The sequence below is a fragment of the Trachurus trachurus genome, assembly GCF_905171665.1.
Source record: "Trachurus trachurus genome assembly, chromosome: 12".
In the NCBI taxonomy this organism is placed as follows: domain Eukaryota; kingdom Metazoa; phylum Chordata; class Actinopteri; order Carangiformes; family Carangidae; genus Trachurus; species Trachurus trachurus.
The window spans coordinates 3,957,943-4,534,658 of record NC_139908.1 but is presented as its reverse complement, the minus strand read 5'-3'; the positions used below and the strand labels follow the sequence as shown (position 1 = coordinate 4,534,658).

Genomic DNA, 576,716 nt, shown 5'->3' with positions numbered 1-576,716 from the left:
TTACCAAGAATATTTGTCTATTTCTAGTCAAAACAAATCTCATTCTAGTTCTACTAACACTCATCACATTAAAAGCAGCTTGTTTTTAGACACTTTTTTACTAATTTCAAGCAGATTTTCACTTGAAATAAGTAGAAAAATCTGATAGTGGAGCAAGTTTTTCTTTCTTATTACAAGCACAAAAGACTGTCTTTCACTGGCAGATTTTTCTACTTATTTCAAGTGAGAATTTGTGGAAACGATCTAAGACAAGAATTAAGACGAATATTCTTGGAAAGATTTTGAGTTTTTGCAGTGTAACTTCCTCTGAGACACAGAAGAAGGTGTTCAGAGCTTCTTCTTTTTTTTCAACAATCTGTTTATTGAATTTTACATAACAAAAAAAACAAAAAACAATAGTGCTCCATACAATAATAATTACAAAAGTAAATTCAACATAGCCTACCACAGAACAGATACCAACCCCCCACCCCATCCCTCTGGCACCTACAGCCCCAACAGATGGACACATATAGTTAAAAAGCAAAGAAAAACAACCCAAAAATAACCACACAAAAAAAGATGGGTGATAGAGGAAGAGAGAAAAAGAATAAATTAATAAATGAAAAAGTGAAGAAATTAATGAATGAATAGATAGAATAAATAATAAAAAATAATGATAGTAATAGTAATAGTAATACAAAAAGAATCATTAGATAAATAAGATTTTAAACAAAGACAAATATCTACATTGGCAGATAATGAAAAAAATCAATTAAACATAAATAAATTAGTAAGAAAAAAAGAAAAATTATTAAAGGAAAGAAAATAAAGAGCCCTATTTACCCAGAATGCATCCTACTGCTCTGCCATCACTCTTCCTTACCGCCCCTCAATTAGTCCTGATTATGGTCATTGAGGGGAGGGGTCAGTGTGTATGTGTGTGTGTTTTTGTGTGTGGGTCATTGTGTCATTGTGTCAGTGTTTCTCTGTTATCACTGTTTCACACTGACTCTGATTTAAAGCAGCCAATTAGCAGGAAAATAAACGACGTTGTTACGATAGAACAAAAAACATCTGCAGCTCCTGATACAACTGTTCTACTGCCATTAAAAGGGGGCAGGGGGGGGCAGATAGAGGGGCAGATTTACTGGTGGACAACTCCCCCCTCACACACACACACACACACACACACACACACACACACACACACGCCGACCCCACAAGTCTCAAACAACAATGACTGATAGAAAAGCTGCTAATTACTGAAGTGAAAAAACACAAACATTTCGTGTCAGTTAATGAAGGTGACGAGAATCTACAGGTGAACGAATCAAACTGTTTGTTTTAATTATGATAAACAGGTGTTCGTTTACTTGGTTTTAATTAATTTAACATCTTTGAACAGTTTAAATATTTAATCACACTGCACTTCAGATTAAAGCTGAAGGATTCAAATCATTTACTCTGAACTTTAAGCAATGAAACATCAGCTCCTCTATGACTTGACGTCGGCTCAATGCTGCCTCATCGTCGGCTGAATGCTGGCTCAATGTCGGCTGAATGCTGGCTTAATGTCGGCTGAATGCTGGCTTAATGTCGGCTGAATTCTGGCTCAATGTTGACTGAATGCTGGCTCATTGTCGGCTGAATGCTGGCTCATTGTTGGCTGAATTCTGGCTTAATGTCGGCTGAATTCTGGCTCAATGTTGACTGAATGCTGACTCATTGTCGGCTGAATGCTGGCTCATCATCGGCTGAACGCTGGCTTAATGTCGGCTGAACGCTGGCTTATTGTCGGCTGAATGCTGACTCATTGTCGGCTGAATGCTGGCTCATCATCGGCTGAACGCTGGCTTAATGTCGGCTGAACGCTGGCTTATTGTCGGCTGAATGCTGACTCATTGTCGGCTGAATTCTGGCTCATCATCAGCTGAACGCTGGCTTAATGTCGGCTGAATGCTGGCTCATTGTCGGCTGAACGCTGGCTCATTGTCGGTTGAATTCTGGCTCATCATCGGCTGAACGCTGGCTCAATGTAAGCTTAATGCTGGCTCAATGTCGGCTGAAAGCTGGCTCAGTGTCAGCTGAATTCTGGCTTAATGTCGGCTGAATTCTGGCTCAATGTCGGCTGAACGCTTGCTCATTGTCAGCTGAATTCTGGCTCAATGTTGACTGAATGCTGGCTCATTGTCGGCTGAATGCTGGCTCATTGTTGGCTGAATGCTGGCTCAGTGTCGGATGAACGCTGGCTCAATGTCGGCTCAACGCTAGCTCATTGTTGGCTGAACGCTGGCTCATCGTTGGCTGAACGCTGGCTCAATGTTGACTGAATGCTGGCTCATTGTCGGCTGAATGCTGACTCATTGTCGGCTCCACACTGGCTAATCGTTGACTGAATGCTGGCTCATTGTCGGCTGAATTCTGGCTTAATGTCGGCTGAATTCTGGCTCAATGTCGGCTGAACGCTGGCTCATTGTCGGCTGAATTCTGGCTTAATGTCGGCTGAATTCTGGCTCAATGTCGGCTGAACGCTGGCTCATTGTCGGCTGAATTCTGGCTCAATGTTGACTGAATGCTGGCTCATTGTCGGCTGAATGCTGGCTCAATGTAAGCTTAATGCTGGCTCAATGTCGGGTGAATGCTGGCTCAATGTAGGGTGAATGCTGGCTCATTGTCGACTGAATGCTGGTTTAATGTCGGGTGAATGCTGGCTCAATGTAGGGTGAATGCTGGCTCATTGTCGGCTGAATTCTGGCTTAATGTCGGCTGAATTCTGGCTCAATGTCGGCTGAACGCTGGCTCATTGTCGGCTGAATTCTGGCTCAATGTTGACTCAACGCTAGCTCATTGTCGGCTGAATGCTGGCTCATCATCGGCTGAACGCTGGCTTAATGTCGGCTGAACGCTGGCTTATTGTCGGCTGAATGCTGGCTTAATGTCGGCTGAATGCTGGCTCAATGTAAGCTTAATGCTTGCTTAATGTCGGCTCCACACTGGCTCATTGTCGGCTCTACGCTGGCACAAAGTGTAGCTGCAGTGAAGCTCAACCTGTTGTTGTGAACTCTCACTGACACTCCAAAGGTGATCTCAGGTGTTGAACCTGCAGCAGCTGTTGTTTGATCTGCAGCTGATTGGTGGTTAAATGTTTGTATTTCTGTGGACAAAGGAGGAAACTCCAGCTGCACATCTGCAGCCGCATTATGAGCCTTTGCTTCCCCTCACCCCTCACCCACCCCCCAGTAATACTAATGAGAGGAAACATCTGAGCGTGTGGCTGGATGTGTGAGCAGGGAGACAGTATGAACTGTAGCTGTTGGCAGCTCCTCCTCCTCCTCCTCCTCCTCCTCCTCCTCCTCCTCCTCGTTGGCTCTGCTGCAGCAGCAGTTTATGGATCTGAGTGACGGAGCGAACCATCTGCCCCCGAGCAGCGGCTCCACGCGCCGCAGATTGCTAATGTGGCATTAAACGATAAATGGACGAAACGCCGCTCCTTCACTCGCGTCTCGGAGCCGTCGGAGCCGAGCAGCTGCACCGTCCTGGTTCTGCTCGTTTTCACGTCCATAAACCACAAACTGCTCCGAGGCTCCAGAGTGGAGGCCGTTACTCCAGAACCCATGTTTATCACTGCAGGTTTAGTCTGAGTCTGCTGCTGCTGTGGAGGCAGTTAGCTTAGCACACGCTTCTTAAAGTCTGAATGAATCATCTAAAACAAACTCCAACCTTCATTATTTTTTCTTTAATGTACAGATGTGGCAACTGTTCAGTGGGTGCACTGCAAAAACTCTAAATCTTACCTGGAAGAATTTGTCTTATTTCTAGTCAAAATGTCATTTCTAGTCAAAACAAATCTAATTCTAACTTAAAATAAGTCTTCTCACGTTAAAAAAGTAGCTTGTTTTTAGACACTTTTTACTTCTTTCAAGCATTTTCACTTAAAATAAGTAGAAAAATCTGGTAGTGGAGCAAGTTTTTCTTTCTTATTACAAGCACAAAAAACTTTTCCCACTTATTTCAATTGAAGATTTGTTTGAAACAAGTGAAAATTATCTAAAAACAAGTAAATTTTTAGTTGATGAGTCTTATTTTAAGTGGAAAGAGATAATTTTTGTCTAGAAATGAGACATTTTGACAAGAAATGACAAATATTCTTGGAAAAATGTTGAGTTTTTGCAGTGTGGAGCTTAACCCGCTGTGATCAGACAACACTGAGGGAAACTTGTGAGTGAAGTTCTGCAGCTGCTGCTTCTGGAGCTTTATTGTGAAGGGCTGAATCACATGACTCACCTGTGTATGTGTGTGTATGTGTTACCTATACAGTGAAGCTCCTGAAGCTGCAGTGCAGTGATGTGATGTGAAGCAGCTGAAGCCGAGTTTCGCTCCGTGATGTGATGACACATGATGAAGGAATGATGTTGTGCCCGCGGCCTCGGCTCCGCTGTCATCAGAGCTCTGCAAACCAAACATGAGTCAGAGTCTGGATGCTCCGAGGGAAAAAGAAACAAGAGGTGGTGGTTGATGTGCAGGCGTCCTGCAGAGGAGCCTGTTTTCTCTCCACACACTGAGGCCGAGCTCCATCGCCGCTGATCCTCGCTCTGACGTCAGCTCGCCGCCACACGTTTATTTTTGCTGCGTCGTGTGCGGCGGCGACCGGAGACTCGCTTTCATCCAGAGGGGTGAGCCGAGCTGAGCAGAGCAGCGATCGTGTCCGAGGCCCTGGACTCAGATCTGCTGCTGTCAGAGAGGGAGGAGATAAAAACATGGACGCCACATCAGAGAGACAGGAAGACACGCAGCATTTAGCAGAGAGTCAGCAACACCCACAGAGCCGCAAGGAATTCACCATTAACTCCTTTATATAGGCTACAGTTACAGTAAAACTCCATACAGTATAAAGGTAGATGTTTGTGTTAAAGCTCCTTTAAAATAAAGGTAGATGTTTGTGTTAAAGCTCCATACAGTATAAAGGTAGATGTTTGTGTTAAAGCTCCATACAGTATAAAGGTAGATGTCCATGTGTAGTGTGATTATAAAGCAGCTCTAGGTTCTATATTAATACTGTGGAAGTATCAAAGCCTCAGTCCACAGAGAAATGCACACAGCCTGTATTCAGAAACTGAGCCTTTAAAAACCAGCCATCAGGACTTCCTGTCACTTTGTGATGTCACAACTAAGCCCCGCCCCCTCACTACCACCTGGACCCACCACCATCCACTTGCAGTATTTTATTCTGAAATCTGCTCTGTTTCTTTATTGGATCACTCAAAAAAAACTGTCAGCCAATCAGAAGAGAAGCTCAGAGCCTCCTCTCTTCTGATTGGCTTTAAGGCTCATTAGTAAATAGAAGTAAATCCAGTTGGAAGTCAGCCATTTTGTATTTTATGTGACCTTTGGTGAATCTTTTCATCATTTCTAGACCTCAAATTTTAATAAACTCCTCTTAAAAAACAACTTCAGAAACACAAAACCTCCCAACACAACAGGAAGTGTTTCTGGGGACACAATTAAGTGAGGGACCAGTCTGGGGCCTTTAGTTGTTCTTCCTCTTGACTTTAGAAGTTGTGCAGACAGCTTCCTGTTAGTGGGTTTGACAATGAGCTGAGATTGTTTGGTTTTGGTTTTGTCACATGTTATTGATCACATTGACTGTTAGCTTAGCATTAGCCTTTAGCCTGGTGGTCCGTCACTTTATTGTGTCCTCCAGAAACACTTACTTTCTGTGAAATGTTGTAGGCTACAAGTTTATAGCACATCTGTGGCTTTGTTTGTGGCTCTTTTTCCGCCAGTTGCAGTTGATTTGACCCTTCAGAGCCACCGTAAGGTTTAAATAAAGTTTTAGATAAAAGAAGGTGATCGATAGATAGAGATAAAGACGGGCGGTTGGACGGTGCTGACCTGTTGAAACGTGTCTTTGAGTTCCCCTTGTTTCAGCAGCAGTGTAGTGGTAGTGGTAGTGTAGTGGTGGCGGTGAGGAGAGGAGAGGAGAGGAGGGGGGTCAGAGGTCAGAGGTCATCGGGGTCCATCATCATCCTCTACTTTACCTAATTACAGAAGAGATGAGTGTGTGTCTTTAATATTTAATTAATGGCTGGACGTTAACGAGCAGCAGAAACAGTTTGGGCCGTTCCATTATTCTCTGATCTCTCTCTCTCGGAGCAGTGATGGCCGCCGTAATGAAAGGTGGATCTCTATTTCAACCTTGAAGGGGGTGGGCAGAGTGCCAGTAATGAAGACGTATTAAAGCTTAATGTAGCTTAATGTAGCAGGTGTCATATATATAATGTACAGAAGCTCTTTGTAAAGCATTATATTCATCGCTACTACCTTAAAAGCCACTAAATCTCTGCAGCTAAGTTAGTCTGCCTATGATTCTCTTCCAATTAATCAATAGAAAAATTGTTAACACACCTTAACTGGGATCCATTAGAGTGTCCCCGGGTAATAAATGTTCCCATGGTGCACTGAGGGAGGTGCACCGAGTGTGGGGAGAGCGGGGGGGCAAACTGCCTCCTGCACTCAGGTTAATGGGCAAAGTTGAGAGAAGTGACCACTAAATCTGCAAGGACACCACATTCACACCGGCTGAACCTCCATCACTGGCAAACGACCAGGACTAAGAGCTCAGCGCTAATCAATGCTGCTCCTCATACAGGGAGGGGGTGGGGGGTGGGGGGTGGGGGGTCCACTGAGACCTGAGGAACATCATCATCATCATCATCATCATCAAGTGACTCATCGTACATCAGAGTCCAGGTCCGATCAGACTGAGACGACCTGATGGGACGTTGTCAACATGTGTCACCTGTCAATCAATCAATCAATCGATCAGTCATCATTATGGGGGGGGGGGGGTCCAGTTTATATATATATATGTAACGGAGGTCACGAGGTACCAGTAAGGAGTGAAAGAAGTGACAGGTTGTGGCGGTAGCGGTACTGGAAGTAAACTCACTCACCCATAAAAGACATGCTAACCCACCTGCCAAGCGGTTGTTAACCTCTTGGCGAAACGGTTAGCATCGTTGCTTTCGGTGCGGGAGACCGCGGGTTCGATCCTCGCCTAGGGCAAGTCCAAACCAACAACATCGGTCTCATATATATATATATATATACGTATATACAATATATATAGACAAGTACTGTTTAGTAAGGTAGATCCAAATGACCAATTTGTGTGGTTGGACCATGCTGAGAAGCTAAAACATCTTTTTCAGTTGAAAATATTTGCATTTTGCAATGAGACGAAGAACGATATACAGATGAGTGCTGAAAGTAATCTTAAAGCAGAAGTAAGCGATCCGGTGGTTTTGTCTAACTTCCTGTCAGCAGATGGAGTTAGCAGTCCCCGCCCTCGTCCCTACGTCACCACATTCACGCGCATCCCTTGGCTGCACACACAGAGAGGACCGCCCCTTTATGCTGTTCTCTCTCCTCATTGGATAAAGGTTGTAGGATACAAGGAAAGTTTTCTCCTCGGCTCAGAGCAGAGCAGAGTGACTGACAGACCCGTGTTTCAGACCAAACACTCTATAGAAGTGATTGCTGTTGGGAGATATAACTATTTAAGACTTATATTAACACAAACATTCCGCTTACTTCTGCTTTAAGTTGTTTATTTATGTGTCGCACTTGTGTGACGGGTAACACCAACAGGAAGGACTGTCTAGTTTTTGATTTTTCAGTAAATGTGTCTTGTAATCCCATATGGGATGGGCCACAATGGTGGCATGACACGAAAATAAATATTCATTCATTCATTCATTCATATACTGTATATGTCCAGCCCATAATACTCTGCCCGTCCCAAAAAAAAGTCACCACTTGGATTTAACTAAGCTAATAGGTCAGAGCCTCCCATTGGATAATTACTGCATGGATGATTATGTTTCAGCTGACAATAACTTATTTAAGACTAACTGATGCAGTCTCATTTCTGTGATGTCAATCTGTTACAAAAGGGTTAAATTATTGGCATCAAGCAAATAAAACACCTAAGGAGATTGCTGAAATCTGCTGAATCTACTAAAATTGGGTTAAGAACTGTCCAACACATTATTAAAAACTGGAAGGAGAGTGGGTTGGCCACCACAGAGTCCAGACCAGAACCCCATGAGAGTCTTTGGGACGAGCTGGAGAATCATTAATACAAGATCTTGGTGGAAAAATTGATGCAACTCTGGTCGGAAAAGAATGTTGTGACATTGCAGAAGCTTATTGAAACGATGCCACAGCAAATGCGTGTTGTAATCAAAACTAAAGGAGGTCCAATGAAATATTAGAGTGTGTGGATGGGCAGTGTATAACATACATGTAAATATAAACGATATATATTTCAATTTAGAAACATTAATAAGCTTTTATACAACTTTTGAATTCATAAACTTTTGTATAATAAAAGAAAAATACTATATATACAGTAGGTTACATCATATAAATATGTATCTTTAAGGCAATTTATGAAATTCTAGAAAAGTACTTAATACATGTAATAAACTTAGTATATATAGAGGATTTAGCCAATGTAGTGCAAATAAACATATCATTTTATAAAACTTTTTGTATTGATACATTTATACATTAAATATAAACATGTCATACCATAAAGAAATTAATCATGTGTACATGCGTATAATTTTACGTATGTTACAAATTAATATGAGAAGATTTATATGAGAAGGAAAATCAATAAAGTATAATTAAAACATCTGATTATTGATAATTAACGTATTTACATGACACTATAATGTCGCTTCCCATGGCCCCGCCCCCCTGGCAGCAGCAGCAGCCAATAGGATGAGTCGGTGGGTCGATCCTCTCTGAGAGCTGAGGCAGAATTAGATCAGGAGGAAAGTGAAAGTGACAGCAGCTAATTAAGTCACATGACAGTTCGACCTGGTGGGAGGGGCAGTGGGGGGGTAGATAGGGAGGAGGGGAGGGAGTGTGGGGGGGGGGGGGGGGGCAAGGGGGCTAATTGCGTTTACTTCATCTTGTAATGTGGCATCATAGCTGCTAATTCAATCGTCCAGTCATCCTGCCAACTCCCCACCATTACGCTCTCATTTAATTACCTCCATAAAGCTTTTAATATGCAGCACACACTGGGGAGGGAGGGGGGGGAGCGGGGGCAAGGGGGGGGGGGGGGCAACACACCACACACCACCACCACCGGGCACAACATGCAGATGTCCTCCCGTCACCACGGAGACGCAGCGTTATTGGACAGTCCTGTTTCCAATACATCATTATTAGATGAGTGTTTAGGGCCCATTTCTGTGGCTGAGCTGGATGGACAGATACCACACACACACACACACACACACATAGAGACACACACACACACACACACACACACACACACACACACACACACACACACAGATAGATACACACACACACAGATACCACACACACACACACACGCTGTCTGTCTTATCTGGTAACACACGGTGAGTTTATCTGTGCAGCAGCTTTTAACAAGCAGCAGATTCAGAGTGTTTCACATGAGACGTGGAGATAAGACGGAGACAAAGACACAGAAGAGGAAGAAAGACGTCATGACACCGAGACACCGAGGACACGGAGAATAATTAAAGTATAATAATAAAAACAAATGGTAACACTTTATTTGCCACCCGTCTCTTTAACGCATTATAACCATACTTATAATGAGCTATAATGCCGTTATAGCACTGTATAACTATAGTTATAAACACGCATAAATGATCATAATGCTTTGTAACAATAATCATAACACACTATAAAGCATTTTATCTTGACTTATTATAATACGTTATAACTGTTAGTAACTCGCTGACAATGCCCACATCAATAATGCATTATAAATATAGTTATAATGTGTTATAATTGGCTTATAAACGTGTATAACTATCATTATAAACACTCATAAATTATCAGAAAACTTTATAACAATAAGCATAACACATTATAGAGCATTACAACTCTATTATAATACTTGACCTTATAGCTATTATAAACTGCTCTGTGTTATGCTTATTGAATGCGTTATAGAGATAGGCGTCAAATAAAGTGTTACCAAACAAACATAAAATAACAATAAAAACAAACATATTAGAATGGAATAATATTAAAAAACAAACATTAAAATAGAATAATTATAAACACAACAAACATGTTAACATATTAAAAACGTTTCCACTCACAATCAATCAGTGAATCATGAGGCGTTCAGGTTCCCTCAGGATAAAACTGTGTTTGGTTCACTCCGACGCTCCAGTTCCCATGAGCCTCAGCTGCAGCTGCGGATGTTAGCATGCTAATGATGACATCAATATTAAAGCAGCTTAACATCAACATGTTAACACGCTAAATACGTTTACATCCACGTTTACATTAACGCTAAGAAAAATATTAAATGTTTCTTTAATAAACTAATGGATATAAATATTTCATCATCATCATCAACATGTTAGGAAAATGATATCGCTGATCATTTCTACCTGTTTCCTGTGAAGCTCTACTCGCCAAAATAAAAGCAAACATGAAAAATCTATTTTAAAAATAAATAAATCAATATTCACTAACAATAAATAATCATTTAATTTAACTGTCTTGTTATAGACGTGTGTTCATGTGTCCACAGGAAGTGTTTTTATATATGTGACAGTAATAAATCCTCTGATACGCGACACGTGTATCACATGTTACACGTCTGTGTGTGTGTGTGTGTGTGTGTGTGTGTGGCTGCTGTGATAAGCAGATACGTCCTCTGAGGTGTGTGTGTGTGTTTGTGTGTGTGTGTGTGTGTGTGTGTGATGTGAACAAAGCAGCATTGATTCGTGTCATGTTTCACTGTCGTTACAAAACCCCCCTTCAAATTAAAAGCCCTGCTCTCTAATTCAGGCGTCATATTTTACGGCCGAGGACCAGGGCCCTGAACGCCTCCTCCTCCTCCTCCTCCTCCTCCTCCTCCTGACAGCAGCTGTCCGTCACCGTCGGCCCCGAGGCCCCGGGGCCCGACCGCAGATAAACACAACGACATGACGTTATCTCTCAGCTCCTCATCCAGCTGCAGCTGTGGAGAACATCTGGACACGTGTTGTGCTCCTGAACGCACCACAACACAACACAATGCAACACAACACACTGCAACACAACACTCTGCTCCTCCACCAGCACACCTGTTCACACGCTGCGTTCAAGTACCGCAGGAGACCAGGAAACCACAGAGGCTCAGGGTGGAGGTCCAGTTCCAGGTGTTGAATATAAAGTAGGAAAGCAACAAGTTTGAACTAATGAAATCAACTTGTTTCTGTGTTTTTTACCATATTAATTGGTGAATTTCATCAAATCTTTGCTGTAAATTCAAATAAAAAAGCAGATTTTAGTGTATTATTTTTATTCTCTCATTGGAAATCTTACGGCGTGTTCACACCGAGCGCGAGGCGAAATTTTCGCACGATAAGATTACATACAAAGTCAATGTACAGATGCGAATGGACGCAAATTTGTGCCGGCGGCGCGAATGGCGCAATGTGAATGAAGCGAACACGCGAAATTCACCTGTTGGCGTGAATGCCGCAAGTAAAAACAAATATTCCAGCGGGCAAACTCGAGCGAGTAGAGCGATGCAAATATTTTACTCGCGCCCGGTGTGAACGCACTGTAACAGATCATCACTCATGCAGCAGCTTTGAGCTGTGGCATTGTGGGTAAACTGCTGTTTTCCAGAATTTAAAAATCAAAAATCTAAATAAAGATGTCACACATAATATAATATAGAACAATAATAAATCTTTACCATAAACTTTAGCTGACCTGGATCACAGAGACCAGAACCTGAGTCAGTGATGAAGTTTATTCATTTACACGTTAAATATGATTCGACTGTGAATCACAAAGGATTATGGGAAATTATTTCTAGATTGTTCTTCAGTCTATAAAAACGGAAACTTTAGCTTGTTAGCTCCGAGTGTAGCATCTTATTTTTATTTTACTCCTATTATTGATTAAATATGTTTGATTGGTCTCATTATTTTACTTTATTATTATGCTGTTGTATTGTTGTTGTTGTATTTTGGCCTTTTTACCTTTATTTGATACAGTAGCACAGTCGAGAGAGACAGGAAATGACATGCAGTAAAGGGCCGCCTGATGCAGGATTTGAACCAGGGCTGACTTCAGCCACTGCGCCACACAACGCCCCATTAAAGGGACATTGTGTAGGAATTCCTCCCATCTAGCGTTGCGGTTGTATATCGCAAGCAACTCAATTGTATTTTTCATGCTGCATTCACCTGAAATTGGGCAGATGGCAGACGGATGACAGCCGCTGCACGTAACGGCATAAACAAGCCTCTATGTAAACAAGTCGTCCGTCAGCACGAGGCAAAACATCAAAAACATCAAAACAATATGTTGTCATGGCGATGTGGTATTGTTTTACCGTCTTTCTCTGGACTTCTGTGACTAAAATGACATCTGGTTTGTTAGCGACGGCCGTCTGCCTGACTGCAGGTGAATGCAGCATCAGTGTAACGCTCCATTCCTCCTCACTGCGTTACCGCGGTGACTTTTCACAGACGCCACCTCCACCTGAGCCGACAGCTCCGGTGTCTCCGCTGAGTTTCCGTGGTTTCCTACCGTCACGCTGCCACTGAACGTACTTTTGAACCAAATAATCGATTTTCGTTAATAGATAACAGGAGAAGTTACACAATGTCCCTTTAAAAAAAATGTTCTTGTGGTCGTTGAATCTCAAATGTACGGAGGCCCAGAGGGGTCAACATGGACACAAAAACTACATTTTTATGTTCCTGTTTGTGATGTTTTTGTGTTTGTGTTGCAGCCCCAGGATCCAGGATCTTCTAAGTCCGACTCACCTGAACCTGAACCTGAACCTGCGTCGGTGTCGTTCACCAGGTGAGTACGAACATGTATGAACATTATCATGTGTTCGTTTGCACAACATGACATTTCCTGTGTGTGTGTTTGTGTGTGTGCATGTTCCCTCTCTCCTCCCAGAATCCCTTGCTGCCCCCCCCCCCCCTCCCTTGTGATTAGAGGACAGTAATAGCAGCAGCGTCGTGTCGTTCGTTCTTCTGCAGTTTTAATCTTTATAAAAACCTTCACCCTGCTCCTTACCCCCCCTTTACTCCCCCTTCCACCCCCCCAGGAGGGAGATTAAATGCTTCTTCACATTAGTAATGTCAGCACAAAATGATTATCTTTTCTGAATAATTTATTCCTCCGCCCGCCCTAATTTTCTTATCTCTCCCTTTTTGCCTCTTTCACTGTGCAGGAAGACGGTAAATGGCTGTTAGTCTCCAGAAAACCTATGGATCGCTGTTTCCATCAATCAATTAAAAAACACTTACCTCACACTCAACATGATTTATATCTTGTTAATAGAATTGTCTCACTATATCCCTATATTATTATAGCCTTAATTCCATTAGCTGTTTGCTTAATGCTTTTTTTAAGGCTGACCTCGAGCAGCAGGGAGATCGAGGGGGGGATTAGTCCACGAGTCTGAGCCCGTTTCTGGGAAACATTGGAGGTCAGAGCGGCCGGACGGGCTGCGGACGCCGGCTGCTGATTGGCCGCCGCTCTAATCCCAAAGACCTCATGGTGTCATTAGTCGGTTCGATCAGAGGACGCAGCCTTTTTAGCCGTGACCCCTGAAAAATGAAGCAACGTCTCTCCCGGCGACGCTTCATCACGGCGGCGAGCAGCTGATCCTGGATCAGAGCTGCAGGACGCGTTCGTTCATCTGGCTTTTAACGTTTAAACCTCATCATTTATTCTGATTCTTAACACATTTTGAAAAGAAAGAAAAGAAACATCAAAGTGTTGATAATGTAAATGTGCTGCAGTCACTTTAATCTCAACACTGATCAGTTTGTTACTGGATTAAACCTGAATTTACATTTAAATCAAAGCCAAATAGAAACAAAATGAAAAGTAAAAGGAAATAAACAAGTTCAAACTAATGAAATCAACTTGTTTCTGTGTTTTTTACAATATTAATTAGTGAATTTCACCAAATCTTTGCTGTAAATTCAAATAAAAAAGCAGATTTTAGTGTATTATTTTTATTCTCTCATTGTAAATCTTACAGATCATCACTCATGCAGCAGCTTTGGCCTGTTGCATTATGGGTAAACTGCTGTTTTCCAGAATTTAAACATCAAAAAAATCAATATAAAGATGTCACACGTAATATAATATAGAACAATAAATCTTTACCATTAACTTTAGCCTCCTGTTCACTCCAATCACTGATTATTATCCTTTTATCCAATGAGACGTGTGTTCAAAGGCCAACAACAGTTCATAGTGACAGTTCATAGGGAACTACTGTGAGTGAGCGGCGGAGGGATACGGTCACCATGCAGACATGTTTGTCTGGAGAGAGAGAAAATAAAAAATAAAATATAATAATAATAATAATATAATAATGATGTTGTTGGTATTTACTGAAGGTTTCGATGATGAACTGAGACGTTCAGGCTTTCTGTCCTTCACCGCAGCAAACTCACATCTTTTAAGTATTCATCACATACGGCCTCATGAACCCATTACTGTCACACACACACACACACACACACACACACACACACACACACACAGAAACACACACACACACACACACACACAGAGAGAGAGAGGGGGGGGGGAAGGATGAGTTAAAAAGTAGCAGAAAGTGTCATCAAATAATCAATCATGTTCTCTGCTCTGATTGCTCTCATCTATTACTTAAACATGTTGCATAGTATTTCAATATATTAGGGAGGAGGAGGGAGGAAGAGGAGGAGGAGGAGGAGGAGTAGGGGGGAGGGAGAAAGGGGGGAGGGAGGGAGGGGGAGGGTCAGGTGTAACAGGAAGCAGATGAATTCAGATGTGTGAGGTAATGAGGATCATATGAGGTCACCGGCGCTGATACTGAAGCTGCTCCGGGTCCACGACGACAAGAGACGACATCACAAGGTCACAGCTTCATCATCTTCATCAGCTTCATCATCAGTAGCTGAATGAAGAGTTCAGTTTGTGTTGTAGCTGATTTAGAGACTTAATGATGTAATTTAATTATATTTCCCTGAACGTTGTCACAGTGGAAAGTATAAAGTCAAGTAGAATAAAATAGAAACAGATTTTAAACAAAGTCGCTGATTAAAAACGTGAAATCATGGAGCAAAATCACTAGAGACTAAATTAAATCTTGTTTTTTGGGGGGGATGGATTTAAAAAAAGAAACTGAATTAGATTTAAATGTAAAACAGTTGTTTAAAACAGTGTAATTCTTGGTCTAAAAAGCTGCAGAGTCAGATTCAGGACGTGACTATTTCCTGGAGGTTGGATTGGACCACAGTAGAGAACATTAGCCCCCCCCTCTCTGCCCCGTTTGCCCCCCCCCAGCAGCCTGTGTGTGTGTGTGTGTGTGTGTGTGTGTGTGTGGTGTCCTGCTGTGGGACACAGAGGACGTCCATACGTCTCCATAACGAGCCTCTTTAAGTCTCTAATGAATAACACTGTGCAGCAGGAATAAACACATTGATATTGATCATGACATAAAGCTTTAAAGTAATTTAATAAGCAGCTGCTGCAGCCTCAGGCCACGCCCCCCTTTCCCCCCCTCCTCCTCCTCCCCCTCCTCCCTCCTCCTCCCCCAAGCTGCAAGTCCCTGCTACTGTTGCACAAACCTGCAGGACACGAATACAGGCTTGAGACAGACAGGTGCATTATTGATCATATGGACTGCTAGCTTAGCATTAGCCTTCATCCTGGTCCATCACTTTATTGTTTCCCTCCAGAAAACAACCTCCTGTTGTGAGTTGGATAAAGTTGTTTTCCGGATTTGCCTGATTTGACCCTCCAGAGCCTCCGTACACGTTGAACTGGTTGTTTTGTTTACGTTAGCGGATGTGGCTAATGTTAGCGTTTCGTAGGCTAACATTAAAGCAGAAGTAAGCGGAATATTTGTGTTAATATAAGTCTTAAATAGTTATATCTTCCGACAGCAATCACTTAGAGTGTTTGGTCTGAAACACGGGTCTGTCAGTCACTCTGCTCTGAGCCGAGGAGAAAACTTTCCTTGTATCCTACAACCTTTATCCAATGAGGAGAGAGAACGGCATAAAGGGGCAGTCCTCTCTGTGTGTGCAGCCAAGGGATGCGCGTGAATGTGGTGACGTAGGGACGAGGGCGGGGACTGCTAACTCCATCGGCTGACAAGAAGTTAGCCAAAACCACCGGATCGCTTACTTCTGCTTTAAAGGTCAGTCAAGTCAGTTTTCAGTTTGTTAGGAAAAATAAAATGGTGCAGGTGTAGTGAGACAGGTAAAAGTTTGTTATAAAATCAATACATTATTATTATTGATCATTTGGACTGTTAGCTTAGCATTAGCCTCCAGCCTGGTCCGTCAATTTATTGTTTCCCTCCAGAAACAACTTCCTGTTCTGAGTTGCTGTCAAACTGTTTTCTGGATTTGCCTGTTTTGACCCTCCAGAGCCTCCGTACACGTTTAGCCGGTTGTTTTGTTTACGTTAGCAGACGTGGCTAATGTTAGCGTTACGTAACGTTAAAGGTCAGTCCGTAAAAGTCTGTTTTCAGTTTGTTAGGAAAAATAAAACTAAGCATAGTTACAGTGGAATATAAACCTGAAGAGTGTGTGTGTGTATGTGTGTGTAGGCCTATGTGTGTGTAGTTTGTGCGTGTGTGTGCGCGCGCGGGGCCTCGGCTCCATTATCAGATAATTCAGACTAATTGAATGAAGCTGAACTGATGGAACATTAATTGACGTTTGCTGAAGCCAAACAAAGACGTCGCCGGTTTTAAACGTATCAATCAGCAGCAGGAAGCGTCGTCCCCGTCGATCTGCTATCGATCGGGAAAACGAGCTCGATCGATACGGAGAAAAATAAAATAAAATGAAATACAATACAATAAAGCAGGATTGAGGTTAATGGAGGAGGAGGAGGAGGAGTTGGCTATGTATTTAAAGTGGCAGCGTTTGATTAGGAGAGTCCCTCATGCCAAAACTCTACACACACACACACACACACACACACACTCTCCTCCCTCTCTTGCGGGACTGGAGAGGCTCTTATTGTGGCGGGGCCTCCTCTCTTACCCCCCTTTCTCCTCTTCAAGTCTCCATCACGAGGCGATAGATAATAAGAAATCCCTGCTCTCTGCTTTAAAGACAGGAGGAGGAGGAGGAGGGGGGGTGAGGGTGAGGTGGGGGGGAGCAGGAGATGGTGGGGGGGAGGGGAGGGTAGGGGAGAGGGGGGGTGTTCTGGATGAGGGGTTAAACTGGTGAGAGCATGTTTGCTAAGCTGTTTGAGGAGCATTCTCATATGGCTGCTGGCAGTGATGGGTAAGAGGAGGAGGAGGGAGGAAGGGGGGAGGAGGGAGGTGTCGGGGGGAGGGGGGTGAGATGGGGGGGTGAGGAGGGGAGGGGGGGTGCTGTCTTTCCATCTGAGCGCCGGCGGAGCAGTGATGGGTTGACCTGGACTTGATCTTTGAGGGCAACACGGCTGATGGCTGCTGCAGATTGATAAATTGATTCTAAACTATTACCATGGTAAAAAAGCAATAAGGTCATAAAAATTGCATCGGTCCGGCCGGCTAAGTAAATCCCAGGCATTTTGGGGGAGTGGGGGGGTGAGGAAGAGGAGTGGGTGAGGAGGAGGTGGGGGTGGGGGGGGGCACGGTCCGGGCATGAGGTGGAATGAGAGAGCAAGAAATGACTTTGAAGAGCTCATCATCTTCAATCTATTTTTCCTGGCGGCTCCATGCCGCTGCATAGAGCCACTTCATTACAGGGGAATAACTGTACACAGCCCGGGGCCCCTGACGGCCCCCCCTCTGCCCCCCCGGCCTCCCCCGGCCTCCCTCGGGCCCCCCGGGGGGCTCCAGCTGGTTAATACCTCATCACTGGCTTCATTGAACGCTTTAATCTGCACTCGTGTGATCAATAGCAGCGCGCTGTAAATTAAAAGGAGCATCTCATGTAATCAAGCCTGTTAATGCTGCTGCTGTTTGTGGAAGGTATTTACCCCCCTCCCCGCGCTATAATCCCCCCCCCCACACACACACACACACACACACACACACATACACACTCACACTCAGACACTATTACCCCCCCACCGACACCTCTATAACCACCATAACCGCAGCCACACACACCGTCCCCGGGGTCTGGACACGTCTCTGTGGTCGGGGGTCGGGGGGGGTCGGGGGGTGAAGAGGGGGATTGAGAGTTTGACAGTGACTGGTTCTAACTGGTTCTGACTGGTCTGTCACTGGTTCTTTGATAAACAACCTGAAAAATCAAGTTGAGGATCAGAAAATAAACTGAAGGTAAAAACATGTTTATTATGTTACATTACATTATGTTTCCACCTGTGGCTCTTGAACATATCATTTAAATGAACCTGATGTTGATTTTACATTATAAAATATATAATATTTATTATATGTTATTTATGTTCTTCTTTTATTTATATTTTATATATATTTATAATAAGAAATTAAAGCAGGAACCAGGAAACAAGTTATTATGACGCCGTCCAATCCAATTAGATTACAGCTATTATTATCATTATTATTATTATTATTAGCAAGTTAATGTTTGATCAGTTTAAATTGGCAGTTTGGCCTTTTAATAATATTGATAATAATAAACATTTTATTAACAGAGAGCTTTTCAATACTCAAATATATAAATAGTGATGAAATAGAAACAGACACATAAAATAGGTGATAAATAAATAATGTGTGTGTGTGCACTTGACAATAAATAAATAAAAGAGCAAAACCACTTGACAATAAATAACATTTGTACATTTGTCGTGACAATATTATTTTCATTTTCACATGATTGATGATTGATTGATTGATTGGTGATCAGCTGGTCACTGTTAATCACAGTTGAAGCAGCGTCACTGAACTGAGCGATGCTGCAGGACTCAGCAGAGGTTTTGTCTCTTGGGGGGGTCGACCTGAGACTGAGAGGATGGGGAGGGGGGGTGGGGGGGTGGGGTAGGGTAGATGAAGAGGGGCAGTTGAGTCCAAAATGGAGTGGGAGGGAGGACGAAGGGGGGGGAATGGAGGAGAAAAAAGACGAGTGAAGAAGGAGGAGATGTGCTGCTGCTGCTGCTGCTGCTGCGAGTGCATCCAACACACACACACACACACACACACAGACACACACACACACACACACATCCTCCGGGAGCGAAAATGAAATTTTCCAGGCCGCTATTTCTGCAGCAAATTCAATTACTGGAGCCACTTGTACAAAGAGCTGTGACTTCCCTGATGCTGAGATTGGAAAAGGCTGATGGCTGCAGACAGTGAATAACAGGACATGGCTGCAGGGGGTGAAGGGGAGGAGGGGGGAGGAGGGGGTGAGGGGATGAGGGGGGGCAGGTAGGAGCACAAAAACAATAAGAGTGATTTGGACAGGTGAGAGAGCGAGGGGGGGGAGGAGGAGAGGAGGAGAGGAGGAAGGGAGGGAGGTGAAGAGTTGAGAAAAGTTCTATCACATGATGTTCCTGTTGGATAAAGTGAAGAACAGATGAAGCTGTGACCTCGGACACACACACACACACACACACACACACACACACACACACACACGCTGTCCCACCCAAACACACCTGAGATGATAAATAGGAGCTGAGACAGGGCAGGATATTAACCTCACACCCCTGAGCACACACACATATACACACACACACACTGGACGGACACACACACACTCAGTTTACCTGAATCTACTGAGCGACTCAGACGTGATGTCAAACACACTCAGGAAAATGAAATGATCTGTAGCCTAATAAATAAATAAATAAATTTGATTTAATTAAATGAATATGTGGTCGGAGGTCATCAACCCGACCTTTGACCTTAATCTGACACTTGAAATGATCAGTTCAACTGAAAGAAAACATGTGTTTGTCAGAGATTTGTTGAGTTTATAACAATACATCCGTTAATTGTCAGTGTAATTACATTAATCAGTGTTTAGTGGTTGTTTTTATGAAGTGAATCATGTTAAAAATTCATTTTTATGATCATTTAAATCACACTCAGCTTCTTTCAGTCCCTGTTAGCTCCTACTAGCACGTGTTAGCTCCAGGCTATTTAGTTTAAGTGCTAATTAACTCAGTTAGCTTCTTTTAGACTCTAAAAGAAGCTAACTGAGTTACTGTAGCTTTAAAAACAGCCACAGGTGCTCACAGGAGCTAAGGCTCTAAAATAAAAGTTTCTGATTGATCCATTTAACTTATTTTAATTACTAGTTTCTTTTCTTTTTGGCTTCTTAGCTCCTAGCACACCTGTTAGCTTCATTTTAGCTGAGATTGGCTCTTAGTTAGCTGTTAACAGATAACAGAGTCAAAGGGATTTTGATCAACCAGGAAAGAAAACGAAAGTTATAAGCTATAGGCCTAGTTAGTTACTTGGCTAGCTAATCTTCTAATATCTTTCTAATTCAAGAGCTTTACTGTAGTCTGGACAACAATAGCTAGGCTATTCTTTTAAAGCAACTGCATAAGGTGCACTCAAAATGAATTAAATAAAAGAAAAACAGCAGAATAAAGCCTATACAAACACAATAAATACAAAATCCCTGTATTTAAGTGTAGGAATAAAGAAGACAACATCTAGACACAATTAAACGATAAATATGAAATTGCACATCATGAGGTAGAGATGTTGAAGATATTATTGTTTAGAGTCCTGAAGAAACTGTTCCTGAGTCTATTTGATAGACCTGTAGGCCTATACCTGCTCCCAGAGGGCAGCATGCTGAACAGGTTTAATCTTAATTAGTTAGTTAGTTAATTGGTTAGATCGCTAGTTAGCTAGCTGGATTGCTATCTTCTGAGTTAACTTGCAGAAATAAAACAATATTTTAATATTTGTTTTATTTTATAGAGTAAAAACTGGATTTGTTGGTTTAATTTATATTCTCATCATAAATAACCAGTTCAGATCAGATTGACAGGTGTCAAACAGTCATAAAGTGTCCAAACTAAACAAATAGAAAGAGTGAGTTTCTCTCTATCCTGCTGATTTATGTCATTACATCCGTAGTATAATACCCCCCCCCCCCCCCCCCCCCCCCCTCCCTCCTGTCAGGGGCGGCGGCGGCGGCTGAAAGCTGCTTCCTGCCGCCGCCTCTCTCTCCCGGGCTTTGTCTAGCTTGGCTGGCCACTGGAAAATGAGTGTCCTGTGTGTGGTAATCCCGGCCGCCTGCTCCTCATTCTCATTGTGTGCTTTTCCTTTAATTTCTCCTTTCTGTGGCACAAAGCCGGCGGCATTACCTACGAGGAAGAGGGGGGATCTAAAGTATTTGATTCCAATTCCAGGCAAACCCTGAGGGGGACTTCATCAGCACGGCGGCCTCTCGTGTTTCACAGCAGACAGACACACACAGGCCACAGAAAACCTATTAAAGTTGTATCTTAAAAGGTCAATAACATTCGCTGTAATGACTCTGACTGTTTAATCCAAATATATGTGTGTGAGCTGAGCCGGCTGCTGACATTGATAGACTTGAGTGGCAACTGAAGGATCCTCGCTGTCAAAACATGGCGGCCGAGGCGTAATGAGAAACGCCAGCTGAGTGTAAACTGTCGCACACACACACACACACTCTCTGATTCCTCCTCTAATCACAGGGATTGTCTGACTGTGAACAAGTGGCCGTGCAGTGTGTGTGTGTGTGTATAAAGTGTGTGTGTGTGTGTGTGAAGGCCGATCGATGCTGGACCGTCCTACTAAACCTCATAATGTCGCCAGTTTTCTTTGGATTCTAAAATGTGCTCAGGATCAGTGTTTGATCTTCAGCTCTGCACATGAAGATGAACAAAAGCCACGTTTCACATAACACAAACACAATCTTCTCTTCACGCACCATCTGAACAGAAAATATAAGGGGGAATTAAATATGAATAAAAGAGAAAAGAAAAGAATCGGGAACACTGTGTGTGGAGGATTTAGATTTGTGCAGAAAAGATTCAGATCAGATCAGATCGTCTGCAAATAAAATAATAACATGCAACAACATAATAAGTGATGATGAGAGGTGCAGGTTAGAGATGAAGCTGTGACAATAACTCTTAATATATATTTAGTCTATAAAGAGACTGGTTTACAGCTCCAATGGAGTTGTACCCTTTTTCTTGGAGTGGATACATCTGTATGGGTAGTTGAAGAGCATGGCTGCAGTCACTTCAGACAGTTAATGCTTATTAATGTGATTTTTAATTCATTTTATTTACTTTGTGTGTGTATTATACTAGATTATTTAAGGTATTGAAGTATAGAATGAAAATGGTGATGTCTGTGGTGTCTGTCAGATTTTTTCTGTGGTTTGTTAATTATTAGGGAGCTGTTCTTGTTGTGTCATGTATAAATGTATGTTTCTTACCCCAGGAACAATACAATAGCCGTGGGTGCTAATGGGGATCCTAGAAAGAAAGAAAGAAAGAAAGAAAGAAAGAAAGAAAGAAAGAAAGAAAGAAAGAAAGAAAGAAAAAAAGAAAGCAGGATGTTTCATGCAAACAGGAGGAAAACATGAAATCACAACATTTTACTGTAATTTGAACAGAAAATAATCTGATTTTTAATGCAAATAACCTAATATTAAAAACACACACTGTGTTTGAAACAAGAAACTGAACCTGTGTTTATAAAACTGAAGATAATGATGTGTTCAAAGACAATCAGTCGAGGCCACAGACAGGATTTAAACTCATGCAGAAAAGATTCAAATCGTCTGCAAATAAAATACTGTAATAACATGCAAACAACATAATGACTGATGATGAGCGGTGCAGGTTAGAGATGAGGCTGTTACTATAACAACTGTCAGTCAAAAGCAGGATGTTTCATGCAAACAGGAGGAAAACATGAAGTCACGACATTTTAATTTGAACAGAAAAGAATCAGATTTTCTGCAGATAAAGTAATATTAAAACAGAGTCTTAATGTGTGTAAATAAGACACACACACACTCACTGAAACTGTGATGTGTTCAAAGACAATCAGTCGATGACACAGGATTTAAACTCGTGCAGAAAAGATTCAGATCATCTCGTAACGAGGCTGCAGGTCAGACAACATGAAGCTACATGTGATTATTAAAACAATAAGAGTTCATTACTGTAAATCAACACGTGAATCTGCACAAAAAAATCATGTTGGCTATCATGGCGATCATGTTCATCGAGAGGAAAAGGAGTTTGTGTCTCTGGAGCAGAAAATATAAATGAAAATATAAACATAGGCTAGGGCTATATAAAATAAAAATGTGAATATGAAAAGAAAATAATAATAAAAAAGATGATTTAAAGTAGCCGTGACAACAACACAGAGAGATAATCTGTGCAAACAACACAACAAGTTGTTGAAACGACATCATCACTTGAGTAGAGAGACACAAATCTTCAACATGAAGCACATTTAATAAGTGGTCTGTGTCTCTTTCTCTGTGTGTGTGTGTGTAGCAGCGGTGTGTGTGTGTGATGGGCTGATATGTGTGTGTGTGTGTGTGTGTCTGGAACACAGTGATATGATCTGTGTGAGCAGCTAATGTGATATTTGCCTCTAGATCCGGTGTCAAGCGTCCGATCTCATCTGTGATGTTGGACAATTTCCTCTCATGTGAAGCCGAGGCGACGAGGCGTCCTCCAGTCCCCCGCTGCTATAAATCTGCAGCACAGCAGCGCCGCAGCGTCTTAACTAAAGGTGAGGGGGCCGATAGGGGGGAGAGGAGGGGGGGGGGGGGGGGGGGCTGCAGGGTGACCCCTCCTTTTTTAATAATTTGTATGTTTAGTTGTTTGCTGCTGTGTGTGAGGTCTCATCAGAGCAGACATCAATCACTTTCCTCCGCCGCCGTCGCTGCTGCTCTGATATTACAGGTTATTAAAAGGCCCATCAGTGTCGGCTCAGGCCGCGCTCCCCGGCCCCCCCGCTGCATTATCTACTCATACACCCCCTCCTCCTCCTCCTCCTCCTCCTCCTCCTCCTCCATCACACCTCCTCCTCCTCCTCTCCCCCCGTCTGTCAACAAGTGCCACCGCCGCCACCGCCGTCGTCGTCGTGTCCTCTCTGATGAAACACTGTTTACTGCAGAGAACCTCCATAAACAGACACAGGTATCAGCTCCTCTTCCTCTTCCTCCTCCTCCTCCTCCTCCTCCTCCTCCTCCTCCTCCTCCTCCTCCTCATAGAGTAAAAAACATGATGCACAAGAGGAAAAAGGAGGTGGATGCATTGAAAACAACAACCCTCATCAATACCTGAGTTTTAAAAACCACCCTGATTGCCATCAAAGACTGACTGGATCACCACTGTCAACTGTACGTAGTGTATTATCCACCTGAGCTTTTTTGCTTTAAAGCAGAAGTAAGCGATATTTTTATGTTAATATAAGTCTTAAATAGTTATACTGTATCTTCCGACAGCAATCACTTACATAGAGTGTTTGGACCGAAACACGGGTCTCTCAGTCCCTCTGCTCTGCTCTGAGCCCAGGAGAAACTTTTCTCGTATCCTACAATTTTTATCCAATGAGGAGAGAGAACGGCATAAAGGGCTGTGTGTGCAGCCAAGGGATGCGCGTGAATGTGGCGACGTAGGGACAAGAAGTTATGGTGCATTCAAGGCAACTCGTAACTCGTGTTTTTCCGACCTGTGAAGTGGTACCAGTTCGATCTGGTACGACTTCACGGGTCAGAAGTTACGAGTGGCCGTTATAGTGACTTTCACCGGTAAAACAGGTCGGAAAAACACGAGTGGGTTGCCTGGAACGCTACAAAGTCGTAAGTTGTGACTTGAAGCTGTAATTCACGGTTTCAAAAGCCTGCCTGGAACGCAGCATTAGCCAAAACGACCGGATCGCTTACTTCTGCTTTAATATCTTGAATTATCTTGTGTTCTTCATGGTGTTTTCTTAGCCTAAAAGTTAAGGGATATGTCAGAGGTCAGTCACCATTTGGATAGGAACTTCATTTGTGATAAGTAACAGTTTATAGTTAAATGGAATGAATATAAATAAATTCAGATGTTACAAGAGAAAAGGCACATGCATACATTTACAGCAAGATGTTTAGATTAGGTGTCTAGTAGTAGTGTAGAATGTATCCTGAGAAATGTGTTTCTTGTCATCTACCCATCTCTGTGGGTCATAGTTTTTGGGGGATACTTGACACTGTATCTATGTTTAAGTTAGCTCGGTCAAGAGGTTAAATGTCAGAAGGCATAGGTTAGGTTTTGTTTTTAGATCCTGTCTTTGTCTGACCATCTTGGTCAAACATAGCCTTATATTGGAAAAAAGGTGGAGTTTTAGAAAACGTATATAAGGTTAGAGCTTTAGGCCAAGAGAGAGAGAGATCTCATATTGGCACCAGAGATGCTCCACGATTCGCCATTTTTGACACTGTTCTTTTTCTTGTAATAAACTCCTTTTTGAATGCAAGAAAAGACGTGTCGGCGGTGATCCCTTCTCTTCATCAACACATCAATATACCACACAATGAAATACAGTGCGTGGAAAAACTGACCTTTTTCCTCAGACTACGAGCTGAACAGTTTACTAAGTCACTGGGAAAAGTGGACTTCTTATTCTCTAACGTGTAACTCATTGTCACTCTGTGTGAATGATAACCCCATTTGCTCTAATGTATGTCAACCTTGTCAACCTGTCTGTTCTATATGATTTTGTTCTTTTTCAGTTTTCTGTTTCCTTGTCTGTCCTTTATTGTTGAAAAAAAGAACTGAAAACTTAATAAAAAGAAAAAGAAAGTTTCAAAAAAATAAAAACCAACCTGTCAATTAAGAGGCCACGCCCCCAATTACAAACATCCTACCATACACATCATCTTCCCTAAACTTTAAAGAATCAATGAAAACAGAGTTTGATTTGTTGTTGTTACACCGTGACTGTAAATCAGTTGATAGTTTTTAGAATAATATATTTAATGAGACAAAAAAAAGTGAAGTTTGGAGCATTTTTAATATGATGAATCTGAATTCATCTATTTAAACAAACACAGTTACTTATCTATACTGAAAATTATTGATTTACTCTGATTAATATTAATAGCTACAGTTTACATACGTAATTTAAACGCAACAACACAGATCAGGTGTAAATCTAAATGATTACCTGACAACAAGTGTCAAACAAGACACAGAAACAGAGAAATGTGGAACAATTATCAATAAATATGTATTGATCAATTAAACATCCGTATCAGTGATCAATAACAATAGCAAAGGAACAGTTTAGGTGTTATTTTCATTTTCATTCTTCCACATGTGGAACGACGTCGTACTTCAGGTGTTTCCCAGGTGTGAAGGAGATTTAACCACAAACATCTGTTCACCTGTCACATGACGTCATGTTTAAATACGGCAGCTCATTAATATTCATATTAACATTATCATTAACAGACAGATGTTAACAGAAGTTTTCTTTCTGACAGTTTCTACAGTGTCGACAAACGACCTGCAGATAATCCCAGAACATTGTGATGTCACAGTGACGTTGACCTTTTTGACCTGTTTCATGTAAAAATGTCGTCACTTTATCATTTTTTTTAGTGTTTGTGTGTTAAACTGTGTCATAATTAGCATCTGAATTCTTGAGTTATGGCCACAAATAAATCATTGTGAGGTCACATGACTTTGACCTTTGACCTTTAACCAGCAGAGTCTCATTAGTTCAGCGTCGAGTTCAAAGCTTCCTCCGGTTTGTTCCAGAGAATCATGAACAATAAAACTCAGATTTCATCTTTATTATTCTTCTGTTTAATGTGTTTATGAGAAAACAACTTAGACAAGTGTCAGAGAGAAAAACAAGAGTTTAGTTTTTAGTGTTGCAGTTTGAAATATGAAAAATGTTTATAAACAAACAGTGAATTAATGTCAGACAATGAAAATTAATAAATAAATAAAGTAAAGATAATATATAAAGTGATAGAACATGTATATGGAATATAAAATAGATGAATAATAAATCAAAAAGACGACATCATCAGAGGAGGAGCTTCAACACCTGTTCATTATGTTGTATATTTGTTTTTAATCAAGAGCAAATGTTAAAACTGTAGATTCATGCAAATTAGATTAAATATATATATATAAACAACTTGCGAGCTCAATTAAATAGGCTAATGATTAAGAATCTTATATTTATAATAATCACTCAGTTTTATGGAGCCTCATTTATTATGTCTTTATGTATTCTACATTGTCGGTCTTCGTGTAAATATGTTGATATATATATATACAGTACAGTTTGATGTTGAAACCTTTGATCTGCAATAAACTTAACAAAATAATTCTTTAACAGTAAGAACAACTCGTTCAGTTAAGTTCATTTTATTCCTTTAAAGCTAAATAGCCAACATAGAATATTAACAATATTAATAATACTGCTCATATTGATCATCTCGGTCCTGCTGAGACAGTTTTTATTGATCTTTGACAGATTTTCTTTCATTTCTCTGCAGATAAATAAAAGAATAATTAAGTGTGTTAAAGCCTCACTAATTGCAGTGTGTGTGTGTGTGTGTGTGTGTGTGTGTGTGTGTGTGTGTGTGTGTGTGTGTGTGTGTGTGTGTGTGTGTGTGTGTGTGTGTGTGTGCGTGTGCGTGCAGGCTGATAACGTGACTGTAATCATGGCCGATCCAAAGATTTATGACGGTTCTAACAAGATTTTCAGTCCAACTGAAAATCTTGCTTTGATTACTCAGCATTAAAGAAATTAATGTCTTTATTTAAATTAAAATAAAACCTTATCACGCTGCGATTTAAATAAGACAAACGACGACAGGACTTAAATAATGACCCTGTCTTTATGTTGGCCTTACATTAATATTACTTTTTATCTCCATCCAGGATATTAATAATGGAAACTGTGGGAATTAATACTTTTGATCATTAAGAGTTCAGAGCTGGACGAGTGGGAGAAGTGAGCGCTCGGGTCGTCATTAATAACCATCATGGAGCTCCGCGGATCTTTGCTGCTGATTGATCAGGATTATTAATCACAGCAGCGTTTACATCCTCCATATAGGGACCGTAGGGGGAGGGGGAGGGGTTTACTTTAAACTTTATTTGTCTTTTGTCCATGAACAGGGAGTGGAGTCACTGCTGGAGTCAGGTGAGATGGTTCAGGTCTTTGACTGTGAGTCTGGTCTGTGGGTTTGAAGGTCTGGAGGTCTATGAGGTCTGGAGGTCAAAAGGTATGGAGGTCTAGAGATCTAATGGTCTGGAGATCTGGAAGTCTTGAATCCTGAAGGTCTGAAGGTCTGGAAGTCTAAAGGTCAAAGTCAAAGTTATCTTTATTGTCCCAGTTGGGAAATTGATTTGCAGCCAGGATGTCCAAAATACATAAAAACATACAATACCAACAAATACACATTAAACACACACACACACACACACAGCAATCAACCTCTGTTGGGAAAAACAGCACATAGAGCAACACATAACAACACATATTGGGCAGAGTAATTAATTTCCAAGTGCATACAGAGACAAAGTGCATTCAAGTGCATTCAAACAAGGTAGGATAAAACAGACTGTGTGGTCAAGACAGCTGTCCATTATCTCACTGTTTAACACTGTTCAGCATCATGATAGCAGAAGGTACAAATGAAGACCTATATCTATTTGTCCTGATAGAGGGCACCCTTAAAGCAGAAGTGAGTGATATATTTGTGTTAATATAAGTCTTAAATAGTTCTATCTTCCGACAGCAATCACTTACATAGAGTGTTTGGACTGAAACACGGGTCTGTCAGTCACTCTGCTCTGCTCTGAGCCGAAGAGAAAACATTTATCGTATCCTACAGTTTTTATCCAATGAGGAGAGAGAACGGCATGCAGGGCTGTGTGTGCAGCCAAGGAACGCCGTGAATGTGGTGACTTAGCGAAGAGGACTGTTATGGTGCGTTCAAGGAAACTCGTATTTTTCCGACCTGTGAAGTGGTACCAGTTCGATCTGGTACGAGTTCACGGGTCAGAAGTTACGAGTGGCCGTTATAGTGACTTTCACCGGTAAAACAGGTCGGAAAAACACGAGTGGGTTGCCTGGAACGCTACAAAGTCGTAAGTTGTGACTTGAAGCTGTAATTTACGATTTCAAAAGCCTGCCTGGAACGCAGCATTAGCGAAAACGACCGGATCACTCACTTCTGCTTTAACCTCCTGGAGGTCTAATGGTCTGGAGGTCTAATGGTCTGGAGGTCTAATGGTCTGGAGGTCTAATGGTCTGGAGGTCTTGAGGTCTGGAGGTCTAATGGTCTGGAGGTCTAATGGTCTGGAGGTCTAATGGTCTGGAGGTCTTGAGGTCTGGAGGTCTAATGGTCTGGAGGTCTAATGGTCTGGAGGTCTAATGGTCTGAAGGTCTTTGGGGGTCCAGGGGTCTAGAAGTCTTCCTCAGAACCGTCTGGAGAGATGAGTGTCTGGAGTTTGATCCAGGAGGAGCTGGAGAACGAAGCTGAGGAGAAAACGTCTAGAAAACCAAACCAAGTTCAGCCTGATTAGAGGATGATGTCATCTCCTCTCCGTCACCTAGGAGACAAATCCACCACTCTGAAAATATGTTGATAAATTTAACACAACAAATCAAACACAAAGAGATGGCAAGGCAAGGCAATTTTATTTGTATAGCCCCGTTTTTACAAAGAGTTTGTCTCAAAGGGCTTTACATGGCATCATAACAACATGCAAATGCAATGCAATCCCTGCAAAGGATTAATAAAGTATCTTTAACTTTAACTTAACATCCTCTGTCCTTAGACCCTCACATCCACTGAGGAAAAACTCCATGGAAAACCCTTTTAACCCTGTAAAACCCAAATATAGAAAAACGCAAAAAAAAAAATTTTCAACCATTCAGATGTTGTTGTAGGAGGCCTTTGGGGCTGAAAATGGAGTGTTTTCAAAAAATGTATGTTTTAGTAAGGTTTTATGGAAATGTTGTAATATTGCAACGTTGGGCTTAATGGGGAGCAGAATCTCCTGTATTTCCACTCATTGTCTGAACAGCAATACAGAACTAAGGATTCATTTGCAGGGTTTTGCTTTTCCCAAGCCAGCATATAACATGAATAATAATCTCAGTCATGTTGTTATGAAGAGTCATTTATTCCAACAAGAAGAACTTTGACATTTATTTATATTATTTACAGTGATAGTCCCAGAAGCAGTTCTTGTCCTCTGAAAAACAGAGGCAGACATCCAACCCAGTCTCACAGCATCACACTTGCTTTGGGTATTAGTATACCTTTTTGAATGCTGTACTCATTCGTATTTGTTGCCAGAGCTTCAACCATGTCTTCTGACACAAACTTTTGGAAGTATTGCAGTGGTGTGAGGAGGGAGTTGACATCATCTGTGAGAGCTGGACCAGAAAAATCAGTATTGGGACTGATAAAATCCTTTTTTTTTGCCAGCGATATCTGTCACGTGGCATGATGTGTTTGTTTGATTGGGGCTCAATGTCCACATTGGCTGGGCAATCAGTAGGTTCTTGGTTTTCTTTGTCCACACAGGCATCGCTATTGGATTCTTCGTCACTTGCATCAGTGTCGTCGAAATCCATGTCCACATGTCCCATGTCCTCTCTCCGTTTTGGACGATGGCAATTACATCCTGCACGCTGTACCGAGGATCTCGCCTTGCTGGTGGCATTCTGAAATGGAAAAAATAAAAATGAAACAAATGTATATACAAATAGCACACATGCTTACTAGATTCTAGATGGCCAACAGGAAAGATGGGGTGGTGGGGAGACTGATTTCATTATGAAGTGTTTACAAATTGCACTGAAGTAGCCTGTTCACACATTTCACTGGTCACACAATACTGACCTATTGACCTATTGGAGACTGTGATTATCATCGTAATAGGAAATGCATGTAGCCTCCAGCTTACAACCACACCTTACATCCATGAACATTAACACCTGTTCCAGGACAATGCCACAAATGCACCAGGAGCATCCCTGCTTTGACTATGAATTGCTAGGAACATTTTCTTATCAATAGAGACTAAGACAAAGGGCAGACATGCACAAACTGAATTTCTTTGTAAGAAAGTCCTGCATTCTGTGATAAGGAGAAAATACTGAGTGTTGAAGGTGGTTAGAAATTAAGTAAATTAAAATGTTTAAATATGGCAATATATCTTTGCTCTTTAGTTTCTAATACAATAAAAATATGTAAACATGTAATCAAATATAAGGCTGAAGGCTAGAATGTGTAAATCATGTGTAGTTTAAAGTTATATTGTGAAAATTTCAATTGAAGTTCCTCTCAAAAACAGGGCTGTTTTGGCTACCACTCTGACCCAGCGTTGTAATATTGCAACAATTATAAAACAAGCTCTAAATAAAATGTAGGGCATATTTTCCACAAAAACTATATATGTTCATGTTCTAGACATTGTAATAAACACAAAAAAAAATATTCAAAGCATTTTACTTACTTGAATTAGATGAATCCAGTCCAGTGAATCGAAGGGATGTTGCTCGATCAAAAAATTGGAGGTTGTGTGACTTCTTGACCTCAGGGCGGGCCTTATATACAAATGTTGGATCCAATCGCAATGTGAGAACAAACTATAGGACCCAATGATCATGTAAATATGGTTGAACCAAAAAAAAAAAAAAAAATTAGACGTTTTTTGGGGATAACCAAAATTGTTGTAATTCTGCAACACTGGGTCTAAATCGGAGAAACCTCAGGGTGAGCAACAGAGGAGGGATCATCACCCAGGACGGACAGACGTGCAATAGATGTTGTTACAGACAAGAAAACAGTTTACAGTTTATGTCACAGAATGTGCGAAATATGGAAATGTTAGCAGGACTTGTAACTTGTTAGCAGAGATGTAACTTAACAGGTAAACATGTGTGTGTTGTGAAGAGCTCCCTGTCTGTCTTCACCTCCAGCTGCTGAGGAAACATCTGGACTCAGTTTTTTTTTTTATTCGTTTTCAGCTCCTGTGACCCAGAACAACAGCAGGACTCTGACCTTCATATTAACCTGAATCTATTGTCACAGCAGCGTCTGAATGATAAACAAGCTGAGCAGGAGCTGGTGTGGAGGGACGGGGGGGTGTGGAGGGGTGGGGGGGGGGGGAGGGGGGGTCTCCTCTGGGACGTCGCTGCTCCACATAAACTGTAGTGAAGCTCGGCTCGGCTCTGCAGCTTCACCTAGATTTATTTCCAGCGAGCAGCTCGGGGGCGGGGCCACGGCGCCGCGATGACCCCATACATCACAACTGGTGTGAGCACATATTAAGTGTCTCTTTGTAGCCCCCCCCACCCACCACCCCCACTCCCACCCCCACTTCCACCCCCTCCATTAAAAGTAAATAATCCTCAGAGAATGGGGCATTTGTTAAAGAGGAGCAGCCCTATTCCTCATAGGTGACAGGTATCTGTTTGTACACAGGAGAGGAGGAGGAGGAGGACGATGGAGTGAGATTAAAGCTGCAGATGGAGAGAGGAACTGCTCGGGAGGTCTAAAGCTCTGAAGGTCTTGAGGTCTGAAGGTCTGGAAGTCTTAAAGGGACAACGAGGAGTTTCTATTCGGTTATAAAAAAGTCTCACGTTAATGTGGATGAATCTCCGCTACCCACACTTGTTAATGGGCCCATTTTCGATAAATATATCGTTCTGTCTCTATCGTTATTTTGTTATTATTAGTGGTGGCGGAGATGTTTTTTACTTTCGGTTTCGCAACGAGTCATGAGAATAACGCAGCTGAATCGCCGTTTATGGTCGGAACTACGACGGTATGTGAACCTCTTTGAACCTCTGACTTTAATTATTGATGAATGAAAACATAAGTCCGTCTTGCGAAGGTCAAAAGAATTTTACGGTGCGCGCGGAGGCTCATAAATGTAGTGTGAAAACGCTTCGCTTTTCCAAAACTCCTCGTTGTCCCTTTAAGGTCTAAAGGTCTGGACATCTGGAAGTCTGAAGGTCTGAAGCTGCTCCACATTAACCACTGACCTCTGACCTTTACATCATCAAACTCTGATCCAGTTCGATCCAGTGAACGTTTGGACCGGACGTGAAGACGTTCAGTCGACGTGTGGAACTGTAAACTGGGCCCGTCGCCGTGCCGACGAATAAAAACAGAACAAAACGAACAAACAGTTCATTAACGAACGCGTCTTAATGAGCACGGAGCTGAGAGAGAAACCAATTAGTGATTAAGTCCCTGTGTGTGTGTGTGTGTGTGTGTGTGTGTGTGTGTGTGTGTGTGTGTGTGTGTGTGTGTGTGTGTGTGTGTGTGTGTGTGTGTGTGTGTGTGTGTGTGTGTGTGTGTGTGTGCGATCATAAATCATGTAAATTCATGAAGTGAAGGTTTTTGTTTTATTACATCGAATGATGTCGTGTTCGATGTGTGAGGTGAAGAACGGCCCGACGACGGCTGCTCCCCATTATTTATGGCCACTTCCTGTCAGTGTGTGTGTGTGGATATTAATGAATGTGTGTGTGTGTGGATATTGATGTCTCTATGTGTGTGTGTGTGTGTGTGTGTGTGTGATCCTCTGATGTGAACCGAACTCCACAGTTTTTCAGTGTTTGTGCTGAAACAGCTGAAACTTCCTGTTTGAACAAACTCTCTTCATGTTTCTGTTTTTTTGCTTCAGTGAAACTGAAACAAACGGACTTTGATTTTTTGGCTCTTTCAGGTTTTTTTTTCTCTTTTTTCTTTTTTCCTTTGATCACAAACTGTTTCTCATCTTTTTATTTTTCCGAGCGCAGGAGGAAAAATTCCTGTTTAATGATCCACATGATGTTTGTGTGTGATGATGATGTCACAGCGAGAAGAAGCTTCAGTTTAAAACCTGTGAAAAACCGACTGGTTCAGATTAACACAGCAATTAACCAACGTGTTAAACATGTGGGCGGAGCCTCTAGCTGCACATCTGTAAAAATACAATGATCCTGAACTGACTGTAAATAAAGAATAAATGTTTAAAATGTTTTACAAATATGTATTTAAAATTATAAAAACTTCTGATTGTTTTTTTTTTATTTTATTAAGGCCAAAGACTTTTATTATCTCATCCACACACACATATATATACAGTATAGCCTATATATGTATGTATAAAAAAAAATAACAAATCAAAGCAGAGTCCTGATAAACATCAAGAGTCAGATCATTAAAATAAAAATCTGTATCGTTTTCAGGTTGGAACATTTTTCAGATTGTGACGCGTTCATGAGCTGGAAAATTTAAACAATTAATCATCAGACAGATGTTACATTTACATCTGGAAACATTTCATCTGTTTCTCAGTGCAAATACTATTTTCTCATTAAATCAGATCCTTTTAAACAATGATCTGTGCTTCCCTTACCATTATTAGTATAATAATAAGCATTATTATTATTATTGAATAACCAATAATAACCAACCATATTATTGATATAATAATGATCATTATTATTATGATAAATCCATAAATATGAAGAAAATACCCAGAATCAATAAGTAGGCTATCATAAATTGTGTTAATCAATGTGTTTTTTAATTCAAACATGTTGAACATCAAGGTGTTAGCCTCAGTGCTGCTAATTGATGCTAACAGGTTAAAGTGATATGATGTCATTTTTGTCATTTCATGTGTTTCAAATGATCAATAATCGATCGGTTTGGACCCACAGAAGCTGCAGCTTTGATCATCTGAGGAGTGGGGGGGTGGAGCCACGGTGTGTGTGTGTGTGTATGTGTGTGTGTGTGTGTGTGTGTGTGTGGGGCCTTTTAATCACTGTGCACTTCCTCTAAAACTCACCTCCACCCGGGGGCCTCCCGGCGGCGCGGCCCCTGCCCCGGCCCCGCGGCCCCGACATGATTGCCTTTGTTCTGTGGAGAATATTTAAATGTGTCTCTATTCGACGCTGAGTGTGGGTCGTAACACGCTGATTCTTCCACAGTGGTGCAGCGGCTTTGCGTGCGAGCGAGGGGGTCAGAGCCCGGCGCGTAACAAAGACCCCGCATGGTGAAAATGATCCAGACTTCCACATTCACTGCAATTTAGCTTGAGTAATAGATGAGGGTCACGCTGGGTCACTTCCAATTTCCACTTCCAGGGGAGAAAAATGAAAACAACTCATTTGCACAAATCTGAATAATTCAGTCAGTCAAAAAACGGCGAGATGAAAATACGGGCCCGAGCGAGAGGATAAAGGAGGAGGCGGAGACAGTGTTGCGCGGCGTGCGGTAATGACGGCCGGCCCCTCAGTCGTCGTGCATAAAGGCTAATGATGAATCTGACAGAGGATATGAATCCAGATGTGAGAATAAAGCGTCTCTTTCTGGGGAGGCTCTGCTGCCTCTAGTGAGCTTTTAAACTTATCATAAATGTATTAAGATTGCAGCGGGCCATGAAACAGCTGTAGACAATTAATCTTCTGCAAATCTTATCCAAGGAATTGGTTTCTGCAGAGTAACATCTGCTGCGAGGGGGCGATTATTCATGGGCGACGTGCAGCCGCCGCCGCCGCCGCCACCGCCGCCTCCTCCGCTTTTATGCATAGGGCACAATCATTGCCAATGAAGTAAAAATTTATAGTTTTCCCTGTTCAGTAAAAATAACATTCAGCAGCATTAAAACATCATCCATCAACATTGTCCTGGGGCCCGGGGCCATCCCAGCCTCACAAATTAAAAAGTATTCATTCTGCAGAGAAGTTGCAGATCGCGCTGCTCCACTGAACTGACGGCGCCGTTTTCTGCACAGACGCTCAGCAGCATCCAATCACAGAGGTGTGCTCGCTCTCCCGCTCGCTCCCTCGCTCACTCGCTTTCTCTCTCCGTATACCGGTTGGTGGAGGGTGGGGGGGTGAACCTGGGCCCCCCCACCCTCCCTCCTCCTCCTGGGAGACGGTGATCAGACAGTGCAGCCATGATGGATGACAGTCAACGTGTAGTCGCCAAATATGAACTTGGAATAAAATCAAGCAGTGTAATTTTCTTTGAAAGTGGTTTTTGTGCGATGTCGAGGAAACACAAGCTGATAACACCTCACCCCTCCGCCCCACCCGCCCTCACCCCTCCACCTCACCCCCACCCTGAGCCCTGACCACACAGCCACACAGTCCACACCGCAGGCAGCAGGACAAATAAAGATGTTTCTACTGTGATTTCAGAAATATATGAAAGGTTTTAGATGTTTCCTTTATTTTCTAACCAGATTTACTTTCCTCCTCTTATTATGTGCAGGTTTTTGCTTTAGCTATATTGCCAATGTTAGCATCAGCAGCTGTTTAAATGTTGTAGGCTATATAGCCTCTACATAAGTTAGAATGCTAACTAAAAATTAGCATTAGCAGCTGTTCACTCATCAGAGCATAACTTTGGGTTAAACATAGATCTGTCCATATAGGGTTTTTTTTTTGTTAGGCAAAAAGAAGTCAGCATGAACTTTGATAAAAGGACATGGCTAATTTAGGCTCTTAATTTTGGCATTTCCATATTCACAGTAGAAAAACGTAGGCTATTTCAGTCGTTTACCACAACATCCTCCCCTAGCTTTAGCTACAAGTAAACTAACTTGAGACAACACTTGCTATAGGCTATTCGGCTACCTCCTTTGGACTGTTTTTCTACTTATATGACCAACTATTTAAAAGTGTCTCTTCATTGTGTTTCTTAACAGAATATGGGCTTAACCAATGATACGTTATTGGCTGAATTTGATTCTTTTTTGGGTGGGGTTATCCACAAGTTTCCGAACGTCAAAACCGGAAGCTGGTTTTAACGTTAGCTGCTAATGCTAATGTTAGCTAACAAACAGCTGCTTTAAATACATAGTTTTTTTTGTTTTTTCAGTTTTCGTAATTGTTCAAACTTTTACTTATAGGCTGCATGTTAGCCACTGCTAGCATGACACAGCTAAAACTCTTGTTGTTGTGCTAATTAGCAGTTAGCTACCACAGTGTTTGCTAACATGGACCTACAGGGCGGCCATCTTGGATTCTGAGGTTCTGACGCAGCTTTAATGACACAAAACACTTAAATCTCCTCATGTCTGTGTGAAGATATTGATTAGAAGAGATGAGTATGGAGATTAAAACAGTTATAAATCATTAATAAACAGAAGATTATGAATGTTCAACAGTCACAGGATGAATATGAGCTGATTGATCTGTTCTCTGACGTTGTTGTTTGTTCACTGTTGGGTCCTCGGTGTCGGTGCTGCAGGCCCGACGCTGTGTCTGTGTCTGTGTCTGTGCGCTGCAGACTGATGGAGACGCTCGTCTTCATCCAGCTGCTCTAATCTCACAGATGGAAACATGATTTAGCTGCGAGGCTGCGAGCTGGAGCCGAGCCAGACGCCACCGTCTAATACGAGTTTGATCATCTGTAACTTTTGGCTGCGTGTTTGAAGCAGACAGAGAGAGAGAGAGAAAGAGAGATAGAGAGAGAGAAAAAACAAAACATGGACGTTATTTAGAGGAATAATGAAGGTGATGTGTCAGCGCAGGAGACAGAGACACCATGAAGACGGATCATCGACTACAGGAGCCCAGAAGGACAAAATAAGACCGGCTGAGAGCGGAGGACCATCAGTCATAGCAGTGGGGTTTTTATTTTCAGCAGCTCACAAAGTCACAGCTGATAATCACCGATCAATATCATCATTATTCATTAAGTCAAAAATAAATTCAACTGTGTTTTTACATCCACATGAAATCAGCCTCCAAGTCACCTGTCAATCATATGATGCTGATTATTATGGTATTGCCGTGTGGCCTCTGTGTTATTATTATGATTGTAGATTATCTATTCTTTCCTATTTACCCTGAAGGCAACAGACAATGGAGGAATAAATGAAGTTGATTCACTTTATTATTGTTTAATCTGACATGTCATTGTTCTTATTTTGTCTTTGTGTAGCCTATTTTTATATTTATGCATTTCATATATAGATTTATTTTCATGTAGCCTATAATAATGATAACAAATTTAACAAATGAAAAACAGCAAAAAAATTTGTCTCAAACTTATTCAGTAAAGAAATTCAACCATTTATAGTAGCCTAAAAAAATACTGTTCATATTTCATCATATTTAATAAGATGAACAGATGTTTTGTTTAAATGAAATACAGATGTTAATGTAGCTGCATATAAACAGGTAATAAATGGTTTATTAATATATTTGTTACCTGCATCTGTGGACATATGGTCACAATATAAAATCCACTGTGATGATGATAATGATTTCAACAGCATCACAGTTAAATTGACATATTAATTTACACTTTGTTATAAATAAAGTTAAAGACTTAAAGTGTTAAAGGGCCTGTGTGTGTGTGATAATGAAGTGCGTGGCGTTTAGAAACAGGAAGTGGAGACTCTGCTGTGTAATTAGTGATGGACACAGATCAGGCTACCTGACGACCCACAATCCCTCTGTGCAGCGGAGGCCATGTTCAGAGCGCCGCGCGTATTGTTGGACGTGACACGCTCAATTTATCATTAGTTGTGAGCGAAGAACGGATGAGTACACTTTCAATTTAGTTCCGCTGCTTTCTTCATTCATCACGCCGCCCCCACCATCCATCATCCTCACACACACACACACACACACACACACACACACATACACACACACACAAGCGCGCGCTCCCTCGGCCTTAATGCAATTAACTGCACACTAAGATAATTTCATATTAATGAACCAAGACATTTATGTGATTATTCATTTGATGAAGTTTCAATGAAGGAGTTGGGAGGAGGAGGGGGGAGGGGGGGTGAGACAAACTATGATAAACTATAACTGATCGACACACACACACACACACACACACACACACACACACACAGGTCAGTGATGATGACATCATCACGTAAACAGTAAATAACTTTGTGTTGAAGTCAAAGCTGAAACAATCTGTGGATCAATTAACAGAAAACTCACTCATACATAAAGCGTAAAGTGATAATTGATGAATTTATGAATGATTGATCTGAGTCGTGTTTCTGTTTTATGTGACGACTGAACTTTGACCTTTTGCTCAGACAGAATAAATCAGTCACATGACGTCTATATAACCAAACAGCTCCATCTGTGTGTGTGTGTGTGTGTGTGTGTTGTGAACTCTTACAGTTTAACGGCTAACACAATAGCTGTGAACTGTATAATAACATAACATAGCACAACATAATATAATATAATATAATTCAAATTCAAATGTATTCATATAGCACCATATCAATTAATATGTTGTCCTATATGTAAAGCACTAAAGTATAAACAGCAATAGATACTAAGATACACAGAAGTTCATACACACACAAAGACATTTAAGGAAATGCACAGCTAAACAGAAAAGTCTTAAGTTTGGCTTTGAAGGAGCACAACGTCCGAGCATTTCTGAGATCATGTGGTAGACTATTCCACTCTTTAGGTGCATAGTATATAACATAACATAACATAACATAACATAACATAACACAACATAACATAACATAACATAACATAACATAATATAATATAATATAATATAATATAATATAAGATAATATAATCAATCAATCAAGAAATTTATTTGCAATTAAAAGCAGCAAGCTTAAGTTAAAAGCAATATGATGTGATACAATATAATATAATAGACGGAGGAGTTAAAGAACATACAGTATCAGTGATGTCGCAGAAATTCAGGAAGTAAAAAAAAAAACTTTATTACCTCAAAATGAATTTCCCTTTACACCAGTGTGTGTGTGTGTGTGTGTGTGTGTGTGTGTGTGTGTGTGTGTGTGTGTGATTCATGGCTCGTTGACCCGTGGCATGAACCGTCGCCGACTCGCCGCTGCTCCTCTCTCCCCCTACATTTCCCAGAATGCCGTGCGCCTCCCTCTCTCTGACAGATTGAGCAGCAGCAGGTGGATCAGAGGTGACCTGCAAACAAAAGCAATCAGAGGGGGGGGCTACTGCTGCTGGTGGGGGGGGGGGGGGGGGGGGGGGGTTAGATCTAGACGCTCTGTCAATAAAAGAAGAAATACCTCCTGAGGCACGAAGAGAAGAGGGAGGGTAGAGGGGCAGGAGGGGTAGGAGGGGGGGGGCAAAGAGGAGTCTGCAATTTCACACCTTCATGTACCTGGATACAGGACATTTGTCATGTGGCTCCGCCCCCCCTCCCCCTCCCCCTCTGTCTGTTTGTTATGACAGGTTTTATTATTTCGTCTGTCTGTTGTCACCGGCGACCATCCACCTCTTTTCTCTGACCAATCACAGCGCAGCAGCACGATTTATTCTCTAACTCTAAACTAAATAAAGTGGAATTTAACCACAGATCAATCAGACACTCACACTCAATCAAGAGCCGAGAGGAAAAAAAAATCAATTACAACCAATTAAAGCCGCTCTCATTAGAGTATATATGCAAATGAGGTGGAGGCCTGAGCCCCCCCCCCCCCCCCCCCCCCCCCCCCACTCTGTCACACACCTGAACGAACCTCACCTGTGTTTGTTTTTATCTTCACACAATAACAAACTGTTTACATACAACTGTGAACATTAAAGTGACAACGAGGAGGAGGAAAATTCTGCGACAATAAAAAGTCTCATATTAAAGCAGAAGTAAGTGATATATTTGTGTTAATATAAGTCTTAAATAGTTATATCTTCCGACAGCAATCACTTACATAGAGTGTTTGGACCGAAACACGGGTCTGTCAGTCCCTCTGCTCTGCTCTGAGCCCAGGAGAAAACATTTATCGTATCCTACAGTTTTTATCCAATGAGGAGAGAGAACGGCATCCAGGGCTGTGTGTGCAGCCAAGGGACGCCGTGAATGTGGTGACGTAGCGACGAGGACTGTTATGGTGCGTTCAAGGAAACTCGTATTTTTCCGACCGTGAAGTGGTACCAGTTCGATCTGGTACGAGTTCACGGGTCAGAAGTTACGAGTGGCCGTTATAGTGACTTTCACCGGTAAAACAGGTCGGAAAAACACGAGTGGGTTGCCTGGAACGCTACAAAGTCGTAAGTTGTGACTTGAAGCTGTAATTTACGATTTCAAAAGCCTGCCTGGAACGCAGCATTAGCGAAAACGACCGGATCACTCACTTCTGCTTTAATGTGGATGAATCTACGTTACCACTTGTTAATGGGCCCATTTTCAATAAATATATGGTTTTGTCTCTATCGTTATTTTGTTATTATTAGTGGTGGCGGAAATGCTGGTCGAGCCGACCAGTAGTATGAAAACGCTTCGCTTTTCCAAAACTCCTCATAGTCCCTTTAATATGAATACACAGGCGACATCATAAACAACAATTGTCTTTATTCTAATGACACATTTTTATATTGTTAATTAACATTAATTCATAATTAAACTGAACAACAGAAACAAAAACAAACTCAGATTTGTTTCCGTCTGATGAGTCTGATTGATTATTTGTAATATTTAACAATAACAAACCAAATCATTATGATTCAGATTATTGATAATAAATACGACTTGTTTTAGAAGTAAAACTAAACAAACACAGTGAGTTTTATAAAGAAGAATCAATCAGCAGTGAATTAATTTACAGCCTAATCAATAAATCTGTTGATCAGTGATGTTGTTCTTCTTTAATGATGATCAATATGCTGTTTTCATCAATAATAATCCTAAAGAGTTTAATCTGAAACACAGGTGAATGTGTCAGAGGTCAGAGGTTAATTGATTCCACATGTGATTAATTTACAGTTTTAATGAATGAATTGATAGTTTTAATTCTGAGACAGAGGTTGAGCAGCTGTTGGTCACATGGTCGTCGTCTTTACACCGTTCAGGACTTCTACGTCTACGTTTCATTTCATGTTTGAGCAAAAGATTAAAGTAAAGTTTGTCAAAGCAACAGATTAATTCATAAATCGACAATCGTTAATCGTCAATAAATCCTCCAGACTTAAAGACGGATTAAAGGAACGGCACAAAACTCATTAAATAAAACATTTACACATGTTTGATTCATGAATAATTAATAATAATAAAACTTTGCAGCTTAGAAAAATGAATAAATGACTGGATTTACTTTTCAATCCCTGTTTCACTTTTTCAGCCACTCCACCTGTTCATCCCTCGACCAATCACAGAGCTCGTTACATCTCGTGGCCGACTGGGAAGTTGCAGCACCTGGAAACTATTGCAAACTTGTTCATTTCCTTTTAAAATCAATTTCTCTTATGTATTCATGTGTGGATATCCTAAATGCATTTGTAAATGTTAGATTAGTCCTTTTTAATGTTAGTTAATGAGAGTTTTATTCTGTTTTTGTGAATGTATTTTTAAATCTTTAGATGATCTACAGCTGGTTTATTCATTTCTTTTTACACTTCCTGTTTTAATGTGTTAAAATATTTATTAAATGTAAACCAAATGAAATGTTTCCTGATGTTTCTGCTCCTCTGTTCTTCAGGTTTAATGTCGACTCACTCAGATCTCAGTCTTTACATATTAACATATATGTTGTTCTGTTTTTATATTTTATTCTGTAACACTATTAAGCATTAGTTAAGCATTAAATACTATATTCATCATTTATAACACAGTTTAAAATGTTTTACTCATCATTGAAAAGCACTAACTGTGTTTATAAACTACATACTAATGAGTATTCATGCGTTATAAATGAAGAATTCAGTATTTATTAATGCTTAACTAATGCTTAATAGTGTGTAAAGTGTTACCTTTTATTATCTTTTGTATTTGTTGAACTCACAGTCTTTATGAACTCAGAAGAGTTTTTGGTTTGGGATCAATCTGATTCATGTGACACACAACACAGTAAATAAAGTGAAATATGTTTTATTATTGTCTTTATTCTAAGTCTCTATAGAGTCATGATGAAGTGAGGTTTTTTTTTAGCCTTTAATGCCTCTGATGTTTGATTTTTTTCCAGCTGTTGAGATGAAACACACACACACATACATTATTATTCATGTAGATATGTGTGTGTATGTGCTTGTTTCTATCAGTGTGTGCGACATCTACAGTTATTTACTGTGTATATATTCTGTTGAACTCTCTCCTCTCTGAGCAGGAACTTCATTATCCTCCGAGCTAAATAAAGTGGAATTTAACCACCGATCAATCACAACTTCACTCCGTTGGAGCCCCGATCGATTTTATTTTATTTCATTTATTTATTTATTTATCTATCTTTCTGTTTATGGGCCTATACTACACTACTACTATATTTAACACATTTGTTTCCTCAGTCAGCTGTCTCGGTGTTAATAATAATAATAAAACACTAAACTGGAGAGACAGTGTGAAAAAAGCAGCTCTTATTCTGAAGGAACCAATGACTGTCAGTCACAGTGAGGAGGGTCTGGGGGGGGTCGATTCACACGGTCCAGAGTACCCCCCCCCCCCCCTCTTCCTCCTCTTCCTCCTCCTCCTCCTCTCTCCTGTATCGATCGTCCCTCCTCAGCATCACATACATTAGAGCAGCAGCACAGAATAGATGGCAGAACAATGTATTTAAAGGCATTACACACACACAGCCATTAGCCAGGCCTCTCTATATGAGTGTGTATATATATATGTATGTGTGTGTGTGTGTGTGTGTGTGAGGTCAGAGCAGCAGTTCCCAGCATCACGAGGGGGGGGCCGGGGTGGGGGGCTCGGAGGAAGATGCTCCACCAGAAGGAGTTCCACATTCACCGGGATTCAATTTGGAAATGTATTGGTTCATATTTAGAGAGTGTGGAGGAAGCTGCAGCAGCACAAGCAGCAAATCCAATCAGCATGCTGGGACATGACGGTGGGGGGGTATAAGAGGGGGTTGGGGGGGTCTGTATGGAGTCCAAGGCCCCCACCGGTCAGTCCAATGCCTTTTATGATGTCCCTCTGAAATCTATCTGAATCGCATTAGACGGGATGTAAAGATGTGCAGACACATACATCACAGTAAATGGAGCGGAGCGGCTTCTCCGCCAACAATCCCACCTCAACAATCGGGTTAAAGCAGCGGCTTTAGATCCGATTAATAATTCACTATCTTGTTAGCGCAGAACAAACATTTCTGTTCAAGCAATTTGAGCCGCGGCTGCTGCTGCTGCTGCGGCGGCGGCTGCTCGGATTGTTATTGGGAAGAGGAGGAGGAGGCAACGTGTGTGTGTGTGTATGTGTATGTGTGTGTGTGTGTGTGTGTGTGTGTGTGCAACAATAACTCCATGCTATTTCACACTCTTCTGCTTTCTGTATTAAAGCGCAGTCACAGTAAACACGACTCAGCTGTGCACACTGCAAAAAACTCAACATCTTTCCAAGGATGTTTGTCTTATTTCTTGTCAAAATGTCTCATTTCTAGTCAAAAATAAACTAATTTCACTTAAAATAAGACTCATCACCTAAAAATTAACTTGTTTTTAGATAATTTTCTTGTAATAAGAAAGAAAAACTTACTCCACTATAAGATCCTTCTACTTATTTCAAGTGACAATATGCTTGAAAGATGTAATAAGTGTCTTAAAACAAGCTACTTTTTATGTGATGATTTTTATTTTAAGTATGATGAGATTTGTTTTGGCTAGAAATGACATTTTGACTAAAAAAATAAGACAAATATTCTTGGTAAGATTTTGAGTTTTTGCAGTGCAGGTCTGAGAAACCAGAGTTACACAACAAAAACTCAAAATCTTTCTGAGGATATTTGTCTTATTTCTTGTCAAAATGTCTAATTTCTAGTCAAAACTAATCTCTTTCCATTGAAAATGAGACTCATCATCTAAAATTTTACTTGTTTTTAGATCATTTTCACTTGTTTCAAACAAATCACTTGAAATAAGTAGAAAAATCTGCCAGTGAAAGCAAGTTTTATAATAAGAAAGAAAAACTTGCCCCACTATGAGTTTATTTTAAGTGAAAATCTTCTTGAAAGACGTAAAAAGTGTCTGAAAACAAGCTGCTTTTTATGTGATGAGTCTTAGATTTGTTTTTGACTAGAAATAAGACAAATATTCTTGGTAACATTTTGAGTTTTTGCAGTGCAGCCGCAGGATGAAGGTGGATAGGAGTGTGTGTGTATGTGTTTTTAGGGAGGACACTGCACCATTTATCAATTATCAATCATTTCTCCAGCTGATCCAGAGGTTTTCACTGTGACATCTCACATCTGCATCCTTCACATCAGGCCACAGAGTGAGGATGATGATGGTGATGATGTCGGCTCTTCTTCTTGTTTAATACCTGTTTTAAAAACCTCACACACAGATGTTTGCTTTAGTTTTTTTGTTGGTTTGCAGATGAGGAGAGAAATAAACCAGATGTTCACAGCTGGAGATAAAAAAAAACGATGTCGACCAGAAACATGATTCAGCAAAATGTGAAGAAAATAAAACGTCAGGGGAAAAACAAAAAAACTAACAAACATAAAACAGAAACAAGAGAGTTTTGTGTTTTTATGAATGAGCTGGAAATCTGTCTATTTTTAACAGAGACTTATTGATTAATCGGTGATTTATCAGTGAATTTGTTGATTAATCCTCAGGTTTTCACTGTGAATTTGTTGAAATCACTGTTTTAATGAATCAGTTCCTGTTGTTTCAGGTTCAGATCTGTATAAATGTACAGTTTGTATTTGTGTTGGTTTTATGTCTGTGACTGAATGCTCATGAAAATATCAAATGGTGAAACAACAGAGTGGAGGATCGATATTCAATATGATCCAGCTACAGTGGATTTAAATGAACTTATATAGGCTATATATACTGTTTATAAAAAGAGACTTTCTTCTGAAAACATTAAATTGAAATTGTTGTTTCTATATTTAAATGTTAATATATTGTGTCGACACTGAGGACTGACCCTAAAAACACTAAATAATGTGACAAATGACTGAATTAAAATGTTGAATTTGTTCATTAACAGTTTTGCTTTGGAAAAGTGAATTATATTTATCCCACATTTGAGTCCAGATTGAAGTCAAATTTTTATTTGACATTGACCTGTTTAAATCTGATTATTCATTAAATGTGTAAAACTATAAACGTATAAAATCTGCTTTTTGTTCACTGGGGGAAAATGGAAAATAATAAAAGTAAAAGAAATAAATGTCATTTCATGTTTTTTGTCCTGTTTATATTTGATTTCCTTTTTCTTTTTCTTGTTAATTTTATATTTCCTCTGTTTGTTGTTTCCTCTTCTGTCTGTTATTGATCAGTTTGTTGAAACGTGTGAAGCTTCTTATTCACATCTCTTAAATGATTCATTCAGTTTTATTATTTAGTTTTATTCTTATAATTTCCCTCCTGATCGATCAGCTCCATGTTTCATCAATCATCAATCGTCAATAACAACCAGTCGATTATTATTATTAACTATTATCAACTGATCAATTAACAGAAGATTCATCCATCGTCAGTCGTGATAATTAAATTGATGATTGATTGATCGATTGATTGTTGTGACGGTGAAGTGTGAAGTGTTTTATACGACGACTGAACTTTAGAGAAATAAATTGATCAGCTGAATAACGTTTAATCTAAATAAATAGACGAAGGTGAAGTGTGTGTGTGTGTGTGTGTGTGTGTGTGTGTGTGTGTGTGTGTGTGTGTGTGTGTGTGTGTGTGTGTGTGTGTGTGTGTGTGTGTGTGTAAAGGACACACCTTCAGTCCGAGTCCGTCAGCTTTATAAAACACACGTCAAACACAGATAATCACAGATTATTGATCACAGCTGAAGACGCAGCGACAGCTCTTCTGCTTCTTCTCGTTGTGTTACACTGCCTCCTGCTGGTCAACACACACACACACACACACACACACACACACACACACACACACACACACACACACACACACACACACACACACACACTCTTTCTCACACACACACAGATAAAATGACATCGAACAGTAAAATAAGACTTTGAGAGTTGATACAGTCACTTATTGATCTCTTGATTGGTGAGTTTGATTGATCAGACGCAAACAGCTGCTGTTTATGAGGAAGTCCAGCTGCTGCCGAGTTCACAGTGAGGAGGAGGAGGAGGAGGAGGAGGAGGAGGATGATGTCACTCCTCCTCCTCTGTGTTGTTGTGTCCCACGATGATGCTGCTGTACATCTTCTGCTGCTCCTCCTTATACCACTCCTTCACCTTCCCTCGCTTCAGTCCTCCGTCCCTGAGAGGAGGAGGAGGAGGAGGAGGAGGAGGAGGAGGAAGGAGGAGGAGGAGGAAGGAGGAGGAGGAGGAGGAGGAGGAGAGTAAGATAAAGTTACTCCGTTACTCTGAAGCTCTGTGGTGTCATACAGTACTCTGAGCAGGGCATGAAATTGGCACCTGCCAACACGCCAAATGCGGGTAACTTTTGTGATTGGCGGGTAAAACTGTCAATCAACCTGCCACATTGCTGGGTAGCGAATAAGCAAAGCTGTATTTTTTCAGTATTCACGGTACCGAAAAAAAAGGCAGGTACACATAGGCTACCTGATTGGTCGTGTTGTTGACCAATCAGCTCATGTAAACATGACGTGCCACATGTCTTTCTCCTGTCAGTTGTCATGGAAACGTGACACTCTGACAGTGGTGCGGCGTACAGACCATAATACAGTACATCCATGATGGTTTGGACTAGAAAAAAAAAAAAAAACGTGAAACATATGAGCTGGAAAATGAAACAAATGTGTCACCTTGGCACCAGCATGTGGAGCATGGAAACAGCCTGAAAGTGAATTAATGAGAACAACAGTTCTCTTGTTGAACTACTTGAAGGATAAAAGCAAAGACGGTTTATAAATATATGTGTATTCTTATGCATTTTCTGAGTCGTTCACCTTTATTTTAGGCATCAAAAATTTTGGCTGGTAAAAAACCACTGTGGCAGGTGGAATTCAAAAATCCACCTGCCACTTCAGGCCCTGACTCTGAGTATTTCCGTGTGTGTGTGTGTTTACCAGGCCAGGTCCAACAGTCCTCCCTGATCAGCGATGGCTGATTTCACTCTGTTGGCGAACTGAGCTGCATCTTCACCGTCCTGAACACAAAACCACACACAACACACTGTTAACACACACTCAGACTTGAATCTAAAGCTTCATAAACTGTTTCAGATCAAACTTCAGATTTAGTTTAAAAGTTGTTTTTCACTGTTTCTTCATCTGTTGTTTCAGATTCTCAGAGGAAAGAACTTCTTCTTGTTTTATTAAAATTCATATAAATTCATGTTTGACTGTTTCTTGATGTTTTAAAGTGAGAAACTACAGGTGAATAGGGTAAAAAAAAAATTTACCAACAGATATCACCATGAAACTTCCCAAGTTTATCACTTACAATAAGACAAATATATTTTGTATTACAAGTTTTGTCAAATGTTATGTTTAAATATGTAAATGAGGCAATATATAATTAAATATGCGCTAATTTTCATACATTTCCAGAACAGAAATCTGAACAATGAATGAAGCCACTTTCAAAATTCTAGTTTTATTTTGTTGACACATTAGAGTCAGAAGTTTTTACAGAGGAGGATTTTCTATATCTCTTTATATCACTCTGTAAATGAGAAAATACTGTCACCAGCCCTAAAAAAAATCAAATTTCTCCCTGTTTTTAGTAATAAAATGTTGTATAAATCAGGCTGTGAATGATATATCAACAATCCCCTCTGTAAAAACCTTCAGAATATAGAAAGGGATCAAACTGGAAGGTTTGGTGTCTGTAAGTGCTGCTGAAGTGGAGATTTCTGGCTCAGAGTCTGAGTCTGAAAAACTCTTTACATACTTTTATGATTTGTTTATGATACAGAGGAAATTAAATTTTTTTGAATCCTGGAGAGAGCTTCACAGTGACACCTGTCATGACGTGGGTCAGACTAACTTTTGGTGAATTTAGGAGAAATTTACCAACGAAAGAGACAAAATTAAGTAAAATAAAAACTTTAACCCAAATGTTCTGTTCCGGACGAATTTGACCATTTTAAAAGTTTTATCTCTGAAAAATGTAGTTATAATGTGATCAGACTGACCTAAGATTCCATGACTTTGTCTACAAAGAGGATTTCAACAGACAAAATGAATTATATTCATTTGCATACAACTTTGTGCTTTTTATTCAACTTTTGTACATTCTTGTTGTGCTGGTCAAAAATGACCGGCCATTAGAAATGAATGGGGGAACTACAATTAGTGTAAAAAAAAACTGAGCTCAAGTACATCCTCATTTCTCAGATGCCATTAGCTCAGATGAATGAGGCATACACGCCATAAATAATAATAATAAAAACCTATAATGTTCACAAGAACTTAAGTTGATTAAGAAAACTAAGGAAACAAATGATGATAATATATGTATTATTACAGTTTTATGATGAGTCTTAATAGAGCGGTCATTTTTGACTGGGAACACAAAATTGTTTAACATGAAATGAACACAACATGAGGGTTAATGTGGGTTTTCTACCATTTCTTTCCACTGGTCTGGAAGACGACATGTTAAAGAAGCTAAGTGGCCGTAGCAGCGTACAGTACCTGTAAGGTCATGGGGGGCAGATACCACACGTTGACCACGATGGCCCAGCTGGTCATCATCCTCAGCAGGTAACTGACCATGTTGAATTTCCCACTGTTCCAGAAGGCGTCGCCGAACCGAGGGTCGTACTGAGAGACAGACAGAGGGAGAGAGCAGACTCTAACATAACTAACATTAACACTATTATTTTTATTATTTTTATCAAAAGGTGTTTCTTGATTTTACTTAACAGGGTTTAATGAGTCTTTGTTTATAATTATTGTTCTTAGTTCAGCTTTATTGTCCCACAAAGGGAAACTTGTAGCAAAAATCACACAGACAGTAACAACAATACATACAAGATAATAGAAGATAACATAAAAACCATAAAAACCATAAACTCAGGTTAAGAACCAATAAAAAATAAAGAATAGAGTTGTTTTTTTTTAATTCTCAATAGCAAAGCACGGTGTTATATGTAGAAAACTGCTGTATACTTTAAATAAAGTTGATCAGTTCAGTAGATACACTACATATTAATTGTAAATATGAATTTGTTCTTAATGACTCATCTGGTTAAATAACAGTTAAATAAAAAAAGAAATTAATATTTACCTTACTTTTTATTTTATATTTATTGTTTTACTTCTCAATAGCAAAGCTCTGTGTTAAAACTGATAAATATGTAGAAAACTTTTAAATAAAGTTTATCAGTCCAGTTGTTATTAATTGTAAATAATGACTCACCTGGTTTAATAAAGGTTAAATAGCAATAAATTAATATTTACCATATTTACCTTACTTTAGCATTTTAGAAAAGGAAAAGAAAAAAAGTCAGAGTTCATATGAACGAGCCCACAGCTGCAGGAAGTCAAGTTTTATTTTGAAAATCCTGCATCAGTAACATCTGTGAACTGTACCTTTATTGCGACGGGGTAAATGGTTCCTCCGATCTCGAAGCTTCCCTTCTTAAACATCATCACCGACGTGTTGTTGATGCAGGTCCCTGATTGGACCACACACACACACACACTGGTTACCACGGTTACCTGAGCATCATCATCATCATTTCATTCACTTTCTTTTTTTTAATTTCTTCCAGCCCAATTAACAAACCAAAACACAACACCTTCTTATTCCCTGGTTGGAATAATAGATAATTACTCTATAATTATCTATTAAAGAATCTATAAAAAGAGTTTGTGAATCATTAATTACTTTTGTCATAAGTTCTGATTGTTATTTCTTTTTAGCATTTTCTTGAATTGGAATAATGTTTCTACAGGTCATGAGATCATCTTTGAGTTTCAGTTTTATTGATTCAATAAACAATAAAATCTGTTGGTGTGTTCTCTGTATCGTACGTTATCAGTCATTCTAACTGCTTTTTTCTGTAAAATAATCAACGGTCTTAAAGGACAATTCTGGTCAAATTCAACTTGGGGCTGTATGTTCCTAACATTTTAGGTCTAAAAGAAGGAATCTGAAGATTTTCAGTTTAATTGCTCCTGTTTTGCGGTAGTTGTGTCTGTCCCCGCATCGCCACGGCAGCGATGAATGGGAGCGGATTGAAGTTCTGCTGTTTAGGCTGTTTCCATCCCTCAAAGCCACAGACAGCGTCAGATGGCGACTCAAACATGCACCCAGAAGTTTATTTACTTCAAGCAAGCCGACATGTTTGTAAAACTAGATCTAATTCAAAGTCTTGCGGAGTCGAGACCCAAGTTGCCGCTCGGTGTGTTCAGGTGCAGTGGGAAGCTCCCGTTTGTGTCATAAACACAGGAATATCAACTCTGGACTTGCTTGAAGTAAATAAAACTTCTTGGTGCATGTTTGAGTCGCCATCTGACGCTGTCTGTGGCTTTTAAAAGCAAACTGAAGACCTACCTTTTTAGCCTTGCTTTTAACTGACTCGTACTATTTCTATTATTCTGAAACATGCATTTACTTTAATTTATCTTATTTTCTAATTTATTTGTTTACTATTATTATCTTTTTTATTCTATTTTAATTCATCCATTCTTTTCTCTATTTTATCCCACTACACCTGCCTATTTTACTTCATTTTACCTAGTGTCTTTCTCCTCTTATCAATTTTATTTATTTTACTTCATTTTATCTAGTGTTTTCCTCACTGCAAATGAGTGAGTATTAGATAGCGTTTCCCCGATAAAATCCATTGTTCTAAAATTACTGTGTGAATGTGTATGTGTTTGCGAATTTATGTATGTCTCCCTAACATGTGTTCCCTATGTCTCCCAATATGTGTTCCCTGTATTGCTTGTTTTTAACATGTGAAGCACTTTGAGCTGCCATTGGCATGAAAAGTGCTATACAAATAAAGCCTGATTGATTGATTGATTGATAAACAGCCTAAGCAGCAGAACTTCAATCCGCTCCCATTCATCGCTGCCGTGGCGATGCGGGGACAGACACAACTACCGCAAAACAGGAGCAATTAAACTGAAAATCTTCAGATTCCTTCTTTTAGACCTAAAATGTTAGGAAAATACAGCCCCGAGTTGAATTTGCCCGGAATTGTCCTTTAAGTTTATGAAGTAGTATATGTGGCATCATCGTCATCATTATCGTCATCATCGTCATATGACCACACTGACCTTCAGGAAATATGAGGATGGGAAGTTTGGTCTTTGCAGCAACGTGCGCTCTGAGTCTGTGGAGAGAGAGAGAGAGAGAGACTGTTAACACACACACACACACACACACATACACACACACACACACACACACACACACACACACACACACACACACACACACACACACACACACACACACACACACACACACACACACACACACACACACACACACACAAACACAGAGGCTCCTCTCACTCTCACGTTCACGAGTCTCCCTCCGTCATGTGACTCTCTCTCTCTCTCTCCCTCTCGGCTGCGTCTCAATCTCGTCTTTCAACCTGATTTTTTGTGGCTGTTAGCTTCGGTCTAGATAGAAGACGCAATGCATTCTGGGTCGTCGTCGGCTGAGCCCTGTTGTTGACCTTTGACCTCTGTGTCTCTGACTTCCTGTCTCACCTGCCGGTCACGGCGTTTCGGTCCTTCATCTCCGACCTCTCGAACCAGACGTGAGGACACGACTTCACCATCGACCTCTGGATGACGCCCATCAGCCCGCCGTGGATCTGACCCACCTGAGGAGGAGGGGGGGGGGGGGGGGAGGGGGAGGGAGGGGCAGGGGTAGAGTTATGATGACATCACTGCCCAACACACACATACACATAGAAGACAAAATATAAATTGGAACTCAGTATGGACTTCAAGTAACAAATACTGTGTCACAAACAAAATTAAGGAAGTTTCTTTTAAAATTATACACTCAATTTACCCTGTTAATCAGGCCATCTCTAAATTTAAAAATATTAATATCCACTGTACTTTTTGTGAACAGGAGGAGGAAAATATTTGTCATCTTTTTTTTGAATGTCGCTATACTCATTTGTTTTGGATAGAACTAGAAAACATGTTTGAATGTTTGACAGGCATCAAGATTAAACTAAAAGAAAAAGATATAATTCTTATTTATGATGAAAAAAACCTTAAGGGAAAGGAATTGTTTTTGTTGAATCTTTTTATTTTACAAGGAAAATATTATATCCATAAATGTAAATGGTCATCCAAAAAAAACATATTTTTATGAGTTTAAAATAGAAATAAGATATTACATGCAGTTATTACAAAATATGAAAGACAGAAAAGCTATAAAAACCTTAGAATATTATAAATTATTGCAAACAACTATTTAATAATACCTATGATATATGTATTCTATTATATATATTACGTTATGTAGTAATGTGGTATGTGTGATATATGATATATATATATATAGTATATATGTATGATATAGTATATATATTTTTTAATATATAATGATATAGTGTTGGTACCCCTTTCAGTGTATATATGTATATATTTTTTGTTTGTCTATTCATTGTATGTTTAATGTCTCAATATTTGTATGTTTGTATATATAAATGTTTAATAAAAAAAAATAAAAAAAAGAAGACAGTAACCCTACGTCACGTAAAAGGCCACGCCCCCTCGCCGGTGAAAACAAAGGAGAAGTCCTCAGTGTGTTCCATAGGCGCTAATACAAAAAACCACAATGCCAAAGAGTTGTTGTGTGGTATATTGTTGGTTGAACAACTTAAAAAAAACCTAACGTCAGATTTTCCCTACTCCCCTTCAGAGAGTGGGACAGGAAAAGAAGAGATTTATGGCTTCAGGCCTTATGAAGAATGGACAAAAATGGCCAGAAGCCGTGGGACCCGGCTAGTCCACATGTGTTTCTGTGGTAAACCATTCGGAGGGGGGGTGACCGCCATTCCGAAGGTCCGCTAACGTTATTCAGAAATTTTCCGAGGCCCGTTCTAAAATTGTACATAATGTGTGGGCTAATATACAAGAAAAAAAATTCAAACGTTACGAGCTTCGATCCCTGGCCGCCCGCACCCAAGGTAACTGTTCTAACCGCTGCACTACGGCAGCAGTTGTTTGACATGTATCACTCAGCGTTATATACCGCACCTCTTGCCGCTGAGTGGGCTCATTCTCTGGTAGGATTTATGGACATATCTTAATTTTTTTCGGTAAGACGACATGATATAGCTGTCTGCCTGACAAACGTTAGCTATTGCAGGAGGTTTCCAGGCCGGTTAATGTTAGATAGGCCAAATCAAGACGGACTACAGCGGGATTTGTATTTACCGCCAGTCAGAGCCAGCAGTTTGTTTTCACCGGAATGGGGGCGTGGCCTCACTTGCTACTCTCATCTATCCACAAGTTTCTGAACGTCATCTATGGGCAAACCCGGAAGCCAGTTTTGCCGGTTTGGTGGAATTGTACGGTTACGTTTCCATGGTTTTCAGTCGTTGTCATAGTTGCGGTAAATGCATGGATCTATTAACGCTGGCTTTTAACACGGATGTCAATTTGTGTGATATCCATTGTTGTTAAAAGCTGGTGTGATGATCCGTGCGCTTTACAGATTTTCATTGAAAAAAAAAAAAAAAAAATCCATGCATTTACCGCGACTACTGAAACCATGGAAACGTAAACATAACATTCCACCGGAAGAGCAAAACCGGCAAAACAGGCTACGTTTTTGACGTTCGGAAAAAGGTGGATACATACATTGAGCTGTTGCCGTGACGACACTCACCATGGCGTAGCAGCCGTCATTGGCCAGGATCACCACGTCGATGGGAGTCGTGTGATTGGCGACGCAGATTCCTCCTTTCTGAGGTCGGTTCTCTCTGAGGTACAAGTACATAATACTAACTTAAGTACTGCAATACTCTAAGTACAAGTTCTGCACTGAAGTAAAAGTACAGAAGTATCATTTGCTAAATGTAGCTTGAGTCTGAAAGTAAAACTACTTCCTGTAGTTACAGTATCACAATAAAAGCACTTTGTTCTTCTTTATATTTCACAGTGAAACACTTCATTTAGTGTAAATATCAGAGTAAAAGTACTTCCTATACTTACAATATCAAGAAAAAGTACTTTCATAGTAAAAGTACTTCCTGTACTGAAACTTTCAAGTGTCACAACAAAAGTAATTCATGTAGATAAATTACAACATAAAAGTACTTCTTGTTAAAGTGTCAAAGTACCTCTTTTAGTATGATTATCATAGTAAAAGTCCTCCCTGTAGTAAGAGTGTCAAAGTAAAAGTATTTCTCCTAGTTAGAGTGTCACAGAATAAGTCCTGTAGTCAGAGTTTCAAAGTAAGAGTCGTTTCTGTAGATAGAGTGTCAAAATAAAAGTCCTTTCTGTAGTTAGAGAGTGTCAAAATAAAAGTCCTTCCTGTAGTTAGAGAGTGTCAAAATAAAAGTCCTTCCTGTAGTTAGAGAGTGTCAAAGTAAAAGTCCTTCCTGTAGTTAGAGTATGTCAAAATAAAAGTCCTTCCTGTAGTTAGAGAGTGTCAAAGTAAAAGTCCTTCCTGTAGTTAGAGAGTGTCAAAATAAAAGTCCTTCCTGTAGTTAGAGAGTGTCAAAGTAAAAGTCCTTCCTGTTCTTAGAGTGTCACAGTAAAATTCCTTCCTGTCGTCAGAGTTTCAAAGTAAGAGTCGTTTCTGCAGTTAGAGAGTGTCAAAGTAAAAGTCCTTCCTGTAGTTAGAGAGTGTCAAAGTAAAAGTCCTTCCTGTGTCAAAGTAAGAGTCCTTCCTGTGGTGACAGGAAGTGGCGACTGACTTGTTGTGGTAGATGACGGTGGCCGACAGCCCTCGGGCACAGATCCTGTAGCAGGTCAGATGGACCAGTTCACTCAGCCAGTTCTTCGCACTGACACACACACACACACACACACACACACACACACACACACACACACACACACACACACACACACACACACACACACACACACACACACACACACACAGAGGAGAGAGCTGAGCATCATGGGAAACACACGCCACCTTCAGACCACAGCTGTGTGTCCGGCGCTGCTGTACCTGCTCTCAGGTAGAAACCCGACCAGCGTCGTCCCGATGACGAGCCACGACAGGCCGATGATCGCCAAGGTGATCCTGAAGGACACACACACACACACACACACACACACACACACACACAGATGTTTTATCACACACTCTCCTCACACTGTGTTGGACGAGCGAGACGCCATCTCTCCCTCTGATGACCCCTGGACATTTTTCTCCACTTCTCACACTTTCCCAACTCCCCACGGTCAAGTGAAAGGTCACTGGGGCCTGATTTTTGGCGAGGAGGTTTATCTTTGGGTAAACTCTGGATGTCGCGAGTTTCAGAATGAAAGTCCAGTTTTTGGACTCGTAATGAATTTTTACAACATCCATGAGCCTTCAAGAGGACAAAAATGTCCACCTCCGCCTATGGTTTTTTTTTATGTATTTTAAAGTAAAATTTAACTAACAGATATCACCATTTATCACTCACATTAAGACAAATATTTTTTGTATTACAAGTTTTGTCAAATTTTATGTTTAAATGTGTAAATGGGGCAATATCTAATGAAATATGCACTGATTTTGCATACATTTCCAGAACTGAAATCTGAACAATGGATAAAGCTACTTTCAAAATTCTTGTTTTATTTTGTTGACACATTAGAGTCTGAAGTTTTCACAGAGGAGGATTTTGGATATCTCTTTTTATCACTCTGTAAATGATAAAATAGTGTCACCAGCCCTAAAAAAAATCTAATTTTGCTTTTTCTGTTTTTGTTTTTTGGAATAAAATGTTGCTGCAAAAACTCAAAATCTTTCCAAGGATATTTGTCTTATTTGTTGTCAAAATGTCTAATTTCTAGTCAAAACTAATCTCTTTCCACTTACATAAGACTCATCACCTAAACATGGACTTGTTTTTAGATAATTTTCACTTGTTTCAAACAAATTTTCACTTGAAATAAGTAGAAAAATCTGCCAGTGAAAGCAAGTTTTTTTGTGTGCTTGAAATAAGAAAGAAAAACTTGCCCCACTATCAGATTATTTTAAGTGAAAATATGCATGAAAGACATAAAAAGGGTCTAAAAACAAGCTCTGTAAAAATCTTCAGAATATAGGCAGGAATAAAAAATAATAAAATAAAAACACAGTATGAGAAACCATGTGTTTTTGCAGCAAAAACAACTGGCCAGGAAGGGGTTAAAAAAATTTGAAACCCATGTCAAAAGTGATTTTCGTGTTCAGTCAAGACCCAGCCTTATTATGTATCACAAATATTTTGGGAGTAACTGATGTTAAATGTCTCTCACTTTAGGTGGACATTTTTGTCCTGGTGGTAAAAAGGTGAGACACCGACCTGAGGGGGAAGAGGACGCAGTAGCGCACGAAGACGCCGAGGCCCCAGATGACGGTGAGGCGGAGGCTGATGTAGCGGAAGTTCTGATTGGTCCGTGTGAGCAGGTTCCAGGAGGCGAGCTCCTCGGAGGAGAAGCGCTGCGTCACCTGGTCGTCCACGATGCTCTCCACGCCGCGCTTGTAGAAGTAGAACACGTCGCTCAGGGCGAACTCACCGCCCGCCAGCGAGTGGGAGCGCCGCAGCTGCTCCAGCTCCTCCGCCATGGAGCCGCCGCCGCGCTCGATGATCCCTGCACACACACAAAGACACACACGGTGAGTTTATTAAAGGGGAATTAAAGGGATACTTCACCCAAAATCGATAATTCACCAATCATCTCCTCACCGTTATGCCAAGAAAGGGTTTGGAGAACTTAGATTAGATTATACTTTATTTCATCCCCGAGGGGAAATTCGTTCGTGACAGCAGCATTTAACAAGGAAATAAAAACAAGACAAATAATAAAATACACAATTCATAAAAATACTTTAAGAAGAAGAAGACAAAAGGAGAAAGTGCTACGGTGCTCTCTACCTGCTGGGCAAAGTAACAGATTAAAAAAAGTGCTTGCTGGTAGACAACTATGGATAAAAAACAATTTAAAGTGCAATTTAAAGTGCACGGGAGATTTCAAAAAAGAAGTGCGACAGACATTACAAATTAAATAGAACTGTTAAAAAGTCTAACTGACATGGGGATAAAAGACCTGCGAAAACGCTCTGTTTTGCACTGAGGGTGTCTCAGCCTGTTGCTACGGGAGCTTTTCAGGCCGCTCACCGTCCCATTTCATATAATGGCGGCGGATAGAGTTCACTTTTGAATGGTCCAAAACACACACTATGAAACATCCAGATACCTCCATACTGCTCGTCCTACTGACCCAAGTGTTTTTATCCTTGCTGTAGCAGAAGCTCCCAGTGGCTCTGTTGATGTTTGTGCGAGATTTGCTGCGAGATGTTCGTTTGTCGTCGTAAACCATTGGATGTTTGATGTAAACACAGAAGAACATCTTGCAGCAAATCTCCTGCAGCCACTGGGAGCTGCTGCTACAACAAGGATAAAAACAGAGATCAAATTCATTTTTTCGATTTCTTTTTTTAAAAAATTAAACATGTCTCTCCACCTTCACATCAGAGTCCTGCACTGGGTCGGGTACTCGTGTGGAGTACTAAGGTAAACTACAGATAACTATCTTGCTCAGTATCTACTCTTTGCACCTCGATGACGGACCACAGCATCATTTAACTCAGGTGACAGAATAACAACAGTCTCAGTACAGATCAGTGGTCGCTGTTGCCAGTGTGTTTTTAAAACTAGCGGGTTTGATTCTCGTGTCGGACGTTGCGCTCGAGTGCTGGTGGAAAAGCCGCCACTCCTTAAAAAGATCCTAGCGGAAACACTGTTTGGACGATTCAAAAATGAACTCTATCCGCCGCCATTATATGAAAATCCGTCACCAGCCAGACCCCCCCTGGAACTCCTAAAGTGTTTTGGGTGAAGTATTCCTTTAAGTATCCCTTGTTAACATTTCAATGTTTTTCCATATTCTCTGTTATAAACTGTGTTCTTGTCTGTAACAACATCTATGTCATGTCTGTCCATCCTGGGTGATGATCCCTCCTCTGTTGCTCACCCTGAGGTTTCTCCAATGTTTCCCTGTTAAAAGTGTTTTTTCCCAGGAGTTTTCCCTCAGTCGATGTGAGTTATGATGATATGATGGGATGTAAAGCCCTTTGAGACAAACTGTTTGTAAACATGGGCTATAGCCTACAAATAAAACAGCCTTGTCTTGCCTTAATTAAAAATTAAATATATGATAATAACGTGTTGAATCTATGACACAACATCTGGGTGTGTCATCTCTTATTGACAGAGTGTACACACCTGTGTGTGCACAGGTAGGCCGGGCGTTACTATGACAACAGTGTGACAGAGTGAGCTGTGTAACTTCACACACTCATTAACCAACACACACATACACACACAGACGAGACAGCCACACAGTCACAGTCACCACTTCTCTGTCACAACCATGACTCATGACAAAAATAATAATAATTATGATTAATAATAATAATCACTAACAGATAATCAATAATATATAATAAGGATCAGTTGAGCTGGTTTATAAGTGTAGAATACCTACATGCTGTTTGTGTCTCAGTCTAAAGCCTGAAATGAGATTAGCAGCGGCTGCAGCAGGAGAACAGAGTGCGTTATGTTAAAGCAGAATCAGTGTGAGATCACGAGGACGTGACCTCGCTCCGACACTTAACCCCTTAACGTCCACAACGCTCCACCTCACACAACCCCCCCAGCCCCCCACACACACACTCACTCATATTATAACAATAACAAGTGTGTTTCCATCAGGTCCATACAAATCAATGTCCACTGAAAAAAAGCACAGAGAAACACTGTAAAACACAGAAATGTCAAAGTTTTACAGTCTTACCTCAATGTTTTACAACGTTTATGTGTTTTACAGTGTTTCTGATTCTGAGAACTTAGTATTTTAATGTTTTTTGTGGTTTAACGGTACTTTACAGTGTCTCTCTGTGTTTTCCAATATTTCTGTATTTTATAGAGTTTTACAGTGTTGCAGTTTTTGTTCCTTTGTGCTTTTACAGCGTCAGCAGGGTTTACTGCGCTTCTCAGTTTTTACAGCGTGTCTACGTGTTTTAACGTTTTTAACTATTTCACAGTGTTTCTCAGTATTTTCAATATTCTACCATTTTAACAGTGTTTCTCAGTTTTTACAGTGTTTCGGTTTTTGTTTCTTTGAGTTTTAGAGTGTGTCTACCCCGTACTGTTTTGTTTTTTCCTTCTCTGTCTTTTTGTATTTGTTCTTAACTGGACATAGAGTCTGTAATAAAATCTATCTATCTATCTATCTATCTATCTATCTATCTATCTATCTATCTATCTATCTATCTATCTATCTATCTATCTATCTATCTATCTATCTATCTATCTATCTATCTATCTATGTGTATCCAGTATTTTGCAGTGTTTATCAGTATTTTCAATATTCTTCAAAGTTTTACAGTATTTCTTGGCATTTCAGTAGTTTTTTTGTGAGTGTTTCATTCATTTTTTTTTTTTTTTTACAGTGTATTCCAGTGTGAACTCCACGTGGCCGCCTCTCGTCTCGTCTGTTTGGTTAAACTTATGCAACCTGCTGTTGCGTCGTCGTCCTGACAAGAGTCATCGTGTGTTTTCCACGCTGCTCGAAACCCCGACATCTGACCAATGAGGAACCCCCCCACACTGACACACACACACACACACACACACACATGCACACACACACAGCGTCACATGATCTTATCCTGACTCAGGGACAGGGGAAGTGCATCTGCTGTTTCCACACACAGACATATCACTGATCTGAGGTCAGCCACAGTCTCCAGCTCACATCACCTCCTCATGCAGCAGAATAAACTATGGCAGCCCATCAGGGACACATCATGAGAGAGAAAAAAAACAACAACTTTAACTTTTAAAGGATGAAGTTTAAACTCTCAGAATGTGTAAATAATTAAAGCAGAAGTGAGTGATCCGGTCGTTTTGGCTAATGCTGCGTTCCAGGCAGGCTTTTGAAATCATAAATTACAGCTTCACGTCACAACTTACGACTTTGTAGCGTTCCAGGCAACCCACTCGTGTTTTTCCGACCTGTTTTACCGGTGAAAGTCACTATAACGGCCACTCGTAACTTCCGACCCGTGAACTCGTACCAGTACGTCTTTTTGTACAGTCTATGTACCAGATCGAACTGGTACGACTTCACAGGTCGGAAAAAAACGAGTTTCCTTGAACGCACCTTAACAGTCCTCGTCCCTACGTCACCACATTCACGGCGTTCCTTGGCTGCACACACAGCCCTGCATGCCGTTCTCTCTCCTCATTGGATAAAAACTGTAGGATACGATAAATGTTTTCTCTTCGGCTCAGAGCAGAGCAGAGGGACTGACAGACCCGTGTTTCGGTCCAAACACTCTATGTAAGTGATTGCTGTCGGAAGATATAACAATTTAAGACTTATATTAACACAAATATATCACTCACTTCTGCTTTAAAGTTTCTAACTCTGGTAAATAAGCAACGGAACTAATGAGAAACTGAAAATTACTGATTAATCTGATGATCTAATGTGAACTTACATTCTGTTAACTGACACCCGAACACTGTGTTCCCTGACCTGACTGGGTTTACAGATGTTTACAGATGTTGAGGGGGGAGGGGGGGTTCTCTGTGCTGCAGCTGTGTGACATCACATAAACATCCCAAGGTGATGTCACCTGAGAAACAACCCCCCCTCCTCCTCCTCCTCCTCTATTTCTGCTCCAGGCGTCAGGACAGGTAAACATCGACCGGACCAACAGCTCAGTCGACTTCCACCTAACGAACCGGTGGCCCAGGTGCATCATGGGAAACGTATGCACCAGGTTTTTGCACCTGGTCTACACGCACTGTTCTTAAACCTCAGGCCTGATGATGGGATGTGTGTTGATCAGTGTTAGTTAAAGGTCCAGTGTGTAATATTTGGCAACATTTATTGGCAAAATCTGAATATACTATGGCTGTCAATCGTTTAAAGGGACAACGAGGAGTTTGTATTTGGTTATAAAAAAGTCTCACATTAATGTGGATGAATCTACGCTACCCACACTTGTTAATGACTCAATTTTTGATCAATATATCGTTTTGTCTCTATCGTTATTTTGTTATTTTAATTAATGGTGGAAATGCTGGGCGAGCCGACCAGTGTTTCCTTACTTTCAGTTTCGCGGACGCTGCCTGGCGAGTCATGAGAATAACGCCGCCGAATCGTCGTTTATGGTCGGAACTACGACGGTATCTATCTGATCGTCTTCGAACCTCTGACTTTAATTCTTGATGAATGAAAACATTTTTGGCAAGACGTCTGTCTTGTGCCGGTCCAAGAATTTCACCGTGCGCGGCGCGCGGAGGCTCATGGTAAATGTAGTATGAGAACACTTTGCTTTCCAAAACTCCTCATTGTCCCTTTAAAGGGATACGCCAACATTTTTTTTTACATGTCTTGCCTCACTCCCGAGTCCATGACAAGCAGATAGACACCATCCTTTCGATGGTGGTTCGCCATCGAAAGTGGTTCGCGGCTCAAGCTGCAGCTGCAGCTCTACGTCGCACAACAACAACAAAATTGTTTGTTTTATCAACATGTTTAAGACCCAGAACGTTGTGACACACAACGTTCATTTGCGTCGTTGCAGAAGGCACACGTTCGAACGTCAGTTTCCACCTTCGAATGTTCTCATTTTTAAAATAATTTCTGTTCGAATAGCGAAGTTCTGAGTAGAGCGAGCGAGTGAGCGCTGCAATCTAGAATCTGAACACTAGATGTCACAGTTTTCCCCCCATTTTACACACTGGACCTTTAAAGATCACTGCTGACAGGTAATATATATTGACCTCTGATTGATAAATAAAGGGGGATAGATGGGTAATAATTGACTGGACTCACCGTTGGGCAGAGGGACGGGCACGCTGGGCTGCTTCTGCCGTCCTCTCTGGATTCGCAGCGTGGCCCACTACGGTACAAACAGAGTTATTTTTGAGATGACCTCTGACCTGTTGCTGCTGCTGCCGCTGCTGCTGCACATTTCATAACTGAACACACATGTTGAGCAAAACACGGAGTGAAGGGGACAGAGAGGAGTTCCCCTGAGGACAGTACACACACACACACACACACACACATAGCTACAGTCTGTCCACTGACCTCTAGGATTCGGACCAGGACCTGGATGTAGACCCCCGTGACCCCCAGAGAGAGGCCGAACATGGCCGGCAGCATGATGAAGAACAGCACCACGAACACCCACGCGTGGAAAACACCCACGGCCACAGACCACGCGTCCTCCATCACTGACAGCTGAGGCAAAGGTCACGTCATCATCTGCAACACACACACACACACACACACACACACACACACACACACACACACACACACACACACACACACACACACACACACACACACACACACACCAGACTTCATGGAGATTTGTTGTGAAACAACCCTGTCTGTTCACACACTCACTACACAACTCGTTTACTGGAAATCTGGGAAATTATATAAATATTTCATAATTCATTGATTTGCAATGAATATTTTTTGTTAATGGTCATTTTGATGCATTATCACATATAAAAACTAAACTAAAAACATCAGAATAAACATTGAAATAAGATCAAATCAAACAGTCTCTTGATGTTAATACATTGTTTTTTACATTTTATCTTCATTAACTGATGATCAGTTGATTGTTTTGTTCTGTGAAATAAGTCAGATGCAGCTTATATATTCAGTTTTCTATTAAATATGTTAAAGAAAAAGCATCAAATCCTCTGATCTGATCTTCTCAAATCAATAACTTACTAATGATCAACTGATTGGTTTATTAACACAGTAAAAATACAAACACATTCAACAATGCATTGAATGTTATAATCTCATTATATATTAATTAACATTAAAAGCTTGTGAAGTGAAATAGACAGCTTCAGGGTAATTGTAGTTTACTTGGTTTATTATTACCATTATTTATTCAGCTGATTGGGTCACAACATGTGATTAACTCATTAATTATTGAGTCTTTTTTTGTAATAAAAAGAGTATTTAAGTAAATAAAAGCAGCTTTGTCTTTGAAAATGCTTCTTTGTTAATATATCAATAATAATGACATTGACACATTAATAATTAAATAAATAACTGTAACATTATGTAATAGGAGTAAAGAGAACTACATTTTGCTCATGAAGCCACTGCAGCACTTTAACTTGTATTTTAACATGTTGTATTTGTACTGTAAGTAACTAAATAAAGACAGTAACTTGTTCCTCCTGTAAAGTAGTTGAGTAAATGTACAAAGAACAGGCAGCTGTGAGTGTTGTTACCGTTAGTCCAAGTCAGAAAGACTTCACTTTTATCTAAACGCAGCTGAAATAACAAACAGAGAAACACAGAAACGACGTTCAACGTGTAAAAAATGTGGATAAATGTGTTTGTATGTTTTACCTGTTGGTCGAGCAGACGGTTCACAGCTCAGTGAAAAACGTCCTGAAGTCTCACAGATGGTTCGTCCACTTCCACAGAGCAGTGCAGCCTGAGAGGCGCCATTAGCCCCGCCCCTCTCCCTCCTCCTCCTCCTCCTTTCCGCCTCTGCTTCGTCATGTCGCACTGCGCGGGAAAAACGCAGAACGTCACTCACTGCGTTTCTGTTGCGCAGGCGGTGACGTGACGAGACGTGACGCCTAATAAAATTGCTTTTGTGTCTGTTTTGGTCAAGTTAAAAAACAGATGATTTTTCCCTTTGTTTTGAAAATGTACTGTTTGGCTTCACTGTCTTTCCATTTACCAAAGTTAGACAGTACTACATCATTAATCTTATTATCCTTTTATCAAAATGGCACATTCATAAATGTAGGCTAGATACACAAATCAAAATCCTTTTTTTCTTACATTTAAAAACGAAGTCAAGCAGTATATTAAAACCATTGAAAAATTTGATAACACAAAAGCTATCAAGACCTTGAACCTATGTGCTCTCTACAACATATTTTTATAATGCAATCTGTAAAAAATGCCTTAATGCATGTAACCCCCTGGCGATAATATTTGTTGTCATGTGAATTGAATTGTATTGTGAATTGTTGAATTGTATTGTTTTGTACAATTCTTAATAAAGTTCTGAAAAAAAAAAAAAAGTTAAAAAACAGATGGGAGTCTTGGGAGCTCCCAAAAAAAAAAAAAAAACAGATTTCAGCTGTCGGTGAAAAGAGGAAACAACGCCACACTGGTGTCCGGTGAACACACCGTCACGTGGCCGTAACGCAAAGACGCGATTAGGCGCGAGACGCGGTAAACGCGACTTTTTTTTTTTTTGCGACGCTACACCCGATTCTTTTATGGCGACGGGACCTTCGCGTCTTCGTCCTTTTCATCGTGTTTGGCGGGAAGACCCGCAAGGGGCTTCCCGCCAAACACGAGGAACGCTTTTTTTTCGCTCGAGCTTTGACGCGCGACCAAACGCGAGATACGCGAGATTTGCGATTTATCGCTCGTTTTGACTGGTCTCAAAAAAATTCCCTTTTTTTTTTTTTTTTTTTTTAAGTCAAAAAATTCACGAGCCCGCCCATTTTCACTACAACAACAACATTTCTGCTCTCATCAACCATGGTTGAGGTCACAACGCTGCTGTAGCTGCTCTGGAAGTCCGAGACGCCGCCGTCGCTTCTGGTCCACGACGGCGAGTTCCAGCTGATGAGCTACAGAGACTTTAGAGTCAAAGAGGAGCAGAGCGTCGCTGTGTCGGACTGTTTGGATTTAATGAAGAAGCTGCACAGAGTCAGGTGAGCAGACGCTGCCCACCACCACCACCGACCCATAAAACACCACCGACCCCCAGAATAAAACACCACTAAGCCTGGGTTTTACCTGGGTAAACCGGAGCTTGATATGGAATTTTTTTTTTTTTTTTTTTGGACACCTCTGCCTCTGTTTCACTTTATGTTGCTGGTAAATAATGTGGTTGTAAAAGTAGTAGGCTAAAGTTAAATTATTTTTGTATGCACTAATTCAAGGGGCAGAGCATAAGAGACATTTTTGCTTTTTATATTTTATAAGATATAATTTTTGTAAGAACCACAATTAATAAATATAGGGTTTATGCTTTAGGGTTCCGAGAGGAGGGGACAGAGAGAAGAAACTTCTACAGAGAGAAGCTTACTGGATACATCACTTACAGACCGAATTTCCCAGAGGCTTAAATGAAGAGCTGTCTTTGTCCTGTTTCTTATGAATGTTGTTTAGATTTTTCTAGGTATTTATGAATTTTGTGAATATTGTAACTAATTATGTGGATGTTCTATGACCAGCGAACAGGTCTGCGTACACGCATTGAGCATTGTTTATGTGGTTTTGTTTGCCTGCATGCAGGCGTTGAACAATGTGAGTATGCAGCTTCATCTGCCTGATTTTGAGTGTTAGATAGTTTTTCATGGGTCACCACTAAGGATCCCTGTTTAGAGGACTCTGGTGGATTTACATATATTTCCGATTTTTTTCGTTTCTTTTAAATATTTGTATACCGTTTTTAATCTATTATTCTTATCTAAGTATTATTCCAAGATGTTTAGTGTTTACTATGCGATGTATTAGAACTGACATATTTGATCTTGTATTGTTCACCACGTGATATTGAATATGTGACTTTATGTAGTGTGGCCATCTTATTAAGTAGCCTATGGTGTGGGTTTTCAATTGGCCACTTGTAGCATAATCTTCTGTGTCATGTGATGATTATTATTTGTTGACTAAGTGTTTGATTGATTGAGTATCAGATGGTGTTTTCGAGGGAGGTCCGGGAGGTTATACAGTATATGGGTCACACCCATTCAGCAATCATACGCTGAAGAAAGCCAAGGGCTGAAACGCGTCCGTCAGGCACTGCTGTGCGTTAAATAAATATTTCAAGTTTATTTTGTGAGTGCTGCTATTTCAGTTTTTTCAGTGTTTCGATTTTTGAGCCGGCACCCAGTTTTATTGTTACACTATAAGAGTCGAGCACGCCATTCCCTTTGTTCTCCATATTGATAGATAAAATCTCTACTGTTTTTGTTTTGTTTTTCAATTTTTTGCATATATTTATTTTCTGGCTCTTTATTGTTCATAATCATCCTTCTGGATATGCATCTGGATACATTGTATTTTTTTTTTTTTATTCATTTTATTTATTTATTATTTCATTTTCTTATTTTTGTCAAGCTCTGCTATATGTATTATGCACTCTCTGTACTTTAGCGTTGTTTCATGTTTCAAATTTTAAACATACAAACATGACATTATACTATAATGTAAAATTTGATAATAAAGTTTGTTAAAAAAAAAAAAAAAAAGACGTGACGTGACGTGACGTGACGCCGCGACGCGTTCGGTTCGTTGCCGGAGAGACGAGCGAGCGAGCAGCGAGCTTTGTTGTGAAGAAGGAGAAGGAAGAAGCATCATGGCGGAACCAACGGTCCGAATGTCGGGGATCGTTTTAGCTTCTCTGATGTTCCAGCACATGAACAACGACTCGGACGTGGTGAGTGACAGAGAACTCAGATAAGAGACTCATGTATGATTCACACCTGGTTCAAACTAACTCACCTGCTCTCAGCGGACATGTCTGAGCTGTTAGCTGCAGTGTTGGTGTTGAGTTGAAGCTAGCAAACACAACACAACACAACGCAACACAGAGTCCTGACATCACTGAACTTTGTTGATTAGTTGATGAGCAGTGATTTAACTTCGTAGCAGTGAAGCTAAAACTGTCAACGTGGTGTTGTAGCAACGTTTTAACCCAAGCTAACCTCCAGTAACATCATATTTAAACATCTGTACACCTGTAGATACCTGTCAAACATGGCTGAATATGTTTTTAGAGTAGGTACGGAAAGTTTTCAGACCCCCCTTCAATTTTTCACCATTTGTTATGCTGCAGCTTTGTGTTAAAATCGATCAATCTGAACTCGTCACCACCCCATCATGACAGCACAAACCAAGAATTTTAGACTTGTTTGTAATGTAGCTAAAAAAGAAAAACTGTAATATCACCTGAATAGGTCAGCTTTCAGGAACAGGGCTCCAGTTTGCCCCTGAATGGAGGCATTTTGCCCCCAAATTTTGATACAGTGCAAGTAAATGTTTCCTCCACTTGCCCATTTGCTACAAGTAAATTTGCTGGGGTTTTTTTTTGGTGAAATGTGGAAGAGGCAACTCAAAGAATCCTGTATCTGTCATGTGTCAGGACAGTGTTGTGGAAGATCTACTGTTAATCACCATATCATTTTAAATATTATATGACATTGTTTTTCTTTTTCAATTTATCTTTATCCAACTTTGATAATCTGTCTTTAATAACTCTGACAACTTTGCAGATAAACAAACATAATAACACATTCATTACGTTACATTATAGATCATTACTTTGTTCTCCAGGCAGTAGCCTCATTAGCAAGAAATTAAAATGAACTCCACTTTTACCAGCTGCAGGATTTTAAGTGATGAACTCGTTAAATGCATCAAAAATGTACACAACTATAAAACACTTCATCATGAAATAGACAACTCTTTTTTATGAGCATGATTATATTTACGGTAGATATTTAGATTATTAATCACAGCTCTACAGAAATGGAGGTGACACCTGAATGTTTTTTGTTAAAAATCAAAAAATATTCAGTTTATAGTGATGATATGTGTCAAAACAGGCTGAAAGTAAAGCTTATTTATCAATGTTCGACTGTTTTTAGTTGGAAAATGATCAATGTGGGTGAACAAAATAGTTACCAGTTATTTTTCTGTCTCTTCACTCTCGTTATTTTATATCTATACTCTTCAGTTTTATCTTATTATATGTCTTCATTTGCTTTTTAATCCTCCTGTGCTTCTGTTTTTGTTTTTATGTTGTTTCATTCCTGTTAATAATCACTTTGTTTCCGTCTCTTTAGGAAGGGTTCATCCTGGGGGAGAGTAAGTTTGAGGAGCAGGTGACCATCAACGACTCTCAGGCCGATCACATCCACATCGAGGAAACGTACAGTGAGTTCACCTCAACATTTTACTGCACAACTTTTATTTTGATACTTAAAGGGATAATTCAACATTATAGCAAATTGGCCCATTGCCATAATCCCTATAGTCATAATAGCAGTAGGTTCGTTACCTTTAATTGTCGGTGCAAGCTATTTTTAGAACGGCGGAGCAGAGCCGTGAGCTGCTCAGAGCTATGCTACAGAGGCTCATGGGATTTCTTGGTTTCCCTCATCAAACTCATCAAATACACAATCCAACAACTCCACAACGCTCTGGTTTGACAAGTTGTGAGCTGCACATTCACCACGCTATGAGATAATAACACAACGTTACCAGACAGAGTTGTTTTAGAGGGAAATACAGAAACTGCTTGATGAAAAACTGTCCCTGAAGGCAACGTGCATCAACGGTTTTGCATGAATTTCCCTCTAAAACAACTCTGTGTGGTAACGTTGTGTTATTATCTCATAGTGTGGTGAATGTGCAGCTCACAACTTGTCCACCAGAGCGTTGTGGAGTTGTTGGATTGTGTATTTGATGAGTTTGATGAGGGAAACCAAGAAATCCCATAATGAGCCTCCGTAGCGTAGCTCTGAGCAGCTCACGGCTCTGCTCCGCCGTTCTAAAAATAGCTTGCACCGACAATTAAACTCAACTCAACTCAAAAGTACTTTATTATTCCGTTAGGAACTTCGTTGCGGAAGGACATCAAAAGTGCAGTTGCAAAACAACAATCCACACATACATACCACAGCCATACCCAACACAATAATAATACACATTCCTACAACCACACATAGTACAAGTACTCGCAGCAAAGGTTAAAAAGGTAACGAACCTACTGCTATGACTATAGGGATTTATTATGGCAATGGGCCAATTTGCCCCAAAATGTTCAACTATCCCTTTAAACTTCATGAAGCTGAAGGTTTTACTTTTATTTTGAAATAGAGGGATTGTTTTTTAATTATTATTTTTTTTGTCTCTTGGACAGATATCCAGAAGCACGTCGCCTGTCAGCAGCTGAACAGGTGAGTCTGCGTGTGTGTGTCTGTGTATGTGTGTGTTTGTGTGTGTCAGCAGTGTGTTAACGTCACACTGTGTTTTTAATTGTGTGTTTGTGTGTGTGTGTGTGAAGTTTTTACAACAGTGTTGGAGCCGTGGACGTGGAGGCGATGAAGAGGCTCCTGGCCGACAACAAGCAGGTAAGTGAACCACACACACACACACACACACACACACACACACACACAGACACACACCTGACTGAAGAGGTCATGTGACCGTGGTTGTGTTAGGAGCGTGTGATTGGCTGGTACCGGCAGCGCAGGGGCTCGGAGCAGGTGATGTCGCTGAGGGAGAAGGTCGTCCATGACAACCTGAAGGCGGCGCTGTCCAACCCGCACGTCGTCTTCCTGCTGCTGACGCCCAGCAAGATGACATCACCAGGCTCCACCCACCGGACCGAGTACGCCGCCTTCATCTCCCGCAGCAGGTACAGACACACACACGAAAACAAAACAGTTTGTTATTAACTCTTCCACGACCATTGACAAGTTAAAGCAGAAGTGAGTGATATTTTTGTGTTAATATAAGTCTTAAATAGTTATATCTTCCGACAGCAATCACTTACATAGAGTGTTTGGTCTGAAACACGGGTCTGTCAGTCCCTCTGCTCTGCTCTGAGCCGAAGAGAAAACATTTATCGTATCCTACAGTTTTTATCCAATGAGGAGAGAGAACAGCATGCAGGGCTGTGTGTGCAGCCAAGGAACGCCGTGAATGTGGTGAAGTAGGGACGAGGACTGTTATGGTGCGTTCAAGGCAGCCCGTAACTCGTGTTTTTCCGACCTGTGAAGTGGTACCAGTTCGATCTGGTACGAGTTCACCGGTCAGAAGTTACGAGTGGCCGTTATAGTGACTTTCACAGGTAAAACAGGTCGGAAAAACACGAGTGGGTTGCCTGGAACGCTACAAAGTCGTAAGTTGTGACTTGAAGCTGTAATTTACGGTTTCAAAAGCCTGCCTGGAACGCAGCATTAGCGAAAACGACCGGACCACTTACTTCTGCTTTAACTTGTCAAAACCGTTTTTTTTTTTTTTTTTACAGATTATGATAATAGACACCCTGAGGTACCCTGTGTGTGAATTAGGGGTTGCACGACTTCAGATTTTTAAAAGTCGACTCTAATGTTATGAAAGTCGAGTCGACGTCGACTAGTCGCTGATGACGTCATTCATATTTTCCCATCATAAATTACAGGAGGAGGGAAATGCTTGGCAACAATCTGTAGATTATTCACTGACAGACACTCATGCACAGAAATGAGTCCACAGAACAGCAGCTTTATAAACAACAAGCTGTAAATCAGTTTGTTTTTCTGTAACATACACTCCTATACAAGTGCAAAAGATAATACTGCAGCTACTGTTCATTAAACAATTAGGGAGGAAAACGACACACAGGCCTCGTCACCGTCACAGTCCTGCTCACTCACAGTTTTTTTCTGGTTGGTTGTTGCTGTTGTTGGTTGTTGTTGTTGTGCGCGACGTAAAGCTGTCGATATGAGCGGAGTTTTTTTTTTTTTTTTTTTAATTGCCGACAGCCCGACACACTGCCCGCGGAAGCGGAGCGCCTCACAGGCGCTTGGCTGGTGTCAGGCAGCAGCTTCTCCTGCTCTCTCTCTCCGCTCCGGTCAAACATCGACCCGTCTGTAGGCTACAGGTCTGTCTCTAGCGCTGTATGGATGTGTGTCTTGTGTGCAGACGCAACTGACATATATCTAGGCGGACAAACATACTTAATCATCATTTATTTTATTTTGAAAATCGACCGGATTCTCTCGCCTTTTCTGTGCCCGACTTCCTGTCTGGTACGCGCTCGTTCCATCCAGCTTGACGGCGCTCGTATTTTTTTCATTCAGCCACTCAGCTGTTGTTTCAAGCTGCTACTCTTGTAGCCTACTGTTACATGATCAGCGACTAGTCGACGTCAAGCTCAAAACGTCATTGTGGAGCAGTAAAGTCGACTAGTCGATTAGTCGACTAGTCTGTGCAACCCCTAGTGTGAATATGGTAGTCCTCTGATATGTAAAACTGTTTTAAACTACAATCAAAACACAATGGGTTTTTTTTTGGATTTTGGTTTTGTTTGAGTAATCGTTCTCCTTGAATGCTGCTCTGGGGACAGCGTGCAGCGCTGTGCGGCTGTCGGCTACACAGCAACTTTCTTGCTAAATCTGGCGACTTTCCAAACCCTCTTGGCAACTTTTTTTGTCAAAAGCGACTGGCGACAAATCTAGCAACTTTTTCCGGTGCTGTTAGTTACAAACGTTTCTGGTTTGGAGACTCGGACCTGAAAGCCGGTTATCACTGCTGTTTTCACCGTGCAGCGCAGCGGGCGCTGTGACCGGCCGCCCCCGGTACGGAGCTGCTGCGCTGCGGCCAGAGACCCACACCGCTGCACCGCTGCTCTCCACGCTGCCACACCCCCCAGATTTGCCTACAAAAATACTTATTTAGCCGTAGAAATGATTTGGGAGACGCCACACTGCAGAGTACCGGTAAAATGAGCGGATTGCCACAAGTGCGTTTTTCTCTGCAACTAGAGCGGGAGCTCCGTTTTTGGAGAAACCGAGCTCTCTTCTTCTCCTTCCTACTAATGAACGAAACGGTGGAAAAACTCGCCGTTTTTTCGAGGAGCACGTTGGAAAGTCACTCTTCAACCACGTGAAGACCGTTTGTTTCTAGGCGATGTACAGAGTTCGGTTCGACGTGAGATAAAAGGTAAACAAATAGCCAAAAACATGCGGTCCGGAGCGGATGTGCTGAGGAATTAGTGTGGTCGCGAAAGAGTTAAGAAACTGAAAATATTTTGTAAATTTTCAAACTATTAAACAATATCAAAAATAATTGATTGACCTTCAAGCTGAATAAAAACTAATTAAACTTGATTCACTGCCTTGATGATATAAACAATTAGATGATACTTTATATTAGCCTTATAAAAAGTGAGAGTGAAGAGTGCGAGCTTCACAGCCACATCACCCTTGCATGACCCGGAAGATTGATCGATGATCAGAGGAGCTGCTGGTTGATTGATTAGCTAATTGGTGAAGCTTCAGTGCTAACAGCTGAACCGACCTCATCCTGTAACATCCTGACTCTCTTCTCCTCCTTTTCCTCCTTCTTTTTCTTTTCCTTCTTCCCCTCCTCCTCCTCCTCCTCCTTCTTCTTTCTCCTCCTCTTCCTCCTCCTCCTCCTCCTCCTCCTCCTCCTCCTCCTCCTCCTCCTCCTTCAGGACGTTCCTCAACGTTCCCGTCCTGGTCACTAATCTGGGTTTACTGGAGCAGCTGTCGTACTGGAAGGTGTCGGCGCCGTGCTCGTCGGCCGGTTACGACCTCACCATGAAGAAACACGGGTACGAGACACACACACACACGCGCACACACACACACACACACACACACACACACACACACACACACACACACGACAGAGGTGTGACTTGTAACTGACTTCCTGCTGCTTCAGGCCCAGGTTCTTCTCGTCCAACGGGCTCCTGAGGGAAGTGAACGAAGTGAATAAGATGAACGAGTCTCTGCAGGTGGAGCTACAGGTGAGGGGGAGGGGGAGGGGGAGGGGCTGGAGCCGTGTGTGTGTGTGTGTGTGTGAACTTCCTGCAGCTTCACACACACACACTCACACTCACTCTGTCTGTGTTTGTGTGGATAGAAGTCGTGCAGAGACGTGGAGGAGAGTGAGCGAGAGGTGGAGGCGCTGCAGGTGGAGGTGGCCGCTCTGAGGAGACGAGTCAGAGAGAAGAGGCGGAGCCAGAAAGGTGTGTGTGTGTGTGTGTGTCACTTGTTCATCTCCTCCTGTTGTTTTCTACATTTAACTAAAGCAGCGACTTCAGGTTCGTTGCACTGAATGTTTTATACGTTTTAAATCTCTTTGCAGCAGTTTGAGACATTTTACAGCAGTGAAACAGCAGTGTAGCGGAGAGCTGAGAAGTTGTGCTTTCTGTTCATATTTTATGTATGTATAAACAGTATATAACTGTAATGCTCAAGATTTCATTCTGAAAGGAGGGAAAACAGACTGAGCTAGAGTGGAGAAGTGAAAGATATAGAGCAGAAGAGACATAGTGTGATACTGTGGTGGTTTTTTTTTAAATAGTGTGAGGGAGAGTGCATCTTTTCACCTATTGTATATAGTTTGGTTTGTGAATAGAGTTTCACTTTTGCACTGCCCTAGAGTCAAAAAATTACTAAGATTAATTCTCAACATGTAGGTTCCCATTTCAAATGTCAAATCAAAACTTTTTCCTCCACTAAATCCCTATAAAGATCAAGTTTTTTTTTTAAGTTAAAAAAAAAAGTTTTTCTGTATTTAAACTGCTAATACTTCCATATAATGTGCAATAATGGTCTACCAGACGTTACAAATTCAAGTTGAAGTACTCCTGGAAAAAGGGGTCAAAGCATAAAGCATTCAGACATAGGGGCGTTTTCTGACCATTTTATAGCCATAATAACTAAATATTTCCAAATGGCCATTTTTTGCCTCTATTTCTCATTTTATTTATTTGTTTATTTGTAATGGGACTCTGCATATTCATGAACATACAAAAAATAATTTGTTGTAAATATGCCAGATTTAGCTCAGGAGCTAATTTCCATTCGTCGTCCCACTAATAAAATTACAGAAAGACAAAGATAAAATACAATACAATACATCACACAATGGTTGCGTCAGTTCAAGTCCATTTATCAAATCCGTAGGTAAAGGGTTAAGTTTTGGTCTCTAAGTTTCTGAGCTGACCTAAAGTGATTCTTTAAGTAGAAGACTGAGATAAGGAGAGAACCTTAAAGACTTAAAGGTGTTTGTAGTTGAAGGAAACCTTGTGTTGGACTTGAACCTGACGCTCCAGATGTGTGTGTTGATGCGTGTGTGTCTCTTCTCAGGTGTTCAGCAGGAGGAGGATGATGACGACGGTCTGAAGAGGAAGAACCAGCTGCTGCAACAGGCCGTCAGAGCTCTGTTCTCCTGCTCCTCGCTCTTCCACTCGCAGACTTTAACCCTCGACGCCTTCCCCGTCCCCGCGGTCTGCTGCCGCGCCGAGACACACGACGACGAAGACAAAGAAGGCGAAGAAGAAAACAAGGACGATAATGATGATGAAGACGTGTCGGTGTTGGACACGGTGAAACCTCAGGAGAAACTCAGCAGGATGAACTTCAGGAAGAGACTGTTGGAGGCGACGGAGCAGAGGGAGAAGAAACGCAGGAGGAACCAGCCATGCTGATCAGTTATTGATCCTGTAAATGTTTATTTGTTCTGAGGAACTGATCAAAAATCTGTTTATCGATAAAAACGTTTGTTCGGTTACAAAAGAAGAACGTGTTGCAGAATAATTCACCTTCAACGGTTCAGGTTCAGATTTCACTGTAAAAATGTTCAGGTAAAAACTTTTACAACAGAATCCACTGGTTTGTTTTTTTAACCGTGGAGGTTTGTTTTTTTTGTTTTTTTTACTTTCCAGTTCTTATGAGAAATGAATAGTTCTGTCACAGACGTGTTTTTTTGAAGAAAACAAGTCAGAAACAGAACCAGCTGCGTCTGTCCGGTTTCTTTACGTTATTTTTGAATACAAATTGTGGAAATGTAAAAAATATTCAGATGCTTCTTTTTGTAAAATAAAAACTGAATTTCTGAGTTTTTAACTGTTGGTTTTACACGTCCAGATATTTGTGTTACAGTTTCTTGTCTTGGTTGAAAAGAAGGTCGAAATCGAACCCTCGGATTTTAAAGGAATAGTTCAACATTTTGACAAATTGGCCCAATGCCATAATCCCTATAGTCATAGCAGTAGTAGGTTCGTTACCTTTAATAGTCGGTGCAAGCTACCTCTAAAAACAACTCTGTGTGGTAACGTTGTGTTATTATCTCATAGCGTGGTGAATGTGCAGGTCACAACTTGTCCACCAGAGCGTTTTGGAGTTGTTGGATTGTGTATTTGATGAGTTTGAGTCTGAGCAGCTCACGGCTCTGCTCCGCCGTTCTAAAAACAGCTTGCACCAACAATTAAAGGTAACGAACCTACTGCTAAAACTATAGGGATTACGGCTATGGGCCAATTTGACAAAATGTTCAACTATCCCTTTAACACATCAGAGATTTTACCTGTGAGACTCTGGTTTTAAACGTCTGTTAAAGCATCAGAGACGAGTTTGAACGGCTTGTTTCATCTTTAACAAACACACGAGGAGATGAACTTCATAAACTGACAGATTTAATTTACACACAATCACAGATTAAACAACAACAGCGACACTGAGCCTCTAATCCAGATGTTTGACTCCACACACGTTGGGGTCCCTCATGAACTGTGGGTGTTTGTGCGTCACAGACATGAAACCTGCAGTAGGAGAGAGTTCAGCAGAGTCACAAACACTGAAACAATCAATAACATGATCAATAACATCTTCACTGTGATTATTATTAGTTTTTTATTCATATTTAGTTTTATTGTGTCTCGTTTTTACCCATGGCGTGAGATTTCTTTATGGCTTTGGACACTTCCTTCTGTTTCCTCCCACACAGACCTGAAACACACACACACATACACAACGTGAGTCAACACACACACACACACACCTGCTGCTGCTGTGACATCACACTGAGATCGGCTGCTCACCTGTGATGTGTCGGCCATAGATTCTACCTGTGTGAGGGGAGATGAACTGGGACAGCAGCTGGAACACACACACACACAGAGGTAAACACACTTAGTGGTGACACACTTCAATGTTGTGATGAGGATTCACCTGAAACCAGCTGTGACCAAAACGCACACCTGGATGGGCTCAAATCTGATCAAATCAAATCTGTGTTTCTATTTGACCTCTGCTTTTTTCTTTTTCTTTCTTTTACATTCTACATTCAAACACTACATGGTATGAAATACAGAAAAGCTCTAAAAACACTAGACTTTTATAAATCACTAAAAACCTATGTATGATTAACTGAAAAGATAACCACTATTTTCAATTCCATTGTATGAGGAGGACTAAACAAAACAACTCCGCCCACACCAGTACGTCGAATAAATTAGCTCCATAAAATGCTTCTTTATAAAAGAAAAATAGATATTTATATAACCGTACACCTTATCTATACAGCATGAAGACAGGGAGCACGGTAAGAAGGGAAATTATGTCCAGTAATAAGACATATCTGGCTCTAGCACCCTTATGCCTCCAACACTTGCGTAGCTTGACTCCTTTATTCACAAGAGATGTATGTATATCGTATTTTATTTGGTTTTGGTTATATTTTGTTTCTTTGGGTATAAACTCACCTGGATGTTTTTGTAGTCCACCTGGACGTTGCAGAGCATGCAGCCTTTCTGTGGCTCTTTGTAGGGGTTCTCCATCTTTATGAGCTTTAGATGAAACAACGACATGTTATTAAATTGACACAGTTATCACTGATGTATTACTGTGACACCATATTATTATTAATATAAATAATTACCCACCACGTCATCTCTCTTTTGGACCATATGTGACGTTACACTTCTTACACCTGTAGATAGATAGATAGATAGATAGATAGATAGATAGATAGATAGATAGATAGATAGATAGATAGATAGATAGATAGATAGATATTGTCATTGCATAAAAACACAACGAAATTTCGTTTGCACATCAAAAAGCAGCACAAAAAGGCAATAAATACTGTTTAATATAACAATACAGTGTATTGCGCAGTAATAAATAAATAATGCACAGGTATATTGCATTTATTCTGTCCATCAGGTGAGTGTATGTGTGTTTAATGAGAATGGAGAATCCACAGCTGTTGAAAAGAAGCTGTTTTAGAGAAATAAATGTTTTTATCAGAGTAGCTCGTTCACATTAGCATTAGCATCATTAGCTGACATTGGGTCAGAATTACATTGAAAACAAACAGCGACAGTTTCTTTTATGGCTTAATAAACTCTGTTACAGATTCACACAGAGTGTAAAGTGTGTGTTTAATCTTACCTGTGTTTCCATGTGGAGGTAAAACAGGTTTTATCCGCAGCAGCAGCCTCAGAGACAGAAGCAGCATTTTGACCTGACACAGGACCGGAAACTGTCCGTCACCTGAAAGTGTCCGCCGGTGCCTCGTCACTTTTCTAATAGTAAGTTCCCACTACTTCTAATGTTTGTTATCGGCTTTTTGTGGTGGATTACCAAAGAGCAGTAAATCAATTGAATAATTAAAAACATATGATTTACACTTTTTAAAAGCAGTTTTATGTTTATAATCACTGTTTTATTATTTATTATTACAGTTCCGAGTTGACTTTTTTCCCTTCGGTGAAGTTTAACCGTCACCACCAAAGATATAACGGAACAAGAGAGTAATCCTCCCGGCACGAGCCACGTAGTTGCACATCTCACCAACGAATTCATTACAAACAAATATCAGTGATATAATTTGCGATTACAGCGTCGTAATGATATTAATTAATATCGTATATGACTGATCACCAGGATTTCTGTGATTGACACCGTCTGTAGCTCACTGTTAGCACGTAAGTGACACAAAACGAGCAAGAAACGCATAAACCGAGCCCCAAAATGGCGCAATTTTAGCCAAATGTGTTTTCTATTTATATTCCTCGTTGTTCTGCACCGCGTATTGTTAGTTTTACTGCAGCAAAAGGGAATAAACTAAGTAACTGAAAGCGTTAGCGTTGTTAGCGAGCTAGCCGGCAAACCGGAACCGGAAGTACCGTTGGGATTTCTCTCTCGCTCTAACGGCTGTTCAGAGATTTAAATGTGATGCTCGCTGATGCTGAAGTGTTGATGCTGCTTTCAGTTGAAGAAGTTAACCAGCGGATTTTTGTTTAATTAATTCAGCGACAGTTTTTTTTATTTTTACTTTTACATCTAAACGGACATTTATGACGAAGCTGATGAGTTTCTACTGAATAATTACGACGCTTGGGACGCGAACTGTGGAGTTTAACTGTCAACAGCAGCAGTGGGCTAGCTGCCACAGTAACTTAGGTAACTTAACTTAACGTTAACGTTGTCAAGGCTTTTTTCTTTTCTTTTATCTGAGCGTTATGACGTTAAACTGTGTTGTTAATGAGCGTTGACGACATTGATACAGAGGTGTAGTTGTTCTCAGCTCCTCTCCCTCCCGTGTGGACAGTTCAACGGTTCAAACATGTAGCACCTGGCTGCACCTGGACAGTACTGATGAATGCCGCTGGGAAGCAGGAAATCCAAATAAGGAGAGTGTCGTCATCAAGGAAGAGGTCGCGAGGCAGCAGCAGCCTGCACACTCACCTGACACCTGCCCGGAAGAAGAGAGGAGGAGGAGGAGGATGTCCCACAGACTGGATGATCAGCATCATGGCCCAGACACAACAACCTGCTGAGGTGTGTTTGGTACCATCATCATCATCCACTTATTGATCCTGAGCTGATCGATTGATTAGTCAGTGTGCAGAAGCATGATTGATTACAGAGAGTTTCAGACATTTTCAAGCAGAAACACATCTAACACACATCTAAACCTCTTTAATGTGAGGAGTTGTTTGATTTTTCTTTGTCTTATTTTGCGTCAAAGTGATTAAACTACAACCAAAAGGTCATTTTTAAGGCTCCACTATCTCCAGTTTCAATATTTGCTGATTTTCTTAATCCTCTGTGATCTTAAACTGAGTAGGATAGTATAGCCTTTATTGTCATTGTAAAACAACAAAATGCAACAAAATGTGCAGTGTTACGTCTATTTTAGTGTTAAAAAGGACATCATCAATGAACACACAAAAGAAAAAAGACAGTCATACAATTAATAGTAATAAATATCTTAAATAGAAACCTATAAAAATAAATATTTATAAATAAATATAAATTTGACATCATAAAGATGGATAGAAGATAAAAATGATCGCAAACTGCCCAAAACCCAAATATATTCAGTTTATTATCAAACTACGACAGAGTATTAGGGCCACATTGACAAATAAAAAAAATCACAAACTTCGAGAATAAAGTCCTAAATTTACGACTTTATTCCCGTAAATTTACGACTTTATTCTCGTAATGTTATGACTTTTTTCTCGTAGGAAATGTACGACTTTATTCTCGTAAATTTACGACTTTATTCTCGTAATGTTATGACTTTTTTCTTGTAATGTTATGACTTTTTTCTCGTATGAATTGTAACGACTTTATTCTCGTAATGTTATGACTTTATTCTTGTAATGTTATGACTTTATTCTCGCAATGTTATGAATTTTTTCTTGTAGGAAATGTACGACTTTATTCTCATAAATTTACGACTTTATTCTCGTAATGTTATTAATTTTTTCTCATAGGAAATTTATGACTTTATTCTTGTAAATTTACGACTTTATTCTCGTAATGTTATGACTTTTTTCTCGTAGGAAATGTACGACTATTCTCGTAAATTTATGACATTGTTCTCGTAATGTTATGACTTTATTCTCGAAGTCTGTGTTTTTTTGTTTTTTTTCTCAATGTGGCCCTAATACTCTGTTGTACAAACAGATATTCAGATTTTTGTCATGTATATTCAGTTTTTCATTGTTTTATCACATTAGACCAAAAGAAGCAGCATTTTTATTTTATTTTGGAGAATAATATTTTAGATGTGTGACTCGGGTCCCTGTGTTGTGTCGACAGTACTGCAGTGACGCTGAGGACCTGTTCGGGGACTATGACAGTCTCCTGGGGGACAGCTCCCTGCTGGCCAGGCTGGACGATGCAGAGCAGACGGAGAGACAGAGAGGCGTCCAAGCGGCGGCGGCGGCGGCTGTGGACGACCTCACTGACTCCATCTTGGTCGCCCTGGGAGACGACGAGCCCTTCGACAACCTGCCGTCCAGCCAGGTCCAGTTCCAGGAGCAGGTGGACGACCACGCGAAGAGGAGTCGGCTGCAGGACGGCGGTCAGACCTCGACGCCGTTTAAAGGTGTATACAGAAATGGCCGTTTGTCCTGTTTGTCGCGCCGAGTTGTCACGAGCTGCAACACGAGTTTACCCGAGTGAGGAAAACGAATTTGATTGGTCGTTATCGAGCGGGCAGGATATTCAAAGCTTGGGGCGAGACCGAGCTCCGTGTGTGCGTGTCTCAGACGTTTGAATGACGGATTACGGATCCAATATCAGTGGCTGATGAATCGTGTACAGGCTGACGTATAATCCGTGCGCCTGCATTATCCAGGGTTCTTACGGATCCTTAAAAAGTCTTAAAAGGCATTGAATTCATTAATCTAAAAACAAGGCCTTAATTGGCATTAAAATGTCTTAAATCAATTTTTCAAACGTCTTAAAAATGTTAACACTTGGTAAGTGGGATTTTTTGGTTGTAATTAGTCTCAAATCTCAAAATAATTGGTAACATTCCGACATAGAGAAGTTAGTGGCTGCTAAATGTCTCACCGCCACCAGCTCCCGAGTCAGTTTTTTTTTTTCTGACTTTTTATGCATTTATTTTGAAAGAACAGCTGCAGAAAACTCGTGCGAGTTTGTAGTTTTCACCAAAGTCCGTACTTTTAATGGAAACACACAGAACTCAAATTTCCCAGTTATTTTAATCACTTTGAATGGAAACATACAAACGAGCAAACGTGTCCTTTTTAGTTTATCATCTCCTCTCCACAACTATACAGCTGTTAAATGATGTTACTCTCCCCCAATTATTCATGTAGCAGTCGCTTTACCTTGGACCACATAGGAAAGTGGGTAAAATTGTCCCTAACCCTATGTATGTGGTGACATTTTTTCTTTTTTTTTTTGCATTTGTGTTTATTGTGAAGTCGGTCTTAAATTTCATTTCAAGTGGCTTTAAAAAAGTCTTAAAAAGTCTTAAATTGAACTTGACTTAAGCTGTAGGAACCCTGATTATCCAATGCGAAAAAAAAAAAACACACTTTCATCCCGGATTTACTCAAATATAGAATTTGGCACAAAGTTTGGCCTACATCGTCTGAAATATGAGTTATTACATTAATTTTATGACCCAGAGTGGGTTTAAATTCAACTTTCTTTTCTGAACACCTTTAAAGACGGTGACGGGACGGCGGAGGAGGGAGGAGAGAGGAGGAAGGAGGAGAAGACGAGACGAAGCAGAGCGAGGAGGAGCGTGACGGATCAGATGAAGAGGACGATGCTCGGGAACGCCGCCTCTCCCACCGCCACCGCCAACCTCTCCAGGATGGCGGTGCTGAAGGAGGCGGTGGTCTCCGAGGAGATCAGCGTCGCCGTGCAGGCCATGGAGACGGTGTCCGCGGAGACGCCCGACCTGGGGCCCTTCTACGGTCTCCCCTCCAAAGTAAAAGACCTGATGCACAAACTGAGAGGGATCAGCAGTTTATATGGTGATGCACTGTTTCAATCAATCAATCAATCAATAATCAGAACTTCCAGAGACACAACGTGATGACTTTAAATGTTTAAAACTCAAACTTACTCAGGTTATTGATCGATTATCAAAAGTATTCCCATTTTTTTCCCTCTTTTTTAAAGGGATAGTTCAACATTTTGTAAAATTTGCCAATAATTGTCGGTGCAAGCTATTTTTAGAACGGCGGAGCAGAGCCGTGAGCTGCTCAGAGCTACACTACGGAGGCTAATGGGATTTATTGGTTTCCCTCATCAAACACATCAAATACACAATCCAACAACTCCACAACGCTCTGGTGGACAAGTTGTGACCTGCACATTCACCACGCTATGAGATAATAACACAACGTTACCACACAGAGTTGTTTTAGAGGTAAATTCATGCAAAACCACTGATGTATGTTCCCGTCGGGGCAGTTTTTCAGAAAGCAGTCTCTGTATTTCCCTCTAAAACAACTCTGTGTGGTAACGTTGTGTTATTATCACATAGTGTGGTGAATGTGCAGGTCACAACTTGTCCACCAGAGCGTTGTGGAGTTGTTGGATTGTGTATTTGATGAGTTTGATGAGGGAAACCAAGAAATCCCATAATGAGCCTCCATAGCGTAGCTCTGAGCAGCTCACGGCTCTGCTCCGCCGTTCTAAAAATAGCTTGTACCAACAATTAAAGGCAACGAAACTATTCCTAAAACTATAGGGATTATGGCAATGGGCCAATTTGCCAAAATGTTGAGCTATCCCTTTAAGTTTATTGATCAGTTTTTAAAAAAAAAAGATATTTGAAGACGTAACTTTGAGTTGAAATGAAAGTTTTTCACTATTTTCCGCTGTATAAAACTGAGATGAATCATTTTAACTCTTCAGTTTTAATTTGGATGAAACAAACAGGACGTAAAACATCAATGAGTGTTAAATTTGATTTTGATGGAGAGCCTGTGTGTGTGTGTTTTTCCGTCCGTGTGTGTGTGTGTGTGTGTGTGTGTGTGTGTGTGTGTGTGTGTGTGTGTGTCAGATTGGCAGGAGAAGTGTCTGAACCTGGACTGTGTTCGACAGAGGAGGAACCTGATCTACTCTCTTCCCACCAGCGGAGGAAAAACTCTGGTGGCTGAAATCCTGATCCTCAGAGAGCTGCTGTGCAGGAAGAAGGACTGTCTGTTCATCCTGCCGTACATCTCACTGGTGCAGGAGAAGGTAAATAGATGACACACTGTGATGTCGCTCTCTGTAACATTTTAATTTGTTTTCCAAAGTGTTTTCCAACCTGGAGATAAAGATGCTTAATGAACATTTAAAACTCTTCTCTGCTCATTAAAGAGAATTAACAGTGATTAGTTGAGTTCACAGTGACAGATGGAGTCAGGAGGATTTTAGGTGGATGAAGAAAAACTGAACAAAGGTCCAATTAGCAGAGGATAATTCCTAGTTTTTATTTGCTACTGATCTCAGCGCTGTGTTTACTTCAAGGAAAGCAAGCACTCAGCACAGGATACAAACATACCAGATTCTTTTTTGCTTCATGTTTGTTTCATGTTTAACACTTTAAAAAACCAGTAGTTTCCCTCTGTCACTAATGAACTCCACCTGGGTCTTAATGTGAGATTCAGATAAAATTAAATACCTGTGTGGAGCTATGACGTTTGTCTTTAATAATAATAATAATAATACATTTTATTTGTAAAGCACTTTTCATAAAGTAATCTCAAAGTGCTACAGAAACCAAAAACAAAATAAACAAAAGACTAAGAGAAAAATCAGACACGATTAAAATCAGACACGGTTAAAATCAGCAGTAGATAGAACAGCTAAAGGAGGAGATGAAAGTGCAGAAAGAGAATAAAAACATCTAGGAACGACCTAGGAAAGCCTGTCTGAATAGAAAAGTTTTAAGCCCATTTTTTAAAGGCATCGACAGACTGGGGTTGTCGTAGGTGTTCAGGGAGGGAGTTCCAGATGTGGGGGGCAGTGGAGCAGAAGGCTCGGTCTCCCATGGTGCGGAGTCGTGTGCGGGGCTGATGGAGGATGACGCCACTTTCTATATGAGAAATGATGTTATCGATATAAACATTCAAGATCCAAGAGAGTTTATTTGTCACATACAATAATACAAGATCATTGTAGTGAAATGATGTGCTGCATACACTCCAATGACTGTGCAGGTTAAAAAACATGACGGGACAACAACATTTACCTGACTGAAACATAAGGCTAAAAACTAATAAATGCTAAAGACACACTGATATATTCTCAACTAAGCAACACACACTTAAAACTCCCTTTCGTTACCTTAGGGATGAAAACAGCCACTAAAAACAACGACTGTAAAAATGTATCGGATAAATATTTTTTTCAACTTTTTTTGCACAGATCTTTCAATCTACTTCTGTTTTTTTCAAAAAATACCAAATATTATATTTTTTCTTAGGATTTTAATATTTTTATTGGCAATTGCGCTGGATTTTTTAGCGCAATATCATTTTTTATATTTTCAATATAAAAAATTATTGGAGGTGAGAGATTTTTTACATGGTGTCAGACCCTTGGATATGTCAAAGATTAGTAACAAAACTGATTTTGATGCATTATTACTTTTTTTGTAGGTTCAGTTTTTCCAGAATTGCACCCCCTAGAGGCCATAGACTTCCATTGAAACCAAATTTTTTGATTGCAGGGCTGTAAAAGTAAGAGAAAAAAAAAAGAAAAAAACTGCAATCTCAGTGGCTTCTCCCCTTCAGAAGAGGTCAAATTTGAAAATTTTACTTTATCACCAGATGGCGCCATGTACCTAGTAACCAGGCCTATGGAAACAGAGTATTTCTAGGCTTTTTCAATTAGATTTTACATAGAGGATATGGATTTGTTCAGTACTGTGTGTGTGTCTGTGATTGGTTGATGATGTTGTTTTTATTTTCCAGGTGCGGGGGCTGGCGAGCTTCGGCCTGGAGCTGGACTTCATGGTGGAGGAGTACGCCGGCAGTAAGGGCAAGTTCCCGCCGGTGAAGAGGAAGAACAAGAGCTCGCTGTACGTGGCGACCATCGAGAAAGGCCACAGCCTGGTGAACTCGCTGATCGAGGCCGGGCGACTGGAGAACCTGGGGCTGCTGGTGGTCGACGAGGTACGGCGACCTCAGTCAGACGTTAACGATTAAAAGGGATAGTTCATCCAAAATTGAAATTTCACTCATTATCTACTCCCCCTCATGTGGACTAAGGGCTGGGAGAAGTTTCAGAGTCCTCCGTGGCTTCTCTGAGTTACGGGGGTCTCGGCGTAGCAGTGCATGTCCATATGACGGTTGCAAATGGATACCACTTTTCTTCGTAACAAAAAGACACACCAAAAAACATCCAAATACCTCCATGCTGCTCGTATGTAATGTCCCTCTTGTAGTGAAGCCCCGAAATGCGGAATTGTCCCCAAAAAAAATTAAATAAGTCTATATTTCAAGCTTGTTTTGTAGCGGAAGCTCCTCTTCCCAGTTCGTCAAATTTGGACGAACCGGGAAGAGGAGCTTCGAGAAGCTTCGAGAAGCTTCCACTACAAAACAAACTTGAAATATAGACTTATTTAATTTTTTTCGGGACAATTTCGCATTTCGGGGCTTCAATACAAGACAGACATTACATACGAGCAGCATGGAGGTATTTGGATGTTTTTTGGTGTGTCTTTTTGTTACAAAGACAGTTGGTATCCATTTGCAACCGTTATATGGACATGCACTGCTACGTCGAGACCCCCTGTAACTCAGAGAAGCCACGGAGGACTCTGAAACTTCTCCCAGCCCTTAGTCCACATGAGGGGGAGGAGATAATGAGTGAAATTTCAATTTTGGGTGAACTATCCCTTTAACGGTTTAAAGGTTTGATGGCGGCGTGATGATGAGTTCTTCCTCTTCTTCTTCTTCTTCTTCTGCTGCAGCTTCACATGCTGGGCGACGGCAGCAGAGGAGCTGTGATCGAGATGGCGTTGGCTAAAGTCCTGTTCATGAGCAGTGAGTCGCTCTGATCTTCTGCCGATCAGGACGATCAATTAATCTGATCAGTGAACGACTCTGACTGATGATGATGTTTTTGTTTCCAGAAAAGACTCAGATCATCGGGATGAGCGCCACGCTGGGGAACATCAGAGACCTGCAGACGTTCCTGCAGGCGGAGAACTTCACCAACGACTTCAGACCCGTAAGTCCTGGCTCAGACCAGTTCAGACCAGTTTAGACCAGTTCAGATCAGCTTCAAGCTAGTTTATAGTAGTTAAAGTCCAGTGCAGACAATTTAAATCAGGTTCAGACCAGGTTTATACCAGTTCATAACAGTGTCAGACCAGGTTCGGACAAGTTTAAGACCAGTTCAGACCATCTTAAGTCCAGTTCAGACCAGGTTCAGACCAGGTTTAGACCAGTTCAAGCCGGTTTACAGTAGTTAAAGACTAGTTCAGACAATTGAAATCAGGTTCTGACCAGTTCAGACCAGTTTAAGACCGGTTCAGATCAGTTTAAACCAGTTCACACCAGTTTAATCCAGTGTAAGACCAGTTCAGACCATTTGAAATAAGGTTCTGACCAGTTCAGATCCAGTTTTAGACCAGTTTACACCAGTTCAGACCGGCTTCAGACAAGGTTCAGGCCAGTTGAGATCAGTGCAGATCAGGTTTAGACCAGTTCAGACTAGTTTTATACCAGTTCAGACCAGTTCAGACCGACTTCAGACCAGTTTTTAGACTAGTTCAGACTAGTTAAGACCAGTTTTAGACCAGTTCAGACCGGTTTCAGACCAGTTAATACCGACTCAGACCAGTTTTAGACCAGTTCAGACTAGTTCAGACTGGCTTCAGACCAGTTAATACCGACTTCAGACCAGTTTTAGACCAGTTCAGACCAGTTAATACCAACTTAAGACCAGTTTTAGACCAGTTCCGACCGGTTTCAGACCAGTTAATACCGACTCAGACCAGTTTCAGACCAGTTCAGACTAGTTCAGACCGGCTTCAGACCGGTTTTAGACCAGTTCAGACCGGTTTCAGACCAGTTAATACCGACTCAGACCAGTTTCAGACCAGTTCAGACTAGTTCAGACCGACTTCAGACCAGGTTTAGACTAGTTCAGACCGGTTTCAGACCAGCTTCACACCGGCTTCAGACCAGGCTTAGACCATTTCAAGCCAGTTCAGACCACTTAAGATCAGTTGAAGCAGTTTAGTTACCAGTTCAGACCAGGTCCAACTAGTTAGACCATTTAGAATCAGGTTCAGACCAGTTTAAAGCAGCCATGTCTCCTCTCTCCTCCGTCCTCAGGTGGAGCTGAAGGAATTCGTCAAACTGAGCGACACCATCTACGAGGTCGACCCAAAGGAGGAGAACGGCTTCAGGTTCTCACGGCTCCTCAACTACAAGGTGACGATGCGTTCACTGACACGTCAGAGATACGGGATAAATGATGTAGATGTGGTAGAGCTGTGGTTCTGACTGGTCCGGTCTCTCTGGTCTCTCCGGTCTCTGTGGGTCCGTCAGTACTCGAGCGCGATGCAGAAGTTGGACCCGGACCACATCATCGCCCTGGTTACCGAGGTGATTCCCGCCCACTCCTGTCTGGTCTTCTGTCCCACCAAGAAGAACTGTGAGAACGTGGCAGCGATGATCTGCAAGTACCTCAAAGAGTGAGTCTGACTGACGGTTCTGGTTCTGGTTCTGGACCCACTCTGGTTCTTGAACTGTCGGGCTGTCAATGAATGGCAGAAATGAGGTTTGAATATTGCCTTCGAATTCGAATAAAAATCGAATTTCTATTTTTTCATATTTTCTCCAAAAATCAATACAAAGAGATGGACTTTATAGCGGTAGCCTGTATTTATTGTCAGCGCATGTCAAACACGTTTTGAACAGCTTACATTACACAAAACAAATGGCTACACAATGCAAATCAGCAACGACATTATATGCATATTAATACGTGAAAAAAGTTTTACTTTATCAATGCATGTCAAACAAGTTTTGTGATGACGCGAGCAAACAGCTTATTCCCACATGTAGGGCTGACCCGATTATCATATTTTGATAATCGAAGCTTTGCGGACATAAAATCGATTTTAATCAAAGCTTCGACGGCCGGGGGGGTGCAACGACCGTAACGTCTGACCGGGGGTGGGGGGGGGGTTGCGCGATCGTAGCGGAAATATAGCGAAAATAATGAAAGTAATGGCAAACAAACACTGCATATCTCCAAAATCAGGCAGGTTTCCAGGATGCCAAGTAGCCTACTCATTGTAATGTAACAAGTGCCGATGAGAACCGGTGTCAAAAAGGAAGGGAAAAAAACAATCGATCACGGACTTCATGATCGATTCTCCATGGCAACGAACGAAGCTTTGAAGCTTCGATTTTTTGGGTCAGCCCTACCCACATCCAAGTAATGATCCTTATAACGCGGATCAAGTACAGTCGTGATGAAGTGCAGAGGATCATCAAAGCTCTCAGTGAACGGCACTATTTTTTTTCACGGTAGTTTGGGAAACTCATGGACTGACGTGTCGTACAACTGCGGTTTGCACGTCACACCGACGATCGTGCATTTGTAACTGTGCGCGTGAAGATAATTTAAAATAAATTATTAATATTCAAATATCATATTTTAATATTCAGATTTTATTTTTATCACTGTAATTCGAATATACATTTGAATTTCAAATATTCATTGACAGTCCTATTGAACTGGTTCTGGTCCTGGTCCCGGTCCACAGCAGTGACGCTCTGTGTTTCTGGTGCAGGGACTTCCTGCGGCACCGCGAGGCGGAGAAGGCGGTGCTGCTGGCGGAGCTGCGTGCCGGCGGCGGCGGCTCTCTGTGTCCGGTGCTGAGGCGCACGGTGCCGTTCGGTCTGGCCTATCACCACAGCGGCCTGACCACGGAGGAGCGGCGGCTGGTGGAGGAGGCGTACGCCGCCGGGGTTCTGTGTCTGCTCACCTGCACCTCCACGCTGGCCGCAGGCATCAACCTACCGGCCCGCAGGTGAGGCTCCGCCCACTACACGGCTCAACACGTTACCATAGCTACAAGGTAGCGGAAAGAGGCACAGTGGTTGCCAGATTACCGTCACAGCGCCATCTTTGACTTTGACAGCTACGTACGGCAACTCCACTTGGATAAACTTCATTAGAGTTGAGTTAGGGACATAGAAAACAATATGAACGACATTAGTCTGTCTGATGTAAACTTCTTTAAAGGGATAGTTCAACATTTGGGCAAATTGGCCCATTGCCATAATCCCTATAGTCATAGCAGTAGGTTCGTTACCTTTAATTGTCGGTGCAAGCTGTTTTTAGAACGGCGGAGCAGAGCCGTGAGCTGCTCAGAGCTATGCTACGGAGGCTAAGGGGATTTCTTGGTTTCCCTCATCAAACTCATCAAATACACAATCCAACAACTCCACAACGCTCTGGTGGACAAGTTGTGACCTGCACATTCACCACGCTATGAGATAATAACAGAACGTTACCAGACAGAGTTGTTTTAGAGGGAAATACAGAGACTGCTTGATGAAAAACTGTCCCTGAAGGCAACGCGCATCAGCGGTTTTGCATGAATTTACCTCTAAAACAACTCTGTCTGGTAACGTTGTGTTATTATCTCATAGCGTGGTGAATGTGCAGGTCACAACTTGTCCACCAGAGCGTTGTGGAGTTGTTGGATTGTGTATTTGATGAGTTTGATGAGGGAAACCAAGAAATCCCATGAGCCTCCGTAGCGTAGCTCTGAGCAGCTCACGGCTCTGCTCCGCTGTTCTAAAAATAGCTTGCACCGACAATTAAAGGTAACAAACCTACTGCTATGACTATAGGGATTATGGCAATCGGCCAATTTGCCAAAATGTTGAACTATCCCTTTAACATTTTCACTGAAATTTCTTTGTATTTTGATAATAATAATAAAAAAAAAAACGTTTTAACTGTTAAAATGTTTGATTTGACCCAGTGGATGAATAAAACGTTGCTTTATCAGGTATGGCGGCCTTTTTTTAATGACTTTTCAAAATAAAAGCCCCAGTCTCGTATCCACATATTAAACATAATTCCAGTTACCTGCTGCATCAAAGCCTGATACCGTGTGTCCCGTCGTCTCCACAGAGTCATCCTCCGGTCTCCGTACGTGGCGACCGACTTCCTGAAGAGGAGTCAGTACAAACAGATGGTGGGACGAGCGGGACGGGCCGGGATCGACTCTGTGGGAGAGAGCGTCCTCATCCTGCAGAGCAAGGACAGAGTCATGGTGAGTGTGGACATGGACGACAATCCAACAACACCTCCAGTTACCAGTCCACCTTAAGGGTTCCTTAACATAAACCACCTTAAAGTTTCAGCTTTCTCTTTATCTCAGTCTTTGACTTAAGGAATCACTTAAAGTCGGTTCAGACCTTAGAGAACAAACTGATGGAGGCTTGATCAGAGGAACTGATCTTGTTCTATAGATATTGACATACAAAAATTCCCTTTACCTTTTAAACATTTTTTTTTCTTATTTTCAAACAGACACAAAATGAAAGGGTCCCTCAGCAAAGGTCTGGGCCCCCTGCATAGTTAGTAGCTAGTACCCCCCCCTTTGGAAACTATCACAGTGTGTAAATAGTAAATTATTTGCATGAAAAATACGTCCCCGGTGTGAAAGGGCCTTAAAAGTGTAAAAAAAACAAAAAAACAACTGTAAATCTGATTCATTCAGCTGATCAATCCAACGCTGTAATATCTCTTTCACTGCCGCAAAAACAGTTTTAAAGGAGAACAGAAAACAAAGGTTCTGTGTTATGATGCTGCAGCTCTGACCTCTGACCTCTGACCTCTGACCTGTGTGCAGGCGAAGACTCTGGTCTGCGCCCCGATGGAGAACTGTTACAGTAACCTGCTGCAGGACGGAGGGAAGGGTCTCCTCAGCCTCATCCTGTCTCTCATCGGCCTCAACGTGAGTCCCTGTGTCCCCTCTCTCTCTGCCTCCCTATATCCTGTCTCTCTCAACTAGACTGTCAAATAAAGGCAAAAAAAAATCCCAAAATACTTTTAAAAAAAAACCCAAAAAAACCAAAAAGAACAATGTAAAACTAACTGAAACTAAAGTTTAAAGTTCAGTCAGATAACATCAGCTTAGTTGTAGTTTTCTTAGAGATGTCTAAAGCTCAATATGGGACGACTTGGAGTACGACCCACAGGTAGATGAGGACCGATGGGAACATTATTGGATGCAACTAAAAGGGAAAAACTGCAACAATTCCTCGATTAATCAAACAATAATTGATTATTTAACTACACTAGACAACTATTTTGATAGAAAAAAGTCAGAATTCTCTGATTTCAGCTTCTTCAATGTGAATATTTCTGGTTTCTTTGTTCCTTTATGACAATAAACTGAGTCTATCTTTGGTTTGTGGACAAAACAAGACATTTGAGGACGTCGCCTGGTGGTTTGAGAAACACTGATTGATGTTTTTCAACATTTTTTAACATTTTATTGACCAAGCAACTAATCGATTAATCGTTTAAATAATCGACAGGTTAGTTGATGATGAAAATAATCGTTAGTTGCAGCTCTAGACAAATCCCACAAATGTGGAAGTTCATCTGACAGAGGCTTTCTCCTAAAACCTGAAATAAAAACTAAATAAAAACTGCTTCATCACTTGTTGAACTAAATAAAACTAAACTGAAATCAAAAAGCAAACTGAGACACTAAATGAAAATAATAACAATTTTTAATTTTAATTTTAAAACTATACTAACTGTGTGTGTGTTGCAGATGTGCACGTCGGTGGAGCAGCTGTGGGAGTTCCTGAAGGGGACGCTGCTGTGGGTGCAGCAGGCCGAGCTGTGTGCGGACCGTTGCCTGAGCGACGCGGTGGCGCAGTGTGTCGACCGGCTGAAGGAGAAGGAGCTGGTTACCGTGACGACGGAGGGCCATCAGACCCTGGAGGTCACCAAGCTCGGACGGGCCACGTACAAAGGTGACGGTGATGATGTCACTGTGACATCACTGTAGCTTCTACTGACAGTTTAAAGGGATAGTTCAACATTTTGGCAAATTGGCCCATTGCCATAATCCCTATAGTCATAGCAGTAGGTTTGTTACCTTTAATTGTCGGTGCAAGCTATTTTTAGAATGGCGGAGCAGAGCCGTGAGCTGCTCAGAGCTATACTGAGTTGTTTTAGAGGGAAATACAGAGACTGCTTGATGAAAAACTGTCCCTGAAGGCAACGCGCATCAGCGGTTTTGCATGAATTTCCCTCTAAAACAACTCTGTCTGGTAACGTTGTGTTATTATCTCATAGCGTGGTGAATGTGCAGGTCACAACTTGTCCACCAGAGCGTTGTGGAGTTGTTGGATTGTGTATTTGATGAGTTTGAGGAGGGAAACCAAGAAATCCCATGAGCCTCCGTAGCGTAGCTCTGAGCAGCTCGCGGCTCTGCTCCGCCGTTCTAAAAATAGCTTGCACCGACAATTAAAGGTAACAAACCTACTGCTATGACTATAGGGATTATGGCAATGGGCCAATTTGACAAAATGTTGAACTATCCTATCCTAAACTATTTAACCTGTGAGGCGTTCAGGGAACCTCTGTAAAATGAACCAACCAGTCGTCCTGTGTCCCCCTCAGGCTCGGTGGACTTGTCCTACAGCGACGTCCTCTACAGAGACCTGTCCCGCGGCCTGGAGGCTCTGATGCTCAACAGCTACCTGCACCTGGTTTACCTGGTGACGCCCTACGACCTGGTGGCTCAGGTCAAACCGGACTGGATGGTTTACTTCAGACAGGTACAGGACTCTCTGCAGGACGCCGTCCCTCTCTCTCTGTCTTTTATTTTTTTTTTTACAGTTTGAGTGAGGGGAGTAGAGTGATACTAGGAGATCAAACAGGCGATCTAGTATCATAATATGCAGGAGAAGAAAACAAATATATTAAAACTAAGTATCAAAACACAAAGTCATTTCAAAAGCATTGAAAGAAACAACGTAACTCCAGAGTCTTTACGTCTTTCTTGTTTTCAGATCTCCAGACTGATTGTGTTGATGTGTTGTGTGATTTCCTTTTCAAAGCGCCAAAAACATGAAGTTTGATGAGTGAATTTATGGTTATGAATATGAGCTTATTCATAATCATTAAGTTCATTATAATAATATGAATAGTATGTAACAGATTTCATACAATTATTGTAGCTCAAAGTCCTTCACAATAAAGGAAGGAACATTTAAAAAGAAACATGACAAGAAAAGAAAAGAGATAAAGCAACAATAAAAGAACAAAAATATTATCTTGCCCTAACGTTAGTGCAGAGCATTTATGAAGGTTGCTGACCTGTTGTCTAGTGACTCTCTAAGAGATATCTCATATGTACTGTAATTGGGAGGATGGGACTGAAAAGAAACAGAATGATACATTTTATTATCCAGAACAAAGTTTCTTTCAATGTGTTGAAGGAGAAAAGTACAAGTCTGCAGGTGAGGACGAAGCTGCTCTGGAGTCTGCAGCAGCAGAGGTCGCTGATGTCTGTTTTTTTTTTTTTAAACCTTTGCATGAAGACATTGGAGAGACATATTTGTCTCTCTGTCTCTGTGTGACACTGTGTCCTGTGGGTCTCTGTGTCTCTGTGTCTCCAGTTCACTCTGCTGTCGGTGGCTGAACAGAAGATGTCTGCGGCCGTCGGCGTGGCTGAAAGCTTCGTGGCCAGAAAAGCTGCAGGACAGGCGGTGAAAAATGTGAGAGGACACAACAATGATGATGATGATGATGATGATGATGATGAGGATGAGCTCTTTAACTTTAGGTTAAATATTTGGCGGAGGGGTTGAGGTCTCTGTGCCCATATAAGGATTTTTTAAAACCAAAAAAAGTTGGTGTGTATGTGTCCTAATGTGAGGAAGAGTGTAAAATTAGAAGTCTAATTCACCACTTTATTTAGTCATTCCCATATTCGTTACAGTAGTAAAAGCTGTTTTAATCATTTACCAACATTATTCTTATGGTTTCTATTTTGATGTTAATCAGTTGTGGTGATTAACATGTTTATTCTGACAGAATTAATGCTAATTATTAATTTATCATCCAACAACTTGTCACTGTGTAGGTATTTCTTACCAAGAACCAAATTTGATTTAGAGAGAAAATCCTAGCAGCAGATTTACTCTGACGTCCTCCATAGCTTCACCTCCAGCTACTAACAAACTGTCAACCAGGAAACTGGAACCAAACCAAGGAAGAGCTTCCTGGACTCATTTCTAAACTAGAGATGCTATTTGGAGAGAGAGATGTAGGAGTAAAAACAGAGAGAAACTGTCTTTAGACCAACACTACATACGGTACTGAAACAAAGTTAAACATTTCTTATTGTCAACATCGTCACATTGTTTAGCCACAGTTAGATATTATCTCATCTCTCAAACAGCCGCTGGAAACAGAAACGTAGTTTGGACCCGTCTTCTGTTAATTTCTAATCCAACTGCACGCGACCGTGAGATCAGGACGTTTACGTCGCTACACGCTGGTGCTCATGGGAAATGGAGTCTTCCTTCAGGCAAAATACGACCTTCAACCAAAAATAAAAGTTCTTTAGTATTACTTTAAATCAATAAAATGCCTTTATTTATCTGGCATCGTCACAATGACGTTAAAAATAACTCATCAAGACTTCAACAGGGAGTCAAAAAGAAAAAAGACTCTTTACGTTAGAGTTATTTTTAATAATTGTGACGATGCCAGATAAATAAAGTTATTTTATTGATTTAAAGAGACAGTGCCTTGGAGTTTTTCTCTGTTTTCAACTAACAGATATCACTGTGACACTTTTTATGTTTAAATGATGCAATATCTAATTAAATATGTGCTAATTTGCATATATTTCCAGAACAGAAATCTGAACAATGGATGAAGCTACTTTCAAAATTCTTGTTTTATTTTGTTGACATATTAAGAGTCAGAAGTTTTTACAGAGGAGGGTTTTGGATATCTCTTTTTATCACTCTGTAAATGTTGTATAAATCAGGCTGTGAATGATCTATCAACAAGCTCCTCTGTAAAAACCTTCAGAATATAGAAAGTGATCAAACTTTGGTCGTTGGTGTTATTGTCAGTCGTGCTTTTATGATTTGTTGCTGATACAGAGAAAATGACAATTTTAGAGAACTTTACAAAGACACCTGACAGGACATGAGTCAAGCGCTGGCCGACACAACTTATTTGTGCCCAAAATGTTGACTTTTTTTAGTTTCCACAACACTCCAGAGTCATGTGACTCCACCCACGGCTCATTCTAGGAGTTTCTCTCTGTTTTTATATTTAAATAGTGTAGTAGCCATTTGGTTTGTTTTGACAAACTTTAAATCATAAAAATCAAAGGGCCACTGCCACTGCTGCACTATGGGTTGTGGTGTAGACGGAGAGGAAGAAAAACATAAATGTCCAATCAAATGTCCAGTTTCAACAAAAAAAACCCTGTTTCATTTAACCAGAAAAGCAGCGAACAAAGAACAAAGGAAAACCCTGTGGTAAAACCCATTAGCCCACCCAGGTGCATGCTGGTCCCTTACCGACAGCCTACCTATATAATCTCAGGTGAATTAACCAAAACACAAATAATAAATAAGAGAACACCTAAACTAAACAAATACGGTAATAAGAAATCTAATTATAATGGGTAACACTTTACAATAAGGGCCCCTTAATTAACATAACATAGTTAGTACATTACATTATAAAGCATTAATTAACTGTTTACAGATATATTAACAATCATTATTATATTACTTAGGATTAGGAAACACATTAATTAATGTAGCCTATTAGTAAGCAGTTAATTAATGTTTACTACTCAAAGTTAGTTAATAAATTATTAAGTGATAATAAAAGTTGAATAATACAATTATTATTACTACACATTACTTTATATATTAATGCTTAATAATGTACTATTTAGTTAGTTAGTTAGTTACAGTTTATTTTGGACATGTTAAAAGAAATAAAACATAATACAGTAACGTGAGAAGCAGAAGTGAGTGATCCGGTCGTTTTCGCTAATGCTGCGTTCCAGGCCGGCTTTTGAAATCGTAAATTACAGCTTCAAGTCACAACTTACGACTTTGTAGCGTTCCAGGCAACCCACTCGTGTTTTTCCGACCTGTTTTACCGGTGAAAGTCACTATAACGGCCACTCGTAACTTCCGACCGGTGAACTCGTACCAGATCGAACTGGTACGAGTTCACAGGTCGGAAAAATACGAGTTTCCTTGAACGCACCATAACAGTCCTCGTCCCTACGTCACCACATTCACGGCGTTCCTTGGCTGCACACACAGCCCTGCATGCCGTCCTCTCTCCTCATTGGATAAAAACTGTAGGATACGATAAATGTTTTCTCCTCGGCTCAGAGCAGAGCAGAGGGACTGACAGACCCGTGTTTCAGACCAAACACTCTATGTAAGTGATTGCTGTCGGAAGATATAACTATTTAAGACTTATATTAACACAAATATATCACTTACTTCTGCTTTAATTAACATTAGTTAGTACATTACATTATAAAGCATTAATTAACTGTTTACAGATATATTAACAATCATTATTATATTACTTAGGATTAGGAAACACATTAATTAATGTAGCCTATTAGTAAGCAGTTAATTCATGTTTACTACTCAAAGTTAGTTAATAAATTATTAAAGCAGATATCAGCTTCGCGGCCGTTTCGGCTAATGCTGCGTTCAAGGCAGGCTTTTGAAACCGTAAGTTACAGCTTCAAGTCACAACTACGACTTGGTAGCGTTCCAGGTAACCCGTAGCTCGTGTTTTTACCATCCTGTTGTCTGTGAAAGTTCCCTATAACGGCCACTCGTAACTTCCGACCCGTGAACTCGTACCAGATCGAACTGGTATGACTTCACAGGAAGGAAAAACACAAAGTACGAGTTTCTTTGAACGCACCATGAGTTAGCAGCCCCCGCCCTTGTCAGGCATCAATTGGTCCTCGTGCTACGTCACCACATTCACGCGCATCCCTTGGCTGCACACACAGCCCTTCATGCCGTTCTCTCTCCTCATTGGATAACACTTGTATCCCACAAGGAAAATTTTCTCCTCGGGTTACAGCAGAGCAGAGTGACGGAGAGACTCGTGTTTAGGCTGAAATACTTCATGTAAGTGATTGCTGACGGAAAATAGGACTATTTAGGACTTATATTAACAAAAACATTCCACTGATATCTGCTTTAAGTAATAATAAAAGTTGAATAATGTAATTAGTTATCATTATGTATGCATTACTCAGCATTAATTAACACATTAGTTTATATATTAATGCTTATAATGTACTAGTTAGTTAGTTAGTTACAGTTTATTTCGGACATGTTAAAAGAAATAAAACATAATACAGTAACGTTGATTAAGGGACCCTTATTGTAAAGTGTTACCTTTATAATGAAATCAAATAAATGGATTCAGAAATACTCACTACATGAAATACTAAACTAAACAGCACTTAATACTAACATTAAATAAATAAATAGCTCCAACAGATTTCATTCTGTTCCAGTTGTGACCAGTTCTATTGGCTGGATTAGATGTGTTAGGTTGGTATTAACCCTCTCTGTGTCTCTGTGTCTCCGTGGCGATGGCGGCGGTCAGAGCGCGGACGCGGCGGTGGTGGGCAGGATGTACCTGGCGCTGGTCCTGTTCTCTCTGCTGAAGGAAACCGACCTGTGGTTGGTGTCGAGTCGCTTCCAGCTGAGCCGAGGCTTCGTCCAGACGCTGCTCAGCTCCTCCTCCGCATTCTGCTCCTGTGTGCTGCACTTCACCCAGGTAACAGGCCACGCCCCCTTCCCCACACAGGCCACGCCCCCTCACAGACAGTAGACCACGCCCCCTCCCACACAGGCCCCGCCCACTCACAGACAGTAGACCACGCCCACTCCCCCACACAGGCCATGCTGAAGGAAGGATGGAGGGACAGAAAGAAGGGAGGGAGGAAGGATGGAGGAAGAAAGGGAGGAAAGGAGAGAGGGAGAGAGGAAGGAAGGGAGGAGAGGGGAAGGAGGGAGGGAGGGAGGAAAGAAGAAGGGGTGGAGGAATAGAAGGAAGGGAGAGAGAGAGGAAGGAAGGGAGGAAAGGAGAGGGAGAGAGGAAGGAAGGGCAGAAGGAAGGGAGGAAAGGAGAGAGAGAGGGGAAGGAGGGAGGAAGGATGGAGGGACAGAAGGAAGGGAGGAAAGGAGCGAGAGAGAGGGGAAGGAGGAAGGAAGGAAGGGTGGAGGAACAGGAGGAAGGGAGAGAGAGAGAGGAGGGAGAGAGGAAGGAAGGGAGGAGAGGGGAGAGAGGAAGGAAGGGAGGAAAGGAGAGAGAGAGAGGAAGGAAGGAAGGAGGGACAGAAGGAAGGGAGGAAAAGAGAGAGAGAGGGGAAGAAGGGATGGAGGGACAGAAGGAAGGGAGGAAAAGAGAGAGAGGGGAAGGAGGGAGGGAGGAAGGATGGAGGGACCGAAGGAAGGGAGAGAGAGGAGGGAAGAAGGAAGAAGGGCTGGAGGAACAGAAGGAAGAGAGGAAGGAAGGACAGAAGGAAGGGAGGAAAGGAGAGAAAGAGGGGAAGGAGGAAAGAAGGAAGGAAGGGAGGAAAGAAGGAGCAGTAAAACAGACGGAAGGAAGGAAAACAAAAAGGTTAAAGTTAGAAAAACAGACAAGGCCCCGCCCACTCTGCGTCTGTCACTGACAGGTGTGTGTGTGTGTGTGTGTGTGTGTGTGTGTGTGTGTGTGTGTGTGTGTGTGTGTGTGTGTGTGTGTGTGTGTGTGTGTGTGTGTGTGTGTGTGTGTGTGTGTGTGTGTGTGTGTGTGTGTGTGTGTGTGTGTGTGTGTGTGTGTGTACCAGGAGCTGGAGGAGCTGTGGCCGTTCCGAGCGCTGCTGACCGAGCTGACCCGCCGGCTGAGCTACTGTGTGAAGGCCGAGCTCGTCCCCCTGATGGAGGTCACCGGGGTCATGGAGGTCAGTCACACGCCCCGGGGTCAAAGGTCAAAGGTCACGGAGAGACGCAGGTTTGAGTCCAGTGTTGGAGCGAGGAGAGAATCTAGTGATTGATAATCGATTGGTTATTTACTGATCAGTTTCAGCTCTGATTTGATGTTGATCGTTCAGACATGAGAGAGAAGAAACAAACCTGGTTCTGATTAAACAGAAAAGTTTCACGATCAATGAATCTGATTCTGAAACCTCTTAAACTGGAATTCTTCTGAAATTCTTCTCCAGTTTTTTCTTAGATTTTTATTGAGCTGATAGACGTTCAGACTGAGACATCAATTGATTGATCAATCAATCACCAATATTTAGATCTAGTTATTGATATTAGAAACTAGAACAAACATTTCACTTTATTTTGACTCAATAATCGATCAATACTAATCAGTTTCAGCTCTGATTTGATGTCGATCAATCAGACATGAGAGTGATGGAAACACACCTAGTTCTAATTAAACAGAAAAGTCTCATAATCAATTAATCTGATTGAAATCTGACAGATTAGATATAAACTCAATCCGCAGGTGTTCCAATAATAAATCCATCAATCAATTTTATTTATCATTTATTTATTTTTTAACAAATAAGACAAATCACTAGATCCAAATATACACGAATATTTGGATCTAGTGATTGATAATCGATCGATCATTTGAAGTCATCTGCTGCTGCTCATTTTACATCAGAGTGAATGAGAAACTAGAACAAACATCTGACTCAATATAATCAATAAATACTGATCAGTTTCAGCTCTGAGAGAGAGATGGAAACAAACCTGCTTCTAATTAAACAGAAAAGTCTTACAATCAATGAATCTGATTGAAATCTGACAGATTAGATATTAGTTGTTAACCCGCAGCTGTTCCAATAATCAATCAATCAATTTTATTTATTTATTTCTTAACAAATAAGACCAAACATCTTAAACTGGAGTCTGTGAATTCTTCTCCAGTTTTTATTTTTTACTTTTTTATAGAGCTGAAAAACGTTTGGAGACATAAATTGATCAATCAATCAATCAATCAATCACCAATATGTTCATCATTTAATTGATTATCTGTGTTCCAGTGTCGGGCGAAGCAGCTGTACGACGCCGGCTACAAGACTCTGACTCACCTGGCCAACGCCGACCCGGCCCTCCTGTCCCGCTCCATAGAAAACCTCTACAAGAAACAGGCCAATCAGATCGTAGCGTCGGCGAAGGTGAGGCTCCTCCCCCTCCATCATCATCATCATCATCATGGTGGCGGCTGTGATGTCATTAAAGGATAATAAACGTTTTTTTACAATCTGGACCTTATTTCCAGCATAAAATCTGATCATTTCCTCATCCAGATAACTTTGGTGTCATTACAAGTGGTTGTGATGAAATGAGCTCCAGCCGAGAGGCGCGTATATCCGTATAATGGAGTCTACAGGGCAGCAGAATGCAGCCTCTAAATAACACATTATCTGCAGAGAAACTCCTTCATTTCACCAATATTTAGTTCTGATAGGCTAGTGCTATTCCCCTCTGAGTCCGGGGTTAGCTGTTATCAACATCCGGGGTCTGTAGGTTGACCTACTGACCTCTGACCTGGATGATGTCATCTCTGAGCGCCGCCCGGCTCATTCTGATAATAATCATTCTGCTTCGGCATTCGGGTCCATTTTTATCTCAACTAGCCGGAGCTTTAGTGAGTCCAGGTTGAGGAGAGGAAGCCTGTGGAAGCTGAACTTCATCCAGCTGCTCATTTTGTTCTGACAAGTCGGAAACACACAGAAACGAACCGTAGCATTAGCGGTAGCAACAAGCTCAGAGATGACATCATCCAGGTCAGAGGTCAGTAGGTCAACCTACAGACCCCGGATGTTGATAACAGCTAACCCCGGACTCAGAGGGGAATAGCACTAGCCTATCAGAACTAAATATTGGTGAAATGAAGGAGTTTCTCTCCATTGAAAAGTTCAGCCTAACTGGCTTGACAAACTAATAAAAAGTTGTCTATTAACAGGCTATTTACAGACAACACTGAGCCAAAACCTCCCCGGTGATTCCACCAAATACGTGTAGATGTCTGGGTCAGACATTTCTGGCCACTGTGTGGAGTCATTGATCACTGTGGGAGGCTAAAGGAGCATACCGCTAGATTAATTAATTGTAATTCTTCAAGATAGCGTGAACGGTGGGTTTCAAAGAGGGTGTCAAAATAATTATGAGACATAGTGCTACAAAAGAAACAAAGAATAAATCATTCACATTGTTAGTTAGTTAGTCTACGCTCCATCAAAACACAAAAAGCCACTGAGTGCAATTTAAAAATGCCGGGTGCTGCCCCTAAATTACCCAGAATGCATCAGTCATTCTCATTTGCATAAAAATGCCGCTCTGGTCTATAGCACTAGCACATCATAACAAAATATTGGTGAAATGAAGGAGTTTCTCTGCAGATAATGTGTTATTTAGAGGCTGCATTCTGCTGCCCTGTAGACTCCATTATACAGATATACGCGCCTCTCGGCTGGAGCTCATTTCATCACAACCACTTGTAATGACACCAAAGTTATCTGGGGGAGGAAATGATCGGATTTTATGATAGAAATAAGGTCCAGATTGTAAAAAAAAAAAACGGTAATGATCCTTTAACTGGTGAACAGATGACGTGTGTTTGTGCTGCAGATGCTGCTCAGTGAGAAGGCGTCGGCGCTGCAGGAGGAAGTGGACGAGCTGCTGGCTCCGCCCACCGACCTGCCCACCGCCGAGGGGGCGGGGCCACACGGCTGACATCATCTTCATCATCATCATCATCATCGTCAGTCAGCTGGTTCCTGGTTTTATGGTTTCATTTCCTGCTATAATGGAGACTCCCGTGACCAGACTCTTGACGATCATGGAGAACGAGGTCAAAGGTCACAGAGGTCAATTATTTATTCTGTTCATCAACCACCTGTAAATAAATAAAAACATCTGGATGAGTCGCTGTCGTTCAGTTCACACATCTGGAGCTCTGTCAGCTGCGGTTTTTTAAATAAAGACACAAAAACCATTCAGGTCGGATGGAGAAACAAATAATTTAAACATTTCTACATGAAAGTTGGTAAAATAAAAGAAAATAATATCGAAAATCAGACACATGAGGAATCTTTATGTGGAATTTTTTTTACTCCGTTCTCAAATAACTTATATTAGTAAAATATTGATGATTGATTTTCTATTTAAAAGGACAAATGAAATCCTAAAAGACAGACTCAGATGTATGTAAAATATTAATATAATTTGAATTATGTTGAGTTTTATAACGATACAAACAAAAGGGCATCATGGGTCAATCATCAATCATCATTATCACTTACATTATACGATATGATACGATAAACTTTATTGTCCCGTTCAGGGAAATTTGTCTTGGACTCTGTAGCTGAGCCATAAATGCCTTGAGTGACAAAACACAATACACCTCCGCCGTACCAACCCAGCAAACACAAGACATAACAGCATTGCACATATCCCATAACATAACACATATACACCTCATAAATTCACCATAGTAAGAGCACTATAAGAATTATTGCACATTAAGACAATTGTTTTTTGTATTACAAGTTTTGTCAAATTTTATGTTTAAATATGTAAATGAGGCAATATCTAATGAAATATGACCTAATTTCCATTTCCAGAACAGAAATCTGAACAATGGATAAAGCCACTTTCAAAATTCTTGTTTTATTTTGATGATATTTTAGAGTCAGAAGTTTTTACAGAGGAGGATTCTGGATATCTCTTTTTATTGATTCCATCAATTGTGTTTACAGATGAATGAAGTAAAATAAAAATGTCCTTCCTTATGTGGATTTTCTACCATTTATTTCCATTAGTCTGAGAGAAAACTTGTTAAGGAAACAAAATAGCGTAAAATCTCAAAACTGATCAGTGCATGAAGAAACAAATAAACAATGTTGTGTCTTACTTTAACCCTCCTCTGTGTTGTCCTCCTTGGTCAAGGAAGGATGGAGGGAAAGACGGGAGGGAGGAGGAAGGGAACAGATTGGGTCAAGGAAGGAAGAATAAAGGAGGAAGGGAGAAAGGAAGGAGTGGGGAAAGGTGAGAAGAGAGGAAGGAAAGGAGAGAGGGAGGAAGGAAGGAAGGATGGGGGAAGAAAGGAGCGAGAGAGAGGAGGGAAAGAGGAAGGAAGGAGGGACAGAAGGAAAGGAGGGAGGAAGGAACAGAAGGAAGGCAGGGAAGGAGAGAGAGAGGGGAAGGATGGAGGAACAGAAGGAAGGGAGAGAGGAGGGAGGAAGGAAGGAAGGAATAAGGGGTGGAGGAACAGAAGGAAGGGAGAGAGAAGGAAGAAGGGGTGGAGGAACAGAAGGAAAGAAGAGAGACAGGGGAAGGAGGAAGGATGGAGGGACAGAAAGAAGGGAGAAAGGAAGGATGGAGGAGGAAAGGAGATAGAGATGAAGGAAGGAGAGGAGAGAGAGAGGGGGGAAGGAGGGACAGAATGAAAGGAGGAAAGAAGGAGCAGTAAAACAGATCGGGTCAGTCTGACAACAAGAGGGTTAAAGTTACAAAAACAGAAACATTCCGCTCCATTGTGTGTGTGTGTGTCTCTTTGTGTGTGTGTGTGTGTGTGTGTGTGTGTGTCTCTTTGTGTGTGTGTGTGTGCGTGTGCATGTGATGCCGCTCCTGTGTGATCCCAAAAGGAGAAGCGCGTGCCCGACGGTAAACAGACCTAGTAACGTTACAGGAAGTTGCTCACGTGCAGCTGGAGCAGCAGCAGCAGTCAGACATGGTTCACCTCGCGCCGCTGCAGCTGCTTCTCCTGGTCTGGCTCGTGTCGGTCCGGACCCACGGGATTCGGACCCGGACCGGGACCGGAGGAGGAACAGGACCACCAGAACCAGTGGACTCTAACGGCACCGTGACCGTGGCCGTGACCGTGGACCTGTCCTCCGTGACGCACCGGGTGGATCCGCGCTTTCTGTCCGTCACCATCGATGCGAGTCTGGCCACGGAGGAGAAGTTCATGTACCTGCTGGGGTCGGTGTGTGTGTGTGTGTGTGTGTGTGTGTGTGTGTGTGTGTGTGTGTGTGTGTGTGTGTGTGTGTGTGTGTGTTAATGAAGCAGCTTTCCCTTCTTTTTGACTCTAAATCCTGTAACCGGAGCTCCGTTGATCCTCCGGTTAAAGCGGCTTAAATCCAGCTACTCTGTCCGCAGATCAACGCTCAGGGCGCGGCCACAGGTCCGACTCATCCCCGGGGCTGCGCTGCGGGAACCGGGATGATGATGATGATGATACACAGACACAAAAGAGACAGTTGAGACACAGTTAAGATGTAGCTAATAGAGACAGTAGAGACACAGTAGAGGGGGTAGAGACGCAATAGAAACAGTAGAGACAGAAGCAACACTAGAGTAGAGACATAAAAGACAGTTTAGACACAGTTAAGATGTAATGGAGACAGTAGAGACACGATTGAGACATAAATAGACACAAAAGAGACACAATTGAGACAGTAGAAACACAGTTGAGATAAAGTAGAGAAACAACAGAGGGAGTAGAGACACAACAGAAACAGTAGACACTAGTAGAGACATAATTGAGACAACCGGGATGATGATGATGATGATGACTATGACAGACAGACAGAGGCAGAGTGGAGACATAAAAGAGACACAGTAGAGACACAGTTAAAATGTAGGCTAATAGAGACAGTAGAGACATAATAGAAACAGTAGAGACAGAAGCAACACTAGAGTAGAGAGAGCGCAGAGTAGAGACATAAAAGAGACAGTAGAGACACAATAAAGATGTAGCTAATAGAGACAGTAGAGACACGATTGAGACAGTAGAAACACAGTTGAGATACAGTAGAGAAACAACAGAGAGAGTAGAGACACAATAGAAACAGTAGACAGGAGTAGAGACATAATGGGGACAGCCGGGATGATGATGATGACACCGATCGATCAATCAACCAACCAGTGGAGCTCTGTTTACTCATGTATCGATCAGTCTGTTGTTTGTTTTCATGATCACTGATCAGCTGGATCAGTGCGTTCAAATGACATCACCATCAGTTTAGAATAAAAAACTAAACTGTTTTAGCTCCTTTTTTTATAACTGAACTCATAGATTATTGATTTTCTGTCATAGTTTCATGTTTAATGAGTCAGATGTGAATTGAAACAAAGGTTAGAAAGAAAAAAACAACAACTTTAAACCAAAGAGACTTGATGTTTTTCCACTTTATTGAGTTTTAAAAATCTAAATTTAACGTCACAGTGATTTGATTCTCCCTTAATGTGGAAATGAAGTCACATTTAAAGTCACATGTCCAGTCAGAATGAAAACATTCAGAGTGAAAGTCAAAAACAAAGGTTGTCATCTCATATTTATAATAATAATAATGAGGATAAATCCCACTTTATTAGTTTGTTCTTTAACTCATCATCGTGTCTCCAGGTCTCCTAGGTTGAGGACGATGGCTCGAGCTCTGGCTCCAGGTTTCGTCCGGTTTGGAGGAACCAGACAGGACTTCATGGTGTTCAGCCCCCAGAGACGCAGCTCAGGTCTTCACTCAGGTAACCAGCAGCCCATCGATTGGCACGATCAATTTAACAAGTTATTGTTATTGTGTGATCAGATTTTTTTTTAAAAGCTCCTCCAAACACAACTTTTATGTGATCAAAAAATGTTTAAAAAAAAGAAGCGCTTCGTGGACTTGTTGTTTAAAATAGAGGTGCTCTTTGGAAAGGGATCAAGGATGGAGGAAGACAACAGAAAAATTCCAAGGCACTCTCTTAAAGCAGAAGTAAGCGATCCGGTGGTTTTGTCTAACTTCCTGTCAGCAGATGTAGTTAGCAGTCCCCGCCCTCGTCCCTACGTCACCACATTCACGCGCATCCCTTGGCTGCACACACAGAGAGGACCGCCCCTTTATGCCGTTCTCTCTCCTCATTGGATAAAGGTTGTAGGATACAAGGAAAGTTTTCTCCTCGGCTCAGAGCAGAGCAGAGGGACTGACAGACCCGTGTTTCTCTATAGAAGTGATTGCTGTCGGAAGATAGAACTATTTAAGACTTATATTAACACAAACATTCAGCTTACTTCTGCTTTAACTCTAAAATGCCTTTATTGAATTATGGCATGGTCGAAATGACAATTAAAAACAATAAAAAATTTTGACCATGCCATAATTCAATAAAGGCATTTTAGAGTTAAGAGAGTGCCTTGGAATTTTTCTTTTGTCTTCCTACAACTTTTATGTGTTTGACTCGTGTTTATGGATAAAGACTCTGAGCTCAGGTGTTGATAGTGACTTAAAAGCCCCGCCCCCTTTCCTTCCCTCTTCCACCAGCCCCTTTGGCTCCGCCCACCTGCGACCAGCTGCTGCTTCCCCATTGGCTGGAGCGGCGTCTGACGGAGGCGTGGACTCAGCAGCAGGAGGCGCTGCTGAAGGAGGAGCTGCAGAGGAAATACAGGAGGGTCAAGTTCACAGGTACGAGTCCACCAACACACACCTGTCACCTATCTCCTCCTCCTCCTCTGTTGCCGCGGTAACAGCAGCCTCTCCGTTTCCCCCCCAGAGACCACGGTGGACCTGCTGCACGACTTCGCCAACTGCTCGGGGCTGCAGCTGATCTTCGGCCTCAACGCGCTGCTGCGGACGCCGGCCAACGTGTGGAACGGCTCCAACGCCCGGACGCTGCTGCAGTACGCCGAGTCCAGAGGATACAGGATGCACTGGGAGCTAGGCAACGGTACGGAGGCAAAACACACACACACACACACACACACACACACACACACACACACACACACTGCTCTGACGTCACTGATCAGAAGAGTCAAAGTTGATACAGAGTCTGAGAACAACTTCCTCATGTTTTATGAACAAATAGTCAGTTTATTGATACGTTTTTAATGAAACAGACATTTACATACAAATCTAATCACATACAATGTGACGCCACCGACAAAAACAAACAAGAAAAGGGTTCAAAACAAAACAAGGATGTAAACGTACAAACATTAAATTGACAGTTAGGATACTACTACATCAAACTTACATTTCTTACATTTATTGTTTTGTTTTTCTACCTTGTCTCAATTTGTTGTGATTCTTTCTTTCTATAAAGAAATGTGTAGAGAAACAGAAGAGACATAATAGAGACTGTAGAGACACAGAGGAGACAGAGTAGAGACAGAAGGGACAGAGTGGAGACATAGTAGAGACAATAGAGACATAGAAGAGACAGAGTAGAGAGAGTAATGACACAGTAGAGACAGAAGAGACATAATAGAGACAGTGTAAGAGCCATTTTGCCCTTTTATTTGGTGTTTATTTTTGGTGTTTTATTTTGGTAGATTTTTGGTTGTTACTTCCGCTCATCAGGGGTCACGAGGGGTTATTTGATTGAGACGAACAAGCCACAGGTGTGGTTGATGGAGCACACGTTTTCTTTACCGTGACATGGCGTGACAGTACTGTAGTTAAAGGGATAGTTCACCCTAGAATGATATTTCGCTCATTATCTACTCACCCTCATGTTGACTAAGGGCTGGAAGAATTATCAGAGTCCACCGTCCCTTCTCTGAGTTACAGGGGGTCTCGGCGTAGCAGTGAATTTCAATGCAACGGTTGCAAAGGGACACCGGAGCTCTTCGTAAAAAAACACACACAAAAAAACATCCAAATACCTCCATGATGCTCGTATGTAATGTCCGTCTTGTGCTGAAGCCCCAAATTGCGTAATTGTCCCGAAAAAAATTAAATAAGTCTATATTTTAAGCTTGTTTGTAGCGGAAGCTTCTCGTCTTCTTCTTCTTCTCCTCTTCCTGGTCCGTCCAAATATCGCGTGATTCGCAGTAACCGCACTGACGCCGGCGCAAATCACGCGATATTTGGACGGACTCTGATAATTCTTCCAGCCCTTAGTCAACATGAGGGTGAGTAGATAATGAGCGAAATATCATTCTAGGGTGAACTATCCCTTTAAGTTATTTTGTGGAAATAAATCAGCTTTTGAGTTAACATTGAAACCTTGGTTTGGAATGGTTTTAATTGCACCCATATGCACGCGTCAACATCGTGTTATCAGCCACCGTGTAAGTGACTTTCTTTTTATGGTTGGAGGAAGAGAAAGGACACTACAGACAGTATAGATAGTTGAAAGAGACAGAAGAGCCAGTAGAGACAGTTTAGACACAATAGACAGTGTAGAGACACAAAAGAGTAAGTAGAGACACAGAGGAGACAGAGTAGAGACAGAAGAGACAGAGTGGTGACATAGTAGAGACAGTAGAAACATAGAAGAGACAGAGTAGAGACAGTAGAGACACAGAAGAAACATAGTAGAGACATAGAAGAGACAGAGTAGAGACAGTAAAGACAGAAGAGACAGAGTACAGAGAGCAGTGTTGGGAACGTTACTTTTAAAAAGTAATTAGTTATAGTTACTAATTACTTCTCCCAAAAAGTAACTGAGTTAGTAACTCCACTACTTCACTATAATAGTAACTAGTTACCAGGGAAAGTAACTATTGCGTTACTTTTTCTTTCTTTTTTTTAAGTTTAAATATGTCGAAGAATTTGGATTTTTTTTCTCTCATTTTTAAATTGTATTTTATTGTTTTCATATATTTCACTGATCGCAATTATGGAACGCGAGTGTGTGTTTTATTGAAAGCGAGGCTGGTGTGCCTATGAAAATAGGTTACAGTGGGTTTTTTAAGTGCTGTGGCTGCCTATAAGCAAATCTCATATTGTCTCTGTAATAAACAAAGACCTTTTTAAATGTGAAAACAGCGGCGACCTATTCAAGATTTGCGTTTAATAACAGGCGAAACATCGAAATTAATTTATTCATGGCCACATTAAGTGAAATTATTAACTTTACCGATTATCCATCTGATTATCTGTCCTGCTGCGAGCGCACAACTTCTCAGGGTATCCGCGGATCCTTAAAAAGTCTTAAATTCATGTATCTAAAATTAAGGCCTTAAAAAGTATTACATTTATTAGAAAATTCTAAGATGGTCCTAAATATATAATATATAATACACAGTATCATAAAATATGTATGCACTTAAACTTTTATATGAAATAACAGGGTATCCGCGGGGTCTTAAAAAGTCTAAAATGTGAAAATCTAAATGTTAGGTCTTAAAATGTCTTAAATTTGTTGAATTATTGTTTTCAAGTCTTAAATAATTTTAGACAGGTCTTACATTTTCTTATGCCCACCATGGGCGAACATTTCACTCGCATTTGCCCCTAAAAAAAAATACATGTGTGAACCGGGAGAATCACAAAAAAGAAAGAGCACAACCTGCGATTGGTCAAAAACTACAAATCCCACAATTCTCTGCCTCAACAATAACAGTAGTTAGTGTAAGTGAGGGAGAGTGGAGCTGTCGGTGAAAAGAGGAAACAACGCCACGTCTGGTCCTGTTCTTTGTTGTTCGTTCACACCGTCACCGTTTATTCGTTACGTCCGCGGTGTAAAAGGCCGTGACGCAAAGACGCGATTAGGCGCGAGACGCGATTAGGCGCGAGACGCGGTAAACGCGACTTTTTTTTTTTTTGCTACAATACACCCGATTCTTTTATGGCGACGGGACCTTCGCGTCTTCGTCCTTTTCATCGTGTTTGGCGGGAAGCCCCTTGCGGGTCTTCCCGCCAAACACGAGGAACGCTTTTTTTTCGCTCGAGCTTTGACGCGCGACCAAACGCGAGATACGCGAGATTTGCGATTTATCGCTCGTTTGGACTGGTCTCAAAAAAATTCACTTTTTTTTTTTTTTTTTTTTTTTAATGTCAAAAAATTCACGAGCCCGCCCATTTTCACTACAACAACATTTTTTTTCTTTTTTTGGGGCATTTATGCCTTTATGGATAGTAGGCTACAGTAGACAGGAAACGGGAAGGCAGAGAGAGGGGGAATGACACGCAGTACCTAAATGGCTCTAACCACTACGCCACGCGACGCACCACTACAACAACAACATTTCTGCTCTCACCAACCATGGTTGAGGTCACAACGCTGCTGTAGCTGCTCTGGAAGTCCGAGACGCCGCCGTCGCTTCTGGTCCGAGACACGAGTTCCAGCTGATGAGCTACAGAGACTTTGGAGTCAAAGAGGAGCAGAGCGTCGCTGTGTCGGACTGTTTGGATTTAATGAAGAAGCAGCACAGAGTCAGGTGAGCAGAAGCTGCACAGAGTCAGGTGAGCAGAAGCTGCACAGAGTCAGGTGAGCAGAAGCTGCACAGCGTCCTGCTGTGCTACCGGAGCTTGATATGGAAAAAAAATAAACAAACCGCCAGGCGCACGTCGCGGTGGAGAGAACAGCTGAGTTTTCCTCCTCCAGCTGATCTGTGATCTCTGGTGAAGACGGACAGAGACCTGCCACAGTGTCACGGTGCATTAATATAAACTCTGTCCTCTGTCTGACTGTCCTGACTGTCCCTGAACACCACACAGAGACGACATGGAGCTGTGTGACAGGTTGAGTTTTATTTATCATGATAATTAATACATACTTAGTAACAAGCCTGTAAGTTCAACACATCAGTATATGCTACTGTGATTTAACTAGCCTAGTTAAATAAAAAGATGTAGTTTAATACCATAATATCTAGGGCTGACCAAAGGCCAATGTGTTTACTTCATGTGTCAAATATTGTCTGCAGGCGGAGACGCTCAGAGAGAAAGTGTGTGTGTGTTCTTGTCTTTTACCTCAAGGAGATTAAAGTAGTGTCTGTACTTCCACTTTCCCTCCGAACTGGGCAGCTTCCCTCTGCTAGTTTGTGTGTGTGACAGAGAGTAATGACACAGTAGAGACAGTAGAGACACAATAGACAGTGTAGAGACACAGAAGAGACAGAGTAGAGACAGTATAGATAGTTGAAAGAGCCAGTAGAGAACAACTTCCTCATATTTTATGAAGCAAACAATCAGTTACAATTGATAAGTTGTTTTTTTTATTTTATTGTATGAAACAGACATGAACATATAAATGTAATAACAATGTGACGCCACAGACAAGAACAAACTAAACAAAGAAACAAAACAGAAAAAGGTTTAAAACAAAACAAGAAGGATGTAAACATACAAACATTAAATTCACAGTTACTACTTCATCAAACTCACATTTTTCCCATTTATTGTTTTGTTTTTCTAACCTTGCCTCGATTTGCTGTGATTCTTTTTTCCAAAAAAAAATCAGCTTCGCACTTTATTAAAAAAAAAAAAAATCTAATTCAAGTTCCTGTTTGATTTGGCCTTAAATATAAATATTGACTTTACTCAGTCCCCTCTCGGGAAATTCACCTCCACAAGTTTGTCCACAGATACAGAACGCCCCAACACATAACATATACATATATTATATAAGATGATCAATGATCAATACCTGCAGCTCTGGTTTTATTGGTTAGTTCAGTTCAGCGTCTCAGAAACAGAAGTCGACGTCTCTTCAGTTCATCAGATTGAAAATGAAACCACGCGATTGTTCTCAGAACAACAATAATGAATCTGTCAGCACTAATTGAGTCATTGATTAACTGATAAATGTTAATCAGTGGCTCACATGACAAACAAGAACCAAACTGGGTCAAAGTGACAGAATCAGTTTAAATCTCCTGTTAATAATAATATAATAATAAACCCGTTTCTTCTTTCTTCTGCTTCCTCTTCTTCATAAACTCTTGTAACGTGACAGATTCTGTGTGTTGTTGTTTCACTTCCGTCCTGAGGCGTCCGTCGTCTCATAAAAATGCCACACAGGAAGTTGTTTGATGTTTCTGTTGCTAGGTGACGGGCGGCTGACTCATATGTGTGTGTGTGTGTGTGTGTGTGTGTGTGTGTGTGTGTGTGTGTGTGTGTCAGAGCCCAACAGCTTTGAGAAGAAGGCCGGCGTGCGCGTGGACGGCGTCCAGCTCGGTCGGGACTTCGCTCGTCTCAGAGAGATGATGTCACAGTCGCAGCTGTACCGCGGCGCCGGGCTGTTTGGACCGGACGTGGGACAACCCAGAGACCACCGCGTGGACATCCTGGAGGGGTGAGAGGACAGGGGGGTCAGGGGTCAGAGGTCAGAGGTCACACACACTGAAACCTGTGGAGCTGCTTGGATCAGAAGAGTCAAGTAGAAACTGAAGTAGAATCACTGAGACAAGTGACACACAACTTCCAGGGTTCCTACACAAGTATGGAAAGTATGGAATAATATGGAATTTGATTTTATACATTTCCAGGTCTTGAAAAGTATGGAAAATGGAAACTATTGTATGGATTAAAAATATATTTATCTTAATACTTATTTAGTCTTATTCACATTTTGTATGCGCTATTGTACAGTAGGCTACCTAGCTACAATCTCCTGGAAATTATTTGGTGACATAATGGCATACAAATTCAGAATAATGAAAACAAATGATTAATTGCATGATTTATTAACATGATGCAAATCTAATTACTCAAATGTCACAAATTATTTTAATTTTTTTACTGAGACACTGCAAAAACTCAAAATCTTTCCAAGAATATTTGCCTTATTTCTTGTCAAAATGTCTCATTTCTATTCAAAACTAATCTCTTTCCACTTAAAATAAGACTCATCACCTAAAAATCAACTTGTTTTTAGATCATTTGCACTTGTTTCAAACAAATTTTCACTCGAAATAAGTAGAAAAATCTGCCAGTGAAAGCAAGTTTTTTGTTCTTGTAATAAGAAAGAAAAAACTTGCTCCACTATCAGATGTTTCTACTTATTTCAAGCGAAAAATATGCTTGAAAGAAGTAAAACGTGTTTAATTCTCTTATTTTAGGTATAATTAGATTTGTTTTGACTAGAAACGACATTTTGACTAGAAATAAGACAAATATTCTTGGTAAGATTTTGAGTTTTTTGCAGTGGAAGTCCGGAAATTAGGGTCTGGAAAAAGTATGGAATTTGGAAATTTAAAATGTGTAGGAACCCTGAACTTCATTAACTCCAAGTTGTTCAACCTGAGAGAGAGGCACAGTAGAGACACAGTAGAGACACAGTTGAGACACAGAAAAGATGTAATAGAGACAGTTGAGACACAGTAGAGACTAGACTTGTAGTCAAGACTGCCTAATCCGAGACCAAGACAAGACCAAGACTAGTTCAGCTCAAGACCAAGACCGAGACCGAGACAAAAAAACAACAACTAGTTTTGCTATTTTGCTTGAGTTGTAGATAGGGATGTCACGATTACTTGTTTTCTCAATTAATCGCGGTATTAAACGCCACAATTAATTAATCGTAACGATTGCTAAATACCGTTACTCTCTAGAAAAGATGATGTCAGAACCATATCGGCAGATGTGGCGCCAAAATAAAGGTAAATGCTCAGATACTGGTCCATTTAACTAACGTAACATTGAATTGGTAGGAATTTAAATGTTAGCGTGTCATTTGTATTAAAAAACAAAACAAAATAAAACAAAAAACGACTAAAATAAACGTAAACATTTGGTACAGATGACAATTAATGACCTGAATATTGCAAACATTTAATAATTGGCCATACATTAATAGATACTTGAAATATTGTGTGTAAACAATGAGTAATGTAATTATATTTTGACTATATTTGATTTTACACATTCATATTGTTGTGAAATTAATTAATGCAGAATAATCGTAATACCGTGATTATTTCTTTGACAATAATCGTACAAAGAAAATTTGTAATTGTGACATCCCTAGTTGTAGAACATAAGCACCATACTGGGTTCAGCTGCTTAGTGTATGAGATTGTATTATTTCAACTACAGGCACAACAATACAGAGACGGTGCATTACATGTCTTGTGTGTGAACTCACTATAAATGTTTTCATCAACTGGCTGAGATCAAATATGTTGCAACTGCATGACCAGTATTTCTACACTATTAGAGGATTGACTCTTGAGTGCTGTTAGGAACTGACATGACTATTCAATTAACTAGTCCCAAAGTCATCTAACAAAATAACAAGCCTCCAACACCAGCCTGCACCTCAAACAAAGTCTAATGAATGGGAAATATGTTACTGATTTAAATTGTACTTCATTTGTAGATGACTAACTCATTCACTGCCAGAGGTTTTTTTTCCCTCAGTGTACAGCCAGTGAGGATTTATACTAGGCTACCTCTATTTTATTGGTGGGGTGGCGCCGTGGCGGGTCTCTGACTGTGCTCGTTGAAGACAGCGGTGATACGTGTGAGTCTCCAAACCAGAAACGTTTGTAACAACACCAGCAAAAAGTTGCTAGATTTGTCGCTAGTCGCTTTTGACAAATTAAAGTCGCCAAGAGGGGTTGGGAAGTCATCACACGGTTGTTCAGTCCGGTCATGTCCGGTGTGCGGAGCATAAGCCGCAGTTGGCTGCTGCAGTCTGCTCCGGTCTGCTCCGGGCTGGAGAGGTTGGAGGAGTTTGTTGTGGTCACTGATCACGTGATGCGTGATCACATGGTGACGCATCTGTGTCACAAAATGCATGTGATTGATACAGGGTTCCTACGCAAGTATGGAAAGTATGGAAAAGTATGGAATTTGATTTTATACATTTCCAGGTCTGGAAAAGTATGGAAAATGGAAACTATTGTATGGAAATATACATCTATTTAAAAAAAAATCTTATCTTGGTTTGGTCTCATCTGAAGTTATTTGGGTTATTTATGATTTTGGTTGCATAATGGCATACACATTCAGAATAATGAAAACAAGATAAATTGCATGCTTTTTAAAAAAAATACATTATGCACATCTATTTACTTAAATATCACAAATTATGTGAATTTGGACATTTCAAATGTGTAGGAACTCTGTTGATAGCACTTGAAGTCGGCGTATAAATATTGACAGCATGCCTGCCTGAATATTAAATCCCTTCGAGACCGCTCCGCCAGTCCGAGACATTGCGAGACCGAGAGACCCAAGACCGAAACAAGACCGAGACCAAAGACTGTCAAGGCCGTGACAAGACCAAGACCACGAAAAAAGTGGTCTAGAGAGCTACAAGTCTAGTAGAGACACAGTAGAAACAGTAGAGACATAATGGAGACACAGTAGAGAAAGAGTAGAGACAGTAGAGACACAAGACACGTAGTAGAAACACAGTAAAGATGTAAGTATGTATGTAAGTAGACACAATAGAAACAGTAGATTCTCTGTCTCCTGCAGGTTCCTTCAGACCGGAGCTGAGGCCGTCGACGCCGTCACCTGGCACCAGTGAGTTCACCTGAGTGTGTGTGTGTGTGTGTGTGTGTGTGTGTGTGTGTGTGTGTGTGTGTGTGTGTGTGTGTTGACCTGAGGTCGTGAGTGACCCCTAAGCCCCGCCCCCTCTCCCCCTCTCCTCCGTCTCGTCTCCATAGTTACTATGTGAACGGCAGGGACACGTCTCTGGAGGACTTCCTGGACCCGGAGGTTCTGGACACGCTGATCCTGAAGACCAACGAAGTCCTGGAGGTAACCACACACACACACACACACACGCACGCACACACACACACACACACACACACAAATACTTATAACTTATAACTTTTATAACTTTTTTATATCAAGGACCCAAAATTGACACAAATTAGACCACGGACCCCCATTGAAGCAAACACCAGAAATACACAAACAATCAATGTACGTTTGAATTAGACGAACATTTCTGAAAGTTACTGAGAAATTTCTGGGGAAAAAAAGTGGTACAATTTCTCCAAAAAAGTTGAAACATTTCTAGAAAAAAGTGGTAAAAATTCTCACAAAAAAATAAACAAAAAAGTTTCAATTTCTTTTCTTTTTTTTGAAAAAAGTGGTAAAATTTTGCAATATTTTCTTTTTAGAAATATCTGGTAAAATTTCTCAGAAAAAGTGGTAAAATTTCTAAAAATTTTAGAAGAAACTAGTAAAATTTCACAAAGAAATTCTAGGAAAAGTGGTCAATTTTCAAAAAATAAAACAATAATAGCCTAAAAAAGTAAAAAAAAAAAAATTCTAGGAAAAAGTGGTAAAATTTCAAGATAAAGTTGTGGACCCCCTTGAACCCTGTCAACCTCCCACTTTGAGAAACACTGACATTTACTTTAGTTAGATAGTTTTGTTGTACTGGGTAAACTGAAATATTTATGCATTTAAAGTGGGTATACTGAGTGTACCTGAGTATCACATAGACTACACCACTGTGTCCAGATGTTGAGGTGTGTGTGTGTGTGTGTGTGTGTGTGTGTGACCAGATGTTGAGGTGTGTGTGTGTGTCCAGATGTTGAGGAGTGTATCTCTCTCTGTGTGTCTGTCCCGGTCCAGAAGGTGGACCAGGTCTCTCCGGGGAAGGCGGTCTGGCTCGGTGAGACCAGCTCCGCGTACGGAGGAGGAGCTCCAGGTCTGTCGGACACGTTCGCCGCCGGGTTCATGTGAGTCCACCAGAGTCCACAACCAAGACCAGACCAGACCAGTTCAGACCGGACCACAAGACTGGATTCAGACCATACCAGGGGCCTCATTTAGAAAACTGTGCGTAGGAAAGATGACTATAGGTGGCGTACGGAGGAAACACAGGAAATGCGTGCGCATAAAAACTTTCATATTTATAAAAGCGTGCGCACGCATGTCCTATGCCTGCTTCCATTTATAAATCACAATCAATACTAAAGTTGGCGCACGAGAAAAAGCACTTCACCCCACCCATACGGTGCCTATATAAGGTCAGGGAACACCCTTGATGAATATTCATTTATACCAAATGAACCAATAGACGGCGGAAAAGGGGGGACAAGAGCCTAGGAAAAACATTTCACACACGTGGAAATACCGGGCGGTTGGAAGCGCTGGTTCGGGTGAACAAAAGACTCGGTTCGAGTCGGACCTCAGGCTTCCTTTTTTCTTTCTTTCTTTTTGTGAAATGCACTGAATCAGCGCTGATGTGGGCTTCTCATAATAAACCAGTAGGTCTGCTCGCCCTGGAGTCACCCGTCCCCCTCACGCCACATAAGCCGCTGTGCGTCTTTCACAGTCACTGCCCCCCCCCCCCCCCCCCGTAGCTGTTCAGAAAATTAAGTGATGGTTGGATATTAATAACTCTCCCTCACTCACACTCATGCGTATGTGGCATGAGGGGGACGGGAGACTCCAGGGTGACCGGACCTACTGGTTTATTATGAGCAGCCCACGAGCCGGTTCCGACTTCCATGTGCTGTGGCCGGACTCACCAGCATCAATTCTCCCGAACCCAGCAAAAAAAAAAAAGCCATGGAGCTCCACACATTCTCCCGCCAAGTTTGTTTTTTATAAATCCCAAAAGTTGCTTACAAGGTGGCGTACACCTTCTTTTGTGCGTACGCAGCGTTTATAAATGAGGCCCCAGATCAGACTAGTTGAGACCAGACGAGACCAGACTAGACTCTGAGGTGGTTTAGAGTCCAGTCATGTGGGGTCAAAGGTCGGAGGGTTTTATTGATGATGATCAAACACGTTCACACTTCCTGTTTTTAAATTCACACGACGCTGGAAACAGGAAGTGGTGACGGACCGACTCATCTGACTGATTCATTCACTCATTCATTTTAGTTTAGTTTTTATTTTAGTTCTAGTTTTTATTTTCATGATGAGTGGTCGTATCACCAGGGAGACCGGAGGAGGTTTTTAGTTTCACTGTGAGAACGAGGTGAAGATCTAATTAACATGATCTGGTTAAACCATTACCCATCAGCCCCTGGTCCCATGACAGAAAATACAGAGACTGTTGATGAAAAACTGTCCCTGAAGGCAACGAGCATCAGCAGTTTTGCATGAATTTCCCTCTAAAACAACTCTGTGTGGTAACGTTGTGTTATTATCTCATAGCGTGGTGAATGTGCAGGTCACAACTTGTCCACCACAGCGTTGTGGAGTTGTTGGATTGTGTATTTGATGAGTTTGATGAGGGAAACCAAGAAATCCCATGAGCCTCCGTAGCGTAGCTCTGAGCAGCTCACGGCTCTGTTCCGCCGTTCTAAAAATAGCTTGCACCGACAATTAAAGGTAACGAACCTACTGCTATGATTATCCTATCCCTTTAACATGTGAGGCGTTCAGGGAACCTCTGTAAAACAAACCAACCTGTCGTCCTGTGTCCTTCAGGCTCGGTGGACTTGTCCTACAGCGACGTCCTCTACAGAGACCTGTCCCGCGGCCTGGAGGCTCTGATGCTCAACAGCTACCTGCACCTGGTCTACCTGGTGACGCCCTACGACCTGGTGGCTCAGGTCAAACCGGATTGGATGGTTTACTTCAGACAGGTACAGGACTCTCTCTCTCTGTCTTTGCCATTTACAGTTTGAGTGAGGGGAGTAGAGTGATGCCAGGAGATCAAACAGGCGATCTAGTATCATAATATGGAGGAGAAGAAAGTAAATGTATTAAAAGTATCAAAACACAAACAAAGTCATTTCAAAAACATTGAAACAAAGAACGTAACTCCAGAGTCTTTACGTCTTTCTTGTTTTCAGATTGACTGATTGTGTTGATTTCCTTTTCGAAGCGGCAAAAATATGAAGTTGGATTTAGTGAAATTATGGTTATGAATATGAGCTTATTCATAACCATTAAGTTAATTATATAATATTAATAGTATATAACACATTTCATACAATTATTGTAGCTCAAGTGCTTCACAATAAAAGAAGGAACATTAAAATAATTAACAAAAACATTTAAAAAGAAACATGACAAGAAAAGAAAAGATATAAAGCAACAAAAATATTATCTTGCCCTAATGTTAGTACAGAGCATTAATGAAGGTTGCTGACCTGTTGTCTAGTGACTCTATAAGAGAGATATTAATGTTATTGGGAGGATGAGACTGAAAAGAAACAGAACGATACATTTTATTATCCAGAACAAAGTTTCTTTCGATGTGTTAACAGAGAAAAGTAAAAGTCTGCAGGTGAGGACGAAGCTGCTCTGGAGTCTGTTTACAGAAGCAGCAGAGGTCGCTAATGTGTTCTTTTAAACCTTTGCATGAAGACATTGGAGGGATAGATTCATCTCTGTCTCTGTGTCTCTGTGTGTCTCTTTGTGTCTCTGTGTCTCCAGTTCACTCTGCTGTCGGTGGCTGAACAGAAGATGTCTGCGGCCGTCGGTGTGGCTGAAAGCTTCGTGGCCAGAAAAGCTGCAGGACAGGCGGTGAAAAATGTGAGAGGACACAATGACGATGATGATGATGATGATGATGATGATGATGATGATGATGATGATGATGATGATGATGATGATGATGATGACTTTAGGACCTAAAGTTTAGGTTAAACATTTGGCGGGGGGGTTGAGGTCTCTGTGCCCATATAAGGATTTTTTTAAACCAAAAAAGTCAGTGTGTGTATGTGTCCTGTAAAATTAGGAGTCTAATTCTCCTCTTTATTTAGTCATACCCGTATTCGTTACAGTGGTAAAAGGTGTTTTAATAATTTACATCATTATTATAACAACATTATTCTTACGGCTTTTATTTTGATGTTAATCAGTTGTAGTGATTAACATGTTTATTCTGACAGGATTAATGCTAATTATTAATTTATCATCCAACAACTTGTCACTGTGTAGATATTTCTTACCAAGAACCAAATTTGATTTAGAGAGAAAATCCTAGCAGCAGATTTACTCTGACGTCCTCCATAGCTTCACCTCCAGCTACTAACAAACTGTCAACCAGGAAACTCAATAATGTGACTGTTTCCTCCTTTGGACGGTTGGTTTTCTCACTTTTATATGTCGAACCAACTATTTAAATAGTTTAAAAAACTGATCAAACAAGAAAGAGCTTCCTGCATTCGTCTCTCAATTAGAGGAGAGAGATGTAGGAGATGTAAAAACAGAGAGAAACTGTCTTTAAACCAACACTACGTACGGTACTGAAACAAAGTTAAACATTTCTTATTGTCAACATCGTCATATGATATTGTGTTTAGCCAGAGTTAGATATTATCTCATCGCTCAAACAGCCGCTGGAAACAGAAACGTAGTTTGGACTCTGTTAATTTCTAATCCAGCTGCACGCGACCGGGAGAGATCAGGTTGTTTACGTCGCTACGCGCTGGTGCTCATGGGAAATTGAGTTTTCCTTCAGGCAAAACACGACCGCTCTGGTCCACAGGCACCGCCCAAACTCAACCACAAATAAAAGTTCTTTAGTGTTGCTTTAAATCAATAAAATGCCTTTATTTATCTGGCATCGTCACAATGACATTAAAAATAACTCATCAAGACTTCAACAGGGAGTCAAAAAGAAAAAAGACCCTTTACGTTAGAGTTATTTTTAATAATTGTGACGATGCCAGATAAATAAAGTTATTTTATTGATTTAAAGAGAAGAAAGTGCCTTGGAGTTTTTCTCTGTTTTCAACTAACATATATCACTGTGACACTTTTTATGTTTAAATGATGCAATATCTAATTAAATGTGCGCTAATTTGCATATATTTCCAGAACAGAAATCTGAACAATGGATGAAGCTACTTTCAAAATTCTTGTTTTATTTTGTCGACATATTAGAGTCAGAAGTTTTTACAGAGGAGGATTGTGGATATCTCTTTTTATCACTCTGTAAATGTTGTATAAATGAGGCTGTGAATGATGTGTCGTGGGAATATTGGTCCTGCCGGTGGCAAGTCAAAGAACAAGACAGGAGAGGTAGCATGCACCCAAGTTTATTCTCCATTCTCCACAGAGAAGGGGAGAAGGGAACAGAACACAGAACTACATGGCAGATAGCAGTTCAGAGTAGTGCCCCAAGAACAGAGATTGCAGTCCCTTCTTATACCCCACTTTATGACTCTGGTTAGACATTACTACAAGCACTTCTAGCCTTCCCAGACAATAAAACAATCAAACAGATGTGTTACTCAACAAATGGTTACCCCAGTTGTTGGTTTCCTTATAGGAATTTACAACCTAGATCAGTTAGTAAACAAGGTTGTCCATGGCTCATCCTAGTGTCCTTCCTCTGCTCCCAGGTTTATTATGGTCAATACACAAATGTCTCCACTAATGGAGTGAACAGGATTGCTACATGGTCTTACTACAACTACTTCAAAGACTATGTTACCACTTATTACAAGGAGAATACCCATCATAGCAATTTTCCACCACAACTCCCCCCTTTTTATCATTAATGATCAACTAATCAGACATCATTGTAGAAAATGCATAAGCTTCAATCCAACACATCATTGAATACACTTTGTTCAACCTTTACACATCATAGACATCATTGGTAGCACTACAGTATCTTAATAGGTTGTTAAACACTTGTCACAAAGCTCTGTGTTCCATCGTTGTCCCTCGTTGGACACTACACAGTGTCTTGTGTGTTGCATTTACCCTGGAAACATGCGTGTGCAACATGTGTACTTCATCGTTGCAGCTGTGGCAGCGCTTGGCTTACACCTTTCAGCTGTGCTGGTCATCACTGCCTCGCTGTAAGTGTGTGTGTGAGCGAGTGAGTGTTTTCCCTCCTTTTGGTTGTGTGGGGTTGTCCTCTTGGCTCTGGTACCTCCCTGCAGTGACTGGCATGTATCCACGTTGCTCTCTCAGAAGTTTTCACTGCTGTATATCAGGAGCACTTGGAATGGTCCTAGCCACTTCTTTTGGTTCCACCTCTTCACCCTCAGGTCCTCTACTATCACCCAATCTCCTCGCTGGAATGGGTGGAGTGTACTGCTGGCTGGACCCTTCAGTGCTGCTTTCACCTGGTAATTGAAAGTCCACTAACAAGGAAGACAAACAATAAACCAATATTTTGCCAATGCGGCATACATCCCCCCTTTTGACACGCGGCCTAACCCATGTGTCTATTTGGCGAAATGCAGAAACCACGCTTTAGGTTCTGTCGTTCTTTCTAGACCCACATCATATTTCCCTTTAGATCACAATTTGACAGGTACTTGACTTAAGGGATGAACATGCACTTTTTTTTTTTTTTTTTTTCTACATTCATACATGGAAACATATAGGTTAGATCATTCACATTCTCAGACATTAGTGTTACGCTGCGCATGCTGTGTATATCAGCAGAAAAATGCTTATTTACATGAGCTCAATCTCGCACAGTATCGGACACCTTCAATGGAAGTGTCTATCCAGTCAGTCGCTTCTGTGCAGTCCTTAACAAATGACCCTATGTCTTCCCACTCACAGTTGTTTGTATTAGCCAAGGCTACATGTGGGACTGCATTGGGAACTTCAAACAGTTGTCACAGGTCGTTAGGTAGGTTTATGGCTGCTGCACTTTTGTCTGTGTCCCAGTAAATGTCACCAATAGTCAGTATGTCCAAGTCGTCAGGTTGTCTGTCCTGGTACCAGTTAGTCTCATATGTCTATACACAGTAAATCTTGCATGAATACAATGTTAGGAGCAGTCATGATTGTCTCTGCCTCTTCAATTAATGTTCTGCTTTTCTTCTGTGTTGGCCAACTGCCATTGATACGTGTACCACAGTGGAGTGTAGTTAATATACACCATTTGGTTAACCAAGGCATTTGCTTTTATGACTTTCAGTCCCTCTATAGTTGACAAAATAGATATCCCCAAAGTTATCATTACTTCTCTTCCCAAGAGATTAATAGGACAGTGATCAGACTGCTGTGTCTGATGCTTCCATAAAATACACATATCTACCACTCATCTTTGGAGAGGGAGAGAGATCACACGCTCTGATTACAGAGTTTGTTGCTCCTGAATCAACAAGAAATTTGAGTTTGTTTTGACCTACAGTTAGCATATGCTGGCAATTGCTGATAGGCCTCAGTCTGCAATTGTACATACGTGCCTCTGTTTACGTCGATTTTTCCAGTAACACTCTTATGTGTTTGTGTGTTTTGTGTGTAGTGTTAGTGTGTGCAGTACCTCTATCTTCTGACACAGTGGCATTCGGCTGAGACCTTTTCCTCTCCTCCGTCCACTCTCCCCATCAGTCTGATTTTTCTTTGGGCAATCTCGCCCCCAGTGTCCTTTTTGCCCGCTTGTGAACACACATCGTCTTTAATGTAGGCCCTGCTTGGCCCTCCAATCTTCTGCCCACTTGTCCTCTTTCACGCCATCTTCCTCGGGTGTTGAACTCTCTGTCCCTCTGAGAATTGCTGTGAACCTCTTCTTTTCCATGTTACACACATGTCCTTGTGTGTGGAGGTGTCAAAGAAGTCAGTGTCTTTGGCTTCACATCAGGTGACATCACATCAGCAGACTGATGTACAGCTCCCCGCTCTCCATACTGTTGCTCCTGCTTCAGGACCAGTCTCTGTGCTTGCCTGAGGCGGCTGTACTGCTGCTGGTTGTGCCCGCATCTGCTTGTGGCTGGTGTGCTGGCTGCGGCTGTTGCTGCTGCTGCTGCACATCCGACATCGGCTGCATCTGCGGCTGCGGCTGTGGTGGGGGAGGAGCGGTACAGGAGTCGAGGTCCAGGTCAACCTTTACCAACTGTGAAAGAGAAGCATACAGAGAAGAGCACTGAGAAGAATTGTCTGTTCTTGTCATGTCTGACTGCTCTACAAGCACCTTCGCATCAACTTACAAGTTTGCTTTCTATCCCTACGCTTTGCTTCCTTTTCCCACGCATTAAATGCCGCTCTTTGCTATTCCACTTCCTCAAATCCATCATTACTTCCTTCTTACCCTTTCTTATTTCTTTTTCTTCTTTACTTAGTTTTCCTTCTAACAACGCCAAGTGTTGCAAACTAAAAGAACCCCCTTAGGGGAACCCATTTTGCTACACCACAGCGGCATAAACTTAATTGTTTCATCACCATGTTTATCTTTCATGCATTGCTCGTTTGGCGACACAGGCTCAAATTCCTGACTGCTGTTAGATCCCATGCTCAGTGAGCGTCCTCACGGCCTCTACGCGTCTATTAGGTGTAAACCCCGGCTATTTACACGTGCCTCCCAGAGACAACTTTTAGGCAGTATTCCCAGAATACCCCGACCCCGTAGTTGGATCTTTACTAGTACGGCCTCTCGCCTTAGAAGCACTAGAGGTCCCAGACCCCCCAAATGGGTACTTTACCGAATACCCTCAGCAGTTCTGCAGGCGGAAAATGGCTGTGCCCTTTTGAGATCACTCTCTTCTCCAGGTGAACAGCACAGGAAAGATAAACACAGCCTACCTTTTTTTTTTTTTCTTCTTCTTTTTAACCCCCCGTTACCGTAACAAGTGTTGTTCCTTGACTCGCCCTTTTGCTCTTTTATCTCGTCGGTGATGGTCCCTCTGCCTTGAGTCAGTCAGCTCTCTCTCTCTCTGAATGAGTCGAGGTTTGAGACCGAACTCTTTTCCTGTTCGGGGTGATCAGCCTCTGTCTGCCCTCAGCTGATGGACGAATCACTCACGAGATCCCACCGCTGCCACCATCTTGTCGTGGGAATATTGGTCCTGCCGGTGGCAAGTCAAAGAACAAGACAGGAGAGGTAGCATGCACCCAAGTTTATTCTCCATTCTCCACAGAGAAGGGGAGAAGGGAACAGAACACAGAACTACATGGCAGATAGCAGTTCAGAGTAGTGCCCCAAGAACAGAGATTGCAGTCCCTTCTTATACCCCACTTTATGACTCTGGTTAGACATTACTACAAGCACTTCTAGCCTTCCCAGACAATAAAACAATCAAACAGATGTGTTACTCAACAAATGGTTACCCCAGTTGTTGGTTTCCTTATAGGAATTTACAACCTAGATCAGTTAGTAAACAAGGTTGTCCATGGCTCATCCTAGTGTCCTTCCTCTGCTCCCAGGTTTATTATGGTCAATACACAAATGTCTCCACTAATGGAGTGAACAGGATTGCTACATGGTCTTACTACAACTACTTCAAAGACTATGTTACCACTTATTACAAGGAGAATACCCATCATAGCAATTTTCCACCACAGATGTATCAACTAACACCTCTGTAAAAACCTTCAGAATATAGAAAGGGATCAAACTTTGGTCGTTTGGTGTTATTGTCAGTCGTACTTTTATGATTTGTTGCTGATACAGAGAAAATTACAATTTTAGAGAACTTTACAGTGACACCTGACAGGACATGAGTCAAGCGCTGGCCGACGCAACTTATTTGTGCCCAAAGCGTTGACTTTATTTAGTTTCCACAACAGGATGTACACGACAACACTGTGACTTCTCCACTGACTCCAGAGTCATGTGACTCCACCCACGGCTCATTCTAGGAGTTTTTATATTTAGATAGTGTAGTAGCCGTTTGTCAAAACAAATAAAAGTTTCAAATCAAACTTTAAATCATAAAAATCAAAGGGCCACTGCTGCACTATGGCCTGTGATGTACACGGACGTGAAGAAAAACATAATATCCAATCAAATGTCCAGTTTCAACAAAGAAATGTGTTTCATTTAACCAGAAAAGCAGCGAACAAAGAACAAAGAAAAATCCTGTGGTAAAAAGCCATTAGCCCACCCAGGTGCATGCTGGTCCCTTGCCGACAGCCTACGGTGTACAGTATACTGTATAATCTCAGGTGAATGAACCAAAACACAAATAATAAACAAGAAAACACCTAAACTAAACAAATAATAAACTAACAAATCTAATTATAATGAAATCAAATAAATTGATTCAGAATAATCTAAACTAAATACTAACTACATGAAATACTGAACTAAACAGCACTAAATACTAACAGTCAATAAACAGCTCCAACAGATCGTTTATTGGCAGGGTTCCCAGTCCTGGAAAACCTGGAAAATGGTTGACCAATTTTCCAGTCATGGAAAACACATGGAAATTGAAAAAAAATAGTCAAATGTCCTGGAAAATTATTTATCACATCATGATACCAGCTGCCAGATCTCAGTTTGACTTTTTCAGACCCCACCAAGGATTTCTTTCCCAAAGACGTTCCTAGTGAGAAAACTATCGACATTGAGTTGATGAGTGTTTCCAGTGTTGGACCTGTTGTCTTCTCTGATGAAGGACAGATGGATAGTGACAGAGAGCTGTTGTAGGTGTGGTTTAAAAACAAAAACAACATGTTTTTGCATTGTTCTATGATAAAAATTGTCTTAATTTCTAAGCATGTAAGATATTATGTCATAGATAAGTTAAAGTGCACATCTTTAAATCAGTCTTCTGGGAGAGAGAATGAGAGAGAGGAATAAACATAGAAACAAACTGGTTAAATGTACAAAATAAGCTACAACTGTCGAAAAGACTTCTTCAAAGCATGAATGGGAGCGGAGGATGTGTTAGTGTGTGGCGGGATAAACTTTTCTGTCAGACTGTAGCAGCTGAAAATGTCCTGGAAAAGTGCTGGGAAATGGTTTCAAGAAAGAGTGGGAACCCTGATTGGCCTTGTGGCTCCTTCCATTCTGTTCCAGTTGTGACCAGTTTTATTGGCTGGATTAGATGTATTAACCCTCTCTGTGTCTCCGTGGCGACGGCGGCGGTCAGAGCGCGGACGCGGCGGTGGTGGGCAGGATGTACCTGGCTCTGGTCCTGTTCTCTCTGCTGAAGGAAACAGACCTGTGGTTGGTGTCGAGTCGCTTCCAGCTGAGCCGAGGCTTCGTCCAGACGCTGCTCAGCTCCTCCTCCGCATTCTGCTCCTGCGTGCTGCACTTCACCCAGGTAACAGGCCACGCCCACTCACACACAGGCCACGCCCCCTTCCTCGGACAGGCCCCGCCCCCTCACAGACAGGCCACGCCCACTCACAGACATTAGGCCCCGCCCACTCCCACACACAGGCCCCGCTGAAGGAAGGAAGGAAGGAGGGACAGAAAGAAGGGAGGGAGGAAGGATGGAGGAAGAAAGGGAGGAAAGGAGAGAGAGAGAGAGGAGGGAGAGAGGAGAGGGGAAGGAGGGAGGGAGGGAGGAAAGAAGAAGGGGTGGAGGAATAGAAGGAAGGGAGAGAGAGAGGAAGGAAGGGAGGAAAGGAGAGGGAGAGAGGAAGGAAGGGAGGAAAAGAGAGAGAGAGAGGGGAAGGATGGAGGGACAGAAGGAAGGGAGGAAAAGAGAGAGAGAGAGGGGAAGGATGGAGGGACAGAAGGAAGGGAGGAAAGGAGGGGGGGGGTGGAGGGACCGAAGGAAGGGAGAGAGAGGAGGGAAGAAGGAAGAAGGGCTGGAGGAACAGAAGGAAGAGAGGAAGGAAGGACAGAAGGAAGGGAGGAAAGGAGAAAGAGGGGAAGGAGGAAAGAAGGAGCAGTAAAACAGACGGAAGGAAGGAAAACAAGAGGGTTAAAGTTAGAAAAACAGACAGGCCCCGCCCACTCTGCGTCTGTCACTGACAGGTGTGTGTGTGTGTGTGTGTGTGTGTGTGTGTGTGTGTGTGTGTGTGTGTGTGTGTGTGTGTGTGTGTGTGTGTGTGTGTGTGTGTGTGTGTGTGTGTGTGTGTGTGTGTGTGTGTGTTAGGAGCTGGAGGAGCTGTGGCCGTTCCGAGCGCTGCTGACCGAGCTGACCCGCCGGCTGAGCTACTGCGTGAAGGCCGAGCTCGTCCCCCTGATGGAGGTCACCGGGGTCATGGAGGTCAGTCACACGCCCCGGGGTCAAAGGTCAGAGGTCACGGACAGACGCAGGTTTGAGTCCAGACAGTGTTGGAGCAAAAAGAGAATCTACTAGTGATTGATAATCGATCGATTATTTACTGCTCATGTTACATCAGAGTGAATGAGAAACTAAAACAAACATTTCACTTTTATTTCTGACTCAATAATCGATCAATACTGATCAGTTTCAGCTCTGATTTGATGTCGATCAATCAGACATGAGAGCGATGGAAACAAACCTGGTTCTAATTCAACAGAAAAGTTTCACGATCAATGAATCTGATCTGAATCTGACAGATTAGATATAGTAGTTATTCATCTGCAGCTGTTCCAATAATCAATCAATTATATATATTATTTTTTTAACAAATAAGACAAAACTTCTTAAACTGGCATCTGTGAATTCTCCAGTTTTTTCTTTGATCTTTATTGAGCTAATAGACGTTCTGAGACATCAATTGATCAATCAATCAATAACCAGTATTTGGATCTAGCGATTGATAATCGATCGATCATTTGAAGTCATCTGCTGCTGCTCATTTTACATCAGAGTGAATGAGAAACTAGAACAAACATCTGACTCAATAACCAACAAATACTGATCAGTTTCAGCTCTGAGAGAGAGATGGAAACAAACCTGCTTCTAATTAAACAAAAAACAGTCTCATGATCAATGAATCTGATTGAAATCTGTTAGTTAGTTGTAGTAATTAGTTGTTAATCTGCAGCTGTTCCAATAATCAATCAATCAATTGTATTTATTTATTTCTTAACAAATGAGACCAAACATCTTAAACTGGAATTTGTGAATTCCTCTCCAGTTTTTATTTTTTATTTTTAATAGAGCTGAAAGACGTTCTGAGACATCAATTGATCAATCAATCAATCACCAATATTTTGATGATTTAATTGATTATCTTTATTATAATTTTTTTTATTTTAAGAAAAAATAAATGATAAATGACGTCCAGAGCCCTATGTTCTACAATCCGGTGGGGATATGGGGGAAGAGAAGGAGGAAGAGAGGGCTGTGGTAGAAGAAAAGGCTGTACCAGGGGATCCTGAGGGAAGAGAGATTATGTTAAATCAACCAAGATAGAACAGAACAATGCACAACAATACACACTAAAAGACTGCTATCCAGTGATGCTAAAATACTAAACAGTAAAACATTTACACACTCCATGATTTGCCATTAAAAAGCAGTTAAGTCTGGTTTTACAATCAGAAATGGTGATAAATGCCTGTAGTTTTAGTGTTTTTTTGGAGATTGTTCCAGCCAGAGGGAGCAGAGTACATGAATGCCCTTTTACCAAACTCAGTACGAGTTCTAGGGACAGAGGCAGATAGAAAGTCCAGAGAGCGCAATCTGTATGTATGATGGGTTTGATGTGAGAGTGAGGTAGGTGCAGAGGTATGAGGGAAGTAGTCCAATAATTGCTTTATAGATGAAGGTGTACCAGTGCAGAAGCCTACGTGCAGACAAAGACAGCCAGCCTACTTTAGCATACAGAGTACAATGATGGGTGAGTGACTTACAGCCGGTAATGTATCTTAAAGCACAATGATAAATGGCATCCAGCATAATGCAAAGAGGTAGAGCAGGCATTCATGTACAGTACGTCACCATAATCCAACAAAGGGATAAAAGTAGCAGCAACAAGCCTTTTTTTTAGAGACAAAAGAAAAACAAGATTTATTTCTGAAATAAAAGCCCAATCTCACTTTTAGCTTGTATCTGATTGACAGATTGTATCTGTGTGTGTGTGTGTATGTACAGTGTCGGGCGAAGCAGCTGTACGACGCCGGCTACAAGACTCTGACTCACCTGGCCAACGCTGACCCGGCCCTCCTGTCCCGCTCCATAGAAAACCTCTACAAGAAACAGGCCAATCAGATCGTTGCGTCGGCGAAGGTGAGGCTCCTCCCCCTCCATCATCATCATCATCATCATCATCATCATGGCGGCGGCTGTGATGTCATTAAAGGATAATAAACGTTTTTTTACAATCTGGACCTTATTTCTAGCATCAAATCTGATCATTTCCTCCCCCAGATAACTTTGGTGTCATTACAAGTGGTTGTGATGAAATGAGCTCCAGCCGAGAGGCGCGTATATCCGTATAATGGAGTCTACAGGGCAGCAGAATGCAGCCTCTAAATAACACATTATCTGCAGAGAAACTCCTTCATTTCACCAATATTTAGTTCTGATAGGCTAGTGCTATTCCCCTCTGAGTCCGGGGTTAGCTGTTATCAACATCCGGGGTCTGTAGGTTGACCTGCTGACCTCTGACCTGGATGATGTCATCTCTGAGCGCCGCCCGGCTCATTCTGATAATAATCATTCTGCTTCGACATTCGGGTCCATTTTTATCTCAACTAGCCGGAGCTTTAGTGAGTCCAGGTTGAGGAGAGGAAGCCTGTGGAAGCTGAACTTCATCCAGCTGCTCATTTTGTTCTGACAAGTCAGAAACACACAGAAACGAACCGTAGCATTAGCATTAGCAACAAGCTCAGAGATGACATCATCCAGGTCAGAGGTCAGTAGGTCAACCTACAGACCCCGGATGTTGATAACAGCTAACCCCGGACTCAGAGGGGAATAGACCAGAGCGGCATTTTTATGCAAATGAGAGTGACTGAGGCATCCTGGGTAATTTTGGGGCAGCGCCCGGCATCCCTCCATTGAAAAGTTCAGCCTAACTGGCTTGACAAACTAACTAACAAAAAGTTGTCTATTAACAGGCTATTTACAGACAACACTTTGCCAAAACCTCCCCGGTGATTCCACCAAATACGTGTAGATGTCTGGGTCAGACATTTCTGGCCACTGTGTTGAGTCATTGATCATTGTGGGAGGCTAAAGGAGCATACCGCTAGATTAATTAATTGTAATTTTTTGAGATAGCGTAAACGGTGGGTTTCAAAGAGGGTGTCAAAATAATTATGAGACATAGTGCTACAAAAGAAACAAAAAATAAAACATTCAGATTGATTGTTAGTTAGTCTACGCTCCATCAAAACACAAAAAGCCACTGAGTGCCGGGTGCTGCCCCTAAATTACCCAGGATGCATCAGTCATTCTCATTTGCATAAAAATGCCGCTCTGGTCTATAGCACTAGCCTATCATAACAAAATATTGGTGAAATGAAGGAGTTTCTCTGCAGATAATGTGTTATTTAGAGGCTGCATTCTGCTGCCCTGTAGACTCCATTATACGGATATACGCGGCTCTCAGCTGGAGCTCATTTCATCACAACCACTTGTAATGACACCAAAGTTATCTGGGGGAGGAAATGATCGTATTTTACGCTAGAAATAAGGTCCAGATTGTAAAAAAAAAAAAAAGGGTAATGATCCTTTAACTGGTGAACAGATGACGTGTGTTTGTGCTGCAGATGCTGCTCAGTGAGAAGGCGTCGGCGCTGCAGGAGGAAGTGGACGAGCTGCTGGCTCCGCCCACCGACCTGCCCACCGCCGAGGGGGCGGGGCCACATGGATGACATCATCATCATCATCATCATCATCGTCAGTCAGCTGGTTCCTGGTTTTATGGTTTCATTTCCTGCTATAATGGAGACTCCCGTGACCAGACTCTTGACGATCATGGAGAACGAGGTCAAAGGTCACAGAGGTCAATTATTTATTCTGTTCATCAACCACCTGTAAATAAATAAAAACATCTGGATGAGTCGCTGTCGTTCAGTTCACACATCTGGAGCTCTGCCCGCTGCGGTTTTTTAAATAAAGACACAAAAACCATTCAGGTCGGATGGAGAAACAAATAATTTAAACATTTCTACATGAAAGTTGGTAAAATAAAAGAAAATAATATCGAAAATCAGACACATGAGGAATCTTTATGTGGAATTTTTTTTACTCCGTTCTCAAATAACTTATATTAGTAAAATATTGATGATTGATTTTCTATTTAAAAGGACAAATGAATTCCTAAAAGACAGACTCAGATGTATTTAAAATATTAATATAATTTGAATTATGTTGAGTTTTATAACAATACAAACAAAAGGGCATCATGGGTCAATCATCAATCATCATTATCACTCACATTATACGATATGATACAATAAACTTTATTGTCCCGTTCAGGGAAATTTGTCTTGGACTCTGTAGCTGCCCCATAAATGCCTTGATGGCCACAATGACAAAAAAACAATACACCTCCGCCGTACCAACCCAGCAAACACAAGACATAACAGCATATCCCATAACATAACACATATACACCTCATGAATTCACCATAGTAAGAGCACTATAAATTATTGCACATTAAGGCAATTGTTTTTTGTATTACAAGTTTTGTCAAATGTTATGTTTAAAAATGTAAATGAGGCAATATCTAATGAAATATGACCTATTTTCCATTTCCAGAACAAAAATCTGAACAACGGATAAAGCTACTTTCAAAATTCTTGTTTTATTTTGTTGACATTTTAGAGTTTAGAGAGAGTTTTTACAGAGGAGGATTTTGGATATCTCTTTTTATCACTGTAAATGAGAAAATACTGTCACCAGCCCTTAAATAATTCACATTTCTCCATGTTTTTAGGAATAAAATGTTGTATAAATCAGGCTGTGAATGATAAATCAACAAACCCCTCAGTAAAAACCTTCAGAAAATAGAAAGGGATCAAAGTGGAAGGTTTGGTGTCTGTAAGTGCTGCTGAAGTGGAGATTTCTAGCTCAGAGTCTGAAGAAAAACTCTTTCTGAGAAAACAACTTCCATAGATTGTTATTGTCAATCCTACTTTTATAATTTGTTGCTGATACAAAGGAAATTACAATTTTATAGAACTTTACAATGACACTAGACATGACATGAGTCAGACTAACTATTGGTGAATGAAGGAGAAATTTACATATGAAAGAGACAAAATGAAGTAAAATAAAAACATTTTCTACTGTTTCTTTTCACTATTCTGAAAGAAAACTTGTTAAGGAAACAAAATAGCGTAAAATCTCAAAAGTGATCAGTGCATGAAAAAATAAATGAACAATGTTGTGTCTCGCTTTAACCCTCCTCTGTGTTGTCCTCCTTGGTCAAGGAAGGATGGAGGGAAAGAAAGAAGGAGGAAGGGAACAGATTGGGTCAAGGAAGGAAGAAGAAGGGAGGAAGGAAGGGAAAAGAGATGGAGGAAAGAAGGAAGGGAGAAAGGAAGGAGTGGGGAAAGGTGAGAAGAGAGGAAAGAAAGGAGAGAGGGAGGAAGGATGGGGGGGAGGAGAGGAGAGAGAGAGGAGGGAAGGAGGGAGGAAGGAAGAAGGGGTGGAGGGACAGAAGGAAATGAGAGAGAGAAGGGAAGAAGGGGTGGAGGAACAGAAGGAAGGGAGGAAAGGAGAGAGACAGGGGAAGGAGGAAGGATGGAGGGACAGAAGGAAGGATGGGAGAGAGAGGAGGGAGGAAGGAAGGAAGAAGGGGTGGAGGAACAGAATGAAGGGAGGAAAGGAGAGAGAGAAGAGGAAGGAAGGCGGGAGAGAGGAAGGAAGAAGGGGTGGATGAACAGAAGGAAGGGAGGAAAGGAGAGAGAGAGGGGAAGGAAGGGAGGAAAGGAGAGAGAGAGGAAAGAAGGACAGATCGGGTCAGTCTGACCAGGAGCAAAACAAGAGGGTTAAAGTTAGAAAAACAGACAAATTCCGCTCCATTGTGTGTGTGTGTCTCTCTTTGTGTGTGTGTGTGTGTGTGTGTGTGTCTCTTTGTCTGTGTGTGTGTGTGCGTGTGTGTGTGTCTCTTTGTGTGTGTGTGTGTGCGTGTGCATGTGAAGCCGCTCCTGTGTGATCCCAAAAGGAGAAGCGCGTGCCCGACGGTAAACAGACCTAGTAACGTTACAGGAAGTTGCTCACGTGCAGCTGGAGCAGCAGCAGCAGTCAGACATGATTCACCTCGCGCCGCTGCAGCTGCTTATTCTGGTCTGGCTCGTGTCGGTCCGGACCCACGGGATTCGGACCCGGACCGGATCAGGAGGACCAGAACCACTGGAGTATAACGGCACCGTGGCCGTGGCCGTGACCGTGGACCTGTCCTCCGTGACGCACCGGGTGGATCAGCGCTTTCTGTCCGTCACCATCGATGCGAGTCTGGCCACGGAGGAGAAGTTCATGTACCTGCTGGGGTCGGTGTGTGTGTGTGTGTGTGTGTGTGTGTGTGTGTGTGTGTGTGTGTGTGTGTGTGTGTGTGTTAATGAAGCAGCTTTTATCCTGTAACCGGAGCTCCGTTGATCCTCCGGGTTAAAGCGGTTTAAATCCAGCGACTCTGTCCGCAGATCAACGCTCAGGGCGCGGCCACAGGTCCGACTCATCCCCGGGGCTGCGCTCCGAGAACCGGGATGATGATGATGATGACTATGACAGACAGGCAGAGGCAGAGTGGAGACATAAAAGAGACACAGTAGAGACACCAAAATAGACAGTTGAGACACAGTTAAGATGTAATAGAGACAGTAGAGACACAATAGAAACAGTAGAAACAGTAGAGACAGAGTAGAGTAGAGACAGAAGCAACACTAGAGTAGAGACAATTGAGACACAGTTAAGATGTAATAGAGACAGTAGAGACATAATAGACACAATCGAGACAGTAGAAACACAGTTGAGATACAGTAGAGAAACAACAGAGAGAGTAGAGACACGATAGAAACAGTAGACACGGAGTAGAGACATAATGGGGACAACCGGGATGATGATGATGACACCGATCGATCGATCAACCAACCAGTGGAGCTCTGTTCATTCATGTATCGATCAGTCTGTGGATTGTTGTTTGTTTTCATCACGGATCAATCAGCTGGATCAGAAGTGATGCGTTCAAATGACAAAAAAAAAACAACCAAAAACTGTTTTAGCTCCTTTTTTAATCAATAATTGAACTCATCATTACACAGATTATTGATTTTCTGTTAAAATGTAATGTTTAATGAGTCAGATGTGAAGTGAAACAAAGGTTAGAAAGAAAAAAACATCAACTTTAAACCAAAGAGACTGTGATGCGTTTTGATGTTTTTCCACTTTATTGAGTTTTAAAAATCTAAATTTAACGTCACAGTGATTTGATTCTCCCTTAATGTGGAAATGAAGTCACATTTAAAGTCACATGTCCAGTCAGAAAACATTCAGAGTGAAAGTCGTTGTCTTTAAAAAACAAAACAAAGGTCGTCATCTCATATTGATAATAATAATGATAATGAGGATAAATCCCACTGTTTTAGTTTGTTCTTTAACTCGTCGTCGTCGTCATGGTTTTGTGGTCTCCAGGTCTCCTAAGTTGAGGACGATGGCTCGAGCTCTGGCTCCAGGTTTCGTCCGGTTCGGAGGAACCAGACAGGACTTCATGGTGTTCAGCCCCCAGAGACGGAGCTCAGGTGTTCACTCAGGTAACCAGCAGCCCATCGATCGGCACGATCAATAATATTGAAAGGTTATTGTGTGATCAGATTTTTTTTAAAGGGACATTGTGTAACTTCTCCTGTTATCTATTCACGAAAATCGATTATTTTGTTCAAAAGTCTGTTTTTCATTAAAGCAGAAGTAAGTGATATATTTGTGTTAATATAAGTCTTAAATAGTTATATCTTCCGACAGCAATCACTTACATAGAGTGTTTGGACTGAAACACGGGTCTGTCAGTCACTCTGCTCTGCTCTGAGCCGAGGAGAAAACTTTCCTTGTATCCTACAGTTTTTATCCAATGAGGAGAGAGAACGGCATGCAGGGCTGTGTGTGCAGCCAAGGGACGCCGTGAATGTGGTGACGTAGGGACGAGGACTGTTATGGTGCGTTCAAGGAAACTCGTATTTTTCCGACCGTGAAGTGGTACCAGTTCGATCTGGTACGAGTTCACCGGTCAGAAGTTACGAGTGGCCGTTATAGTGACTTTCACCGGTAAAACAGGTCGGAAAAACACGAGTGGGTTGCCTGAAACGCTACAAAGTCGTAAGTTGTGACTTGAAGCTGTAATTTACGATTTCAAAAGCCTGCCTGGAACGCAGCATTAGCCAAAACGACCGGATCACTCACTTCTGCTTTAACCAGTAATCCCCCCATCAACAAAGTGAAGTGTTCCTTTCAGCTCTGAATGAGCCGTTCATATCATTCATATCTCCATGGAGCGGGTAAGCTCGGTGCTGCTGCCATGTGGTGTCGCCATGTTTTTACGTTCAGTGGCAGCGTGACGGTAGGAAACCACGGAAACTCAGCGGAGACACCGGAGCTGTCGGCTCAGGTGGAGGTGGCGTCTGTGAGAAGTCACCGCGGTAACGCAGTGAGGAGGAATGGAGCGTTACACTGATGCTGCATTCACCTGCAGTCGGGCAGACGGCCGTCACTAACAAACCAGATGTCATTTTAGTCGCAGAAGTTCAATTCAATTCAATTCAATTTTATATATAAAGCGCATTTCATGCACAGGGCAAACTCAATGCGCTTTACAATAGTTAAACAATTATAATACAATGCAATAATAGTGCAAACAATTAAAAAAGTGCAAATTTAAAGACAAAACAAAGCAACATCAAAACAGTATCACATACACTTATATAAATGCTCAGGGGACACACTGGTATACACACACACACACACTTTAATCAAATGCAGTTGTGAAGAGGAAAGTTTTTAACTTGTTTTTAAATGTGGTCACTGATGTTGCCTGTTTTACTATCTCGGGCAGCTTGTTCCAGATGCGCGGGGCATAGATGGAAAAGGCTGCCTGATTATTTCCAGAGAAAGTCCAGAGAAAGACGGTAAAACTTGGGTCAGGGGTCAGGTAAACAATACGACATCGCCATGACAACATATTGTCACGTGTATTGTTTTGCCTCGTGCTGACGGACCACTTGTTTACATAGAGGCTTGTTTATGCCGTTACGTGCAGCAGCTGCCGTCTGCCCAATTTCACGTGAATGCAGCATGAAAAATATGACTGAGTTGCTTGCGATATACAACCGCAACGCTAGATGGGAGGAATTCCTACACAATGTACCTTTAAAAGCTCCTCCAAACACAACTTTTATGTATTTGACTCATGTTTATGGATAAAGACTCTGAGCTCAGGTGTTGATAGTGACTAAAAGGCCCCGCCCCCTTTTCCTTTCTTCTTCCACCAGCCTCTTTGGCTCCGCCCACCTGCGACCAGCTGCTGCTTCCCCATTGGCTGGAGCGGCGTCTGACGGAGGCGTGGACTCAGCAGCAGGAGGCGCTGCTGAAGGAGGAGCTGCAGAGGAAATACAGGAGGGTCAAGTTCACAGGTACGAGTCCACACACACACACACCTGTCTCCTCCTCCTCTGTCGCCGCGGTAACAGCAGCCTCTCCGTTTCTCCCCAGAGACCACGGTGGACCTGCTGCACGACTTCGCCAACTGCTCGGGGCTGCAGCTGATCTTCGGCCTCAACGCGCTGCTGCGGACGCCGGCCAACGTGTGGAACGGCTCCAACGCCCGGACGCTGCTGCAGTACGCCGAGTCCAGAGGATACAGGATGCACTGGGAGCTAGGCAACGGTACGGAGGCAAAACACACACACACACACACACACACACACACACACACAAACACACACTCCCCTGACATCACTGGTCAGGAGAAGTCTGAGTCAAAGTTGATACAGAGTCTGAGAACAACTTCCTCATGTTTTATGAACAAATAGTCAGTTTATTGATACGTTTTTAATGAAACAGACATTTACATACAAATTTAATCACATACAATGTGACGCCACCGACAAAAACAAACAAGAAAAGGGTTCAAAACAAAACAAGGATGTAAACGTACAAACATTAAATGGACAGTTAGGATACTACTACATCAAACTTACATTTCTTACATTTATTGTTTTGTTTTTCTACCTTGTCTCGATTTGTTGTGATTCTTTTTTTCTATAAAGAAATTTGTAGAGAAACAGAAGAGACATAATAGAGACAGTAGAGACACAGAGGAGACAGACTAGAGACAGAAGGGACAGAGTGGAGACATAGTAGAGACAATAGAGACACAGAAGAGACAGACTAGAGACAGTAGAGACAGAGTAGAGAGAGTAATGACACAGTAGAGACAGAAGAGACATAATAGAGACAGTGTAAGAGCCATTTTGCCCTTTTATTTGGTGTTTATTATTGGTGTTTTATTTTGGTAGATTTTTGGTTGTTACTTCCGCTCATCAGGGGTCACGAGGGGTTATTTGATTGAGACGAACAAGCCACAGGTGTGGTTGATGGAGCACACGTTTTCTTTACCGTGACATGGCGTGACAGTACTGTAGTTAAGTTATTTTGTGGAAATAAATCAGCTTTTGAGTTAACATTGAAACCTTGGTTTGGAATGGTTTTAATTGCACCCATATGCACGCGTCAACATCGTGTTATCAGCCACCGTGTAAGTGACTTTCTTTTTATGGCTGGAGGAAGAGAGGACACTACAGACAGTATAGATAGTTGAAAGAGACAGAAGAGCCAGTAGAGACAGTTTAGACACAATAGACAGTGTAGAGACACAAAAGAGTAAGTAGAGACACAGAGGAGACAGAGTAGAGACAGAAGAGACATAGTGGTGACATAGTAGAGACAGTAGAAACATAGAAGAGACAGAGTAGAGACAGTAGAGACACAGAAGAAACATAGTAGAGACATAGAAGAGACAGAGTAGAGACAGTAAAGACAGAAGAGACAGAGTACAGAGAGCAGTGTTGGGAACGTTACTTTAAAAAAGTAATTAGTTATAGTTACTAATTACTTCTCCCAAAAAGTAACTGAGTTAGTAACTCCACTACTTCACTATAATAGTAACTAGTTACCAGGGAAAGTAACTATTGCGTTACTTTTTCTTTCTTTTTTTTTAAAGGAGCATTATCGCAAATACAGCAGTAATAGCATAAAATAAGCTGACATATGCAAAAGATGGGTCGGGGGGAGCCATAAGTAAATTTACAAAAAAAATCGCCAACAGTATAGTGTCCGTGGGGCAAATGCAGCATTTGTCTTTGTTATGATCCAAGCCGGCCCGGCGCTTGCTGCGTTAAAATGCACTCGTAACTCGCAAATCCGACCTCCGAACCGGACAAATATGCAACAGTAAGTAATGTAGCAGTGTTAGGGTGCTCACAGTCACTGAATCGCTGGTAGAACACTTTGTCTCCACGTCCCTGTGTCTTTCTTCAGCTGTCCTCTCAGCGTTTTAAGGAGGAGGACGTTTCAGTTGTTGTTGTCGTTGTTGTGGTTGTGCGCGACGTAGAGCTGCCGCTTCCACTAGCGAGTTTTCTTTTTCCCGCGATTGCACGTTCATTCGGCCTGGTGAGGGAGGAGGAGGGGGGAGGGAGAAGGAGGGGGGGCGGGGGGGGGGGGACTAAACGAGGCTGCTCTCTCTCTCTGACAGCTGCCCACTTGTTTATATCTGATAAGCTCCGCCTGGCTCCATCTAGTGGCCGAATTTTGCGATAATACTCCTTTAAGTTTAAATATGTCGAAGAATTTGGATTTTTTTTCTCTCATTTTTAAATTGTATTTTATTGTTTTCATATATTTCACTGATCGCAATTATGGAACGCGAGTGTGTGTTTTATTGAAAGCGAGGCTGGTGTGTGCCTATGAAAATAGGTTACAGTGGGTTTTTTAAGTGCTGTGGCTGCCTACAAGCAAATCTCATATTGTCTCTGTACAAAGACAACAAAGACCTTTTTAAATGTGAAAACAGCAGAGACCTATTCAAGATTTACGTTTAAAAACAGGCGAAACATCGAAATTAATTTATTCATGGCCACATTAAAGCAGAAGTAAGTGGTCCGGTCGTTTTCGCTAATGCTGCGTTCCAGGCAGGCTTTTGAAATCGTAAATTACAGCTTCAAGTCACAACTTACGACTTTGTAGCGTTCCAGGCAACCCACTCGTGTTTTTCCGACCTGTTTTACCGGTGAAAGTCACTATAACGGCCACTCGTAACTTCCGACCGGTGAACTCGTACCAGATCGAACTGGTACGAGTTCACAGGTCGGAAAAATACGAGTTTCCTTGAACGCACCATAACAGTCCTCGTCCCTACGTCACCACATTCACGGCGTTCCTTGGCTGCACACACAGCCCTGCATGCCGTCCTCTCTCCTCATTGGATAAAAACTGTAGGATACGATAAATGTTTTCTCTTCGGCTCAGAGCAGAGCAGAGGGACTGACAGACCCGTGTTTCAGTCCAAACACTCTATGTAAGTGATTGCTGTCGGAAGATACAACTATTTAAGACTTATATTAACACAAATATATCACTCACTTCTGCTTTAAGTGAAATTATTAACTTTACCGATTATCCATCTGATTATCTGTCCTGCTGCGAGCGCACAACTTCTCAGGGTATCCGCGGATCCTTAAAAAGTCTTAAATTCATGTATCTAAAATTAAGGCCTTAAAAAGTATTAAATTTATTAGAAAATTCTAAGATGGTCCTAAATATATAATATATAATACACAGTATCATCAAATATGTATGCACTTAAACTTTTATATGAAATAACAGGGTATCCGCGGGGTCTTAAAAAGTCTAAAATGTGAAAATCTAAATGTTAGGTCTTAAAATGTCTTAAATTTGTTGAATTATTGTGTTCAAGTCTTAAATAATTTTAGACAGGTCTTACATTTTCTTATGCCCACCATGGGCGAACATTTCACTCGCATTTGCCCCTAAAAAAAAATACATGTGTGAACCGGGAGAATCACAAAAAAGAAAGAGCACAACCTGCGATTGGTCAAAAACTACAAATCCCACAATTCTCTGGCCTCAACAGTAACAGTAGTTAGTGTAAGTGAGGGAGAGTGGAGCTGTCGGTGAAAAGAGGAAACAACGCCACGTCTGGTCCTGTTCTATGTTGTTCGTTCACACCGTCACCGTTTATTCGTTACGTCCGCGGTGTAAAAGGCCGTGACGCAAAGACGCGATTAGGCGCGAGACGCGATTAGGCGCGAGACGCGGTAAACGCGACTTTTTTTTTTTTTGCTACAATACACCCGATTCTTTTATGGCGACGGGACCTTCGCGTCTTCGTCCTTTTCATCGTGTTTGGCGGGAAGACCCGCCAAGCTTTGACGCGCGACCAAACGCGAGATACGCGAGATTTGCGATTTATCGCTCGTTTGGACTGGTCTCAAAAAAATTCCCTTTTTTTTTTTTTTTTTTTTTTAATGTCAAAAAATTCACGAGCCCGCCCATTTTCACTACAACAACATTTATTTTCTTTTTTTGGGGCATTTATGCCTTTATGGATAGTAGGCTACAGTAGACAGGAAACAGGAAGGCAGAGAGAGGGGGAATGACATGCAGTAAATGGCTCTAACCACTACGCCACGCGACGCACCACTACAACAACAACATTTCTGCTCTCACCAACCATGGTTGAGGTCACAACGCTGCTGTAGCTGCTCTGGAAGTCCGAGACGCCGCCGTCGCTTCTGGTCCACGACGGCGAGTTCCAGCTGATGAGCTACAGAGACTTTGGAGTCAAAGAGGAGCAGAGCGTCGCTGTGTCGGACTGTTTGGATTTAATGAAGAAGCTGCACAGAGTCAGGTGAGCAGAAGCTGCACAGCGTCAGGTGAGCAGAAGCTGCACAGCGTCCTGCTGTGCTACCGGAGCTTGATATGGAAAAAAAATAAACAAACCGCCAGGCGCACGTCGCGGTGGAGAGAACAGCTGAGTTTTCCTCCTCCAGCTGATCTGTGATCTGTGGTGAAGACGGACAGAGACCTGCCACAGTGTCACGGTGCATTAATATAAACTCTGTCCTCTGTCTGACTGTCCTGACTGTCCCTGAACACCACACAGAGACGACATGGAGCTGTGTGACAGGTTGAGTTTTATTTATCATGATAATTAATACATACTTAGTAACAAGCCTGTAAGTTCAACACATCAGATTATGCTACTGTGATTTAACTAGCCTAGTTAAATAAAAAGATGTAGTTTAATACCATAATATATAGGGGTGACCAAAGGCCAATGTGTTTACTTCATGTGTCAAATATTGTCTGCAGGCGGAGACGCTCAGAGAGAAAGTGTGTGTGTGTTCTTGTCTTTTACCTCAAGGTTAAAGTAGTGTCTGTTTCCACTTTGAAAACGCCAACTTACCCTCCGAGTAGAGAGAGAAGGGACAGAGTAGAGACAATAGAGACACAGAAGAAACAGAGTAGAGACAGTAAAGACAGAGGAGAGAGAGTAATGACACAGTAGAGACAGAAGAGACAGAGTGGAGACAGTATAGATAGTTGAAAGAGCCAGTAGAGCCAGTAGAGAACAACTTCCTCATATTTTATGAAGCAAACAATCAGTTACAATTGATAAGTTGTTTTTTTTATTTTATTGTATGAAACAGACATGAACATATAAATGTAATAACAATGTGACGCCACAGACAAGAACAAACTAAACAAAGAAACAAAACAGAAAAAGGTTTAAAACAAAACAAGAAGGATGTAAACATACAAACATTAAATTCACAGTTACTACTTCATCAAACTCACATTTTTCCCATTTATTGTTTTGTTTTTTTTTGCCTCGATTTGCTGTGATTCTTTTTTCCAAAAAAAAAATCAGCTTCGCACTTTATTAAAAAAAAAAAAAAAAATCTAATTCAAGTTCCTGTTTGATTTGGCCTTGAATATAAATATTGACTTAACTGATAAGTTGGTTTACTCCGTCCCCTCTCGGGAAATTCACTTCCGCACGTTTGTCCACAGATACAGAACGCCCCAACACATAACAGCATCACATTTACATAAAGATACATAAAGATACATAAAGATGATCAATAATCAATACCTGCAGCTCTGGTTTTATTGGTTAGTTCAGTTCAGCGTCTCAGAAACAGAAGTCGACGTCTCTTCAGTTCATCAGATTGAAAATGAAACCACGCGATTGTTGTCAGAACAACAATAATGAATCTGTCAGATCACTAATTGAGTCATTGATTAACTGGTTTTAATGTTAATCAGTGACTCACATGACGAACAAGAACCAAACTGGGTCAAAGTGACAGAATCAGTTTAAATCTCCTGTTAATAATAATATAATAATGAACCCATTTCTTCTTTCTTCTGCTTCCTCTTTTTCATAAACTCTTGTAACGTGACAGATTCTGTGTGTGTTGTTTCACTTCCGTCCTGAGGCGTCCGTCGTCTCATAAAAATGCCACACAGGAAGTTGTTTGATGTTTCTGTTGCTAGGCGACGGGCGGCTGACTCATGTGTGTGTGTGTGTGTGTGTGTGTGTGTGTGTGTGTGTGGTCAGAGCCCAACAGCTTTGAGAAGAAGGCCGGCGTGCGCGTGGACGGCGTCCAGCTCGGTCGGGACTTCGCTCGTCTCAGAGAGATGATGTCACAGTCGCAGCTGTACCGCGGCGCCGGGCTGTTTGGACCGGACGTGGGACAACCCAGAGACCACCGCGTGGACATCCTGGAGGGGTGAGAGGACATGGGGGGGTCAGGGGTCAGAGGTCAGAGGTCACACACACTGAAACCTGTGGAGCTGCTTGGATCATAAGAGTCAAGTAGAAACTGAAGTAGAATCACTGAGACAAGTGATGCATAACTTCCAGTGGCGAAAGTTGTCTGCTACGGGCCCTAATGCAAAAAAAAATTTGCGGGCCCTATAATAATAACGGGGGGGGCGGTGTTAGACTGTGGTATAGGCTACTCCTGTGTGGAGCGTGTGTGGCGCTGTAGCGCTGCCACACATAAACACTAAAGACAGAGAAGAAGACGGGAAGTCCCCCGCTGTATTCAAACTCAAACATGGATTAAATGTTGACAGGAGTCGTGTCAGAGTTAATATGACCATCAGTGATGATTAAACAGGTGCGATTCAGCCGCAGTCTGAGCGACCTGACGGTAGTCGGCCTTTGTTGTTGTTACGTTCATAGACTGTGTCGCTGCTGCAGCGGTGAGCGGTGTGTGTGTGTGTGTCTCAGGTTACAGGTATAGACTGTAAAAAGAAGGTTACAGGTAGAGTGGTGGGGGGCATGACATCGTTTCAGAAAAGAAAATCAGTTTTGGGCGTCCAGACTGGGGCGGCGTTTTCAGATTTTCCCACTCTGGGACAGAAATACAAAAATACCGTTTTAACCCCCCCCCCGAAAACGCCGTCCGCCTGGACACGATGCCGATCTGATAAAGTAGCCTATTTATCCAGATTCAAAAAAGCCGTTTCCATCTGGACCGGGGCCCTGAGTGAGTGACAGCGCAGGGAGAGATGGTCAGGGATGGCGCTGCGCCGCCGCTCTGCCGACAACAGGAGAACTGTCACCTGTCCCCGGCTATGCCCGCGCGCATGTTCATAATCCAGAATAACGTTAATGAATTACAGTAATTATGTAAAAGCCAAGATGATTTAATACAGTAGCCTATACCACCAATTGATACTTCTTTTTTTTTTATGTTTTATTATTATTATTATTATTTATTTTTTTTTTTTTTACCGTTCACCGCGGGCCTTTTTTGGCCACGGGCCCTAATGCAACGGCATTACTTGCATTAATGGTACTTTCGCCACTGAGAACTTCATTAACTACAAGTGTCCAACCTGAGAGAGAGACACAGTGGAGACACAATAGAGACAATTGAGACACAGTAGTGACTAGACTTGTAGTCAAGACTGCCTAATCTGAGACCAGACACTACCAAGACCAAGACTAGTTCAGCTCGAGACCAAGACCGAGACCAAAAAAAAATAAAATAAAATAAAATAGTTTTGCTATTTTTATGAGTTGTAGCACCATACTGGGTTCAGCTGCTAAGTGTATGAGATTGTATTATTTCAACTACAGGCACAACAATACAGAGACAGTGCATTACATGTCTTGTGTGTGAACTCACTATAAATGTTTTCATCAACTGGCTGAGATCAAATATGTTGCAATTAATTGCATGACCAGTATTTCTACACTAATAGAGGATTGACTCTTGAGTGCTGTTAGGAACTGACATGACTATTAACTAGTCCCAAAGTCATCTAACAAAATAACAAGCCTCCAACACCAGCCTGCACCTCAAAGAAAGTCTAATAAATGGGAAATATGTTACTGATTTAAATTGTACTTACTTTGTAGATGATTAACTCATTCACTGCCAGAGGTTTTTTTCCCTCAGTGTACAGCCAGTGAGGATTTATACTAGGCTACCTCTATTTTATTGGTGGGGTGGCGGGTCTCTGACTGTGCTCGTTGAAGACAGCGGTGATACGTGAGTCTCCAAACCAGAAATGTTTGTAACAACACCAGCAAAAAGTTGCTAGATTTGTCGCTAGTCGCTCTTGACAAAATAAAGTCGCCAAGAGGGGTTGGGAAGTCACCACGGTTGCAACACTGCTTCTGGCAGTGTACGGAGTATGGGCTGGAGAGGTTGGAGTTTGTTGTGGTCACTGATGATCACATGATCAGTGATCACATGGCGAGCACTAACGCATCTGTGTCACAAAATGCGAGTGATTGACCACTTGAAGTTGGCGTATAAATATTGATTTAAAAAAACAAACAGCGTGCCTGCCTGAATATTAAATCCCTTCGAGACCGCTCCGCCAGTCCGAGACATTGCGAGACCGAGAGACCCGAGACCGAAACAAGACCGAGACCAAAGACTGTCAAGGCCGTGACAAGACCAAGACCACAAAGAAGTGGTCTCGAGAGTTACAAGTCTAGTAGAGACACATTAGAGACAGTTGAGACACAGTAGAGAAAGAGTAGACACAGTAGAGACACAAGACACGTAGTAGAAACACAGTAAAGATGTCAGTATGTATGTGTGTCCTCAGTCGATGTGAGGGTCTAAGGACAGAGGATGTTGCTACGATGCCATGTGAAGCCCTTTGAGACAAACTGTTTGTAAAAACGGGCTATACAAATAAAATTGCCTTGCCTTGCCTTGCCTTGCCTAGAATAGAAACAGTAAAGACAGTAGATTCTCTGTCTCCTGCAGGTTCCTCCAGACCGGAGCTGAGGCCGTCGACGCCGTCACCTGGCACCAGTGAGTTCACCTGAGTGTGTGTGTGTGTGTGTGTGTGTGTGTGTGTGTGTGTGTGTGTGTGTGTGTGTGTGTGTTGACCTGAGGTTGTGACCCCTAAGCCCCGCCCCCCCTCCCCCTCTCCTCCGTCTCGTCTCCATAGTTACTATGTGAACGGCAGGGACACGTCTCTGGAGGACTTCCTGGACCCGGAGGTTCTGGACACGCTGATCCTGAAGACCAACGAAGTCCTGGAGGTAACCACACACACACACACACACACACACGCACACACACACAGACACACACACACACACACACACCTGCTTCTGTGTGTGTGTGTGTGTGTGTGTGTGTGTCAGTGGTGTAGTCTAATGTTTTGTAGTGGGTATAACTATAACTAACTAAATTGACACAAATTAGACCACGGACCCCCATTGAAGCAAACACCAGAAATACACAAACAATCAATGTACGTTTGAATTAGGCGTACAATACATAAAATATTATTGAGAAATTTCTGGAAAAAAAAGTGGTATAATTCCTCCAAAAAAGTTGAAACACTTCTAGAAAAAAGTGGTAAAAATTCTCACACAAAAAACAAAACAAACAAGTTTCAATTTTTTTTTTTAGAAAAAAGTGGTAAAATTTAGCAATTTTTTCTTTTTAGAAGAATCTGGTAAAATTTCTCACATTTCTAAAAAATTTAGAAGAAACTAGTAACATTTCACAAAGAAATTCTAGGAAAAGTGGTAAAATTTCAAAATCAAAAAAAAAAAAAAAAATTATAACAATAATTAGCCTAAAAAAGTAAAAAAAAAATTCTAGGAAAAAGTGGTAACATTTCAAGATAAAGTTGGGGACCCCCTTGAACCCTGTCAACCCTCCCACTTTGAGAACCATTGACACTTAGGCGAATTCACACCAGGTCCAAGTCCGATAGTTCACTTGCTTTGGTGCGGACTACATTTTTTTTTACTTGGTGCGGTTTGTATTCACATTGCATTTTTTCACAAGCGGATCAACTTTGTAAACAACAGCACGTGTGTCCCACAGTCGCTCAATCATTGGATAAAAATGATCAGCGGGATCTTCCATGAAAAGAGGTCATGGATGCGTTTCTTGCTGCCCTTTCAATTTGGTAGTATTTCCAGTTGCACTGTGTGCTTATTCATCACTTGGAGGCTATGTGGCAGCAGCCCCCGTGAAGGAAAGTCAGACTACAAACACACACACGTCTGCATGTGCTTCTGAAGGATGGTGCGCTGAAAAAAAAAGAAAAGAAAAAAAGGACGGCACAGCAAAAAACAAAACAAAAAAACATAATCAATCTCTCAGGATGCTGTGTTGCCGATCGGCATAGGCCTAGTCACATTTATTTCTGTTAACGGTTATTAATCGGATAATGACTTTCTGTTATCATTTTTAAAAAATCTGAAGAATGTGCATCCTTAACGGCGACGGGTGCGTCCTCTTCCTCTCCAGCATCTGATAAATGTTTTCCTCTGACCAGATATCAAGGAGGCAGCGTGTCTGTCTGTGCTCCATGTTGACCCACGACTCATTGTTGATCATTTCCACATTTTCTGACAACAACGGAAGCCTGTTGAATCCAAAAAGGCGCTTGGATTTTGCATTTGGTTTCGGGAAAGGTTCGGTTTGCATTCACACCGGACGCGAATCGCACCAGGGTTCGTTTGGGACTCTGGTGCGATTCGACCAAACAAGTGGACCGAGTCCCAGCTGCAGAGGTGGTCTCGGTCCACTTGTTTGATCCGCACCAGAGTCCGCTGGTTTGTACTCACACCTCCCCAAAAGGTCCGCACCAGAGGAAAAGTCTGTTTCAAGCGGACCAAACAAGCCTGGTGTGAATACGCCCTTAGTTAGATAGTTTTGTTGTACTGTGTCCAGATGTTGAGGTGTGTGTGTGTCCAGATGTTGAGGTGTGTCTCTGTGTGTCTGTCCCGGTCCAGAAGGTGGACCAGGTCTCTCCGGGGAAGGCGGTCTGGCTCGGTGAGACCAGCTCCGCGTACGGAGGAGGAGCTCCAGGTCTGTCGGACACGTTCGCCGCCGGGTTCATGTGAGTTCACCAGAGTCCACAACCACAATAAAACGAGTCACTTTATCGTGTCCTAATCAAAACACTTGTTTTGATTAAGCTGTTTTTGGCAGCCTGTTTTAATTTTAGGTTTAGTCTGGTCTTTGTGTCAAACTGTCATTTAAGTTTTTATTAGTTTTAGTCACATTCTTGTTCTTTTTTTCTGTCTAGTCAAGTCTCAGTCGACTAAAACTCTTTTGTTGCATTTTAGTTTATTTTAGTCAGAATAACCCACGGCTGTTCTCGTCTAGTTTTAGTCAATGATTTTAATTATTAAATTAATTAATAGTCTCAGTGGTTTGACGATCCCCGGCCCCTATTTCTTTGTGACTAAACTTTGTTTCTCAAACTGTTGTTAAAGGAATAGTTCCCCAAAAAATGAAATTCAATATTGACTCACCCCCATGCTGATGAATACTCCGGAGGCCTCCCGGGTCTCCAGATGCACTTTGAGGAATAAAAAACTACTCCGGAGTATTCATCAGCATGAGGGTGAGTCAATAATGACTGGATTTCATTTTTTGGTGAACTATTCCTTTAACTCACATGAAAGAACAACAACAGTCTCAGATCAGTTGGCGCTGGTGTGTTTTTAAATTTAACGGGTTTGATTCTCGTCAGAAGTCATGTGGGGTCAAAGGTCGGAGGGTTTTATTGATGATGATCAAACACGTTCACACTTCCTGTTTTTAAATTCACACGACGCTGGAAACAGGAAGTGGTGACGGACCGACTCATCTCACTGATTCATTCACTCACTCATTTTAGTTTAGTTTTTATTTTAGTTTTTATTTTTATTTTATTTATTTATTTATTTATTTTATTTTAGTTTTTATTTTCATGATGAGTGGTCGTATCACCAGGGCGACCGGAGGAGGTTTTTAGTTTCACTGTGAGAACGAGGTGAAGATCTAATTAACGTGATCTGGTTAAACCATTACCCATCAGCCCCCGGTCCCATGACACACCTCAACCACTTATACTCTAATGTGTGTGTGTGTGTGTGTGTGTGTTTCTCTCTGTGTGTGTGTGTGTGTGTGTGTGTGTGTGTGTGTGTGTGTGTGTGTGTGTGTGTGTGTGTGTTTCTCTGTGTGTGTGTGTGTGTGTGTGTGTGTGTGTGTGCAGGTGGCTGGATAAACTGGGTCTGGCGGCTCGGCTGCGTCTGGACGTGGTGATGCGTCAGGTGCTGGTTGGTTCTGGTTTCTATCACCTGGTGGACGACGACCTGAACCCTCTGCCTGTGAGACACACACACACACACACACACACACACACACACACACACACACACACACTGACAGACACACACACACAGGCTCAGACAGTGACGTGTGTGTGTGTGTGTGTGTGTGTGTGTGTGTGTGTGTGTGTGTGTGTGTGTGTGTGTGTGTGTGTGTGTGTGTGTGTGTGTGTGTGTGTGTGTGTGTTCAGGACTTCTGGCTGTCCGTCCTCTACAAGCGCCTGGTTGGACCGGAGGTGCTGAAAGTTTCCAGGGACAGTGAACGCAGCAGCAGCAAACGAGTCAGAGTTTATCTGCACTGCAGCAACAACAACAGGTGCTGATGTTGTACACCACGTCCTGTCCTCCTCTCTGTCTTTTTGTCTCTGTCTCTTTGACTGTGTCTTTTTGTCTCTGACTCTGTCTCTTTGTATCTGACTCTCTGTATTTTTGTCTTTGACTCTCTGTCTCTGTCTCTTTGTCTCTGTCTCTTAATAAATTTATAATAATAATACATTTTATTTATAAGCGCATTTCCAGAAGCTCAAAGACACTTTACATACAATAAATTCAGTTAAGAACACAAGACATATAAATTCTTTGACTCTGTCTCTGTCTCTTTGTCAATTCAATTCAAACAGCTTTATTGGCATGAACAGAAATGTGTTGTTGCCAAAGCATTTTACAAACTATTTACAAAGATATTTCTATATAACAAATATACAATATGAAACATTTCAACATATACACATATATACAATATTAGACATTTCAATATTAGAAATATTAGAAATATCAATATTAGAAATATATATATACAATATTACATATTTCAATATAACAAATAATTACATATGAAGTACATTACAATAGAATTTAATACAATCAGGTATAAATAATGGTGCAAGTTAAGATGTTAAAGTGAGTCCCTCGGGCTCTTTGTCTCTGACTCTCTGTCTCTGTCTCTCTGTCTCTCTGTCTGTGCAGCTACCGACCGGGCGCCGTCACCCTGGTGACCATGAACCTGGGCCGGAGGACGTCCAGGGTCTCGTCCCCCTCCCTGGTGTCGTCCAGCAGCACAGTGGAGGCCTTTGTCCTGCAGGCCGAGACGCCGGGGGACGAGGGGCTGTACTCCAGGTGTCCTCAGCGTCTCAATGAACCGATTCTCTCCCGGTCACACGAACGTCACGCGCTCTCACTCACTAACTGAATCACTGACTCAGGATCAGATTCACAGGAAGTAGAGAACCATCAAGTTTCTGTTCAGTCTCAGTCTCAGAATCATAAATGCTTTATTGATATATGATTGATATATGACAATAATAACCCCCCCATGCTCAAAATATAGATTATTTAAAAAAAACGAATTGAACAGAGAAAAAACCCCAAATAATAGGCCTACACATACCTCGGAAAATGATGAGTTTCTCTGGTTTTACTATTTATGGGTGTTTGTTTTATTCTATAAACTACTGACAACATTTCTCCTAAAATTGAAATAAAAACATTGTCATTTAAAGCGTTTATTGGCAGAAAATGACAACTAGTCAAAATAACAAAAAAATATTATTAAGTCTTTTCAGACCTTGAATAATGAATAATGCAAAGGAAACATGTTCATATTGTATTTATTCCTGAACAACACAACAGGAATATTTTAATTTAGGAAAAGTTTATAAATCAGTTTTGGTGGGATAATGTCATTGTTTAAAGGGACAACGAGAAGTTTGTATTTGATTATAAAAAAGTCTCACATTAATGTGGATGAATCTACGTTACCACTTGTTAATGGCTCCATTTTCGATAAATATATAGTTTTGTTTCTATCGTTATTTTGTTATTTTAATTAATGGTGGAAATGCTGGGCGAGCCGACCAGTGTTTCCTTACTTCCGGTTTCGCAGACGCTGCCCGGCGAGTCATGGGAATAACGTCGTTAACACCGTTAATGGTCGGAACTACGACGGTATGTGATCGTCTTCGAACCTCTGACTTTCATTGTTGATCATTGAAAACATTCTTGGCAAGACGTCCGTCTTGCGCCGGTCCAAGAATTTCACCGTGCGTGCGGAGGCTCATGGTAAATGTAGTATGAAAACACTTCAGTTTCCAAAACTCCTCGTTGTCCCTTTAATCCCAGCTGTGGTTTTTATAATCTTCTTATAAAACCAGATGTGGTTCAGGTGATCGATCACCTCATCAGCCCTCTCCTCTCCTCTCCTCTCCTCCTCTCCCCTCCTCTCTCCTCCTCTCCTCTCCTCTCCTCTCCTCTCCTCTCCTCTCCTCTCCTCTCCTCTCCTCTCCTCTCCTCCTCTCCCCTCCTCTCTCCTCCTCTCCTCTCCTCTCCTCTCCTCTCCTCTCCTCTCCTCTCCTCTCCTCCTCTCCCCTCCTCTCTCCTCCTCTCCTCTCCTCTCCTCTCCTCTCCTCTCCTCTCCTCTCCTCTCCTCCCCTCTCCTCCTCTCCTCTCCTCTCCTCTCCTCTCCTCTCCTCTCCACTCCTCTCCTCCCCTCTCCTCTCCTCTCCTCTCCTCTCCTCTCCTCTCCTCTCCTCTCCTCTCCTCTCCTCTCCTCTCCTCTCCTCTCCTCTCCTCCCCTCTCCTCCTCTCCTCTCCTCTCCTCTCCTCTCCTCTCCTCTCCTCTCCTCTCCTCTCCTCTCCTCTCCTCTCCTCTCCTCCCCTCTCCTCCTCTCCTCTCCTCAGTATATTTTTGAACTGTCATTTTCTGTTGTACTTTGTAGTTTGGCCTTGGTGTCTCGCACTCTCTCTGTGTTTCCGCAGATCCACCGGAGCTCCATCTCTCTGCACCAGCCGCCGCCTGCATCGCCCCCCTCCCACCCTTTCCCCTGCTGTTAGAAATACAGAGACTGCTGGATGAAAAACTGTCCCTGAAGGCAACTTGCATCAGCGGTTTTGCATGTATTTCCCTCTAAAACAACTCTGTCTGGTAACGATCTGTTATTATCTCATAGCGTGGTGAATGTGCAGGTCACAACTTGTCCACCAGAGCGTTGTGGAGTTGTTGGATTGTGTATTTGATGAGTTTGATGAGTTTGATGAGGGAAACCAAGAAATCCCATGAGCCTCCGTAGCGTAGCTCTGAGCAGCTCACGGCTCTGCTCCGCCGTTCTAAAAATAGCTTGCACCGACAATTAAAGGTAACGAACCTACTGCTATGACTATCCTATCCCTTTAACATGTGAGGCGTTCAGGGAACCTCTGTAAAAATGAACCAACCGGCCGTCCTGTGTCCCTCAGGCTCGGTGGACTTGTCCTACAGCGACGTCCTCTACAGAGACCTGTCCCGCGGCCTGGAGGCTCTGATGCTCAACAGCTACCTGCACCTGGTCTACCTGGTGACACCCTACGACCTGGTGGCTCAGGTCAAACCGGATTGGATGGTTTACTTCAGACAGGTACAGGACGCCGTCTCTCTCTGTCTTTGTCATTTACAGTTTGAGTGAGGGGAGTAGAGTGATGCCAGGAGATCAAACAGGTGATCTAGTATCATAATATGCAGGAGAATAAAACAAATATATTAAAACTAAGTATTAAAACACGAACAAAGTCATTTCAAAAACATTGAAACAGAGAACGTAACTCCAGAGTCTTTACGTCTTTCTTGTTTTCAGATCTCCAGACTGATTGTGTTGATGTGTTGTTTGATTTCCTTTTCGAAACGGCAAAAACATGAAGTTGGATCAGTGAATTTATGGTTATGAATATGAGCTTATTCAAAATCATTAAGTTAATTATATAATATTAATAGTATATAACAGATTTCATACAATTATTGTAGCTCAAAGTGCTTCACAATAAAGGAAGGAACATTTAAAAAGAAACATGACAAGAAAAGAAAAGAGATAAAGCAACAATAAAAGAACAGAAATATTATCTTGCCCTAACATTAGTACAGAGCATTAATAAAGGTTGCTGACCTGTCGTCTAGTGACTCTCTAAGAGATATCGATGTAATTGGGAGGATGGGACTGAAAAGAAACAGAACAATACATTTTATTATCCAGAACAAAGTCGATGTGTTAACGGAGAAAAGTAAAAGTCTGCAGGTGAGGACGAAGCTGCTCTGGAGTCTGTTCACAGAAGCAGCAGAGGTCGCTGATGTATGTTTTTTTTTTAAACCTTTGCATGAACAGGGTGTCCGCGGGGTCTTGAAAAGTATTAAAAGGTGATAAATCAATTTTGGGAAAATGAAGACCCTTAAAAAGTATTAAAAAGTCTTTTCACGACGTTATAAAGTCTTAAATTTTTAAGGTATTTTTTATGAATTAGCTGTCCAAGAGTTTGAGTCCTAAAAAACATTGTGAAAGTGTGTGAATTTATTCATTTTATTAAAAAACAAAGATGAACCGGTGCATAAAAAAGAAAAGAAGATTGTTGTTTTTTGAGAGTGGAGCAATGTTTTTTTTTTTTGATAAACTTTGCCTTTGATTTACAGTATTATCCTAACCTATTTTGAATTCTGTTGTATCATAGTGGTCTCTATAGTCTTTATCACAAACTAAAACTGTTACGTTAAAAGTGTCACTGATGTAAATGGTTACAACTTGAAGTGGCGGTGAGGTATTAAAAAATATTGAGAAGGTCTTGAAAATGTCTTAAAAAGGTATTAGAATTAACTTCAAGTTTCCTGTATATGCCCTGATGAAGACATTGGAGAGACAGATTTGTCTCTCTGTCTCTGTGTAACGCTGTGTTTCTGTGTCTCCAGTTCACTCTGCTGTCGGTGGCTGAACAGAAGATGTCTGCGGCCGTCGGCGTGGCTGAAAGCTTCGTGGCCAGAAAAGCTGCAGGACAGACGGTGAAAAACGTGAGAGGACACACCGATGATGATGATGATGATGATGAGCTCTTTAACTTTAGGTTAAACATTTGGCGGGGGGGGTTGAGGTCCCTGTGCCCATATAAGGATTTTTTAAAACCAAAAAAAGTCAGTTTGTGTGTATGAGTCCTAATGTGAGGAAGAGTGTAAAATTAGAAGTCTAATTCACCTCTTTATTTAGTCATTCCCGTATTCGTTACAGTAGTAAAAGGTGTTTTAATCATTTACCAACATTATTCTTACGGTTTTTATTTTGTTGTTAATCAGTTGTGGTGATTAACACATTTATTCTGACAGGATTAATGCTAATTATTAATTTATCGTCCCACAACTGTGTACCAAGAAACAAATTTGATTTAGAGAGAAAATCCTAGCAGCAGATTTACTCTGACGTCCTCCATAGCTTTACCTCCAGCTACTAACAAACTGTCAACCAGGAAACTCAATAATGTGACTGTTTCCTCCTTTGGACGGTTGGTTTTCTCCTTTTTATATGACGAACCAACTATTTAAATAGTTTAAATAACTGTTCAAACAAGGAAGAGCTTCCTGGACTCATTTCTAAACTAGAGATGCTATTTGGAGAGAGAGATGTAGGAGTAAAAACAGAGAGAAACTGTCTTTAGACCAACACTACATATGGTACTGAAACAAAGTTAAACATTTCTTATTGTCAACATCGTCACATTGTTTAGCCACAGTTAGATATTATCTCATCGCTCAAACAGCCGCTGGAAACAGAAACGTAGTTTGGACTCGTCTTCTGTTAATTTCTAATCCAGCTGCACGCGACTGAGAGATCAGGATGTTTACGTCGCTACGCGCTGGTGCTCATGGGAAATGGAGTTTTCCTTCAGGCAAAACACGACCGCGCTGGTCCACAGGCGCCGCCCAAACTCAACCACAAATAACAGTTCTTTAGTATTACTTTAAATCAATAAAATGCCTTTATTTATCTGGCATCATCACAATGACGTTAAAAATAACTCATCAAGACTTCAACAGGGAGTCAAAAAGAAAAAAGACCCTTTACGTTAGAGTTATTTTTAATAATTGTGACAATGCCAGATAAATAAAGTTATTTTACTGATTTAAAGAGAAGAAAGTGCCTTGGAGTTTTTCTCTGTTTTCAACTAACAGATATCACCGTGACACTTTTTATGTTTAAATGAGGCAATATCTAATTAAATACTTAGATGCGCTACTTTGCATATATTTCCAGAACAGAAATCTGAACAATGGATGAAGCTACTTTCAATATTCTTGTTTTATTTTGTTGACATATTAAGAGTCAGAAGTTTTTACAGAGGAGGGTTTTGGATATCTCTTTTTATCACTTTGTAAATGTTGTATAAATCAGGCTGTGAATGATATATCAACTAACACTTCTGTAAAAACCTTCAGAATATAGAAAGGGATCAAACTTTGGTCGTTGGTGTTATTGTCAGTTGTACTTTTATGATTTGTTGCTGATACAGAGAAAATGACAATTTTAGAGAACTTTACAAAGACACCTGACAGGACATGAGTCAAGCGCTGGCCAACGCAACTTATTTGTGCCCAAAGCGTTGACTTTATTTAGTTTCCACAACAGGATGTACATACATGACAACACTGTGACTTCTCCACTGACTCCAGAGTCATGTGACTCCACCCACGGCTCATTCTAGGAGTTTTTATATTTAGATGGTGTAGTAGCCGTTTGTCAAAACAAATAAAAGTTTCAAATCAAACTTTAAATCATAAAAATCAAAGGTCCACTGCTGCACCGTGGGTTGTGGTGTAGAGGGAGAGGAAGAAAAACATAAATGTCCAATCAAATGTCCAGTTTCAACAAAAAAAAACCTGTTTCATTTAACCAGAAAAGCAGCGAACAAAGAAAAATCCTGTGGTAAAAAGCCATTAGCCCACCCAGGTGCATGCTGGTCCCTTACCGTGAGCCTACGGTGTATATACGGTACTGTATATAATCTCAGGTGAATGAACCAAAACACAAATAACAGAAATCTAATTATAATGGGTAACACTTTACAATAAGGGCCCCTTAATTAACGTTCGTTAGTACAGATATATCAACAATCATTGATAATTGTTAAGAATTGATTAAACTGTAACAAATTTGATCTTTGAATATGTGGGTGAGGTTTTCATATAAGCCCTTTTGGGTTTCATACCTCCCTCCCCTTTGCACATCCCAGTCATGTTGATTGTTCATGTTGTTTTTTTATATGATATTGTTTGTGCTAAATAAATAAATAAACAATTATGTATTACTTAGGATTAGGAAACACATTAAATAATGTAGCCTATTAGTAAGCTACTCAAAGTTAGTTAATAAATTATTAAGTAATAATAAAAGTTGAATAATGTAATTAGTTATCATTATGTATGCATTACTCAGCATTAATTAACACATTAGTTTATATATTAATGCTTAATAATGTACTAACTAATGTTAATTAATTAATTTATTCCATTGTTCTTTTTAAAGGTTGCCTTGTACAAACTGGCAAAGGAACAATCGATGAAAACTAGCTTTTTAAGCTAATTCAAGTGCATTTACATATGTGTTTTTTTATACAATGTTTATTAATGTGCATTGTCCCTTTCAAATAAACTGAACTGAAATGAAGGGACCTTTATTGTTAAGTGTTACCTTATAATGAAATCAAATAAATTGATTCAGAATAATCAAAACTAAATACTCACTACATGAAATACTGAACTAAACAGCACTAAATACTAACTAAATAAATAAATAAACAGCTCTTGTGGCTCTTTTCATTCTGTTCCAGTTGTGACCAGTTTTATTGGCTGGATTAGATGTATTAACCCTCTGTGTGTCTCTGTGGCGATGGCGGCGGTCAGAGCGCGGACGCGGCGGTGGTGGGCAGGATGTACCTGGCTCTGGTCCTGTTCTCTCTGCTGAAGGAAACCGACCTGTGGTTGGTGTCGAGTCGCTTCCAGCTGAGCCGAGGCTTCGTCCAGACGCTGCTCAGCTCCTCCTCCGCATTCTGCTCCTGCGTGCTGCACTTCACCCAGGTAACAGGCCACGCCCCCTCACACACAGGCCACGCCCCCTCACAGACAGTAGGCCCCGCCCACTCCCACACACAGGCCCCGCTGAAGGAAGGAAGGAAGGAGGGACAGGAAGGATGGAGGAAGAAAGGGAGGAAAGGAGAGGGAGAGAGGAAGGAAGGGCAGAAGGAAGGGAGGAAAGGAGAGAGAGAGGCGAAGGAGGAAGGAAGGGAGGATGGACAGACAGAAGAAGGGAGGAAAGGAGAGAGAGAGGGGAAGGATGGAGGGACCGAAGGAAGGGAGGAAAGGAGAGAGAGAGAGGAGGGAGAGAGGAAGGAAGGGAAGGAGGGAGGAAGAAAGGAAGGAGAGAGGGGGGGGGGAGGATGGAGGGACAGAAGGAAGGGAGGAAAGGAGAGAGAGAGAGAGGAGGGAGAGAGGAAGGAAGGGAGGAAAGGAGAGAGGAAGGGAGGATGGAGGGAGGGAGGAAGGGAGAGGGGGGGATGGAGGGATAGAAGGAAGGGAGAGAGAGGAGGGAGGAAGGAAGGGTGGAGGGACAGAAGGAAGGGAGGAAAGGAGAGAGAGGGGGGAAGGAGGGAGGAAGAAAGGAAGGAGAGAGAGGGGGTGGAGGGAGGAAGGAAGGATGGAGGGACAGAAGGAAGGGAGGAAAGGAGAGAGAGAGAGGAGGGAGAGAGGGAGGAAGAAAGGAAGGAGAGAGAGGGGGGGGAGGGAGGAAGGAAGGATGGAGGGACAGAAGGAAGGGAGGAAAGGAGAGAGAGAGAGAGGAGGGAGAGAGGGAGGAAAGGAGAGAGAGAGGGGGAGGAGGGATGGAGGAACAGAAGGAAGGGAGGAAGGAAGGACAGAAGGAAGGGAGGAAGGACGAAGGGGTGGAGGAACAGAAGGAAGGGAGGAAAGGAGAGAGAGAGAGGGGAAGGAGGGAGGAAAGGAGGAAAGGAGAGAGAGGGGAAGAAGGGAGAAAGGATGGAAGGATGGAGGGACAGAAGGAAAGGTGGAAAGAAGGAGCAGTAAAACAGATGGAAGGAAAACAAGAGGGTTAAAGTTAGAAAAACAGACAAGGCCCCGCCCACTCTGCGTCTGTCACTGACAGGTGTGTGTGTGTGTGTGTGTGTGTGTGTGTGTGTGTGTGTGTGTGTGTGTGTGTGTGTGTGTGTGTGTGTGTGTGTGTGTGTGTGTGTGTGTGTGTTAGGAGCTGGAGGAGCTGTGGCCGTTCCGAGCGCTGCTGACCGAGCTGACCCGCCGGCTGAGCTACTGCGTGAAGGCCGAGCTCGTCCCCCTGATGGAGGTCACCGGGGTCATGGAGGTCAGTCACACGCCCCGGGGTCAAAGGTCAGAGGTCACGGAGAGACGCAGGTTTGGGTCCAGACAGTGTTGGAGCAGAGAGAGAATCTAGTGATTGATAATCGATCAATTATTTGCAGCTCTTTTTACATCAGAGTGAATGAGAAACTAGAACAAACATTTCACTTTTATTTCTGACTCAATAATCGATCAATACTGATCAGTTTCAGCTCTGATTTGATGTCGATCAATCAGACATGAGAGCGATGGAAACAAACCTGGTTCTAATTAAACAGAAAGGTTTCACGATCAATGAATCTGATTGAAATTTGACAGATTAGATATTAGTTGTTCATCTGCAGCTGTTCCAATAATCAATCAATCATTCAATCAATGTTATTTATCATTCATTTATTTTTTAACAAATAAGACAAAACTTCTTGAACTGGAATTCTTCTGAAATTCTTCTCCAGTTGGTTCTTTGATTTTTATTGAGCTGATAGACGTTCGGAGACATCAACTGATCAATGAATCAATCAATAACCAGTATTTGGATCTAGCGATTGATAATCGATCGATCATTTGAAGTCATCTGCTGCTGCTCATTTTACATCAGAGTGAATGAGAAACTACTGACTCAATAATCAATACGTTTCAGCTCTGAGAGAGAGATGGAAACAAACCTGCTTCTAATTAAACAAAAAACAGTCTCATGATCAATGAATCTGATTGAAATCTGACAGATTAGATATTAGTTGTTCATCTGCAGCTGTTCCAATAATCAATCAATCAATTTTATTTATTTATTTCTTAATAAATGAGACCAAACATCTTAAACTGGAATTTGTGAATTCCTCTCCAGTTTTTATTTTTTATTTTTATAGAGCTGAAAGACGTTCTGAGACATCAATTGATCAATCAATCAATCACCAATATTTTGATGATTTAATTGATTATCTTTATTATTATTTTTTTTATTTTAAGAAAAAATAAATGATAAATGACGTCCAGAGCCCTATGTTCTACAATCCGGTGGGGATATGGGGGGAAGAGAAGGAGGAAGAGAGGGCTGTGGTAGAAGAAAAGGCTGTACCAGGGGATCCTGAGGGAAGAGAGATTATGTTAAATCAAACAAGATAGAACAGAACAATGCACAACAATACACACTAAAAGACTGCTATCCAGTGATGATAAAATACTAAACAGTAAAACATTTACACATTCCATAATTTGCCATTAAAAAGCAGTAAAGTCTGGTTTTAAAATCGGAAAGGGTGATGAATGCCTGTAGTTTTAGTGTTTTTTGGAGATTGTTCCAGCCAGAGGGAGCAGAGTACATGAATGCCCTTTTCCCAAACTCAGTACGAGTTCTGGGGACAGAGGCAGATAGAAAGTCCAGAGAGCGCAATCTGTATGTATGATGGGTTTGATGTGAGAGTGAGGTAGGTGCAGAGGTATGAGGGAAGTAGTCCAATAATTGCTTTGTAGATGAAGGTGTACCAGTGTAGAAGCCTACGTGCAGACAAAGACAGCCAGCCTACTTTAGCAAACAGAGTACAATGATGGGTGAGTGACTTACAGCCGGTAATGTATCTTAAAGCACAATGATAAATGGCATCCAGCATAATGCAAAGAGGTAGAGCAGGCATTCATGTACAGTACATCACCATAATCCAACAAAGGGATAAAAGTAGCAGCAACAAGCCTTTTTTTTAGAGACAAAAGAAAAACAAGATTTATTTCTGAAATAAAAGCCCAGTCTCACTTTTAGCTTGTATCTGATTGACAGATTGTATCTGTGTGTGTGTGTGTGTGTGTGTTCCAGTGTCGGGCGAAGCAGCTGTACGACGCCGGCTACAAGACTCTGACTCACCTGGCCAACGCCGACCCGGCCCTCCTGTCCCGCTCCATAGAAAACCTCTACAAGAAACAGGCCAATCAGATCGTAGCGTCGGCGAAGGTGAGGCTCTTCCCCCTCCTCCTTCATCATCATCATCATGGCGGCGGCTGTGATGTCATTAAAGGATAATAAACGTTTTTTTTTACAATCTGGACCTTATTTCTAGCATAAAATCCGATCATTTCCTCCCCCAGATAACTTTGGTGTCATTACAAGTGGTTGTGATGAAATGAGCTCCAGCCGAGAGGCGCGTATATCCGTATAATGGAGTCTACAGGGCAGCAGAATGCAGCCTCTAAATAACACATTATCTGCAGAGAAACTCCTTCATTTCACCAATATTTAGTTCTGATAGGCTAGTGCTATTCCCCTCTGAGTCCGGGGTTAGCTGTTATCAACATCTGGGGTCTGAGCGCGGTGTGGCTTGTTGCTACCGCTAATGCTACGGTTCGTTTCTGCGTGTTTCCGACTTGTCAGAACAAAATGAGCAGCTGGATGAAGTTCAGCTTCCACAGGCTTCCTCTCCTCAACCTGGACTCACTAAAGCTCCGGCTAGTTGAGATAAAAATGGACCCGAATGCCGAAGCGGGGAATGATTATTATCAGAATCATATATTATACTCCCCCTCTCCCTTGCCCTTAGGAGGTATTTCACCTCCTACCAGGCCATTGCCTTCATAAGAATGTATTCTTAGCAATTCTTGCCTGGTTAAATAAAAGGGACAACGAGGAGTTTTGGAAAAGCGAAGCGTTTTCACACAACATTTATGAGCCTCTGCGCACACCGTAGAATTCTTCTACCGGCAGACTCATGTTTTCATTCATCAAGAATTAAAGTCAGAGGTTCAAAGAGGTTCAGTTACCGTCGTAGTCCCGACCATAAACGGCAATATGGCGGCGTTATTCTCATGAGCGTCCGCGAAACCGAAAGTAAAGAAACGCTGGTCGGCTCAACCAGCATTTCCACCATTAATTAAAATAACAAAATAACGATAGAGACAAAACGATATATTTATCGAAAATGGGCCCATTAACAAGTGGTAACGTAGATTCATCCACATTAACGTGAGACTTTTTTATAACCAAATAGAAACTCCTCGTTGTCCCTTTAAATAAAGGTTTACTACTACTACTACAGAATGAGCCGGGCAGTGCTCAGTGATGACATCATCCAGGTCAGAGGTCAGTAGGTCAACCTACAGATGTTGATAACAGCTAACCCCGGACTCAGAGGGGAATAGCACTAGCCTATCAGAACTAAATATTGTGAAATGAAGGAGTTTCTCTGCAGATTATGTGTTATTTAGAGGCTGCATTCTGCTGCCCTGTAGACTCCATTATACGGATATACGCGGCTCTCGGCTGGAGCTCATTTCATCACAACCACTTGTAATGACACCAAAGTTATCTGGGGGAGGAAATGATCGGATTTTATGCTAGAAATAAGGTCCAGGTTGTAAAAAAAAAAGGGTAATTATCCTTTAACTGGTGAACAGATTACGTGTGTTTGTGCTGCAGATGCTGCTCAGTGAGAAGGCGTCGGCGCTGCAGGAGGAAGTGGACGAGCTGCTGGCTCTGCCCACCGACCTGCCCACCGCCGAGGGGGCGGGGCCACACGGCTGACATCATCACCATCATCATCATCGTCGTCGTCAGTCAGCTGGTTCCTGGTTTTATGGTTTCATTTCCTGCTATAATGGAGACTCCCGTGACCAGACTCTTGACGATCATGGAGAACGAGGTCAAAGGTCACAGAGGTCAATTATTTATTCTGTTCATCAACCACCTGTAAATAAATAAAAACATCTGGATGAGTCGCTGTCGTTCAGTTCACACATCTGGAGCTCTGCCCGCTGCGGTTTTTAAAATAAAGACACAAAAAAAACAACTACAGTTCTTCATCTGCAGGTGCAACAAATAATTTAAACATTTCTACAAGAAAGTTGGTAAAATAAAAGAAAATAATATCGAAAATCAGACACATGAGGAATCTTTATGTGGAATTTTTTCCTTTTTTGTTTATTTTTTACTCTGTTCTCAGTTAAATAACTTATATTAGTAAAATATTGATGATTGATTTTCTATTTAAAAAGACAAATGAAATCCTAAAAGACAAACTGATCAATGAAATTGTGGAAAAAACTGTGTTCAGACTCGGATGTATTTAAAATATTAATATAATTTGAATTATGTTGAGTTTTATAACGATACAAACAAAAGGGCAGGTGGATCAATCATCAAAACATCATGATAAACTAATATAAACAGAAAATATCATCAGAAAAAGCAGTGTATTACAGCGACTGATGTGATTAAACCAGAACATTTACTTTAGTGTCACAGTTTTACAGTTTAATCTTCCCAACATTTTGTCCAGTACTTGAACTTCTCACATTAACAGGTGATCAGAGCAGTTTTATAAAATGATGTAATAAAGATCTGATGAAAAATTAATTAATCTCATGTTTTATAGAGATAGAATCCATCTGCTTCAAGATCAATAAATATATGTCAGGTTTTCTCCACCTGTTTCCTTAACTCAGCTGCTTTTTATTAAAGTTTCATTTAAAGTGAGATGCTACAGGTGAACAGGGTCAAAATTTAAACCAACAGTTATAACTATGACACTTCCCAAGTTTATCTCTTACATTATATAATACGATACGATAAACTTTATTGTCCCGTTCAGGGAAATTTGTCTTGGACTCTGTAGCTGAGCCATAAATGCCTTGATGGCCACAATGACAAAAAACAAAACACCTCCGCCGTACCAACCCAACAAACACAAGACATAACAGCATTGCACATATCCCATAACAACACATATACACCTCATAAATTCACCATAGTAAGAGCACTATAAGAATTATTGCACATTAAGACAATTGTTTTTTGTATTACAAGTTTTGTCAAATTTCATGTTTAAATATGTAAATGAGGCACTATCTAATTAAATATGCACTAATTTGCATACATTTCTAGAACAGAAATCTGAACAATAAAGCTACTTTCAGAATTCTTGTTTTATTTTGTTGACATTTTAGAGTTTAGAGAGAGTTTTTACAGAGGAGGATTTTGGATATCTATTTTTTATCACTCTGTAAATGAGAAAATACTGTCACCAGCCCTGAAATGAATCAAATTTCTCCATGTCTTTTGGAATAAAATGTTGTATAAATCAGGCTGTGAATGATATATCAACAATCTCCTCTGTAAAAACCTTCAGAATATAGAAAGGGATCAAAGTGGAAGGTTTGGTGTCTGTAAGAGCTGCTGAAGTGGAGATTTCTAGCTCAGAGTCTGAGTCTGAAAAACTCTTTCTGAAAACAAAATTCCATAGATTGTTATTGTCAATCCTACTTTTAGGATTTGTTGCTGGTACAAAGGAAATGACAATTTTAGAGAACTTCACAATGACACCAGACTAACTTGTGGTGAATTTAGGAGAAATTTACAGACGACAGTGACTAAAAGAAGTAAAATAAAAACCTTAATGTGGATTTTCTACCATTTCTTTAAATACCCGGGCTGGTGTGGACAAGGCCTCAACATGTTAAGGAAACAAAATCTCAAAACTGATCAGTGCATGAAAAAACAATGTTGTGTCTCGCTTTAACCCTCCTGTTGTCCTCCTTGGTCAAGGAAGGATGGAGGGAAAGAAGGGAGGGGGGGAGGAAAGAAAGAAGGAGGAAGGGAACAGATTGGGTCAAGGAAGGAAGGGAAAAGAGGTGGTGGAAAGAAGGAAGGGAGAAAGGAAGGAGTGGGGAAAGGTGAGAAGAGAGGAAGGAAGGATGGGGGAAGAAAGGGATGCAAGGAGAGAGAGAGGAGGGATGGAGGGACAGAAGGAAGGGAGAGGGAGGAGGGAGGAAGAAAGAAGGGGTGGAGGAAAGGAAGGGAGGAAAGGAGAGAGAGAAGGGAAGGAGGGAGGAAGGAAGGATGGAGGGACAGAAGGAAGGGAGAGAGAGGAGGGACCAAGGGGTGGAGGAACAGAAGGAAGGGAGGAAAGGAGAGAGAGAGGGGAAGGAAGGATGGAGGGACAGAAAGAAGAGAGAAAGGAAGGGTGGAGGAAGAAAGGGATTAAAGGAGAGAGATAAGAGGGAGGAAGGAAGGAGGGATGGAGAGACAGAAGGAAGGGAGATAGAGAGGGGAAGGAGGAAGGACAGAAGGAAGGGAGGAAAGGAGAGAGAGAGGGGAAGAAGGGGGGGGGGGACAGAAGGAAGGGAGGAAAGGAGAGAGAGAGGGGAAGGAGGGAGGAAGGAAAGGAGAGAGAGAGGGGAAGAAGGGGGGGGGGGGGGACAGAAGGAAGGGAGGAAAGGAGAGAGAGGAAAGAAGAACCAGTAAAACAGATCGGGTCAGTCTGACAACAAGAGGGTTAAAGTTACAAAAACAGAAACATTCCGCTCCATTGTGTGTGTGTGTGTGTGTGTGTGTCTCTCTCTCTCTCTTTGTGTGTGTGTGTGTGTGTCTCTTTGTGTGTGTATGCGTGTGCATGTGATGCCGCTCCTGTGTGATCCCAAAAGGAGAAGCGCGTGCCCGACGGTAAACAGACCTAGTAACGTTACAGGAAGTTGCTCACGTGCAGCTGGAGCAGCAGCAGTCAGACATGGTTCACCTCGCGCCGCTGCAGCTGCTTCTTCTGGTCTGGCTCGTGTCGGTCCGGACCCACGGGATTCGGACCCGGACCGGGACCGGAGGAGGAACAGGACCACCAGAACCACTGGACTATAACGGGACCGTGGCCGTGACCGTGACCGTGGACCTGTCCTCCGTGACGCACCGGGTGGATCCGCGCTTTCTGTCCGTCACCATCGATGCGAGTCTGGCCACGGAGGAGAAGTTCATGTACCTGCTGGGGTCGGTGTGTGTGTGTGTGTGTGTGTGTGTGTGTGTGTGTGTGTGTGTGTTAATGAAGCAGCTTTTCCTTCTTCTTGACTGTCTAAATCCGGCCACAGGTCCGACTCATCCCCGGGGCTCCACTCCGGGATGGATGGATAGATAGATGGAAAGACTTTATTGTCAATGTAATAGACACAGTAGAGACAGCTGACGCACAATATACAGTGTAGAGACACAACAGAGACAGAGTAGCCTAAAGACAGTAGTGGAACATTGGAGACAGAGACGAGAGACAGAAGAGACACAGAAACAAGAAACAAACTGAAATGTTGTGCAAAACAGGCATAGACAACAACAACAGCAGATACAGCAGCCCTGCATGATGATGATGATGACACAGATCGATCAACAACCAGTGGAGCTCTGTTCATTCATGTATCGATCAGTCTGTGGATTGGTGTTTGTTTTCATCAGCTGGATCAGAAGCGATGCGTTCAAATGACAAAAAAAAAAAAAAAAACTAAACTGTTTTATCTCCTTTTTCATAACTGAACTCATAGATTATTGATCTTGATAAATCTTATTTATATCTTCTGTCATAGTTTCATGTTTAATGAGTCAGATGTGAAGTGAAACAAAGGTTAGAAAGAAAAAACAAGAACTGTGATGTTTTTCCACTTTATTGAATTTTAAAAATCTAAATTTAACGTCACAGTGATTTGATTCTCCCTTAATGTGGAAATGAAGTCACATTTAAAGTCACATGTCCAGTCAGAATGAAAACATTCAGAGTGAAAGTCGTTGTCTTTAAAAAACGAAACAAAGGTCGTCATCTCATATTAATAATAATAATAGCCTAATGTGGATAAATCCCACTTTTTTAGTTTGTTCTTTAACTCATCGTCGTCGTCATGGTTTTGTGGTCTCCAGGTCTCCTAAGTTGAGGGCGATGGCTCGAGCTCTGGCTCCAGGTTTCGTCCGGTTTGGAGGAACCAGACAGGACTTCATGGTGTTCAGCCCTCAGAGACGCAGCTCAGGTCTTCACTCAGGTAACCAGCAGCCCATCGATCGGCACGATCAATAATATTGAAAGGTTATTGTTATTGTGTGATCAGATTTTTAAAAAACAAGCTCCTCCAAACACAACTTTTATATATTTGACTCATGTTCATGGATAAAAACTCTGAGCTCAGGTGTTGTGACTAGATAGATAGATAGATAGATAGATAGATAGATAGATAGATAGATAGATAGATAGATAGATAGATAGATAGAACTTTTTTCATCCTGAAGGAAATTATTCGGCCAGGCCGCTCCAGAGGAAGATAATTAGTTAAGGAAAATAAAATAGAATACAAAGAGGAAAATATATGATAGAATATATCCTGCAATATCTAGACAACGAATATACACGACAAAGGAGCAACCTAGATATACATTTTTAAAAAAACATTAAAGCAGAAGTAAGCGGAATATTTGTGTTAATATAAGTCTTAAATAGTTATATCTTCCGACAGCAATCACTTACATAGAGTGTTTGGACTGAAACATGGGTCTGTCAGTCACTCTGCTCTGCTGTAAGCCGAGGAGAAAACGTTCCTTGTATCCTACAACCTTTATCCAATGAGGAGAGAGAACGGCATAAAGGGGTGGTCCTCTCTGTGTGTGCAGCCAAGGGATGCGCGTGAATGTGGTGACGTAGGGACGAGGACGGGGACTGCTAACTCCATCGGCTGACAAGAAGTTAGACAAAACCACCGGATCGCTTACTTCTGCTTTAATGTTTCAATCTACATTTTGTAATAAACAAATTATAAGTATAATTTGATATGACCAAGACACCTAAAAACAAAAACATGGCCGTTTTCATTAATTTACAAGCAAGTGGGCAACACACATACATTGGAGTGAATGAGTTTTCTGGGCGCTTTTGCAATACCCATATCCTGCCACTCGGGGCGCAAAACCCTTAACACGGGAGTCAATGGTGGTGTCGTTACTCTCTTTTCCAGTGCTCTAGTTGTGACTAAAAGGCCCCGCCCCCTTTCCTTCCCTCTTCCGCCAGCCCCTTTGGCTCCGCCCACCTGCGACCAGCTGCTGCTTCCCCATTGGCTGGAGCGGCGTCTGACGGAGGCGTGGACTCAGCAGCAGGAGGCGCTGCTGAAGGAGGAGCTGCAGAGGAAATACAGGAGGGTCAAGTTCACAGGTACGAGTCTGTTTCCTCCTCCTCCTCCTCCTCCTCCTCCTCTGTTGCCGCGGTAACAGCAGCCTCTCCATTTCTCCCCCAGAGACCACGGTGGACCTGCTGCACGACTTCGCCAACTGCTCGGGGCTGCAGCTGATCTTCGGCCTCAACGCGCTGCTGCGGACGTCGGCCAACGTGTGGAACGGCTCCAACGCCCGGACGCTGCTGCAGTACGCCGAGTCCAGAGGATACAGGATGCACTGGGAGCTAGGCAACGGTACGGAGGCAAAACACACACACACACACACACACACTGCTCTGACATCACTGGTCAGAAGAGTCAAAGTTAATACAGAGTCTGAGAACAACTTCCTCATGTTTTATGAACAAATAGTCAGTTTATTGATACGTTTTTAATGAAACAGACATTTACATACAAATTTAATCACATACAATGTGACGCCACCGACAAAAACAAACAAGAAAAGGGTTCAAAACAAAACAAGGATGTAAACGTACAAACATTAAATTGACAGTTAGGATACTACTACATCAAACTTACATTTCTTACATTTATTGTTTTGTTTTTCTACCTTGTCTGGATTTGTTGTGATTCTTTTTTTCTATAAAGAAATTTGTAGAGAAACAGAAGAGACATAATAGAGACTGTAGAGACACAGAGGAGACAGAGTAGAGACAGAAGGGACAGAGTGGAGACATAGTAGAGACAATAGAGCCATAGAAGAGACATAGTAGAGACAGTAAAGACAGAGTAGAGAGAGTAATGACACAGTAGAGACAGAAGAGACATAATAGAGACAGTGTAAGAGCCATTTTGCCCTTTTATTTGGTGTTTATTTTGGTAGATTTTTGGTTGTTACTTCCGCTCATACAGGAAGTGATGTCAAGCACTACGGGTCACGAGGGGTTATTTGATTGAGACGAACAAGCCACAGGTGTGGTTGATGGAGCACACGTTTTCTTTACCGTGACATGGCGTGACAGTACTGTAGTTAAGTTATTTTGTGGAAATAAATCAGCTTTTGAGTTAACATTGAAACCTTGGTTTGGAATGGTTTTAATTGCACCGATATGCACGCGTCAACATCGTGTTATCAGCCACCGTGTAAGTGACTTTCTTTTTATGGTTGGAGGAAGAGAAAGGACACTACAGACAGTATAGATAGTTGAAAGAGACAGAAGAGCCAGTAGAGACAGTTTAGACACAATAGACAGTGTAGAGACACAAAAGAGTGAGTAGAGACACAGAGGAGACAGAGTAGAGACAGAAGAGACAGAGTGGTGACATAGTAGAGACAGTAGAAACATAGAAGAGACAGAGTAGAGACAGTAGAGACACAGAAGAAACATAGTAGAGACATAGAAGAGACAGAGTAGAGACAGTAAAGACAGAAGAGACAGAGTACAGAGAGCAGTGTTGGGAACGTTACTTTAAAAAAGTAATTAGTTATAGTTACTAATTACTTCTCCCAAAAAGTAACTGAGTTAGTAACTCCACTACTTCACTATAATAGTAACTAGTTACCAGGGAAAGTAACTATTGCGTTACTTTTTCTTTCTTTTTTTTAAGTTTAAATATGTCGAAGAATTTGGATTTTTTTTCTCTCATTTTTAAATTGTATTTTATTGTTTTCATATATTTCACTGATCGCAATTATGGAATGCGAGTGTGTGTTTTATTGAAAGCGAGGCTGGTGTGCCTATGAAAATAGGTTACAGTGGGTTTTTTAAGTGCTGTGGCTGCCTACAAGCAAATCTCATATTGTCTCTGTACAAAGACAACAAAGACCTTTTTAAATGTGAAAACAGCAGAGACCTATTCAAGATTTACGTTTAAAAACAGGCGAAACATCGAAATTAATTTATTCATGGCCACATTAAAGCAGAAGTAAGTGGTCCGGTCGTTTTCGCTAATGCTGCGTTCCAGGCAGGCTTTTGAAATCGTAAATTACAGCTTCAAGTCACAACTTACGACTTTGTAGCGTTCCAGGCAACCCACTCGTGTTTTTCCGACCTGTTTTACCGGTGAAAGTCACTATAACGGCCACTCGTAACTTCCGACCGGTGAACTCGTACCAGATCGAACTGGTACGAGTTCACAGGTCGGAAAAATACGAGTTTCCTTGAACGCACCATAACAGTCCTCATCCCTACGTCACCACATTCACGGCGTTCCTTGGCTGCACACACAGCCCTGCATGCCGTCCTCTCTCCTCATTGGATAAAAACTGTAGGATACGATAAATGTTTTCTCTTCGGCTCAGAGCAGAGCAGAGTGACTGACAGACCCGTGTTTCGGTCCAAACACTCTATGTAAGTGATTGCTGTCGGAAGATACAACTATTTAAGACTTATATTAACACAAATATATCACTCACTTCTGCTTTAAGTGAAATTATTAACTTTACCGATTATCCATCTGATTATCTGTCCTGCTGCGAGCGCACAACTTCTCAGGGTATCCGCGGATCCTTAAAAAGTCTTAAATTCATGTATCTAAAATTAAGGCCTTAAAAAGTATTAAATTTATTAGAAAATTCTAAGATGGTCCTAAATATATAATATATAATACACAGTATCATCAAATATGTATGCACTTAAACTTTTATATGAAATAACAGGGTATCCGCGGGGTCTTAAAAGGTCTAAAATGTGAAAATCTAAATGTTAGGTCTTAAAATGTCTTAAATTTGTTGAATTATTGTGTTCAAGTCTTAAATAATTTTAGACAGGTCTTACATTTTCTTATGCCCACCATGGGCGAACATTTCACTCGCATTTGCCCCTAAAAAAAAATACATGTGTGAACCGGGAGAATCACAAAAAAGAAAGAGCACAACCTGCGATTGGTCAAAAACTACAAATCCCACAATTCTCTGGCCTCAACAGTAACAGTAGTTAGTGTAAGTGAGGGAGAGTGGAGCTGTCGGTGAAAAGAGGAAACAACGCCACGTCTGGTCCTGTTCTATGTTGTTCGTTCACACCGTCACCGTTTATTCGTTACGTCCGCGGTGTAAAAGGCCGTGACGCAAAGACGCGATTAGGCGCGAGACGCGATTAGGCGCGAGACGCGGTAAACGCGACTTTTTTTTTTTTTGCGACGCTACACCCGATTCTTTTATGGCGACGGGACCTTCGCGTCTTCGTCCTTTTCATCGTGTTTGGCGGGAAGACCCGCAAGGGGCTTCCCGCCAAACACGAGGAACGCTTTTTTTTCGCTCGAGCTTTGACGCGCGACCAAACGCGAGATACGCGAGAATTGCGATTTATCGCTCGTTTGGACTGGTCTCAAAAAAATTCACTTTTTTTTTTTTTTTTTTTTTTTTTTAATGTCAAAAAATTCACGAGCCCGCCCATTTTCACTACAACAACATTTTTTTTCTTTTTTTGGGGCATTTATGCCTTTATGGATAGTACAGTAGACAGGAAACGGGAAGGCAGAGAGAGGGGGAATGACACGCAGTAAATGGCTCTAACCACTACGCCACGCGACGCACCACTACTACAACAACATTTCTGCTCTCACCAACCATGGTTGAGGTCACAACGCTGCTGTAGCTGCACAGAGTCAGGTGAGCAGAAGCTGCACACAGTCAGGTGAGCAGAAGCTGCACAGCGTCCTGCTGTGCTACCGGAGCTTGATATGGAAAAAAAATAAACAAACCGCCAGGCGCACGTCGCGGTGGAGAGAACAGCTGAGTTTTCCTCCTCCAGCTGATCTGTGATCTCTGGTGAAGACGGACAGAGTAGATACAGAACGCCCCAACACATAACAGCATCACATTTACATAAAGATACTTAAAGATACATAAAGATGATCAATGATCAATACCTGCAGCTCTGGTTTTATTGGTTAGTTCAGTTCAGCGTCTCAGAAACAGAAGTCGACGTCTCTTCAGTTCATCAGATTGAAAATGAAACCACGCGATTGTTCTCAGAACAACAATAATGAATCTGTCAGCACTAATTGAGTCATTGATTAACTGGTTTTAATGTTAATCAGTGACTCACATGACGAACAAGAACCAAACTGGGTCAAAGTGACAGAATCAGTTTAAATCTCCTGTTAATAATAATATAATAATAAACCCGTTTCTTCTTTCTTCTGCTTCCTCTGCTTCATAAACTCTTGTAACGTGACAGATTCTGTGTGTTGTTGTTTCACTTCCGTCCTGAGGCGTCCGTCGTCTCATAAAAATGCCACACAGGAAGTTGTTTGATGTTTCTGTTGCTAGGTGACGGGCGGCTGACTCATATGTGTGTGTGTGTGTGTGTGTGTGTGTGTGTGTGTGTGTGTGTGTGTGTGTGTGTGTGTGTGTGTGTGTGTGTGTGTGTGTGTGTGGTCAGAGCCCAACAGCTTTGAGAAGAAGGCCGGCGTGCGCGTGGACGGCGTCCAGCTCGGTCGGGACTTCGCTCGTCTCAGAGAGATGATGTCACAGTCGCAGCTGTACCGCGGCGCCGGGCTGTTTGGACCCGACGTGGGACAACCCAGAGACCACCGCGTGGACATCCTGGAGGGGTGAGGGGACAGGGGGGGTCAGGGGTCAGAGGTCACACACACACAAACCTGTGGAGCTGCTTGGACCATAAGAGTCAAGTAGAAACTGAAGTAGAATCACTGAGACAAGTGACACATAACTTCCAGTGGCGAAAGTTGTCTGCTACGGGCCCTAATGCAAAAAAAAACTGTGTTAGACTGTGGTATAGGCTACTCCTGTGTGGAGTTTGTGTGGCGCTGTAGCGCTGCCACACATAAACACTAAAGACAGAGAAGAAGACGGGAAGTCCCCGCTGTAATTCAATAGAAGAAGAAGTACCCCGCTGTATTCAAACTCAGACATGGATTAAATGTTGACAGGGAGTCGTGTCAGAGTAAATATGACCATCAGTGATGATTAAACAGCGCGATTCAGCCGCAGTCTGAGCGACCCGACGGTAGTCGGCCTTTGTTGTTGTTACGTTCATAGACTGTGTCGCTGCTGCAGCGGTGTGTGTGTGTGTGTGTGTGTGTGTGTGTGTGTGTCTCAGGTTACAGGTATAGACTGTAAAAAGAAGGTTACAGGTAGAGTGATGGGGGGCATGACATCGTTTCAGAAAAAAAAATCCGTTTTGGGCGTCCAGACTGGGGCGGCGTTTTCAGATTTTCCCACTCTGGGACAGAAATACAAAAATACCGTTTTAACCCCCCCCCCCCCGAAAACGCCGTCCGCCTGGACGCGATGCCGATCTGATAAAGTAGCCTATTTATCCAGATTCAAAAAAGCCGTTTCCATCTGGACCGGGGCCCTGAGTGAGTGACAGCGCTGTCCGCTGTCTCGGTGCTGAACGTGTCACTGCTCGTGAGAGACACAGAGAGAAAGAGACAGGGAGAGATGGTCAGGACGGCGCTGCGCCGCCGCTCTGCCGACAACAGGAGAACTGTCCTGTCACCGTATGCCCGCGCGCATGTTCATAATCCAGAATAACGTTAATGAATTACAGTATGATGTAAAAGCCAAGATGATTTAATACAGTAGCCTATACCACCAATTGATACTTCTTTTTTTTTTTTATGTTTTATTATTATTATTATTTTATTTTATTTTTTTACCGTTCACCGCGGGCCTTTTTTGGCCACGGGCCCTAATGCAACGGCATTACTTGCATTAATGGTACTTTCGCCACTGAGAACTTCATTAACTACAAGTGTCCAACCTGAGAGAGAGACACAATAGACACAGTTGAGACACAGTTGAGAGACAATTGAGACACAGTAGAGACTAGACTTGTAGTCAAGACTGCCTAATCTGAGACCAGACACTACCAAGACCAAGACTAGTTCAGCTCGAGACCGAGACCGAGACCGAGACCAAAACAAAAACAAAAAAAATAAAATAGTTTTGCTATTTTGCTTGAGTTGTAGCACCATACTGGGTTCAGCTGCTAAGTGTATGAGATTGTATTATTTCAACTACAGGCACAACAATACAGAGACAGTGCATTACATGTCTTGTGTGTGAACTCACTATAAATGTTTTCATCAACTGGCTGAGATCAAATATGTTGCAATTGCATGACCAGTATTTCTACACTAATAGAGGATTAGATTGACTCTTGAGTGCTGTTAAGGACTGACATGACTATTCAATTAACTAGTCCCAAAGTCATCTAACAAAATAACAAACCTCCAACACCACGCTGCACCTCAAAGAAAGTCTAATAAATGGGAAATATGTTACTGATTTAAATTGTACTTCATTTGTAGATGACTAACTCATTCACTGCCAGAAGTTTTTTTCCCTCAGTGTACAGCCAGTGAGGATTTATACTAGGCTACCTCTATTTTATTGGTGGGGTGGCGGGTCTCTGACTGTGCTTGGTGGATGGAGGAGTTGTTGTGGTCACTGATCACATGATGCATGATCACATGGCTAGCACTAACACATCTGTGTCACAAAATGTGTGTGATTGATACCACTTGAAATTGGCGTATAAATATTGATTTAAAAAGAAAAACAGCGTGCCTGCCTGAATATTAAATCCCTTCGAGACCGCTCCGCCAGTCCGAGACATTGCGAGACCGAGAGACCCGAGACCGAAACAAGACCGAGACCAAAGACTGTCGAGGCCGTGACAAGACCAAGACCACAAAGAAGTGTTCTCGAGAGCTACAAGTCTAGTAGAGACACATTAGAGACAGTAGAGACATAATGGAGACACAGTAGAGACACAGTAGAGACACAGAAGAGAAAGAGTAGAGACAGTAGAGACACAAGACACGCAGTAGAAACACAGTAAAGATGTCAGTATGTGTATGTGTAGAGACACAGTAGATTCTCTGTCTCCTGCAGGTTCCTTCAGACCGGAGCTGAGGCCGTCGACGCCGTCACCTGGCACCAGTGAGTTCACCTGTGTGTGTGTGTGTGTGTGTGTGTGTGTGTGTGTGTGTGTGTGTGTGTGTGTGTGTGTGTGTGTGTGTGTGTGTTGACCTGAGGTCGTGAGTGACCCCTAAGCCCCGCCCCCTCTCCCCCTCTCCTCCGTCTCGTCTCCATAGTTACTATGTGAACGGCAGGGACACGTCTCTGGAGGACTTCCTGGACCCGGAGGTTCTGGACACGCTGATCCTGAAGACCAACGAAGTCCTGGAGGTAACCACACACACACACACACACACACACACCTGCTTCTGTGTGTGTGTGTGTGTCAGTGGTGTAGTCTAATGTTTTGTAGTGGGTATAACTATAACTAACTAAATTGACACAAATTAGACCACGGACCCCCATTGAAGCAAACACCAGAAATACACAATCAATCAATGTGCGTTTGAATTAGACGTACGTTTTTTAAAGATTATAGAGAAATTTCTGGGAAAAAAAGTGGTATAATTCCTCCAAAAAAGTTGAAACATTTCTAGAAAAAAGTGGTAAAAATTCTCACACAAAAAACAAAACAAACAAGTTTCATTTTTTTTTTTTTTTTTTGAAAAAAGTGGTAAAATTGTGCAATTTTTTCCTTTTAGAAAAATCTGGTAAAATTTCTCAGAAAAAGTGGTAAAATTTCTAAAAATTTTTAGAAGAAACTAGTAAAATTTCACAAAGAAATTCTAGGAAAAGTGGTAAAATTTCAAAATCAAAGAAAAAAAACAATAATTAGCCTAAAAAAGTTTTTTAAAAAAATTCTAGGAAAAAGTGGTAAAATTTCAAGATAAAGTTGTGGACCCCCTTGAACCCTGTCGACCCCCCCACTTTGAGAAACACTGACATTTACTTTAGTTAGATAGTTTAGTTGTACTGGGTGAAGTATTTATGCATTTAAAGTGGGTGTACTGAGTGTACCTGAGTATCACATAGACTACACCACTGTGTCCAGATGTTGAGGTGTGTGTGTGTGTGTCCAGATGTTGAGGTGTGTGTGTGTGTGTGTGTGTCCAGATGTTGAGGTGTGTATCTCTCTGTGTGTGTGTCCCGGTCCAGAAGGTGGACCAGGTCTCCCCGGGGAAGGCGGTCTGGCTCGGTGAGACCAGCTCCGCGTACGGAGGAGGAGCTCCAGGTCTGTCGGACACGTTCGCCGCCGGGTTCATGTGAGTCCACCAGAGTCCACAACCAAGACCAGACCGGACCAGACCAGACCAGAACCAAGACTTGGTCAAACTCACTTGTCTGCACCTCGATTACAGACCACAGTGTGGTTTTCAGCATCATTTAAAGGAATAGTTCTAATTCATGCTGATGAATACTCCGGAGTAGTTTTTTATTCCTCAAAGTGCATCTGGAGACCCGGGAGGGCAAGGCAAGGCAAGGCAATTTTATCTGATAGCCCGTTTTTACAAACAGTTTGTCTCAAAGGGCTTTACATGGCATCATAACATCATAACAACATCCTCTGTCCTTAGACCCTCACATCGACTGAGGAAAAACTCCAAGGAAACCCTTTTTTTAGGGGGGTTCCTAGTCCATCCAAAACTTTATATGAGAGTCAATAGCGCCCAACACAAAAACGTCCATAAAACTGCACAAAAACCATTTAATATTCCTCCACACTGCTCGTCTGCTCTCATGTTATCACGTGAACGCGTTCACGCGCCCCAGGCAAATTCAATACAAGAGAGGGTTAGGATGTAACAATGTCCTAAATGAGGTTGTTTTCAGTAAACTCTGGACTATCTCCCTTCAGGACACTTGGGTTGCAGTGGACGAGCAGTGTGGAGGAATATTAAATGGTTTTTCTGTAGTTTTATGGCCTTTTCTGTGTTGGGCCCTATTGACTCTCATATAAAGTTTTCATTGGACTAGGAAACGGCCTCCCAAGTCTCCAGATGCACTTTGAGGAATAAAAAACTTCTCCGGAGTATTCACCAGCATGAGGGTGAATCAATAATGACTGACTAATGAATTTCATTTTTTGGTGAACTATTCCTTTAACTGACATGAAAGAACAACAACAGTCTCAGCTCAGATCAGTGGCTGCTGTTGTCGCCGGTGTGTTTTTAAAATGCTCAGAGCTGAGGTCATGTGGGGTCAAAGGTCGGAGGGTTTTATTGATGATGATCAAACACGTTCACACTTCCTGTTTTTAAATTCACACGACACTGGAAACAGGAAGTGGTGACGGACCGACTCATCTGACTGATTCATTCACTCATTCATTTTAGTTTAGTTTTTATTTTTATTCTAGTTTTATTTTCATGATGAGTGGTCGTATCACCAGGGCGACCGGAGGAGGTTTTTAGTTTCACTGTGAGAACGAGGTGAAGATCTAATTAACGTGATCTGGTTAAACCATTACCCATCAGCCCCTGGTCCCATGACACACCCTGACCACTTATACTCTGTGCGTGTGTGTGTGTGTGTGTGTGTGTGTGTGTGTGTGTGTGTGTGTGTGTGTGTGTGTGTGTGTGTGCAGGTGGCTGGATAAACTGGGTCTGGCGGCTCGGCTGCGTCTGGACGTGGTGATGCGTCAGGTGCTGGTTGGTTCTGGTTTCTATCACCTGGTGGACGACGACCTGAACCCTCTGCCTGTGACACACACACACACACTGACAGACACACACACACACACAGGCTCAGACAGTGATGGTTGTGTGTGTGTGTGTTTAGGACTTCTGGCTGTCCGTCCTCTACAAGCGTCTGGTTGGACCCGAGGTGCTGAAAGTTTCCAGGGACAGTGAACGCAGCAGCAGCAAACGAGTCAGAGTTTATCTGCACTGCAGCAACAACAACAGGTGCTGATGTTGTACACCACGTCCTGTCCTCCTGTCTGTCTCTCTGACTCTTTGTCTCTTTGACTCTGTCTCTTTAGCTGTTTTGATGAACAAAAAAAAAAGGCTTGCGCACATCCAGAAGTGCATACCAGGTGCTGAGTCCAGGGAGATGAATATCAAAGAGAAGAAAGGACTCGCCACACTGTAGGAGCTTTGACCTGACGAAGAGCGCACTGCTCGAAACGTTGTCCTTTTTATAGTCCTCTAATACATTTTTGTATATTTGGGAGCTCCTACAGTGTGGCGAGTCTTTAGTTGTTTTCCCACTAAAATTAGCGGGTCGACGCAGGTTTTTTAAACGCGGGTCGACCCGCTAACAATCGACATTTGGCCCCTCGCTGGGGGACCAGACAGAGCATAAACCAGTTGCCCCGCTCTCATCCGTGATGCGAGAAACACAGCCGCCCGCCAGTGTGAGTGTGAGGTCCGTCGGCCGAGGCAGACTCTCTGGCTGGCTGACAGGACAGCGAGTCTGCCTCGGCCGTATGATGTCCGCGGTCAGTTAAACAGACTGTTGCTTCTTTTCTTTTTTTCAATCGTTTTTGGTCAGTGTTGTTTGATCTTTTGATCCCAGTCTGGGATGAGAGCAGAGCGGAGCAGAGCTTTGTTTTGGTACGTGATATGAGACGCGACCGGCGCGATGACGTGGCGTCACGTAACGCTCAACGTCATCACGTAAATTAGCGGGTTGACGCGGGTCTGGCGTTCCCACTGCAAGCCGAGCAGAGCCGAGCCGATTAAAGGCGATTTTAACCCGCGTCGCTTGCCGAGTTGTTTGACCCGCGTCGACCCGCTCGGTGCGCCTTTCCCACTGCCACCAAAAGCCGATTGTTAGCGGGTTTACACAGGTTTTTTGGCCAGTAGGAAAGGGGTATATGTCTCTTTGACTCTGTCTCTTTTACTCTGTCTTTTAAGAGACAGAGAGACAGAGACAGAGACTCAAAGGAGTCTCTGTCTCTCTGTCTCTTTAACTCTTTAACTTTCCATATAACAAATATACAATATGAAACATTTCAACATATACACATATATACAATATTAGACATTTCAATATTAGAAATATCAATATACAATATTACATATTTCAATGTAACAAATAATTACATATGAAGTAGATTACAATAGAATTTAATACAATCAGGTATAAATAATGGTGCAAGTTAAGATGTTAAAGTGAGTCCCTCAGGCTCTTTGTCTCTGACTCTCTGTCTTTTTGTCTCTGTCTCTTTGATTCTGTTTTTTTGTCTCTATCCGTCTCTGTCTCTGTCTGTGTCTGTGCAGCTACCGACCGGGCGCCGTCACCCTGGTGACCATGAACCTGGGCCGGAGGACGTCCAGGGTCTCGTCCCCCTCCCTGGTGTCGTCCAGCAGCACAGTGGAGGCCTTTGTCCTGCAGGGGGAGACGCCGGGGGACGAGGGGCTGTACTCCAGGTGTCCTCAGCGTCTCAATGAACCGATTCTCTCCCGGTCACACGAACGTCACGCGCTCTCACTCACTAACTGAATCACTGACTCAGGATCAGATTCACAGGAAGTAGAGAGCTCAAGTTCAGATTCGACTGGATTTCTGATCATTAAATGGATCAGAATCAATACATTTTTATTCATCCTCCATAGGAACAACTCTGTATTTTACACAGATATAGTATGTAGAGCTGCAACAATGAATAAATTAATCGAACAATAATCAATTATTAAATTAATCGTCAACTATTTTAATAATCTAATAATCAGTTTGAGTCGTTTTTTTAACAAAAAAAAGTCAAAATTCTCTGGTTTCAGCTTCTTCAATGTGAATATTTCTGGTTTCTTTGTTCCTTTATGACAATAAACTGAGTCTCTCTTTGCTTTGTGGACAAAACAAGACGTTTGAGGACGACGTCTGGTGGTTTGAGAAACACTGATAGACGTTTTTCAACGTTTCTTAACATTTTATTGACCAAACAACTAATCGATTAATCATTTAAATAATCAACAGATTAATTGATAATAAAAGTAATCAATTGTTGCATCTCTAGATATATGACAATAATAACCCCCCCATGATCAAAATATACATTTAAAAAAAAGAATTGAACAGAGAAAAAAACATAAATATACACACAAACCTGATACCTCGGAAAAATGGAGACCACTTCAAAATGATGAGTTTCTCTGGTTTTACTATTTATAGGTGTTTGTTTTATTCTGTAAACTACTGACAACATTTCTCCTAAAATTGAAATAAAAACATTATCATGTAAAGCATTTATTGGCAGAAAATGACAACGGGTCAAAATCACAAAAAAATATTAAGTATTTTCAGACCTTGAATAATAATAATGCAAAGAAAACATGTTCATATTGTATTTATTCCTGAACAACACAAGAGGAATATTTTAAAGTTTATAAATCAGTTTTAGTGGGATAATGTCAGTGTTTTAACCCAGCAGTGGTTTTTATTTATAATCTTCCAGGTATCGAACACCTCATCAGTGACCACACTAATTCCTCAGCACATCCGCTCAGGACCACATGTTTTTGGCTATTTGTTTACCTTTTATCTCACGTCGAACCGAACTCTGTACGTCACCTAGAAACAAACGGTCTTCACTCGGTTGAAGAGTGACTTTACAACGTGCTCCACGAAAAAACGGCGAGTTTTTCCGCCGTTTTGTTCGTGAGTAAGAAGTAGAAGAAGAGAGCTGGGTTTCTCCTAAAACGGAGCTCCCGCTCTAGTTTCAGAGAAAAACGCACTTTTGTGTCAAGTGGCAATCGGCTCATTTTACCGGTACTCTGCAGTGTGGCGTCTCCCAAATCATTTATACGGCTAAATAAATATATTTGTAGGCAAATCTGGGGGGTGTGGCAGCGTGGAGAGCAGCGGTGCAGCGGTGTGGGTCTCTGGCTGCAGCGCAGCAGCTCCGGGACACTGCTGTGTGACTGGCCGGCGATGAGTGCTCTGGGGCGGGGGCGGCCGGTCACAGCCCCCGCTGCTCAGCCCCCGCTGCTCAGTGCCCGCTCTGCTGCACCGTGAAAACAGCAGAGATAATGGGCTTTCAGATCCGAGTCTCCAAACCAGAAACGTTTGTAACAGCACCGGAGAAAGTCGCCACATTTGTCGTCGGTCGCTTTTGTCAAAAGAGGGTTTGGAAAGTCGCCAGATTCAGCGAGAAAGTTGCAACACTGTAGCCGACAGCCGCACAGCGCTGCACGCTGTCCCCAGAGCAGCATTCAAGGAGAACGATTACTCAAATTAAACCAAGATCACACAGTTTATAAAAAACATTATGTTTTGATTTTAGTTTAAAACAGTTTTACATATCAGAGGACTACCATATTCACACACAGGGTACCTGAGAGTGTCTATTATCTTAATCTGTAAAAAAACGGTTTTGACGAGTTTACTCGTCAATGGTCGCGAAAGAGTTAAGGCTTCCTTAACATAAACCACCTTAAAGTTTCAGCTTTCTCTTTATCTCAGTCTTTGACTTAATGAATCACTTAGAGAACAAACTGATGAAGGCTTGATCAGAGGAACTGATCTTGTTCTATAGATATTGACATAAAAATTCCCTTTACCTTTTAAACAATATACAGTACAGGCCAAAAGTTTGGACACCCTCAATGCATTTCCTTTATTTTCATGACTATTTACATTGTAGATTCTCACTGAAATTCCACTAATGAACCTGACAAGGCTGTCAACCTGTGAAGTGAAAACCATTTTAGTCAGGTTCACCTCTTGAAGCTCATCAAGAGAATGCCAAGAGTGTGCAAAGCAGTAATCAGAGCAAAGGGTGGCTACTTTGAAGAAACTAGAATTGGTGGAGGCAGAGATAGAGGAGGAGGAGGAAGGAGAGGAAGAAGAAAGAGAAGACAAAGAAGGAAATACATGTTTTCAGTTATTTCACACTTTTTTGTTAATTCCACATGTGTTCATTCATAGTTTTGGTGCCTTCAGTGAGAATAAAGGAAACACATTGAATGAGAAGGTGTGTCCAAACTTTTGGCCTGTACTGTATGTATTTTTTTTCTTTTTCTTTCCTACATTTCAAACAGACACAAAATGAAAAGGTCCCTCAGCAAAGGTCTGGGCCCCCTGCATCGTTAGTAGCTAGTAGCCCCCCCTTTGGAAACTATCAAAGTGTGTAAATAAATAATAAATTATTTGCATGAAAAATACGTCCCCGGTGTGAAAGGGCCTTAACACTGTAAAGAAAAGGAAAAAAAAGAAAGTAAAACACTGATATTGCTTCAGATATTGTGCCCAAACTTTTGCATGATGACACTGATCAATCCAACGCTGTAAAATCTCTTTCACTGCCGCAAAAACAGTTTTAAAGGAGAACAGAAAACAAAGGTTCTGTGTTATGATGCTGCAGCTCTGACCTCTGACCTCTGACCTATGACCTGTGTTTCCAGGCGAAGACTCTGGTCTGCGCCCCGATGGAGAACTGTTACAGCAACCTGCTGCAGGATGGAGGGAAGGGTCTCCTCAGCCTCATCCTGTCTCTCATCGGCCTCAACGTGAGTCCCTGTGTCCCCATTTCCTGTCTCTCTCCACTAGACTGTCAAATAAAAGCAAAAAAAAGTCCCAAAATACTTTTTAAAAAAAAGCAAAAAAAAACAAAAAGAACAATGTAAAACTAACTGAAACTAAAGTTCAGTCAGATAACATCAGCTTAGTTGTAGTTTCCTTAGAGATGTCTAAAGCTCAATATGGGACGACTTGGAGTACGACCCACAGGTAGATGAGAGTGAATGGAACCTGAGGAGGACTGATGGGAACATTATTGGATGCAACTAAAAGGGAAAAGCTGCAACAATTCCTCGATTAATCAAACAATAATTGATTATTAAACTACACTAGACAACTATTTTGATAGAAAAAAGTCAGAATTCTCTGATTTCAGCTGCTTCAATGTGAATATTTCTGGTTTCTTTGCTCCTTTATGACAATAAACTGAGTCTCTCTTTGGTTTGTGGACAAAACAAGACATTTGAGGACGTCGGCTGGTGGTTTGAGAAACACTGAGTGATATTTTACAACATTTTTTTAACATTTTATTGACCAAACAAGTAATCGATTAATCGTTTTAATAATCGACAGATTCATTTATAATGAAAATAATCGTTAGTTGCAGCTTTAGACAAATCCCACAAATGTGGAAGTTCATCTGACAGAGGCTTAGAACTTAAAACCTGAAATAAAAACTAAATAAAAACTGCTTTATCACTTGTTGAACTAAATAAAACTAAACTGAAATAAAAAAGCAAACCGAGACACTAAATGAAAATAAAAAACTATTTTAATTTTAATTTTAAAACTATACTAACTGTGTGTGTGTGTGTGTGTCAGATGTGCACGTCGGTGGAGCAGCTGTGGGAGTTCCTGAAGGGGACGCTGCTGTGGGTGCAGCAGGCCGAGCTGTGTGTGGACCGTTGCCTGAGCGACGCGGTGGCGCAGTGTGTGGACCGGCTGAAGGAGAAGGAGCTGGTTACCGTGACGACGGAGGGCCCTCAAAGCCTGGAGGTCACCAAGCTCGGACGTGCCACGTACAAAGGTGACGGTGATGATGTCACTGTAGCTCCTACTGAGAGTTTAAAGGGATAGTTCAACATTTTTGGCAAATTGGCCCATTGCCATAATCCCTATAGTCATAGCAGTAGGTTCGTTACCTTTAATTGTCGGTGCAAGCTATTTTTAGAACGGCGGAGCAGAGCCGTGAGCTGCTCAGAGCTACGCTACGGAGGCTCATGGGATTTCTTTGGTTTCCCTCATCAAACTAATCAAATACACAATCCAACAACTCCACAACGCTCTGGTGGACAAGTTGTGACCTGCACATTCACCACGCTATGAGATAATAACACAACGTTACGAAACAGAGCCGTTTTCGAGGTAAATACAGAGACTGCTTGATGAAAAACTGTCCCTGAAGGCAACGTGCATCAGCTGTTTTGCATGAATTTCCCTCTAAAACAACTCTGTGTGGTAACGTTGTGTTATTATCTCATAGCGTGGTGAATGTGCAGGTCACAACTTGTCCACCAGAGCGTTGTGGAGTTGTTGGATTGTGTATTTGATGAGTTTGATGAGGGAAACCAAGAAATCCCATAATGAGCCTCCGTAGCGTAGCTCTGAGCAGCTCACGGCTCTGCTCCGCCGTTCTAAAAATAGCTTGCACCGACAATTAAACGTAACAAACCTACTGCTATGACTATAGGGATTATGGCAATGGGCCAATTTGCCAAAATGTTGAACTACCCTATCCTAAACTATTTAATGTGGGGCGTTCAGGGGAACCTCTGTAAAATGAACCAACCAGCTGTCCTGTGTCCCCCAGGCTCGGTGGACTTGTCCTACAGCGACGTCCTCTACAGAGACCTGTCCCGCGGCCTGGAGGCTCTGATGCTCAACAGCTACCTGCACCTGGTCTACCTGGTGACGCCCTACGACCTGGTGGCTCAGGTCAAACCGGATTGGATGGTTTACTTCAGACAGGTACAGGAAATATGCAGGAGAAGAAAATAAATATATTAAAAGTATTAAAACACAAACAAAGTCATTTCAAAAACATTGAAACAAAGAACGTAACTCCAGAGTCTTTACGTCTTTCTTGTTTTCAGATCTCCAGACTGATTGTGTTGATGTGTTGTGTGATTTCCTTTTCAAAGCGGCAAAAACATGAAGTTGGATTTAGTGAATTAATGGTTATGAATATGAGCTTATTCATAACCATTAAAGCAGAAGTCAGCGATCCGGTCGTTTTGGCTAACTTCTTGTCAGCCGATGGAGTTAGCAGCCCCCGCCCTCGACATGGATCTATTGGTCCTCGTCCCTACGTCACCACATTCACGTGCATCCCTTGGCTGCACACACAGCCCTGCATGCCGTTCTCTCTCCTTATTGGATAAAGGTTGTAGGATACAAGGAAGTACCGTAAATTCCGGACTATTAAGCGCACCTGAATAAAAGCCGCACCAGCTAAATTTTAAAAGAAAATAGATTTTGTACATATATAAGGCGCACTTCAATATAAGCCGCAGGTTTTTCATGTTGTAACATGAGATGTTTACACAGAAAGACAGTACACGGAAGATGTGGAACTATGTCTGCTCGCTTTTCAGCTGTTTCAGTTACGCTGCTCTCAGCCATGTGCATTTGTTGACAACGAAGCCGGCGAAAAATCAATACGGAGCGGTGGATAACGTTACATAACATACGATGTTACGGCGGGTGTGTTTGTGTGGTCTTAACCGTCATGAACAAAACATTACTTGTTACGGAGCGCGTTTGTGTCGCGGGGTGCAGAGACGAGAGCTGGGAGACCGGGGCAGCAGCTGTAGTGATGTTACAAGGTTGGTTTTCAGCCGTGAGACGCCAGGTGAAGACAGAGAGCCTCCGTTCTCACTCGTAACAAGTCACAAGTCATGTAGTTAACTATCGCAACTACTCCGGAGCTTTTTAATTAAGGTAAACATGTAGCATAGCCACGGGAGAAATCCTGCTTAGTTCCTCTTGCTTTTTTTTTCAAACTGTGCCTGAATGGCAGCAACACGACAGTAACATGCCTGGTTAGACAATAAAACACTGCACCCAAACTCAAAACTAGTGTCTTCTTCGGTCATAATCTTTCCCCACATGTCTGTCTCACTTGCGCTTCCTGCTAGAGCGCCCCCAGGAGGCCGTTGGCCAGTAAAAATCTATAAATTAGCCGCATCGTTGTATAAGGCGCAGGGTTCAAAGCCTGTGAAAAAAGTTGTTTTAGAGGGAAATTCATGCAAAACCGCTGATGCGCGTTGCCTTCAGGGACAGTTTTTCATCAACAGTCTCTGTATTTCCCTCTAAAACAACTCTGTCTGGTAACGTTGTGTTATTATCTCATAGCGTGGTGAATGTGCAGGTCACAACTTGTCCACCAGAGCGTTGTGGAGTTGTTGGATTGTGTATTTGATGAGTTTGATGAGGGAAACCAAGAAATCCCATAATGAGCCTCCGTAGCGTAGCTCTGAGCAGCTCACGGCTCTGCTCCGCCGTTCTAAAAATAGCTTGCACCGACAATTAAAGGTAACAAACCTACTGCTATGACTATCCTATCCCTTTAACCTGTGAGGCGTTCAGGGAACCTCTGTAAAATGCACCAACCAGCTGTCCTGTGTCCCTCAGGCTCGGTGGACTTGTCCTACAGCGACGTCCTCTACAGAGACCTGTCCCGCGGCCTGGAGGCTCTGATGCTCAACAGCTACCTGCACCTGGTCTACCTGGTGACGCCCTACGACCTGGTGGCTCAGGTCAAACCGGACTGGATGGTTTACTTCAGACAGGTACAGGAAATATGCAGGAGAAGAAAATAAATATATTAAAAGTATTAAAACACAAGCAAAGTCATTTCAAAAGCATTGAAACAAAGAACGTAACTCCAGAGTCTTTACGTCTTTCTTGTTTTCAGATCTCCAGACTGATCGCGTTAATGTGTTGTGTGATTTCCTTTTCAAAGTGCCAAAAACATGAGTTGGATTTAGTGAATTTTTGGTTATGAATATGAGCTTATTCATAATCATTAAAGCAGAAGTCAGCGATCCGGTCGTTTTGGCTAACTTCTTGTCAGCCGATGGAGTTAGCAGTCACCGCCCTCGACATGGATCTATTGGTCCTCGTCCCTACGTCACCACATTCACGTGCATCCCTTGGCTGCACACACAGCCCTTCATGCCGTTCTCTCTCCTTATTGGATAAAGGTTGTAGGATACAAGGAAGTATACAAGAAGTTTTCTCCTCGGCTTACAGCAGAGCAGAGTGACTGACAGACCCGTGTTTCGGTCCAAACACTCTATGTAAGTGATTGCTGTCGGAAGATATAACTATTTAAGACTTATATTAACACAAATATATCGCTTACTTCTGCTTTAAGATAATTATATTAATAGTATATAACAGATTTCATACAATTATTGTAGCTCAAAGTGCTTCACAATAAAAGAAGGAACATTTTAAAACGAAACATGACAAGAAAAGAAAAGAGATAAAGCAACAATAAAAGAACAAAAATATTATCTTGCCCTAACGTTAGTGCAGAGCATTTATGAAGGTTGCTGACCTGTCGTCTAGTGACTCTCTAAGAGACAAACTGATGTAATTGGGGCGATGAGACTGAAAAGAAACAGAACAATACATTTTATTATCCAGAACAAAGTTTCTTTCAATGTGCTGACAGAGAAAAGTGGTGATCTCTTACCAAAAAGTCTTCAACCTTTGCATGAAGACATTGGAGGGACAGATTCATCTCTGTCTCTCTGTGTGACGCTGTGTCTCTTTGTGTCTCTGTGTCTCCAGTTCACTCTGCTGTCGGTGGCTGAACAGAAGATGTCTGCGGCCGTCGGCGTGGCTGAAAGCTTCGTGGCCAGGAAAGCTGCAGGACAGACGGTGAAAAACGTGAGAGGACACAACAATGATGATGATGATGATGATGATGATGAGCTCTTTAACTTTAGGTTAAACATTTGGTGGGGGGGGGGTTGAGGTCTCTGCGCCCCTATAAGGATTTTTTAAAACCTAAAAAAGTCAGTTTGTGTGTATGTGTCCTGATGTGAGGAAGAGTGTAAAATTAGAAGTCTAATTCACCTCTTTATTTAGTCATTCCCGTATTCGTTACAGTAGTAAAAGGTGTTTTGATCATTTACCAACATTATTCTTACGGTTTTTATTTTGTTGTTAATCAGTTGTGGTGATTAACATGTTTATTCTGACAGGATTAATGCTAATTATTAATTTATCGTCCCACAACTGTGTACCAAGAAACAAATTTGATTTAGAGAGAAAATCCTAGCAGCAGATTTACTCTGACGTCCTCCATAGCTTTACCTCCAGCTACTTACAAACTGTCAACCAGGAAACTCAATAATGTGACAGTTTCGTCCTTTGGACGGTTGGTTTTCTCACTTTTATGTGACGAACGAACTATTTAAATCGTTTAAAAAACTGAACAAACAAGGAAGAGCTTCCTGCATTTGTCTCTCAATTAGAGGAGAGAGATGTAGGAGATGTAAAAACAGAGAGAAACTGTCTTTAAACCAACACTACATACGGTGCTGAAACAAAGTTAAACATTTCTTATTGTCAACATCGTCATATGATATTGTGTTTTAGCCAGAGTTAGATATTATCTCATCCCTCAAACAGCCGCTGGACACAGAAACGTAGTTTGGACTCGTCTTCTGTTAATTTCTAATCCAGCTGCACGAGAGATTAGGATGTTTACGTCGCTACGCGCTGGTGCTCATGGGAAATGGAGTCTTCCTTCAGGACAAAAGACGACCTTCAACCAAAAATAAAAGTTCTTTAGTATTACTTTAAATCAATAAAATGCCTTTATTTATCAGGCATCGTCACAATGACATTAAAAATAACTCATCAAGACTTCAACAGGGAGTCAAAAAGAAAAAAGACCCTTTACGTTAGAGTTATTTTTAATAATTGTGACGATGCCAGATAAATAAAGTTATTTTATTGATTTAAAGAGAAGAAAGTGCCTTGGAGTTTTTCTCTGTTTTCAACTAACAGATATCACTGTGACACTTTTTATGTTTAAATGATGCAATATCTAATTAAATGTGCGCTAATTTGCATATATTTCCAGAACAGAAATCTGAACAATGGATGAAGCTACTTTCAAAATTCTTGTTTTATTTTGTTGACATATTAAGAGTCAGAAGTTTTTACAGAGGAGGGTTTTGGATATCTTTTTTTATCACTCTGTAAATGTTGTATAAATCAGGCTGTGAATGATATATCAACAAACCCCTCTGTAAAAACCTTCAGAATATAGAAAGGGATCAAACTTTGGTCGTTTGGTGTTATTGTCAGTTGTACTTTTATGATTTGTTGCTGATACAGAGAAAATGACAATTTTAGAGAACTTTACAAAGACACCTGACAGGACATGAGTCAAGCGCTGGCCAACGCAACTTATTTGTGCCCAAAATGTTGACTTTTTTTAGTTTCCACAACACTCCAGAGTCATGTGACTCCACCCACGGCTCATTCTAGGAGTTTCTCTCTGTTTTTATATTTAAATAGTGTAGTAGCCATTTGGTTTGTTTTGACAAACTTTAAATCATAAAAATCAAAGGGCCACTGCCGCTGCTGCACCGTGGGTTGTGGTGTAGACGGAGAGGAAGAAAAACATAAATGTCCAATCAAATGTCCAGTTTCAACAAAAAAAACCCTGTTTCATTTAACCAGAAAAGCAGCGAACAAAGAACAAAGAAAAACCCTGTGGTAAAACCCATTAGCCCACCCAGGTGCATGCTGGTCCCTTACCGACAGCCTACCTATATAATCTCAGGTGAATTAAAGCAGATATCAGTGGAATGTTTTTGTTAATATAAGTCCTAAATAGTCCTATTTTCCGTCAGCAATCACTTACATGAAGTATTTCAGCCTAAACACGAGTCTCTCCGTCACTCTGCTCTGCTGTAACCCGAGGAGAAAATTTTCCTTGTGGGATACAAGTGTTATCCAATGAGGAGAGAGAACGGCATGAAGGGCTGTGTGTGCAGCCAAGGGATGCGCGTGAATGTGGTGACGTAGCACGAGGACCAATTGATGCCTGACAAGGGCGGGGGCTGCTAACTCATGGTGCGTTCAAAGAAACTCGTACTTTGTGTTTTTCCTTCCTGTGAAGTCATACCAGTTCGATCTGGTACGAGTTCACGGGTCGGAAGTTACGAGTGGCCGTTATAGGGAACTTTCACAGACAACAGGATGGTAAAAACACGAGCTACGGGTTACCTGGAACGCTACCAAGTCGTAGTTGTGACTTGAAGCTGTAACTTACGGTTTCAAAAGCCTGCCTTGAACGCAGCATTAGCCGAAACGGCCGTGAAGCTGATATCTGCTTTAACCAAAACACAAATAATAAATAAGAGAACACCTAAACTAAACAAATACGGTAATAAGAAATCTAATTATAATGGGTAACACTTTACAATAAGGGCCCCTTAATTAACATTAGTTAGTACATTACATTATAAAGCATTAATTAACTGTTTACAGATATATTAACAATCATTATTATATTACTTAGGATTAGGAAACACATTAATTAATGTAGCCTATTAGTAAGCAGTTAATTAATGTTTACTACTCAAAGTTAGTTAATAAATTATTAAGCGATAATAAAAGTTGAATAATACAATTATTATTACTACACATTACTTTATATATTAATGCTTAATAATGTACTATTTAGTTAGTTAGTTAGTTACAGTTTATTTTGGACATGTTAAAAGAAATAAAACATAATACAGTAACGTTAATTAAGGGACCCCTATTGTAAAGTGTTAATGAAATCAAATAAATTGATTCAGATATACTCACTACATGAAATAATAAACTAAACAGCACTAAATACTAACATTAAATAAATAAATAAATAGCTCCAACAGATCGTTTATTGGCCTTGTGGCACCTTTCATTCTGTTCCAGTTGTGACCAGTTTTATTGGCTGGATTAGATGTGTTAGGTTGGTATATTAACCCTCTGTGTCTCCGTGGCGATGGCGGCGGTCAGAGCGCGGACGCGGCGGTGGTGGGCAGGATGTACCTGGCGCTGGTCCTGTTCTCTCTGCTGAAGGAAACCGACCTGTGGTTGGTGTCGAGTCGCTTCCAGCTGAGCCGAGGCTTCGTCCAGACGCTGCTCAGCTCCTCCTCCGCATTCTGCTCCTGCGTGCTGCACTTCACCCAGGTAACAGGCCACGCCCCCTCACACACACAGGCCCCGCCCACTCCCACACAGGCCACGCCCACTCCCACACAGGCCCCGCCCACTCTCACACAGGCCCCGCCCCCCTCACAGACAGGCCACGCCCCCTCACAGACAGCAGGCCACCCCCCCCCCCCCCCACAGGCCACGCCCCCTTCCCCACACAGGCCACGCCCACTCCCACACAGACCCCGCCCACTCCCACACAGACCCCGCCCACTCCCACAGACAGGCCACGCCCACTGCCACACAGGCCACGCCGAAGGAAGGAAGGAAAGGAGAGAGAGGAGGGAGGAAGGAAGGAGGGACAGGAAGGATGGAGAAAGAAAGGGAGGAAAGGAGAGAGAGAGGGGAAGGAGGGAGGAAGGAAGGGAGAGAGAGGAGGGAGGAAGAAAGGGAGGAAAGGCGAGAGAGAGAGAGGAGGGAGAGAGGAAAGGCGGGAGGAAGGAAGGAAGGATGCTGGGACCGAAGGAAGGGAGGAAAGGAGCGAGAGAGAGGAGGAAGGAAGGAAGGGAGGAAAGGAGAGAGAGAGGGGAAGGAGGGTGGGAGGATGGAAGGATGGAGGGACAGAAGGAAAGGAGGAAAGAAGGAGCAGTAAAACAGATGGAAGGAAAACAAGAGGGTTAAAGTTAGAAAAACAGACAGGCCCCGCCCACTCTGCGTCTGTGACTGACAGGTGTGTGTGTGTGTGTGTGTGTGTGTGTGTGTGTGTGTGTGTGTGTGTGTGTGTGTGTGTGTGTGTGTGTGTGTGTGTGTGTGTGTGTGTGTGTGTGTGTGTGTGTGTGTGTGTGTGTGTGTGTGTGTGTGTGTGTGTGTGTGTGTGTGTGTGTGTGTGTGTGTGTACCAGGAGCTGGAGGAGCTGTGGCCGTTCCGAGCGCTGCTGACCGAGCTGACCCGCCGGCTGAGCTACTGTGTGAAGGCCGAGCTCGTCCCCCTCATGGAGGTCACCGGGGTCATGGAGGTCAGTCACACGCCCTGGGGTCAAAGGTCAGAGGTCACGGAGAGACGCAGGTTTGAGTCCAGTGTTGGAGCGAAGAGAGAATCTACTAGTGATTGATAATCGATCGATTATTTGCAGCTCTTTTTACATCAGAGTGAATGAGAAACTAGAACAAACATTTCACTTTTATTTCTGACTCAATAATCGATCAATACTGATCAGTTTCAGCTCTGATTTGATGTCGATCAATCAGACATGAGAGCGATGGAAACAAACCTGGTTCTAATTAAACAAAAAAAGTCTCATGATCAATGAATCTGATTGAAATTTGACAGATTAGATATTAGTTGTTCATCTGCAACTGTTCCAATAATAAATAAATAAATCATTCAATCAATGTTATTTATCATTTATTTATTTTTTAACAAATAAGACAAAACTTCTTAAACTGTAAAATGTAAATTCTTCTCCAGTTGATTCTAATTAAACAGAAAAAGTCTCATTGTCAATGAATCTGATTGAAATCTGACAGATATTAGTTGTTAATCCGCAGCTGTTCCAATAATCAATCAATCATATTTTTTATTTTTTTAAACAAATAAGACAAAACTGGAATCTGTGAATTCTCCAGTTTTTTCTTTGACTTTTATTGAGCTGAAAGACGTTCTGAGACATCAATTGATCAATCAATCAATGGATCTAGCGATTGATAATCGATCGATCATTTGAAGTCATCTGCTGCTGCTCATTTTACATCAGAGTGAATGAGAAACTAAAACAAACATCTGACTCAATAACCAACAAATACTGATCAGTTTCAGCTCTGAGAGAGAGATGGAAACAAACCTGCTTCTAATTAAACAAAAAAAGTCTCATGATCAATGAATCTGATTGAAATCTGGCAGATTAGTTATTAGTTGTTAACCCGCAGCTGTTCCAATAATCAATCAATTATATTTATTCATTTCTTAACAAATGAGACCAAACATGTTAAACTGGAATCTGTGAATTCTTCTCCAGGTTTTATTTTATTTTTATTTTTTTGCTGAAAGATGTTTGGAGACATCAATTAATCAATCAATCAATCACCAACATTTGGATCATTTAATTGATTACCTGTGTGTTGCAGTGTCGGGCGAAGCAGCTGTACGACGCCGGCTACAAGACTCTGACTCACCTGGCCAACGCCGACCCGGCCCTCCTGTCCCGCTCCATAGAAAACCTCTACAGGAAACAGGCCAATCAGATCGTAGCGTCGGCGAAGGTGAGGCTCTTCCCCCTCCTCCTCCTTCATCATCATCATCGTCGTCATGGTGGCGGCTGTGATGTCATTAAAGGATAATACACGTTTTTTTTTACAATCTGGACCTTATTTCTAGCATAAAATCCGATCATTTCCTCCCCCAGATAACTTTGGTGTCATTACAAGTGGTTGTGATGAAATGAGCTCCAGCCGAGAGGCGCGTATATCCGTATAATGGAGTCTACAGGGCAGCAGAATGCAGCCTCTAAATAACACATTATCTGCAGAGAAACTCCTTCATTCACCAATATTTAGTTCTGATAGGCTAGTGCTATTCCCCTCTGAGTCCGGGGTTAGCTGTTATCAACATCCGGGGTCTGTAGGTTGACCTACTGACCTCTGACCTGGATGATGTCATCTCTAAGCGCTGCGCGGCGCGGCTTGTTGCTACCGCTAATGCTACGGTTCGTTTCTGCGTGTTTCTGACTTGTCAGAACAAAATGAGCAGCTGGATGAAGTTCAGCTTCCACAGGCTTCCTCTCCTCAACCTGGACTCACTAAAGCTCCGGCTAGTTGAGATAAAAATGGACCCGAATGCCGAAGCAGAATGATTATTATCAGAATGAGCCGGGCGGCGCTCAGAGATGACATCATCCAGTAGGGCTGGGCCAAAAAATCAATTTTTATATTAATCGCGATTGTTTTCTGGCGATTTTTTTTTCTTTTCTTCTTTTTTTGGGACGACCAATCTTTATTGTACGATCATATATTCTGTGCCATTACACTCGACAAAGTCAAACCGGCCTGTTGTGTTCATTTGTTCACAGATATCTATGTGAACAAACGAACACAACAGACAAACTGATGTGATGTGTGTATTGTTTTTTGTAAATATGACTTGATGTATTGTCAAGTGTTTGGTTCAACCTGCTCTTGTTTAAGGAAAGAAGATCACAATAATTGAAATATAAGGCAATCGCAATACTTGGTAAAATCGGATCGCAATACTTGTTTAATCAGAATCACAATTTAAATCGAATCGGGACCCAAAAATCGTTAGAGAATCGAATCGGCACAAAAGCATATCGGCCCAGCCCTAATCATAACTAAATATTGGTGAAATGAAGGAGTTTCTCTGCAGATAATGTGTTATTTAGAGGCTGTAGACTCCATTATACGGATATACACGGCTCTCGGCTGGAGCTCATTTCATCACAACCACTTGTAGTGACACCAAAGTTATCTGGGGGAGGAAATGATCGGATTTTATGCTAGAAATAAGGTCCAGATTGTAAAAAAAAAAAAAGGGTAATGATCCTTTAACTGGTGAACAGATGACGTGTGTTTGTGCTGCAGATGCTGCTCAGTGAGAAGGCGTCGGCGCTGCAGGAGGAAGTGGACGAGCTGCTGGCTCCGCCCACCGACCTGCCCACCGCCGAGGGGGCGGGGCCACACGGCTGACATCATCATCATCACCATCATCATCATCATCATCATCTTCAGTCAGCTGGTTCCTGGTTTTATGGTTTCATTTCCTGCTATAATGGAGACTCCCGTGACCAGACTCTTGACGATCATGGAGAACGAGGTCAAAGGTCACAGAGGTCAATTATTTATTCTGTTCATCAACCACCTGTAAATAAATAAAAACATCTGGATGAGTCGCTGTCGTTCAGTTCACACATCTGGAGCTCTGCCAGCTGCGGTTTTTAAAATAAAGACACAAAAACCAACAACTACAGTTCTTCATCTGCAGGTGCAACAAATAATTTAAACATTTCTACAAGAAAGTTGGTAAAATAAAAGAAAATAATATTGAAAATCAAACACATCGGAATCTTTATGTGGAATTTTTACTTAAAAAAAAAAAATTTACTCTGTTCTCAGTTAAAGCAGAAGTGAGTGGTCCGGTCGTTTTCGCTAATGCTGCGTTCCAGGCAGGCTTTTGAAATCGTAAATTACAGCTTCAAGTCACAACTTACGACTTTGTAGCGTTCCAGGCAACCCACTCGTGTTTTTCCGACCTGTTTTACCGGTGAAAGTCACTATAACGGCCACTCGTAACTTCCGACCGGTGAACTCGTACCAGATCGAACTGGTACCACTTCACGGTCGGAAAAACACGAGTTTCCTTGAACGCACCATAACAGTCCTCGTCCCTACGTCGCCACATTCACGGCGTCCCTTGGCTGCACACACAGCCCTGCATGCCGTTCTCTCTCCTCATTGGATAAAAACTGTAGGATACGATAAATGTTTTCTCTTCGGCTCAGAGCAGAGCAGAGTGACTGACAGACCCGTGTTTCAGTCCAAACACTCTATGTAAGTGATTGCTGTCGGAAGATATAACTATTTAAGACTTATATTAACACAAATATATCACTCACTTCTGCTTTAAATAACTTATATTAGTAAAATATTGAGGATTGATTTTCTATTTAAAAAGACAAATTAAATCTTAAAACACAAACTGATCAATGAAATTCAACTGTTCAGACGAGATGTATTTAAAATATTAATATAATTTGAATTATGTTGAGTTTTATGACGATACAGACAAAAGGGCAGATTGATCAATCATCAAAACATCATGATAAACTAATAAAAACAGACAATATCATCAGAAAAAGCAGTGTATTACAGCAACTGATGTGATTAAACCAGAACATTTACTTTATATAGTGTCACAGTTTTACAGTTTAAAGCAGATATCAGTGGAATGTTTTTGTTAATATAAGTCCTAAATAGTCCTATTTTCCGTCAGCAATCACTTACATGAAGTATTTCAGCCTAAACACGAGTCTCTCCGTCACTCTGCTCTGCTGTAACCCGAGGAGAAAATTTTCCTTGTGGGATACAAGTGTTATCCAATGAGGAGAGAGAACGGCATGAAGGGCTGTGTGTGCAGCCAAGGGATGCGCGTGAATGTGGTGACGTAGCACGAGGACCAATTGATGCCTGACAAGGGCGGGGGCTGCTAACTCATGGTGCGTTCAAAGAAACTCGTACTTAGTGTTTTTCCTTCCTGTGAAGTCATACCAGTTCGATCTGGTACGAGTTCACGGGTCGGAAGTTACGAGTGGCCGTTATAGGGAACTTTCACAGACAACAGGATGGTAAAAACACGAGCTACGGGTTACCTGGAACGCTACCAAGTCGTAGTTGTGACTTGAAGCTGTAACTTACGGTTTCAAAAGCCTGCCTTGAACGCAGCATTAGCCGAAACGGCCGTGAAGCTGATATCTGCTTTAATCTTCCCATCATTTTGTCCAGTACTTGAACTTCTCACATTAACAGGTGATCGGAGCAGTTTTATAAAATGATGTAATAAAGATCTGATGAAAAATGTATTCATCTCATGTTTTATAGAGATAGAATCCATCTGCTTCAAGATCAATAAATATATTTCAGGTTTTCTCCACCTGGTTCCTTAAATCAGCTGCTTTTTATTAAAGTTTCATTTAAAGTGAGACACTACAGGTGAATAGGGTCAAAGTTTATTTAAACTAACAGATATCACTGTGACACTTCCCAAGTTTATCTCTTACATTATATGATACAATATGATAAACTTTATTGTCCCGTTCAGGGAAATTTGTCTTGGACTCTGTAGCTGCGCCATAAATGCCTTGATGGCCACAATGACAAAAAAACAATACACCTCCGCCATACCAACCCAGCAAACACAAGACATAACAGCATTGCACATATCCCATAACATAACACATATACACCTCATGAATTCACCATAGTAAGAGCACTATAAATTATTGCACATTAAGGCAATTGTTTTTTGTATTACAAGTTTTGTCAAATGTTATGTTTAAAAATGTAAATGAGGCAATATCTAATGAAATATGACCTAATTTCCATTTCCAGAACAAAAATCTGAACAACGGATAAAGCTACTTTCAAAATTCTTGTTTTATTTTGTTGACATTTTAGAGTTTAGAGAGAGTTTTTACAGAGGAGGATTTTGGATATCTCTTTTTATCACTGTAAATGAGAAAATACTGTCACCAGCCCTTAAATAATTCACATTTCTCCATGTTTTTAGGAATAAAATGTTGTATAAATCAGGCTGTGAATGATAAATCAACAAACCCCTCAGTAAAAACCTTCAGAATATACGTAGAAAGGGATCAAAGTGGGAGGTTTGGTGTATAAGTGCTGCTGAAGTGGAGATTTCTAGCTCAGAGTCTGAAGAAAAACTCTTTCTGAGAAAACAACTTCCATAGATTGTTATTGTCAATCCTACTTTTATAATTTGTTGCTGATACAAAGGAAATTACAATTTTATAGAACTTTACAATGACACTAGACATGACATGAGTCAGACTAACTTTTGGTGAATTTAGGAGAAATTTACATATGAAAGAGACAAAATGAAACATGAAAACATTTTCTACTGTTTCTTTTCACTATTCTGAAAGAAAACTTGTTAAGGAAACAAAATAGCGTAATATCTCAAAACTGATCAGTGCATAAAAAAATAAATAAACAATGTTGTGTCTCGCTTTAACCCTCTGTGTTGTCCTCCATGGTCAAGGAGGGATGGAGGGAAAGAAGGGAGGGAGGAGGAGGAAGGGAACAGATTGGGTCAAGGAAGGAAGAATAAAGGATGAAGGGAAAGAAGGGAGGAAGGAAGGGAAAATAGATGGAGGAAAGAAGGAAGGGAGAAAGGAAGGAGTGGGGAAAGGTGAGAAGAGAGGAAGGAAGGAAGGATGGGGGAAGAAAGGGAGGAAAGGAGAGAGGGGGAGGAAGGATGGAGGGACAGAAGGAAGGGAGGAAAAGAGAGAGGAAGGAGGGACAGAAGGGAGAGAGAGGGGAAGGAGATAGGAAGGAGGGATGGAAGGACAGAGAGAGGGAAAGGAGAGAGAGAGGAGGAAGGAAGGAGGGATGGAAGGACAGAAGGAAGGGAGGAAAGGAGAGAGAGGGGAAGGAAAGGAGAGAGGGAGGAAGGAAGGGGTGGAGGAACAGAAGGAAGGAAGGGAAGGGGAGAGAGAGGGGAAGAAGGACAGAAGGAAGGGAGGAAAGGAGAGAGAGGGAGGGAGGAAAGGAGAGAGAGAGGGGAAAGAAGGAGCAGTTAAACAGATCGGGTCAGTCTGACAACAAGAGGGTTAAAGTTACAAAAACAGAAACATTCCGCTCCATTGTGTGTGTGCGTCTCTTTGTGTGTGTGTGTGTGTGTGTGTGTGTGTCTCTTTGTGTGTGTGTGCGTGTGCATGTGATGCCGCTCCTGTGTGATCCCAAAAGGAGAAGCGCGTGCCCGACGGTAAACAGACCTAGTAACGTTACAGGAAGTTGCTCACGTGCAGCTGGAGCAGCAGCAGCAGTCAGACATGGTTCACCTCGCGCCGCTGCAGCTGCTTATTCTGGTCTGGCTCGTGTCGGTCCGGACCCACGGGATTCGGACCCGGACCGGGACCGGAGGAGGAACAGAACCACTGGAATATAACGGGACCGTGGCCGTGACCGTGGACCTGTCCTCCGTGACGCACCGGGTCGATCCGCGCTTTCTGTCCGTCACCATCGATGCGAGTCTGGCCACGGAGGAGAAGTTCATGTACCTGCTGGGGTCGGTGTGTGTGTGTGTGTAAGCTGTAACTTACGGTTTCAAAAGCCTGCCTTGAACGCAGCATTAGCCGAAACGGCCGTGAAGCTGATATCTGCTTTAATATAAGTCTTCAATAGTTATATCTTCCGACAGCAATCACTTCTATAGAGTGTTTGGTCTGAAACACAGGTCTGTCAGTCACTCTGCTCTGCTCTGAGCCGAGGAGAAAACTTTCCTTGTATCCTACAACCTTTATCCAATGAGGAGAGAGAACGGCATAAAGGGGCAGTCCTCTCTGTGTGTGCAGTCAAGGGATGCGCGTGAATGTGGTGACGTAGGGACGAGGGCGGGGACTGCTAACTCCATCGGCTGACAGGAAGTTAGACAAAACGACGGGATCGCTTACTTCTGCTTTAATGTTTCAATCTACATTTTGTAATAAACAAATTATAAGTATAATTTGATATGACCAAGACACCTAAAAACAAAAACACGGCCGTTTTCATCAATTTACAAGCAAGTGGGCAACACACATACATTGGAGTGAATGAGTTTTCTGGGCGCTTTTGCAATACCCACATCCTGCCACTCGGGGCACAAAACCCTTATCACGGGAGTCAATGGTGGTGTCATTACTCTCTTTTCCAGTGCTCTAGTTGTGACTAAAAGGCCCCGCCCCCTTTCCTCTTCCGCCAGCCCCTTTGGCTCCGCCCACCTGCGACCAGCTGCTGCTTCCCCATTGGCTGGAGCGGCGTCTGACGGAGGCGTGGACTCAGCAGCAGGAGGCGCTGCTGAAGGAGGAGCTGCAGAGGAAATACAGGAGGGTCAAGTTCACAGGTACGAGTCTGTCTCCTCCTCCTCCTCCTCCTCCTCCTCCTCCTCCTCTGTCGCCGCGGTAACAGCAGCCTCTCCGTTTCTCCCCAGAGACCACGGTGGACCTGCTGCACGACTTCGCCAACTGCTCGGGGCTGCAGCTGATCTTCGGCCTCAACGCGCTGCTGCGGACGCCGGCCAACGTGTGGAACGGCTCCAACGCCCGGACGCTGCTGCAGTACGCCGAGTCCAGAGGATACAGGATGCACTGGGAGCTAGGCAACGGTACGGAGGCAAAACACACACACACACACACACACACACACACACACACACTGCTCTGACATCACTGGTCAGAAGAGTCAAAGTTGATACAGAGTCTGAGAACAACTTCCTCATGTTTTCTTTTTTTTTTTTGTTAATATTTTTATTAGGAGGTAAGGCACAATTAGAACAGAAACCAATGTTATAATTACATGGAGTATCGCAACACATCTGCATCATAATTGAAAATGTAAACATATCGATACACTAGAAATACTGTGCATTATGATGAATGAAGAGCAAGACGTACAGTCTGCCTCCTAGGAATTCCTCATGTTTTCTGAACAAATAATCAGTTAATTGATGAAAACAAAACAGGACAGGAAACAAGAAGGATGTAAACGTACAAACACTAAATTGACAGTTAGGATAACACTTCATCAAACTTCCATTTCTTCCATTTATTGTTTTGTTTTTTTCTACCTTGTCTCAATTTGTTGTGATTCTTTCTTTTTTTTTTGTAAAAAAATTGTAGAGAAACAGAAGAGACATAATAGAGACATGAGACACAGTAGAGACACATTGGAGACAGAGACATAATAGAGACAGTAGAGACAGTTTAGACACAATATACAGTGTAGAGACAGTAATGACAGTACAGATACAGAATAGACCAAGTAGAGACAGTAGAGACACATAAAAGAGACATAGTAGAGACAGAAGAGACACAGCAGAGACAGTTTAGACACAAAAGACAGTGTAGAGACACAAAAGAGTAAGTAGAGACATAGAAGAGACAGAGTAGAGACAGTAAAGACAGAAGAGACAGAGTACAGAGAGCAGTGTTGGGAACGTTACTTTTAAAAAGTAATTAGTTATAGTTACTAATTACTTCTCCCAAAAAATAACTGAGTTAGTAACTCCACTACTTCACTATAATAGTAACTAGTTACCAGGGATTTTTTTTCTCTCATTTTTAAATTGTATTTTATTGTTTTCATATATTTCACTGATCGCAATTATGGAATGCGAGTGTGTGTTTTATTGAAAGCGAGGCTGGTGTGCCTATGAAAATAGGTTACAGTGGGTTTTTTAAGTGCTGTGGCTGCCTACAAGCAAATCTCATATTGTCTCTGTACAAAGACAACAAAGACCTTTTTAAATGTGAAAACAGCGGAGACCTATTCAAGATTTGCGTTTAATAACAGGCGAAACATCGAAATTAATTTACTCATGGCCACATTAAGTGAAATTATTAACTTTACCGATTATCCATCTGATTATCTGTCCTGCTGCGAGCGCACAACTTCTCAGGGTATCCGCGGATCCTTAAAAAGTCTTAAATTCATGTATCTAAAATTAAGGCCTTAAAAAGTATTACATTTATTAGAAAATTCTAAGATGGTCCTAAATATATAATATATAATACACAGCATCATAAAATATGTATGCACTTTAACTTTTATATGAAATAACAGGGTATCCGCGGGGTCTTAAAAAGTCTAAAATGTGAAAATCTAAATGTTAGGTCTTAAAATGTCTTAAATTTGTTGAATTATTGTGTTCAAGTCTTAAATAATTTTAGACAGGTCTTACATTTTCTTATGCCCACCATGGGCGAACATTTCACTCGCATTTGCCCCTAAAAAAAAATACATGTGTGAACCGGGAGAATCACAAAAAAGAAAGAGCACAACCTGCGATTGGTCAAAAACTACAAATCCCACAATTCTCTGCTCTCAACAATAACAGTAGTTAGTGTAAGTGAGGGAGAGTGGAGCTGTCGGTGAAAAGAGGAAACAACGCCACGTCTGGTGCTGTTCTATGTTGTTCGTTCACACCGTCACCGTTTATTCGTTACGTCCGCGGTGTAAAAGGCCGTGACGCAAAGACGCGATTAGGCGCGAGACGCGATTAGGCGCGAGACGCGGTAAACGCGACTTTTTTTTTTTTTGCGACGCTACACCCGATTGTTTTATGGCGACGGGACCTTCGCGTCTTCGTCCTTTTCATCGTGTTTGGCGGGAAGACCCGCAAGGGGCTTCCCGCCAAACACGAGGAACGCTTTTTTTTCGCTCGAGCTTTGACGCGCGACCAAACGCGAGATACACGAGATTTGCGATTTATCGCTCGTTTGGACTGGTCTCAAAAAAATTCACTTTTTTTTTTTTTTTTTTTTTTTTAATGTCAAAAAATTCACGAGCCCGCCCATTTTCACTACAACAACATTTTTTTTCTTTTTTTGGGGCATTTATGCCTTTATGGATAGTAGGCTACAGTAGACAGGAAACGGGGAGGCAGAGAGAGGGGGAATGACACGCAGTAAATGGCTCTAACCACTACGCCACGCGACGCACCACTACAACAACAACATTTCTGCTCTCACCAACCATGGTTGAGGTCACAACGCTGCTGTAGCTGCTCTGGAAGTCCGAGACGCCGCCGTCGCTTCTGCTCCGAGACACGAGTTCCAGCTGATGAGCTACAGAGACTTTGGAGTCAAAGAGGAGCAGAGCGTCGCTGTGTCGGACTGTTTGGATTTAATGAAGAAGCAGCACAGAGTCAGGTGAGCAGAAGCTGCACAGAGTCAGGTGAGCAGAAGCTGCACAGCGTCCTGCTGTGCTACCGGAGCTTGATATGGAAAAAAAATAAACAAACCGCCAGGCGCACGTCGCGGTGGAGAGAACAGCTGAGTTTTCCTCCTCCAGCTGATCTGTGATCTGTGGTGAAGACGGACAGAGACCTGCCACAGTGTCACGGTGCATTAATATAAACTCTGTCCTCAGACTGTCCTGACTGTCCCTGAACACCACACAGAGACGACATGGAGCTGTGTGACAGGTTGAGTTTTATTTATCATGATAATTAATACATACTTAGTAACAAGCCTGTAAGTTCAACACATCAGATTATGCTACTGTGATTTAACTAGCCTAGTTAAATAAAAAGATGTAGTTTAATACCATAATATCTAGGGCTGACCAAAGGCCAATGTGTTTACTTCATGTGTCAAATATTGTCTGCAGGCGGAGACGCTCAGAGAGAAAGTGTGTGTATGTTCTTGGCTTTTACCTCAAGGAGATTAAAGTAGTGTCTGTTTCCACTTTCCCTCCGAACTCGGCAGCTTCCCTCTGCTAGTTTGTGTGTGTGACAGAGAGTAATGACACAGTAGAGACAGTAGAGACACAGAAGAAACATAGTAGAGACGTAAGAGACACAGTAGAGACAGTTTAGACACAATAGACAGTGTAGAGACACAGAAGAGACAGAGTAGAGACAGTATAGATAGTTGAAAGAGCCAGTAGAGCCAGTAGAGAACAATTTCCTCATATTTTATGAAGCAAACAATCAGTTACAATTGATAAGTTGTTTTTTTTATTTTATTGTATGAAACAGACATGAACATATAAATGTAATAACAATGTGACGCCACCGACAAGAACAAACTAAACAAAGAAACAAAACAGAAAAAGGTTTAAAACAAAACAAGAAGGATGTAAACATACAAACATTAAATTCACATTTACTACTTCATCAAACTCACATTTTTCCCATTTATTGTTTTGTTTTTCTAACCTTGCCTCGATTTGCTGTGATTCTTTTTTCCCAAAAAAAATCAGCTTCGCACTTTATTAAACTTTACTCAGTCCCCTCTCGGGAAATTCACCTCCACAAGTTTGTCCACAGATACAGAACGCCCCAACACATAACAGCATCACATTTACATAAAGATACTTAAAGATACATAAAGATGATCAATAATCAATACCTGCAGCTCTGGTTTTATTGGTTAGTTCAGTTCAGCGTCTCAGAAACAGAAGTCGATGTCTCTTCAGTTCATCAGATTGAAAATGAAACCACGCGATTGTTCTCAGAACAACAATAATGAATCTGTCAGCACTAATTGAGTCATTGATTAACTGATAAATGTTAATCAGTGACTCACATGACGAACAAGAACCAAACTGGGTCAAAGTGACAGAATCAGTTTAAATCTCCTGTTAATAATAATATAATAATAAACCCGTTTCTTCTTTCTTCTGCTTCCTCTGCTTCATAAACTCTTGTAACGTGACAGATTCTGTGTGTTGTTGTTTCACTTCCGTCCTGAGGCGTCCGCCGTCTCATAAAAATGCCACACAGGAAGTTGTTTGATGTTTCTGTTGCTAGGTGACGGGCGGCTGACTCATATGTGTGTGTGTGTGTGTGTGTGTGTGTGTGTGTGTGTGTGTGTGTGTGGTCAGAGCCCAACAGCTTTGAGAAGAAGGCCGGCGTGCGCGTGGACGGCGTCCAGCTCGGTCGGGACTTCGCTCGTCTCAGAGAGATGATGTCACAGTCGCAGCTGTACCGCGGCGCCGGGCTGTTTGGACCGGACGTGGGACAACCCAGAGACCACCGCGTGGACATCCTGGAGGGGTGAGAGGACAGGGGGGGTCAGGGGTCAGAGGTCAGAGGTCAGAGGTCACACACACTGAAACCTGTGGAGCTGCTTGGATCATAAGAGTCAAGTAGAAACTGAAGTAGAATCACTGAGACAAGTGATGCATAACTTCCAGTGGCGAAAGTTGTCTGCTACGGGCCCTAATGCAAAAAAAAATTTGCGGGCCCTATAATAATAACGGGGGGGGCGGTGTTAGACTGTGGTATAGGCTACTCCTGTGTGGAGCGTGTGTGGCGCTGTAGCGCTGCCACACATAAACACTAAAGACAGAGAAGAAGACGGGAAGTCCCCGCTGTATTCAAACTCAGACATGGATTAAATGTTGACAGGGAGTCGTGTCAGAGTAAATATGACGATCAGTGATGATTAAACAGGTGTGATTCAGCCGCAGTCTGAGCGACCTGACGGTAGTCGGCCGTTGTTGTTACGTTCATAGACTGTGTCGCTGCTGCAGCGGTGAGCGGTGTGTGTGTGTGTGTGTCAGGTTACAGGTATAGACTGTAAAAAGAAGGTTACAGGTAGAGTGGTGGGGGGCATGACATCGTTTCAGAAAAAAAAATCCGTTTTGGGCGTCCAGACTGGGGCGGCGTTTTCAGATTTTCCCACTCTGACAGAAATACAAAAATACCGTTTTAACCCCCCCCCCGAAAACGCCGTCCGCCTAGTCGCGATGCCGATCTGATAAAGTATTTATCCAGATTCAAAAAAGCCGTTTCCATCTGGACCGAGGCCCTGAGTGAGTGACAGCGCTGTCCGCTGCCTCGCTGCTGAACGTGTCACTGCTCGTGAGAGAGACACGGAGAGAAAGAGACAGGGAGAGATGGACAGGACGGCGCTGCGCCGCCGCGCTGCCGACAACAGGAGAACTGTCCTGTCACCGTATGCCCGCGCGCATGTTCATAATCCAGAATAACGTTAATGAATTACAGTAATGATGTAAAAGCCAAGATGATTTAATACAGTAGCCTATACCATCAATTGATACTTCTTTTTTTTTATGTTTTATTATTATTATTATTATTTATTTATTTTTTTACCAAAGTTCACCGCGGGCCTTTTTTGGCCACGGGCCCTAATGCAACGGCATTACTTGCATTAATGGTACTTTCGCCACTGAGAACTTCATTAACTACAAGTGTCCAACCTGAGAGAGAGACACAGTGGAGACACAATAGAGACAGTTGAGAGACAATTGAGACACAGTAGTGACTAGACTTGTAGTCAAGACTGCCTAATCTGAGACCAGACACTACCAAGACCAAGACTAGTTCAGCTCGAGACCGAGACCGAGACCGAGACCAAACAAAAAACAAAAAAAATAAAATAGTTTTGCTATTTTGCTTGAGTTGTAGCACCATACTGGGTTCAGCTGCTTAGTGTATGAGATTGTATTATTTCAACTACAGGCACAACAATACAGAGACAGTGCATGTCTAAATGTTTTCATCAACTGGCTGAGATCAAATATGTTGCAACTGCATGACCAGTATTTCTACACTAATAGAGGATTAGATTGACTCTTGAGTGCTGTTAAGGACTGACATGACTATTCAATTAACTAGTCCCAAAGTCATCTAACAAAACAACAAGCCTCCAACACCACCCTGCACCTCAAACAAGGTCTAATAAATGGGAAATATGTTACTGATTTAAATTGTACTTCATTTGTAGATGACTAACTCATTCACTGCCAGAGGTTTATTTCCCTCAGTGTACAGCCAGTGAGGATTTATACTAGGCTTCCTCTATTTTATTGGTGGGGTGGCGCCGTGGCGGGTCTCTGACTGTGCTCGTTGAAGACAGTGGTGATACGTGTGAGTCTCCAAACCAGAAACGTTTGTAACAACACCAGCAAAAAGTTGCTAGATTTGTCGCTAGTCGCTTTTGACAAAATAAAGTCGCCAAGAGGGGTTGGGAAGTCACCACGGTTGCAACACTGCTTCTGGCCGCCCATTCACAGCCGTTCGATCCGTTCATGGCTGGTGGACGGAGCATAAGCCACTTGAAGTCGGCGTATAAATATTGATTTAAAAAGAAAAACAGCGTGCCTGCCTGAATATTAAATCCCTTCGAGACCGCTCCGCCAGTCCGAGACATTGCGAGGCCGAGAGACCGAGAGACCGAAACAAGACCGAGACCAAAGACTGTCGAGGCCGTGACAAGACCAAGACCACAAAAAAAGTGTTCTCGAGAGTTACAAGTCTAGTAGAGACACATTAGAGACAGTTGAGACACAAGACACGTAGTAGAAACACAGTAAAGATGTAAGTATGTATGTGTGTAGAATAGAAACAATAGAAACAGTAGATTCTCTGTCTCCTGCAGGTTCCTTCAGACCGGAGCTGAGGCCGTCGACGCCGTCACCTGGCACCAGTGAGTTCACCTGAGTGTGTGTGTGTGTGTGTGTGTGTGTGTGTGTGTGTGTGTGTGTGTGTGTGTGTGTGTGTGTGTGTGTGTGTGTGTGTGTGTGTGTGTTGACCTGAGGTCGTGACCCCTAAGCCCCGCCCCCTCTCCCCCTCTCCTCTGTCTCGTCTCCATAGTTACTATGTGAACGGCAGGGACACGTCTCTGGAGGACTTCCTGGACCCGGAGGTTCTGGACACGCTGATCCTGAAGACCAACGAAGTCCTGGAGGTAACGACACACACACACACACACACACACACACACACACACACACACACACACGCACACACACACACACGCACACACACACACACACACACACACAGACACACACACACACACACACACCTGCTTCTGTGTGTGTGTGTGTGTGTGTGTGTCAGTGGTGTAGTCTAATGTTTTGTAGTGGGTATAACTAACTAAATTGACACAAATTAGACCACGAACCCCCATTGAAGCAAACACCAGAAATACACAAACAATCAATGTACGTTTGAATTAGGCGTACAATACATAAAATATTATTGAGAAATTTCTGGAAAAAAAAGTGGTATAATTCCTCCAAAAAAGTTGAAACACTTCTAGAAAAAAGTGGTAAAAATTCTCACACAAAAAACAAAACAAACAAGTTTCAATTTTTTTTTTTAGAAAAAAGTGGTAAAATTTAGCAATTTTTTCTTTTTAGAAGAATCTGGTAAAATTTCTCACATTTCTAAAAAATTTAGAAGAAACTAGTAACATTTCACAAAGAAATTCTAGGAAAAGTGGTAAAATTTCAAAATCAAAAAAAAAAAAAAAATTAAAACAATAATTAGCCTAAAAAAGTAAAAAAAAAAATTCTAGGAAAAAGTGGTAACATTTCAAGATAAAGTTGGGGACCCCCTTGAACCCTGTCAACCCTCCCACTTTGAGAACCATTGACACTTAGGCGAATTCACACCAGGTCCAAGTCCGATAGTTCACTTGCTTTGGTGCGGACTAAATTTTTTTTTACTTGGTGCGGTTTGTATTCACATTGCATTTTTTCACAAGCGGACCAACTTTGTAAACAACAGCACGTGTGTCCCACAGTCGCTCAATCATTGGATAAAAATGATCAGCGGGATCTTCCATGAAAAGAGGTCATGAATGCGTTTCTTGCTGCCCTTTCAATTTGGTAGTATTTCCAGTTGCACCTGTCCTGTGCTTATCCATCACTTGGAGGCTTTGTGGCAGCAGCCCCCATGAAGGATGGTCAGGCAACAAACACACAGATGTCTGCATGTGCGTCTGAAGGATGGTACGCTGAAAAAAAAAGTAAAGAAAAAAAGGACGGCACAGCAAAAAACAAAACAAAAAACATAATCATTCTCTCAGGATGCCGCGTTGCCGATCGGCATAAGCCTAGTCACATTTATTTCTGTTAACGGTTATTAATCGGATTACGACTTTCTGTTATCAATTAAAAAGAATCTGAAGAATGTGCATCCTTAACGGCGACGGGTGCGTCCTCTCCAGCATCTGATAAATGTTTTCCACTGACCAGATATCAAGGAGGCAGCGTGTCTATCTGTGCTCCATGTCGACCCACGGCTCATTGTTGATCATTTCCACATTTTCTGACAACAACGGAAGCCTGTTGAATCCAAAAAGGCGCTTGGATTTTGCATTTGGTTCGGGGAAGGTTCGGTTTGCGTTCACACCGGACGCGAATCGCACCAGGGTTCGTTTGGGACTCTGGTGCGATTCGACCAAACAAGTGAACCGAGTCCCAGCTGCAGAGGTGGTCTCGGTCCACTTGTTTGATCCGCACCAGAGTCCGCTGGTTTGTACTCACACCTCCCCAAAAGGTCTGCACCAGAGGAAAAGTCTGTTTCAAGCGGACCAAACAAGCCTGGTGTGAATACGCCCTTAGTTAGATAGTTTTGTTGTACTGTGTCCAGATGTTGAGGTGTGTGTGTGTCCAGATGTTGAGGTGTGTCTCTGTGTGTCTGTCCCGGTCCAGAAGGTGGACCAGGTCTCCCCGGGGAAGGCGGTCTGGCTCGGTGAGACCAGCTCCGCGTACGGAGGAGGAGCTCCAGGTCTGTCGGACACGTTCGCCGCCGGGTTCATGTGAGTTCACCAGAGTCCACAACCACAATAAAACGAGTCACTTTATCGTGTCCTAATCAAAACACTTGTTTTAATTTTAGGTTTAGTCTGGTCTTTGTGTCAAACTGTCATTTAAGTTTTTATTAGTTTTAGTCACATTCTTGTTCTTTTTTTCTGTCTAGTCAAGTCTCAGTCGACTAAAACTCTTTTGTTGCATTTTAGTTTATTTTAGTCAGAATAACCCACGACTGTTCTCGCCTAATTCTAGTCAATGATTTTAATTATTAAATTAATTAATAGTCTCAGTGGTTTGACGATCCTCGGCCCCTATTTCTTTGTGACTTAACTTTGTTTCTCAAACTGTTGTTAAAGGAATAGTTCCCCAAAAAATGAAATTCAATATTGACTCACCCCCATGCTGATGAATACTCCGGAGGCCTCCCGGGTCTCCAGATGCACTTTGAGGAATAAAAAACTACTCCGGAGTATTCATCAGCATGAGGGTGAGTCAATAATGACTGGATTTCATTTTTTGGTGAACTATTCCTTTAACTCACATGAAAGAACAACAGCAGTCTCAGCTCAGTTGGCGCTGGTGTGTTTTTAAATTTAACGGGTTTGATTCTCGTCAGAAGTCATGTGGGGTCAAAGGTTGGAGGGTTTTATTGATGATGATCAAACACGTTCACACTTCCTGTTTTTAAATTCACACGACGCTGGAAACAGGAAGTGGTGACGGACCGACTCATCTGACCGATTCATTCACTCATTCATTTTAGTTTAGTTTTTATTTTAGTTCTAGTTTTTATTTTCATGATGAGTGGTCGTATCACCAGGGCGACCAGAGGAGGTTTTAGTTTCACTGTGAGAACGAGGTGAAGATCTAATTAACGTGATCTGGTTAAACCATTACCCATCAGCCCCCGGTCCCATGACACACCCTAACCACTTATACACTGTGTGTGTGTGTGTGTGTGTGTGTGTGTGTGTGTGTGTGTGTGTGTGTGTGTGTGTGTGTGTGTGTGTGTGTGTGTGTGTGTGTGTGTGTGTGTGTGTGTGTGTGTGTGTGTGTGTGTGTGTGCAGGTGGCTGGATAAACTGGGTCTGGCGGCTCGGCTGCGTCTGGACGTGGTGATGCGTCAGGTGCTGGTTGGTTCTGGTTTCTATCACCTGGTGGACGACGACCTGAACCCTCTGCCTGTGAGACACACACACACACACACACACTGACACACACACACACACACACACAGGCTCAGACAGTGACGTGTGTGTGTGTGTGTGTGTGTGTGTAGGACTTCTGGCTGTCCGTCCTCTACAAGCGCCTGGTTGGACCCGAGGTGCTGAAAGTTTCCAGGGACAGTGAACGCAGCAGCAGCAAACGAGTCAGAGTTTATCTGCACTGCAGCAACAGCAACAGGTTCTGATGTTGTCCACACGGTCCTGTCCTCCTCTCTGTCTCTTTGTCTCTGTCTTTTGACTCTGTCTTTTTGTCTTTGACTCTCTGTCTCTTTGTCATTTCAATTCAATTCAATTCAATTAGCTTTATTGGCATGAACAGAAACCTGTTGTTGCCAAAGCACTGCACAAACCACTCACAAATACATTTCAATATACAGGGTATCCGCTGGGTCTTGAAAAGTATTAAAAGGTGATAAATCAATTTTGGAAAAATTAAGACCCTTAAAAAGTATTAAAAAGTCTTTTCACGACTTTATAAAGTCTTAAATTTTGAAGGTATTTTTTCTGAATTAGCTGTTCAAGAGTTTGACCTGTTCATGAAAAAGAAAAGAAGATTGTTGTTTTTGTTTTTTGAGTGGCGCAATGTTTTTTTGTTTTGTTTTTTGATCAAATTTGTCTTTGATTTATTATCCCAGCCTATTGTGAATTCTGTTGTATCTCGTGGTCTTTAGTCTTTAGTCTTTATCACAAACACCCGGTAAAACACACTGTTTTACCGGGTGAATGATTTTTAGCCATCGGGCGAGGATTTTAACAGATTCACGTCCTGCTCCAGCCGACCACCTCACCTGACAGCGTGGGAAATACCTGTCAGCTGTCATTCAACCTGCAGCGGCTTAATCCTTCACCAAAAACCGGAATCTACTGAGCCGATTACACCGCAGCGGGCCTGTCTCAGGCCCCTGTCCGTAAGTTTCCCAATACTCAGCCTACCTTATCCACATATCCGAGTTGATTTCTCCGCTGCGGGCTCCTACGGAGCCCTGGCATGTACGTCCCCGCTCCGGTGCCCTGCACTCTTCTACCGATTCTTCCCGCAATACTCCGCCACTGTCTGTCCACGTCTTGCTGGCTGTGTGTCTTTCCTGCTTTCAGCTCCACCGATGGCTCCATCCGAGATTACGGAAAGTGCGGAGACTGCGGAGCTGAAGTCCGAGCTCAGGTCCATACAGCGGCTCATCGAGGAACTTCTTCAGCGGCAATCTGACCTGTGTTCCCAGCTGGCGCGCCTCGAGCCCTCGGCTGACCAGACGCCTTGGACCGCTGCTCCATCTGCTGCTCCTCCTGATGTCCCCGGCCCGTCTTCACCCCAGTCCCCCACCTGGGCCACGATAGCAAAGGGCACCAACCGTCTTTCCCTTCCCCTCTACGACCCCCCTGATGTTGACATCCCGCTCAGTAACTTTTTCTCCCCGCTCGCCGAGCCTGAGCTGCCCGTTCACTCCCCCCCTCAGCCGGCTGACAGAATGACTGTGCCCCAGCCTGCATCTAGGAAGCGCCGCACACCTGTTGCTTCCACCTCTCCGTCGGGCTCCCCTTCCCCGACGACCCCCGACGGGAAACGACCTCGCCTATCACTCACTAACTCGGAGCCCTCCGTGTCTGCACCAAGATCTTCTGCTCCCTCACGAAAGTCACCTGTTGTCGCGCAGGCTTCTGACCAGGTGCGCAAAGCTTGTGTTTCTGTTCTCCTGTTGGTGGCGCTCGAGACTTACGGTGAGCGTGTTACGTCATTTCCTGCCTGTACCTGCTGCACTGTTGCTGTGTTGTGTTAGACTTTCTCAGTCCTCCGTCTAGTGTTCTGCTAATTTAATCACTTTAAGCACCAGTGTACACCACGTTTTCCTACATTACACAACTTTCTGTCACTTAAGTCTTTAACAGGACTCTCTTTGTATTTCTCCATTCAACTTGTTGTACTTGCCACAGGTCCGCTAGTTAGCTTAGCATACTAGCTTAGCATACTAGCTATGGCTTCTCCCCCCTCCTCTCTCTCCTTCTCCTGCTCTGAGTGTCAGATGTTTAGCCACTCCTCTGCCTCCTTTAGTGATAATGGTATGTGTAATAAGTGTAGCATGTTTGCAGCCCTGGAGGCGAGGCTCAGCGAGTTAGAGTCCCGGCTCCGCACCATGGAGGCTAGTCCAGCTACAGTAGCTTCACAGTCCAGCTTAGCCGGTGCGGAGCCACCTAGCCTAGCCGCCGCTAGCAGTTCCCCCCCAGCCCCCGAGCAGCCGGGAACTAGCCAGTCCGGCTGGGTGACAACAAGCCGAGGGAATCATAGTCGCAAAAAGCCCGTGTTGGCCCACCAACCCCTTCACGTCTCCAACCGCTTTTCCCCACTCAGCGACACACCCGCTGAGAACGTAACTCAACATGTCGACTCTGTTGCTCACAGCCCCGCTGTGAAGTCGGCATTAGTCATTGGCAGCTCCATTTTACGGAACGTGAAGGTAGAGAATTCAGCGAGCGTAAAGTGCATCCCAGGGGCCAGAGCGGGCGACGTTGAGGCTAATCTGAAGCTGCTGGCATGTAAACGTAAGGTTAAATACAGTAAGATTGTAATCCATGTCGGCGCTAATGACACCCGGCTTCGCCAGTCGGAGTTAACTAAGGTTAATATGGCTTCGGTGTGCAACTTTGCAAAGACAATGTCGGACTCCGTAATTTTCTCTGGCCCGCTGCCCAACTTAGTGAGTGACGATATGTTTAGTCGCATGCGTTCATTCCATCGCTGGATGTCTAGGTGGTGCTTAGATAACGACGTGGCTTACATAGATAACTGGACCTCCTTCTGGGGAAAGACTGGTCTGATTCGGAGAGATGGCGTCCATCCTACTCTGGATGGCGCATCCCTCCTATCTAGTAACATAGGGAACCTTATTAGCCGTGCTAATCCCTGACAAGCACCCAGAGTTCAGACCAGCAGGCAGAGCCGCAGTTTAACACGCCCCTCTGCTGGTTCCCTCTTGTTGTCACCCACCCAGCCTATAGAAACTGTGTCTGCCTCGAGGCTGTCTAAGCCTAAACCCCAATCTAGAGGAGTTGTTTATAGCAACTTAGTTAAAATCAAAACCACTGCTCCAGCAAGCCAACCTAATAGAACTATTAAATGTGGTTTGCTCAACATTCGTTCTCTCCCATCCAAGTCTCTCCTAGTGAATGACTTAATTACAAGTCACCATATTGACATATTAACACTAACTGAGACCTGGTTGCAGCAAGATGAATATGTTAGTTTGAATGAATCTACCCCTCCTAGTTACATTAACTGTCATGTGCCTCGTAACACAGGCCGAGGAGGAGGAGTGGCTGCTATTTATCAGTCAAATCTGATTATCAACCCTAGACATAATAGTTCATATAATACATTTGAAAGCCTTACTGTCAGCCTCTCTCACCCAGACTGGAAAGCAGAAAAACCACTCTTACTTGCTGTAGTGTATCGTCCTCCTGCACCTTATTCTGAGTTTCTAGAAGAATTCCCTGACTTTCTGTCAAATTTAGCAATGAGCTCAGACAAAGTCATTATAGTAGGTGACTTTAACATTCATGTGGACGTCGATGATGATTGTCTGGCTACTGCGTTCAAGTCACTTTTGGATTCAGTCGGCTTCTCTCAGAGGGTAAACAAACCCACTCACACTTTTAATCATATCCTTGACTTAGTACTTACTTATGGAATAGAAGCTGACCATGTCACAGTTCTTCCTCAGAACCCCGTCTTGTCTGACCATTCTTTAATAACATTTGAATTTACTTTAACAAATTATATCCTACCTGGGAAAAAATCCCGCTACAGTAGATGTCTATCTGACACTGCTGTTTCTAGATTTAAAGAGCTTATTCCAGCAGAGCTTGGTGCCACATCCTGTAACCATATTATGGGCAGTTATGCTGATTTCACCCCCACACAGGTGGACTATCTTGTGGATAGCACTGCAGCAGCACTCCTTGGGACACTTGATGCTGTAGCTCCCCTGAAAAAGAAAGTTATCAGTCAGAAAAGAATAGCTCCCTGGTACAGCCCAAATCTGCGCGCTCTGAAACAGAAGACCAGACAGCTGGAAAGGAAAACACATTCCAGCCAACATGAGGAAGACCGTCAAGCCTGGAAGGATAGTTTATTAATATATAAAAAAGAACTCCGTAATGCTAGAAGCAATTACTATTCATCTTTAATAGAAAAGAATAAGAACAACCCCAGGTTCCTTTTCAACACTGTGGCCAGGCTAACCAAGAACCATAGTGTCGTTGAGCCATCCATCCCTCCAACTCTCAGCAGTAACGACTTCCTAACTTTCTTTACCGAAAAGATAGTTAATATTAGAACGAAAATTGCTAGTAATGGACCACAGATTACGGTACCTATAGAAGCACCTCCCAGACTTGGTACACACTTGGACAGCTTCTCTCCCATCGACCTGTCAGACTTAACTTCTGCAATTACTTCTTCCAAGTCAGCCACATGTCTGCTGGATCCAGTCCCGACAAGACTACTTAAGGATGTCTTTCCCTTAATTAACATTTCTTTTCTGAACCAAATCAATCTTTCCTTAGCCACAGGCTACGTGCCACAGGCCTTCAAGGTGGCTGTCATTAACCCTTTACTTAAAAAACCTTCTCTTGACCCAGATGTCCTAGCCAACTATCGGCCTATATCCAACCTTCCTTACATCTCTAAGATCCTTGAGAAGATTGTCCTGGAGCAGCTACATGAACATCTGCACAGCAACGAGCTCTTTGAAGCTTTCCAATCTGGATTCAGAGAACACCATAGCACTGAAACAGCACTTGTCAAAGTCTCTAATGATCTTCTTATAGCTTCAGACAGAGGTCTCGTCTCTGTTCTTGTACTTTTGGACCTCAGTGCTGCATTCGACACCATCGACCACAGCATCCTGCTGCAGAGACTAGATCATGAAATAGGGATTAAAGGGCCCGCCCTGAAATGGTTTAAGTCATACTTATCTGACAGGTTTCAATTTGTTAATGTTAATAACGACCATTCAGAGTATAGCAGAGTTACGCATGGTGTACCGCAGGGTTCAGTCTTAGGGCCAATCCTCTTCATTCTTTACATGCTCCCATTAGGTGGCATCATCCGGAAGCATTCAATCAATTTTCACTGTTATGCGGATGATACGCAACTCTACTTGTCCATGGAGCCAGATGACAGAAGCCGGCTCATCAATCTGCAAGACTGTCTGAAAGACATTAGATCCTGGATGTCCTCTAACTTCTTGCTACTGAATTCAGATAAAACTGAGGTCATTGTGTTTGGACCTAAACATCTCAGGGACACTTTCTCTGATCAGATCGCTACTCTAGATGGCATCACCCTGACCCCGAGTACAACCGCGCGGAACCTTGGAGTCATTTTTGACCAGGACCTTTCCTTTAGCTCCCACATAAAACATGTGACTAGGACCGCCTTCTTCCATCTGCGCAGTATCACTAAGATTAGGAATATTCTCTCCCAGAGTGATGCTGAGAAACTAGTGCATGCATTTATCACTTCTAGGCTAGACTACTGCAACTCTCTCCTGTCAGGATGTCCGAAAAACTCTCTAAAGAGTCTCCAGCTGGTCCAGAATGCCGCAGCGAGAGTTTTGACAGGAGTTAGGAAGAGAGAGCACATCTCTCCCACCTTAGCTTCTCTCCACTGGCTTCCTGTAGGATTTAGAATAGACTTCAAAATCCTTCTGCTGACTTACAAGGCTCTTAATGATAAAGCTCCATCCTATCTGAAAGAACTAATCATTCCTTACTGTCCTACCAGAGCACTCCGCTCCCAGAATGCAGGTCTGTTAGTGACTCCCAGTATCTCTAAAAACAGACTGGGAGGTAGAGCCTTCAGTTACCGGGCTCCTTTACTGTGGAACCAGCTCTCTCCATGGGTCAAAGAGGTAGACACTCTAACTACATTTAAGTCTAGACTTAAGACCTTCCTTTATGACAGGGCTTTTAGTTAGGGCTGGTTCAGGTAGCTCTGAACCATTTTATAGCTACGCTGCTATAGGCTTAGACTGCTGGGGACACATCTGGTTACTCAGAGCCCTCCCCTCTCCTCTCCTCTCCTCTCCTCTCCTCTCCTCTCCTCTCCTCTCCTCTCCTCTCCTCTCCTCTCCTCTCCTCTCCTCTCCTCTCCTCTCCTCTCCCCTCCCCTCCCCTCCCCTCCTCTCCTCTCCTCTCCTCTCCTCAGTATATTTTTGAACTGTCATTTTCTGTTGTACTTTGTAGTTTGGCCTTGGTGTCTCGCACTCTCTCTCTGTGTTTCCGCAGATCCACCGGAGCTCCATCTCTCTGCACCAGCCGCCGCCTGCATCGCCCCCCTCCCACCCCTTCCCCTGCCGTTAGACCGGCCTCCCCTCCCTTCCCATGGACCAGTCTGCCACCCAGTCCTCCCATCGAGCTGACCGGCTCTCCCTGCCCCCCCCCCTCCCCTCACTAGAGACTGCCTTCATCAACCCCTGCTAACATTTCCATATTCCGCACATTCTGTGACAAACTGTAAACTGTTTTCTTGTCTGTAACAACATCTATTGCACGTCTGTCCGTCCTGGGTGAGGGATCCCTCCTCTGTTGCTCACCCTGAGGTTTCTCCTGTTTTTCCCTGTTAAAAGGGTTTCCATGGAGTTTTTCCTCAGTCGATGTGAGGGTCTAAGGACAGAGGATGTTGTTACGATGCCATGTAAAGCCCTTTGAGACAAACTGTTTGTAAAAACGGGCTATACAAATAAAATTGCCTTGCCTTGCCTTGCCTTGCAATCACGCAGCCTCCCTGACCGCGACCAGCTCGCTTCCTATTGGTCACCGCATGAGATCAAAGCTGGCCGTTTACATTGATAACCTCCATACAGTCCGCCCGGAGATCTTAATTGTAGGTGACTCAATTGTTAGATTTGTAAAGCTCCCAGGTGCAATAACTTACTGTCTCTCTGGAGGTAAAACGTCTGATTTCATTGAATTGATCCCAGCCCTCCTGGATTTCCATCCCTCTGTACACACTGTAATCTCGCACTCTGGCACAAATGACGTCATGTCAAGGCAATCAACTCAGCTTCACTACGACCTGGAGTCCCTTGCCATCACAGTTGAAAGTCTGGGGAGGAGGTTCATTTTATCTGGCCCCACCCCCTCCCTGTCAAAGAGCTCAGAGCGTTTTAGCCGTCTTTTTAGTCTGCACCGGTGGATGGAAAACTTTACTACCGCCACAGGTCTTGGTTTTATCAGTCACTTTGACTCCTTTTGGACTAGGTGGGACCTGTTTAGGCATGATGGGCTGCATCTTAACAGAAACGGAACCGGTATACTGACCCACAACCTCATTAACTTTATTGCTTTTAACACCAATTGATGGTCTCTCCAGCAGGGCCCTGCCCAGACCACGGGCTTTATCCCCGACAGCCCTGTCCCTGATGATGCGGGCCCTGCTGATGCTGATGCTGATGCTGATGCTGATGCTGAAGCTGAAGCTGATGCTGATCTAGTTCTCTTCTCAGTCCTACCCACTCCTTTTAAGACGACCAGGCAGCTGGCCACCCCCCCCTTCCCCTTTTGGGGTGAACATGCTGCTGGTCTGACTCTTCCTATTCCTGTTCGTGTCACAAATAGACTCCATCGCTCCAAAGCCATTAGTGGCAGAAGCAGAGACAACTCTCTTCTGGCTAACCTAGCCTCGGCGTCTAGCACTTGTCCCAGTGAATGCAGAATTTCTATGGGGCTGCTTAATGTCCGCTCACTCACCAACAAGGGTCAGCTCATCTATGATTTAGTGAATGACCTTAAATTCGACTTTTTCTGCTTGACTGAGACGTGGCAGCAGCCCAATGATTATGCTGAACTCAACTTGTGTACCCCATGCGGCTTTGTGTATTCCTGTCAAGCTCGTGCCTTCGGGCGTGGTGGTGGTCTAGCGATAATATATAATGATAAGTACAAGGTTTCCCCTCTCCCTGCCACTCCCCACACATCATTTGAATCTACTGCACTGAAAATCCATGGATCCACTCCTACTATTTTAGCTGCCATTTACCGTCCACCTAAACATAACCCCAGTTTTATAAATGAATTCTCGATCTTTGTTGCCACTCTGTGCTCTCTGTCACCCAACATTATACTGCTAGGGGACTTTAATATTCACATGGACAACATAGACTCTTCTCTAACAAAAGACTTCATATCCTGCCTGGACAGCTTCGGTCTACATCAGTTTATCAGCACTCCCACCCATTCAAGAGGACACATTCTGGATCTCATCTGCTGCACTGGAGTTTCACCACTGAACCACATCATATCGGATTTCCCCCTGTCAGATCATAAGCTTATTTCATTTACTGTTAACTTACCTTTATTCAAAATTAAAGCACCCCGCTACATTACTTTCAGAAACATCAAGAACATCAATCCGCCAACTCTCTCAGCCGCTATAAACTCTCTCCCAAGTACCGACCACTTAACCACACCCGAGGATCTGACATTCCACTATAACTACGAACTCAAAAACCTCCTGGATACACTGGCACCATTAAAAACACGGTCTGTCACCTTCACACGCTCTGCCCCCTGGTATACCCCTGAACTTCATGATCTCAAAACTGAAGGACGCCGTCTGGAACGCCTCTCAAGGAAAACCGGTCTCACCATTCACAGTAACATGTACCACAACCACCTGCTGAAATATAAAGATGCCATCGCCAAGGCTAAAACGGACCACTATACCTCTATCATTGGAACTGCTGTAGGAAACTCACGCACCCTGTTCTCCACACTTAACAACATGCTACACCCCCCTGACACTCTGTCCTCTAACTTGTACTCCACCGCCCTCTGCAACAAATTTATGGACTTTTTCACTGGCAAAATATACAGTATTCATGATCAACTACCTCCTCCATGCAATAGCACCGACTGCAACGACTGCCATATTCCTGGCCCACCTCTCATATCCCCACTCTCTAATTTTGATCTTCCAACCACCACAGAAATATCCTCCCTCATACAGAAATCCAAGTCCTCCACCTGTAGTCTTGACCCTCTGCCTACAAACCTTGTTAAACTCTGTCTCCCTTCTCTTTTCCCACTCATTACTGACATCATCCACTCCTCCCTCTCCTCTGGCTCCATTCCAGCTCCCCTCAAAACAGCAATAATCACTCCCATACTCAAAAAACCTGGCTTGGACCCCAACGATCTTAACAACTTCCGACCAATATCAAACCTTCCCTTTCTGTCAAAAATCCTGGAGAAAGTAGTTGCTGCACAGGTCCATAATCACCTTACCCACAACACCCTCTATGAACAGTTTCAATCTGGTTTCCGTCCTCATCACAGCACTGAAACAGCTCTGGCAAAAATCACAAATGACCTTCTCATGGCAGCAGATTCTGGACATCTCACTATACTCATCCTCCTTGACCTCACCGCAGCTTTTGACACAATCTCTCATAGCATCCTCCTCAACCGCCTCATCTCCATTGGTTTAACTCACTCCACTCTTTCCTGGTTCACCTCCTACCTCTCCGGTCGCACACAATATGTACAGCTAAATAAGTATCAATCTCAACCCTCCCCAGTCACTTGTGGTGTGCCACAGGGCTCTGTCCTTGGCCCCCTCCTCTTCATTATCTATCTACTCCCCCTCGGCAACATCTTCAGAAATCACGGACTCAATTTTCATTGTTATGCAGATGACACCCAGCTCTATCTTTCCTGTAATCCTGGCTCCTCACTTCCTCCACCCCCCCTCTTGGACTGTCTGGACGATGTCAAAACCTGGTTTTCTCACAACTTTCTCAAGCTCAATGGAAATAAAACAGAAATCCTCCTGGTTGGCACTAAATCCACACTATCTAAATCTAACAGTTTTCCACTACTCATCGATAACACCACTGTCTACCCCTCCCCTCAGGTCAAGAGTCTAGGCGTCATCCTGGATAGCACCCTCTCCTTCACTGCCCATATCAATAACATCACCCGGTCTGCATACTTTCATCTCCGCAACATCAATCGCCTCCGCCCATCTCTCTCCTCTAACAGCACTTCCACACTGGTCAATGCCCTTGTCACATCCCGTCTTGATTATTGTAACGCTCTTCTACATGGTCTGCCACATAAATCCCTCAATAAACTGCAATTAGTCCAGAATTCAGCCGCACGTGTCATCTCCCGAACCCCATCCACACAGCACATCACTCCTGTCCTTAAACAGCTTCACTGGCTTCCGGTCCACCTCCGCATCGACTACAAGATCTTGCTCCTCACATTTAAGGCCCTCCATAACCTTGCACCTCCATACCTCACCGATCTCCTCCGCACCTACACACCTTCCCGCTCACTCAGGACCTCCTCTGCTTCACTCCTCTCCACCCCTTCTGCCCACTTAACCACAATGGGACTAAGATCTTTCAGTTGCACTGCCCCCCGGCTCTGGAACACACTCCCACAGCACATCCGAACTATAACTACACTGTCAACTTTCAAATCACATCTCAAAACTCACCTGTTCAGACTGGCCTACCCCCCCTAACACAATGTTCACTGTTGCTGTATTGTTGCTATTTTATTATTGTTGTTGTTTTTTATTGTTGTTTTATTGCTTGTCTCATTGTTTTACTATTTGTACTTTTAATTGTTTTTATTGTAAGGCGACCTTGAGAGTCTTGAAAGGCGCCTATAAATAAAATGCATTATTATTATTATAAAACTGTTCAGTTAACAGTGTCATTGATGTAAATGGTTACAGCTTGAAGTGGCGGTGAGGTTTTAAAAAGTATTGAGAAGGTCTTGAAAAAGTCTTAAAAAGGTTTTAGAATTAACTAGATTCCTGTATAAACCCTGATATAACATATATACAGTACATATACATATCTCAATATTCAATAACAAATAAACAATATTTCATACAAACCACATCACAATAGAATTTAGTACAATCAGGTACAAATAATGGTGTTAAGATGTTAAAGAGTCCCTCAGGCTGTGGCAAGCAGTTACATATTTGGCTGCCAGAGGAGCTGCTGTCCCTTCTCCCAGCAGGACTGACATCTTCTCCTCTGGTGTTAGTAGGTGGAATCTTTTGATTAGCTTAGTTATTTCGTTAAAGTGAGAGTCTCTTATTAAAGAGTATCTCTCACAGTGGAGCAGGAAGTGCATCTCTGTCTCTATCTCTCCGGTGGAGCAGTGAGCACATATCCGCTGCTCTCTGGGCAGCCATGTCTGTCGGTGTCGTCCTTTCTCTACAGCGAGCTGGTGGTCACTCAGCCTGTAGCCTACTTTGTCAGGATCAGTCTTTGTTTTATGTCTCTAACAGAGTGGAGGTATTCGGCCAATTTATATTCTCTGTTTAGAGTTAAATAACAATTTAGTCTGCTTTGAGTTTTTCTTTTCTTTTCCCAATATCCTAAATATAAATCTTTTGATTGATTAATGATACGTTTTATTCTCTGGTGTTTTGAGGCTGAGCTGATGGGAGCCAGGTTACTGAGCTTCTCCATCAGCTGAGTGAGGGGGCTGTTTTCTGGGTTCAGCTCTTGGGTTTTTAATGTTTTAAAGGGAAGTGTGTCTTTTGGGCTACTATTTAGATGGTTCCAAAATGTCATTGCCCGTTTGACTTGACTCTCTGTCTCTTTGTCTCTGACTCTCTGTCTCTTTGACTCTATCTTTGTCTCTTTGACTTTGTATCTGACTCTTTGTATCTGACTCTTTGTCTCTGACTCTATCTCTCTGTCTCTGTCTGTGTCTGTGCAGCTACCGACCGGGGGCCGTCACCCTGGTGACCATGAACCTGGGCCGGAGGACGTCCAGGGTCTCGTCCCCCTCCCTGGTGTCGTCCAGCAGCACAGTGGAGGCCTTTGTCCTGCAGGCGGAGACGCCGGGGGACGAGGGGCTGTACTCCAGGTGTCCACAGCGTCTCAATGAAACGATTCTCTCCCAGTCACACGAACGTCACGCGCTCTCACTCACTAACTGAATCACTGACTCAGGATCAGATTCACAGGAAGTAGAGAGCTCAAGTTCAGATTCGACTGGATTTCTGGGGCCGTATTCACAAAGAATCTTAAGGTTAAAAGTAGCTCCTAAGGGCCGAATTTAGGAGCAACTCCTAAAAAAAGTGGGCGTGTCAGTCTTAAATTTAGGACTCCTAGTTTTTTAAAATAAGAGTAATTCACAAAGTATTTTATGCCTAAAAGTAGCTCCTAAGTCTGGGAGAGCTTAAAAGTCCTCGTGAGGACTCCTAACTCAGTAAGACCTATTCACAAAGAATCGCAAATGGCTGCAGCCAGGCAAATGTATGGAGGACTGCGAATTGCTGCAGAGGGGGGTGCTGGAGCACCTGCCCCTTTGCCCTTTGATGCCCAAAGTGCCTTTTTGTCGGTGTTTTTTTTTTTTTTTTTTTTTGGGTCATCTACAACATTTTCGCTATAAAACGGGAGTAGTGACGGTGACGAACTGTCCAATATAGGCGTCACAACGGTCGGACCGAGGTAACTGCGACTGCTGCGATGCAGTCATGCTGATGTGAGCCAAAAATATTTTTTAAAAGTTGGTGGGTGCGCTAGACACAAACATCTGTTAGTAGTAATAGCTCATGTGATAAGGCTGCTCCCCCAATAAACTAAACTTATTGTCAGTCTGGGTTCAAATCCTGCTATAGGCCACAAATGTGGGTAATGCATTTTCTTTTCTCATCATTATTATGATCACCATATAGGGCTGTCAACGAATGTGAAAATTAATATTAAAATGTGGGAAGAAAAAAAACCAGCGGCTGCTTTGCGAGCGGACGCACTGACCCTCATTGCATTTATACAGCGTCACACTGCAGAAAGTGAGACGCGACAAAAACTGTAGCAGAAAGATGCAGATGGCAGAGAGAAAGACAGAAAGTTCAGAGCCCAACTCGGCAGCAGAGAGAGTGGTTTGGACTCGAAGCAATCTAAAAAGCCCCGTCGCACCTGACGGCAAATAAATAAATAAAAAGTGGAGCGGAGCGGCGGCGAGGAGGAGGAGGAGGAGGAGAAGGAGGAGGGAGGAGGGGGGGGGCGCCGCCGGCACTCAACAACCAATCACCGTCTTGAGCGCCTCGAATTCGTGCACGAGAATTGACGTAATCCATAGCAACGGGGCGTCACCAGGGCGTCACTCTTACTCTGCTCTTAGTGATTTATCCTTAGTAAGAGTAGGTCTCAGCGGCTTTGTGAATAGCTTTTAAGAAAAAACTCCTACGTAAAAACTTTTAGTGCGAGTTAGGAGCACTCCTAGCGGTAAGATAAAAGGCTTTGTGAATACGGCCCCAGGTTTATACCAGTTCATAACAGTGTCAGACCAGGTTCGGACTAGTTTAAGCTCAGTTCAGACCAGGTTTAGACCAGGTTTAGACCAGTTCAAGCCGGTTTACAGTAGTTAAAGACTAGTTCAGACAATTGAAATCAGGTTCTGACCAGTTCAGACCAGTTTAAGACCGGTTCAGACCAGTTTAAACCAGTTCACACAAGTTCAATCCAGTGTAAAACCAGTTCAGACCATTTGAAATCAGGTTCTGACCAGTTCAGATCCAGTTTTAGACCAGTTTACACCAGTTCAGACCTGCTTCAGACAAAGTTCAGGCTAGTTGAGACCAGTGCAGATCAGGTTTAGACCAGTTCAGACTAGTTCAGACCAGTTTTATACCGGTTCAGACCAGTTAATACCGACTTCAGACCAGGTGTAGACCAGTTCAGACCAGTTAATACCAACTTCAGACCAGGTTTAGACCAGTTCAGACCAGTTTTATACCAGTTCAGACCAGTTAATACCGACTTCAGACCAGGTTTAGACCAGTTCAGACCCAGTTTAAGACCAGTGCAAACTAGTTCACACTAGTTCATACCAGCATCAGACCAGTTTTAAACCAGTTCAAGCCAGTTTAGACCAGTTCAGACCTGCTTCAGACCAGGCTTAGACCAGTTCAAGCCAGTTTAGACCAGTTCAGACCGGCTTCAGACCAGGCTTAGACCAGTTCAAGCCAGTTTAGACCAGTTCACTGTAGTTTAGAGCAGTTTAAGACCAGTTCAGACCAGTTAATATCAATTTTAGACCAGTTCAGACCACTTTAGATCAGTTTCCTCTGTGGTTCTGTGGTTCTGTGGCCCTGACGTGGACCGGTCCTCTCTCCTCCGTCCTCAGGTGGAGCTGAAGGAATTCGTCAAACTGAGCGACACCATCTACGAGGTCGACCCGAAGGAGGAGAACGGCTTCCGGTTCTCACGGCTCCTCAACTACAAGGTGACGATGCGTTCACTGACACGTCAGAGAAACGGGATAAATGACGTAGATGTAGTAGAGCTGTGGTTCTGATGGGTCCGGTCTCTCTGGTCTCTCTGGTCTCTCTGGTCTCTGTGGGTCCGTCAGTACTCGAGCGCGATGCAGAAGTTGGACCCGGACCACATCATCGCCCTGGTTACCGAGGTGATTCCTGCCCACTCCTGTCTGGTCTTCTGTCCCACCAAGAAGAACTGTGAGAACGTGGCAGCGATGATCTGCAAGTACCTCAAAGAGTGAGTCCGACTGACGGTTCTGGTTCTGGTTCTGGTCCTGGTCCAGGTTCTTGTCCCGCTTTGGTCCAGTTCTGGTTCTGGCTCCAGCTCCGGTCCTGGTTCTAAATCTGGACCTTGCCCCGGTACCGGTTCTGGCCCCACTCTTGGTCCTGGTTTTGGTCCAGTTCTGGTTCCTGTTCCAGTTCTGGTTCTAGCCCCAGCTCTAGTTCTGCTTCTGACCCCGGTTTTGGTTCTGGTCCCGGTACCGGTTCTGGTCCCACTCTGGTTCTGGTTCTGGTTCCGGTTCCGGTGTAGGTACCAAATGTGTCCGGGCCCGCGACTGGCGATGACGTGGCACATTGTGATTGGTCGTGGTGGCGTAATGCAATTACTTAGATGCTACCGTGGATGTTGGCGAAGTTAGTCACTTCGCTCCATAGTGAATATTGGACTCATCTGTCACAAGACACATCTCTTCTGAACAGTTTGACACGAAAATGGCAATTTTCAGACGGACAATTCAGGAGAAAAGACCTGTCTCTGGCTCAACACACACACTCTCGCGAGATTTGGCTCAGATCTCCATGGCAACGTCAAACAAACGTTCGTGAACGCCCGCGCTAATTACAGTATTTTAATCATTTTCGTCACTGTTGTTGTGTAAATGTTTAAAGCAGAAGTAAGCGATCCGGTGGTTTTGGCTAACTTCTTGTCAGCAGATAGAGTTAGCAGTCCCCGCCCTCGTCCCTACGTCACCACATTCACGCGCATCCCTTGGCTGCACACACAGAGAGGACCGCCCCTTTATGCTGTTCTCTCTCCTCATTGGATAAAGGTTGTAGGATACAAGGAACGTTTTCTCCTCGGCTCAGAGCAGAGCAGAGTGACTGACAGACCCGTGTTTCAGACCAAACACTCTATAGAAGTGATTGCTGTCGGAAGATATAACTATTTAAGACTTAGATTAACACAAATATTCTGCTTACTTCTGCTTTAATGTTATCATTAGAAAATATAAATAGCTCACTTTCGTCTACCTACAACTTTTATAAATCCTCATGACCAATCACGATGTGCCACGTCATCGCCAGTCGCGGCCCCCGGACAAATCTGGCAGCCCGGACACATTTGGTACTGCACCGGTCCTGGTCCCGGTCCACAGCAGTGACGCTCTGTGTTTCTGGTGCAGGGACTTCCTGCGGCACCGCGAGGCGGAGAAGGCGGTGCTGCTGGCGGAGCTGCGTGCCGGCGGCGGCGGCTCTCTGTGTCCGGTGCTGAGGCGCACGGTGCCGTTCGGTCTGGCCTATCACCACAGCGGCCTGACCACGGAGGAGCGGCGGCTGGTGGAGGAGGCGTACGCCGCCGGGGTTCTGTGTCTGCTCACCTGCACCTCCACGCTGGCCGCAGGCATCAACCTACCGGCCCGCAGGTGAGGCTCCGCCCACTACACGGCTCAACACGTTACCATAGCTACAAGGTAGCGGAAAGAGGCACAGTGGTTGCCAGATTACAGTCACAGCGCCATCTTTGACAGCTACGTACGGCAACTCCACTTGGACAAACTTCATTAGAGTTGAGTTAGGGACATAGAAAACAATATGAACGACATCAGTCTGTCTGATGTAAACTTATTTAAAGGGATAGTTCAACATTTTACTAGCAAATTGCCATTGCCATAATCCCTATAGTCATAGCAGTAGGTTCGTTACCTTTAATTGTCGGTTTTAGAACGGCGGAGCAGAGCTGTGAGCTGCTCAGAGCTACGCTACGGAGGCTCATGGGATTTCTTGGTTTCCCTCATCAAACTCATCAAATACACAATCCAACAACTCCACAACGCTCTGGTGGACAAGTTGTGACCTGCACATTCACCACGCTATGAGATAATAACACAACGTTACCAGACAGAGTTGTTTTAGAGGGAAATACAGAGACTGCTTGATGAAAAACTGTCCCTGAAGGCAACGCACATCAGCAGTTTTGCATGAATTTCCCTCTAAAACAACTCTGTGTGGTAACGTTGTGTTATTATCTCATCGCGTGGTGAATGTGCAGGTCACAACTTGTCCACCAGAGCGTTGTGGAGTTGTTGGATTGTGTATTTGATGAGTTTGATGAGGGAAACCAAGAAATCCCCTGAGCCTCCGTAGCGTAGCTCTGAGCCGTTCTAAAAATAGCTTGCAACGACAATTAAAGGTAACGAACCTACTGCTATGACTATAGGGATTATGGCAATGGGCCAATTTGCCAAAATGTTGAACTATGCCTTTAACATTTTTACTGAAATTTCTTTTTATTTTGATAATTTTTTTTTTTAAATCATATTTTTCACTGTTAAAATGTTTGATTTGATCCAGTGGATGAATAAAACGTTGCTTTATAAGGTATGGCGGCCATTTTTAAGTGACTTTTCAAAATAAAAGCCCCAGTTGTCAGTCTCGTATCCACATATTAAACATAATTCCAGTTACCTGCTGCATCAAAGCCTGATACCGTGTGTCCCGTCGTCTCCACAGAGTCATCCTCCGGTCTCCGTACGTGGCGTCCGACTTCCTGAAGAGGAGCCAGTACAAACAGATGGTGGGACGAGCGGGACGGGCCGGGATCGACTCCGTGGGAGAGAGCGTCCTCATCCTGCAGAGCAAGGACAGAGTCATGGTGAGTGAGGACATGGACATCGACGACAGGACATCACTTAAAGTCGGTTCAGACCTTAGAAAACAAACTGATGGAGGCTTAATCAGAGGAATTGATCTTTTTCTATAGATATTGATATATTAAAATTCCCTTTACCTTTTAAACAATATTTTTTTCTTTACTTTTTCTTTCCTACATTTTCAAACAGACACAAAATGAAAAGGTCCCTCAGCAAAGGTCTGGGCCCCCTGCATCGTTAGTAGCTAGTAGCCCCCCCCCTTTGGAAACTATCACAGTGTGTAAATAATAGTAAATTATTTGCGTGAAAAATACGTCCCTGGTGTAAAAGGGCCTTAAAACTGTAAAAATAAATAAATAAAACTAAAATAAAACACTGATATTGCTTCAGATATTTTGCCCAAACTTTTGCATGATGACACTGATCTGAGCTGATCAATCCAACGCTGTAAAATCTCTTTCACTGCCGCAAAAACTGTTTTAAAGGAGAAAGGAAAACAAAGGGCAGATCCATGTTCTCTGTTATGATGCTGCAGCTTTGACCTCTGACCTGTGACCTGTGTTGCAGGCGAAGACTCTGGTCTGCGCCCCGATGGAGAACTGTTACAGTAACCTGCTGCAGGACGGAGGGAAGGGTCTCCTCAGCCTCATCCTGTCTCTCATCGGCCTCAACGTGAGTCCCTGTGTCCGTCACCTCCTGTGTTCTCCCCCTCTCTGCCTCCACATTTCCTGTCTCTCTCAACTAGACCGACAAATAAAAGCAAAAAAAAGTCCCAAAATACTTTTAAAAAATAAATAAAACCAAAACGAACAATGTAAAACTAACTGAAACTAAAGTTCAGTCAGATAACATCAGCTTAGTTGTAGTTTTCTTAGAGATGTCTAAAGCTCAATATGGGACGACTTGGAGTACGAAGAGTGAATGGAACCTAATGAGGACTGATGGGAACATTATTGGATGCAACTAAAAGGGAAAAACTGCAACTATTCCTCGATTAATCAAACAATAATTGATTATTTAACTACACTAGACAACTATTTTGATAGAAAAAGTCAGAATTCTCTGATTTCAGCTTCTTCAATGTGAATATTTCTGGTTTCTTTGTTCCTTTATGACAATAAACTGAGTCTCTCTTTGGTTTCTGAACAAAACAAGACATTTGAGGATGTTTTTCAACATTTTTTAACATGTTATTGACCAAGCAACTAATCGATTCATCGTTTAAATAATCAACAGATCATTTAAATCCCACAAATGTGGAAGTTCATCTGACAGAGGCTTAAAACCTAAATCCTGAAATAAAAACTAGTTAATTCCTCACAAATAAAAACTATAAAACTGTTTCATCACTTGTTCAACTCACTAAAACTAAACTGGAATAAAAAAGCAAACTGAAAATAAAAACTAATTAACATTTTAAAACTATACTAACTGTGTGTGTGTGTGTGTGTGTGTGTTGCAGATGTGCACGTCGGTGGAGCAGCTGTGGGAGTTCCTGAAGGGGACGCTGCTGTGGGTGCAGCAGGCCGAGCTGTGTGCGGACCGTTGCCTGAGCGACGCGGTGGCGCAGTGTGTCGACCGGCTGAAGGAGAAGGAGCTGGTTACCGTGACGACGGAGGGCCCTCAAAGCCTGGAGGTCACCAAGCTCGGACGGGCCACGTACAAAGGTGACGGTGGTGATGTCACGGTGACGTCACTGTAGCTTCTACTGAGAGTTTAAAGGGATAGTTCAACATTTTGGCAAATTGGTCCATTGCCATAATCCCTATAGTCATAGCAGTAGGTTTGTTACCTTTAATTGTCGGTGCAAGCTATTTTTAGAACGGCGGAGCAGAGCCGTGAGCTGCTCAGAGCTACGCTACGGAGGCTCATGGGATTTCTTGGTTTCCCTCATCAAACTCATCAAATACACAATCCAACAACTCCACAACGCTCTGGTGGACAAGTTGTGAGCTGCACATTCACCACGCTATGAGATAATAACACAACGTTACCACACAGAGTTGTTTTAGAGGGAAATTCATGCAAAACCGCTGATGCGTGTTGCCTTCAGTTTTTCATCAACAGTCTCTGTATTTCCCTCTAAAACAACTCTGTGTGGTAACGTTGTGTTATTATCTCATAGTGTGGTGAATGTGCAGGTCACAACTTGTCCACCAGAGCGTTGTGGAGTTGTTGGATTGTGTATTTGATGAGTTTGATGAGGGAAACCCAGAAATCCCATGAGCCTCCGTAGCGTAGCTCTGAACAGCTCACGGCTCTGCTCCGCCGTTCTAAAAATAGCTTGCACCAACAATTAAAGTTAACAAACCTACTGCTATGACTATAGGGATTATGGCAATGGGCCAATTTGCCAAAATGTTGAACCATCCCTTTAACATGTGAGGCGTTCAGGGAACCTCTGTAAAATGCACCAACCTGACGTCCTGTGTCCCCCAGGCTCGGTGGACTTGTCCTACAGCGACGTCCTCTACAGAGACCTGTCCCGCGGCCTGGAGGCTCTGATGCTCAACAGCTACCTGCACCTGGTCTACCTGGTGACGCCCTACGACCTGGTGGCTCAGGTCAAACCGGATTGGATGGTTTACTTCAGACAGGTACAGGACTCTCTGCAGGACGCCATCTCTCTCTCTCTGTCTTTGTCATTTACAGTTTGAGTGAGGAGGTTACGGTTCAGAGTAGAGTGATGCCAAGAGAGCAAACAGACGATCTAGTATCATAATATGCAGGAGAAGAAAATAAATATATTAAGAGTATTAAAACACAAAGTCATTTCAAAAACATTGAAACAAAGAACGTAACTCCAGAGTCTTTACGTCTTTCTTGTTTTCAGATCTCCAGACTGATTGCGTTAATGTGTTGTGTGATTTCCTTTTCAAAGTGGCAAAAACATGAAGTTTGATTAGTGAATTTATGGTTATGAATATGAGCTTTTTCAAAATCATTAAAGGGACAACGAGGAGTTTTGGAAAAGCGAAGTGTTTTCACACTACATTTATGAGCCTCCGCACCGTGAAATTCTTTGACCGGTGCAAGACAGACTCATGTTTTCATTCATCAAGAATTAAAGTCAGAGGTTGGAAGACGATCACATACCGTCGTAGTTCCGACCATAAACGGAGATTCGGCGGCGTTATTCTCATGACTCGCCACGAAACCGAAAGTAAAGAAACGCTGGTCGGCTCGCCCAGCATTTCCACCACCACTAATAATAACAAAATAACCATAGAGACAAAACGATATATTTATCAAAAATGGGCCCATTAACAAGTGGTAACGTAGATTCATCCACATTAATATGAGACTTTTTTATAACCAAATAGAAACTCCTCGTTGTCCCTTTAAGTTAATTATAATAATAGTATATAACACATCTCATACAATTATTGTAGCTCAAAGTGCTTCGCAATAAAAGAAGGAACATTAAAAGAATTAACAAAAACATTTAAAAAGAAACATGACAAGAAAAGAGAAGAGATAGCGTTAGTACTCTGTGTGACGCCGTGTCTCTTTGTCTCTTTGACTCCAGTTCACTCTGCTGTCGGTGGCTGAACAGAAGATGTCTGCGGCCGTCGGCGTGGCTGAAAGCTTCGTGGCCAGAAAAGCTGCAGGACAGGCGGTGAAAAACGTGAGAGGACACAACAACAATGATGATGATGATGATGATGATGATGATGAGCTCTTTAACTTTAGGTTAAACATTTGGCGGAGGGGGGGTTGAGGTCTCTGCGCCCATATAAGGATTTTTTTAAACCAAAAAAGTCAGTGTCTATGTGTCCTAATGTGAGGAAGAGTGTAAAATTAGAAGTCTAATTCACCTCTTTATTTAGTCATTCCCATATTCATCACAGTAGTAAAAGCTGTTTTAATCATTTACCAACATTATTCTTATGGTTTTTATTTTGATGTTAATCATTTGTAGTGATTAACATGTTTATTCTGACAGGATTAATGCTAATTATTAATTTATCGTCCCACAACTGTGTACCAAGAAACAAATTTGATTTAGAGAGAAAATCCTAGCAGCAGATTTACTCTGACGTCCTCCATAGCTTTACCTCCAGCTACTAACAAACTGTCAACCAGGAAACTCAATAATGTGACAGTTTCCTCCTTTGGACGGTTGGTTTTCTCACTTTTATGTGACGAACGAACTATTTAAATCGTTTAAAAAACTGATCAAACAAGGAAGAGCTTCCTGCATTTGTCTCTCAATTAGAGGAGAGAGATGTAGGAGTAAAAACAGAGAGAAACTGTCTTTAAACCAACACTACATACGGTGCTGAAACAAAGTTAAACATTTCTTATTGTCAACATCGTCATATGATATTGTGTTTAGCCACAGTTAGATATTATCTCATCGCTCAAACAGCCGCTGGAAACAGAAACGTAGTTTGGACTCGTCTTCTGTTAATTTCTAATCCAGCTGCACGCGACTGAGAGATTAGGATGTTTACGTTGCTACACGCTGGTGCTCATGGGAAATGGAGTTTTCCTTCAGGCAAAATACGACCTTCAACCAAAAATAAAAGTTCTTTAGTGTTGCTTTAAATCAATAAAATGCATTTATTTATCTGGCATCGTCACAATGACGTTAAAAATAACTCATCAAGATTTCAACAGGGAGTCAAAAAGAAAAAAGACTCTTTACGTTAGAGTTATTTTTAATAATTGTGACGATGCCAGATAAATAAAGTTATTTTATCGATTTAAAGAGACAGTGCCTTGGAGTTGTTCTCTGTTTTCAACTAACAGATATCACTGTGACACTTTTTATGTTTAATTATGTAAATGAGGCAATATCTAATTAAATATGTGCTAATTTGCATATATTTCCAGAACAGAAATTTGAACAATGGATGAAGCCACTTTCAAAATTCTTGTTTTATTTTGTTGACAGTTTTTACAGAGGAGGATTTTGGATATCTCTTTTTATCACTCTGTAAATGTTGCATAAATCAGGCTGTGAATGATGTATCAACAAACACTTCTGTAAAAACCTTCAGAATATAGAAAGGGGTCAAACTTTGGTCGTTTGGTGTTATTGTCAGTCGTACTTTTATGATTTGTTGCTGATACAGAGAAAATGACAATTTTTAGAGAAGTTTACAGTGACACCTGACAGGACATGAGTCGAGCGCTGGCCGACGCAACTTATTTGTGCCCAAAGCGTTGACTTTGTACACAACAACACTGTGACTTCTCCACTGACTCCAGAGTCATGTGACTCCACCCATGGCTCATTCTAGGAGTTTTTATATTTAGATGGTGTAGTAGCCGTTTGTCAAAACAAATACAAGTTTCAAATCAAACTTTAAATCATAAAAATGAAAGGGCCACTGCTGCACTATGGGTTGTGATGTACACGGACGGGATGAAAAATATAATGTCATAACAAATGTCCAGTTTCAACAAAAATGTGGTTTATTTAACCAGAAAAGCAGCGAACAAAGAACAAAGAAAAATCCTGTGGTAAAAAGCCATTAGCCCACCCAGGTGCATGCTGGTCCCTTACCGTGAGCCTACGGTGTATATACTGTATATAATCTCAGGTGAATGAACCAAAACACAAATAATAAATAAGAGAACACCTAAACAAAAATAATAATAGATTAATTATGTTCATTTTGTCTTCTCAAATATATTAGTTATATTTTTCTTGTGTTCAGACAATTGAAATCAAGAGTGATGTTACCTGCTTGACAGTTTCGACTGTGACTCCAGTCTTCCTCAGAAGCGTCATCCGACGTGCGGAGGGGGCGCGGTCGGTACGGCGGACTCTGACAGGTCCGCCGTACCGACCAGCTGATAAATGACACGTCAGTAACACGTCGGATGACGCTTCTGAGGAAGACTGGAGTCACAGTCGAAACTGTCAAGCAGGTAACATCACTCTTGATTTCAATTGTCTGAACACAAGAAAAATATAACTAAAAATAATAATAAACTAACAGAAATCTAATTATAATGAAATCAAATAAATTGATTCAGAATAATCTAAACTAAATACTCACTACATGAAATACTGAACTAAACAGCACTAAATACTAACAGTCAATAAACAGCTCCAACAGATCGTTTATTGGCAGGGTTCCCAGTCCTGGAAAACCTGGAAAATGGTTGACCAATTTTCTAGTCATGGAAAACACATGGAAATTGAAAAAAAATAGTCAAATGTCCTGGAAAATCTTGAGTTGTCCTGGAAAATTATTTATCACATCATGATACCAGCTGCCAGATCTCAGTTTGACTTTTTCAGACCCCACCAAGGATTTATTTCCCAAAGACGTTCCTAGTGAGAAAACTATCGACATTGAGTCGATGAGTGTTTCCAGTGTTGGACCCGTTGTCTTCTCTGATAAAGGACAGATAGATAGTTACAGAGAGCTGTTGTAGGTGTGGTTTAAAAACAAAAACAACATGTTTTTGCATTGTTCTATGATAAAATTGTCTTAATTTCTAAGCATGTAAGATATTATGTCATAGATAAGTTAAAGTGCACATCTTTAAATCAGTCTTCTGGGAGAGAGAATGAGAGAGAGGAATAAACATAGAAACAAACTGATTAAATGTACAAAATAAGCTACAACTGTCGAAAAGACTTCTTCAAAGCATGAATGGGAGCTATGGATGTGTTAGTGTGTGGCGGGATAAACTTGTCTGTCAGACTGTAGCAGCTGAAAATGTCCTGGAAAAGTGCTGGGAAATGGTTTCAAGAAAGAGTGGGAACCCTGATTGGCTCCTTCCATTCTGTTCCAGTTGTGACCAGTTTTATTGGCTGGATTAGATGTATTAACCCTCTCTGTGTCTCTGTGCGGTCAGAGCGCGGACGCGGCGGTGGTGGGCAGGATGTACCTGGCTCTGGTCCTGTTCTCTCTGCTGAAGGAAACAGACCTGTGGTTGGTGTCGAGTCGCTTCCAGCTGAGCCGAGGCTTCGTCCAGACGCTGCTCAGCTCCTCCTCCGCCTTCTGCTCCTGCGTGCTGCACTTCACCCAGGTAACAGGCCACGCCCCCTCACACACAGGCCACGCCCCCTACCACACAGGCCACGCCGAAGGAAGGAAGGAAGGAAGGAAAGGAGAGAGAGGAGGGAGGAAGGAAGGCGGGACAGAAAGAAGGGAGAAGGGAGTAAAGGAGAGAGAGGGGGTGGGGAAGAGGGGAGGGAGGGAGGGAGGAAGGAAGGATGGAGGGACTGAAGGAAGGGAGAGAAAGGAGGGAGAAAGGAAGGAGGGGTGGAAGAACAGAAGGAAGGGAGGAAAGGAGAGAGGGGAAGGAGGGAGGAGGGATGGAGGGAGAGAGGAAGGGAGGAAAGGAGAGAGAGAAAGGGGAAGGAGGGATGGAGGGACAGAAGGAAGGGAGGAAAGGAGAGAGAGAGAGAGGGGAAGGAGGGAGAGAGAGAGGAAGGGAGGAAAGGAGAGAGGGTGGAAGGAGGGAGGAAGGATGGAGGGACAGAATGCCTATAGAGGGATTACCAGCCTACGTCACAGAGGTTCTACTGCGCATGTCGCCTGCAGAAAGAGAGCAGCAAGAGCCGTGATCGTGTCTTTTTGTGCTGGAAGTTGCACTAATTGTTTTGATAAAAATAACAAAACGCGCAAATTTAACAGAATACCGTCAACTCGCACCCCTTTCAAGGCAAACGAGAGAGAAAATAGTACATTGGCGATTAATTTCGAGCAATATAACGTGTTAGATACGTTGGTTTGAATGGTGATAAAGCTAAATGCTCACAGGCACAGCTGTAACGTTATAACTGCAGCGAATGAGTTGTGAAATGTTTACTACGACAGTGACTGAAGACGAGGTCACATACTAATGGAAAGCAAGCTGACATTAATTAACGTTAAGCTACATTGTTTTAGATTACCGGTCCGGTACATACTCAGCCATGCATGTAACGTTACAGTTACGTTATGCAGTTGTTCCAGACTTTAGACAGGTCCGTCTCTTCCCTCGTCTCTGACCAGGCAGCAGCTCAGTCCTCACAGACACTGAGTTTTGTAATCGTGAGTGTTTTCCTGAACATTATTGTCTGTTAAATAACTGTAGGTAACGTTAGGGATGCACAGTGACAGTGTTGTTTTTACCGATAACCGACGCCGTGCTGTGAGAGTCCGTGTCTTGTCCCGTGGCTGAGTTGCCGTGGCCGCGGTACAAACTCGATCCTCCGTCCTGACGTTTTTTTTTTTTTTTTCCCTGCCGTTATAAAACCTACAGTCTATGTATAAAACACACACTACATCAGTAGGTGATAAACTGTTGTGGTAGGCTGACAACATCGCTAGCTAACACCGCTTTGACTACACTAGATCCATGGAGGTAACCATGACAACCGGTTCTTTCTGCAGTCAGGTTGCGCACGCATCCTGATTTGTTGGTAAACAGATAATCCCTCTATACAGCAAGAGCAAGACCTCCCCTTAGTAATTCTGACCACAATGCTGTCCAGCTGCTCCCAACATACCGGTCTCTTTTTAAATCCAGTAAGCCAGAATCCCATACTGTAAAGGTATGGTCTAGCGACAAAACGGAGGAGCTCAAAGGCTGTTTTTTATGTACTGACTGGGACATTTTCTTTGAGGGCAATGACATTAATTCTGCCACTGACTCTATCTCTGCCTATATTTCTTTTTGTATTGACTCAATCATACCCCAAAAGACTGTCAAAAGGTTCCCGAACAACAAGCCTTATATGACCAGGGGTATTAAGGAATGCATTCTCAGGAAGAAGCAAGCCTTCAAACTAAATGATAAGGCAGGAGTCAGGGCTGCTCAAAAAGATCTCAACCAGCAGCTGCGAATATCTCGGTCGCAGCATAAGGAGCGGGCAGAACAGCAGCTGTCCTCCTCAAACACAAAAAAACTGTGGGACTGTATCCGGGGTATGACCAATATGGACACTAAAAAGAAGGCCCCATATGCTCTTAATGAATCTGTTAGAGCTAACGAGTTAAATGATTTTTACCTGCGCTTTGAGAACTCAGACAGTGTACATGAATGTCGTGCTGTTTTAGAAAATGTCACCTGTGATCGCGATGTGCACAGGATTGTTATTGACCCTCTTTCTGTTAACAAAGTGTTTAAATCTATGAATGCGAAAAAAGCAGTGGGGCCAGATAATCTGTCAGCACTTTTTCTTAAAACCTTTGCTGATGAACTTTCACCTGTCTGGCACCGGCTCTTCCAGCTTTCCATAGACACTCACATTGTACCAGATCTCTGGAAAAAATCAATTATAATACCAGTTCCCAAATCATCATGTCCCCAGGTTAACAATGATTATCGACCCATTGCTCTCACGTCCAATGTTATGAAATCTCTGGAGAGACTTTTATTAGAGGTACTGCAGGCAGATGTGGCGCAATCCCTTGACCATCTACAGTTCGCCTACTCAAAAAAACGCAGTACGAGCGATGCTATTGCCACTTTAATGCATTTTTCTTTAAAACATTTGGAGAGCCCAGCAGCTTACGCCAGGCTGCTTTTTATTGATTTTAGTTCGGCTTTCAACTCGATCCAAACACACATTCTTCTTAAGAAATTAGCGAAGCTGGATGTGAATCCTTTTTTAATCAAATGGTATCACTCTTTTCTCTCCTCGCGGTCCCAGCAGGTGAAATTTAATTCTGTCCTTTCTAATCTTTCCTTAAGCAGTACAGGGGCCCCCCAGGGGTGCGTCAGTTCACCTTTTCTTTTTACGCTGTATACTAATGATTGTGGTAGTTCTCAGCCTAACCAACTTGTTCTTAAGTACTCAGACGACACTGTAATCCTCAGTCTGCTCACCAACAACTTAGACAACCACAAAGCTGCTGTCGATAAGTTTGTTGTTTGGTGTGATACTCATAAACTGTATATCAATACATGTAAAACTGTTGAAATTATTCTTGACCCATGATCTGTAGGTGACAGTCGCCCTGTCGCCATACATGGTAACGACATCAGACAAGTCGACTCAGTAAAGTATTTGGGCGTGCATATAGATAGTGATCTCACCTGGCACACACACCTGCCACATGTGTGATCCATCAGCGCCTTCACTTTCTCAGGCGACTCCGCCTATTCGGCGTTAGCTCTAACATCATGAACATCTTCTATTGCGCTGCCATTGAGTCCATCCTGAGATACGGCATTACGTCCTGGTTTGGTAATCTCACAGTAAAAGCCAAATCTCAAATACTCAACCTGGTCAAGACGGCTAGCAAAATCTTGGGTTCCCCTGTCCCACGCTCACCCCAAGATCTGTTTGAACAGGCCACCATCAGGCTGACTAACTCTGTTCTAGCAGATCCTACGCACGCACTTCTCCCTGAATATGAGCTTTTAAATTCAGGTAGAAGATATCGAGTCCCTTTGTGCAGGCACAATCGCCTCAAAAACTCGTTCATCCCTCTGTCCATTAAATTTATGAATGAGCAGCTTGTGTGATGATATGTATGAATGTTTGCGTGTTGTTTGCAGGCACAATTGCCTCAAAAACTCGTTCATTCATCCCTCTGTCCACTAAATTTATGAATGAGCAGCTTGTGTGATGATATGTATGAATGTTTGCGTGTCCTCACATCTGCCACTAGTACTTTTCTGAGGCATATTGCACTTTAATGATTTTATTGTATGTTTTTAGTACTTCTCTGCTGTTTTTCCCTTGTACTGTTTTTGTCTTTGTTGTGACGCAGCACTGCTCTCTGTCCGAGAGAAATTTCTCCTTCGGGAGACTAATAAATGATTTTGACTTTGACTTTGACTTTGAGAAGGAAGGGAGGAAAGGAGAGAGAGAGAGGGGAAGGATGGAGGAACAGAAGGAAGGGAGGAAGGGAGGAAAGGAGAGAGAGAGGGGAAGGAGGAAGGAAGGATGGAGGGACAGAAGGAAGGGAGAGAAAGGAGGGAGGGAGGAAGGAAGAAGGGGTGGAGGAACAGAAGGAAGGGAGAGAGAGAGGAGGGAGAGAGGAAGGAAGGACAGAAGGAAAGGAGGAAAGAAGGAGCAGTAAAAGAGATGGAAAACAAGAGGATTAAAGTTAGAAAAACAGACAAGGCCCCGCCCACTCTGCGTCTGTGACTGACAGTGTGTGTGTGTGTGTGTGTGTGTGTGTGTGTGTGTGTGTGTGTGTGTGTGTGTGTGTGTGTGTGTGTGTGTGTGTGTGCTAGGAGCTGGAGGAGCTGTGGCCGTTCCGAGCGCTGCTGACCGAGCTGACCCGCCGGCTGAGCTACTGTGTGAAGGCCGAGCTCGTCCCCCTGATGGAGGTCACCGGGGTCATGGAGGTCAGTCACACGCCCCGGGGTCAGAGGTCAGAGGTCACGGAGAGACACAGGTTTGAGTCCAGATAGTGTTGGAGTGAGGAGATAATCTACTAGTGATTGATAATCGATTGATTATTTGCAGCTCTTTTTACATCAGAGTGAATGAGAAACTAGAACAAACATTTCACTTTAATTTCTGACTCAATAATCGATCAATACTGATCAGTTTCAGCTCTGATTTGATGTCGATCAATCAGACATGAGAGCGATGGAAACAAACCTCGTTCTAATTAAACAGAAAAGTCTCATGATCAATTAATCTGATTGAAATCTGAGAGATTAGATATAAACTCAATCCGCAGCTGTTCCAATAATCAATCAATCATTCAATCAATTTTATGTTTTAACAAATAAGACAAAACTTCTTAAACTGGAATCTGTGAATTCTTCTGCAGTTTTCTTAGATTTTTATTGAGCTGAAAGACGTTCTGAGACATCAATTGATCGATCAATTAGTCAATCAATCACGAATATTTGGATCTAGCGGTTGATAATCAATCGATCATTTGAAGTCATCTGCTGCTGCTCATTTACATCAGAGTGAAAGAGAAACCAGAACAAACATCTGACTCAATAATCAATAAATACTGATCAGTTTCAGCTCTGAGAGAAAGATGGAAACAAACCTGCTTCTAATTAAACTAAAACAGTCTCATGATCAATGAATCTGATTGAAATCTGACAGATTAGATATTAGTTGTTCATCTGCAGCTGTTCCAATAATCAATCAATCATTTGTATTTATTTATTTCTCAACAAATAAGACCAAACATCTTCAACTGGAGTCTGTGAATTCCTCTCCAGTTTTTTTTTAGTTTTTTTATAGAGCTGAAAAACGCTTGGAGACATCAATTGATCAATCACCAATATTTGGATGATTTAATTGATTACCTGTGTTGCAGTGTCGGGCGAAGCAGCTGTACGACGCCGGCTACAAGACTCTGACTCACCTGGCCAACGCCGACCCGGCCCTCCTGTCCCGCTCCATAGAAAACCTCTACAAGAAACAGGCCAATCAGATCGTAGCGTCGGCGAAGGTGAGGCTCCTCCCCCTCCATCATCATCATCATCATCATGGCGGCGGCTGTGATGTCATTAAAGGATAATAAACGTTTTTTTTTACAATCTGGACCTTATTTCTAGCATAAAATCCGATCATTTCCTCCCCCAGATAACTTTGGTGTCATTACAAGTGGTTGTGATGAAATGAGCTCCAGCCGAGAGGCGCGTATATCCGTATAATGGAGTCTACGGGGCAGCAGAATGCAGCCTCTAAATAACACATTATCTGCAGAGAAACTCCTTCATTTCACCAATATTTAGTTCTGATAGGCTAGTGCTATTCCCCTCTGAGTCCGGGGTTAGCTGTTATCAACATCCGGGGTCTGTAGGTTGACCTACTGACCTCTGACCTGGATGATATCTTCGCTTAGCGCCGTGATGTGGCTTGTTGCTAGCGCTAATGCTACGGTTCGTTTCTGCGTGTTTCTGACTTGTCAGAACAAAATGAGCAGCTGGATGAAGTTCAGCTTCCACAGGCTTCCTCTCCTCAACCTGGACTCACTAAAGCTCCGGCTAGTTGAGATAAAAATGGACCCGAATGCCGAAGCAGAATGATTATTATCAGAACGAGCCGGGCGGCGCTCAGAGATGACATCATCCAGTAGGGCTGGGCCAAAAAATCGATTTTTATATTAATCGCGATTTTTTTCTGCCGATTTTTAAAACCCTTTTTCGATTTTTTTTTGGGACGACCAATCTTTATTGTACAATCATATATTCTGTGCCATTACACTCGACATAGTCAAACCGGCCTGTTGTGTTCATTTGTTCACAGATATCTATGTGAACAAACGAACACAACAGACAAACTGATGTGATGTGTGTATTGTTTTTTGTAAATATGACTTATGATGTATTGTCAAGTGTTTGGTTCAACCTGCTCTTCACAAGAAAATCACAATAATTGAAATATAAGGCAATCTCAATACTTGGTAAAATCGGATCGCAATACTTGTTTAATCAGAATCGCAATTTAAATCGAATCGGGACCCAAAAATCGTTAGAGAATCGAAACGGCACAAAAGCATATCGGCCCAGCCCTAATCAGAACTAAATATTGTGAAATGAAGGAGTTTCTCTGCAGATAATGTGTTATTTAGAGGCTGCATTCTGCTGCCCTGTAGACTCCATTATACGGATATACGCGCCTCTCGGCTGGAGCTCATTTCATCACAACCACTCGTAATGACACCAAAGTTATCTGGGGGAGGAAATGATCGGATTTTATGCTAGAAATAAGGTCCAGATTGTAAAAAATCCTAATTATCCTTTAACTGGTGAACAGATGACGTGTGTTTGTGCTGCAGATGCTGCTCAGTGAGAAGGCGTCGGCGCTACAGGAGGAAGTGGACGAGCTGCTGGCTCCGCCCACCGACCTGCCCACCGCCGAGGGGGCGGGGCCACACGGCTGACATCATCGTCATCATCATCATCGTCAGTCAGCTGGTTTCTGGTTTTATGGTTTCATTTCCTGCTATAATGGAGACTCCAGTGACCAGACTCTTGACGATCATGGAGAACGAGGTCAAAGGTCACAGAGGTCAATTATTTATTCTGTTCATCAACCACCTGTAAATAAATAAAAACATCTGGATGAGTCGCTGTCGTTCAGTTCACACATCTGGAGCTCTGCCCGCTGCGGTTTTTAAAATAAAGACACAAAAAAAACAACTACAGTTCTTCATCTGCAGGTGCAACAAATAATTTAAACATTTCTACAAGAAAGTTGGTAAAATAAAAGAAAATAATATTGAAAATCAGACACATGAGGAATCTTTATGTGGAATTTTTACTTTTTTTTATTTTTTACTCTGTTCTCAGTTAAATAACTTATATTAGTAAAATATTGATGATTGATTTTCTATTTAAAAAGACAAATGAAATCCTAAAAGACAAACTGATCAATGAAATTGTGGAAAAAACTGTGTTCAGACCCGGATGTATTTAAAATATTAATATAATTTGAATTATGTTGAGTTTTATAACGATACAAACAAAAGGGCAGGTGGATCAATCATCAAAACATCATGATAAACTAATATAAACAGAAAATATCATCAGAAAAAGCAGTGTATTACAGTGACTGATGTGATTAAACCAGAACATTCACTTTATATAAACACATTAATCATCATTAGTGTCACAGTTTTACAGTTTAATCTTCCCAACATTTTGTCCAGTACTTGAACTTCTCACATTAACAGGTGATCAGAGCAGTTTTATAAAATGATGTAATAAAGATCTGATGAAAAATTAATTCATCTCATGTTTTATAGAGATAGAATCCATCTGCTTCAAGATCAATAAATATATTTCAGGTTTTCTCCACCTGTTTCCTTAACTCAGCTGCTTTTTATTAAAGTTTCATTTAAAGTGAGATGCTACAGGTGAACAGGGTCAAAATTTAAACTAACAGATATCATTGTGACACTTCCCAAGTTTATCTCTTACATTATATGATACGATACGATATGATAAACTTTATTGTCCCGTTCAGGGAAATTTGTCTTGGACTCTGTAGCTGCGCCATAAATGCCTTGATGGCCACAATGACAAAAAAAACAATACACCTCCGCCATACCAACCCAGCAAACACAAGACATAACAGCATTGCACATATCCCATAACATAACACATATACACCTCATAAATTCAACATAGTAAGAGCACTATAAGAATTATTGCACATTAAGACAATTGTTTTTTGTATTACAAGTTTTGTAAAATTGTATGTTTAAATATGTAAATGAGGCAATATCTAATGAAATGTGACCTAATTTCCATTTCCAGAACAGAAATCTGAACAATGGATGATGCCACTTTCAAAATTCTTGTTTTATTTTGATGATATTTTAGAGTCAGAAGTTTTTACAGAGGGGATTTTGGATATCTCTTTTTATTGATTCCATCAATTGTGTTGCTGATACAAAGGAAATTACACTTTTAGAGAACTTTACAATGACACAAGACAGGACATGTGTCGGACTAACTTTTGGTGAATTTAGGAGAAATTTACAGATGAATGAAGTAAAATAAAAATATCCTTCCTTATGTGGATTTTCTACCATTTCTTTCCATTAGTCTGAGAGAAAACCTGTTAAGGAAACAAAATAGCACAAAATCTCAAAACTGATCAGTGCATGAAGAAACAAAAAAACTATGTTGTGTCTCGCTCCTGTTGCCCTCCTTGGTCAAGGAAGGATGGAGGGAAAGAAGGGAGGGAGGAAAGAAAGAAAGGAGGAGGAAGGGAACAGATTGGGTCAAGGAAGGAAGAATAAAGGATGAAGGGAAAGAAGGCAGGAAGGAAGGGAAAAGAGATGGTGGAGAGAGGGAGGAAGGAAGGATGGGGGAGGAAAGGAGAGAGGGGGAGGAAGGATGGAGGGACAGAAGGGAGAGAGAGGGGAAGGACAGAAGGAAGGGAGGAAAGAACAGAGAGAGGAGGAAGGAAAGAGGGACAGAAGGAAGGGAGGAAAGGAGAGAGAGAGGGGAAGGAAAGGGTGGAGGAACAGAAGGAAGGAAGGGAAGGGGAGAGAGAGGGGAAGAAGGAATGAAGGATGGAGGGACAGAAGGAAGGGAGGAAAGGAGAGAGAGAGAGAGGAAAGAAGGAGCAGTAAAACAGATCGGGTCAGTCTGACAACAAGAGGGTTAAAGTTACAAATACAGAAACATTCCGCTCCATTGTGTGTGTGTGTCTTTGTTTTTGTGTGTGCGTGTGCATGTGATGCCGCTCCTGTGTGATCCCAAAAGGAGAAGCGCGTGCCCGACGGTAAACAGACCTAGTAACGTTACAGGAAGTTGCTCACGTGCAGCTGGAGCAGCAGCAGCAGTCAGACATGGTTCACCTCGCGCCGCCGCTGCAGCTGCTTCTTCTGGTCTGGCTCGTGTCGGTCCGGACCCACGGGATTCGGACCCGGACCCAGACCGGTGGAGGAACAGGACCACCAGAACCACTGGACTATAACAGCACCGTGACCGTGGCCGTGACCGTGGACTTGTCCTCCGTGACGCACCGGGTCGATCCGCGCTTTCTGTCCGTCACCATCGATGCGAGTCTGGCCACGGAGGAGAAGTTCATGTACCTGCTGGGGTCGGTGTGTGTGTGTGTGTGTGTGTGTGTGTGTGTGTGTGTGTGTGTGTGTGTGTGTGTGTGTGTGTGTGTGTGTGTGTGTTAATGAAGCAGCTTTTATCCTGTAACCGGAGCTCCGTTGATCCTCCGGTTAAATCCAGCCACTCTGTCCGCAGATCAACGCTCAGGGCGCGGCCACAGGTCCGACTCATCCCCGGGGCTGCGCTCCGAGAACCGGGATGATGATGATGACTATGACAGGCAGACAGAGGCATAGTGGAGACATAAAAGAGACAGTTGAGACACAATAGAAACAGTAGAGACAGAGTAGAGTAGAGACAGAAGCAACACTAGAGTAGAGACAGCGGCAGAGTAGAGACATAAAAGAGACAGTTGAGACACAGATAAGATGTAATAGAGACACAATAGAAACAGTAGAGACAGAAGCAACACTAGAGTAGAGACATAAAAGAGACAGTAGAGACACAGTAAAGATTTAATAGAGACAGTAGAGACACGATTGAGACATAAATAGACACAGTGGAGACACAATCGAGATACAGTAGAAACACAGTTGAGATAAAGTAGAGAAACAACAGAGGGAGTAGAGACATAATAGAAACAGTAGTCACGAGTAGAGACATAATGGAGACAACCGGGATGATGATGATTATGACAGACAGAGGCAGAGTGGAGACATAAAAGAGACACAGTAGAGACACCAAAATAGACAGTTGAGACACAGTTAAGATGTAATAGAGACAGTAGAGACACAGTAGAGACAGAGTAGAGTAGAGACAGAAGCAACACTAGAGTAGAGACAATTGAGACAGTTAAGATGTAATAGAGACAGTAGAGACATAATAGACACAATCAAGACAGTAGAAACACAGTTGAGATACAGTAGAGAAACAACAGAGGGAGTAGAGACACGATAGAAACAGTAGACAGGAGTAGAGACATAATGGGGACAACCGGGATGATGATGATGACACCGATCGATCGATCAACCAACCAGTGGAGCTCTGTTCACTCATGTATCGATCAGTCTGTGGATTGTTGTTTGTTTTCATCACTGATCAATCAGCTGGATCAGAAGTGATGCGTTCAAATGACAAAAAAAAACAACCAAAAAACTGTTTTATCTCCTTTTTTAATCAATAATTGAACTCATCATTACATCGATTATTGATTTTCTGTCATAGTTTCATGTTTAATGAGTCAGATGTGAAGTGAAACAAAGGTTAGAAAGAAAAAAACAACTTTAAACCAAAGAGACTTGATGTTTTTCCACTTTATTGAGTTTTAAAAATCTAAATTTAACGTCACAGTGATTTGATTCTCCCTTAATGTGGAAATGAAGTCACATTTAAAGTCACATGTCCAGTCAGAAAACATTCAGAGAAAGTCTTTGTCTTTAAAAAACAAAACAAAGGTCGTCATCTCATATTGATAATAATAATGATGATGATGAGGATAAATCCCACTTTTTTAGTTTGTTCTTTAACTCATCGTCGTCGTCATGGTTTTGTGGTCTCCAGGTCTCCTAAGTTGAGGGCGATGGCTCGAGCTCTGGCTCCAGGTTTTGTCCGGTTCGGAGGAACCAGACAGGACTTCATGGTGTTCAGCCCCCAGAGACGCAGCTCAGGTCTTCACTCAGGTAACCAGCAGCCAATCGATCGTCAGAATCAATAATATTGAAAGATTATTGTGTGATCAGATTTTTTTTAAAGGTACATTGTGTAACTTCTCCTGTTATCTATTCACGAAAATCGATTATTTTGTTCAAAAGTCTGTTTTTCATTAAAGCAGAAGTGAGTGATATATTTGTGTTAATATAAGTCTTAAATAGTTATATCTTCCGACAGCAATCACTTACATAGAGTGTTTGGACTGAAACACGGGTCTGTCAGTCACTCTGCTCTGCTCTGAGCCGAAGAGAAAACATTTATCGTATCCTACAGTTTTTATCCAATGAGGAGAGAGGACGGCATGCAGGGCTGTGTGTGTAGCCAAGGGACGCCGTGAATGTGGTGACGTAGGGACGAGGACTGTTATAGTGCGTTCAAGGAAACTCGTATTTTTCCGACCATGAAGTCGTACCAGTTCGATCTGGTACGAGTTCACCGGTCGGAAGTTACGAGTGGCCGTTATAGTGACTTTCACCGGTAAAACAGGTCGGAAAAACACGAGTGGGTTGCCTGGAACGCTACAAAGTCGTAAGTTGTGACCTGAAGCTGTAATTTACGATTTCAAAAGCCTGCCTGGAACGCAGCATTAGCGAAAACGACCGGACCACTCACTTCTGCTTTAACCAGTAATCCCCCCATCAACAAAGTGAAGTGTTCCTTTCAGCTCTGAATGAGCCGTTCATATCATTCATATCTCCATGGAGCGGGTAAGCTCGGTGCTGCTGCCATGTGGTGTCTCCATGTTTTTACGTTCAGTGGCAGCGTGACGGTAGGAAACCGCGGAAACTCAGCGGAGACACCGGAGCTGTCGGCTCAGGTGGAGGTGGCGTCTGTGAAAAGTCACCGCGGTAACGCAGTGAGGAGGAATGGAGCGTTACACTGATGCTGCATTCACCTGCAGTCGGGCAGACGGCCGTCGCTAACAAACCAGATGTCATTTTAGTCACAGAAGTCCAGAGAAAGACGGTAAAACAATACCACATCGCCACGACAACATATTGTCAGGTGTATTGTTTTGCCTCGTGCTGACGGACCACTTGTTTACATAGAGGCTTGTTTATGCCGTTACGTGCAGCGGCTGACGTCCATCTGCCGTCTGCCCAATTTCACGTGAATGCACCATGAAAAATATGACTGAGTTGCTTGCGATCTACAACCACAACGCTAGATGGGAGGAATTCTTACACAATGTACCTTTAAAAGCTCCTCCAAACACAACTTTTATGTATTTGACTCATGTTCATGGATAAAGACTCTGAGCTCAGGTGTTGATAGTGACTTAAAAGCCCCGCCCCCTTTTCCTTTCCTCTTCCCCCAGCCCCTTTGGCCCCGCCCACCTGCGACCAGCTGCTGCTTCCCCATTGGCTGGAGCGGCGTCTGACGGAGGCGTGGACTCAGCAGCAGGAGGCGCTGCTGAAGGAGGAGCTGCAGAGGAAATACAGGAGGGTCAAGTTCACAGGTACGAGTCCACCAACACACACCTGTCTCCTCCTCCTCCTGCTCCTCTGTTGCCGCGGTAACAGCAGCCTCTCCGTTTCTCCCCCAGAGACCACGGTGGACCTGCTGCACGACTTCGCCAACTGCTCGGGGCTGCAGCTGATCTTCGGCCTCAACGCGCTGCTGCGGACGTCGGCCAACGTGTGGAACGGCTCCAACGCCCGGACGCTGCTGCAGTACGCCGAGTCCAGAGGATACAGGATGCACTGGGAGCTAGGCAACGGTACGGAGGCAAAACACACACACACACACACACACACACACACACACACACACACACACACACTGCTCTGACATCACTGGTCAGGAGAAGTCTGAGTCAAAGTTAATACAGAGTCTGAGAACAACTTCCTCATGTTTTATGAACAAATAGTCAGTTTATTGATACGTTTTTAATGAAACAGACATTTACATACAAATTTAATCACATACAATGTGACGCCACCGACAAAAACAAACAAGAAAAGGGTTCAAAACAAAACAAGGATGTAAACGTACAAACATTAAATGGACAGTTAGGATACTACTACATCAAACTTACATTTCTTACATTTATTGTTTTGTTTTTCTACCTTGTCTCGATTTGTTGTGATTCTTTTTTTCTATAAAGAAATTTGTAGAGAAACAGAAGAGACATAATAGAGACTGTAGAGACACAGAGGAGACAGAGTAGAGACAGAAGGGACAGAGTGGAGACATAGTAGAGACAATAGAGACACAGAAGAGACAGAGTAGAGACAGTAAAGACAGAGTAGAGAGAGTAATGACACAGTAGAGACAGAAGAGACATAATAGAGACAGTGTAAGAGCCATTTTGCCCTTTTATTTGGTGTTTATTTTTGGTGTTTTATTTTGGTAGATTTTTGGTTGTTACTTCCGCTCATCAGGGGTCACGAGGGGTTATTTGATTGAGACGAACAAGCCACAGGTGTGGTTGATGGAGCACACGTTTTCTTTACCGTGACATGGCGTGACAGTACTGTAGTTAAAGCAGATATCAGTGGAATGTTTTTGTTAATATAAGTCCTAAATAGTCCTATTTTCCGTCAGCAATCACTTACATGAAGTATTTCAGCCTAAACACGAGTCTCTCCGTCACTCTGCTCTGCTGTAACCCGAGGAGAAAATTTTCCTTGTGGGATACAAGTGTTATCCAATGAGGAGAGAGAACGGCATGAAGGGCTGTGTGTGCAGCCAAGGGATGCGCGTGAATGTGGTGACGTAGCACGAGGACCAATTGATGCCTGACAAGGGCGGGGGCTGCTAACTCATGGTGCGTTCAAAGAAACTCGTACTTTGTGTTTTTCCTTCCTGTGAAGTCATACCAGTTCGATCTGGTACGAGTTCACGGGTCGGAAGTTACGAGTGGCCGTTATAGGGAACTTTCACAGACAACAGGATGGTAAAAACACGAGCTACGGGTTACCTGGAACGCTACCAAGTCGTAGTTGTGACTTGAAGCTGTAACTTACGGTTTCAAAAGCCTGCCTTGAACGCAGCATTAGCCGAAACGGCCGTGAAGCTGATATCTGCTTTAAGTTATTTTGTGGAAATAAATCAGCTTTTGAGTTAACATTGAAACCTTGGTTTGGAATGGTTTTAATTGCACCCATATGCACGCGTCAACATCGTGTTATCAGCCACCGTGTAAGTGACTTTCTTTTTATGGTTGGAGGAAGAGAAAGGACACTACAGACAGTATAGATAGTTGAAAGAGACAGAAGAGCCAGTAGAGACAGTTTAGACACAATAGACAGTGTAGAGACACAAAAGAGTAAGTAGAGACACAGAGGAGACAGAGTAGAGACAGAAGAGACATAGTGGTGACATAGTAGAGACAGTAGAAACATAGAAGAGACAGAGTAGAGACAGTAGAGACACAGAAGAAACATAGTAGAGACATAGAAGAGACAGAGTAGAGACAGTAAAGACAGAAGAGACAGAGTACAGAGAGCAGTGTTGGGAACGTTACTTTAAAAAAGTAATTAGTTATAGTTACTAATTACTTCTCCCAAAAAGTAACTGAGTTAGTAACTCCACTACTTCACTATAATAGTAACTAGTTACCAGGGAAAGTAACTATTGCGTTACTTTTTCTTTCTTTTTTTTTAAAGGAGCATTATCGCAAATACAGCAGTAATAGCATAAAATAAGCTGACATATGCAAAAGATGGGTCGGGGGGAGCCATAAGTAAATTTACAAAAAAAATCGCCAACAGTATAGTGTCCGTGGGGCAAATGCAGCATTTGTCTTTGTTATGATCCAAGCCGGCCCGGCGCTTGCTGCGTTAAAATGCACTCGTAACTCGCAAATCCGACCTCCGAACCGGACAAATATGCAACAGTAAGTAATGTAGCAGTGTTAGGGTGCTCACAGTCACTGAATCGCTGGTAGAACACTTTGTCTCCACGTCCCTGTGTCTTTCTTCAGCTGTCCTCTCAGCGTTATTAAGGAGGAGGACGTTTCAGTTGTTGTTGTCGTTGTTGTGGTTGTGCGCGACGTAGAGCTGCCGCTTCCACTAACGAGTTTTCTTTTTCCCGCGATTGCACGTTCATTCGGCCTGGTGAGGGAGGAGGAGGGGGGAGGGAGAAGGAGGGGGGGCGGGGGGGGGGACTAAACGAGGCTGCTCTCTCTCTCTGACAGCTGCCCACTTGTTTATATCTGATAAGCTCCGCCTGGCTCCATCTAGTGGCCGAATTTTGCGATAATACTCCTTTAAGTTTAAATATGTCGAAGAATTTGGATTTTTTTTCTCTCATTTTTAAATTGTATTTTATTGTTTTCATATATTTCACTGATCGCAATTATGGAACGCGAGTGTGTGTTTTATTGAAAGCGAGGCTGGTGTGTGCCTATGAAAATAGGTTACAGTGGGTTTTTTAAGTGCTGTGGCTGCCTACAAGCAAATCTCATATTGTCTCTGTACAAAGACAACAAAGACCTTTTTAAATGTGAAAACAGCAGAGACCTATTCAAGATTTACGTTTAAAAACAGGCGAAACATCGAAATTAATTTATTCATGGCCACATTAAAGCAGAAGTAAGTGGTCCGGTCGTTTTCGCTAATGCTGCGTTCCAGGCAGGCTTTTGAAATCGTAAATTACAGCTTCAAGTCACAACTTACGACTTTGTAGCGTTCCAGGCAACCCACTCGTGTTTTTCCGACCTGTTTTACCGGTGAAAGTCACTATAACGGCCACTCGTAACTTCCGACCGGTGAACTCGTACCAGATCGAACTGGTACGAGTTCACAGGTCGGAAAAATACGAGTTTCCTTGAACGCACCATAACAGTCCTCGTCCCTACGTCACCACATTCACGGCGTTCCTTGGCTGCACACACAGCCCTGCATGCCGTCCTCTCTCCTCATTGGATAAAAACTGTAGGATACGATAAATGTTTTCTCTTCGGCTCAGAGCAGAGCAGAGGGACTGACAGACCCGTGTTTCGGTCCAAACACTCTATGTAAGTGATTGCTGTCGGAAGATATAACTATTTAAGACTTATATTAACACAAATATATCACTCACTTCTGCTTTAAAGACTAGTTCAGACAATTGAAATCAGGTTCTGACCAGTTCAGACCAGTTTAATCCAGTTTAGACCAGTTCAGACCAGTTAATACCGACTTCAGACCAGTTCAGACTAGTTCAGACCGGCTTCAGACCAGTTTTAGACCAGTTCAGACCAGTTAATACCGACTTCAGACCAGGTTTAGACCAGTTCAGACTAGTTCAGACCGGCTTCAGACCAGTTTTAGACCAGTTCAGACCAGTTAATATCGACTTCAGACCAGTTCAGACTAGTTCAGACCAGTTTCATACCGGCTTCAGACCAGTTTTAGACCAGTTCAGACTAGTTCAGACCGGCTTCAGACCAGCTAATACCGGCTTCAGACCAATTTTGGACCAGTTCAGACTAGTTCAGACCAGTTTCATACCGGCTTCAGACCAGGCTTAGACCAGTTCAAGCCAGTTTAGACCACTGTAGATCAGTTGAAGCAGTTTAGTTACCAGTTCAGTTCAGACCAGTTTAAAGCAGCCAGGTCTCCTCTGTGGTTCTGTCCTCAGGTGGAGCTGAAGGAATTCGTCAAACTGAGCGACACCATCTACGAGGTCGACCCGAAGGAGGAGAACGGCTTCCGGTTCTCACGGCTCCTCAACTACAAGGTGACGATGCGTTCACTGACACGTCAGAGACACGGGATAAATGACGTAGATGTAGTAGAGCTGGTTCTGATGGGTCCGGTCTCTCTGGTCTCTCTGGTCTCTCCGGTCTATGTGGGTCCAGTACTCGAGCGCGATGCAGAAGTTGGACCCGGACCACATCATCGCCCTGGTTACCGAGGTGATTCCTGCCCACTCCTGTCTGGTCTTCTGTCCCACCAAGAAGAACTGTGAGAACGTGGCGGCGATGATCTGCAAGTACCTCAAAGAGTGAGTCCGACTGACGGTCCTGGTTCTCAGGGATGCAAACAGCGCGCCGAAAAGCGCAACTCGCTTTTTTCATGACCATTTAGGTGACTTGTGTGAATCGTTCAGATCCGAAGAGTTTTTGTTTTGGGGGGGGGGGGGGGGGGGGTCTCAGCGTCTCAGCGTCTCAGCTGGGGTCAGTAAAATGTTTTTCTAACAGGCTGAGACAGTGACAATCACGTGAAACTGAGGCGAACTCATTCATGGTCTCTGATTATACTGGTAACAGCCGACCTCCAATGTAGACGTGACATGCGCGCTCATTAAAGCGGCGCGTATCCGCGTGCATTCGGTGCGACGACGTCCGTGGAGCTGTGCGCCGCGGACATGCACGGTTCCCTACGTTGCTGTGTCAGGCAGGTGTTTCCCACGGAGCTCTGCCCCGTTTCAGAGGTGAAGGAAGCCCTAAGTGGAAAGACGTCGCCTCCGCGATGTAGAATGTGGTCAATTCAAAAAGTGAAACTAACACATTATAGGCCTATGTCCATTACACACTGAATGAAACATCCCATGTCTTTATTTATTCTGTTTATTTTAATAGTAATAATTATGACTAACATTCAGTGAAGACCTAAAAATCTGTATCTCCAAAATTGAAATATTGCAAAGGATTTTTTTTTTTTAAAGCATTTTTAATATAGAAATGTAAAAGCCTTCTGAAAACTATGTCCATCTATATGCACTCAATACTTGGTTGGGGTTGAACTACTGGAAATTGACTTTTCTGTCTTTTCCGTCTTTTCCCTCTGTGTCTCTGCAGGGACTTCCTTTTTTTTTGTAACTAAAATTTCTTTTTATTTTGATAATTTAAAAATAAATAAATCATCTTTATCACTGTTAAAATGTTTGATATGACCCAGTGGATGAATAAAACGTTGCTTTATCAGGTATGGCGGCCATTTTTAAGTGACTTTTCAAAATAAAAGCCCCATTTGTCAGTCTTGTGTCCACATATTAAACATAATTCCAGTTACCTGCTGCATCAAAGCCTGATACCGTGTGTCCCGTCGTCTCCACAGAGTCATCCTCCGGTCTCCGTACGTGGCGTCCGACTTCCTGAAGAGGAGTCAGTACAAACAGATGGTGGGACGAGCGGGACGGGCCGGGATCGACTCCGTGGGAGAGAGCGTCCTCATCCTGCAGAGCAAGGACAGAGTCATGGTGAGTGTTGACATGGACATCGACGACAGGACATCACTTAAAGTCGGTTCAGACCTTAGAGAACAAACTGATGGAGGCTTAATCAGAGGAATTGATCTTGTTCTATAGATATTGATATATTAAAATTCCCTTTACCATTTAAGCAATATTTTTTTCTTTACTTTTTCTTTCCTACATTTTTAAACAGACACAAAATGAAAAGGTCCCTCATCAAAGGTCTGGGCCCCCTGCATAGTTAGTAGCTAGTAGCCCCCCCTTTGGAAACTATCACAGTGTGTAAATAATAGTAAATTATTTGCATGAAAAATACGTCCCCGGTGTAAAAGGGCCATAAAACTAAAATAAAACACTGATATTGCTTCATATATTGTGCCCAAACTTTTGCATGATGACACTGTAAATCTGATTCATTTACGATCTGGAGCTGATCAATCCAGCATTGTAAAATCTCTTTCACTGCTGCAAAAACAGAAAACAAAGGTTCTGTGTTATGATGCTGCAGCTCTGACCTCTGACCTGTGACCTCTGACCTGTGTTGCAGGCGAAGACTCTGGTCTGCGCCCCGATGGAGAACTGTTACAGTAACCTGCTGCAGGACGGAGGGAAGGGTCTCCTCAGCCTCATCCTGTCTCTCATCGGCCTCAACGTGAGTCCCTGTGTCCGTCACCTCCTGTGTCCCCCCTCTCTCTGCCTCCACATTTCCTGTCTCTCTCAACTAGACTGTCAAATAAAAGCAAAAAAAAAGTCCCAAAATACTTTAAAAAAATAAATAAAACCAAAACGAACAATGTAAAACTAACTGAAACTCAAGTAGAGTCAGATAACATCAGCTTAGTTGTAGTTTTCTTAGAGATGTCTAAAGCTCAATATGGGACGACTTGGAGTACGAAGAGTGAATGGAACCTAATGAGGACTGATGGGAACATTATTGGATGCAACTAGAAAGAAAAACTGCAACTATTCCTCGATTAATCAAACAGTAATTGATTATTTAACTACACTAGACAACTATTTTGATAGAAAAAAGTCAGAATTCTCTGATTTCAGCTTCTTCAATGTGAATATTTCTGGTTTCTTTGTTCCTTTATGACAATAAACTGAGTCTCTCTTTGGTTTCTGAACAAAACAAGACATTTGAGGATGTTTTTCAACATTTTTTAACATGTTATTGACCAAGCAACTAATCGATTCATCGTTTAAATAATCAACAGATCATTTAAATCCCACAAATGTGGAAGTTCATCTGACAGAGGCTTAAAACCTAAATCCTGAAATAAAAACTAGTTAATTCCTCACAAATAAAAACTATAAAACTGTTTCATCACTTGTTCAACTCACTAAAACTAAACTGGAATAAAAAAGCAAACTGAAAATAAAAACTAATTAACATTTTAAAACTATACTAACTGTGTGTGTGTGTGTGTGTGTTGCAGATGTGCACGTCGGTGGAGCAGCTGTGGGAGTTCCTGAAGGGGACGCTGCTGTGGGTGCAGCAGGCCGAGCTGTGTGTGGACCGTCCGCTGAGCGACGCGGTGGCGCAGTGTGTGGACCGGCTGAAGGAGAAGGAGCTGGTTACCGTGACGACGGAGGGCCCTCAAAGCCTGGAGGTCACCAAGCTCGGACGGGCCACGTACAAAGGTGACTGTGACATCACTGTAGCTCCTACTGACAGTTTAAAGGGATAGTTCAACATTTTGGCAAATTGGCCCATTGCCATAATCCCTATAGTCATAGCAGTAGGTTCGTTACCTTTAATTGTCGGTGCAAGCTGTTTTTAGAACGGCGGAGCAGAGCCGTGAGCTGCTCAGAGCTACGCTACTGAGGATATAATAATGGGATTTCTTGGTTTCCCTCATCAAACTCATCAAATACACAATCCAACAACTCCACAACGCTCTGGTGGACAAGTTGTGACCTGCACATTCACCACGCTATGAGATAATAACACAACGTTACCACACAGAGTTGTTTTAGAGGGAAATACAGAGTCTGCTTGCTGAAAAACTGTCCCTGAAGGCAACGCGCATCAGCGGTTTTGCATGAATTTCCCTCTAAAACAACTCTGTCTGGTAACGTTGTGTTATTATCTCATAGCGTGGTGAATGTGCAGGTCACAACTTGTCCACCAGAGCGTTGTGGAGTTGTTGGATTGTGTATTTGATGAGTTTGATGAGGGAAACCAAGAAATCCCATTAGCCTCCGTAGCGTAGCTCTGAGCAGCTCACGGCTCTGCTCCGCCGTTCTAAAAATAGCTTGCACCGACAATTAAAGGTAACGAACCTACTGCTATGACTATAGGGATTATGACAATCCCTTTAACCTGTGAGGCGTTCAGGGAACCTCTGTAAAATGCACCAACCGGCCGTCCTGTGTCCCTCAGGCTCGGTGGACTTGTCCTACAGCGACGTCCTCTACAGAGACCTGTCCCGCGGCCTGGAGGCTCTGATGCTCAACAGCTACCTGCACCTGGTCTACCTGGTGACGCCCTACGACCTGGTGGCTCAGGTCAAACCGGATTGGATGGTTTACTTCAGACAGGTACAGGAAATATGCAGGAGAAGAAAATAAATATATTAAAAGTATTAAAACACAAACAAAGTCATTTCAAAAACATTGAAACAAAGAACGTAACTCCAGAGTCTTTACGTCTTTCTTGTTTTCAGATCTCCAGACTGATTGTGTTGATGTGTTGTGTGATTTCCTTTTCAAAGCGGCAAAAACATGAAGTTGGATTTAGTGAATTTATGGTTATGAATATGAGCTTATTCATAACCATTAAAGCAGAAGTCAGCGATCCGGTCGTTTTGGCTAACTTCTTGTCAGCCGATGGAGTTAGCAGTCCCCGCCCTCGACATGGATCTATTGGTCCTCGTCCCTACGTCACCACATTCACGTGCATCCCTTGGCTGCACACACAGCCCTTCATGCCGTTCTCTCTCCTTATTGGATAAAGGTTGTAGGATACAAGGAAGTATACAAGAAGTGACTGACAGACCCGTGTTTCGGTCCAAACACTCTATGTAAGTGATTGCTGTCGGAAGATATAACTATTTAAGACTTATATTAAAGCAGAAGTAAGTGATATATTTGTGTTAATATAAGTCTTAAATAGTTATATCTTCCGACAGCAATCACTTACATAGAGTGTTTGGACTGAAACACGGGTCTCTCAGTCCCTCTGCTCTGCTCTGAGCCGAGGAGAAAACTTTTATCGTATCCTACAGTTTTTATCCAATGAGGAGAGAGAACGGCATGCAGGGCTGTGTGTGCAGCCAAGGAACGCCGTGAATGTGGTGACGTAGGGACGAGGACTGTTATGGTGCGTTCAAGGAAACTCGTAGACTCGTGTTTTTCCGTCCTGTGAAGTTGTATCAGTTTGATCTGGTACGAGTTCACGGGTCAGAAGTTACGAGTGGCCGTTATAGTGACTTTCACAGGTAAAACAGGTCGGAAAAACACGAGTGGGTTGCCTGGAACGCTACAAAGTCGTAAGTTGTGACTTGAAGCTGTAATTTACGATTTCAAAAGCCTGCCTGGAACGCAGCATTAGCCAAAACGACCGGATCGCTTACTTCTGCTTTAACACAAATATATCGCTTACTTCTGCTTTAAGATAATTATATTAATAGTATATAACAGATTTCATACAATTATTGTAGCTCAAAGTGCTTCACAATAAAAGAAGGAACATTTTAAAACGAAACATGACAAGAAAAGAAAAGAGATAAAGCAACAATAAAAGAACAAAAATATTATCTTGCCCTAACGTTAGTACAGAGCATTTATGAAGGTTGCTGACCTGTCGTCTAGTGACTCTCTAAGAGAGATATTAACGTAATTGGGGCGATGAGACTGAAAAGAAACAGAACGATACATTTTATTATCCAGAACAAAGTTTCTATCGATGTGCTGACAGAGAAAAGTAAAAGTCTGCAGGTGAGGACGAAGCTGCTCTGGTTTACAGAAGCAGCAGAGGTCGCTAATGTGTTCTTTTAAACCTTTGCATGAAGACATTGGAGGGACAGATTCGTCTCTGTCTCTGTGTGACGCTGTGTCTTTGTGTGTCTCTTTGTCTCTGTGTCTCCAGTTCACTCTGCTGTCGGTGGCTGAACAGAAGATGTCTGCGGCCGTCGGCGTGGCTGAAAGCTTCGTGGCCAGGAAAGCTGCAGGACAGGCGGTGAAAAACGTGAGGACACAACAATGATGATGATGATGATGATGAGCTCTTTAACTTTAGGTTAAACATTTGGCGGGGGGGGTTGAGGTCTCTGTGCCCATATAAGGATTTTTTTAAACCAAAAAAGTCAGTGTGTATGTGTCCTGTAAAATTAGTAGTCTAATTCTCCTCTTTATTTAGTCATACCCGTATTCGTTACAGTGGTAAAAGGTGTTTTAATAATTTACATCATTATTATAACAACATTATTCTTACGGCTTTTATTTTGATGTTAATCAGTTGTAGTGATTAACATGTTTATTCTGACAGGATTAATGCTAATTATTAATTTATCATCCAACAACTTGTCACTGTGTAGATATTTCTTACCAAGAACCAAATTTGATTTAGAGAGAAAATCCTAGCAACACATTTACTCTGACGTCCTCCATAGCTTTACCTCCAGCTACTAACAAACTGTCAACCAGGAAACTCAATAATGTGACTGTTTCCTCCTTTGGACGGTTGGTTTTCTCCTTTTATATGATGAACCAACTATTTAAATAGTTTAAATAACTGTTCAAACAAGGAAGAGCTTCCTGGACTCGTCTCTCAATTAGAGAAGAGAGATGTAGGAGATGTAAAAACAGAGAGAAACTGTCTTTAGACCAACACTACGTACGGTACTGAAACAAAGTTAAACATTTCTTATTGTCAACATCGTCATATGATATTGTGTTGAGCCAGAGTTAGATATTATCTCATCCCTCAAACAGCCGCTGGAAACAGAAACGTAGTTTGGACTCGTCTTCTGTTAATTTCTAATCCAGCTGCACGCGACCGGGAGAGATCAGGTTGTTTACGTTGCTACACGCTGGTGCTCATGGGAAATGGAGTCTTCCTTCAGGCAAAACACGACCGCTTTGGTCCACTGGCACCGCCCAAACTCAACCAAAAATAAAAGTTCTTTAGTGTTGCTTTAAATCAATAAAATGCCTTTATTTATCAGGCATCATCACAATGACGTTAAAAATAACTCATCAAGACTTCAACAGGGAGTCAACAAGAAAGAGTTATTTTTAATAATTGTGACGATGCCAGATAAATAAAGTTATTTTATTGATTTAAAGAGAAGAAAGTGCCTTGGAGTTGTTCTCTGTTTTCAACTAACAGATATCACTGTGACACTTTTTATGTAAATGAGGCAATATCTAATTAAATATGCTCTAATTTGCATACATTTCCAGAACAGAAATCTGAACAATGGATGAAGCCACTTTAAAAATTCTTGTTTTATTTTGTTGACAGTTTTTACAGAGAAGGATTTTGGATATCTCTTTTTATCACTCTGTAAATGAGAAAATACTGTCACCAGCCCTAAAATAAATCAATGTCTCCATGTTTTTAGTAATAAAATGTTGTATAAATGAGGCTGTGAATGATATATCAACAATCCCCTCTGTAAAAACCTTCAGAATATAGAAAGGGATCAAACTTTGGTCGTTTGGTGTTATTGTCAGTCGTACTTTTATGATTTGTTGCTGATACAGAGAAAATGACAATTTCAGAGAACTTTACAAAGACACCTGACAGGACATGAGTCAAGCGCTGGCTGATGCAACTTATTTGTGCCCAAAGCGTTGACTTTATTTAGTTTCCACGACAGGATGTACACGACAACACTGTGACTTCTCCACTGACTCCAGAGTCATGTGACTCCACCCACGGCTCATTCTAGGAGTTTTTATATTTAGATGGTGTAGAAGCCGTTTGTCAAAACAAATAAAAGTTTCAAATCAAACTTTAGATCATAAAAATCAAAGGGCCACTGCTGCACCGTGGGTTGTGGTGTAGATGGAGAGGAAGAAAAACATAATGTCCAATCAAATGTCCAGTTTCAACAAAAAAAACGTGTTTCATTTAACCAGAAAAGCAGCGAACAAAGAACAAAGAAAAATCCTGTGGTAAAACCCATTAGCCCACCCAGGTGCATGCTGGTCCCTTACCGACAGCCTACCTATATAATCTCAGGTGAATTAACCAAAACACAAATAATAAATAAGAGAACACCTAAACTAAACAAATACGGTGATAAGAAATCTAATTATAATGGGTAACACTTTACAATAAGGGCCCCTTAATTAACATTAGTTAGTACATTACATTATAAAGCATTAATTAACTGTTTACAGATATATTAACAATCATTATTATATTACTTAGGATTAGGAAACACATTAATTAATGTAGCCTATTAGTAAGCAGTTAATTAATGTTTACTACTCAAAGTTAGTTAATAAATTATTAAGTGATAATAAAAGTTGAATAATACAATTATTATTACTACACATTACTTTATATATTAATGCTTAATAATGTACTATTTAGTTAGTTAGTTAGTTAGTTACAGTTTATTTTGGACATGTTAAAAGAAATAAAACATAATACAGTAACGTTAATTAAGGGACCCTTATTGTAAAGTGTTAATGAAATCAAATAAATTGATTCAGATATACTCACTACATGAAATACTAAACTAAACAGCACTAAATACTAACATTAAATAAATAAATAAATAAATAAATAGCTCCAACAGATCGTTTATTGGCCTTGTGGCTCCTTTCATTCTGTTCCAGTTGTGTCCAGTTTTATTGGCTGGATTAGATGTATTAACCCTCTCTGTGTCTGTGTGTCTCTGTGCGGTCAGAGTGCGGACGCGGCGGTGGTGGGCAGGATGTACCTGGCTCTGGTCCTGTTCTCTCTGCTGAAGGAAACCGACCTGTGGTTGGTGTCGAGTCGCTTCCAGCTGAGCCGAGGCTTCGTCCAGACGCTGCTCAGCTCCTCCTCCGCATTCTGCTCCTGCGTGCTGCACTTCACCCAGGTAACAGGCCACGCCCCCTCACACACACAGGCCACGCCCCCTCACAGACAGTAGGCCCCGCCCCCTTCCCCACACAGGCCACGCCCCCTCACAGACAGTAGGCCCCGCCCCCTTCCCCACACAGGCCACGCCCACTCCCACACAGGCCACGCCCACTCCCACACAGGCCACGCCCACTCCCACACAGGCCCCGCCCACTCTCACACAGGCCACGCCCACTCAACCAAGAGAGGCCACGCCCACTCACAGACAGCCCCCCCCCCACTCCCACACAGGCCACGCCGAAGGAAGGAAGGAGGAAGAAAGGAAGGAAAGTAGAGAGAGAAGAAGGAAGGGAGGAATGGAGAGAGAGGAGGGAGGAAGGAAGGAAGGAGGGACAGAAAGAAGGGAGAAAGGAAGGAAGGATGGAGGAAGAAAGGGAGGAAAGGAGAGAGAGGAAGGAAGGGAGGAAAGGAGAGAGAGTGGAAGGAGGGAGGAAGGAAGGAAGGATGGAGGGACAGAAAGAAGGGAGAAAGGAAGGAAGGATGGAGGAAGAAAGGGAGGAAAGGAGAGAGAGGAAGGAAGGGAGGAAAGGAGAGAGAGTGGAAGGAGGGAGGAAAGAAGGAAGGATGGAGGGACAGGAAGGAGAAAGGAATGAAGGATGGAGGAAGAAAGGGAGGAAAGGAGAGAGAGAGAGAGAGGAAGGGAGGAAAGGAGAGAGAGTGGAAGGAGGGAGGAAGGAAGGAAGGATGGAGGGACAGAAGGAAGGGAGGAAAGGAGAGAGAGGGGAAGGAGGGAGGGAGGGAGGAAGGAAGGATGGAGGGACCGAAGGAAGGGAGAGAGAGGAGGGAGGAAGGAAGAAGGGGTGGAGGAACAGAAGGAAGGGAGGAAAGGAGAGGGAGAGAGGGGAAGGAGGGAGGAAGGATGGAGGGACAGAAGGAAGGGAGGAAAGGAGAGAGGGGAAGGAGGGAGGGAGGGAGGAGGGAGGGAGGGAGGAAGGAAGGATGGAGGGACCGAAGGAAGGGAGAGAGAGGAGGGAGGAAGAAAGGGAGGAAAGGAGAGAGAGAGGGGAAGGAAGGAAGGATGGAGGGACCGAAGGGAGAGAGAGGAGGGAGGAAGAAAGAAGGGGTGGAGGAACAGAAGGAAGGGAGGAAAGGAGAGGGAGAGAGGGGAAGGAGGGAGGAAGGATGGAGGGACAGAAAGAAGGGAGAAAGGAAGGAAGGATGGAGGAAGAAAGGGAGGAAAGGAGAGGGGGGGGGATGGAGGGACAGAAGGAAGGGAGGAAAGAAGGAGCAGTAAAACAGATGGAAGGAAGGAAAACAAGAGGGTTAAGGTTAGAAAAACAGACAGGCCCCGCCCACCATGCGTCTGTGACTGACAGGTGTGTGTGTGTGTGTGTGTGCGTGCGTGCGTGTGTGCGTGTGTGCGTGTGTGTGTGTGTGTGTGTGTGTGTGTGTGTGTGTGTGTGTGTGTGTGTGTGTGTTAGGAGCTGGAGGAGCTGTGGCCGTTCCGAGCGCTGCTGACCGAGCTGACCCGCCGGCTGAGCTACTGCGTGAAGGCCGAGCTCGTCCCCCTGATGGAGGTCACCGGGGTCATGGAGGTCAGTCACACGCCCTGGGGTCAAAGGTCAGAGGTCACGGAGAGACGCAGGTTTGGGTCCAGTGTTGGAGCAGAGAGAGAATCTAGTGATTGATAATCGATTGATTATTTGCCGCTTTTTTTTTTTTAACAACATTAGAGTGAATGAGAAACTAGAACAAACATTTCACTTCATTTTGACTCAATAATCGATCAATACTGATCAGTTTCAGACAGGAGAGAGAGAGAAACAAGCCTGGTTCTGATGAAACAGAAAAGTCTTGTGATCAATTAATCTGATTGAAATCTGACAGATTAGATATAAACTCAATCCGCAGCTGTTCCAATAATCAATCAATCATTCAATCAATTTTATGTTTTAACAAATAAAACAAAACTTCTTAAACTGGAATCTGTGAATTCTTCTGCAATTTTTTCTTCGATTTTTATTGAGCTGAAAGACGTTCAGAGGCAGAGAGCATCAATCAGTCAATCAATAACCAGTATTTGGATCTAGCGATTGATAATCGATCGATCATTTGAAGTCATCTGCTGCTGCTCATTTTACATCAGAGTGAAAGAGAAACCAGAACAAACATCTGACTCAATAATCAATAAATACTGATCAGCTTCAGCTCTGAGAGAGAGATGGAAACAAACCTGCTTCTAATTAAACAAAAAACAGTCTCATGATCAATGAATCTGATTGAAATCTGACAGATTAGATATTAGTTGTTCATCTGCAGCTGTTCCAATAATCAATCAATCAATTTTATTTATTTATTTCTTAACAAATGAGACCAAACATCTTAAACTGGAATTTGTGAATTCCTCTCCAGTTTTTATTTTTTATTTTTATAGAGCTGAAAGACGTTCTGAGACATCAATTGATCAATCAATCAATCACCAATATTTTGATGATTTAATTGATTATCTTTATTATTTATTTTATTTTAAGAAAAAATAAATGATAAATGACGTCCAGAGCCCTATGTTCTACAATCCGGTGGGGATATGGGGGGAAGAGAAGGAGGAAGAGAGGGCTGTGTGGTACAAGGGAAGGCTGTACCAGGGGATCCTGAGGGAAGAGAGATTATGTTAAATCAACCAAGATAGAACAGAACAATGCACAACAATACACACTAAAAGACTGCTATCCAGTGATGATAAAATACTAAACAGTAAAACATTTACACATTCCATAATTTGCCATTAAAAAGCAGTTAAGTCTGGTTTTACAATCAGAAAGGGTGATGAATGCCTGTAGTTTTAGTGTTTTTTTGGAGATTGTTCCAGCCAGAGGGAGCAGAGTACATGAATGCCCTTTTACCAAACTCAGTATGAGTTCTGGGGACAGAGGCAGATAGAAAGTCCAGAGAGTGCAATCTGTATGTATGATGGGTTTGATGTGAGAGTGAGGTAGGTGCAGAGAGGTATGAGGGAAGTAGTCCAATAATTGCTTTATAGATGAAGGTGTACCAGTGTAAAAGCCTACGTGCAGACAAAGACAGCCAGCCTACTTTAGCATACAGAGTACAATGATGGGTGAGTGACTTACAGCTGGTAATGTATCTTAAAGCACAATGATAAATGGCATCCAGCATAATGCAAAGAGGTAGAGTAGGCATTCATGTACAGTATGTCACTATAATTCAACAATGGGATAAAAGTAGCTGCAACAAGCCTTTTTTTTTTAGAGACAAAAGAAAAACAAGATTTATTTCTGAAATAAAAGCCCAATCTCACTTTTAGCTTCTTTACCATTGTATCTGTGTGTGTGTGTGTGTGTGTGTGTGTGTGTACAGTGTCGGGCGAAGCAGCTGTACGACGCCGGCTACAAGACTCTGACTCACCTGGCCAACGCCGACCCGGCCCTCCTGTCCCGCTCCATAGAAAACCTCTACAAGAAACAGGCCAATCAGATCGTAGCGTCGGCGAAGGTGAGGCTCCTCCACCTTCATCATCATCATCATGGTGGCAGCTGTGATGTCATTAAAGGATAATAAACGTTTTTTTTTACAATCTGGACCTTATTTCTAGCATAAAATCCGATCATTTCCTCATCCAGATAACTTTGGTGTCATTACAAGTGGTTGTGATGAAATGAGCTCCAGCCGAGAGCCGCGTATATCCGTATAATGGAGTCTACAGGGCAGCAGAATGCAGCCTCTAAATAACACATTATCTGCAGAGAAACTCCTTCATTTCACCAATATTTAGTTCTGATAGGCTAGTGCTATTCCCCTCTGAGTCCGGGGTTAGCTGTTATCAACATCCGGGGTCTGTAGGTCGACCTACTGACCTCTGACCTGGATGATGTCATCTCTGAGCACCGCGCGGCTCATTCTGTTAATAATCATTCTGCTTCGGCATTCAGGTCCATTTTTATCTCAACTAGCCGGAGCTTTAGTGAGTCCAGGTTGAGGAGAGGAAGCCTGTGGAAACTGAACTTCATCCAGCTGCTCATTTTGTTCTGACAAGTCAGAAACACACAGAAACGAACCGTAGCATTAGCGGTAGCAACAAGCCGCACCGCGCGGCGCTTAGAGACGACATCATCCAGGTCAGAGGTCAGTAGGTCAACCTACAGACCCCGGATGTTGATAACAGCTAACCCCGGACTCAGAGGGGAATAGCACTAGCCTATCAGAACTAAATATTGGTGAAATGAAGGAGTTTCTCTGCAGATAATGTGTTATTTAGAGGCTGCATTCTGCTGCCCTGTAGACTCCATTATACGGATATACGCGCCTCTCGGCTGGAGCTCATTTCATCACAACCACTCGTAATGACACCAAAGTTATCTGGGGGAGGAAATGATCAGATTGTATGCTAGAAATAAGGTCCAGATTGTAAAAAAAAAAGGGTAATTATCCTTTAACTGGTGAACAGATGACGTGTGTTTGTGCTGCAGATGCTGCTCAGTGAGAAGGCGTCGGCGCTGCAGGAGGAAGTGGACGAGCTGCTGGCTCCGCCCACCGACCTGCCCACCGCCGAGGGGGCGGGGCCACACGGCTGACATCATCATCGTCATCATCATCATCATCATCATCAGTCAGCTGGTTTCTGGTTTTATGGTTTCATTTCCTGCTATAATGGAGACTCCCGTGACCAGACTCTTGACGATCATGGAGAACGAGGTCAAAGGTCACAGAGGTCAATTATTTATTCTGTTCATCAACCACCTGTAAATAAATAAAAACATCTGGATGAGTCGATGTCGTTCAGTTCACACATCTGGAGCTCTGTCAGCTGCGGTTTTTTAAATAAAGACACAAAAAAAACAACAACTACAGTTCTTCATCTGCAGGTGAGTTCAGGTCGGATGGACAAACAAATAATTTAAACATTTCTACAAGAAATTTGGTTTAATAAAAGAAAATAATATTGAAAATCAAACACATCAGGAATCTTTATGTGGAATTTTTACTTTTTTCTCAGTTAACTAACTTATATTAGTAAAATATTGATGATTGATTTTCTATTTAAAAAGACAAATTAAATCCTAAAATGCAAACTGATCAATGAAATTCAACATGTGTTCAGACTCAGATGTATTTAAAATATTAATATAATTTGAATTATGTTGAGTTTTATAATGATACAAACAGAAGGGCAGATGGATCAATCATCAAAACATCATGATAAACTAATATAAACAGAAAATATCATCAGAAAAAGCAGTGTATTACAGTGACTGATGTGATTAAACCAGAACATTTACTTTATATAAACACATTAGTGTCACAGTTTTACAGTTTAATCTTCCCAACATTTTGTCCAGTACTTGAACTTCTCACATTAACAGGTGATCAGAGCAGTTTTATAAAATGATGTAATAAAGATCTGATGAAAAATTAATTCATCTCATGTTTTATAGAGATAGAATCCATCTGCTTCATGATCAATAAATATATTGTTAATATATTTCAAGTTTTCTCCACCTGGTTCCTTAACTCAGCTGCTTTTTATTAAAGTTTCATTATAAGTGAGACACTACAGGTGAACTGGGTCAAAATTTAAACTAACAGATATCACTGTGACACTTCCCAAGTTTATCTCTTACATTATATGATACGATACGATATGATAAACTTTATTGTCCCGTTCAGGGAAATTTGTCTTGGACTCTGTAGCTGCGCCATAAATGCCTTGATGGCCACAATGACAAAAAAACAATACACCTCCGCCGTACCAACCCAGCAAACACAAGACATAACAGCATTGCACATATCCCATAACATAACACATATACACCTCATAAATTCACCATAGTAAGAGCACTATAAGAATTATTGTACATTAAGACAATTGTTTTTTGTATTACAAGTTTTGTCAAATTTTATGTTTAAATATGTAAATGAGGCAATGGTGTTTGTAAGTGCTGCTGAAGTGGAGATTTCTAGCTCAGAGTCTGAGTCTGAAAAACTCTTTTTGAGAAAACAACTTCCATAGATTGTTAATGTCAATCCTACTTTTATGATTTGTTGCTGGTACAAAGGAAATGACAATTTTAGAGAACTTTACAGTGACACCAGACAGGACATGTGTCGGACTAACTTTTGGTGAATTTAGACAAAAGAGAGACAAAATGAAGTAAAATAAAAACCTTCATGTGGATTTTCTGCCATTTATTTTCACTTTTATGAAAGAAAACTTGTTAAGGAAACAAAATAGCGTAATATCTCAAAACTGATCAGTGCATAAAAAAATAAATAAACAATGTTGTGTCTTACTTTAACCCTCTGTGTTGTCCTCCTTGGTCAAGGAAGGATGGAGGGAAAGAAGGGAGGGAGGAGGAGGAAGGGAACAGATTGGGTCAAGGAAGGAAGAATAAAGGATGAAGGGAGGAAGGAAGGGAAAAGAGATGGTGGAAAGAAGGAAGGAGTGGGGAAAGGTGAGAAGAGAGGAAAGAAAGGAAGGAAAGGAGAGAGGGAGGAAGGAAGGATGGGGGAGGAAAGGTGAGAGAGGAGAGGAAGGAAGGAGGGACAGAAGGAAATGAGAGAGAGAAGGGAAGGAGGAAGGAAGGAAGGGAGGAAAGGAGAGAGGGGAAGGATGGAGGAACAAAAGCAAGGGAGAGAGAGGAAGGAAGGATGGAGGAACAGAAGGACGGGAGAGAGGAGGAAGGAAGGAAGAAGGGGTGGAGGAACAGAAGGAAGGGAGGAAAGGAGAGAGAGAGAGAGGAAGGACAGAATGAAGGGAGAAAGGAAGAAAGGGATTAAAGGAGAGAGAGAAGAGGGAGAGGAAGGATGGAGGGACAGAACGGGAGAGAGAGGAGGAAGGAAGGAAGGGAAAAGAGATGTAAAGAAGGAATGAGAGAGGAGGAAGGAAGGAGGGACAGAAAGAATGGAGGAAAGGAGAGGGAGAGAGGAAGGATGGACGGACAGAAAGAAGAAGGGAAGAAAGGAGGGAGGAAGGAAGAAGGGGTGGAGGAACAGAAGGAAGGGAGGAAAGGAGAGAGAGAGGAAAGAAGGAGCAGTAAAACAGATCGGGTCAGTCTGACAACAAGAGGGTTAAAGTTACAAAAACAGAAACATTCCGCTCCATTGTGTGTGTGTGTGTCTCTTTGTGTGTGTGTGTGTGTGTGTGTGTGTGTGTGTGTGTGTGTGCGTGTGCATGTGATGCCGCTCCTGTGTGATCCCAAAAGGAGAAGCGCGTGCCCGACGGTAAACAGACCTAGTAACGTTACAGGAAGTTGCTCACGTGCAGCTGGAGCAGCAGCAGCAGTCAGACATGGTTCACCTCGCGCCGCTGCAGCTGCTTATTCTGGTCTGGCTCGTGTCGGTCCGGACCCACGGGATTCGGACCCGGACCGGAGGAGGAACAGGACCACCAGAACCACTGGACTATAACGGGACCGTGACCGTGGCCGTGACCGTGGACTTGTCCTCCGTGACGCACCGGGTGGATCCGCGCTTTCTGTCCGTCACCATCGATGCGAGTCTGGCCACGGAGGAGAAGTTCATGTACCTGCTGGGGTCGGTGTGTGTGTGTGTGTGTGTGTGTGTGTGTGTGTGTGTGTGTGTGTGTGTGTGTGTGTGTGTGTGTGTGTGTGTTAATGAAGCAGCTTTTCCTTCTTCTTGACTCTAACTCCTGTAACCGGAGCTCCGTTGATCCTCCGGGTTAAAGCGGCTTCAATCCAGCGACTCTGTCCGCAGATCAACGCTCAGGGCGCGGCCACAGGTCCGACTCATCCCCGGGGCTGCGCTCCGGGAACCGGGAGGATGATGATACACAGACACAAAAGAGACAGTAGAGACACAATTGAGATGTAGCTAATAGAGACAGTAGAGACACAGTAGAGGGGGTAGAGACGCAATAGAAACAGTAGAGACAGAAGCAACACTAGAGTAGAGACATAAAAGACAGTTGAGACACAGTTAAGATGTAATGGAGACAGTAGAGACACAGTAGAAACAGTAGAGACAGAAGCAGCACTGGAGTAGAGACATAAAAGAGACAGTATAGAGACACGATTGAGACATAAATAGACACAGTGGAGACACAATCGAGTCAGTTGAGATAAAGTAGAGAAACAACAGAGGGAGTAGAGACATAATGGAGACAACCGGGATGATGATGATAATGATGACTATGACAGACAGACAGCGGCAGAGTAGAGACATAAAAGAGACAGTTGAGACACAGTTAAGATGTAATAGAGACAGTAGAGAAACAACAGAGGGAGTAGAGACACAATAGAAACAGTAGACATGAGTAGAGACATAATGGGGACAACCGGGATGATGATGATGACACCGATCGATCAATCAACCAACCAGTGGAGCTCTGTTCACTCATGTAGCCTATCGATCAGTCTGTGGATTGTTGTTTGTTTTCATCAGCTGGATCAGAAGTGATGCGTTCGAATAACAAAAAATAAACCCAGCTCCTTTTTTAATCAATAATTGAACTCATCATTACACAGATTATTGATTGATTTTCTGTCATAGTTTGATGTTTAATGAGTCAGATGTGAAGTGAAACAAAGGTTAGAAAGAAAAAAACAACAACTTTAAACCAAAGAGACTTGATGTTTTTCCACTTTATTGAGTTTTAAAAATCTAAATTTAACGTCACAGTGATTTGATTCTCCCTTAATGTGGAAATGAAGTCACATTTAAAGTCACATGTCCAGTCAGAATGAAAACATTCAGAGTGAAAGTCGTTGTCTTTAAAATACAAAACAAAGGTCGTCATCTCATATTGATAATAATAATAATGTGGATAAATCCCACTGTTTTAGTTTGTTCTTTAACTCGTCGTCGTCGTCATGGTTTTGTGGTCTCCAGGTCTCCTAAGTTGAGGACGATGGCTCGAGCTCTGGCTCCAGGTTTCGTCCGGTTTGGAGGAACCAGACAGGACTTCATGGTGTTCAGCCCCCAGAGACGGAGCTCAGGTGTTCACTCAGGTAACAGCAGCCCATCGATCAGCACGATCAATAATATTGAAAGGTTATTGTTATTGTGTGATTAGATTTTTTTTTTTTTAAAGCTCCTCCAAACACAACTTATATGTATTTGACTGGTGTTTATGGATAAAAACTCTGAACTCAGGTGTTGTGACTAGATAGATAGATAGATAGATAGATAGATAGATAGATAGATAGATAGATAGATAGATAGATAGATAGATAGATAGATAGATAGATAGATAGATAGACAGACAGATAGACAGATAGATAGATATAACTTTATTCATCCCGAAGGAAATTATTCGGCCAGGCCGCTCCAGAGGAAGATAATTAGTTAAAGCAGAAGTAAGCAGAATGTTTGTGTTAATCTAAGTCTTAAATAGTTCTATCTTCCGACAGCAATCACTTCTATAGAGTGTTTGGTCTGAAACACGGGTCTGTCAGTCACTCTGCTCTGAGCCGAGGAGAAAACTTTCCTTGTATCCTACAACCTTTATCCAATGAGGAGAGAGAACGGCATAAAGGGGCGGTCCTCTCTGTGTGTGCAGCCAAGGGATGCGCGTGAATGTGGTGACGTAGGGACGATGGCGGGGACTGCTAACTCCATCTGCTGACAGGAAGTTAGACAAAACCACCGGATCACTTACTTCTGCTTTAATGTTTCAATCTACATTTTGTAATAAACAAATTATAAGTATAATTTGATATGACCAAGACACCTAAAAACAAAAACACGGCCGTTTTCATCAATTTACAAGCAAGTGGGCAACACACATACATTGGAGTGAATGAGTTTTCTGGGCGCTTTTGCAATACCCATATCCTGCCACTCGGGGCGCAAAACCCTTACCACGGGAGTCACTCGTTACTCTCTTTTCCAGTGCTCTAGTTGTGACTAAAAGGCCCCGCCCCCTTTCCTTCCCTCTTCCCCCAGCCCCTTTGGCTCCGCCCACCTGCGACCAGCTGCTGCTTCCCCATTGGCTGGAGCGGCGTCTGACGGAGGCGTGGACTCAGCAGCAGGAGGCGCTGCTGAAGGAGGAGCTGCAGAGGAAATACAGGAGGGTCAAGTTCACAGGTACGAGTCCACACACACCTGTCACCTATCTCCTCCTCCTCCTCCTCTGTTGCCGTGGTAACAGCAGCCTCTCCGTTTCCCCCCCAGAGACCACGGTGGACCTGCTGCACGACTTCGCCAACTGCTCGGGGCTGCAGCTGATCTTCGGCCTCAACGCGCTGCTGCGGACGCCGGCCAACGTGTGGAACGGCTCCAACGCCCGGACGTTGCTGCAGTACGCCGAGTCCAGAGGATACAGGATGCACTGGGAGCTAGGCAACGGTACGGAGGCAAAACACACACACACACACACACACACACACACACACACACACACACACTGCTAGGACATCGCTGGTCAGAAGAGTCAAAGTTGATACAGAGTCTGAGAACAACTTCCTCATGTTTTATGAACAAATAGTCAGTTTATTGATACGTTTTTAATGAAACAGACATTTACATACAAATTTAATCACATACAATGTGACGCCACCGACAAAAACAAACTAAACAAAACAGAAAAGGGTTCAAAACAAAACAAGGATGTAAACGTACAAACATTAAATGGACAGTTAGGATACTACTACATCAAACTTACATTTCTTACATTTATTGTTTTGTTTTTCTACCTTGTCTCGATTTGTTGTGATTCTTTTTTTCTATAAAGAAATTTGTAGAGAAACAGAAGAGACATAATAGAGACAGAAGGGACAGAGTGGAGACATAGTAGAGACAATAGAGACACAGAAGAGACAGACTAGAGACAGTAGAGACAGAGTAAAGACAGAGTAGAGACTGTAATGACAGTAGAGACACAAAGACAGAGTAGAGACAGTAGAGACACAAAAGAGACACAGCAGAGACAGTTTAGACACAATAGACAGTGTAGAGACACAGAGGAGACAGAGTAAAGACAGAAGAGACAGAGTGGAGACATAGTAGAGACAATAGAGACATAGAAGAGACAGAGTAGAGACAGTAAAGACAGAGTAGAGAGAGTAATGACACAGTAGAGACAGAAGAGACATAATAGAGACAGTGTAAGAGCCATTTTGCCCTTTTATTTGGTGTTTATTTTTGGTGTTTTATTTTGGTAGATTTTTGGTTGTTACTTCCGCTCATCAGGGGTCACGAGGGGTTATTTGATTGAGACGAACAAGCCACAGGTGTGGTTGATGGAGCACACGTTTTCTTTACCGTGACATGGCGTGACAGTACTGTAGTTAAGTTATTTTGTGGAAATAAATCAGCTTTTGAGTTAACATTGAAACCTTGGTTTGGAATGGTTTTAATTGCACCCATATGCACGCGTCAACATCGTGTTATCAGCCACCGTGTAAGTGACTTTCTTTTTATGGTTGGAGGAAGAGAAAGGACACTACAGACAGTATAGATAGTTGAAAGAGACAGAAGAGCCAGTAGAGACAGTTTAGACACAATAGACAGTGTAGAGACACAAAAGAGTGAGTAGAGACACAGAGGAGACAGAGTAGAGACAGAAGAGACAGAGTGGTGACATAGTAGAGACAGTAGAAACATAGAAGAGACAGAGTAGAGACAGTAAAGACAGAAGAGACAGAGTACAGAGAGCAGTGTTGGGAACGTTACTTTTAAAAAGTAATTAGTTATAGTTACTAATTACTTCTCCCAAAAAGTAACTGAGTTAGTAACTCCACTACTTCACTATAATAGTAACTAGTTACCAGGGAAAGTAACTATTGCGTTACTTTTTCTTTCTTTTTTTTAAGTTTAAAGCAGAAGTGAGTGATATATTTGTGTTAATATAAGTCTTAAATAGTTATATCTTCCGACAGCAATCACTTACATAGAGTGTTTGGACTGAAACACGGGTCTCTCAGTCCCTCTGCTCTGCTCTGAGCCGAAGAGAAAACATTTATCGTATCCTACAGTTTTTATCCAATGAGGAGAGAGAACGGCATGCAGGGCTGTGTGTGCAGCCAAGGAACGCCGTGAATGTGGTGACGTAGGGACGAGGACTGTTATGGTGCGTTCAAGGCAACCCGTAACTTGTGTATTTCCGACCTGTGAAGTCGTACCAGTTCGATCTGGTACGAGTTCACCGGTCGGAAGTTACGAGTGGCCGTTATAGTGACTTTCACCGGTAAAACAGGTCGGAAAAACACGAGTGGGTTGCCTGGAACGCTACAAAGTCGTAAGTTGTGACTTGAAGCTGTAATTTATGATTTCAAAAGCCTGCCTGGAACGCAGCATTAGCGAAAACGACCGGATCACTCACTTCTGCTTTAAATATGTCGAAGAATTTGGATTTTTTTTCTCTCATTTTTAAATTGTATTTTATTGTTTTCATATATTTCACTGATCGCAATTATGGAATGCGAGTGTGTGTTTTATTGAAAGCGAGGCTGGTGTGTGCCTATGAAAATAGGTTACAGTGGGTTTTTTAAGTGCTGTGGCTGCCTACAAGCAAATCTCATATTGTCTCTGTACAAAGACAACAAAGACCTTTTTAAATGTGAAAACAGCAGAGACCTATTCAAGATTTACGTTTAAAAACAGGCGAAACATCGAAATTAATTTATTCATGGCCACATTAAGTGAAATTATTAACTTTACCGATTATCCATCTGATTATCTGTCCTGCTGCGAGCGCACAACTTCTCAGGGTATCCGCGGATCCTTAAAAAGTCTTAAATTCATGTATCTAAAATTAAGGCCTTTAAAAGTATAACATTTATTAGAAAATTCTAAGATGGTCCTAAATATATAATATATAATACACAGCATCATAAAATATGTATGCACTTAAACTTTTATATGAAATAACAGGGTATCCGCGGGGTCTTAAAAAGTCTAAAATGTGAAAATCTAAATGTTAGGTCTTAAAATGTCTTAAATTTGTTGAATTATTGTGTTCAAGTCTTAAATAATTTTAGACAGGTCTTAAATTTTCTTATGCCCACCATGGGCGAACATTTCACTCGCATTTGCCCCTAAAAAAAATACATGTGTGAACCGGGAGAATCACAAAAAAGAAAGAGCACAACCTGCGATTGGTCAAAAACTACAAATCCCACAATTCTCTGCCTCAACAATAACAGTAGTTAGTGTAAGTGAGGGAGAGTGGAGCTGTAGGTGGAAAGAGGAAACAACGCCACGTCTGGTCCTGTTCTATGTTGTTCGTTCACACCGTAACCGTTTATTCGTTACGTCCGCGGTGTAAAAGGCCGTGACGCAAAGACGCGATTAGGCGCGAGACGCGATTAGGCGCGAGACGCGGTAAACGCGACTTTTTTTTTTTTTGCGACGCTACACCCGATTATTTTATGGCGACGGGACCTTCGCGTCTTCGTCCTTTTCATCGTGTTTGGCGGGAAGACCCGCAAGGGGCTTCCCGCCAAACACGAGGAACGCTTTTTTTTCGCTCGAGCTTTGACGCGCGACCAAACGCGAGATACGCGAGATTTGCGATTTATCGCTCGTTTGGACTGGTCTCAAAAAAATTCACTTTTTTTTTTTTTTTTTTTTTTAATGTCAAAAAATTCACGAGCCCGCCCATTTTCACTACAACAACATTTTTTTTCTTTTTTTGGGGCATTTATGCCTTTATGGATAGTAGGCTACAGTAGACAGGAAACGGGAAGGCAGAGAGAGGGGGAATGACACGCAGTAAATGGCTCTAACCACTACGCCACGCGACGCACCACTACAACAACAACATTTCTGCTCTCACCAACCATGGTTGAGGTCACAACGCTGCTGTAGCTGCTCTGGAAGTCCGAGACGCCGCCGTCGCTTCTGCTCCGAGACACGAGTTCCAGCTGATGAGCTACAGAGACTTTGGAGTCAAAGAGGAGCAGAGCGTCGCTGTGTCGGACTGTTTGGATTTAATGAAGAAGCTGCACAGAGTCAGGTGAGCAGAAGCTGCACAGCGTCAGGTGAGCAGAAGCTGCACAGCGTCAGGTGAGCAGAAGCTGCACAGCGTCAGGTGAGCAGAAGCTGCACAGCGTCAGGTGAGCAGAAGCTGCACAGAGTCAGGTGAGCAGAAGCTGCACAGCGTCAGGTGAGCAGAAGCTGCACAGCGTCAGGTGAGCAGAAGCTGCACAGCGTCCTGCTGTGCTACCGGACCTTGATATGGAAAAATAAACAAACCGCCAGGCGCACGTCGCGGTGGAGAGAACAGCTGAGTTTTCCTCCTCCAGCTGATCTGTGATCTCTGGTGAAGACGGACAGAGACCTGCCACAGTGTCACGGTGCATTAATATAAACTCTGTCCTCAGACTGTCCTGACTGTCCCTGAACACCACACAGAGACAACATGGAGCTGTGTGACAGGTTGAGTTTTATTTATCATGATAATTAATACATACTTAGTAACAAGCCTGTAAGTTCAACACATCAGATTATGCTACTGTGATTTAACTAGCCTAGTTAAATAAAAAGATGTAGTTTAATACCATAATATCTAGGGGTGACCAAAGGCCAATGTGTTTACTTCATGTGTCAAATATTGTCTGCAGGCGGAGACGCTCAGAGAAAGTGTGTGTATGTTCTTGTCTTTTACCTCAAGGAGATTAAAGTAGTGTCTGTTTCCACTTTGAAAACGCCAACTTACCCTCCGAGTAGAGAGAGAAGGGACAGAGTAGAGACAATAGAGACACAGAAGAAACAGAGTAGAGACAATAGAGACACAGAAGAGACAGAGTAGAGACAGTAAAGACAGAGGAGAGAGAGTAATGACACAGTAGAGACAGAAGAGACATAATAGAGACAGTATAGATAGTTGAAAGAGACAGTAGAGAACAACTTCCTCATATTTTATGAAGCAAACAATCAGTTACAATTGATAAGTTGTTTTTTTATTTTATTGTATGAAACAGACATGTACATATAAATGTAATAACAATGTGACGCCACCAACCAGAACAAATAAACTAAACAAAACAGAAAAAGGTTTAAAACAAAATGAGGATGTAAACATACAAACATTAAATTGACAGTTACTACTTCATCAAACTTAAATTTTTCCCATTTATCGTTTTTCTAACTTGCCTCGATTTGTTGTGATTTTTTTTTCCACTTCGCACTTTATTAAAAAAATATATTAAAATCTAATTCAAGTTCCTGTTTGATTTGGCCTTGAATATAAATATTGACTTAACTGATAAGTTGGTTTACTCCGTCCCCTCTCGGGAAATTCACTTCCGCACGTTTGTCCACAGATACAGAACGCCCCAACACATAACAGCATCACATTTACATAAAGATACTTAAAGACACATAAAGATGATCAATAATCAATACCTGCAGCTCTGGTTTTATTGGTTAGTTGCAGAAGTCGACGTCTCTTCAGTTCATCAGATTGAAAATGAAACCACGCGATTGTTCTCAGAACAACAATAATGAATCTGTCAGATCACTAATTGAGTCATTGATTAACTGATAAATGTTAATCAGTGACTCACATGACAAACAAACAAGAACCAAACTGGGTCAAAGAGACAGAATCAGTTTAAATCTCCTGTTAATAATAATATAATAATAATAAACCCGTTTCTTCTTTCTTCTGCTTCCTCTTCTTCATAAACTCTTGTAACGTGACAGATTCTGTGTGTTGTTGTTTCACTTCCGTCCTGAGGCGTCCGTCGTCTCATAAAAATGCCACACAGGAAGTTGTTTGATGTTTCTGTTGCTAGGCGACGGGCGGCTGACTCGTGTGTGTGTGTGTGTGTGTGTGTGTGTGTGTGTGTGTGTGTGTGTGTGTGTGTGTGGTCAGAGCCCAACAGCTTTGAGAAGAAGGCCGGCGTGCGCGTGGACGGCGTCCAGCTCGGTCGGGACTTCGCTCGTCTCAGAGAGATGATGTCACAGTCGCAGCTGTACCGCGGCGCCGGGCTGTTTGGACCGGACGTGGGACAACCCAGAGACCACCGCGTGGACATCCTGGAGGGGTGAGAGGACAGGGGGGGTCAGAGGTCAGAGGTCAGAGGTCACACACACTGAAACCTGTGGAGCTGCTTGGATCATAAGAGTCAAGTAGAAACTGAAGTAGAATCACTCAGTACGTTTACATGACACTTGAAAAAACCGAATTATTGCCTTAATCCGACTATAACTGGACAACTGAAGTGCATGTAAACACCTTAGTCCGACTGAAATCGGAGTTGAGAACTCCGATTAAGACACCCAGATAATGCGATTGGAATTCGGTTTTCTCCGTCATGTATACACCTTAGTCGGAGTATAGCTGGACAATGCATGTGTGCTGCTCCACAACAGTAGAGACAGCTTACAGACAGCTTACTTTGCGGGACTGAATCCCACAAAGTAAAGAAAAAAACCCAACATCAGCGCCGATTCAATGCATTTCACACAGCGCCACCAGCAAGAGTGTTTTATTTTTTTAAAAAAAGGAGAGAGAGAGAGAGAGAGAGAGAGAGAGAATCCAGTCGGGAACTGCAGTTGAGAATTTATTATTAAGCTTACTAAGTTGTTTATATTCAGTTATCAACCCGCTGAAACAACGGGTGACGCCGCATGAGGGGGCGATGGACCCCGTCAGTTATTCGGTTTTCTCAGTTGCATGTATATTGAGACAAGGACAGAAGTCCGACTTGACGCCAAAATCGAATTTTGAGCATAGCTCGATTAAGCTCTGCATGTAAACGTACTGACTGAGACAAGTGACACATAACTTCATTAACTCCAAGTGTCCAACCTGAGAGAGAGGCACAGTAGAGACACAATAGAGACAGTTGAGACACAGTTGAGACACAGTAGAGACTAGACTTGTAGTCAAGACTGCCTAATCCGAGACCAAGACACTACCAAGACCAAGACTAGTTCAGCTCAAGACCAAGACCGAGGCCGAGACAAAAAAAAAACAACTAGTTTTGCTATTTTGCTTGAGTTGTAGATAGGGATGTCACGATTACTTGTTTTCTCAATTAATCGCGGTATTAAACGCCACAATTAATTAATCGTAACGATTGCTAAATACCGTTACTCTCTAGAAAAGATTATGTCAGAACCGTATCGGCAGATGTGGCGCCAAAATGAAGGTAAATGCTCAGATACTGGTCCATTTAACTAACGTAACATTGAATTGGTAGGAATTTAAATGTTAGCGTGTCATTTGTATTAAAAAACAAAACAAAATAAAACAAAAAACGACTAAAATAAACGTAAACATTTGGTACAGATGACAATTAATGACCTGAATATTGCAAACATTTAATAATTGGCCATATATTAATAGATACTTGAAATATTGTGTGTAAACAATGAGTAATGTCATTATATTTTGACTATTTGATTTTACACATTCATATTGTTGTGAAATTAATTAATGCAGAATAATCGTAATACCGTGATTATTTCTTTGACAATAATCGTACAAAGAAAATTTGTAATCGTGACATCCCTAGTTGTAGAACATAAGCACCATACTGGGTTCAGCTGCTTAGTGTATGAGATTGTATTATTTCAACTACAGGCAACCACGTGCATGTCTTGTGTGTGAACTCACTATAAATGTTTTCATCAACTGGCTGAGATCAAATATGTTGCAATTGCATGACCAGTATTTCTACACTAATAGAGGATTGACTCTTGAGTGCTGACATGGCTATTAACTAGTCCCAAAGTCATCTAACAAAATAACAAGCCTCCAACACCACCCTGCACCTCAAACAAAGTCTAATGAATGGGAAATATGTTACTGATTTAAATTGTACTTACTTTGTAGATGACTAACTCATTCACTGCCAGAGGTTTTTTTTCCCTCAGTGTACAGCCAGTGAGGATTTATACTAGGCTACCTCTATTTTATTGGTGGGGTGGCGCCGTGGCGGGTCTCTGACTGTGCTTGGTGGATGGAGGAGGAGTTGTGGTCACTGATCACGTGATGCGTGATCACATGGCGAGCACTAACACATCTGTGTCACAAAATGCGTGTGATTGACCACTTGAAGTTGGCGTATAAATAATGATACAAAAAAAACCCCAAGCATGCCTGCCTGAATATTAAATCCCTTCGAGATCGCTCCGCCAGTCCGAGACATTGCGAGACCGAGAGACCCGAGACCGAGACCAAAGACTGTCGAGGCCGTGACAAGACCAAGACCACAAAGAAGTGGTCTAGAGAGCTACAAGTCTAGTAGAGACACATTAGAGACAGTAGAGACATAATGGAGACACAGTAGAGACACAAGACACGCAGTAGAAACACAGTAAAGATGGCAAGGCAAGGCAAGGCAATTTTATTTGTATAGCCCGTTTTTACAAACAATTTGTCTCAAAGGGCTTTACATGGCATCGTAACAACATCCTCTGTCCTTAGACCCTCACATCGACTGAGGAAAAACTCCATGGAAACCCTTTTAACAGGGAAAAACAGGAGAAACCTCAGGGTGAGCAACAGAGGAGGGATCCCTCACCCAGGACGGACAGACGTGCAATAGATGTTGTTACAGACAAGAAAACAGTTTACAGTTTGTCACAGAATGTGCGGAATATGGAAATGTTAGCAGGGGTTGATGAAGGCAGTCTCTAGTGGGGGGGGGGGGCAGGGAGAGCCGGTCAGCTCGATGGGAGGACTGGGCGGTAGACTGGACCATGGGAAGGGAGGGGAGGCCGGTCTAACAGCAGGGGAAGGGGTGGGAGGGGGGCGATGTAGGCGGCGGCTGGTGCAGAGAGATGGAGCTCCGGTGGATCTGTGGAAACACAGAGAGAGTGCGAGACACCAAGGCCAAACTACAAAGTACAACAGAAAATGACAGTTCAAAAATATACTGAGGAGAGGAGAGGAGAGGAGAGGAGGGAAGGGGAGGGGAGGGGAGGGGAGGGGAAAGGAGAGGAGAGGAGAGGAGAGGAGAGGAGAGGAGAGGAGAGGAGAGGAGATAGGAGGAGAGGAGAGGAGAGGAGAGGAGAGGAGAGGAGAGGAGAGGAGAGGAGAGGAGAGGAGAGGAGAGGAGAGGGCTCTGTGTAACCAGATGTGTCCCCAGCAGTCTAAGCCTATAGCAGCGTAGCTATAAAGATGTAAGTATGTATGTGTAGACGCAGTAGAGACACAATAGAAACAATAGAGACAGTAAGCCGGTGCATATTCTCATTTGCCCAGGTCATAGTATTTCAAAGGAGGTTAAATCGAAAGACAAATAACTAAGTCCAGTTGCTTTCGATTTAACCTCCTTTGAAATAGAAACAGTAGATTCTCTGTCTCCTGCAGGTTCCTTCAGACCGGAGCTGAGGCCGTCGACGCCGTCACCTGGCACCAGTGAGTTCACCTGAGTGTGTGAGTGTGTGTGTGTGTGTGTGTGCGTGTGTGTGTGTGTGTGTGTGTGTGTGTGTGTGTGTGTGTGTGTGTGTGTGTGTTGACCTGAGGTCGTGACCCCTAAGCCCCGCCCCCTTTCCCCCTCTCCTCCGTCTCGTCTCCATAGTTACTATGTGAACGGCAGGGACACGTCTCTGGAGGACTTCCTGGACCCGGAGGTTCTGGACACGCTGATCCTGAAGACCAACGAAGTCCTGGAGGTAACCACACACACACACACACACACACACACACACACACAACTGCTTCTGTGTGTGTGTGTGTGTGTGTGTGTGTCAGTGGTGTAGTTTAATGTTTTGTAGTGGGTATAACTTATAACCTTTATAACTTTTTTATATCAAGGACCCCAAAATTTACACAAATTAGACCACGGACCCCCATTGAAGCAAACACCAGAAATACACAAACAATCAATGTACGTTTGAATTAGGCGTAGCTACATTTTTGAAAGATTATAGAGAAATTTCTGGAAAAAAAGTGGTACAATTTCTCCAAAAAAAGTTGAAACATTTGTAGAAAAAAGTGGTAAAAATTCTCACATTAAAATAAACAAAAAAGTTTCAATTTTTTTTTTTAGAAAAAAGTGGTAAAATTTAGCAATTTTTTCTTTTTAGAAGAATCTGGTAAAATTTCTCACATTTCTAAAAATTTTAGAAGAAACTAGTAACATTTCACAAAGAAATTCTAGGAAAAGTGGTAAAATTTCAAAATAAAAAAAATAAAAAATTAAAACAATAATTAGCCTAAAAAAGTTAAAAAAAAAAATTCTAGGAAAAAGTGGTAAAATTTCAAGATAAAGTTGGGGAACCCCTTGAACCCTGTCGACCCTCCCACTTTGAGAACCATTGACACTAAGGGTGTATTCACACCAGGTCCAAGTCTGATAGTTCACTTGCTTTGGTACGGACTACATTTTTTTTTACTTGGTGCGGTTTGGATTCACATTGCATTTTTTCACAAGCGGATCAACTTTGTAAACAACAGCACGTGTGTCCCACAGTCGCTCAATCATTGGATAAAAATGATCAGCGGGATCTTCCATGAAAAGAGGTCATGAATGCGTTTTGCTGCCCTTTCAATTTGGTAGTATTTCCAGTTGCACCGGTCCTGTGCTTATTCATCACTTGGAGGCTTTGTGGCCGCTATGCAGCCGTCTCCGTGAAGGATGGTCAGACAACAAACACACAGACGTCTGCATGTGCGTCTGAAGGATGGTGCGCTAAAAAAAAAAGAAAAGAAAAAAAGGACGGCACAGCAAAAAACAAAACAAAAAAACATAATCAATCTCTCAGGATGCTGCGTTGCCGATCGGCATAAGCCTAGTCACATTTATTTCTGTTAACGGTTATTAATCGGATTACGACTTTCTGTTATCAGTTTAAAAAAATCTGAAGAATGTGCATCCTTAACGGCGACGGGTGCGTCCTCTCCAGCATCTGATAAATGTTTTCCACTGACCAAATATCAAGGAGGCAGCGTGTCTATCTGTGCTCCATGTTGACCCACGACTCATTGTTGATCATTTCCACATTTTCTGACAACAACGGAAGCCTGTTGAATCCAAAAAGGCGCTTGGATTTTGCATTTGGTTCGGGGAAGGTTCGGTTTGCGTTCACACCGGACGCGAACCGCACCAGGGTTCGTTTGGGACTCTGGTGCGATTCGACCAAACAAGTGGACCGAGTCCCAGCTGCAGAGGTGGTCTCGGCCCACTTGTTTGATCCGCACCAGAGTCCGCTGGTTTGTATTCACACCTCCCCAAAAGGTCTGCACCAGAGGAAAAGTCTGTTTCAAGCGGACCAAACGAGCCTGGTGTGAATACGCCCTTATGCCCTATTCGCACGGGATTAGTATTACCTGGGGACGTCTGGTAATTTGTAAATTACCCCCCCACGTCTGTGTTTCTTGCGGTGCATTCGCACGGGATAAGTGATGTCTGTATTTTTACTCGAATTTACTGACATTAAGGCTCCGATATGACGTCAAAGCTGTGCACGTCGTAACATCTGCTGCTGCATGGACCGCGGAACGCATCTTACGGAAATAAAAGTAGCGAAGCTCCGGACAGAGTTGCGGTGATTGTATCCACTTTATGAAACATTATGAAAACACATGAGTCTATCACGACAACAGATTTTCCGGGATCGATCAAATCCATTGGATATAACGGTTATTATCCATACCAGAGGTAGGCTGCCGGTTCTCATAGCCCGGACTTCTGCCAATAGTTTTTTTTTTTTTTTTTTTGGAGGGTGTGTGTGTGCGCCGAGCGGACCCGTCTAGAGAGACACGCGTGTATATGGGACAGGCTTTTATTTAATTTAGAACAAACCTTTATATGCTCAGCAAAGATGGAAAATATAGGCTATAGTCTAATATAATAAAATGGTTCTATTGTTTGGCCACTGTTTAAAAGAGTCAGAATATAAGGAAAGAATCGTATCCAGAGCAGCATCATTTACAAGTTTAATCAGCACCAATTAAACTTCTATAGGCTTCTTTTTTTCTTCTTCATCACAGGAGAAATAAGGCGTGCGCTGCGCTCACCTCGCTACTCTCTGCGGTGCTCTGGTTGTGACTTGTCTGCTGCCTTGAATCCGCCTTTTATACGTGCGCGTTCACAGATTCACAGGCATGACGTATTGATAAACAATGCACTTGATAGACTCACGAATTCAAATCGAAATGCAGCACTCGGTGACAGTTTTTATTTTATCGGCAGCAGTGAAGGTGTGTGTGGTGGTGACTTGGCTCTTAAAAACACAGATACAACAAAAAATGCCCCTCAATTACTGAGATGCAGATTCGCACGGGACTAGTTTTACCACGGGACGTCGGTCTTTGGTGAAATATAGTAGGTAATTTGCGGGGGAATTTTTACTTACTGTTTTACTGACATGGCGCATTCGCACGGGATTAAGATCACAGACGTCCTCCGCAATTATTACAAATTACCAGAGGTCCCCAGGTAAAACTAATCCCGTGCGAATAGGGCTTTAGTTGTACTGGGTTTACTGAAATATTTATGCATTTAAAGTGGGTATACTGAGTATAGCTGAGTATCACATAGACTACACCACTGTGTCCAAATGTTGAGGTGTGTGTGTGTCCAGATGTTGAGGTGTGTGTGTGTCCAGATGTTGAGGAGTGTATCTCTCTGTGTGTGTCTGTCCCGGTCCAGAAGGTGGACCAGGTCTCTCCGGGGAAGGCGGTCTGGCTCGGTGAGACCAGCTCCGCGTACGGAGGAGGAGCTCCAGGTCTGTCGGACACGTTCGCCGCCGGGTTCATGTGAGTTCACGAGAGTCCAGAACCACAATAAAACGAGTCACTTTATCGTGTCAAAATCAAAACACTTGTTTTAATTTTAGGTTTAGTCTGGTCTTTGTGTCAAACTGTCATTTTAGTTTTTATTAGTTTTAGTCACATTCTTGTTCTTTTTTTCTGGTCAAGTTTCAGTCGACTAAAACTCTTTTGTTGCATTTTAGTTTATTTTAGTCAGAATAACCCACGACTGTTCTCGTCTAGTTTTAGTCAATGATTTTAATTATTAAATTAATTAATAGTCTCAGTGGTTTGACGATCCTCGGCCCCTATTTCTTTGTGTCACTAATGTGTTCTTTTAAACCGTTGCATGAAGACATTGGAGGGACAGATTCATCTCTGACTCTGTGTGTGATGCTGTGTCTCCGTGTCTCTTTGTCTCTGTCTCCAGTTCACTCTGCTGTCGGTGGCTGAACAGAAGATGTCTGCAGCCGTCGGCGTGGCTGAAAGCTTCGTGGCCAGAAAAGCTGCAGGACAGGCGGTGAAAAATGTGAGAGGACACAATGACGATGATGATGATAATGATGATGACTTTAGGACCTAAAGTTTAGGTTAAACATTTGGCGGGGGGGTTGAGGTCTCTGTGCCCATATAAGGATTTTTTTAAACCAAAAAAGTCAGTGTGTATGTGTCCTGTAAAATTAGTAGTCTAATTCTCCTCTTTATTTAGTCATACCCGTATTCGTTACAGTGGTAAAAGGTGTTTTAATAATTTACATCATTATTATAACAACATTATTCTTACGGCTTTTATTTTGATGTTAATCAGTTGTAGTGATTAACATGTTTATTCTGACAGGATTAATGCTAATTATTAATTCATCATCCAACAACTTGTCACTGTGTAGATATTTCTTACCAAGAACCAAATTTGATTTAGAGAGAAAATCCTAGCAACACATTTACTCTGACGTCCTCCATAACTTCACCTCCAGCTACTAACAAACCAGGAAACTCAATAATGTGACTGTTTCCTCCTTTGGACGGTTGGTTTTCTCCTTTTTATACGATGAACCAAATATTTAAATTGTTTAAAAAACTGTTCAAACAAGGAAGAGCTTCCTGCACTCGTTTCTAAATTAGAGGAGAGAGATGTAGGAGATGTAAAAACAGAGAGAAACTGTCTTTAAACCAACACTAGATAAGGTGCTGAAACAAAGTTAAACATTTCTTATTGTCAACATCGTCATATGATATTGTGTTGAGCCACAGTTAGATATTACCTCATCGCTCAAACAGCCGCTGGAAACAGAAACGTAGTTTGGACCCGTCTTCTGTTAATTTCTAATCCAGCTGCACGCGACCGGGAGAGATCAGGTTGTTTACGTCGCTACGCGCTGGTGCTCATGGGAAATGGAGTTTTCCTTCAGGCAAAACACGACCGCTTTGGTCCACTAGCACCGCACCGCCCAAACTCAACCACAAATAAAAGTTCTTTAGTGTTGCTTTAAATCAATAAAATGCCTTTATTTATCTGGCATCGTCACAATGACGTTAAAAATAACTCATCAAGACTTCAACAGGGAGTCAAAAAGAAAAAAGACTCTTTACGTTAGAGTTATTTTTAATAATTGTGACAATGCCAGATAAATAAAGTTATTTTATTGATTTAAAGCAGAAGTGAGTGATCCGGTCGTTTTCGCTAATGCTGCGTTCCAGGCAGGCTTTTGAAATCGTAAATTACAGCTTCAAGTCACAACTTACGACTTTGTAGCGTTCCAGGCAACCCACTCGTGTTTTTCCGACCTGTTTTACCGGTGAAAGTCACTATAACGGCCACTCGTAACTTCCGACCGGTGAAGTCGTACCAGATCGAACTGGTACCACTTCACGGTCGGAAAAATACGAGTTTCCTTGAACGCACCATAACAGTCCTCGTCGCTACGTCACCACATTCACGGCGTCCCTTGGCTGCACACACAGCCCTGCATGCCGTTCTCTCTCCTCATTGGATAAAAACTGTAGGATACGATAAATGTTTTCTCTTCGGCTCAGAGCAGAGCAGAGGGACTGACAGACCCGTGTTTCAGTCCAAACACTCTATGTAAGTGATTGCTGTCGGAAGATATAACTATTTAAGACTTATATTAACACAAATATATCACTCACTTCTGCTTTAAAGAGAAGAAAGTGCCTTGGAGTTTTTCTCTGTTTTCAACTAACAGATATCACTGTGACACTTTTTATGTTTAAATGATGCAATATCTAATTAAATGTGCGCTAATTTGCATATATTTCCAGAACAGAAATCTGAACAATGGATGAAGCTGCTTTCAAAATTCTTGTTTTATTTTGTCGACATATTAGAGTCAGAAGTTTTTACAGAGGAGGATTGTGGATATCTCTTTTTATCACTTTGTAAATGTTGTATAAATCAGGCTGTGAATGATACATCAACTAACCCCTCTGTAAAAACCTTCAGAATATAGAAAGGGATCAAACTTTGGTCGTTTGGTGTTATTGTCAGTTGTACTTTTATGATTTGTTGCTGATACAGAGAAAATGACAATTTTAGAGAACTTTACAATGACACCTGACAGGACATGAGTCAAGCGCTGGCCAACGCAACTTATTTGTGCCCAAAGCGTTGACTTTATTTAGTTTCCACAACAGGATGTACATACATGACAACACTGTGACTTCTCCACTGACTCCAGAGTCATGTGACTCCACCCACGGCTCATTCTAGGAGTCTTTATATTTAGATGGTGTAGTAGCCGTTTGTCAAAACAAATAAAAGTTTCAAATCAAACTTTAAATCATAAAAATCAAAGGGCCACTGCCACTGCTGCACTATGGGTTGTGGTGTAGACGGAGAGGAAGAAAAACATAATGTCCAATCAAATGTCCAGTTTCAACAAAAAAAATGTGGTTTATTTAACCAGAAAAGCAGCGAACAAAGAACAAAGAAAAACCCTGTGGTAAAACCCATTAGCCCACCCAGGTGCATGCTGGTCCCTTACCGACAGCCTACCTATATAATCTCAGGTGAATTAACCAAAACACAAATAATAAATAAGAGAACACCTAAACTAAACAAATACGGTAATAAGAAATCTAATTATAATGGGTAACACTTTACAATAAGGGCCCCTTAATTAACATTAGTTAGTACATTACATTATAAAGCATTAATTAACTGTTTACAGATATATTAACAATCATTATTATATTACTTAGGATTAGGAAACACATTAATTAATGTAGCCTATTAGTAAGCAGTTAATTAATGTTTACTACTCAAAGTTAGTTAATAAATTATTAAGTGATAATAAAAGTTGAATAATACAATTATTATTACTACACATTACTTTATATATTAATGCTTAATAATGTACTATTTAGTTAGTTAGTTAGTTAGTTAGTTACAGTTTATTTTGGACATGTTAAAAGAAATAAAACATAATACAGTAACGTTAATTAAAGCAGAAGTGAGTGATCCGGTCGTTTTGGCTAATGCTGCGTTCCAGGCAGGCTTTTGAAATCGTAAATTACAGCTTCAAGTCACAACTTACGACTTTGTAGCGTTCCAGGCAACCCACTCGTGTTTTTCCGACCTGTTTTACCGGTGAAAGTCACTATAACGGCCACTCGTAACTTCAGACCCGTGAAGTCGCACCAGATCGAACTGGTACGACTTCACAGGACGGAAAAACACGAGTCTACGAGTTTCCTTGAACGCACCATAACAGTCCTCGTCGCTACGTCACCACATTCACGGCGTCCCTTGGCTGCACACACAGCCCTGCATGCCGTTCTCTCTCCTCATTGGATAAAAACTGTAGGATACGATAAATGTTTTCTCCTGGGCTCAGAGCAGAGCAGAGTGACTGACAGACCCGTGTTTCAGTCCAAACACTCTATGTAAGTGATTGCTGTCGGAAGATATAACTATTTAAGACTTATATTAACACAAATATATCACTTACTTCTGCTTTAAGGGACCCTTATTGTAAAGTGTTAATGAAATCAAATAAATTGATTCAGATATACTCACTACATGAAATACTAAACTAAACAGCACTAAATACTAACATTAAATAAATAAATAGCTCCAACAGATCGTTTATTGGCCTTGTGGCTCCTTTCATTCTGTTCCAGTTGTGTCCAGTTTTATTGGCTGGATTAGATGTGTTTGGTTGGTATTAACCCTCTCTCTCTGTGTCTCTGTGCGGTCAGAGCGCGGACGCGGCGGTGGTGGGCAGGATGTACCTGGCGCTGGTCCTGTTCTCTCTGCTGAAGGAAACCGACCTGTGGTTGGTGTCGAGTCGCTTCCAGCTGAGCCGAGGCTTCGTCCAGACGCTGCTCAGCTCCTCCTCCGCATTCTGCTCCTGCGTGCTGCACTTCACCCAGGTAACAGGCCACGCCCACTCCCCCACACAGGCCACGCCCCCTCACACACAGGCCACGCCCACTTCCCCACACAGGCCACGCCCCCTCACACACAGGCCACGCCCCCTGCCACACAGGCCACGCCCACTCACAGACATTAGGCCCCGCCCACTCCCACACACAGGCCCCGCTGAAGGAAGGAAGGAAGGAAGGAGGGACAGAAAGAAGGGAGGGAGGAAGAAAGGGAGGAAAGGAGAGAGAGAGAGGAGGGAGAGAGGAAGGAAGGGAGGAGAGGGGAAGGAGGGAGGGAGGGAGGAAAGAAGAAGGGGTGGAGGAATAGAAGGAAGGGAGAGAGAGAGGAAGGAAGGGAGGAAAGGAGAGGGAGAGAGGAAGGAAGGGCAGAAGGAAGGGAGGAAAGGAGCGAGAGAGAGGGGAAGGAGGAAGGAAGGAAGGGTGGAGGAACAGGAGGAAGGGAGAGAGAGAGAGGAGGGAGAGAGGAAGGAAGGGAGGAGAGGGGAGAGAGGAAGGAAGGGAGGAAAGGAGAGAGAGAGAGGAAGGAAGGAAGGGAGGAAAAGAGAGAGAGAGGGGAAGGAGGGAGGGAGGGAGGGAGGGAGGGAGGAAGGATGGAGGGACAGAAGGAAGGGAGGAAAGGAGGGGGGGGGGGGGATGGAGGGACCGAAGGAAGGGAGAGAGAGGAGGGAAGAAGGAAGAAGGGCTGGAGGAACAGAAGGAAGAGAGGAAGGAAGGACAGAAGGAAGGGAGGAAAGGAGAAAGAGGGGAAGGAGGAAAGAAGGAAGGAAGGGAGGAAAGAAGGAGCAGTAAAACAGACGGAAGGAGGGAAAACAAGAGGGTTAAAGTTAGAAAAACAGACAGGCCCCGCCCACTTTGCGTCTGTCACTGACAGGTGTGTGTGTGTGTGTGTGTGTGTGTGTGTGTGTGTGTGTGTGTGTGTGTGTACCAGGAGCTGGAGGAGCTGTGGCCGTTCCGAGCGCTGCTGACCGAGCTGACCCGCCGGCTGAGCTACTGTGTGAAGGCCGAGCTCGTCCCCCTGATGGAGGTCACCGGGGTCATGGAGGTCAGTCACACGCCCCGGGGTCAAAGGTCAGAGGTCACGGAGAGACGCAGGTTTGAGTCCAGTGTTGGAGCGAAGAGAGAATCTACTAGTGATTGATAATCGATCGATCATTTGCTGCTCTTTTTACATCAGAGTGAATGAGAAACTAGAACAAACATTTCACTTTTATTTCTGACTCAAATCAATCGATCAATACTGATCAGTTTCAGCTCTGATTTGATGTCGATCAATCAGACATGAGAACGATGGAAACAAACCTGGTTCTAATTAAACAGAAAATTTCACGATCAATGAATCTGATTGAAATTTGACAGATTAGATATTAGTTGTTCATCTGCAACTGTTCCAATAATAAATCAATCAATCATTCAATCAATGTTATTTATCATTTATTTATTTTTTAACAAATAAGAAAAAACTTCTTGAACTGGAATTCTTCTGAAATTCTTCTCCAGTTGGTTCTTTGATTTTTATTGAGCTGATAGACGTTCGGAGACATCAACTGATCAATGAATCAATCAATAACCAGTATTTGGATCTAGCGATTGATAATCGATCGATCATTTGAAGTCATCTGCTGCTGCTCATTTTACATCAGAGTGAATGAGAAACTACTGACTCAATAATCAATAAGTTTCAGCTCTGAGAGAGAGATGGAAACAAACCTGCTTCTAATTAAACAAAAAACAGTCTCATGATCAATGAATCTGATTGAAATCTGACAGATTAGATATTAGTTGTTCATCTGCAGCTGTTCCAATAATCAATCAATCAATTTTTAAACTGGAATTTGTGAATTCCTCTCCAGTTTTTATTTTTTATTTTTATAGAGCTGAAAGACGTTCTGAGACATCAATTGATCAATCAATCAATCACCAATATTTTGATGATTTAATTGATTATCTTTATTATTATTTTTTTTATTTTAAGGAAAAATAAATGATAAATGACGTCCAGAGCCCTATGTTCTACAGTCCGGCGGGGATATGGGGGGAAGAGAAGGAGGAAGAGAGGGCTGTGTGGTACAAGGGAAGGCTGTACCAGGGGATCCTGAAGGAAGAGAGATTATTTTAAATCAAACAAGATAGAACAGAACAGAACAATGCACAACAATACACACTAAAAGAACGCTAATCCAGTGATGATAAAATACTAAACAGTAAAACATTTACACACTCCATGATTTGCCATTAAAAAGCAGTTAAGTCTGGTTTTACAATCAGAAATGGTGATAAATGCCTGTAGTTTTAGTGTTTTTTGGAGATTGTTCCAGCCAGAGGGAGCAGAGTACATGAATGCCCTTTCCCAAACTCAGTATGAGTTCTAGGGACAGAGGCAGATAGAAAGTCCAGAGAGCTCAATCTGTATGTATGATGGGTTTGATGTGAGAGTGAGGTAGGTGCAGAGGTATGAGGGAAGTAGTCCAATAATTGCTTTGTAGATGAAGATGTACCAGTGTAGAAGCCTACGTGCAGACAAAGACAGCCAGCCTACTTTAGTATACAGAGTACAATGATGGGTGAGTGACTTACAGCCGGTAATGTATCTTAAAGCACAATGATTAATGGCATCCAGCATATGCAAAGAGGTAGAGCAGGCATTCATGTACAGTACATCACCATAATCCAACAAAGGGATAAAAGTAGCAGCAACAAGCCTTTTTTTTTAGAGACAAAAGAAAAACAAGATTTATTTCTGAAATAAAAGCCCAATCTCACTTTTAGCTTCTTTACCATTGTATCTGTGTGTGTGTATGTGTGTGTGTGTGTGTGTGTGTGTGTGTGTGTACAGTGTCGGGCGAAGCAGCTGTACGACGCCGGCTACAAGACTCTGACTCACCTGGCCAACGCCGACCCGGCCCTCCTGTCCCGCTCCATAGAAAACCTCTACAAGAAACAGGCCAATCAGATCGTTGCGTCGGCGAAGGTGAGGCTCCTCCCCCTCCTCCTTCATCATCATCATCATGGCGGCGGCTGTGATGTCAATAAAGGATAATAAACGTTTTTTTTTACAATCTGGACCTTATTTCCAGCATAAAATCCGATAATTTCCTCCCCCAGATAACTTTGGTGTCATTACAAGTGGTTGTGATGAAATGAGCTGCAGCCGAGAGCCGCGTATATCCGTATAATGGAGTCTACAGCAGGGCTCCAGACTCCATTTTTTGACTAGGAGCACAGTGGCCCCTAACTTAAAATTTTAGGAGCGCAAGCAGAAAATTTAGGGGCGCACACCGAAATCGACTTGCAAAGTAAATTTGCACATTTCCTCTAATTTTCACTGTATTACTGATAAATACTGCATAAATGCAGAAACTATAATGTTTTAAATTCACATTTTATTGTGCAACAGTTTAAATATTGAAAATATAAAGTTAATGTTTAGGCTACACTGACCAATAACAGAACAAGTAGACACACCACTTGTAAACTCATCCTAGAACAGACCCCCCCCCCTCCTTGGGGGATAAGGTGCCCTTGTTGGCCTCCTTGTCTGCTGACCCTGACTGAGCCACATGTGCACGGACTCCTCCTTGGCATCAAACTCGTCGACACCCCCCCCCCCCCCCCCCCCCCCCCAACCTCCTCCGCACGGCCCAAAAAAAAAAGGATCTATCGATCAACAATCAATCATTTCCGAGCCTAGTCGCGCGTTCTGCAGCGCGAGTCAACCTGCTTCGTTGCCTTGTGACGATTTGAGTACCGCTGCCGAGAGCGCGAGCATATTATGGGATGTTTAAGGTTTGTAGCGAGCCGTCGGAAAAAAAAATGCAGGTGACACAGCACACACGCAGGTCACCGGTCTGTGTGTCCCCTGCTGTTTCACACGGAGCTCTGCTGTGGAAAGACTCCTCCGCTCCGAGATGTAGAGAAGAGAAACACACGTTTCTTTTCACACATTAGCCAATCACAGTGGTCATTAAAAAAAAAAAAAAAATCGGCAAATTTACTGGTCGCACATGCGCGAGTAGATGAAAAATTTACTCGCATTGTATCAAATTTTAGTCGCAAAATGCGACCATTTAGTCGCAGTCTGGAGCCCTGATCTACAGGGCAGCAGAATGCAGCCTCTAAATAACACATTATCTGCAGAGAAACTCCTTCATTTCACCAATATTTAGTTCTGATAGGCTAGTGCTATTCCCCTCTGAGTCCGGGGTTAGTTGTTATCAACATCCGGGGTCTGTAGGTTGACCTACTGACCTCTGACCTGGATGATGTCATCTCTGAGTGATAATCAATCTAATAATCATTCTGCTTCGGCATTCGGGTCCATTTTTATCTCAACTAGCCGGAGCTTTAGTGAGTCCAGGTTGAGGAGAGGAAGCCTGTGGAAGCTGAACTTCATCCAGCTGCTCATTTTGTTCTGACAAGTCGGAAACACACAGAAACGAACTGTAGCATTAGCAGTAGCAACAAGCTGCGCCGCACAGCGCTCAGAGATTACATTTGGGGGAGGAAATGATCAGATTTTATGCTAGAAATAAGGTCCAGATTGTAATAAAAAAAAAGGGTAATTATCCTTTAACTGGTGAACAGATGACGTGTGTTTGTGCTGCAGATGCTGCTCAGTGAGAAGGCGTCGGCGCTGCAGGAGGAAGTGGACGAGCTGCTGGCTCCGCCCACCGACCTGCCCACCGCAGAGGGGGCGGGGCCACACGGCTGACATCATCATCATCTTCATCGTCGTCAGTCAGCTGGTTTCTGGTTTTATGGTTTCATTTCCTGCTATAATGGAGACTCCCGTGACCAGACTCTTGAAGATCATGGAGAACGAGGTCAAAGGTCACAGAGGTCAATTATTTATTCTGTTCATCAACCACCTGTAAATAAATAAAAACATCTGGATGAGTCGCTGTCGTTCAGTTCACACATCTGGAGCTCTGTCCGCTGCGGTTTTTAAAATAAAGACACAAAAACCAACAACTACAGTTCTTCATCTATAGGTGAGTTCAGGTCGGATGGAGAAACAAAGAATTTAAACATTTCTACAAGAAATTTGGTCAAATAAAAGAAAATAATATTGAAAATCAAACACATCAGGAATCTTTATGTGGAATTTTTACTTTTTTCTCAGTTAACTAACTTATATTAGTAAAATATTGATGATTGATTTTCTATTTAAAAAGACAAATGAAATCCTAAAATGCAAACTGATCAATGAAATTCAACATGTGTTCAGACTCGGATGTATTTAAAATATTAATATAATTTGAATTATGTTTAGTTTTATAACGATACAAACAAAAGGGCAGATGGATCGATCATCAAAACATCATGATAAACTAATATAAACAAAATATCATCAGAAGAAAGTGATTATTAAAGTGGCTGATGTGATGAATTAAACCTGAACATTCACTTTATATAAACACATTAAACCTCTCATTAGTGTCACAGTTTTACAGTTTAATCTTCCCAACATTTTGTCCAGTACTTGAACTTCTCACATGAACAGGTGATCAGAGCAGTTTTATAAAATGATGTAATAAAGATCTGATGAAAAATGTATTTTCTCATGTTTTATAGAGATAGAATCCATCTGCTTCAAGATCAATAAATATATTGTTAATATATTTCAAGTTTTCTCCACCTGGTTCCTTAACTCAGCTGCTTATTATTAAAGTTTCATTTAAAGTGAGAAACTACAGGTGAATAGGGTCAAAATTTAAACTAACAGATATCACTGTGACACTTCCCAAGTTTATCTCTTACATTATATAATACGATACGATATGATAAACTTTATTGTCCCGTTCAGGGAAATTTGTCTTGGACTCTGTAGCTGTGCCATAAATGCCTTGATGGCCACAATGACAAAAAACAAAACACCTCCGCCGTACCAACCCAGCAAACACAAGACATAACAGCATTGCACATATCCCATAACATAACACATACACACCTCATGAATTCACCATAGTAAGAGCACTATAAATTATTGCACATTAAGACAATTGTTTTTTGTATTACAAGTTTTGTAAAATGTTATGTTTAAATATGTAAATGAGGTAATATCTAATGAAATGTGACCTAATTTCCATTTCCAGAACAGAAATCTGAACAATGGATGATGCCACTTTCAAAATTCTTGTTTTATTTTGTTGACATTTTAGAGTTTAGAGAGAGTTTTTACAGAGGAGGATTTTGGATATCTCTTTTTATCACTCTGTAAATGAGAAAATACTGTCACCAGCCCTAAAAAAAAAATCAAATTTCTTCATGTTTTTTGTAATACAATGTTGTATAAATGAGGCTGTGAATGATATATCAACAATCCCCTCTGTATAAACCTTCAGGATATAGAAAGGGATCAAAGTGGAAGGTTTGGTGTCTGTAAGAGCTGCTGAAGTGGAGATTTCTAGCTCAGAGTCTGAAGAAAAACTCTTTCCATAGATTGTTATTGTCAATCCTACTTTTATAATTTGTTGCTGGTACAAAGGAAATGACAATTTTAGAGAACTTTACAGTGACACCAGACAGGACATGTGTCGGACTAACTTTTGGTGAATTTAGGAGAAATTTACATATGAAAAAGACAAAATGAAGTAAAATAAAAACCTTAATGTGGATTTTCTGCCATTTATTTTCACTTTTATGAAAGAAAACTTGTTAAGGAAGCAACATAGCACAAAATCTCAAAACTGATCAGTGCATGAAAAAACAAATAAACAATGTTGTGTCTCGCTTTAACCCTCCTGTTGTCCTCCTTGGTCAAGGGAGGATGGAGGGAAAGAAGGGAGGAAAGAAAGAAGGAGGAAGGGAACAGATTGGGTCGAGGAAGGAAGGGAAAAGAGATGGTGGAAAGAAGGAAGGAGAGGGGAAAGGTGAGGAAGGAGAAGTGAGGAAAGAAAGGGAGGGTGGAGGAAGAAAGGAGAGAGAGAGGAGGAAGGAGGGACAGAAAGAAGGGAGAAAGGGAGGCAAGGAGAGACAGAAGGAAGGGAGGAAAGGAGAGAGAGGGGAAGGATGGAGGGACAGAAGGAAGGGAGAGAGAGCAGGGAGGAAGGAAGAAGGGGTGGAAGAACAGAAGGAAGGGAGGAAAGAAGAGAGAGAGGAAGGAAGGATGGAGGGAGGGAGGGACAGAAAGGGAGAAAGGAAGGATGGAGGAAGAAAGGGATTAAAGGAGGGAGAGAGGAAGGAAGGAGGGATGGACAGAAGGAAGGGAGAGAGAGGGGGAAGGAGGGAGGAAGGAAGGATGGAGGGACAGAAGGAAGGGAGAGAGAGGAGGGAGGAAGGAAGAAGGGGTGGAGGAACAGAGAGAGGGGAAGGAGGGAGGGAGGAAAGGAGATTTTTTTTTTTGATTTTTAAAACCAAACTTTAATTATCAGTCCATACTATGTCACATAACACTGTCAACTTCAATCACACAGTTGTGACAGAGAAAAACAGGACATGATCAACTGAGCAAATGACGACAACAGAGAAAGCCTCAGAAACTCAGGACCAGCGAGCCCTCCTGGACCGAACACAGAACACCATTCACAGCCCAGGTCTTCACAAAACCCTCTATTTGGTCCGTCAGCTTGTAAAAACTGAACTCCACCCTCAGCCGAGCTGCCAGCATCCCTGTTACCATAGCCACCACCTCCTGTGACCCCTGACCCCTCACCCTGTTCTTACGTGTTTTCCAAGTGAAAGGAGAGAGAGAGAGAGGAAAGAAGGAGCAGTAAAACAGATCGGGTCAGTCTGACAACAAGAGGGTTAAAGTTACAAAAACAGAAACATTCCGCTCCATTGTGTGTGTGTGTGTGTGCGTCTCTTTGTGTGTGTGTGTGCGTCTCTTTGTGTGTGTGTGTGTGCGTCTCTTTGTGTGTGCGTCTCTTTGTGTGTGTGTGTGTGTGTGTGTGTGTGTGTGTCTCTTTGTGTGTGTGCGTGTGCATGTGAAGCCGCTCCTGTGTGATCCCAAAAGGAGAAGCGCGTGCCCGACGGTAAACAGACCTAGTAACGTTACAGGAAGTTGCTCACGTGCAGCTGGAGCAGCAGCAGCAGTCAGACATGGTTCACCTCGCGCCGCTGCAGCTGCTTATTCTGGTCTGGCTCGTGTCGGTCCGGACCCACGGGATTCGGACCCGGACCGGAGGAGGAACAGGACCACCAGAACCACTGGACTATAACGGCACCGTGGCCGTGACCGTGGACTTGTCCTCCGTGACGCACCGGGTGGATCCGCGCTTTCTGTCCGTCACCATCGATGCGAGTCTGGCCACGGAGGAGAAGTTCATGTACCTGCTGGGGTCGGTGTGTGTGTGTGTGTGTGTGTGTGTGTGTGTGTGTGTGTGTGTGTGTGTGTGTGTGTGTGTGTGTGTGTGTGTGTGTGTGTTTTAATGAAGCAGCTTTTATCCTGTAACCGGAGCTCCGTTGATCCTCCGGTCAAAGCGGCTTCAATCCAGCGACTCTGTCCGCAGATCAACGCTCAGGTCCGACTCATCCCCGGGGCTGCGCTCCGGGAGGATGATGATGACTATGACACAATAGAGACAGTAGAGACACAGTAGAGGGGGTAGAAACACAGTTGAGATAAAGTAGAGAAACAACAGAGGGAGTAGAGACATAATGGAGACAACCGGGATGATGATGATGATGACTATGACAAGCAGACAGAGGCAGAGTGGAGACATAAAAGAGACACAAAAGGGACAGTTGAGACACAGTTAAGATGTAATAGAGACAGTAGAGACAGAAGCAACACTAGAAGAGACAGTAGAGACACGATTGAGACATAAACACAAAAGAGACACAGTAGAAACACAGTTGAGATAAAGTAGAGAAACAACAGAGGGAGTAGAGACATAATGGAGACAACCGGGATGATGATGACTATGACTATGACAGACAGAGGCAGAGTGGAGACACAGTAGAGACACAAGAAAGACAGTTGAGATACAGTTAAGATGTAGGCTAATAAGAGACACAATAGAAACAGTAGAGACAGAAGCAACACTAGAGTAGAGACAGCGGCAGAGTAGAGACATAAAAGAGACAGTAGAGACACAGTAAAGATGTAATAGAGACAGTAGAGACATAATAGACACAATCGAGATACAGTAGAAACACAGTTGAGATAGAGAAACAACAGAGGGAGTAGAGACACGATAGAAACAGTAGACACGAGTAGAGACATAATGGGGACAACCGGGATGATGATGACACCGATCGATCAATCAACCAACCAGTGGAGCTCTGTTCACTCATGTATCGATCAGTCTGTGGATTGTTGTTTGTTTTCATCACGGATCAATCAGCTGGATCAGAAGTGATGCGTTCAAATGACATCATCACCAGTTTAGAATAAAAAACTAAACTGTTTTAGCTCCTTTTTTTTTTATAACTGAACTCATCATAGATTATTGATTTTCTGTCATAGTTTCATGTTTGATGAGTCAGATGTGAAGTGAAACAAAGGTTAGAAAGAAAAAACAACAACTTTAAACCAAAGAGACTGTGATGTTTTTCCACTTAATTGAGTTTTAAAAATCTAAATTTAACGTCACAGTGATTTGATTCTCCCTTAATGTGGAAACGAAGTCACATTTAAAGTCACATGTCCAGTCAGAAAACATTCAGAGTGAAAGTCTTTGTCTTTAAAATACAAAACAAAGGTCGTCATCTCATATTGATAATAATAATGATAATGAGGATAAATCCCACTGTTTTAGTTTGTTCTTTAACTCATCGTCGTCGTCATGGTTTTGTGGTCTCCAGGTCTCCTAAGTTGAGGGCGATGGCTCGAGCTCTGGCTCCAGGTTTCGTCCGGTTCGGAGGAACCAGACAGGACTTCATGGTGTTCAGCCCCCAGAGACGCAGCTCAGGTCTTCACTCAGGTAACCAGCAGCCAATCGATCGGCACGATCAATAATATTGAAAGGTTATTGTGTGATCAGATTTTTTTTAAAGGGACATTGTGTAACTTCTCCTGTTATCTATTCACGAAAATCGATTATTTTGTTCAAAAGTCTGTTTTTCATTAAAGCAGAAGTAAGTGATATATTTGTGTTAATATAAGTCTTAAATAGTTATATCTTCCGACAGCAATCACTTACATAGAGTGTTTGGACTGAAACACGGGTCTCTCAGTCACTCTGCTCTGCTCTGAGCCGAGGAGAAAACATTTATCGTATCCTACAGTTTTTATCCAATGAGGAGAGAGAACGGCATGCAGGGCTGTGTGTGCAGCCAAGGGACGCCGTGAATGTGGTGACGTAGCGACGAGGACTGTTATGGTGCGTTCAAGGCAACTCGTAACTCGTGTTTTTCCGACCTGTGAACTCGTACCAGTTCGATCTGGTACGAGTTCACCGGTCAGAAGTTACGAGTGGCCGTTATAGTGACTTTCACAGGTAAAACAGGTCGGAGAAACACGAGTAGGTTGCCTGGAACGCTACAAAGTCGTAAGTTGTGACTTGAAGCTGTAATTTACGATTTCAAAAGCCTGCCTGGAACGCAGCATTAGCGAAAACGACCGGATCACTCACTTCTGCTTTAACCAGTAATCCCCCCATCAACAAAGTGAAGTGTTCCTTTCAGCTCTGAATGAGCCGTTCATATCATTCATATCTCCATGGAGCGGGTAAGCTCGGTGCTGCTGCCATGTGGTGTCTCCATGTTTTTACGTTCAGTGGCAGCGTGACGGTAGGAAACCACGGAAACTCAGTGGAGACACCGGAGCTGTCGGCTCAGGTGGAGGTGGCGTCTGTGAAAAGTCACCGCGGTAACGCAGTGAGGAGGAATGGAGCGTTACACTGATGCTGCATTCACCTGCAGTCGGGCAGACGGCCGTCGCTAACAAACCAGATGTCATTTTAGTCGCAGAAGTCCAGAGAAAGCCGGTAAAACAATACGACATCGCCATGACAACATATAGTCACGTATATTGTTTTGCCTCGTGCTGACGGACCACTTGTTTACATAGAGGCTTGTTTATGCCGTTACCTGCAGCGGCTGTCGTCCGTCTGCCCAATTTCACGTGAATGCAGCATGAAAAATATGACTGAGTTGCTTGCGATATACAACCGCAACGCTATAGATGGGAGGAATTCTTACACAATGTACCTTTAAAAGCTCCTCCAAACACAACTTTTATGTATTTGACTCGTGTTTATGGATAAAGACTCTGAGCTCAGGTGTTAATAGTGACTAAAAGCCCCGCCCCCTTTTCCTTTCTTCTTCCCCCAGCCCCTTTGGCTCCGCCCACCTGCGACCAGCTGCTGCTTCCCCATTGGCTGGAGCGGCGTCTGACGGAGGCGTGGACTCAGCAGCAGGAGGCGCTGCTGAAGGAGGAGCTGCAGAGGAAATACAGGAGGGTCAAGTTCACAGGTACGAGTCCACCAACACACACACCTGTCACCTGTCTCCTCCTCCTCCTCTGTCGCTGCGGTAACAGCAGCAGCCTCTCCGTTTCCCCCCCAGAGACCACGGTGGACCTGCTGCACGACTTCGCCAACTGCTCGGGGCTGCAGCTGATCTTCGGCCTCAACGCGCTGCTGCGGACGCCGGCCAACATGTGGAACGGCTCCAACGCCCGGACGCTGCTGCAGTACGCCGAGTCCAGAGGATACAGGATGCACTGGGAGCTAGGCAACGGTACGGAGGCAAAACACACACACACACACACACACACACACACACTGGTCAGAAGAGTCAAAGTTGATACAGAGTCTGAGAACAACTTCCTCATGTTTTATGAACAAATAGTCAGTTTATTGATACGTTTTTAATGAAACAGACATTTACATACAAATTTAATCACATACAATGTGACGCCACCGACAAAAACAAACAAGAAAAGGGTTCAAAACAAAACAAGGATGTAAACGTACAAACATTAAATGGACAGTTAGGATACTACTACATCAAACTTACATTTCTTACATTTATTGTTTTGTTTTTCTACCTTGTCTGGATTTGTTGTGATTCTTTTTTTCTATAAAGAAATTTGTAGAGAAACAGAAGAGACATAATAGAGACTGTAGAGACACAGAGGAGACAGAGTAGAGACAGTAAAGACAGAGTAGAGAGAGTAATGACACAGTAGAGACAGAAGAGACATAATAGAGACAGTGTAAGAGCCATTTTGCCCTTTTATTTGGTGTTTATTTTTGGTGTTTTATTTTGGTAGATTTTTGGTTGTTACTTCCGCTCATCAGGGGTCACGAGGGGTTATTTGATTGAGACGAACAAGCCACAGGTGTGGTTGATGGAGCACACGTTTTCTTTACCGTGACATGGCGTGACAGTACTGTAGTTAAGTTATTTTGTGGAAATAAATCAGCTTTTGAGTTAACATTGAAACCTTGGTTTGGAATGGTTTTAATTGCACCCATATACACGCGTCAACATCGTGTTATCAGCCACCGTGTAAGTGACTTTCTTTTTATGGTTGGAGGAAGAGAAAGGACACTACAGACAGTATAGATAGTTGAAAGAGACAGAAGAGCCAGTAGAGACAGTTTAGACACAATAGACAGTGTAGAGACACAAAAGAGTAAGTAGAGACACAGAGGAGACAGAGTAGAGACAGAAGAGACATAGTGGTGACATAGTAGAGACAGTAGAAACATAGAAGAGACAGAGTAGAGACAGTAGAGACACAGAAGAAACATAGTAGAGACATAGAAGAGACAGAGTAGAGACAGTAAAGACAGAAGAGACAGAGTACAGAGAGCAGTGTTGGGAACGTTACTTTTAAAAAGTAATTAGTTATAGTTACTAATTACTTCTCCCAAAAAGTAACTGAGTTAGTAACTCCACTACTTCACTATAATAGTAACTAGTTACCAGGGAAAGTAACTATTGCGTTACTTTTTCTTTCTTTTTTTTTAAAGGAGCATTATCGCAAATACAGCAGTAATAGCATAAAATAAGCTGACATATGCAAAAGATGGGTCGGGGGGAGCCATAAGTAAATTTACAAAAAAAATCGCCAACAGTATAGTGTCCGTGGGGCAAATGCAGCATTTGTCTTTGTTATGATCCAAGCCGGCCCGGCGCTTGCTGCGTTAAAATGCACTCGTAACTCGCAAATCCGACCTCCGAACCGGACAAATATGCAACAGTAAGTAATGTAGCAGTGTTAGGGTGCTTACAGTCACTGAATCGCTGGTAGAACACTTTGTCTCCACGTCCCTGTGTCTTTCTTCAGCTGTCCTCTCAGCGTTTTAAGGAGGAGGACGTTTCAGTTGTTGTTGTCGTTGTTGTGGTTGTGCGCGACGTAGAGCTGCCGCTTCCACTAGGGAGTTTTCTTTTTCCCGCGATTGCACGTTCATTCAGCCTGGTGAGGGAGGAGGAGGGGGGAGGGAGAAGGAGGGGGGCGGGGGGGGGACTAAACGAGGCTGCTCTCTCTCTCTGACAGCTGCCCACTTGTTTATATCTGATAAGCTCCGCCTGGCTCCATCTAGTGGCCGAATTTTGCGATAATACTCCTTTAAGGCCTTAAAAAGTATTAAATTTATTAGAAAATTCTAAGATGGTCCTAAATATATAATATATAATACACAGCATCATAAAATATGTATGCACTTAAACTTTTATATGAAATAACAGGGTATCCGCGGGGTCTTAAAAAGTCTAAAATGTGAAAATCTAAATGTTAGGTCTTAAAATGTCTTAAATTTGTTGAATTATTGTGTTCAAGTCTTAAATAATTTTAGACAGGTCTTACATTTTCTTATGCCCACCATGGGCGAACATTTCACTCGCATTTGCCCCTAAAAAAAATACATGTGTGAACCGGGAGAATCACAAAAAAGAAAGAGCACAACCTGTGATTGGTCAAAAACTACAAATCCCACAATTGACCTTTCGCAAAACCCCGCCCCCGAACGGTCATTGTCCAATCAGACATCATAGCAACCGTTACTATGTAAACAAGGTCCGACAAGCTGCGGACAGTAGTTACCCGAAGAGTTTGGCTGGGGGAGTCGTGTTCTTTCCCCTCCCAAGACTGAAAACACAACAGGAGAGGTGCCTACAATGGGTCAAACCGTGTGGAAGCCCCCTGCAGCCGGACCCTTCTCCCACTCCCAGCTAAATGTCATGAAAATAAACAAGCATAGGCTACATAGCCTCCATCTGCTCCAAGGTAAGCTAGCAGGACTAGGGCTGTATCCCAAATCACTCACTACTACAGTGTTTCCTCTAGGATGTTTTTTAAGGGGGGGGGGGGGGGGGGGGGGCGATCGGACCTTACAACTTTCACTTTCACCAAGCACTGCTGCAGCATGCGCACTTCTCTCTCTCTCTAGCTCTGTGAGTCTGTGTGTGTGAATGTCAATAACAAACAGCGCTATGAGGAGATGAATGAACGGAAGACATGCAGCGGTGTATTTGCGACAATTTTAAAAAACAGAAGGAGCTGTACGTATGAGGAAACACTGTAGCCTACTATAGTGTACTTCCACAGATTGAATCCTCTCGGTGGGGAGAAAAAAAGAAAAGAAGAAGCTCTGGTCTCGGTCCGCGACACAAACACCACGTCCTGTTACCCGAATTCTCTTGCAGATGCGCCACATGATGCAATTTATGAATCGATAAAAGCCGTATTTTGATCATCATTATGTTTACATTGTGACCACGCAATTTTGTAGTGGTGTCAGAATGTTTAGTGATTATTAATATTCATAAATATAGCGCTCATATACCTCTGAGACTCTGATGCCTCAAGACGCTCAATATAAAAACACTGTTGACACTCGGGCAGCGTTGAGAAGCTTGTCGGGCTAGCAACGGTAACTAAGGGGGGCGGAGCTTTTGCGAAAGGTCAATCCTCTGCCTCAACAATAACAGTAGTTAGTGTAAGTGAGGGAGAGTGGAGCTGTCGGTGAAAAGAGGAAACAACGCCACGTCTGGTCCTGTTCTATGTTGTTCGTTAACACCGTCACCGTTTATTCGTTACGTCCGCGGTGTAAAAGGCCGTGACGCAAAGACGCGATTAGGCGCGAGACGCGATTAGGCGCGAGACGCGGTAAACGCGACTTTTTTTTTTTTTGCGACGCTACACCCGATTCTTTTATGGCGACGGGACCTTCGCGTCTTCGTCCTTTTCATCGTGTTTGGCGGGAAGACCCGCAAGGGGCTTCCCGCCAAACACGAGGAACGCTTTTTTTTCGCTCGAGCTTTGACGCGCGACCAAACGCGAGATACGCGAGATTTGCGATTTATCGCTCGTTTTGACTGGTCTCAAAAAAATTCACTTTTTTTTTATTTATTTTTTTTTAATGTCAAAAAATTCACGAGCCCGCCCATTTTCACTACAACAACATTTTTTTTCTTTTTTTGGGGCATTTATGCCTTTATGGATAGTAGGCTACAGTAGACAGGAAACGGGGAGGCAGAGAGAGGGGGAATGACACGCAGTAAATGGCTCTAACCACTACGCCACGCGACGCACCACTACAACAACAACATTTCTGCTCTCACCAACCATGGTTGAGGTCACAACGCTGCTGTAGCTGCTCTGGAAGTCCGAGACGCCGCCGTCGCTTCTGGTCCGAGACACGAGTTCCAGCTGATGAGCTACAGAGACTTTAGAGTCAAAGAGGAGCAGAGCGTCGCTGTGTCGGACTGTTTGGATTTAATGAAGAAGCTGCACAGAGTCAGGTGAGCAGAAGCTGCACAGAGTCAGGTGAGCAGAAGCTGCACAGAGTCAGGTGAGCAGAAGCTGCACAGCGTCCTGCTGTGCTACCGGAGCTTGATATGGAAAAAAAATAAACAAACCGCCAGGCGCACGTCGCGGTGGAGAGAACAGCTGAGTTTTCCTCCTCCAGCTGATCTGTGATCTGTGGTGAAGACGGACAGAGACCTGCCACAGTGTCACGGTGCATTAATATAAACTCTGTCCTCAGACTGTCCTGACTGTCCCTGAACACCACACAGAGACAACATGGAGCTGTGTGACAGGTTGAGTTTTATTTATCATGATAATGAATACATACTTAGTAACAAGCCTGTAAGTTCAACACATCAGATTATGCTACTGTGATTTAACTAGCCTAGTTAAATAAAAAGATGTAGTTTAATACCATAATATCTAGGGGTGACCAAAGGCCAATGTGTTTACTTCATGTGTCAAATATTGTCTGCAGGCGGAGACGCTCAGAGAGAAAGTGTGTGTATGTTCTTGTCTTTTACCTCAAGGTTAAAGTAGTGTCTGTTTCCACTTTGAAAACGCCAACTTACCCTCCGAGTAGAGAGAGAAGGGACAGAGTAGAGACAATAGAGACGCAGAAGAGACAGAGTAGAGACAGTAAAGACAGAGGAGACAGAGTAGAGACAGAAGAGACAGAGTAGAGACAGTATAGATAGTTGAAAGAGCCAGTAGAGAACAACTTCCTCATATTTTATGAAGCAAACAATCAGTTACAATTGATAAGTTGTTTTTTTTATTTTATTGTATGAAACAGACATGTATATAAATGTAATAACAATGTGACGCCACCGACAAGAACAAACAAACTAAACAAAACAAAACAGAAAAAGGTTTAAAACAAAATGAGGAAAGCCCCAAGACATAACAGCATCACATTTACATAAAGATACTTAAAGATACATAAAGATATTCAATGATCAATACCTGCAGCTCTGGTTTTATTGGTTAGTTCGGTTCAGCGTCTCAGAAACAGAAGTCGACGTCTCTTCAGTTCATCAGATTGAAAATGAAACCACGCGATTGTTCTCAGAACAACAATAATGAATCTGTCAGATCACTAATTGAGTCATTGATTAACTGATAAATGTTAATCAGTGACTCACATGACGAACAAGAACCAAACTGGGTCAAAGTGACAGAATCAGTTTAAATCTCCTGTTAATAATAATATAATAATAAACTAATTCCTCTTCTTTCTTCTTTCTTCTGCTTCCTCTTCTTCATAAACTCTTGTAACGTGACAGATTCTGTGTGTGTTGTTGTTTCACTTCCGTCCTGAGGCGTCCGTCGTCTCATAAAAATGCCACACAGGAAGTTGTTTGATGTTTCTGTTGCTAGGCGACGGGCGGCTGACTCATATATGTGTGTGTGTGTGTGTGTGTGTGTGTGTGTGTGTGTGTGTGTGTGTGTGTGTGTGTGTGTGTGTGTGTGTGGTCAGAGCCCAACAGCTTTGAGAAGAAGGCCGGCGTGCGCGTGGACGGCGTCCAGCTCGGTCAGGACTTCGCTCGTCTCAGAGAGATGATGTCACAGTCGCAGCTGTACCGCGGCGCCGGGCTGTTTGGACCCGACGTGGGACAACCCAGAGACCACCGCGTGGACATCCTGGAGGGGTGAGAGGACAGGGGGGGTCAGAGGGGGTCAGAGGGGCCGGGGTCAGAGGGGCAGAGGGGGCAGGGGTTAGGGGTCATACACACTGAAACCTGTGGAGTTGCTTGGATCATAAGAGTCAAGTAGAAACTGAAGTAGAATCACTGAGACAAGTGATGCATAACTTCCAGTGGCGAAAGTTGTCTGCTACGGGCCGTAATGCAAAAAAAAAACTGTGTTAGACTGTGGTATAGGCTACTCCTGTGTGGAGTTTGTGTGGCGCTGTAGCGCTGCCACACATAAACACTAAAGACAGAGAAGAAGACGGGAAGTCCCCGCTGTATTCAAACTCAAACATGGATTAAATGTTGACAGGGCGTCGTGTCAGAGTAAATATGACGATCACTGATGATTAAACAGCGCGATTCAGCCGCAGTCTGAGCGACCCGACGGTAGTCGGCCTTTGTTGTTGTTACGTTCATAGACTGTGTCGCTGCTGCAGCGGTGAGCGGTGTGTGTCTCAGGTTACAGGTATAGACTGTAAAAAGAAGGTTACAGGTAGAGTGATGGGGGGCATGACATCGTTTCAGAAAAAAAAATCAGTTTTGGGCGTCCAGACTGGGGCGGCGTTTTCAGATTTTCCCACTCAGGGACAGAAATACAAAAATACCGTTTTACCCCCCCCCCCCCCCCCCGAAAACGCCGTCCGCCTGGACGCGATGCCGATCTGATAAAGTAGCCTATTTATCCAGATTCAAAAAAGCCGTATCTGTCTGGACCGGGGCCCTGAGTGAGTGACGGCGTTGTCCGCTGTCTCGCTGCTGAACGTGTCACTGCTCAGAGACACAGAGAGAAAGAGACAGGGAGAGATGGACAGGGACGGTGCTGCGCCGCCACGCTGCCGACAACAGGAGAACTGTCCTGTCACCGGCTATGCCCGCGCGCATGTTCATAATCCAGAATAACGTTAATGAATTACAGTAATTATGTAAAAGCCAAGATGATTTAATACAGTAGCCTATACCACCAATTGATACTTCTTTTTTTTATGTTTTATTATTATTATTATTTTTAAAGACCGCGGGCCTTTTTTGGCCACGGGCCCTAATGCAACGGCATTACTTGCATTAATGGTACTTTCGCCACTGAGAACTTCATTAACTACAAGTGTCCAACCTGAGAGAGAGACACAATAGAGACAGTTGAGACACAGTTGAGAGACAATTGAGACACAGTAGAGACTAGACTTGTAGTCAAGACTGCCTAATCCGAGACCAAGACACTACCAAGACCAAGACTAGTTCAGCTCGAGACCGAGACCGAAACCAAGACCAAAAAAAAAACAAAAAAAATAAAATAGTTTTGCTATTTTGCTTGAGTTGTAGCAGGGCGGCAGTGGCTCAGGTGGTAGAGCGGGTCGTCCAATGATCAGAGGGTTGGCGGTTCGAATCCCGCTCTGTCCCGGTTGCTGCCGTAGTGTCCTTGGGCAAGACACCTTACCCACCTTGCTCCTGATGGGTCGTGGTTCGCGCCTTGCATGGCAGCTACCGCCATCAGTGTGTGAATGTGTGTGTGACTGGGTGAATGTGATGTACTGTAAAGCGCTTTGGGTATCGTTCAGGTATAGTAAAGCGCTATATAAATACAGACCATTTACCATTTACCACCATACTGGGTTCAGCTGCTAAGTGTATGAGATTGTATTATTTCAACTACAGGCACAACAATACAGAGACAGTGTGTCTTGTGTGTGAACTCACTATAAATGTTTTCATCAACTGGCTGAGATCAAATATGTTGCAACTGCATGACCAGTATTTCTACACTATTAGAGGATTGACTCTTGAGTGCTGTTAAGGACTGACATGACTATTCAATTAACTAGTCCCAAAGTCATCTAACAAAATAACAAGCCTCCAACACCACCCTGCACCTCAAACAAAGTCTAATAAATGGGAAATATGTTACTGATTTAAATTGTACTTCATTTGTAGATGACTAACTCATTCACTGCCAGAGGTTTTTTTCCCTCAGTGTACAGCCAGTGAGGATTTATACTAGGCTACCTCTATTTTATTGGTGGGGTGGCGCCGTGGCGGGTCTCTGACTGTGCTTGGTGGATGGAGGAGGAGTTGTTGTGGTCACTGATCACGTGATGCGTGATCACATGGCGAGCACTAACACATCTGTGTCACAAAATGCGTGTGATTGGTACCACTTGAAGTTGGCGTATAAATATTGATTAAAAAAAACAAAACAGCATGCCTGCCTGAATATTAAATCCCTTCGAGATCGCTCCGCCAGTCCGAGACATTGCGAGACCTAGAGACCCGAGACCGAGACCAAAGACTGTCGAGGCCGTGATAAGACCAAGACCACAAAGAAGTGGTCTCGAGAGCTACAAGTCTAGTAGAGACACATTAGAGACAGTTGAGACATAATGGAGACACAGAAGAGAAAGAGTAGAGACAGTAGAGACACAAGACACGCAGTAGAAACACAGTAAAGATGTAAGTATGTGTATGTGTAGAGACAATAGAAACAGTAGATTCTCTGTCTCCTGCAGGTTCCTTCAGACCGGAGCTGAGGCCGTCGACGCCGTCACCTGGCACCAGTGAGTTCACCTGAGTGTGTGTGTGTGTGTGTGTGTGTGTGTGTGTGTGTTGACCTGAGGTCGTGACCCCTAAGCCCCGCCCCCTCTCCCCCTCTCCTCCGTCTCGTCTCCATAGTTACTATGTGAACGGCAGGGACACGTCTCTGGAGGACTTCCTGGACCCGGAGGTTCTGGACACGCTGATCCTGAAGACCAACGAAGTCCTGGAGGTAACCACACACACACACACACACACACGCACACACACACACACACACACACACACACACCTGGCTCTGTGTGTGTGTGTCAGTGGTGTAGGTTTGTAGTGGGTATAACTTATATATAACTTTTATAACTTTTTTATATCAAGGACCCCAAAATTTACACAAATTAGACCATGGACCCATTGGACAAACTATTGAAGCAAACGCCAGAAATACACAAACAATCAATGTACGTTTGAATTAGACGTAGCTACATTTTTGAAAGATTATAGAGAAGGAGCCAAAAAAAAGTGGTACAATTTCTCCAAAAAAGTTGAAACATTTCTAGAAAAAAGTGGTAAAAATGCTCACAAAAAAATAAACAAAAAAGGTAAAAGGCTTTTTTTTTTTTTTTTTTTTTAAAAGTGGTAAAATTTAGCAATTTTTTCTTTTTAGAAAAATCTGGTAAAATTTCTCAGAAAAAGTGGTAAAATTTCTAAAGATTTTAGAAGAAACTAGTAAAATTTCACAAAGAAATTCTAGGAAAAGAGGTAAAATTTCAAAAAAATAAATAAATAAATAAATTAAAACAATAATTAGCCTAAAAAAGTTAAAAAAAAAAAATTCTAGGAAAAAGTGGTAAAATTTCAAGATAAAGTTGTGGACCCCCTTGAACCCTGTCAACCTCCCACTTTGAGAAACACTGACATTTACTTTAGTTAGATAGTTTAGTTGTACTGGGTGAAGTATTTATGCATTTAAAGTGGGTTTACTGAGTATAGCTGAGTATCACATAGACTACACCACTGTGTCCAGGTGTTGAGGTGTGTGTGTGTGTCCAGATGTTGAGGTGTGTGTGTGTGTGTGTGTGTCCAGATGTTGAGGTGTGTGTGTGTCCAGATGTTGAGGTGTGTATCTCTCTCTGTGTGTGTGTCCCGGTCCAGAAGTTGGACCAGGTCTCTCCGGGGAAGGCGGTCTGGCTCGGTGAGACCAGCTCCGCGTACGGAGGAGGAGCTCCAGGTCTGTCGGACACATTCGCCGCCGGGTTCATGTGAGTCCACCAGAGTCCACAACCAAGACCGGACTAGACCAGACCAGACCAGACCAGACCAGACCAGACCAGAACCAAGACTGGGTCAAACTCACTTGTCTGCACCTCGATTACAGACCACAATGTGGTTTTCCTCACAGCATCATTTAAAAGTGAAACATTTTTTGGTGTCTCATGCTGATGAATACCTCAGAGTAGTTTTTTATTCCTCAAAGTGCATCTGGAGACCCGGGAGGCCGGTTCCTAGTCCAATGAAAACTTTATATTATATAAGAGTCAATAGCGTCTGACACAAAAACGTCCATAAAACTACACAAAAACCATTTAATATTCCTCCACACTGCTCGTCTGCTCTCACGGTCACGCATGAACGCAAGAGCGCACACCAGATTCAATCCAGGACTGTTTAGGCTGTAAAAATGTCCTAAATGACGTCGTTTCCAGTAAACTCTGGACTATCTCCCTTCAGGACACTTGGATTGCAGTGGACGAGCAGTGTGGAGGAATATTAAATGGTTTTTCTGTAGTTTTATGGCCTTTTCTGTGTTGGGCCCTATTGACTCTCATATAAAGTTTTCGTTGGTCTATGAACCGGCCTCCCGGGTCTTCAGATGCACTTTGAGGAATAAAAAACTTCTCCGGAGTATTCATCAGCATGAGGGTGAATCAATAATGACTGACTAATGAATTTCATTTTTTGGTGAACTATTCCTTTAACTGACATGAAAGAACAACAACTGTCTCAGCTCAGATCAGTGGTCGCTGTTGTCGCCGGTTTGATTCTCGTGTCAGAACAGAAGTCATGTGGGGTCAAAGGTCGGAGGGTTTTATTGATGATGATCAAACACGTTCACACTTCCTGTTTTTAAATTCACACGACGCTGGAAACAGGAAGTGGTGACGGACCGACTCATCTGACTGATTCATTCACTCACTCATCTTAGTTCAGTTTTTATTTTAGTTCTAGTTTTTATTTTCATGATGAGAGGACGTATCACCAGGGCGACCGGAGGAGGTTTTTAGTTTCACTGTGAGAACGAGGTGAAGATCTAATTAACGTGATCTGGTTAAACCATTACCCATCAGCCCCTGGTCCCATGACACACCCTAACCACTTATACTCTGTGTGTGTGTGTGTGTGTGTGTGTGTGTGTGTGTGTGTGTGTGTGTGTGTGTGTGTGTGTGTGTGTGTGTGTGTGTGTGTGTGTGTGTGTGTGTGTGTGTGTGTGTGTGTGTGTGCGTGTGTGTGTTTTTTTCTCTGTGTGTGTGTGTGTGTGTGTTTCTCTGTGTGTGTGTGTGTGTTTCTCTGTGTGTGTGTGTGTGTGTGTGTGTGTGTGTGTGCAGGTGGCTGGATAAACTGGGTCTGGCGGCTCGGCTGCGTCTGGACGTGGTGATGCGTCAGGTGCTGGTTGGTTCTGGTTTCTATCACCTGGTGGACGACGACCTGAACCCTCTGCCTGTGAGACACACACACACACACACACACACACACACACACACACACACACACACACACACACAGGCTCAGACAGTGACGGTTGTGTGTGTGTGTGTGTGTGTGTGTGTGTGTGTGTGTGTGTAGGACTTCTGGCTGTCCGTCCTCTACAAGCGCCTGGTTGGACCAGAGGTGCTGAAAGTTTCCAGGGACAGTGAACGCAGCAGCAAACGAGTCAGAGTTTATCTGCACTGCAGCAACAGCAACAGGTGCTGATGTTGTCCACCCGTCCTGTCCTCCTCTCTGTCTCTTTTGTCTTTGACTCTCTGTCACTTTGATTCTGTCTTTTTGTCTCTGACACTTAACTCATTGAGTGCCGCGCTCCTTTCCAAAGTTTTAGTCAAGTGTACCGGCAATTTAGACCATTTTTGACTTTTTATGTAGAGCCACAGTGTATTCTATATTATTGCCACCAACACATACTGTGGCTCAATTGAAAGGTTTAACTTAATGCTTCAAGTGGCCACAAACTGTTTGTTTCTACGTGCCTCCGTTCCTGAGAAAAGTCAAGCTAAACATGGCTGGGTTTCACCAAAATCCCTCCTTTTTTTCTAGAAAAGGAGATAGAGCGTCTTTTATGAAAGGTGCGCTGTTTGTGTCTGTCGCTCTTCTGACACTCGCATTTCTGGATCAAAGGGCTCGTATAAGATAAATATATACAACACTGGTTGTTCTATTCACAAAACCACCAGCGGGGGCGGGGGGGGCGCCACTAAACAACAATAACACAGACGCACCGTGCCGTGTCACAGCTTCTCGCCGCGGAACGTGAGGGTCAGTCGGCCACCGCGGCTCGGGAAGACCGGTCCCGCCGGTGGTCGCGGTCCTGCTGTGGTACGGGTCGGTGATGCCGGTCTGCTTTGGCCCAGAGACCATCAGATTTTACCGCGGGAGGACTTTGGGGAGGACACGGTGTTGCTCCAGATGAAGACCGGGCGGACTGTCGGCTGAGAGCTTCCTGTTTCTGCTCCGAGCAGCTCGAGCAGCTGGAGCAGCAGCGCGGGTGAGAGCAGAGCAGCAGCGGAGCAGCTGCTGCATCTGCATGCAGAACTCGTTTGCAGAAGCCGAGTTATGATAAAAACTTCCAGATCATGAGCTGTCATGTGACTTTGATCGTCATCTATTTCAGTTCTCCTCGTCGTAGAGTCCCCAAATTTACATATAATGTGTATTAAAGTGTCTATTTTCATAATTTAAAAAAAAAGCAAAAAACGATAAATCTCGTTTTTGGCACTCAACGCATGGGAACGAAAAACGAGAAATTACGTGGTTGGCACTCAATGAGTTAAAAGTATCAAAACACAAACATTTCAAAAGTCATTTCAAAAACATGGAAACAAAGAACGTAACTCCAGAGTCTTTACGTCTTTCTTGTTTTCAGATTGACTGATTGTGTTGATTTCCTTTTCGAAGCGGCAAAAACATGAAGTTGGATTTAGTGAATTTATGGTTATGAATATGAGCTTATTCATAATCATTAAGTTAATTATATAATATTAATAGTATATAACACATTTCATACAATTATTGTAGCTCAAAGTGCTTCACAATAAAAGAAGGAACATTTAAAAAGAAACATGACAAGAAAAGAAAAGAGATAAAGCAACAATAAAAGAACAAAAATATTATCTTGCCCTAACGTTAGTGCCGAGCATTTATGAAGGTTGCTGACCTGTCGTCTAGTGAACTCTCTAAGTAAGAGATATCGATGTAATTGGGGCGATGGGACTGAAAAGAAACAGAACAATACATTTTATTATCCAGAACAAAGTTTCTTTCAATGTGCTGACAGAGAAAAGTGGTGATCTCTTACCAAAAAGTCTTAAACCTTTGCATGAAGACATTGGAGGGACAGATTCATCTCAGTCTCTGTCTCTGTGTGACACTGCGTCTCTTTGTGTCTCTGTGTCTCCAGTTCACTCTGCTGTCGGTGGCTGAACAGAAGATGTCTGCGGCCGTCGGCGTGGCTGAAAGCTTCGTGGCCAGAAAAGCTGCAGGACAGGCGGTGAAAAATGTGAGAGGACATGATGACGATGATGATGATGATGATGACTTTAGGACCTAAAGTTTAGGTTAAACATTTGGCGGGGGGGTTGAGGTCTCTGTGCCCATATAAGGATTTTTTTAAACCAAAAAAGTCAGTGTGTATGTGTCCTGTAAAATTAGTAGTCTAATTCTCCTCTTTATTTAGTCATACCCGTATTCGTTACAGTGGTAAAAGGTGTTTTAATAATTTACATCATTATTATAACAACATTATTCTTACGGCTTTTATTTTGATGTTAATCAGTTGTGGTGATCAACACGTTTATTCTGACAGGATTAATGCTAATTATTAATTTATCATCCAACAACTTGTCACTGTGTAGATATTTCTTACCAAGAACCAAATTTGATTTAGAGAGAAAATCCTAGCAGCAGATTTACACATTGACGTCCTCCATATAATAATAATAGCTTTACCTCCAGCTACTAACAAATTATCAACCAGGAAACTCAATAATGTGACTGTTTCCTCCTTTGGACGGTTGGTTTTCTCACTTTTATTTGACGAACCAACTATTTAAATAGTTTAAAAAACTGATCAAACAAGGAAGAGCTTCCTGGCCTCATTTCTAAACTAGAGATGCTCTTTGGAGAGAGATGAAGGAGATGTAAAAACAGAGAGAAACTGTCTTTAGACCAACACTACGTACAGTACTGAAACAAAGTTAAACATTTCTTATTGTCAACATCGTCATATTGTTTAGCCACAGTTAGATATTATCTCATCGCTCAAACAGCCGCTGGAAACAGAAACGTAGTTTGGACCCGTCGTCTGTTAATTTCTAATCCAGCTGCACGCGACCGAGAGATCAGGACGTTAACGTCGCTACGCGCTGGTGCTCATGGGAAATGGAGTCTTCCTTCAGGCAAAACACGACCGCTCTGGTCCACTGGCACCGCCCAAACTCAACCACAAATAAAAGTTCTTTAGTGTTGCTTTAAATCAATAAAATGCCTTTATTTATCAGGCATCGTCACAATGACGTTAAAAATAACTCATCAAGACTTCAACAGGGAGTCAACAAGGAAAAAGACTCCCTGCGGTTATTTTTAATAATTGTGACGATGCCAGATAAATAAAGTTATTTTATTGATTTAAAGAGAAGAAAGTGCCTTGGAGTTGTTCTCTGTTTTCAACTAACAGATATCACTGTGACACTTTTAATGTAAATGAGGCAATATCTAATTAAATATGTGCTAATTTTCATACATTTCCAGAACAGAAATCTGAACAATGGATGAAGCCACTTTCAAAATTCTTGTTTTATTTTGTTGACATATTAAGAGTCAGAAGTTTTTACAGAGGAGGGTTTTGGATATCTCTTTTTATCACTCTGTAAATGTTGTATAAATCAGGCTGTGAATGATATATCAACAACCACTTCTGCAAAAACCTTGAGAATATAGAAAGGAGATCAAACTTTGGTCGTTTGGTGTTATTGTCAGTCGTACTTTTATGATTTGTTGCTGATACAGAGAAAATGACAATTTTTAGAGAAGTTTACAGTGACACCTGACAGGACATGAGTCAAGCGCTGGCTGATGCAACTTATTTGTGCCCAAAGCGTTGACTTTATTTAGTTTCCACAACAGGATGTACATGACAACACTGTGACTTCTCCACTGACTCCAGAGTCATGTGACTACACCCACGGAGGATTTCACGGCCAGTTGCTTTAAATTTCTTACATATTGTACCTTTAAATCATAAAAATCAAAGGGCCACTGCTGCACTATGGGTTGTGGTGTAGACGGAGAGGAAGAAAAACATAAATGTCCAATCAAATGTCCAGTTTCAACAAAAAAAAACGTGTTTCATTTAACCAGAAAAGCAGCGAACAAAGAACAAAGAAAAATCCTGTGGTAAAAAGCCATTAGCCCACCCAGGTGCATGCTGGTCCCTTACCGTGAGCCTACGGTGTATTGTATATACTGTAATCTCAGGTGAATGAACCAAAACACAAATAATAAACAAGAAAACACCTAAACTAAACAAATAATAAACTAACAGAAATCAAATCATAATGAAATCAAATAAATTGATTCAGAATAATCTAAACTAAATACTTACTACATTAAATACTGAACTAAACAGCACTAAATACTAACAGTCAATAAACAGCTCCAACAGATCGTTTATTGGCAGGGTTCCCAGTACTGGAAAACCTGGAAAATGGTTGACCAATTTTCCAGTCATGGAAAACACATGGAAATTGAAAAAAAAATAGTCAAATGTCCTGGAAAATCTTGAGTTGTCCTGGAAAATTATCTATCACATCATGATACCAGCTGCCAGATCTCAGTTTGACTTTTTCAGACCCCACCAAGGATTTATTTCCCAAAGACGTTCCTAGTGAGAAAACTATCGACATTGAGTTGATGAGTGCTTCCAGTGTTGGAACTGTTGTCTTCTCTGATAAAGGACAGATAGATAGTAACAGAGAGCTGTTGTAGGTGTGGTTTAAAAACAAAAACAACATGTTTTTGCATTGTTCTATGATACAATTGTCTTAATTTCTAAGCATGTAAGATATTATGTCATATATAAGTTAAAGTGCACATCTTTAAATCAGTCTTCTGGGAGAGAGAATGAGAGAGAGGAATAAACATAGAAACAAACTGGTTAAATGTACAAAATAAGCTACAACTGTCGAAAAGACTTCTTCAAAGCATGAATGGGAGCGGAGGATATGTTAGTGTGTGGCGGGATAAACTTGTCTGTCCTGGAAAAGTGCTGGGAAATGGTTTCAAGAAAGAGTGGGAACCCTGGTTGGCCTTGTGGCTCCTTTCATTCTGTTCCAGTTGTGACCAGTTTTATTGGCTGGATTAGATGTATTAACCCTCTGTGTGTCTCTGTGCGGTCAGAGCGCGGACGCGGCGGTGGTGGGCAGGATGTACCTGGCGCTGGTCCTGTTCTCTCTGCTGAAGGAAACCGACCTGTGGTTGGTGTCGAGTCGCTTCCAGCTGAGCCGAGGCTTCGTCCAGACGCTGCTCAGCTCCTCCTCCGCATTCTGCTCCTGCGTGCTGCACTTCACCCAGGTAACAGGCCACGCCCCCTTCCCCACACAGGCCACGCCCCCTCACACCCAGGTAACAGGCCACGCCCCCTCACAGAGAGGCCACGCCCACTGCCACACAGGCCCCGCCCCCTACCACAGACAGGCCACGCCCACTCCCACACACAGGCCACGCTGAAAGAAGGAAGGAAGGAGAGAGAGGAGGGTCATCTGACCTGGATGATGTCATCTCTGAGCGCCGCCCGGCTCATTCTGATAATAATCATTCTGCTTCGGCGTTCGGGTCCATTTTTATCTCAACTAGCCGGAGCTTTAGTGAGTCCAGGTTGAGGAGAGGAAGCCTGTGGAAGCTGAACTTCATCCAGCTGCTCATTTTGTTCTGACAAGTCGGAAACACGCAGAAACGAACCGTAGCATTAGCGGTAGCAACAAGCCACGTCCGCGCAGCGCTCAGAGATGACATCATCCAGGTCAGAGGTCAGTAGGTCAACCTACAGACCCCGGATGTTGATAACAGCTAACCCCGGACTCAGAGGGGAATAGCACTAGCCTATCAGAACTAAATATTGGTGAAATGAAGGAGTTTCTCTGCAGATAATGTGTTATTTAGAGGCTGCATTCTGCTGCCCTGTAGACTCCATTATATGGATATACGCGGCTCTCGGCTGGAGATAATTTCATCACAACGACTTGTAATGAACCAAAGTTATCTGGGGGAGGAAATTACCGTATTTTATGCTAGAAATAAGGTCCAGATTGTAAAAAAAAAAAAAAAGGGTAATTATCCTTTAACTGTTGAACAGATGACGTGTGTTTGTGCTGCAGATGCTGCTCAGTGAGAAGGCGTCGGCGCTGCAGGAGGAAGTGGACGAGCTGCTGGCTCCGCCCACCGACCTGCCCACCGCCGAGGGGGCGGGGCCACACGGATGACATCATCATCATCATCATCATCATCATCTTCAGTCAGCTGGTTTCTGGTTTTATGGTTTCATTTCCTGCTATAATGGAGACTCCCCTGACCAGACTCTTGACGATCATGGAGAACGAGGTCAAAGGTCACAGAGGTCAATTATTTATTCTGTTCATCAACCACCTGTAAATAAATAAAAACATCTGGATGAGTCGCTGTCGTTCAGTTCACACATCTGGAGCTCTGCCCGCTGCGGTTTTTAAAATAAAGACACAAAAACCAACAACTACAGTTCTTCATCTGCAGGTGCAACAAATAATTTAAACATTTCTACAAGAAAGTTGGTAAAATAAAAGAAAATAATATTGAAAATCAAACACATCGGAATCTTTATGTGGAATTTTTACTTTTTAAAAAAATGTTTACTCTGTTCTCAGTTAAATAACTTATATTAGTAAAATATTGAGGATTGATTTTCTATTTAAAAAGACAAATTAAATCTTAAAACACAAACTGATAAATGAAATTCAACTGTGTTCAGACGAGATGTATTTAAAATATTAATATAATTTGAATTATGTTGAGTTTTATGACGATACAGACAAAAGGGCATCATGGATCGATCATCAAAACATCATGATAAACTAATAAAAACAGAAAATATCATCAGAAAAAGCAGTGTATTACAGTGTCTGATGTGATTAAACCAGAACATTCACTTTATATAAACACATTAATCCTCATTAGTGTCACAGTTTTACAGTTTAATCTTCCCAACATTTTGTCCAGTACTTGAACTTCTCACATTAACAGGTGATCGGAGCAGTTTTATAAAATGATGTAATAAAGATCTGATGAAAAATGAATTAATCTCATGTTTTATAGAGATAGACTCCATCTGCTTCAAGATCAATAAATATATTTCAGGTTTTCTCCACCTGGTTCCTTAAATCAGCTGCTTTTTATTAAAGTTTCATTATAAGTGAGACACTAAAGGTGAACAGGGTCAAAATTTAAACTAACAGATATCACTGTGATACTTCCCAAGTTTATCTCTTACATTATACGATACGATACGATAAACTTTATTGTCCCGTTCAGGGAAATTTGTCTTGGACTCTGTAGCTGCGCCATAAAGGCCTTGATGGCCACAATGACAAAAAACAATACACCTCCGCCATACCAACCCAACAAACACAAGACATAACAGCATTGCACATATCCCATAACATAACACATATACACCTCATGAATTCACCATAGTAAGAGCACTATAAGACTTATTGTACATTAAGACAATTGTTTTTTGTATTACAAGTTTTGTCAAATGTTATGTTTAAATATGTAAATGAGGCAGTATCTAATGAGATGTGACCTAATTTTCAGAACAGAAATCTGAACAATGGATAAAGCTACTTTCAAAATTCTTGTTTTATTTTGTTGACACATTAGAGTCAGAAGTTTTTACAGAGGAGGATTGTTTTTAGGAATAAAATGTTGTACTAAACTGGAAGGTTTGGTGTCTGTAAGAGCAAAATTCCATAGATTGTTACAATCCTACTTTTATAATTTGTTGCTGATACAAAGGAAATGACAATTGTAGAGAACTTTACAATGACACCAGACAGGACATGTGTCAGACTAACTTTTGGTGAATTTAGGAGAAATTTACATATGAAAGAGACAAAATGAAGTAAAATAAAAACATTTTCTACCATTTCTTTTCACTATTCTGAAGGAAACAAAATAGCGTAAAATCTCTCAAATGTTGTGTCTCGCTTTAACCCTCCTCTGTGTTGTCCTCCTTGGTCAAGGAAGGATGGAGGGAGGAGGATGAGGAAGGGAACAGATTGGGTCAAGGAAGGAAGAAGAAAGGATGAAGGGAAAGAAGGGAGGAAGGAAGGGAAAAGAGATGGAGGGGAGAAAGGAAGGAGTGGGGAAAGGTGAGAAGAGAGGAAAGGAGAGGGGGAGGAAGGAAGGATGGGGGAAGAAAGGGAGGAAAGGAGAGAGAGAGGAGGGAAAGGGGAAGGAATGAGGGACAGAAGGAAAGGAGAGGGAGGAAGGAAGAAGGGGTGGAGGAACAGAAGGAAGGGAGATAGAGAGGGGAAGGAAGGATGGAGGAACAGAAGGAAGGGAGAGAGAGGAGGAAGGAAGGAAGAAGGGGTGGAGGAACAGAATGAAGGGAGAGAGGGGAGGAAGGAAGAAGGGGTGGAGGAACAGAAGGAAGGGAGGAAAGGAGAGAGAGGGGGGAAAGGGGAAGGAAGGAGGAACAGAAAGAAGGGAGAAAGGAAGGATGGAGGAGGAAAGGAGATAGAGATGAAGGAAGGAGGGACAGAAGGAAGGGAGAGAGGAGAGAGAGAGGGGGGAAGGAGGGACAGAATGAAAGGAGGAAAGAAGGACAAGTAAAACAGATCGGGTCAGGAGCAAAACAAGAGGGTTAAAGTTACAAAAACAGAAACATTCCGCTCCATTGTGTGTGTGTGTGTGTGTGTGTGTGTCTCTCTCTCTCTTTGTGTGTGTGTGTGTGTGTGTGTGTGCGTCTCTTTGTGTGTGTGTGTACGTGTGTGTGTGTGCGTGTGTGTGTCTTTGTGTGTGTATGCGTGTGCATGTGAAGCCGCTCCTGTGTGATCCCAAAAGGAGAAGCGCGTGCCCGACGGTAAACAGACCTAGTAACGTTACAGGAAGTTGCTCACGTGCAGCTGGAGCAGCAGCAGCAGTCAGACATGGTTCACCTCGCGCCGCCGCTGCAGCTGCTTATTCTGGTCTGGCTCGTGTCGGTCCGGACCCACGGGATTCGGACCCGGACCGGGACCGGAGGAGGAACAGGACCACCAGAACCAGTGGACTATAACAGCACCGTGGCCGTGACCGTGGACCTGTCCTCCGTGACGCACCGGGTCGATCCGCGCTTTCTGTCCGTCACCATCGATGCGAGTCTGGCCACGGAGGAGAAGTTCATGTACCTGCTGGGGTCGGTGTGTGTGTGTGTGTGTGTGTGTGTGTGTGTGTGTGTGTGTGTGTGTGTGTGTGTGTGTGTGTGTGTGTGTGTGTGTGTGTGTGTGTGTGTTAATGAAGAAGCTTTTCCTTCCTCTTGACTTAAATCCTGTAACCGGAGCTCCGTTGATCCTCCGGTTAAATCCAGCCACTCTGTCCGCAGATCAACGCTCAGGGCGCGGCCACAGGTCCGACTCATCCCCGGGGCTGCGCTCCGGGAACCGGGATGATGATGATACACAGACACAAAAGAGACAGTTGAGACACAGTTAAGATGTAGCTAATAGAGACAGTAGAGGGGGTAGAGACGCAATAGAAACAGTAGAGACAGAAGCAACACTAGAGTAGAGACATAAAAGACAGTTGAGACACAGTTAAGATGTAATAGAGACAGTAGTAGAAACAGTAGAGACAGAAGCAGCACTGGAGTAGAGACATAAAAGAGACAGTAGAGACACGATTGAGACATAAATAGACACAGTGGAGACACAATCGAGACAGTAGAAACACAGTTGAGATAAAGTAGAGAAACAACAGAGGGAGTAGAGACACAATAGAAACAGTAGAGACGGAGTAGAGTAGAGACGGAAGCAACACTAGAGTAGAGACAGCGGCAGAGTAGAGACATAAGAGAGAGAGACACAGTAAAGATGTAATAGAGACAGTAGAGTAGAGACATAAAAGAGACAATTGAGACACAGTTAAGATGTAATAGAGACAGTAGAGACACAATCGAGATACAGTAGAAACACAGTTGAGATACAGTAGAGAAACAACAGAGGGAGTAGAGACACAATAGAAACAGTAGACAGGAGTAGAGACATAATGGGGACAACCGGGATGATGATGATGACACCGATCGATCAATCAACCAACCAGTGGAGCTCTGTTCACTCATGTAGCCTATCGATCAGTCTGTGGATTGGTGTTTGTTTTCATCACCGATCAGTCAGCTGGATCAGAAGAGATGCGTTCAAATGACCAAAAAAAACAACCCAAAAACTGTTTTAGCTCCTTTTTTAATCAATAATTGAACTCATCATTACACAGATTATTGATTTTCTGTTAAAATTTAATGTTTAATGAGTCAGATGTGAAGTGAAACAAAGGTTAGAAAGAAAAAACAACAACTTTAAACCAAAGAGACTTGATGTTTTTCCACTTTATTGAGTTTTAAAAATCTAAATTTAACGTCACAGTGATTTGATTCTCCCTTAATGTGGAAATGAAGTCACATTTAAAGTCACATGTCCAGTCAGAATGAAAACATTCAGAGTGAAAGTCGTTGTCTTTAAAAAACAAAACAAAGGTCATCATCTCATATTGATAATAATAATGATAATGAGGATAAATCCCACTTTTTTAGTTTGTTCTTTAACTCGTCGTCGTCATGGTTTTGTGGTCTCCAGGTCTCCTAGGTTGAGGGCGATGGCTCGAGCTCTGGCTCCAGGTTTCGTCCGGTTCGGAGGAACCAGACAGGACTTCATGGTGTTCAGCCCCCAGAGACGCAGCTCAGGTCTTCACTCAGGTAACCAGCAGCCCATCGATCGTCACAATCAATAATATTGAAAAGTTATTGTGTGATCAGATTTAAAAAAAAAAAAAAAAAGAAAGAAAGAAAAAGCTCCTCCAAACACAACTTTTATGTGATGAAAAATGTTCAAAAAAAGAAGCGCTCTGTGGACTTGTTGTTTAAAATAGAGGTGCTCTTTGGAAAGAGATCAAGGATGTAGGAAGACAAAAGAAAAATTCCAAGGCACTCTCTTAAAGCAGAAGTAAGCGATCCGGTGGTTTTGTCTAACTTCCTGTCAGCCGATGGAGTTAGCAGTCCCCGCCCTCGTCCCTACGTCACCACATTCACGCGCATCCCTTGGCTGCACACACAGAGAGGACTGCCCCTTTATGCCGTTCTCTCTCCTCATTGGATAAAGGTTGTAGGATACAAGGAAAGTTTTCTCCTGGGCTCAGAGCAGAGCAGAGTGACTGACAGACCCGTGTTTCAGACCAAACACTCTATGCAAGTGATTGCTGTCGGAAGATACAACTATTTGAATTTATTTTTTATTTGAATTTATTTATTCAGGATAGCCCCTTGAGATGAATCATCTCATTTTCGAGATATTTAAGACTTATATTAACACAAATATATCACTTACTTCTGCTTTAACTCTAAAATGCCTTTATTGAATTATGGCATGGTCGAAATGACAATTAAAAACTTTAATGTCATTTCGACCATGCCATAATTCAATAAAGCCATTTTTAGAGTTAAGAGAGTGCCTTGGAATTTTTCTTTTGTCTTCTTTTGTCTACAACTTTTATGTATTTGACTCCTGTTTATGGATAAAGACTCTGAGCTCAGGTGTTGATAGTGACTTAAAAGCCCCGCCCCCTTTTCCTTTCTTCTTCCCCCAGCCCCATTGGCTCCGCCCACCTGCGACCAGCTGCTGCTTCCCCATTGGCTGGAGCGGCGTCTGACGGAGGCGTGGACTCAGCAGCAGGAGGCGCTGCTGAAGGAGGAGCTGCAGAGGAAATACAGGAGGGTCAAGTTCACAGGTACGAGTCTGTCTCCTCCTCCTCCTCCTCCTCCTCCTCTGTCGCCGCGGTAACAGCAGCCTCTCCGTTTCTCCCCCAGAGACCACGGTGGACCTGCTGCACGACTTCGCCAACTGCTCGGGGCTGCAGCTGATCTTCGGCCTCAACGCGCTGCTGCGGACGTCGGCCAACGTGTGGAACGGCTCCAACGCCCGGACGCTGCTGCAGTACGCCGAGTCCAGAGGATACAGGATGCACTGGGAGCTAGGCAACGGTACGGAGGCAAAACACACACACACACACACACACACACACACACACACACACTGCCCTGACGTCACTGGTCAGAAGAGTCAAAGTTAATACAGACTCTGAGAACAACTTCCTCATGTTTTATGAACAAATAGTCAGTTTATTGATACGTTTTTAATGAAACAGACATTTACATACAAATTTAATCATATACAATGTGACGCCACCGACAAAAACAAACAAGAAAAGGGTTCAAAACAAAACAAGGATGTAAACGTACAAACATTAAATTGACAGTTAGGTTACTACTACATCAAACTTACATTTCTTACATTTATTGTTTTGTTTTTCTACCTTGTCTGGATTTGTTGTGATTCTTTTTTTCTATAAAGAAATGTGTAGAGAAACAGAAGAGACATAATAGAGACTGTAGAGACACAGAGGAGACAGAGTAGAGACAGAAGGGACAGAGTGGAGACATAGTAGAGACAATAGAGACACAGAAGAGACAGACTAGAGACAGAGTAAAGACAGAGTAGAGAGAGTAATGACACAGTAGAGACAGAAGAGACATAATAGAGACAGTGTAAGAGCCATTTTGCCCTTTTATTTGGTGTTTATTTTTGGTGTTTTATTTTGGTAGATTTTTGGTTGTTACTTCCGCTCATCAGGGGTCACGAGGGGTTATTTGATTGAGACGAACAAGCCACAGGTGTGGTTGATGGAGCACACGTTTTCTTTACCGTGACATGGCGTGACAGTACTGTAGTTAAAGCAGATATCAGTGGAATGTTTTTGTTAATATAAGTCCTAAATAGTCCTATTTTCCGTCAGCAATCACTTACATGAAGTATTTCAGCCTAAACACGAGTCTCTCCGTCACTCTGCTCTGCTGTAACCCGAGGAGAAAATTTTCCTTGTGGGATACAAGTGTTATCCAATGAGGAGAGAGAACGGCATGAAGGGCTGTGTGTGCAGCCAAGGGATGCGCGTGAATGTGGTGACGTAGCACGAGGACCAATTGATGCCTGACAAGGGCGGGGGCTGCTAACTCATGGTGCGTTCAAAGAAACTCGTACTTTGTGTTTTTCCTTCCTGTGAAGTCATACCAGTTCGATCTGGTACGAGTTCACGGGTCGGAAGTTACGAGTGGCCGTTATAGGGAACTTTCACAGACAACAGGATGGTAAAAACACGAGCTACGGGTTACCTGGAACGCTACCAAGTCGTAGTTGTGACTTGAAGCTGTAACTTACGGTTTCAAAAGCCTGCCTTGAACGCAGCATTAGCCGAAACGGCCGTGAAGCTGATATCTGCTTTAAGTTATTTTGTGGAAATAAATCAGCTTTTGAGTTAACATTGAAACCTTGGTTTGGAATGGTTTTAATTGCACCCATATGCACGCGTCAACATCGTGTTATCAGCCACCGTGTAAGTGACTTTCTTTTTATGGTTGGAGGAAGAGAAAGGACACTACAGACAGTATAGATAGTTGAAAGAGACAGAAGAGCCAGTAGAGACAGTTTAGACACAATAGACAGTGTAGAGACACAAAAGAGTAAGTAGAGACACAGAGGAGACAGAGTAGAGACAGAAGAGACAGAGTGGTGACATAGTAGAGACAGTAGAAACATAGAAGAGACAGAGTAGAGACAGTAGAGACACAGAAGAAACATAGTAGAGACATAGAAGAGACAGAGTAGAGACAGTAAAGACAGAAGAGACAGAGTACAGAGAGCAGTGTTGGGAACGTTACTTTTAAAAAGTAATTAGTTATAGTTACTAATTACTTCTCCCAAAAAGTAACTGAGTTAGTAACTCCACTACTTCACTATAATAGTAACTAGTTACCAGGGAAAGTAACTATTGCGTTACTTTTTCTTTCTTTTTTTTTAAAGTTTAAATATGTCGAAGAATTTGGATTTTTTTTCTCTCATTTTTAAATTGTATTTTATTGTTTTCATATATTTCACTGATCGCAATTATGGAACGCGAGTGTGTGTTTTATTGAAAGCGAGGCTGGTGTGCCTATGAAAATAGGTTACAGTGGGTTTTTTAAGTGCTGTGGCTACAAGCAAATCTCATATTGTCTCTGTACAAAGACAACAAAGACCTTTTTAAATGTGAAAACAGCAGAGACCTATTCAAGATTTACGTTTAAAAACAGGCGAAACATCGAAATTAATTTATTCATGGCCACATTAAAGCAGAAGTAAGTGGTCCGGTCGTTTTCGCTAATGCTGCGTTCCAGGCAGGCTTTTGAAATCGTAAATTACAGCTTCAAGTCACAACTTACGACTTTGTAGCGTTCCAGGCAACCCACTCGTGTTTTTCCGACCTGTTTTACCGGTGAAAGTCAGAGCAGAGCAGAGTGACTGACAGACCCGTGTTTCGGTCCAAACACTCTATGTAAGTGATTGCTGTCAGAAGATACAACTATTTAAGACTTATATTAACACAAATATATCACTCACTTCTGCTTTAAGTGAAATTATTAACTTTACCGATTATCCATCTGACTATCTGTCCTGCTGCGAGCGCACAACTTCTCAGGGTATCCGCGGATCCTTAAAAAGTCTTAAATTCATGTATCTAAAATTAAGGCCTTAAAAAGTATTAAATTTATTAGAAAATTCTAAGATGGTCCTAAATATATAATATATAATACACAGTATCATCAAATATGTATGCACTTAAACTTTTATATGAAATAACAGGGTATCCGCGGGGTCTTAAAAAGTCTAAAATGTGAAAATCTAAATGTTAGGTCTTAAAATGTCTTAAATTTGTTGAATTATTGTGTTCAAGTCTTAAATAATTTTAGACAGGTCTTACATTTTCTTATGCCCACCATGGGCGAACATTTCACTCGCATTTGCCCCTAAAAAAAAATACATGTGTGAACCGGGAGAATCACAAAAAAGAAAGAGCACAACCTGCGATTGGTCAAAAACTACAAATCCCACAATTCTCTGCCTCAACAATAACAGTAGTTAGTGTAAGTGAGGGAGAGTGGAGCTGTAGGTGAAAAGAGGAAACAACGCCACGTCTGGTCCTGTTCTATGTTGTTCGTTCACACCGTCACCGTTTATTCGTTACGTCCGCGGTGTAAAAGGCCGTGACGCAAAGACGCGATTAGGCGCGAGACGCGATTAGGCGCGAGACGCGGTAAACGCGACTTTTTTTTTTTTTGCGACGCTACACCCGATTCTTTTATGGCGACGGGACCTTCGCGTCTTCGTCCTTTTCATCGTGTTTGGCGGGAAGACCCGCAAGGGGCTTCCCGCCAAACACGAGGAACGCTTTTTTTTCGCTCGAGCTTTGACGCGCGACCAAACGCGAGATACGCGAGATTTGCGATTTATCGCTCGTTTGGACTGGTCTCAAAAAAATTCACTTTTTTTTTTTTTTTTTTTTTTTTAATGTCAAAAAATTCACGAGCCCGCCCATTTTCACTACAACAACATTTTTTGGGGGCATTTATGCCTTTATGGATAGTAGGCTACAGTAGACAGGAAACGGGAAGGCAGAGAGAGGGGGAATGACACGCAGTAAATGGCTCTAACCACTACGCCACGCGACGCACCACTACAACAACAACATTTCTGCTCTCACCAACCATGGTTGAGGTCACAACGCTGCTGTAGCTGCTCTGGAAGTCCGAGACGCCGCCGTCGCTTCTGGTCCGAGACACGAGTTCCAGCTGATGAGCTACAGAGACTTTGGAGTCAAAGAGGAGCAGAGCGTCGCTGTGTCGGACTGTTTGGATTTAATGAAGAAGCTGCACAGAGTCAGGTGAGCAGAAGCTGCACAGAGTCAGGTGAGCAGAAGCTGCACAGCGTCCTGCTGTGCTACCGGAGCTTGATATGGAAAAAAAATAAACAAACCGCCAGGCGCACGTCGCGGTGGAGAGAACAGCTGAGTTTTCCTCCTCCAGCTGATCTGTGATCTGTGGTGAAGACGGACAGAGACCTGCCACAGTGTCACGGTGCATTAATATAAACTCTGTCCTCTGTCTGACTGTCCTGACTGTCCCTGAACACCACACAGAGACGACATGGAGCTGTGTGACAGGTTGAGTTTTATTTATCATGATAATTAATACATACTTAGTAACAAGCCTGTAAGTTCCACACATCAGTATGCTACTGTGATTTAACTAGCCTAGTTAAATAAAAAGATGTAGTTTAATACCATAATATCTAGGGGTGACCAAAGGCCAATGTGTTTACTTCATGTGTCAAATATTGTCTGCAGGCGGAGACGCTCAGAGAGAAAGTGTGTGTATGTTCTTGTCTTTTACCTCAAGGAGATTAAAGTAGTGTCTGTACTTCCATTTTCCCTCCGAACTGGGCAGCTTCCCTCTGCTAGTTTGTGTGTGTGACAGAGAGTAATGACACAGTAGAGACAGTTTAGACACAATAGACAGTGTAGAGACACAGAAGAGACATAATAGAGACAGTATAGATAGTTGAAAGAGACAGAAGAGCCAGTAGAGACAGTTTAGACACAATAGACAGTGTAGAGACACAGAAGAGACATAATAGAGACAGTATAGATAGTTGAAAGAGACAGAAGAGCCAGTAGAGAACAACTTCCTCATATTTTATGAAGCAAACAATCAGTTACAATTGATAAGTTGTTTTTTTATTTTATTTTATGAAACAGACATGTACATATAAATGTAATAACAATGTGACGCCACCAACCAGAACAAATAAACTAAACTAAACAGAAAAAGGTTTAAAACAAAATGAGGATGTAAACATACAAACATTAAATTGACAGTTACTACTTCATCAAACTTAAATTTTTCCCATTTATCGTTTTTCTAACTTGCCTCTATTTGTTGTGATTTTTTTTTCCACTTCGCACTTTATATAAAAAGAAATTTGGCCTTGAATATACGTAAATATTGACTTAACTGGTAAGTTGGTTTACTCCGTCCCCTCTCGGGAAATTCACTTCCACAAGTTCCACACATAACAGCATCACATTTACATAAAGATACTTAAAGATACATAAAGATGATCAATAATCAATACCTGCAGCTCTGGTTTTATTGGTTAGTTCAGTTCAGCGTCTCAGAAACAGAAGTCGACGTCTCTTCAGTTCATCAGATTGAAAATGAAACCACGCGATTGTTCTCAGAACAACAACAATGAATCTGTCAGATCACTAATTGAGTCATTGATTAACTGGTTTTAATGTTAATCAGTGACTCACATGACGAACAAGAACCAAACTGGGTCAAAGTGACAGAATCAGTTTAAATCTCCTGTTAATAATAATATAATAATAATAAACCCGTTTCTTCTTTCTTCTGCTTCCTCTTCTTCATAAACTCTTGTAACGTGACAGATTCTGTGTGTTGTTGTTTCACTTCCGTCCTGAGGCGTCCGTCGTCTCATAAAAATGCCACACAGGAAGTTGTTTGATGTTTCTGTTGCTAGGCGACGGGCGGCTGACTCATATGTGTGTGTGTGTGTGTGTGTGTGTGTGTGTGTGTGTGTGTGGTCAGAGCCCAACAGCTTTGAGAAGAAGGCCGGCGTGCGCGTGGACGGCGTCCAGCTCGGTCGGGACTTCGCTCGTCTCAGAGAGATGATGTCACAGTCGCAGCTGTACCGCGGCGCCGGGCTGTTTGGACCCGACGTGGGACAACCCAGAGACCACCGCGTGGACATCCTGGAGGGGTGAGGGGTCACCGGGGTCAGGGGTCAGAGGTCACACACACTGAAACCTGTGGAGCTGCTTGGACCATAAGAGTCAAGTAGAAACTGAAGTAGAATCACACGTTTACATGACACTTGAAAAAAACGAATTATTGCCTTAATCCGACTATAACTGGACAACTGAAGTGCATGTAAACACCTTAGTCCGACTGAAATCGGAGTTGAGAACTCCGATTAAGACACCCAGATAATGCGATTGGAATTCGGTTTTCTCCGTCATGTAAACACCTTAGTCGGAGTATAACTGGACAATGCATGTGCGCATGCTCCACAACAGTAGAGACAGCTTACAGACAGCTTACTTTGCGGGACTGAATCCCACAAAGTAAAGAAAAAAACCCAACATCAGCGCCGATTCAATGCATTTCACACAGCGCAACCAGCAAGAGTGTTTTATTTTATTTAAAAAAAAAAAGGAGAGAGAGAGAGAGAGAGAGAATCCAGTCGGGAACTGCAGTTGAGAATTTATTATTAAGCTTACTAAGTTGTTTATATTCAGTTATTAACCCGCTGAAACAACGGGTGACGTCGCATGAGGGGGCGGACCCCGTCAGTTATTCGGTTTTCTCAGTTGCATGTATATTGAGACAAGGACAGAAGTCCGACTTGAAGCCAAAATCGAATTTTGAGCATAGCTCGATTAAGCTCTGCATGTAAACGTACTGACTGAGACAAGTGACACATAACTTCATTAACTCCAAGTGTCCAACCTGAGAGAGAGACACAGTAGAGACACAATAGAGACAGTTGAGACACAGTAGAGACTAGACTTGTAGTCAAGACTGCCTAATCCGAGACCAAGACCAAGACAAGACCAAGACTAGTTCAGCTCAAGACCGAGACCGAGACAAAAAAAAAACAAACTAGTTTTGCTATTTTGCTTGAGTTGTAGATAGGGATGTCACGATTACTTGTTTTCTCAATTAATCGCGGTATTAAACGCCACAATTAATTAATCGTAGCGATTGCTAAATACCGTTACTCTCTAGAAAAGATTATGTCAGAACCGTATCGGCAGATGTGGCGCCAAAATAAAGGTAAATGCTCAGATACTGGTCCATTTAACTAACGTAACATTGAATTGGTAGGAATTTAAATGTTAGCGTGTCATTTGTATTAAAAAACAAAACAAAATAAAACAAAAAACGACTAAAATAAACGTAAACATTTGGTACAGATGACAATTAATGACCTGAATATTGCAAACATTTAATAATTGGCCATACATTAATAGATACTTGAAATATTGTGTGTAAACAATGAGTAATGTAATTATATTTTGACTGTATTTGATTTTACACATTCATATTGTTGTGAAATTAATTAATGCAGAATAATCGTAATACCGTGATTATTTCTTTGACAATAATCGTACAAAGAAAATTTGTAATTGTGACATCCCTAGTTGTAGAACATAAGCACCATACTGGGTTCAGCTGCTTAGTGTATGAGATTGTATTATTTCAACTACAGGCACAACAATACAGAGACAGTGCATTACATGTCTTGTGTGTGAACTCACTATAAATGTTTTCATCAACTGGCTGAGATCAAATATGTTGCAATTGCATGACCAGTATTTCTACACTAATAGAGGATTGACTCTTGAGTGCTGTTAGGAACTGACATGACTATTCAATTAACTAGTCCCAAAGTCATCTAACAAAATAACAAGCCTCCAACACCAGCCTGCACCTCAAACAAAGTCTAATAAATGGGAAATATGTTACTGATTTAAATTGTACTTCATTTGTAGATGACTAACTCATTCACTGCTAGAGGTTTTTTTCCCTCAGTGTACAGCCAGTGAGGATTTATACTAGGCTACCTCTATTTTATTGGTGGGGTGGCGGGTCTCTGACTGTGCTTGGTGGATGGAGGAGGAGTTGTTGTGGTCACTGATCACGTGATGCGTGATCACATGGCGAGCACTAACGCATCTGTGTCACAAAATGCGATGTGATTGGTACCACTTGAAGTTGGCGTATAAATAATGATTAAAAAAAACAAACAGCGTGCCTGCCTGAATATTAAATCCCTTCGAGATCGCTCCGCCAGTCCGAGACATTGCGAGACCGAGAGACCCGAGACCGAAACAAGACCGAGACCAAAGACTGTCGAGGCCGTGACAAGACCAAGACCACAAAGAAGTGGTCTAGAGAGCTACAAGTCTAGTAGAGACACATTAGAGACAGTTGAGACATAATGGAGACACAGTAGAGACACAGAAGAGAAAGAGTAGAGACAGTAGAGACACAAGACACGTAGTAGAAACACAGTAAAGATGTCAGTATGTGCATGTGTAGACGCAGTAGAAACTAGGGGTTGCACAGACTAGTCGACTAATCGACTAGTCGACTTTACTGCTCCACAATGACGTTTTGAGCTTGACGTCGACTAGTCGCTGATCATGTGACAATACGAGAGAAGAGTGGCTTGAAACAACAGCTGAGTGGCTGAATGAAAAAAATACGAGCGCCGTCAAGCTGGATAGAATGAGTGCGTACCAGACAGGAAGTCGGGCACAGAAAAGGCGAGAGAATCCGGTCAATTTTCAAAATAAAATAAATGATGATTAAGTTTGTCCGTCTATAGTCTGCACACAAGACACACATCCATACAGCGCTAGAGACAGACCTGTGTGTGTGGAAAACCGAGCAGCCTACAGACGGGTCGATATGCGAGATGCCCGTGAGGACGCGCACAGCGCTGCCGCGGCCAGTGTGTCCGGGCTGCCGGCAATTAAAAAAAAAAAAAAAAAACTCCGCTCATGTCGACAGCTTTACGTCGCGCACAACAACAACAACCAACAACAGCAGCAACCAACCAGGAAAAACAAAAACTGTGAGTGAAACTGTGAGTGAGCAGGACTGTGATGGTGACGAGACCTGTGTGTCATTTTCCTCCCTAATTGTTTAACGGACAGTAGCTACAGTATTTTTTGCACTTGTATAGGAGTGCCTATTACAAAAAAACAAACAGATTTACAGCTTGTTGTTTATAAAGCTGCTGTTCTGTGGACTAATTTCTGTGCATGAGCGTCTGTCAGTGAATACAGATTGTTGCAAAGCTTTTCCCTCCTACTGTGATTTATGATGGGAAAAATATGAATGACGTCATCAGCGACTAGTCGACGTCGACTCGACTTTCATAACATTAAAGTCGACTTTAAAAAATCTGAAGTCATGCAACCCCTAGTAGAAACAGTAGATTCTCTCTCTGTCTCCTGCAGGTTCCTTCAGACCGGAGCTGAGGCCGTCGACGCCGTCACCTGGCACCAGTGAGTTCACCTGAGTGTGTGTGTGTGTGTGTGTGTGTGTGTTGACCTGAGGTCGTGACCCCTAAGCCCCGCCCCCTCTCCCTCTCCTCCTCATCTCGTCTCCATAGTTACTATGTGAACGGCAGGGACACGTCTCTGGAGGACTTCCTGGACCCGGAGGTTCTGGACACGCTGATCCTGAAGACCAACGAAGTCCTGGAGGTAACCACACACACACACACACACACACACCTGCTTCTGTGTGTGTGTGTGTGTCCAGATGTTGAGGAGTGTATCTCTCTGTGTGTGTCTGTCCCGGTCCAGAAGGTGGACCAGGTCTCTCCGGGGAAGGCGGTCTGGCTCGGTGAGACCAGCTCTGCGTACGGAGGAGGAGCTCCAGGTCTGTCGGACACGTTCGCCGCCGGGTTCATGTGAGTCCACCAGAGTCCACAACCAAGACCAGACCAGACCAGTTCAGACCGGACCACAAGACTGGATTCAGACCAGACCAGGGGCCTCATTTAGAAAACTGTGCGTAGGAAAGATGACTATAGGTGGCGTACGGAGGAAAAGCACTTCACCCCACCCATACGGTGCCTATATAAGGTCAGGGAACACCCTTGATGAATATTCATTTATACCAAATGAACCAATAGATGGCGGAAAAGGGGGGACAAGAGCCTAGGAAAAACATTTCACACACGTGGAAATACCGGGCGGTTGGAAGCGCTGGTTCGAGTGAACAAAAGACTCGGTTCGAGTCGGACCTCAGGCTTCCTTTTTTCTTTCTTTCTTTTTGTGAAATGCACTGAATCAGCGCTGATGTGGGCTTCTCATAATAAACCAGTAGGTCCGCTCGCCCTGGAGTCACCCGTCCCCCTCACGCCACATAAGCCGCTGTGCGTCTTTCACAGTCACTGCCCCCCCCCCCCTCCCCCCTGTAGCTGTTCAGAAAATTAAGTGATGGTTGGATATTAATAACTCTCCCTCACTCACACTCATGCGTATGTGGCATGAGGGGGACGGGTGACTCCAGGGCGAGCGGACCTACTGGTTTATTATGAGCAGCCCACGAGCCTGTTCCGACTTCCATGTGCTGTGTCCGGACTCACCAGCATCAATTCTCCCGAACCCAGCAAAAAAAAAAAAGCCATGGAGCTCCGCACATTCTCCCGCCAAGTTTGTTTTTTATAAATCCCAAAAGTTGCTTACAAGGTGGCGTACACCTTCTTTTGTGCGTACGCAGCGTTTATAAATGAGGCCCCAGATCAGACTAGTTGAGACCAGACGAGACCAGACTAGACTCGGAGGTGGTTTAGAGTCCAGTCATGTGGGGTCAAAGGTCGGAGGGTTTTATTGATGATGATCAAACATGTTCACACTTCCTGTTTTTAAATTCACACGACACTGGAAACAGGAAGTGGTGACGGACCGACTCATCTGACTGATTCATTCACTCATTCATTTTAGTTCAGTTTTTATTTTAGTTTTTATTCTAGTTTTTATTTTCATGATGAGTGGTCGTATCACCAGGGCGACCAGAGGAGGTTTTTAGTTTCACTGTGAGAACGAGGTGAAGATCTAATTAACATGATCTGGTTAAACCATTACCCATCAGCCCCTGGTCCCATGACAGAAAATACAGAGACTGTTGATGAAAAACTGTCCCTGAAGGCAACGTGCATCAGCAGTTTTGCATGAATTTCCCTCTAAAACAACTCTGTCTGGTAACGTTGTGTTATTATCTCATAGCGTGGTGAATGTGCAGGTCACAACTTGTCCACCAGAGCGTTGTGGAGTTGTTGGATTGTGTATTTGATGAGTTTGATGAGGGAAACCAAGAAATCCCATGAGCCTCCGTAGCATAGCTCTGAGCAGCTCACGGCTCTGTTCCGCCGTTCTAAAAATAGCTTGCACCGACAATTAAAGGTAACGAACCTACTGCTATGATTATCCTATCCCTTTAACATGTGAGGCGTTCAGGGAACCTCTGTAAAACAAACCAACCTGTCGTCCTGTGTCCCCCAGGCTCGGTGGACTTGTCCTACAGCGACGTCCTCTACAGAGACCGGTCCCGCGGCCTGGAGGCTCTGATGCTCAACAGCTACCTGCACCTGGTCTACCTGGTGACGCCCTACGACCTGGTGGCTCAGGTCAAACCGGATTGGATGGTTTACTTCAGACAGGTACAGGACTCTCTCTCTCTGTCTTTGTTGTCATTTACAGTTTGAGTGAGGCAGTTACGGTTCAGAGTAGAGTGATGCCAGGAGATCAAACAGGTGATCTAGTATCATAATATGCAGGAGAAGAAAATAAATATATTAAAAGTATTAAAACACAAACAAAGTCATTTTAAAAACATTGAAACAAAGAACGTAACTCCAGAGTCTTTACGTCTTTCTTGTTTTCAGATCTCCAGACTGATTGTGTTGATGTGTTGTGTGATTTCCTTTTCAAAACGGCAAAAACATGAAGTTGGATCAGTGAATTTATGGTTATGAATATGAGCTTATTCATAATCATTAAAGCAGAAGTAAGCGATCCAGTCGTTTTGGCAAATTTCTTGTCAGCCGATGGAGTTAGCAGTCCCCGCCCTCGTCATGGATCTATTGGTCCTCGTCCCTACGTCACCACATTCACGCGCATCCCTTGGCTGCACACACAGCCCTTCATGCCGTTCTCTCTCCTCATTGGATAAAAACTGTAGGATACAAGAAAAGTTTTCTCCTCGGCTCAGAGCAGAGCAGAGTGACTGACAGACCCGTGTTTCAGTCCAAACACTCTATGTAAGTGATTGCTGTCGGAAGATAGAATTATTTAAGACTTATATTAACGCAAACATTCTGCTTACTTCTGCTTTAAAAGTAATAAAACACAAAGTCATTTCAAAAACATTGAAACAAAGAACGTAACTCCAGAGTCTTTACGTCTTTCTTGTTTTCAGATTGACTCATTGTGTTGTGATGAGCTTATTCATAATCATTAAGTTAATTATATAATATGAATAGTATATAACACATTTCATATAATTATTGTAGCTCAAAGTGCTTCACAATAAAAGAAGGAACATTAAACGAATTAATAAAAACATTTAAAAAGAAACATGACCAGAAAAGAAAACAGATGAGGCAACAACAATATTATCTTGCCCTAACGTTAGTGCAGAGCATTAATTAATGAAGGTTGCTGACCTGTCGTATAGTGAACTCTCTAAGAGATATCGATGTAATTGGGACGATGGGACTGAAAAGAAACAGATACATTTTATTATCCAGAACAAAGTTTCTATCGATGTGCTGACAGAGAAAAGTAAAAGTCTGCAGGTGAGGACGAAGCTGCTCTGGAGTCTGTTCACAGAAGCAGCAGAGGTCACTGACGTGTTCTTTTAAACCTTTGCATGAAGACATTGGAGGGACAGATTCATCTCAGTCTCTGTGTGACGCTGTGTCTCTTTGTGTCCTGTGTGTCTCTTTGTGTCTCTGTGTCTCAGTTCACTCTGCTGTCGGTGGCTGAACAGAAGATGTCTGCGGCCGTCGGCGTGGCTGAAAGCTTCGTGGCCAGAAAAGCTGCAGGACAGACGGTGAAAAACGTAAGAGGACACAAAGACGATGATGATGATGATTTATTTAGTCATACCCATATTCGTTACAGTAGTAAATGGTGTTTTAAACATTTACCAACATTGTTCTTACGGTTTTTATTTTGATGTTAATCAGTTGTGGTGATTAACACCTTTATTCTGACAGGATTAATGCTAATTATTAATTTATCATTCCACAACTTGTCACTGTGTAGATATTTCTTACCAAGAACCAAATTTGATTGAGAAAATCCTAGCAACACATTTACTCTGACGTCCTCCATAGCTTCACCTCCAGCTACTAACAAACTGTCAACCAGGAAACTCAATAATGTGACTGTTTCCTCCTTTGGACGGTTGGTTTTCTCCTTTTTATATGATGAACCAAATATTTAAATTGTTTAAAAAACTGTTCAAACAAGGAAGAGCTTCCTGGACTCATTTCTAAACTAGAGATGCTATTTGGAGAGAGAGATGTAGGAGTAAAAACAGAGAGAAACTGTCTTTAGACCAACACTACATATGGTACTGAAACAAAGTTAAACATTTCTTATTGTCAACATCGTCACATTGTTTAGCCACAGTTAGATATTATCTCATCGCTCAAACAGCCGCTGGAAACAGAAACGTAGTTTGGACTCGTCTTCTGTTAATTTCTAACCCAACTGCACGCGACCGGGAGATCAGGATGTTTACGTTGCTACACGCTGGTGCTCATGGGAAATGGAGTCTTCCTTCAGGCAAAATACGACCTTCAACCAAAAATAAAAGTTCTTTAGTATTACTTTAAATCAATAAAATGCCTTTATTTATCAGGCATCGTCACAATGACGTTAAAAATAACTCATCAAGACTTCAACAGGGAGTCAACAAGAAAAAAGACTCTTTACGTTAGAGTTATTTTTAATAATTGTGACGATGCCAGATAAATAAAGTTATTTTATTGATTTAAAGAGAAGAAAGTGCCTTGGAGTTTTTCTCTGTTTTCAACTAACAGATATCACTGTGACACTTTTTATGTTTAAATGAGGCAATATCTAATTAAATGTGCGCTAATTTGCATATTTTTCCAGAACAGAAATCTGAACAATGGATGAAGCCACTTTAAAAATTCTTGTTTTATTTTGTTGACATATTAGAGTCAAAAGTTTTTACAGAGGAGGGTTTTGGATATCTCTTTTTATCACTCTGTAAATGTTGTATAAATCAGGCTGTGAATGATATATCAACTAACCCCTCTGCAAAAACCTTCAGAATATAGAAAGGGATCAAACTTTGGTCGTTTGGTGTTATTGTCAGTCGTGCTTTTATGATTTGTTGCTGATGCAGAGAAAATGACAATTTTAGAGAACTTTATGACACCTGACAGGACATGAGTCAAGCGCTGGCTGATGCAACTTATTTGTGCCCAAAGCGTTGACTTTATTTAGTTTCCACAACAGGATGTACACGACAACATTGTGACTTCTCCACTGACTCCAGAGTCATGTGACTCCACCCACGGCTCATTCTAGGAGTTTTTATATTTAGATGGTGTAGTAGCCGTTTGTCAAAACAAATAAAAGTTTCAAATCAAACTTTAAATCATAAAAATCAAAGGGCCACTGCTGCACTATGGGTTGTGGTGTAGACGGAGAGGAAGAAAAACATAAATGTCCAATCAAATGTCCAGTTTCAACAAAAAAAATGTGGTTTATTTAACCAGAAAAGCAGCGAACAAAGAACAAAGAAAAATCCTGTGGTAAAAAACCATTAGCCCACCCAGGTGCATGCTGGTCCCTTACCGACAGCCTACCTATATAATCTCAGGTGAATTAACCAAAACACAAATAAGAGAACACCTAAACTAAACAAATACGGTAATAAGAAATCTAATTATAATGGGTAACACTTTACAATAAGGGCCCCTTAATTAACATTAGTTAGTACATTACATTATAAAGCATTAATTAACTGTTTACAGATATATTAACAATCATTATTATATTACTTAGGATTAGGAAACACATTAATTAATGTAGCCTATTAGTAAGCAGTTAATTAATGTTTACTACTCAAAGTTAGTTAATAAATTATTAAGTGATAATAAAAGTTGAATAATACAATTATTATTACTACACATTACTTTATATATTAATGCTTAATAATGTACTATTTAGTTAGTTAGTTAGTTAGTTACAGTTTATTTTGGACATGTTAAAAGAAATAAAACATAATACAGTAACGTTAATTAAGGGACCCTTATTGTAAAGTGTTAATGAAATCAAATAAATTGATTCAGATATACTCACTACATGAAATACTAAACTAAACAGCACTAAATACTAACATTAAATAAATAAATAAATAGCTCCAACAGATCGTTTTGTGGCACCTTTCATTCTGTTCCAGTTGTGACCAGTTTTATTGGCTGGATTAGATGTATTAACCCTCTGTGTGTCTCTGTGCGGTCAGAGCGCGGACGCGGCGGTGGTGGGCAGGATGTACCTGGCTCTGGTCCTGTTCTCTCTGCTGAAGGAAACCGACCTGTGGTTGGTGTCGAGTCGCTTCCAGCTGAGCCGAGGCTTCGTCCAGACGCTGCTCAGCTCCTCCTCCGCATTCTGCTCCTGCGTGCTGCACTTCACCCAGGTAACAGGCCACGCCCCCTCACAGACAGGCCACGCCCCCTCACACATAGGCCACGCCCACTCACACACAGGCCACGCCCACTCACACACAGGTCACGCCCACTCACACACAGGCCACGCCCACTCACACACAGGCCACGCCCACTCACAGACATTAGGCCCCGCCCACTCCCACACACAGGCCCCGCTGAAGGAAGGAAGGAAGGAGGGACAGAAAGAAGGGAGAAAGGAAGGATGGAGGAAGAAAGGAGAGAGAGAGGGGGGGGAGGGAGGAAGGAAGGATGGAGGGACAGAAGGAAGGGAGGAAAGGAGAGAGAGAGAGGAGGGAGAGAGGAAGGAAGGGAGGAAAGGAGAGAGAGGGGGAGGGAGAGAGGGAGGAAGGAAGGAAGGATGGAGGGACAGAAGGAAAGGAGAGAGAGGAGGGAGGAAGCAAGAAGGGGTGGAGGAACAGAAGGAAGGGAGAGAGAGAGGAGGGAGAGAGGAAGGAAGGGAGGAAAGGAGAGAGAGGTGGGAGGGAGGAAGGAAAGGAGAGAGAGAGGGGAAGGAGGGAGGAAGGATGGAAGGGAGGAAAGGAGAGAGAGAGGAAGGGAGGGAGGAAAGGAGAGAGAGAGGGGAAGGAGGGAGGAAGGAAGGATGGATGGATGGATGGAGGGACAGAAGGAAGGGAGGAAAGGAGCAAGAGAGAGGGGAAGGAGGGAGGGAGGAAGGATGGAGGGACCGAAGGAAGGGAGAGAGAGGAGGGAGGAAGGAAGGATGGAGGGACAGAAGGAAGGGAGGAAAGGAGAGAGAGGGGAAGGAGGGAGGAAAGGAGGGGGGGGGGGGGGGGGGTGGAGGGACCGAAGGAAGGGAGAGAGAGGAGGGAAGAAGGAAGAAGGGCTGGAGGAACAGAAGGAAGAGAGGAAGGAAGGACAGAAGGAAGGGAGGAAAGGAGAAAGAGGGGAAGGAGGAAAGAAGGAAGGAAGGGAGGAAAGAAGGAGCAGTAAAACAGACGGAAGGAAGGAAAACAAGAGGGTTAAAGTTAGAAAAACAGGCCCCGCCCACTCTGCGTCTGTCACTGACAGGTGTGTGTGTGTGTGTGTGTGTGTGTGTGTGTGTGTGTGTGTGTGTGTGTGTGTGTGTGTGTGTGTGTGTGTGTGTGTGTGTGTGTGTGCTGGAGGAGCTGTGGCCGTTCCGAGCGCTGCTGACCGAGCTGACCCGCCGGCTGAGCTACTGTGTGAAGGCCGAGCTCGTCCCCCTGATGGAGGTCACCGGGGTCATGGAGGTCAGTCACACGCCCCGGGGTCAAAGGTCAGAGGTCACGGAGAGACGCAGGTTTGGGTCTAGTGTTGGAGCAAGGAGAGAATCTAGTGATTGATAATCGATCGATTATTTACTGATCAGTTTCAGCTCTGATTTGATGTCGATCGTTCAGACTGGAGAGAGAAGAAACAAACCTGGTTCTGATGAAACAGAAAAGTTTTACAATCAATGAATCTGATTCTGAAACCTCTTAAACTGGAATTCTTCTGAAATTCTTCTCCAGTTTTTTCTTTGATTTTTATTGAGCTGATAGACGTTCAGACTGAGACATCAATTGATTGATCAATCAATCACCAATATTTAGATCTAGTTATTGATATTAGAAACTAGAACAAACATTTCACTTTATTTTGACTCAATAATCGATCAATACTGATCAGTTTCAGCTCTGATTTGATGTCGATCAATCAGACATGAAAGTGATGGAAACACTACTAGTTCTAATTAAACAGAAAAGTCTCATTATCAATGAATCTGATTGAAATCTGACAGATTAGATATAAACTCAATCCGCAGGTGTTCCAATAATCAATCCATCAATCAATTTTATTTATCATTTATTTATTTTTTAACAAATAAGACAAATCACTAGATCCAAATATACACAAATATTTGGATCTAACGATCATTTGAAGTCATCTGCTGCTGCTCATTTTACATCAGAGTGAAAGAGAAACTAGAACAAACATTTCACTTTATTTTCACTCAATAATCGATCAATACTGATCAGTTTCAGCTCTGATTTGATGTCGATCAATCAGACATGAGAGTGATGGAAACACAACTAGTTCTAATTAAACAAAAAAAAAGTCTCATGATCAATGAATCTGATTGAAATCTGACAGATTAGATATTAGTTGTTCATCTGCAGCTGTTCCAATAATCAATCAATTATATTTTTTATTTTTTTTAACAAATAAGACACAACTGGAATCTGTGAATTCTCCAGTTTTTTCTTTGATTTTTATTGAGCTGAAAGACGTTCTGAGACATCAATTGATCAATCAATCAATAACCAGTATTTGGATCTAGTGATTGATAATCGATCGATCATTTGAAGTCATCTGCTGCTGCTCATTTTACATCAGAGTGAATGAGAAACTAGAACAAACATCTGACTCAATAATCAATACATACTGATCAGTTTCAGCTCTGAGAGAGAGATGGAAACAAACCTGCTTCTAATTAAACAAAAAAAGTCTCATGATCAATGAATCTGATTGAAATCCGACAGATTAGATGTTAATCTGCAGATGTTCCAATAATCAATCAATCAATTTTATTTATTTATTTCTTAACAAATAAGACCAAACATCTTAAACTGGAGTCTGTGAATTCTTCTCCAGTTTTTTTTTCTTTTTTTTTTCTTTTTATTGAGCTGAAAGATGTTTGGAGACATCAATCAATCAATCAATTAATCAATCACCAATATTTTGATGATTTAATTGATTATCTTTATTTATTTATTTTTATTTTAAGAAAAGAGAGAGAAAAAAATAATGATAAATGACATCCAGAGCCCTATGTTCTACAGTCCGGTGGGGAAACGGGGGAAGAGAAGGAGGAAGAGAGGGCTGTGTGGTAGAAGGGAAGGCTGTACCAGGGGATCCTGGGGGAAGAGAGATTATGTTAAATCAAACAAGATAGAACAGAACAATACACACTAAAAGACTGCTATCCAGTGATGGTAAAATACTAAACAGTAAAACATTTACACACTCCATAATTTGCCATTAAAAAGCAGTTAAGTCTGGTTTTACAATCAGAAATGGTGATAAATGCCTGTAGTTTTAGTGTTTTTTGGAGATTGTTCCAGCCAGAGGGAGCAGAGTACATGAATGCCCTTTTACCAAACTCAGTATGAGTTCTGGGGACAGAGGCAGATAGAAAGTCCAGAGAGTGCAATCTGTATGTATGATGGGTTTGATGTGAGAGTGAGGTAGGTGCAGAGGTATGAGGGAAGTAGTCCAATAATTGCTTTATAGATGAAGATGTACCAGTGTAAAAGCCTACGTGCAGACAAAGACAGCCAGCCTACTTTAGCAAACAGAGTACAATGATGAGTGAGTGACTTACAGCCGGTAATGTTATGTATCTTAAAGCACAATGATTAATGGCATCCAGCATATGCAAAGAGGTAGAGCAGGCATTCATGTACAGTACATCACCATAATCCAACAAAGGGATAAAAGTAGCAGCAACAAGCCTTTTTTTTTAGAGACAAAAGAAAAACAAGATTTATTTCTGAAATAAAAGCCCAGTCTCACTTTTAGCTTGTATCTGATTGACAGATTGTATCTGTGTGTGTGTGTGTGTGTGTGTGTTCCAGTGTCGGGCGAAGCAGCTGTACGACGCCGGCTACAAGACTCTGACTCACCTGGCCAACGCCGACCCGGCCCTCCTGTCCCGCTCCATAGAAAACCTCTACAGGAAACAGGCCAATCAGATCGTGGCGTCGGCAAAGGTGAGGCTCCTCCCCCTCCTCCTTCATCATCATCATCATGGTGGCGGCTGTGATGTCATTAAAGGATAATAAACGGGTTTTTTTACAATCTGAACCTTATTTCTAGCATAAAATCCGATCATTTCCTCCCCCAGATAACTTTGGTGTCATTACAAGTGGTTGTGATGAAATGAGCTCCAGCCGAGAGCCGCGTATATCCGTATAATGGAGTCTACAGCAGGGCTCCAGACTCCATTTTTTGACTAGGAGCACAGTGGCCCCTAACTTAAAATTTTAGGAGCGCAAGCAGAAAATTTAGGGGCGCACACCGAAATCGACTTGCAAAGTAATTTGCACATTTCCTCTAATTTTCACTGTATTACTGATAAATACTGCATAAATGCAGAAACTATAATGTTTTAAATTCACATTTTATTGTGCAACAGTTTAAATATTGAAAATATAAAGTTAATGTTTAGGCTACACTGACCAATAACAGAACAAGTAGACACACCACTTGTGGTAAACTCATCCTAGAACAGACCCCCCCCCCCCCCCCCCCCCCCCCCCCCCTCCTTGGGGGATAAGGTGCCCTTTTTGGCCTCCTTGTCTGCTGACCCTGACTGAGCCACATGTGCACGGACTCCTCCTTGGCATACGTCTCCTTCGCTCCAAGATGTAGAGAAGAGAAACACACGTTTCTTTTCACACATTAGCCAATCACAGTGGTCATTAAAAAAAAAAAAAAATTGGCAAATTTACTGGTCGCACATGCACAAGTAGATGAAAAATTTACTCGCATTGTATCAAATTTTAGTCGCAAAATGCGACCATTTAGTCGCAGTCTGGAGCCCTGGTCTACAGGGCAGCAGAATGCAGCCTCTAAATAACACATTATCTGCAGAGAAACTCCTTCATTTCACCAATATTTAGTTCTGATAGGCTAGTGCTATTCCCCTCTGAGTCCGGGGTTATAGCTGTTATCAACATCCGGGGTCTGTAGGTTGACCTACTGACCTCTGACCTGGATGATGTCATCTCTGACCGCTGCCCGGCTCATTCTGATAATAATCATTCTGCTTCGGCATTCGGGTCCATTTTTATCTCAACTAGCCGGAGCTTTAGTGAGTCCAGGTTGAGGAGAGGAAGCCTGTGGAAGCTGAACTTCATCCAGCTGCTCATTTTGTTCTGACAGACGCAGAAACACACAGAAACGAACCGTAGCATTAGCGGTAGCAACAAGCCGCGCGGCGCTGCGCTCAGAGATGACATCATCCAGGTCAGAGGTCAGTAGGTCAACCTACAGACCCCGGATGTTGATAACAGCTAACCCCGGACTCAGAGGGGAATAGCACTAGCCTATCACAACTAAATATTGGTGAAATGAAGGAGTTTCTCTGCAGATAATGTGTTATTTAGAGCAGGGGTTCTCAACTAGTCTCACTCTGGGCTCCACATTTTCCATTGGTCATTAAGTCGCGACCCACTTTTATAGAATTCAAACTTGCTCTTTATTGAGCAAAGTGCATTTCAGAGCACATGAATGAAACTGAGGAGTTACCATGACAACTGCATGTACGGAAGTGAATAAAAAAATATCAAACTGCACAAAATGGAGACCAACAAAACGATATATTTGACTTCTAATGCATCTCTGCATTCAGAGCATATTCACAAAAGTGAATAAATATCAAATTGCACAAAATAAAGACTAGGGATGAGCGAGTACAGCATTATCTGTATCTGTATCTGTTAACCATATGAATTATCTGTATCTGTATCTGTACTCGGAGTGGGCGGGGCCTAAACCGGAAGTGGGCGGGGTTTAACCCAGAAGTGGGTCGGGTTGTCTTGAAATGGGCGAGGCTTTAACCTGCATGTTATTTTAAGCATGCAATTGACATGGGTTGATCAGAAATTGTTATAGTTATTGCTGATTAGAAAATTGTTTACAGGACAATACAACACATGCGGTTGCAATTATTAAGGAAAATGTAATGAACAAGAGTTTTCATACTCAACAACTTTTTTTTAACTTTAAATTTTTTTTAATGATCAGTGTGATTTTTCTTTTTTATTTTCTTTTATTTCCACACCAGGTGTGTGTGTGTGTGTGTGTGAGTGAGTAGCCTAAGAGAGAGACAGAGACAGCTGAGTGTCAGCTTCTCTCTGTGTATCACTCATTATTCTGTATCACTGATCATGAGAGAGAGAGGGGAGGGGGGGAGTGTAGCTTAATTTGTAATTTATACCACTACTATTTTTTATGAAATACAGCAAGAAAGTGTCAGACACTCAGTGCGTGAAGTTAAAAAACTGGTTAGAGCCAGCTGACGGTTGAAAAAAAAAAAAAACTCCGACGACCGGCAGAGAGAGAGAGAGAGAGAGAGAGAGCGTGTGGAAAAAAAAAAAAATCTCCGACAGGCAGAGACGCAACGCGAGTCGGCACCACTCCTGAACGAACCCACGTTTACCAGAACTCTACTGGTTCATAAGTAAGTAACTGAAGTAATAACAAACCTGAAGCTGAAGAAACCCTAAACATTAAGGGTAAAGACCCACGAACCTGAGAGACTGAGGGAGAGACAGAGAGAGACAGACAGCTGCTGTTCTGACACAGCAACTCACCTGCATGTGTGTAGGGGAGGGGCTGTAGCCTATCACAGAACGCAGTCAGCTACCCAATGAGGATTTTCATTCAATCTTTTTTTTTTTTTTTTTTTTCCGAGCACAGATATTGACTCGTATTACTCGTTTAATACTCGTACTCGGCAAAAGTGCTGTATCTGTATCGGATACTCGTTTCAGCCGAGTATCTGGCTCAACTCTAATAAAGACCCACAAAACAAAACAAGATTCACTGCATTCAGGCCACATTAACAAGAAACTGATATCTTTGCATTCAGAGCAAATGGAGCAAATAATAAGAAAGTGAGGAGGACCATTACAACTGCATGTGTTCACGTGTCTCGTGTGCCTTTCAAAATAAGTTATTTTTCAAAATAAAAGACATGTCCAACATCAGATGTGCATTAAATATTATTTACTTTTTTGACCAGCTGTCCACGACCCATCCAGAACGGATGTAACACTTTTGGGTCCCAACCCACCAGTTGAGAACCACTGATTTCGAGGCTGCATTCTGCTGCCCTGTAGACTCCATTATACGGATATACGCGGCTCTCGGCTGCAGCTCATTTCATCACAACCACTTGTGATGACACCAAAGTTATCTGGGGGAGGAAATGATCGGATTTTATGCTAGAAATAAGGTCCAGATTGTAAAAAAAAAAAAAAACTGTAATTATCCTTTAACTGGTGAACAGATGACGTGTGTTTGTGCTGCAGATGCTGCTCAGTGAGAAGGCGTCGGCGCTGCAGGAGGAAGTGGACGAGCTGCTGGCTCCGCCCACCGACCTGCCCACCGCCGAGGGGGCGGGGCCACACGGCTGACATCATCATCATCATCATCATCGTCAGTCAGCTGGTTTCTGGTTTTATGGTTTCATTTCCTGCTATAATGGAGACTCCAGTGACCAGACTCTTGACGATCATGGAGAACGAGGTCAAAGGTCACAGAGGTCAATTATTTATTCTGTTCATCAACCACCTGTAAATAAATAAAAACATCTGGATGAGTCGCTGTCCTTCAGTTCACACATCTGGAGCTCTGCCCGCTGCGGTTTTTAAAATAAAGACACAAAAACCATTCAGGTCGGATGGAGAAACAAATAATTTAAACATTTCTACATGAAAGTTGGTAAAATAAAAGAAAATAATATCGAAAATCAGACACATCAGGAATCTTTATGTGGAATTTTTTTTACTCCGTTCTCAAATAACTTATATTAGTAAAATATTGATGATTGATTTTCTATTTAAAAGGACAAATGAATTCCTAAAAGACAGACTCAGATGTATTTAAAATATTAATATAATTTGAATTATGTTGAGTTTTATAACGATACAAACAAAAGGGCATCATGGGTCAATCATCATTATCACTCACATTATACAATATGATACGATAAACTTTATTGTCCCGTTCAGGGAAATTTGTCTTGGACTCTGTAGCTGCGCCATAAATGCCTTGAGTGACAAAACACAATACACCTCCGCCGTACCAACCCAACAAACACAAGACATAACAGCATTGCACATAACACATATACACCTCATAAATTCACCATAGTAATAGCACTATACATTATTGCACATTAAGACAATTGTTTTTTGTATTACATGTTTTGTCAAATGTTATGTTTAAATATGTAAATGAGGCAATATCTAATGAAATATGACCTAATTTTCAGAACAGAAATCTGAACAATGGATAAAGCTACTTTCAAAATTCTTCTTGTTTTATTTTGTTGACACATTAGAGTCAGAAGTTTTTGGATATCTCTTTTTATCACTCTGTAAATGAGGAAATACTGTCACCAGCTGTTAAATAATTCACATTTCTCCATGTTTTTAGGAATAAAATGTTGTATAAATCAGGCTGTGAATGATAAATCAACAAACCCCTCAGTAAAAACCGTCAGAATATACGTAGAAAGGGATCAAAGTGGAAGGTTTGTTGTCTGTAAGAGCTGCTGAAGTGGATATTTCTAGCTCAGAGTCTGAGGAAAAACTCTTTTTGAGAAAACGACTTGTATTGTAAAATTTAATTAATTGTTATTGTCAATCCTACTTTTATAATTTGTTGCTGATACAAAGGAAATGACAATTTTAGAGAACTTTACAGTGACACCAGACTGGACATGTGTCAGACTAACTTTTGGTGAATTTAGGAGAAATTTACATATGAAAGAGACAAAATGAAGTAAAATAAAAACATTTTCTACCGTTTCTTTTCACTATTCTGAAAGAAAACATGTTAAGGAAACAAAATAGTGTAAAATCTCAAAACTGATCAGTGCATGAAGAAACAAAAAAACAATGTTGTGTCTCGCTTTAACCCTCCTCTGTGTTGTCCTCCTTGGTCAAGGAAGGATGGAGGGAAAGAAGGGAGGGAGGAGGAGGAAGGGAACAGATTGGGTCGAGGAAGGAAGAATAAAGGATGAAGGGAAAGAAGGGAGGAAGGAAGGGAAAAGAGATGGAGGAAAGAAGGAAGGGAGAAAGGAAGGAGTGGGGAAAGGTGAGAAGAGAGGAAGGAAAGGAGAGAGGGAGGAAGGAAGGATGGGGGAAGAAAGGGAGGAAAGGAGAGAGAGAGGAGGGAAAGGGGAAGGAAAGGAGAGGGAGGAAGGAAGAAGGGGTGGAGGAACAGAAGGAAGGGAGGAAAGGAGAGGGAGAGAGGAAGGAAGGAGTGATGGAGGGAAAGAACGGGAGAGAGAGGAGGAAGAAAGGAAGAAGGGGTGGAGGAACAGAAGGAAGGGAGGAAAGGAGAGAGACAGGGGAAGGAGGAAGGATGGAGGGACAGAAAGGAAGGATGGAGGAAGAAAGGGATTAAAGGAGGGAGAGAGGAGGGATGGAGAGACAGAAGGAAGGGAGGAAAGGAGAGAGAGAGGGGAAGGAGGGAGGAAGGACAGAAGGAAGGGAGGAAAGGAGAGAGAGCGGGGAGGGAGGGAGGAAAGAAGGAGCAGTAAAACAGATCGGGTCAGTCTGACAACAAGAGGGTTAAAGTTACAAAAACAGAAACATTCCGCTCCATTGTGTGTGTGTGTGTGTGTGTGTGTGTGTGTGTGTGTGTGTGTGTGTGTGTGTGTGTGTGTGTGTGTGTGTGTGTGTGTGTGTGTGTGTGTGTGTGTGTGTGTGTGTGCGCGCGTCTCTTTGTGTGTGTGTGTGTGTGTGTGTGTGTCTCTTTGTGTGTGTATGCGTGTGCATGTGAAGCCGCTCCTGTGTGATCCCAAAAGGAGAAGCGCGTGCCCGACGGTAAACAGACCTAGTAACGTTACAGGAAGTTGCTCACGTGCAGCTGGAGCAGCAGCAGCAGTCAGACATGGTTCACCTCGCGCCGCTGCAGCTGCTTCTCCTGGTCTGGCTCGTGTCGGTCCGGACCCACGGGATTCGGACCCGGACCGGGACCGGTGGAGGAACAGGACCACCAGAACCAGTGGACTATAACGGCACCGTGACCGTGGCCGTGACCGTGGACTTGTCCTCCGTGACGCACCGGGTGGATCCTCGCTTTCTGTCCGTCACCATCGATGCGAGTCTGGCCACGGAGGAGAAGTTCATGTACCTGCTGGGGTCGGTGTGTGTGTGTGTGTGTGTGTGTGTGTGTGTGTGTGTGTGTGTGTGTGTGTTAATGAAGCAGCTTTTCCTTCTTCTTGACTGTCTAAATCCTGTAACCGGAGCTCCGTTGATCCTCCGGTTAAATCCAGCCACTCTGTCCGCAGATCAACGCTCAGGGCGCGGCCACAGGTCCGACTCATCCCCGGGGCTGCGCTCCGAGAACCGGGATGATGATGATACACAGACACAAAAGAGACAGTTAAGATGTAGCTAATAGAGACAGTAGAGGGGGTAGAGACGCAATAGAAACAGTAGAGACAGAAGCAACACTAGAGTAGAGACATAAAAGACAGTTGAGACACAGTTAAGATGTAATGGAGACAGTAGAGACACAGTAGAAACAGTAGAGACAGAAGCAACACTAGAGTAGAGACAGCGGCAGAGTAGAGACATAAAAGAGACAGTATAGAGACACGATTGAGACATAAATAGACACAGTGGAGACACAATCGAGACAGTAGAAACACAGTTGAGATAAAGTAGAGAAACAACAGAGGGAGTAGAGACATAATAGAAACAGTAGAGACGGAGTAGAGTAGAGACAGTAGAGACGGAAGCAACACTAGAGTAGAGACAGCGGCAGAGTAGAGACATAAGAGAGACAGTAGAGTAGAGACAGAGTAAAGTAGAAACAGTAGTAGAGACAGCAGCAGAGTAGAGACAATTGAGACACAGTTAAGATGTAATAGAGACAGTAGAGACACAGTAGAGGGGGTGGAGACACAATAGAAACAGTAGAGACAGAGTAGGCTAGTGGCAGCAAAGTACAGACATAATAGAGACATAGAGACACAGTAAAGATTTAATAGAGACAGTAGAGACACAATCGAGATACAGTAGAAACACAGTTGAGATACAGTAGAGAAACAACAGAGAGAGTAGAGACACAATAGAAACAGTCGACAGGAGTAGAGACATAATGGGGACAACCGGGATGATGATGACACCAATCGATCAATCAACCAACCAGTGGAGCTCTGTTCACTCATGTAGCCTATCGATCAGTCTGTGGATTGTTGTTTGTTTTCATCACCGATCAATCAGCTGGATCAGAAGAGAGGCGTTCAAATGACAAAAAAAACAACCAAAAAACAGTTTTATCTCCTTTTTTAATCAATAATTGAACTCATCATTACACAGATTATTGATTTTCTGTTAAAATTGAATGTTTAATGAGTCAGATGTGAAGTGAAACAAAGGTTAGAAAGAAAAAAACAACAACTTTAAACCAAAGAGACTTGATGTTTTTCCACTTTATTGAGTTTTAAAAATCTAAATTTAACGTCACAGTGATTTGATTCTCCCTTAATGTGGAAATGAAGTCACATTTAAAGTCACATGTTCAGTCAGAATGAAAACATTCAGAGTGAAAGTCGTTGTCTTTAAAAAACAAAACAAAGGTCATCATCTCATATTGATAATAATAATAATGAGGATAAATCCCACTGTTTTAGTTTGTTCTTTAACTCATCATCATCGTCGTCGTCATGGTTTTGTGGTCTCCAGGTCTCCTAAGTTGAGGGCGATGGCTCGAGCTCTGGCTCCAGGTTTCGTCCGGTTCGGAGGAACCAGACAGGACTTCATGGTGTTCAGCCCCCAGAGACGCAGCTCAGGTCTTCACTCAGGTAACCAGCAGCCCATCGATCGGCACGATCAATAATATTGAAAGGTTATTGTGTGATCAGATTTTAAAAAGCTCCTCCAAACACAACTTTTATGTATTTGACTCGTGTTTATGGATAAAAACTCTGAGCTCAGGTGTTGTGACTAGATAGATAGATAGATAGATAGATAGATAGATAGATAGATAGATAGATAGATAGATAGATAGATAGATATAACTTTATTCATCCCGAAGGAAATTATTCGGCCAGGCCGCTCCAGAGGAAGATAATTAGTTAAAGCAGAAGTAAGCGGAATGTTTGTGTTAATAAAAGTCTTAGTTATATCTTCCGACAGCAATCACTTCTATAGAGTGTTTGGTCTGAAACACGGGTCTGTCAGTCACTCTGCTCTGCTGTAAGCCGAGGAGAAAACTTTCCTTGTATCCTACAACCTTTATCCAATGAGGAGAGAGAACGGCATAAAGGGGCGGTCCTCTCTGTGTGTGCAGCCAAGGGATGCGCGTGAATGTGGTGACGTAGGGACGAGGGCGGGGACTGCTAACTCCATCGGCTGACAATGAGTTGGCCAAAACGACCGGATCGCTTACTTCTGCTTTAATGTTTCAATCTACATTTTGTAATAACCAAATTATAAGTATAATTTGATATGACCAAGACACCTAAAAACAAAAACACGGCCGTTTTCATTAATTTACAAGCAAGTGGGCAACACACATACATTGGAGTGAATGAGTTTTCTGGGCGCTTTTGCAATACCCATATCCTGCCACTCGGGGCGCAAAACCCTTACCACGGGAGTCAATGGTGGTGTCGTTACTCTCTTTTCCAGTGCTCTAGTTGTGACTAAAAGGCCCCGCCCCCTTTCCTTCCCTCTTCCACCAGCCCCTTTGGCCCCGCCCACCTGCGACCACCTGCTGCTTCCCCATTGGCTGGAGTGGCGTCTGACGGAGGCATGGACTCAGCAGCAGGAGGCGCTGCTGAAGGAGGAGCTGCAGAGGAAATACAGGAGGGTCAAGTTCACAGGTACCAGTCTGTCTCCTCCTCCTCCTCCTCCTCCTCCTCCTCCTCTGTTGCCGCGGTAACAGCAGCAGCCTCTCCGTTTCCCCCCCAGAGACCACGGTGGACCTGCTGCACGACTTCGCCAACTGCTCGGGGCTGCAGCTGATCTTCGGCCTCAACGCGCTGCTGCGGACGCCGGCCAACGTGTGGAACGGCTCCAACGCCCGGACGCTGCTGCAGTACGCCGAGTCCAGAGGATACAGGATGCACTGGGAGCTAGGCAACGGTACGGAGGCAAAACACACACACACACACACACACACACACACACACACACACACACTGCCCTGACGTCACTGATCAGAAGAGTCAAAGTTAATACAGAGTCTGAGAACAACTTCCTCATGTTTTATGAACAAATAGTCAGTTTATTGATACGTTTTTAATGAAACATACATTTACATACAAATTTAATCACATACAATGTGACGCCACCGACAAAAACAAACAAGAAAAGGGTTCAAAACAAAACAAGGATGTAAACGTACAAACATTAAATTGACAGTTAGGATACTACTACATCAAACTTACATTTCTTACATTTATTGTTTTGTTTTTCTACCTTGTCTCGATTTGTTGTGATTCTTTTTTTCTATAAAGAAATTTGTAGAGAAACAGAAGAGACATAATAGAGACTGTAGAGACACAGAGGAGACAGAGTAGAGACAGAAGGGACAGAGTGGAGAGAGTAATGACACAGTAGAGACAGAAGAGAGACATAATAGAGACAGTATAGATAGTTGAAAGAGACAGAAGAGCCAGTAGAGACAGTTTAGACACAATAGACAGTGTAGAGACACAAAAGAGTAAGTAGAGACACAGAGGAGACAGAGTAGAGACAATAGAGACATAGAAGAGACAGAGTAGAGAGAGTAATGACACAGTAGAGACAGAAGAGACATAATAGAGACAGTGTAAGAGCCATTTTGCCCTTTTATTTGGTGTTTATTTTTGGTGTTTTATTTTGGTAGATTTTTGGTTGTTACTTCCGCTCATACAGGAAGTGATGTCAAGCACTACGGGTCACGAGGGGTTATTTGATTGAGACGAACAAGCCACAGGTGTGGTTGATGGAGCACACGTTTTCTTTACCGTGACATGGCGTGACAGTACTGTAGTTAAGTTATTTTGTGGAAATAAATCAGCTTTTGAGTTAACATTGAAACCTTGGTTTGGAATGGTTTTAATTGCATTAATTTATTTATTTGTCCGCGAATCCTTAAAAAGTCTTAAATTCATGTATCTAAAATTAAGGCCTTAAAAAGTATTACATTTATTAGAAAATTCTAAGATGGTCCTAAATATATAATATATAATACACAGCATCATAAAATATGTATGCACTTTAACTTTTATATGAAATAACAGGGTATCCGCGGGGTCTTAAAAAGTCTAAAATGTGAAAATCTAAATGTTAGGTCTTAAAATGTCTTAAATTTGTTGAATTATTGTGTTCAAGTCTTAAATAATTTTAGACAGGTCTTACATTTTCTTATGCCCACCATGGGCGAACATTTCACTCGCATTTGCCCCTAAAAAAAAATACATGTGTGAACCGGGAGAATCACAAAAAAGAAAGAGCACAACCTGCGATTGGTCAAAAACTACAAATCCCACAATCCTCTGGCCTCAACAGTAACAGTAGTTAGTGTAAGTGAGGGAGAGTGGAGCTGTAGGTGGAAAGAGGAAACAACGCCACGTCTGGTCCTGTTCTATGTTGTTCGTTCACACCGTCACCGTTTATTCGTTACGTCCGCGGTGTAAAAGGCCGTGACGCAAAGACGCGATTAGGCGCGAGACGCGATTAGGCGCGAGACGCGGTAAACGCGACTTTTTTTTTTTTTGCGACGCTACAACCGATTCTTTTATGGCGACGGGACCTTCGCGTCTTCGTCCTTTTCATCGTGTTTGGCGGGAAGACCCGCAAGGGGCTTCCCGCCAAACACGAGGAACGCTTTTTTTTCGCTCGAGCTTTGACGCGCGACCAAACGCGAGATACGCGAGATTTGCGATTTATCGCTCGTTTGGACTGGTCTCAAAAAAATTCACTTTTTTTTTTTTTTTTTTTTTTTAATGTCAAAAAATTCACGAGCCCGCCCATTTTCACTACAACAACATTTTTTTTCTTTTTTTGGGGCATTTATGCCTTTATGGATAGTAGGCTACAGTAGACAGGAAACGGGAAGGCAGAGAGAGGGGGAATGACACGCAGTAAATGGCTCTAACCACTACGCCACGCGACGCACCACTACAACAACAACATTTCTGCTCTCACCAACCATGGTTGAGGTCACAACGCTGCTGTAGCTGCTCTGGAAGTCCGAGACGCCGCCGTCGCTTCTGCTCCGAGACACGAGTTCCAGCTGATTGGATTTAATGAAGAAGCAGCACAGAGTCAGGTGAGCAGAAGCAGCACAGAGTCAGGTGAGCAGAAGCTGCACAGCGTCCTGCTGTGCTACCGGAGCTTGATATGGAAAAAAAATAAACAAACCGCCAGGCGCACGTCGCGGTGGAGAGAACAGCTGAGTTTTCCTCCTCCAGCTGATCTGTGATCTGTGGTGAAGACGTACAGAGACCTGCCACAGTGTCACGGTGCATTAATATAAACTCTGTCCTCTGTCTGACTGTCCTGACTGTCCCTGAACACCACACAGAGACAACATGGAGCTGTGTGACAGGTTGAGTTTTATTTATCATGATAATTAATACATACTTAGTAACAAGCCTGTAAGTTCAACACATCAGATTATGCTACTGTGATTTAACTAGCCTAGTTAAATAAAAAGATGTAGTTTAATACCATAATATCTAGGGGTGACCAAAGGCCAATGTGTTTACCTCATGTGTCAAATATTGTCTGCAGGCGGAGACGCTCAGAGAGAAAGTGTGTGTATGTTCTTGTCTTTTACCTCAAGGAGATTAAAGTAGTGTCTGTTTCCACTTTGAAAACGCCAACTTACCCTCCGAGTAGAGAGAGAAGGGACAGAGTAGAGACAATAGAGACACAGAAGAGACAGAGTAGAGACAGTAAAGACAGAGGAGAGAGAGTAATGACACAGTAGAGACAGAAGAGACAGAGTGGAGACAGTATAGATAGTTGAAAGAGCCAGTAGAGAACAACTTCCTCATATTTTATGAAGCAAACAATCAGTTACAATTGATAAGTTGTTGTTATTTTATTTTATTTTATGAAACAGACATGTACATACAGTATAAATGTAATAACAATGTGACGCCACCAACCAGAACAAACAAACTAAACAAAACAGAAAAAGGTTTAAAACAAAACAAGAAGGATGTAAACATACAAACATTAAATTGACAGTTACTACTTCATCAAACTTTAATTTTTCCCATTTATCGTTTTTCTAACTTGCCTCGATTTGTTGTGATTTTTTTTTCCACTTCGCACTTTATATAAAAATAAAAAAATAAAAAATCTAATTCAAGTTCCTGTTTGATTTGGCCTTGAATATAAATATTGACTTAACTGATAAGTTGGTTTACTCCGTCCCCTCTCGGGAAATTCACTTCCGCACGTTTGTCCACAGATACAGAACGCCCCAACACATAACAGCATCACATTTACATAAAGATACTTAAAGATACATAAAGATGATCAATAATCAATACCTGCAGCTCTGGTTTTATTGGTTAGTTCAGTTCAGCGTCTCAGAAACAGAAGTCGACGTCTCTTCAGTTCATCAGATTGAAAATGAAACCACGCGATTGTTCTCAGAACAATAATAATGAATCTGTCAGATCACTAATTGAGTCATTGATTAACTGATAAATGTTAATCAGTGACTCACATGACAAACAAGAACCAAACTGGGTCAAAGTGACAGAATCAGTTTAAATCTCCTGTTAATAATAATATAATAATAATAAACCCGTTTCTTCTTTCTTCTGCTTCCTCTTCTTCATAAACTCTTGTAACGTGACAGATTCTGTGTGTTGTTGTTTCACTTCCGTCCTGAGGCGTCCGTCGTCTCATAAAAATGCCACACAGGAAGTTGTTTGATGTTTCTGTTGCTAGGTGACGGGCGGCTGACTCATGTGTGTGTGTGTGTGTGTGTGTGTGTGTGTGTGTGTGTGTGTGTGTGTGTGTGGTCAGAGCCCAACAGCTTTGAGAAGAAGGCCGGCGTGCGCGTGGACGGCGTCCAGCTCGGTCGGGACTTCGCTCGTCTCAGAGAGATGATGTCACAGTCGCAGCTGTACCGCGGCGCCGGGCTGTTTGGACCCGACGTGGGACAACCCAGAGACCACCGCGTGGACATCCTGGAGGGGTGAGAGGACAGGGGGGGTCAGGGGGGCAGGGGTCAGAGGTCACACACACTGAAACCTGTGGAGCTGCTTGGATCATAAGAGTCAAGTAGAAACTGAAGTAGAATCACTGAGACAAGTGATGCATAACTTCCAGTGGCGAAAGTTGTCTGCTACGGGCCCTAATGCAAAAAAAAATTTGCGGGCCCTATAATAATAACGGGGGGGGCGGTGTTAGGCTGTAGCATAGGCTACTCCTGTGTGGAGCGTGTGTGGCGCTGTAGCGCTGCCACACATAAACACTAAAGACAGAGAAGAAGACGGGAAGTCCCCGCTGTATTCAAACTCAGACATGGATTAAATGTTGACAGGGAGTTGTGTCAGAGTTAATATGACGATCAGTGATGATTAAACAGGTGTGATTCAGCCGCAGTGTCTGAGCGACCCGACGGTAGTCGGCCTTTGTTGTTGTTACGTTCATAGACTGTGTCGCTGCTGCAGCGGTGTGTGTGTGTGTGTGTGTGTCTCAGGTTACAGGTATAGACTGTAAAAAGAAGGTTACAGGTAGAGCGGTGTGGGGCATGACATCGTTTCAGAAAAAAAAATCCGTTTTGGGCGTCCAGACTGGGGCGGCGTTTTCAGATTTTCCCACTCTGGGACAGAAATACAAAAATACCGTTTTAACCCCCCCCCCCCCCCCCGAAAACGCCGTCCGTCTGGACGCGATGCCGATCTGATAAAGTAGCCTATTTATCCAGATTCAAAAAAGCCGTATCTGTCTGGACCGGGGCCCTGAGTGAGTGACAGCGCTGTCCACTGTCTCGCTGCTGAACGTGTCACTGCTCATGAGAGAGACAGAGAAAGAGACAGGGAGAGACGGTCAGGGACGGCGCTGCGCCGCCGCGCTGCCGACAACAGGAGAACTGTCCTGTCACCGTATGCCCGCGCGCATGTTCATAATCCAGAATAACGTTAATGAATTACAGTAATTATGTAAAAGCCAAGATGATTTAATACAGTAGCCTATACCACCAATTGATACTTCTTTTTTTTTATGTTTTATTATTATTATTATTTTATTTTTTACCGTTCACCGCGGGCCTTTTTTGGCCACGGGCCCTAATGCAACGGCATTACTTGCATTAATGGTACTTTCGCCACTGATAACTTCATTAACTACAAGTGTCCAACCTGAGAGAGAGACACAGTAGAGACACAATTGAGACACAGTAGTGACTAGACTTGTAGTCAAGACTGCCTAATCTGAGACCAGACACTACCAAGACCAAGACTAGTTCAGCTCGAGACCGAGACCGAGACCAAAAAAAAACAAAAAACATAAAATAGTTTTGCTATTTTGCTTGAGTTGTAGAACATAAGCACCATACTGGGTTCAGCTGCTTAGTGTATGAGATTGTATTATTTCAACTACAGGCACAACAATACAGAGACAGTACATGTCTTGTGTGTGAACTCACTATAAATGTTTTCATCAACTGGCTGAGATCAAATATGTTGCAACTGCATGACCAGTATTTCTACACTATTAGAGGATTGACTCTTGAGTGCTGTTAAGGACTGACATGACTATTCAATTAACTAGTCCCAAAGTCATCTAACAAAATAACAAGCCTCCAACACCACCCTGCACCTCAAACAAGGTCTAATAAATGGGAAATATGTTACTGATGTAAATTGTATCTGCATCTGTGTCACAAAATGCGAGTGATTGACCACTTGAAGTCGGCGTATAAATAATGATACAAAAAAAAACCCAAGCATGCCTGCCTGAATATTAAATCCCTTAGAGACCCGCTCCGCCAGTCCGAGACATTGCGAGACCGAGAGACCCGAGACCGAAACGAGACCGAGACCAAAGACTGTCGAGGCCGTGACAAGACCAAGACCACAAAGAAGTGGTCTAGAGAGCTACAAGTCTAGTAGAGACACATTAGAGACAGTTGAGACACAGTAGAGACACAAGACACGTAGTAGAAACACAGTAAAGATGTAAGTATGTGTGTAAGTAGAGACAATAGAAACAGTAGATTCTCTGTCTCCTGCAGGTTCCTTCAGACCGGAGCTGAGGCCGTCGACGCCGTCACCTGGCACCAGTGAGTTCACCTGAGTGTGTGTGTGTGTGTGTGTGTGTGTGTGTGTGTGTGTCTGTGTGTGTGTGTGTGTTGACCTGAGGTCGTGAGCCCTAAGCCCCGCCCCCTCTCCCCCTCTCCTCCTCATCTCGTCTCCATAGTTACTATGTGAACGGCAGGGACACGTCTCTGGAGGACTTCCTGGACCCGGAGGTTCTGGACACGCTGATCCTGAAGACCAACGAAGTCCTGGAGGTAACCACACACACACACACACACACAGACACACACACACACACACCTGCTTCTGTGTGTGTGTGTGTGTGTGTGTCAGTGGTGTAGTCTAATGTTTTGTAGTGGGTATAACTATAACTAACTAAATTGACACAAATTAGACCACGGACCCCCATTGAAGCAAATACCAGAAATACACAAACAATCAATGTACGTTTGAATTAGGCGTACAATACATAAAAGATTATTGAGAAATTTCTGGAAAAAAAGTGGTATAATTCCTCCAAAAAAGTTGAAACATTTCTAGAAAAAAGTGGTAAAAATTCTCACACAAAAAACAAAACAAACATGTTTCTTTTTTTTTCTTTTTTTTTGAAAAAAGTGGTAAAATTGTGCAATTTTTTCCTTTTAGAAAAATCTGGTAAAATTTCTCAGAAAAAGTGGTAAAATTTCTAAAAATTTTAGAACAAACTAGTAAAATTTCACAAAGAAATTCTAGGAAAAGTGGTAAAATGTCAAAATCAAAGAAAAAAAATTAAAACAATAATTAGCCTAAAAAAGTAAAAAAAAAAAAAAAAGAAGAAAATTCTAGGAAAAAGTGGTAAAATTTCAAGATAAAGTTGGGGACCCCCTTGAACCCTGTCAACCCCCCCACTTTGAGAAACACTGACATTTACTTTAGTTAGATAGTTTAGTTGTACTGGGTGAAGTATTTATGCATTTAAAGTGGGTGTACTGAGTGTACCTGAGTATCACATAGACTACACCACTGTGTCCAGATGTTGAGGTGTTGAGGTGTGTGTGTGTGTGTGTGTGTCCAGATGTTGAGGTGTGTGTGTGTGTCCAGATGTTGAGGTGTGTATCTCTCTCTGTGTGTGTCTGTCCCGGTCCAGAAGGTGGACCAGGTCTCTCCGGGGAAGGCCGTCTGGCTCGGTGAGACCAGCTCCGCGTACGGAGGAGGAGCTCCAGGTCTGTCGGACACGTTCGCCGCCGGGTTCATGTGAGTCCACCAGAGTCCACAACCAAGACCAGACTAGACCGGACCAGACAAACCATTTCAGACTAGACCAGACCAGAACCAAGACTTGGTCAAACTCACTCGTCTGCACCTCGATTACAGACCACAGTGTGGTTTTCCTCACAGCATCATTTAAAGGAATAGTTCTAGTTCTAATTCATGCTGATGAATACTCCGGAGTAGTTTTTTATTCCTCAAAGTGCATCTGGAGACCCGGGAGGCCGGTTCCTAGTCCAACCAAAACTTTATATTATATAAGAGTCAATAGCGTCTGACACAAAAACGTCCATAAAACTACAGAAAAACCATTTAATATTCCTCCACACTGCTCGTCCGCTCTCACGGTCACGCATGAACGCAAGAGCGCACAGCAGGCAAATTCAATCCAGGACTGTTTAGGCTGTAAAAATGTCCTAAATGACGTTGTTTGGAGTAAACTCTGGACTATCTCCCTTCAGGACACTTGGATTGCAGTGGACGAGCAGTGTGGAGGAATATTACATGGTTGTTGTGTAGTTTTATGGACGTTTTTGTGTCAGGCCCTATTACTCTCATATAAAGTTTTGGTTGGACTAGGAACCGGCCTCCCGGGTCTCCAGATGCACTTTGAGGAATAAAAAACTATTCCCGAGTATTCATCAGCATGAGGGTGAGTCCATAATGACTGACCAATGAATTTCATTTTTTGGTGAACTATTCCTTTAACTCACATGAAAGAACAACAACAGTCTCAGCTCAGATCAGTGGTCGCTGTTGTCGCCGGTTTGATTCTCGTGTCAGAACAGAAATCATGTGGGGTCAAAGGTCGGAGGGTTTTATTATTGATGATGATCAAACACGTTCACACTTCCTGTTTTTAAATTCACACGACGCTGGAAACAGGAAGTGGTGACGGACCGACTCATCTGACTGATTCATTCACTCATTCATTTTAGTTCTAGTTTTTATTTTCATGATGAGTGGTCGTGTCTCCAGGGCGACCGGAGGAGGTTTTTAGTTTCACTGTGAGAACGAGGTGAAGATCTAATTAACGTGATCTGGTTAACTCATTACCCATCAGCCCCTGGTCCCATGACACACCCTAACCACTTATACTCTAATGTGTGTGTGTGTGTGTGTGTGTGTGTGTGTGTGTGTGTGTGTGTGTGTGTGTGTGTGTGTGTGTGTGTGTGTGTGTGCAGGTGGCTGGATAAACTGGGTCTGGCGGCTCGGCTGCGTATGGACGTGGTGATGCGTCAGGTGCTGGTTGGTTCTGGTTTCTATCACCTGGTGGACGACGACCTGAACCCTCTGCCTGTGAGACACACACACACACACACACACACACACACACACACACACAGGCTCAGACAGTGACGTGTGTGTGTGTGTGTGTGTGTGTGTGTGTGTGTGTGTGTGTGTGTTCAGGACTTCTGGCTGTCCGTCCTCTACAAGCGCCTGGTTGGACCGGAGGTGCTGAAAGTTTCCAGGGACAGTGAACGCAGCAGCAGCAAACGAGTCAGAGTTTATCTGCACTGCAGCAACAGCAACAGGTTCTGATGTTGTCCACCACGGTCCTGTCCTCCTCTCTGTCTCTTTGTCTCTGTCTTTTGACTCTGTCTTTTTGTCTTTGACTCTCTGTCTCTTTGTCAATTCAATTCAATTCAATTCAATTAGCTTTATTGGCATGAACAGAAACCTGTTGTTGCCAAAGCACTGCACAAACCACTCACAAATACATTTCAATATACAGGGTATCCGCTGGGTCTTGAAAAGTATTAAAAGGTGATAAATCAATTTTGGAAAAATTAAGACCCTTAAAAAGTATTAAAACGTCTTTTCACAACTTTATAAAGTCTTAAATTTTGAAGGTATTTTTTCTGAATTAGCTGTCCAAGAGTTTGAGTCCTAAACAACATTGTAAAAGTGTGTGAATTTATTCATTTTATTAAAAAACAAAGATGAACCGGTACATAAAATAGAAAAGAAGATTGTTGTTTTTGTTTTTTGAGTGGCGCAATGTTTTTTTGTTTTGTTTTTTGATCAAATTTGTCTTTGATTTATTATCCCAGCCTATTGTGAATTCTGTTGTATCTCGTGGTCTTTAGTCTTTATCACAAACTAGAACTGTTAGTACGTTAAAAGTGTCATTGATGTAAATGGTCACAGCTTGAAGTGGCGGTGAGGTTTTAAAAAGTATTGAGAAGGTCTTGAAAAAGTCTTAAAAAGGTATTAGAATTAACTAGATTCCTGTATAAACCCTGATATAACATATATACAGTACATATACACATCTCAATATTCAATAACAAATAAACAATATTTCATACAAACCACATCACAATAGAATTTAGTACAATCAGGTACAAATAATGGTGTTAAGATGTTAAAGAGTCCCTCAGGCTGTGGCAAGCAGTTACATACCTGGCTGCCAGAGGAGCTGCTGTCCCTTCTCCTAGCAGGACTGACATCTTCTCCTCTGGTGTTAGTAGGTGGAATCTTTTGATTAGCTTAGTTATTTCTTTAAAGTGAGAGTCTCTTATTAAAGACTATCTCTCACAGTGGAGCAGGAAGTGCATCTCTGTCTCTATCTCTCCTGTGGAGCAGTGAGCACATAGCCGCTGCTCTCTGGGCAGCCATGTCTGTCGGTGTCGTCCTTTCTCTACAGCCAGCTGGTGGTCACTCAGCCTGTACTTGGTCAGGATCAGTCTTTGTTTTATGTCTCTAACAGAGTGGAGGTATTCGGCCAATTTATATTCTCTGTTTAGAGTTAAATAACAATTTAGTCTGCTTTGAGTTTTTCTTTTCTTTTCCCAATATTCTAAATATAAATCTTTTGATTGATTAATGATAATTTTTATTCTCTGGTGTTTTGAGGCTGAGCTGATGGGAGCCAGGTTACTGAGTTTCTCCATCAGCTGAGTGAGGGGGCTGTTTTCTGGGTTCAGCTCTTGGGTTTTTAATGTTTTAACTCTTTCGCGACCATTGACGAGTAAACTCGTCACAGCCTGCCGAACGTTCACGACCATTGACGAGCAAACTCGTCAAAACCGTTTTTTTACAGATTACGATAATAGACACTCTGAGGGACCCTGTGTGTGAATATGGTTCCTCTGATATGTAAAACTGTTTTAAACTAAAACCAAAACATAATGTTTTTTATAAACTGTGTGATCTTGGTTTTGTTTGAGTAATCGTTCTCCTTGAATGCTGCTCTGGGGACAGCGTGCAGCGCTGTGCGGCTGTCGGCTACAGTGTTGCGACTTTCTCGCTGAATCTGGCGACTTTCCAAACCCTCTTTTGACAAAAGCGACCGACGACAAATCTGGCGAGTTTTTCCGGTGTTGTTTACAAACGTTTCTGCTTTGGAGACTCGGATCTGAAAGCCGGTTATCTCTGCTGTTTTCACGGCGCTGTGCAGCGGAGCGGGCGCTGAGCAGCGGGTGCTGTGACCGGCCGCCCCCCGCCACAGAGCACCCACCGGCGGCCAGTCACACTGCAGTGTCACGGAGCTGCTGCGCTGCGGCCAGAGACCCACACCGCTGCACCGCTGCTCTCCACGCTGCCACACCCCCCAGATTTACCTACAAATATATTTATTTAGCCGTAGAAATGATTTGGGAGACGCCACACTGCAGAGAACCGGTAAAATGAGCAGATTGCCACTTGACACAAAAGCGCGTTTTTCTCTGAAACTAGAGCGGGAGCTCCGTTTTTGGAGAAACCCAGCTCTCTTCTCCTCCTTCGTACTCACGAACGAAACGGCGGAGAAACTCGCCGTTTTTTCGAGAAGCACGTTGTAAAGTCACTCTTCAACCAAGTGCAGACCGTTTGTTTCTAGGTAACGTACATAGTTCGGTTCGACGTGAGATAAAAGGTAAACAAATAGCCAAAAACATGTGGTCCTGAGCGGATGTGCTGAGGAATTAGTGTGGTCGCGAAAGAGTTAAAGGGAAGTGTGTCTTTTGGGCTACTATTTAGATGGTTCCAAAATGTCATTGCCCGTTTGACTTGACTCTCTGTCTCTTTGTCTCTGTCTCTTTGTCTCTTTGACTTTGTATCTGACTCTTTGTCTCTGACTCTATCCGTCTCTGTCTCTGTCTGTGTCTGTGCAGCTACCGACCGGGCGCCGTCACCCTGGTGACCATGAACCTCGGCCGGAGGACGTCCAGGGTCTCGTCCCCCTCCCTGGTGTCGTCCAGCAGCACAGTGGAGGCCTTTGTCCTGCAGGGGGAGACGCCGGGGGACGAGGGGCTGTACTCCAGGTGTCCACAGCGTCTCAATGAACCCATTCTCTCCCGGTCACACGAACGTCACGCGCTCTCACTCACTAACTGAATCACTGACTCAGGATCAGATTCACAGGAAGTAGAGAACCATCAAGTTTAATCTGTTCAGTTCGACTGGATTTCTGATCATTAAATGGATCAGAATCATAAATACTTTATTGATCCTGCATAGGAACAACTCTGTATTTTACATAGATACTATATGTAGAGCTGCAACAATGAATCAATTAATCGCACAATAATCAATTATTAAATTAATCGTCAACTATTTTGATAATCTAATCAGTTTGAGTGTTTTTTTTAACAAAAAAAAGTCAAAATTCGCTGATTTCAGCTTCTTAAATGTGAATATTTCTGGTTTCTTCTCAAACAAGACATTTGAGGACGTCGTATGGTGGTTTGAGAAACACTGATTGATATGTTTTAACATTTTTTTTTACATTTTATTCAACAACTAATCGCTTAATCAACAGATTAATCGATAATGAAAAGTAATAATTTTTTGCAGCTCTAGATATATGACAATAATAACCTCCCCATGATCAAAATATAGATTAATTTAAAAAAAACTTAAATATATACACAAACCTGATACCTCGGAAAAAATGAAGAGACCACTTCAAAATTATGAGTTTCTCTGGTTTTACTATTTATAGGTGTTTGTTTTATTCTAGAAACTACTGACAACATTTCTCCTAAATTTAAAATAAAAACATTATCATTCAAAGCATTTATTAGCAGGAAATGACAACGGGTCAAAATAACAAAAAATATATTATTAAGTCTTTTCAGACCTTGAATAATAATAATGTAAAGAAAACATGTTCAAATTCGTTCCTGAACAACACAACAGGAATATTTTAATTTAGGAAAAGTTTATAAATCAATTTTGGTGGGATAATGTCAGTGTTTAGTCCCAGCAGTGGTTTTTATTTATAATCTTCCTGTAAAATCAGATGTGGTTCAGGTATCGAACACCTCGTCAGTGTCTCATTAAGCAGAATGAGTTGTGTTTGTGTTTTAAATTGAGTGTCATACATGTAGAGATGCTTTTTAAGAAACATTGGAGTTGTGTGTGTATATATATATACTGTATTATAGATTATAGACTAATATATAGAGAGACTTTAACTAAACCCTGTCAATAATAACCAACATATACAGAGTTCATATTCACCTGCAATTTACAGTTTTCACAGTTTGTTAATTATAAAGTGGAAACTGTCCAGGGATCGATTGATTGATAGATTGATCAGATAAGATAAGACAAGATAAGAGTGACTTTATTAAACCCCAAAGGAAAATTAATTTGTCAGCTCATCTACCATTTGCAGAAGAAAGAAGTTAAAGAATAATCAATGAACACGTTCTTATTTCCTGTGTCTCAGGTCAGTGAGGCTGAACGGCCGCCTGCTGGCGATGCTCGACGACCACACCCTCCCCGACCTGTCCGGCGCTCCCCTGCCTCCGGCCGAGCACCTGCAGCTCCCCGGCCTCTCTCTCGCCTTCTTCGTGTTCCCGGACGCCCGGGCCGCCGCCTGCCGTCGCCATGGAGACCTGCGATGACGAGCCAACAGGAGGTGGAGGTGGAGGTGGAGGGGGGGAAGCTGTTCATCACTGGATCAGAAACACTGACGACGCTGCTGCTGCTGCTGCCGGTTCCTCATGTACAGAGAGTTTTGTCAACCGTTTGGTTTCTAATAAAGTTTTTCTACGCCTGTTCACGGACTCGGACTCGTGTGATTTAAAGCTGAAATGCACCATGGGAAACGTAGGCAACCTCTCCCCCACAGGTTTTTATATCTGCAGGTGTGTTGAACATGTGTACGGAGGCCCACAAGGGTCAGATGAGGAAGGAAAAGGAGCTCAGTTCTGTTTGTGTTCTTCATTTGACCCTCAGGGGCCTCCGTAGTTTTGACTTTTTTTTACCAGAGAATCTGATATTTGATGAAGTAAGGATTAAAGATTTAAAAATGATTTTATTGGGTTTTTTTTCTGCGTTTAGACACAAACAGGAAATATGGAGTGACATCAAGATGCTATGGGGGAAAATAAAAGAGGCTTTTACTTTGAAAAGCCACCTTTGACTTTCCGGCCCAGAAGACGTTGATCACAAAGGTCAAGGTTCATCCTGAGAGGAGCGTGTATGTGACCAGAATGAATCAATAAATAAATCAGTTTTTTTTACTTTCTTTAAAAACATTTTTTATTTAGTAGGCTACTTGAACGCATCACGACAACAACAACCTGCAGCAGAAACTCTATCACTCCTCCTTCTCTTCTCCGTGTGTGATGATGTAACACAGAGACTTGTAGTCCAGGTTTCCTGCAGCGTCGATGTTGGACGACTGGAACATCTGTTTCACCTGGAAACGGAGGTCAAAGGTCAGAGAGGAGGAGAAGAGAAGGAGGAGGAGGAAATAAGATCTGAAGCTGTTTTTACCTCCTCTGACGAGAACTTATCAGCCTGAGTCATCAGTAACTTCTGTAACCTGTGAACATGAACACAGCAGGTGACGTTTGGACAGAACTTTAAAGGGATAGTTCAACATTTTTTTAGCAAATTCTCCTCTTGCTATAACCCCTTTAGCCATAGCAGTAGGTTCATTAGCTTTAATTATCGGTGCATGTTGTTTTGAGATCAGCGGGGCAGAGACGTGAGCTGCTCAGTGAACACAATGGAGGTGAATGGTACATGTCCCTCATCAAACTCATCAAATACACAATCCAACAACTCCAAAACGCTCTGGTGGACAAGTTTTGACCTGCACATTCACCACGCTATGAGATAATAACACAACGTTACCAGACAGAGTTGTTTTAGAGCAGGGGTGTCAAACTCATTTTAGTTCAGGGGCCACAAACAGCACAATTGGATCTCAAGTGGGCCGTACCAGTAAAATAATAGCATGATAAGCTATAAATAAAAAGAATAACTTTTCCCTTTGTATTTCTATTATATTATGTTTACAGTTAATGAAATATTATTTTACAAAACATATTATGAACAATGTGAAATTTCTTGATAAAAATACATGTGCAATTTCAACAATATTATTCCTCTTCTGACTTCTATGTAATTTTCACACTTTGCAAATTCATTCTGAGGGCCAGATTGGACCCCCTGCCGGGCCAGTTTTGGCCCGCGGGCCGCACGCTTGACACCCCTGTTTTAGAGGCAAATGCAGCTGGAACTACATTCTAGACACGGCTGCTGGGCGGAGGGATTTCAATAACACAACTAGTTCAGAGTATTTGCTTCATGTGTTGTAATGTTACATAATTATACATGATTATCTCATAGCGTGGTGAATGTGCAGGTCACAACTTTTCCACCAGAGCGTTGTGGAGTTTAGTTCGCTGAGCAGCTCACGTCTCTGCCCCGCTGATCTCAAAACAACATGCACCGATAATTAAAGGTAATGAACCTACTGCTGTGACTAATAGGGATTATTGTGAGAGGAGAACTTGACAAAAAATGTTGAACTATCCCTTTAAACAGAACTTTGAACAGAACCGTCCTCAGTGAAACTCACTCGTCTTTCTGGACGAACCCTTTGGCGTCGGGGTCGAACAGTTTGAAGGCGTTTAAGATGGTGTCTTCAGGGTCGGTGCCTAGAATGGGAAACCAGAGCTTCGTTAGTATCGTCACCTCTCTGACCTCTGACCTCTGACCTCTGACCTCTGGTAATCATCAGTAACTGACCGTGCAGCTTCTCTCCAAACAGGTTGAGGAACATGGTGAAGTTTATCGGCCCCGTCGCCTCCTTCAACATCTGGTCCAGCTCCACGTCCTTCACATTCAGTTTACCCAAGGAGGCGTACGTGTCCTTCAGGTCCTCCTTATCGATGAACCCGTCCCGGTTCTGATCGATCAGTGTGAAGGCCTACGAGGGGGTGATAAACTTTATTTATAGAGTAACTTTCATGCACAAATGTAGCCCAAAGCCCAAACAGTTAAAAACAACACATCAATTTAAAACAAGTAGTGAAGTACAGTGTGAAGTGCAGTAGGCTATTTTTATATATTTTTCTATCCTTGAAATGTTTTTTATTGTGTCACTATGTGTTCTGTTGTTGTGAGACATGTCTATGGTGGTGAAACCAAAGAGGAATTTCCTCTCTCTGTGGATAATAAAGTTTTCGTAATCGTAATCGTAATCGTACAAACAAATAAAAGTGATAAAGAATAAAATCAACCTGTATTAAAAGTCAAATTAAAAAAACAGGTTTTCAATTTTTAAAAAAAAGAAAAAGAAAAGCTAAGGAGTCTGCTATTCTTCTTCTGCTTCTAAGATCTAAAGGGAGAGTTTTCCATAGTTTAGGGCATAAGAAGAAAGGCAATCGTTGATATAAGATGGTGCTAAATTATTTAAGGCTTTATAAGTGAGTAAAAGAGCTTTAAAATCGATTATAAAAGAAAGAGGCAACAAGTGCAAAGATGCAAACAGAGGATTAATGTCATCTTTTTGTAATCCCTGGCTGCAGCGTTCTGAATAACTTGTAGTTTCTTCAATGACTTTCTAGGGAGACCAGTAAAAAGGAAACTGCAGTAGTCCAAACAACTAGTGATAAAAGCATGTACAAGTGTTTCAGCGTCATCCTGACTTAAAGGGATAGTTCAAACATTTGGCAAATTGGCCCATTGCCATAATCCCTATAGTCATAGCAGTAGGTTCGTTACCTTTAATTGTCGGTGCAAGCTATTTTTAGAACGGCGGAGCAGAGCCGTGAGCTGCTCAGAGCTACGCTACAGAGGCTCATGGGATTTCTTGGTTTCCCTCATCAAACTCATCAAATACACAATCCAACAACTCCACAACGCTCTGACAGAGTTGTTTTAGAGGGAAATTCATGCAAAACCGCTGATGCACGTTGCCTTCAGGGACAGTTTTTCATCAAGCAGTCTCTGCATTTCCCTCTAAAACAACTCTGTCTGGTAACGTTGTGTTATTATCTCATAGCGTTAATATCTGTAATACAGGAAAAAAGACTGTTTAAGGCACTTTGGTCCCCTGATGAAACAGAGATATACTATAATTGCATATCATCTGAGTACAGCCTCCTGACAGGTGACAGGTGAGTTTACCTCTTTGAACTCTTGGATCTGAGTTTGTTCAAACATGGAGAAGACGTTGGACGACGCTCTCTGAGCTCGTTTAGCTCCGCCCTCCTTCTTCTTCGTCTTCCTGCTCGCCTGCAAAACAACACGTTCATTTATGTGTTTTTACTGTGCACTGTTCATGTCTGTGGCAGTTTTTAACAAATAAACACGTCACATGTTCTTATAAACATTAATATATCACATGTTTGTCAGTCATAACCTGATGACATCATGTTTAATTGAGACATTTTCAACATGTTCTGATCAAATAATGAGTTTTAAAGGGATAGTTCACCCAAAATTCAAATTTCATTTCATCTCATTATCTACTCACCCTCATGTGGACTAAGGGCTGGGAGAAGTTTCAGAGTCCTCCGTGGCTTCTCTGAGTTACGGGGGGGTCCGCGCAGCAGTATTTGTCCATATAATGGTTGTGAATGGGCCTCACTTTTCTTCGTCCAAAATGACACACCAAAAAACATCCAAATACCTCCATGCTGCTCGTATGTAATGTCCCTCTTGTATTGAAGCCCCGACATGAGAAATTGTTCGACACAGGAAGAGCAGTGAATTGAAACACTGGGAGCTTCCGCTACAAACAAGCTTAAAATATAGACTTATTTAATTTTTTCGGAACAATTTCTCATGTTGGGGCTTCAATACAAGACGGACATTACATACGAGCAGCATGGAGGTATTTGGATGTTTTTTGGTGTGTCTTTTTGGACAAAGAAAAGTGAGCCCCGTTTGCGACTGTCATATGGACATGCACTGCTACGTCGAGACCCCCTGTAACTCAGAGAAGCCACGGAGGACTCTGAAACTTCTCCCAGCCCTTAGTCGACATGAGGGGGGAGGAGATAATGAGTGAAATTTGAATTTTGGGTGAACTATCCCTTTAAGTTTCAAACAGTTTAAATCTTCAAACATGTTGTTAGTTATAAAGTTTCAGCTTTTTAATGTAAATATAAAATAACTGATCAATAATGTGATTAATAACAAGAAGCTTTGATACGAACCATCGTCGTCGTCCTCACTGATGCTGCTGCAGCCGCCGCCTGGTCGTCTAGCAGCACGGTGCTTAAATACAGCAGCTGTGTGTGTGTGTGTGTGTGTGTGTGTGTGTGTGTGTGTGTGTGTGTGTGTGTGTGTGTGTGTGTGTGTGTGTTAATGGTCTGGATGATGATGGTGATGATGCCTTCAGGGACCCCCCCTCCAGCTCCTTACATGGTGAAGCTGTTTGGTAAAACTCTGGTTCTCCGGAGGCCGAACAACAACTGCTGCTCCTGAACACAACCTTTTAAAGAGTTTCTATTTACAGAGACACAGTGGAGACATTAGAGACATTAGAGACTCATTAGAGACATTAGAGACACTGATGTTACATTCCTCTATTTTATATTTTAATCATGATCAGTCCAGAGTTTCATTTTCTATTTTATTTTGCTCTATACAAATGTGACGTTCAAGAACACCTCGTAAATATGAGCTGATCTTCATATAAGTCACAAAAACAAACACAATGTGCATTAATGAATGTAAGAGCTGTTACCCAGTGAGTTTGTTGTTTTCTTTATAATCTAGTTATTAGTTTGTGTTACTTTAATCATTTATTTATTTGTTTTTTATGAAATTTTTTTTTATAACACTCTCTTTTGTTGATCGTTAGTTTTCTTCATGTTTGTTTAATCTCTGGTTTGGTGGTTTAGTTCAGTGGTTCTCAACTGGTGGGTCGGGACCCAAAAGTGGGTCGCGGACCCGTTCTGGATGGGTCGCGGACAGCTGGTCCAAAAAGTAAATAATATTTAATGCACATCTGATGTTGGACATGTCTTTTATTTTGAAAAATAACTTATATTGAAAGGCACGAGACACGTGAACACATGCAGTTGTAATGCTCCTCCTCACTTTCTTATTATTTGCTCCATTTGCTCTGAATGCAAAGATATCAGTTTCTTATTAATGTGGTCTGAATGCAGTGAATCTTGTTTTGTTTTGTGGGTCTTTATTTTGTGCAGTTTGATATTATTTTATTCACTTCCATACATGCAGTTGTCATGGTCCTCCTCAGTTTCATTCATGTGCTCTGAAATGCACTTTGCTCAATAAAGAGCAAAATTAGTTTTTAAAGGCTTTAAAAAAAAATCTTGGTTTGAATTCTATAAAAGTGGGTCGCAACTTAATGACCATGGGAAGATGTGGAGCCCAGAGTGAGACTAGTTGAGAACCCCTGATTTAGGACCATCATGGTGTCTATGTTCTTCTGTTTTTCTTTTATTGAAAAAAGCAGAAATACAAACAGTACAGAAAGTACAGAAAATAACAGATGAGCCGGGGGAAATCTACATTAAACAAAAAGGAAGTAAATGATACAGAAATGTAATGTTTTAATATACTGCCTTTTGATTTGATGAGTCAATGCTCCATTACTTTTCGCAAAGCCACAAAATAAGGAGTTTTTATTCTTATAAATAAAGAGTTTTTCCAAAAATAAAAATAAATTCATCAAAAAAGTAGCCTAACATTTTTGCTTGAGTAATTACCAAAGACATTTTCTCAGAGTAAAATAAAAATCTTATCAATGATGAACCTGAGGTTTTCCCCATGAATTTTTTTTAGTGTGACAACAATCTTTGTTTCTTTGTTCCTCATCTGTTTTGTCGCTTCTTTGGAAAATAAATCATGAAGAAAAAGCATCAGCCTACATGTGAAAAAGAAAACCCACTTCCCATGATGCATCAGTCAGTGGCCTTGTGGTGCGTTTGAGGACAGTAAATGTCACAGAAGTAGTTTCAGTCCATCTCACACTCTCAGTTCTGCTTTAATGTTAATAAACTGAACTCCTCGGTATAAAACCAATGTGTGTGTGTGTGTGTGTGTGTGTGTGTGTGTGTGTGTGTGTGTGTGTGTGTGTTACCGTTGTGTGACCACGCGGCGGCGCCACACTCACTCTGTTTAGCTCCTCGTGCTGCGTTCACGTGACTCTGCAGCAGAGTGGAGGTGAACGGTGGTGATGATGATGATGATGATGATGATGTGTCCGAACCAGGAAACCAAACTGGACTCAGACACAGGAAGTTCATTCACTGCCGGAGGTTAGAGAGAGATTACAGTTACTGTAACTGTAACTACACAAAGTACAGTTACTGTAACAGGAAGCAACCTATGATAGACTGATACTGTAACTACAGGAAGTACTGTTAGGCTACTTTGATACTGTAACTATAAATAGCCTACTGTAAATACAGGAAGTAGGCTGCTACTGTAACTAGGAAGTAGGCTATAGTAGCTGTGATACTGTAACTACAGGAAGCAGCTACTGTTACTGTAACTATTAATACTGTAACAGGAGTTATATAGGCTACTGTTAATATTGTAATGAACTATTGGTACTATAATACTGTAACTATTAATACTGTAAATACAGGAAGTAGCCTATTGTTACTTTGATACTGTAACTACAAGAAGTAGCCCCCTACAGTTACTTTGATATTGTAAATACATAAAGTATTGTTATTTTGATACTGTAACTAATCAAACTGTAAATATAGGAAGTGTTGTTACTTTGATACTGTAACTAGAAGTGCAGTTACTTTAATATTGTAAATACAGGAAGTATTGTTACTTTAATACTGTAAAAGTACCATCCTACTTTGATATTGTAAATACAGGAAGTATTGTATTATAATTGTTTAACTTAAGCACATTGAGTTTTGCCCTGTGCATGAAATGCGCTTTATAAATAAAATTGAATTGATTTGTTATTGTGATACTGTCACTACAAAAGGTAACTTTATTGTGATAATATGATTAGCCTATATGAAGAACTTTTACTATTATATGAAGTAGGCTATATTCTACTATTGAGATACTGTAAATACATGAAGTAGCCTACTATTAATGTGGCACTGTAAAGTCTCTAGTACTTCACTGAGATACTGTATCCATATGAGATACGTTTACTTTGACACTGTTAGTAGGTCATTTTACTGCAGTAAATGACCGGAGTACTACTTGGTTGCACCGCTGCAGTGAAACTGGTTTTTCCGGGGCTCGGTGAAGCGGCGTGAACGCGTGGAGCTGAGGACCGTGAACGCGCCGGGGGCCGTCGTGGCGTGCGTGCCGTGCCGTGCCGTGAACGCGTCATCGCATTACCGTCACATTAATACTACACTACCCACACCCCCCCGCGTCGAGCCGAGCGAGCCATGTTGTAGGAAATCCGCTTGCGGCGGATTATTGTAATCCGACAGAGGGTCGGGTCTGGTCTGGACGACACATCGGATCACGACGGGAGAAGAGAGAGAAGAAAAAAAAAAAAAAATTCAACTCAAAGCCCAGCGGCCTGGAACAGATGCAGCTCGTCCGAGAATAAAGGGTTTATAAAGTTGGGCTATGATCCGCCGCCGCCGCCGCCCTGCTGCTGCTGCTGCCGCTCGGAGCTCCCGCAGCCAGTGATCATCAGCGGTGCTTCCTGGACCCATCCGTCCGCCCTGACGCGCTCTGACTGCGGCTTGGCTTCACCAGCGCACCGCGGAGCAGAGCAGAGCAGAGCCGAGGGGACAGCGAGCCAGCGAGCGAAGGCTTTAACTCCGGCCGGTTAAACCAACAGAACAGACCCAGCCCCCCCCACACCTCCTCCTCCTCCTCCTCCTCCACCACCACCTCCACCCTCCACCCTCCTTCCCTTCCTCTCCCTCCTTCTCCCTCCTTCCCCCACCCCCTACGCCAGGTTCAAGTCCAGCCCGGCACGGCTCGGCTCGGCTCGGTTGTCCTCCACCACCACCACCACCACCACCTCCTCCTCCTGTCTGCTGCTGCTGCTGCTCGCTCCACAGCTAGCGGCTAGCAGCTAGCTAGCTAGCAAAGCAGCTAGTCAGGAATTTATCAAGTTTTAGTTCGGGGATCTTCTGTGTGTGTGTGTGTGAATTTTTTGTGAGGAGGATGTCGGCGAAAGACCAAAACAAACTCTCCACCGTCGATCGGCCCATCAAAGGTACGTGACATTTATTTATTTATTCATTTTATTCATTTATTTATTTATTTTTTTGTATTTAATTTGGTGTTTCTTGGCCAGTCTCGGCGGGGGCAGGAAGTTAACGGAGCAGCCGTTGAGCTAAGTCGGCTAGCTAACGGCTACAAACGGCTAACGGCTAAAACTGAACGTGAGCAGCAGTTGAGCTTCACTCGCCGCCTGACGTCACATCACAGCTCCTCAGCCCCCGAGAAACAGTTCATTTACTCGGGGTGATGTGTGAGCGGAGCACCGGTGCTTGTTACCGAGGCTAGGGCTGGAGGTGGGGGTGGGGGGAAGCCGGGTTATGCAAGTTAATCAATCCGGCGGCACCAGCAGTAGCAGCTAATGAGTTAGCTGCCTGGTAGCTGTTAGCTGTCCGGACGGAGCTGCCAGATGTCAGCGGCTGACATCCAACTGCACCAGCCGACACATGCAGCTCAGGTTCCGGGTCAGTGCGACGCTTCTGGCGGCGGATAAAACCTGAGTTGTGTGTGTCAATAATGTGTTTTTATTTTATTTTATTTTATTTTTTTAACCAGAGAGGGGGAACATCTATCAAATGTCCGGGTGAAGTGAACGTAACGTAACGCAGCGCTGCGGTGTGTTTGCCCCCTGGTACCGACAGCTGTTATAGAGGAGGAAACCGGCTTTTAAACACCTGAAGCTCTCCATTTAGACACCAAACAGTCACACACTGTTCTAATCTCCACACACACCGGCTGGTTAAGATTTATTCATTATCATTAACAGTCAGTCTCCAAAGAGCCATCGGTTTAAAGGGATAGTTCAACATTTTTGGCAAAATTCTCCTATCACCATAACCTATATAGTCATCATCATAGCAGTAGGTTCATTAGCTTTAATTATCGGTGCATGTTGTTTTGAGATCAGCGGGGCAGAGACGTGAGCTGCTGCAGTGAACGGTACAGGTCCCCTGTCCCTCATCAAACTCATCAAATACACAATCCAACAACTCCAAGACGCTCTGGTGGACAAGTTGTGACCTGCACATTCACCACGCTATCAAATAATAAGGTAACATTGTGACACATAAAGCAAATACGCGCTTTTGAAATCACTCCACCCAGCAGCTGTGTCTGAGATGTGTCTGCATTTACCTCTAAAACAACTCTGTCTCGTAATGATATCCTGTAAAATAAAGTCATAAAGTCATATTTCATAGCGTGGTGAATGTGCAGGTCACAACTTGTCCACCAGAGCGTTGTGGAGTTGTTGGATTGTGTATTTGATGAGTTTGATGAGGGGCAGGCGACCTGTACCGTTCACTGAGCAGCTCACGTCTCTGTCCCGCCGATCTCAAAACAACATGCACCGATAATTAAAGGCGATGAACCTACTGCTATGACTATAGGGATTATGGTGAGAGGAGAATCTGACTAAATGTTGAACTATCCCCTTTAAATAATGTGGGTTTTTAATCAGAGGGTCGAGAAGGGATCGTCAAATGTCCAGGTGAAGTGAACGCAACGCAAGGCAACGCTGCAGTGTCGCTTCCCTGGATGGAGGGAAACAGACTTTTAAACACCTGAAACAAATGCACATAAAAATGCACATTTAATATATAGATATATATATTTTCCCAGAATGCAACGTGACCAGGCTGCGTTTGTTTTATTCACCCCCACACACACACAGATGTTTGATGCACAGTAAAAAAAATCATCCCATCGTACGTTTCTCTACAAAAGTGAGTGAAAATACTCAAATGTTTGCGAGTTGAAGACGTAAAAGCAGCGCTGCAGTGTTGGTGACAGACTGCAGGAGGTGTGTGTGTGTCTGTGTGTGTGTGTGTGTGTTGGCTTGGATATGAGACACAACCTCCCTTTTCCTTTTCCTTCAGCTGGTTTTTGGAAAATAACATTTAAAGACAAGTGATTCTTTATGAGGCGTTCAGGTTCCTCGTGATTCGGTCAGATTCCTCTTCTCTCTCTCTCCTTCGTTAACGATGTCATCGTCTCTGCTCATCTCCTCCGTATCTTTAGGGTTATTGATCCGTCTGCTCTGTGAAACATCCAAACAGATTCCCTTCCCCAAAAAACACAGCTGAAAACCATCATTCAATCGATTAATCAGCTGGAGATCGATCAGCAGTTAGTTCAACATCTATAACTGATACCTAATCAATTCTGAGTGCGTCCAGTAAGTTTTTTTTTTTAACATTCATTAAATATTGATAAACCAACACTCAGGTGAGTGTATCGTAACAGTTTGGGGTCAGTGAACACATCACAGTGGAATCTGTGATCCACAATTGATCGATTGGTAATATATGCAGATTGATTGATTGATTGGTGATGATAATTGACCTATGGCTAAGCCACGCCCCCAAACACGATGAGCCAATCACAGTGCGCATAGCTAGCCCATACACTCGGACATTCTCTGCTTCCACGTCCATTGAAATGCATTGCAGTTAGTCAGTTTTCATTTGTTTTTATATGTTTTTTCTTGACATTTTAAGTTTAAAATGGTCAAACAGTGTGCATGGGGTACATGCAACTCTGACACTAGGTATCCCGTGAGGCTGGGCGACGGGGTGGATTTTTTTAACCTTTTCACAAACCACATCTCAACTGAGAGAAGTGTCTGCTCTGGATAAAGTTATGCAGTAGACCACAACACCAACTAAACGTGGATAAACTTAACAAGGATGTCTACTTCTGTTCTAAGTTAAGTCAACAACGTATTTGAGGGAACATATTGTCAGAGATGTTTAGATGTTAGCCAGCATCACAACTAAGCATAAAGCCCGCTAGCTTAATGCTAACGTATAATGCAAAACTCCATAGAAAGGCTAACAGAAATTAGCCCGTCGCTATCGGCGTTTCGCGGCAAACGGCAGCCATAGCAGTAAAGTTTTGGTGACTTCGAGATGATATTTAATCTTTCTGTCTCCAAAAATCATCAATTGCCTCCTGTGAAATGTCTCCTACTGACAGCTGCCATAGCAACTGTCACCGAATGTTGACTGTTTGTCCGAGTGAGTGGAGGGGGCGGGGCTTAGCCAGAGGTTAATTGTTACTCAGCCTAATTTAAGGCGATGTGTTCAAAGACATCCTAAATTTAAAGAGTCTAAAGAGTCTTGAATCATAAAACATTTGTCTCTGATTGATTCACTGTTGAAATCTTATCAAAATAATTGATTGATTATCAAACTAGCTGCTGATTATTGATTGGTAGGTAATCAGTTCTTCAGGATCTTTGCGGCTGTGATCAATGAGTCTCTGGAGTTATTTTAACTTTAACGTCGTTCACGTTTACATCACATGATCACAAACAAAAAAAGGCATTTCCATGGTAATTGATGAATCCAACGAGTCCGTTTTTTTTTTAAATACACAAAACTGAAAGTCTCTGGGTCTGTTCAGGTCAGCTTATTGATCGACGATCGATTTGATCAGTGATAAAAACAAACACCTGTTAGATTCCCACTCGTCTTTATCCGACTCTTCTGTTTGTGTCTTCAAGTCACCGACCAGGGAAAGTGGGTGACACTTTCCCTGGTCACTTTCCCACTTCCCCCCCCCCCCCCCCCCCCCCCCCCCAGGCCCCACAGGCCCCAGGTTTATTCTGGATCTGGATGTTTGGAGGAATCAGAAATGAGCTGCACTGAAATAGAAGATAATAATAATGATGAGGATGTTAATGAGGCCACAGAGCCAGATGTGTGATGCCTTCACTTGTCTCGCTGCAATCACACTCTCACTCTGAGTATTTTTCACTATCAATTAACCGGTAACATTATTATTCAGAGGCTGAAAATCACTTCCCCCCCCCACCCCGGTCCCAGACCTGCTGCTCCGTCGAGGCGTTGAAAGACGTCCGGGAGTCAGAGATCTGGATTTTTTTTTACTTTAAAAAATACTTTACTTTCATTGAGCAGAAGTTGAGTTGCGTTCAATCTCAAGATTCAAGAAGTTAAGAAATAAAAGTGAACAAATAAAAAACAAGAGCATTTGAATAATGATATGATGTAATGTTAATTAATTTATTAAGTTTTCAATTTCTACAGCAGAAAAGCAGTTTTCTAGATTAATTCACTTGTTAAGCAGCAGGTTAGTTAAAGATGGACGCCTCGGGGCGGGGTGGAGGTGTGTGTGTCTGTGTGTGTGTGTGAATGAGGCAGGTTTGATTGGCTCAGTGGTCTGGAGAGTGTAAAGCTCGCATCATTAAACCTGCCAGGTTCTTAAAGCTGCTGGACAGTCAGACAGACACACACTCACACACACAGACACACACAACACACACACAGCTCAGTGTTTAATTGGTTGTAATTCTCCTCGGTTGAGGCCGACGCCTCTGAATCGTCTCGTTTTTTGGTCCAAATCCAAACTTCAGATCTTTGTGTTTGGAGCTGGAAGCAGCAAACAGATAATAATAATGAAGCTGATGATCAATATTCTGATCGACTAATTTAGTAAAGGGATAGTTCAACATTTTGGCAAATTGGCCTATTGCCATAATCCCTATAGTCATAGCAGTAGGTTCGTTACCTTTAATTGTCGGTGCAAGCTAATTTTAGATCGGCGGAGCAGAGCCGTGAGCTGCTCAGAGCTATGCTACGGAGGCTCATGGGATTTCATGGTTTCCCTCATCAAACTCATCAAATACACAATCCAACAACTCCACAACGCTCTGGTGGACAAGTTGTGACCTGCACATTCAGCACGCTATGAGATAATAACACAACGTTACCACACAGAGTTGTTTTAGAGGGAAATTCATGCAAAACCGCTGATGCACGTTGCCTTCAGGGACAGTTTTTCATCGAGCAGTCTCTGTATTTCCCTCTAAAACAACTCTGTGTGGTAACGTTGTGTTATTATCTCATAGCGTGGTGAATGTGCAGGTCACAACTTGTCCACCAGAGCGTTGTGGAGTTGTTGGATTGTGTATTTGATGAGTTTGATGAGGGAAACCAAGAAATCCCATAATGAGCCTCTGTAGTGTAGCTCTGAGCAGCTCACGGCTCTGCTCCGCCGTTCTAAAAACAGCTTGCACCGACAATTAAAGGTAACAAACCTACTGCTATGACTATAGGGATTATGGCAATGCGCCAATTTGCCAAAATGTTGAGCTATCCCTTTAAGAATCCCTTTTTTTAGGACTTTTTCTGACACCAGCTGTAGAAACCGTTGTGTTGATGTTGTGTTATTTCAGAACACACAACGTGATTTGACTGCGAGCTGAAGTAATTAGTCATAATTAGTGATTCGTTAGCGAGTCTCGGCCTCGTGTCTGCACGTGCTCTTATGTAAGGCCTTTTATTTTGAAGGTCTCTCTCTCTCTCTCGCTCTCGGCCTCAAACAGAAACATTAAAATAGAAAACTTTTAATTAAACCGTTAGCTGAACGATCAATAACGAGTTTGATCATCGATTATTTCACTTCTTTTCACGCCCGGCGAGGAACTGACGTTTTACTTTGAAGTTTTATTTTTTTTCCTGCTCTTTATGAAGACGATGAATCAGCTGATTAATCTGTGATGAGAGAGTGTGTGTCTGTCTGTGTGTGTGTGTGTGTGTGTGTGAGAGAGCTGCAGGCCGATCATAATTGATTGATTTAATCAATTGGCTAATTATTGGATGGTAAACAGAGTCTGGAGGCTGCAGCTCTGTGACACTGCAGCAGCATCCTGTTCAACCTGCTCAATGGGCTGTGTGTGTAGTGTGTGTGTGTGTGTGTGTGTGTGTGTGTGTGTGTGTGTGCGATGGCCTTTTGGCTTAGTTACTGATGGTAATCGAATCAGCTGCTCCGTTTGCATCGCCCGTCCTGTGTAATGATTCTGTCCTCATGCATGATTGATGGAGCCGAGGACGGAGCAGGTCCAGTGTCCTGCGCTGACGGGCCCCACCGCGCAGCTCTGCCGTGGGCCCCACCGTTCAGCTGCACCGTGGGCCCCAGGTCCCCGTCCGTCTCCTCCGATCGAGTCCCGTCGATAATAAAGACGTGAAGAGTCGTCGTTAACGAAGCTCCTCTCTGTCTCTGCTGCTTCACTGATCCAGAGTCAGTTCAACACCAGAGCTGCTGCTGCTCGCATTTTCATGTTTTTTTTCTTCATTTTTTCGAACAATAATCGATTATTAAATTAATTTTCAACTATTTTCATAATCTAATAATCAGTTTGAGTAGTTTTTTAAGAAGAAAAAGTCAAAATTCTCTTATTTCGGCTTCTTAAATGTGAATATTTCTGGTTTCTTTGTTCCTTTATGACAACGATTTATATTTTTCAACATTTTTTAACATTAAATTGACCAAACAACTAATTGTTTAAATAATTGGCAGGTTAATCGATAATGAAAATAACCGTTGTTTGCATCCCCTAATTTATTTGTAATGAGACTATGGGCATATACATGAACATACAAAAAATTATTTGTCGTAAATACGCCAGATTTTAGCTCAAGAGCTTATTTCCGTCTGCAGTCCCACGGCCCACAGATAAAATTACAGTGAGATAAAAACAAAACAAATGATAAGCAAAGTACAAATACAATACATCACACAATGGTTGCATCAGTCGGAGGGAACAAAAAGTGGTGAGATGTTAAAGTGCATTTACGGTATCCAACAGTAAATGTGGTAAAGTGCTGTTTGAGATTCACTAAAGTGCATCATCAGGGACTAACTAACTGTCATAAAGTGCTATTTTCATTCTTTTCATTAAATTTCCTACTGTTGTGAATAATTAAGAAAAAAAGAAACAACAAACTGAACCATGTTTTTAGCTGTTTCTTAAATACTACATACAGTATGTTGTGCTGCTTTCTCAGTCGACCAATCAATGAGTTGATCAACAGGAAGTGGATCTGTGACTGATTTGATATCAGTTTATCAGCAGCTGTTCAGCTCAGTCGAGATAGATAACACAAGATATTTCTGTTTTTTTTTTTTTTACTTCTTGCTAAATTAAACATGTTGAGGTTTATTCTGAAAATCCTGACAGGAAGTTATGATCTGATACGAACTGTGTCACAGCCAATCAGACTTTACTTTACTACTTTCTGTAATTTATATAGTTATCGAGAACTGTCGCACTGTTATTAATGAGATTCCATACGGACGAGTTTTAATTTGAAAGTTTGGTCGTTGGCTCCTCCCACTTCCTGTCCCTCTGTGTGCAGCAGCAGGTCGTCAACTGCTAATTAAAAAAACACAAAACTTAAACATTTTATTGTAGAAGCTTTTTCTAACGGGGCGACGTCGTCTTCTCTCGACACCTGAAGTCAACTACATCTCCCATGATGCATTTTGGCAAACAACGTCCAATCATCACAGAGCAGCAACCTGCAGCTTTAACATCCAAATGAAATTGAGTTTCCTGCAGTTTTTTTATTTAGTTTTCATTTCTTTATTGTCTCTTTTGACTCTTTTCTCCATGGCAACAGCAGCCGAGGCTCATGGGTATTGTAGTTTTTTTTTTACAGAGCTGACAGAAACCCATGCAGTGTTTTTCTAAACTAAAATTCAGGTGAAGAACTCATTTTCATATTATTTTAATGAAAGCAGCTGGATGACACACAACACAGGTTTTCTGTTTCATATCGTTGACGTTGTGTCAGTCAGAGAGAATATCTGAGGACGCCAGCGGTTTGTGTGCACGGCAGCAGAAAAAGAAACAAAGCAGGCGCCTGTTTGATTCCCCTCTTAGTGTTTTGCTTATATTTGACTGGCTGCTGGCCGCAGGCTGTACGGAGGCTGGGGAGGGACAAAAAGCTAAACAGGGCAGATAAAATGAAGTGTGGATGAATTGTCAGGAGTTTTTTGGGTTTTTTTTTTTTTTCCGGTGTTCTTTGACGTTTTTTTTTTTTTTTTAACAAACTTTATTATCACAATTGAAACATACAAACATGACATTATACAAACATGAAACAACACTGAAGTACAGAGAGTGCATATACATAAATATAGCAGAGCTTGATAAAAATAAGGAAATGAAAGGAACAAAAAAGAAGAAAATAAATAATAAATAAATAGATAACTGAATAAAAATTACAAATACAGTGTATCCAGATGCATAACCAAAAGGATAATTATAGGGTCAGGGTTAGGTGTTCTTTGACGTTGAGCAGGTGAAGTGAAGTCGAACTAAACTGAAGCGTTGTTTCGTTGCGTGTTCGTGTCGTCGTCGTCGTCGTCGTGTCGTCGTCGTCCGTCGCTCCAGCCGCCGGCAGTTCACCAGCGCCTGAGTGAGTCGTTGATTATTTGAATACCACTTCCTGTAGTGGTCTGTGACGCCTCCATCTCACAACTGTGGTTTTGTTTTTCCTCTCTTCAGAAACTTGACACCCCCCCCAACACTCACACACTCACACACACACTCTCTCACACCCACGCACACACACACACACACACGCTCGGCCTCCCCTGTCACTGCCGGGTGGGTGTTGGGCGGTGGCGTTGGTCTGATCTCACTCACTCACATCACATCTGTCTGGTTGTGGACGCTGTTGCTGCTGCTGCTGCTGCTGGTGGTGGTGATGAACCAGTTCAGGAGCTGCGACGTGATTGGCTGAATGTGTGCGACCTGGTTTGGTTTCAGAGTTGCTCATTAAACTAGACCAGTGGGCCAGAGAGAGAGAGACTGAAATACTCGTGTAGAGCAGCAGGTCGTCGCACAGCGTGGAGACAAACTACTGTATCTCTGCAGACCAAGCTGGAGCTCGTTAAAGGGATAGTTCACCCAAAATTGAATTTTCACTCATTATCTACTCCCCCTCATGTGGACTAAGGGCTGGGAGAAGTTGTCCATATAACGGTTGCAAATGGATACCAACTGTCTTCGTAACAAAAAGACACACCTAAAAACATCCAAATACCTCCATGCTGCTCGTATGTAATGTCCGTCTTGTAGTGAAGCCCCGAAATGCGAAATTGTCCCGAAAAAAATTAAATAAGTCTATATTTCAAGCTCGTTTTGTAGCAGAAGCTTCTCGAAGCTCCTCTTCCCGGTCTCCTCTTTAATTTTTTTCAGGACAATTTCGCATTTCGGGGCTTCACTACAAGACGGACATTACATACGAGCAGCATGGAGGTATTTGGATGTTTTTTGGTGTGTCTTTTTGTTACGAAGACAGTTGGTATCCATTTGCAACCGTTATATGGACATGCACTGCTACGCCGAGACCCCCTGTAACTCAGAGAAGCCACGGAGGACTCTGAAACTTCTCCCAGCCCTTAGTCCACATGAGGGGGAGGAGATAATGAGTGAAAATTCAATTTTGGGTGAACTATCCCTTTAAGACGCCGTTGGTTCAGGGTTAGATCAAGGTGTTTTCCAGGGATGAAGGTGTGTGTGTGTGTGTGTGGTATTTCACCTCGAGGGGCTCCAGTCCTGACACGTTACCCAGTCTGCACAGGAATTCATGTTGTTACCTGATCGCACAATAAAAAAACACACACTCAGTTTCTCCATTCAGTATAAAGGTAGATGTTGGTGTTAAACCTCCTTCAGAATAAAAGTAGGTGTTTGTATTAAAGCTCCTTCAGAATAAAGGTAGATGTTTGTGTTAAAGCTCCTTCAGAATAAAGGTAGAAGCTCCTAGCCGTCGGGTAGGCGGTGTCGTGCAATAAAATGCTCTTCCTCTAGGCATGCAAACAGTTTTTTTCCCTAGTGCTGTGCGCAGCCTGAACAAACAAAAGTTGCACAATTATTTAAAAAAAATTTTATTATGCTCCTGCAGGCGCCAGTGGCAGGCACCTTGCACTTTACAAAGTATGCATTTTTTTAATATGTACTGCACTTTTCCTATGTGACCGTCAGCCTATCCATGGGGGCAAATTGTCCATTTTTATTTTATCTATTGTATCTGTTTACTGATTGTTTATTTATCTGCTTATTGGTTGTCTATTGTTCTATTGTCTTAAATGTTTTTTTTGTGAGCTCTCGCAAACCCTTTTCTAATGTGGTCTTCTTCCACAAATGGCAAATAAACTGAATCTGACTCTGAGAATAAAGGTAGACGTCTGTATTAAAGCCCCTTCAAAATAAAGGTAGATGTTTGTATTAAAGCTCCTTCAGAATAAAGGCAGAAGTTTGCGTTAAAGCTCCTTCAGAATAAAGGTAGATGTTTCTATTAAAGCTCCTTCAGAATAAAGGTAGATCTTTCTATTAAAGCGCCTTCAAAATAAAAGTAGATGTTTCTATTAAAGCTCCTTCAGAATAAAGGTAAACGCTCCTTCAGAATAAAGGTAGACGCTTGTAGTAAAGCTCCTTCAGAATAAAGGTAGATGTTGTGTTAAAGCAGATATCAGCTTCACGGCCGTTTCGGCTAATGCTGCGTTCAAGGCAGGCTTTTGAAACCGTAAGTTACAGCTTCAAGTCACAACTACGACTTGGTAGCGTTCCAGGTAACCCGTAGCTCGTGTTTTTACCATCCTGTTTTCTGTGAAAGTTCCCTATAACGGCCACTCGTAACTTCCGACCCGTGAACTCGTACCAGATCGAACTGGCATGACTTCACAGGAAGGAAAAACACAAAGTACGAGTTTCTTTGAACGCACCATGAGTTAGCAGTTCCCGCCCTTGTCAGGCATCAATTGGTCCTCGTGCTACGTCACCACATTCACGCGCATCCCTTGGCTGCACACACAGCCCTTCATGCCGTTCTCTCTCCTCATTGGATAACACTTGTATCCCACAAGGAAAATTTTCTCCTCGGGTTACAGCAGAGCAGAGTGACGGAGAGACTCGTGTTTAGGCTGAAATACTTCATGTAAGTGATTGCTGACGGAAAATAGGACTATTTAGGACTTATATTAACAAAAACATTCCACTGATATCTGCTTTAAAGCTCCTTCAGAATAAAGGTAGATGTTAAAGCTCCTTCAAAATAAAGGTAGATGTTGTGTTAAAGCTCCTTCAGAATAAAGGTAGATGTTGTGTTAAAGCTCCTTCAGAATAAAGGTAGATGTTAAAGCTCCTTCAAAATAAAGGTAGATGTTGTGTTAAAGCTCCTTCAGAATAAAGGTAGATGTTGTGTTAAAGCTCCTTCAGAATAAAGGTATTGTATTAGGCCTGTATTAAAGCAAGTTGTTTCCAGTTGAATTAAATCCATCAATCGATCGACTAATAAATACAGCTGAGTATCTTTGGTTGTAAACAGTTGTATTGTATTTAACCCCCCTCCTCTCCTCCCTCTCCCCCCCGTAGCGGTGCCGTACCCCCCCGGCACGCGGCTGACGGTGAAGGACCTGTACGCGGACAGTCGGCCCAGCGTGGAGGTGCTGAAGGCTCACCTGGTGAAGGAGGGCCGTCTGGAGGAGGAGGCGGCGCTGCGCATCATCAACGAGGGAGCGGCCATACTGAGGCAGGAGAAGTGCATGTTGGAGGTGGAGGCGCCCATCACAGGTACACTACAACACACTACTCCTCCTCTTCCTCCTCTTCCTCCTCCCCTTCTTCTTCTCTTCTCCTCCTCCTCTTCTTCCTCCCCTTCCTTCTCCTCTTCCTCCTCCCCTTCTCCTTCTCTTCTCCTCTCCTTCCTCCTCCTTTTTATCCTCCTCCTCTTCTTCCTCCCCCTTCTCCCCTTCTTTCTCCTCCTTTTCCTTCTCTTCTCCTCCTCCTCTTCTTCCTCCTCTTCCTTGTCCTCTTCCCTCTTCCTCCTCTTCTTCCTCCTCTCCTCCTCATTCTCTCCTTCTTCTCCCCTTTCTCCTTCTCTTCTCCTCCTCCTCTCCCCTTTTTCTTCTCCTCCTTCTCGCCTCCTTCTCTCCTCCTCCTCCTCTTCCTTCTTCTCCTCCCCCTCTCTCCTCCTTTTCCTTTTTCTCCTCCTTCTCTCTTCTTCCTGCTCCTCCTCTCCTCCTCCTTTTTATCCTTCTTCTCCTCCTTCCCCTCTCCCCTTTCTCCTCCTCTTCCTCTTTCTCCTCCTTCTCTCCTCCTCCTCTTCCTTCTCTCCTTCTTCTCTCCTCCTCCTCTTCCTCCCCCTTCTTTCTCCTCCTTTTCCTTCTCCTCCTCCTTCTCTCCTCTTCCTCTTCCTCCTTCCCCTCTTCCTCTTTCTCCTCCTTCTCTCCTCCTCCTCCTCTCCTTCCTCTTCCTCCTCCTCTTTCTTCTCCCCCCTTCCCTCTCCTCCTCCTCCCATTCCTCTTCTTTCTCCTCTTCCCTCCCTTCCTCCTCCATCCTCCTTTCTCTTCTCCCCCCCCCCCCCCCCCCCCCACACACACACCTAACAACAACAACAACAACAACAACAACACACACACCTCCGACCCCTCCCTCCCTGTGACGCTCCGTCAGCTCTCGTCCAATCAGAGGAGGTTTTTGGTTTTTTCTCCCTCTGAGTTCAAACAAAGCGTCCTGTGTGTGTGTTTGTGGAAACTGGGCACAGACACACACACACACACACACACACACACACACACACACACCCTACATGTGGCTCAGCTCAGGGCTCCACCCTTCACCACCTCCTCTCACCACCTCCTCCTCCTTCTCTTCCTCTTCCTTCTTCCTCTCTTCTCCTCTTCTTCACACTATTTTTTTATCTCCTCCTGCTCTGACCTCTGACTTATTGTTTTCGTATTTTCTTCTGTTTCTCCTTCATCATCCTCCTCTTCCTTCTTTTCCTCCTTCTCCTTCTCTTCTCCTCCACTTCTTCCTCCTCCTCCTACTCTCCTTCATCCTCCTTTTTATCCTCCTCCTTCTCCTCCGCCTCTCCTTCTCCTCTTCTTCCTCCTCTTCCTTCTCCTCCTCCTCCCCTTCTCCCCTTCTTTCACCTCCTTTTTCTTCTCTTCTCCTCCCTCCTCCTTTTTATCCTCCTCTTCTTCCTCCTCGTCCTTCTATCCTTTTCCTCCCCTTCTCCTTCTCTTCTTCTCCTCCTCCTCCTCCCCCTCCCCTTCTCCTTCTCCTCTCCTTCTCCTCCTCCTCCTCCTCCTCCTCCCCACATCATTAACATTTCTCCTTTGTTCACATGTAGTCGTGTGTGAAGCTTTGGTGATTAGACCATAAACTGATGAAGAGCAGAGAAAACCAATCAGTTGATCGACAAACCAATTGAAGAGAAAGATTTATGTTCAGAGATAAAATAACTTTTCAAGCAAAAATGCAAAAGAATAAAATCTAGATCTCCTGCTCATCTCAGTCGACAGTCGTGTTTGTCTGTTATTGATCTGCAGCTCCGATCAGCAGCGATCAGCTGATCAAACGTCCATTAACCCTGTTCGCTCTGGACAGGAAGTGGTTTCTTGGTTAACGAGCTTCCAGTGTAAACGACGACAGATAAAATCAATAAATAGCTCTCTGCTGCCGGTCGATCGGCTCGTCAATCAGCTTCATCGGTACATTAGCGCAGATTAGTGGCGTTCAAAGTGTCTGAACGTCACCGATTGACGAGCTGATTAACGACAACGACGACACTGAAGTGGAAATGTAAAATTAACCCGATTAAAAAGATTTTAAGAAATTACAATAAAACATGAAACAACATTAAATAGATAAAAACAACAGAGAGAAATCAATAAATGAACTGTTAGTGCAAAGTTTCTATAAAGTTCATATGAGCTCATATGTGTGTGTGTGTGTGTGTGTGTGTCTCTCTGTGTGTGTCCCTGTGTGTGTGTGCGTGTGTCCGTGTGTGTGTGTGTGTCCAGTGTGCGGAGACGTCCATGGACAGTTCTTCGACCTGATGAAGCTGTTCGAGGTCGGAGGGTCTCCCAGCAGCACCCGCTACCTGTTCCTGGGAGACTACGTGGACCGAGGATACTTCAGCATCGAGGTGAGGAGGAGGAGGAGGGAGAGGTGGAGGAGGAAGAAGAGGAGGAACTAGAAAAAGCATTTCCAAGAATGGAAATGGTGTGACTGCTGATAGCAACTGAACGCTGTTGCAGAATTAGCAAATAGTGCAAGCAGTGATCACCATACAAATGTTTGACCAAGGTCGGAATCGAACCCAAAACCTTATGGTCATTAGACTTTCACTCTGCCTCTAGGCCACAGTGCACACACAGTTGCAGAGACTGTTGTCTGTTAATGATCTGCACACTGTCAACATCAAGAAAGCTTGAGAGTCAAGCTTGAATGACTTAGAATGAAAATTTCTGTGAATTTCAGGCTGAGAGCAGCAGTTTCAACATGAAGCAAGTTATCAGAAGTCAACAGAGGACAACTGGGAAAATAATTCACTATAATTGTTGTTGAGGCAAGATTTGAACCAGCAACCTTCAGGTCTCCAGACCAGCAAGCTAACCACTAGGCTACAGACAGAGACAGTATGTGAGGGGTAAAGAAAACCTTTGATACAATGAGCTTTATACTATGAGGAATCAAAGACTGTCCAATGACAGCTGAATAATTGGAATCAAAAGTCAAGCAATGATGTGAAATGACTAAGGCAGGAATCGAACCCATGACCATATGATCACTAAACCTTTACTCTGCCACTCGGCTACAGAGAGCACACTGCTTTCAAGACTGTTGTCATTCATTGTAATGTGATGATGTGCTGCAAACTGGTATGAGTAATCAAGGAGATAACAAACACCTGTAACCAATTGAAGGCGGGGGAGGAGAGCAGAATTCAACATAACATAACAAGAGTTCTTCCCTTGGATTCGAACCAGTGATCTTAGGGTTGGCAAGCAGCCACCCTAACCCCTACACTACAGTGGAGTTGTGAAGAAGACTGTTGTCTGTTAATGATCTGCACACTGTCAACATCTAAAAAGTTAAATATTTGAAAAAGTATAAATAGTATAAAAGAGAAAAATAATAGCAATATTGTCCTGAAAAAGCTGCACGTTTTGATATATGAATTGTTGAAATAGCACAAAGTATGAAGGACTAGAAGAAGACCGTAAAAAGGCGGAAGAAAATGGCCAAACAGAAGAACAATAGTGTGACTGCTTCAGCAGTCACACTAATGAGTGGAGAGGAAGGAGGGGAGGGGGAGAGGGAGGAAGAGGAGGAGGAAGAGGAGAGGGAGGAAGGAGAGGAAGAGGAGGAGGAGAGGGAGGAAGGAGAGGAATGGGAGGAGAGGAGGAGGAGGAGGGAGGAGAGGGAGGAAGAAGAGGAATGAGAGGAGGAGGAGAGGGAGTGAGGAAGAGAGAGAGAGGAAGAAAGGGAGGAAGAAGAGGAATGAGGGAGGGAGGGAGAAGGTGGTAGAGGAGGAGGAAGAGGAGGAATGAGAGGAAGAGGAGAGGGAGGGAGGAAGAGGAGGAATGAGAGGATGAGGAAGAGGAGGAGGAGGAGAGGAAGGAAGGAGGAGGAGAGGGAGGAGAAGGAAGAGGAATGAGAGGAGTAGGGGAAGGAGGAAAGGGAGGAAGGAGAGGGAGGAAGAAGAGAAATGAGAAGAGGAATGAGAAGAGGAGGGGAAAGGAGGAGGAAGAAGAGGAGGAATGAGTGGGGAGGGAGGGAGGAAGGAAGGAAAGGGAGGAAGAAGAGGAATGAGAGGAGGAGAGGGAGGGGGAGGAAGGAAAGTGAGGAAGAAGAGGAATGGAGGGAGGAAGAAGAGGAATCTGAAGAGGAGGGAGGAAGAAGAGGAATGAGAGGGGGAGGAGGAGGAGAGGGAGGGAGGAAGGAAAGTGAGGAATAAGAGGAGAAGGGAGGAAGAAGAGGAATGAGAGGAGGAGGAGGAGAGGGAAGGACCGAGGAAGAAGAGGAGCAGAGAAAGGGGGGGGGGGAGAAGGAGAAAGAAGAAGAGAAGGACGAGGAGGTGGAAGAAGAAGAGGAGGAGGAGGAGTGAGGATGAAGGAGAGGAGGAAGAAGAGGAGGGGAGAGGAGAAGAGAAGGAGGAGGGGGGGGGCATCTTTAAATAGTGGAGGGAAATGAAAGACAGCCTGTCTGTTTGTCTGTGCCACACCCACACACACACCCTGTAACACACACACACACACACACACTGTAACACACACACTGAAACACACACACACACACACCCTGCGTGTTGCCTTCAGGCTCCATGTGTCATTTCCAAACCCTGGGAGAAGCTCCGAGTGAGTTGCTGCGTTCTCATTGGCTGCTGTCACACACACACTCACTTCCTGGTTGGTGCTGATTGGTCGATGTCCTGGTTCTTGGGGTGGAGCCTCAGTCTGCTGCTCTCTGTGGTTTCTCAGTCTCAGTCACATTTTAGTCATTTAATTTTATCGATTTGAACTTTCTCTTTGCTTTCACTGTCGTCACACGTTAAAAAAAAATAATGAATGCTTTTTTAAAAACAATTTTCAGGCTTCGGCTGTTTTTTCCGTCTGTCTTGTCTGCGGTTGCCACGGTAACGGGACACAGTGTCCATGTGAATTAGCCGATTGAGACGTTTTTTGACTGAGTAAACAGTAACATGATGTCTATTTATCTTTTTTAAATAAGTAATAATCTTTTAATAAGTTGTTATACAGATGCAGAAAGTCACATTAATTTATTTTCTAATTTATAATTCATGATTTTGTTAGTTTATATTGTGCAGGTGTTTTTATTGTGAAGGGTCGTAGAGAGGCAGCTGTCCTGTCTTTATTAAAGCAGCTGAACACAGTGTGAAATATGGTTTATGTTAGTTCCAGCTGTTTATTATGTCTTTATCCTCGACAGCCACATGATTAATATTTAATATTATGATAATAATGATATTATTATTATTATTTATAATAGATGTTTCTATATTGAGATGTAAAGTTGAGATATCAGAGACTCTGTGGTGAAGGACGGTCGTATTCTAGTTGCTGTTCTCCTCTTCTCTCAGTCAGGATGAACAGCTGGTCAGCTCTGCCTCATTGTTGACGCCTCCAGAAAATAAAAATAAAAATTCAAATGAAACAGGTGGTGTGTGATGCGGCGCACAGACACTGACAACACGAGTGGCAGCTGAGCACAGTGGGTTTGTTTGGAAGTTAAAGTCGCTCTCTCTGTGTGTTTCAGCCCCTCACACCTGCTTCCTGTCACGGGGAGCTGAAGTCACCAAAATAAAAGTCTCTGAGAGAGAAATATGAAATAAAAAATGTAACCCTAACCCTCAAATTAAGATTTTATTCTTGAAATATTATGATTTAATAATGTAAAATCTCAGACGGTGGCCCCTTATTTCTTTTGCTTTATTCTTTATTTGAATATATATGACAAAAAAACAATCATGAACCAAAAAGAATAAATAAAAGTGGTCATCTAACCACAAACAACATAATATTTTTTATGTTCGAAAGGATTTATTTAATCACACCCCCTAATTACAATACTGCCCTTTCTGGTTTCTATATCATTATGTAATAGGTTTTTACTATGCAGTAACTAATTATAATAATTATATTTCTAATTTAGGTATAAATTCATTTACATATCTATCATATTCATAGTCAACCAGTTTACTGCTGCACCTGATGAAAAGATAATAATTGTTGGACACGTGATGCGTTCAGGGACATTACAGGTGAATAGGGTAAAAATTAAACAGATATCACCATGAAACTTCCCAAGTTTATCACTCACATTAAGACAAATATTTTTTGTATTACAAGTTTTGTCAAATTTTATGTTTAAATGTGTAAATGAGGCAATATCTAATTAGATATGACCTAATTTCTAGAACAGAAATCTGAACAATGGATAAAGCTACTTTCAAAATTCTTGTTTTATTTTGTTGACACATTAGAGTCAGAAGTTTTTACAGAGGAGGATTTTGGATATCTCTTTTTATCACTCAGCAAATGAGAAAATACTTATATTTCTCTATGTCGTTTAGTAATAAAATGTTGTATAAATGAGGCTGTGAATGATATATCAACAATCCCCTCTGTAAAAACCTTCAGAAGATAGAAAGAGATCAAACTGGGAGGTTTGGTGTCTGTAAGAGCTGCTGAAGTGGAGCTCAGAGTCTGAGGAAAAACTATTTTTGAGAAAACGGCCTTTAAAGACTTTTACTGTAAAATTCCATAGATTGTTATCGTCAATCGTACTTTTACAATTTGTTGCGGATATGGAAGAAATGGCAATTTTTGGAGCCTGGAGAGAGTTTTACAGTGATACCTGACATGAATGAGTCAGACTAACTTTTGGTGAATTTAGGAGAAATCTACTGAAGAAAAAGACAAAATGAAGTAAAATAAAAACCTTAATTTGTATTTTCTAACATTTCTTTCGACATTAAACAGATTATTAGTTATTTAAAAGCAGCTGAACTTGTGTGTTTGTGTGTGTGTGTGTCCTCAGTGCGTCCTGTTCCTCTGGGCTCTGAAGATCAACCATCCCAACACGCTGTTCCTGCTCAGAGGAAACCACGAGTGCCGACATCTCACAGAGTACTTCACCTTCAAACAGGAGTGTGAGTCTTCTCGCACACACACACACCGTTTCTTCCCTCTGCTGTGTTAGTGTGTGTTAGCGTTAGTGTGTGTGTTTGCCGTAGACAAACTGTGTGTGTGTGTGTGTCCTGCAGGTAAAATCAAGTACTCTGAGCGTGTGTATGACGCCTGCATGGAGGCCTTCGACTGCCTCCCTCTGGCCGCGCTCCTCAACCAGCAGTTCCTGTGTGTGCACGGAGGCCTGAGCCCCGAGATCACCTGTCTGGACGACATACGCAAGGTGAGAGACACGGAGAGACACGGCACGGATCGGATCGGCACGGTTCGGTCCAGCTGATAGTGATTTGCAATACCACTGATTTTCATTCCGATCCGATACCAAATAAAACCAAAGCCGGTGTTGCCGATACTGATACATTTAACAAAAGCTTCATGTATGAAAGAAACAGATAGTTTTGCAGTGACACTAAAACTCAGACTACCTTTCTTTGGTTTAGATTTAATTGTCAGTGGCAATAAAACACTGAAACATAGATATTAAAGGTATAATATGTAGGAATTCCCCCCCATCTAGCGGTGTGGTTACATATCAGAACGTATTCTTGATGTTGCATTCACGTGAAATGGGGCACCAGAAAGGTACCAGAAAGCTTTCATTTGTATGCGGCTGTGATTCCACTTCAGTGAAATACGGATTTATGAAAGACATGTTTGATTTTTGATAATAAAAAGCCATATAAGTTACATACTAGGGCTTTAAAGGAATAGTCTGAAATTTCTCTGAGGTAGCAGCGAATAAATCACAGCTTATGTTTCTTATTCTTTCATTAGAGACACTTTTTTTCAAGAATAACATCCAAACTGTAATCCTCCTGCTCTCATGAGGTCGATGAGTTGAGACGTGTGGATTAATTAAATTTACACAACCATAGTTCGCCTCAGAGGTGGAAGCAGATGTCGTTCCTTCCCACCGGCGGGGAACAGGTCCTGTAAACAGTTAAATAACGTCTACTGTGATAAAAATAGTTGTTAACCCCAGATTAGAGCAGACTGGTGAAAGTATCGATACTTTCTGATGAGTATCGATCTGCACATCACTACCAGCTGCTGCAGCCAGATGTGTCGACTAATCATGTGTTTATACAAGACATCTTCTGTTCTTCTAAATGAGAACAGAAGATGTCTTTATCCTCCATTAAAACTGAGTTTTTATTATGATTCATAAACTGAACATGAGGAGGTTTTTGGTTTTTATTCAGTCATCTGAACATGAGAGCAGCTGCTGCTCCTGTTACAGAAAGAGAAAGAGACTTAATGTTGTTGAAATTACACATATTTTTCGCAAAGAAATGTCGGGTTGTTCAAAATGTTTTGTAAAAAGGAGAGTTCTTTTTTACTGTAAACATCTAAATAATGTATTTCATTTATAGGTTCTATAGGTGCTCTTATTATTAGGGCTGTATCGATTAATCTGTCGATTATTTAAACGATTAATCGATTAGTTGTTTGGTCAATAAAATGTTGAAAAATGTCAATCAGCGTTTCTCAAACCACCAGACGTCGTCCTCAAATGTCTTGTTTTGTCCACAAACCAAAGAGAGACTCAGTTTATTGTCATAAAGGAACAAAGAAACTAGAAATATTCACATTTAAGAAGCTGAAATCAGAGAATTTTAACTTTGTTTTTCTTTAATAAAAAACTACTCAAACCGATTATTAGATCAAAATAGTTGATGATTAATTTAATAATCCAATAATTGTTGCAGCTCTGCTTATTATTATTTTACTGGTTTGGTCCACTTGAGATTAAATTGTGCTGAACTAAAAATGAATGAATTCATTTTTTTCCCCTTAAAATCCAAAACAAAACCAAACGACCTGTATCTGTATGGGATCTTCTCACCTGCCTGGTTCTGATTGGTTCTCCTTCCTCTCTGTGTGTGTGTGTGTGTGTGTGTGTGTGTGTGTGTGTGTGTGTGTGTGTGTGTGTGTGTGTGTGTGTGTGTGTGTGTGTGTGTGTGTGTGTGTGTGTGTGTGTGTGTGTGTGTGTGTGTGTGTGTGTGTGTGTGTGTGTGTGTGTGTGTGTGTGTGCAGCTGGACCGGTTTAAGGAGCCTCCTGCGTTCGGGCCGATGTGCGACCTGCTGTGGTCCGACCCGGGGGAAGACTACGGCTCAGAAAAGACCCAGGAACACTTCTGCCACAACAGTGTCAGAGGCTGCTCTTATTTCTACAGGTAGGTCGGCCCGGCAACGGCCCAGTGGCTACGTTTACATGACACTGAATTATATCATCCTTAATCCGACTATAACTGGACAACTGAGGTTATGTGTTCAACGCGTTAGTCCGACTAATCTCTGAGTTCTCCGACTCCGATTAAGACACCCAGATAATGTGATTGGAACTGGACTTTCTCCGTCATGTAAACGCTTTAATCGGAGTTTAACTAAACCCTGGAACAAAAACATCCCAGAAAGCCGGTCGCAGAAGCTGTTGTTGTAGTGTTACGGCGTTCTTGTCTTGTCTGCCTCTCCAAATCACCATGACCACGAGGGATAGAGTGCATCTTATCTGCACATTACGTACGAGATGAACAAAGCTGTAGCTACGATTAACCATCTCGCTGCTGTTGGAAAACGCCGGTCTGCAGCCTGGCTAACAGGTCAACCAGAGAAGGAGCCGTGTTAAACCGCTGAAACGACGCATATCGCCACCTGGTGTTGAGGAGGAGGACACGTTCCCTCAGTTATTAGACTTTCTCATTTGCATGTAAACTGGGACGAGGACAGAAGTCTGATTAGACGCCAAATTGAACGCTCGATTATCGATATCCTGATCAAAACAGCGACGCACGGAGAACTTCTGTTTCTTCTTCTTCCTGGATCCAAAAACAACAACGTAACTTTCCGCTCACCTTCTTGTAGATCTCTCTATCCCGCTACTTTCTACCGTCTACCAAAGACGTGACGTTCATGTCTTTCACCTCTTATGAAGTGATTTGTTTCCTCCTCGCTCCAACATTTCTCCATGTTTACAACAAGTAGTTCCTCTGGACTCAAAAGACCAAGATTACACAGCACAGAACACAAATTAATCTTCCTTTTGATGGGGAGATCCCAACAGGCATAAACAAGACCAAATATTCGGGTTAGAAAAGGAGGAACCCAGGGCTCATTTTCGGGTTTTTCAAAAGTGTTATTGGTGTTAACATACAGTATATGGCCGTGTGCAACCGGGTTATTGCTAATACTCTGGTTATGAAAGGGTTAATGACTGCATGTAAACTAGGGGTGGGTAAAAAAAATTATTCATGTAAGAATCACAATTCTTATCCTCTACGATTCTGCATCGATTCATAATCTTCAAAATTCGATCTTTATTCAGCCGATTTTTATTCAGCCGGTCGCTGTGACAGTGTTTTATCATGACTCAGCAGAGAGAGAGGAAGTGCAGCGGCTCCTGATGTTAATCTGAGCTGATTAAACATCTGTAAACAACAGAGGTTGATCCGTCTGCTGGTCGACACTCTGCAGCTTTAAGCCTCTTTATCCTGCATTAGTTTGTTTCAGCTCAAAGCGCTCGTTTAGAAATTAGCCTGAATGTCTGTTTTGTTTTGTTCCTCTGACGACGGGTCACAGATTTCCAGCCGCTCCAGCTCTCAGCTCTCAGCTCTGTGATGTTTTTATTCGCATTAAGCAACATCACATTAAAATGCCTCATTGAAACAGTAAAATTCGATTAAAAGTCATAAATATCGATAGAAAAGTGAATACGGTCGATCTCATCGGAAGTTTATGCGACAAATTCTGATGAGAACGGTTCTTAAATTGATAAATGTGAGTTGCTATCGTAGCTTTTTATTGGATTTAAAGATCTTAGATGGAAACAAACTTATTTGCATTAATATTTTAATGGATCTTCAGATAATTCGATCAACACGTGGATGGAAACACGGTTTCTGTGACTCTGACTGTTGATTTTAATGAGGATGTAAAGGGAGCCAATCAGCCAATCAGCACGCAGCATGTCAGACCATGGCTGTAACGACGACGCTCCTGATTGGTCGATTTGTTTAAACTTTAAAGTATTGATAAAAATCAGAATCATCAAAGTGAAGGAGTCGTCTTGATGATGATAACGTAACGAGGTCAGACCTGTGATGTTGCTATGACAACAACAGTCTGAACCAAGAGGTTAGAGGAGGAGGAGGAGCTAAAGTGGGCGGAGTCAGAAGAAACAGCTGTTTTTTAAACACTTAAAAATAACTATTATCATCTTTTCTTTACTTTATTTAGAATAGAATCAACTTTAACTGTGGAACTATATTTTCCAGCTCGTGTGGAGGGATACGGTAGCTCACAGACAGACATTTCAAAATAAAAATCTGTTTTTTCCCGGCAGATAAAGTGGAAACATTTTCAAAATAAAGTTCCACTTATTTTTCCGGATAGTTTTTTTTTCTTCTTTTTCTTGTGGTTAAAAGTCAAAGATCAGTGACGATGCGTTCAGGGAGCAACAGTTTTTATATTATCGATGATGAGATGATGTCAGAGGTGATTAGCTCCGCCCCCTCCTCCTCTTCCTCCTCCTCTCACCTGAGCGTCATGACGACCAGGTGCTTCATTCATCACTAAGTTTAGCTTTTAGCTTCTTGTTATGTTCCAGTTTAGGCAGCCTCTTAATCGTCATGGCAACAGAGGTGGGGTATGTGGGAGGGAAGGGGGGGGGGGCGGGTCATCATGTCTGATCATGTACTGTACTGACTCACCTGTGTGTGTGTGTGTGTGTGTGTGTCTGTCTGTGTGTGTATGTGTGTGTGTGCAGTTACCCGGCAGTATGTGACTTCTTGATGAACAATAACCTGTTGTCTGTAATACGAGCACATGAAGCCCAGGACGCAGGGTGAGTCGCACACAACACAACGCACCACCAATCAATCACTTTGATCACACATTGATTATTGATCAGAAACTGTCTCTGTGTTCTCATCCAGTCGTTTTCTGGTTTTTATTTTTATTTTTACTTTGAGCTTTTAGAACAAAAATTTAAGAAAACAACAGCAGGAACAGAAACATTCATTTGTTTTATTGATTTAGAAGAAACTCATAAGTTGTGAGAGAGTTTCACAGGAAGGAAGTGTGAAATATTACAAAATAAAAGTCCTGATATTTGAATAATGAAGTTGAAATAATCAGATCTACGACGGAGTTTTAGGGCCACATTGACAAATCCAAAAATTGCAAACTTCGAAAATAAAGTCGTAAATTTATGACTTTATTCTCGTAATGTTATGACTTTTCTCGTAGGAAATGTACGACTTTATTCTCGTAAATTTACGACTTTTTTCTCGTAAATTTACGACTTTATTCTCAAAGTCTGTGTTTTGTTTTTCTCAATGTGGCTCTAATACTCCATCGTACAGATCAGATCAGAGAGAAAGTTTTTGACAGCAACAAAACAACAGGAACAAGACAAAGCTACAGATGTGTTCAACATAAAAATAAATACAGAAATGTTTACATATAAAAAATAAAGTGTTAAGGATAAAGATCAAACATCGTCTGATGAGCCAGAAGATAAAAGTACGACGATACATTTTACACCTTTATTTTTATATTTCTGCTCTAAAACGACACAGAAACTAAGATTACAACTTTATTTTTTATAATATTCTGACTTTATTCTCATAAAATGTACAACTTTATTCTCAAAGTTTCGTATTTTTCCTTAAATATTCAGTCAGAAAAAAAAAGAAGAAGCAAAATGTTTCCTGTTTTTTACACATTAAATAAAAACGAAACAATATTGTTTATATAATATGTAATAATTTACTTATACTGCACGTATATGACATGATTATTCATACCAGTGTTTATAATTTGCAGTAGTTACACTAGTGGAGTCACATGATTGATTAAAAATATAAATATTTCAGTTTCTAATTCTCCATATTTATCTTCAGGGATCAATAACATCTTCCTCCTCCTCCTCTTCATCACTGTTTTTGTTGTGTTTTGCGTCGTCAGGTATCGAATGTACAGGAAAAGTCAGACGACAGGTTTCCCTTCTTTAATCACAATCTTCTCTGCTCCGAACTACCTGGACGTCTACAACAACAAAGGTAAGGTAACGGGGGATGAGGGGCGGTAACCATGGCAACAGGTGGGAAACCTTGAAGCCCTGGCAACAGAGGAGAGGAGAGAGTAGAGGAAACGCTGACACTGTGTGTGTGTGTGTGTGTGTGTCCTCAGCTGCGGTGCTGAAATATGAGAATAATGTGATGAACATCCGGCAGTTCAACTGCTCCCCCCACCCGTACTGGCTGCCCAACTTCATGGACGTCTTCACCTGGTCGCTGCCCTTCGTCGGAGAGAAAGGTGACCACACACACACTAACACACACACACACACACACACCTGTAACGCTGTGGGTGTGTGTTAACACGTGTAGGCGTCTGGTAAAACTCCACACGATCAAACATCAGCTCATCATCAGTAACCTGCAGAGTAGAGCCGTTAATGTTCCACCAAAGCAGATTCAAATTTCTAACGCTTTTTATTTTAAATAATCAAATTATATTCAGATATTTAATGTGTTTTTTTTTAAGCTAATTTACACCTCTACCAGCTTATTATTACGTCCTGCGTCCACTAAAGGGCATTCCAACCAAATCTGTTATGTAACATTTGCAAAACACTTTTAAAAGAGTCTCATATTAATGTGGATGAATCTACGTTACCACTTGTTAATGGCTCCATTTTAGATAAATATATTGTTTTGTCTTTATAGTTATTTGATATTATTATTTAGTGGTCGACTCGTCCAGCGTTTCCCGGACGCTGCCCGGTGGGTCATGGGAATAACACCGCCGGATCGCTAGTTGGCATCGTTTATGGTCAGAACTACGACGGTATCTGATCGTCTTCCAGCCTCCGACTTTCATTCTGGATAAATGAAAACATTCTTGGCAAATGTTTTCGCTTTCGTCCGTCTTGCGCCGGTCCAAGAATTTCACAGTGCGCACAGAGGCTCATGGGAAATGTAGTGTGAAAACACTTCGCTTTCCAAAACTCCTCGTTGTCCCTTTAAGTTTTACCAACTCAATATAAAACTTCAAGAAGGGAAATCTGAATATTATAAGTAGTGGTGCAACTGATCACAGCTGATCTGCAGATCGATCGATGAAAAGAAAGACAGAATCATGTGTCGTGTGGGAACACGTAGACACCGCTGCAGCCGAATAAACAGGCAGTTAAAAAACCTCTGAAGCTGCAGCTCTACGTTGCAAACAACAACTTTATTCATGGTACCTATTCATTGTATTATCCACTGTATTTGTATCATTGCATTTTTATTTTTTTCTCTCTCTGTTGTATTCAGTATAGTTTATTCTATTCTAAAGCCTGACCAGGGACAAAGACTGCAATTTAGCTGTAGCTAGACGTCTTATATGCATCACTTTTTCACATTTTCTGTGGCAGTGTTGTATCGTCCCTGTTAAATAAACATTAAAATAAAATAATAAATAGTTTGTTTTATCCACATGTTTACTCCCAGAACGCCACAACGCACAACGTTAATTTACATCGTTGAGGAAGGAACACGTTGGAACGTCACTTTCACCTTCGAATGTTCTCATTTTGAAAATAATTTGAATTCTGTTTGAATAGTGAAGTTCGATCTAACAGCCCGATCAATAAGTCGATCAATAGATATAAAGATAAAACAGATGTACGTATCAGACCTGATCAGCTCTGTTGGTTAAATGAGACAATCTGATGTTTTATACATGAAGTTAATCAATAATGGAGCTGATCGTTAGTTTCATGTTGATACATAATTAATCAATGTTTCAGCGACGGATCAATGATGTTAACTGTGTGTGTGTGTGTGTGTGTGTGTGTGTGTGTGTGTGTGTGTGTGTGTGTGTGTGTGTGTGTGTGTGTGTGTGTGTGTGTGTGTGTGTGTGTGTGTGTGTGTGTGTGTGTGTGTGTGTGTGTGTGTGTGTGTGTGTGTGTGTTACAGTGACAGAGATGCTGGTGAACGTGTTGAACATCTGTTCAGACGACGAGCTGATGTCGGAGGGAGACGACACGTGTGAGGGTGAGAACATCTGGCCCCGCCCACTGTTTGTATAAAACTTTATTAGTAACACTGTCTACCGACGGACGGTTGGTTGGTTCTCAGGTTCAGAGTCAGTTTGACACCTCGAGGTCGTACGAGTGTGTGAACTGTGACCACAGCTACTGTTACTACGGTGACAACGGTAACTAGTGTGACTGGTGGTCTCTTCTTCTTCTTCTTCTGGTTCAGTTCTGACTCTGTTTCAGAAGAAGAAGAAGAAGAAGAAGAAGAAGAAGAAGAAGTCAGTGAGACGTGAAACCACATCAGTCTCTAGTATCTGTCCATCAGTCACATGTTGCATCAGAACAGGAAGTGACAACACACACACACCCAGACGCACACACACAGTAACTACATAAAAAAATAAGAATAAATAAGTAAAATAAGTTACAATAATTGTTTTAAAATATGAACAAACAAGACGAAAGAGAGGACAAAAACAAAAATATAATAATATTAACATCTGTCCACACCGAGGTTTTTATAGTTTTACATTTTTCATTAGTTTATATTTGTATTTAGTCTTTCAGTTTGATTTTTTAAATTTCAGTTCAGTTTTAGTTTCTTCAACAAGTGATTAAACAGTTTTTATTGATGAGGAATGACTAGTTTTATTTAGTCTTAGTTTTTCAGGTTTTAGCAGAAAGCCTCTGTCAGAAGATGAACTTCCACATTTTTCCCTTTTAGTTTGCATCCCAAAATGTGTTCCCAATAATGTTCCCATCAGGTTCCATTCACTCTTGTCTCTATGAAAACTACAACTAAGCTGATGTTTTCTGACTGAACTTCAGTTTGAGTTGGTTTTACATTGTTCATTGTAGTTTTTATTTAGTTTTATTTCAGTTAACTACATTTTTTTTTAGGATAGATAGATAGATAGATAGATAGATAGATAGATAGATAGATAGATACTTTATTAATCCCAGTAGGGAAATTCAGTTGTCTCTCGCTCATCCAGACAATTAAAAACAATTAAAACGCAGACCAGTACATACAATAACGGGACAATAACATACAATAAAATAAATAAATAAACACAAATGAGGCAGTACATTACACTACACTACAAGTGGAGCTATAAAATAAAATCACAGTAAGTTCATGATAAGAACTATATAAAAGAGTTTATTTGTATCAGGGACAATGTACAAAATAACATTGGTCTCAAAATGAGAGAAGATGCTTTGTACCAGATTCAGCTGACCAGCTACTTTCTCTGGGCCAGTGAGTAAGAACAATGGGAAGATAAAAAATGGTCAATTTACATAACAAAACAAACATCCTTATATATAGCATATATACACCCTGTTCACTGCTAGTCTTAGTTTTAGTTTTAGTTGACTATAATAACACTGCTACATGTACATACGTATCTATTTATACCGTTCATGTGTATATGAGTGCATGACGGGTCTGTGAACCTACATGTTTAATTCTAGACTCTGGTTAATGAGGTCGTCAGCGTCACATCAGGACACAACTAATATCAACAACAAAAAACAATAAATTAAACTACAAAATAATATAAATATCAATAATCCTACAGATAATAACAGATCTTTCCTCCTCTGCATCGTAACGTGTTTACACTGTACCTACATGTACAGTACAGACACATCAAACAGATTCGCTCTCTCTATCTGAGCTTTGTTAGTTTCCACGGCAACGGCGATGGCACAACCTGGTTCAGCTTCGAGTTAAAGTTAGACACTGATGGACTCACTGTAAACACACACACACACACACACACACACACACACACACACAGATACAGAGCGATACGATCTGAACATTTGAATATTTTGAGGAAGTTTTTCAAAATAAAAGCTCCTCCTCTCCTCTTGTCTCGTTTTAAATTCCTAAATTAGTTCATTTAACTCTTTTCATTCCACTTTATGATGAATTAATATCTCTGTATGAGATGTTTTGTTCTGTTTCTCGCTCGTTAGTTCTTTTTTTTAATTATCTCATAATCAATCAGCTGATCACAAACAGAGGCGACTCTGTGTGTGTTTAATTCAGGGACTATTTTCAGCGGCGTATTAATCTGCACCGTGTTCACGCTGCTGTGTGTGTGTGTCTCTTTGTCAGTCAGATAGTAGTTGAGTGTGTGTGTGTGTGTGAGTGAGTCGCAGGAACCTTGACAAAAAAAAAAGGTTGGTGTGAAAATTGGCCTGTTGCCATGGCGACCTGCGGTGACACTGAATGTCATTAATGAGGCCGAGGAGGAAGTGAAAGTGTGGAGGAAGCAGCAGACGGTGAAACACACACACACACTCACACATACTCTGGTCACTGTGTGTGTGTTTGTGTGTGTGTGTTACAGTTAGAAGTGGTTTATACAGTAGAATATGTTAATCAGCTCCTCGTCCTCATTAATGAGACGAATATGCAAATGAGCTCATTCACACTCACAAATTAACAGTTTGTGTCCACGAAGCAACAAAATCTGATAATTATATTATTATAATAATCATCATCGTTACGGTAACTGATCATTATAGAAGAAAGAAAAAGGAATAACAGTAAATAAACAGTTTAAATACAGTAAATAAACAATAAATAAAGTTAGATAATTGTCAACACTGATTAGAATAAACTTTATTAAAACAGCAGCTTTATACAAGACACGAAGCACAAAGACATAAAAACATCACATTAAAATGACAGGAGTAATAAATTAACATTTTAGAAACAATAAAATAAACGACACACACCTTGTTCGTGTGTGTGTGTGTGTGTGTGCATCAGCAGGTTGAAGATAATGTGAATAATTTACGAGGCTGTGAGTTTGGTTACAGACGGGGCTCAGGCCACGCCCCCTGTGATGTCACAGCAGAGGTGTGGGAGGGGGAGGGGCTTAGTCACCCAGGTTACAAGTTCCTTTTCCATTTTTTTTATTTCAGCTCAATTTGTTGAAATTCTTTTTCTTCCTCCACTTTCTTCCTTCCTCTTCCTCCACTTTCTTCTTTCTTCTTCCTCCACTTTCTTCTTCTTCCTCCACTTTCTTCCTTCTTCTTCCTCCACTTTCTTCTTCTTCCTCCACTTTCTTCCTCTTCCTCCACTTTCTTCTTTCCTCTTCCTCCACTTTCTTCTTTCCTCTTCCTCCACTTTCTTCCTCTTCCTCCACTTTCTTCTCCTTCTTCCTCCACTTTCTTCTTCCTCTTCCTCCACTTTCTTCTTCCTCTTCCTCCACTTTCTTCTTCCTCTTCCTCCACTTTCTTCCACTTTCTTCTCCTTCTTCCTCCACTTTCTTCTTCCTCCACTTTCTTCTTATTCTTCCTACACTTTCTTCCTCTTCTTCCTCCACTTTCTTCTTTCCTCTTCCTCCCCTTTCTTCTTTCTTCCTCCTTCACTTCCTTCTTCTTCCCCTTTCTGCTACTTCCTCTTCAACTTCTCCTCCTCCTCCATTTCCTTCTTTCTCTTCAACTTCTTCTTACTTACTTACTTCCTCTTCCTCCTCCATCTTCTTCTTATTCTACTTCTTCCCCTCCTCCTTTTTCTTCTACACTACCTCTTCTTCCTCTATTTCTTCTCCTCCTCCACCTTCTCCTCTTCCTCCTTCTCCTCTTCCTCCTCTTCCTCCTTCTCCTCCTCATGACTTCTCTCCTCTGTGTTTTCCAGGAGGAACTCCGGCCGTCAGGAAGGAGGTGATCAGGAATAAGATTCGGGCGATCGGGAAGATGGCTCGTGTCTTCTCCGTGCTCAGGTGAGTCCGGCTGCAGTTCCACCCGGAACAAGTTTTAGAGTGTGTGTGTTAGGGCTGGGTATCGTTTAAAAATGTTCGATACCAGTACCGATACCAGTACCCTTAACACGATACCGATACCAATTGAGTACTTCATTTGATCCTTTTTTTCAACTTCATTAGATACTAATCATTTGAAAAGAAAGCAATCAGTTACATGAATGTCACCACTCCTCCCCATTCAAAAGATTTTTTACTAGGGATGGGCAATGAATAGTCCTTCAATAAAATAAAATTTAAAAAAATCTAATAGTTTATGAGACAATCATCTTTTATGAAAAAATGTAAATGTTTCCTTTTCACTGGTGCAGAAAGAGAAACATGGAAAAACTCCACCAGAAAGTTCTGTGTGAAACTCTGTCAAATAAAAACCAAATGAAACTGAGATGCAGCTCAAACTCTGCAAGGTGCGGATTTTGATTAGAAGCAGCCGGAAAATATTGATGAAATAGTTTAACACCGGGAGAGGAGACTTCCTCGTTTAGATGAGCGCTCATTACGTAACGATTCATTGAACGGTGCCGCTGTGACCAGAAGCAGTAACGTGAGTCTCGCTGTCCGCGATTTCATTTTTAAATGACAGGCAGCTGTTCAGTCGGTGATTTCAAACGATCGATTAGCGGTATGGCAGCTTCGCTACGAGCGGGGAGAGAGAGGGGAAAGAAGAGAGAGAGAATGTGTGTGTGTGTGTGTGTGTGGGCGGCGGCAGCGGTGGGGGGTTCAGGTGCCGCTTCTCATTTTAAAAGACGGACAAGAGAGAGAGAGACCCGCTTCACCGCCGTACAAACTGTTGTTGTTGCGTTGGCCGACCAATCACACCGCACATTGAATCGAAGAACACTTGCGGCGATTGGCTGCGAGCAAAACCATAGAAACAGTCATTTTTTTCTTGATTTGGGTACAAAAAGTATCGATTGACAGGCGCAGTTTCGATACTACTTGGTACTGGGTTGTTTCGGTCGGTACCTGAAAAGTATCGAGTACCGATACCCAGCCCTAGTGTGTGTGTGTGTGTGTGTGTGTGTGTGTGTGTGTGTGTAACCTGGTGAATGAGGTCGTCAGACAGAAGCTGCAGTGTTGTCATCATGTCGACCTCAACATTCTTCAGTCTGCTCCACTTTAATTCGAGGTTAATGACTTCTTTACTTGATTTACTCGTGTCCTCCTTTAACGCGCTCAAGTGTGTCACAATCATTCGTCCTGTGATGATGATGATGATGATGATGATGAATCTTCTCTTTCACTCCAACGTCTCGCCACTTATCCAGAGGCCTAGAAAAAGTCCCACCCTCACGAGGCGCACATGAACGCAGCATCGGTTTTGAAAAATGAACTAATTCAACTAAATCAAACCGCTACTGCATAAAGCACTTTATATCTATACTGGATTTTATACTTTAGACTTGATTTCTTTTCATGTGGCCGCTATTGTGACTGATTGATTTATTATGTAAAGTTTTTTTTATATAAATGATTTAATGGGTTGCTGCTGATGTTATGAAATGTTTCCTTTTTATGTTTTTATGCAAGAGAAAGATACATTTCTACCTTTGTATGCAAAGGTAGAAAATAAAGTATTTCTATTCTGTTAAAAAAAGAAAGAAAAGCCTAGATAGATAGATAGATAGATAGATAGATAGATAGATAGATAGATAGATAGATAGATAGATAGATACTCTATTAATCCCGAAGGAAATTCATCCGTCAGCTGCTCCAAACATTCTTAAAGAAAAAAAAAAAAGTAGTAGTATATTTATTTGTGATGTATTGTGATTTGATTTGGAGACAAACAAATAAAGTTAAATTTGAATTTCTAATCTGGACATCAGCATCAGTTTGGAAACATCTCGTCCTCAGACCTGCCGTGTTGTTTCTGTCATGTGACCAACACAGGAAACTGGTACAGGATGTGGATTTCATTGATAAATATCACAATTTCAAAATAAAAGTCCACATGAATTCCCGTAGATGCGTCTGTATAAAGAAATAAACCAGCGGTGTGTCTTCTTTAGGTCTTTCATTTACTGTATGTTCTTTACTCTAACAAAGGCTGTATTTCTGTTTGTGTGTGTGTGTGTGTGTGTGTGTGTGTGTGTGTGTGTGTAGAGAGGAGAATGAGAGTGTGTTGCAGCTGAAGGGCCTGACCCCGACAGGGACGCTGCCTCTGGGAGTTTTGTCCGGCGGTCGTCCATCTCTGGAGAGCGGTGAGTGTGAACGCAGCCGAGCATCGACCCATCGACCCATCGACCCATCGACCAATCACCAGCCAGCAGCAGCAGCAGCAGCTAGCTAACTGTGGTCCAAGCTAACGCTAACATCCCTGTGCCTGCACTCACACCGAGAGACTAACCGAGCCCCCCCCACCCAACACACACACATATACACACACATACACACACTCATTGAGATGCTAATGTCAAGTGGTGTCCTCTTCTTCTTTAAAGGACCATTCTGTTCAATCACCATGCTGCCCTATAAAGACCATCAGAGAGGGGAGGGGGGATAATAATAATAAAAATAATGAACTTTATTTGTATAGCTACTTTAGAAACACACTTACAAAGTGATTTACATAACAAGTAGAAAATAACACTCATCCAAAATATTAAAAAACAGAAAACCAAACACCTGATCTGCTTTACAGAGTGAGATGAAACCGTCAGGATAGTAACATAGAAACATAAGCATCAAGGAACAGTTAGTCCTGAAAACGAGGAATAGTAATAATGGAACAAATAGAATAACTTAAATAAAATCAGATTAAAACATTTAAAAAAAAGTCAGTGCATGGACGACCCCGCCCCCCCAATACTGTGACATACTGTATATACAAATATATTTATAATAGAGGCAAGGTACAGCTTTATTTATACAGCGCATTTTATACCAAGGGGCTGTGGAGGAGTAAATGTATGTATTTAATTCCAATTTTAATTAATTAATGACACATTTAAGTGATGATTATTTAATAGTGTATTTATTTAGTTATTTAATTTTAGCACTTTCAGTCCTCCCCCCTAAGGGGCAACTCAATGTGCTTTACATAAAAACAAAACATTTAACAGTAAGAATTGGCAATGGAAAAAACATACTTTTTAAAAATAATTAAAATTGAAATTGTAAACATTAAACGTACAATTAAAATCAAGGAAAAAGAATAAAAGAAAGTACAGGAAATAGAGAGAGGAAAAACAAACAAACTATGTTTTAATTCAGAGTGCTAACAGTCATTTCCCTCCAGCATCCTCTATTTCCCTTACTGATCAATAACTTTTGTTTTTATTCTTATTGGTTGATTGGACAATTCTTCAACTAATCACACATATGTTAAGTGAATTTAACATGAACTTTAACTTTAAATTTTTATAAAAATGTAAAAAATATATATATCCTGAATTGATCACCTGACACCTCCCCAATGAGTAAAAAAATCAATAACCAGATGAGTTTGATCTTTGTACGGCAGCATGATGTCATCACTTCCTCTAACACCCTGATAACGATGATGATGTTGATGATGATGATGATGATGATAATGATGTCTATGATGATGATGATGATAATAATAATGATTGATTGATTTGAATCATGTGGTTGTGCTCTAACCTGTCTGTTTGGTCGGTCACTACCTGGTGGGTGGTGGGTGGAGGGGGGGTTGGGGGGGGGGGCAGGGGGGCGGGGCTGTATGATGATTGACATGTTAACAGGACTGACTGAATGCACTCTCTCTCCATTGGTTTTGGGCATGGCACTTCTACTCACGCTTACACAGCCACCGTAGAGGCAGAAGAGGCACGAGGTACGCAACCAACCAACCGTCCGTCTCTTTGTCTGTCTTTGACCCCGCCCACTTCTGTTTGTCTCTGACCCCGCCCATATTTGGTTGTCTTTGACCCCACCCATATTTGTTTGTTTGTTCATCCTGACTCCGCCCATATTTGTCTGTTCATCCTGACCCCACCCACATCTGTTTGTCTTTGACCCCGCCCATATTTGTTTCTTTGTTTGTCTTGACCCCACCCATATTTGTTGGCCCATATATGTTTGTACTGACCCCGCCCATATTTGTTTTGTCTTGACCCCGCCCATATTTGTTTCTTTGATTGTCTTTGACCCCGCCCATATTTGTTTCTTTGATTGTCTTGACCCCACCCATATTTGTTGGCCCATATCTATTTGTCTTGACCCCACCCACATCTGTTTGTTTCTCTGACCCCACCCACATCTGTTTGTCTGTCTTTGACCCCGCCCACGTCTGTCTGTTTGTCTTGACCCCGCCCATATTTGTTTGTCTTGACCCCGCCCATATTTGTTTGTCTTGACCCCGCCCATATTTGTTTGTCTTGACCCCGCCCATATTTGTTTCTTTGTCTGTCTTGACCCCGCCCATATTTGTTTTTTTGACCCCGCCCATATTTGTCTCCATTTGTCTTGACCCCGCCCATATTTGTTTTTCTTGACCCCGCCCATATTTATCTCTATTCGTCTTGACCCCGCCCATATTTGTCTCTGTTTGTCTTTGACTCCGCCCATATTTGTCTTTCCTGACCCCGCCCACTTCTGTTCGTTTGTCTTTCTTTGACCCCGCCCATATTTGTCTCTGTTTGTCTTGACCCCACCCACATCTGTTTGTCTGTCTTTGACCCCGCCCATATTTGTCAGTTTGTCCTGACCCTGCCCACATTTGTCTGTCTTTGACCCCGCCCATTTGACCCCGCCCATATTTGTTTTGTCTTTGATCCCGCCCACATGTGCCTGTCTGTCCTGACCCCGCCCATATTTGTTTCTTTGTTTGTCTTGACCCCACCCATATTTGTCTGTTTGTCTCTGTTGTATTTGATGTTTAAGGAGGAAACTTTAATCCTGTGTTAATGTAGAGAAAAGGTTTAAGGTCACAGCCTGTGGAACTGGAACTCACACAACAACACACACACACACACACACACACACACACACACACACACACACACACACACACACACACACACACACACACACACACACAACAACATACACACAACATACACACAACAACACACACACACACACACTCACTCGTTGGACACAGACAGGAAGTAACGATCCTCCTGTGACTGTGAACAAACTCTCTAAAAACACATTCATGGTGTTAACCAGGACACGTTGTTGTGTGACGTCCAGCGTCTCTTATTTTGACATCCTGTGACTTCCTGTGTTGCTGTACAGTAGTGTGTGTATATTTGTGTGTGTGTGTGTATTTGTCTGTGTGTGTGTGTGTGTGTGTGTGTGTGTGTGTGTATGTGTATTTGTGTGTGTGTGTGTGTGTGTGTATGTATAGATTAGCTCTGAGCTACTTTAACCACAGTGTGTATCTCTGTCTCCACGCTGCCCTCTGCTGGTCTCAAGTAAGTTCACTGTCTCCCAGTGCTCTGCATGAACCAGTGTGTGTCTGTGTGTGTGTGTGTGTGTGTGTGTGTGAGCAGCAGGGTTGCGGGTCAATAGGAAGTCGCCCTGAGGCTTCAGAGTGTAGTGTAAAAATAAAAAAAAACTTAAAAGACACAGATAAAATATATATATATATTTTTTTAAGTTTGTAAAGTAGTTTATTAGGAACACCTGATCTTCATCATACAGGTTTAGTCTGATCTCATTCATATGAATAGAAACAACCTCCACAGACACAGTGAGAGGGAAGTATTTCAAGTTTAAAATTTTATTAATTTATTTTGTTTTAATTTGTATAAAACACAGACCCCAAAAGAATAACCTATGAACTAGGGATGTCACGATTACTTGTTTTCACAATTAATCGTGGTATTAAACACAATTATTTAATCGTAAAGGTTCCTAAATACCGTCACTTTCCAAAAAAGATTATGTTTGGAACCACGTCGGCAGATTAGCGCAACACGTACGGAACGAAAACAAAGTTAACCACCTGGCTTTGTACGCCAGAGTAAAAGTAAATACACAGTAACTTGGTTAAATTACGTTAATGCGTTAATGTCAATTTTCCTAATGTAACACTGAACTGGCAGGAATTTAAATGTTAGCGCCTCATTTGTAAGAAAAAAAAAACATATAAACTTCAAACATTTCCTCTGAAGGATTAATAATTGGTCCTGTATTAATAGATACTTTAAATAATTTGTTTATATAATTAGTAATGCAATTATATTTTGACTATATTTGATTTTACACACTCATAGTGTTGTAAAATTATCGTGATTATTTCTCTGACAAATCAAACATTGCTACTATGAACCTGCATCGTTCCACCTGTGAAAGTTAAATAAAAAAAAAGAAGCTGGGTGGAAAAAAGGCTTTTATTTTGAAATTCCAACTTTTAGCTGTAAAATAACTTTTTTTTCCCTTGTAAAGTTCAAACTTTATTCTTATATTTCAGGTTTTTGTTTTTAATGAAGTAATTTATTTTTAAAATTATGATATGTTAGTCAGTTTTAGTTCAGATGTAAACAGGAAGTTGACCGCTGACCCTGCTGTCTGACCTTTTTGTCCTGTCTCTTCGTTGTCGTCGGTGACCGCTCTCTCATCTTCTTCCCTCTCTCTCTTTCTCTGTTTCTTTTCCAGCCATCCAAGGCTTCAACCCTCAGCACAAGATCCAGAGCTTCGAGGAGGCGCGAGGTCTGGACCGCATCAACGAGAGGATGCCCCCCCGCCGCGACAGCAAGCAGCAGGAGGCCGGCCCCTCCCTCAACAACCTGCCGGCCGCCGCCGCCGCGCCACAACCGCCGCCGCCGGACAAGAACGGCACCAACGCACAGGCCTAGCTCCTCCTCTTCCTCCTCTCTTTCTCCTCCTCTTCCTCCTCTCCTTCCCCACCTTTATCTCCCCTCCTCTTCCTCCCCTCTCTCCTCCTTTCCTCCCTCCTCCTTTCCTCCCCCCTCCCCTCCCCTCTCAGAGCAGGAGGCGGGGCCGTTCAGTCCGGGCGACGCACCGCGCTTAATTTATTTCATCATCTATTAAAGAATATCATAGTTTGAGACTGAACGGGTCCGTGACCTCATCGAGGAGGCTGGTGCTCAGGCCACGCCCCCTTCTTTTACCTTTTAGAGGGAGGAAGTGACGACGCTCATTCAAAACGCTGTGTTCGTGCCCACACACACACACACACACACACTCACACACACACACACACACCTACACACACACATACATACACATTATATATACACACACAGAAGCTACAGAAGCAGTTGCATAAATCCATCCTTTCTTATGCCAATGATAGTGTGACTGAGCTCTGAGGAGCGAGTATTGACATTTATATTATATATGTATATTTTAATTGTTCCCTCTTTTCAATGTGATGTTTTTTTTTTGTTCGTTTTTTTCTTTTTCTCTTTTTTTTGTTTTCTTTCTTTTTTTTTTTTTTTACAACACATAGATTTAGGCTTAATTATCCAGAGCGGGGGAAAAGGGACGATAAAGAGGGAGGAGTTAAAGGGTTGTTCCACTTCTTTTACACCTAAAAAAAATAAAATATATATATATATAAATATAAAAAATCTGTAAAACTGTAGCTCCGCCCCCGTCCAGCTCCTGTTTGCACGGTTACCGTCCCGAGCTGTTGCCGTGGTAACACAGCGGGGAACAGCCGATGATGATGATGATGATGATGATGGAGCTGAGGTGTTTTTTTTGTAGAAGCAGCTGAGACTTAAAAAATAAAATAAAATAAAAAAATCCAGGTTCAAATAAACGTGACGCCGGCGTCTGAGCTGCAGGAAGTTCGAACAGTCGTCATGGTGACGTGGTGTAGCAGCTTCTGATGGTTTAGTTTTGTTTGATCAATGGATAAAAGATTTTCAACTTTGTAAAGAAAAACATGACGTCATCAAAGCGACAAATATCTGCACCTATTGATGTTTAATTATGATTATTAAAGGATTTGATGATTATCAATAAAGCTGCTGATTCATCTTCCGATGATCAGCTAATTGATCGGTCGACCAATCACTGCAGCTCAAATTTGAATCATTTACACTGAACTTTTTCTCCGTTAAAACCTGGGAATTTAAATAATCTGGATTAGGTCTCGGGTTTAGATTATCTGGACCAGGTTTTGGGTTTAGATAATCTAGATTAGAGCTCGGGTTTAGATAATCTGGAACAGGTCTTGGGTTCAAATAATCTGGATTAGAGCTCGGGTTTAGATAATCTGGAATAGATCTTGGGTTTAGATAATCTGGATTAGATCTCTGGTTTAGATAATCTGAATTAGATCCTAGGTTTAATTAACCTGGATCAGATCTCGGGTTGAGATAATCTGGAACAGGTCTTGAGTTTAAATAATCTGGATTAGAGTTTGGGTTTAGATAATCTGGACCAGGTGTCCAGTATAGATCATCTGAATTAGATCTCTGGTTTAGATAATCTGGATTAGATATCTAGTTTAGATAATCTGGATTAGATCTCTGGTTTAGATCATCTGGATTAGATCTCTGGTTTAGATCATCTGGATTAGATCTCTGGTTTAGATCATCTGGATTAGATCCCAGGTTTAGATAATCCAAACCAGGATTATCTGTATTATAATCTGTATCAGGTCCTAGGTTTAAATAATCATGACCAGGTCTCAGGTTTAAATAATCTGGATTAGGTCTCGGGTTTAGATAATCTCGATCAGGTCTCAGTTGCACCAAAGCGGAACAATCCTTTAAAAAAAAAAAAAAAAGACAAAAAAAGACACAGAGAATCATGGGAAACGTAGGCGGTGGTGACGTTGAGGTGTGTTTCAGGTGTGTATCTCAGCGATGATGATGATGATGATGATGTTGATGATGATGAGGATGTGGGCGGGGCTAATTGATAATCTGTCGTATGTTAACGTGTGGGGGCGGTGGGTGGGTGGGCGGAGTCTAGTCAGGTCTCAGAACATATCTGACAGAATGACCAGGTCAAATCTGGACGTTTGTTTTCTTTTACAGAATCTGAGAAGAGAAACTTTTTTGTCGAGTTCATGTATCGCGAGGCCTCATTTCTCTAGATGTTTCACTCCATTCAATAAAAAACAGAAAAGTAAATGTGCCCGTGTAAGTGTGTGTTTTAAGTGTTTAAGTGTGTGTGTGTGTGTTGAATGCCACTCTCGGCGCTCAGCTCAAGGACACCGAGCAGCAGCAGCCAATCAGAGGCCGCCGGCGTGGGATGTGGTGTTTTCTTTTGTGCGTTGGCGGCGATGAGCTCCTGGCTTTTGTCTGTGCAGCCCCCGCATGTCGCTTAGCAACGCAACCCCTCCCCCACCCACCCACCCACCTGCAGCTCGAGTGTCCACAGCTCAGGGTCGATGACACTGAACACAAAAGTGTCGGTTTTGTAACAGCGTCGTTGAGTTTTTTGAATCTCTGCATCACGATGTTTAACAAAAAAAACTCATTCTCCTTTTATCAGTTTTAACTGTTTCCAATCAGAACCTAATCAATAAATCAATCTGTAAATATCAAAAGAAGAGACAGATCAGAACAGCTTCAATCTAAAAACCATCTCAGTGTAGTTTTCCATCTCCTCTCTCAGCTTCTCTCTGGAGCTCTAGTAACAACAGGTCGCTGTCAGCCAATCAGAAGAGAGAAGGAGGCTCTAAGCCTCTCTTCTGATTGGCTGACTGGCTTTCTAAATCCAATAAAAAATAGAGCAGATTTCAGCAGATTTCAGAATAAAACACTCAGAGAAACCAAATCCTGCCAAGTTGTTGGTTGGATGGTGGGTCCAGGTAGTGGTGGGCAGGGCTTAGTTGTGACATCACAAAGTCACAGGAAGTCCTGACGGCTGGTTTTAATGGGCCAGTTTCTCAACAATAGAAAATACTTGGACACCAGACTAAAAAAAACAGTATCAGTCAGACAGACTACAAAATATTTCACATAAATGTGTTGATTTATATGATTTCTTAAAGCCAAACTTTGATGTCAAATAACTGTTGGATAAACCAATCATTTTTAGGCTTCACATTAAAAAATCTATTAAGATGAATAATAATAAAGAATTATTACTCATAAAGAATTAAAAGAAGCTGAAGAGGTTTTAAATTTAAAGCTGCATCAATTCATTTTATTTTTGCCACATAGAAGCTGATATATAATTATAATATATACCTATGGGCTATATATTGATTAGTGCAGTTTTAATGATGATCCAGATCAGTGTTAACAGGGACTAATACTTTAGTACAAACTAGTTCCAGACACTTGTTTTAGACTTGACTTAACTGCAGAAGAATAAATATTATAGATATTAAAAACAAAGAGACGATAAAAGCAGAAGGTCTTGAACATATTTGTCAGTTTTATTTGACTCCGTCATGTCGTCGTACAACAGAAACAGAGACTGGATGTGAGGGTGAGACCATAGAGAGAAAAGCATGAATGAAGACTTCGAGCACAAAGACGACGGCGACGGAGGCATTTTCTACGTCAGGACACGATCCAGTAAAGACGCTATACCATGTTGGTTAGTGCGAACTACTCCTTTAAAACGTCTGCATGATGAAGTTAGCAGGAAGATGGCGGCGAAGGCGGAGGTGAGTTAAGTTAAAGCGAGGACCGAAGTCGTCAGCAGGTGCTCGTAAAATTAAAAAAAATAAAAATAAAATCAACTGTACAGCAGAAATGAATCGACAGGTCACACGTGGTGGAAGTAAAAAAATGTACAATCATCAAATAAATACAAAGCTCCAAGGAATAAATAGATTTAATATCTGTTACATGTTTAATATGCGACAGCTGTCGTTCAAGTCGTTTTGACGTCAAGAGGGCGGAGCCGCGAGGAGACGCTAACCGGGTCAGCTTCTGTTTGGGTTTCTGGTTTTTCACCCTGAGAACTGGTCTCATGAAGCTGGTTCGAACCGGTCCGGTGCGAACTGGTGCAATGTTTAAAACTGGGTTATAACTGGTAAAAAACAGATTTCGAGACATATAAACAACATAATCACAGAGTAAGAAACACCTGGAATAAATATACAAACATTAAAGCTCAATTTAGATTTTTTTTCTTTACATTCTTTCTGACGCTGTTGATCCTCCGTAGCCTACAACAAGGTCAGGAAAGGCCACCAATAAATTCAGATTTTTAGCTTTTGGTTCCTGAACACATCATGGCTGCCTGTAGTTTCCTTTGTTCAGCCTAGTGTTAGCATTAGCTCACTAACACCAATGCTAACTCTTCTTTTCCTTATATCAAAGTTGTTGATAGCATGCTAACCAACTAGCCTCTACATATCACCTAATGAAGAGAACTCATGTATTAATGCACTTTAATTTTTTACGTTTTATGTTTCTTTACATTCTTTTGAAGCTGTTTAAGTCACTCAAATGTTGCGCTTTTAGCTACATTTTTGTCATTGTTGGAAGTTTTACTATCGCTACATGGCCAGCAACAGTAGGCCTAGCATTAGCGTTACAGAGTTTAGCATCAAACTTCATCAACATCCGTTTCCTGATAAAACAAAAACAAATTCTGTTAGTGAAGTTAGCATGCTAACTTAGCACTCACTCACTCACTACATCCTCCAATCAGCACCAAGAACTTATAGCCTAGTTTGTTATTAAAGGCGCTATGTGTACGTTTTTGCTATTACTACATTGCTAATGTTAGCATTTGCAGTAGCTTCATATCTTCATTCACCAACATCTGTCTCCAGAGGTGGAAACAAACAAACACCACTCGCGTCTTTTCTGAGGTTAGCATCCTAACTAGCTAACCAGTGGCAGGGAAAAACCAAAACATACAACACAAACAGCTGTTGATAGGATTGATGATTGATCAGGATTGGTTTTCTGATTCCACTATATTAACAGTTAAAAACAGCTGATTTTATTTTATTTTTTGCTTTTGAGTCGACATGAAAACATGTTTTGGTCCAGTAAATATCAGCTGTCAGTCAGAGGTCAGAGTCTATGATGTGGACAATCAGATGGATGCTACATTAGCATTAGCATCTTGTTTTTACTGTGGCTACACAAAAAGTCAGTTGTTAGCGGCTTCCTAAAAATGTCACATGACGCGACTTTAGCCTATAATAAATTCAGGATTCCTGCATTTTTCCTGCGATCTGATTGGTCAGTAGTAGTCGTTGAATAGAGCGAACCAGCTTCATGAATCCAGAACACCTGAGTTATAAACCCAAAGGGAGCTGCTGCTAACGTGCTAAGATGCTAACCCGGGTAAACGTCACCTCGCGGTCCAGAGCTCAGAGAAACAAGACACATGTAGCTATGACGATGATGATGATGATGATAGTGGCGGCGGTGGTAGTGGTGGTGATGAAGATGATGGTGAAGGTGATGGGGACAGGTAAAGGAGGATGATTATAGCAAGCAGTGGTGAGTATAAGTGCAGCACAGGTAACATGTCTGAGTGTCAGTGCATCGGGTCAGTTCAGCCGGTAAAGGGTTAATCAGGCCCCGCCCCCAGTCTGGGCCTCGGGGGCCGGATCACATCCTGCGACGTGATTGGTTAGTTAAGATGGAGGACGTGGATGTGGACATAGGGCGTGGACGGACGTGATGAAGGCCTGGATATCTGACTCCTCCTCCTCCTCCTCCTCTTCCTCCTCCAGGTGCGTCGTCAAGGGAACGAGAGACGGGGGATGAGGTCACTTCCTGTTAGAAAAGTGAAGCTTTCTTCTTCATCTCGTTCCGTCTCCACAGGGAGAGGCGGTCGAACTCGGCGATCGGCATCTTGAAGATCTCCTGGAACTGCTCCTGGGACAGGTGTCTCTGAGAGGGGGAGGAGGAGGAGAGGACGGTGGGGGAAAGGTTGAGGGAGGAAGAGGAGGAGGAGAGAGTAGGAGGGGGAGAGGAGGGAGGAGAGGAACAGGAAGAGAAGAAAAAGAGGAGGAGGAGGTGAAGAAGAGAGGAAGAGGGGAGATGAGAAGAAATGGGAGGAGGAGCAGAGAGAGAGGAGGAGAAAGGAGGAGAGGAGGAAGGGAGTGGAAGGGGGAAGGAAGAGAAGGAGAAAAGGAGGGGGAGAGGAAGGAGAAAGAGGAGGAGACAGGAGATGGAAAGGAAGAAATAGGAGGAGGAGGGAGGCAGAGAGGGGAGAAGGGAGGAGGAGGTAGAAAGGAAGAAATAGGAGGAGAGGAGGAGGAGGTGAGGAGAGGAGGATGGTGGGGGGCAAAGAGGAGGAGGAGGAGGAGATAGGAGAGAGAAAATGGCGGGAGGAGGGGATGAGGAAGAGAAGAAACAGGAGAAGGAAGGGAGGAATAGGAGGGGTAAGGAAGAGAAGAAGGAAGAGGATGAGGAGAAGGGGGAGGGGAGGAGAGGGAAGGAGGAGGAGGAGGTGGGATGAGGAGGAAGGAAGGTGTAGGAGGGGGAAGAAAGAGGAGGAGAGAAGGAGGAAGAAAAAGGGAGTGGAAGAGGAGAGGAAGAGGGGTAAGAGAAGAAACAGGAGGAGGGAGGAGAGAGGGGAGAAGGAGAAAGAGAAGGAGGGGAGAGGAGGAAGGAAGAAAGAGGGGGAGACAGGAGATGGAAGAGAATAAGAAAGAGAAGGAGATGGGAAGAGAGGAGGAGATGAGGAGAGGGTGGGGGGAGAGGAGGAGGAGGAAGAGAGAGGAAGAAGGCGGGAGGAGAGGAGGAAGAGGTGAAGAAGAGAGGAAGAGGGGAGCCGAGAAGAAACGGGAGGAGGAGCAGAGAGAGAGGAGGAGAAATGAGGAGAGGAGGAAGGAAGAGAAGGGAGGAGAAGAAGGAAGAGAGAGGGAGAAGGCGGGAGGAGAGAAGGAGGAAGAGAAGAAAAAAGAGGAGCAGGAGATAAAGAAGAGAGGAAGAGGGAGTTGAGAAGAAATGGGAGGAGGAGCAGAGAGAGAGGAGGAGAGGAGGAAGGGAGGGGTAAGAGGGGGAAGGAAGAGAAGAAAAAAGAGGAGGGAGGAAAAGGTAGAAAGGAAGAAATAGGAGGAGAGAGGGGAGAAGGAAGAGAAGAAAGAGGAGGGAGGATGAGGTAGAAAGGAAGAAATAGGAGGAGAGAGGGGAGAAGGAAGAGAAGAAGAAAGAGGGGAGGAGGAGGAGGAGAAGAGAACAAAGGAGGAAGGCGAGGGAAAGATGGAGGAGAAGAGTCAGGTCAGTTTGATCAGTGTCAACTATAATCAGTAGTGAGACGTTTCTGCTTCTCTTCACTCTCTCTGACAGCAGCAGCATTAAACACACACACACACACACACACACGCACACACACACAGACACACACACACACACACACACACACACACACACACACACACACACACACACACAGACAGACACACACAGACACACACCTCCAGTCGAGTGCGGTCGACTCCTGGCGGCAGCTTAGAGCGCCCTCTGTGGGTCACAACCAGAGCTTCATAGGGATGAACCTGAAGAGAGGAGAGTTACATCATTACAGCTCCTTCAGAATAAAGGTAGATGTTTCTATTAAAGCTCCTTCAGACTAAAGGTAGATGTTTGTGTTAAAGCTCCTTCAGAATAAAGGTAGATGTTTGTATTAAAGCTCCTTCAGAATAAAAGCAGATGTTTGTATTAAAGCTCCTTCAGAATAAAGGTAGATGTTTGTATTAAAGCTCCTTCAGAATAAAAGCAGATGTTTGCATTAAAGCTCCTACAGAATAAAGGTAGATGTTTGTATTAAAGCTCCTTCAGAATAAAAGCAGATGTTTGTATTAAAGCTCCTTCAGAATAAAGGTAGATGTTTGTATTAAAGCTCCTTCAGAATAAAAGCAGATGTTTGTATTAAAGCTCCTTCAGAATAAAAGCAGATGTTTGTATTAAAGCTCCTTCAGAATAAAGGTAGATGTCTGTATTAAAGCTCCTTCAGAATAAAGGTAGATGTTTGTGTTAAAGCTCCTTCAAAATAAAGGTAGATGTTTGTGTTAAAGCTCCTTCAAAATAAAGGTAGATGTTTGTATTAAAGCTCCTTCAAAATAAAGGTAGATGTTTGTATTAAAGCTCCTTCAGAATAAAGGTAGATGTTTGTGTTAAAGCTCCTTCAGAATAAAGGTAGATATTTCTATTAAAGCTCCTTCAGAATAAAGGTAGATATTTCTATTAAAGCTCCTTCCGAATAAAGGTAGATGTTTCTATTAAAGCTCTTTCAGAATAAAGGTAGATGTTTGTGTTAAAGCTCCTTCAGAATAAAGGTAGATGTTTGTATTAGAGCTCCTTCAGAATAAAGGTAGATGTTTGTATTAAAGCTCCTTCAAAATAAAGGTAGATGTTTGTATCATAGCTCCTTCAGAATAAAAGCAGATGTTTGTATTAAAGCTCCTTCAGAATAAAGGTAGATGTTTGTATTAAAGCTCCTTCAGAATAAAGGTAGATGTTTGGATGAAAGCTCCTTCAAAATAAAGGTAGATGTTTGTCTTATAGCTCCTTCAGAATAAAGGTAGATGTTTGTATCATAGCTCCTTCAAAATAAAGGTAGATGTTTCTATTAAAGCTCCTTCAGAATAAAGGTAGATGTTTGTATTAAAGCTCCTTCAGAATAAAGGTAGATGTTTGTATTAAAGCTCCTTCAGAATAAAGGTAGATGTTTGTATTAAAGCTCCTTCAAAATAAAGGTAGATGTTTATATTACACCATGTCTAGTGTGACTTTGTGATGTCACAGTGAGGCTTCTTCACCTTCTGCTCCAGGATACTGGGCAGAGAGTTTCCTCTGTCCATCCTCTCCCTCCGAGCTTCGCCGTTCTACACAAACACAAACACAAACACAAACTATGTTAGCAAAGTGTCTATAAAACCTGGAGAACACAAATGCATCACATTAAAACACACACACGCACTCACCTGAGCAGCTGTGAAGACGTCGACAGGAAGTAGAAACGTCAGGAAATGAAAAACACAACTGTGAGTGTGAGTTCCTCCACAAGAGAAAATAGTCCCTGAGTGATGCTAAGCTAAGCTACGCTAAGCTAAGCTAAGCTCCTACCTGAAGGTCCTTTATCTGCTTCTGTGGAGAACTCAGCTGACTGCATCTACACAGGAGACACAACAACACGTCACCACAGGCTCAGCACAATGTAAACATGTGTATGACAGATATTGATCATTGATCGATTGATTTTTCATATTTAAAGGACAATTCCGGGCAAATTCAACTCAGGGCTGTATTTTCCTGACATTTTATAGGTCTAAAAGAAGGAATCTGAAGATTTTCAGTTTAATTGCTCCTGTTTTGCGGTAGTTGTGTCTGTCCCCGCATCGCCACGGCAGCGATGAATGGGAGCGGATTGAAGTTCTGCTGCTTAGGCTGTTTCCATCCCTCAAAGCCACAGACAGCGTCAGATGGCGACTCAAACATGCAGCCAGAAGTTTATTTACTTCAAGCAAGTCAAGAGTTGATATTCCTGTGTTTATGACACAAACGGGAGCTTCCCACTGCACCTGAACACACCGAGCGTCAACTTGGGTCTCGACTCCGCCAGACTTTGAATTAGATCTAGTTTTACAAACATGTCGGCTTCATTGAAGTGAATAAACTTCTGGGTGCATGTTTGAGTCGCCGCCTGACGCTGTCTGTGGCTTTGAGGGATGTAAACAGCCTAAGCAGCAGCAGAACTTGCATCTGCTCCCATTCATCGCTGCCGTGGCGATGCAGGGACAGACACAACTATCGCAAAACAGGAGCAATTAAACTGAAAATCTTCAGATTCCTTCTTTTAGACCTAAAATATTATAGGAAAATGCAGCCCCCAGTTGAATTTACCCGAAATTGTCCTTTACAGTAACTATTAGTCCTGACTCACTCTGGTCAAACCTGAACGTGACGGAGACTTTGAAGCATTCGCTGACAAACCTGCAGGTAGAAACACACAGGTAACAGTTAGTGTGTGTGTGAGTTTGTGTTTATGTGTGTGTGTGTGTTTGCGTGTTTGCGTGTGTGTGTGTGTGTGTGTGTGTGTGTGTGTGTGTGTGTGTGTGTCTCACTCGTGTGCATGTGTGTTCTGTCCGGAAGCGACTGCGTCTTCCTCCGGTACTGAACGGCCTTCTCCTCCTTCTCCTTCTCCTCCTTCAGGATCAGACGTCCCAGGTTGGACTTGATCTGGAGGACACACACACACACACATGTGATGATGTCATGACGACCTTTACTCTTATGACCTCATTACTTAAAGGGATAGTTCAACATTTTGGCAAATCCTCCATAATCCCTATAGTCATAGCAGTAGGTTTATTATACCTTTAATTATCGGTGGTGACCTGCACATTCACCACACTATGAGATAATCACGTAACGTTACCAGACAGAGTTGTTTTAGAGGCAAATGCAGCCGGAACTACATTCCAGACACGGCTGCTGGGCGGAGGGATTTCAAAAGAGAAAGTAGTTCCTAGTATTTGTTTCATGTGTCGTAATTAGGGATGTCATGATTATAGATTTTTCTTGGTGCGATTATTCATGGTATTACGATTATCACGATTATTACTACACATTAATTAATTTCACAACACTATGAATGTATAAAATCAAATATAGTCAAAATATAATTACATTACTATAATTATATACACTAAATATTTTAAGTAGCTATAAATTTAGGACCAACTTACACATACAGTTGTTGTGTAACTTTGTTTTTGTTCTGTGTGTGTTGCGCTGATCTGCCGACGTGGTTCCGACATCATCTTTTTTGCAAAGCGACGCTATTTAGGAACCTTTACGATTAAATAATTGTGGCGTTTAATACCACGATTAATTGTGAAAAAAAAGTAATCGTGACAGTCCTAGTCGTAATGTTACATGATTATCTCATAGCGTGGTGAATGTGCAGGTCTCAACTTGTCCACCAGAGCGTTTTGGAGTTGTTAGATTGTGTATGTATAACCTGCACCGATAATTAAAGGTGACAAACCTACTGGTATGACTATAGGGATTATGATGAGAGGAGAATCTGACTAAATAAAATGTTGAACTGTCCCTTTAAGGCGGAGGAGGAGGAGTCTCTCTCACCTTCTCCAGCTCCTGCTCCTGCAGCGTCCTGGCTTCTTCCGTCAGGTCCTCGAACTCGTCTTCCTCCTCCAGCTTCTTCTTGTTCCACTCGATCTCTGCAGGCGGTCGAGGTGCAGCGTTAGCTCCGCCCACAGACACACAACCTCACCTAATGTGTGTGTGTGTGTGCATGTGTGTGTGTGTGTGTGTGTGTGTGTGTGTGTGTGTGTGTGTGTTACCCATGGAGGCCAGCGAGGGGGGGCAGGGCCAGTACTCGGTCTCGATCTTGGACGGCTGGTTTGGATCTGGAGGCTGAGCTGCAGGGAACTTGGCCGTCTTGATGGCGCTGCTGCCGTCCAGATGTTTCACATCTGCAGAGATTTTATTATTTTTTATTCCTGTCTATATTCTGAAGGTTTTTACAGAGAGGGGATTGTTGATATATCATTCATACAACATTTTATTCCAAAAAAACAAAAACAAAAGGGCTGGTGACAGTATTTTCTCATTTACAGAGTGATAAAAAGAGATATCCAAAATCCTCCTCTGTAAAAACTTTAGACTCTAATGTGTCAACAAAATAAAACAAGAATTTTGAAAGAGGCTTTATCCATTGTTCAGATTTCGGTTCTGGAAATATATGCAAATTAGTGCATATCTCATTAGATATTGCCCCATCTACACATTTAAACATAAAATTTGACAAAACTTGTAATACAAAAAATATTTGTCTTAATGTGAGTGATACACTTGGGAAGTTTCATGGTGATATCTGTTAGTTACATTTTTTTTTTAACCTTAAAATACATCAAAAGCCCCATAGGCGGAGGTGGACATTTTTGTCCAGCGAAGGATCATGGATGTTGTTAGAATTCATTACGGGTCCAAAAAATGGACTTGAATTCTGAAACTCGGGACATCCAGAGTTTACCCAAAGATACACCTCCTTGCCAGAAACCAGGCCCCAGTGACCTTTAATTTGACCGTGGGGAGTTGGGAAAGTGTGAGAGGAGGAGGAGTGTGAGCTCACCCTGTTGGTAGATGGGAGGTTTCCTGTAGATGTTGGTTCCATTATCTGGGAATGAGAGTACGGAGGCTCAGGAGGGTCAGTACGGACATGAAGCTGAGTTTGACAGTTGATGTGTGTGTGTGTGTGTGTGTGTGTGTGTGTGTGTGTGTGTGTGTGTGTGTGTGTGTGTGTGTGTGTGTGTGTGACCTGGTCTGTGGAAGTGCTGCATGCTGGCACTGATCTTCCGTCCTGCGTTGAGCTGCAGCGTGGATCCTCCAGGTGAACCGCTCTCACTCTCCGCTCGCTCACTCTCCGCTCGCTCACTCTCCGCTCGACGAGCCTTCACCTGAGACACACACACACACAAAGTAATGTAACTAACTGCATTTGATTACATTTTGATTACTTTTCACATTTTTAGACCTGATAGTGTAAAACAACATAAAGATGTTACAATAAGAGAACTTAATTTCCTCTTTTTACTGTGAGAAAATCTGTCATCATCTCAGTGTAGAAAAACACTCTTTGCACTGCACTTTAATGTTGCGTCGGTATCCAGCTTGCGGTTTTGGAAGGAGGACGTTTACAAATCTGAGCTTTTGCAGCGATTTTTCAAATGTAACTAAAATTGTATTTATGGAAATATCCAAAAGCAACTGTAATTTAATTACACGTTTTCCCCTGGTAATGTAATGGATTACAATTATGTACATTTTGTAAATAAATTATGTTACGCTGTTACATGTAATGTAATGCAATGATACAGATAAGATGCATCTCAAACAATTTGAATATCATGGAAAAGTTTATTTATATCATTATGTAATTCAGTTTAAAAAAAAGTGAAACTAAAACATTATATAGATCCATTACACACAGAATGAAACATTTCATATCTTTATATATTTAATTTTTAATTGTAATGATTATGTCTTAAATTTAATGAAGACTTCAAATTTAGTATCTCAAAAAAATTTAATATTGTAAGAGAAAAATTGACTTTTCATTGATATTCTATCTAGTTAATTGAGAAACAGCTGTGTGTAGTTCTCTAACCCTACACAGAATGAAACATTTCATGTCTTTATATATTTAATTTATTTTAATTGTAGTGATTATATCTTACATTTAATTAATTCAGTATCTCAAAAAATGTAATTTTACATATGTAAAAGTTGGTTTTCTGAAAAGTCTGTCCATCTATATGCATTCAATACTTAGTTGGGGCTGTTTAAATGGACTTTTCATTGATATTCTAGTTTATTGAGAAGCAGCTGTGTGTTGGTGTTGTAGTTCTGCTCAGGTCCAGCAGGTGGAGCTGTGACTGTGACTCAGAATGAAACTGAAACTGAACTGTGTCTCAGCACTTTTCTTTTCTCTTCCTCTTCCTCCTCTTCCTCATCTTCTGTGGAAAATAAAATCATCTCATATTTCTCCTCTGACTCTTTCATGAGCGGCGGAGACGATGAGGTCACGTCGTCCTCTCACAGAGACGCCGTCTGTCTGTCTGTCTGTCTGTCCTCGGCGCCGCAGAATACCACGGTCAGTAAATGTCACACGGACAAAGCGGCGACTTCATCCTGACCCCACACAGAGGTCACAGAGGTCACGGGGCTGAACGGTCGCTGAAATCCTGCTCTATTGTTTTCTATTATATTTCCATTATTATCACGACACTGTGCTCATCTCCTCCATGAGCTGTGGCTGAAAGGATGCGTTCAAGAACCTTCACTCAGGTCGGAGAAACAGTTGAGTCATAATAAATAAACTGATCAGGTTAAATTTTCTCTTTTTTTTGGGTTTGTTTTAGTTTTTTGTCACAAAATTTAAAGGGATAGTTCACCCAAAATTGAAATTCCGTGGCTTCTCTGAGTTACAGGGGGTCTCGGCGTAGCAGTGCATGTCCATATAACGGTTGCAAATGGATACCAACTGTCTTCGTAACAAAAAGACACACCAAAAAACATCCAAACACCTCCATGCTGCTCGTATGTAATGTCCCTCTTGTATTGAAGCCCCGAAATGCGAAATGGTCCCGAAAGAAATTAAATAAGTCTATATTTCAAGCTTGTTTTGTAGCGGAAGAGGAGCTTCGAGAAGCGGACATTACATACGAGCAGCATGGAGGTATTTGGATGTTTTTTGGTGTGTCTTTTTGTTACAAAGACAGTTGGTATCCATTTGCAACCGTTATATGGACATGCACTGCTACGCCGAGACCCCCTGTAACTCAGAGAAGCCACAGAGGACTCTGAAACTTCTCCCAGCCCTTAGTCCACATGAGGGGGAGTAGATAATGAGTGAAATTTCAATTTTGAGTGAACTATCCCTTTAATCAAAGTTTGAGACGTAAAAAAAACGTTGTAGAGTAAATATTTAGACGACCTGGAGCTGATTCATGTTATAAAGTTAAAATTATTTATATTTATATTACATCTGACTCTCTTGCTCTCATGTTTTTTTGTTTCATAAAGTTAAAAATAGTGAGTTTGAGGTGAAGCGGGTGAGTCTTACCTCAGGAGACCTGGTGGGGGAGGTGGAGGGGGGAGAGAGGGAGCGCTGCAGAGAGAGAGAGAGAGAGAGTTACAACAGTTTGTTAATCAAATATTCTTTTTTTTAAAGGTGAGACACGACAGGTGAATAGGGTAAAACATTTAAACTAACAGATATCACCATGAAACTACCCAAGTTTATCACTTACATTATGACAAATATTTTTTGTATTATAAGTTTTATCAAATCTTAAAGGGATAGTTGAACATTTTGTCAAATTGGCCCATTGCCATAATCCCTATAGGTCCCTAGGTATAGGTAGGTTCGTTATCTTTAATTGTCGGTGCAAGCTATTTTTAGAACGGCGGAGCAGAGCCGTGAGCTGCTCAGAGCTACACTACGGAGGCTCATGGGATTTCTTGGTTTCCCTCATCAAACTCATCAAATACACAATCCAACAACTCCAGAGGTAAATTCATGCAAAACCGCTGATGCGCGTTGCCTTCAGGGACAGTTTTTCATCAACAGTCTCTGTATTTCCCTCTAAAACAACTCTGTCTGGTAACGTTGTGTTATTATCTCATAGCGTGGTGAATGTGCAGGTCACAACTTGTCCACCAGAGCGTTGTGCAGTTGTTGGATTGTGTATTTGATGAGTTTGATGAGGGAAACCAAGAAATCCCATAATGAGCCTCCGTAGCGTAGCTCTGAGCAGCTCACGGCTCTGCTCCGCCGTTCTAAAAATAGCTTGCACCGACAATTAAAGGTAACGAACCTACTGCTATGACTATAGGGATTATGGCAATGTGTGTGTGTGTGTGTGTGTGTGTGTGTGTGTGTGTGTGTGTGTGTGTACCTCTCTGCGGGGCGGGTCCAGCGGGGAGAAGGTGAGGTGAGGCTGGTAGGTCATCAGGTCCGGTCTCTCCACCTGCAGGATGGCTTTGTCTCTGGGCAGCGCAGCCAAGTCTCTGTAGCCCACCACCTGGTCGTTGACCCGGGTCTGACACACACACACACACACACACACACACACACACACACACACACACACACACACACACACACACAGATGACAGGTCAGTGTGTGTGTGTGTGTGTGTGTGTGTTGTGTGTTGTGTGTGTAGTAGTAGTCGTACCATGATGCCTGTAGCTGGAGACCCCGGAGCGCTGGGGTTCCTGGAGGACGGAGGGAGGTTGACTGGAGTGACCCGTCCCTCCACCTGACACACACACACACACACACATTATTGAGTTGTAATATAAGTTATGAATGAGTGTGTGCGTGTGTGTGTGTGTGCGATTGATCACCTTCTGCATGGCTGGAGAGAAACCTTCCTCCCTCTGTCTGTCTGTGACCTGCTGCAGAAACAAGAGAGAGAGACGATGATGACGATGATGATTAAGATTTGATTTGATTTATTTAGCACATAGTCAATTACAACATCCATAAAATAAAGTAAAACAAACAAGAAAAGTACGGAAGCGTATTGCAATCACTTGAAAAGAGTAATTTATCTTCTGGTCTGTTTTTCGAGGTAATTTTTTTCTGTTTTTCTGGCTATTTTTTTCCCTGGTTTTTTTGAGTAATTTTTTCTGTTTTTCGTGCAAATTTTTTTCTCTGAGATACTTCGAAATCTCGCGAGAACATCCAACCTGCAAGACTCCCATCTATGGTGACTCCTGCTCCGCACATATGCCCCGTCTTCAACTTTCTATACCGTACCGGGTCAATTAAGGCATGTGATTAGTTACACACAGGGTATGATACTCCTGCTATGTTTTAGACTTTATCCTTCTATTGTAAGCCTGTTGCTCAATGTAGCAGGGAAGGAGTAGACCATAGACTGTATAAAAATGAGAAAAAAACAGAAAAAATTACTCAAAAAAACTGGAAAAAAGATTAGTCAGAAAAACACGAAATAAAACTACTCAGAAGAACAGAAAAAATTACCTCGAAAAACAGACCAAAGAATAAATTGGTTTGTAGCAGAAGCTCCCAGCACTGCTCTTCCTGGTCTGTTCAAATCTCACGCGATTTGCATTGACATCCAGTTCACGGCTCCGCAAATCGCGCGAGATTCCGGCAGAGCAACACTGGGAGCTTCTGCTACAAACAAGCTTCAAATATAGACTTATTTAATTTTTTTCGGGACAATTTCGCATTCAGGGGCTTCAATACAAGAGGGACATGACATACGAGCAGCATGGAGGTATTTGGATGTTTTTTGGTGTGTGTTTTTTGTTACGAAGACAGTTGGTATCCATTTGCAACCATCATATGGACATGCACTGCTACGCCGAGACCCCCTGTAACTCAGAGAAGCCACGGAGGACTCTGAAATTTGAATTTTGGGTGAACTATCCCTTTAAAAAGCTGATTCGAGTTTGAGTTTAATAAGAAAGTGAGGAGGAAGTGAATTCCATATCTTGGAAGGAACCTCTGTAGGAAATCCGTTCTCGATTGTAGCGAGGGGCTGAAGCTGATAGATAATGCTTTACGGTTTGAAAAATTATGAAATTGTTTGTTTGCGGAAAATAAATTGTGAAACAAGGAAGGAAGTGGATGAAGATGAAGATGATGATGATGATGATGGAGAGGATGAAGAGGATGATGATGAAGACGATGATGATGCATTAGCTATTAATCGGATCGGGTCTGAGCTTCAGCGTTTTTTTTTCATGAACGAGACGACGAGAATGACTCATCGAGATCAGAGTTACAACGTCTGGTCCTTACACACACACTCACACACGCACACACACACACACACACACACACACACACACACACACACACACACACACACACACACACACACACACACACACACACACACACACACACACCAACAACAACAAAGACACAAAGAGACACAAACCGCTGACGTCGAGTTCGGACACAGTTCAGTTATGAAGAGAGAAAAAAAATCTTTGCTCAGATCAAATGATCCTGAATCAGACTCAGGAGGTGTGTGTGTGTGTGTGTGTGTGTGTGTGTGTGTGTGTGTGTGTGTGTGTGTGTGTGTGTGTGTGTGTGTGTGTGTGTGTGTGTGTGTCTGGGGGGGGGGGGGTTGGATGAGGACAAGGAGACACAACAAGAAACAAGACCAGACTGTGTGTGTGTGAGCACAGGAAACACACCTTGTACCTAAACAACATGAGAGCTGAGGATGTAAGATCCACACTTCCTCCTTCTCCCCCCCCCTTCTCCCCCCATGTGGTGACTTCTCTTTCATCACCCCCCCCCCTTCCTCCCCCTCTTCCTCCTCCATCACCATAGTCTTCCTCCCTCCCCCCTCCTCCCCTCCTGTTTATCAGCTCACCCAGTCGGACCAACGCCCTGCAGCTCCTCAGCGACTCCTGTGGTTACACCCCCCCCTCACCTCCCCCTCAAGAGAGTTAGGTAACAGAGCAGAGCTACAGACCTGCAGCTAAACAAAGGTGTAAGAATCAAATCCAGCCAATAAAAAATGATCGTGTGAACTGGTCAAGCCCGTTTTTATATAGTTGGTTCAACGTATAAAGGGAGAAAAACACACAAAAAAACTCCTGGGTTATTTCTTTAACCCAATTTCTGGGTTCAAGAAGCATAACATATTTTCTGGGTTATATAGCTCATAATTTTAACCTAATTCTTGGGTTGTTTGGGTTATATACCATTCCTGTGTAACCCATTTTCTGGGTTAGACACTAAAAACTCCTGGGTTATTTCTTTAACCCAATTTCTGGGTTGCTTGTGCTGGGTTTAAATTGTGGGTTATTTTTTCAGAGCGTAACATATTTTCTGGGTTATACTGTAGAGCTCATATTTTAACCTAATTCTTGGGTTGTTTGGGTTATATACAATTCCTGGGTAACCCATTTACTCATGGGTTACACACTAAAAACTCAATTTCTTTAACCCAATTTCTGGGTTGCTTTGTGTTGGGTTAAAATGATGGGTTATTTTTCAGAACGTAACATATTTTCTGGGTTATAGAGCTCATATTTTAACCTTATTCTTGCGTTGTTTGAGTTATATACAATTCCTGCGTAACCCATTTTCTGGGTTGGACACTAAAAACTCCTGGGTTATTTCTTTAACCCAATTTCTAGGTTGCGTTGTGTTGTGTTGGGTTAAAATGATTGGTTATTTTTCAGAGCGTAACATATTTTCTGGGTTATACTGTAGAGCTCATATATTAACCTAATTCTTGGGTTGTTTGGGTTATATACAATTCCTGTGTATTCCATTTTCTGGGTTAGACACTAAAAACTCCTGGGCTATTTCTTTAACCCAATTTCTGGGTTGCTTTGTGTTGGGTTAAAAAATTATGGGTTATTTTTCAGAGCGTAACATATTTTCTGGGTTATAAACACATTTGTAATATAAACAATCACATGTCTGGTGTTTGCCTGCCTTTGCCTGTATTCTTGGACATTGTTTTTTGTGTTTTTCCCCCTAACTGGATTTGGCTGCCTACCTGTGTACGACTTGGTCTACAGTAGGCTACTAACAGAGTTATCTTTGCTAACTGTTGGTTCATTCTTCTGCTTGTGAATCTGAGGTTCATTCAAAAGTGTTACAGGAGGACTCTAAAGCCCATGGAGATACAGAACAGCACCAGTATCTGATGATAAATACGTATAATGAAAGTTGTATTAACTGAAATAAGGCAAAGTGAATAGTAACCTGAGGTCAGCATCGAACCCTGCTCTGCTCAATACACGGTGTTTCCCACACATTCATGTATTCGTGGCGGCCCGTCACAAAAGAATTACGTCCGCCACGAATAGATTTTTCTTTTTTTTCGGCAACGCAATCTCATTCATTCATCTCCGCATAGCGCAGCTCAATATTGGCATACACACACACACACACACACACACACACACACACACACACAGAGAAGCGTGCATGCATGATAGCAGTGCGCGGTAAAAGCGAAACCGATCGCACCCAAACGAGATGTTGGGTCTTGGTTGAAATAACCCAGAAAGTAGTTGGTCCCATTTTTAACCCAAGTGTTGGGTCAAAAATACCCTATTATGTGTTATTTTTGGCCCAGGAGTTTTTAGTGTGCATCATTCTTTATCATTCATCCTCTTGAGTTTCCTGGTTGATAGTTTGTTAGTAGCTGGAGGTAAAGCTACGGAGAAGAGGCCACAGAAATGATCTGATCTGAGAACTGATCGGCTTTTCTCTCTGAATCAGATTTGGTCTTTACATTGTATTAATGACAAGGTGTGTTGTTGTGTTCATAGCTGCCTACCGGTAAATCACACATTGTCATTAGTTGATCCGCCTGGTGAGAAACAGCTACACAGTGACAAGTTGTGTTAAGTTGTGTTAAAATAAATGAATAATAAAGGCAGCCAGCCGTCGGCTCGTGTCGAGGCGGTGTGTGTGTGTGTGTGTGTGTGTGTGTGTGTGTGTGGGGGCTTTTACAGAGCGTCAGGCTACAGAGCAACAGTTGATCCCTCAGGGCCACCATAGTTTTTGGATATTATTAGACTGAGATGATCTTGTGTCGGGTCGAGCTACTGGATAAAAACAAGCTGCAGATTTAGTCCTCGTCCACATGGAAACAAGAGCTTCTCCCAAAACAATCTTTTCCTTTTGAAAAGGTTTTCTATAACATAACATTGTTTCCAGAAATATATATAATATATGTTGTTATTGTTATGTCCATAGACTGAAATGTCTAGAGGTATGACATCATTGTTTCACAAAATATCAGTTTTGGGTGTCTACATGAAAACGCTGGGGCGGCGTTTTCAGATTTCTCCACTCTGGGACCCGTTTCCTAAAAAATACAGTTTTCACGCCTCCACCAACACATCGTTTCTGTCCGGACGAAAAGCCAAAACCATAAAAAAACGTATGTGGATTCACTGAAACCAGTTTCCATGTGGACGGGCTCGCTGAATGTATCGACTGACCACGCCCACTCAGGAAACAGGAAGTGTGAACCATTCAGAACCGTTGTTGCAGTTGCAGTCAAGGGGGTGGATCTGACTACACGCAGGCGTAGCTCACAGTCGGCCATATGAGGACGGGCAACTTGCTCTGTCTGGCTGCAGTTACAGTGCAGTAGATATGTGATCCAGTCATCTGCACTAAAGAAACGATTCATAACTCTGTGTAAAATAAATCAATATGTAGCTATTACTTTAACTATTTGCATAATGTCACTAAAATGTTACTTTTACAAAAAAATATATATTATTAAAATGATCCGTGATTCTAAATATGCTGCATCATAACTGCATAAACGTTCATAAAAATCAAACCGTTTTGAAATCGGACAAAAACTGAGTAAGTTGTGGTCATTATAGCAGAATATGCACCATAGGCTTAATGCTCTGAGGGAGAGAGTTGCCCGTTCCAAGATGGCCGCCGTACTGGCTACGCCGTGTCTTTGGGAAACAGCTGGGGGTGAGTCATCTAGTTCTTATATATATCTATGGTTGCAGTTCTCCAGTCAGTCACCATCTGACCTCTGACCTCTGACCCTCAGGTGCAGTGTCAGTGTGTGTGAACTGTGCTGAGGGAACATTATTGATTTTAGGCCACATCATTAAAGGTATAATACGTAGGAATTCCCCCCATCTAGCGGTGCGGTTGCATATCTGAACGTATTCTTGATGTTGCATTCACCTGAAATTGGGCAGATGTCAGACAGACAACAGACGCTGCATGTAACAGGATAAACAAGCTGACTGCGCCTGAATGCAACACCAGTGCCTCCGTCCTTCCTCGCACTACACAGTGGTGACAGTTTTAACAGGCCGAGCCGACAGCTCCGCTCGACGTAAAAAAAGGCGATGCAACATGGCCGCCTCGGTTCGGTGCGTCGCCCACTTATGTATTTGTAACGACTTGTAACAACTCATTCTAAGGAACCAGAAAGCTTTCATTTGTAGCAGCTGTGATTCCACTTCAGTGAAATACGGATTTATGAAAGACATGTTTGATTTTGGCTAATAAAAAGCCAAATAAGTTACAGACTGGGGCTTTAACATCTGTATGAACATCTGTATTTTCTCTTCACATGAACCATTACAGGTACGAGGAGCACGATGCCTGATCAACGTTTAATTAACCATTAATTAACGAGCAGAGACGATATTTGATGTTTTAACGTGGACGTTTTTTGCCTCCATGTTGTCTTTATCCTCACTTCACTTCCTGTGTGTTGCATTCACTGACCCCTTTAGGTCATCAGACCTTTTCTTTTTCTTTTTACTTGATGCATCACAGTGAAATATTAATGCACTAAAGTGATCATCAGACCTGCCAATCACAGGAGGATTGATGATGATGATGATATATGTTTATATATTTTACCTATATGATAAAACCAGAAGCAGCAGCAGCAGAATAAAGTGAAGCAGCGGCCGAGTTAATGATCCGAGTCTCTGAGGATCATGTGACCGGCAGCTGCCTGAGTGCTGCACGTCTGATAGTCTTATCACCGAGAGCTTTTAACTGCCACTCTGTCAATGGAGCTGAGCCCTGTGTGTGTGTGTTGTCCATTAGCTCACACACACACACACACACACACACACACACACACACACACACACACACACACACACACACACACACACACACAAAGATGATTTAAACACAGCTCACTCTCATTTTTCTTCCTCTGCAGCGTCACAGAGAATTTGTTTTTCTTCTTAAAGCTGCAGCTGATCAATAACCATCTTCATTATTGCCTCTAGTCAATCATTATTGGTGATTATTTGTTCAGTTCTGTTTGTTCAACGTCTTTAAACATCTCATTTTCTGTTTTTTTTTGCCTATTGTGAAACATTCAGAGGAAACTGGAAATATCAACATCCTCAATAACTGATCAATTATTATTATTAGTTATTATAAGTTCTAGATCCTCATCATAATCACATTATTGAGCAGCAGGATAAGGAAGCAGCACATGATCACAATATTCATCATTATACTGTGTAGCCTAATAAAAAGATTTTTTGCTTCTGTCTTAAAGGAACAGGACGTGGATTTATTGATTGGAAATTAATCTGCATGCTATTTCTGATCATTGATTAACTGGTTTTGAATTTCAGCCTCAAACATGTTAAGATTTTCTGTTTTTCTTACTGTTTTATCCTCTCATATATCACACATCATATCATATCATATCATATCATATCATATCACGTCTCGTTCTGGCCTATTATCCAGACGCACATGAGCCTTCTGCTCTCTTATAATAACATTAAATGTGTCCAGATGTTGAACAGCAGCTGGTTTCTGCTTCTTTCTCTCCTATGATCATTTATAGTTTTATTTTGCTTCTGTTTCCTGTCACAGTGAGGTGAAAAATATTAAAAATAAAAAACTCCTGTTTGACCAGAAGCTCGCTGTGGATTCTGGGTAATTAACAGAACCATTTTATATATATATATATAGGCTATATAATATATAAGATTGATGGTTATAATAATAATGAAAACAACAACGGTAATATTTAATCTGCTCTCGGATCAGTGGAGACCTGTGCGCTCTATCTAATTATAATAAGGCTGCGCGCACGAAATCCCGGGAGCTCAGGCCTCAGATAAACATGATGATGATGATGATGGTGGTGTTTTTATCAGAGATGAAGACGAAGATGATGATGAAGATGAAGATGAAGATGGTGAAGGTTTTCGTCGTCGTTTCGTTAACGCACCGTGTGGCCTTCACTGTCCTCCGCCTCGGGATATCAAAGGAGAGGGAGCGGACCGAGACAAGTGCGTCTGCGTCTGAAAACACCGCGCGGCTCAGAGGAGGAGGTGGTGGTGGTGGAGGGAGAGGAGGGAGGGGAGGGGAGGAGGGGGGTAATAAAACAGCGGCCGGTTCGATTCCGATGTGAAGAAGAAGAGAAGAGAAGAAGATGAAGAAGGAAAAAAAAAGAAGAATCGGCTCTTTCTTACCTCCAAACGGCGACGCGGTGAGGAGAAATCAGTGAGGCTGTGAAGGCTGAGGAGGTCCGGCCGGACGCATCCAGGAGAGACGGTGACGCTCCTCGGTGGAGAGGAGGGAGGGAGGGAGGAGGAGGAGGAAGGGTAGAGGAGGAGGAGGTGTTATGAGAAGGGGCTGCTGCTGCTGCTGCTGCTGCTGCTCTTAAAGCCCAGGCTGCTGCTGCTGTTGGGACAGGAGGTTCATGAAGGTGGAGGAGGAGGAGGAGGAGGAGGAAAGGGGGGGTCTGGTCTGGTTTCCTGTTGCTCCAACAATCACCAAGAAAAAAAAACAAAATCCTCACATTCCTCCTGCACCAAAAATACAGCGTTGTGACGTCACGATGTCCAGTTAATGATATGGAAAATAAATGACGTTTCCACAGTAACTGGTTATATTCACTGTTTGATATGACACATCTGTAATCCATAATAAAAACTGATCGATCTATATGTAACTTTGAACCAAATTTGATTTTATACATGAAAAATGCAGCATTCATATGTTTATAAAACGTGTTATAACACATCCTATGGTGGACGGGCAGTTATTTACTCAGTGTCTTTATTATACAAACACACAACATGAAACAGGGACAATAGAAACAAAGGTAAACAACGCTAATTAAGGAGGAAAACATTGTTTGATGGTGATACAAATATGAACAAAGGAAGAAACAACACAAAACAAAAACAAAACAGTTTTGTCATTAAATTAAAAGGCATAAAAATGAAATGTAGGTGATAAAATAGTAATAACACATGTTGTACTTAGTAATTATTCAATCAACTCAAACTAAACAACTACTGAGAACCAGAGATATTACAGTAACATCCAGTTTTAAATCTGGCACTGGCCCTTTAAATACGTGACATCACCAAGGTGTCAAAAAAAGGGAGAGTACAGAGAGTCAGAAGGAACAAGATGGTTCCCTGTGTCTGTCGACCGTAGACTGTCGTGACTTATACCGTTAGAAACGTTTAGCTAGGGTGAAGTCAGGTAAAATGGGCCACTTTTTGGTAAACGATTAATAAGACCATCAAAAATGCTATGCATGAAATCCATTGACATTTTTAAAAATCGACATAGGTCTCTTAAATGTTTCTGTGTGAAAAAAAAATTAAAAAGTATAATTATTTTGGAATTATGAGAGTTAAAGCAGATATCAGTGGAATGTTTTTGTTAATATAAGTCCTAAATAGTCCTATTTTCCGTCAGCAATCACTTACATGAAGTATTTCAGCCTAAACACGAGTCTCTCCGTCACTCTGCTCTGCTGTAACCCGAGGAGAACATTTTCCTTGTGGGATACAAGTGTTATCCAATGAGGAGAGAGAACGGCATGAAGGGCTGTGTGTGCAGCCAAGGGATGCGCGTGAATGTGGTGACGTAGCACGAGGACCAATTGATGCCTGACAAGGGCGGGGGCTGCTAACTCATGGTGCGTTCAAAGAAACTCGTACTTTGTGTTTTTCCTTCCTGTGAAGTCATACCAGTTCGATCTGGTACGAGTTCACGGGTCGGAAGTTACGAGTGGCCGTTATAGGGAACTTTCACAGACAACAGGATGGTAAAAACACGAGCTACGGGTTACCTGGAACGCTACCAAGTCGTAGTTGTGACTTGAAGCTGTAACTTACGGTTTCAAAAGCCTGCCTTGAACGCAGCATTAGCCGAAACGGCCGTGAAGCTGATATCTGCTTTAAAGTATCGGGATATTCCCTCTCGAGGTACGATGAAGGTTCAGGTAAAATGGGCCAGCCGTTCAGTTAAATTGGGCCAAGAGAGAACAACACAGTAATTTTAGCAGAAATCATTAAAATTTTAATAATTAATTGACACTACTACTAAACTACAACACTAAACTTAACATTAACAGTAAAAACATAAGAGGTTGAAGACATTTTTTAATCTTAAAATGCATTTTAAAATTACATGATCATGTTGTTGCTATGCTCTTTGTTAACTGACTATGTTATAGGCTCTTTTACTGTGTGTGTATGTGTGTGTGTGGCATTATAGATGCCATTTTTTCCCCCACAGTGCTAATGGCACCATGAGTGGCACTGACCAACCTTGGATATATATCTAACTTTGAACATGTTTTGCACCCTCAATTTCTGTGTAACTTCAGTGTAAGACTGTGTTTTGTATGTGGCCCATTTTAGCTGAAATGCATGGCTCAATTTACCATGATGCATTAAGGTAAATTGAGCCACCCACAAAAAATGCATTTAAATTAAAAATAAGTAAGCTTAGCAAGAATTTCGCATTCTATCCAATGGGGGGAATCACAATGTGTATTATAAATCACATTTTTTATTGTAGATCTGTTTTTTTACGGAGTTATCAACCTTATCAGTTTCAAGTGAAATTTGTTTGCCAGGCCACTTTTCGCACATTTCTCCTCAGCAGGCTGGATATAAAGCATTGTCCCACCCACAACAGCAACCAGAGACTCAAATCAATTGTTTTTTTTCAAGTACAGTTGTAGCAACAATTTGAAATCATTTACAGCCATTGCCTGTTACAACTTAAAAAGCTAGGAGGCTCAAACCTTAACTGGCTCATTTTACCTGATGGCCCAATTTACCTGATGTCACCCTATATATGGAGAAAATTAACCACAAGTGAGAAATGTCGTTAATTAAACATCTAAACTAAAGAGCGGCGTTAGCTTAGCACTAATATCCATTTCTCTTGTTGTTTTTAAAAGGGTATCAGCTCATATTTTGACATTTTTATGACCTATCAGTGATGCTTAGCAGCTAGCAGGATGAGTTTTGCCATCTGTAGGATCAAGCACTGAGTTACTGTTATGTTTTTGGGTGCCTGCCATGGCCACTCTAACACTGCTCTCTGCTCTACCCAGATCGTTAATCGCAAAGCAGCTGAATTTTCCATCTTCCCTTTTACTCATACGAGGGATGATGAAAGTGCCATTTCTAAAGACGAGGAATAGATTGTTGGTCGTCTGATCATTAATTGGTGCATCATTTATATCTGCGGTGGATGGCAGAGGGAACAGATAATTTTGATTCCCTGCAATCACCTCCCAGCTGACTAGTGGTTTGGGGCTCCCTTGTGTCTCACAGTTTAAGATGACCATCACTCCCTCAGAAATCTCGGTGTTTGTAATGTTGGGCTGGTAGGTTATAGCGACAGTCGGGGCCCTACAGTCCAGTTTAGGAACCTTTGTAACCATTGTGCCTTTCAGTTGTTCAGGGGCCGCACACACAATTGAATTTTCCTCGGGGACAGAGATCTTAGTTGTTTCGATCCAGTCCCTGAGCCACTCCAGGCTGCAGGAGCATGTGAAGGGGTTGTTAAAAATCTGAAGGTGTGACATGGAGGAGAGAGCACTGAAGGTACCCTGCGCGATAATGGTGAACTTGTTATGGTTGATGCGCAGCGACCTCAGGTCTTTCAGCGTGGAGAAGGCATCCTTCGGCAGGTTCACCATCCAGTTGTTGTTCATTTTCAGAAGCTGCAGAGCAGTGAGGTCGTGCAGGTCCTCCCAAGGAAAGTCCACGATTTTATTGTAACTGATGTCCAGGTTGCGGAGCTGGATCAGGGGGGCCAAAGTGTCCGTCTCTATGGTAACGATCTCATTGTGGGCCAGCCAGAGAGAGGTGACCCGAGTGATATTGATGAAGCTTTTACTTTTCAGTAATTTGATCTTGTTGGCAGAGAGGCTCACGGTGGTAACGTTGGAGGGCAGACCCACAGGTACCTCCAGCAGGTCCTTGTAAGCACAGTCTGCAAACTGGTGGGCAAATCTATCCTGGCAGCTGCAGAGCTCTGGACAGCACTGCACAATGCCAGTCACAGTAGTCCACAAGGCAAGGAGCTGCAGGAGCCTTCTCGCCATTTTCTGCACCTGCAAGAACCAATTACCAGACATTAGCCGAGTGACATTTTTTTATCTATTTATCGGATGCACATCACATCCATTATGTCCATTACAGTCCTAGAAATGGTCGCTTTCCTGTCCCTACATTATTCACCAGGAAAAGCGCTCAAAAGTGTTCAACAATGACACAAAATATACATGTTTTTTTGTAATTAAAGTGTTTTCTTGTAATTAAACCATGCATAAGACAGTTATAATGCACATTTATTTTAAAATATATCTTGAAAATCTTGTTAGTGACATGAATTTGGCTTGTCCCTCGGGTAAGGAGTCATGGTTCAGTGACATATTTTGAATTTAAATAAATGTTTTTCTCCTGTTTTAAAGATTATAATACAAAGGAAAGTGTTATAGCTATTTAGTATAATACTTAAAATAATGAAAATATCAATAAATAATTTAAATAATTTACAAAAAATAGCTGTCCCTTGATTTCATGTCACTGGTGTTACTATTTGTAAAACCCTTTATTTTGAAAAACTACTTCATCTCTGCAAACATCTTCTGGGGTCAAGAGTTAATTGGAGGCGTGTCCATTTTGAAGAGCACATAGTTAGTCAGCACCTTCTCTTCATATGTTGATAATGTTAAGATTTAACGAGTAATTTCATGTGAGGACTTAAGATGTGTCACTGGTGTTACAGTGTTTATAGTAAGGGGAAAGGAAATTTTATTAAAATAATTGATAAAATTGTATGATAAGCTGATATATTTACAAGTTAAGAAGTGTGGTTTTGCCTGCAATGTCCACCATCTTGAATAGGCCATCTTGTCTGTCCATTTGTCACTGGTGTTACTGTTCTAGTTAGTAACACCAGTTTTCGTTAGTAACACCAGTGACCAGTGGGTAACACCAGTGACGATAATTAACACCAACCACCATTAGCATTTTTTTTAATATAGGTATAATAGAAATATTAAAATACATTAAGCTGTAATTTATGTTGATTTATAATGGCAAGTGGTTAACTGTTATGTGACCGTGTTTAAGTTGTTAAAAAAATAATACAAATGAAACATGAAATTGCTGTTCAAAAAGCTACCATTTTCATAGAATGACCCAGGAGCGGATATGTAGCCTACTGTGGAAGCTTTTAAGTCATATTAAATCAAATGTGCAGGCTAGGTGATCCTTTTTGAAATGTCTCAACAGCACTTGAACACATCTTAAAACTGCATTACAAACTAATAAAAGCCAAAATGCTGAAAACAACATCACAATATGATGCATACAACTGCTGCTCCTGCTGCTGTCATATAATCTGCAGCATCACAAGTAGTTTCCCAATGCATGTTGCCCCGAATCACAACACACACATACATCCACACATCCACACAACACAATCATTGTTTATTTTAGGAGTTTTGAACATGCATCCATATGCTGCGTCTCATATTTGCAGCAATGTCAGGATCAGGTGGTCTCTCCTGCTCTAAGCGCGTCTCCACAATCCGGTGCGGACCAACTGGCGCTGTCCGTGGTGATGAAACCTTAGATTTTTTTTTTTTGCAGTTGATTTAAAACAGTTTACTTTTTAAAAGAGTTACATCGCAAAACTTCCATTATCAATTTGCAGTAGGCATTGCACCTCTCTACACTTGCAGAAGCCCTTGTGGTACATCAGAGTTGCCATTGGCCTGCAGGGCGATTTCTTCCGCCTCAGCACATTATCTGCATTATTTTAATGATTATTTTCTCGCACAGCAACCACCTCATTAACAACTGAATCGTCTTACCTGTCCAATGTTAACTTCAATTCCTGTGTCTGATAGGCTAAATCACCCTCGGAGTTTACAATCCTCTCAAATAAGTTTAATGGTCGAAAAAACTCGAGTCCTCACAGGGCTGGACTGGCCATCGGGCATACCGGGCAATGCCCGGTGGGCCGTTGACCCAATGTGGGCCGGCCTGGCCGGTCCGCTGTGTTTTTTTTTTTCTTTTATATCTTTCTTTGGCGCATGCGCAGACCCACAGCCCAAAACTTCAGCAGTGAGTCATCTTGACGTAGACGATCTTTGGTTGAGAGAAATGGCGTCGGATAACGGACTGGCTTCTCTGGTGAGACTGAAAACACTAAACTGTTCCCGTTTACCGGCCGCTGTCCGGTCCGTGACGTGTTCACCGCTTCACCGGAGAGTCCGCGAGGACACCGGAGGACCGGAAGTGGGATAAAGTGAAACTGTAACGGAGCAGGAGTTCATTATTATAACGCTGAGTGAGCTAATGCTAATGCTAATGCTAGCCGAGAGAGAGAAACACGTGTGAAACTAACGTGTAGGTTTAACAGACGTGACACGTGTTTTCACTGACGTCATTAAGTCACACAGGTGAAAATGTGTCACGTCATATTTACTGTGTGTGTGTGTTACAGCCTGACGTCAGGTGTGTGTGTGACTGGACACACAACGTGCAGGTGTGTAGCTGTTGTTGTGATAACTGTGTGTGTGTGTGTGTGTGTGTTTCAGGGGGTGGAGGGGGCCTCGGCGGCCGCTCACGCGCTGTCACTTCCGGCTGACGCCTATGGAAACGACGTGAGTGACGTTTCATCATATACAAGTTATTTATTATTATTGAGCAACTGATTCACATCCCAACAACACAAAAGATACAAAATATTGATAAACAATCAATAGAAGAGAATCGATCTTTCATTTATCATGTCATTTTAAATGTGACATTAAAAACACTGATTTCCTCATACACACAAAATGCAGTTTAAAGTTGTATAATGTTAAAGTTCTTATTCATATTTTGTATAAATATAAAAAATAACATGTTTTTATTTCTCTCTAACGTTTGTTCTTTTAGCCGCGGCTGGAGGCGATGTGGGCCATGAAGGCGTACAACCACGCTGAGGTTTACTTCAACGTGAGGCTCACACTCTTATTTATGTAGATAAATAAACTGTTAAATGGTAAATGGTCCGTATTTATATAGCGCTTTACTATACCCAAAGCGCTTTACAGTACATCACATTCACCCATTCACACACTGATGGCGGTAGCTGCCAATGCAAGGCAAGGTGGGTAAGGTGTCTTGCCCAAGGACACTACAGCAGCAACCGGGACAGAGTGGGATTCGAACCGCCAACCCTCTGATCATTGGACGACCCGCTCTACCACCTGAGCCAATGCCGCCCTGAGCCACTGCCGTTAAAGGGACAACGAGGAGTTTTGGAAAGCAAAGTGTTCTCATACTACATTTACCATGAGCCTCTGCGCGCACGATGAAATTCTTGGACCGACGCACGACGGACGTCTTGCCAAGAATGTTTTTATTTCAAGAATGAAAGTCGGAGGTTCGAAGACGATCACATACCGTCGTAGTTCCGACTATAAACGGCAATTCGGCGGCATTATTATCATGACCCGCCGGGCAGCGTCTGTGAAACTGAAAGTAAGGAAACGTTGGTCGGCTCGCCCAGCATTTCCACCACTAATTATAATAACAAAATAACGATAGAGACAAAATGATATATTTATAGAAAATGGAGCCATTAACAAGTGGTAACGTAGATTCATCCACATTAATGTGAGACTTTTTTATAACCAAATACAAACTCCTCGTCCCTTTAAACTATACTGATGTTATTTATCACAGTTTGTTTCTAAACTACACAAATAATCATGACTTCACAATAAGGCCCAATTCCGATTCTATTTTTTCATCCCTACCCCTACCCCTAGCCCTTAACCCTTGCCCTTGAAACGGAGCTACAAGGAGTAGGGTTGAAAGTCAACCCCTACGAATTGGGACACCACTTCAACAATCACATATCAGTCGTCTCTGCTGGCTTTCACATAAGCAGACGTGTCGAGCTTTTGCCACAAATCCTCTATTCAGAACCACGTTAACTTAATAAAATAAAATACAATTTAATGAAGAATGATCGGTTCATTGTAAAACATTTATTTATTGATGTAAATGTGGTGATTTCTGTATAGGCTACAGATCCCCCAGGCAGTGCTGCTCCTGTGTCCAAAACACATGAAGCTTCACTTTTAATTCAAACAAATTAATGCAACAATTGTTACATTTCATCAATGAGACGAGCATTTATCTCCTGAAAAGAATGTAACTACGCGGTGGTAAACTTTTAAAACCCTGCGGGTAAGTTAATTAGCGGTCGTCTTTTCTACCGGGACGAGGTCGGGAGGTTGGCCGGCTGACGAGCTCTCCGGACGGGGTGGTGTCTCCGTGACGAGCCGCTGATCTGCTCCACAGGTGGAGGCTCCACCGTGGAGCTTCACTTCTCCGAAAAACATCGGAGCAAACGTCTAAACAGCCGTCATTTGGATAAACCGACCGCACATTGGGGATCTAAACAGCTACTTTCTCGCATGAAAAAATATTAAAACTTAAAGGGATAGTTCACCCTAGAATGATATTTCGCTCATTATCTACTCACCCTCATGTTGACTAAGGGCTGGAAGAATTATCAGAGTCCACCGTCCCTTCTCTGAGTTACAGGGGGTCTCGGCGTAGCAGTGAATTTCAATGCAACGGTTGCAAAGGGACACCGGAGCTCTTCGTAAAAAAACACACACAAAAAAACATCCAAATACCTCCATGATGCTCGTATGTAATGTCCATCTTGTGCTGAAGCCCCAAATTGCGTAATTGTCCCGAAAAAAAAAAAAAAAGTCTATATTTGAAGCTTGTTTGTAGCGGAAGCTTCTCGTCTTCTTCTTCTTCTCCTCTTCCTGGTCCGTCCAAATATCGCGTGATTCGCAGTAACCGCACTGACGCCGGCGCAAATCACGCGATATTTGGACGGACCAGGAAGAGGAGAAGAAGAAGAAGACGAGAAGCTTCCGCTACAAACAAGCTTAAAATATAGACTTATTTAATTTTTTTTCGGGACAATTCCGCAATTTGGGGCTTCAGCACAAGACGGACATTACATACGAGCATCATGGAGGTATTTGGATGTTTTTTTGTGTGTGTTTTTTTACGAAGAGCTCCGGTGTCCCTTTGCAACCGTTGCATTGAAATGCACTGCTACGCCGAGACCCCCTGTAACTAAGAGAAGGGACGGTGGACTCTGATAATTCTTCCAGCCCTTAGTCAACATGAGGGTGAGTAGATAATGAGCGAAATATCATTCTAGGGTGAACTATCCCTTTAACAAAATGACGTAATAACAGCGCTACAGTGAGAAATAAAACAGCTGCCGGTTGCCGCAAGATGCATTCTGGGAAACTTGCCATAGCCCTCGGTCCGTAGTGTGCCCCTGAAAAATCTCCGTTTCGAGGGCGAGATAGCCCTACCACTTCCCCCTAACCCTCGTCTGAACCAGAATTGGGACACCCCTACCACTTCACGTGAACGCGCAAAACGAAGGGTTAGGGCCAAGGGCTAGGGCTAAGGGGAGAATCGGAATTCGGCCTAAAAGTCTCATGTGACAGTTTTTCCACAGCTTATAAAAGTAATAATAATAGTATAAATAACCTGTGTCTCTTTGTGTCGTCAGCTGATCTCGTCCGTGGATCCAAAGTTCCTGAAACTGACGAAACTGGACGACAGCATCTACACGAGCTTCAGAGAAACGTTCAAGGAGCTCGACATCAAAGTGCTGAAGGCCGACGACCTCAAGTCTGATCAGGCCAAAGAGGTCAGAGACACACAGAGAGGGTTACAGATGTTCACCTCCAGATGTTGCTCTTCCTCCTCAGTGTTTCTGAGGATGATGATGAAGGTGGTGAGTTCACTGTCTCCTTGTCTCCGTGCAGACGTGGCGTCCGTTCTGTAACGAGTTCGAAGGACAGGTGGAGGATTTTAACTACGGCACTCTGCTGCGTCTGGACTGCGAGAAGGATTACACCGAGGAGAACACGATATTCGGTCGGTCACACACACACACACCTGATTATTGATTATTAAAGGGATAGTTCACTCAAAATTGAAATTTCACTCATTATCTCCTCCCCCTCATGTGGACTAAGGGCTGGGAGAAGTTTCAGAGTCCTCCGTGCCTTCTCTGAGTTACAGGGGGTCTCGGCGTAGCAGCTGCATGTCCATATAACGGTTGCAAATGGATACCAACTGTCTTCGTAACAAAAAACATCCAAATACCTCCATGCTGCTCGTATGTAATGTCCGTCTTGTATTGAAGCCCCGAAATGCGAAATTGTTCAGAAATTTTTTTAATAAGTCTATATTTCAAGCTTGTTTGTAGAGGAAGCTCCTCTTCCTGGCCCGTCCAAATCTCGCAAGATTTGCGCCGGCGCAAATCGCATAAGATTCGGACATTACATATGAGCAGCATGGAGGTATTTGGATGTTTTTTGGTGTGTCTTTTTGTTACGAAGACAGTTGGTATCCATTTGCAACCGTTATATGGACATGCACTGCTACGCCGAGACCCCCTGTAACTCAGAGAAGCCACGGAGGACTCTGAAACTTCTCCCAGCCCTTAGTCCACATGAGGGGGAGTAGATAATGAGTGAAATTTGAATTTTGGGTGAACTATTCTTTTAATAATAATAATAATATTATTAATGTATAAATGTGAGACGAAGCTGATCGTTGTCTGTGTTTGTGTCCTGGCTGCAGCCACCAGAGTTCAGTTCTTCGCCGTCGAGATCGCTCGAAACAGAGAAGGTCTCAACGACGCCGTGTTCAAGGCCAAGAGTGGGCGGAGCTAACGTCCACAGGAACCAATGAGAAACCAGAACCAGAACCAGAACCAGAACAGATCCAGTCCCATAAACCACCACCTGACGAGTCCAGGACACTGATGAACTGTTAAAACTCTTTGTGTCCTGATGAGTCGACTCGTCGTTTATTATTTTTAATTTAACACATCAAGTTCAAGTTTGATGAAAGAAAAAGAAAAAAAACGTCATGTTTTTTTTTTCTGTTTTTACTGTAAAGTTTTTTTTTTGTGCCAATTCTTCATCAGAGCTGTTTATTTTCTAAAAACACTGAACTTGTTGTGTTTGTTGCCTGAAACCGAGGAAACGACAAATAAAGAGTCAGAAACATTTGAGGCGTGACTCAGAGTCGATCACAGAGAAATGTTTCTCATGTTGTTAATATTTTCTTCAAAGCAGCAGGAACCTTATTGTGAACAGACACAGGTGTACATAAAGTTTTCTTGAATACTTTTCATTCTAAAAGCAACCATTTCAATTAGTTTCACTGGATTTTTAAAAAGAATGTGACCTGAACTATAATGAAAATCATTTATATGATACTAATTATACTATTATATTACTAATATAAACAAACAGAAATATATTTTACCTGAAAAACACAGTTAGATTATAAAAGTCCTGTTGTTTTTACCTTTTTTGTTTAAAGGAAGCAGATCAAATGTGTCCTGATGTACCAAGAAGGACAAAAACCTCTAATCAGGGCAATTTTAGTCACTTATTGTAAAATGTAAATAATCATAAATATTAAACTCTGCTTTGTTAAACATAAACTTAATTAAATTCAACTGTAAAAACCTTAAATTCAAAACATTTAGTATAAAACTGATGAAAAACAGCTGATCAACATCAGTTTGATCGATTAGTTTTTGTCAAAACATGAAGACGTTGATTCGGCTCCAGTTTGATCATCAAATATTAACTGATTAGTTTTTGAAATACAAGATAATTATGATCAAGATTCTACAGAAACATTTTCATATATTGTTTTTTTTAATTTCTCATATTAATTAACCTGTAGAACGTATTATTTTAAAGCCCCAGTATGTAACTTATTTGGCTTTTTATTAGCAAAAATCAAATATGTCTTTCATAAATCCGTATTTCACTGAAGGTGAATCACAGCTGCATACAAAGTAAAGCTTTCTGGTCCCTTAGAATGAGTTGTTACAAGTCGTTACAAATACATAAGTGGGCGACGCACCGAACCGAGGCGGCCATGTTGCATCGTGACCGTAGGTAACCACGGAAACTGAGCGGTTTGGGCTGTTGGCTCGGCCTGTTAAAACTGTCACCACTGTGTAGTGTGAGGAAGGACGGAGGCACTGGTGTTGCATTCAGGTGCAGTCAGGCAGACGGCCGTCGGCAAACCAACCGGATGTCATTTTACTCCACCAGAGAAAGACGGTAAAACAATACCACATCGCCATGACAACATATTGTCACGGCGGTCCACTTGTTTATCCTGTTACATGCAGCGTCTGTTGTCTGTCTTACGTCTGCCCGATTTCACGTGAATGCAACATCAAGAATACGTTCGGATATGCGACCGCACCGCTAGATGGGGGGAATTCCTACACATTATACCTTTAATATATGAAAATATGTTCATTCAATTTTGAGGACTACATTGACCATTTGAATTCACATTTAAAGGAATAGTGTGACATTTCTCTGAGGCAGCAGCGAAATCTATCACAGCTTATCTCTCTTATTCTTTCATTAAAAACACTTTTTTTCAAGAATAATATCCAAACGCGTGGATTAATTAAATTTACACAACCATAGTTCGCCTCAGAGGTGGAAGCAACGTTATTTATATTTTTTACACATTATACCTTTAACATTTTAATTAAAACCTTCAAGCCGGTGATGATGGAGGACTCTGGAGGCGGCGCAGGTAAAAATCAATGAGGTTTATTTGCAGTCACAATGCTTACACTATATGTAGCAGACATCCAAACAACTCAAACAGCTACTCACTCTATGGACCCAACACATTCACATCAGGGACACAAACCAAAACATTAGGAACTCAATGAACATCCATGAGTGCTGACATGTTAGAGATGAGCTAGTTGTCACAAACAGTTAGCAGCAACATCAGAGAGTAACACAAGTTGCTAATAGACTCCGCCCACCCCGACCATAGCCCCGCCCCCTTCTCTTTGTACACTGTTCTGACTCCGCCCACGGCTCAAGGTGACTCTTCTTCATCATCTTCCTCTTCTTGTTCTTCGTCTTCAGAGCTGAATCCTTCATCTCCGTCGTCCTGTGGCACAGACCTTGGCTGTTTGAGCTCCATCACGAGCACCATGAGACGCCAACACACACACACACACACACACACACACCAGGCAACAGAGAGCCACTTCACACACACACACACACACACACTCACACGCAACACACGCACACAACACACACACACCAAAAGGACTCCACTGCAGGACCTTAAAGGGATAGTAGCATTTTTTTTTTAAAAGTGGGGTTGTATGATCTACAAATAGCCCCTAAGTACTTTAATTGCAGTAGAAGACTCTCTGCACTCCTCCCGTTAGCAACGCCAGCCCATAATAGCCCTGCCCAGAGATTTACAACATACAGTGTTGTGAATGGACCCAAAGAAACGGCCTATTTTCACGGCCTAAAAGAGGTTTTACCTGAAAAAAAAATACACAGTTCCATCGTTCGCTATAATATAAAATTGCAGGAAAAACACAGTTTTTATTTGGACCTAACCAACTGCTGATCGGCGGGCGCTAACCCTGGGCGGAGGGATACGTGAGTTGGTTCGGTCCAAATAAAAACTGTGTTTTTCCTGCACTTTGAAGGGCTGGAAAAAATTATATTATAGTGAACAATGGAACTGTGTATTTTTTTTCAGGTAAAACCTCTTTTAGGCCGTGAAAATAGGCCGTTTCTTTGGGTCCATTCACAACAATGTATGTTGTAAATCTCTGGGCAGGGCTATTATGGGCTGGCGTTGCTAACGGGAGGAGTGCAGAGAGTCTTCTACTGCAATTAAAGTACTTAGGGGCTATTTGTAGATCATACAACCCCACTTTAAAAAAAATGCTACTATCCCTTTAAGAAGGGAGAGGGGGGGGGCTGTGGAGGTGGGGGAACAGTCCCAAAAACCTGGTCCAAGGAATCCAGAGTGTAAACAACATGGTGGAACAGGAGAGTGTGTGAAGGTGAAGACGCCAGGCTTCATTGATTTACAGGAGGAGGCCGGAGTTGAGCCGGACTCGAGCCGGACCAGAAGTGTGTTACAAAAAAAAAAAAAAGGAAAATAACATAATTTTCCAAACTCATACTGAAGCCGCCGTGACCTCTGACCTCAGACGTTTGACGCCGGGACAGGAAGTTAACGAACGACGTTCCGGACGTTTAAAAAAAATAAAAAAACTTCAGGTGAATCATTTCAAACCGGAGCTGCAGCTTCTGATCAATCAATAATCAAACATCAGATGATTCGTCGTTTGTTGTTTTCAGCCTCTCGGAAAATTAAAACTGAATCAAAACATTTAACGTTTCTCTCACATGAGATAATTAGTTAATTGATTTCCGTGTTGATTGATTAATTGACTAATCGATTGATTAGTGACATTCACTGGAAACTTTATAATTTAATTGATGTAGTAAAAGTGTGGAAGAGTTTCTGATCATGATCTGATATTAAACAAAAAAACACAAGTCATTACAAGTTGATCTGAAATAATTAGTCAATTAATCAATCAATCAATCGATTATCAATTAATCTGGAATTCTTCTGATAATCAACTGATTTTTGTTGTTTTTTTCACTCAGTGACTCATTTTATTTTATTAATTTGACTGTTGATCAAATAGAGAGCAGAAACAATCAGTTGATTCATTGATCAATTTGATGATTGTTTAGTTATTGATTATCTTAAACATTAAAACTCCATTTTCTGGTTTAAACTGGAGTTTGAAAATGATAAAAACAGATGATCAACATCAGTTTGATCGATTAGTTTTTCAATTCAATTCAAGGGCCAGAAAACAACAAGAACGACTACTGATCAATAATCAAAGCTGCCGATCGGTTTCCTTCTGATTGATGACTCAGCTCCGGTCTGAAACGACTCGTCTGTTTTATTATTTATTTATTTATGTATTTATTCATGTATTTATGTATTTTTCCGTCATGTGTTTCTGTTTAAATAAAGTTTTGATCTTTGATCTACGTACGTACTTCCTGTCGGACTCAGTCAGTGGATCAACAGCAACAGCAACAACGACAACAAACAGCAGAAACTGTCCCTTTAAGGCGCCGACCTGTTGCCGGGGGTAACGTGGCTATTTACATCACTTCAACCAGAGACTGAGGAAGAAAAAAAAAGAAAAAGAAATGTACAACATGGCTGCTCTGACTCTCTCCGTCCGTCCGTCCGTCCTGTCTGTCGGTGTGTGACCCCCCCTCCCTCCCCCTCTCCTCCCCCCTTCTCCTCCCCCCTTCTCTTCCTCCCCCTCTCCCCCTCTCCCCCCCCTCCCTTTCTCCTCAGACAAACAGCTGCACTAACTCACTACACTGTAAAAAGCTCAATCACACGGTTTTTGTTTTGTCGTTTTTTGTAGTTTTTTGTCTTGTTTTTCTGGTTGTTTTTTTTTTTTTTTTCCTGTTTGTGGTTTTTAAATTCCATCATCATCATCATCATCATCTTCATCATCATCATCGTCGTCATCATCATCGTCATTATTATTATTATAAACATTGTTCAAAATGTTACGAAAAGAAATGTACACTTGGTTTTTTCTGTGTGTTTCTATACAAGGCAGGCAGAAGCAGATTACTACGTTTACCAGCATTCCTCCTCCTCTTCCTCCTCCTCCTCCTTCTTCCTCACCCCTCCTCCTCCTCTGTGAGTGCTTAGACATGCGACCCCCCCCCCTCCCCCCCTCCCTCCCTTCCCTTCCCTCCCCCTCCCTCTGTTTGGACAGCCAGGTGAGTCAGACCAACGCAGACTGGCTTTTAAAATAGATCTGTATATATTTATATATGCTTATATCAAAAAGGAGGCGGAGGAAGGAGGGAGGAGGTGTGAGGGCGAGGGGGCGGGGCTTAGTCGCTGAAGTTAACCAACGATTCCCGAATGAATCGATCGGGAGGGGTGAGGAGGAGGAGGAGGACGAAGAAGAGGACGAAGAGGTGATGATCCCCAGGCATCCGGGCCCGGGGGGGAGAGGGAGGAAGAGGAGGAGGAGAGGAGGAGGAGGAAGGGGTGATGCAGAGAAGGGAGGAGGAGGAGGGGGGAGGCCGTGGTGGTGCTGTTGGAGGAGGAGGAGGAGGAGGAGGAAGGGCGGTGAGGGGGGGTGAGCTCTGTCTGCGGCGCGGTAAGACTCTGCTGTGTGGAATGTCAGCTCATCATGTCGTTGCTGTTGACGCCGTACGTGGAGTTCTTCATGCTGTCGTTGACTTCCCTCCTGAACACCGACAAGTTCTGGGTGAACCTGCACAAACACAACACACACAGATACACACACACGTTACATCAGCAGGGTTCAGCATGAATGAGCGAACGAGACGCCACAGGTCCAATTCAAACAGGAAGTTGGACTTCTTCGTGCATCTTGTTACTTATTCAGCCAGGGCTGTAAACACTGTAAACTAACTTTTTGTAGATTTGTAGATTGCAGTAGAAACACTTTTCCACACAGATTGACAAAAGGTGCGTCGGAGGAGGAGAGCGACATAGGCTGGTGAAGAAACTGTGCAAATTATTTTTATTTTTATGCCAACGTTTCGGTTAGAAACCCTGAGGAAGGTTTCCAACCGAAAAGTGAGGAAAAAGTGTGCGGGAGTTTCTTCACCAGCCTATGTAGATTTGTAGATGAAAAAAAAATCTACGGGCCAAGTACATTTTTTACCGGTCAAATAATAAATTGCCTCTTTTTGTTACATATACATCTTTTTCAGTACTATTCATTAAGATAACAGTATAATATAGCAATACAAGCTTAGAAAAGAGGCCAAAGCATACGTATGTACGTATATTTGTACGCTTGTTTATTAGGGCCACAGGGCAAACACACAGAGGCACAGTTTTTATTGTGTGGATTTCTTCTTATTTTTCATCTTCCATGTCAATTTTCAATTTGTAATTGTTTTGAGAGGACCCAGGCAAATTATACAGTATATTAAAACATGCGGCTCAATCGGGATCTGTGTGCTTTTACTTTTCTTTACAGAATACAAAAATGTTCTCATAGAGAATGAATGGGAGGAGGTCAAAAAACGAGCAAATTATTGCACTTTTTCAAACGGCTACTGCTCTGGCATACTTTCACCTAGAGACTCCATTTAAACTGTAAAATGTAGACACAAGTCTCATGTATTGGTGTGTGAATTCACGTTTTGATAGGTATTATAGTTTCTGATTAATCCCTGTTCAACGACCATGATCATTTTAGGAGAAATGTTGAGATTATAATGGGTGTGTATTGCACGGAATGTTCGGGGCTAGAGTGGATGACATCATCGGCTAGAGTGGGAGAAGTTGTCTGAAATTGTCTGAAACTTTTTCTCTTTCCACTCTCCTCCCAGCCACAATTTACACTCTACACACATGTTTTTTTCCACAGTTGTAGACAAACTTGTCCTCTCTCTAACAATGTGTTCAACAAAACAGAGAGACCTACAGAATTTAAACTGTGAGTCTCAGAGTGTGGTCATGTCTCTCCCTGCTTCTCATTGACTCCAATGCAAAACATTTTCTGAGAGAAGCGGAAGAGACCCCTGTTTTTAACTCGCAAGTGTTTCCAAAATATGAACTGTAGAAACACCGAAGTCATATCAAAGCGTTCAGGAAGTCCTTACGACGCCTTCGGCCTGCTTCTTCTTCTGATAGGAGGTACCGTTTTGTCAGAAGGTCATGTGACTCACCTGTCCCGGTTCTTTGTTAGTAGATTTCTCTCTATTCCCTCCATCAAGTTCTCAAAACATAAGTGCATGGCCTGCTGCTTCTCAGGAGGCTGACTGTTGACGATGCTGTTCCTTAGGTCAGCAAAATACTACACAACACACACAACACAGCACAGGTTATTACAAACACACATATATACAGAGAATGGGGTCTGAGAGGATACAGGAGTGTGTGTGTGCATGTTCACCTTCTCGTTGAGCAGGATGAGGCCTAACAGAGGCCGGGACATGGACCACTGGTTCCTACAGTCCTCGAAGATGATGATGTTGAGAACTGTAGACAACATCTGCAGAGACACACACACAGACACACACCACAGAGTCAATGCTGCGTTCACATGCTCATTCACATAACTCGCATTGAGCATCTCCTCTGAGTTCTGTCCTTGTCCCAGTTTACACGCAACAGGGAAAAGCGAATAATTGACGGAAACGTGTCCTCCTCAACACTCGGTGGTGATATGCGTCGTTTCAGCGGGTTAATACAACCCTGTCCAGTTGATATTTCTGTAGGACTACCCCCGAGCAAAAAGAGTCATTTAGGACCATTAGTCGACTAAATGTCACAGATAGATAGATGATACAATGTTTCCAATTAATTAATGAGGCTAAATCGCGGCCCGCCATAGTCACACAGCTTGTGAACTTGATTAATAGTTAACTGTCTCACAACCGCGATATCGCAGGGACCTGCCAGGTTAAAAAAAAAAAAAAGACAGCGAGTGTCACAACTTCCTGTATCTGTCCCTTTAAATTAAAAGCCCTCGAGCCTTTCTTTTTTTTAAGTAATCTAGCAATCTACCTACAATAATCTAGGCAATCTAGCCTTTCTACACAGTTGAGTTATAAAGATTTTGAGTTAATTTTGACAAGACACGGCTTCAAATGTTTTTTTTTCCCCTCTGCGAACAATCAACCATGACATTTAGATCGAGTAATCACTTCTTGGGGGCAGCCACTAAGTAAATAACTGGATATAAACACCTACTACAGTTCCCGACCGGAGGCGCCGGTACGGGCTGAAAATATAAACAAATAACTTGGCTCGGGTCGGCTCTCTTTTCTTTTTCCCTAAATAAAAAACATCTTCTCACTGGTTGCACTGTGTGAAATGCACTGAATCGACGATGCTGATGCATTTCTATTTCTTTCTTGGTCAGTTTCAAGACTCTGCTTCCCTTTGTGTCGTCTCCACTGTTGTGAAGCATGTGCACAATATGTATCGTCCAGTTTCAGTCAGATTAAGACGTTTACATGCAGAAGAAAACCGGTTTACAGTTGCAATATCTGGGTGTTTTAGTCAGATCTGGAGAAGTCCGGTCTGAGTCGGACCGACATGAACTTCAGTCGTCCAGTTAGAGACGGATTGAGGCCAGAATTCAGTTTCATCTTCATCATCCTCCTCCTCCTCTCACCTGCTGGATCATCTCCGGGTGCTGCTGCATGATGTGCAGGAAGCGGTCGTCCGTCGCCATGGGAGTGGGCCGTTTCTTGGTGGAGCGGGAGAGCTGCTTGAACAGGTAGGTGACGATGTGGTCCAGACTGGAGCAGCAGCCCGTGCACACCATCGTGTCTGAAACACACACAGATATACAGTATACTTATACATATGAAGCAGCTGCAGTGACGAACACACTCTCTGATCTCTGTGTGTGTGTGTGTGTGTGTGTGTGTGTGTGTGTGTGTTACCGAGCGCGGTGAGTCCCTCTGATATGGACGACAGGATGTACATGACCACATGCGGCTCCAGGCTGGCGATGAAGTTCATGTGGTCCTGAGTCAGCACCTCCAGCAGAGAGTAGAAGGACTGGCTGAGCTTCGGGTAGTCCTGCAGGGGGCAGAGGTTAAAGGTCAGAGGTCAGAGGTCACACCTGGAAATAGCTGCTGAGGCCACGCCCACAACGTGTTTTCAGTTCAAAACAAAAACAACCTGTGTTTTAAGGTTGGAACAGACATCGGGTACGCGTCTGTTCGGTGTGTTCAGCTCTGTCGGGAACGCGAGGAAGCCATCGGGTCTGATTCGACATGCAGTCTGGGAGCCGTCGGATACTCTGATTGGCTTTGTGCTAGCTATGGCCATTCTGATTGGCTGTGTCCTAGCGAATCAGCGAGGTGTGTAGGAGGGGCGGAAGTGACCATAGTAAACAAACTGCTCATATAAACAGAGATGGCGCAGAGACAAACTACATTTTGTCTTTGCATCGCTTTTTAAAATAATTCTGGAAGCCGTGGCTTTTTTTTTTTTCAAAAAAAGTTTTCTCAAAACGAAGAACAAGCTAATATTGTGTGCGCTTTATTTTTAATCTCTATGGTTTCTCTTGTCCTCGATCTGCATGTAAATTAATGTTATATGAAAACAAGAACTAGTGAGGAAAAAAAAAACTAAAAATTCACCACGAAAATGAAACACTGTAATAATTCTCTAAATAATCCTGTGACAGTGACCACAGTGAACACACCATGGTCAGCCCCACGTGTCAATCACGGGCTACAGAGGTTCAGCAAAACGTGTAGGCATGGGAATTTATATATTCATATTATTACTGATGACAAACTACACCAGGATCTCTGCAGGTTTCACCACTTCAAATTTAAGACCTTTTTAAGACCATTATGGGTGAAATTTAAGACCCATCATGAAAAATAAAAAATGTACAAAAGAAAAGCGGAGTCAGAATATTAGAAATTGATTGCAATATATAAGTTGCACGTTTTTTAGGCTTGTTTGTAGTTGAAAATACATTCAATAAAGCACAATGAAGTGTCGCAGGAGCATTTTATTGAGTGTTTGCGGTCTAAATCTGAAAAATCTGAAATCTGATCTGACGACATCCGATTCTTTGCGTATTTGTCCTGTTTACACGTTCATGTTACTGAGCCACTTGAGAGGAGACGGCCTTAAACGTGATAAATGTTGTGTTGCCTTCAGGGGCCGTAGGACACTCTTCTTACCAGTAAGTCGCTGTGTGGGATGGAGAGCAGCAGTTTGATGAAGGTCTGCAGGGCGTTGTCCAGGGCGTCGTCGCCGTAGAGACGGAAGACGCCGAAGTTGACGTAGTTGCCGCTGAGCACGGCCTTCAGCATGGCGAAGCAGACGCTGACGCCCTTCAGCTTCACGCCGTACACCTGGTCCTTCGGCACCTCGCCCAGCGTCAGGATGCGGTTCCCTGTCGGCCACAAAACCAATCAACCAATCAACCAATCAACCAATCAATCAACCAACCAACCAACCAACCAATCAATCAATCAATCAATCAATCAATACTGTTTTAGACCAATAATCTAGTTTAGAAAGCGTTGTCAGAGCCTGTGGTGACTGAACTAAAACCATAACATATTTAATTCAGAGTTTATTGATGATCACACTGATGGAGGCTAAATAACATTGGCAACTAATAAATATTTATTGACGACAACCGAGTCAAAATATTAAAACAAAAACAACGACTCAACACGTTTAAAGTCAAATCAACAAATATTGACATTAAAATTAATAATCATATAAGTTTAATTTGTTTAATTTAATTAAATTAAAAACAATCTTCAACATGAAACTTTTATTTTGAAAAGAAACAGGATGAAATACTGTAAATTATGTTAATGAGCTGCATTTAAAAATGTGATGTAATCTGTATAATAGTCCCCTGATTATAGATAATCAGAGGTTAAAATAATGTGATTTTATTCAATTAATTCAAACACAATAACAGATCAGTGTGTTTCTGTTATTGATTAAATACTGATCATGAAATTACATCATCATCAGTGAGGTTTAAAATCAAGAAATTATTAATTTTCTCTCTTTTATTTATGATTATTTGCATCATCTTGTTTCATTTCGTTTCTTTAACTGTGTCAGGGACTTTTATTTTGGCGGTGATTATTTTACCGTAGGTGGTGATCATCTTGCTGGTTTCTCGGAACAGCAGGATGCCATTCGGTGACGACACGTCGAACTGTAGCCGCTGAGATCTGCAGGAAAATAAACAAAATAAAAACCATCATCATCAGATTATAGGACAGAGTCTCACATCTCCAGTTTTTTTATTTTTTTCCCAGCTGCATGTGAACGCAGCACGGCGGCGGCGCTGTGTCACCTGTTGTGAACGAGCTCGGCCATCAGCTTGAGGACGGGCGTGGTGCATGCTGGGTCGTGGTACCACAGCTCGATGGCGCGCTGCAGGATGGGCATGTAGGCCGGGTATCTGAGGTCAGGGTTAAGGACGACGGCGAGGAAGAGAGCAAGAGAGGTGGAGTATTGATTTATTTAAAGGGGTAGTTCATTGCCATAATCCCTATAGTCATAGCAGTAGGTTCGTTACCTTTAATTGTCGGTGCAAGCTATTTTTAGAACGGTGGAGCAGAGCCCAGGGATGCAAACGGGTCAGGACCAAAAAAGAGAGGAATTGTCTGGCGGGGGGGGGGGGGGCCTCACCATTAACAATATCACAGAAAAGTCAATTTCCAGTAGTTCAACCCCAACCAAGTATTGAGTGCATATAGATGGACAGTTTTCAGAAGGCCAACATTTCTAGATTAAAAATGCTTTAAAAAAATAAAAACCATTGCAATATTTCAATTTTGGAGATACTGATTTTTAGGTCTTCACTGAATGTTAGTCATAATTATTACTATTAAAATAAACAGAAGAAATAAAGACATGGGATTTAACATCCCATTCAGTGTGTAATGGACATATAGGCCTATATAATGTGTTAGTTTCACTTTAATTGAACACATTCTACATCGCGGAGGCGACGTCTCTCCTTCACCGTAGAAACGGGACAGAGCTCCGTGGGAGACACCTGCCTGACACAGCAACGGACATGCACGGGGGGGAAACGGCGGCGCCGTCGCACCGACTGCACGCGGATACGCGCCGCTTTGGGTAACGAGCGCGCACGTCGCGTCTACATTGGAGGTGAATAGGAAGGCTGTTACCAGTGTAATCAGAGACAACCATGAGTTATCGCACACACAGAGGTGAGCAGCAGAGCGGCCGCACCGTGACCACGGTCCGCTCCAGCTGTCTGGTGTCTCCATTACGCACCACGCGTCTTTTCAGTCACTTGTCCAAGTTCTCCTTTACTGTTTTTTTTCGAGACAACACTCATTCTCTCTCTCTCTTTTACCGGCGGTGTCAGCTGATGTGCACATCTGCAGCAACCCAAACAAATGCACATGTTACTGTTGACTGGCTCTATTCCAGCCACATGATTGGTTCGGCGCGGTGGAAATCTCATTATCATTGGTTATTTGTATTGTCTGCCAAAACATGAATGAATGAAACCTGTCGACCACGTCTCATATTTCTATCGAGGAAAAGTTATTTCACAATTTATAGACACAACACAGACAAGCACTGAGAGCCGCATGTTGCAGTGACGTTATATAGGCTATAAAAAAAATAATCCGCAAATAATAAACCGACGAAAAGGTGCAATTTGCCACTTAACTTCTTGTCGATGTATTATTTGCGGGGGCTTTCGGGGGATCTGGTGACGGTGGAGGATCTGGGACTGATTGACTGTGGACCACCACCAGTCTGATCAGGTCCATCACAGCACAGCAGCTGCAGCACTGCCCCGCTGTCACATGACGCATAACAGCGCAATCTGTTTACATTAAACCGACATCAGGAGAATAATGAGAATTAGCCTATGATTTAAAAAAATATATATTTGTTTCGAATTTTGGCCCCTGGATCATGATTTTTTTGGGCGCATTCTTGGTAAAAAAAAAAAAATCCTCTAAAAAAAAAAAAGACAGTTGGGATGCATAATGTGTCTCATAACAGTATACTGTGCGTCACGTTATCGTCCCCCCCCTCTGTACTGAGCTGGCCGGTACTGGGTATAGCGTCCTGCTGATCACCGCGCTGAGGCACCGGCCGGTCTGAGCTGCGTTCATGTGCCGACTTTAAAACTCTCCAGTCAGTGACCTGGTGGCGGCTGTTTTGGTCGTCAGCATTTTATCCACGCAGCGACCGTCCACGGCTTAGTGGTGTTTTATTCTAGGGGTCGGTGGTGGCTGTGAGACAGCAGCGGCTCCACGGTGAGGGGGGCAGGGGGGGCAGCTTCTGCTCACCTGACTCTGTGCAGCTTCTTCATTAAATCCAAACAAACAGTCCGACACAGCGACGCACTGCTCAGTCTCTGTAGCTCATCAGCCCGGAACTCGCCGTCATGGATCAGAAGCGACGGCGGCGTTTGGCCTCAGTGTCTCGGACTTCCAGAGCAGCTACAGCAGCGTTGTGACCTCAACCATGGTTGGTGAGAGCAGAAATGTTGTTGTAGGCCTGTGCATATTCTCATTTGTCCAGGTCATAGTATTTCAAAGGAGGTTAAATCGAAAGCAACTGGACTTATACTGAGTCTCCACACCAGTTAGTTGGTCCAGTCCCAGCCTGGTCAGATGCTACATGAACTGATGAAGCCTCTTGGATGAGAGGTGAAACGTCTTCCTAGACAAATAACTAAGTCCAGTTGAACCTCCTTTGAAAAAAAAAAAAAAGTTGTTGGCGGGCTCGTGAATTTTTTTTTGAAACGAGTGAAAACGAGCGTTAAATCGCATTTCTCGCGTATCTCGCGTTTGGTTGCGCGTAAAAGCTCGCGCGAAAAAAAAGCGTTCCTCGTGTTTGTGTGGGAAGCCCCTGTGGGTCTTCCCACCAAACACGATGAAATAGACGAAGACGCGAAGGTCCCGTCGCCATAAAAGAATCGCGTGTATTGCGTCGCAAAAAAAAAAAGAGTTGCGTATACCGCGTCTCGCGCCTAATCGCGTCTTTGCGTCACGGCCTTTTACACCGCGGACGTAACGAATAAACGGTGACGGTGTGAACGAACAACATAGAACAGGACCAGACGTGGCGTTGTTTCCTCTTTTCACCTACAGCTCCACTCTCTCTTATTTACACTAACTACTGTTATTGTTGAGGCCAGAGAATTGTGGGATTTGTAGTTTTGGACCAATCGCAGGTTGTGCTCTTTCTTTTTTGTGATTTTCCCGGTTCACACATGTCTTTTTTTTTTAGGGGCAAATGCTCGCCCATGGTGGGCATAAGAAAATTTAAGACCTGTCTAAAATTATTTAAGACTTGAACACAATAATTCAACAAATTTAAGACATTTTAAGGCCTAAAAGTGTGTAATGGACATATAGGCCTATATAATGTGTTAGTTTCACTTTAATTGAACACATTCTACATCGCGGAGGCGACGTCTCTCCTTCACCTCTGAAACGGGGCAGAGCTCCGTGGGAGACACCTGCCTGACACAGTAATGTACGTACCGACTGCACGCGGATACGCGCCGCTTTGGGTAACGAGCGCGCACGTCGCGCGTCAACATTGGAGGTCGGCAGTTATCAGTATGATCAGAAACCATGAATGAGTTCGCCTCAGTTTCACGTGATTGTCACTGTCAGCCTGTTAGAAAAACATTTTACTGACCCCAGCTGAGACGCTGAGACCCCCCCCCCTCAAAACAAAATCTCTTCGGATCTGAATGATTCACACAAGTCACCTAATTGGTCATGAAAAAAGCGAGTTTCGCTTTTCGGCGCGCTGTTTGCATCCCTGGAGAGAGAGAGGTGGAGTATTGATGTAGTTAAAGGGATAGTTCAACATTTTGGCAAATTGGCCCCATTGCCATAATCCCTATAGTCATAGCAGTAGGTTCGTTACCTTTAATTGTCGGTGCAAGCTGTTTTTAGAACGGCGGAGCAGAGCCGCGAGCTGCTCAGAGCTACGCTACGGAGGCTCATTATGGGATTTAGTTTTTGAACAGAGTTGTTTTAGAGGCAAATTCATGCAAAACCGCTGATGCGCGTTGTCTTCAGGGACAGTTTTTCATCAACAGTCTTTGTATTTCCCTCTAAAACAACTCTGTCTGGTAACGTTGTGTTATTATCTCATAGTGTGGTGAATGTGCAGCTCACAACTTGTCCACCAGAGCGTTGTGGAGTTGTTGGATTGTGTATTTGATGAGGTCTGGGCTCTGCTCCGCCGGTCTAAAAGTATCTTGCACCGACAATTAAAGGTAACAAACCTACTGCTATGACTATAGGGATTATGGCAATGCACCAGTTTGCCAAAATGTTGAACTATCCCTTTAAAACAGGGACTACAGTATGCACAAATAGACATTAATCTCGTGTGGAGCCAGGTCACGGAGGCTCAGAGATCAGAGGATACATCCAGTCAAACAGCATCATGAAGCTCGTCTTGGCGTTGAAGGCGAACGCGATGCCTCGCAGGTCTCGAACCAAACCCACCAGAGTTCTCTGCAGGAAGCAACACAGGAAGAAGAAAGTCAGTGAACCTGGGCTCTTATAGTTAACTAAGACTAAAACTTAAATTAGCAGTGAAAAAATAATTCAGCAAACTGAAATACAAATAAAAATGACAATTGTGTGTGTGTGAGACCTTGGCCTCCTGCTCGTTGAAGGTGTTTGTGCTCAGCATCTGAGCGACAGCTTCAAACGCGGCCGTCAGAGGCAACATGAACTGTTCAAACTGGTCCTCGTCCTCTCCTGTACACAAACACACAGACAAATAAATTAACACAACAGTGGGTATCAGACCTCAGATCAGTAGGTGTAGTGATGTCATTGAATCTTCTCATGGTTTTTAGTTTTATATGAGCTGCAGATTTCTTTTATTTTTCTTTTCATTAATAGCTGTTTATTATTAGTAGTAGTATTTATATTATTAATAATCAATAACTGAAACAACCTGATGCTGGTCAAAAACATTCACAATTTATTAAAAGTTACTTAAAGTGGAAAAATGAATCAGTAGGTGGGTTTACATGGAGACTTTTTCCTCTTTCTGATTGAAATCATTCTGAATGAGTCTTTCAGGTTTTAACTGTTTACATGTGATTTGATCTAATCCGATCTGGTGTTTACATGAACCACTGCATTTGTTCAGAACGGATGTGTTCTTAACAGGCGTTTCCAACCAGAACACCCCAGCAGGACGTGCTGGTTCGGACAGATTCGGGTCGTCATTTTTCCTCTTTTTTCTTTGGCCGAGTCCACTCCGGTCGGATATAAATGTTCAGGCCTGTTGAGAACTCTATGGTCTGATCATCTCAGTAGTTGTTCATTGTTTTGACTGTTTCATTCAAGCGTTTGCAGATGAAGACATCACTACGCATTTACGTCCACACGGAGCAGAAAGAACGAAACCAGACGACATTTAGTTTCAATTTCTTTCGGTTTAAGAAAAGGTTTATTCCACCTCTCTGAAACCGAATGAAATTTCCTTCAGTTTGGACGTCTAAACCGATTCTAATCTGAGTATTTGGCTCCATGTGAACCCAGCTAGTGGTGTTGAAGCATCATCTGACCTCAGATCAGCTCTAACAGACTGATGATGCGTTCACTGTCCTCAGGTAAAACACAGATCTGCACCAACTCACTTCTCTTTACTTTTGTCATTTCTCTTAAGTGAAGTTAATCTGGGATCGTTTTATCAGGACTGAGACTTTATTCTGATTCATAATAGATTTTCTTCTCCTTCGGTCTCGACCTGCTGTGTGTGTGTGTGTGTGTGTGTGTGTGTGTGTGTGTGTGTGTGTGTTTTGTGCAGCGTCAGTGTGTTGACCCCTCAGGGCCACCGTACTGACCCAGGTCGACCATCAGCAGTCGTCCCAGCGCCGTGTAGAACGTCGTCCGACACCTCATGTCGCTCAGGTTGGACTGGTTGTTGACTCCCAGGAAGGAGAAGTGTTCGCTCTGAGAGAGAGAGAGACACACACACACACACACACACACACACACACACACACACACACACACACACACACACACACACACACACACACACACACACAGAGACACACACACACACACAGTTAGTCACCGTACGTCTCTACAACAACACACAGTGTGTAATCAAAGAGTGTGTGTGTGTGTAACTCACTGTGTGGTTGTTCAACATGAACTGAACGGCGCTGAGCTTCACCAGCTTCCTCACGCTGCTGTACGTACACACACCTGGTCAAGGAGCAAACACACTCACACACTGTGCACAGACACACACCTGTTACACACACCAATGTTATTATTGTTTTAAAAATGTCATTAGTTTTTATCTTTATTTTATTTTTTTTATCTCAGTTTAGTTTTAGTGAGTTCAACAAGTGATGGAGCAGTTTCGAGTTTAGTTTTTATTTTAGAGAATTAACAAGTTTTTATTTAGTTTTAGTTTTCCAGGTTTTAGCAGAAAGTCTCTGTCAGACCTCTGAAGATGAACTTGTTCCCTTTTAGTTGCATCCATCCCATAATGTTCCCATCAGTCCTCATCAGGTTCCATTCACTCTTATCTAGCTGTGGGTCGTACTCCAAGTCGTCTCATATTGAGCTGTGGCGTTTTCTTCCTGCAGCTTTAGACATCGACAAGAAAACTACAACTAAGCTGATGTTATCTGACTTAGTTTAGTTTGTTTTACTTTGTTCATTCATTGTAGTGTTTATTTAGTTCTTGGTCATTTTTATTTCAGTTTACTTGTCTTAGTTAACTATAATAACTAGGGCCCTATAAAAAACAATCATATTTTTTTGCCAAATTCCGTCTTTTCCGTTTAAATTTTGGGGAATTCTGTTTATTTTTTTTACCTTTTACTCTTATTTTACAACCAAAAAGACCGTGTTTTTAATGTTAATGACTAAAATGTACGATGGAGTATTAGGGCCACATTGACAAATAAAAAAATCACAAACTTCGAGAATAAAGTCATAAATGTACGACTTTATTCTCATAATGTTATGACTTTTTTCTCGTAGGAAATGTACAACTTTATTCTCGAAGTCTGTGTTTTTTTGTTTTTTTCTCAATGTGGCCCTAATACTCCATCGTAAAAATGTACACAAATTAAATAGAAATTACTTTAAATGTACTGGTATGGAGGTAACAAACAAACTACACTTTTCTTCCATACCGTAAGAACAAATACTGCATGATGCATACAACATAACACTGCAGGGACTTCTTGTTTCCAGTAAAATAAATGATATTAGTTTAAAAAATAATTTCCTTGTTTTTCACATGACTTTTGGACAAGAGCTGGTGATTACATGTATTTTTACGCTTCCAGTCAACGTAGAAGTCACCCAAGAACTCTGTGTTGACGGGTTAGAGTCCAGTTTTTGAGGTTTTCGTCGACACAGACACACACACACACACAAGTGAAGGATATCCTAACGACAGGTCGTTGAGCAGCTGGAGTGTCTTGGAGGTGATTGGTTCACACTGGCCCCAGTACTTCAAGTTCGTGATGCTGAGACGGAGAGAGAGAGAGAGAGAGAGAGAGAGAGAGAGAGAGAGAGAGAGAGAGAGAAGTCAGTGTTTAGTTGTTTCTTTTATTTCAGTAACATCATCATCATCATCTTTATATTATTTATTATATTATTTATCTATTTATTTTCTTACTCACATTTTCCCTATAAACACACTGAGCACCATCGTCTCATCGTTCAGGCCCAGAACCTCTGATAGTCGTCGATAAAGCTGCAACACACACACACACACACAAAGACACACACACACACAAAATAACACACACACACACACACACACACACAGAGAGAAAAGACGACACACACACACATTACATATCATATCATTTTACATGAGAGAACAGAGTGACGTCATCACTGGCCAATCACAAACAGCTGATTATCATCTACGACGACTCTAAACCACACATGTCCCTCGTCCCAACCCGTAGCACCATCATCACCATGACAACACTCACTAACCAATCACAGGACGACATCGGCACCTGACGACCAAAGGGAAGGAATCAAGGAAACGAGGAAGGAAGGAAGGAAGGAGAGGAGCTAGAAAAGAGTTTGTTTTTATTCTCTACAACGACAAAGAGCTGCTGTTTGTCTCACTGTCACACTGGACAGACCATAATGTTGTCTTTTATTAGATTTCTTTCTTTCTTTCTTATCACTTCACTTTATATGAATTTAAACTATTTATTAGTATTTAAAGGAGCGGCGCCAAAAATAATCAAGATTCTTAACGGGACAATTCTGAATCGATGCCGTTATGTCTCATTATCGATCTTTAAATTCAAATAATTAATTCAGGTTTGATGATGTTCACACACAGAGACAGCATTGTGTTTTAAAATATAATAAATCTCTAAGATTTACGTTTTGTTTTTGAGAAATGAACAAGTGCAGCTTTAAATAGACTAAAGGCCTTTTCTTTCTCTTTGTATGTTCAGACTCCAGGGAAGCTGCTGTATTGTGGAAATGCATTAAAATTATATTTTCTATTTTCTTTTCCTATTTTATTTTATGTAAATTAAAAGTTACCATATTTTTCCGACTATTTATGTTAAATGTTAAAAAAAAAAGCCAAAATTGAGGATGTGATGCATCGTATGATGATCGAATCAAACCGAATCATAGACTGATGAATCGTGAGGCCAGTGAAGATGCAACACCATTAATTTTAAAGTAGATTTACCAGATAATGACTTAAATATAAACTATAATGTTATGTTTCTATAATATTGATGTTATAATGTTTCTATAATTACGCAACAGGAATGTACAGGTCTTTGTCCGTGTCAGTGAACGTCACATCAGGTTTAAATCAGCTGGACTTTAAAGGGGGCGGAGCTTCTCTAATCCTTCACTAACTTTAACACTGTGTGTGTGTGTGTGTGTGTGTGTGTGTGTGTGTGTGTGTGTGTGTGTGTGTGTGTGTGTGTGTGTGTGTGTGTGTGTGTGTGTGTTTCAGAGGAAGTGATGGACAGGATGCAGAGCAGCCGCTGACCCTAACACACAGACACAGACACAGACACAGACACACACACACATATATACAAACACACACAGACACACAGGAGATAAAGATCTGAGGGGGTTCGGTTTGTGTCTGTGGTGAACAAAGGGTTAATCTGACAGGAAGTGTGTGTGAGGCCGCTCCGACCCTCGACCTCCGAGAACCAGAGGGAGCGTTCAGGTTTAAGTTTGACAGGACAAAACAAAACAAACGCTGCTTTAACTTCCTGTTTGTTTTATTAAATCAAACTGTTAAAAAACTAGATTAAATCCTTTTATTTTATTCACAAACTATAAATAAAAACTTTAAAACTCTCTGAAATATCTCAAAATATAAAAACACAACTCACTTTATTCATAAGTGTGTTTAAATCTGAGCTTGTGAGTTGTTTCTCTGAAAAATGTGCACTTTTATTTTGAAATCTGAGTATGTGAGTTGTTTCTCCAAAAAATGTGCACTTTTATTTTGAAGGAACACTTTTATTTTCCTAAAATCAGCAAAATCTGTTTCAGCTTTTATGTCACTTCATAAAAAACTGACTTTAATGAGATTCCAGTTACTGTATAATATTTAATATTTCCATTCTAACACGTAATATAACTTGTTTTTATTGTTTTGGATGCTGTTGCTCTACTGTATTTATAGTTTTTTGTGTTTTTTAAAGTGTGCGACACAAATAAAGTGATTATTATTATTATTATTTTATAGACACTGAAATGGTGGTTTCTGTCGGACCTGGGCCTGAATCAGAACCAGTAAACCATAGAAATGCATTGAAACCTTCTTTTTTTCAAAATAAAAGCGCACATTATAAAAATAGCCTTTTATTGTGAAGTCATCGTCTTGTGTTTGACAGACGCCTCCGTTCATTTCCTGTTTGATTAACGTTGTGTCGTTACGGAGCTGAACCAGAACAGAACCTGAGACTGAGCCTACACACACACACACACACACACTACCTGCTCTACTACACAACACAGTGTGTGACAGGTGTGTGAGGTGTGTGTGAGGGAGGGGGCGGAGCTAACACCAGAAACCAGAGAAACACACTACAGCTTCTATTGTTGCACCACTTATCTGTGATGTTCACATTTTGCTGTTTCTGCCCCGAACAAAGAAAAAACACACACACACACACACACACACACACACAGACACACACACACGGTCAGCAGGAAGCAGCGCCTCCACCGCGTCTCTATAGAAAACGCTGCAGCAGCAGAAGCTCAGGACAAAAGACCTTTAACTTAACCCCCCCACATCAGCACATACAGTACAGGGGGTGTGTGAGGCCCAGCGTGGTGTATAGGTGTGTGTGTGTGTGTGTGTGTGTGTGTGTGTATATGTGTGTCTGTGTGTGTTGTATGTGTGTGTGTGTGTGCGTGTGTGAACTCACCTTTGATGATTTCTGCACCTGGTCTCCGATGTAGATCTTCCTGAACTGCTCGAAGAAGCTGAGCATGGCCAGCTCCAGCCGCTCGTTCCCCGCCTGCGCTAACCGCGAGTCCGTCAGGTTCATCAGCTGGAGCACCCTGACACACACACACACATATATAAGAGTTATATATTCGTTTTTTTTACATCGAGGACCCCTAAACTGACCCAAATTAGACCACGGACCCCCATTGGACAAAATGTTGAAGCAAACACGAGCAATATAAAAACATACTTGTTCAAATTAGGGCCGATGGCGTGCATTTATGGAAATATTGTAGAGATATTTCTGGGAAAAAAGTGGTAAGATTTCTCCAAAACATTTAAATTTAAACATTTCTAGAAAAAAGTGATAAGATTTCTCAAAAATCTAGAAACATTGGTAAAATTTCTTAAAATAAGTAAAAAAAACAAAAAAAAAACAACTTTTTTTTTATTGCAAGAATGTCTCAAAAAAAAAAAAGTTGAAATTTTTCTAGAAAAGAATGGTAAAAATTTCTCAAATTTAAAAAATAAATAAATCTAGAAACAGTGGTAAAATTTCTTAAAAGTAAAAAAAAAAAAAAAAGTAAAAAAAAAATATATGTTTTTAAATTGTAAGAATCTCTCCAAAAACAAAGACAACAACAAAAAAAAAAGTTAAAAAATTTCTAGAAAAAAAAAAAAAAAAAATTCTACAAACAGTGGTAAAATTTCTTAAAATAAGTAAAAAAAAAATTTTTTTTTTAATTGTAAGAATGTCTCCCCCCCCCAAAAAAAGGGTTAAAAATTCTACAAAAAGTGATAAAATTTCAAGAAAAAGTTGGAGACCCCCTTTAACCCTCTCAAGGACCCTTGTAGGTCCCTGGACTCCACTTTGAGAGCCACAGATATACGATGTCACCATGTGTATATCTGTGTAGTCTTATCTGTCATCAACAAGAGATTACGGGTTACGGGTTAGCGCATTACGTTTGTGTGGCGGTGTCGCAATGGAGACGAGAGCTGGGACACCGGGTCGGAGGTTCTGATCTTACAAGGTTGGTTTTCAGCCAAGAGAGCCTCCACTCTCCCTGGAACTAGTTACTAGTCACTGATTTAAGGTGGAAATCCTGCAGAGTTCCTCTTTAAACTCCTGTTAAATCTCCTAAAAAAGCGTCATCAAGACGTTTCTTTAGATTAAATCCATTAAAACCCTGAGAAAGTCTTTAAAAGTGAAGCTGAAGAGCTGAACTGATGGAGATGAAGGTGATGAGGGTTTATCAGCTGTGAAGGTTTTAATTCGTTATTAGAAAGTTACTCAGCAAATGAAACCGTTAAAGAACTCATTTAATTAACAGTGAATCTGTTTCTTCTCCTTCTTACCGACAGACTAACTCTCCGTCCATGGCGTCCTGCTCGTCTGTGCTGGCGAACGACACCCGTCCTCCGATCACCGCCCCGATGATGTAAACCAACCACGTCAGCCGACCTGAGGAGGAGACAGAGACACAGAGGAGAAAACGTCACACTTCTTCTTTATTGTTTTGGATACAACTCTTTGGATTTTACTTACTTTTTTCATAAATGTGTTTAAATCTGAGTTTGTGAATTCTTTCTCTGAAAAATTTGCACTTTTATTTTGAAAGAACACTTTTATTTTCCCAAATTCAGCAAAATCAGTTTCAGCTTTTATGTCACTTCTTAAACTGACTTTAATGAGATTCCAGTTACTGTATATTTAATATTTCTATTCTAACACATAATGTAACTTGTTTTTATTGTTTTGGATGCTGTTGTTCTACTGTTTTTTATAGTTTTTAATGTATTGTTTTAAATCGAGCGACAAAAATAAAGTGGGTTTTAAAACATGCAACACAAATAAAGTGATTATTATATATCATTATTATTATTTTATAGACACTGAGCTGTTGGTTTCTGTCGGACCCGGGCTTCGGAGGAGCATCAACTGTTAATTTAGAACCTGATAAAACTGATAAAATCCTTTTATTTTTTCCACAAACTATAAATAAAAACTTTGAAACTCTCTGAAATCTCAAAATATAAACACAACTCTTTGGATTTTACTTTTTTTTTTTAACATAAATGTGTTTAAATCTAAAAAAAAAAAAAAGCAATGCCAAACCTCAAATCACCTCCATTTTTTTTTTCTATCTCATTGGAGCGTTGTTTTTCACACTTGTAAAGTATTCGTACTTCGTATTGTTGTTTTTCTCACATGAAAAGTACTTTTAATATGTACAGTTGTTTTCTAACTTGTAAAGTACACGTATCTGTACTGTTGTTTTTCTAAATGGTAAAGCTCACGTAATCGGTACGCTTGTCTTTCTTACCTGTAAAGTACACATAATCTGCAGTGGTTTTTTTGTGTTTTCATGTGTCAAATAAAAAAGTAAGTAAAAAAAATAAAAAATAAATGTGTTTAAATCTAACGAGCTGCTCAGGTGTGTTAACGTCCGTACCCTCCTGCACAGTGATGTCGGCGGCGCTGGAGTTGGTGGACTGCAGCAGCTCCTGGTAGGTCTGCGCCGCCTGGTCGAACAGCTGCACCAGCAGCGCGCACGTCTTCTCGTACTCACACCGGCCGATGGTGGAGAGCTGGTCCAGCTGCTGCTGCACCAGGCCGGCGTCGTCCAGAGGGTCCTCCAGCCCGTCTCTGAGGGGGCAGAGGTCAAAAATGTAATTATCTGACATTTATTTAACATATTCAGTTCAGTTTTATTTGTATATCCAAAGGGAAATTGGATTTGCAGCAAACATTACAAACATAATAGACAGAAGACAGCATCAAAGACATCAACATGTCACTGGCCACAACATAGTGCAGCAACACATAAAAAACAGTACGAATAATAAAAACATACTACTAATAATAAATGACTGTTAATAATAATAATATACACCAGCTATAGCAGAGTCGAACAAAAAGACACACTCTTGAATTGCTGTTTCAACCAACCACAAAAAAAAAAAAACCCAATTACCTCAGCACTAAAAATTAAAAAGACAACTGCCTGGTGTCTTCATTGTTAAAGTTTAACGTTACTTCTCAGAGATTTTTACGATCTTGAGTCACGTAAAACATGACGTACCAATAGGGATGTCACGATGACTTGTTTCCACAATTAGACGTGGTATTAAACGCCACATTTTTTTAATCGTAAAGGTTCCTAAATACCGTCACTTTCCCCAAATTTTTTTTGTTGGAACCACGTCGGCAAATCAGCGCAAAAGGCCGCATGTGTAACTTTGTTTACGTTACCTGCCAGTTGCAGACAGATACTGTATGTGCGTGAGTGGTAAATTTCAGCAGAGGAAACTGATTCCCTCCAAAAAAACGTATTAAGTCGATGACGACTCGTCAGCCTGTCAAACATGCCGCAATAAGGTAGCGGCCAAAGGAGGAAACGTGAACCGTTTCATGTTCACATCTGAACATGAAACTGGCTCGGCTAAAACGTTAACCAGGTCGACGTCGACTGAGTGTGTTCCTATTGGTCAGCCAGTGAAGCAGCCGGTCCAATGAGCATGAGCATGACGTCCGTGACCAAGTTGTAACGTGAAGTTTGCGTGTCACGACAGCTGGCAGTTGTTTTGAGGGTAATGAAAAAGATACCTGACCTCATCCTATGTGTTCATGTGTTCAAGGGTGTCGATCGGACTGAGTGGCAAAACAAGCGTTCCTCAACGTGCTGGCGGATAGCGGTGGACTAAACTGGATAAAATATCTTATATCAAAACAAATTGATGTCAAAAGGAATCGACAACCAGCTCCCCAAAACCGTCTGCTGCACGGACACTTCCTGTAACCATAGTAACACACAGTGTGACCACGGCACCTGCAGAGTGACTGACAGGGGACGAGATTACAGCTGTTACTGTCGTCCTGACAGTGACTCCCGACACTAAAACACGAGCTGCTTTTATTCTGAAAAACTCTGACCAGTCAAACTGTAGGATGTGTTAAGAGGACTAATTTATCTGTCTAAACATCATAACTATGACACCTGAAACTGTAAACACAGCTGATCGATCAAAAAAAATGACCGCTCCAGTGAATTTACTTTCCGTCATTGAGAACAGGTTCTTGAATGTAACTCGGTCAAAGTGAGACGTATCCTCAAGATTTTTAGCAGCTCTGTTAGGTCATGCATGATTTACATGCTGGCAAAGCTAGACATGTCAGACTTGTATGGGCTCGGAGAAAATCGCTTCGTTACTGCGTCGTTTTTTAACTTTGGCGGCTCTGCCACTCGTCTTTTTGCCACTCAGTGGACGTTCCACAGCGACTTCCGAGTACCGTGACGTCATGTGCATACCCTCTATTGACAGAATTGTTTATGATAAAAAGTGGTGGGGACATATCCCCAGCGTAAATGACGCCTTTGCACGTGTTGATCAAAAAATGTCACCGCTGTGCATTCAACCGCACCACTGTGAGTGGTAGAGTATAAAAACTGATTAAAAAAATTAATAAAAAAGATGCGCCTTAGCCTTGGTGGGGGGGCTAGCTTGTACCACACTGGGGGAAACCCTGCACTCAGACTCAGAGGGGGGGGGGGGGTGTTACCTGAGGATGACGTGCACGGACTCGAGCCGTGACGTGATGTAGGCCTTGGTGACCTCGGGCGTGTACGTCTCCAGCAGGTGAGGCTCCGTCGCCTTCACGTAGGGAACCGACGCCGCCAGACGCTGCCACAGACTCAGCAGGTAGTGAACACTGTTGGGGGCAAACTCCCAGTGCTGGGGGGGGGGGGGGGGGGGGGGGAGAACAAGAGGGAGAGGAAGAGGAGGAGAAAAAGGAAGGAGAGGAAGAGGAGGAGGAGGAGGAGAAAGAGAAGGGGGAGGAAGGAAAGGAAGAGGGGGAGGAAGAAGAAGAGGAAGAAGAAGAGGAAGAAGAGGAGGGAAAGGAAGGAGAGGAAGAGGGGGAGGAAGAAGAAGAGGGAGAAGAAGAGGAGGGGGGAGGAAGAAGAAGAGGGAGAAGAAGAGGAAAAGGGGGAGGAAGAGGAGGAGGTAAAGGAAGGAGAGGAAGTAGAGGAAGAAGAGGAGGGAGAGGAGAAGAAGAGGGAGAGGAAGAGGAGGAAGAGGAAGAGGGGGAGGAAAAGGAGGAGGGGGAAGAAGAGGAAGAGGAAGAAGAGGAGGAAGAAGAAGAAGAGGAAGAGGTGGAAGGACAGGAAGAGAGGAAGAAGAAGAAAAAGGAAGAGGAAAATAAAGTTTCAAAATAAAGCGTTGTCACGGTTACAGCTGTCATTGAAGAGCTCTAACTATTTATTTCCATCATTGATCAATTGGTCAAATCTTCTCTTGATTAACTTCATTGATTAATTTGCCTCTAAAACACCAGGAGGTGACGTCATCAAATCAAACCAACACACCTGATTGGTCGACAGTCAACAATATAAAACGTAAAAGGTCTGAATAAATTAATTTACTATAAAATAAAGACAAGCTGCGTAACTACAGCGAGTAGAATCTGATCAATGAGTTTATCAACATGAGTTATCAACATGTTATTGATCCGTGTGTATAATGACTCACCTGCAGACTGGTGACGGTGAAGTTTGCTATGAGGCGAATCACCTCGGGGTAGTTTTCTACTTTGACCAGTTCTCCCAGCTGGTAGTTGCTCTTCAACCGCGCCAGCAGGCGGCAGAACTCGTGGTAGTTGTTGGGATCGGGCAAACACTGAAACACACACACACACAGTGTCAGAGGAAACACACACACGTAAACACACAGAGCAGGAGGATGTACAGCAGGGAAAATAAGTATCGAACGCGTCAACATTTTTCTCAGTAAATGTATTACTAATCGAGCTCCAGATGTCGGCAACAACCCAATTAACGCACACATACAAAGAAATGCAAACATTTATGTCCCTAAATGAGGTAATGTGTAATTAAGTGAAATGACACTGGGCATAAGTATTGAACACATGAAGAAAAGGAGGAGATGGAAAAAAGGTTTGGAAAGCCAAGAAGCAGCTGGAGTCTGTCAGTATTTAGAAAGTCATCCTGTCCCCTGTCAGTGTTCATTAATATCAGCTGCTTTAGTCCAGTTGACGCCTATTAGGAGGTTTCTCATCACACAAGAGGCATCTCATGATGGGTGAAAGCAAAGAGCTTCTGATGTTGCAGAACATACTGATGGCATCGTTTAAAGATGTGTCTGAATGAACCGTTTTATCCGTTAGTGCCATTAATCTGGAACTAAAAAGAACATTATTTTACTATAAACTGGCCACAACCAGGCCCTCACAAGATTTCTGACAGAGTCAAAAGAAAACTAAGAAGAGTCGTCCAAGAGCCGATGAGACTGACAGAGTCAAAAAGCTGTAGAGAGACCTGCAATGAGTTTAAACCGCCATGGCCTCTATGCATGCTCACCATGAAAGTCTATTGACGCCTTCAATACTTGTTTTCTCCACTGTGAGTGTGTGTCAGTGTGTGTCAGTGTGTGTGTGTGAGTGTGTGTGTGTGCTGACCAACCTGTGGGTTGGCCAGTATCCTCTTCACTCCGTCGACCAAATGTGACAGAAACTTTGCTCGCTCTGCGTTGTTGAACAGAGACCTCCTCACAGAGGCAATCTGGACTAGACATGACAACACCTGCACACACAGTTATTAGACACATACACACACAAGTTATTAGACATATATACAGATACATTTGTTTCTTATGTGAAGTTAAGACAGAGTAGTTTTATTTTTTTTTTAAAGAGAGAATTCAACAACATTTTATCTAAAAACCTTCAAATCAAAGAGTTCTCCCCTTTTCACATTTAAACTAAAACCAGGCTAATAATAATATAATTATATTATAATAATATAAGCATAATAACCTGTAAATAGAGAACTCTAACTTGTTCCCTCTGTTTTTTTTTTTATTACAAACAAAAGTTCCTTTTACAAAACACTATGAACAACATGAAACTTCAACATGTCTCTTCTGTCTTCTATGTAAATTTTCATCCCGTTGGACCGGACCCTCAGCATGTTTGACACCCCCTGGTTTATTCCCTTCATCAGAAACTCAGTCACAGTGTTTGTAAAAAAAAACAAAACACTAAAACTTTAAGAGACTATGCCGAGAAAAAAACAAAAACTATTAGATGCATCACCTCTACTCTGTTCGTTATTATCAATAATATTAAATCATCTCTGATTCTTCTAAACAAATAATCAAACATCTCCTGTGGATCCAGTTCAAAGATCAGACAACAGCGTTGGTTAGATCGTCTGCGTGTGACTTACCAACGGGGAGAGGGACGGAGGGATGGAATGATATAAATTGAAAAAGAGCTGCAGGGTGGAGGAGTCGAGGAACGCTGCAGGAGAGAGAGAGAGAGAGACAGGAAGTCACATGGTCAGAGTCATGACAACAGGAAGTAGAGAGAACGACGTCACAGGTGAACTTCAATATAAAACAATGAGACTGATGTTGAATCGTTTCCACTCGTCTGTTATTTCATCCACTAAAACAAACAGAAACCTGGTTCTGTTGGTTTCTGGGCCTCTAATTAAAAAATATTCATCATAACTAAACAATATTTCTCATACAAACCTATAGAGTCACTCACTGCAATAATCAGCCTCAAGAAGCAAAATAAATCTGCAGAATATTTTTATTTTTATTTTTGAAAAGTGTCACTTAATTAATGATAATTAACTATAACACTGTGTATATCATATTTATTCTACTTTTGTTAATAACTGTGTAATACTCTTGAAATAATTTGGCACATCACTCTCTATCTCTTTCTTTGTTTTTTATATTTCTGTATTTGCATATTTGCCTTCTTTTCTTTTTTAACCTTGTATGATACAACGCTACTGTAACAACCAAATTTCACATGTGTGGGATAAATAAACATTCTTATGTCTTAATAATTATGATGATAATGATGCATTTTATTGATAAAGCACTTTACATTATAGGAGAAAAATCTCAAAGTGCTGCAGAAAGACTCCTAATAAAAGACGAATAAAAGCAATAAGCAGAAAAAATATATAAACTGAGCTTCCATCTCAGATGAACCGACAGAATTAGCAGCATGTACCTGATCTCCATGACGTGGGGATCTGTACGGTGCAGAGGTCGTCCGACGACTCATCTGTGGAAGTTCCTATGAAGTCGTAGTTGAGACAGTTGTAGCTGAGTTTGAGCAGCTGCATGAGCAGACCGTGCTGAGACTCATCGTTCAGGTTCAGGTTCTTCCCCGACGCCTGAGGAGCAAACACACAAACACATCAGCTTTTATTGTTTTAAAGGGATAGTTCAACATTTTGGCAAATTGGCCCATTGCCATAATCCCCATAGTTTTAGCAGAGCCGTGAGCTGCTCAGAGCTACGCTACGGAGGCTAATGGGATTTCTTGGTTTCCCTCATCAAACTCATCAAATACACAATCCAACAACTCCACAACGCTCTGGTGGACAAGTTGTGACCTGCACATTCACCACGCTATGAGATAATAACACAACGTTACCAGACAGAGTTGTTTTAGAGGGAAATTCATGCAAAACCACTGATGCACGTTGCCTTCAGGGACAGTTTTTCATCAAGCAGTCTCTGTATTTACCTCTAAAACAACTCTGTGTGGTAACGTTGTGTTATTATCTCATAGTGTGGTGAATGTGCAGGTCACAACTTGTCCACCAGAGCGTTGTGGAGTTGTTGGATTGTGTATTTGATGAGTTTGATGAGGGAAACCAAGAAATCCCATAATGAGCCTCCGTAGCGCAAAAACAGCTTGCACCGACAATTAAAGCTAACGAACCTACTGCTATGACTATAGGGATTATGGCAATGGGCCAATTTGCCAAAATGTTGAACTATCCCTTTAAAGCTTCATCACACCAGCTGCTTGTTTCACTTTCATTATGTTTAAACTGTCACACACACGTGTCATAAACTCATGATGAGTCACGATGCGCCACCTGCATCGGTGTCAGAGTGAAAGTGAAAGCAGCTGCTCAGCGTCACATGACTCTGAGCTGATTATTCACTCTGTGTTGGAATAAAAACAGAAAGACACTGAGGAAAAGTTTGCTTCATATAATGTTTCCTAAATCTGTTTGATTTATTGTTCATGAATGTGACTTGTTATGAGTGAAATCAACTTAATACCCTGCCCATCAACCCATCAACCTATAGAGGGATTATCTGTTTACCAACAAATCAGGATGCGTGCGCAACCTGACTGCAGAAAGAACCGGTTGTCATGGTTACCTCTATGGATCTAGTGTAGTCAAAGCGGTGTTAGCTAGCGATGTTGTCAGCCTACCACAACAGTTTATCACCTACTGATCTAGTGTGTGTTTTATACATAGACGGTTTTATAGTTTTATAACGGCAGGAGAAAAAAAACGTCAGGACGGAGGATCGAGTTTGTACCGCGGCAACGGAAACTCAGCCACGGGACAAGCCACGGATTCTCACAGCACGGCGTCGGTCAGCGGTAAAAACAACACTGCATCCCTAACGTTACCTACAGCTATTTAACAGACAATCATGTTCAGGAAAACACTCACGATTACAAAACTCAGTGGCTGTGAGGACTGAGCTGCTGCCTGGTCAGAGAGGGAAGAGGACGGACATGTCTAAAGTCTGGAACAACTGCATAACGTAACTATAACGTTACCTGCATGGTTGAGTATGTACCGGTAATGTAAAACAATGCAGCTTAACGTTAATTAATCTCAGCTTGCTTTCCATTAGTATGTGACCTCGTCTTCAGTCACTGTCGTAGTAAACATTTCACAACTCATTCGCTGCAGTTCTAACGTTACAGCTGTGTCTGTGGGCATATCTAGCTTTATCACCATTCAAACCAGCGTATCTAACACGTTATATTGCTCGAAATTAATCGCCAATGTACTATTTTCTCTCTCGTTTGCCTTGAAAGGGGTGCGAGTTGACGGTATTCTGTTAAATTTGCGCGTTTTGTTATTTTTATCAAAACAATTAGTGCAACTAACAGCACAAAAAGACATGATCACGGCTCTTGCTGCTCTCTTTCTGCAGGCGACATGCGCAGTAGAACCTCTGTGACGTAGGCTGGTAATCCCTCTATACCAACATCCCTTGCTCTTTCTTTTAGTTTTTAGTATGTTTTTATTTAAACTTGTATTATAAGTATTTTACTCTATTTATTTATTGCACCCCGCACTTTCTTTCTTTCTCTTCTCTTCTCTTGTTTGCCTTTGTTACCGTTTTATTGTAGCCTATATTATGTACTGTGTGCGGATGTTTTACATGTACATGGCAGCTGTTACAACTCTCTTTTGCCCAAGACAAATTTCCCCTGGTGGGACAAATAAAGTTTATTTGATTTGATTTGAAATAACTTAGTTGTTTAAAATGGTTTATGATCTACCGTAGTTGTCCCAACAGCTTCTTTAAAATCATATTAAATTAATTTTAACTGAAGTGTAAAAAAAAAAGAAGAAAAAATCAGAGATGCTGCTTTTATTTTGAAGTAGGAAGTTGTTGCTTCCTGTAGTGATGAAATAAACTGCAGAACTCGACCTGAACTTCCCTTTTTAAACTCACACACCTGGAACAACAGGTGAGGGACTTCCTGTGTGTGTGTGTGTGTGTGTGTGTGTGTGTGTGTGTGTGTGTGTGTGTGTGTGTGTGTGTGTGTGTGTGTGTGTGTGTTACCTGTTTGAGGAGGTTACAGGAGAGAGTGAAGATGTCGAAGAGCGAGGAGTCTCTGAACGACGACGCAATCTTCCTGTGTTTGGTCAGAGGATGTGTTGTGTCGGCCTGAAGAGGGGGAGGAGGAGAGGAGAGAGGGAGGGAGGGGGGGAGGGAGGGAGGACGGTTAAAAGAAGAGGAAGAAGGAGAAAAAGAAGGGGAGGAAGAGGAGAGAGAAGACGGTTAATGTTTACACCATTGACAGAGGAGGAGAAGAGGAAGAGGAGGAGGAGGAGAAGAGAGGGAGGGAGGACGATTAAAAAAAAGAAGAAGGAGAAAAAGAAGGTGAGGAAGGAAAAGGAGGAAGAGGAAGAGGAGAGAGAGGACGGTTAACGGTTACACCATGATGCGGAGGAGGAGAAGAAGAAGGAGAAGAGGAGGAGAGAAGCAAGGAAGAGAGGGAGGGAGGACGGTTAAAAGAAGAGGAAGAGGAGGGGAAGGAAAAGAAGGAAGAGGAGAGAGAGGACGGTTAATGTTTACACCATGATGCAGAGGAGGAGAAGAGGAAGAGAAGGAGGAGAAGAGAGGGAGGGAGAGACGATTAAAAAAAGGAGAAGGAGAAAAAGAAGGGGAGGAAGAGGTGGGGAAGGAAAAGGAGGAAGAGGAAGAGAAGAGAGAGGACGGTTAACGGTTACACCATGATGAGGAGGGGAGAAGAAGAAGGAGAAGAGGAGGAGAGAAGCAAGGAAGAGAGGGAGGGAGGGAGGGAGGACGGTTAAAAGAAGAGGAAGAGGAGGGGAAGGAAAAGAAGGAAGAGGAGAGAAAGGACGGTTAATGTTTACACCATTGACAGAGGAGGAGGAGAAAAAGAAGGAGAGGAGGAGGAGAGAAGAGAGGAAGAGAGGGAGGGAGGGAGGACGATTAAAAAAAAGGAGGAGGAGAAAAAGAAGGTGAGGAAGAGGAGGGGAAGGAAAAGGAGGAAGAGGAGAGAGAGGACGGTTAACGTTTACATCATGATGCAGAGGAGGAGGACAAAGAAGAAAAAGAAGAGGATGAAGAGGGAAAAAAAGAGGAAGATGATGAAGGAAAAAAAGAAGAGGGTGAAGAATAAAAGAAGAAAAGAAGAAGAGGATGAAGGAAAAGAAGAAAGAAGAAAAAGAAGGGGAGGAAGAGGAGGGGAAGGAAAAGGAGGAAGAGGAGAGAGAGGACGGTTAATGTTTACACCATGATGCAGAGGAGGACAAAGAAGAAAAAAAAGAGGGTGAAGAGGAAAAAGAAGGAGAAGAGGATGAAGAAAAATAAAGAGGATGAAGAAGAAAAGGATGAAGGAAAAGAAAAAGAAGAGGATGAAGAAGAAAAAGAAGAGGAAGAAGAAAAAGAGGAAGAGGAGGGTGAAGAATAAAAGAGGAAGAAGAGGGTGAAGATCAAAGAAGAAAAAGTAGAAGAAAAAGAGGAGGAAGAGGAGGTTGAAGGAAAAGAAGAAGAGGGTGAAGAATAAAAAGAAGAGGAGGAAGAAGAGGAAGAGGAAAAGAAAAGGAGGAGGAGGGGGCGGGGCTTACCTGATTGATCTCATTGGTCAGCTGTGACAGGATGGTCACACCTATGATGCAGTGTTCAACGCTGTCCTGTAACACAACATGGACACATTAAACACAGTTCACACACACACACACACACACACACACGGACAGACACACACACACACACACACACACACACACACACACACTCTCTGACCTGTAGGAAGCGCGTGACGTCGGCGATGACGTTCCTGAACACGTAGTCGTCCTTCTGGCAGTCGAACCAGCCCAGCTTGGTGATGCGGGCGTACAGCTGGATCAGAGCCTGGGTCACGAAGGCCGCCAGCTTCGGCCGCGTCGCCAGGTAGTTCAGAACATAGTTCCCTGAACGCACCACGGGGAAACACACACACACAGGGAAAACACACACAGGTAAGAAACTTCACATCAGAGGAGCTGAAACTGTCTGTTTGACCCTCTGAGGCCTCCGTACCGGACCTGTCCATCACCTACTCAGCTTTGAAATGAAGCTGCACCACAGTGTGTCAGCTGATCATCCATCATCCAATCAGAATCAGAGCTCGTCCAAGTTTTAAAATATTGTTTTGGGTGACACTCAGATACTCACGGATGTCGATGCGCTGCTCCAGGGGCAGAGGGTTACTGGTCCGAGAAACCAGTTTAGACAAACAGGTGGCGGCCAGCAGCTGAGAATACGACGACTGAGAGAAAGAGAGAGAGAGAGAGAGAGGGAAGAGAGGGAAGAGAGAAGATAGGGATCAGGATGAGTTCAAACACTTCTCATTTAAATACAGGAAACAACATCCTGACAGAAATCAGCCAATCAAAACTCAATGGATGGATGAGTAGATGGATGGATGAATGATGGATTGATGGATGGGTGAAAAGATGAAGACTTGGATGGATAGATGGATTAATGAATACATAAATGGATAGATGAATAGATTGATGGATGGATGAATAAATGAATGGATGGATGGATGAATAGATTAATGGATGGATGAGTGGATGGATGAATAGATGGATGATAGATGGATGGATGAATGAAAAGATGAATAGATTAATGGATGGATGAGTGGATGGATGAATAGATGGATGATAGATGGATGGATGAATGAAAAGATGAATAGATTAATGGATGGAAGAGTAGATGGATGAATAGATAGATTGATGAATAAATGAATGAATGAATAGATGGATGAATAAATAGATTGATGGACAGATGAATGAATAGATAGATGAACAGATTGATGGATGGGTGAATAGATTGATGAATAAATGGCTGGATGAATGAATAGATTGATGGATAGATGAATGAATGAATGAATGAATGGATGAATGAAAAGATGAATAGATGGAAGGATGAGTAGATGGATGGATTATAGATGGATTGATGATTAATGAATGGATGAATAAATAAATAGACACGAATAAATGGATGAATGAATAGATTGATGGATGAATGAATAAATGAATTAATGGATTAATGAATAGATTGATGGATGGATAAGTAGATGGAAGAATAGATGGATGAATAGATGGATGGATGAATAGATGAATGAATGGATGAATGAATGAAAAGATGAATAGATTGATGGATGGATAGAGTGATGGATAAATGGATGGATGAATAGATGAATGAATGGATGAATGAATGAAAAGATGAATAGATTGATGGATGGATAGAGTGATGGATAAATGGATGGATGAATAGATAAATGGATGGATGAATGAATGAAAAGATGAATAGATTGATGGATGGATAGAGTGATGGATAAATGGATGGATGAATAGATGAATGAATGGATGAATGAATGAAAAGATGAATAGATTGATGGATGGATAGAGTGATGGATAAATGGATGGATGAATAGATTAATGGATGGATGAGTAGATGGATGGACTGATGGAAGAATAGATGGAAGAATAGATTGATGAATGAATGAATGAATGAATGGATGGATGAATAAATAGATTGATAGACAGATGGAAGAATAGATGGATGAATAAATGAATGAATAGATGAACATAGATGAATAGACTGATGGATGGATGGATGGATGAGTAGATTGATGAATAAATGGCTGAATGAATGAATAGATTGATGGATAGATGAATAAATAAATGAATGAATGGATGAATGAATGAAAAGCTGAATAGATGAATAGATGGATGGATGAGTAGATGGATGGATGATGTTCTGCTTCTTCCGTCACTTCTGAATCATTTCTCCGCTGCTCATTTTAAACGTCCCGGATGTTTTGATGTTTCCTCTTCACACTCAAACATCTGCAGGTCCAAACCAACCAACATCTGGCCCAGATGTTGGTTGTGTGTGTGTCTGTCAGGTGTCAGCTGTGTGTGTCCGTCAGGTGTGTGTGATGACGTCAGATACAGATACTCACACTCCCTCTCTCCAGCAGCAGCTGACACTTGCTGAGGCAGTCGGGGCTGTTGGTGAACTCCACCAGAGCTTTCTCTGCCTGGTGTCGGACGGCGGTGTCGGTGGTCTCGTACAGCTGCTTACACAGGATCTCCAGCTGGGCAAGGCCCTGAGATAAACACGGCAACACACGGCTTATCAGGCTGCAGCATGCACACACACTCACTCACACACACACTCTCACACACACACTCTCACACACACACTCACACACACAACATGTTCCTCACACACGCCAATAAACCAGACAATCATAGCACTCACACATCCAACACAGGTCACCTTAACAAACCACGGCTCAGATAATCAGCTGACTCACTGGAAAAAACTGCAAACATGTGTTTTCTGACATTTAACAACATTCATCAATAAAACATCTGACAGATTATTAATAATAAACATTAAAAATTAACAACTGGTGGTTGGTATTTTAAATCAAATAACAGGTGCATCTCAATAAATTTGAATATTATGGAAAAGTAAGTTCATTCATGTCTGTAATTCAATTCAAAAAGTGAAACTAATACATTAGATAGATCCATTACTCACATAATTAAACATTTAATGTCCTTTTTTTCATATTTGTAGTGATTATGGCTTCACATTTAATGAAGACCTACAATTCAGTAGCTCAAAAATCTTTTTTAATATGGAAATGTTGGCTTATTGAAAACTATCTCCATTCATAAACACTAGATACTTGGTTGGGGGCCATTACTACTACTATTGGAAATGGACTTTTCCATGATATTCTAATGTACTGAGATGAACCTGTAACAGTTTTTACACAATAAACTCAACAGTTCTTGAAGTGAAACGAAACACCTTCTTCCAAATTAATCAATAATATAATATAATATAATAATAATAATAGTAATAATAGTAATAATGACCATGTTTTGGGTGTTGATCGTCTCTGCAGAGGCTCCGGTCACATGGAGCTGCTGAGAGAAGTGCTGAGTCATGCACAGTCACAGTGAGATGATGCCACACACTGATAATAAATACATTCAAAATGGTGGAGACACACACACAAACGCACACACTGACACACACACACACACACACACACACATGGGGTTGCATAGGTCTGTTATGATGGTGGTGGTGGTGCATTCACTGCCTTGCCCTGTCCTGCCCTGTCCCCCCACCCTCGGTGTGATGAGGCGTTCAGGGCCTGGTGGAGAGGTGAGTTGCATCATGAAGCTCTGTTGGCCTCAGATAAGACACACGCCAACTACACACCTTATAACACACTCTGATAAACTCTCATTAAACTAAACACACACACGGTCAGAGTGGCACCATAACAGCAACACACACACTTATACACACATTACATGTCCATAGTTACACTGTTTAACAACGACACAGAGTTTATTAATCATTTATCAATCATTCTTCCAACATTGATACTAATTAGTCTGTCATTTATAAACAGTTAGAAACATTAGTTCATGTCTAAAACGTTCTGGAAGTGGTTTAAAACTGAAATAAAACTTAAAGGGATAGTTCAACATTTTGGCAAATTGGCCCATTGCCATAATCCCTATAGTCATAGCAGTATAGGTTCGTTACCTTTAATTGTCGGTGCAAGTTATTTTTAGAACGGCGGAGCAGAGCCGTGAGCTGCTCAGAGCTACGCTAAGGACGGAGGCTCATTATGGGATTTCTTGGTTTCCCTCATCAAACTCATCAAATACACAATCCAACAACTCCACAACGCTCTGGTGGACAAGTTGTGACCTGCACATTCACCACGCTATGAGATAATAACACAACGTTACCACACAGAGTTGTTTTAGAGGAAAATGCAGAGACTGCTTGATGAAAAATTGCCCCCGATGGAAACGAACATCAATGGTTTTGCATGAATTTACCTCTGGAGTTGTTGGATTGTGTATTTGATGAGTTTGATGAGGGAAACCAAGAAATCCCATGAGCCTCCGTAGCGTAGCTCTGAGCAGCTCACGGCTCTGCTCCACCGTTCTAAAAATAGCTTGCACCGACAATTAAAGGTAACAAACCTACTGCTGTGACTATAGGGATTATGGCAATGGGCCAATTTGCCACAATGTTGAACTATCCCTTTAAGTGTTTGATAATCAATCACCTGGATTGGTTCAGACTGAGTGACGATGGATATTAAAACGAACTTTTGGGGTTTTTTGGACAATAAAATGTCACTTTCTGCCAAACTTTCTGTATCAACACACACAGACAATATGGATCATGTCACAGCAGGACAGCGTAGAGTCTGTGAATAGAAAATATGATGTTTCAGGACAAAAACTAAACTGTAAACTGTCTATAAACGAGTGTGTTTAACTTTAAGTCAAAAACTAAAAAACAAATGCTGATAATAATAATGTTAACGATCAAACCACTCAGTTATTGATCAACCAGAATCAGTTAATACGATGTAAAGATGAGGAACGTTGGCTGATCGATCAATCATCAGGACTTTTTCCTCCCCAATATCACTCTGGCTCTAATAATAATAATATTATTAATAATAATAATATGAATATCTTCCTGCCTGTCCTGTGTGAGCTCACCTGAGCAGCAGCACCTGAGTCTGGCTCTGGGCCACGTGTTGAATTAGAGCGATTAATCTGAGCTGTGTGACGTCACGGCTGCTGCTGCCACCTGCACCGTGTCAATATGCAGAATAAAAAAAACCAAGTACAACGCTGCTCTTTCTTTATCACGCCTCCATCCGGTTTGGTGTCGTATTGTTTTATGATATTTGTCTGTCAGAAGATTCTACAGCCAAAGTTAAAGAGACATGTGATCCAGCTGGTTTCATTCTGTTGCCTCTATTCCCAGGTTATTCTAACATACGTTTTATTTAAATTATTGTTCTTTATTTTGTATCTTTCTCTTTTCTCCAGAGGTGTATATTTGTTCAGAATTTTGTTTTTCTTGTTGGCATTTGACTTTTTTCTAATTGCATATACTCCATTGGTCAATGACATATGGACAGAGTTGAACATTAATTTATTGTTTAAGTATTTATTTTTGGTTCTCGTTTGTTCGTACCTCTGTTAAGGAGTTGTATGTCACTTTTTTTTTTCTCTCAAGGCAAATAAAATTAATAAATAAATAATAATAATAAAGAAAGGTTTGGTGTGGGTGACTATATGACAGTAACAGGAGGAGGTTTCTGGTGTCGTCACATGACCAGAACAATGACCGTTAATAAAAAGGCTGCGAGCGACTAAACCCAGTTACTGAGGCTCAGTGAGCTGATGGATGAGGGAGAGACGCAGCACCAGACAGACACTGTCTGGGGGTTTCAGTTTTTCTCTGGGAATCCCGGAGAAATGGTCAAATAATTAAATACTGATGGTGGCAGAGAGGGTATATTGATATTGTAATTATTTTTGCCTTAATACTAAACTAAACTAATGACACATGCTCAATAAACTGTCTTGTTTCGATCGCTTACATTCACTCAACCATGTGCAAAGACGGATATTTATAACCAGCAGCTCGAGATTTGTTTTCAAATGTAAAGTGCATTAAATAAAATGTATTATTATCATTATTATATCCAGAAGCAGAGTGAGTTTGCTGCTGATGGTGAAAACATTATACAACAAACAAACATTATATATTACCACAGTGATTTATTTTTCTCAAAATTGACAAGGCCGATTTGTTTTTGTTATTAAAGAGCTGTCAGAGTCATGACATTGAAGTTGATGATTAATTGCCATATAAATAATGGTGATTAATAATTTAATTGTCCTTTTCTTATCATTTGGTGCCACTATTATAGTAATAAGCCTAAAACATAGTTTAGTAATACACAGGGTTCCTACACATTTGAAATTTCAAATACTTTTTCCAGACCCTAATTTCCAGACTTCTCGGTTAAAAAAAATCTAATTATTTGTGATATTTGAGGAAATAGATGTGCATAATATAAAAAAAAGCATGCAATTAATCATTTGTTTTCATTATTCTTAACGTGTATGCCATTATGTAACCAAGTCATTTCCTGGAGATTGTAGCTAGGTATAATAGCACATACAAAATAATGAACCCAAATAACTTCAGATAAGACCAAACCCAGATAAGTATTAAGATAAATATATTTCCATACTTTTCCAGACCTGGAAATGTATAAAATCAAATTCCAAACTTTTTCATACTTTCCATACATGCGTAGGAACCCTGAATACACATACAACTTATAAAGTAGAAGAAGAGACATTTATATCCATGATGCTAATGTCAATAGATGCTCATCGAATATTAAAAATAAAAAGTTTGTGGCTCCACCTATGTGTCATTAAACTATAGCAGAAGAAGGAGGGGACGCAGCGTGATGATGTCATTAAAAGAGGACCAGTCGAACCTCACACGATGGACAACGACGAGGAAACGGTGATGAAATCTGTTGGTTTCATCCAGATGAATGGAACGATTTCAACGATGATGCAAGATAATTGCGATCAGGCGATGATGACGTCATAATTGTGACAGGATGAATTAAAAGTAACAGTCTGAAGTTACTGTGTGTGTGTGTGCTTCTTTCTTTATAACAGTGAGTGTGTAGAGTTGTTAATGTGTGACGACTCCGGTTGAACTTTGGCACTGTAACTTTTCTTTCGGACTGTTGAGTTTTCTTCCTCCTACAATGACATAGAACATTTTGTGGGTTAAAGCAGAAGTGAGTGATATATTTGTGTTAATATAAGTCTTAAATAGTTATATCTTCCGACAGCAATCACTTACATAGAGTGTTTGGACTGAAACACGGGTCTCTCAGTCCCTCTGCTCTGCTCTGAGCCAAGGAGAAAACATTTATCGTATCCTACAGTTTTTATCCAATGAGGAGAGAGAACGGCATGCAGGGCTGTGTGTGCAGCCAAGGAACGCCGTGAATGTGGTGACGTAGGGACGAGGACTGTTATGGTGCGTTCAAGGAAACTCGTATTTTTCCGACCGTGAAGTGGTACCAGTTCGATCTGGTACGAGTTCACGGGTCGGAAGTTACGAGTGGCCGTTATAGTGACTTTCACCGGTAAAACAGGTCGGAAAAACACGAGTGGGTTGCCTGGAACGCTACAAAGTCGTAAGTTGTGACTTGAAGCTGTAATTTACGATTTCAAAATCCTGCCTGGAACGCAGCATTAGCGAAAACGACCGGACCACTCACTTCTGCTTTAACACTTTATAATAAGTACAGACTATTTATCATTAGTTAAGCATTAATAAATACTGAATTCATCATTTATAATGCATTAATCCTCATTAGTATGTCGTTTATAAATACAGTTAGTGCTGATCAACGATGAGTAAAACATTAACTGTGTTTATAAACTACATACTAATGAGTATTCATGTGTTATAAATGAAGAATTCAGTATTTAATGCTTAACTAATGCTTATTGTACTTATTTTAAAGTGTTACCTTTTGTGTGATAAAATATAGTTGTTCTGTTGAATTTATTAAAATATAAGCACGTAGTCGCCTTAAAGCTGTTTTAAATTGTATTTTATTTATAGTTTTTTGAACTGGACGTTTAAAGACGTGAACGACATATTGATCCGTCACTTCACTGAGAAAATATTCTGATTAATTTATAATTAACTGACTAAAAGTTTAATAAAACATCTAAAAAAAAAAAAAAATACACTATATTTAAAGAGACACCGAGGAGTTTGTATTTGGTTATTAAAAGAGTCTCATATTAATGTGGATGAATCTACGTTACCACTTGTTAATTGGTCCATTTTAGATAAATATATCGTTTTGTCTTTATAGTTATTTTGATATTATTATTTAGTGGTCGTCTCGCCCAGCATTTCCTAGTTTCGGTTTTCCCGGACGCTAGTTGGCATCGTTTATGGTCGGAGCTACGACGGTATCTGATCGTCTTCTTCCAACCTCCGACTTTCATTCTTGATCAATGAAAAAACATTCTTGGCAAATGTTTTCGCTTTCATCCGTCTTTCGCTGGGAGGCTCATGGGAAACGTAGCGTGAAAACACTTCCGCTTTCCGAAACTCCTTATAGTCACTTTAAGCACTAAACTGAGCTGTAATAAAAAAGACACTGCCGACTGATATTCACTGTTAAAAATCAGGTTGAACAGGAAGTGAAGTGAAGTAAAGTGAAGTGAAGTGGAATCAGTTCAGCTCGGCCTCACAGAGCAAACACAAATAATTACTGTTAATTACACATGAAATCAAAACAGAGTGTAACAGTTGTACATTTTTGTGTCCGTTTACAATATTATTTTATTTAATTATCCGTCAATTAATCAGTAGTTTGATCAAACGTGTCTCTTTTCTTCTGCGCAGACAAATCAAACTGAAATCTTACACTGGAAAAACTTTTTTTTTTTTGATGTGAAACTTTTCGGTGGAAATTTAAACTTTTCTCACTTATCACTTATTTATCATCATCACCCAGCGCTGTTTTTTGTTTTTTTTGCTGCTGCAGAGATAAACTGGGGGAACAGACACAGTTGTCGTTGTCACACACAGATGTGGTTTCTTTGTCTTATCTGTAAATCTGGGTCCGGTCATAAAACACACACACAGAGAGAGAAAAAAACCCTGGGGCCTCTGAACAGACTCAGACTGACGCTGCTGAAAACATCATGACATCTACATCATGGTTTTAACTCACAGTCACAGTTCAGACGGAGCAGGTGCATTGTTTACTTTTAAAGAGTCACATTTAAAGTGATAACGCCAAAAAAATTTTTTTCATGTCTTGCCTCCCTCCCGAGTCCATGACCAGCAGATAGACACCATCCTTTCGACCGTGCGTGCAGTAACAAGGGAGATAGAGCCGTATCGCCCATAATTAGCTTAGCTCAAACACTGGAAGTGTATAGGTAGTGTTAGCCTGCCTCCACCTAAAGTCATCAGAGAAACTCTTCAGCAACTCTAAACAGAAACCAGCGGGCCGATCTTGGTCTCAGAGCTGACAAAACTCTCCGGTAAGGCATCTTGAGCGGTCAAATGCCGCTAACGCAACGAGATCGGTCAACACGAAGGGTTCAAGCAAAGACGGTTTATTTTGGTTCAAGCTAGCTACATCGAGGGTAGGTTAGCTTCCTATTTCATAGTAAAAGCACAAATTCTATCGTCATGGTTTTCTGTATGTAAAGGGGAAACAGGTGTTTTATTTTGTGAAAGTAACCGGAAGTGCGTTGGTCACAACGGCTAGCTTGAGTAGCGCCGAATTTGTCAGAACAAAATTGTAAACAGCTGGTATTTAGACAAATTAACGACACACTGCTGATCTAAACGGCTACTTTCTCTCCTAAAAATGTTTGAAATGTGGATAAAGTGAAATATTTACAGAGTTTAGAGCTAAAATGAAATCAGCTTCTGACTGCTGATTTTGGCTCGGGTAGGAGGCAGGCTAACACTACCCATACACTTCCAGTGTTTGAGCTAAGCTAATTACGGGTGATACGGCTCTATCTCCCTTGTTACTGCACGCACAGTCAAAAGGATGGTGTCTATCTGCTGGTCATGGACTCAAGAGTGAGGCAAGACACGGGAAAAAAAATGTTAGCATATCCCTTTAAAGCTGAAATTAAAGATTATTTTCAGTAGTTGACAATTAATCGATTGTTTCATCTGTATTTCTGAAAAAGTAAATACACATCACAACTTTTCAATGTCCAAAACGACGTCAGGATGAAAAATAATCAGTCTGATGCAAGTTACAAATGATTTTTTACCCTTTTCCTCAAAGTCTTCTTTCTATTTTATATCGATATATATATTTGACTATTTTAATTTTCCATATAAAGATGCTGCAGTCATCTCCAGTCACGACCCGAGGAACAGATTTAAACCTTGTTAATGTGCAGCAGGACGACAGGATGTTTTATTTTTCTTATACTAAATCCAGATGTTGTAGGAGCGGTTTGAGGATTATAGGAAATATCTTCTGGAGAACAGAGATAAACCTTTCTAGGTTCCCTCAAACACCAACAGGTGTTTATTCTCCAGGGACGGCGTGGCGGGGACACGTCTCTTCTGTGTGACATGAATTAAACATTAGAGACACAGTTTAGGTTTGAGTTCCTGACGGAGACGCAGCAGAACAGTTTGTGTCGTCGCTCAGCAGCAGAGAAAACAGAATAAATAATAATAATAATAAATAAGGTTTATGATCCAAAAATATCTATTCCAATATTAAATCCATTAGTTAATTAATTAATCACAAGGGTTTTAATCTGAATGTATCCTGACGATGAAGCGACTTTTCCCTCCCAAATGGAAAACCAAACATTTACTGGTCCCAGGTTTGGACCGAGAGTAAAACATGTGTCGTTAATGGTTTTCAGACACTTTACAGAACTGAACAACGTACGCATAGAAATATAATTAAATAGATTAAACCGATATGTAGGAATGAATATAGGAATCGTGAGCTGCTGCAGCCATAAATGTGACATCATCATTGCTCGTTACTGTATTGTATAAGTTTTAATAAAGATAACAAAGTGGTGAAAATTGTGATTTTTAATTATAGCTATGTATCTCATCCATCTGATTTATTTTGGAGATTTTTCTAGAGTTTAAAAAATGTAATTCAACTTGTTTGGAAAACTTCCATAGAGACAGAGAGAGAGTGAGAGATGCAGCTGCTCCATCAGGCTGCAGGCTGCTGCTGCTGCTCACATGGAGCTGCTCTTCTCCACCTCCAGTCTGCCCCTAAACGGAGGCATTTTACCCCCAAAATCGGAGACAGTGCATGTAAAGTTTTCATCTACTTGGCACATGTGCAACCTGTAAATTTTCTGTTGCTGTTTTGTTTTTGTAACACCGATGAAACGTGGAAGGGATGACTCAAAGCACCTGATACTGTCATTATTACAGGTGGCAGGACAATGTGTGTGAGGATCATGAATGAAAAGGAAGTGTGAACATTTGTTTTGCAAGTCGATGTACAGTAAATGTTCTGCTTGCGCTCCTAAAATTTTAAGTTAGGGAGCCACTGTGCTCCTAGAAAAACAAAAAAGTTAAGTTGAAACCGCCTCATGTTCAACCAACCAACCAGCACCTGACCTGACTGATCATGGAGACTCCAGACTAACTTTTTTTAAAGCACAGTGGAGCGTAACATTTTAATTTTTAGGAGCGCAAGCAGAAACTTTAGGGGTGCACACAATAAATCGGCTCGCAAAGCAAATATTCACATTTCCTTTTCATTCATGATGCTCACGCACACATTGTCCTGACACCTGTAATGACAGATCACAGAGTCTTTGAGTCGCCTCTTCCACATTTCACCAGTGTATTAAAAAAAAAAAAAACATGCACAAGTAGATGAAAATTGAAAGTTTAGGGGCAAAATGCTTCCATTTAGTGGCAGCCTGGATGTCTGTATGTGATATAATGTAGCTAGAGATCAACAACACAGTGCAGGCTGCTGCTGCTGCTGCTGCTGCTGATCACATGGAGCTGGGAGCTGCTCATCTCCACCACCTCCACTGTCACGGTTCCCACTCTTTCTTTGAAATCATTTTTCCAGGACTTTTACAGCTGCTACACAGTTGCTAATTTTCTCACAAGGCACTTGAAAAAAAGAAAAGAAAAGAAAAGAATAGAAAGAAATCCTTAACAGGGTCTGAATAAGTCAAACAGAGCTCTGGTAGCTGATGACACGATGTGATAAATAATTTCCCAGGACAACTACAGCTTTTTCCCGGACATTTGACTTTCGTTTACTCATTTTCTGTGCGTTTAATATGACTGGAGATTTTGGTCAACCATTTTCCAGGTTTTCCAGGACGCGTGGGGGAACCCTGACTGTTGTTGTTATTGTTGCTGATGTTATTGTTATTGTTGTCAACCACCTCATAATATTCAACCAACCAGCACCTGATATGACTGATCATGGAGGCTGGGGGTTTATTTCACACATATATAATAAAAGTTACTGGCTGTGATGTGATATGATGTAGCTAGAGATCACAACACAGGGCAGGATGCTACTGCTGCTGCTCCTGCTAATACAACAATAACACTGGAGCTAGCTGGTTAGCATCCGCGGCTAACGGCGCTGAGGTGTTGTAGTTCACCTGCTCCGGGGAAACAGGTGAAAGCACCGATGAGGGAGAAAGAAACACTGCGGTTAAAACTTCCCATCATCACCGCTCCTCCTTTTTATCACTACACCTCCTCTTTCGTTTTACCACCCCCCCTAAACATGTGTCGGAGCTGCTGCTGCTAGCTAGCTGCTAGTTAAAAACACAGCAGCACTGCCTGGTAACGCACATAAACAACAAAATCCGCCGTGACCTCGGCTCCGTGTTCACCGGCCGCCCGGCAGCATTTCTCGGCTCGGGTGGGTGGGTAACAGCCCCGAGGACACGGAGCTATGATTTTCTAGACAAATAACAGTCCTAATAATTAAAAAAAACACCATGAACCATGTCTTTTTTTTAAACAAACGTGGGGCTCGGGCGGGAGAAGTTGACGTCTGAGGGATCCTGGGGAGCAGCAGGAGCTAACGTTAGCCTAGCCTAGCGTAGCCTAGCCTAGCCCTGTCTAACCTAACCTAACCTACCGTTAGCCTATCCTAGCCTAGCCTAGCATGCTAACTAAAGGGTTGCGCGGGAGAATAAAAGATAAAAAATAAAAAAAGACAAAGTGTCGGTTATAATGTGATGAATAAATAATAAATATTCACACTGTGGTTCACAGTGAGACTTATTTCCGACAGTCCAACGTTAGCCTGACAGTTAGTGTGTTAGTTAGTTCGCTTAATAGCACAAGCTAGCCCCAGCATCCATCCATCCATCCATCCATCCCAGCCAGCCAGCAGGCCGCAAGTCAACACAACACAGGCGGACACATCCTCTCCTTTTACCGCCCGGACAGCAGCAGCAGCAGCAAGCACCACCACCACCACCAGCAGCACCACAACCAGCGGCAGCAGCAACAGCCGCCGCCGCTTCCCCCTGCTGCACGCAGCGGCCGCGGCGCACAGTACCTCCGTTGCCCCGCTCACGGACCCGGCGCTCGGACCCGTTTTCATTTCACGCTCCTGGGAGAGAAACTGTCGGTTACACCAAAACATGAAACCTCTGGCTTACCTGCACATGATCCGCCATTTTTCTCCATTTCATGCACCTCTCACTCCCTCCCCCGCTTATGGGTATGGACCAGCGACAACAGCGCCCCCCCGCCACCACCAGCGGCAGCTCCGAGGTACTGCAGCCCCATTCATTTGAGTTGAGTTGAGTTGAGCCTTGCAGATAAACACAGTCAGTTAATCCATGAATGTAAATAACAAGAGACTGATCCTCTTTGCACTCTTCATGTCTCACATACTCACAGTATATAGTCTGGTCTATGTAGTTTACTTCACTCAAGTTACCTCAAGTTACTTTCCATAGTCAGATTCTGCATCAAAAACGAAGTGAAAAGCTTGTAAAAATGTAAAATATAAGCTTTATATTCAAACAGGGGACAAGGCCTCTAAAATCTTATGTCAATTTTAATTATGATTTTTTACTATATATAATAACTATAACTATAAATAATTTTCTGTAATAATGAAAGACTTCATAGTGAAAGAGTAGCACAAAATGTGCAATAGTTTGTATTTTTGTTAAACTACATTTTATAAAGTAAGATTTCATTTCATTCAAGGCATGTTTTCTATGGTTGAATTTAATCTTATTTAAAACAGTTATAGAGCTACAATTATGAATCAATTGTTCTACTATTATTCTAAAATGAGAGAATGAACATTAATATCTTTGTGTTTATAAGACATTTGAAATTAAACTAGAGTGGTCATTTTCTCAGAAACTAACTCACAAATATTTAATGATTTTTTTAAATATATATATAGATTATTATGGGTCTCCAGCTTCTACATAAATGTAAATGTATGTCCTTTAATTTTGGCTATGACAAGATATTTGCATATAACAGTTGTTCTCCAAACCTCAATAAATGACAACGATTAATAAAACGACTTATAATATAATATAATATTATATAATATAATATAATAATGTGAACTCTTTGATTGGACATTGCATTGTTTATTTCCCCCTCAGCTGCCACCAGGGGGCGACACGTCATTTCTCCACCGGCAGTGACGACTTCTTGTTCCGGCGGGAGAGGAAGTTGTCATGGCAACACAAAGCAGAAAGTGTCAAAGCTGGTCTGGTCCAGAGCGCTCTGGTCTGGTCCAGTTCTGTTCAGCGTCTGGTGTGTTGTGTGTGTGTGTCTCTGTAGAACATTAGTGATACACTGAGGGAGTGAAACAACGTTAAACATATATTTTATTATATATATTTTATAATTAATGAATCCATTCTGTTAAAACCATAGTTAAAACTGTCCATAGGCCGCCATCTGCCTGTGCTGCATTCAAGTGCCCTCGGAAAACCTGCCACTACGCGCGGTTTGGTGCGTTCACGGGCAATGTGGTATGCAATTTTTTTTTTTTTTAAAGATACAGCTTATTTTAAAGGGACAACGAGGAGTTTTGGAAAAGCAAAGCGCTTTCACACTACATTTATGAGCCTCCGCACCGTGAAATTCTTTGACCAGCGCAAGACAGACTCATGTTTTCATTCATCAAGAATTAAAGTCAGAGGTTCGAGGACGATCACATACCGTCGTAGTCCCGACCATAAACGGTGATTCGGCGGCGTTATTCTCATGACTCGCCATGAAACCGAAAGTAAGGAAACGCTGGTCGGCTCGCCCAGCATTTCCACCACCACTAATAATAACAACAAAATAACGATAGAGACACAACAATATATTTATCGAAAATGGGCCCATTAACAAGTGGTAACGTAGATTCATCCACATTAATTTTTTGTTCTGCCGATGGAGAAACTCCTCGTTGTCCCTTTAAGGAAGAAAAAGAAAGTAAAAACTTAAAGCAGAAGTAAGTGATATATTTGTGTTAATATAAGTCTTAAATAGTTATATCTTCCGACAGCAATCACTTACATAGAGTGTTTGGACTGAAACACGGGTCTGTCAGTCACTCTGCTCTGCTCTGAGCCGAGGAGAAAACATTTATCGTATCCTACAGTTTTTATCCAATGAGGAGAGAGAACGGCATGCAGGGCTGTGTGCATGGGTGCAGATCCCGGGGGGGGACGGGGGGGACATGTCCCCCCCAATTTCTGAAGACGGGGGGGACATGTCCCCCCCAATTTCTGAAAAACATGAATTGTCCCCCCCAATAAAAAATACCCCAAATTATTCAAAATTGAAGAAATGTATTTTCAGACTTCACATTCTTCACATTTTAGATTCACATCTAAAAAGAAATGATTGAAATGGTGGAACATAGCCTAATGTTTGACAAATATATTTCTGACTCCACATTCCACCTCCAGTCTCCTCCACTACGATGCAAATGAATGGGTAGTTTCTTACTCAGATGCTGATGACATCAACAGGCTTTAAAAAAAAAAAACGACCCCCTCAATCTTAAGGCTTCATATTTTGATTTTCATCCATATCAATTCATCATGTATAAAGTAGTCCCATACACTGGGAGAAAAGGGAGATGGGGAGAAGAATTGGGGATCTGGGAAGGTCGGAGGGAGGCGAAAGATAAGAACGTGAGCAGATATATGTCTGAGACCCTTAAAATTATAATTTACTAGTGATACGTGCTGTTGGCTGTTTAGGACAAATAAACAAGAAAGGTAAGCACAATAAATAATTCCCTGTGCAGTACTTTTTGAATGATATGGCGAGCCTCTACCAAGTTGTTATTTATGGTCGCATGTTATGAGCTGCATACGGGCAAAAAAAAAAAAAAATCACTTTTGTGTCCCCCCCCAATCCTGACATCGGATCTGCACCCCTGGCTGTGTGTGCAGCCAAGGGACGCCGTGCATGTGGAGACGTAGGGACGAGGACTGTTATGGTGCGTTCAAGGCAACTCGTAACTTGTGTTTTTCCGACCTGTGAAGTCGTACCAGTTTGATCTGGTACGAGTTCACGGGTTGGAAGTTACGAGTGGCCGTTATAGTGCACTTTTCACAGGTAAAACAGGTCGGAAAAACACGAGTGGGTTGCCTGGAACGCTACAAAGTCGTAAGTTGTGACTTGAAGCTGTAATTTACGATTTCAAAAGCCTGCCTGGAACACAGCATTAGCCAAAACGACCGGATCGCTTACTTCTGCTTTAATATTTTAAATTGTTAAAGTCAAAATTACTTGATATCACATAGAATTCACAAACTCGCTGGTGATCCTTATTAATGAACCCAAATAATAAAAAACAATATCAAAGGATCTTAATTTAGCTTTATCATATAATCCAAACAAATTGAGCAAATATTAAAAAAGAAAAGAAAAGAAAAGACTGGTTGAAGTCTTGGATCCACAACATCAGATTCACCAGAACATGTGTCTGTTACACCACCATGTAAAATAAAATAAAAGTGGATGAACTTTCTATGTGGCAATTGTAGTGTTGTACTTACTCAGTGTGACCAATGGAGGGCAGCAAACACCCACAATTCAACAGCACCGGTGTCACTGATGCTAAAAATTGTTCTCACATTGAATTCAACAAAACAACTATCATTTTATGTTACTCATTATATTGTTATTTGTCTCTCTAACACCTACTTATGTTTTAGGTTTTGTTCTTCAGGTTCTGTGAACTTCAGCTGCTCTTTGAAGGCAAAAAACAACAAAACCCACTTTTCCTCATCTCATCTGCATCTCCTGCTGCGTCTTCAGGCCTCGTTATCCAGCGCAGTGTGCATCTGTGTAGCTATATGACATAATAAAAGTGGAGTGATGAAGTAAAAGTAAAAGCTTCTCCTCTAACAAGCTGCTCAGGTGAGAGTAATACGCTGCGGAGGAAGAACACAGTGAAGTAAGTCTAATGAGGACGTGTTTTATCAGCTTAAATTAATCATTTGAACTCCACAAACAGCTGGTGGGGCTCTTATATTAAGCCATTAACACCAGATTCAAACACAGAAGAGTTTAAGATGAAAAATAAGAATATTAGGTAACACTTTACTTGACACCTATCTCTATAACACATTATAACTATACTTATAATGAGTTATAATGCACTATAAAGCACTGTATAACTTTATAAACTCATAATGCTTTATAACAATAATCATAACACACTATAAAGCATTTTATCATGACTTATAAGGTCAGGTATTATAATACGTTAAATTGTTAGTAACTGGCTGACAATGCCCACATTTATAATGCATTATAAATATAGTTATAATGTGTTATAATTGGCTTATAAACGTGTATAACTATCATTATAAACACTCATTAATCACATAAGACTTTATAACAATAAGCATAACACATTATAAAGCATTATAACTCTATTATAATACTAAGACCTTATAAGCCATTATACAGTGCTCTATGATGTGTTATGCTTATTGTTATAAAGCCTTATGATAATTAATGAGTGTTTATAATGATAGTTATACATGTTTATAAGCCAATTATAACACATTATAACTACATTAATAATGCATTATCGATGTGGGCATTGTCAGCGAGTTACTAACAATTATAACATATTATAATACCTGAGCTTATAAGTCATGATAAAATGCTTTATAGTGTGTTATTATTGTTTATAAAGCATTATGATCATTTATGAGTGTTTATATACAGTGCTATAACTATAACTCATTACAAGTATGGTTATAATGTGTTATAGAGATAGGCATCAAATAAAGTGTTACCGAATATTAAATGTGAAAATATGTCCTTTTAAATAGAAGTAAATCCTGAGTAGATCTGCAGCCGGAGCAGCTTCTCTATCTATCTGCCCTTTTCTCAGCTCTGACAGTGAAGTGGTCGACTCTTGACCTTTGATGATGTCGTCCCGCCGAGCTGCTGCTCAGCTGAGTTTAACATCTCATCAGCAATCAGCAGCTGCTCCGCTCCGGATTCATGTTGGAGGTCGAGCAGACTGAGTGTGTGACTGTGAACGTCGTGTTCCCACCTTTAGAAATGCTTCAGTTGATCCACACAGAGACTCTGTAACGTCCAATATATAAATAAATATATAGCCTATAATATACTATGAAACATTATGAAACATCATTCCTTCATCGATCGACTGGACGGTGTCACCTTCTCTTCATTAAGATTGAAACCGCTGATTATCTCCGTCAATACTCCAACAACATGTAGTCAGTTATAATTAAATCAAATGAGAACTAGAATCGATCTGTGATCAGATTTTTTGGATCAGTGGTTGTTCGCAAAGACAATTAACTCTTGGAACTGATTCTCATACAGAAATAATAATTAGTAATGAGTAATAATAAGTAACAAGGCTATATACAAATTATTTTTTCTCTTTATTGAAGTAGCATCAAATTACAAACAATTAAGGCATATTTTGTGATACAAAGATTTAAAATGTTGAAGCAGCTTACAAGACAAAGGAAAAGAAAAACATACGTCTTATTTAGGAAGCATTTATTTGTTGGAAGGAAAGTAAAAGAAAAATTATAAAAAACATAAAAATAAAATAACATTCAGATTCTTAATTCACACTCCACAGTAAATAAACCAGAAAACAGCTCAACAGCTAAAAAATAACAAAATAAACCTGCTTTTTATGATCTGAATGTCGATCTTGGGATTTAGACATGTAAGCACAGTCAAAACAACAAATCATGTCAATTTTTTAAAGTGACAATGTGTCATTTTTTAACAGTGCTTCCTAATGTGATGATGCAGCTGCTCTGTGCAAGGTATTTCCAAACCTCATTCTGTTTTAATTTGAATGTTATTTCTTATTTTTCTGTTTGCACACAATGTAAATATCTTTGCAATTGCAAATAGACCCACTTATAATTTACATACCTATTAATCTTATTTTATTTTGGACAACAAAATATCAGTTTTCTTCACAAATGTTTGCAAACCAAAGAAATCTGTGACTTTAATCATGGGAATGCTGCTCTTCTTTGGTCTCCTGTTGATGACATCATATTACTTATTTTCAACTATTTCTTTCTTTACAATATTATCATTATTATATGCTTTTATTTTGACAGTCACAGACAGTCAGAGTGAATAGATGACCTGCAGGTATGTACAGTATATAAACATGCAGCTGTAGTGACACTGGTCCTCCTCAGGGGGGCGCTGTAGGTTCAGCTACACACATCACTGTGTGTGAGTGTGGACAATGCAAACACCACACACACACACACACACACACACACACACACAGTCACGGACACACACACTATCAAACACAGTAAACCTGATGCTAACGTTTATGTTTCTGTCACATTTCTCCTTCAAACACAGAAGAACACATCATCATCACTTTGTGTGCAGGTATGTGTGTGCATAGGTATGCGTGTGCCTGTGTGCAGGTATGTGTGTGTACAAGTGTGTGTGTGTGTGTGTGTGTGTTCTTGGCCACACAGGCTCTCTGCAGGATGCTGTTTGCCACAGAGAGAAGATGGAGAACAGGAGGAGGCCCAGGCATGAAAGCCAGCTGTTTTCTACATGTGAAGAAGAAAACACAGTGAGATGGTGTGAGACGGGAAATATAAAGGGAGAGTGGATGATGGATGAAATAAAGACAAGATGAAAGAGAGAAAGAGAGAGAGAGAGAGAGAAACTAGCTTTTAGAGCCGAGTGCGGAATAAGAAGGAGGAAGGTTATTATTAAAACCAAACAGTGGCGCTGGCGTAGAGAAGACGGAGAGCAAATAGAAAAGGAAAATGGAAACGAATGAGGTTAAAGAAAGAGGAGGAGGAGGCACATATGACAAAAATCATAAACGAGTGCAGAGGAGGGGTGGGTGGGTGAGTGAGCGAGCCGGGGCCACAGGTGGCCCCCGTTGACTCCATCAGGTGGAGGAGATTGTCGAAGGACGATCGATCGGCTGCTGCAGACACGATGTCCCCCGACGCCGCTGTCCCCGTCTGTCCACGCACATCCATCAGTGTCAGGGTGGAGACTCCTCTTCCTCCTCCTCCTCCGACTCCAGCTGCTGCTACAGCCTCTGGTCTCTGGTATGCATGCGCACACACACACACACACACACACACACACACACACACACACACACACACACACACACACACACACACACACACACACACACACAAGCTAATGTAAACTCGATCGTGTTAGTGGATGTGAAACTCAGCTCAGAAATCAGTTTCTATCAATGTGATAAACACACACACACACACACACTAGTGATACAACACTACACTGCTAAATGGCTAAACCAAAGACGGTTTAGAAACCAAGAGGCTCCACTACGAATCAGTTTCCTGTATCAATGTCACGTGGGTTTCTCCGTGACTCCGCCCCCTTTAGGAGACCAGCAGAACCATGACTCCGCCTCCTTTAGGAGACCAGCAGACTGTGACTCCGCCCCCTTTAGGAGACCAGCAGACCGTGACTCCGCCCCCTTTAGGAGACCAGCAGAACCATGACTCCGCCTCCTTTAGCAGACCATTGCATTTCTTTAAATGTCTTTGTGAACTTTTGTGTATCTATCGCTGTTTACTTTTATCTCAAAGGAGGTTAAATCGAAAGCAACTGGATTTAGTTATTTCACCTGTCCAGTTGCTTTCGATTTAACCTCCTTTGAGATACTATGACCTGGACAAATGAGAATATGCACAGGCTGTTTACTTTTAATATGTTGTCCTATATGTAAAGCACTCTGAACTGCTTCTGCATGATATGGTGCTATATAAATTGAATTGAATAGACCAGCAGACCGTGACTCCGCCCCCTTTAGGAGACCAGCAGACCGTGACTCCGCCCTCTTTAGGAGACCAGCAGACTGTGACTCCGCCCTCTTTAGGAGACCAACAGACCGTGACTCCGCCCCCTTTAGGAGACCAACAGACCGTGACTCCGCCCCCTTTAGGAGACCAGCAGACCGTGACTCCGCCCCCTTTAGGAGACCAACAGACCGTGACTCCGCCCCCTTTAGGAGACCAGCAGCAGCAGCAGCAGGTTTGAGTCTGTTGACCACTTGCACAATGTAATGTAACGTACGTATGAGTTAAACATTTTCAACTGTGTTTATAAACTACATACTAATGAGTATTCATGCGTTATAAATGAAGAATTCAGTATTTATAAATGCTTAACTAATGATTAATAGTGTCGTGTGTACTTATTATAAAGTGTTACCAAAGTCAGAAGTTAACGGACCTTAACTTTGTAAAGCGGACGTACAACTTCACTCTACATTGTGCGTCCAAGTGGTCAATAGACTCATGAGCTCTGTTTCGATTCTTTCGCTCCATAGTCACCAAAGTAAATATTAGACTCATTTTTTACAAGACACATCTCTTCTGGGAATTTTGACACAGATCTCCTAGGTAACGTCAACTAACATTCACGAACACCAACTAGCTTTTGTAATGTTAAATATGACTGTTAGCTGTTTAAATATCTAATATTATCACAAGTACATATAAATAATTCACTTTCCTCCATTCAATTCAATTCAATTCAATTTATTTGAGGTCGGTAGAGGTGTCCTCTACCGACAAATTAACTTGACACGACATGCGGTGGGGGGACGGGTGACCACGCAAGTGTAACCATTTCATATCATAGCTATGCATGAAGCAGTGATGCAGAACGACTAAAAATAAGACAAAACAACGCAATACAACACAAAATAACACAAAGACACTTGAAACAAATTCTTTTTAGATGCTGAATAAATGGTTAAAAATATTTCTGTTGGAATTAATGACAATACAAGATTGGGACATCGTGGCGCACAGCTTTATTTATTTAAACCCTGGTGTTTTATTGTGAGGGGGAAACATCATGTCCTGTTGTCGCTGTCTTAATATTTGACATCTTGTTTTTCCCTATCTGTTCCCTGCACATTGGTTTTGTTGTCGCTCCACAGTCCTGCGATGCTTGTCACTTTACATTTGACTGTACATCCTGTGCTACGAGCATGTGACGAATCACAAATCCTCCCCAATCCCTTTCACAGGCTTTTTTACCTGACTGTACATCCTCCACACAGCCAGCACTAACAGCTGTGTGTGTGTCCTCTTTCTGTGTGTATGTGTGTGTATTCGCATTGTTACAGGACCACACACACACACACACACACACACACACACACCGACACTCACGCTCTCATAGAAAAGTGTGGCAGTTTGAGAACATGTATGATAAGATGTAACCAGGGAGCTCTGCAAGAGATGAAGGGAACAGTTTATCTGGCAGGAGGATATACTGCAACCCCGTGTGTGTGTGTGTGTGTGTGTGTGTATGTGTGTGTGTTGATGTGTGTGTGTATTAACCCTCCTGTTGTTAAGGAAGGACGAAGGGAAAGAAGGAAGGAAGGACGAAGGGAAAAAAGGAAGGAAGGAAAGAAGGAAGGCAGGCAGAAAGGACAAAGGGAAAAAAGGAAGGAAGGAAGGATGAAGGGAAAAAAGGAAGGAAGGAAGGATGAAGGGAAAAAAGAAAGAAAGGAAGGATGAAGGGAAAAAAGGAATGAAGGAAGGCAGGCAGGAAGGACGAAGGGAAGGAAGGAGGGAAGGAAGGACGAAGGGAAAAAAGGAAGGAAGGAAAGAAGAAAGGCAGGCAGAAAGGACGAAGGGAAAGAAGGAAGGAAGGAAGGACAAAGGGAAAAAAGGAAGAAAGGAAGGATGAAGGGAAAAAAGGAAGGAAGATAGGCAGGCAGGAAGGGAAAAAAGGAAGGAAGGACGAAGGAAGGAAGAAAGAAAGGAAGGAAAGAAAGATGGAGGGAGGGAACAGATTGGGTCAATTGGATCAAAAGAGGAAGGAAGAAGAAGTAGGGAACAAAGGAAGGAAGGATGGAAGGAAAGAATGGAGGGAAGGAACAGATTAGGTCAAGGAAGGAAGCAGAAGGATGGGCGAAGGGAAAGAAGGGAGGAAGGAAGGAAGGAAGGAAGGAAGGAAGGAAGGAAGGAAGGAAGGAAGGAAGGGAAAAAGGAAGGAAGGACAGAGGAAGAGAACAGACAACAGGAGGGTTTATACAGGAAACATGTACCTGCTGCAGAGAGAACGTGATGCTTCTCATTTAATTCATTATTCTCACAGGAGCTGCAGAGTTGAGCCGCCGTGTGTGTGTGTGTGTGTTTGTGTGTTTGTGTGTGTGTGTTGCGTATGTAAATCACCATATGTTCACGAGAGCTGCAGGACAACACACACACACACACAGTTGTTGTACTGGGTCACTCTGGACACACACACAGCCGATGATGACGTGTGAGCGTGGAAGTGAACGCACCACGGGAATACACACCACATCCAGGTGAGAGTGTGTGTGTGTGTGTGTGTGTGTGTGTGTGTGTGTGTGTGTTTGTGTAATAAAGATTATCTCCTTGGTGAAGTCAGCAGGAGAGAGGCTGACAGGTGTGAACGCAGGTGTCACCTGAACCCTGTAACCACGGCAACCACACTAGTTCAGTAAAACAATTTATTTTGGACAAGTTTATCTAGAAATTAATCTGAATCTGAAGAAGGAGAAGAAAAAGAAGAATAGGGAGACGAAGACAAAGAAGAAGTTAAGTTATTAAAAGCTGCTGTGTCATGTCCCAGATGTTGCAGATGTCCGTCCGTCCAGATGTTGGCCGTGTCTCTGGTTTCACTCTGCAGGTCGATGGAGGATCGGTTTCCTGCTGTGAGACGTTCACTGTCAGCTGGAATAAGAAAAGCCTGGATTCACAGGAGGAGGATCGAACCCCGAGGACGTGGAGATAACACACACACACACACACACACGCACGCACACACACACACACACACACACACACACACACACACACACACACACACACACACACACACACACACACACACACACACACACACACACACACGCAGCACAAAGTGAGAAATGATCTTCTCACCAGTGTTTTCACACCTGCCTGCTCAGGACCACAGCTGATTAAATCACTGTAGCAGGAATCTGGAGCTTCATGTGAAATAAACAAACTGCTGCTGCTGCTGATTCAGAGAGAAAAGATGTTCAAGGAAAATTCAAGATGGCTGTCGTTAACATAATTAATCTACAGTGTTCTCTGCAGGTGTCAAATATATAAATCTGAGGATAGTTCAACATTTTTGGCAAATTGGCCCATTGCCATAATCCCTATAGTCATAGCAGTAGGTTTGTTACCCTTAATTGTCGGTGCAAGCTATTTTTAGAACGGCGGAGCAGAGCCGTGAGCTGCTCAGAGCTACGCTACGGAGGCTCATTATGGGATTTTCTTGGTTTCCATCATCAAACTCATCAAATACACAATCCAACAACTCCACAACGCTCTGGTGGACAAGTTGTGACCTGCACATTCACCACGCTATGAGATAATAACACAACGTTACCACACAGAGTTGTTTTAGAGGGAAATTCATGCAAAACCGCTGATGTGTGTTGCCTTCAGGGACAGTTTTCCGGCAAGCAGTCTCTGTATTTGCCTCTGGATTGTGTATTTGATGAGTTTGATGAGGGAAACCAAGAAATCCCATAATGAGCCTCCGTAGCGTAGCTCTGAGCAGCTCACGGCTCTGCTCTGCCGTTCTAAAAATAGCTTGCGCCGACAATTAAAGGTAACGAACCTACTGCTATGACTATAGCGATTATGGCAATGGGCCAATTTGCCAATACACAATCCAACAACTCCAAAACGCTCTGGTGGACAAGTTGTGACCTGCACATTCACCACGCTATGAGATAATAACACAACGTTACCACACAGAGTTGTTGTAGAGGGAAATACAGAGACTGCTTGAAGAAAAACTGCCCCCAACAGGAATGCGCATCAGTGGTTTTGCATGAATTGACCTCTAAAACAACTCAGTTTTTGTGTTTGAAGCTTTCCAGATCACCATAGCGTCATATTAAGGGCTTCATACTGTGAAAACAGCTGTTACAGATGTGGCCAGCCGTGGCCTTATACATGCAGATCGGGAGTGAGCCAGAATCTACACGAGGGGCCGGGCCCCCGTGGGTCTGCAGGGCTCTAAAGGAGGCTAAAGAAGTAGGCGGCTGATTCTCACATACGTTTGGGTTCATAGTTTGCATAAATATTGTATTTCATGCAGAAATCCAACATCACATATCAGATGTTGCACAAATGAAGCTAAAAACTAAAAGTAGAATCACTGAGATGTTTCCTGATTGAAGGTTTCAAGGTTTTTCTTTTTTCTTTTTTAAATTAAAGGCCCCAGATGAATAAACGCCAACAGTTGAGGTGCTTATATCCCCATTTTGAACATCACTACAGTTACCTGCTGCAGTATTTATAGCATCATTACAGCAACTCCCAGAGGACACCGTGTCTCAAATAACAGAACACACAGGGGAGATTTTTTTTTTTTAACTGTCAGTGAAAGCACCATCACATCAGACAGTAATGTATGAGCCAACGCCACCAGAGCTTTCAGTGAATTATAGTGTGGAGAACATTAACACAGAAGCTACTGGGAAACATTTGTTAACCCTTTAATTTACAGGCCGTATGTCAAGAAATAGCCTAGAAATAACAATTTCATGTCATGTATTTTTCATAAAGGCGAATTTTTTGGGAAAGGACAGAATTTTTCTCCACCAAGTCCTTGAATTTAATACAATCAATTATTTTTGGGCTATTTCTACACAGTCAATCGTTATTTCTTGGCTATATTTTTCAGAAAAAAGAAAGAGGAGACCGCACACCGTTTTAATTTGCACTACGCTCGAAACGTTACTGTTTGTTTATTGGATGTGCAAAATAAAGCAGCACATAAAGGGAGCTCAAGTGTGTGGTCTCCTCTTTCTTTTTTCTGTTTACATTTATGTTTGAGGCCAGCACCTTTCTAAATTGGGATGTGCGCAACTTTTTTGACTCTATTTTTCAACATTACTATGAATCTGACTGTTATTTCTAGGCTGTTTCTAAACATTAAAGCAGAAGTAAGCGATCCGGTCTTTTTGGCTAATGCTACGTTCCAGGCAGGCTTTTGAAATCGTAAATTACAGCTTCAAGTCACGACTTACGACTTTGTAGCGTTCCGGGCAACCCACTCGTGTTTTTCCGACCTGTTTTACCTGTGAAAGTCACTATAACGGCCACTCGTAACTTCTGACCGGTGAACTCGTACCAGATCGAACTGGTACGACTTCACAGGTCGGAAAAACACGAATTATGGGTTGCCTTGAACGCACCATAACAGTCCTCGTCCCTACGTCACCACATTCAGGCGCATCCCTTGGCTGCACACACAGCCCTTCATGCCGTTCTCTCTCCTCATTGGATAAAACTTGTAGGATACGAGAAAAGTTTTCTCCTCGGCTCAGAGCAGAACAGAGTGACTGACAGACCCGTGTTTCGGTCCAAACACTCTATGTAAGTGATTGCTGTCGGAAGATATAACTATTTAAGACTTATATTAACACAAAAATATCGCTTACTTCTGCTTTAAGATGCAATTAATTATTTCTAGGCTATTTCTAGACATTATCATATAATTAACGGCCTGTAAATTAAAGAGTTACTGAATATTTTTTATCCCAACAAGAGAATTAAAGGTCCCATAATGAGTAACCAGTCTGTAAACTGGGAGCCTGTGGTCTGGGTCCATCATGATCTGGCAGCGCCGCCGCCGCCATCGCCACCGCCATCGCCACCGCCACCGGTCCATCAGGATTCATCCCAAAAAGCCACATGGCAGGTGGAGACAGAGAGACAGAGAGAGGAAGCAGGCGAGCGTCCCTCTTGGTCCAGAGAGGCGTTCAGGAACCAGAACACAGAGGCCGGATGACGAGCTCTGTTTTTATTGTCAGCAACACAGAGTCCTGATCTGGAGCCCGATGCTTCGCTTCCCTCTTGGCGGCTGCAGCGGCGGCGGCGATCCTGGCAGAGGAGAGGAGAGGAGAGGAGAGGAGAGGAGAGGAGAGGAGAGGAGAGGAGAGGAGAGGAGAGGAGAAAAGAGGAGAGGAGAGGAGAGGAGAGGAGAGGAGAGGAGAGGAGAGGAGAGGAGAAGAGAGGAGAAAAGAGGAGAAGAGACTGACCAAACCACATGATTTCCATCCTCGTCCTGCAGCCAGAGAGGAATTATCATGGTCTGCCCGGGGGACATTAGTGGCCCCTGCAGCCCGGGCCCCATGTGTGTCCAGCTCTAAAAGAGGCTGATGATAAATATTGATAAGGGGAGAGAGACACACTTCCATCTGTGGTCGGAAAGGAGACTGAAGGACACACACACACACACACACAAACACACAATTTCACTGCTCATGATTGTGAACAGCTGAGGTCGACGCCATGAGATGAACTCACGCCCCGTCAGGTTACCGTCTCTTTTACGTCTTTACTTAAAACACATTTCTTTTGTTTAGCGTTTCCTGATTTTATCTGAGTTGCTGAGAGTACCTTACCTTTACCTGATTTCCTCTGTTTGTTTATACACAACTATAACTGTATAACTTTATAACTTTAACTATATCCTTATTTTTCTCTGTTAAAGCCCCTGTACGGAGCTTTTAACTGGATACGCAAAACTCTCTGGTTTCTGCTGATGTGTCTCTGTTACCTACAACAGCAAATGAGCCCATCAGTGTGAAGATACGCTATTTCTAAGTAGTCTAATTCTATACCTCTGGAAGGCATGGTCGGGACGAAACCATACCGTCGGGACGAAACCATACCAATAGATACATTACGCTGCAAAAAAAAGAAGAAAAAAGCAAGTCCCGTCTCCTTTCCGACGTTTCCAAAATAAATCTACACAAACGTCTTCATGACAGTGGGAAATGCAGTCTTCATTCCGCCGCTTTCGTCCACAGGGAGCCGCCAAAATCAACACTGAATGAAAATCCTGTACAGGGGCTTTAAACAGTTTGATAAGTCCTCTATAAATAAAGTTTATTTTTATTATTTTTTTTATTATTACCAAGGTTACTCCAGGTTTAACTCCAGGTTTTCTGTCCTGTTGTTGCCCAGCTATATCACCATGGTAACTGATGCTGACCCTAACCCTAAGATGTAGGCTAGGTGTAGGTAAGATGCTTGGATGTAGGTATCATCTAATTTGTGAATTGATTCTTTGTAACAAGGGGTAGACAATATAAGTTTGTTTCTTTCTGCCCCCTTTCATTCAAGAGTTACAGTATTGTCATTATTTTTTATGAGTTTTATTTTATTTTTTTGTTTTTATGCTCGATAAATGAATGAAATAAATAAACTAAACTAAACTAAAAAGTTTTGATGACTCTGAAAGTTCTCCAAACCCTTCCTTGGCATGACAGTGAGGAGATGATTGGTGAATTATCCCTTTAAACTGTGTGTGTGTGTGTGTGTGTGTGTGAGTTCACACTTGTTCAAACTTCGGTTTATATTCAGATGAAAATGAAACAGTTCACATTCATTTGTTCTGTTTTTTTTTTGTTCTTTTTTGAATAAATCAATTATCGAACCACTGAAAAACCTCTGACATGACTCACTTTTAACACTCAAAAAGAAAAAAAAACAAAACAATGTTGACATGTGTTTTATCACTAACGATGAGTCATAGTTTGTTGAAAGTGAAAAAAAAAAATAGCAGTCAGTTGTAGTGTGTGTGTGTCAGGCACCACAATTTACATAACAACATGTGTTTTCTCCATCTGTCTTGGAAAAGTATGAACATGTTGAATATGTGTAAATATTAATATGTTCAGGCAGCCAAACTACCGACCAATCAGATCACAGGAGCAGCTGAGTCATCGTCCCTACAGTACAGAGGCCCGACAGGGACAAAAGAGTTCACATTAACCCGCCTGTTGTTATCTGTTCACTTCCTCCATCCTTCCTTCTTTCCTTCCTTCCTTTCTCCCTTCCTTCTTTCCACAATCCTTTTTGCCTCCCTCCCTTCCTCCCTTTCTTCCCTTCGTCCATACTTCTTCCTTCTTTTTTGACCTAATCTATTCCCTCCCTCCATCTATCTTCCTCCTTCCCTTTCCCCTTCCTTCTTTCCTCCCATCGTTCCCTTTGTCCTTCCTTCCTTCCGTCCTTCCTGCCTTCCTACCTTCTTTCTTTCCTTCCTTCCTTCCTTCCTTCCTTCCTTCCTTCCTTCCTTCCTTCCTTCCTTCCTTCCTTCCTTCCTTCCTTCCTTCCTTCCTTCCTTCCTTCCAATTCCTTCTATCCCTTTATCCTTCCTTCCTTCCTTCCTTCCTTCCTTCCTTCCTTCTATCCCTTTATCCTTCCCTCCTTCCTTCTATCCTTCCTTCCTTCCTTCCTTCTATCCCGTTATCCTTCCTTCCTTGTTTCCCTTTGTCCTTCCTTCTATCCCTTTATCCTTCCTTCCTTCCTTCTTTCCCTTTGTCCTTCCTTCCTTCCTTCCTTCCTTCCTTCCTTCCTTCCTTCCTTCCTTCCTTCTTTCCCTTTGTCCTTCCTTCCTTTCGTCCTTCCTTCTATCCCTTTATCCTTCCTTCCTTCCTTCTTTCCCTTTGTCCTTCCTTCCTTCCTTCCTTTTTCCTTCTATCCCTTTATCCTTCCTTCCTTCTTTCTTTCCCATTGTCCTTCCTTCCTTCCTTTCATTCGTTCGTTCGTTCGTTCCTTCTATCCCTTTATCCTTCCTTCCTTTCGTCTTTCCCTTTATCCTTCCTTCCTTTCGTCTTTCCCTTTATCCTTCCTTCCTTGACCCAGGAGGACAACTGGAGGGTTTTAAGCTTCCTGAATGTGAACGTTTTAATCCACTAGATGTTGACACAAATAACCAGTGTGTGTGTGTGTGTGTGTGTGTGTGTATGTGTGTGTGTGCACAGGTGCAACTACCTGCATCCAATCACGTGTCTCAGAGTGTGTGTGATGTGTGTGTGATGTGTGTGTGATGTGCAGCGATCAGCAGCTCCGTTTGTTTTACTGTGAAGAAGAGTGAAGAGTCAGGACGTCTGTGAACCTGCTGATCCCACACGCAGGTCGCACACAAACAGTGACGCTTACAGTGGCAGGCAGTGTGTGTGTGTCTGTCTGTCTGTCTGTGTGTGTGTCTGTCTCTGTGTGTGTGTGTGTGTGTGTGTGTGTGTGTGTGTGTGTGCTGATGTAAGGCATTGTTGTGCAGCTGTCAGAGCTTATCAAAATGTGACAGTGGTGGAGAGAAATGGCTGAAAATGTTTCAGGGCCACGATCGCCGCCAGCAGCTCCTAGTAATTTGTTTTGGCGAAGCGGAGCCGCGATGGCCATTTGCCGTTCACCACCATCCTGCAGCATGCACACACACAAACACACACTAACAAACACACACACACACACACACACACATACACAGCCCCCAGACCATCACACTGTTATGACAACTTTCCTCCACCACGTTGCTTCCAGCAGAGCGCTCAGACTGAAAGAGATGCAGAGAGAAAGAGAGAGAGAGACAGAAGGAGGACGAATGAAAGCTGAACCAAGAGACGCTGTTTTTATCTGGACAAAACACACTGATTATATACAATTATATAGATATTTATATGTCTCTATTGGTATAAAGGTAGATGTTTGTGTTAAAGCTCCACAGTATAAAGGTAGATGTTTGTGTTAAAGCTCCATACAGTATAAAGGTAGATGTTTGTATTAAAGCTCCATACAGTATAAAGGTAGATGTTTGTGTTAAAGCTCCATACAGTATAAAGGTAGATGTTTGTATTAAAGCTCCATACAGTATAAAGGTAGATGTTTGTGTTAAAGCTCCACAGTATAAAGGTAGATGTTTGTGTTAAAGCTCCATACAGTATAAAGGTAGATGTTTGTGTTAAAGCTCCATACAGTATAAAGGTAGATGTTTGTATTAAAGCTCCATACAGTATAAAGGTAGATGTTTGTATTAAAGCTCCATACAGTATAAAGGTAGATGTTTGTATTAAAGCTCCATACAGTATAAAGGTAGATGTTTGTATTAAAGCTCCATACAGTATAAAGGTAGATGTTTGTATTAAAGCTCCATACAGTATAAAGGTAGATGTTTGTGTTAAAGCTCCATACAGTATAAAGGTAGATGTTTGTGTTAAAGCTCCATACAGTATAAAGGTAGATGTCCATGTGTAGTGTGATTATAAAGCAGCTCTAGGTTCTACATTAATACTGTGAAAGTATCAAAGCCTCAGTCCACAGAGAAATGCACACAGCCTGTATTCAGAAACTGAGCCTTTAAAAACCAGCCGTCAGGACTTCCTGTCACTTTGTGATGTCATAACAAAGCCCCGCCCCCTCACCACCTGGACCCACCATCCAACAACTTTGCAGGATTTTTAGTTTCTCTGAGTGTTTTATTCTGAAATCTGCTCTATTTTTTTTATTGGATCACTCAGAAAACAAGTCAGCCAATCAGAAGAGAGGCTCAGGGCCCTCTCTTCTGATTGGCTGACACTGACCTGTTGTTTCCTAGAGCTCCAGAGAGAAGCTGAGAGAGGAGACGGAAAACTACACTTCAAAATAAAACACAGAAGAAAAAGAAACACAGAGCTTTAACTGTTGATTAAACGTCTGACACATTGGAACAAAAGCTCCGACTCTTTGTTTTCATCGTCTGTTTGATCCAAAGTCTGAAGATTTTTAGTTCAAACACTTACTCTTCAAGTTAAAACCTTAAATTATTGATCAGGTATCAGCGCCTCACAAACCGACACAAACAAGAGGAGTTTCATGTTGTTGTTCCTCCATCAGCTCTCTGACAGACAGTAATTGGTGACAGCTGAGCTGATGGAGCTGCAGACATCTGTGGTGTTTAGTGCTGAACAAACGTGGAGGTAAACACCAGGAGCTGCTCTCTGTTAAAAAGAGAGGAGAAGAGAAAGAAGAAGAGGAGAAGACAGCTCACTAACCTCCAGCTGATGAACTCGGTGGCAGCTCCATCAGTGTCGGTCCAGTGGGTCTGAACCTTGATAGTCTACTTGTCAGCCCATAGGGCCCCATTGTGAACCCGGAAATGTTGAGTACCCCAAAGTTTTATGTTAGAAATAGAAAGTATGGGTCCCCAGTATTCAGAAACTGCCGGATGCTAACTTATATATATTGGGCAATTAGCATAACAGACATAATTAACATAAATTAGCATAATTGCCTATATGGGCAATATTTCAACAAAATTGACTTGGCTGATCTGGGCAATATCGGAGTGGTTTTAGGGGTTATTGGTGATGCTGAATCCATTTCTGACATTTTCTTTTTTGACAAATTCAAAATGGCTGTCTAAACCGGAAGTGACCAGATTTTAACCGCCAGTGGGCCGATTTTGATGGATTTCAAAATCTGGTCACTTCCGGTTTAGACAGCCATTTTGAATTTTGAAAATGTCATATAGGCAATTATGCTAATTTATGCTAATTATGTATGTTATGCTAATTGCCCAATATATATAAGTTGGCATCCGGCAGTTTCTGAATACTGGGGACCCATACTATCTATTTCTAACATAAAACTTTGGGGGACTCAACATTTCCGGGTACTCATTGTTGGCAAGTAGACTATGATGCTTCATGTCACATGACTGTTCTCAGCTGACACATTGGCTAACCTTACGTTAACTGGTCACTAAATGTTGCTAATGCTAGCTTTCTAGTGCTAGTCCGGATTTAGCACCAGTTCTTTGCTTTTCCACTGCCTAAGCACCAACTTCCTGCTAAGTAGCCAAGCTAAAGAACGGCTAATGTTCATTTAAAGGGATAGTTCAACATTTTGGCAAATTGGCCCATTGCCATAATCACTATAGTCATAGCAGTAGGTTCGTTACCTTTAATTGTCGGTGCAAGCTATTTTTAGAACGGCGGAGCAGAGCTGCCGCGAGCTGCTCAGAGCTACACTACGCTACGTGTGGTTTCCCTCATCAAACTCATCAAATACGCAATCCAACAACTCCACAACGCTCTGGTGGACAAGTTGTGACCTGCACATTCACCACGCTATGAGATAATAACACAACGTTACCAGACAGAGTTGTTTTAGAGGGAATTTCATGCAAAACCGCTAAAGCGCGTTGCCTTCAGGGACAGTTTTTCATCAAGCAGACTCTGTATTTCCCTCTAAACCAACTCTGTCTGGTAACGTTGTGTTATTATCTCATAGCGTGGTGAATGTGCAGGTCACAACTTGTCCACCAGAGCGTTGTGGAGTTGTTGGATTGTGTATTTGAGGAGTTTGATGAGGGAAACCAAAGAAATCCCATGAGCCTCCGTAGCGTAGCTCTGAGCAGCTGCGACTCTGCTCCGCCGTTCTAAAAATAGCTTGCACCGACAATTAAAGGTAACGAACCTACTGCTAAAACATTGGAGGTGTGGCCTGAGATGCAGCAGGTGCTCTACTGGTACTAGTAGTGGTGTAGATTGTTTAACTGCTCGTTTAGCAGTGTCATGATGGTGATGAAGAGGATGAGGGTGTTTTAATAACTCCTCCTGCAGCTCTGATACTTCCAGTGAACTCCGGCTGTTTGTGGTTTTGATGTTAATCTCTGTTAATCAGGGAGTCGACTGTGAGACGGAGGCAGAGCTCTGCACCGTCACCGGAGTGTGTCATTGTCAGTTCGTGCTAAACACTTTTTTAGGATTAAACCACAGAAGAGAGATTCTTAGATATTAACACCCCCCCCACCCACCCCACCCCACCCACCTCCTCATGCATATTTGATGTGTTTACTGTCAGTTCAAAGCAGCAGCAGCAGAAGCAGCAGCCGTGATGTCGTCTCTTCAGCCGAGCGGAGAGGGGACGATGTCCTGACGCTGCTCAGGGAAAGTTCTCCACCTGTGAAAGTCACCTGAGAGGAGCTGAAGGTGGAGGAGGAAGCTGCACTGGGCCTGAACCAGAGAGCAGCGTTTAGAGGTGATCCAGATGTGTCCATCAACACCAACATCTGCTCAACTATATTACATCACAGTGAGTTATTGTCCAGATAACTGATGTCTGATAAAGACTCATCATCTTTTTACTGTGCAGCTGAGTTGATGTGGACAATGACGTGGTGTTTCAGATCATCAGATACATACAGGACATTAAACAACCTTTTGTTTCACTTAAAGGAAAATGAAATTCAGTCATTAGTGACTCACCGTCATGCTGATGAATACTCCGGTGTAGTTTTTTATTCCTCAAAGTGCATCTGGAGACCCGGGAGGCCGGTTCTTAGTCCAACCAAAACTTTATATGAGAGTCAAGAGCACCCAACACAAAAACGTCCATAAAACTACAGAAAAACCATTTAATATTCCTCCACACTGCTCGTCCACTGCAATCCAAGTGTCCTGAAGGGAGATAGTCCAGAGCTTACTCCAAACAACGTAATTTAGGACATTTTTACAGCCTAAACAGTCCTGTATTGCGCTCTGAGGTTCACGTGCATGAACACGAGAGCTCGCCCCACAGGCAAATTCAATACAGGACTGTTTAGGCTGTAAAAATTTCCTAAATGACGTAGTTTCAAGTAAACTCTGGACTATCTCCCTTCAGGACACTTGGATTGCAGTGGACGAGCAGTGTGGAGGAATATTACAAGGTTTTTGTGTAGTTTTATGGATGTTTTTGTGTCGGGCCCTATTACTCTCATATAAAGTTTTGGTTGGTTGGAAGGAACCGGCCTCCCGGGTCTCCAGATGCACTTTGAGGAATAAAAAACGACTCCGGAGTATTCATCAGCATGAGGGTGAGTCAATAATGACTGAATTTCATGTTTTGGTGAACTATTCCTTTAAAACCTTCCTTTTTTCACAGTTTTTACGCTTTTCCATCAACACCTTTGTGATATCATAATTTCCATCAGTTTAAAATCAGTTTATTACATCATGGATTTAAGTAAAATCATCACCTGTCACACTGTGTCATCACAAACTTCCACAAACTTGAACTGAATTTCCTGAAAATGAAGATTAGAGAAAATGTTTGTGGTGAACTGACCCTCCCTTAAACCAAGAAGAATTATGGATTCCTGTATAGTTTCACGTTAAACTTTCCTTTGAGCACCTGAACACTTCATACAGTCCGTTCATCTTCACTTTCATCAGGACACAGTTTTAATTATAGTCGGATCGTTTAGTTCATTAGCTCGTCAGAATGAACTGACACCAGATCAGTTAATTTTCTTGTTTCTTCTCTGGTGATCCCTTCAGACGGGCCCGACCCGGACCCCCGCACCCCCGGAGATCAGAGCTTAAGACTCTTAAGTCACTTCCTGATTAGCTGCTCATTAGCTGTTTTAATTTAGTGTTTTATTTCAGTGCGACGGCGCCTGGAGGTTGGTGTGTGTGTGTGTGTGTGTGTGTGTGTGTGTGTGTGTCAACCAGGACAGAAAAGTCTGAATTCATTAGTCCGACGACTCCTGACTCACTCATCGAAAAACCGAGTGAAAACATTATTTTTATTCATTTCTAACACGCTAAAAATCAGAGCATCTAACCAATTACGTGTCTCGTTCCGCTCCCCCGGTTTATTCTGAGCTGCGGTTTAAAATTGCATTTGTCACATTTGAGGCCCCGGCCCGGGTCCGGCTCCTGGCTATATCACAAACCTTTTACCTCCCTGTCAGCTGATGTGAAGCCTGAACTCTGCAGGCATGGCCCGTTTGGTCGTGGGTTTTGTTTGGTTGGTTGGTTGGTGCACATCAAAAAAAAAGAAGAAATAAAAAAACAAGAAAAAACAAGACATAAATTTAGCTCCCTTGTGGCAAAAAACATGAGCGCCGCTGATTTGACCTATTTTAGACCTGCAGATAATCAGCTTAAGACTGAAAGAAAAACCACACACAGAACAAACGTGTTCGATGCGAAGGATCAGAGTTTACATCCTGTTGTTAATGACCACACACGTATGTAACATGTTCATCAGAGTCGACGTATGTGTGTCTTTGTGTCCTCTCAGACAGCTGCAACATGTCTGTCTCTGTGTAATTACATTGTCCTGTACAGTTTACGAAGCAGAGCGCTGGATTACAGCAGCAGCAGCGAACCTGACAAACACTCTGAGCGGCGGTGATAAGAGTCGACGCCGCGTCTCCGTCCTCTGTGTGTCCTCTCACCACAGGTAAAGACAAGAACAGGCTTCACATGCTGTAATTACACACTCCCACATCTCCTCAGACACACACTTCACCTTTACATGGCTTCCTGCTCCCGGGGTTTTATTCTCTGCAAACAATCTCTAAAGCGTCGAAAATCCCTTCTGCGTCTTTCTCTGAAGATTTTTCACTTCGTTTTATTCCGTATTTTTTATATAAAATGAGAAACAGATGATGCTTCTTGCTGTTTCACTTTGATATTGATGCATCTGTGCACATGTGGTTAATATTCATGCATGTCCACACAGCTTTATGTGGCATGATAATTCATAATGCACCATCAAACAGACACACACACACACATGCAACATGTTAAAGGAACAGGCTGAATAAACCAGGTCAGGGGGCGTCGCTGGTTGGTTTGATGAGTGTGTAAATAATGTGCAACCGTTCACTGTGACCTTCAACAACACAACAAGACACCAGAGAACATCTATGAGACGCTGGAACAAGCTGTTTGTGGTCTTTAGGATGAAGCTGGGCTCATTTTTATATACTATGTGCTTTACGTTCTTAAAGGTTTAGTCACCACTAAAGAGATTTCAATGGTCCTAAGAGGTTCTTATGTTTGTTTAGGATCAGGGTTTTGCGGTTTATTGTTAACTTCTTTAGGGTGTCCTCGGAATTTGCAAGGATCAGAAGGGTTCTGGTAGACCTTTATGAGGTTTACACGTCATTGAGTAGATATTTTTGGAAGTTCTATGGGTTACTCCAGAAGTTCTAGGTGTCCCTAAGGATGATCTAGAAGTAACCGAGAAGGTAAAGGAGGTCCTTTAGGATGTTTATTGATGCTTGAAGGAGTTGTAGTGGTCCTTAAGGAGTTTTTACTGAACTTTTTCGGATGTCCAGTTGTCATTGAAGGAGTTCTAGTTCTCCACAAGGAGGTTTAGTCAGCATTGAATTTCTAGATGAAGTTCCCTAAGGATGTTCCAGAGGTAACCAAGAAGGTAAAGGAGGTCCTTTAGGGAGTTTATTGATGCTTGAAGGAGTTGTGGTCCTTCGGGAGGTTTTAAGGGAGGTTTTACTGAGCTTTTTCGGATGTCCAGTTGTTCTTGAAGGAGTTCTAGTTGTCCACAAGGAGGTTTAGTCATCATTGAAGTTCTAGATGAAGTTCGAGGTGTCCCTAAGGATGTTCTAGAGGTAACCAAGAAGGTAAAGGAGGTCCTTTAGGAAGTTTATTGATGCTTGAAGGAGTTGTAGTGGTCCTTCGGGAGGTTTTACTGAACTTTTTCAGATGTCCAGTTGTCCTTGAAGGAGTTTGAGTGGTCCACAAGGAGGTTTAGTCATCATTTAAGTTCTAGGTGAAGTTCCCTAAGGATGTAATAGAGTAAACCAAGAAGGTTTATTGGTGCTAAGACATTTAACAGTCATTGAGGACGTTCCAGTGGAAGTTCTAGGTGTCCCTTAGGAAGGTAATAGAGGCTCATTAGGAGGTTCAGTGGTCCTTGAAGGAGTTTGAGTGGTCCACAAGAAGGTTTAGTAATCATTTAAGTGGTTGTAGATTAAGTTGTAGGTGTCCGAGAAGGTCAAAGAGGTCCTTTGGTGCTTAAAGGTGTTTCAGTGGTCCTTTAGGAGATTTTAGGGATCTAAGATATTTAACAGTCATTGAGGACGTTCCAGTGGAAGTTCTAGGTGTCCCTCAGGATGTTCTTGTGCAACTTGAGAAGGTAATAGAGGCTCTTTAGGAAGTTCAGTTGTCCTTGAAGGAGTTGTAGTGGTCCCAGAGGAGGTTTAGTCATCATTTAAGTGGTTCTAGATGAAGGTCTAAGTGTCCCTTATGATATTCTAGTGGTAACTGAGAAAGAAATGAAGGACCTTGAAGAAGTTCAGTTGTCCTTGTGATCCTTTTGGAGGTTTTTAGTGTTTTATCGGTAATTGAGGAGGTTGTAGAGATGTTTAGGGGAGTTCTAGCTGTTCCTCTGGATGTTCTAGTGATAGCCTACTTGATATCCTTAAGTAATTCTACATTGTGGTTGAATGTATTGTAGTTACAGAGATCCCATGGGTCTTCCTTGGAGAGGTTCTGCAGGTCATTAAGGAGGTTGTATTGAGAAGGTTGTAGTGGTCTTCAGGATGTTATCAGAGATCTTCAATAACAATGGTTTAGTTTAATGTTCCAAGAGTTCAGCGGTTATCATGGTTGCATGATGTGTTTCTTTCCTGAAGGTTTGTTGGCAGCTCAGTGTTTGGTGCGTCATTGCTCGTGACACTTTTCACACTCTGTTGTGATTTACACTCAACAGTGAGTGTGTGTGTGTGTTGATGTTGTTTCTGTGAGAGGCAGCGGCTGTCTCTGGCTGTTCAGCTGCATCTCACTTCAAACTTCCTTTGACTTGTTTCATTTATTGTCATTTTTATTTTTGTGTTGAGGAGGATAGAGCTGATTCAAGAGGAGAGAAGAAAAAAGAAGAGGAAGTGTTTTTATTCAGAGTGACACCAGGCGAACACATCTACAAACCTCTCACCTTTGACTAACTCGAGTCGTTGGAGCCTTTCAGCCCTGAATCCTGAACGGAAATGACAACAGGTGCTCCAAACCTCTGTTGCTATGGTTACAATGACAAACATGCAGCAGAGCTCATGGAAACAGGAATAAAAATTAAACACGATCCCCCCCTTCCCTCCTGTAATCGTCACTACGGCCACTAGGTGTCGCCCGGCTTTAAAACACAGCCGTGAGTCGTGACGACGACTCTCTGAACTGATCTGAAACTGAGTCACGGTTTCATCCACAGATGAAAAAGCCAACGGTTTTGGTCTGAAATGGTCCCTCTAACTTGTCTGTTTTCTCTCGTGTTATTACAGACATGTCTGAACAAACCACAGGCTCTCAGCTCATCACACCTCCCAGTAAGAAACTCTCACGCCGAGCTGGTTGAGGTGCACACAGATTCCAAAATTGCCAAACAACAATCATGTCACTTACACCTGTTGTGAGAAAGTATATTTTCAGTTAAATTCCCTCAGCAGCAGGAGTGTGTGTGTGTGTGTTGCAGCTGCAGTTTCGCAGGCTTTTTGATGCACAGCAGGCTCCTTCATTAACTTCCCTGAATTATTAATCTGTCAGTAATGGACCGACGCTCCTGAGCCGGTCTAAAGAGTTCAGGTTTATACAGTGAGATCATTGACTTTCCCATTTTCTCGGCGTAATCCAAATGCATTGTGCCCACGGGGCTGTAGCCACCGGTAAAGGACACTGAGGTCGTGCTGCTTTTTTTTTGGCAGAATGTGGAGGTTTTAATAGGAGAAGAGAAAGTCTAAACTCTAACATATTTCTAGTGTAAGGCTGTGGAAACAGAAAACAGCAGATCTCCTGTAGAAAACAACTGCTGTGGACAATTGGAGGACTTATGATTGAATAACACAGACAAAAACATTAATAACACTTTACAATAAGGGTCCCTTAATTAATGTTAGTTAGTACATTATTAAGCATTAATATATAAACTATGTGTTAATTAATGCTGAGTAATGCATACATAATGATAACTTATTATTTGAGACCTGAGCTTTGTTCTGGTGTGCATTTTTTATTTCTCCTTGCTATCTGGGATAAGTAGGACCTAATAAGTACAATACCTAAAGTTTGTCTTTGTACAGGAAGTAGTTTTTGCAAAAAATGATGTCCTCATATGAGGACACTGGGACTATCTCAACATAAAAAAACTGTATTTGCTGTTTGGGACCAGAAGGGCCCAATTTGTGTAAATTCAAAATTTCAGCTTTCTACAATAAGTAGTTCTCTCAAAAATCAGTGTCCTCATACGAGGACATCGGGTCGAAAAACAATGACTCCTACTGTTTATAGAATACAGTGACATATGGAAATTCAAAGGGGTTTTATTCTAAAATGCCACATCAGATTGGCCTGATTTTTTCTGAGTGTCATCCTGAGGTCAAGTACTACCAGTCTGAAGTGGAACGGTCAAGTAATAACAAGTAGTTTTTAAGAAATGTGAATCCTCCTGAGACCCTGCATCCTCATACGAGGACATTATTTTTGCCTCTTTGCACCATGATACTCTCATTTTTAAAAACTTATCTTACCTATTGACTTATTAACCACATTTAGGGACACTGCCTGTGCCATCTTGTGGTGATATCACAAAAAAAAGACAACAACATGTTACTTTAATAACATAACATAATCCCAACGTCCTCAAACGAGGACGTGACATTTATTGATGTCCTAGTCTGCTACTATTACTAAAATATGTCAAATTTTAATGCCATATGAAGACAGAGACATTGTTGTACATAAATACACTGGTTTCATTCATAAAATTTGGATTTAATTCTTATCTTGGTCTTTTATCTTCTGGGAACTGCCATAGAAGGCTCCGGCTGAAATTCCCGCCATTTTTTTCCCCCAAAGAAATTGGTGAAATTTGTGATATCACCACAAGTTGGTGCAGGCAGTGTCCCTAAATGTGGCTAATAGGTCAAAGTTTTTAAAAATGGAGTATCATGGTGCTAAGAGGCAAAAATGTAATGTCCTCGTATGAGGACGCAGGGTCTCAGGAGGTTAATCATTTATCAACTAACTTTGTGTAGTAAACATTAATTAACTGTTTACTAATAGGCTACATTAATTAATGTGTTAACTAATCCTAAGTAATACATGAAAATGATTGTTAATATATCTGTAAACAGTTAGTTAATGCTTCATAATGTACTAACTAACGTTAATTAATGCAGAAGTAAGTGATCCGGTCGTTTTGGCTAATGCTGCGTCCAGGCAGGCTTTTGAAACCGTAAGTTACAGCTTCAAGTCACGACTTACGATTTTGTAGCGTTCCAGGCAACCCACCCGTGTTTTTCCGACCTGTTTTACCTGTGAAAGTCACTATAACGGCCACTCGTAACTTCCGACCCGTGAACTCGTACCAGATCGAACTGGTACGACTTCACAGGTCAGAAAAACACGAGTTACGGGCTGCCCTGAACGCACCATAACGTCTTGTCAGCCGATGGAGTTAGCAGCCCCCGCCCTCGTCATGGATCTATTGGTCCTTGTCCCTACGTCACCACATTCACGCGCATCCCTTGGCTGCACACACAGAGAGGACCGCCCCTTTATGCCGTTCTCTCTCCTCATTGGATAAAACTTGTAGGATACACGAAAAGTTTTCTCCTCGGCTCAGAGCAGAGCAGAGGGACTGAGAGACCCGTGTTTCAGACCAAACACTCTATGTAAGTGATTGCTGTTGGAAGATATAACTATTTAAGACTTATATTAACACAAAAATATAGCTTACTTCTGCTTTAAGGGACCCTTATTCTAAAGTGTTACCAAAACATTTAAGAAAATCATGTCTCAGCCTCAAACAGTCAAATTTTTACTGATCTTACCAAGATGAAAAAAGTGTTGTGTTCATGACCGTCACTAAAAAGAAACAATAACAACAAAGCAAGAGAAGAAGTTTTGTTGCGTTGAGAATCAGAGATGTATGATTGTGTATCGTCTGCGTACGGTGACATTTTCACATCATAGTTATTTAGATGCTGATGATTAATAATCAATGAGAGCGATAACATATACCAACACCCCTGAACCTCTGCTGCATAAAGTCTATAAACATCTGGACACATGTGTATTGATATTAGAAGATGCTCGGTTCAGATGAGGGATAATAAAGTCACCGTGTCGTGTCGTCTCATCTCATCTGTCAATCATCTGACATCAGTGTTACTGATGGGAAATCTTGACCTCATCACTCAGGGCTGTCAGAGTGATTGGTGACCTCTGACCTCTGCCTTCAGTTTTTCTATTTTGTTAATCAGCCACAGGGCGAACAGGCTGATGGAGCTCGCTAACTCGCTCGTAATTAGACCCTCAGACGACGACGATAACGGCCTCCAGCAGCCAACGATCAATAAAACGTATTGGGAAAAATATAATGGACATTTTACAGGACACACATGTACAAACAAACACACACACACATCTGCAGGTCAGCGGGTATGAAACATTTTAACAAGAATTCTTGAAGAAACCAAATGTATAAAATGAATAAATAATAAAAAACAAAACAAGACAATTCAATCAATTCATCAAATCTTTAAAAAAAAATGGTTTAAGAGTGGAAACATGAGATACAAGTGATGAAAAATACAAAACGTATAATTATATATCACAGCCAAACACAATCATCTTTGTTATCTTTGTCCGTCAGTGGGTTTAAAGGGTGAATCTCCATGGCAACAAAACTGGAGGGACAATAGCCAAGTTTACGTGCATTTTTTCTACAATCTGATTATAATCATTCACTCTGATTGGAAATTCCAACTTCACCGTTTACATGGACGTGAAATAAATTGATCCAATTAAAACGTGTGTTTACAAGCATCAAGTGGTTCATCAGAATAAATTCACTGTTTTGTCCGTCAAATTAGTTGAAAACGAAGAAGAGTAGAAGAAGCAGCTTTTCCTCCTTTCCTTCCTTTTTTGTTTCATCTCCATAACTATTGGAACTAAGGACTGAGAAGAAAGGTTGAGGTTGAACCCTGTTATAACGCCGCATTATGTACTAATGTAATAAATGTTCACCTCATGATGTAGGCCTAATAACGCTGCATTTTGTAATAAAATTCCTGAACGCAGTATGCAATAAACTTTGCCGCATTTTGTAATAAGTTGTTACATAATGCACCGAATTATTATATTTTTTTTATAAAAAAGTGCAACACCCACATTTTGTTATACTTTGGTGCATTACGCAACAACTTTACATACTGAGTTTAAGAATTTTATTACAAAATGTGGCAGATTTTTGCAAAATGCAGCGTTTTTACAGCATGAGGTGAACATTTATTACATTATTAATGGTGGTAATAGTAATTAGTGGTGTTGTAACAAACCCTAATGACCTTAGAGATCCTCTCATTCTCCTGCAGCACCACCTGCAGGTCATATATGCTGCCATCCACTTGTCCAATTACTAGATTCATGACCAGAACTTCCCATCAGCCCCAGCTGCACGTCCAATCTCCTGCTAATTAGAAAAAGGTCTTCTTGTTCAGCTGCTGTGTGTGTGGTCAGGAAAACAAATAAAACGTGTTGTCATTGAACGTCTCGCTGATGCGTTCGCTGGTCGACGTTTTGCTGTTTTGCAGATTGGTTCATTAAAACCTTCTCATTACGTTTAGTTGAAGGGAAACCACGTGAGTGAATGTGAGCATCATCTGCCGCGGCCGCAAATTAGCAAATTAGCACAGAAACCTAATTTCCAGGACGGAGAGTCATCATGAAGACGTTTGCAGCTCGACGCGTCCAAACCTGAGCAGAAAGATCATTAAATGTTGGAGAGTTTTAATAACTCGTCTCCTCGTAAACATTTTCTTTATTTGTCCTGAGGTTTGAAACGAGGAGGAAGGACCTGCTTCTATACACTGAGTTAATGTGTGTGTGTTTGCTGCATGGATAGATGCATATGAGTTTATTTGTCGAATATGAAACTCCCAGATCTGTGTTTGCTTCACTCCAGTGATTCTCATTTTGGGGGAATAGAAACCGATGGGAACAGAACAGAGCTGTTATTCTTTTCATAATACGCTGTCTGCCGGCGCGCACACACGCACACACACACACACACACACACACACACACACTGACTGCTCTATCAGAGGAGACAGGACCTGCAGACTCAACATTTGCATTTGTAGCTACATTTTTTATTCACTCGCTGTTTGTTCATTGTTATTTTTATAACATTTGTGATTTTCTTTTTCTCCTGCCCAGCGACAGGCAGAGCGGTGGTCATATTTATGGACATGATGTTTTAGCAACGTCTTCAAATTTGGCACAAATGTTCACTTTATGCCTCAGATTACAATTGGCTGGTTAAAAGGGTGAAACGTCAAAATTGTGGTGAACTCAAAACAAAGCTGTTTTGTGCTTGTGAACATTTTATCTGTTCTGACTCCGCCCCTAACTCCTAACTAATCCAAATATGGTCAAAAAAGCGCCTCTCAAAACACCAAAGGCCAAGCTGAATATCAACGTAATTTGTGGCAGCTGGGACTTTGGTTCATACTTAAAGTGAACACACACTTCTGCATCGATAGCATTGTGGGCGTCTTGTTCAGAGGCTAAACCGAGCTAATTAATTGGCTAGTTAACAACCTAAACTGTCAATCCAGCTGGTGAATCCAAACACCTGCTAATTAGCGCTAACACTCAGGGACGTTGGTGTAGGTTATGTCACTTTTAAATAACATTAGCATAATTAGCACAGTTTAAAAGCTAACCCAGGGCCAATTCACTTGCCTGCTAATAAGCTAACTAATGAGCTGGTTGAGTTTGGTTGTTGATTCTCCTTGCCATGATGACAGCCAATTATATTTGGTATTATACTACATGTGTAATGGAGGTCCGCGGGTATAGCCACAGTCACGAGGTACCAGTGAGGCGAAGTGACGGCGTGTGGCGGTTAGCGGTAGGCTACAGAAGTTTAACTCGCTCACCCATAAAAGACGTGCTAATCCACTTACCAATAGTCATTGACCCCTTGGCTCAGCTAACATAATAAAGGTGGCAACAGAACACTTAGTACCTGAATGTGCCAAATTGTTGTTACATGTTTATAACCTAGCTACCTTACACCCTGTCCTGACATACAGCGATGTGAGCGAGGAAAAGTGATTAGAATACGTACTTTTCAATCAGCCTGTCCTGACATGCCGCAAGCGATGTCGCTCCGTCCAGCGATGTCGCTCAACCCTGAAAAAATAGCTCACTCTGTCTATATCTGGATGACATTTCGCGGCGGTGTCCCGCCCCTAAACACTTCTTATTGGTTGAAAAGTACACGCTGCTTTCTGTTGACAAGCTAGTTATCAGAGAGAGGAGAATATGAGAGGAATAAAATTTAAAAAACACTCAAAGATGTGAAAAACAGCAACCAGGAAATGCCAGGAATCTCAAAATAGTGCCACAAGTTTGTTTACGTCCCTTGAAATTTGATTGGTTTTGATTCTGAACCAATAGAATATAGCCTGCTCACGCTGCATATCAGGACACCTTCACGCGAGTTTTCATCGCCGTTTCGCTCGCTCGCTGTATGTCAGGACGCGGTGTTAGCCAAAGACGGTTTAGAAACCAAGATGACAAGTCAACTTCCTGTATCTATGGCACATGGTTTCTCCATAACTCCGCCCCTTTAGGAGACTAGTGGCAGTCTTGAATCTCTTGACTCCAATGAAAGAAATTAATGTGAATAAAAGATTATGGTCGATTCTTTTGCCCCATAGTCACCAAATCTAACATTATCAAAATTCTTCGTGCTAAATTGTAGTCTTCTTTGCGTGAAAAATATCTTTAAATAGTCTATCACAAACAACATGTGCTGTTGTAATGTTATCCAGTTAATTCCTCCTCACCCCCCCACCTCCTCCCTCCTCTCTGTTTCCTTCACATCAATACAGTGCAATTGTTTCTCTCTGTGGGTGCGCCTGCTCTCTTCATCCTGTATGTTCAATATCTAATTTATGTGTCTGCTGGGTTCTGTCTGCAGGTCTTTTGTTGCTGCTGCTGCTCCCCGCTGGATCTTCACGGCTGCTCGCGGCCTCATGCAGAGACACAACCCCCCCCCCCCCCCTCCAGAGAGAGAGGAGAACCAGCAGCACCTCCTCCACATATAAACCAGTGAAGTCTGCAGCAGTAAGTGATGGTTCCTACCTGATGGTCACGAGGGGAGAGGTTTTAGTGACGGAACAGGAAGTTTCATAGAGAAAAATGTAAATATCAAGGGCAAATGTCACATAAGGTCTCCATGATGCTCTGCCTCCTCTTCCTCCTCTTGCCTCCTCCTCTTCATCCTCCTCCTCCTCCTCCTGCTCTTCATCCTCTTCCTCCTCTTGCCTTCTCCTCTTCCTCCTCCTCCTCTTGCCTCCCCCTTCTCCTCTTGCCTTCTTCTCTTCCTCCTCCTCTTGCCTCCTTCTCTTCATCCTCCTCCTCCCCTGTTTCCTCCTCCTCCTCTTCCCCTTGACTTCTCCTCCTCCTCCCTCCCCCTCTTGCCTCCTCCTCCTCTTGACTCCTCCTCCTGCTTCCTCCTCCTCTTCCTCCTTCTCTTGTCTCCCCCTCCTCCTCTTGCCTTCTTCTCTTCCTCCTCCTCTTGCCTCCTTCTCTTCCTCCTCCTCTTCCCCCCCCCCCTCCCTCCTCTTGCCCCCCCCCCCTCCTCCTCCTCCTCTTCACCATCTCTGACATCATTAGTTGGTCACACCCACATCACTGTCTGTCAGAGGAAGACGAGGACGACGTCCAACCAGACGATGAAGACGTGAAACCTGTCACCTCCAACACACAGTTACACACACACACAACAACACACAACAACAACACACAACATACATGTTCTCCATATGACCCCCCCTCCTCCTCCTCCTCCTCCCCTCCAGCCCCCCCTCTCCCCCCTTCTCCTCCTCTATCTCCACTCACCAGCTTTTTCTTCATCCCCCCCGGCATCGCTCTGCTCCTCCATCCCCGTGGCCTCCACAACACCAACACCAACATCACCACCTCCTCCTCCTACACAATCACAACCCCCCCTCTCACACACACACATACTCACACCCCCCCCAACACACACACACACACACAGACACACACACACACACACACACCCCTCCTCTCCTCCTCTCCTCCTCTATCTCGCTGATCTCTGAATCCTCCAGCTCAGCCACTGGAATCATTTCACTGTGTTTTAGAAGTAAAAGCCTCGTCCGTCTGTTTGTGTGTGTGTTTGTGTGTCTGTGTATGTGTGTGTTTGTGTGTGTGTGATGCCTCGAGCAAAGGCCTGGGCTGTGTGTGTGTGTGTTTCTATGTGTGTGTGTGTGTGTGTGGGATGGAGGACTGGTGTGTGATATCACAGTCGGTTTATCAGCAGCTGCGTCCGATTGGAAGTCGGCCTGAGGACAGGAAAGTAATATAGTGTTGAAGCAAAGATCTGCTCCCATCAGATCCCAGGACTCAGAGTGTGTGTGTGTGTGTGTGTGTGTGTGTGTGTGTGTGTGTGTGTGTGTGTGTATGTATCAGATGTGTGATAGGCTGGAAAGGTGACGCTTTAGTCTCTTTCTTATTGCCACTGAGTGTAATTGTGTGTCTGTGTGTTTATATGTTTTCAGCTCCACACACGCACACAACAGTATGAGCGCACGCACACACACACAGACACACACACACACACACATATATATATATATAGAAACTTTCAGATTGATGTGAAATAAAGTTTAGGCAGGAAGGACGAAGGGAAAATAGGGAGGAAGGAAGGACGAAGGGGGAAAAGGAAGGAAGGAAGGAAGGAAGGAAGGAAGGAAGGAAGGAAGGAAGGAAGGAAGGAAGGAAGGATGAAGGGAAAGAAGGAAGGAAGGAAGGTAGGAAGGAAGGAAGGAAGGGAGGAAGGAAGGAAGGAAGGCAGGAAGGGCGAAGGGAAAGAAGGAAGGAAGGAAGGAAGGAAGGAAGGCAGGCAGGAAGGATGAAGTGAAAGAAGGAAGGAAGGAAGGAAGGAAGGAAGGCAGTGAAGGAAGGACCAAGGGGGAAAAGAAAGGAAGGCAGGAAGGACAAAGGGAAAGAAGGAAGGAAGGAAGGAAGGCAGTGAAGGAAGGACCAAGGGGGAAAAGGAAGGAAGGCAGGAAGGACAAAGGGAAAGAAGGAAGGAAAGAAGGAAGGAAGGAAGGACGAAGGGGGAAAAGGAAGGAAGGAAGGAAGGAAGGAAGGAAGGAAGGAAGGAAGGAAGGAAGGAAGGAAGGAAGGAAGGAAGGAAGGAAGGAAGGAAGGACGGACCAAGAGGAAAAAAGGAAGGAAGGAAGGCAGGAAGGATGAAGGGAAGGAAGGAAGGAAGGCAGGAAAGACGAAGGGGGAAAAGGAAGGAAAGAAAGATGGAGGGAGGGAACAGATTGGGTCAGCTGGATCAAAAGAGGAAGGAAGAAGAACTAGGGAACGAAGGAAGGAAGGACGAAAGGAAGGAAGGGAAAAAGGAAGAAAAGAATGGAGGGAAGGAACAGATTAGGTCAAGGAGGGAAGCAGAAGGATGGGCACACACACACACACACACACACACACACACACACACACACACACACACACACACACACACACACACACACACACACACACACACACACACACACACACACACATAGAAACTTTCAGATTGATGTGAACTAAAGTTGAAACTTATTTTCTGGTCTGTTTGACTCTGTGACTCTGCAGCTTCAGAGTTTGATGTTTTAGCTTCTTTGAACATCACTGATCAACATGTCACATCTGATCAGACACACACACACACACACACACACACACACACACACACACACACACACACACACACACACACACACACACACACACACACACACACACACACACACACACACACACACACACACACACACACACACACACACACACACACACACACACACAAGCTAATGTAAACTCGATCGTGTTATAGTGGATGTGAAACTCAGCTCAGAAATCAGTTTGTATCAATGTGATAAAAAAAAGAACCAAACAGACAACATGACAGTGTGTGTGTGTGTGTGTGTGTGTGTGTGTGTGTGTGTGTGTGTGTGTGTGTGTGTGTGTGCTGATGTGTATATGTTGTGCATCATTACTCAGCCTCCTTTGGGGTTGCTATTGCACAACAAATTTGCTAGAACATTTCCCTGATTACAGCCTCGGGGTTGAAGGGTGCATGTTAAGTGTGAACGTTTGTGTGTCTCTGAGTGTGTGTGTGTATGTGTTTGCGTGCCTGTGTGTGTGTATCAGTGTGTGTGTGTGTGTGTGTGTGTGTGTGTAGGTACTTAGAGGTAGAGGAGGTAAAGGAGTTCTGACATGTCTTTCAGCAAAATCATCAACGGTAAAACTCTGTCTGCCCCCGTGTGACTCCTGACTCCACTGAGCATGCTCCTGTCCATGTGTGTGTGTGTGTGTGTGTGTGTGTGTGTGTGTCTGTGTGTGTGTCCGTGTGTGTGTGTGTGTGTGTGTGTGTGTGTGTGTGTGTGTGTGCGTTATCAGTGTGGAGGCCGGACCCTGCAGAGCTCGCTCGCTGTGTTTGTTGTTTTCATGGTGAACTGCTCCGACTCTTTGTTTCCCTCTGTGCACGGCGGCGGCGCATGGTGGTGTTGGCGCTGAGCTGAGCAATGCATGCTGGGAAAAACATCTGCATTTATCTCCTCCGTCATATCCAATTAGTCTGCAGAGCATCAGGAATACAAAGAGCACAGTCACACACACACACACAGAAACACACATAGAAACACACTGTTATTATGTGGATTCATTTGACCGTTAAAGCAGTGATCAGTGCAGCTTCATGGAGCCGATCGATCGATCAGACTGATCGGATCAATAACACGTTATCGGTGTCTGTTCACATGTCACACTCACTAGAAGGAGAAGATACAGGTGAAGGAAGGAAGGACTCAGTCAGTCAGTCACTCACTCAGTCAGTCAACACTTCCTCCAGGCGGCGGCCATGTTGGTTTCCTCTGTGTTGAAGCTGTGGAGGTAGGCTACATTTGTGTCTTAATTATTCAATCAGAAGTTGATTTAATCCTCCTGTTGCTCTCGTGGGTTAGGGAAGGAAGGACGAAGGGAAAGAAGGAAGGAAGGAGGGAAGGAAGGAAGGAAGGAAGGAAGGAAGGAAGGAAGGAAGGAAGGAAGGAAGGAAGGAAGGAAGGAAGGAAGGAAGGAAGGAAGGAAGGAAGGAAGGAAGGAGTGGTTCAGGCTCCGAGGTTGAACTCATGTCTCTGTGTGGAGCTGCAGTTTGATGTCGACTAACGAGGATCCTCCAGTCCAGCTGCAGGGGACACTGCTCCTCCTCCTCCTCCTCCTCCTCCTCCTCCTCTTTCTTTTTCTTTTCCTCCTCCTCCTCCTTCTCTTTCTTCTCCTCTTCCCACTCCTCTTCCTCCTCTTCCTCCTCCACTTCCTCTTTCTTCTTTTCCTCTTCCTCCTCCTCCTTTTCCTTCTTCACCTCCTCCTCTTTCTCCTCCTCCTCCTCCTTCTGTTTCTTTTCCTCTTCCTCCTCCTCTTGTTTCTCTTCCTTCTCCTCCTCCTCCCGTTCCCTTTTCTCCTCCTTCCTCCCTCCTCCTCCTCCTCTTTCTCTTTCTTCTTCTCTTCCTCCTCCCTCCCTCCTTCTCTTCCTCCTCTTTCTTCTCCTCCTTCCTCCCTCCTCTTCCTCTCCTCCTCCTCTTTCTTCTCCTCTTCCCACTCCTCTTTCTTCTCCTCCTCCTTCTGTTTCTTTTCCCCTTTCCTCTATCTTCTTTTCCTCCTCCTCCTCCTCTTTTTCTCTTTCTTCTCCTCCTCTTCCTTCTTCTCCTCTCCCTCCTCCACTTCCTCTTTCTTCTTCTCGTCTTCCACTCCTTCCTCTTCCTCCTCCTCCCGTTCCTTTTTCTCCTCTTCCTACTCCTCTTTCTCCTCCTCCTCCTTCTGTTTCTTCTCCTCCTCTTCCTCTTCCTCCTCCTTCTCTTTCTTCTCCTCTTCCTCCTCCTTCCTCCCTCCTGTTCCTCCTCCACTTCCTCTTTTTTCTTCTCCTCTTCCTCCTGTTTCTTTTCCTCCTCTATCTTCTTCTCCTCTTCCTTCTCCTCTTTTTTCTCTTTCTTCTCCTCCTCTTCCTCCTCCTCTTTCTTCTTTTCCTCTTCCTCCTCCTTCTCCTCCTCCCCCTCCTCTTCCTCCCGTCTCTTCTCCTCTCTAACGTTTCCTCACAGTTACTGTATAAACCTGCAGAGTGAAGCCGAGGCTGCAGCCAGGTGTGAACATCTGGAACATCTGGACACTGAAGACGACAAAGTGACGAGTCGTGTTGTTGACGGAGTGAAAGAAGAGGAGGAGGAGGAAGAGGAGGAAGAGGAGGAGGAGGAGGAGGAGGAAGTGTGTCAGGTGGAGGAAGCAGCGAGCGCCGTTACCTTGGGAACGACTCTCTCTCTCTCTGCTGGTGGGGCTGCACGACTTTTAATCCCCTTAATCTCAGCACATCCCATTGGAGTCATTTCAAACTGTGTTTTGATCTTGTGGGTGTGCACGTGTGTGTGTGTGTGTGTGTGTGTGTGCGTGTGTGTGTGTGTGTCTGTGTGTGTGTGTGTGTGTTGTTTGTCTGCATAATATTCATGCAAATGTGGGAAAAGTCTGAGATTATGATAAAAAGAAGTGAGCGATGTGGAAACAGCATCGGTGCAGAAACGAAGCTGTTTATCTAAACACAGTCGTCAGGAGGAGGAAGTCGACTTTTTCTTCTCCTCCTTCTTCTCCTTCTTCTCCTTCTTCTCCTTCTCTTTCTCTTTCAGCTTCCTCTCCTGGGGCCACGGCTGAAAGAGAACATGAAGGATGCTGGGAAAAAAAGAAAATTCCCTCAGCTCTGATAGATCACATGAGGACGTGTCGGAGTGAGGAGACGGTTTGACCTCTGACGACCTTTAAAGCGGCTTTTTCTTCTAATGTGTTTTATTTTGAAAGGTTGATCCATATAAAAGAACATATCAGTGTAGTTTTCCATCTCCTCTCTCTCTTTCAGCTTCTCTCTGGAGCTCTAGTAACAACAGGTCGGTGTCAGCCAATCAGAAGAGAGGAGGAGGCTCTGAGCCTCTCTTCTGATTGGCTGACTGTTTTCTAAAGTGATCCAATAAAAAATAGAGCAGATTTCAGAATAAAACACTCAGAGAAACCAAATCCTGCAAAGTTGTTGGATGGTGGGTCCGCGTGGTAAGGGGGCGGGGCTTTGTTGTGACATCACAAAGTGACAGGAAGTCCTGACGGCTGGTTTTTAAGGCTCAGTTTCTGAATACAGGCTGTGTGCATTTCTCTGTGGACTGAGGCTTTGATACTTTCACAGTGTTAATATAGAACCTAGAGCTGCTTTATAATCACACTACACATGGACATCTACCTTTATACTGTATGGAGCTTTAACACAAACATCTACCTTTATACTGTATGCTTTAAGCTTTAATATAAATTATGTTATGAACGGTTCCTATTTAGCAGCTGAATGTATCAGTAATAGTCACAAACACATTTTTCCAGGTAAGTTAATAGAAAAGTTTTGTCTGAATGAGAATATTTGTCCTCAATTTATTGTCAGCAGCTCTGTGTGGCATTTAAATAAAGTGAAGTAGGCTATATCAGGTCTCTATTAATAAAACCTGCCTGTATTTCTTATTCTTTTTTTTTTTTTTTTTTTTTAAAGCTATTCTATTCCATTATGATTATATTTCCATTATAATGTTATTTACCAGACTGTTTTCAGTGTAGGCTATAAAGGCAGGAAATGAGACCTGTTCACAGGTAACTACAGTGTGTTTGAAGCAGTCACACTCACCTCTAAATAAACTGAATCAGCAGCTTTTTCTTTTCAGTGGAATTACAGTGAGTGAAGACGAAGGAGAGTTTGTCCCTGAAACATGAAGTCGCTGCAGAGACGAAATCATTTAATTAACTGTTAGTTCAATTTAAAGGTTAATGCTTATATTAAAGCTCCATACAGTATAAATTGTAATACTTTAAATGATTTAAAGTTATAAAAAAGTAAAACATTTGATAAATTAATAAATCAGTGTATGAAAAATAAAATTGTTAAGCATCCATGACATAAATACCAACATTCATATTTTTACACATTAAAGTTATAAAGAAACTGAGCCTTAAAACCAGCCGTCAGGGCTTCCTGTCACTTTGTGATGTCACAACAAAGCCCCGCCCCCTCACCACCTGGACCCACCATCCAACAATTTGCACGATTTGGAGTGTTTTATTCTGAAAATCTGCTCTATTTTTATTGGACCACTCAGATTAACAGATTAAATAAATAGTTAGAATAAAAAAAAACTTTAAAATAAAACAATAAAACAGAGAAACATGTAAATATTGGTCATTTAATACTTTGTTGTTTGTGTGTGTGTGTGGTCGGGCTGAACCAGGAGGAAGGAGCTGATCTGATCTGAAACAGTTTTAATTTGTTTTGACAGAAGAAATCATCACACGCTGAGCTGGATGTGAATAATCAGGGAAGGAGGAAGAGGAAGAGGAAGAGGAGGAGGAGGAGGAGGAGGAGGAGGAGGAGGAGGAGGAGGAGGAGGAGGAGGAGGAGGAGGAGAAGGAAGCAACAGAGGAAGAGAAGGAGGTGGAAAAGGAGGAAAAAGCAGAGGAGGAAACAGAGGAGGAAAGAGAGGAAGAGGAGGAAACAGGAAGACAAGGAGGAAACAGAGGAGGAGGTGGAGGAGGAAAAGGAAAGAAAGAAGGAGGAAGCAGAGGAGGAGAAGGAGGAGGAAGGGAGGAGGAGGAAACAGAAAGACAAGGATGACAAGGAGGAGGAAGAGTGGACAGAGGAGGAAACAGCTAAATTGCTACACGTTGTTCCACAGATTAACTCCTTTTCTTGTGACACAGTGACGTTTTATGTTTGTCCTTACTTCAATAGATTCCTCTCAAGTTGTGCTTACTTTCTCTCAGTTGAAACGACCCTTGGATAATGCAAGGTAATTGTTGTTTTATTACTTCATGCATGATTTGAATAGTTTTAAGGTCAACCAGATCGTGGAATTTTAATGTTTTTAATTTGATGAAAAGTGGATTTGTACTGTAGGTTCCCTGAAGGGTTTTTTATTAGCAATTCTTATTGCTCTTTTTTGGAGCAAAATGCAAGTGTCTGTGCCAGTTGCCTGTCCCAATATGGCCGACTGTGAGTTACACCTGCACGTAGTCCGATCCACTCCCTTGAGGAAACAGAGGAGTAGGAGGAAACAGAAGAGGAAACAGAGGAGGAGGAGTGAACACCTTGAACAGTGTTTTGCCTTCAGGCTCATTAGAGTCTGATGCTTTTGATTGATCATTTTCCTCTCCTCTTCTCTGTCTCTTACACACACACACACACACACACACACACACACACACACACACACACACACACACACACACACACACACACACACACACACACACACACACACACACACACACACACACACACACACACACACACACACACACACACACACACAGCCAGGTGTGTGAGGCAGCGTGTACAGTGTGTGTGATGAGGGAGCAGCAGGTTGGTGTTGATTCAATAAGAAACCTATTTTCTCTCCTTCTGCATCCGAGCTGGAAACAATCAGTCTTCAGGGTGATGTTCCTCTTAGCCCCATTGATTTTATATATATATGTGTGTGTGTGTGTGTGTGTGTGTTTGTGTGTGTTTGTGTGTGTGTATTGTGTATATTGTGTAGTCTGTTTGTACGATCACCAAATAATCCTCATCCATCCCCTCATTCCTCCCTCTCTGGTCCAGCTGAGTTAACCTATACAACTGCACAAGAGGAAATCAATGGCTTCCCTCCACACACACACACACACACACACATTACACACACACACACACACACACACACACACACACACACACACACACACACACACACACACACACACACACACACACACACACACACACACACACACACACACACACACACACACACACACACACACACAGAGGTGTAATAGCCGCTGCTGCTGCCGCCTGTTAAAGATTTATAGCTGATCTACTTCAGCTTTCCAGTTCGGGGGCGGAGCCTCCAGCTGGAAGGTCATCAGCCTGTAAACAAACAAACAAAGACACAAACAAACAAACACACAAACACAGGGGGAAAGTTTTGTAACAAGTGTGTGAGACAGCAGACTGTGTTTTTGTGTGTTTGTGATAACGGAGGTAAAACATTCAAGGGACAGTTCAACATTTAGTCTCTCACCATAATCCCTATAGTCATAGCAGTAGGTTCATCACCTTTAATTATCGGTGCATGTTGTTTTGAGATCGGCGGGGCAGAGACGTGAGCTCTGCAGTGAACACAATGGAGGTGAACGGTACAGGTCCCCTGTCCCTCATCAAACTCATCAAATACACAATCCAACAACTCCACAACGCTCTGGTGGACAAGCTGTGACCTGCACATTCACCACACTATGAGATAATAACACAACGTTACCACACAGAGTTGTTTTAGAGGGAAATTCATGCAAAACCGCTGATGCGCGTTGCCTTCAGTGGCAGTTTTTCATCAAGCAGTCTCTGTATTTCCCTCTAAAACAACTCTGTGTGGTAACGTTGTGTTATTATCTCATAGCGTGGTGAATGTGCAGGTCACAATTTGTCCACCAGAGCGTTGTGGAGTTGTTGGATTGTGTATTTGATGAGTTTGATGAGGGACAGGCGAAAGTACCATGCACCGTGCAGAGCTCACCTCTCTGCTCCGCCGATCTAAAAACAGCTTGCACCGACAACTAAAGGTAACGCTCTGGTTATATTATTTTCAATTCATTAACTGGTTGGAAAAAAGCCGTTTATCACTCCACTTCTTCCACACGCCGCTGATGGCGACGTGGAGGTTAGGGAGAGAAATCTAAGTCATTTGACATACAGGAGCATTTTATTTAATTACTTTTACCATGTAACGACTCTGTTACCAACTCACTCATTTTTGGGGAAAGTAACCACCAGTAACTATAACTAATTACTTTTTTAGAGTAACATGCTGCCCAACACTGTTAAAGAGCAGCCTGTGATGTGAAGTTGTATTATTTTCCACATTATTGAAACACCAACAGGAAGTGGATCTGGACCCGGTCCAGCAGACTGAGGAGGACCGAGCTTCTGGCAGCGGCTCTGAAGAACCCGTCGGTCTGCGTCTCTTTCTGTTTCTGCTTCTGTTTCTCCTCCACGACGTGTTTGGCAACGACAAACGAGGACGACGGCGCGGCATAAACACACACACACAGAGTAAAGTGGACTAGAGTGGAGTGGAGTGTGTGGGCTGTAATCACAAACACACACACCTCAGCATCACACGCCCCTCCCCCAACATCCACCTGTCAATCACTCTGCTTCTTTACATGAAGCTGTGAACTCCTTCATTTGTCCTTGTGGAAGTCGGCTCATCTTTCTACTGCCCCCGTTTTACACACACACACCAACACACACACCTCTTCCCGGCTGTCAAATGTCAGCGGCGGCGGTGTGTGTCTGTGTGTGTCTGTGTGTGTGCAGGCTTCACACAGGGAGATGATTGCTTGTGTTATCAGTGTTGAAACAGACAAATCAATCCGGCCCTGACAACCACACAATTAGCCGCTTTATTAGCCGGCGTGTAGACCGGCTCATCTGGAGGGGGGGGGGGGGGGGGGAGTCAAGGGCCCACAAATAAACGTTCACAGCACAGCAAGTACAGAGCTGCAGTGTGTGTGTGTAGTGTAGTGTGTGGTGTGTGTGTGTGTAGTGTGTGTGTAGTGTGTGTGCAGGAGGACAGGGGTGAAGATTGATTGGGCTGATTAAAACTGTGAATTACAGAGAGGATCAGAGCCCTCGCTGCATATCTCACTTGTTGACCATAATGAGGGCTGTCCTCTAGTCACTCACTGGAGCTCACACACACACACATGAACACACACACACACACACACATGAACACACACACACATATGTGCGGAAACACACTCAACTTTGTTAAGAGCTTCTTGATTCTGATTTTTGGTAAATATGGATTTTTATTTCAGAGTTGAACCCTTTAAAGTTCATCCAGCGCTGCAGCAGAGGGGCCTTTAAAGGGACAGTTCAACATTTAGTCAGATCCTCCTCTCACCGTAACCCCTATAGTCATAGCAGTAGGTTTAATTTAGCTTTAATTATCGGTGCATGTTGTTTTGAGATCTCATCAACTCATCAAATACACAATCCAACAACTCCACAACGCTCTGGTGGACAAGTTGTGACCTGCACATTCACCACGCTATGAGATAATAACACAACGTTACCAGACAGAGTTGTTTTAGAGGGAAATTCATGCAAAACCGCTAAAGTGCGTTGCCTTCAGGGGCAGTTTTTCATCAAGCAGTCTCTGCATTTCCCTCTAAAACAACTCTGTGTGGTAACGTTGTGTTATTATCTCATAGCGTGGTGAATGTGCAGCTCACAACTTGTCTACCAGAGCGTTGTGGAGTTGTTGGATTGTGTATTTGATTTGATGAGGGAAACCAATTAAGAAATCCCATGAGCCTCCGTAGCGTAGCTTTGAGCAGCTCACGGCTCTGCTCCGTCGTTCTAAAAACACCTTGCACCGACAATTAAAGGTAACGAACCTACTGCTGCTATGACTATAGGGATTTATTATGGCAATGGGCCAATTTGCAAAAAAATGTTGAACTATCCCTTCAATAAAGTTCATGTGAATCAAAAAGCACTTCAAGCCTGATACACATCGTTTTGTTAATGAAGTTGTATCGATAAAGTTCAGTCCTTCAGGTCTCCGGGTACTGATCCGTCTTCTCGTCACATCCAGACTCGTTAACATGCAGCCGATCCCTCCACTCACATTTATTGATCTCTACCTGTTAATGAACAATGTGTTTGGCTGCATCTCTTTGTTATTCCTCCTCCTCCTCTTCCTCCTCTTCCTCTTCCTCCTTCTGCATTTTCATTCCCCTCCTCCCTCCCTCTCCTCCCTCCTCCCTCGCTCACGTCTCTCCCTCGTTTTCTTTTTTTTTTTTTCGGAGGCTTATCTGAGCCTGACAGGTACTTCCACAGCCGAGCTCCAAATTGTTACGCTCCTCTATCGAATATAATCAAACACACTCCAATATAAATAGCTTATGCACACGGTCTCTCCGCACAAACACAGAAATATACATACACTCTGATTCGTCGTAGGATGTGTCAAAAGGTGGAAAGTGACGGTTCTTAAAAAACGTGGGATAAGCGGCAGACACACACCGCAGGAAGTGTCTCTTCTTTTCCTTCTTCGTCATCGTCTTCTTCTTCTTGCTCATTCACCGTTCTCCTCCAGTTTTTTACTTTGGATTTCATTCACGCGCGGCCGCGGCCCAGAGGAGCCACGTTTCCCTCTGAAAAGTCACGCTAATTAAAATCAGAAGCAGCATCATGAAACCGTCCAAAAAACTAAAGGCTTAAAACGCTCCGCTTTCCCAGAGCCGCCGTGAATACAGATCCACACGGCAAATCCTCCTCATGCTGCTGCTGCTGCTGCTGCTGCTGCTGCTGCTGCTCTGACCCCCAAACACTCACACCAACACCTCTGACAGGTGCAGACACAACAAGACAGGTGGAGACAGAAGGAGACAGGTGGATTAGATGGAGACGGGTGGAGAAATGTAGAAGACAGGTGAGGCGGAGGCCGGCTGTACGCTGCATGGGGCAAGAGGAGGCAATTCCTCCTTATTAAACAACCATCCTGCCCCTTTAAATCAAACTTTTACAAGTTGAGAAAAGAAAATAATAGATTAACCAAGACAAGATTTTACAAAATCCACTGCTGGAAGAGGCACAAATGAGATTCAGGTTTCGTCTCTTTCATCTCGCTGTTTGTGTGTGTGTGCAGGCTCACACAGCAACATGGCATAGCACTGGCTCTGCTTATCAAGCTAGAGTTGTAACCAAGGAGGCAGTTGTCGGTCTGAGAAGTGAAGCTCACTTCCACGTTCAACAAACTGCAATCCCCTCTTCTTCCTCTGGGGGCTGGTGTCAGAAAGCAGCATTCTCCATAGACCCCCATGTTAAAATCGCCGATTTTACATCCTCAATAAACATGATCAAAGCCTGGTGTCAGAACGTTTTTTGGTCTCAATTTTTTTTTAACTCTACCGTTTTACTATTATTAGGTTAAAACTCTGGCCAATTAGGGCGCGGAAACGTTCGGTCCGGAGACAGGCTGCTTCGAGGACAGTGGGCGGGTTCTCGGCCGGCCAATCCAACATGGCGCTGTTCAGGCCGCCATATTTGAATCACAAAAACGACTCCCCAAAACCAGTGGGTGACGTCACAGGTGCTACGTCCATGTTTTTTACAGTCTATGGTTGTAACGGGCCGAGGCCAACCCGTGGTTGTTGAAGCCCGGACCCGACACAGACTGATAGCATTAATTCTGAGTCCGAGCACAAGCCCAGCCCAGCCTGGCCGAGTCATATTTTCGGCACGAACCCGACTTGAACCATCGCGTCCGGCCGGGTTGGGCCGTCCATGCTCACTTAGCCCTAAAGAACAAAAGAACAGCAGAAGAACAAAAGAATGTAGGCTAATATTCTATAATCATAGAAGGCTGAAAATCACAGGACAGGACATGTCTGTTCTGATTATTCAGCGGTGTAAAGCTCAAGCATGTGGGAGCCTCCTTTCATATTTAATATCTGACAGTAGCTACAGCGATCAAGATAGAGATGAAAATAGGGCAGAAGTGGTGGAAGAAGACAGTGTGGCCTGAAAGAAGCTCATGGTGAAGCAGAGGAAACGGGGCCTTGAATGTCTGGTCCAGGCCAAAAGATTAAAAAAAAAAAAAAGAGTTTTGTTTTTGCTCTCCAGCCGCAGCTCCACACGAGACCAGTTTCATACACTGCAGCCATTCTGACCATTACAGTGACAGGAACCTAATTCAGTATTAAATCTGCTTTTTTATTTCATTTTATCTGAAGCAATGTTGTTTTTCCCCTCTATTTTCTCCTCAGACTTCACCAGAACGCCTCATTTATGTGTTAAAAACCACAATTTTCTTCTGGTGGAGTGCCTCCAGACCCCCCTACAGTGCTTAATGTGCAAGTATGGCGTGCGTTTGTGTGTGTGAGTGAGTGAAAGACTGAAAGCGGGCCTACATTAGAGAGTAAATAGTAAAAAGCGTGACCCCCTGAAGAAATGTTACGCCCCCCCCCCCCCTCAATTTGTTTCTGCAGCCGGGTCTGGTGGAGACAGACAGGTGGATCAGACTCAGTTCTTTGTGTTTCATCCAAGGGGGCAGTTGTGGGTCTGGGAAGTGAAGCTCACTTCCGCGTTCAAAAAACTGCAATCCCCTCGGATTCCTCTGGGGGCTGGTGTCAGAAGGGAGCATTCCCCATAGACCCCCATGTTAAAATCGCCGACTTTACATCCTCAATAAACATGTTAAAAGCCTGGTGTCAGAACGTTTTTTTTTCTCAATCGATAGTTTCTACCCCCGCACACACTCTGAGGGGGGTGAATTTTTTTTTAACTCTACCGTTTTACTGTTATTAGGTTAAAACTCTGGCCAATCAGGGCGCGGAAACGCTGAGTGACAGGTCCGAGCAGCTCCGTGGACAGCAGCTTCGAGGCCAGTGGGCGGGTTCTCGGCCGGCCAATCCAACATGGCGCTGTTCAGGCCGCCATATTTGAGTCACAAAAACGACTCCCCACAACCAATGGGTGATGTCACGGATGCTACGTCCATTCTTTTTACAGTCTATGGTTTCATCATCAGCTACAATAAAAATCTTCGTTCTTACTTTCAGTCTTGTTTCTGCTGCAGACGTCTGTGTTGGTTCATATGAACAGGGGTAGGCTACACCCCCCCCCCCCCTCTCCTCCTCCCCCCCTGCTGCTCCTCTCTGGCCTGAGCAGCAGAGAATCAATGGAAGGTAAAACATGAACCACAGGAGGTGTTAGTGAGATCTTTACAGAGACAAGAGAGGTCACTGCTAATCCTGCTCAGATTACTGAGCGTCTCTATAGGCAGCTGCACACACACACTATACACACACACACTATAAACACGCACACACACTATAAACACACACACACTGCTGCCGTCTCTCCAAGTGGATGACTCATTAAACTGTAGCTGCAGATTTTCATTCTGTATTATCACATTTTCTCATCGTGTCATAATGAAACAGGCAGCGACAGTTGTCTGGGTACCCATGATGCACTGCAGACGGGAAGTGATTGAAATGACTGGAGATTATTATTATTATTTTTAAATGTAATTTACAGTTGACAGACAGATGTAAGTATATAATGTATATGAGGGGGCTACAGCACAAAGAACACAATCAGAGTCTTTATGACTTTCTTGTTTTCAGATTGACTGATGTGTTGATGTGTTGTTTGATTTCCTCTTTAAAACGTCAGAAACATGGTGTTTGATTAGTGAATTTATGCTTATGAATACGAGCTTTGGCTAAAAAATAACATTAAAGGGATAGTTCAACATTTCCATAATCCCTATAGTCACCTTTAATTGCCGGTGCAAGCTGTTTTTAGAACGGTGGAGCAGAGCCGTGAGCTGCTACGGAGGCTAATGGGATTTCTTGGTTTCCCTCATCAAACTCATCAAATACACAATCCAACAACTCCACAACGCTCTGGTGGACAAGTTGTGACCTGCACATTCACCACGCTATGAGATAATAACACAACGTTACCAGACAGAGTTGTTTTAGAGGGAAATTCATGCAAAACCGCGTTCCCGTCGGGGGGGCACTTACTGTACCTCGAGGTAACGAACCTACTCCTAAAAGTAGTAAGAGTATGGCAATGGGCCCATTTGCCAAAATGTTGAACTATCCCTTTAAGTTAATTATACATGCAGCTATAATATTGATGTAATTGTGGTAAATGATTGAAGTCTGCGTTGATTATTTCCCCAAAATCTGAATGAAACACACTCTAAAAAAGCTTTCGTATACAATCAACAGGCTTTTCCTCTTTGACCATATTTGGACGAGCTCTGACTTAGGGGGCGGGGCCAGATGCTGTGGCTCCACCCATCATTTCTCTATCTCTATCTATCTATCTATCAGGACCAGTTAAGTCTTTTGTGTGTGTGTGACAGTTTTCTCCGTCTGTTTGTGTTTGTTGTTTGTTGATGTTTCTGTCTCATCTTTAACAAGAGGAGAAATTAATTACAGTAAGAATATCAATAAGTCAACTTTGTTATTTACCTCCGTCGTTGTCGCTGCTACAGACGAGTCCAAAATATCAAACGTGCAAATTAATTTGACTGAGCTCAGATCAGATTTCCCTACGACGAATTTAATTATTATTGTGCGATGATGATTATTTTTCTGCAGAATTATAAATAATGTTGCATGAAGTCGCTCCAACGCCACACAATTAAAACTTAAAACTCAGTGAGATGCAGGATATCAGAATCAGGACCAGGACCAGGCAGGGCCGTTGTATAGGGGAGAAAGGTGATGATAATTCTAGGGGCCCAGCGCCCAGTGGGGCCCATAAAAACCCCCAGTAGTCTAATCTTTGTATGACTGATTTATTCTGCGTAAGACCCTGACTAATACTCATAGTACACTGTAAAAACTCAACATCTTTCCAAGAATATTTGTCTTATTTCTTGTCCAAATGTCTAATTTCTAGTCAAAACTAATCTCTTTCCACTTAAAATAAGACTCATTACCTTAAAAATTAACTCGTTTTTAGATAATTTTCACTTAAATTCACAATAAATAGAAAAATCTGCCAGTGAAAGTGAGTTTTTTGTGCTTGTAATAAGGAAGAAAAACTTGCTCCACTATCAGATTTTTTCTACTTATTCCAAGTGAAAATATGCTTGAAAGAACTAAAAAAGTGTCTAAAAACAAGCTACTTTTAATATGATGTGTCTTATTTTAAGTATAATGAGATTTGTTTTGACTAGAAATGACATTTTGACTAGAAATAAGACAAATATTCTTAGTAAGATACTTGAGTTTTTGCAGTGTAATGCTGCATTAGCATCAAAACAAAGTAGGCTAAATAAAAAACGATAATACATACGTAGTCTAAGAAAAAAAAAGGAAAAGTTAGGTGGGGCCCACTTTAGTATTCTTTAAGGGGGCCCAGAATTCCTAGCAACGGCCCTGGGACCAGGACCAGGACCAGGACCAGGACCAGGACCAGGACCAGGACCAGGACCAGGACCAGGACCAGGACCAGGACCAGGACCAGGACCAGGACTGGGACCAGGACTCACACAGTCAGGATGATAGTGAAGCACAGAGCTGCTTCACTGACTCATTAACTTCTCTCTGCTGCTGTGAGAGGATTATTAGAAGGAAGAGAAACTGCTTCATTCAGCTGCAGATGAAACACACACACACACACACACACACACACACACACACACACACACACACACACTGTAATCATGAGTCTCCTCTGGGATTCAGTTTAACCAAAGTCTTTAATAACTTTATTATTGGGAGATGAAGGTGGACGGGGATCAGTGTGAAAATGTTACCACACAGCTCGGTGTGTGTGTGTGTCTCTCTCTCTCTCTCTGTGTGTGTGTGTGTGTGTATAATCTCACCGCTGCACCTGACACACCCTCACTAAACCAGAGTTACACCTCCCACCGAGAGGAGGAGGAGGAGGAGGAGGAGGAGGAGGATGAGGAGGAGAGTTCTGTCTGAACGTCTGCAAATAACAGATTTGAATAAACTTTATTTATTTACATCACTGCAGGGACGGGAGGGAACATTAGGCTATTATCTCCACAGTTCCCATCCCATAATGCAACCTGTCTGTCTTCCATTAGACCTCCTCTCTGCTCCGTAATCGTCCACATCTGTTTCCTGTTTGGGAGCTGAATTGAACTTCTGCTGCAACATCTGGACGTCCACATCTGACTCAGCAGATTCCAGATGTTCTCCTCCTTTCATGGTGTCGGCCGGACCGGACGGCTTCCTGTTTACAGGCCGTTAATTACATGATAATGTCAAGAAAAAGCCAAGAAGAAATAGCAATTAATTGTGTCATAATGTCTAGAAATAGAAAAAACTGTCAATTTCATAGTAAATGTCTAGAAATATCGCCAAGAAATAACGATTAATTGTGTAGAAATCGCTTTCCCAAAAAGTTAAAAGCATGAAAAACATGTGTAATCTTTTGTCTTTATGAAAAACATGACATTATTATGAAATTGACCGTTATTTCTAGGCTATTTCTAGACATTACTACGCAATTAATTGTTATTTCTTGACATTATCACGTAATTAGCGGCCTGTAAATTAAATGGTTACCAAAAAAAGTTTCTTAATTTTAAAGGTCCAGTGTGTAAAATGGTTTATGAACGTGAAACTCTTTAAACGTGCTCTCTGACTGGCTGGATTTTCCATTCAGGCTGCCGTACAAACATGGCGGCGCAAGATGGCGACACTCTCTAAAGAAAGACCCTTGCTATATGTAGGCCTATATATAAAAGAAGAATTATAAGGCTACGAAAACCAAACAAACTTTATTCTATAGCAATTATACACGTATACAAATGTAGTATATTCAGATTTTGCCAATAAATCTTGCCAATTATTACACACTGGACCTTTAAATCAAACTTTATTAACAGTAACACAGAGTGGTTTATTCCCTGAGTGTTGGATTCAGGTACAAACAGGAGCTTATAGAGTTTTCTCATCATCACACAACAGAAAAAAAGATTCTTAATTTAATAATTAAATTAAAACATTATTAATATTTTACACTGATGTGAGAAGAGGAGGAAATGTGTCTCAGGTGTTTGGTTTTTTTACTCTTTTAAAGTAAAGTTCCTTCTCGGTTCCTCTGTGGATCAGGATCTGCTCCAAGTCTATGAAGTCGTCCTCGAGTGTTAATTATCTCTGGAGCTTCCTCGATCTGCACGCTCATCTTCCTCTCCTCTGTTTTATTTTTTGTTTTTCCCACCCTCTCTGTAGGACTTGAACTCCCCGCGGTGCCGTTTTTTTTTTAGCAGGCATCACACAGGTAGAAGTAAATGTTTACTGAGCGGCGTCGTGGTCTTCAGACCTCGGCAGGGTTTCCATCAGAGCGACAGGCTGCAGATCTGTTTTCATGTTTCCCTTCCAACAACTTTAAAGTAACGACTCATTTCACACTAACGAGGCGACAACGACGGCGGCGCTCTCTCACATCTGTTAGAGCTGTTGCTAGGAAACTGACTCAGCCTCTTTTTTTTTATAATATATTGTATACAAACTATATTCACACTTTGGAGCGTTCGATTTAAGACTCAGGAGGAGATTTTACTGTAGATTAAACAATTAAAGACTCACTCAGAGTCACAAAACACTCAATTTTCACTTAGAAAGTTGGACTGGATTATTTTTTTGTATTCCGCTTCACAGAACAGTTTAGTTTTTAATCAGTAAATTTAATTTTCAGCAGCAGATTGATCACGACGATCAGTGGTGGTGAGTTCAGAAAACCAGAAAATCCCCAAACACTGAGAGAAACTCCACAAAGCCGTTGCGTCACGTCGTCCGTCGTTTCTCGGACGCACCCTGAACGCATCATAGATTCATCCATCTTCTGTCAAACCTTGAGACACGCTCCTTCTTTGCAGAATTAAAGGCTCACTGCGAAGAGCAGGGCCGTTGTATAGGGGAGAAAGGTGATGATAACTCTAGGGGCCCAGCGCCCAGTGGGGCCCATAAAAAACCCCAGTAGTCTAATCTTTGTATGACTGATTTATTCTGTGTAAGACCCTGACTAATACTCATAGTACACTGTAAAAACTCAACATCTTTCCAAGAATATTTGTCTTATTTCTTGTCCAAATGTCTCATTTCTAGTCAAAACTAATCTCTTTCCACTTAAAATAAGACTCATCACCTAAAAATTAACTTGTGTTTAGATAATTTTCACTTAAATTCACAATAAATAGAAAAATCTGCCAGTGAAAGTAAGTTTTTTGTGCTTGTAATAAGGAAGAAAAGCTTGCTCCACTATCAGATTTTTTCTACTTATCCCAAGTGAAAATCTGCTTGAAATAAGTAAAAAGTGTCTAAAAACAAGCTACTTTTAATATGATGAGTCTTATTTTAAGTAGAATGAGATTTGTTTTGACTAGAAATGACATTTTGACTAGAAATAAGACAAATATTCTTGCTAAGATACTTGAGTTTTTGCAGTGTAATGCTGCATTAGCATCAAAACAAAGAAGGCTAAATAAAAAACGATAATACATACGTAGTCTAAGAAAAAAAAAAGAAAAGTTAGGGGGAGGGGCCCACTTTAGTATTCTTTAAGGGGCCCAGAATTCCTAGCAACGGCCCTGGCGAAGAGTCACGTGCACGTTAATCGATGCTGATTGAACATTCATGTGAACATGCAGGATCATGGACTGTGAAGGACACCTGCATGGATCTACATCACCACACGCACACACACAGATACACACACACAGAGACACACACACACAGACAGACACACACACTTCCTGTGCTGCAGCCTCTGAACTAATGAGTCAGATCTGCAGCTCGGTGCAGGAACTCGCGTGGCACTGAAGTGAATCTGCACTAATTATTACATCTCTCAAACTTCGGCGCGGCCTCGAGCCTGGAGGGAGTTTTATCTCATGACATCGTTCCTATATAAAGTCTACGGGCCTGCAGGGCCACACACACACACACACACACACACACACACACACTAATGAACATGTGCAGGAGGCGGGCAATCAGAAGCTGTAAAACTTTGTAGTCGTGGTTCATCGGTTCATCTTTTTCTTTTTTCGTGCCCTTCGGTCCAGATTCATTTTTATAAACCTGCGCAGTAATTTAACAATTTCCCATCAGTGTATTAAAAAAAGAAAACATCAGTGGAGCCAGAAGGAGAATAAACCAGCAGCTGGGTCGAACCCATTAATTACAGTTATTAACCATAAACACAGGTATCAGAATGAGTCTGGTTCAACTGGGTCACAGTCAACTCTGTGTTGCGTTCAGGGACAGTCGGTGAAGAGAACTCCACACAGTAAGAAGTGTGAGGTCATGTGACAGTGATGTCATAGCGTGTGAGGTCATGTGACAGTGATGTCATAGCGTGTGAGGTCATGTGACAGCGATGTCATAGACTGTGTCCGAAATCACTCACTCATTCACTACTCCCTACTCACTATATAGTGAATTCAATATAGTGACTCACTGGTCAAATGAAAAAACACTTTCGGACACCACTCCGCCGCACAGTTAATGACGTCGCGTAATTAAAACGTTCCGACCACAATCGTAACGGCCAGTGTACAACCATGGTAGGTAGCCTACCAACCCCATACAGTCTATGGTACCAACATAAAAAGAACAGTAAAGCAATGTATTAAGCGGCAATAGCTATATATTTAAGCATCAAAGATGTTCAATCAAACCCACATAGTTTGAAACAACGTTCAAAACACACACAGCCACTCACAACTAAGCATAAAGTCCGCTAGCTTAAAGCAGATATCAGTGGAATGTTTTTGTTAATATAAGTCCTAAATAGTCCTATTTTCCGTCAGCAATCACTTACATGAAGTATTTCAGCCTAAACACGAGTCTCTCCGTCACTCTGCTCTGCTGTAACCCGAGGAGAAAATTTTCCTTGTGGGATACAAGTGTTATCCAATGAGGAGAGAGAACGGCATGAAGGGCTGTGTGTGCAGCCAAGGGATGCGCGTGAATGTGGTGACGTAGCACGAGGACCAATTGATGCCTGACAAGGGCGGGGGCTGCTAACTCATGGTGCGTTCAAAGAAACTCGTACTTTGTGTTTTTCCTTCCTGTGAAGTCATACCAGTTCGATCTGGTACGAGTTCACGGGTCGGAAGTTACGAGTGGCCGTTATAGGGAACTTTCACAGACAACAGGATGGTAAAAACACGAGCTACGGGTTACCTGGAACGCTACCAAGTCGTAGTTGTGACTTGAAGCTGTAACTTACGGTTTCAAAAGCCTGCCTTGAACGCAGCATTAGCCGAAACGGCCGTGAAGCTGATATCTGCTTTAATGCTAACGTATAATGTAAAACCTCATAGAGTGAGTAGGGGGTGATTTTGGACACAGCCATAGCGTGTGAGGTCATGTGACAGTGATGTCATAGCGTGTGAGGTCAAACTGAACCTGAACTTCAACCAGAACTTTGTCAGGATGACAATGATGATGCTGCTGTTGCCATGGTGACATTGTTTATCTACAATGGTAGCACATAATGTTCATTATGCATGTATCCATCTAATATTGATTGATTATCTATTTTTGCTGCACTGCTTTAATTTCTGTATCTGTGAACTTCAGCTTCTTCATTTTCTCCTTTTGTTGCTTCAGTTGTATTCCAGGTTCATTTACATTTAATCAGCTGCCATGTTCAACATCACAATCAAACTGCTGCTTCCTTCCTGTCGACATTACACCAACACCAAACTTTATGATTTGAACTTTTACTTAGTTGCATCATATCATATTATATCGTATCGTAACATAATTGTCATTTAAACTCTCCTCTCTGTGATCTTCACACAGTCCGTTAACCCTTTGACCTCTGAACACCAGACTCTGATCACTTCCTCTTTGAGTCGCCCTGACAACACAACTCCTCTGATCTCTTCTGAGGCGTAAAAAAAAAAAAAAAAAGATTCAATATTTATTTATCTGAGCTGCTGAATAAAGTAACTTGAAATGTGAACTCCTCTCCTCCTCCTCCTCCTCCTCCTCTTTCCTCCTTCCTCCTCTTTTCATCTGAGCGCTCAGTTCCCACAGGTGAACAGTCTCCGAGGACGACCTAGCTCCCTCAGTATCTCTCACCACTGACACGGCGAGAAGGAGAAAGCTGCTGACTCAAATCCTCTAAAACCTCGGCAGGTTGTCGTCGTTTTCTCCTTTGTTTTTCTGCTTTGATTTGTGCTGAGTCTTGTCTCCGAGGGGGAGGAGGGGTATGTCGCCTCCAGATCTGCTTTCATGAGGCCGAGGCACGCCCACACCTTCAAAAAATCCCTCCGCCCGCCTGCCTGCCCGCTCCCCCCTTTTAACAGGCTGCACACAGGCTTTGAACACACACAGAGACACACATACAGACACACACAAGTCTTTCAACATGTAAGAGTTTCTTTTAATTTCTCTCTGCATGCAAACACCAGTGTTGTCGCACATGAAAGAGACGACATTTTCTCACAGGAGACTTTTTCCATTTACATTTCCTGTGTGATTAATGGCCTTTAAGTCACATGTGTGTGTCTGTGTGTGTCTGGTGTGTTTGTATGTGCGCACATCAGAGCTGTGAGGTCATACTGGGATCGTCTTCTGCTTGAGGAAGGAGTTGATGTGCAGGGAAAAAAAAAGGCTAGTCTTGCGTAGGTAACTGTGTGTATATGTGTGTATATGTGTGTTCCTAATTTGAGTCAGTGGGGAGGTGAAGAGATGAAAGGAGAGTGCTGCTTCCAATTTCCTCCTCACGCAGAGATCTTGACACGACAAAACACCAGAGTGTGTTGCCAGCGGGGACGACTGAGAGGATCTAGTCGATTTTTTTGTTTCTGGGGGGCTTCTTTTTCCCGGCATCTGATTGGACGCCGAGGGGCCGAGCGCTCGCGGTGCATGTATGTGTGCATGTACGTATGTGTGCATGTATGTGTGCATGTGTGTATAGGAATGTGATCAAAGCTGCTTTGAATCGAGGCAGCGGCTGTAATTTGCCGGTGAGTGAGTCCACGCCGAGGGGATTTAATCTGAGAATCTTGGTTTTGTCAGATAAAAGAGAAATGAGGATGTTTGAGGAGCTAAATTACAAGAAACGTCAGATATATACCTGAAGCCGTGGTGGTGGTGGTGGTTTGAAAAACACACAGAGGAGGAACTCTGTGCTGTCAGTTTTCTGTTTTAACGTCAACTAATCCCTATAATGAACCGCACCAAACTGGAAGACGATGGTTTAAAACATATGGAAGCTGATGTTCAATGTTCGGAGTGTGTAGGCTACGAGCTGAGAAAAAAAGTTTCTGAATACTCCTAACAAACTTGAGAGCTCTTGAACGCAACCTGAATGATCTAAAGAAGAAGGTGTCCCTCAAGGGTCATGATTAGGTTATTTGCCATTCTCCAAATTTCATCAATGATCTCCCACAGTTTTGTTCTGGCAGAAAAGTTAAACAATATGCAGACGATGCTTTGATTTATTTGCCTGAAACCAACATAGCACATTTTTTAACCAATCAGATGAAATCATAAAAATATATTTTCTGTAGGACTTTAAAAGGTGCAGTTTAGACCTAAAGTGAGCTCTTGAACGCACCCTGGTCGATCTTAGAAGAAGGTGTCCCTCAAGGGTCATGATTTTATCAATAATCTCCCTCAGTTTGGTTCTGGTAGCAACGTTTAACAATATGCAGACGATGCATTGTTTTATCCGTCTAAAATCGACATTTTTTTTCACAGTTTTTAACCAATCAGATGAAATCACAAAAATATACTTTCTATAGGACTGTAAAGACCGTGTTTAGACCTCCACTGCCCCCAAAGAGGCTGCAGTTCCTCTCCTGACCACTAGAGTAGTTTGAATGGTTTGAATTAGCTTGTGGATTAGGCTTGGCTTGACTAAAGATGCTATGGGAATTAAAGCTCCAGTCCTAGTGTCAATGACTAGTTCCAGTTTTTATTTTATTTTATTTTATTTTTTTAAACATATTTTAAGAAATGTTTTACCACCGTTTCTAGAATTTTTTTAAACCTTTTTTTGAGAAATTTTTGCCATTCTTTTCTAGAATCGTTTTTACTTTTTTTTTTTTTGTTGAGAAATCTTACCGCTTTTGTCTAGAATCTTTTTCTTTCTAAATATGTTTTTGTATTGCTCGTGTTTGCTTCAACATTTTGTCCAATGGGGGTCCGTGGTCTAATTTGTGTCAATTTAGATCAATTTAGATCAATTTGATGTAAAAAAGTTTGAGAACCACTGTCGTATGTAGTTGCGTTTCCATCCACCTTTTTTTATTCGCATTTTCAAAAATTGCGAATAAATACTTGAATGGAAACGCCAGAAATTCGATAAAGGGCAGTAAATGTGCATAAAAGTTTTTACGCTTTGGGGAGGTGGATTTGTCAGCGTATCGATAAAAGGAAAATGCAACTTTTTTGTGATGGAAACAGATTATGCGAATTGAGCCAGAGTTTGTGGGTGAAGCTGCTGGACTTCACCCAGCGACGTTCAAACAAATGGAGAACGACGCCCCGGTCTCCCAGCTCTCTTCTCTGCTGCACCGCAACACAAACATGCTCCATAACCCATAATCTTTTGTTTATGACGGTTAAGACTACACGATCACACGCCATAACATCGTATATGTTATGTAACGTTATCCCCCGCTCCATTTATTGATTTTTCGCCGGCTTTGTTGTCAACAGATGCACATGGGCGAGAGGAGCGTAACCAAAACAGCTGAAAAGCGAGCGGACTTGCACAGTTCCCGACTGTCTTTCTGTGTAAATATCTCATGTTACAACATGAAAACCTGCAGCTTATATTCAAGTGCGGCCTATATATGTATTTTCTTTTAAAATGTAGCTGGTGCAGCTTATGCAGGTGCGTCTATAGTCCGGAAAGTACGTAAATTGTCCATGATATTGAGTGCCAGCTGAGTGTCAACTGTTGGATACATTCACGCTCTCTTATGACGTAATCTCACGGCGCACTCTCCCTCCTCTCCCAATAATCGCAAAACAATGATGAATGGAAACAGTCATAAATTCGCATTTGCTTTTTGGAGGAGAGGAGGGTTAGAGACACAGAGGAGGAGACACCAGACCTGGAGAGTTCATCTTTAAAGTCTTTCTTAAAGCCTTTGCCACAGTTATTGAACCAACATGCACTGAAGTCTCAGCTCCACACAGGCTCTTCCCCTTTGACCATTTTCGGAGTAGCTAGGAGATAGGGGGCGGAGTCAGACACCGCCAAGATGGCAGCGATGGAGCAGCGCCATCTGAGTGCTGGTTGCTAATGGCTACGATACAGGTCTCCTCACAGGGTTCATGAGGTTAAGTGTGTGTAAAAGCTCTTTGGTTAGCGTTAAGCTAACACCAACAGCAGGTGTTTAAAGTGTGTGTTTCCTTCCTCGTCTTCAGTTAACACAGACACACACACACACACACACACACACACACACACACACACACACACACACACACACACACACACACACACACACACACACACACACACACACACACACACACACACACACACGCCTCACTGAGCAGCCACACAAACACGTTTAAATGTCGGTCGATTGGGCAGATTAGCGTCGCAGGATAAACAGCTTCAACGACGAGGAGATGGAAAATAAAAACAATATTTTTCTGCATGGAGAGACTCTCAACCTTTAGTTTCGAAGGCGTGCAGAGGACAAACGGCGCCGCGCTGTCAGGTGTTAATGTGTGAGAGCCGAGCGCGGAGGCGTTATCATCATCAGACCTCTGTCTGAGCGGCTGCAGCCACGGAAATGGGGGTGACATTATGCCAAAGACAAAAGACGCTCCACGAGTCCAGCAGCAGCAGCAGCAGCAGCAGCAGCAGCAGAACCAGCTCTATCTTCCTGCCATTTCCTAAAAGGAATGTAATTTCTGCCGTAATCAAAACAAAAAGCCAAAACAAATCTCTTCTGAGGCAATTTTCACTATTTACTTGTCAGACTGAGCCGTTAAAGACGGCGCTCTGATCAGTGGACGGCTGACAGCAGCTGACATTCACAGATGCAAACAAATTACAGATGGACACTTCAGATGGAGCGAGAGCAGAGACAAAGACAATAAGACAATATAAAATCACAGGGACGCCGCCACCACCACCACCGCCTCTATACAGACACACGGCCTCTTCTTCCTCTTCTCCTGTTTCTCAGATGGAAACTAAACAGACAAAAGTTTAACGTCAGAGTTGTGACCATGATCTGAGCCGATCACTCTGCGTCACATGTGACTGAATGTGATCAATGTAGAGGAGTAAGAAGAGCTGCGTTCCCCTTATGTTTATTAAAGGGACAACGAGGAGTTTCTATTTGGTTATAAAAAAGTCTCATATTAATGTGGATGAATCTACGCTACCCACACTTGTTAATGGGCCCATTTTCGGTTTCGTGGCGAGTCATGAGAATAACGCCGCCGAATCACCGTTTATGGTGGGAACTACGACGGTATGTGAACCTCTTTGAACCTCTGACTTTAATTCTTGATGAATGAAAACATGAGTCTGTCTTGCGCCGGTCAAATAATTTCACGGTGCACGGAGGCTCATAAATGTAGTGTGAAAACACTTCGCTTTTCCAAAACTCCTCGTTGTCCCTTTAATATATGATATAATAATAAACTTTATTTATACAGCACGTCTTTACAAAGTTACAAAGAGCTTCAGTACCTAAAAGAACAAAGACAACGACGATCAGCGACACAGAAGAATAAATCACTGATCAATACTCAAGTTCACTTTGTAATTGTGAAGTTTTTATTCACTGTATTATTTAATCCTCTGCTGTGATTGGTCCGTTGTTGTTTGTTTGCAATGAAACACGACAGTAAAATTCACAGGAAGTGATTAAATCACTGCTTTAAAAATAAAAGTCCTGTGTTTGAAATGTAAAACATGTGAGTGGAGCTGCACTAACATGTGGAAACACGTTTAAGCTGCGCACGATTCGTCCACATCACCAAGGAAATGCACGGAAGACAAAGTGTTGCATGTTTTTGTTCTCTTCATCATGATGAGGAAACGCTTCGACGCTCCAGAGCAGCAACAACATTCAGGTCAGTGAACGCACCGCGAGTCCAAACAGGTGTGGACGAGCTGCTGCTGCTGCTGCTGCTGCTGCTGCTGCTGCTGCTGCTGCTGATGATCAGTGTGGCCACGAGCTCAGGTAGAAAACCATTAGAGTCAAACACGTGCAGAAGAAAATTCAATTTGAAGACGACACAAATGGAAATGAACTGAAGCAATGACACACACACAAACACACACACATTGAACAAAGCAAAAGCAATCAACACAAAACGTAATTATCTTCACTGACGGGTCATGAATGCAGCATCAAGGATGTTTTACAGCTCAAACTTTTATTTTGTAAAGAAAATGCTAATTTATCATGTCTTTGTGTTTGTGCTCTTAATTTGGTGAATTTTTACGTCTTTTTTTCCCCCAATCTTTATTTAAATTCATCAGCAATGACAAACAAATAATATTGAACATTAGGGGTACATACATTCGATTCATAGAGAGGATTTAAAGGCTCTGTGGAAAAATAAAAATACACAGGAATCAGAGATATGGTCTATATTTTTTAAGAAAGTGGTTCTTTGGGTAAATTAGGTAAACACAGCCCCTCCCACTTGCTCTCTCTCTGTTGATTGGCTAAAAACAATAACACAAACCTGTTAATTTGCATAAAAAGCAGGAAGTGATCACTGATGGATCACTGAAGACTTTAGGTTAATACCAGGTGTTGACAGGATCAATCAGCTTATTGATCTACTAACTGTTCTACTGTTAAACTACACACACACACATGACACACTTTCTCAAGAGCAAACACACCTTAGACCTTCCACACACACACACACTGCACGCCTCTCCACCTCCTGCTGTTATCTCGCCGCTCACTGCACATCAAACACGGACCAATCAGAGAAAGGCCGTGTGTTTTGCATCATGTGTTTCCGTGCACACACACACACACACACACACACACACACACACACACACACACACACACACACACACACACACACACACACACACACACACACACATTCAGGGATATTGTGTGTGTGTGTGTGTGTGTGTGTGTGTGGTCAGAGCGAGCTGAGATGACAGCCGCTGTCAGCCGACCGTCCAGCCTCTAGAGCTGCAGCCGCTGAATACCAACGACCCCCGGGGCGCCGTGACATATGATGACGCCGCCGCAGCCGCCAACACACCCAGCTCTCAGATGTTACACTGCAAAAACTCAAAATCTTACCAAGAATATTTGTCTCATTTCTAGTCAAAACTAATCTCATTATACCTAAAATAAGAAACATCACATAAAAAGTAGCTTATTTTTGACAGTTTTTACTTATTTCAAACATATTTTCACTTGAAATAAGTAGAAAAATCTGACAGTGGAGCAAGTTTTTCTTTCTTATTATTAGCACAAAAAAATTTGCTTTCACTGGCAGATTTTTTTTACTTATTTCAAGTGAAAATCAGTTTGAAACAAGTGAAAATGATCTAAGAACAAGTTCATTTTTAGGTGATGAGTCTTATTTAAAGTGGTAAGAGATTAGTTTTGAATAGAAATGAGACATTTTGACAAGAAATAAGACAAATATTCTTGGAAAGATTTTGAGTTTTTGCAGTGCAGACGTCGGCAGAGGGGAAATAATCACAGATGTGGAGACAGAGGAGAAAAAAAAGGGGGCGGGGCCAAGACTGGAGTGTGTCGGCCTAATGGCCTCGCCGCGGGACGCCAACCTGACAGAGAGCAGCACGGCCTCATGGGAGCTCACCACCACCGCCTCGCCGCTCTGGACTCGGCTCAGAGATTCACCGCAGGACGCCATCGCCATGACACCTTCATTCACGCTCCGACTCACACAGGAAGCTGTCGACACACTTCAGTCGACAACCTCTGATAAACACACACACACACCCCCGAGCTCCTGTCCGTCAATCACTCTGGACCGCCCACTCCTCTGACATCATCACTTCAGGGCCGTTGTATAGGGGAGAAAGGTGATGATAATTCTAGGGGCCCAGCGCCCAGTGGCCCATAAGAGAACCAGAGAAAAAAAGTGTCTTACAATTTTTTTTTTTTTTGATTTCCTATCTGTTTGGCCCTAAAAAAACACCTTACAACTTTATTTTTTTAAAATATATTTTTAATTTTAATTTTACAGCATGTCCACTGTAGAGGACAACAGGACGATTTCCGTGTGAAAATACAACTAAATTTAGATAACTATAATAATATAATTATAGTAGTGTAATAGTGATATTAATCCAAGAATACATTTAATTAGATAAAAAATACTAACCCACACACCTCCAGCTGCTTCTTGCTAATGCAGAAGCCTTAACAAGTCGATTACCGAATGCAGTTGAAAAGTGAGGAGTCACAATTAGTTCCAAAAATGCACGCACACTTTGCTGACTGTGACAGTATGCAACTCAACCTGTTCATTTCCCTGTCAATACCTGCTAGAGTTATGTTGAGAAAACAGAGGACACACTGGTTTAGTGTTAGGCTAATGTGGCCATGTTTAGTTTTTTCTCGAGCTCACCACAATCTGGTAGGCCTGCTATGGCAGCCTCGCCAAAAGTCAAAGTAAAAACAACAGGGTCCATACTATAACCAAGTGAACTAACTAATTAACTAACCCAAATACTAACTGAGAAGCATATCTAACGTAAACACTTAAACTACTTACTTAAACACAACAACATCTAGTTATTGTTAGAAACAGATAGGGAAGACAGATAGGAACATTGATGCATTTGGTAATCGACTTGTCAGGGATTCTGCATCAGTAGGAAGAAGCTGGAGGCGAGTGGGTGAGTTGTGTTTTTGTTTCTTTTCAATAGAAATCAGTCAAACCTAGCAGGTGTTTGATGCCTTGTGTTATGGGATGGGACCCTGTTTGTACTGTTGATGTAGTTTGGTGCTGTTCTGAGCATTATTTGTGGCTATCAGTGGCTTTTTCAATGGCGTTGGCTCGTGGCTCCATAGACAGCAGTGTTTTTCTATCTGTCTGTGCTGAAGTCACTACAACTAGAGAAGTTTGCAGTCTGAAAACTTGATCTCTGGAGGGGGAGTTCTACTGGGTCTGATGGTGCATTAGACCATGGGTTAAACTTGTGCCGGAATATCCCTTTGATGCCGTAATTTAATTCCAGTGTCATGGATGTGATCTGACTCCCTACTGACCAACCTCATAAGCATATTATTTTGGCAATTTGCAAATAACAATAGTGACACATAGTACAGCAATAATCTAACAGATTTAAATACATTAACCTGAAACAAAAACAAAACAAAACATAGCCTACAAGTTGGTCTGGCCAACAGTGCATGATGACTTCCCTGCTCCCTTTCTGGCTCTGAGTCTGTCTCATCAGATTCTCCTACACCTTCTTCCTCTCCTTCTTCATCACCATCTTTCCCTATCATAGCTGATTCTCATCCCCATCCCTTTCCTCATCTGACAGCTCCAAATCTGAATCTCTCTCTATTATCTACTAGAATCCCCTCTGCTTCACTTCTTTCTCCTACAACGATGTGCAGTCATTAAATACATTAAAATGGTCCTGGTGTCCACTACAGTTGACATTCATAAAAGGACTGTTATTTCAAAACAGAAATTATGAAACTGTTTTCAGATGTAATAATATTGTTATTGACATGTTAATAAACAAGAATATATATAATTATCCTGGTAAAAATAGCAATAGATAACAAATATTTGTGTTACCCCTCCTCTCTCCATGAAATGTGTGTTTTGGTATGGCGGCCATCTTGATAGAGAAATAAAGTAAAGTTCCCACCATGCAAACCCATCACATGACACATCACTGGAAAGCCCAGGATGTCCTCTACAGAATACTATAGGGCTTGATAGGGTAACTCCAAATACTTAAGGAAGATACAGGTGAACAAAAGGTCCACCACAGAGGACATACATGCATGGGCCGGGTCTCAGGAGGTTAAATACTCATAGTACACTGTAAAAACTCAACATCTTTCCAAGAATGTCTTATTTCTTATCCAAATGTCTCATTTCTAGTCAAAACTAATCTCTTTCCATTTAAAATTAGACTCATTACCTAAAAATTAACTTGTTTTTAGATAATTTTCACTTAAATTCACAATAAATAGAAAAATCTGCCAGTGAAAGTAAGTTTTTTGTGCTTGTAATAAGGAAGAAAAACTTGCTCCACTATCAGATTTTTTCTACTTATTCCAAGTGAAAATCTGCTTGAAAGAAGTAAAAAGTGTCTAAAAACAAGTTACTTTTAATATGATGTGTCTTATTTGTAAGTAATGAGATTTGTTTTGACTAGAAATTACATTTTGACTTCTTGCTAAGATACTTGAGTTTTTGCAGTGTAATGCTGCATTAGCATCAAAACAAAGAAGGCTAAATAAAAAACGATAATACATACGTAGTCTAAGAAATAAAAAGGAAAAGTTAGGCGGAGGGGCCCACTTTAGTATTCTTTAAGGGGGCCCAGAATTCCTAGCAACGGCCCTGCATCACTTTACTGATGTCATCATCTGAAGGACCGCCCACTTCACTGATGTCATCTACACAACTACTACTGTTTTAAAAGAAAAACAATCTTAGTTTAGGCCGTCACACCTGAAAACACCCACACCTGAGCCATCACCTGCACTGAGTGTGTGTGAACGGGTGTGTGTTTTCAAAATAAAAGTCTGTTTGATGGCAGAGAGTAAAATAATAATGATTTTGATTTTGTTCTCAGTGATGAGTCAGAAGAAACATGTAATTAAATAAAATACCACCGCAGTAAAAAACATAATATCAGCTGAGGTGAAGCCGGTGCATATTCTCATTTGTCCAGGTCATAGTATTTCAAAGGAGGTTAAATCGAAAGCAACTGGACTTAGTTATTTGTCTAGGAAGACGTTTCACCTCTCATCCAAGAGGCTTCATCAGTTCATGTACGCAGCTGACCAGGCTGGGACTGGTCCAACTATCTGGTGTGGAGACTCACTATTTAACCTCTTGTGTGGGCGTTTCACAAGGGTGATGATGTCACTGGTTCCCTTTTGTGCTCCAAGTGCCAACGACAGTCGTTGGAGTGACAGTCGTTGGTGGGAAGTTGGTTTCGACTTCGTTAGTGCCCTATTGTTTTCTAACAACAGTCGTTGGAGTCACTTGCCACTTGTGAACAGTAGTTGTTCTTTGAGGCTAGATGGTTGAGTCTCCTGGGAAGGGATGAAAGGGCAGCATTGTAAATTGGAGATAGGTGGTGTCTCAGACCTCCTCCCCTGTTGAGGGTTGGTTTTTCTACTTTTACAAAAATGGCTTCTTTAACTCCTCTTTCAAACCATCTGTCCTCTCTGTCTAGGATTTGGACATTGCTGTCCTCAAAGGAGTGGGCTTTCTCCTTGAGATGTAAATGAACAGCAGAGTCCAGTCCTGAGGAGTTTGCTCTCCTGTGTTGGGCCATGCGTTTATGCAGTGGTTGTTTTGTTTCTCCAATGTAGAGGTCTTTGCATTCCTCGTTGCATTGGACTGCATACACCAGATTGCTTTTGTGGGTGTGTGGTGTTCTGTCCTTGGGATGTACCAGTCTCTGTCTGAGTGTGTTGCTGGGTTTGAAATACACAGGGATACGGTGTTTGTTAAAGATCCTCCTGAGTTTTTCTGATACTCCAGACACATATGGAATGACTATGTTTTTTCTCTTGTTTTGTCTTTCTTTCTCAACCACTTTGCTGGTTTTCTTTCTGGAAGCAGCTGCAGTTTTCACAAAGGTCCAGTTGGGGTAACCACAAGTTGTGAGGGCGCCTCTCAGGTGCTTGTGTTCTGCCCCTTGGGCCTGTGAGCTGGTGGGCACGTTATCAGCTCTGTGCTGCAAAGTTCTGATAACACCAAGCTTATGTTCCAGAGGGTGGTGAGAGTCGAAAAGTAGATATTGGTCTGTATGTGTGGGTTTTCTGTATACCCCAATGTGGAGGCTCCTGTCCTTTTTCATATGGACGTCACAATCTAAGAAAGGCAGACTATTGTCCTTGACATCCTCTCTGGTGAACTTGATGTTTTTGTCCACTGAGTTAATGTGTTCGGTAAAAGCTTGCACTTCTTTGGTTTTGATTTTTACCCATGTGTCATCCACATACCTGAACCAGTGGCTCGGTGTTGTTCCTTCAAAGGAGTTTTTTGTAAAAGTAGAAAAACCAACCCTCAACAGGGGAGGAGGTCTGAGACACCACCTATCCCCAATTTACAATGCTGCCCTTTCATCCCTTCCCAGGAGACTCAACCATCTAGCCTCAAAGAACAACTACTGTTCACAAGTGGCAAGTGACTCCAACGACTGTTGTTAGAAAACAATAGGGCACTAACGAAGTCGAAACCAACTTCCCACCAACGACTGTCACTCCAACGACTGTCGTTGGCACTTGGAGCACAAAAGGGAACCAGTGACATCATCACCCTTGTGAAACGCCCACACAAGAGGTTAAATAGTGAGTCTCCACACCAGATAGTTGGACCAGTCCCAGCCTGGTCAGCTGCGTACATGAACTGATGAAGCCTCTTGGATGAGAGGTGAAACGTCTTCCTAGACAAATAACTAAGTCCAGTTGCTTTCGATTTAACCTCTAGTCCATGAGCCAAGACCCCAAAATTGGCCTCCCGCAATCGAACGGGTGGGCAATTTCTAGTTTGTTTTTTTGACTTGGTAGGCATCTCTAGTGAACAGTTTGGCATGATAACCATTGCAAACAGGTAGCTTAGTGGTGGTTATCATGTGTTGAATAGGTGGACCGGTAGAGTGGAAACTTGAAAACTGTGTATAGTGCTTGTTCGGTATTATGCTGTTTGTTGACCACTCAGTGCCTAAATCACTTCAAGGATGTTTTTCCCTTTTATCAAGACCCTACTATTAATAATAATAGACTCACCTCAGGAATATGTGAATGAAAATGTGATAAAAAATTAGAACATAGGCCTACACATGAAATAGCCAACGTTTTTAGAGTGTTTTACTTTTCATGCAATAACAAGAACAAACAAATATTTGTTTACACAATTAAAATCAACTAAAGAGCTTGCTCCTTCTGTCACAAATAAGGTGGAGCATACTGCCAGTGCAGTATTTCAAGTGTCCCTCTGTCAATGACCTACGCCTGGCCAACAGCCTTAACGAGTTCTACTGCCGCTTTGAAAGACAATGGGACAGACCTGATATCCCCCACACCTCCGACCACCAGCCATCGATCAGCAACAGCTCCTCCAAACCTGGATCACCTACACAGCCCCACACCCAAGTGCCACCCTCCCCCACACCTCTCACACCTCTCTCCATCATAGAAATCAAATCAAATCAAAGAAGGAGAGGTGAAGAGACTGTTTAAACGGCTGAACCCGTGCAAAGCTGCAGGCCCAAACTCTAGCCGTTTTCCTATTAACATCAGTGGGTCGACGCAGGTTTTTTAAATGCGGGTCGACCCGCTAACAATCGGCATTTGGCTCCTTTCCCATTGACCAAAATGAGCCGGGTCTGTCTGTCTAACCCCCGCATAAACCAGTCGCCCCACTTTCATTCGCAGTGCGAGAAACACCGTGTCATGCCCCAGCCGCCCGCCACGGAGGACAGCGAGTCTGCCGCGGCCGCCTTATGATGGACGTCCGTCCGCGGCACAACATGTCAGTTAAACAGACTGTCGCTTCTTTTTTTTCAATCTTTTTTGGTCAGTGTTCTTTGATCTTCAAATCCCAGTCTTGAATGCAAGCAGAGCTTTGTTTTGGTAGCCTACGTGAGACGCGGCTGGTGTGATGATGTGGCATCACGTAACGCCCAATGTCATCACATAAATTAGCGGGTTGAGCCGGGTCTGGTGTTCCCACTGCAAGCCGATCAGAGCCGAGCCGATTGAAGGCGATTTTAACCCGTGTCGCTTGCCGAGTCATTTGACGCAGGTCGACGGGGGGGCATACATCAGTCCGACTGAATAGTCCGACAGCTCATTTCTCCGACTACCCATTCTACAGTGTTAAGGTTAGGTTTAGGGTAAGGTTGAGGGTTAGGGCTACTTAAGTCGGAGAAATGGGAGGTAGGACTAATGGACTCAAAAATAAAGAAATGTATGGTCGGAGAAATGGGTAGTCAGCCAGACGTCCCGGGTTGACGTGGGTCAGTGCGTTTGTGGGTTTAAACGGGTTTTTTGGCCAGTGGGAAAGGGGTATAAGTCTCCCCCTCCACCCTGAAGCACTGAGCCAATCAGCTGTCTCCGGTGTTCACACACATTTTTAACACCTCACTGGAGAACTGTCATGTGCCAGCTTGCTTCAAGGCCTCAGCCATTGTTCCAGTTCCCAAAAAGACAAGGCTCACAGGCCTTAATGACTACAGACCCGTTGCTCTGACTTCTGTGGTCATGAAGACTTTTGAGTGTCTCGTCTTGACCCACCTTAAGGACATTACAGTTCACCTACAGAGCCAACAGATCTGTAGATGATGCTGTAAACATGGCCCTCCACTAGCACCTGGACTTCCCAGGATCCTACGCCAGGACACAGTTTGTGGACTTCAGCTCTGCCTTCAATACGATCATCCCAGCTCTGCTCCGTGACAAGCTCTCCCAGCTTAACGTGCCTGACTCCATGTGCAGGTGGATTACGGACTTCCTGACAGACAGACGGCAGTTGGTGAGGCTGGGGAAGCATGTCTCTGACACCCAGACCATCAGCACTGGATCCCCCCAAGGGATTTCTCCTCTGCTGTTCTCCCTGTACACCAACAGCTGCACATCTGGACACCAGTCTGTCAAGCTCCTGAAATTTGCTGACACCACCCTCATCTGCCTCATCTCTGATGGGGACGAGTCGGCCTACAGCAGCGAGACGGACCCTCTGGTGTCATGGTGCAGCATGAACAACCTGGAGCCCAACGCTCTGAAGACAGTGGAGATGATAGTGAACTTCAGAAAGGACCCACCTGCCCTCCCCCCTGTCATCCTCTGTGACTCTACAGCGACCCTGGTTGAGTCCTTCTTCTTCCTGGGCACCACCATCTCCCAGGAGCTCAAATGGGAGCAGAACATCAGCTCCCTCACCAAGAAGCCTCAGCAGAGGATAGGCTATACTTCCTGCTGCAGCTGAAGAAGTTTCACCTCCCTGTGAAGATGCTGGTGAACTTCTACACTGCCACCACTGAATCCATCCTCACATCCTCCATGTCAGTCTGGTGTGCTGCAGCTACAGCCAGAGACAAGGCCAAACTGCAGCGTGTCATTCACTCTGCCCAGAGGGTGATCGGCTGCAGCCTCCCATCTCTTCAAGAGCTGTACATCTCCAGGACCCGGAGACCAGAGTCAGAATTGCTGATGACCCCTCTCACCCTGGACACAAACTCTTCCAGTCCCACCCCTCTGGCAAAAGGCTCCGGTCCATCCGGACCAGGACCTCACGCCACAAGAACAGTTTCTTCCTCTCTGCAGTCAGCCTAATGAACAATGTCCCAGTTCCCCCTAAATAACCCTAAACCTATGGATGTAATATGCTATAATGTTAATGTCATCTTTACTCACTACATCTTAGCCTTCTTAACCTTGGATGTATATATAAACCATTAAAAATGTTCCCTGTATAATGTGATTTCACAAAAGTCTTCTGCTACTTCCTGCTAACAGCAGTATTAAAGCCGATTTTCCCCCTCGCTCCCTCATGCACCCAGTGGAATTAGCGCCAACTAGTGGTGCAAACAAATATTATCTGCAGGGCCTTTCTGCAACTGCAAAGGCACTCTAAATCATCAGTAGTGGCACACAAATTATGAAATGTGCAACACCGGAGAATGGCCATAATTGGTGTATATGGCATTTTTATGGTCAAAATAGTGAATGCATGATAAATATTGTTAAGCTACTCATGTGCGAAGGTTATCATACCAATTAATAATCTGGACATATATAGGAATAATAAAATAGCAACAAGAATTTGCCCACCCTTTCGATTGCGATTGGTGGTCTGGCTCATGGACTACTCCTTTGAAAAAGCTGAGGTGAAGCTTTATTTTGAAAAATCTCACTACATTATTTACACTCACCCTGAAAACAGATGACAAACCTTCAAAATAAGACACTTCAAATCATACACATTTTTTCAGTGTGTGTTTTTTTAAAAATGCGACGGAGTATTGGGGGCCACATTAAGATTTTTTTTTTCACCACCACATTGTCATCAGTATCATGATTTTGAAAAGAATATGCAATAAAAATGAATCTATTCTAAAGAAAGAAGGCGGACTTGGAGGAAGTCGCTGCTTTTTTCTCATAAAATTGCCACTTATGACTTCATTCTCGTGAAATAATGACTTTTTTTTTGTAAAATTATGACTTTTTTCTTAAAATTATGACTTATTTCTCGTAATACTACAACTTTATTCTTGTAAAACTCTGACTTTATTCTCAAAGTCTGTGAAAATTTGTTTTTTCAACGTGGCCCTAATACTCCGTGATATTTAAATGTCTTTGAAACACTTTTTTTTCTGCTGACTCCGCCCAAACAGATCATGAGTCTAAACTCAAACAGCTGATCTGATCTGACCTGCTCTCTGATTGGTCAGTTCTGAGCTCAACCAGGAAGTGAAGCTGTAAACCCTTGCTGCACATCAGAGTTTGATTGACAGCTTCACATCTGGACCAAAGTAAGAAAATTCGATTAAAACCTTCAGTAAAAAAAAATTAACTGAAAAATCATCAAAGATTAAAAACTAAATGAGTTTTCCCACCTGTAAACGGTCGAGTTCATTATATCACTCTGACATTTATTTGATATTTCGTGGCCTCAGTCGCCCCAAAGCAGCAAACACTGGACCGAACCAATTAAAAGCTGCTGTCAGTGTCGGCCTGATGCTAATGTGTGTGTGTTTGTGTGTGTGTGAGGAGTTTCTGACCCACTCCCACACACACACACACACACACACACACACACACACACACACACACACACACACACACACTGTCAATACATAGGCATACACAGATGCTGTTGAATCGTTGTGCACACAAACACCGGAGACGACGTCCTGCTGATGAAAGGAAATCATTTTAATTGCTTTTGTGTAATTTCTTTCTTTCTTTTCATTTTGTTTTGTTTTGTTTTGTTTTGTGTTTTAGTTTCTGCAGTTGAGACTGAAAACAAGCAGCAGCTTTATGTCACCGCGCTGCTCGTGTTTCCTGCAGATTAAACTCCACATGTGTGAAAAAACAACATTCAAAATGAGAATCAGTGTTTTCAGGTTTTACCTCCACGTTTATACAGTGTGAAACCTGTGTGTGTGTGTGTGTGTGTGTGTGTGTGTGTGTGTGTGTGTGTCGGCCTTGGATGATTCAACACCACGTTCAAAGAAAACATGACGACAGAAGAACATCAGAGAAGATCTTTGATTTCCCTGTTTCCTCTGAGCACAACTCACCTGCTGGAACGTGGCCACGCCCCCTTTTCTCCCTGATGTTGGTCACATGACCTCAGGCTCAGGTAACCAGGGAAACAGAAAAACAAAAACACAGAGTGTATGATGATCACATGTGAAGCTGTAGAGGATAAAAAACAAAGAAAAGAACATAAAACGAGCTGCAAAATTAAAGCGTTGTGTGTGTTTATGTGTTTATTACGTTCAGCGATCTTGGCCACGCCCACTCAGGAAACAGGAAGTGGAAACTATTTCACACCGTTCATCCTCTCTAGAGAGGATCTTTGGTCTTTCCGCCAAATACCTGAAAAATAAAACTAAATAAGAACTAAACTCAGACTTCATGACGTCACGATTATAGATTTTCTTGGTGAGATTAATGTCAGAGAAATAATCACAGTATTACGATTATCATGATAATTATGCATTCATTAATTTAAAGCCCCAGTATGCAACTTATTTGGCTTTTTATTAGCAAAAATCAAATATTCCTTTCATAAATACGTATTTCACTGAAGTTGAATCACACCTGCATACAAATGAAAGCTTTCTGGTACCTTATAATGAGTTGTTACAAGTCGTTACAAACACGTAAGTCATTTTACCCGACGAGGAAAATACGGTAAAACGTGGGTCAGGTAAACAATACAACATCACCACGACAACATATTGTCACGCCTGTATTGTTTTGCCTCGTGCTGGCGGACCACTTGTTACCATAGACGCTTGTTTATCCTGTTACATGCAGCGTCTGTTGTCTGTCTGACGTCCGCCTGATTTCACGTGAATGCAACATCAAGAATACGTTCCCATATGCAACCGCACAGCTAGATGGGGGGAATTCCAACGTATTATACCTTTAACTCATTGAGTGCCATTGACGTCTATGGACGTCAATCAAAATCCAACGCTTGAGTGCCATTGACGTCCATAGACGTCAAATGCACTTTTCTGCGGCTGGTAAATGGGGACGCTGTTGCGCACACTGTGAGTGATTTTGGGACTTCTGGGATGTGTAGAACGAAGAAGACTGTAGATCAGAGCAAGAAGTGAAGAAGGAGGAGAAGACGAGCGCGATCGGTACAGAGATAACAAAGTCGGAAAACGTTTCTATTTCTAGAGAAAAACGACGTGCAGAGCCTGGAACAAGTGTAACGTGGAGCTGGAGGAAGCTTAGCCACGGATGCTATTAGCATAGCTCCAGCATGAAGTGATCGGAGGAGGCAGGAAAGGTAAACTCATCTAGATGATCAGCACCAGAAAGCGGATCGCGGAGTCAGTTTCACCAGTTGCTGTCTAACCGACGTGACGACGAACCGAGAGATCAGCGCGGTGCGTCGCTGCCGCGGCCGCGTCCAGCAGAGAGGCTGAAGACGCCACGACGTCTCCCTCCTTCAGAGACGATGCAGCAGGAGGAGAAGTAGGAGAGGGGAGAGGGGGGGGGGGGGGGGGGGGGGCGTAGGAGAGGCTGAGGGGGCAGCAACCGCTCGTACTTGTTGTATTTTAGTTGTTGTTGTTGTTGTTCTTTTGTTTTGTCTTTTTTTTTTTTTTTTTTTGGGGGGGGGGGGGGGGGGGTCAATGAAAAAACATGTGAAATGAAATTTTCAGACGTCTTACATGTTTTTGAAGCCAAAATTAAAACGGATAAATCACTGTTTTTCTTGAGAGACTCTCTTTCACAAAAATGCATTTTTCTCAGCTTTCTAGAAAAAAAGTGGTATTTTTGGTGCAACCAGGCTCTATTCAACTTAAGATATATCAAGAATGGAACAAGGTACAAACAAATGGTTTTTCCCTAGTTATATAGAGAGTCTCCTCTTTCCTTTGAGCTGTTTGGTGTTTTCAGAGTCATAGTACAAAATATTCTCTGGGTCTTGACATATTACTCAAAATGCCCCAAAACGCTGGCACATGGCACTGACCATTTTATAAAAGGTCTGGCACTCAATGAGTTAATATAGGACCAATTATTAATGTAGCCTCCAGGGGAAGTGTTTGAAATATTCAATTCAATAATTGTCATCTCTACCAAATTTTAAAGTTTATTTTAATGTTTAAAAAAAAAAAATTTGATTACAAATGGCATGCTAACATACCAATTCAGTGTTACCTTAGGCAAATGGACTTTATTTGTGCATTTACCTTTACTTTGGTGCACATCTGCCAAAATGGTTCCAACATCATCTTTTTTGGAAAGTGACGTTATTTAGGAATCCTTATGATTAAAGCAGATATCAGCTTCACGGCCGTTTCGGCTAATGCTGCGTTCAAGGCAGGCTTTTGAAACCGTAAGTTACAGCTTCAAGTCACAACTACGACTTGGTAGCGTTCCAGGTAACCCGTAGCTCGTGTTTTTACCATCCTGTTGTCTGTGAAAGTTCCCTATAACGGCCACTCGTAACTTCCGACCCGTGAACTCGTACCAGATCGAACTGGTATGACTTCACAGGAAGGAAAAACACAAAGTACTATTTAAGACTTATATTAACACAAAAATATCGCTTACTTCTGCTTTAACTAAACCTAAACTGAGGTGCATCATCTTCTGTAGAGAGAGGATCTTTGGTCTCTGTCAAACCTGCAGCAGCGTCAGGTTTGAGGATTAAAACAGTGTGAAAGAGGAAAAAAAGCTGCAAAAATCAGATCCACACTGAGAGGAGGACACGTACGTGTGAGCGAAGCCTCTTATTATTATTATTTGTTTGTTGTCTCTTATTGTGAAATGCAGTCACATCCACTGCGCCTCCTGGCCGTGCCGCGCTGCTGTCAGTTCATAGTTAAATATTGAGTCGGGGTCAGAGGTGGACGACCTCATTATCTCCAGCATGAAAGAGGTCGTCCGTCTTCCTCAAATATTTTTTTAATCTGCGGGAAGAAACGAGAGTTCGACCTCAGGAGGCCGACGATGCAATTTATCCAAATCAGCAGCAGGCGGAAATAAAGGAAAACACAGGTCTGAGAGCTCAGGTGGGTGGTAGTTGATGTGGTGGGTGGGTGGTGGTTGATGTGGTCAGACTGAGCAGCACTCACTGATCTACTGGATGTATTTTTAAGTATTCATAGATAAAAGCTGCGGCGCTGCTCCTGCTTTTATTCCCCTCCAGTGTCAGCCGCCCCTCCGTCAACTGTAATTATAGAGCAGTCATAGCATCAGTCCCAGGGTCTCAGGAACACATTTAAAAAGCTGGACTGTATCCATAACTACCACCCAGACAGTGCGTATGTGTGTGTGTGTGTGTGTGTGTGTGTGTGTGTGGTTCCTGTCTGGACTGTGGGTTGAGATAAAGGTGAAAAATAATGTGCATGTGAGGAAGCAACAGATGAACGGACGGACGGACGGCGCATCAGTCAGGGAGACAGACGAGTGGAAGGGGGTGATGAGCAGATAGAGGAGGAGGGGGAGGAGGGGGAGGAGGAGGAGGAGGACAGGTGTGATGGCAAAGACGGTTTATAAACCAAGACCTTCCATTACGAGCAGTGGCGAAAGTTGTCTGCTACGGGCTCCAATGCAAAACATTTTTTGCATTAGGGCCCTATAATAATAACGGGGGGGGGGGTGTTAGGCTGTAGTATATAGGCTACTCCAGGCCAGCGTGTGGCGCTGTAGCGCTGCCACACATAAACACTAAAGACAGAGAAGAAGACGGGAAGTCCCCGCTGTAATTCAATAGAAGAAGAAGTCCCCCGCTGTATTCAAACTCAAACATGGATTAAATGTTGACAGGGCGTCGTGTCAGAGTAAATATGACGATCAGTGATGATTAAACAGCACGATTCAGCCGCAGTGTCTGAGCAACCCGACGGTAGTCGGCCTTTGTTGTTGTTACGTTCATAGACTGTGTCGCCTGCTGCAGCGGTGTGTGTGTGTGTGTCTCAGGTTACAGGTAGAGCGGCGGGGGGCATGACATCATCGTTTCAGAAAAAAATCAGTTTTGGGCGTCCAGACTGGGGCGGCGTTTTCAGATTTTCCCACTCAGGGACACGTTTAAAAAAATACAGTTTTCACCGCCCGAAAACGCCGTCTGTCTGGATGCGATGCCGATCTGATAAAGTAGCCTATTTATCCAGATTCAAAAAAGCCGTATCCATCTGGACCGGGGCCCTGAGTGAGTGACAGCGCTGTCCGCTGTCTCGGTGCTGAACGTGTCACTGCTCATGAGAGAGACACAGAGAAACAGACAGAGAGAGATGGACAGGGACGGTGCTGCGCCGCCGCGCTGCCGACAACACGAGAACTGTCACCTGGCTATGCCCGCGCACATGTTCATAATCCAGAATAACGTTAACGAATTACAGTATGATGTAAAAGCCAAGATGATTTAATACAGTAGCCTATACCACCAATTGATACTTTTTTATTTTTATTTTTATGTTTTATTAATTTTTTATTTATTTATTTTTTTTACCAAAGTTCACCGCGGGCCTTTTTTGGCCACGGGCCCTAATGCAACGGCATTACTTGCATTAATGGTACTTTCGCCACTGATGACAAGTCAGCTTCCTGTATGATGTCACGTGGGCTTCTGCTCGGCCACGCCCCTTTAGGGAGACCAGAGGCAGCATAGAGTGTATTGACTCCAATGGGACAATTGAACGTGAACACAGATTATGGTCGAGTCTTTCTCCCCAAAGTCACTGAAGTAAAACGGACGAGAGTTTCGCCTATCTAATTTTTCACGTCATTATATTGCCGTTTAGACTAATCTGATGTTTGTAAAGTTTATAAAACCAATGATTGGACAAAAATTACTATTTATGTGTGCACATTTTTGTAATTAGTCATGGTTATCATAGATTAGCCGGGCTAACGGTTAGCTACCTGTTTAACTTTAATAACTCAGTGACTCAATAAACAGTCCATAAAAAAATATTTTCTCCAGCGGATATCTGAGTTACAACATGACTGAGCTAACTGGAGTAGCTTCATGTCGTGTCAAACAACGGGAGGGTTTTAACAGCTGACGTCCTGGTGTTAGCTTAGCTACCGCCGTTAGCTTAGCTACCGTTAGCTGTCCCTGTCAGCTGCAGCCACTGATGTTTTCTAGACACTGTGATTCCCCCAAACTGAATAAATACAACACATAGCAACACAAAACACACACACAGAAATAGTAATTTTTCTTCAATCATTTCAGATTTGTCTAAACGGTGATAGGGCGAGAAAAATATGATATATAGCTAAACTCTCGTTCGTTACTACTGTTCTCATTCAAATTACGTGCTGGTTTTCTACCCGGATGTAGTTGTAAACAACAAGGCGATTCGATAGCCTACCATTTCTATCATTGGAGCAGCCTCTCATGGAGTAGGCTATCTTTCCATATATTGAATATCTTTGGTGATGGTGCACAGCTGTTGGTGGGTAAGGGAGGTGGGGGTGTGGGGGGAAGGGGAGTGGGGGGTGAGGGCAGGTAGACCGTCGGCCCCTCGCAGGTCTCGCTTTGCATAAAAGCCGCAGGAACACAAGAGGAGTGTTGGAAAAGTTAAAAGAGAAAACCTAATTAATGTTATCTGTGCGTCCCCGCGGAGGAGAGTTGAAATTAAATTAAATTAAATCACTGTCTGTCTGTCTGAGCTGAGGAGGGGGGAGGGAGGGGGGAGGGAGGGAGTCCCCAATTACAGCTCAGAGCTTTGTAACCTAACGAACATGTCTCACATTGATACGGCTTCACAGGTGTGTTTGTTTCTATAGGTGTGTGTGTGTGTGTGTGTGCTGAGATAATATTCTAAAGCAGGAAGCTGCTGGACTTATCTTCCTCTCAGCTGTGAAGCGTCGTCTCTCACTGCGGTTTAAATAATGTTAATTCTTGTTTTTCTTTGTTGTTGTATTTTGAGCGTTTTGTTTGTTTTTACAGCTTCAGTGAAGAAGCAGCAGCTCACACTCAACCGTGTCAAAGAGAACGCTCTTGAACGCATTGACCATGGCGAAAGAATGGACGGTGTCCCTCAGGGATCATCATTAGGATCTTTTTTTGTTTTTTTCTCCAGTTTTATTGATAATCTCATTCATATCTCCTCTGGTTCCTCCGTGTTTATCCATATGCAGATGACTCTGTGATTTACAACGTGTCACTCGTTCAGCTCTGTAGCAGCAACAATAACAACTGTTCTGTTTTAATTAGCATTTTTAGCATTAGCATCGTGTTTTCTGCAGCAACCAACCTGCACAGCTCAAACTCAACCGTGTCAAAGAGAACGGTCTTATTGATAATCTCATTCATATCTCCTCTAGTTCTGCCGTGTTTATCGATACGGAGACGACTCTGTGATTTACAACGTGTCACTCGTTCAGTGTTCTGCAGCAACAAGAAACCAACCTGTACTCATGGAGCTGAACTGAGCTGATATATTGATTAATTAGCAGAGAAAAAATAAATTGGCAACAGTTTTAATAATTTACTAATTATACAAAATAATTTGTTCATAAATTAACTGGCATAAACATCTGTGATAACAAACTCCACATGAAGAAAGGAAGGAGTTCCACCGCACACAATGTGGTCATTTCAATACTGATTTATTATTGAAATTAAAAGATTTATTATTGAAATTAAAAGTAAAGCACACGTTGCTTTACTTTTAATTTCAATAATAAATCAGTATTGAAATGACCACACTGTGTGCAGTGGAACTCTCATCTGTGTGGTGCAGGGCAAATTCCCCTTTCTCAATAAACTCAACATGTTTATGTTTCTGACTGATGGCGGCTGGAATATGTCCAAACTTAGACCGAATTATCAATAGCTTCATTTACTAGGCCTATATACTTATATTTTATAGATCAAAGAATCAATCGATCTTAAACATATGTGATAAGATGTTATTAGTGTTAATGTTGATGTGAATATAATATAATAATGTGATTTTTCTGACTGTTTATTAGATGAAATGTAAAACTAGACATTGTCAGTGGATCGTCATCATTAAAATGTAATTATAGATGATCTTGTACTGGCGCAGATTTAGTTTCCTGTGTTTTTTTTTACTGTGGAGTTTGGATCAGCAGCTGCAGAACACCACTGAAGTCTTTTCTCACTGTTTTAAATGAAGTTTAATTTGAAGACAGCAGCACAGTGTGAAAACAGAGGAACTGATATTACACACATACACACACACAGAGAGAGAGAGAGAGTTAAAACACATGTTGTAAATATCACTGTGTCTGTGTGGGGTCTGATTCACCTGCCAGTCTGTTCAAAAATGTATTTTCATCACAGCTTAGACATAATTATGGTAAATGAGCTTTTGTAACAGTAATTTATTGTGTGTATGTGCGTGTTTGTGTGTGTGTGTGCTACTGAACGTCCTGTCACTGAGCCGCAGGAAAAGACGATCAATGCTCATTGGCAGCTCAGTGATCGGCATCGATCAGCATGGATCGCTGTATGTGACCCCAGGTAACTGCCCCCCCTCCCTCCCTCTGAGGTCACTGCACCCAGAGACTGTTTAGGATGGATGTGATAATGTTGGTGCAGGTAATCGGAGTGTGTGCAGGTGTGTGTGTGTCGAGGCAGAGAGCAGCGTTTACCTCTGATTGTATCTGCCTGTCGGTAAATTCACTGAAATCATTACAGTCATTACAGTCGGCAGATGTAATTATGGCCGCAGCTCCGTTCGGCTCAAACCAGTTTTTTATAGCTAGTCTGTGTATGTGTGTGTGTGCAGAGGTGAGGCTGCAGTGTGTTAATTGCAGGGTGCAGGACGACTGATTCACAGTATCTCTGAATTATCACTTACATATTTCACATTTTTGAAAAAACGGACGTGGGCCGAGACGCGGCGAAGACGAGGTTGAATCATCAGCTCATCTGCAGGTTTTTAACTCAGAAACCAAAGAACCAGACAAAATGGACACGTGACCTGATGGTGGCGCTAGAGGAGAAACCACTGAGGTCATCACAGCTCGTCCTGAGGAGAACATGAACCATCAACATGAACATCTTCTACATGGTGAAGACTGGGAATTTGACCTTTGACCAAAGAATCTACAAAGTTACGACGTCACCAACAGTCTCAGCGTGCTAACATGCTAAAACTAATGACATCATATTAGCTGACCTTTACCAGTCTCAGATGTTAAAAACATGCTAACGTGCTAAAGTTATAGGACATGGGATCATCCCTATGTTCCCCGGGTCCTATGTTCCCCATTTTGTATAGGACCGGGGAACATAGGACCCTTTTTCCAAAAAAGGGTCCTATGTTCCCCGCTTTTCCCAAAAAGGACCCGGGAACATGCAATTTTTGTACCAATACCTGGAAGTGAGTGACTTGGCATATTTGGGCCTATCTTTGAGAAGTTGAGTTGTGACTTTGAGTGAGAAGTGGAATTGTCCCATTGGTTGAGTTTAGGCAATGAAGAAAGGAGTTGGTTAAGTTTAGTAAAAAGACCAGGTAGAGGCTAGACAGGCCAGATAGATAGAGAGTAGAGTTTTTTGAAATAAGGTCCTATCTTCGCCGGTAACAGTGGGGAACATAGGACCTTTTTTTTAGAAAAAGGGTCCTATGTTCCCCAGTACGTATTGTGACCGGGGAACATATAGGCTAGTGACAAACTGTCAAAAAGGGCTTTAGTTTTTGAGATACCCCTACCGGAGGTAGAACAAAACCTAACAATGTTTTTCCTCATCTCCAAGGTCTCCCATATATGAAATGGATTCTTAGGTTAAAATATTTTACTGCAAACATTGTTAAATTGATACATATTGTCATACACCCCAAACTTAAAAAAGAACAAAAATACAGCCTGGCCGTATGGGAGTTAAGACACATAAACTCATGTAGATTAATAACACAAGCTCTGACAGCTTTGAAACTTGACATAATTGTGGCCAGGAAGTTCCTTTACCTATTAGAAAAAACTGGATGTAAATATCTTGATGTGTGTAACATATAGAGACCTATAAACACTTGCCTTAAATAAGCGGACATACAAAAAAAGAATATCTATGCAGAATATTCTCATTTACTTTGTAGTTGCTCAGCCAGGGATTGTCATAGAAACACATATGATGGCTTGTTTGAAAGATGGAGTTGTGCAGAATCCAGTGATACCAAATATGTGACTATAGCATGCATAGTCAGCATAATACATCACCAAATGTATGAGGTGTCCCAAATGAAAGAAAGTGAAACATTAACATAATCAAGTCTCCACAGCCCATTATCAATGGTGACAAGAATGTTGACCAGTTCAGTCTTACTGCAACCTAGGTAAGTAACTTTGGGTAAGTGCTACTCTTTTTTATAATACATTAAATAATAGCATATTTCATGATGACACCTTATATAGTTCATATGGAAATAAATATCCAGTAGAATCTGTTTAAATTGAAATAGAACACCTTAAATATATACTGTATACACCCACTTGAATTTATTTTTGGTCAAGTCATTACTGCATAATGGAAAATAATAGTTTTAGTGTTGTGTATTTCCCTAATAACGCACAGGACGCAGTGACTCTTACTGCACATGGCACCTTTACTCAGCTCATGCAAAACCGGAACTTCACATACATATCCCAGCATTCCTTGGTACACTGATAACAATGGCACAACGGTCACACAGAATACAAAACTCAAAATCTGATACACCCCCCCCCCCCCCCCCCCCCCCCCCCCCCCCTTTTTAAATGAAAGTACACTTTTGTTACACCATGACTTAAAATATCAGTGCCTTGTATTACCATACAAACTCATACAAATGTCTCTAAGTTAATTTAACAAACTCCCTTGTCTTGCTTTTTTTTTTTTTTTTAATTCTGTACCAAAACAGTAGTTACATTATTATTATATTGACCAACTTAGTCCAAGTGTCAACCTGCTTGTAAAGAACAATCAATCTGCACATCGCGCTCAGGCAGCTTCCTTTCTCTGGCTGAGTGGCGCAGCATTGGAGATGCTGCTGGCACCTCTGCACTGTCCATATGCAGAAGATCAGCACCGGCTGACACGTTGTCTTGGAGCACACTTGGCTGGGTGGACGTGTCAGTATTAGAGGTTGTACAGTCAGTATCCAAAATGAGTCCATCAGTTGTGCCATGGGATCTCAACTGATCCCCATGTCTCCTGTATGTTATGTCTGTGTCTGTCTCTTGCACTTTGTAGGACACTGGTCCTGTTTGGTGCTCTATCACTCCAGGAATCCACTTCTCTCCCCCCCCTGCCGTATTTTGCAAAGAGAAAGATCTGCTCACTGCCCGCTGGTCATGATAGAACTTCTGCATGTACTGCTTTCTGCGAACTGTGACTGCAGTGTCAGAATGCATCAGGTCCAGGCGAGTTTGCATATGTCTGTTTAGGACCAAGTCCGCAGGCGACTGACCAGTGGTGCAGTTTGGGGTACAGCAATACTGCATCAGAAACACAGAGATCTTGTCTTCAACGTCGAGTGTAGTCTGAGAAAGCTTCTTAATTCCACTCTTAAATGTCTGCACATATCGCTCTGCGAGACCATTAGAAGCAGGATGGCCTGGGGCGCTTGTAGAGTGCAGAATTCCATTCTGATGCATTAAGTTCTTGAACTCTGCAGACGTGAACTGCGTTCCGTTGTCAGTTACAACATGCTCCGGATGACCATATGCTGCGAACAGTCTCCTTAGTCTTGTAATGAGGTGCTGGGCATTCTGAATACTTCTAGCCACTTGGAGTAGGCATCTACGACAATCATGAAGGTGTGACCTACAGTAAGAAGGGGCCTGCAAAGTCCACGTGTAATCTTTTCCAGCTCTGGCCTGGAAACTCCCAAGGATGTAAAGGCACCTGCCGAGGCATCCGTTGTTCCATCTGGCAAGATTCACAGGCTTTGCAGACCTGCTCTACATCCGTCTTATCTTAGGCCACCATACATATTTGCGTGCCAGAGCTTTTCACAACTCCTTGATGACCAGAATGCAACTCTTTCAACACAACTTTTCTGAGCTTCTCAGACAAAACCACCCTGGTGCACCAAAGTACACATCCACGTTCAGCTGACAGTTCATATCTGCGTGTGTGGAAGGGTTTCAGACTATTGTCCACATCATCAGGCCAACCATTCGTAATGTATTTCAGAACCTTGGCTAGCACACTGTCTGTGCATGTGGCACGTGCAACTTGATCAGCATCCACTGGCACTTGCATCAAATGTTCAGTTCATAGAACATGCATGAATGTTCTGCGCTATGGCTTCAGTCCCTACATCGCTTGTGTCAGGTAAAGGAACCCTTGACAGTCCGTGTGCATTGCTGTGTTTTTCTGAAGCACAGTACTCAATGCAATAGTCATAAGCAGAGAGGATGATTGCCCATCTTTGAATCCAGGCAGCAGCCATGGTGGGCAGGCTTTTGTGTTCTCCAAAAAGAGTCAGCAAAAGCTTATGATCAGTGACAAGCTTGAATTTCCTTCCCCATAAATATTTATGGAACTTTTTGACTCCAAAAATCAATGCCAGTCCTTCTATTTCAATCTGAGAATATTTGTTCTCAGCAGGGGATAGCGTCCGTGACGCCTAAGCAATGGGACGGGTTTCTCCTGTTGGCCTCTCATGCTGAATGACAGCTCCTATACCATAAACTGAGGAGTCAGAAGCCAGAGTGAGGGGTAGATTAGAATCATAGTGCAGGAAAATCTTGTCACTTGTTAGCAACTTCTTGCACTACTCAAAAGCCTGCTCTGGTTTCTTCCACACCCATGCCCCGTCATACTTTAACAGCCTATGGGGTGGAGCTAGTACAGTGCTTTGGTTATTCATAAATCGTCATATTAATTCACTAACCCCAAAAATGCTCTCAGTTCTTTCACACAGGATGGTGCTGGTGTGTCCTTGATTGCTTTTATCTTGTCTGAAGATGGATGAATGCCATGACTGTTCAAAACATGTCCTAAGTATTCAATCTGCATTTACCAAACTCGCATTTGGTTTTCTTGACTCTCAAGCCTCTCTCTTGGAGTCTCTGCAGCACCTTTTGCAGCTTTTTCAGATGATCTTGTTCAGTTTTTCCTGTAACTAACAAATCATCCCAATAGACAACAACATCCAGATCTTTCATTAGATTTTCCATAATCCTTTGGAAAATGGAAGATGTTGAACTAACACCAAAAGCCAGTCTATTGTACACAAATAACCCTCTATGTGTATTGATGGCCAGTAGTTTCTTTGTCTCATCCTCTAGAAGGACCTGCTGATATGGTGAGGCAAGATCGATCTTTGAAAACACAGTCCCGCCATCAGCTCCTCAATTCGGGGCAAGGGATAGGTCTCTGTGGTGGCAGCCTGATTTACTGTTAATTTATAATCGGCACACAGCCGAATTATGTTGTCTCTTTTCACTACAGGCACCACTGGCGCAGCCCACTCACTGTACCAGCCTTCTCGAGTCGATCTAATTCAGCATCCACTCTTGACTTCATGGCAAATGGCAATGGGCGGCTCTTACAAAATTTAGGGTCAACATCAGAATTATTTTCCATTATGCAGTAATGACTTGACTAAAAATAAATTCAAGTGGGCCTATTTTTGAGGTGCTCTATTTCAATTTAAACAGATTCTACTGGATATTTGTTTCCATATGAACTATATAAGGTGTCATCATGAAATATGCTATTATTTAATGTATTGTAAAAAAGAGTAGCACTTACCCAAAGTTACTTGCTTAGGTTGCAGTAAGATTGAACTGGTCAACATTCTTGTCACCATTGATAATGGGCTGTGGAGACTTGATTATGTTAATGTTTCACTTTCTTTCATTTGGGACACCTCATACATTTGGTGATGTATTATGCTGACTATGCATGCTATATTCACATATTTGGTTATCACTGGATTCTGCACAACTCCATCTTTCAAACAAGCCATCATATGTGTTTCTATGACAATCCCTGGCTGAGCAACTACAAAGTAAATGAGAATATTCTGCATAGATATTCTTTTTTTGCATGTCCGCTTATTTAAGGGTGTTTATAGGTCTCTATATGTTACACACATCAAGATATTCACATCCAGTTTTTTTCTAATAGGTAAAGGAACTTCCTGGCCACAATTATGTCAAGTTTCAAAGCTGTCAGAGCTTGTGTTATTAATCTACATGAGTTTATGTGTCTTAACTCCCATACGGCCAGGCTGTATTTTTGTTCTTTTTTAAGTTTGGGGTGTATGACAATATGTATCAATTTAACAATGTTTGCAGTAAAATATTTTAACCTAAGAATCCATTTCATATATGGGAGACCTTGGAGATGAGGAAAAACATTGTTAGATTTTGTTCTACCTCCGGTAGGGGTATCTCAATTTTTGGGGGCCATTGTCACTGGACTAATAGGACCCTTTTTGGGGGAAATGGGGAACATGGGACCCTTTTTCAAAAAGAGGGTCCTATGTCCCCCGATGGGGGAACATAGGACCCGGGGAACATAGGTACGCTCCCGACATGGGATCACCATCCATCTCAACTGACAGCAAATATTAACATGCTAACATGCTAATGTTAATTACAGAAATAACCATAGGCTAAGCCACAGCAAATATTAGCATGCTAACGTGCTAAAACTAGCCTAATGACATCACATTAGGTGACACCACCACCAGTCTCAGATGATAGCAAATATTAGCATGCACATTTTAGCTAATGACATCATCACCAGTTAATAATAGCATGCTAACATGCTAAAAATAATAGCAGCAATCACCATCCATCTCGACTAATAGCAAATATTAGCATGCTAATGTGCTAATGTTAATGACAGATAAAACTACCAGTCTCAGCTAATAGTACAAATTAGCATAAACAGGCTGAGTCTCTGTCGTCTCCTGAGTTTTATTTAAATGTTGTGACTCTGTCGAACGCCTCGAGCTGCAACAGTCGGTCTGAGTCTTAAATCTTGTCGACGTCGCTGCAGCGAGCGGCTGAATCACTGAGAGAAAAACCAAACACTGTCGTAGCTACTTGAGCGATTTGCATAAACAAAAAGATCTGAGTCATTTAATGGGATCAAACTTCAAAGCTACGCACGACGCACACGATCAAAAGTAGCAGAAAGTGAGGATTCAAACCTGATTTAACCTGATGTGAAATTTAATTTCAGATTTAATTTAAAGAAGATTTGATTCAGCCTGCATGATGGGACATAAGTGGATATTAGACCTGCGGAGAACTCCCCCGACGACGTCTGTATCTTCAGGTGTAATTGCATCTTTATTAAATGAACAAAGCCGTGTGTAACAGGAAATGACATCTGCAGAGAGGAAAAAAAGAGAAAAGGTTTTGAAGAAGCAGATGTGGTGAGCGTTACCGCAGCGACTAACCTCTTTCAAGTCCCTTTCAACGTGCATGAGATACAAGTCTGCAGGAATTAATGCCGGTGATAAGACAAAAGTAGAAAAAAAAAAGGAGCGCGCAATGCCTTCAGGTCAGCTCGTGTGAAAAAGTGGTGTAATAAGAGGAAGTCAGAGTGTCGACGCCTGCAGCCAATCAGAGACAACGAGTCCTCGCATGATGCTTCACTTTCATTAAGTCTGGTGCAAACATCAGCAGGAGACAAAGGCCTGAGATCAGATCAGACCGACGAGAAAACTGAAATTGCTAGAATAATATGATAATTTTGAGATTAAATAACAAAAAAAATCAAGAAAAAAAGGTGTAATATTAAAAATAAAATTGGTTTTTACAAGAAAAAAAACCCCTCATTTTCAGAGAAAAAAGTTGGGGTTGAGAGAAAGATCAAAATAACTAAAGAAAAAACTCATAACATTTAATAGAGTCATCATTTTGTCGGTAAATGTCTTCAACAATAAAGTCATAATCAATATAAACTCATAATAGGTCAAAATATTTCAACAATAACTTCATTATATCGAGAATAGAAGTCCTATTGTTTCAAGAGAAAAATCTAAAATCTAAAAAATGCTCTAAAGTCACATTTGAAGGAAGAAGACCCAGTTCTCCAGTTGTGACATGAAGCAGTGTTCCAGTTTCTCTCTCAGCCGAATCCAGGTGTTAATCTGTGTGAACACACCTGTCCTGGTGTTGTGTGTGTGTGTGTGTGTGTGTGTGTGTGTGTGTGTGTGTGTGTGTGTGTGTGTGTGTGCTGTCTCCTGCTGCTTTAATCCGGTCTGGTAGAAGCTGGAGACCCTGAGAGCTGCTCCTCCTGATCCATCTTCTCCACTGACACACAGCGAGGTGGTGACCACGGCGACGACGACGCTGTGACAAGAAGGCGGGCCGCCATGTTTTCCTGGAGGAACACCACTCCCACCACCACCCACATTTAAATCTGTGATAATCTGAACCAGATTTTGCTCCGCAGCAGATTCCTGCAGCTCTTCACCCTCGTTTACGCGTATTCACACTGTGATTCGTTTGCTTTGTTTCCGATTCAGCAACTAAACCGATTCAGCTGTTGCATTCTTTTTTTGGGCAACAGTTGTAACAAACTCTTCTCTTATTGGTCAGAAATCTTACCTGGAAGGAGGAGGAGGAGGTTACCCGGGAAAAATAAAAACCATGGAATAGAGGTCTCAACGGGCCTGAAAATTTAAATCCGACCCGGTCCAAACCATGGTTAACGGGACAACGAGGAGTTTCTATTGGTTATAAAAAAGTCTCACGTTAATGTGGATGAATCTACGCTACCCACACTTGTTAATGGCTCCATTTTCGATAAATATATCGTTTTGTCTCTATCGTTATTTTGTTATTTTAATTAGTGGCGGAAACGCTGGAAACGACCAGTGTTTCCTTACTTTAGGTTTTGCAGACGCTGCCCGGCGGGTCATGAGAAAAACGCCGCCGAATCGCCGTTTATGGTCGGAACTACGACGGTATATGATCGTCTTCGAACCTCTGATTTTAATTGTTGATGAATGAAAACATTCTTGGCAAGATGTCCGTCTTGTGCCGGTCCAAGAATTTCACCGTGTGTGGAGGCTCATGGTAAATGTAGTATGAGAACACTTCGCTTTCCAAAACTCCTCGTTGTCCCTTTAAATCCCAGACCTGACCCAATCTGAGTCTTTTGTGTATATTTTCCTCCCAAATCCGACCCAAACACGGCAAGACCAGACCTCTTCTAAACGATCTCGGCCCGCTTGTTTTGTTCCACATCCGAGCGCGATTGTTGTGTTCACCAAAGGAACCGATCTCTGAGGTAAAACGCTCCCTGTTTCAGAAAACAACTGCTCCAAACAAGTGAGGTCATGTTCATGTCGGCTCCAGGATGAACTGAGCAGATGTCGGTGGTCAAAGGTCAAAGGTCAAGACAAAGAGATTAAAACCTAATAAAAACAAACCACAGGTGCCTTAAAAACCGAGCCACAGTGTTGAAGTGTTTTTACAGAACATGATGATGTCACAGTGAACGTGACCTTTGACCTCCTGGATAGAAAAAAAGAAAACAGCATCACTTTATTTTATCCTTAAAGGTCCAGTGTGTAAAATGGGGGAAAACCGTCACATCTAGTGTTCAGATTCACTCACCCCTCCTGTCGGCAAAGTGATGGTGGCCTCTGAGGACAAAAAAAAACTTGTGTGTTGATGATCCATTTGCAAACTTTCAGGTTTATAACTCACAAACTTCTCACTATTCAGTTCTCTACTGACTTACTACTAACTCACTCTCTCTGCTGTTTCCTCCTCCTCCTTCTTTCCTTCCGCCTTCGTCTTTGTTGCTTTATGGCGGAACCAACATGGCGGCGCAAGATGGAGACACTCTCTAAAAGCAAGACCCTTGCTATATGTATATATAAAAGAATAATTGTAAGGGTACGAAAACCGAATAGATTTGATTTTATAGCGATTATACACTTATATTCATGGGGAGTATATTCAGATTTTGCCAATAAACCTGGACCTTTAAAGACATTTGAGTTATATTGTGACATCATTACCGAGTTATCACCAAAACCCATGTGAGGTCACCTGGACCTTGACCTTTGCCCATCAAAGTCTGATCAGTTCGTTCTTGTTTCCATGTGAATGTTTGAGCCGGATATGAAGCGTCCTGGTGAATGTTTGTGTTGAGTGTTTCTGAGGCTGTCAGAGATAAAAACAAACAAGAGACTAAAACCCAGTGGAAGTGTTAATGAACAAGTGGAGATTATTGGATTTGTAATAAATTAAAAACTTTAAAGTTTCTTTCTTTCTTTCTTTGTGTCTGATGATGATGTTGTTGTTGTTTCTGTGTCGTCTCTGATCTTGTGGTTGAAGTGACTCACTCTCTTCCCGCCGCTTGTCCTCATGGCGTTGGCGGCGGCGGCGGCGTTGACCTCGGGCCTCCCGTCCCTCTGATTCCTCCTCTAATGACGGTGGGTGTGATTGGCCCTTAATCGTCCCCTTGCTAATGTTGTCCAATCAGTCCATCACTGATGTTTCCTCTGACTTCACCTCATTAATCAGTGTTAATTATAATTGCCTTTTCTAGTGGCTGGCGTAATTGAATTAGAGCCGAGAGACCAAGGTGGGAGAGGTCGGGGGAGGAGGAGGAGAGGGAGGGGGGAGAGGAGGAGGAGGGAGGGAGGAGGAGAGGAGGAGAGGAGGAGGGAGAGGGAGAGGAGGAGGAGGAGGTGGAGGTGGAGGAGGAGGAGGAGGAGAGGAGGAGGGAGAGGGAGAGGAGGAGGAGGAGGTGGAGGTGGAGGAGGAGGAGGAGGAGGAGGAGGAGGAGGAGGAGGAGGAGGAGGAGGGAGAGGGAGAGGAGGAGGAGGAGGTGGAG

The 576,716-nt window shown here is 42.2% G+C and overlaps 22 protein-coding genes across 31 annotated transcripts; 16 read left to right on the top strand and 6 right to left on the bottom strand.

Moving 5' to 3' along the window:
• Positions 1-46,636: 46,636 nt before the first annotated feature.
• gpat3 (glycerol-3-phosphate acyltransferase 3) lies at positions 46,637-64,524 on the bottom strand. Its single transcript, XM_083983545.1, has 13 exons — positions 64,413-64,524; positions 63,111-63,287; positions 62,853-62,919; positions 57,302-57,590; positions 55,972-56,046; positions 55,709-55,798; positions 54,676-54,769; positions 52,530-52,645; positions 52,089-52,144; positions 50,391-50,476; positions 49,491-49,619; positions 47,919-47,998; positions 46,637-47,146 (listed from the first exon to the last, which is right to left on the bottom strand). The coding sequence occupies exons 2-13, from the start codon at positions 63,252-63,254 to the stop codon at positions 47,038-47,040; spliced, it is 1,335 nt and encodes a 444-aa protein (XP_083839671.1). The 5' UTR covers positions 63,255-63,287; positions 64,413-64,524; the 3' UTR covers positions 46,637-47,037.
• A 2,862-nt stretch (positions 64,525-67,386) lies between these two features.
• On the top strand, positions 67,387-75,528 carry abraxas1 (abraxas 1, BRCA1 A complex subunit). Its single transcript, XM_083983480.1, has 9 exons — positions 67,387-67,479; positions 68,888-68,978; positions 69,967-70,003; positions 70,111-70,177; positions 70,271-70,467; positions 73,273-73,392; positions 73,506-73,590; positions 73,707-73,812; positions 74,939-75,528. The coding sequence occupies exons 1-9, from the start codon at positions 67,399-67,401 to the stop codon at positions 75,277-75,279; spliced, it is 1,125 nt and encodes a 374-aa protein (XP_083839606.1). The 5' UTR covers positions 67,387-67,398; the 3' UTR covers positions 75,280-75,528.
• A 727-nt stretch (positions 75,529-76,255) lies between these two features.
• Positions 76,256-78,115, bottom strand: mrps18c (mitochondrial ribosomal protein S18C). Its single transcript, XM_083982883.1, has 6 exons — positions 78,026-78,115; positions 77,515-77,561; positions 77,335-77,418; positions 76,672-76,729; positions 76,520-76,579; positions 76,256-76,392 (listed from the first exon to the last, which is right to left on the bottom strand). Exons 1-6 carry the CDS (start codon positions 78,090-78,092, stop codon positions 76,316-76,318), a joined length of 393 nt encoding a protein of 130 aa, XP_083839009.1. The 5' UTR covers positions 78,093-78,115; the 3' UTR covers positions 76,256-76,315.
• A 796-nt stretch (positions 78,116-78,911) lies between these two features.
• LOC310994734 (helicase POLQ-like) lies at positions 78,912-132,004 on the top strand. 3 transcript variants are annotated; one of them, XM_083983533.1, is made up of 20 exons: positions 78,912-79,417; positions 80,690-80,978; positions 82,075-82,386; positions 83,424-83,602; positions 85,324-85,524; positions 86,325-86,397; positions 86,487-86,584; positions 87,697-87,795; positions 87,913-88,058; positions 89,166-89,405; positions 90,521-90,662; positions 91,245-91,349; positions 92,178-92,382; positions 93,035-93,192; positions 94,036-94,134; positions 98,051-98,224; positions 99,279-99,392; positions 100,491-100,625; positions 102,082-102,193; positions 131,453-132,004. In XM_083983533.1, the coding sequence occupies exons 1-19, from the start codon at positions 79,235-79,237 to the stop codon at positions 102,184-102,186; spliced, it is 3,057 nt and encodes a 1,018-aa protein (XP_083839659.1). In that variant the 5' UTR covers positions 78,912-79,234; the 3' UTR covers positions 102,187-102,193; positions 131,453-132,004. The 3 variants fall into 3 exon arrangements, with proteins under 3 accessions (XP_083839659.1, XP_083839661.1, XP_083839660.1); XM_083983535.1 differs by lacking the exon at positions 131,453-132,004 and having other exon boundaries at positions 78,913-79,417; positions 102,060-102,444; XM_083983534.1 differs by lacking the exon at positions 131,453-132,004 and having other exon boundaries at positions 78,914-79,417; positions 80,690-80,980; positions 82,098-82,386; positions 102,082-102,443.
• LOC310994743 (heparanase-like) lies at positions 104,172-117,139 on the top strand. The gene is made up of 8 exons (XM_083983547.1): positions 104,172-104,439; positions 105,866-105,984; positions 106,761-106,901; positions 106,990-107,163; positions 112,293-112,464; positions 115,596-115,643; positions 115,787-115,880; positions 116,712-117,139. Exons 1-8 carry the CDS (start codon positions 104,189-104,191, stop codon positions 116,820-116,822), a joined length of 1,110 nt encoding a protein of 369 aa, XP_083839673.1. The 5' UTR covers positions 104,172-104,188; the 3' UTR covers positions 116,823-117,139.
• Positions 117,502-131,462, top strand: LOC310995046 (helicase POLQ-like; the record flags this gene model as incomplete). Its single annotated transcript, XM_083983972.1, has 7 exons — positions 117,502-117,538; positions 118,524-118,681; positions 119,478-119,576; positions 126,836-127,009; positions 127,793-127,906; positions 129,707-129,841; positions 131,329-131,462. The coding sequence occupies 7 exons, from the start codon at positions 117,502-117,504 to the stop codon at positions 131,431-131,433; spliced, it is 822 nt and encodes a 273-aa protein (XP_083840098.1). The 3' UTR covers positions 131,434-131,462.
• Positions 132,005-133,820: 1,816 nt separating the features above from the next.
• Positions 133,821-161,888, top strand: LOC310995045 (heparanase-like; the record flags this gene model as incomplete). The annotated part of the gene is made up of 17 exons (XM_083983971.1): positions 133,821-134,059; positions 135,198-135,316; positions 137,045-137,185; positions 137,265-137,438; positions 143,197-143,368; positions 145,877-145,924; positions 146,064-146,157; positions 147,874-147,980; positions 149,124-149,238; positions 149,430-149,554; positions 150,205-150,401; positions 152,470-152,627; positions 153,941-154,039; positions 156,920-157,093; positions 158,274-158,387; positions 160,191-160,325; positions 161,784-161,888. 17 exons carry the CDS (start codon positions 133,821-133,823, stop codon positions 161,886-161,888), a joined length of 2,316 nt encoding a protein of 771 aa, XP_083840097.1.
• Positions 161,889-164,818: 2,930 nt separating this feature from the next.
• LOC310994738 (heparanase-like) lies at positions 164,819-189,741 on the top strand. Of its 3 annotated transcripts, XM_083983542.1 has the most exons (12): positions 164,820-165,119; positions 166,032-166,150; positions 167,167-167,307; positions 167,390-167,563; positions 171,655-171,826; positions 174,138-174,185; positions 174,341-174,434; positions 175,260-175,366; positions 176,689-176,803; positions 176,883-177,007; positions 186,366-186,464; positions 189,603-189,741. In XM_083983542.1, the coding sequence occupies exons 1-11, from the start codon at positions 164,869-164,871 to the stop codon at positions 186,457-186,459; spliced, it is 1,440 nt and encodes a 479-aa protein (XP_083839668.1). In that variant the 5' UTR covers positions 164,820-164,868; the 3' UTR covers positions 186,460-186,464; positions 189,603-189,741. The 3 variants fall into 3 exon arrangements, 1 of the variants encoding a protein (XP_083839668.1); XR_014595797.1 differs by lacking the exons at positions 176,689-176,803; positions 189,603-189,741 and having other exon boundaries at positions 164,819-165,119; XR_014595798.1 differs by lacking the exons at positions 176,689-176,803; positions 186,366-186,464; positions 189,603-189,741 and adding an exon at positions 178,328-178,461 and having other exon boundaries at positions 164,819-165,119.
• Positions 189,742-200,764: 11,023 nt separating this feature from the next.
• LOC310994746 (heparanase-like) lies at positions 200,765-220,626 on the top strand. The gene is made up of 8 exons (XM_083983550.1): positions 200,765-201,177; positions 201,398-201,452; positions 202,856-203,027; positions 205,378-205,425; positions 205,593-205,686; positions 207,443-207,549; positions 208,823-208,947; positions 220,518-220,626. Exons 1-7 carry the CDS (start codon positions 200,938-200,940, stop codon positions 208,872-208,874), a joined length of 768 nt encoding a protein of 255 aa, XP_083839676.1. The 5' UTR covers positions 200,765-200,937; the 3' UTR covers positions 208,875-208,947; positions 220,518-220,626.
• LOC310995043 (helicase POLQ-like) lies at positions 209,873-239,959 on the top strand (the record flags this gene model as incomplete). The annotated part of the gene is made up of 15 exons (XM_083983970.1): positions 209,873-210,485; positions 210,855-211,459; positions 220,518-220,667; positions 222,936-223,034; positions 223,161-223,306; positions 224,475-224,714; positions 225,802-225,943; positions 226,509-226,613; positions 227,404-227,608; positions 228,381-228,538; positions 229,471-229,569; positions 232,764-232,937; positions 237,087-237,200; positions 238,142-238,276; positions 239,609-239,959. 15 exons carry the CDS (start codon positions 209,873-209,875, stop codon positions 239,711-239,713), a joined length of 3,090 nt encoding a protein of 1,029 aa, XP_083840096.1. The 3' UTR covers positions 239,714-239,959.
• A 3,968-nt stretch (positions 239,960-243,927) lies between these two features.
• LOC310995042 (helicase POLQ-like) lies at positions 243,928-262,996 on the top strand (the record flags this gene model as incomplete). Its single annotated transcript, XM_083983969.1, has 14 exons — positions 243,928-244,027; positions 245,377-245,517; positions 245,605-245,778; positions 249,547-249,725; positions 249,847-249,992; positions 251,048-251,189; positions 251,731-251,835; positions 252,623-252,827; positions 253,570-253,727; positions 255,277-255,375; positions 258,053-258,226; positions 259,692-259,805; positions 261,589-261,723; positions 262,698-262,996. The coding sequence occupies 14 exons, from the start codon at positions 243,928-243,930 to the stop codon at positions 262,800-262,802; spliced, it is 1,977 nt and encodes a 658-aa protein (XP_083840095.1). The 3' UTR covers positions 262,803-262,996.
• Positions 262,997-265,510: 2,514 nt separating this feature from the next.
• On the top strand, positions 265,511-361,075 carry LOC310994735 (heparanase-like). Of its 3 annotated transcripts, none has more exons than XM_083983537.1 (12): positions 265,511-265,761; positions 267,076-267,194; positions 268,132-268,272; positions 268,360-268,533; positions 274,007-274,178; positions 277,457-277,504; positions 277,668-277,761; positions 280,743-280,849; positions 307,714-307,828; positions 307,952-308,073; positions 359,182-359,331; positions 360,744-361,075. In XM_083983537.1, the coding sequence occupies exons 1-12, from the start codon at positions 265,517-265,519 to the stop codon at positions 360,919-360,921; spliced, it is 1,665 nt and encodes a 554-aa protein (XP_083839663.1). In that variant the 5' UTR covers positions 265,511-265,516; the 3' UTR covers positions 360,922-361,075. The 3 variants fall into 3 exon arrangements, with proteins under 3 accessions (XP_083839663.1, XP_083839664.1, XP_083839662.1); XM_083983538.1 differs by lacking the exons at positions 359,182-359,331; positions 360,744-361,075 and adding exons at positions 309,780-309,878; positions 312,776-312,985; XM_083983536.1 differs by lacking the exons at positions 265,511-265,761; positions 267,076-267,194; positions 268,132-268,272; ... (5 more) ...; positions 307,714-307,828; positions 307,952-308,073 and adding exons at positions 344,179-344,750; positions 346,302-346,420; positions 347,303-347,443; ... (5 more) ...; positions 356,269-356,383; positions 356,495-356,619.
• On the top strand, positions 281,304-289,991 carry LOC310994992 (helicase POLQ-like; the record flags this gene model as incomplete). Its single annotated transcript, XM_083983922.1, has 5 exons — positions 281,304-281,372; positions 285,062-285,235; positions 286,176-286,289; positions 288,081-288,215; positions 289,851-289,991. The coding sequence occupies 5 exons, from the start codon at positions 281,304-281,306 to the stop codon at positions 289,953-289,955; spliced, it is 597 nt and encodes a 198-aa protein (XP_083840048.1). The 3' UTR covers positions 289,956-289,991.
• LOC310994990 (heparanase-like) lies at positions 293,274-297,647 on the top strand (the record flags this gene model as incomplete). The annotated part of the gene is made up of 5 exons (XM_083983920.1): positions 293,274-293,523; positions 294,992-295,110; positions 296,462-296,602; positions 296,696-296,869; positions 297,637-297,647. Exons 1-5 carry the CDS (start codon positions 293,285-293,287, stop codon positions 297,645-297,647), a joined length of 684 nt encoding a protein of 227 aa, XP_083840046.1. The 5' UTR covers positions 293,274-293,284.
• On the top strand, positions 300,536-306,373 carry LOC310994989 (heparanase-like; the record flags this gene model as incomplete). Its single annotated transcript, XM_083983919.1, has 6 exons — positions 300,536-301,183; positions 302,371-302,542; positions 305,086-305,133; positions 305,249-305,370; positions 306,135-306,142; positions 306,263-306,373. The coding sequence occupies exons 2-6, from the start codon at positions 302,451-302,453 to the stop codon at positions 306,371-306,373; spliced, it is 381 nt and encodes a 126-aa protein (XP_083840045.1). The 5' UTR covers positions 300,536-301,183; positions 302,371-302,450.
• Positions 335,884-342,231, top strand: LOC310994750 (helicase POLQ-like). The gene is made up of 3 exons (XM_083983554.1): positions 335,884-336,077; positions 338,445-338,579; positions 341,907-342,231. The coding sequence occupies exons 1-3, from the start codon at positions 336,054-336,056 to the stop codon at positions 342,009-342,011; spliced, it is 264 nt and encodes an 87-aa protein (XP_083839680.1). The 5' UTR covers positions 335,884-336,053; the 3' UTR covers positions 342,012-342,231.
• A 478-nt stretch (positions 361,076-361,553) lies between the features above and the next one.
• Positions 361,554-365,593, bottom strand: LOC310994749 (myosin light chain 5-like). Its single transcript, XM_083983553.1, has 6 exons — positions 365,479-365,593; positions 364,445-364,552; positions 363,062-363,242; positions 362,892-362,970; positions 361,799-361,847; positions 361,554-361,721 (listed from the first exon to the last, which is right to left on the bottom strand). The coding sequence occupies exons 1-6, from the start codon at positions 365,479-365,481 to the stop codon at positions 361,620-361,622; spliced, it is 522 nt and encodes a 173-aa protein (XP_083839679.1). The 5' UTR covers positions 365,482-365,593; the 3' UTR covers positions 361,554-361,619.
• A 2,949-nt stretch (positions 365,594-368,542) lies between these two features.
• On the top strand, positions 368,543-408,439 carry ppp3ccb (protein phosphatase 3, catalytic subunit, gamma isozyme, b). 3 transcript variants are annotated; one of them, XR_014595796.1, is made up of 15 exons: positions 368,543-369,455; positions 380,649-380,846; positions 383,081-383,205; positions 387,624-387,735; positions 387,850-387,995; positions 389,810-389,949; positions 392,538-392,615; positions 393,740-393,834; positions 393,965-394,090; positions 395,740-395,817; positions 399,463-399,547; positions 401,693-401,790; positions 403,359-403,385; positions 406,157-408,087; positions 408,169-408,438. XR_014595796.1 is itself a non-coding variant. In XM_083983540.1 (14 exons), the coding sequence occupies exons 1-14, from the start codon at positions 369,404-369,406 to the stop codon at positions 406,354-406,356; spliced, it is 1,560 nt and encodes a 519-aa protein (XP_083839666.1). In that variant the 5' UTR covers positions 368,543-369,403; the 3' UTR covers positions 406,357-408,438. The 3 variants fall into 3 exon arrangements, 2 of the variants coding, with proteins under 2 accessions (XP_083839666.1, XP_083839667.1); XM_083983540.1 differs by having other exon boundaries at positions 406,157-408,438; XM_083983541.1 differs by lacking the exon at positions 403,359-403,385 and having other exon boundaries at positions 406,157-408,439.
• Positions 408,440-411,336: 2,897 nt separating this feature from the next.
• dmtn (dematin actin binding protein) lies at positions 411,337-431,085 on the bottom strand. Its single transcript, XM_083983004.1, has 16 exons — positions 429,908-431,085; positions 422,294-422,344; positions 422,122-422,205; positions 421,842-421,985; positions 421,007-421,051; positions 418,700-418,838; positions 418,514-418,558; positions 417,723-417,854; positions 417,505-417,599; positions 416,481-416,595; positions 416,300-416,349; positions 415,483-415,528; positions 415,341-415,348; positions 415,176-415,241; positions 413,832-413,912; positions 411,337-412,299 (listed from the first exon to the last, which is right to left on the bottom strand). The coding sequence occupies exons 2-16, from the start codon at positions 422,300-422,302 to the stop codon at positions 412,186-412,188; spliced, it is 1,173 nt and encodes a 390-aa protein (XP_083839130.1). The 5' UTR covers positions 422,303-422,344; positions 429,908-431,085; the 3' UTR covers positions 411,337-412,185.
• A 1,537-nt stretch (positions 431,086-432,622) lies between these two features.
• On the bottom strand, positions 432,623-435,728 carry LOC310994488 (immunoglobulin superfamily containing leucine-rich repeat protein-like). Its single transcript, XM_083983197.1, has 2 exons — positions 435,583-435,728; positions 432,623-433,812 (listed from the first exon to the last, which is right to left on the bottom strand). Exon 2 carries the CDS (start codon positions 433,801-433,803, stop codon positions 432,694-432,696), a length of 1,110 nt encoding a protein of 369 aa, XP_083839323.1. The 5' UTR covers positions 433,804-433,812; positions 435,583-435,728; the 3' UTR covers positions 432,623-432,693.
• Positions 435,729-435,848: 120 nt separating this feature from the next.
• Positions 435,849-440,832, top strand: pbdc1 (polysaccharide biosynthesis domain containing 1). The gene is made up of 6 exons (XM_083983318.1): positions 435,849-435,904; positions 436,312-436,377; positions 436,655-436,714; positions 439,320-439,460; positions 439,579-439,690; positions 440,402-440,832. The coding sequence occupies exons 1-6, from the start codon at positions 435,875-435,877 to the stop codon at positions 440,491-440,493; spliced, it is 501 nt and encodes a 166-aa protein (XP_083839444.1). The 5' UTR covers positions 435,849-435,874; the 3' UTR covers positions 440,494-440,832.
• Positions 440,833-445,398: 4,566 nt separating this feature from the next.
• On the bottom strand, positions 445,399-487,430 carry xpo7 (exportin 7). Of its 2 annotated transcripts, none has more exons than XM_083982856.1 (29): positions 487,387-487,430; positions 477,193-477,243; positions 476,262-476,408; positions 474,464-474,557; positions 474,053-474,219; positions 473,875-473,940; positions 472,340-472,444; positions 469,734-469,899; positions 468,928-469,001; positions 468,163-468,282; positions 467,213-467,359; positions 466,245-466,417; positions 464,137-464,330; positions 463,040-463,145; positions 461,658-461,793; positions 458,892-458,965; positions 458,655-458,735; positions 457,379-457,442; positions 457,083-457,191; positions 455,876-455,982; positions 455,645-455,733; positions 451,548-451,655; positions 451,340-451,422; positions 450,403-450,617; positions 449,140-449,278; positions 448,866-449,023; positions 447,639-447,737; positions 447,412-447,539; positions 445,399-445,979 (listed from the first exon to the last, which is right to left on the bottom strand). In XM_083982856.1, exons 1-29 carry the CDS (start codon positions 487,417-487,419, stop codon positions 445,886-445,888), a joined length of 3,327 nt encoding a protein of 1,108 aa, XP_083838982.1. In that variant the 5' UTR covers positions 487,420-487,430; the 3' UTR covers positions 445,399-445,885. The 2 variants fall into 2 exon arrangements, with proteins under 2 accessions (XP_083838982.1, XP_083838983.1); XM_083982857.1 differs by having other exon boundaries at positions 477,193-477,240; positions 487,387-487,422.
• Between the last annotated feature and the right edge of the window lie 89,286 nt (positions 487,431-576,716).

Coding starts and splice junctions, on each gene's coding strand:
- gpat3 (XM_083983545.1), bottom strand. CDS start 63,254: ATGGAGGACGCGTGGTCTGTGGCCGTGGGTGTTTTCCACGCGTGGGTG. Junction 62,920..63,110: donor TCCTGGTCCGAATCCTAGAG/GTCAGTGGACAG, acceptor TTTGTACCGTAG/TGGGCCACGCTGCGAATCCA. Junction 54,770..55,708: donor ACCGTCATCTACCACAACAA/GTCAGTCGCCAC, acceptor CTTGTACCTCAG/AGAGAACCGACCTCAGAAAG.
- abraxas1 (XM_083983480.1), top strand. CDS start 67,399: ATGGCGGAACCAACGGTCCGAATGTCGGGGATCGTTTTAGCTTCTCTG. Junction 68,979..69,966: donor CCACATCGAGGAAACGTACA/GTGAGTTCACCT, acceptor TCTCTTGGACAG/ATATCCAGAAGCACGTCGCC. Junction 73,813..74,938: donor GAAGAGGCGGAGCCAGAAAG/GTGTGTGTGTGT, acceptor GTCTCTTCTCAG/GTGTTCAGCAGGAGGAGGAT.
- mrps18c (XM_083982883.1), bottom strand. CDS start 78,092: ATGCTGCTTCTGTCTCTGAGGCTGCTGCTGCGGATAAAACCTGTTTTA. Junction 77,562..78,025: donor ACCTCCACATGGAAACACAG/GTAAGATTAAAC, acceptor ATCTATCTACAG/GTGTAAGAAGTGTAACGTCA. Junction 76,730..77,334: donor TGGACTACAAAAACATCCAG/GTGAGTTTATAC, acceptor TGTGTGTTCCAG/CTGCTGTCCCAGTTCATCTC.
- LOC310994734 (XM_083983533.1), top strand. CDS start 79,235: ATGAATGCCGCTGGGAAGCAGGAAATCCAAATAAGGAGAGTGTCGTCA. Junction 80,979..82,074: donor GACCTCGACGCCGTTTAAAG/GTGTATACAGAA, acceptor ACACCTTTAAAG/ACGGTGACGGGACGGCGGAG. Junction 86,585..87,696: donor TCACCAACGACTTCAGACCC/GTAAGTCCTGGC, acceptor CTCCGTCCTCAG/GTGGAGCTGAAGGAATTCGT.
- LOC310994743 (XM_083983547.1), top strand. CDS start 104,189: ATGGTTCACCTCGCGCCGCTGCAGCTGCTTCTCCTGGTCTGGCTCGTG. Junction 106,902..106,989: donor CAGGAGGGTCAAGTTCACAG/GTACGAGTCCAC, acceptor TTTCCCCCCCAG/AGACCACGGTGGACCTGCTG. Junction 115,881..116,711: donor AGACCAACGAAGTCCTGGAG/GTAACCACACAC, acceptor GTCCCGGTCCAG/AAGGTGGACCAGGTCTCTCC.
- LOC310994738 (XM_083983542.1), top strand. CDS start 164,869: ATGGTTCACCTCGCGCCGCTGCAGCTGCTTCTTCTGGTCTGGCTCGTG. Junction 174,186..174,340: donor GACGCCGTCACCTGGCACCA/GTGAGTTCACCT, acceptor TCGTCTCCATAG/TTACTATGTGAACGGCAGGG. Junction 177,008..186,365: donor CACTGCAGCAACAACAACAG/GTGCTGATGTTG, acceptor CTGTGTCTCCAG/TTCACTCTGCTGTCGGTGGC.
- LOC310994746 (XM_083983550.1), top strand. CDS start 200,938: ATGGCTCTAACCACTACGCCACGCGACGCACCACTACAACAACAACAT. Junction 201,178..201,397: donor AAGAAGCAGCACAGAGTCAG/GTGAGCAGAAGC, acceptor CTCTGTCCTCAG/ACTGTCCTGACTGTCCCTGA. Junction 201,453..202,855: donor GACATGGAGCTGTGTGACAG/GTTGAGTTTTAT, acceptor GTGTGTGGTCAG/AGCCCAACAGCTTTGAGAAG.
- LOC310994750 (XM_083983554.1), top strand. CDS start 336,054: ATGGAGGTCACCGGGGTCATGGAG. Junction 336,078..338,444: donor AGGTCACCGGGGTCATGGAG/GTCAGTCACACG, acceptor TGTGTGTTCCAG/TGTCGGGCGAAGCAGCTGTA. Junction 338,580..341,906: donor AGATCGTGGCGTCGGCAAAG/GTGAGGCTCCTC, acceptor TTTGTGCTGCAG/ATGCTGCTCAGTGAGAAGGC.
- LOC310994735 (XM_083983536.1), top strand. CDS start 344,500: ATGGTTCACCTCGCGCCGCTGCAGCTGCTTCTCCTGGTCTGGCTCGTG. Junction 353,860..353,996: donor GACGCCGTCACCTGGCACCA/GTGAGTTCACCT, acceptor TCGTCTCCATAG/TTACTATGTGAACGGCAGGG. Junction 355,070..356,268: donor ACGTTCGCCGCCGGGTTCAT/GTGAGTCCACCA, acceptor GTGTGTGTGCAG/GTGGCTGGATAAACTGGGTC.
- LOC310994749 (XM_083983553.1), bottom strand. Junction 362,971..363,061: donor GTTTGGAGAGAAGCTGCACG/GTCAGTTACTGA, acceptor TTCCCATTCTAG/GCACCGACCCTGAAGACACC. Junction 361,848..362,891: donor GGGTTCGTCCAGAAAGACGA/GTGAGTTTCACT, acceptor TCATGTTCACAG/GTTACAGAAGTTACTGATGA.
- ppp3ccb (XM_083983540.1), top strand. CDS start 369,404: ATGTCGGCGAAAGACCAAAACAAACTCTCCACCGTCGATCGGCCCATC. Junction 380,847..383,080: donor GGTGGAGGCGCCCATCACAG/GTACACTACAAC, acceptor GTGTGTGTCCAG/TGTGCGGAGACGTCCATGGA. Junction 394,091..395,739: donor GCCCTTCGTCGGAGAGAAAG/GTGACCACACAC, acceptor TGTGTGTTACAG/TGACAGAGATGCTGGTGAAC.
- dmtn (XM_083983004.1), bottom strand. Junction 418,839..421,006: donor CCCCCACCAGGTCTCCTGAG/GTAAGACTCACC, acceptor TGTGTGTCTCAG/GTGAAGGCTCGTCGAGCGGA. Junction 416,596..417,504: donor AGGAGCAGGAGCTGGAGAAG/GTGAGAGAGACT, acceptor TGTGTCCTCCAG/ATCAAGTCCAACCTGGGACG.
- LOC310994488 (XM_083983197.1), bottom strand. CDS start 433,803: ATGGCGAGAAGGCTCCTGCAGCTCCTTGCCTTGTGGACTACTGTGACT.
- pbdc1 (XM_083983318.1), top strand. CDS start 435,875: ATGGCGTCGGATAACGGACTGGCTTCTCTG. Junction 435,905..436,311: donor ATAACGGACTGGCTTCTCTG/GTGAGACTGAAA, acceptor TGTGTGTTTCAG/GGGGTGGAGGGGGCCTCGGC. Junction 439,461..439,578: donor AGTCTGATCAGGCCAAAGAG/GTCAGAGACACA, acceptor GTCTCCGTGCAG/ACGTGGCGTCCGTTCTGTAA.
- xpo7 (XM_083982856.1), bottom strand. CDS start 487,419: ATGAAATGGAGAAAAATGGCGGATCATGTGCAG. Junction 474,220..474,463: donor GGAGCAGCGCATCGACATCC/GTGAGTATCTGA, acceptor TGGTGCGTTCAG/GGAACTATGTTCTGAACTAC. Junction 464,331..466,244: donor TCCGTGCACGTCATCCTCAG/GTAACACCCCCC, acceptor CTGCCCCCTCAG/AGACGGGCTGGAGGACCCTC.